The sequence below is a fragment of the Camelus bactrianus genome, chromosome 1, assembly GCF_048773025.1.
Source record: "Camelus bactrianus isolate YW-2024 breed Bactrian camel chromosome 1, ASM4877302v1, whole genome shotgun sequence".
In the NCBI taxonomy this organism is placed as follows: Eukaryota; Metazoa; Chordata; class Mammalia; order Artiodactyla; family Camelidae; genus Camelus; species Camelus bactrianus.
Window position 1 is genome coordinate 118890130 of NC_133539.1, and position 576716 is coordinate 119466845.

At 44.2% G+C, this 576716-nt stretch overlaps 2 protein-coding genes and 2 non-coding genes across 7 annotated transcripts in view; 2 read left to right on the plus strand and 2 right to left on the minus strand.

Moving 5' to 3' along the window:
- Nucleotides 1-163463, plus strand: part of TBC1D5 (TBC1 domain family member 5) — a 498482-nt gene extending 335019 nt beyond the window's left edge. Inside the window, exons 15-23 of the mRNA XM_074371891.1 lie at nucleotides 25540-25682; nucleotides 46107-46213; nucleotides 76719-76804; nucleotides 94367-94668; nucleotides 112992-113155; nucleotides 139325-139424; nucleotides 154616-154695; nucleotides 155515-155631; nucleotides 159728-163463. Of these exons, the coding sequence (XP_074227992.1) occupies nucleotides 25540-25682; nucleotides 46107-46213; nucleotides 76719-76804; nucleotides 94367-94668; nucleotides 112992-113155; nucleotides 139325-139424; nucleotides 154616-154695; nucleotides 155515-155631; nucleotides 159728-160009 (1381 nt within the window). The 3' untranslated portion in view covers nucleotides 160010-163463. The remainder of the gene's footprint in view (nucleotides 1-25539; nucleotides 25683-46106; nucleotides 46214-76718; nucleotides 76805-94366; nucleotides 94669-112991; nucleotides 113156-139324; nucleotides 139425-154615; nucleotides 154696-155514; nucleotides 155632-159727) is intronic.
- A 55765-nt stretch (nucleotides 163464-219228) lies between these two features.
- Nucleotides 219229-475752, minus strand: PLCL2 (phospholipase C like 2). 4 transcript variants are annotated; one of them, XM_074371915.1, is made up of 7 exons: nucleotides 475580-475752; nucleotides 393100-393640; nucleotides 284401-286887; nucleotides 281767-281970; nucleotides 254050-254125; nucleotides 231898-232007; nucleotides 219229-220098 (listed from the first exon to the last, which is right to left on the minus strand). In XM_074371915.1, the coding sequence occupies exons 2-7, from the start codon at nucleotides 393418-393420 to the stop codon at nucleotides 219919-219921; spliced, it is 3378 nt and encodes a 1125-aa protein (XP_074228016.1). In that variant the 5' UTR covers nucleotides 393421-393640; nucleotides 475580-475752; the 3' UTR covers nucleotides 219229-219918. The 4 variants fall into 4 exon arrangements, with proteins under 4 accessions (XP_074228016.1, XP_074228005.1, XP_074228012.1 ...); XM_074371904.1 differs by lacking the exon at nucleotides 475580-475752 and adding an exon at nucleotides 393915-394140; XM_074371911.1 differs by lacking the exon at nucleotides 475580-475752 and adding an exon at nucleotides 393895-394140.
- On the minus strand, nucleotides 343219-343291 carry TRNAA-AGC (transfer RNA alanine (anticodon AGC)). Its single transcript has one exon. It is a non-coding gene; the product is annotated as a tRNA-Ala (tRNA).
- On the plus strand, nucleotides 472459-472565 carry LOC123619977 (U6 spliceosomal RNA). The gene has a single exon (XR_006728659.1). It is a non-coding gene; the product is annotated as a U6 spliceosomal RNA (small nuclear RNA).
- Nucleotides 475753-576716: the final 100964 nt, after the last annotated feature.

A 576716-nucleotide genomic window follows, 5' to 3' on the forward strand; every position in this document is an offset into this window, starting at 1 on the left:
TGGAGAGGCGTGCCTGGCTGTGCTCAATCAAGTTCGTTTAGGAAGGACTGAGGCCAGAATAGATTCCTGGTAGGCGATCACCTTCTCTGTACTTCAAGACAAAAAAAAGTAAAATATGTTTTCTCTTGTAACAAAATTATTTGTATGGGATGTACATCATCTGTCATGGAACTCAACTATACCAAATTATTTTCCTGTTAAATGTGGCAGACAGTGCTTTTTACCCACTAATATCCATTCACCTTTTCTTCCTTACTAAAATAAGTTTGATTTAGAGTCTGTTGGATTTTTGTTGTTGTCTGTGGAATGACATTCTACCCACCCTCAGGTGTGCAGTGTGACGCAGTTCTGACCAACTACGTTTCATCTCCAGTCAGCGGGTGAGGAGTTAGGTCAGAGATTTGCTTTCCTGGCATAGGCCCCACCCCTTCTCTTAGCACTTTCTCTTTCCTTCCTCTGTGGCGGCTGTAGATGCAGCACGCATTTTACATCTCTGAGCGGATGCCCAGGAGAATTTCAGAAATCTCAGCCCTGACATCTTTAAGCTGTAGAACCAAAGCTAGCAATCACAGACTTCAGCCATTTCTAACATGAGACAAAAAGAAATCTCATATCTAAGACACTGTTGAGTTTCCTTCTTACTTGCAACCAAATGCAACCTTTACTGATTAAGTAACATAGTATAATTGATTTTTTTTTAACAATTATGGAAGCACACAGCTTTCCTGTTTCTAAATTCTTTCCCCTGTTTTCTGGACTTACTGCTCATATCATTGTAAAGCACTTACATAGGGGCTAAGTCCACATGCTTTATCTAGCCTTGAGTCTCCCCTCTCTATATCTTACTATGGTTGGCAAGTAATATAAATTCATTACAAAATGGTTTTCTGAAATGTAAAATGAGAATAATAATACTTTACTTGACTGTTCAAGGGATTAAATATGTTAACGGATATACCCCATTAGGCCCATGCCTGACACCTTTTCAGCTTTGAAAAATGGTGGCTATCTGTTGTTGAAGCTCGGTGAAGATGGGAAGTAACCTCTGTCGGTAAATATTATACTGTTGAGCAGCGCAGGGATAAAGGCATAGAAAATAAGAAGTCAGCATGAGCCTTATTTTGTTGCAACACTTATTTGGGCATCTTATTAGCAGTTTATAAAACTCTTCTTAGAAGCTCATTGTGTCAAAAGAAGATTTCCAGTAAGTATGAATATGCATTTTGTTTCTTCTGTCTAGATAGCACCTCAACCCTTTTTGTCTTTAAGGAAAATTATTACTGAAATTCTCCAACATAGGAGCTGAAATCCATCCTGCATAATTTGATATTCTTTAAAATTCAAACTGGATCACGTAGATTCTTTCCTTTAGCGGGTAGGATCCATGCCTATTTAATTTGTGTTCTGCGGAATGTAAAACAGTTAAGTGTACAAGTGGGCATTCATAAAACTTTTTGCTGATAGAAAAAGTAGAGCAATTATTACTAAGGAATGGCTTTCTGTATTTCTCAGTCTGGAAGTTGTGGTTCTGCTAGGTAGAATCTTGAATGGGTCCTTCTCATTACAGTCTACAGTCATTCATTGCACAGCTGCCCTGACCCCCAGAAAGATAGTGAGTGGGTCAGGGCAAAGGTCTTAGCACTATGTAAATATCAGAGCTGTCACCTATAAAATACGCATATTGTGATCTTCTGCCCTTACGTATCCTGTTAATACTTATCTGTACTTCAAGTAACAGCCATATTTGATTCTTACTTTTTTTTTTTTTTGATGGGAAAAAACTTACTGAAGGCCCCTTGTCAGATAAGACCATGACTTGCCAAGATATGTTTAGCAATACAATCCATTAAAATAATTAACCAAATTAATATTTACCATTTTCAAAGTGATCTTTTAAGAAATAATTGCTTTTCTTATCTTTTGGGTATATGTACTCAGACTCAGAGTCTTAGACCAAGTTCAAATCTCTATCATCTTATTTTGATTAAAAAGGTACATGGATAATTAATTTTATAAAGGTTTTAGTATTATTCTAAGCTGACTGGCTTATCTGTGCTTTATCTGTGGATTTTTTTCCTCTAAAATTGAATGAAGTATTTGCTTTTTAAATACACAAAGTCAGATCACTTTGGAAGGCGTAAAGAAAACTATCAGCTCCAATTACCCATTTTACTATCAGACTCAGAAGAACTTGAGATAGTCAAAGGAAAAATAAGGAAAATTCTCCCTTGTCCTGAATCCTTTTGGTACAATTCTATCGAAATATGAAGACCGTTTATATAGAGATTGATAACAAAAGCTGACTTACCAAGGCCTCAGTGTTTGATTTAGTAGATCCTGAAATGGAAGACCAGACCCCATCATCTTAGAACAAGAAAGGTGTATTTCCTGTTGTAAATGAGGTTATGTTTAAGGAGAATTAGGCTTTGTTTAAAGGCACCAATGAAGAAATGGAGAGAACCTCTGGTTTTATGGTCGGGCTGTTCTAGGTTCTAATCCTGACCCCAGCCTTTCCATAGCTCTGCCACCGCTTCATATCTAAAATGGAGACAGAGTGATCACCTTCCAGAATTGATGTAAGGATAAAAGAAAATGGCATATAAAGTATCCAAAGCAACAAATGTTAGCTCCTCTATTAATCACCCAAGTCTGTAAGTACTCCAGGAAATTAGCATGAGTCTGAGTTTCTAAAGCTGACTTAGATGAGCCTTCCTGGTGGCTCATGAAGTCACGGCATCCTTTATGAAACATGTCGTCTCTGCCTCCTGACCTCCAGATTCCGACTCTCGTGGTCATGTCAGTGATCTCTCTACTTCCAGTTACTGTACCACCTGGAAGAGCTCCATCTCACACATGCTCCCCCCTGGCTTGTTCTCACCCCTTCCGTCTTCACATCTCCCAACTCCAGCCTGACTCCCAGCTCTTTCCCCCACTGCCACTGCTTTTCCATCATCCTTTATGACACTAACATCCTCTGTTCCCCAGCCCCTTCTCCACTCCCTCATTTTAATTTCTCCCTTGGGTGTGCTCACAACACCCTTCTTCCTTCGTCCCTCTGTGTCACATGACTAGCAAAACTCAAACCCCACCTGTACCTGTAAGTAAGCAACTCAATGTGGCAGGGGAAAAAAAAAAAACAACCCATGCCTACTGAACTCACTTTCTGGAGCTTCAAGTGGGCCCTCAGCACTGCCCAGCAGCCGCCCTGTGCTTCCTGTCTTCTTAACCACCTGTCACCTCTCCAGCCACCCCTCCTCCCCATCTCCTCAAGCTCTGGCTCCTCATTTCACTGAGAACCTAGAAGGGAACTTCTCTTTATTCCCACAAGCATATCTTGCGGTCTCTCTTCATCTCTCCCTGCTCCCCTCCCAGACTGATCCTTATCTCTCCACTCAGGCTCTGGGTCCCTCTGTCTCCTACACAAAAAATTTGTTCCTGCACTTATATCCATTCGGTACCACTGCTACGGTAAGTCCCCCTCTGCTGTGTTAGTATTAGCATTTGAACAGGCTGTCATCACTCTTGTCTGAAGGCATAAGCAACAAACACGAAATACCTACCTTGAGCATCAATCCCTCCCCAGCTACTTCCTGTTTCTCCTTCCTAGTCCTGGTTACCATGTGTTACCATACAAGTATATCACAGTATTATTGACTACATTTTCCATACTATACATTTCATCCCCATGACTCATTTATCTTGTAACTGGAAGTTTGTCCCTCTTAATTTCCTTCACCTGTTTCACTCTTCGACCCCGTCCCCTCCCTAGCAACCATTTGTTTGTGCTCTGTATCTGTGACTGTTTCTCTTTTGTTATGATTGTTCATTTGTTTTGCTTTTTAGATTTCACATATAAGTGAGATCATATGGTATTTGTCTTGCTCTGTCTTTCCCTTGGCATAATACCCTCTAGGTCCATCGCTGTTGTCGTAGAGGGCAATATTTGATTCTTTTTTATGCCCGAGTAATAGTCCATTGTACACATATACCAAATCTTTATCCAGTCATCTGTCGTTGGACACTTAGGTTGCTTCCATGTCTTCGCTATTGTAAACAGTGCTGCTATGAACATTGAGATGCATGTATCATTTTGAATTAGTGTTCTTATTTTCTTCAGATAAATACCCAAAAGTGGATTTTCTGGATTGTATGGTAGTTCTATGTATAATTATTTGAGGAACCTTCATACTGCTTTCCATAGTGGCTGCACAACTTTCCATTCCCACCAGCAGTGCACAAGGGTTTTGTTTTCTTCACACCCTCGCCAGTGCTTGTTATTTATTGTCTTTTTTAATAATAGCCCTTCTGACAGGTGTGAGGTGATACCTCATTGTGGTTGTGATTCACATTTCCCTGACAAGTAGGGATACTGAACATTTTTTCATGTGCTTGTTGCCCTCTGTATGTCTTCTTTGGAAAAGTGTCTGTTCAGGTCCTCTGTTCATTTTTCATTCAGGTTGAGTTTTTCTCTATGTTGAGTTTTATGAGTTCTTTGTATATTTTGGATTAACCCCTCATCAGTTATATCATTTGCAAATATCTTCTCCCATTCGGTAGGCCATTTTTCCATTTTTTCATTTTAGGAAAAGTTGCCTTCACTGTACAAAAGCTTTTTAGTTTGAGGTAGTCCCATTTTATTTTTGCTTTTATTTCCCTTGCCTAAAGAGACAAATCTAAAAACATTGCCAAGACTGATGTGAAGAAGCATACTGCCTATGTTTTCTTCTAGAAGCTTTATGGTTCCAGGCCTTACATGTAACTCATTAATCCATTTTGAGTTTGCTTTTGCATATGCTGTGGGTAGTCTAGTTTGATTCTTTTGCATGTTGTTGTCCAGTTTTCCCAACACAATTTACTGAAGGGGCTGTCCTTTTCCCCATTATATATTCTTGCCTCCCTTGTCAATTAATAGATTAATTGCCTGTATAAGTGTAGGTTCATTTCTGGGCTCTCTGTCCTGTCCCATTGATCTGTGTGTCTGTATTTGTGCCAGCACCATACTGTTTTGAGTACTGTAGCTTTGTAGTATAGTTTGAAGTCAGGGCACGTGATAGCTTTGTGCTTCTTCATCAAGATTGTTTTGCTTATTTGGGGTCTTTTGTGTTTCCATGAAAATTTTAGAATTTTTGTTCTAGTTCTCTGAAAAATGTCATTGGCCTTAATAGGGATTGTACTGAATCTGTAGATTGCCTCGGGTAGTGTGGTCATTTTAACAATATTAATTCTTCCAATCCATGAACACAGTGTATCTTTCCATCTGTTTGTGTCATCTTTGATTTCTTACATCAGTGTCTTACAGTTTTCCAAGTACAGATCTTCCACTTCCTTGGTTAAATTTATTCCTAGGTATTTTATTCTTTTTGATGCAGCTCTACATGGGATTGTTTTCTTCATGTCTCTTTCTGATAGTTCATTGTTAGTGTATAGAAACACAATAGATCTCTGAATCTTAATTTTTCTTGCAACTTAACTGAATTCACTTATTCTAATAGTTTTTTGGTGGCATGTTTAGGATTTTCTGTGTATAGTATCATGTCGTCTGCAAACAGTGACAGTTTTATTTCTTCCTTTCTAATTTGGATGCCTTTTATTTCTTTTTCTTTTCTGATTGCCATGGGTAGGACTTCCAATACTTTGTTGAATAAAACGCATTAGTGGGCATCCTTGTCTTGTTCCTGATCTTAGAGGAAATGCTTTCAGCTTTTCACTGTTGAGTAAGATTTTGGCTGAAGGTTTGTCATATATGGTCTTTATTATGTTGACGTTGTGTTCCTTCTATACCCACCTGGTTGAGGGGTTTTATCATAAATGGATGTTAATTTTTGTCAAAAGCTTTTTCCTCATCTATTGAGATGATCATGTGATTTTTATTCTTCATTTTGTTAATGTGATGTATCACATTGAATGATTTGTGGATACTGAACCATTCTTGCACCCTTTGGATAAATCCCACTAGATCATGGTGTATGATCCTTTTGGTGTAGTCTTGCATTGACTTGCATATATTTGTTGAGGACTTTTACACCTATGTTCATGAGTGATATTGGCCTTTAATTTTCTTTTTTGTGTTATCTTTCTCTGGTTTTGGTATCAGGGTGATGCTAGCCTTATAAAATGAGTTCCAGAGCATTTATTCCTCTTCCGTTTTTTGATATATCTGAGATAGATAGGCTTTAATTCTTCCTAAAATATTTGATACAATTCATCTCTGAAGCCATCTGGCCTTGGACTTTTGCTTGTTACAGGTTTGTGTGTGTGTGTGTGTGTGAGAGAGAGAGATTCAGTTTCATTTCTGGTAATTGGTCTGTTCATATTTTCTGTTTCTTCCGGTTCAGTCTTGGGGTATTTCTAGGAATATATCCATTTCTTCTAGGTTGTCCATTTTATTGGCATATAATGTAATAATCTTTTATCCTGTCTGTTTCTGTGGTATCAGTTGTAACTTCTTTTTTATTTCTGATTTTATAGTTGGGTCCTCTCTTTCTTTTCTTGATGAGTCTAGCTAAAAGTGTATTTCTTTTGTTTATCTTTTCAAAGAACCAGCTCTTAATTTCACTGATCTTATCTATTTTTCAAGTCTCTATCTATTTCATTTATTTCTGCTCTGAATTTTATGATTTCTTTCCTTCTACTAGCTTTGGTTTTTGTTTGTTCTTCTTTTTCTAGTTCCTTTAAGTGTAAGGTTAGGTTGTTTATTTGAGATTTTTCCTGTTTCCTGAGGTAAACTTGTATTGCTAAAAACTTCCTTCTTAGAACTGCTTTTGCTGCATTCCTTAGATTTTGTATAACCGTGTTTCCTTTTCATTTGATTTCTTCAGTGACCCATTGGTTGTTTAGTAGCATATTATTTAGCCTCCACCTTTTGGTGTTGCTGTGTTTTTTGTTTTTTTGTTTTTCTTATAGTTGATTTCTAGTCTCATAACATTGTGATCAGATAAAATACTTGATCTGATTTCAGTCTCCTTAAATTTATTGAGACCTGTTTTGTGGCCTAGCATTTGATCTATCCTGGAGAATGTTCCATGGTCACTTGAAAAGAATGTATTTTCTGCTGCTTTGGGGTGGAATGTTCTATACTAAGTCCATCTAGTCTAATGTATCATTTAAGGCCAGTGTTTCCTTACTGATTTTCTGTCTGGGTGATCTGTCCATTGATGTAAGTGGGGTGTTAAAGTCCTCTACTACTGTGTAACTTTCAATTTCTTTTCAAATATGTTTGTTAAAGTATACTTTATATATTTAGGAGCTCCTCTAGGCCCTCAAATATTTTTTCACTAAATGAAAGACTAATTTTAAAAACTAAATAAATTTCAGTTAATGAAGGTAGAAGATGGTGGTGGTGATAAGTGTAAAGTCGGTGACAAAAGGTCAGATGATAAATATGTTTCAAAGATAAAACTCAAAGGATTTGCTGATGGACTAAATATGGGGTATGAGAGAAAAAGAAATAAAGGAAGATTCCAAGTTTTTTGGTCCCCGAGCAACTAGAAGTGTCGAGTTGCTATTTGTTGAGTTGGGAAAAGCAGTGAGAGGATTAGGAGTTTAATGTTGGATATTTTCAGTTTGAGATGACTTTTCATAATATTCAGGTGGAGTGATTCTGTTTCTGGGTAAGATGGAGTGACAACACTCTACTCTGTCTCTCCCACTGAATGCAGCTACAAAACCTTTTCAGAATGAATGAGACAGCCATTGGAGAATTCTGGGAGGTAAATAGTACAGTAATACTGAGGATCTGGAATTTGAATTACCACCACCATGGTAGTGACCTTGCCATTTCTTTCCCTCCAATGTCCCTACCTAGACGGAACAAGCTCTGCTGTCTTGGATTAGTTATTTCAGCTTTTTTCTTTATCTGTTTTGAGTATTGAGATAAATTTCCCCCTGCTTCTATCAAGTATATTTTTGTGTATATTTCCATGAAATTATTTAGTGTTCCTCAAATTGCATCCTTAAATGTTACATTTCTAGTGCTCTAGGAAATGAGTACAGTCACACAGAATTTATCTATTTCACCATTTTTTCCCACTTATTTTTGTAATACTAACTGGGTGGTTTTTTTTTTTTTTTTTTTTTTTTTTTTCAGTTCTTTATCTACTTACTGACTGACCTTTTGGGTTTTGTTTATCATTCAGTGTCTTTTTGACTGTTTTCTTATATCTATCTTCTTTTTAGTCAAATTTTTTGAAGTATAGTTTGACAAAAACATACATCTGCACTGCAGTCAGTACATAAAAATGATCCTTCAATTCAAAAATTTCTCTCGTGCTCCTTTGTTGTCATTCCCCCACTAAACCCCAGTCCCTGCAATCACTGATATGTTCAGTCTGTCTCTAAAGTTTTCCCTTTTCTAGAATATCATATAAATAGAATCACTAAGTCTGGTTTCTTTCACTTATCAAAATACTATCATTTAATGTTCATCTGTATTGTTGCTTTTTTCAGTAGCTCATTGCTTTTTATTAGAGTAGTATTGCAACGTTTGGGTGTCCCACTTTTTTTTTTTTTTTTTTTATCCTTATATCACTTTAAGGACATTTGGGTTTTTCCAGTTTGGAACAGTTATGAAAAAAAAAACGCTATACATACTTAGATGTAACTGTTCATATGAACATAATTTTTGATCCTCTTGGATAAATACTAAGGAAATGGACGCTGGTCTGTTTGGTAAACATATGTTTAATCTTATAACAAGCTGCCAAGTGGTTTTCAAAGTGCTTTCCAAAACGAGTGTTCCTTTTTGCATACCCACCAGTAGTTTATGAGAATTTCAATTGTATCCTTGTAACCTTTTGGTTTTGACGTGTTTTTAAAAGCCAGTCTTGTGAGTTTAAGATGCCTCATTGTGCCTCATTGTGTTTGTAATTTGCATTTCCCTGATTATTAATCATGTTGAGCAGTTTTTCATACATTTGTTTGTTATTCACTTCTCTTCTTTGGTAAAGTGTTTGTTCACATCCCATGCATTTTAAAAAACTGAGGTATTTATTAGCGTTGAGTCATGAGAATTATTTGCATATTCAAAAATAAATCCTTTTTCACATAGATATTTTGTAAATATTTTCTCATGTTTTCATTTTCTTAACAGTGTCTTTCAAAGAGACATTTTTAATTTTGATGAAGTTCAACTTATCACTTTTTTGTTTGATAATTAGAGTTTTCTATATCCTAAGAAATCTTTGCATACATCAGTATCACAAAATGTCCTCTTACCTGTTTTCAAAACAGTTTTCAGTTCTTGCCTTTAGGTCTGTTACCCATTTTAAGTTAATTTTTGTGTATAATGTGAGATATATTCTATGGTTAAGTGTTTTGTAGTGGAGATGCAATTATTTCAACACCATTTGTGAAAAGATTGTCTTTTCATCATTGACTTTCCTTAATATCTGTAGGAAAAGTCTCTTGACCATTTATGTGTAAATCTGTTTCCAAACTCTCTATGCTATTCTCTTGATGTAGATGTTTCTTGATTCCTGTACCTTTATACTAATTCTAATTTTAGAACCAGCTTGTAATGTCACAGGAAATTTTGCTGGGATTTTGATTATGGTTACACTAAATCTATAAAATCAACTTCAGGAAAATAGACATCTTATAATATTGACTCTTGTAGCCAATAAACAGAGTGTATCTTTTCACTTATTTAGGTCTTTGTTAATTTCTTTCATTATTTTTTGGTAGTTTTCAGCTTATAAGCATTACACTTATTATATTCATTCCTAAATATTTTATGATTTGGGGTGCTCTTTAAAGATGCTGATTCTTTCCATTTCAATTTCTAGTTATTCATTCCTAGTATGTAAAAATATAATTGATTTTGGTATATTGGCCTTACATTCTGTATCCTTTCTAAAGTTACTAGTTTAAGTAATTTTTTGTATATTGTTTGGAACTTTATAGAAAATTATGTCTTCCACAGTTTCAGATTTTATTTCTTCCTTTCTAATCTCTGTGCCTCTTGTATCTGTCTAGATATGACTTGCTAATATTTTGTTAAGGATTTCTGTACTTACCTTCAGGGTGGGCACTGCTCGGCATTTTTCTCATAGTGTCTTTGTTTGGCTTCCTAACTTGATAATGCTGGCTTCAATATGTGTTTCTGCTTCTTCCATATTTTTAGGAAGAGTTTGTGTAAAATTGGTACTATTCCTTTCTGGTCTGTTTAGTTGTGTCACATTTTCCTGTTTTTTCAAATGTATGTTTTTTAAATGCCGCATAATATGAATGTTATGTTGTTGAATTTCTGAATTTTGTGGCCTTCCTTTAAAGGAATGTTGAGTTTACTTTTGGCGGTTTGTTAAATTACTTTTTGATCCTCTTGATCTTTTTGATCCTTGGTTTTATACTTTTGTTTTAAGTGTGGTTTTAATGTATCCTCCACCTAAGGGCCAGATTCTTCTGGATTCCCCATGTGTACACCAGTCTCACCAATCTCTCTGTCTAGTCAGAACGTGGATGTTTTCCAGTCTTTTAAAACCTTCTTGCAATGTGTACACTCCCTAATAGGAGCCCTTTCTTTGGTAGTTTTTCTTTGCTGAGCCTGCTGGAGTCTTACTCTACCCATGCACACCTTAGTACTCAGGGGGAAAGTTAAGGAGGCCCCCTGTGCCCCTTCTGAGTTCTCTCTCTGGGTAACTTCCTCCTTTAAAGATAACGCATCCTGCAGACACCCCTCAGCCTCTCTGTCTTCTCAGCCCAGCAAGCCCAGTGCGTGTGGCCTCGTGTTTCTCAAAAGTACTTGCGACCAGGAAACCAGGTATTGAGTTTCCCTTGGGTTTCTTCCCCCTTTTATCAGGGATTACAGTGCTGCACTGCCTTTTCCAATGTCTGCATGTCTTGTATATTTTATCCAGTTTATGTGTCATATCAGCTCTTCCATCAGTCTGAAAGGGAAGTGTATTTTAAAAAATAGAATAAAAGCAACTCTTCTCTAAGAAAATCACCTCTAAAGCAAAGGAAACTGAAACAGATTGAAAATAAAACAATTTACACAGGCATACTAGGACAAGCAAATGAAAATGAGTATAATAATATTCATATCAGACAAAAGGAATTTAAAGCAAATTGCATTGAATGAGATAAGTGAGAACATTTTATAGTGAAAAAGTTTATAATTCACAATGAAGAGCTTTCTTTAATCATTGTACACCCTCCCCACCCCAAGAAAAAAAAAGCAATTTTTTCTGTAACAGCTGCAGGAAATATTGGAGAAGTACATAGAAATACAGTAGGAATAAATGACTTGTACCTCTCCACATTCGTGGTAAATCAGGCCAGCTCACTTTGAAGTAAGGTTGCAAAGAAGCTAACTATTCACATTTCATAAGTTAGACCTAAGTGATGTATGTCAGTCTCTGTACCAGAAACAGGCAGTGGTATGAATGTATCCATAGAATGTTTATTTTCAAAGTAGCCACGAAGAAAAGCTTCCATAAGTTGTACATAGTAGAAATGGTACAAGTTGTTTTCTATGGCAGCCAAACTTGAAATTAGTAACAAAAATAGAAAAAAATCCCCCGACAAACCTATCACTGAAAATATTAAATCTGTCTTTACTCTTGTACTAAAAGGAAATCAACACTGAACTTGCATAATTTCTAGGAAATAAGGATAATTAAAGTAGATTGATCAGAACTTAGTGATTTTTTACTGAAACAATACTCTTAGAAGTTCTTAGCCTGATACTCTTAAACTACTAAGCAAAAAGGAATAAAAATATGTGAATCACACATTCTCCTTATGTAGTACGGAAAATATCAGCAAAATAAATCTAAAGAAAACAAAATGAAGAAATTAAAACTAAAAGTTACAAACTAGTAAGAAAACATAAAGCCACAGCTAATATATGTAGAAACTGTTTCTTTGCAGGGGAATAAATAATAAACATTTTTGGCTTAGTTTACAAAGTTAAACAAGTAACATAGAAAAATATGAAATATACATGTAAAATTAAAAATAAGTTACAAAAGGTGCTAATTTCCAGTTATAAAATGAAAAACTCATGGGAATGTAAGGTACAGCATGGTGATTATAGTTAATAATACTGTATTGCATACTTAAAAGTAGATGGGAGAGTAGATCTTGAAAGTTCTCATCACAAGGAAAAAATTCTAACTATATGGTGACAGATATTAACTAGACTTACCACGGTGATCATCCTGCAATACATTCAAGTACCAAGTCATTACATTGTACACCTGAAACTAACGTAATGTTATGTCAATTATATATCAATTTAAAAAACAAACATAAATAAAAATTTTAATTACAAGTATAGCCAGGAATGTTCTGGGATAAAAGTGTCATTAGCCCCACCCACTGTTAAACTGTGTTGTAAAGATGCCATATAGAACAGTTTGGAATTGGCATGTAAATAGGTAGACCAGTTGGTAAAATAGTCAATACACACGGGACCACCCTCAATACATTATGGGAGTTTACTATAAGGTAAAAGTAGAATTTCAGATTAGTAGGGAAATAGTGAATCGTTCACTAACGCAGTTTTTAGAACTAACTAGCTGTTTGGTAAACCTTGAGACTACATCTATAGTTTTGCACCAAAATAAATTCCAGTTATATCAGTGATATAAACCAAACTAGAATTAAATTATTATTCTTATATTCTTATTTGAAATGTTCAAAAACCTGTAAACTGTAAAGAAAAAAGGTTGGTAAATTGACAATATTACAATAAAATTTCTGCCTGGGAAAAGAGACTTACCTGTAGCCTGAGAGTTAGGGGTCACTAAAACTTCCCTGGTCCCTAGAAGCTTTTGGCCTAGGACTGTATTCTGCTATGTAACACTTAAAGTAGGGGCCCTCAAACTTGAGCTTGCATCAGATCCCCCAGAGGGCTTGTTCAAATTCTGTCTAAATTTCTGGTTTAATAGATATAGGTGGGGAAGTTGCAGTTTGAACAAATTCCTAGGTGATGTTGATGCTACTGGTCCAGGGACCACACTTTGAAAACCACTGTTTTACTGTGTTCCCAAATCACTCCTTTTTTCCTTGAGGTTACTCAGTGTGGCTTTTTGCATTCAGACAGTCCAAAATCATTGCTTCCCTCTGCCCCACCAAAAAAGAATATATATATACATATACTTTTAAAAACAGCCCAAAATCAAACCAAAGTGTTGAGATAACATGAAGTAAGCAGTCAGCTTCTTTCCAGGATACACTTACAAGCACAGAGACCTATGCAAAGATAATCAGTGCAGTATCATGTGTAACAAAAGGAGAAATCTAAATGTCTCACAAAGAAAGGAATGGTTACATCATGATTCATCTACTTAGTGGAATACTTGCAACCATAAAAAAGGATAAGGTATTTCTATAAACGTTGATTTGGAATGATCTGCATTTTTTTAATTGAAGTATAGTTGATTTACAATGTTGTGTTAATTTCTGGTGCACAGCATAGTGATTCAGATATATATGTGTGGTGTATATGTGTGTATATATATTCCTTTTCATATTCTTCCCCACCATAGGCCACTACAAGACACTGAATGTAATTCCCTGTGCTATACAGTAGGACCTTGTTGTTTAGCTATTTTATATATAGTAATTAGTATCTATAAATCCCAAACTCCCAGTTTGTCTCTCCCCACCCCCTTTTCCCCCTGGTAACCAGTAGTTTGTCCTCTGTTTCTGTTTGAAAGTTAAACACTATAATTCTGCTCTTATAGTGGTTACTCTTGAAGTTTTGCTATGCATACTTAATAAAAATACAGAAATTGTCATGAATTTGAATGTTATTCTTACACATGAAACCATGAAATTATTCCTATGTAGTTTAATTTTTTAATTGAAACATAATCAGTTTGCAGTGTTGTGTTAGTTTGATGTATAGCATAGTGATTCAGTGATACATATATATATTCCTTTTCATATTCTTTTTTATTACTGGCTATTCCAAAGTATTAAGTATAGTTCCCTGTGCTATACAGTAGGACCTTGTTGTTTATCTATTTTATACATACTGGTTAGTGTCTGCAAATCTCAAACTCCCAATTTATCCTCCTGGTAACTGTAAGTTCGTTTTCTATGTCTGTGAGTCTGTTTTTGATTTGTAAATAAGTTCATTTGTGTCATTTGTTTAGATTCCACATGTAAGTGATACCACATGGTACTCCTCTCTTTCTGACTTACTTCACTTAGCATGACAAACTCTGGGTCCATCCATGTTGCTGCAGATGGCATGATTTCATTCTTTTTTATGGCTGAGTTGTATTCCATTGTGTATATATACCGCAACTTCTTTATTCAGTCATCTGTCAATGGATATTTAGGTTGCTTCCATGTCTTCACTATTGTAAATGGTGCTGCTGTGAACACTGGGTGTATGAATCTTTTTGTGTTAGAGTTTTCTCTGGATATATGTCCAGGAGTGGGATTGCCAGATCATAAGTTATGTCTATTCAGTTTTTAAGGAATCTCCATACTGTTTTTCATAAGGGATGTCAAAAATATGGAATGATCTTCCATTTTAAGAATCATATTAATTAAAATTTAAAATGCATGATACAGGATGTTCACATGTCTGTTTTCAAAAGGTACATACCTGCATAAAAATGCCCCTATGTTATGGAAGCGCATTGGCTGCCCTTAGGAAGGTGGATTGGGAGGGAGAGGATCAGAGGTTGTAAGAGAAATTACTTCCAGTTGTCTGTCCTGTTAGACTTTAAATGTATTTTCACCTTGCAGAAAATTCCTCTAAATTAACAAAATAAGAACCCCACAAAGTTTGCACTGTAATCCACAGGAAAAAGAAGGATTTTGGAAGTGAGGATGACAGTGAGCTAGGAGGCTGCGGTCAGAGAGCAGCGTTTCCGACTTGGAGATCATGTATCTGTAGCGTCTCAGCACCAGCTCTCAGCCACAGTAACTGCTAGCTGATGTGGAAAGGAAACGAGTGTTGTTGATGAAAATAAATTTAGAGTATTTTATGTGATGTTTTTGTGCTTCATATTTGAGTTGGTTTACGAGCAGATTAATTTATGAACATATTATGTACCGTGATGCCCTCGGTAAGCTAGACTTCACTGCATTTCTGTTCCCTCCGCTAGCCTGATGTACAATTCTAGACCTCATAAGTCTTTCTAAAATCGGCTGACCAAAAGTGGCAATTAATTTTTCTTTGTAAGTTCTTAGTTCTTTATAGTTTCCTTAATGAGTTTCCTTAAAGAAAGCACTCTAAATCTTGTAGGGTCCTGTAGCTGTAATTACCACTGCATTGTAACTGGAGTACTCATGAAACAGCAGATTGTGATTTATCAAAATAAGTCCTTCGGAAAGCTCCATTTCTTCCACTCAGAAAAGCTCAGTTACCACACAGACAATGGCGAGGGTAGATACGATGCATTCTGAGTCTTGTGACTCAGTCACTGATGTGAAGAGGTTTTTTTTTTTTTTTTTAAATATAAATTGAATTAGATATCCTTTAGGAATTATAGAGAACTCAAAAGGAGTATATAAAAAAGTGGCAGGAACCCTGAGCTAGGGGGGAAGTTATCATTGTAGAAATCTGTGGCTGCTGCAGGTTGTGTTTGCTCCGGCTGCAGCACAGGGCTTTGTGGAGGCATTTGGAACATGAGGCGCCTGCCTTAGCCTGTTTGGCGCCACTGTCATGTCCTGGAGGGTGAGCAGAGTCACCGCCCATCTCTGCAACGTGCCGCTCTTCCACAGGTGAGTCTAGTGCACGTGTTCCACTGAGCGCTTGAAGAAATACTGCTTTTAGAATCTACTTATTTTTAGATCATATATTTCGTAGTACTTCTAGAAACCAGAAGTGTCATAGAAATGCATTGATACTTGCATTCATTGCAAATTGTGAAATCTATGCGTAGGAAAATACATTTTCTTTGCTTAGTGTGCATTTGTCCCTATTTTTTAAAACTCTGCACGTGTGTGTGCGCACACACCCAGAGTTGATTGTAAAGTTGTTTGGACACTGAACTGTAGCTGTTAGCTAGGGAGCTAGGATACAGTGGAGCGGCCCACCCCTCTTTTACCTTTTGTTTCCCTTTTGCTCCCCCCCCCCACTAGAGATAGGTAATTGGTGACAGTCGAGCTGGAGTGTGCTGGCGTTGACTGTCCTTCGCCCTCACTGCCTCCCTCAGGGCTTTCTTCTCTCCTCCCTGTCTCCCCGCTGCCCACCATAGACATCTGCGCCTCGTGCAGATACATTCAGCTCTTCATTTATCTGCATTAATGGATAGGAACTAGGGCACATATAATCCCAAATGGTGGATAATCCAAAAACAATTAATACTTGGCTTTGAAATGTATTTAGTGATGTTTTAAATTGTTTTTACCTTCCTAATTAGATTTTGCTAATGTTGCCATTAGTTTGCATTCCCTGAACATCCCTGGTTGGTTGAGGGTGGGGGGTGCACAGAAAAATACAAAGAGACTGTGGGAACCCAGACTGATAGGACTTAATACTGAATTCAAGTTTTACTTGGATAGTTTCCATGTTGGTGATTGAAAGTTTGTCAGCATGTCATCTGGTCGAGGGCCTGGCACAGAACCTGCTACATGGTTGAAATTCAGGAAATACTTGTTAAATAAAGATCCCCACTGTTTGTCACGGCGGCCTTATTTGTGTTCAGATCAGGGCAGGCACAAGCCAGAGAGGAGGTCAGCGAGGGATGCCCCGCGCTCTCCCGTCCTGACCCCTGCTCGTGAATATGAGTGTGGCCAAGTCACGGACGTTTTTCCAATATGGTACTGGCTCGTAGGCTGTTCAGCCAGCCTTTGAACCATAATAAAACGTGCATTTAAAATGTGATACCTCGAAAAATAAAGAGCTCCACTAAGAGGTGTCCGCCCCATGGTGCTCCTATACCAGATCTGTGGCGTCCGGGTGGAAGACAGATTTCAGGATGAGGGTGTCTCCCCGGACCCTCTCAGATCGCAATGCATAGCTGACATAAAGGGGGACCACCCAGGTAAGAATAAGCAGAGGCAATACTTTAGCCTCTGCCGCCCAGATTAGTTCCCCCATAGTAGGAATATAATCCAGGGACCCTTCAAGAGGAAGATACACTGTTCTTTTAAAAATGCAAAGAAATAATTTGAAATCGGCACAAGGAGGCTGTGTGGTCCTTTGAGTAGACTATAACTTTGCATGGCTACAGACAGCTAGAGCAAAATAAGCAAGAATACGGAGCACAAATTCTCATTTGAAAGTCCATGGATCCGCTGGGGAAATGGACTTGAAATGGTTTGCACGTGAGTACGTGTGCGGATGGTTGTGTGTATATTTTAGGGGAGAGGGTTCCTAAACTTGATGAAATTCTCAAAGGGGGCCACAACCCTCTCTAATTATATAGAGAATGGAATTTAAGTGTCACTATTTTATACTTTATAAAGTTTTGTAAAGAGGAACACAACACACCCATTGCCACTACCTCTCAAACTCATCTGCATTCGGACTCAGAAGTATCAGAGGAAGTAACTTTGTGGAGCTGGAACTCCGGCTAGTTCTAGACTGGACGCAGGCCTGGGCTGAGAAGCCTCGAGTCCATACAGAAGGACTGGTGTGTAAGTGGACAATGGCCAGGCAGTACAGGATCACGGGACTCTGACCTGCATAAGAAGCCAAACTCCGCAGCAAAATCAGCCCAGAATGGTCAGGACTTGGACAGCGACTGCCAGCTTCCCTATTTTTGCCTGCTTCTAACTCAGGACCCACCAGGGAAAGCTAAATACACTCCCCAAATCAATCACCAATGATGCTCGTCTTCTAGATAGCCCAGTCACAACCATACTGACAACCTCCAGTCAGGCGTGCCTACAGCCTTCCCTTGTCCACGCTATAAAGCCTTCCTTCTCCTCTGACTGCCTTTGAGCCTTTGCCAAACACAAGTGATGGTAGCAGGTGCTCTTGTCAGAGCAAGCTTTGTGTCGGTAGCCTCTGGTTATTCTTCCTTGGGTAGTCATCCTTCATTTCAGCTGTGCATTGAGATCTGAGAGGATCCAGGGAGACCCCTTCATCCTGAAATCTCTCTTACACCCGGACATCACGGAGCTGGTATAGGAGTGCCATGTGAGCAGACATCTCTTAGAGTTTAGCACTTTATTTTTCGAGGTATAACATTTTAAATGCGTGTTTTATTTTAAAGACAGTTAGACCCTTCTGAGCAAATTGATAGCTCAGAACCTTAGGGTGAGAACTGTTCACGGGTAACAGAATAGAAAATGCCAAATAGATGACATTCAGCTGGCTCCCAGCAGCACAGGGCTTCTGCATGGGGAGTAGGAGAATGCCCTTTGGGGTCCTGGTGGCAGTGGGGTTCTCCGCCCAGTGTACACTGGCCTCTTCCCTTATGGGCGCTCTCTCTTTGCACGTAGCTAACTGGCCACGCCCTACCCCCTCCCAACTCTCCTACCTCCTTAGAGCTGATCACAAGAGGCCCAGGATAGCCAGTAGCTCAGTACTAAACACAAAGGACCTCAGTGTTCACTCTACTTTCGACTGAGATTGTATATAACTATCATAGTAGATTTCTGTTAAAAAAACATTGACTATAAATGTTAACATTTAAAATGTCACAACTTTTGTGGCCTTGTATTGGCATTTCTTCATCTTGTAATATACTGGGAGTTTAAAAAAAAATCAGAGTGGCCCAGCTTCTCCCAGCCTTTGGGAAGCCTTCTCCCTCATGTCTGTGTCTCTCCTTTTTATTGGATCATGTTTTTATAGTAATGTTTCCTGGGTGGAGGGGAAGTGTAGACGTTAGTAGAGACAGAATGCTAAGAGGGGTTTGGCTGTGTGTTTGCGTCCCGGCCGTTGGTCCAGTGACTGCACGTATGGAGTAAGCTGATTAGAAAACCCACACCCAGGACTGAGAGGAGATGTGAGCAGAAACCAGCGCCTCGTTTAGTGATGCTCACACTGTGATCTGAAGATCAGCAGCATCAGCAACTCCAGGGAGCCGGTTCAGAATGCAAATGATCAGGCCCCATCCCGGTCTCAGCGTCAGAGTCTGAAACTTCGAGGATGGGTTCTGGCAATCTGTGTTGTAATAAGCCCTCCAGGCAAATCTGATGATGCTAAAGTTTGAGACCATTACTCTAATTAAAAGAGTCATCCAGTAGTTTAAGCCTTTTCTCTTCTCCTAGAATAACATTTTACATGAATGCCTGGTGGGTTTTAGGAGCCCTGACAGCTGGCACCAAAATGAGGAAGAAACAGGGATCAGTCACCTAGTCCATGGCTCCCCAAACTTTAATCTACACAGAGATCCTCTGGAGGTCTTGTTAAAATGAAGATTCTGATCCAGCAGGACTACACTGGGGGCCTACGTTTCTAATGAGCTCCCCAGTGATGGTGCTGGTCCTGGGATCACCCTTTGAGGGCAAGTCCCATGGACTCCAGGCCCCAGCTGCAGAGCATCTGAGGTCTAGGCGAGCAGCAAGCCAGAGTTCAGGAAGTGAAGGGAGAAGGTCCAAGGGGACTTGGGCGGCCTTGACCCATTCCTCCATAGATGTGATCAGTTACTACTTAGAGTGCGGGTCTGAGAAGCCCTCTAGAGATGAGAGGAACCAGGGAGATGTCTGATGAGCAGCTGGGAGGCCTGTGAGAGAGCAAGGATGCAGCCTCAAGATCAGGAAGACCCCTGACTAAGAAGGGCTGACCCAGGGAGGAGGAATCATAATAATTTAAGAAATACGTGTTAGCCGCCTACTCTACGTCAAACACCATGACCCCAGGGAGCCTGTGATCTGCTGGAGAAGGAGAGAAACCAAACCAAACTGTCAGGAACTGACCCTTTAGCTGCCCAGGTAAGCCATAAGAGTAGAGAGGTTACTTCTCAGCAGCTTTCACCCCCGTCGTCCTCCTGAGTCAGGGCTAAGATTCCAGCTGCACCCTGGTTAGCGTCTACAGCAGGGTTCTCAGTGAGAGCACGTCCTGTTCATATAACCAAATCTCCATTGGGATCTTACCATCTTTCAAGAGCTTTATTTGAATTTGCTGGTAAATCACACATCCTAAAGTTACTCTGTCCTTGAAATACTATACTTATAATCAAAATAGGAGGTCTACCTCTGAAAGAGTGTGAGTGTGTATATGTGAAAATGTTCAAGGATTACACAGCCTCAAAACATGATGGTCACCCTCTGTGCCCCACACTCTCACGAGCATCTTTTACCTCTGGAAAAGCCCAGATACACAAGGCTTTGCTTTCCATTGAGACTATTTTTGCAAAGGGCATATTATAGTTGCTCTGACAAAACAGCTTCAAACACTTGCCAAAGAGAATAAATTACAGTAGGAATGGGTGATAATTATTAGGAACTTATTTTTGGAAGAAGAAACCTTCCTTAATAGAGGGCTATGTACTGCCCTCTGAAAGGAACAGAGAATTTTCCCCAAAGTCAAAAATACCCTTTTAACAATTGATGCACATATGGGGGTTAAATTAGGTTTAACATGTATTCCCAGAGAGCCAAATTCAAGCTGATTCAACTCGTGAATCACAAGGACTCCCTCAAAAGCAAATTTCAGTTCTTTAGAGAGGATAACTAATTTGAATTTGCAGTTCCTTTTGTTTTGAAGCCGAGTTTGATGGGCTTGAAGTATTTACATCTTTCCGTAACCCATGCAGATCCCAAATATTTTTAACATCAAATTGAAATGATTGACTAGATTTAAAAAAAAAAAAATAGCAAACAGGTGAAGCATCTTCCAGTAACATATTCTACAAAGCTGTTAGAAGAATCATAATGTAAAATTAGGGGAAAAAGTGATTTATTCTGGCTTCCCTCTTTTGTGGCTTTGCTCTCCAAAGAAGTTAGAATTAAAGATCAGAATGCCTTGTGACCCTAATTATAATAACTGCAGTATTTGGTTCTAGTTTTAAGACTGTTTTCACAGAGTTGATATTAAGGAAAACTCAGAGTAAATTAACTCAAAAGGAACTGAGTACAAAGGAACTCAATATAAGAAGAGCCTAAACTCAGTCAAGGAAGTGGGAGCCACAAAGATGAACCCTTGGGTTTGCTTTTATTTTTCTCTGATCCAAACACAGAATTTGGATTCTGTGTTTATTCTCTACCAGGCATGGATTATTTAAAAATTAACTGTTAGCTTTGAAGAGTACAAGTGAGCAGAAAGCAAAAGTCAAAATTAATGCCATTGAGCAAAAATCTAACATTGCTCTTTTGTGTTCCGGTATGCGTACCCAGTGCTGTCATTTCATGATCACGGGTTACTTAAGATTCCCTGATAATGTTTGTTAAGTTAGATTGAATATACCCTTTCTATTTCACTTGTTCTTCTAAAGTGGCTATGCCTGTATCTCAGAAGAAAAAGGAAATGAATTTCTAGTATATTAACACACTTTGTGCATGTCTAACCCACTACAGCCTTGTTGGATTAAGGCTGTGTTTGTTTAAGCCTCAGTCCAACTGATCGTTTTCATAAACTGATCGGTAAAAAATAGATTTCTCTTGGTGTTTCCATGGGTCATTCACCAAGCAATAACACCATCAGAAGTTACTGATCCTCGGGGGATAAGCAGCTTAATTATACAGAAATTTAAAACAGGGAATACTCGTTTAAGTACAAACATAGAGACTGTCCTGTCTTTGAGTGGTTTATTATTAAATTTAATACTTCAGATGGCCCTTTTGGTTTGTGTAGATTTTAATAACTAAGTAGGTCCGGTAAAATATGAATTATTGTATTATCACAAGTGATAAAATGTATATGGTTACGAGCATTGCAATCTGTAGGTGTAACGTACATAATTCAAGATTAATAGTATCAGGCAATTAAACTGAAGCTAAAAGAAGGGTTTAATGCTACCCTTAAGTGTAACAAACTCTCGCTAAATATTTTTAACTGCAATAAAAGCATTTTAATTCTAGGAGTGATTTCTTCGTAAGACTTCATTCCTTAGAGTAAGTTTTCCTTTCTGAGAATACAAAAGTATACTGAAATAATTTCTGTTGGTAGCTCATTCCATAAAGAACTGATTTTTTTTTCCTTGACTTTTAAGCTAAGCTCAATGAAGAAAGCTCAAAACAGCACAGGACATTTTATGTGTGGTGAATATGTGTTTGAACTTAATCTAATTGGGATTAAAATGATTAAATTATTGGTAAGGTCATTGTTGGTCCCAAAGCATTCCATTCGTCATAAGGTACTTCTTAAATATTTTGAGAATTTGGCCTTAATTTCCCTGTAATTGTACATAAAATAGAAGAAACTGTATTTTACTTTAATTTAATATTTTTCCATGTACAACTTACTAACAGTCTTAAGTAAAAGAAACCTGCTAGGCATCTAAAAATAAATTTTTTCTTCTGTGGTTCTGGTTTTTTTTTCCCCACCTCCTGAATTATTTTTTTGCTGCCACTAACAAGACCAATGCCTGTATTTCCAATTTAACTACACCTTTGCTTCTCAGTAGCGTGACAGGTGGCTTTACAGTGAGTTTAACAAGACCTTGGTAAACACATAAAGCACTTAGCAAAGTGTACAGAGCTCTTTACAAAGAACCTTCTAGATATCTCTCTCTCTCACACACACACACACACACACATACACAGAATTTGGTCCTTGCCATGGAACAGTTTAGCAGTGTAGTTGGCAAGGTGAAACTTCAGAAATAAAGCAATGTAAAACATTTGTAAAGCAGCACATCGCAGGTTGCACATTAAGTGTAAAAGTACTGGAGACTTGCATCGTGCGCAGCTTTGAAGATGAGCATTACTCCGTGTTGATCCCCAGGTGTCTGCATCCCCGCTCCCCGGCGCCACGGGGCCACTGCTGCACGTGTGTGTGTGTGGGGGGGTCATTTCTGCAGCTATGCCAACACAACCCGAACAGTAGGAAAGTTGCAAGAGAAGGTGTTTGGGCAAGAACTGGGCATTTTGTTATAGAAATAATAAGAATAAAAGTTATTTCTTTTAAAAGGCTACTTAGTTCCTTCTTTTTGCTCTTGTCCTGTCTGTGATGGAACCAAAGCTGTGATTGGCCATAAGAAAATGAGAGGAATTTGAACTTTAGGGGAAAGGGGAAAAGATCTCATTGTATTCTCCTCTGTGGTATGTATTAACCTTCATCAGGTTTTTTGGGGGTGGGGTTTTGTTTATTTCCTATGTGATGTTTATTGTATTATGATAAATGTCACCTTTTTTCAAAAGTCATTTTTATTTCAATAGGAGATACTAGGGAAAACATAGGGAAAAATTTTTCTCTACACATAATAAGACTAAGCAAAAGCAGTATCTTTCAGGAAACAGCAGCAGCAATTGCTAAATGGGCTTATTCAGATAAAGAAAGCATTCAGATAACCTCTGGGAATGAAAGGCACAAATTCAGGGCATGGTATTACAGGTGTGGTGCTTGAACTTTGTACTGGCATCCGAATTTGAACCATGAAGAATCAGTTAAATGTCAGAATTTTCAATTTTGAAAATGCCAAAATTTGCCTATCCATCAAACCAAGATAATTATTCTTTGTTTGTTGACTTAACGTTTTTCAGCTTTATTGAGGTATAGCTGACAAATAACATTTGTAAGCTATTTAACATACGTCATGACGACTTGATGTACATTTGTGCACGTTGTGAAAGGATTCCTACCACCTGTGTGATGAACACGTCCATCACCTCACCTGGTTATTTTTGTGTGTGTGAAATCGAAGTTCTACTCTAAGCAGATTTCAGTTACACAGCGTTACTGACGATGGTCACCATTAGATCCTCATCAGTTTGTTCCATTGATGAATTTTTCTCCTGGTTGTGTCCATCGGATAACTGAATCACCACATTCTAAATGTTTTTGTCACTTAATAACACAAATGTAGTTATCAGTTCCAAGGTCCTTTAGACAAGTGCCCCAGATGGTTTAATCCGGGTGCTTTTTGCTTTGCCCCTTCCCTCTGCCTCCCCTGATGCTTTTTTCAAGACCAGTTACATGTTTGTAATTAAGAAGAGCAACCTGTTTAATTTAGAGATATTTTTGTACTTCTTAAAACAGTACATGTTAGCATTTGTAATTTGAAAGAACTAGAAGTGTTTAGAGAAATAATGTTTTATCCGAAGCCATATAAATATAGTCATATTAGACAAAATATATATGTTTTTTGGTTTTTTTAGTCATAGCTCTTATTAGTAGTGGAGTAAGAATTGAAAAGTAGATAAAAGTCATCAGCAATAAAAATTTATCCTTTTTAAAGAATAAATGTTACTTTGGCATTAAATTTTTCTACTGAAAACCTGAGTAACAGTTTAAATTTTAGTTGAAAATACAATTTAATTATTATTCAGTTGATTCATTTGGTAAGATGAATAAAAGAACTCAAGTACTTGATCATATGGTTCTTAATAAACTGTGATACTTACGTGTGATTATACACTATTTTGTCACAGCTTTTTGATTCCTCCTTAAATGTAATACTCCCTGAAAAAAGTAGTATTTGAATTTTTTTGGCCTCACTTTAACCTCACAGATGGTTATATTTGATTTTGAATTTTGCAAAGAACTAATATCTCTTAACAAATTTTTGAAAAATTTCTTCTATTTCTGTACTATTTGGTAGTACTAGAAATTTGAAATTTTTTATTCTTCACTGTGTGCCAGAATCACATGGAATTCTAGCTAAAGTTCCTAGAGAAGGGCTTATGTAAGAAAATTATAGCCACATGTATAAAATTAGAAGTAAATGAATAAAAAGTATCAAAGTGAATTACTTTAATTTTCTTGTAAGAATTAGACATAAATAGCTTAGTACTTACCTAGAGTCTGAAGTGTTACTATTTATGATATATAATTAAATACAGACCTTGTTTAGTATTCTCATTCTGATGTCTGTTTTGCAGCATAGGTATGCATTTTCCTAGCCATAGAAATGACTATATTGTAAAAAATACCTCTAGAAAGATAACCTTGCTGTTAAGGTATATCTATTCTAAAGTTAAAAATTAAGTATCACTATATGTTTCCTTTGAAATAACTGTCTATGCTTGACAAAAAAAAATATATATATATCTTATGGGAATAGTTTTACGTAAGAGTGAAATGTGAGAGGGCATTTTTCTGTTTGTCTGTAGTAATTTGTCTTATGACCATTTGCAAAGGTCCAATTAACCCGTCCCCCCCCAAAAAAAATCAGTAGTAGTATAGAATTTTGTTTGGAAACAATTTGGAAAATTGTCATTTTTAACTCATAACCTTACATACGCAGTAACAGACTAATATATATTCATTTTCCTCTTTGCCTTTTAGAGATTTTTGATTTCTGTTACATGTGAAAGATTTCTACCCTTTTCAAATATTGTACTTGTGTTTTATACATATAGGAATAAAGTTTAATGATTGTGGCCTAATTATAAAATTACCAAACTCATTTGAAAGCTTAAAACTTGGATTTGACTGTATTATATTTTTGATATATAATATTTGCTCAGTGTGATCATTCAAAAATTATATATTGTTTCACAGTTACGGGAGAAAGTGGTTCCTCTTTATATTACTCTCAGAAGTACTGCTTGCTGAATTTGGGTTTTGTTTCTCCCCAGACGGTGGGTACGGCTGCTGTTTGGACGAGAGTTCCCCCTGCAGGATCTCCTGGTGGTCTGGGACGCCTTGTTTGCAGATGGCCTCAGCCTGGGTTTAGTGGATTATATTTTCATAGCCATGTTACTCTACATCCGAGACGCTCGTAAGTGTCAATGACCTTGCCAACAGTCAAGTAGGTGGTCCTGAATTTTTTAACTGTGTCTTACCTTTTATATTTACTTTATGTTTTATTTCGAATTATCATACCTGCATTTTTATAGTAGGCAATATATCAAAGTTTCAAAGGAACAAACTAAATATAGATTTTGTTAGTTATCCATGTACCTGTTGGGAGATGTGGGTGATTTTATCCTGAGAGAATTGGAATATTCTCCAGAACCATTTTTCTAAACACTTAACTCCTGCTTTAATCTCCTCATTACACACATTTGGGAAACATACATATAAAAAGCCGGTGTCTCGGATATGTTTAGAGCTCCACCTTCTGACAGGTAGGGAGTATTCAAGAATATTTATCAGGAGACTGGAGCTGTTTCTGTAGTATCAGCAACATGCCAATAAGAAATCAGTATTTCATTTAAAGATCTTTTAACTTATTCTCAGCTATATTTTGGCCAAATGTATTTGTCAGTAGAGTGCCAGGTGGTAGGTGGATTCCCGTCTCATCAGACCCACCTTCGGGTGCTTGCCATGGCTGGGAAGTCGGTGCCAGTCCCGTTTGAGAGTCTGATAATCCTCTGCTTGAAGGAAATATCAGAGCATGTTTTAAATTTCAAAATACCTCAAATGGTTTTCCTTCTCTGAAAAATAATCGCAGTCCACAAAACAAGATTTGTAAGCCAAAATAAAATTAGGAAAGATTGCACAAAGTGATGATGAAATAGGAAATAAGAAACTACCATAAGGGTGGGACATTGTCAGAAGCACATAAGCTGCTCGGAGTCGCTCACAGTCCCGGCTGCTCACTTGCTGTGTGGCTCCGTGTTTGTTCGCTGAGTACCAGGCGTGCCAGATGCTCTTGCTGGGCCTCTGGAAACACTAATAATGTTCTTTCAATTCTAGATTATACTTTTTTAATTCCTCCCAAATTACTTGAATGAATAAGTGACAGGAGCACCACATTTTATCCAGAACTTGTGGTTTTTTGTTTGCTTGTTTTTTTTTTTGTTTTGTTTTGTTTTTATTCGTGCCTTGAAGATCAGATGGTTGGGGCTTTGCCACACAAAGTGAAAAGTTCCTTTCTTCTGAGTCAGAGCTAACTGTGTAAGAACATGGAAATTGTAAGAGGAAACATCTGGGAAGAAGAGAAGGATGTTTGAGTAGATTTGATGAACAATAGAGTTTAGGATATTCAAGACTAATCTCTCATTTTAAAGTTGTATGATTTTAATATAGTGTACGTGAAAAACCAAAAGATTGAGAGGCCTCTTTTAGTTAAAAAAAAAAAAAATGCTTTTGGATATTTTCCCAAAGTTTCTGAGTCAGACAGCTTTCGAAATGTATTCTGATTTTCACTGGTGTTAAACAATTATTTACTCCTTTCTTAACTTTGATTCATCAGAACTGTATTTTAATTTAATTACCCTGTTTCCTGTGCTAAGATCTACTTTTAAAAATCAGTTTCATAAAACCCTTGTATGTTTTTCATCCCCGCACTGATGACATTATAAAACACACAGGCACAATGGGAAAATGCGGGGGTAATGAATTTGTTTATTTCAATATTGAGTTTCAAAATTATTTTAAAATTAAGCACATTATTTCAGTTTACTCAGTTAAATCCCTAACAGTGGGTGAGAGTTCCTAAAAATAGGGTGACTATTAAGTATTTAAGGGGCACTACCTCTGTCCTCAAGAAGCTTACCGACTATTAGGAAAGACTGACGTAATTAATTTCAAACTAACATATCTGGTACTGAATAAGGGATCTGCATTCCAGGCAGAAGGAACAGCATGAACAAGGCTAGGAAGTAAGAAACGGCTCAGTGGGGGGTTGTGGATGTGTTTTTATTTCTACAAGCTGTTTGGTATTCTTAGAGTGCAAAGGGAGAGTGACTAACCGGCTGTGAGCCTGAAGACATGAACAGGAATGGGACCACAATGAGAGTCTTAATGCTGTAGGTGATGGGACGCTGTTGAAAGGTTCAGAGCAGGAGAAGTCTGGTCAGTTTTAGATCACTCCGGCAGCACTGTGGAAATGCTAGACTTGAAGGAGACAAGATCAGAGCGAGGAAATCAGATGAAAGGTTATGACCATAGTCCAGGAGGAAAATAATAGATTAAAGAGATCTTCAGAACTGAAGTCCGCATGTCTTAGTGATTAAATCTAATGGGCGAGGGTGAACTGGGGGTCTAACATGATCCCCGGCTTTGTGAGCTGACTGGCTGGGTAATACGTATAACTTGGCAGGAAATAGAAGGACCGGCAGGTTTTAGGAATGGATATGATTGAGTTTGGGCCATGCTGAATCTGAGATGCCTGCAGGAAATCAGTACCTGAAGATGTGGAAAATAAAGCTCCCTGTCAGTATCAAGGCTGCAGGTTTATTTTTGCAAATGGTGAATAGGTATGTGTTAGTTAACACCACAGCAGTGGGTGTGATCTCCTAAGAACAGAGGGACTGCATATCCCAGTTTGTATGGCGAACAGTCTGGGTTTACACCTTCTAGGAAGAGTAGGAATAGTTAACACTGCCCTTTTCCACTCTCAGAGGCATCCCATTAGGATCCTAAGCTTCGATGGTCTGTCTGCGCGAGGTGGTGCTCCCAGCAGGAGAACGTGGGCAGAGCTGAAACTCCATGTCTCTCATTGTCAGTATTTCAGAGGCACCAGAGAAGGAAGAGCTTGTGTTGTGACCTCACAAAATTGTGTTCTCTGAGCTGAGAGAGGTAACATGGTCAGGAGTGCTGAGGTGCAGTAAGGCAAGCCTGGCAAAGCACCCCCAGACTTGGCCCCATGGAGGGACAGGCTTTGGAGACCTTTGTCAGCGTGGACTCAGTGGGCTGGACAGGTGGAGCAGAGGCTGGGTTGGGGGGCTGAAGAATAACTGGACAGCTAAGAATTCTAATAGCCTTTTCTGCTATTTTTGTTGTTGTTTGTATGCATCACATTTTCAACTAAAAGTCAACTAAATAAAGAAGAATGCAGAGATAGCAAGCGCGAGTAATCTTTAAAGAAAGTCACTAGGGAAGGGAAGAGGAAGCTGTAAGGAGGGTCAGCGTGGGGTAGGGAGGGTTGGACGGCCGCCTTGGGGGTGAGACGGGGCGCCGGAGATGGGGTGAGCTGACGGAGATGTGTCCTTCTCAGCCCAGTCTGGGCAGCTCCTCCAGGGGTCAGCACTAGTCTTTTTTCCCCTCCTGTTCCAAGGATGGGATCTATGAAAAGATAAATTATCTTGTTTACTTGATGTTTTTCCTGTTTCTTACTCGTTCTTCACACCCACTCCTCCACCGCAGTGAGGGGATGGATTTTGTCTCAGTTTCCCTCCTGTATCCCAGCATCAGACCAGGCTGGGTACAGAGTAAATATTTTTTGAGTGAAATAGCAGAAGAAACCAGGGCCCCGAGGCAGTGGGGCGAGGTCGTGGGTCCTGTGGAAGACTGGCCGTGGAACAGGCATGAAAGACAGTGCTGGTCTGGGCGGGTTTGGGGAGTAGGCCAGCTCATGGGCGAAGACAGACAAGGAGGTGCTCCATGCCTGATGAAGGACCGAGCGCAGCTGTCTGCAGGGGGCTCGGGGGGCGTCCCTGAGAAGTGTGGAGGGGTGGCTGACTAAGATGAGCTGTTGACCATCCTACAGAGACAGACAACGGGCAGTGGCACCAGACCTCAAGATTCTGTTTTCCCCGCCGTACTTGCCAAGCAAGATTCGAAGAGGGAGATCATGATCCAGGCTTCAAGGTGGCCCACGTCCAAATGAGCCAGGCAGACTGAGGGAGGCGGGAGGGCGGAGGGGCTGAGGACATTTCCTGAGTGGGTGAGGATGTGTTGGGAGGGCAGTGTGGCCAGGAGAAGACCGCTAGGATGTCAGAGTCCAGGGGTTACAGGGAGGGTGTGAAGCTGACAGCATCAGAGGTTGTGGTCAGACGGGGACGTGGAGCAGTTCTGGGTGTGACCTGGACGGTCAAAGTTCATGAAGGGGCGGTAGGTCCCTGGGGCGGTGGAAGGGTTGGCAGGGAGCTGAGCTGTCTGTCTGGTCCTCCATGGGCACCGTCCCGAGAATCATGAAAGGAAAAGATGGAGAAGCAGCACAGTGAGCCCGGCCGTGGAAACATCAAATAAATGCAGAAGAGTGGCCAAGAAAACAGCTGCCATTCAGTCATTCATTCAAGGAGTCAGCCATTCAACCAGCATTTACTGAGTGCCTCCCATTTGCCAGCAACCGTGGTGCCCACATGACAGTAACGAAGGGGCGGGGTGGGAGGAGAGCTGCATGGCGTGAGCTTCAGATGACGAGGGAGTGATAGGGAGCAGTGGTTTGGGGACAGAATCAGGGAGCGAGGCAGCGTCCCCCCACCCCACCTCAGGGCTGGAGGTTGCACGGGCAGCAGTGGTCAGGAGGGCTGGGCTCAAGGGGAAAGGCGTTGTTCCTCAGGGACAAGCACTCGGAGGGAGAAAAGGAGCCGGAAGAAGACACAGAACAGGATCAGGTGGAACGCGTGGAAGGGCAGTGCTAATAAATGCGCTTGCATCTTAGGCCATGGTCAAGAACAGGAGGACAGCCTCAGCATTCCACATGCAACATTGGTGTCACATTTTTATTCCGTCTCTCTGGATTTGAACTCATAATGCCCTGCCTGGGGCACCCAGGGTGATGTCCAGTTACACCCGGTAGTTTTCAAGCTCATTCGCTCAAAAAGTTGCAACTCAACACCGCTGTGCCATGCTCTGGGCACCACATGTGTTCTTTTGGAGCTATAGGTGATGTATTTGTAGCTCAAAGCATGACACACTTGGGGAAACTAACTGAGCCTTCTTTCAATGACAGTAGTCCTCACTTGGGGTCCATGCCTCCCTGGGGTTCAGTGGAGGGCTTCCAAGGGCCTGTCATCATCTTGATGCTGTTCGTTTCCCTGAGTCAAGGGTGTGTATTTTCATCATCTTCTCAAAGGAATATCTAACCCCCCGCCAAAAGAAGAGGTTAAGATTCACTGTATCCAGTTCAAAATCCTGATTTTTATAGGCACAGATAATGAGGACTGTTATGGATTGAACTGCGTCCCCCAAAAAGATACACTGAAGTCCTAACCCCTGGTGCTTCACAGTATGATATGACCTTACTTGGAGACAGGTTGGTGCAGGTGTAATTAGTTAAGATGAGATCGTACTGGAGTAGGGCGGGCCTCTCATGCAGTATGAGTGGTGTCCCTGTAAGAAGCAGAAAATTTGGACACAGACGTGCGCAGAGAAGACAGCGTGAAGACACCAGGGGAGGATGATGCCGTGTGAAGACGGGACAGAGGTTGCGCCCACAAGCCGAGGAGTGGCGAGGGTCCCCAGCCTCACCGGAAGCTGGGAGGACGGCCTAGAACAGGCTCTCCCTCAGAAGGTGCAAACCCTGCCCACGCTGGGAGCTGGAAGAGACCTGGACGGAGTCGTCCCTACAGCTTTGAGAGGGACCGCGGCCCTGCCAAGACTTTGATTTCAGACTTTTCGACTCCAGAACTGTTAGCTGTTGCTTCTCTGTTGTTTCATACCGTCCAGCACTGGTGCTTTGTTACAGCCGCCCTAGCAGACGAGCAGCGCCCCTGGCAGTTGAGTGACTCAGAACAGTCACCTGTGGGGTCAGATCCCAGTGTCCCTCTCGGTTCTCATTCTGCTCTCCTCATATTTAACTTTTAGCAAAAGTAGTCTTACAATTTTCTTCATTCACCTTGAACAAATTTTCATTCTCCTGGGAAGCAATGCAGTCAGACAAGTGTAGTATTTAACCACTTAATACATTTCTTTTTTTTAATTCTTTTTAATTGAAGTATACTTGTTTTACAATGCTGTGTTAGTTTCTGGTGTCCAGCACAGTGATTCAGTTATACATATATATTCCTTTTCATATGCTTTTTCACTATAGGCCATTACAAGGTATTGAATATAGTTCACCATGTTATACAGTAAGATCTTGCTGTTTACCTATTTTATATATAGTAGTTAGTACCTGCAATTCAGGAACTCCTGATTTATCCCTCCACCACCCTCCTTTCCCCTGGTAACAATAAGTTTGTTTTCTATGGCTGTGAGTCTGTCATTTCTTTGAAATGGCACATTCTTTATGAGGCCTCAGAGGTGGAGCCCAACGTCCGTATTTAGAGGTTGGGAAGCCAGCTCTGGACACAAGGCTGGTGACAGACAGATGGTCCTGGCATCACCTCTTCCATCCCTCAAACCGTGCCTCAATTTTATTAAGTAAAAGTAAAATTTCACATTGGGGAAAAAAAAACAGTATGAAAATTATCTGTACAGATTTTAAAAGTTACCTTTGAAATGATTGTCAAGTGGCTGCTCTTCAAACGAGACTTTTGCTTTACCAACAATACATACAGAGCAGGATTAGTATAAATAGAATGATCCCCAAGCAGTGTAATCATACTAGCAACATGTTTACTTTCTTATATGTTCAAAGCAGTCCTTTTTGGATTCTTTGCTGGATTATGTGGGTTAAGACTGTGCAAAAATACTGTATACGATAGCCCAGACACGGAAGCAACTTAAATGTCCATCGACAGATGACTGGATAAAGAAGTAGTGGTGTGTTTACACAATGGAATACTGCTCAGCCATAAAAAAGAATAAAATAATACCGTTTGTGACAACATGGATGGACCTAGAGATGGTCATTCTAAGTAAAGTAAGCCAGAAAGAGAAAGAAAAATACCGTATGATATCACTCACATGTGGAATCTTAAAAAAAAAAAAAAAAAAAGGCACTATGAACTCATCTGCAGAACAGAAACAGACTTGCAGACATGGTAAACAATCATGGTTACCCGGGAAAGGGGGTGGGAAGGGATAAATCTGGGAGTTTGAGATTTACAAATGTTAGCCACAATATATAAGAATAGATTTTAAGAAAAGTTTCTTCTGTAGAGCACAGAGAACTATGTTCAATATCTTGTAATAACTGTTAATGAAAAAGAATATGAAAACTAACATATGTACTTACATGCATGACTGGGACATTGTGCTGTACACTAGAAATTGACACATTGTAATTGTACTTCAATTTAAAAAAATTAAAATGAAATTCGTACGTCATCAAAACAACAACAAGAAAAGACTATGTGCAAAAAATAAAGTTAGGAGATAAGGAATTGACGTCACCAACCATTACTCCTACCACATTGTTTCTACTGACCGACTTCACACTGTATCTCACTCATGTGTTTCCTCCTCCCCCTGGCTCTATGTCCCTAAGTCTCACTCCTGGTTCATGCCTGGGGTAAGGTCGCTTTCCCCCAGCCTCCCCTTATAATTCTTGCCCTCACCAATCGCTCACGTTTACAGTCCTGTAGGGTTTTACTCAGGACCACTCAGGGCAGCGTGTTTAATTAGATGTTGTTCTTCCTGAGCGTGTGAGTCCCATCTCCCCAACCAGACTGCACACTCCTCAGGACTAGGACCACTGCTCCGGGTCTTCCCTGCCCCTCAGAGCATCAGAAGCTTTTCATGTGGTCATTTCGCATCCGGGGTGACCCCGGATGGAAGAGCCCCTGAGACCGGGGGTGGGGGGCATAAATTTGTGTGCCGTCGCTGCTGAGAGGACAGGCGCCCGGAAGCTTTTTTCCACGTGGCTTTTTTAAAGAAAGCTTTGTCTACTTAAATTAAGTACGTAAAGTTTTTACATCCTTTTATTTATTTAAACTTTTGTTTTCCACTAGTATCAAAGAAAAACATTTTCTCTCATTTACCATGTCACATACCTTTTTGTCTTGTAGATTGTATTAATAGCTAAAACATTATAATCATATCCATTTAACAGCAGGTTTTCCTAACCCAAAAGCCTCTCTCAAATGTTTATTGTCTCTTTTAATTTACTTCCTCTCTGAACACTTTGTAAATGGAAAAGTTTCCTTTTGGCATTTCTGCCCGCTTCCTGCCTTGTTTCCCAGCCAGCGTTGGCATGTTACAGCACGTTAATTTTTCCTGGGTTTTCTGTAGGGGTCTCTTTAAGTCATTTCTTGGCCTGGCCTGGTGTGGCTGTTTTCGTTTGTGGTTTAAAACATCGTTCCTTTTTATTTCGTTTTAGATCTCTACTTACTCCTCAGCCACTGTCTCTCTGCCCGTGTTTCCATCTGTCCTGCCGCAGAATTTCTATTTCTTTATTTTCTCGTTAAGAGCATGTTCAACATTATACTGATGTCACAGTACAGTCTATTTCAGCTACAAATTGAATTGATTTCTTTTCTGAAAAAGCTTTACCCAAAGTCAAGCTAGAAACAAACTCTCTCAAATCACATAGCGACATGCCACAGAGTTTTTATCAAAAGCACAAATTGGTGGTCTTATTTTTGAAGGAATGTTTAGCAGTTCCTGACTGCCAACATGCTTCCCTCTCAGACATTAAATAGTGTCAGTCATTTTTGTGACCATCTCAGATGTAGATATAAATGGACCCTTTGGGCTATAAATGTACCATTTGTAATACTTTACATTTTAGTTTTAAAATCTTTTAAAATTTCACTAATGTAGGCTGACACAGACCAGAATAGCATATTGTCTTTTTTTGTTTTTTAATGTTTAGATTTTTTTTTTTTTAAAGCAGACTTTATTTTTTAGGGAATTTGCAGGCTCACTTCCCACATCCCCCCGCCCCCACATCCACATCCACATCCCTCTCCTCACCACAGGCGTCCATCTGTTACAGGGGCTGAACCTGCCCTGGCCCATCGTCATCACCCAGGGTCCGCGGTTGGCTGTACAGTTCGCTTGTGGTGGGACATTCTGTGGGTTTGGACGAATGTATGACACTTATTCACCATTATGGTGTCATACAGAGTGACCCCCCTGCCCTGCAGTCTTCTGTGCTCCACCCATTCATCTTTCCCGCCCTCTAACCCGAGACGACCACTGATGTTTTTATTGTCTCCATGGTTTTACCTTTTCCAGAATGAAGTGTAGTTGAATGATACAGTGTGTAGCCATTTCTGATTAGCTTCTTTCACTTAGTACTGTGGCTCCGAAGTTTGCTTCATGTCTTTCATGGCTTGACAGCTCATTTCTTTTTTAATGCAGAATAATATTCCATGGTCTGGATGTATTACAGTTTATTTATCCACTCACCTAACGAAGGACATCTTGGTTGCCTCTGAGTTTTGGCGACTATTAATAAGACTGCTGTAAGTTTCAGTGTGCAGGGTTTTGTGTGGACGTAAATTTTCATTTCATTTGGACAGAGACCGAGGAGCACAGTTTCTGGATCGTCTGGTAAATGTCAGGGGCTCAGCTGAGCCGGGCAGGAGAGAGCCGAGCTTCCGGGCATCAGAGTAGCCAATTACAGCAGCAAGCCAGAGATGAAAGAGTTAAGGCTTTAGTCGCTTGCTGTGGTGGTGTAAATAAGCAGGAGTCCAAACCTGGAGAAAGCACCGAGTCCCTCTGCTCCCTTTCACCCACGGAGGGGCGCACCGGTCTAGGGTCAGGCGATCAGCACAGGCGTGAGGTCTCCCTGTGGAAGGAGCCCTGAACAGAAAAGGCTGGCAGTTACGTGGACCCGGACGTGGAGGGGTGTCATAGGGCCGGAGAAGAGGTGGAAGGGCCAGGAGTGGAAAAGTACCGGGTAGTAAGTCAGACGGGGAAACGTCTTCAGGTTTCCCTCTCCCGGAGACGCCCCTGCCCAGGGCCTCAGATGGAGAGATCTCGAACGCAGGCTCCAGGGCCAGGAATATAAACACGTGAAAGATCCGGACCGGATAAGCTGGCCTGAGACCTTGACTCAGCTCCTTTCGGAGAGTCCAGTGCACGGGCTGTGCACCCAGCCTGCTGTGGGGAGGGCATTTCTCCCTGTGAGGCCTGTCAGGGCAAGACTTTGTATTGGGGTTCTCCAGAGAAAAAGAACCAGCAGGATGGAGGGGGCATATAAGAGATTTCCTATAGGAATTGGCTCGCACAGTCATGGGGGCACGGAAGTCCCATGGCTGGCTGTCTGCATGGTGGGACTCAGGAGAGTCACTGGCATAACTCAGTCCACGACTGAGGGCCTGGGACCCAGGGTGCTGGTGGGGTAAGTCCCAGAACCCCAAGACCTGAGAACCAGGAACTCCAGTATCCCAGAGCAGAGGAAAATGGACATCCGAGCTCAAGGAGGGGAGAATTCAGCCTTCCTCTGCCTTTTTGTTCCACGTGGGCCCCCAGCAGGTTGGATGATGCCCCCTCACATTGGCAAGGGTGGGTCTCTTCATTTATCTCCTGAATCCAGGGCTCACCTCTCCCAGGCACACACTCACAGTCGCGCCTGGAAGTAATGTGTCAGGCCCATCAGGTTGAAAATACAAAATGAGCTGTCATACCTTTCTAATTGCCTATGGTCAGGCCTGAAGAATCATGCACCACCTTCCAAAATGGCTGGACCACCAGCGACGAATGAAAATTCCCATGGCTCCACATTGTCACCACCAACACTTGGTGGTGTCCGTGTTTTGGATTTGGGCCATTCTAATGTGTCACATTGTCTTTTTAATGTCTATTTTGTGCCTCAAAATAGTTTTAATTTAATGCTTTTAATTATTTTCCTACTGAAATTCTATGTCATGTTCAAAACAGTTGATGCCCCATTCTGGCCGTCTATAAAGGGAAGAAGCGGTCTTACCTCCTGGGTCCATAGTCTTCCCCTTCCACGTGCTAACTCCCCACTCCTCATTTTCCTGTTGCCCTAGAAAGCAGTATGACAGATGGATTCAGGAACTGTAGGACACCTTTTATGGGCAAAAGCCAACAAAATTACATGCATGATTGGAATCTTCCCCAGGAATATTCAAGATTCCATGTCCATCTGTTGCTGCCAACGAGAATGTGAGTGGTCCTGCAAGGTGACTGGGGCCATCCTCTCTGATGATCAGAGCAAGGAAGACGGTGACCTTTGTTTTCCTGACTCCTTATGTCCCCAGGTTTCTCCACCCAGTTGCCTCCCCACCTAGATTCTTCTTCCCCTTCAATTCACCTTCCCTGGTGCCAAGTAGAAATGTCATTCAAGTGATTAAGGATATTAGGTATGATATTTTTAAATTCCTGCATTTACCTCCATTGTTCCTGAAACCCCAGTGAAATAGCATGAACCTATAGGATACATAGAATTGGGAAGGAGATTACAGCAGTTCTGGAAGCAGGAAAACAGATGGATGAGTGAGAACTGACTTAGCAGATCTAGGAAAGCTACATGCAAACTTGATAATGGAGGAAGCCGAGGAATAACCCGTACCCCTACGAGTGTGGGAACTGGCAGTGCTGGTACTTCCGGAAGCTGGTAGGGGGAAGGAAGGAGTTAAGACTGAAAAATGAGAACTGGTTGAAAGTCTGTTTAAGAAGCAGTCATGCTCAGATCTCCAACCTTTACGTTCAGGGTTTGTCCCTGGAGACGGTAAAGTGGAGGGTCTCTGAACCAGGACTCAGGGAATTTCAGTGACTGATGAGCCACTGGGGTCTTCCTCCTCAGGACTCTGGAGCCATATTGTCCCCCTCCAGGAAGAAGCGTGGGAGAATCTTCTCTGGGGGAATCTAATCAGCCCAAGAGAAAAGGCCTAACAGTCCAGGCTCAGGGGATGCCCGAGAACGCACTGTGTCAGCCCCAGCGTCCACAGACACACCCGTCCATGTGCACACAGCTTCCCTTTGTCCTGCCCGACTCTCACACGTGCTAGTCTGAAATAGTAGATAGTCTGAAATCACCAGACACTTGAGAAGAGCATCACAACAAAAGCAGAGATCTAGACAGGCAACCAGGAAAAATCCACTTGGAGGACACAGAGACTGCTCAGGGAGGAGAAGCCTTCTCAGAGAGCTGAGAAATATGTAATTCAGAGGAAGCAGTGTGATTGAAAATTAAACTATCATGAAAATACATGGTTAGAATATAAAATAGAGAAAATGTCCCAGAGAGAAGCACTTGAAACAGGAAGAAAAGAAAGAAAATCAGGCCAGGAGACCCATCATCTAGCTAATGCAATTTCTTTAAAAAAAAAAATTTAAAAAGTAAGGGAGGAAGTAGGGAAAGAAGTAAAAGAAAGAAATAACAAACACAAAATCAACAAAAAGCAGAAGGGAGAAAATTATCAAAGAAACAAAGAGAAATTTCTAGTTCAACATAAGAACATGAGTTTCTCAATTGAAAGGGCCCATTATATGTGAAAACAGATGCAAACCAAGGTGTTTATTCATAGTCAGTTTACAGACCAGTGGGGGAAAGAGAAGAGAAAGCAGGTCACGTAAAGGATTAGGACTAAGAAAGGTTTGAGACTTTTCAGCTGAAAGCCAGAAAACTCTGGAAGAGTGCCCCCAACATTCTGAGGGAAAAGTATTTCCAACCTGGAGTTCTGTACCTAACCAGACTGTTAATTAATGTCAAAATAAAATCTTTCAAGCAGAGAGGGTTTCAAAAAATTCCTGTCCTGTGCATAAAGCTTTTGGAGGCATGTGCTCCACAAAAATGAGGGAATAAAGCAAGAAAGAAGCAGCTCGTTCTTCCAGGAAATGAGGATGCAGCACTTGCAAGAGGTGAGGGACACCCCCAAGGCCAGAGGCCTCGTGAACGGTTTCAAAGGAAGGAAGGAAGGAAATTGACAAAATACCTAAATTTTTTTAAAGTATTAAGAGGAGATGTATATGACTAAGAAAGCATTAAGATTAAATTAATGTTAAATATATACACAGCAAAGCAAATGAAAAAGTAGGCACTTATAAACTCCAGGAAAAAGAAGAGGCTTTACAAGAAAGGAAGGGTAGTCATGATGCAGGGAATTGTTCAGCTGTGATATCACTTCCTGGTTATAGGAATGAAAACTGTAAAAATTGTTCTAACCAAAATTTTGATATAACTTCATGGGGGAGAGAGGAAGGTGCTGTGGAGGTTGGTGGAGGGTTGAGGTTCAGTGCTGAGGATGAGTTAAAGCTTCTTGAATGGGCCGTCAGCAGACACATTTCAAATAAGAATTAGTAACATCATCATGTTCTTTTCACAATATGGAAGGTAATTTTTTTTAATCAGCTAAAAGAAAGCAAGTGCCTCTGGGGAGTAGGAAATAGGGGACGGGAGACAGCATGTACTTTTTTCATAACCAGACTTATGGAATAATTTGCCTCTTTAAACCATGCACATAAAATAAAACCTGTGTTTAAAACTTGCACAAAGAAATAATTAAAAGTGGCTGTATTCTTTAAGTAGCCTTATATAAATTTGTTAATATTTTTATTGATAATTTCTTATTGTCTGATTTGCCTTTTCCATCTCTCATCAGCACACACTCCCCAGGTTGAATCACATACAAAGACCTATCCATTTTTCCAGCCATGTCTGTCCACTGTCCGCTCTGCCCCTTCCTTACTTCAGGTGTGCAGCTTCTCTGCCAGGTAGCATCACTGGACACTTGACCAGCCCCTCGCCTCTGGTCCCTCGTCCCCTCCCTCCCACTGTCACCTTACTCCAGCATCGGCCGTTCTGAAACACAGATCTGACCACATTACTTACATTCCCCCAGCGAATGCTCACAAATGCAGAGAAAAATCTAAACTCTGCACCCTGTGTATCAGCACGGCCTGCTTTCCCCCTGCATTCTCTGCTCTCCCCAGCACCCCGGCGTCCTGCCTCCCTTCGCTGGCACACGCTGTGGGCCGGCACCCTGACCGCCCTGCCGGCTTCCCCTGCTCCAGGAGCTGTCACAGCTCTTAGCTGTGCCATGGCCATCAGCCCTGTCCTGCTGCAGTTAGTGTCATGTTCCTCTTCCACTGGAATACGAAGAGAAAGTTGGAATTGTGCCTTATTTCTTGTCGTGTCCTTGGGACCCAACTCAGTATATGGGATAAAATAGGTTTTTAATAAATGTTTGTTAAATGAGTGAATATACAAAGTCTGACAAAGAGAAAGGGGTGTTGTCAAGACTTCTTAAATATCTTCTGTACTTCAGCCATTTCTACTGACAGATCTTATTTCTGAGTAGGGCATTAAGAAGCACTAAGCTTAATGAAGTAAAAAAAAATTTTTATATATATATAATATATATATATATATATTATATATATATATAAAAATATATATATATATATATATTCAGATTAACGAACAAATAAAAAACCTGAGCTATAGTTTCCCTTCATTTGGATTAAAAATTGAGACACAAAAACTATAAATTAGGCTTACTGTTTTCTTTCCCAAATCTTAATACACACTAAATTCTTTCAGACTTTATTTCCATGACATTTTATGAATATGGAAACAGAACTCGGGCCCTGATTCCAAGTGCATCACTGCAATGATTACATTAATGGCAGGAACTCACACTAAAAGACTCAAAGATTTCTTCACTGTATCCTCTCACTCATTCCCTCAGTGGGTAGTGAGAGAGAGACAGTGGGGACAACTTGAGCCTATACAGTTAACTGATTTACTGAAAGTTTCACCGCCAGTCCCAGTGCCACTGTGGAGCTGGTATGCTGTCATTCTGACTGTCTAGTACAGTGTTCTTTCTCCTGTGATTGGATCCAGCCCACTAGCAGTTCTGCACTAGGATGGTTATATACTTACTGCCTTTTAACTGGCAACACTGTATGTTTAAAGGTATAAATTCCTGAGCACAGATCTCTTATGCTGTTTGATCTATGATTAAAATAAATTGTTTAAAGTGTATTAAGCTTGAAAAGCAGTAAGAAGAACAGTTTTTAAAGTCTTTTTCTAGACAAAAGAGTAGGCTGTTCTAAATTTGAGATTGTCCTCTCTACAGATATCTAATTTAAAAACACCATGTTACGCAGCACAAAATCTACTAGAGAAATAAGGATCATCCACTGTTCACTGAAGAGCATGTGCCGTCTTTGGTTTTGAGGGTTATTGCGCTGACAAATGGTGCTAAGAGACGGCATTGTCACAGTGGCAACCAGGGAGGAAAACCCAGAAGGACAGAATCTTAGGAGGGTGTTCAAAACTAGACGGAATCCCTTTGTATGGAGAAGGATGTGGTGCTGTTTTATACTTGGCTTTCTCCAGGGCGACAGAGAACAAAACTGTTGTTGTTATCATTTATGATTTACTCACAGCCCCTACCTGGTTTTCTGGTCCATTTGAAATCCCATTTTGTAAGTAGCCATTTTATAACTGGGAAAGTTAAGATGGTAAGGGTTTTCAAATAGTTGAAGATGCTGCGTGTGGTAATTATGCATATTTTCCTGCATGGAGCCCTAATACTTTTCCAGAGTATATGGCATTTGTTGAATGTCTTCTGCATGCCAGGTTTTTTGCAAGACACTTCTGTACACGTTGCCTTTGTTTTCAGTGGAGAGGTACAACGTTGTGTTAAAGCCTTAAGGTTTTCTTTTTGTTGTTAGCTCATTATTTTTGTTTTATATTTAATCCATGATAATTTATTTTATATGCTGTTTTATAGCTAAATACAAGAAGATGTGCCTAAATTTATGTCTGAATATTTACTACACCTGGCCTTCTACCCTGAGGGCTCTTTTCATTGTGTCTGGGAGGCTTCTCTGTGGCTCACAACAGAGTTGGAGTTCAGAGGCCATCTGCTAGACCATGTACTCAAATGCAAAACAAGCCTCAACAAATTTAAGAGGAGAGAAATTATTTCAAGCATCTTTTTTTGACTACCATGGCATGAAACTAGAAATCAACCACAGAAAGAAAAATGAGAAAAAAATGACTGCATGGAGATTAAGCAACATGCTACTAGAAAACCAATGGATCAACAACGAAATCAAAGAGGAAAATAAAAAACACCTTGAGAAAAATGACAATAAAAATACAGCCACACAGAATGTATGGGATGCAGCAAAAGCAGTCCTCGGAGGGAAATTCATAGCAATACAGGCCTGACTAGAAACACAGGAACAATCTCAAATAAACAGCTTAACCTACCCCCTAAAAGAATTAGGTAAAAGGAAACAAACAAAGCCTAAAGTCGGCAGAAGAAAAGAAATAATCAATATCTGGGATGAAATAAATAAAACAGAAATTTAAAAATAGAAAATCAATCAAACCAGGAGCCGATTTTTTGAAAGAGTAAACAAAATTCACAAACCTCTGCCAGGCTCACCAAGAAGAAAAGAAAGAGGACACAAATGAACAAAATAAGAAACAGAGGCCATGCGTGTTGTCAGAACTTGACTTCTATACTCAGATGCCCCTGTTGTGACCATCTCTGCCAGGGACACGGGGAAGTCTAGAGGTGTTTATCCACCTGCACTTCCTCATCCATCACGCGGGGGTGATGGTAGCACTTCCCTTCGGGGCGTTAGCAGGATGTGTGGGGTGTTGTCGGTATTATACATGGCAAGCTGCCAGGCACATTATATGTGCTTAATTTTTTTTTGAATTTCAGTTGTTCTTAGTCTATTTTTTTTACCTTGAGAAGTACTTAAATATGAAGTTAAACAATTTGAAGAGTGTTTCACTTAGAAATGTTACAGTTGCGGGTGTAGTTAACGTTGACTTACTCGTAAGTTAATGACGTGCATTGCTTTAAACTTTCTCAAACAATCACGCCTCTGATTATCTTTACTGATTTCATTATTTTGTTGGTTTGTTGCCGCTGAAGAAACTGTTTAAACCAACTCCCTTAGACCACTGCAGACCAGTGCGGGCCATCTAAAGGCAGAGACACGGGGGTCAGCTCTGCTTCACGTGGAGAGAGTGTTGTTCAGCCAGAGTTGAGGCGAGCGGGGAAACACACGACCATGTATGTGGGCCATTCCTACAGAGCCCCTGCCAGAACAGTCAGCTCCATTTATAAATGAGAGAAATAAAGATTTCATGAAGCAGCTTGCCTGAATTCACACACGTAACAAATGACTAGCCAGCATCTGATGTAGGTCTAATCTAGATTCTAGTCTAGATTGTCTGATTTCAGATTCAGTAGGTTTTTCCGGACACCACTCATCTTTGTCTCAACCTTCCCGAATAAGCTCTTCCGAGCGTGGCTTCAGTCCTTTGTTTTTAAAGCCTGTACAAACCCAGTTTCAATGTAGGCAAATGGCAAAACACAGTCTTTTTTCAGTCCTTCACTTTTTCCCTTGTGTCACTGCCCTGCTCTGATAAAATAAATCCTGGAGAAGGAACAGTATTGTGGATGAGTTTTTCAAATTCAACAAAAATTTACTGTAAAGTTTAAAACGAAATTCCTATTCTATCAGACTCCAACTGCGTTGTTTTTAAAATAGCTTGTATTACTCTCTTTTGGTTCACTCAGTTGGACGCAGTTGTTTAAAAGGGACTTCATACTTGGCATATGTGATTGCAAACTACAACAGCTCTGGAAGGACAAGTACAGAGGCTCACTACTAAGTTAGAGACGGCGTTATCTGAAGGCAGGTGCAACGTGCGAGGAGAACTTGACCTCCCCCAGCTAGGTTTTCAGCTGGGATTCTTTAACAAAAAGATTAGCAAGAGGTAAACAGGCAAGTTTACTAACACGCATACCTCATGTACACGTGGAGATACCCAGGGGAAATGAGCAGCCCTCGAAGAGATAAGTGGGGATTTCAGGGAGGGGGTGCAGGCCTCTGAGAGAAGAGTCAGTGATTCTCAGGAAAGACAAATGGGCCCTGAGAAGAAGAGGTGTGATAGTTTGTGCCAGAGTTTGTCTGGAGGGACTTAGGACAGTTGAGTTCCTTCTGCAGCATTTATCTTTAGGGGAGGCAAAGAGAAGGGGAGTTCAGAGAAAGCCTCTCCCTGCGTTTGCTGATTTCAGGTGCCCACAGCTCCCAGTCATCACTGTACCAAAGTGGCACATCTGGGGTTGGCGCGACCCAAACTCCTACAGCCACATATCAGGGCGCCCTGCTCCACTTCCCTTTGGAGCTCAGGCTTGCGCGCCACGATAGCCCTAGGGCTGCTGCCCAGCACAGGATCTCGCAGATGCTCAGGAAACAGTCATTACATTCAGTGACTGGACGGATGGATGGACGGACGGACAGATGGGAGAAATGAGAGGAAGAATGTTAGCTCCTTCATTTGTTGTACAAGTAGAATATGAATCTGTGATTTAGCTTCTCTTATTTTGTAAACTGCATATTATTTGTATTTGTAAGTGTACTTTACAGCTTCCCGTGGGTTCAAATGTGTCGTCGAGCTGTAATAACATAGGATTGTTGCTCTGGTCCCTCCAAGTAAATACCTTCCACATCAGGCTGTTTTGCAAACTGGGCTGTGCTGATCTTCCTAGCTACTCACAGCTGCTACACAGGAATATAAAGATTAACTGACTTTGCTGTTTGCAGGGATTATCTGCACCCATTACGTCCTCTGGTTTTCAAAACAATGGCCTTTTAAAACAAAACCATGTGTTAGAGCCCTGCCGCTGCTGCCTGACTCACACACTTCAAAGCTTGGTCCACCCCCCAGTCACCGTGTGCTCTGGGCAAGTGTCGTAACCTTGCCAACGATCAGTTTTCTCATCTGTGAAGCAGGGATGATAACTGTACCCTTATAAAAGGACGATCATAGAAATTAAATGAGGTAATGCAGGTGGAGGTCTTGGTACAGGGCCTGGTCCCAGAAAGCCTTCCACCGTGCACTGTCCTCTTAGAGAGAACGATGGTAACACCTGCTTGTCATTACACACCCACCCTTCTGTACTTTAATTTCCTGCAGGGTAAGGACCGTGTTCTCCCCTCCTAACACAGGGCCTGTCGTGGGTTAGGTACTCAACAAATATTGGCATGAGTGATGTAGGCAGATAATTTATTTTTTAATCAGAAAGTTCTTTTCCAAATGACTACACTTAAGCTCAGAGAGGTTACCCCCAACTGGTTTTGAATAGCTGTTCTAAATCAGTCACTTAGATTATATCATTTAGTCTACAGGCCACTTTATGAAAGGCTTCCAGGGGTGTCCCAGGATCAGAGTCCGCACCTTTGAGTCTCGAACCTGGAACCGTTGCCAGACCGCTGTCCTGTCTCTCTTACAAAATAGACAAGAATTCTTCCTGGGTCAGTTGCAAATGTATAATCATTATCATGGGATAATCAGTTTATGAGTTAGAAAAGGAATTGATTATCTAAGTTTTATTAACTTGTTAGATTGCAAAGAAAACTGTACATGAAATGTTACACTCTTTGCAGTAGCCTAGGTGTTTGAGTTCTAGAGAGAAAAAGGCAACAGGTAACTGAATGTGAATATGATAAAATGAACAAATATGAAAAGAAGAGTGTGAACAGATAAAAAAGGGTAGGGTAAGTGAGTACTTTACAAGTGAAAGCAGATGTATGAAATTACAAGCTGTCAGATCAGCGACGGAAATGAAGATGATAAAGTGTTTCCTCACATAGATTATAATTATTCATTTTGCCCGGTCCTGTCTCCTTCTCCGTAATGTACAGGGGAGGGGCGGGCGGGCGGGGAAGCTGCAGCAAGAGTGATGTTTCCAGCAGCAGCAGAAGAAAAGTCGAAGAACAGGGTATTTTTTGATAACAGACAGTTGTTTATTTTATGATTTGTGTTGTTTCTGGTGGACCCCACTTGTTTTCCTGTGGAACATCTTTCAACTAACTGTGGGAATTAATGAAAAGGATTCAGTCGCAACAGCAGGAAGTTGTAACTGTAAAGTTTCTTCCCAGTTGTGCCACCGCCCAGGCAGTCAGCCTGGCTTACAAACCGGCGACGCTGATGGGCGGGACTGTGACAGCAGTGGCAGACGGATTGCCAAGAAATGAAGTAGTTCACACAGCCCTGCCTGGAAAGATGTGTTTAATAATTGCAGCCATAATTAGGTTGATTTGGGGGGGAAAATTAAGTGGCAGTCTAAGGAACACAGTTCGGCTCATCTATGAAGAGGTTGACACTTTTCCTCCCAGAAATGCTGCATAAATATTCTCCCTGAATTTCTGGTTACCTTTAAGAAAAGAAATAATTGGAAGAAATTATATTCTCTGTAATTTTGAGTTAGGAAATGTTTGCATATACAAAAAAATAAATGTAACATATAAGTTGTGAAGCGTAATAACCAGGGTAAATATTATTTTACAAGAATTGTAAGCTGGTTCTTTCCCATTCATAAGATTTTTGTTACTAATTTCCAAGTAGCAAAACCAGAGACATTTAAATACAGCCATATAAATGGCAATAAATATGCATGCTTCTAAGAGTTTATTTATATTGCAAACACACACACATATCTCTATTCGAGGCACTTCCTTCCAGCACCCCCTGAGGACCAGTGCTAGTGCATTAGATGGCAGTCAACAGTGCAGTGCGCTGCTTCAAAGACCATTTGGTAACGATCCTTTCCCCTCATTTCCTTTTATCTAATCAGTTGAGTTATTGGTTTGCTTTCTTTAAATCTAAGTTGTTACTTTGTTTCTCTTAGTAATGCAGATATCTTAAACAGTATTGCTTCTCAGTTATGCTTTTCCCCCCCTGATTCAGTGATCTCGAGTAACTACCAGACCTGTCTCGGCCTTCTGATGCACTATCCACTAATTGGAGATGTCCACTCACTGATTCTTAAAGCTCTGTTCCTTCGAGACCCAAAGGTAAGCTTTGCAAGTGGGCTGATGTGCACAGTTTTAAGTTGGGTGAAAAATTGGTTTCTCAATACGACTCCAAGAATTCCTAATGTAGAACTTGTCTAGTGGCAGATGAATTGCCTAGTGAAAGAATTTGCCTAGAGCTGCAGGCCAAAACTTACATGCCTCATGGGCAGATAAGCCAATCAGCAGGCAAATGAAGTGGACGTTGCCATGAGAAACTGAGGTGTGCATCTCTTGTCCCTTGGAGGGTCGTTCTGCCCCCCTGTCTTCCTCATGACTGCTGCTCCCTGGACCCACACTGCGTGATCACTGGTACCCCTCACAGAGGCAATCCAGGTGGAGCCTCAGGGGCGACGTGAAGACCAAGACATGAGAGCTATAAAAAGGACCAGTTTTCTAAAAGCTTATGATACAATGAAATACTAAATATTTCAGTTATTTAGTAATTGAGATATATCACATATTTCTCATTTTGTGGGTGAAGAGTTAACCTAATAAAGATTTAAGCAGACTTTAATGCTGATTTCTCTACTTGAACGTAAAGTCACCAAAATTTTCTTTACACTCCAGAGGAAAAGTGTGCTCTTTTACAACTAATGTTATATTTCTTGAAAATAAGAACATTTAATGATCTAAAAAAATCTGTGAATCTTCGATGCTTTTGAGCCAAACAAAAATATTGGATGAAGTATAAGAGAGAAAGCTTCAAACACGAATAGGAGAATGCCAGGCCTCGGGTGGTAATCCCAGCCTTTGGCTCTTTGGCAGAACTCCCAGCAGGCGTGTTGGCAGTTGTCGAACTGCCTTTGAGTCAGTCTGTCTGTGGATTCCACTGCCAAAGTCTGTCTGATCGACTTGGACCTACAAATTCAACGTGCATTTTGATTCTAAAGGATTTCTGTCCTTTCCTCGGTTGTTGACTTCAGCATTTGATTTCAGCAACCTTTTATTTATTCTTTGCTTGATTTAAAATACTTTTTTTCCCTTGAGCCTATATCCATTTTCTGCAGAAATACACCATTTTAATGTTATTTCTCCTACACAAAATTTCATTAAGTATCAGAAATATAATCCATTATTTCTCCGATACGTAAGGTAGCACTTTTTTTCTGGTAAGGCTTAGGAGTCAGACAAATCTAAAGTTCCATTTTTTAATGTATATTTAGGGTGTATAAGTATCTATTTTTAACATGAAATGACCAAGATAATGACATATCTATAAAAGGAATAAAGAATGAAGTTGCTGGTCAGTGAGGTATCTGAGTTTTGGTCTACAAACTTATGGTAAATTCTGTCAGCTCAGCATTAGGAATTAATTAGAGTAATTAGAGTGGGGGGAAATTGCTGAAATAACTATTCTAATTCTCTGCTTGTGTGATTTGTTTGGTTTAATTGAAAGAAGGAAAGAGTATTTTATTTTAATCTTATCGATGCTGGTAGCTTTTCCCTGGCTAAACAGGGTTGATCTACCTATGAATCATCTGTCTCACTGTTGCAGAATTCTGTGTACTAAATCCATCAGTGTTCTTAGTGGAATCTGTGATTTTAATTCAGTGCTTTTAATCTCAGTAAGATCGTATATATAATACAGAGTATAAGGAAGCCAATTCTACAGGCATTAAAAATATATATTCTCTAAAGTTTAAGAGAAAAACACAGTAGTACAAATATCTAAAAGAACAGTGTACCCACTTTTACGTTCAGGGTCTTACCAAGTAAAAACATAATAGAGATATTGGCCAAAAGGTACAGCCTTAAACTGATACTGCTGAGACATAAGAAATTGGGTGGAAGGAGGGAGTCGTGTTTAAGAAGCTCCTGAGAACAAGTGCATGTAGTGAAGACGTCTGTCAGGAAAATGACAGAAAGCTATAGAGTGCTAGGGGGTTTCAGGTGGGTGACCCCGTGAGGGGATAGTCTTAGCCAGATGTATGTGATGGCTGATCCAGTGACATCATGTAGTAAATGTCACTCGGCACGTATGCTAACTGTAGGTTTATCACTGTGCCTTGCAAGGAGCCAGAGTTAGGAATCAGGACATCGGGTCACATCTTGACTCTCCTACCAAACATCCTGGTGATTTAGGGAAATTCATGCTTCCCAAGTCTTGCTCTTTTCTTTGGTGGTTGAATTAAACTGTCTCTAATAACCTGCCCAACCAGAGCAACGTTTGCTCGTTAAGAGCAGACTTTCTAATGATCTAATAAGATCCAATCCAGTGCTACAAAGGTACACATGAAAAAGTTAAAATCCACAAGTTGACAGAGCTTTCAGTGTAGATAAAGTGCTACAGGGGGCCATGTACACCGAGGGGAGAGAAGAGAGGGGAAGGTGGAGCTGGTACCCCACCCACATCCTCTGAAAATCCAGACACTACAGTGCGCTCAGTGTTTTCTGTGTACTGACAATGGTGAAACATTGAAATCGGGGTGAGTCTAGAAACACACAGGTCTCTATGAAGCACATGAGTAGATGAGGTCTGAGGCAGGAAGGTGCACTCTCCCGTGTGGCCCAGCCTCGCGTGGCTGTTGTGTTGAGCGCTGCTGACAGACTCAGTCACATGAAAATGGATGGGGGGCTCTGAGCCTCCAGAAGGTCATTGTCAGCCTTCAGAGAAGCGCGGGGTCCTGCCGCCCCCCCCCCAAACCCGGCACCGGCAGGGGGAGCTCGGATGTGGACACACTGAGCAGCACTGGAGACGCGGAGCTGTTAGTTGTTTTATCTCAGGTGTCAGCTTCACTGTGAGCACATCCCTCATTGGAACAGACCGAGTCGTGGGCCTGTAAACTGTAAGCACAGATCACACGCCTTCACCATTTCCCAGGGCTCTGACATGCTTAGTCTGGTCCCCACAGCAAGCTATGCGACAGACGCACGGCTTCTCTCTCCTCCTGCCTTTTCAGTGCAGAGGGTAGGGTTACGTGGCTTTCCCAAGGCCGAAAATCTCCACGCTTCCAAAATAGCTGGAGTGGTTCCCTGACCCTCATTTCTACTCACCTCTCCTGTGGTTGCCAGCGTCTGTTCCGCCTTCTTCAGGAAGCCACTCCCAGGCTCCCCAGACACGCACAGCTTCCCTGAGTCCTCACCGCACCTTGTATTTTTGCTGTATGTTTATATCTTTTATGAGTTATTCCTCCTCGTGACCCTGCTCACCTTTTAGCATTTAGCTTTGTATCCCGCAGTGATTGGTATTGAGAAAACAGTAGAATTGAATTCTGATTCAAATGCTAAGCCTCTTCCAGCCCTGACTCTGAGCTAGGTGGACCTCACTCACCTCATGGATTTCTAGAACCCATACCTACGCTCCATAGAAACCATCGCCAGTGGTCTGTTTGTCAGCTGCCATTTTTATCAAGATGGTGAATTAACCCCACAAATTGAACTAAAAGGGCATTTAGTTCCTTAACTTGCTATCTGTCAGAATTACTTGAAAACCTGTTACCACTGTCAGATATTATGGAACAGAGAAGACACAATAAAGAATCTAGTCAGTGTCTTCACTTAGATGGCCAGAATTCCAGAACTGCAAAGAACCTGGAGAGTCTAATTCAGCTTCTCCTTCTGTATATGAACAAATTGAAGGTCAGAGTGAAGTCAGGAGACAGACTCAAGGTCACACAGCTCGTCGGTGGCTGAACTAGCAGCTTAACCCAAGTCTTCCAGCCAGCTTTCCATTTGACAAGGGCTGTAGCTTCATCAGTTTTAAAAATAGTGGAATCCTAGTTACTGATACTTCTCATACAAATTCTTTTTTTTTTCTTTTGGAGCAAACTTTTGCACCTGTAATAAATCAAACTGCCATGTACTTAAATGACCCCAGGAACTACTTGAAATGTTAAATACATGCTATATGAAGAAACCGACGTCAGATGACTAGCATCCTGTGTCCCGTTCACCTTATGATACGGTTTCTGAGCTTAGCTCTTCAGGCCACAGTCCTGATTCTTGTTTTTTTTATCTTTCATCATGTTAGAATCACTGAGCAGATTTCCAAAAACAATCTGTTAAATGGAGCAGAGGGATAGAGGGAGGACAGTCTGAAAAATATGAAGTGATTAAAAAACATGGTTCTAACTAGTTGTTCAAATTCAAAAAAAAAAATTTTAAAACCCAATTAGAAGCAAAAGTCATAGAAAATGTGAACATATTGTGTTCCTTAAATAACCAGATGTTTTCTCCTTCCTGAAGGCAGTAAGGGCTAGGAATAAAAGGTTTAAAAGTATTGTTTTAAGTCAACTGTGAGTTTTGCAAATCTGTTTTTACCCTTTAGCAAATAAAATTCTAATATGGAAGCATAAGCAAAGTAATTTTCATTTTTCGGTGCTCTCTTGTTTGTGTTGTATGTTGAAGTGTTAACCTCATCACAAAGACTTATTACAAATGAAATACAGTACATGGATTAACATTTTAGATTATTCAGTAGGAATTTGACAGCTACCATTTGTTTTGAAGACTAGAATATTCCCAAAAATTATTTCTGGTAAGTCCGCAAGCATCCCTTTTAGCAAGTGACTGTTATTGTTTATGGGAGAAAATTACTAGAAATAAGACCATTTAATTTTACAGTCATTCTTGTACACAGAAACATGCTGTAAAAATATAGTGTACAGTGTTCTTGGCCAATTCTGATTTGGCTTTTGTTTGGAGTTATATTAAATTTTGCTTTTTTAAGTGATAAAAAGCCTGAATATTCGCATTTCGGATTTTACGCAGGTAATAGATTTTTACTCTTTAATTTCAAGAAAAAAAGCCCACTGTACCTGCAATTTTTTTTAATGGCAGATGGCTTTAGTAAAATATTATCTATCAGAATAAAAAAGTGGTGAGTGGGTTCAAGCCAAGCGATGGTGTTTGGAGATGCTGCATTCAGGGAACGTCTTCTTCTCTGAGCAGTAAGTAAGGGACCTAAAACAGCACACACGTCTTTGAGGAGGACGCACAGGGCCGTTGCTTACTTTCCATGAGGCTTCCATCCGAGGTTCTGTTCAGATTTTCTAGGATGTTTCTTGTCTGATTTTCTTTTACAGAAAGAATGTGTTACTTCTATCTTCTGCATCCCCCTTTTTTTAACCCAAAACCTGGAACATTTCTCTAAAAACTGCCATTCTTGGAGAATCATTTTTTTGTGTATGTTTTCTCTGTTTTTTTCTTTGTATCTGAGCTTCGTGACTAGGTATCATTTTTATCACTAGATTACAACCAACTGGATGTTTGTTATAGTTACAGGTATTGGGGATTAATCGGCTGTGTCTTCACACTCAGTCAGAAATACAGACTTTTTGACATAGGCTAGTATTTAAAAAACCTGAAGTTTTACTTCTGAGTACATGGTGGCTTTCAAAAATCTGTAAAAGAGTAATCTAAAAATTTTTATTAAGCCTGTATTAGAAATGTGTTATTTATTATGTTTGAACATTTCATAGAGTAGAACTGTGTGTTTCTCAAACAAAGGACTCCAAGGTAGAAAAGAGCTCGGACTGTTCATGGGACCAGAAGCCCGGCAGACGGGGGGCCCCACCCGAGATGGACAGGCAGGCCAGGGAAAACTTGTTAAGATCACATTTTGAAACTCTGTAAAGATTGCCGGATTCGTGGTAATTCTTCCTGGTGATTAAGGCACCCTCTTATTATAAAATACTCTTGCTGTCAGCCAGAAGTTACAAACACTCTTCCCACACAGTTTCCCCACCTGCTAGAGCACATTCATTCTGACCGCTGGGCTGTCGCGTGGGTCTGGCCAGTAGGTTTTGTTTGATGTACAAGGACTGAGACCAGGACTCTGACCTCTTCTAGTCATACATATTTCGCGTTTATCTTTTAGAAAACAGTCTTTGCTGCCTTCTGTGCACCACCCGCCTCAGGCAGCTTTGCTTTCTTTTATGTCAGCATCACACTCGCTACGTAGTGTTGTGGGAACTAAACCCATCTTTCTCATCTACCAGACCAGAGCCCTGCTCGGTCGGACTAGAGCCATCCATTGTGTGGCAGCCCCGCAAGGGGAGCTCAGGATGCAGGTTTCACTCACATCACTGCCTGCTGTGTCTATGGGGCAAGTCACTGCTTTCCTTGAACTGTTGCATGAAGAGGCTGCATCACATAATCTCAAATCTTCTGAATCTGTGTTAGCAATTCAGTTCAATTCAGCAGATAGATTTTATTCCTACTTACAGTGTGCAGCGAACGAGAGCTGGTCCATGTGATGGGCCACAGTCCCTTATAGACGTGAACAGCTAGTTGTTATGGAAGATACGGTGAGTGACAGGTGGCAGCAAGAACAGCTGATTCGGGCTGAGACAGTCAGAAAGGCTTCCAGTGGGAAGAGGCATTCTAACTGGGCTTTGAAGAATTTTCTTGGGATGTTATTCTATCTTAAGAAAACAGCATAAGCAAAGCTCCTGAGAATTGCTGAGGCAGGTGTCCGGGCTGGGCCTGGCAGGGCTACATCCAGAGTCACTCAGGGACCCCTGAGGGACCCCCTTCAACACCTCAGGTATGAACAGACACTGGTTTTTCAAATTCCCTCAAATGTGCACACAGTCTTGTTTGATAGTATTTTATTTGGCATTCATTTCTATAATGTTTCTACTTGTGTGTTATTATTTAACATAAATAAATGCTTTGTGTTTAAGTGAAAAGTCAGTGTGAAAAAGATTCTGTCCCCATGATTTTTGCAAGATTCATTGGCTAAGATAGTGGCTTGTGGTAACAGCATCTGCTCAGAATAAACATGTCTTTGTTTAGATCTTTAAAGCCACTCTTGAGAAGTCGAGTGATTTTTATTTGGGGGGCCAAAGAGAGCTGTGAAACTCTGCAGCAAAGAGAGCTCTGCATGTTTTAGAGGGAAGAGTTTCTTTCCTGAAAAACAACCAATCAGAGTGATTAATTCTGCCTCAAGTAACTAAAGAAGAGACTAGAATCTGTGGTTAACTGTTCTCACTAAAAATAAACAAAAAAATCTGCAGACCAACTCTCTGCTTTTTATTTGGTATTTTACAAGTAAGGCAAAAATCTAGGCTTTTAGGGAGAAATATTTATTTTAAAGAGACTACTTATGCTTTCAAAGCCGTTAATCCTTTGCATGTGTGTTTAGAAAGGCACTGTGAGGCCCCGACTGTAAACATATAGAAGTCTCACTACACGGCCCAGAGAGACGTTTGTGCTGTGTCCGAGGCCAGGGTGTGGGGGGCCTGCCCTGCTTCACCTCTGACTTGCTATTTTACCATCAGAGAGAACATTGAACGTTTTGCTGCCTTGGTCATGACTTGTTCATGACTTGCTTTTTTTTTAAAAGGGGCAGGTGACTGGTAAGGCCGTAGTTAGCCTGTAATCCCTAAAGGTCATTTCCAGTTCTGAGTGCTGAGAACTAGCTAATCACTTAATTTTCCTTCTTACACACGAAGTAGCTTGTTCAAGAAGAAAAGGCATCACTTTGAGTTGTTTCTGTGTCATCTTAATGTGACAATCCGAAGACATTGAAAGTTGTAAGTCACAAAGTAGGACAAAAAGATTATAAGCTTAAAAGTGACAAAATAGGGGAAGAAAGCATAATTCTTTTTAATCTAAGTAACTATGGCCACAGTAAATATTTTATTTGCCCCCCAAGTATATTAGCTCAGCAAATATATTATTGCTTATTTAAAATATTAAATATATTGATTTTATAGGAATAAAAATCAATACATTCAAGTAGTTAACTGCATAACCATAATCAGTTAACTTTGTTTTATTTAAATACTTTGGACAGGAAGTCCAAAACAAAGCCACAAATATTTTATCATGAGGAATTTTTAAGTATATTTCATCCAATTCAAGCACTTTTATGGTTACCATTTTGGGTATTACCCAAAGTTGGGTTTCCATACTGCAAGGTGGCGGCTGGGCCGCCCACGTGGACCCACAGCCGCCCCCGCACACAGCAGGCTGGCCCCTGCCCGGCCCCCAGTGCCCAGGCAGAGGCTGGGGTCGCTCTGCCCAGGGGGTCCTGCCCTAGCACCTGCTGTGTGAGTAAGGTTCTCATGTGCCACGAGTGACATTGTCCAAGTGTCTTCATATGATCGGGAATGGTTCTTTATTTACCTGATAGTTTTTCCTGGTTTTGAAGAGGAACTTTGTTTCATTTCTCCACATTGTTTCTTTCTCCAAAATGCTGTTTTTATTCATTTGGCCCACATTTCCTGAGCTCCTGCTGTGTACCAGTAACATCTAAAATTTCCTGGAAGGCTTGGTTGAGAGACATACAGAGGGATGAACTGGATTCGTGTTGAGTGAAAGGGACACCCGGTTGGCTGGTTCCTTCCCCCCTTTAACTCTTCACTCGGGTGCCATGTGCTCTCAGCGAGGCCTGTCCCCGTCCCCCGGAAGGCTGCCCCGTCCCCACCACCTCCTCCCCCAGCACTCCTGGTACCATAGCAGTTATCATCTCTGTTACAGTAAATAATTTGCTCATCTTATTTTTTTTTATTTTCTGTCTTCCTCTGACAGTATATCAACACCATGAAGGCAGTGCTTTTCATCTGTATTATATTCTGTTACCCGAATACCTACAGTAATGGATGAATGCATGCATGAATGGATGAATGCATGAATGGTGACTGAGGAGAAATCACGCTGCTGGTTCCACTTAAGTTCAGCACGTTGCCTCCTGTGCCAGGTCCTGGGGTGAATCAGGGAGACACGTTCCCCATGCACAGCGCCTGCCGTCTGACGTGGTGGCTCCTAACTGGTGTGCTAACCAGGCACACCGGGGAGCTTGTCACAATGCAGACTGTAGACACTGCAGCGTGGACGGCTCTGCCACGGGGCCCAGAAGTCTATATCCATAACTCTTCCGGAACCGGCCGGCCATGGACAGCACTTTAAGAAGTAGACTCTAGATTGAGAAAAAAGTTGCTACACAAACTGAAAGCCAAACACCTAAAAACAGAAGCCCAGCTCTTAACTGGTGGTTTCCAAAATGGCAGGTGCGTATACCAGTGCCTGCACAGTGATAGTCAGTGGAGATCGGGAAGAAAATCATGAAGCTTCTGTTCATTTGCATTTTTCAGCAAAAAAGAGAAAAACTGACTTGTACCTTTTGATGTACAGATCAACACCGGTACCTTCACATGGCCCACATGTCACCCAGTCACTCATCACCTATGTGGTCTCCTAAGGGAAGAAGGGGCTCCTCCCGCAAAGGCACTGACGGGGACTCCTCCCCCTTCCCTTTGCCTCTGCCGCCTTGTGCCTTACTGGCATCTCCATATGCCCAGTTCAGTGGATGTTAAATTATCGTAAACATAACATCTTATATTATCTTAAATGATGGCCTAGTTACAGTATTAAAAAGATGTCAGGGGCCATGAACCTCTGTTGTAGGTTCACTAGCTATCTTCTGCTAAAGAGTTGCCAAATTTAACTTCTTTTGAGAAAAAATAGACTTCAAATCTGCTTACCTGTAATGACACACAGCCTTCAGTGTTAAGGTACTATGCAAATATTTTTGAATAAGCAATTTGTCTCTTCAAGATAATGGTGACATTTTAATAATGAGTGAAAATAAGAGCTTTTTCAAAAAATTCATGCTATGGAAAGAACATTTTTGAACTGGAATATTTGGAAATGTTTCATCTATTTGCAATGTTCTTGCCAAAGACAATCTGAGTGCATCACTCATTTACAGCTCTCACAGCACACCAAAAGACTGTGGAAACTGAACTTTCTAACTTGGTTACTCATCTTCCAAATGAAGAGATAAAGTCAGGTTTGAATCCATTTTTTAAAGTATGGAACTGTAAGATCCTCCAATTAAATTTTAAGAAGCGCTGGATGACGGTTAGTTTTATGTGTCACCCTGACTGGGCTAAGGGAGGCCCAGGCAGCTGGTAAAACGTTGTCTCTGGGTGTGTCTGTGAGGGTGTTTCCGAAAGTGGTTGGCACTTGAATCAGTAAAGATCTAAAAAGATCTGCCCATGTGGGCAGGCGTCATCCAATCCCTTGAGGGCCGCCATCGCCTCCCTTCCTCCCCTGGGCCCCCCTCCCTCCTCCTGTGCCTGCTCCCAGTTCTCAGACCTTGGCGCTTGGTCTGAATCATACCACTGGCTTTCATTTCAGGGTGTCTCACCTCCACAGTCACGTGGGCCAGTGATAAATCTCCTCTTACTTGGCCATGTCCATCCTGGTGGTTCTGTTCCTCTGTGGTACCCTGACTAATACAAGCTGATTAACATTAAGGAAGACAGAAATTTTACTAACCAAATTTTAACAAAAACCTTGGCATAATAGATGGATTCCAAAGTGAATACCGTACTTTAGCAAGGGCAGCCAAAAACGGCCTTCTTCCGCTCAGACCTGTATCTCTTGTGAGGTAGCTTTTTCTGGAGGGTCGTTCACCAAAACTGACTATCACAAAGTATTTTAACCAAGATTTTCAAGAGGTAAAGAAATTGGGGGGAGGGTGTAGCTCAGTGGTAGAGCACATGCCTAGCATGCACGAGGTCCTGGGTTCAATCCCCAGCACCTCTCTTAAAAAACAAATAAATAAATAAATCTAATTACCCCCACCCTCCAAAAATCCACAAGTAACACCACCACCAACGAAGTAATAAAATTTTTTAATTGAAAGAAAAAGAATAGAAAGCAATTTAAAAAGAAGTGAAGAATCTTAGTCAATCACATTATTACTGTTAAACATACATTTTTAGGAAAAGCGAAGAATACCATAATAAATCACTATAAAACTGGTTTAAATATAGCTTATTTCATCTCTCTCATTTAAAAATTCTACTGTGAATATCTTTTCTAATGTACATAATAGATTAATATAAGTGATACACGCATACGCTTTGTAAATAAATAAATAGTGTCAGAAGTCAAGCCCCTTGATTTTGACTGGGAAAGAAAGAAAATTGAGAGATTCCTGCTCTAGACCCGTGGCTCCTGAGTACAGATCCAGCTGGTGCTATCGCTTAGCCGTGCTGAGAGTCCTAGTGCTGGCTCTCAGCGCACAGGGAATTCCGGAGTTCTCACAGACACACCTGTCAGCAGGTGCAGCTCAGGGAGACACAGGCCTTACCCTGTCCTTATGAATGGGAGAGTTCTCCTGAATTCCTCTAGTTAAACTGATGCTTTAGTATCTTCTGGACCATTGAATTTCACTGAGAACTGTGCCTATTCCACCCTGGTCCTCCTACTGTGTTCTTGTAACTTGGATACATCATGCACATTTTCTAGGTGATACTGATGATGAAAAGGTAATTCCTTTGAAACATTGAGTTTTAGGAATATTACGCATCTTGTAACTTCCTTAGAGATGGTTGAGATGCTACAGATGATGGAATTGCACCTTTATTTCCTCCTGAGGCCTGTGGAAGGTGGGGTAAAATACCCAAGCTCACCCAGCATTCAGCAGCATTGCTGAGACCAGTTCCCGCGGCCCCTGCTTCCAACCTGGAGTCATCCTCCTTCTCCTCCCTCTCCTTGCAGAGTCCTGGAGAGGAACTTCTCACTGCTCCCACACTCACTGCTTCCCCTCCTTCCTGACGCCACTTCGTTATCAGGTCACTTACAGGGAAGAAAGAAACAAGCTCTTGCACTCCCTGTAGCCCTGCTGGAAGATGCAGTCAGGACAGCAGAGCTCCTTGGAGGGCCTGGCGCAGGGGCGGCAGGGTCTGCATGCCGGCTCCTGGGGGGAGTCTTCCTGCGGTCCTGGGAAGCACGCAGTCCCGCACCAGTGAGCTCTGGGCCTCTCTCCCTGGCTCTGCCCACGTGTGCCTTTTGACCCTGCTTCTCTCTGCTCCTTTGGCAGGCCCTTACTGACTGACATCTTTTGCTTTTGAAATATACTGAACGTACAAGGGGTATAGTCAGATGTCACCAACCTGGACACCACCTGGTCCTCAAAAACTGTGCTAACCTCTGCCCAGAGGCATTCATGTTACATTTAGGGTTTGCCCCCTGCACAGTTGTTGGGTGCACATCAGAATTATTCCCAATCGTTGATAAGCTTGATTTCTGCAAAGGGAGACTGGAAATAACTGTCCCCTTACCCACCATCTTAGGGATCCTGATGCTTGAGCATCTTTTTTCTGTGCCGTTGCTTCAGTAAATCAAGAGTTTGGGCTTTTCTTCTCCTGCTGCTGTTCTTAGCTGTTTTGACGGCCCCTCGAGTTTATCTTCTATAGTGTTTGCCGCAAATTGTGTTGAAGAGATACGAAGGGATGAAGCTGAGAAGTATCAGATGTTGCACAAAATCGTCAGCCCTGAATCTGCCCCTCGTCGTGCTGCGGGTTGGGGCTGTTTGTGACTGGGCTCTCTCTGGCCTTTCCTTGCAGTTTCTGTTGTGGTACAAACGCCTGGTTCATCTCTTCCCTCTTGTCCCTCTATAACAACAGCAATAAAAATAGAGAGTATTTCAAATTATTCCACTTAAAAGTAAACAGTGTATGATGCTTACATGCTTTGAGCTGTCTTTGGGGAAAAGTACCAAGTAGGAAAATTTGAAAAAGGCAGAAAAGTGACTGGAATGGTTAAAGTTGTTATTCATAAATTCAGGAAAATGGTAAACCCTTTACCCTCATCTTTCCAGCCAATATCTGGAGAAATCCTGCCATATTTTCTCATAAAGGTTCTAAATGAATGTGTGTATTATATATTCCACTTATGACAGGATCCACTGAGAAGGATGTCAACTGTTAATTTCAGATCAGCTACTTAAATTTCTCTCATTGATAACATCTGGTTTAAGCTCTCTTACTTGAACTTCCTTACACTTCAGTCCTAGAGACTAAGCAGCTACGCAGGAAACACTATGTGAAATAGCACTGAACAAAAGCTAAAATTTCAGAATATACATATTTAGGACTTATTCAAAAGAAACTGACCTCTGATTAAACAAGGGAGATGAGATTTCATTATCACAGAAGTAACAGTTTGGTGCCCTAAAGGATTTCATTGGAGGGTTTAGTGTGTGTGTGTTGTTGTTATTGTTGTTGTTAAAATTATAGTCATTTTCTACCAACCATCCCTTTTGCTATAGGAAGGCAAACAATGGAGTATGGATAGTATGAGCATTCTGTTTCCTTCCTCTCCTCTTTTCTCGTCTTCTTCGTTCATTCATTTCTTCCTTCCTTTTTTAAAAAAAAAAAAGAATTTAATTATGAGCTTCTTGAAAACAGATAATGTAGAAAAGTATCGACAAAGGCTTGGTGAATGAATCCAAAGCTTTGGGTGGTGAACAGTTGGTTGCATTTCCCAGATACCCACCTGTTGATTGAGTTGGTGGGAAAATACACAGATGAGCAAGTTTGCAAGAATGTTTAGGTATAAGAAGGTTGAATGTGAGTTAGTTTTGAGTAGGTAGTGGGATATCCAAGAGGAGATGTCCAGAAGGCACCTGGGAATGTGTGTCTAGAGCTCAGAGGAGAGATGTGGACCAGAGACATAGATTTAGAAATCTTGGAATATGGGTACTAATTGTAGTTGAGAAAATGTAGGTAATTTCAGAAATGATACATCGGGGAGATCAGAGGAGGGCTGAGGAGGGAATCACAGGACAGAACAATCAGGGCAGGAAGAAGGAGCCCGTGGAGAAGACTCAGAATGTGGGAAAACCATGAGAAGAGAGAGTTACATTTTAATTTTTTATTTTTACTTTTAAATTTTTATTAATTTTTATTTTTTTAATGTAACATTGGTTTATACCCTATAAGTTTCACATGTGCAACATTGTATTTCTACTTCTGTGTATACTAGAGTGTCACCACCAAAAATTTAGTTTCCATCTGTCAACGTCCTGTTGACCCCCTTTACCCATTTCACCCTCCTCTGCCTCTTCTCCTGGAAACCACTAATCTGGTCTCTGTGTCTACCTGTTGGTTTGATTTGTTTGTTCTGTTCATTTATTTTGTTTGTTGTCTTCCCCATTCAAGTGATATCATACAGTACTCATCTTTCTCCCTCTGACTTATTTCACTTAGTGCACTACCCTTAAGGTATATCCACGTTGTCACAAATGACAAGATTTTGTCCTTTTTATGACTGAGTAGTATTCCATTATATATATACATACATATATATATGTATATAGTTATACACCACATCAGAAAATAGAATTAGAATTGCCCAAGTGTAGATCATCCCAAGAACATGGAAATGGCTAGTGACACATGTTGTAGAGAGATCAGCTGACATTAAAAATAAACAAGTAACTCTGTTGAAAGTTGCTGAGATATTTAGGGAGCACATTGAAGGGGAAATAAAGTGATCTTTCAGACTGAAAAGTGACGTGTGAAGAAAAAAGACAAGAGACAAGCAAGAAGATTGTAGATGATTGAGGAGTGGATGGAGAGAGTATGGAATCTAGGGCTGAAAATGAATCAACTAGTGTTGACAGCAAAGGGAAAATTAATTGCAAATCCATAGATCCTGTAGCATTTCCCAACCAAATCCTTACTAAAGTAATACATCCAATTCTTTATTCTTAATTTTGAGATGTGAAACATTGTAAGGTATTACTGGAAGACATATAAACTGATTATTTAAAAGATAACACTACAAAAAAAAATCAAGGCTTTATACGTGGAACTATGATTATTGAGCCCAAAAAGTAAGCTGAGAATTAATTACCAGCATTCTTCATACTTGCGTGAATTCATATAAGGGAGACCAGCCACTGTTGTGTGCAGCCAAAAGAAGTTTGAAGATAGAGATGGATTCCAGTCCTAGCTGTACCCTTACTATCTCCATGACTTTGGCCTAACCTGTTTCTTCACTTATTAAATGGTGATGAGTTTGTTGTGAAAATTCTGTACAAGATAATGCTTGTAAAGTGCCTAGATGGCCGAGCACCAGTCAGTGATCACTGATGTTCTCTGGACTTTCTGTAAGAGACAAGCACAGCTGAATGGCCTGGACTGCATTTGGGGCGTATTTAAGCTGTGGAGGTTTTTTCTTTACATTTAGGGTTTTAATTAATGCCTCGTAAATAAGCAACTTCTTAGTTTTCAGTTTTCATTGACATAGTGAACTTCCTAAGTAATTTAGTGATACAGTGTATTGTTTTGGGTGATATTTTAAAATTAAAATTAAAAATAGCTTTTTATGTAGTTGTATATATACAGCTAAAGTTTGAAGGTTCTAGGCATCATTGATTATTAAATAGTGCCATCTAGAAAAAGAAGTCACATTTTCATAGTTGATGCGAGCTCTCAGAATAACAAAATCTTTCCTCACTGCTGCACTGCTTCTCTCCATGACCCTCCCCCACCACACAAACTAGTTAACAACCACTCTTCTTTCTGATTGCTGTTCCATTGTCACTTCCTCTGGAAAGCCCTCCCTGATCTCCCTGATGAAAAAAAAAATCCTCTTATTATGCACTTTCATAGTGCCATATACTTCCTTTTCTAAGCACTCAGCACAGACACAGTCTTACATTAATGTGTGTGATTATTTGATTGTCTCATCCTCTAGGTCCTTAAGGGTAGAGTCATGACTATTGTGTCACCATTGTACTCCTGGTATCTAGCACAGTGCCTGATACCTAGGAAGTCTTTGGATGGAAGGATTCATGGGTGGATGGATGGGTGGATGGATGGATGGATGGATGGATGGATTCATGGGTGGATGGATGGAAGGAAGAATTCATGAGTGGATGGATGGATGGATTCATGCATACATGGATGGACAGATGGAAGGATTCATGGGTAGATGGGTGGGTGGTTGGATGGAAGGATGGGTGGATGGATGGTTGGACTCATGGATTCATGGATGGATGGATGGAAGGAATCGTGGGTGGTTGGATGGATGGATGGGTGGGTGGATGGATTCATGGGTGGATGGATGGAAGAATTCATGAGTGGGTGGGATGGAAGGATTCGTGGGTGGATGGATGGGTGGGTGGATGGATTCGTGGGTGGGTGGATGGATTCGTGGGTGGGTGGATGGAAGAATAAGTAGATGGATGGATGGACTCATGGATGGATGGATGGATGGGAGGATTCATGAGTGGATGGATGGATGGAGACAGAAGAATGTTTCTTTCCGTACTATCTTCACCCTAGGTCTGGGCTGTCTTCCTGCTGCTTGGATTGCTCTTTCTGCCCCTCTTCTGCTGGCAACACTTCCCAACCTTCCTCCCCATCCAGCTTAAATAGCACCTCTTGGTTTTAAAATGGCATGCAGCTTCTCACAGTTTCCTAGTAAAACTCCTATGAAGACCCAAACAAACAAAAACAACATCACACCACAAAAATAAAATAAAGTCAGACAACCTACTGCCTGCAAGGAGTTCAACTCAATTAGGAAAAGTTAATTATATTGCCTATATTTTTCTTTATAAAGCAGAGGACCATCCACATCCACTCAGCCAGCTGCTCCTTTATGAAATAACCCATCAAACAGGGGTGATCAGGTAGTCATGGCCAACCCATGTGCCCTCTGCTTACTAACCTCCCCCGTTGAAACAAGCTGCCTCTGTGACTACTCACGACTTGTTTCCATTTTTGTTACCTGAATTGTAACCATGAGAGTACATATTGGATGCAGGGAGTTAGGATTCTGTTCATCCAGTAAAACTTGGAGACCACACATGTCGCCAGCTAGCCTTTTTGGAGCTTCTTTCTAAAATGGGCGTCAAGGCAGCATCGTTGGCGTCATACTGAGGAAAGGATGTGTGTGGGCATTTAAGACGTGCCTTCTCTCTGAGCCTTCCATTAGTTATGTGTACGTGCAGGTCAGATATATCTTCACCCTACTTCTCTGCAACTATTTCTTTAATAGTCAGACTCTGGTGAGCTCTTCGGTTTACCTAGTTCACAGACAGTCATTGAGCACATACCATGTACCACACACTTTGGAAGAGACAGAGAGGATACAAACGGAGATCTGGACATGGCTCAGCCCTCAGTGAACTTACACTCTACATAGAAGACAGACATGTACACAGGTAACCATAATGTAAGGCAAGAAGGGATAAATGCAGAATTAACCTAAAATGAGCCTGCTGTCGGAATGGAGGTGGCAGAGTGATGTGGAAATTCACAAAAGCCTTTGTGTAGGAGAAGCGTTTAAACTAAGAATGAGGAGGAGTCCAGGAAGTAGAGTAATGAATAGACACCCCTGATCCGAGGGAGCGTGTGACCTTATGTCTGGAGATTCAGGGAACGTCCTTAGATAGTTGTGAATGAAATGTAGGGTGCATAGTGGGTGGTGTGAGTTGTACTTTAGGGCCCAGGTTGTGGAGGTCCTTAAATATCGTGCTAAGAAATAGGGACTTTATTCGATTGGCAACGGAGACTTGATTCAGAACTAAAGAAGGGGACTAAAAACAATCAGGCCCATGTATTTGGAAGGTAATTCTGGTGGCATTCATTATACGTATGGATCAGAGGGGAATGAGATTAGAGACGTGATATGGTCAAGGCAAAAATTAAGACAGGCCTGAACTACAGTGAGGGTCCTGGTCACAGAGCAGTGTGCTCCTGCCCCAGAGTCACTGAGGAGGCAGGGAGGCAGAGAGATAGACCTCGCCCAGCCCCAGATGTTTCGTGTCCTGGGACCGGAGTTCTAAGAAGTGGTCTGAAATGATAATACCGGGGACGGAGGCTTGGGAGTTTTTGTGGAGAGATGAATATAAAAAGAACTGGACAAGAGGATTGAAATTGAGGGTCTATTTCAAAGGTCACAAAGAGTTACTGTCAGTTATATAAGGTTCCCTTTGTGTGTGGGGTAGGTGGATGGGTAGATATGTGAGTTTGTAGTGAAATCCTATAGTTGGTGCCATTTAAGACTTCTAAGTGACCTTCAAAGTTCAGCTTGATGGCATCGGAACTTGCAGATCTTCGAAGGCCTATGTGAAAAGAGCTAGTCCTACATGGGGCCAAAAAGGTAGTCTAAATAAAGTAAGCCTGACAGTGTACGACAGGCTTTTGCTAAAAGAGTAACAAGTTCAGCCAGAATTGTATTCTTCATACCTGTTTAACCTACAATATATGTGATGTGATGAGTACAAAATCTAATCCAAGAAGGATATGAAATACTTCTTATCTTTTATACTAAGTAGAATTTTAAAATTAAGCTTTGTTTTTAATTTAGTGCACAGAAGTATAAATAAGAAATCAGAAAATGGTCCCTACCTGTGAGCTCATTGTAGCAATAACTCCCATTGATGGAGGGATGGGCGTGGAGTGATAACGGCACTGATAAGGGAATGACAGCTGTGTAGCAACATGCAAAGTGGAAAAACGAAATCTCTGGGGATGGAGGGATAAAGTAGGGACTTGGCATTAACAGATACACACTACTACATGTAAAATGCATAAATAACAAAGTCCTACTGTACAGCACAGGGAACTATATTCAGTATCTTGGAATAACCTATAATAGAAAAGACTATATATGTGTGTGTATAAATGTATATATGTGTGTATAAATGTGTATGTGTGTATGTATATAAAGCCGAATCATGCTGTACACCAGAAACTAACACAACATTGTAAATCAACTCTACTTCAACTAAAAAAAGTCTCTGTCCAGTCCTCTTTCACCTGCGTCCATCCTTTTCTTCTAGGGAAAAAAAAAGTGTGTGTGTTTGTGTGTATGCATTTACCAGTAGATATCAAATTTCTTGTTTTCAACAGCTTGACTAAGATATAATTTACACACAGTAAAAATCCACTCATTTATAGCATACAGTTCAGTGGTTTTTAGTATATTTGCAGAGTTGTGCAGCGACCACCATAATCTAATTTAAAAACATGTTCAGTATCCCCCAAAAGAGCCCTTGTACCCATTAGCTGTCGTCCCCTACCTTTCTCCCCTCCCCTAAAACTCCTCCCGCCCCCCACCTAGGTGAACACTAATCTAACTCCTGTCCCTGTGGATTTGCCTATTCTAGATATTCTGTGTAAATGGGATCATACGGTATGTGGCGGTGTGGATGCTGGTGGCTGGCTTCCTTAAGTTAGCGTAATGTTTTTGAGGTCCGTCCATGCTGTAGCATGTATTGGTACTTCATTCATTTTTATTGCCAAATCATAGGCATACCACATTGGAGTATCAGTGCATCAATTGGTAGGCATTTGGGTTGTTTGCACTCTGTAGTTGTTACAAATAATGCTGCCGTGAACATTTCCTGTGCACGTTTTTGTGTGGACACATTTTTGTTTTGTTTTGTTTTGTTTTTAATTGAAGTACCATCAGTTACAAGGTGTCAATTTCTGGTGCACAGCACAGTGTCCCAGTCGTGCATATGCATACATGTATTCATTTTCATGTTCTTTTTCATTAAAGGTTATTACAAGATATTGAACATAGTTCCCTGTGTCATACAGCAGAAACTTCTTTTAATCTGTTTTTATTTGTAGTGGCTAACGTTTGTAAATCTCAAACTCCCAAATTTATCCCATCCCACCCACTTTCCCTGGTAACCATAAGATTGTTTACCATGTCTACGAGTCTGTTTCTGTTTTGTAGATGAATTCACAGTGTCCTTTTTTTTTTCTATTTCTTCTTCTTCTTTTTTTTTTAATTCCATATATGAGTGATATTTTTCTTTCTCTTTCTGGGTTACTTCACTCAGAACGACGATCTGTAGTGGATAGGTGTTTTTATTTCTCCTGGACGTATACCTAGCAGTGGAATTGCTTGGTCATATGGAAACTCTACATTCACCATTTTGAGGAACTGTCAAAAACTGTTTTGCAAAATGGCTGCACCATTTTACATTCCCACCAGCAGTGTATGAGGAGGGTTCAGATTTTTCCACATACTCGCCAACACTTGGTATATCTGTCTTTTTTATTATAGCCATTCTAATGGATGTGAAATGGTATCTCATTGTGGTTTGGGTTTGCATTTCCCTGATGACTAATTATGTTGAACATCTTTTCATGTGCTTATGGGTCATTTGTACTTGTTTTTTGGGGAAATGGCTCTTGGGGTCCTTTGCTCATGTTTAATTGGGGTGTCATTTTATTGTAGAATTATGAGTTCTTTGTGCATTCTGGATACAAGATTCTTATCTGACTTATGATTTACAAATATTTTTTCTCTTCTGTCTGTTCACCTTCTTAATGGTGTCCCGCTGAAGCCCAAATTTTTTTAATTTTGATGAAGCCTCACTTACCAGTCTTTTATCACTTGTACTTTTGGTGTCCTATCTAAGAAGGCGTTGCCTAACCCAAGATCACAAAGATTTATTCCTGTATTTCCTTCTGAAAGTTTGATGGTTTAGCTCTTCCATTTAGGTCTGTTCCTTTCATTCTTTTCCATTTGGACATCAGTTTTGTTGAAAAGACTGTTTGTTGAAAAGACTGTTCTTACCCCATTGAATTGTCTTGCCCCTTTGTCAAAATTTAACCATAAATGTGAGGGTTTATTTCTGAACTCTGTATTCCATTGAGCTATATGTCTGTCCTTCATGCTAGTACCATACTGTCTTGATTACTTTGTAGTAAGTTTTGAAATCAGGACTTAGGAATCCATGAACTCTGTTTATCTTTTTCAAGGTAATTTTAGCTGTTCTGAGTCAGATGCAGTCCTGTATGAATTTTAAGATCGTCTTGTCAATGTCTGCAAAGTATGAAAAATTATACTTTGTATGCTGTTTTATACATTACTTTTTCTCCATTTGTTTAATAAGTCATCTCTCTTAAGGATGTTTTAAATGCAGTGTCCATCAGGAAATAAGAGCTCTGTGCTTCCACACAGAATAACTGCTAGAAAGGGCCTCCAAAGATTCCCCTTAACCCGGGTGGGATGATTACCAAGGCCTTCTCTTTCTTCTTTCTGAATCACTACCAAGTTGTATGCAGTCCTGTTTCTTCTCATTGCTACAATTTCCCAACAAAGGGGACCTGGAGCCCCGACGAAATGATTTGCTTCTTCAGAAAAATGACCTCAGAAGAGAGGTATTTTCTTGAAGCATTTCTGGCTACAGACCAAGAAAGTTCAGCTACCTTTGAAAAAAAAGTGGTGAGTGGACAGCCCCACTTACAGAGCTCCCATCTCCAAATCTGGCTTCTATCACCTGCCCCGCAGCGATGGATACCATCTCAGAGAATGTAGCACAGAGAGAGTGGGCCCTCCAGACGTGGACGGCTCACTCCGCTGCCCTTGCATTCAGTAGGAGCATCCCCCTTCACCTCCCTCTTCCCCCCCCACCTCACATCTCCTACATTCAGGTAAGGCACTGGACACTCCAAGAGCAAAACTTCAACATCTGGATGCTCCCTACTCCCAAATATTATTTCTGTCTGGGGCTGCTGCTCATCTGGTGTTACAGCTATACCAATGGTTAAGATGCTGAAATAGTTCTGTATCAGTAGGTAAAGAAATCCAGCATCTGAGGGGTTAAGGCCCGGCACAGCAGGGGCTCTCTCCAGCATTTCCCTCTGCCTCCCCAAACTACCCTGATGGCTAGCTGCCTTCCTTCACCAGAGTGGTTGCTTTAGATGTTAACTGTCACCCCTGCGTAGTTATTCAGCAGAAGAGTTAATAAACTAACCCAGTGGTACCCATAAAACTCCATATTCCCAAGAGGAAAGCTATTATCCAAAACCACCTTTCAGGTTCCTGAGAAGAGGCCCCCAAATGGTCTATGGATGGAATTCAGGGGAGTCTTAAGAACTTGAATGAGAAAAATTTACATCTTTAGTTTCACTAAGCCCTTACTAAAATTGATTATTTTCTTCAACTATGGACGAAGACAGCAAACAGCAGTAACATTAGCAGCCTCTGAAACATTGTCACCGACAGCAGCACAGACACTTTATATCACATAATAGCCGATGAAGATGTCTTGAAATACCATTTATATTCATCACTGCTTCTAAATTATAGTAATGATGAGACCAGCCACTATATCCTATTTAATACATTAATAAAAAAGCACATTTCACTATGTTATCAATTTGCTCAGTATTTTGATTACTGTATTTCAGTATAATTGTTTTCCTTTATAACCCTATGTATTTTATTTTAGGTATTTAAAAATTTCTTCTGAAAAGGGGGCCAAATTCATTCCCGTAAGGCAGAGTGGCGCCCATGGTGCAGGGATGGCTAAGAACCACTCACACAGATGCTGTGTGAGCCTTCGGGGGTGCACCCGTTGTCTCACTGGGTGTTTGAGGGGGCTTTGCTTTTACCAATGAGCTGGGCCAAAGGCTGTTGATTAAAAGGAAAATATTTTATGCCATCTTTGCTCTTTCAAGAAGTTCATACCTGATGTCAGTGTTCTTTTTTATAATGACAATGAAGTCTAGGATAAAGGAAGGCACGAGTCCATCTGTAACACTCTTCTCAGTGGCTTCTGGGTCTCACTTGACACACTTTCTTAAGCAGACACTGGTCTCACTCAGGAAAGTGTAGCTCTAACCTGAATTGTCCATGTTGGCCTTCTGTTTTCTCTCTTCACTTGGACATTTCACAGTTCGGTACTGATGCTTCATGGTTATTCTAGAAAGTATCACAAAAATGAGTGTGTAAGTGAAAGCCCTTAGTAATAAAAGTGGATTTATATAATAAATGAATTTTTAATTGCAAGATGTTTTATCGTTGAAGTTACCCCCAAAATTGCATTAGAACTATGACTATGCAGGGCCTTCATTCTCCAGGCCCCGGTGTGCAGCTCAGCTTTTTAGAACAGCAGGTCACGAAGAGGGAAGAAGAGATGGTGGAATTCGTCACACCAGGGTTCGCAGTCCCATGGGGTCACATAGACTTACTCTTGAGGATTCAGAAATCCTAAAGCCATTCTGTAAATTGCTTCTATTTTGATGATAATATATTTAAACTTACTTCAACGTTTCTAAAATGAAAAATTTACCATGGTAATTTTTGTAGCAGAAATTTTCATTTCTTAAGTCCATTTCCCAAATTGGAATATTTAAGAATGTGTTTTGAGAGTGCCTCTTCCCTTTTTTTTTTTTTTTCTTTTCTGTCCTTCCTTGAATGTTGGGAACCTTCCTCTTAGAAAAACAGAGATGGGTTTCCACATGTCTTTAAACCTCCCCAACCTGCACACGTTCAAGGAAGGAAAAAGGTGAAGAGTTCAGCGCTGCCGAACAGAGCTACCTAGTGATCTAAAAGGAGTATCTTGAAGCCCAGGATTAATAACCAACAGAATGTGTAAACATAAACTGCTCCCCGTGTTTATTTATATACATACATATATATTGGGGGGCACGCTAATCTGGCATCTCCCTGCATGCTGAATTCAAAATGTAAATACATCAGAAAAAGGAAAACATTTTATTTCTCTTTCGGTGTCCTGTTTATTGTATGAAGCTACAGTCGAGCATAATGCACAGGTGGTTTAAAATGCTTCTCAGCCATCTGAGATCTCGGCTTGCCAGGGCAGGGATGGGGATGTCACGTTAGGGAATTGGGCTTATTCAGTATGTAAAATGAGGCTGGCCTGGGTTCAGGGGTTTTGTCTGTGTCTTTACCAGTTAACAGTTTTTGCTTCCTTTTTTTATTTTTAAGGTCTTTTAAATTTTCTCTTTTTTCCAAGTCTTAATCTGTAGGTAAAGAGGTTGGAATTACCTAAATTTTTCTGTCAGTTGCACTAAGATTCTTAATACCTAATATTTGTAAGGTATGTTTACTATCAGAATATATAGGAATTTTTAGTTTTAGACCAGAGGTCATTTTAATCTTGGTACTGAAATAAAATCACAATTTACAACCTTGTTACACAAAGAGTTGTTTCCCTTTTTTTGGTGAAGATCTATGTTAACGTGAATAATGCTTTGTATCCACATTTTGGATTTTGTAATATTGTAAAAAATCAAACTAGATTTTGTTTCCAAGTCTGATGTTTTTTTAACTTATTTCATACAAAGTACTTGACATTTAATTCATGGTATGAGTTGTTTAAGAAAAAAGAAAAATGGTTTAGGTAGGGAAGGTAAGGCTTGATACACTATTACATGTAAATATGTATAGTAAAATGAGTATTGTCTCAGTAGCAAGTAACAAAAAGGAAATCAACTCTTGGATAAATGATGAAGGAAATAAAATGCAGATCTAGATTTGACAGCAATATCTAGATAATACCATTTATTTTATATATATATATATTTTTAAGGGAATGTTTTGAACATTTTGGACTATACTGTCTGCCTTTTTGATCCACTGTGTTACTCCATCTAATTTTAATGAAGAGGGCAGGATGTGGCGATAAGAAACAGAAATGTTGAGACCTTTGCGGACCCTCTAGCAATCAGTGAATATCAGATCACAAATTTCCCCAGCTTTAATTACAGGCAAAAGAAAAGACAAAATTAGCATTTTAATATAGAAATATCTTCGGCTTTAGGAGAATTATGATAAATCTAATGTTGCCTAGTGAACCAAAGAGGGGCTATTACCACAAACTGTCTCCTTAGAAATATTTGTTTAAATAAAGGCAACAATACTTCATCCTTATCTTTTTGGGATAATTATCGCTATTTCAGGCTGTTCTTTGTTCCAGGTTTAAAATACCTTTAGTTTAGGGAAAAAAAGAAAAAGTAATTGGCAGTGTGTGTTTTCTATAAAACTACAAGAAGGGGAAAATGCTGTTTGCTTGGCACTAACAAGATAATTATTTTAGGGAGAGTTTTTGCTCCGCAGCCCGGGTTCGCTGGTGCCATGGCATCATCCTTGCACTTGGATGCATTTTGGTTACCTCGTTTCCGCTACAGCGCATGAAACTAGCTCCTCTTCCAGGGCTGAGGTTTGCCCACCTGTCTCCCCTAAAACACCTGCAACATATGTTTGCATAACCCTGTAATGCTTCGCCTTTGGGGTCCTGAGAAATTCCCCCAGAGCTTTCTGCTTATAAACAGCTGAGCAATTCGTTTTTCTAATGACGGTTGCTTTTCCCCCAGCATTGAGGCAATAACATATTCACTAAAATCAGAGCCTCATTTTTCATCAAAGAGAAACATTCGACATATTTTTACAGTGCTGTTTCTCCTTCTGAGCCTTATTTTTTCCCCTTTTCTGATCTGGCATGCTAAAAATTAAGAGTTGGTACCAAGATATTAAGGAAGGAAAACAAGGTAATTCTTCACCTGTCAAATGTTTTCTTCACGCCCAACATATATTTATACTGTAAGTAGAAATCAACCTTTTCTGTTAAACAAGAGCTACAGGAACTTTGTATCAGTTTCATTTAATGTAAAAAGTGTGACCAATAAAATATAAAAATAATAATTTGGACATATTGTAGGAAAGAACTTTATTGTAACCTCATAGGCTGGCAAACAAGTGTGCATTAATAGTATGTGGTTTTACAATTATTAAAAAATGTATGTATATACTCCTCTTCTGAGAAAGAAGACAGTTTTTCTCCCCACATGTGAGATCCAGTGTGCATGATATATTTTCCTAAATATGTGTATTTGCTTTTTTAAAAAAATAATGTTTGATAAAATCTACCCTCAATGTATATGTTATCAGAAGTCTGCAACAGCGCCTTCTCTACCTGTCTGTTATCCGGGATTTTAAGTTTTCGTTCCGTCAAACTGCTGTCAGAGGTCTGATTGTCAGTGCTCGGTGGTATCGGAAGGTGATGATAGCTCCCATTTTGCAGAGTTTTTATGAAGTGCCCAGCACTGTGCTGTGCACCTAGTGTTCAGTGTCCCCTTGAATCCTTAGCGCGGTTTTGCAGATGCGGAAACTCAGGCTGGGAGTGTGACAGACTCCTCCCAGCGGCTCAGCTGGCAGTGGATGGGCCAGATCTGGACCTGAGCCTCCCTGACCTCTGACCCCTGGCTTCCCGGGCCAGGCAGCCTGTGCCTCTAAAGCAGATGTTACGTTTGCCTGGTCCGGTTTTTTGTTTGTTTTTTGGAGGTTTTGTTGTTGTTGTTTCCTTTCATTTATTGTTTTTTTAATTGAAGTATGGTCAGTTACAGTGTGTCAGTTTCTGGTGTGCAGCACGATGTCCCAGTCATGAGGATACATGTATATATTTTAATATTTTTCATTAAAGGTTATCACAAGGTATTGAATATAATTCCCTGTGCTATACAGACAAAATTTGTTTTTTATCTATTTGTATATACAGTGGTTGGTCCCTTTGTTTTTAACATAAAGCTTTAACTCTTCTTCGGCTCCTACTGAGACATTCAGAAATTAGAGCTGGCATCACTGGAATGGCTTTTGTTTTGCTCCTCTCGGTTCTGCATGTGTTTACAAATAAAGAGGCCTTGGAAAGGCACTGAGTGGTTCAAAGCAGGATAAGGACCTCAGACTCCTGTCTTTCTGGAGCAATTCAGAAGGAGATAACCATTCTCAGGTGAGGGACCAGCGTCAGGGGACCAGTCTAGGAAGTACTGTTTGTGATGACCTCCATGGGATGTGTTTGGTTCCACTAGGCTCAGAACAAGGAAAGCTATCACGTTCCATCTTGTGGTTAATTGTGCTTCTTGTAGCATCTGGTAGGTGGTTGTACTTAGCGGTGGGTTAGCACTGAAATATTTGTATACCACCACCACAAAGGGGATTCCAACTCAAAATACTGAAACATCACCACGCGGGTGAGGGTGGCAGGAAGGAGGATTATATGCAGATCTACAGATTTCCTTTACAGAGTAGAGCAGAAGGGAGTTGTCCACCGTCAAAATCACACTCGTAAGGGGCAGAGTGTCTGACCTGACATTATGTTAAAGGGCAGCTTTAGACCTCAGAAGGAAGCACGTTACCTGTAACAGAGAGGTGAGGTTTCAATTAGCTTTGTCCCTACGATTGATCGCTGTCATTTAAGCACTTGTAAATTGATTTGATCACACCAAATTAACAACAGCATTTTGGAAATTCAGAAATACAACAAAAGTTTGGTTTGGTTCTCTTTTTCCATATAGTTCCCTCTCAGACACTCGTTTCTACCATTATCTCTTCTGCTTCCGTAAGTCATTTTGTCCACAAGGCTTTAGGATGCCTCCCCAAATTTCTGCCCATCTATGCCATGGGTGGGAGTTTCAACATTCTTCTTATATTGTCATAAAATGAAAAGCTGAAGAGAGAGACTTAAGAAGAGCTCCAGTAGCTTGTTAACAGAGAAGAATTGAGTGGTACTTAGGAAGTTAATTAGCTGCAGTCTCACGGAAGATTTATTTCAGGTCCATCCAGGTTGGTTTAGGAAAGGCATGGTCAACCCCGGATGGATTGAATTTGTAATTTCTGCATGTTCGTGTATGGTTATATAGACTTCTCAGGCTGTAAAACATAATTGATATTCCTCTGTACACAGACTAGCGTCGGTTAGGGTATGATTACCATTTTGTTATCTTTCCAAAGAAAAATTCTCCAAAACAAAACTTTTTTTAATCTACATTGGTTTGGAAAAGCTATTATATAATGTTTGAAATCCTGACTGTGTGAAAATGGGTTTAAAATACTAATTGTTCCAGTCTTTTGCAAAGACATAATATTTGTCAACACATGTCCTACACAGTGAGAACTTACAGCTGTCATGGGGTCTGGTCTTTCTTACATATGTGTAGAATACACATTTGTATGTGTAGAATTCTAGTGGCTCTTACATTTTAGAGGGTATTTCAGATCTACAAAAATTAAAAATCAAAGCATATTTCTGTAAAATTTTATTTGGGGAAAAATCCTTTAAAATAGGAAAAGCAAGTATCCCTGTCTTTTTAAAATGTTTCAATTGCATAAGATTAGAATTCTGCTCATTTGATCTCATCCCTCTTAGGAAACACTGCTATTATCATTCTGGTCCATAGGTGTGTGAGAAGCTAGTGCTCCAAAATTTTTTGACTTTTTAAAGCCTTATTCAGAAGAGACAAAACTAACTTAATTAAAAGAGAAGAATTATAGATGAATTAAAGAACTGTCAGGAGTGAATCTTAATGTAGAAAAGCATTTGTGCCTTTTGTAAATTCGTGTCTGTGCCTTGATTTCTAGGGCCACATATTTATTGGTTTACAGGCCCATCAGACATTGAGTTTGGTGCTGTTCATGGCAGTAGCCACAGCCATGTGTGGCTACCGAGCACCTGAAGTGTGACCGGTCCACACTGAGTTGTGCTGTCGGAGTAAAAGATACACTGGATTTCAAACACTTTTTCCAAAAGAAAAAATATAAAATATCTCAATATTTTTTATATTTGATTACATGTTAAAATCATAATATTTGGGATATACTCAGTTAAACAAAATATTGTTCCATTTAATTTCACTCAGCTTTTTTCCTTTTTTTTTTTTTTTTTAACGTGGTTGTTGGACAGTGTAAATTACGCGTGAAGCTTGCGTTTGTGAGCCGCGCGACACCTCTCCCGGCCAGGGCTCGTCTGCATCATCTGTCTGTGTCCACGTACTTACCATCATCTCAGATAGAAAACCCTGTTGAATACCTTTCAGCTGTCACTTCTGAATTTATTTCCTTACATTTCAAATACAGTTTTTCAACATTATATTTCAATTTTTTTTTCCCCATCCTGGTACACCGGCACTTTAAACTACCTCTCCCTTTACTACCAGGAACTCTCCTAGGAATTTCAATAGGCCGCAGTGAAAGCGATACTTGAGCCTCATTCATATGTTCCAGTTAGATCATTATTCCTAATAATGGCTTTAAGCGCTTAGATAGATCAGCACTTGTCTCTTGAATTGCTTGTCATTTCTCTATAAAGATGTTTCCAGAAATTGCTCTATGCATTCCCTTCTTTCATTGTTCCGAACACAAGGTAACGTAATCCTTTATTAATTTGTTTAAAGTCAGAGAAGAAAAGCCTTTGTATTAGCGAAAGCAAAATGTTTCCAGGCACTGAGAAGAAAGAGCAAAGTTCGTCACGAGTGATAGTCCTACGACAGTTCATTTTTAACGTAAATCATGAATGCGCCGTCAGTCTGCCAGTGGCTTTGACCTCTGTTTCATGCTTCCGTTATGCTCGGGTCCGGGTTGCCATCAGACACCACAAGGAAGCCTACGCAGCTCCTAGGCAGAGGGAAGTTGCGCTGTTAGACTTAGCAGTATGGTAGTCATGGAAGCATCAGTTATCTTCATCAAGGCAATTCAGATGTGATTATTGCAGAACTGTGTTGAATACCAAACCAGTGGAGTAGTAGCTGGAGCTAAATCAAGGGATTGTCATTTTTGTCAGATGATTAGGGCTGACTTGGAAGAGATACGAAAGGGTTGAGCTGTGTAAATATTCTCTTTTCAGCAGAAAAAGAAAAGGTCCATCATGGCATTAAGATGCAGCTTGTTAGCTTGATGAATTTCAAACTATTTAACCTTAGCAATTATACACCCCCACCAACATGCAAGTGTGTCAGTGTCTTGGGGATTATGTCTCCAAGGAGTGATATCCAAGCATACTGGTAACTTTCTATTAAGAGAAAATGTAGCTTTCTGTGTCAGATCTCAAAGGACAGGGAGTGCTCTGGTTCAAATTATTAACTTGAATTATATGTTCAGGTAAACATTGCAATACATTTACTTCTCAGTCTTTAAAAACTTTTTTAAACGAAATATATATATAATTTAACATTTTGGAGATGATGGTATTCATTTAAGTTATGCTATTAATGTGTTGTTATCAACTAGAAATACCTTTGATTAATTTTTGTTTGCCTGAGGGACTTGAAACATTTAAAGAGACACATTAAATAATAGCAACGTATTTAAATAGATACACCCAACCTTATGATTCAAGGACATTTCAGCACATTGCTCAATAATATTAAATGCCAGAGAGTACAGTGAATTTGCTGCTTTTATGAAAATGTGCACTGGTCAGTTTGCTTTTGTATTGTGGTGATACCCTGCTAATATTTCCACTACCTGGGCACTTATTAAACTCGTATATAAGAATAGATGACATAGAAATTACTAACTTTAAAAGAATTGATGAATTCTGAAATAATACGTTCATTTTAGAAGAAAGACTCGGTGTGCCATCTAGCGGGCATATTTAGCATTCTGGTTATCAAAAACTGTATTCCATACCTTGTAATGGTCTGTAATGAAAAGGATATATATGTGTCTGTATGTATGTATGTGTGTGTGTAAATGAATCACTATGCTGTACACCAGAAATTAACACAACATGGTAAATCGACTATACTTTAATTAAAAAAAAAAAAGAATGGAAAAAAAAACTGATTATTGCTCTTCTCCAAAATGCAGCTTTTTTGACATTTTGTGTCTCCTAGCCCTTAAGCATAGCTTGTGCTGGTGTTACATCTCATATAATATTTCAGTTTTATTGTAATTTTACCTGATTGTCTTTGGAGTGGCATATTGAAAGTGATCAAAATTATCAAAAAGAAATCTAATGAAAGGAATAAATCTATGTAAACTATGAGACAAGTAAAAGTAAAATATATTAAAACAATTTCACTGTTTAATCAGACTAAAATCAGTTAAGACAAAACTTCAATAAGCACATTGATTATTGAACTTCATTATTTTACATGTTTTTCTGAAAGAATATAGAAACAATTGTTTCAGCCTTTTATATGTTAATGTATGATTTAAATAGCCTTATATATTTTAATTTATTGCTTTTTTTCTCTAGAGAAATCCAAGACCAGTGACTTATCAATTCCATCCAAATTTAGATTATTACAAAGCACGAGGAGCAGACCTCATGAATAAAAGCCGGTAAGTCCTCTTTCTCTGATGAAGGTTATAAGTCACTAAGATATTCTTGGAGATCATTAGGAAATTTTACACATTTGCTGAAAATAATTTTCTAGATTTTAGCATATCAGTGGTTAATGCATGTAATGAATCTTTGTTAAATAAATTATCCCAGTTTTTTTAAAGGCATGGGAAAAAGATATACGTTGATGTCAGTGGTAAGATGAAAAATTAAGTGAATAGAAGAGTGCTTGTTACGGTTTGAAGTTTGACAACTTCATCTTTCTAACACTAATAAACCTGAATAAATCGTGCCTACTCATATAATCTCTTTCTAGATCCTTGCTGTTGATTGAAAAGAGGCAGTTCTGTAATATATCCTTAACTTATTTCAGTAGCAAAATTGAAATTGGGTTTCCCAACTGTCTTTAGAACTACACAATATGCTTATAAATGCATCTTGTGTGCGCGTTTGTGATTACATACATAGACATTTTAAGGGTCACTGTAGGAATAAAAAAACATTAAAATCGTACTTTTAAAAGAAATGAACACTGGCATAAAGGGTTGATGAACAGTTTTGTTCTTTCATAATACTGTACTCAGCTGTCTCAAGAGTTAACTTGTCAAACCAGAACCATCTCCAATGAGAACGTAATTTCAAAGTTTGCTGTGGAGACTAAAATGTTAGTCGTGATCAGTGCTGCAAGTTGTCTGAATTGTCCTCCTTCGGCGTTTTGCCTGTGTGCTAGCTTTTCTTCAGTAGAATTCCAATGACCTAAACATCCATTGATGGAATACATGTACAGATGTGTTCTGCTCTGACTTGGAGAGTCAAGAGAAGATGTAATTCCCAACACACAGAAACTCACAGTCTAAAAGGTGAGAAGACTTTGATAAGAAAGCAGCTAAATTTAAACTTGTAATTTGAACACTGTTTCAGTGTAACGTTATTTTTAAATTACCCATCCTTGATTGAAGTCTGTCTCACATTTTGATGAACTGCGTAATTATGAGACCAGTTCTATAGCCCACGAGGCTTCTCTGAAGCTCTTTTCTGTTTATTCATTTTGTCTGATTCTTGTTTTACAAATAAGAGTTTATTCCCGATAGTCACTTTGTTCATTTAATTTAACACATTTGTCCTGAATGCCAGACTCGCACTATTGCAGGCATTGGAGACACTCAGTGAACCAGCCAGACAAGACTCCCTGTCTGCAGGAATCTCACAGTCTGGTCACTTGTATTTCCTCCCCATCATGTCGAATATTTAGTTTTGATAGGTTTAAAAGAGCAGTGTATTTATTTTAGATACTTTCTTTATACCAGATCTTTCTAGCTAGAGTCCCTTCTCTCCCCTAATCTCCAGCCCACGCCCCCCCACCCACCACCACCACCACCATCACCACCAGATTAGTTTTCACATAATAACCAACGAACTCTCAGCTTGTAGCAGATGGTACCACAACCCCACTTAAACCCCTCCGAAGGCTTCCTCCTAATACCTCTGATAATCCAGCCCCTCCCCTGGCCCCTCCCTTAGCTCTTTGACCTCACCTCCTTCACCCCTCCTTCTCCTCCCTCCCTCTAGAGCTTGCCTGGGGCCATTGCACTTCCCTCTTCTCCCCCCTCCTGAATGCCTCTTCCTTTGCCCCTTCAAGACTTGTGGCTCAGTCCCAGTATCATCTCACTGAAGCCTCTCGACCTCCCTCAGGCTGCTTCCTGGGCACTCTCTGTGCCATCAGCCCACCCCATCGTTTTGCATAGCATTCAGTACTCCCCCAAGCACCCACTTTCTCTCTCTCCCCAACTTCCCCCCTGAAGTGTAAGCGCCTGAGAGCAGGTCCTTGTCTAACTCACCATTAAGGACACCTGGAATAGTGCTGGCTGGTGTGGGGAAGTTACTTCATAAATATTTGTTGTATGTGCGCATGATTATTTATCTTTTTACATTTTTCAACACCTACTGTTTTTTTTTTCAAAAAAGGAAATAGACTGTACCCTTTGCTTTCTCTCCTTCACATTTTATCTTTCTTCCAATTAGCTTTCTGTCCCTGCATTTTTCTTCTCAAAAATGCTGGTTCTGTTTTATATATTTCCTTGTAAGCACATTGAGATTCTTCTACACAGTGTCATTGTGATGGTTGGAAGGAAGGGTTCCCATCGTCCGTCACTGTTGGGATTTTAAAGCTTAAAACTGAAACTGAACCAAATGAAGTGTAGGATGTGAAGACATCACAGGCAGGTGGGTTCGTAGATAGTGCTGTGAAACTTGACAAATCTTTTGAAAAGATACACACTTGTAACCGTAACAAACACCAGAATAAATTCTGAGTTGATCAAAGTTCACTCAAACAAGCAAACCTCAAAATAATACACAAGTGTCTATCTGACTTCTAGGCACTAGACTCTTTGACCTTAAAAGTAACAGGAAATATCACAAAGGGAAGGGCCGGTGGATTTTAAGCAGATACGTGAGGAATAAACCGAATCAAAAAGCAAACAGAAAAGTGGGGAAGTGTTTGTAGTAGAAGTGCCTGACAATAGCTCATTGCTGTCTAAGAAGTTACGCAGTTCTTAGAGGGTCTCCGTCGGGTTCTCGGCTCTCAGTCCCCTTGTGACTGAAGGGGCATGATTTGTACCTTCAGTCTGACCTCTTCCCAAACCTCCAGACTCGAATGTTCCCACCTCCACACTCTGTCACTCCCCCATGTGTCTCCATCACAGAGTACGTCATGACCCAGCTAACTCAGCCTTAGAATCGCCCTTGATTCCTCTTTCCCCATCACATCACACGTCGGGTCCATCAGCACATCCTGTCCAGACTGTGTCCAGAAGTAAGTCTCTTTCCTCCTCTCTCTGCACCGCCCAGCCCGAGCCTCCGGGTCCTGGGTCACCTCACACCCACAGTCCCCTGTCCGCCCCGTGCCTCCTCACATGCCCTTTCCACCCGGCAGCCGGATTGATGCAAGTCCTCATCACATCACTACTGCTCAGGGCCCTTCAGTGACTTCCCAGGAAATCTGGGATAAAATCCAGAGCCTTTCCAGGGTTCTGCAGGGCAGGCCCTACGTGACCCGGCCCCCGCCTCTCCAACCCTGTCTGCTCCCACTGCTCCCCTCTCTGGTCCGCCAGACTCCCGCCACGCTGGCCTGTGACCAGTCCTCAGGCGCGCGCACGTACGTTCCCACGCCGGGAGCACTGAGCCTGCTTTTCCCTGTACCGGCTTCTTCCCCACGAATCCGCGTGACACACCTCTTAAGTCTATTTTCAAAGATCATCTCTTCCCGGAACCTCCCTCTGCTGCCCCACTTTACTCTGTCCCTTCGCTTTGCTTTGTTACTGTGTTTGTTTTTTTCATAGCACTTCTTATTGCCTGAAATGGTAGTTTTAGCTTTTTAAAAAACTTTATTCAATTATTTGCATGTTTTTATTGTTTGTTGCTTGCATTGAAATGTCAACTCTGCACATTTGTCTTGTTAACTGTTGTATCCTCAGCACCTGAAATAGTGCCTGGAGTGTAGTAGGCACTCAATGAAAGAAGGGTTGCAAACAGCAAATGAACATTTAGAAAGCTGTCCACATTCATAATTAGTCAAAGAAGTGCAAATTAAAACACCTCCGAAGTACCATTTTTCACCTTTCACATTTAGCAAATTAAAAATAAAAGCCAGAGGTGAGTAAGTCCTAGAGACCTACCCCATTGCCTTGTGCCCATAGTTAATAATACTGTTATGTACTTAAAATTTGCTAAGAGAGTAGATCTTATGTTAAGTGTTCTTATCACAAAAATTAAAATAATAATAATAAAGAGAGCAGGAGGGGGCTTTCGGAGGTGATGGGTAGGTTTAAGGCGTAGATCTCGGTGATGGTTTCATGGATGTATGCTTACCTCCAGACCCATCAAGTTGTGCACATGAAATGTGTACAGCTGTGGTACATCCATCATACCTCAGTAAAGTGGTTTAGAATGAATGAACGAATGAATGAATGAACAAGCTAGCAAAAGTGCATGGACACCCTTAGTCGCCAAATGAGGGAGTGTAAATTGAGGCAAGCTTGGTAGATAATCCTGCCAAATATTACTTCCAATTCTACATGTAGCCTTTATAAATACCACATTATTCACTGCTTTATCCGTGATCAAAAAACTATTGTAGCTTCAAAACTGTTGGTAAAGTCCCCGTTTCACTATTGAATGCCTACCGTGCTTTTACCAGGCTGGACCCTTCAGGCATAAAATTAGCCTCACAACTACTTGCTTAGCTCTTTAGAAGCTATTGAAGAGTTATGCAGTGGGGCTGTCACTGAGTAGCAAGACAGGTAGTGGGGCTGGTCCAGAGGGAAAATACTTCCCCCTGGGGGAACCCCCAGCAGTGATCAGGAAGTAGAGGGCAGACAGGAGCCAGACAGACACCTGGGAAGCAGGGAGCTGATACTCGCTACATCTCCAACAGTGGGCTTCTATTTGTGTTGCTTATCCAAATCAGGGATGAGGAAGCAGGGATGACATGTGATTTCATGGATAAGAATATCTCGAGAAATCAAGAAGCCTGATTTCTCTCCTCTGCTTTACCATGGATTGCTATAATTAAGTCTTTAAAAGCAAGTGCCTAGGTATTTTAGTGGTAGATTTTCCATTACGTGTGTGGGTAATACGCACTGTGCTCTGATTTTTACTTACTTACTTGCAAATTTCTTTTTAAAAATGGGAATTGACATTTTCTTAGTCGTTCAGCTTTGGAGCTCAGAACAACAATTTAACACTCAAATCGTGTTCCAATTTTGTCCTTAAATAACCACAAATTGCTGCTATAAAAAAATAAGCACATCTAAATTGTGACCAGTCTTCAGAAAGACCCATCTGATTTAATTAGGAGTCTGTGACTGCTGAAATGCCCAGTTGAGTGGTCATGGATCAGAATTTCGTAGTTTTTAAATACTGCAATCTCTTATATTAAGAATAGAGTCACATACCTTCTGTGTTCCAAGATATTCATGGATTTTCTGTTTTGAAAATGACACAATTTCTTCAAAAGTGTAATTTTTCCTGTTCTGCCGAGGTGAGGAAATGATCACACCGGAGCCATCAGTAGTGTCTCAAGATCACGCATCCCTTTTTCCAGAGGCGCCGTTTTACAGGCTCCACAGCTGTAGGCCCTTTAACTTGCTTAAGCAGTTCCATGTCACCAAGGTCAGATATTTCATCTGATTAAAGGAAGCCTTGATAGAGATGGAAGACACCCGACTCGGCTCCTGACCCGCCGCGCACCCGATCAGCAGTAGCATTCTTTCTCTGGGCTGATGTTCCCGCTTTGCTCTGCCCCGTATCAGAGCTTAGTGTGAACGACATAATTGATACCAATAATGAAAGATTCCAGAACTTGAATTCTGGGAGGTAAGCCCTCTGTGAAAGGCCCCTTGTCAGGATCCCTGCATGGGATGTAAGAGGAAGCCAGGCTCCAGGGAAGGATGTTTCCATAAGGAAAGGCTCCCTGGCCTTTGAAGATGTCTCCCACGTTCCCCATCTGGGCTCTGTGTGCCTGGGAGTCATGGCATCCAATCCATTTTTACCCCCAAGAATGCCTGCTAGCCAATATTTTTCCACCTCTCCTTGAAATCAGGATCTTAAGAGGGCTCCTCCCAGGGCCCAGCTTCACAGGAATGTTCTAGAAAGTGCATGATCCCAAGAAGTACAAGGATTCTTCCAGCAATTGTAATCCTTTGCTAGAATTTGGGCTTCGTGAGAACAGGGACCGCGTGTGCCTGTTTCACTGCTGTTTGCTGAGTACCTGGCACAGAGAACAAATTCAGACAGTAGTGAAATGAACGAATGCTTGTTAGCTTCAATTAGAGAAGAACTCATATGGATGTCAGGGTCTGGACCTGGGGGTCTTTGTTTTCCCAGGGCCTCGCCCGGTACCTGGCACTGTCTCTAGTATCCAGTGATATTTAGTTTAATGATGCAATAAATAACTACTGTTTTGAATACCTAAAAGGCATTATAAAATTCTCCTGGCCAATTTCCATTTTCTGTGGTCAACAAGAATGTTTAAATTAGGCTTTATTGTATTCACTCAGAAGTATTTTATTGCTAAAATATGGTAAAGAAATAACATGCTAATAATATTCCCCAAGCCATGAAGCCAAGAAGTCCATGGTTATAGCCCCTTAGTAGTTAATTGGCTAATCAGAATTTCAAAGGATGCTGATTTCTATATAAATGTAATTTTGTGATATTTTCTTGCTCAGATAAGAGCTGGTGCTGTAATAAACACTTCTGTGTCTGAAATGCTCTTCCCACTGTAGCAAAGAGAGTTCTTCACTCCTAACCAATTTAGGTAAATTGGTAACACTATCTCCTATCTGGTGCAGATGAATCTTTCTCCTTTTAAAAAAATATTAGGTATAATTTGTAGACAATACAGAGATCTTAAGTGATGAGTCTGATGAGCTTTGACAGTTGTGTGTACCCGTGTAACCACCATCTAAAACGATGCATCTGGAGTTAACATTTCTTTGACCCGAGAGTTCCCTCATGTCCCTTTATAATCCGTTCCAACCCTCCATCCCAAGGCTACCATTTTCTGATTTCTATTACCTTGTATTAGTTTTGCCTTTTATTGAGCTTCCCATAAATAGAGCTACACAGTATGTATGCTTTTGTGTCTAGCTTTTCTCATTCAGCACAATGCTTCTGCAATTCATGCGCATTGCTGCATACATCAGTGGTTCCTTCCTGTAGAGTGCTGAGTTGTCCGCCATCATGTGAATATACTGCGAGGTGTTTATCTCTTCTCTTGTTGATAGACACTGGGTTGTCTCCAGATTTAGGCTGTTATGACTATGACTGCTATGAACATTCTTGTACAGGTGTTTTTGATGTTTTTGTTTGTTATTGTTGTTATTGGTAGATATATGTTTCTCTTTCTTTTGGGGTAACACTTAGAAATTAAACTGTTCTATAGGGTGGATGGATATGTAACTTTATAAGAAACTACAAGCAGTTTTACAGAGTAATTGTACCTTTTTCCACTCTCATGAGGAATATATGGGAATTCTAATTGCTCTCCATCCTTGCCAATATTTGTTATTGTCAGTCTTTTTGATTTTATCCATTCTAGTTGGTATGAAAGTGGTATCTCGTTGTGGTTTACTTTACATCTTTTTATAGCATATTGGTGATTTGTGTATCTTCTTTTGTGAGCTGTCCAAGTATTTGCCTGTTTTTGGTGGGTCAGTTGTTTTATTCTTGATTTGTAAGAATTCTTTATATATTCTGGATCGAAGTCTTTGTCAGATGTATTTACTGCCGATACTATTCCCAGTGTGTGGCTTGTTTGTTCATTTTATTTACCGTGCCTTAATGATGTCTTTTGATGAGCAGATTTTTATTTCAGTGAAGTTTATTTTACCAGTGTTTTCTTTTATGGCTAGTGGATTTTGTTTTCCTATCTAAGAAATCTCTCTAAGACTCCTCTTAGTTTCCATTGTTGAGGGTCCTCCAGGCCATCCTCAGCTTTGATGATCCACTAGCACTCACAGAGCTCAGAAGAGCTGTTACACTTGTGTTTACAGTATACTGCGGCAGAAGGATACAGACTGACATTAGGAAAGGGGAAAAGATTGGTGTCTAAGAGGAACCAGGTACAAGTTTCCAGTTGTCCTCTCCCAGTGGAGTGCTTAAATCTCCCAGGGGCCATGTATGACAACAGGGGTGCTCACCCAAGATGTGGTGTCCCCCAAGGTTTTTTATTAGAGGTCATGTAGGCATGGAGCAACCATGTGACTGACATTAACTACTCCTTCTCCAGTCCCCTCAGAGGTCAGACCCATACAGTATGGCAGGGGCCCAGGTTACAAAAACAGACTTTACCATCAATTCCATTGTTCGTGTAGACTGTTTGGTGTGGCCCAAGGTCCCAGGTATACAAAGGCACTTTTATCAGGCACGACATTCCAAGGGGTTATACGTTAGCTCCAGTCATCATCCCTAGAGGGCCAGTCCTAAACGCCTTTGGAGGGTGCAGGATTTGGGCAGCCCAGGCCTGCTGAGTTATCCCTTTACTATACAGTCTCAAAGATACTCTGTATTCTTCTAAAATTATGTGTTCTAGCATTGTATTCCGCCTGTGGTCCAGTTCAAATTAATGTTTGTGTGTGGAGTGAGGTAAGGATCAAGGTCCATCTTTTCCTGTGAGATATCCAGCAGTTCAGTACCATTTGTTTAAAAATCTGTCCTTTCTCTGTTGAATGAAATTGGACCCTTGGTTGAAAATCCATTAACCATGTAGATATGGATCTGTTTCTGGACATTCTGCCCCTTCTCTAGTCCCACCCTGGCTTAATTATGTAGCTTTCTGGCAAATCTTGATTTTAAGTGCTCTGAGCCCTCCAGCTTTATTCTTTTTCATTCTTTTGGCGAGTCTAGGTTCTTTGCGTTTCCATATAAATTTTGGAATCAACACGTCAATTTTTATAAAAGTAATTGGGATTTGGGTTGGCATTACACTGACTCTATAGATCAATTTGGAAAGAACTGATACGTGCATATTATTGAATTATCCACTCCATGAATACAGACTGGCTCTTCATTTAACTAGGTCTTTGTCAGATTTTCTCAGCAGTGTTTTATAGGTTTTAGTGTAGCAGTCTGGTAGATTTTTTCTTTAATTGAGAGAAAATAAATTTCTCTCTTTTTTTCCCGGCACCTCACCTGTTCCCTTCTGTGGCTGTAGTTTTTTAAATGTGACCGTTTCCTTTTTACTTGGACTCACATTTCTTTATATTTATTGGCTCCTGTATCTCCTTCCTTAAAACTCTTTAACAGTTGATTCTTGATATATGTTTAACTACAGCTGCTTGAGATTTTTTTTTTTTAACTGTGAAGATACACAGTGATTCTCACAGTAAAGGAGGAGGGATGAAGAGGGCAAAACTCCCCAATGGGTGGGTGTCTCAGAATTATATCCTCTGCCATTAGACCAGAAACTTCCACAAAGCACAGTTACAGTGGGAGAGATGTATATCCTTCAGTGACACTGGGTCAGGAAATAAATTAGTGGAAAACTACCACTCTAGAGGTTGGAACGTAACTATTCACTCCTATAGGTATGTGTAGGGAGTTTATCTAATGGTTTTATAGAACCATGATTAATGTGTAATTGCTTATTATTGATTATATTAAATAAATATTATAAGTTGTGTTCAGAACCAATTAGGTAAGCCCCACAGCCTAGCTTATATCCACCCCCCACAAGGGCCAACCTTCTGTCCCTAACCTTTGGCTTCACATCACATTAACAAAAATGTAACTGCCACCTACAAAATAATCACATTCTTTAGAGCTGAAAGGAAACACGTTTCACTTGAAAGTCAGATTCCTAAGGGATGAGTAATAGCGAACTTTTATCACATAGTTTTAATAAAGACCTATAAAATCTTGAGTTTCTTGAGATGCGGAGAGAGTTGATTTTCTAACATAACAGAAACCTCACGACATGGCAAGCAAATTGGAATTAGATACAGGTGTCTTTCGCTGAATCAAATTAGACAGATTCAACTTGAAGGTAAAGAATTAAGCAAGTTGGGAACCAATTCATTGTATAGAATTGGAAGCCTTCAACTTAGAGAATTTGCGGGTAGAAGTACATCATGAACGTTAGCCCAAGTGTTAGAATCATCTTGAAAAGTATTATTTTGCAACCATGACAGCTTTCTTTTAAATTTCCAAATAAAAGACAGATGTATGTAAGGATGAAAGAAGTAAATATGAATCGGAATCCGTTCAGGGTAGGTCAGTAATGACAGACGAGGAAAGACAAGAAATGCAGAGAGAATACTGTTTCTATCCAAAAACCAAAGGCACATACTTATTTTTACTTTTTCCAACTATTCCTTGGGCTAAAGAAAATAATTTAAAAATAACTTATGTTTTTATCACGGGAAAAAAGTGTAAGTAGAATGAGATGAGAAAACGATGGCAAGAAAAGGAGACCGTGATAGAAGGAAGGGGGAAGACTAGAGGAAAAGGGTCTCGGAGGGAAGATGACCATAGAGGAGGGAAGAGGGGCCAGAAGGACAGAGAGAAACTGAGGGTGACAGTCAGGAGGCAGGGCGGCAGCGCAGGGCCCTGGGTTTGGAGATGGGTTTGGTCCGCATCCCGCAAGGGCCTAGACCTCTTCTTGGTCCTTTCATCCTAGCGGGTTGTGGATGCGATGCCGGAAGGCAGGTGGCGCTGCGGGTCACAGCCCGCTCCAGCCGGGGAGGGGCTCTCGCCGCGCCCTGCCTCCGGGAAGCCTGCGTGTGTGGAAATGAGTTTCTAATCTCTGCTTCTGCGGTTCCAAAAATGGAGCTCTTCCAAATTGAAATAGAGCCTGTTAAACCACTGGAAAGGATTTCCTGTGTCAGAGCTTTTTAATCTGTCTTCTGTCACGTTCTGTGACTTTGGGAACTCAGCTCATTTTTTAAAGCCCGGCAGAGAAGCCCTGCTTTCCCTCGCAGCAGCCTCAGCGTTGGAGGACTTGCTCCCTGCTCTTCAGCCATTCCTCTTCCGTTGTGATTCGCATTCCTCCTCACTGTTCCGCTCCATTTTATAAACACGGAACTCAGCTCTGCCAGAAATTGATGCACCACCAAAAGTGTCTGCCGTAATTGTCCAGTTACCTCCTGCAGCGTAGGCACTCATCTGGTGTTTCTAGGCACATGTTTCTTGTGAAGGGACGTACGTATTTACTAGAGGGTAATAAATGCGATGTATAGCTACCATATTTACTTTTGCAGGATAATTTCACAGGGTACAGAACTCTAGGTTGGTGGTCTCTTCTCTCAACACTTTAAACACTCACTGCACTCCCTTCTTCCACGCCTGGCTTCAGAGGTGCACTTCAATGTGTTTCTTATTTTTATTCCTCTGTGGGTATGGTGTCTTTTTCCTCTGACTTCTTTCAAATTCTTTTTTCTTTTTCTGTGATTTTCTGTCGTTTAAAAATGATATGACTAAGTATAGCTTTTTGGGCATTTGCTGTACCTGGTGTTCTCTGAGCTTCCTGGATCTTTGATTTGATGTCTGATGTTAATTTGGGGAACTTCGTGGTCATTATTGTTTCAGATATTTCTTCTGGTTCCTTCTCTCGTTCTTCTCCTCCTGTTGCTCCCATCCTGTGCGTGTTACACCTTTTATAGCTGTCCCACAGTGCTCGGATCTTCTCTTCTGCTTTCACTGTCTTTTTTCTGTTTGCTTTTCAGTTTGGGGAGTTTCTGTTGGTTGCAGTCTCCTCCACCTCAGAGATTCTTTTCTCACTCAGCCCATCAAAGACATTCTTTGTTTATGTTACAGTATTTTTTATCTCTGTCTTTACTTTTCCTTAGAATCTCCTCCTCTCTGCTTATATTTCCTGTCAGTTCTTGTATGCTGTCTATTTTATCCTTAGCATTTTATTTTTGGGGGGGGTGTAATTAGATTTTTATTTGTCTGTCTTTAATGGAGGTACTGGCGATGGAACCCAGGACCTCGTGCATGCTAGGCATGCACTCTGCCACTGAGCTACACTCACTCCCTGAGTCCTTAGCTTTTTAATCACAGTTGTTTTAAATTCCCATCTGATACTTCCAGCATCCCTGCTATATCTGAGTCTGGTTCTGATGCTTGCTCTCTCTCTCTCTCCAAACTGTGTTTTTTTTGTTTGTTTGTTTTGTTTTGTTTTGTTTTGTTTGCTTTTTCAGTGTATCTTGCAATTTTTTTTGATGGTTGGAAATGAGGTATTGGGTAAAAGAAACTCCAAAACAGGCGTTTAGTAATGTGGTGATAAGGTGTGGGGGAGAGGGAGCATTCTGTCGTCCTGTGAGAAGGTCTCAGTCCTTTAGTGAGCCTGTGCCTCTGGACTGTGGACCTGACACATGCCTGTCAGCCCCGCCCCCACCGACTTAGGGTACCACAGGAGGGGCAGAGGGGGCTGGGGTTGAGTATTTCCCTTCCCCCAGGTCAGTTAGGCTCTGAAAAAAATCCCAGCAGGTTAGACTCCGGTTAAATATTTCTCCTGAAGGCAGACCTTTTAAGAAGAAGATGCTCTGCTGTATTTCAGATGGTTGCTTTTCCTCTCCCCTTGCCATGAGAACCTGGTAGAGCTCCAGGAGGCAAAACTCACAAAAGTTTGGGCTCCCCTCATCCCCCCGCCCTGACTGGGTCCCCTTGGAGATTTGACCTCAGGTTTGTCCTCACTGAGCCTCTAGCAATTCATCAGGTACAGTTCCAGTCCCCTACCCCAGCACTGGTTCCTGTGGGTTTCTCCTGGTAGGTTTCTGCTCTGAAAGTCCTGATTCTCTGAGTCTCTTGTATTCACCTGAAACTCTCTCCAACTTGGAGACAGCAGTTTGCCCTGTGACCTCACTTTTCTTACAGATCTAAGAAAAAGTTGTCAATTCTGTTTGTGTGTTTGTTCAGCTTTTGACTTATTTTTAGGACAGAGTAGAGACTTCCAAGCTTCTTACACACTGGACTGGAAACCTCAAGTTCACTCGTCTAGTATTAATGCAGCCCAGGAATCTTATTTTCTTTCAGCATCATCATTGTGAGCTCAGATTAGCCTTGTAGACCATTCCAAAACAGTTTTGTTTAGGTGTTTGATTTATTTTTAATATAAACTTACGTTAATCTATGCCTCCCTATTCTATACGTAATGTGCAGTTGCAAAGCATTTTAACCTAAGTGCATAAGCTTTTATTATCTTCATTAAATTTTATCTGTTTCATTATTTCTCATGGTACTCTGTTGAGAGCATTTTAAATTTTGATCATTCTGTCTGATACATTGGGTGTCTCTGCAACCTTTGGTCTCAAATTTGATAAGCACGTATTCTCTTTCTTCAAGTCACAAAATTGTAGGATTTTCTATCTAAAAGAGACACAGAATATCATATAATTCAGTCCCCTTGGTTTAAAGATCAGGAAGTGTAGGTCCAGACAGCCAGCTAAATAACTCTTCCAAGTTACATAACCCAGTGATAGAAGATCATGACCTTAAATAAAAGGACTGGTGAGCTAGTGTGCGAAGCAAGTCTGAGACACATATCACCAGGTGGGGGCCAGAACATTCCACAGTACACGTGAGGCACAATTGTCCAGCTATAACTAAGCATGTATTGTCCCCTGCTGTATCCACTGGCACTGACATACCTGGATAAAATCTAACAGATGTCAGTGCTTCAGACAAGAAATAAAGTTGTCTTAGGATGACTTTTTTTAGTGAGCTATACTGGCTACTTGTAATAAACTCAGCCATTTCCAGTAATTAGTAAAAATATTTGTGTAAACCAGTCTGTTTTCCAGTTTGGTTCCCATAATTTTGAAAAATCAGAATATTTCCCTATTTCTATTCTTCTGATATTTCTGTTTTTATTTAATAAAACAAAATGAGTAACATACTTAAACAAAACAAACGCAAGTATCTAAAATTTTTAAATATATCTAAATAACAATTGAGTCAACAGACTATTTGAAAAAATGGGGGGAAATCTTTGATGCTGTTGCTGTAATCAGATGCAAATGTGTAGCTTTAAATGCTTTTATGGGGAAAAAGAGAAAATGGATAAATGAATAAATGAATGAACCGAGCAGTCAACCTTTGGGAACACGAGAAAAGAAATAATAAGAAAAATGTAAGTTCGACTGTAGAGGAAAATAATTAAAAATAAGTTGGAAAACTCATTCCTCGACAAAAATATAAAACAAGCATCTAACAAAATTTTATTGCCAAAGGAGTGAAATAAACAGATAGTAGATACCTAGTATTAGACTTACAACTGAAATCTCTAGGTCGGAAGGAAATAAGCCAGGGTGGTATCGAGATTTGTATACCAGGAGAGGAAAGGTTGTGCAGAATTCTTACAGAGGCGATCCTTTTTTAAAAAGCTTTAGAGAGGTTTTAGAAGTTGAATGAGAACAGCTCATGATCCTGGCCGTTAGGAGGCACTGGAGACCCTAGATGGTCTTTGAGCAAGCAGAGTGTGGGCTAGAAGGCCAGGCTGTAGGAGATAAGTCAGTAGGAAGAGCCAGCAAGTCACCCATTCTCAGAATTTCAGAAACTGATCGAAAGGGGCCCAGCAGTGAAGCCAGTTTGGGTTCTGGTATGGGCCTTTTGAAGGATTCATGGATCTTCAGAAAAATACCTCTGTTGCTACTGACTTAATCTGCTACCTGAGGTTGTGCCAATAGTAAGTTCTTGGCACTATTGCAAAACAGTCCCTCTTACATGCTATTTTTAGCAATAGAATGTGGTAGACTACAGTAGTGAAAGACTGATTACACAGAATTAGTTACTCATTAGATTTGATAATATTTCATGTCTTGTTAACTACCAAACCCTCCTAATATTCATTTTAACACTGTTTACACTTTGCACCCCATCTTTAATCCAGTCCAGCCCTCACTGTCCATCAGATCTCTTGACAACTGCATTACGTTTCATTAATTTAGCACACGTGACTTAATAGTGTACATCACAGCCAATAACTGTTGCAAATTGTTCGGGATGTCTTGTGAAGAGTGTTGCTGCTACTGTTTAAGATCTGTATCAGCCTATCTGCCATAAAAGTCATGAAACAAACGATGGACTGCGTGCTTTCTTTAGAAGTTCATGGTTCACAAGTGTTACTGTCTGAAAATACAAGGAGTCACCTTCAACATTTGTTTTGATAATAAAATATTCTTCTGGAAGCTATGAGTAGTGGGTGAGGGGGAAATTGGTTAAAAACAAAAAATGTTCCAAAAAGGAAAACAGTGCTCAGCCCCTTTTGAAGAGCGATTCAGATGAAAAATTGCTTGGCGCGAGCTTGCTCTCTGTTTTTTGTGGTTACTAGCGGTAATGAAGATGCATTCACCATCGTCTCTTGATGATGCTCTGGCAGTTTCTTAGTACTTTTATCAACATATAAATTGTAGAACTGGCAATATGGGAATTTGACTAGTACATTTTTGTTTATAAAAAAGGGGGTAACAACATTATAACTTATTCATATCTGTGAATTATGAATCTTGACTTGCAAATAAGCAAAACAGAACTTCCTTCTGCCGTCGCTCCCAGGAGATGGGCATGCAGACAAGCTGCTAAGTGCAGTGTGGGAGGTGAAGGCCTTCTTGGTCCAGAATGTATGAGTTCCATACACGTCATTCATGCCTGTTCTCGATACATGCATATTGAGGGCCTCCTCTGTTGCCAAGCTGTGCTGTCTGTACACTGAGAATGCTCTCCCTCATTACGAAGCAGCTGACAATGGGAAGTGAGTGGTGCAGATCACTCTATGTCCTTCTGTCCATTAGGAGATGTTATTTTCCATAATTTGGGGAAGGACATTAAATAGCTCAGTTCTTTAAAGATGAAACGATGCAACAAGAACCATTTGAAAAATGATTTTTTCACATCTCATTGCATTAGAAGTAAAGAGCTCTTCCTTCTATAAGGCTGAATTCCAGGTTTTAAGTTTGATTTGTCCTCTCTCCTGAGCACTGTAAGTCTCCAACACCCAACCCGTAATAGTAGCTAGAACCATTAGAGAAAATGTTACGGAAGGAAGAAGCAGTGTTCTTTGCTTTTTATTACAGAAGGATGGATTGGTTCTGTTTTAGTGCTGAATCTGGTAATGCCAAGGGTACAGCTGTCATAGAAAAGCAGGAGAATGGCTGTGTGAGGGCTGCCAGGTAGAGCTGAGGGAAGGACATGACGGGAAAATCCAAGTTAACTAAAATCCTAACAAGCGGATCCCTCCAACTTGATTTTCAGTTTCCTATTTTTATCAAAAAGAAGCTAAATGTGAGAAAATGAGCTCCTAGGAAGGATTTGGGCAGTAAAAAAATACAAATTCGATAGTGACATGGAGTTGGACCACCTTCTACAACTAAAATAATTTATAATCATAACGGTCTTTGAGACAATAGCCCTGAGATACTTGATGATTACAAATCACTGGGGAAGTAATCATTCGTTTTAACAAACGTTTACTTGGTGTCCTCTATTTGCCAGTTACATCATCGGGTGCCAACAGAACATGGTTGCTGAGAGAGGCGGTTTGTGAGCGGGAAGGGGGGTCACTGCTGCTGGGAGGTGGAGTGAAACAGGGGTGGACTTTGGGCTCTGCAGTGCGGGCCATGGGTGACCTCGAGAGATGGTTTCAGAGCAATGGCAGCCACAGCCAGACCTCGGTGGGCGGGACTGGGGAAGACACTTGTCTGAAAAAAAAACACGTTGTAAAGAGGTTAAGAAGGACGGTCACTAGAAAAGAATGAGGGTTCAGAGAAGTTGATGCCCACCTACGCATGCGCTCACGCACCACAGTGGTACGCTAGCGGGAGCGATCCAGTAGGAAGGAGAAAGTGGAGAGGAGGGTGCGGGAGCAGAAGTCTCCAGGTGATGCAGGAGATGAGGGTGCGGGAGAGGAGGACGCGGGAGACAGGACACACAAGCAACGGTCTCCAGAGGTCAGAGCAGGTGGGATCCAGAGCACCCCGGGGGATTGGCCATGGCTGGGAGCGAGGACTCTTCCTCCCTGGTAATAGGTGGAAAGACTCAGACTACAGGTAGGCTCAGCTGCCATTTAACAGGTGTTTATAGAACAATTACTGTGTTCTGGGGAGCGGCAGTATAGCAGAGAGACTTAAGTCCTGGGCTCCCTGAAGCTTTTATTCGACTGGGGGATAGAGGAGATGGACAAATAATAGCCAAAGAAGTGAAATATGTAATATGTCCGATGATGCAGAGTGCTGTCAAGAGAAGTCAAGCAGGGGTGTGGGGAAGGGGGGTACAGAATGCGGGTGGTAGTGGGGCTGAGGGGCTAGACGCAGTTCTCTTGAACTGGACACTTGATGTACTTCTGTGAATTTACTCCGTGGCTCTCAGACACACTTTAAAAATGAGATGAAATGTGGCCTTGTTCCCACAGTCCCTGGGAATTCCACTCAGCCTTGTTTCCCAGGCGCCCCTCTGTGTGTACCCAAGGCGCCCAACCCTGTACCTCTGCTTTAGAGCCCTCATCACGGGTTTTAGTCATACATTTATTTCTGTGATTATCCGATTCATATGGTTATTGCCTGCTGGACTGGAATCTCCGGGAGGGGAACTATGTCTTTTTGGGACAGTCACAGTGCAGGTACTGATAAGCCCTGAATGAATGGAAGACTATTTTCCATAAGCCACATCTTTTTTTTTTTTTTTTCAATTGATGTACAGTCAGTTACAATGTGTCAGTTTCTCATGTACAGCCCAAGATCCCGGGCATGTATATACATACATATACTCATTTTCGTATTCTTTTTCACCAAAGTTTATTGCAAGATATTGAATATAGTTCCTTGTGTTATATAGAAGAAACTTTTTTAAATTTACTTTTATATATAGTACATAAACCACATCTTTAAGAATCTTGTTATTTTACTATTCTGCGGTCACTCAAGTTTTCACACCCCACTTCGTGTAGCTGATCTAGCAAATGACCTTTGGCAAAGCAGGTAAGGTAGATTTTCATACCAACAGAGTATGTGAGAGTTGTCCTCCAATTTGAATAATGTCTCTTGACCTTTTTTTTTTTTTAACAGAACCAATGCCAAAGGCGCTCCCCTGAATATAAACAAGGTCTCTAATAGCCTGATTAACTTTGGAAGAAAGTTGATTTCTCCAGCAATGGCCCCAGGCAGCGTGGGTGGCCCTGTCCTAGGAGGCGTTGGCAGCAGCCCTTCCCCTGCCGTGGTTCCCACCAGGACCTTGGCAGAGGCCCCCAGACACCCTTTGCAGCAGCAGCAGCAGCAGCAGCAGCAGCAGCAGCAGCAGCAGCAGCAGCAGCAGCAGCAGCAGCAGAGGCTGATGAAGTCGGAAAGCATGCCAGTGCAGCTGAACAAAGGTAAGGGAAGACCGCTAGCAAGTTCAGAGGAAGCGCTCCCAGTGAGCCTGGGGTTTCCTCACCTGCCTCTGAGGAGTCACCACCCTAGGAAGAGAAGTTAATGCACAACTAAATTTTTAAAAATCTGTTATCTTGGATCCTTTTACAGTTGGAATATCAGATACTATATGGTTCTTAAGGTAATTGGTTAAGGTTCTTTTTTAACATTCAGGCCTTAGGATACTTGCCTCCAAGTCCTGGCTGTGCCCACAGAGTGTAGCGTGGACCATCACAGCACAGAACTTGAAATCAGTCAACTGTGATCCCTGCGGACGTTGGGTCGTGCTGCTCTGGGGAAAGTTCTGGTGCCGTGGGCTCTGCCAGCCACCCCATAAATCCCTGCACTTGGTTTGGAAGAAGTGTGTCACCAGGCTTATAGTCACCCTTCAGGGACCTCTGAGACATACAACTAGACAAGGCGAGGGGTGGGGGAGCCAAACAGAGTATCTCAAGCAGCCCGAGTAAGTGTCTGAGTCCCTACACCAAGAGGTGGAAGCTGAGGACATCAGAGCGGAAGAAGCAGAGATGGTCCCTCCCCGTCTCTCAGTTGCTGCTGCTGGATTGCTGTTGGCGGCTCTCTTGCTGCTGGGACTCGGGGAAGCACCTTTCCAGCTCAGGGCCTTTCCAGGGCTTCACCTCCCCATGTATTTTACTCAGAAGACAGCCCTTGAGGTTCATACTCAGAACCTTGTTCTCTTCTTTTCCACTTACTTTTAAAGACATCTGTATTAAGTGCCCCTATTCATAGCCAGTTAGAAACAACTACATTTGTTCTTAGTGGTGGGACTCTGTCTATACCGTGGAAGCAAGAACAGTAACACAATGGCAGAAAATCTACAAAAATCAACCCTAAGACCCTACAAGGCATAGAGTCTGTGGCCATGAAGTATCAGGGCAAATATCCTGACCCAGGCGTCCTGCGCGTCTTAAAGGGGTCCCTGCATCCCAGCCGTGTTCAGTTCCTGGTGTTGACAATAACAGTAGTAAAACTGAGTCAGTAAGAAGACCTTGACCCATGTTCCATGTACTCTGCTTAAGAAGGTTGCATCCAAAATTATTAAAAACTTTAAATTATTGACATTTAAACTGGTAAACTTAAGTTAGATGGACTCTCTTCCCCAGTGATAGAAAATGATGAGTGTTACGCAATGATGAGTGTGTTCTTCTGTTATTTACATCGTCTTATCCTCCGTTCCCTCTAGGAGGTATTTGACCTCATATAATTAGTATTTAAATTTCTATGAGAATACTCAATTTGCCTTACATAAGACTCTTTTTTTTTAAATTAACATTCTTTCTTTTTAATATCGAGCTATCACACATGATTTAAAGAAAAGGAGACTTCAGATCTTTAACATATCGTAAGTGTATTTTAATGCCAGGAGACATGCCCACTTCCAGAGTGGAAATGAATGTTATTTTATATATTTCTTAATTGTACTGTTTGATTGTTCTAAACAAATATGATTGCGGTACTACTTTGATAACAAGTTGTAGTCAGTAGTAATTCTAACTGATGGCAGGCAGATGCGTCAGAGAATCTCAGTGCTGTAGCTTAAATTTTCAGAGGAACCAAGCCAAATGACTCTAGAAATATAAAGTTGTGTCTCTAAGGAAATGTCAAGTATTAATATCACAGCAAGTGAGGAGGGAAGTGCGTGAGGATGGAACAACCGATGCAGACCAAGTCCGCAGTTATAAGGAAGCAGCAGAGCACTTAAGCAGAGTGTCTGGAATGGGAGCATCACGGGGGCGTTTTGTAACTGATCCCCGGGCTGGAAGGAACTTATCTCGTTCAGCAACTTTTCTTTTTATTTCTGGTTTGTTCTTCTCCTGTCAACCCACCTTCACATTAAAGATCAGTAGAGCTGCTCATGCCCCTCCCTGCATAAAGGTTTGAATACAGAGATAAAAGGCCCTGGGAATGGTTGATATCGCAAAGGTGGGGTAGGTGACGCCCTTCCCTCCTTCATTCTCCGATGAACCACAGGCGGTCCTGCAGCTCTCTGACCTTTGTTCCCTCACTCTGAGAGAAGAGGCTTGGACTGACCCCCGGGAGCCTCCCAGCTCCAAAAATCTAAGGTTCCTTTGGGTAAAAGATGCATTTATTAACTCAGCTCCAACCCTGGTTGTCATACTGGTGTTTTGCACACATGTCCTGCTGTGTGGTGACACTGACCAGTCTGTGAGCGTGTCACCTGGTCCCAGAGATAAGTGAGCAGTCTTTACTCTGTCAAGAGGCTGGGGTCGAAATGTGACTTCTCTCTTAGAACTGCTCAGTGCCTTTGAGGGAAGATGTGTAACCACCCTCTTAGTGTACTCCGCTGGAAAATTTGAAAGTTGTTGGGAAAATGGTCGTTTATGCAGATGAAAATGCTTCTGGCTTTCGTTGGTTAGTTAACTCTCAGTTATTTGTGCTTATCTAGGGAAACAGTTCTATGGAAAACCCAGAATTCATATATCTGGTGCCTGAAATGCACCCTGTAGTTGGTGTGTGTGTTGAAGGCGGGGTCACGAAGGAAGAAGGGAGCGCAGATTTTCCGTAATTTTCCTGGTGACAGCCAATATTAAAATTAGCTTTCAGTCTCTAAATAGACATTAATAGGGATCCAGAAGCAGCAGCGCAAAATGGGTAGCAAGCATAGAATTGAAAATGTTCAAATGTACAGAAAATTAGGCATACCACTTATCAGTGCATGGAGAGTTACTGTATTATGAAAATTCAGGACCTGATAAGTTTCATTGAAAGTCATTTATCACTTGTTTGGTGTATGTACCTATTTATAGATTTTATTTCAGTTATAAGAGAATATAAATGCGTGTACTGTTAATTGATAGGGATGGTCTAATTACAAGCCAATAATTTCCAGATGAGTTGGCCTTGCTGTAAATCATAATCGTGGCAAGTGGTCACGGCACTGAGGGTGTGTTATGTAACTCAGAAACTGATTTTGTACTATTGTATAAAAGCTACAGGGAAAGCAAATCTGTTAATCATACATGATCACACACAGAAAATATGGTGCCTTTTAAGAAGGCTTGTCTCTTAAGCTTGTTAATCTCAAAATAGCATTGGACTGCAGATGCTGACATAGCCAGAGAATGATTTTGTTGGCAATGACTGTGCTTAATGTTGAACTTTGTCATCCAGGAAGGAAATCAAAGCACCAGAAAGTCTTCCCTCTAAACGGCCGTGTACCTCAAGTGCCGCGCAGAATTTCCTTTTCCTTTTCCTGTCTCTCCTGTATTCTTAAAACACTGCTTTTTCCTCCCTTTTCCTTTGTCTATTTTTGAATTTGAACACTTCTTTATTTTAAGCATTTACTACAGGCCCAATTTGTAAATGAAATCTCGCCTATAATAAGTATATCAAGTTTAAAGGGTATGCAGTTCACAGATTTATTTTTACATGTTGACATTTATAAGTACATGTGGTAACTTAAGAAATCTTTTCAATACTTAATATGAAATTAGAACTTGTTTAGGTCTTTGTCACTGAAGAAATTGGTTTCAAGCTTAGTTAAAAATAAATTTTGTCTGTTGTAGGAGGATATCAGTTTCAAAAGACAGCTTACTTCTTAATAAAAGCATATAACTTACTTTTGGATAAAGAATTTTTTTAAAATAAGAAAATATAAAATCACACAATTATGCATAGTGAAATCTGCACAGCAAAGTCTTTTGATTGCTAAAGTCTCCCGTACTCTAGACTAGTAGAAACTTGCTTTTTTCTTTTTTAAAAAATGCAGAAAAGCATTTTAGGAAACACTTTTTGAGAATTATTTTCTTTTTAAAATATTTTATGTTAATTTTATTAAGATTGTGTTGCATTTTCTGTGTCACTGTACTTTTAGTCATTGATAAGTATTACAACATTAAGTGTGAAAGAAAAGTTGTTTTTTTCCCCTTTTGTGAAATCTAATTACTTTTTCTTATGAAATCCAGGCGATGTAGTTACAGGAAGCGATGCTCAGGTTTCTGTTCCTGTCCAGACTCTAACTGACCTCCCAGGTACAGTTACCATGGCAACGTAGTGTACATCCCTGCCTGCAGTATTGTCATTGCCGACTCCAAAGCTCCATTTTCCTTTCTGCCCACCCTCCATCCGTGCTGTTTATCAGATCACTACCATTGTTTAGCCACTGGGTGGCACTGTTGTTTAGAACAAAATTCCCTTCTCATGTCATACCACGGTGATGCCAAGTCCGGCTAAGATGTGGGGTTTTTTTATGAAGTTTCCACCAGCCTCTTTCCTTGCAAAATATGGTCACTCTATATTCTGTGGTCGTTTTAACACCACACTTTATTTGGCAGCTCATGTTGGGGTCTTCTTTTCATTGCATAGGTGCTTTGTGACAGTATTTGACAAAGTAGTTCTGAGATTAGACGTTTTATATACCGTTTGTATGCATATTATTGTATGTGTGAGCCAGAGGTGCTTATTTTATTTTACCTAAAAGAATTACAATGATTTTGCAATATGTTTTTAAGTACAGGTTTTGTATTATGAATCATACTAACAGAATTGAAGTCCAGTCTGACAAATCTCTATGTGGAGTAACTGGCAATGATTTAAAATAAGAAGATAATATTTTACTATCATAACCATTTGTTCAAAAGCTAGAAAAAGTTTCCTTAAGAAATAGAGAATAATAGTAATCCATATTCAGCATCTCTTGTGAAATTTAGACACATAAATATTTTAAGTCACTGCACAAATCTTTTATTATGTAATCTTTAAGATAAACCAAACCATGCAGAGAAATTCTGTATTAAATGGAAGCCTAGATTAACTTTAAGAATCCTCCACTGAAATTCAGACTAAAAAAATAGCAGTATTAATTGAAATTCATACCTTGTTTTCCTTAATTTACAATATCCACACAGAATAGTCATGCTAGTAGAATTGAAATATTCTAATAATAATATACCTCCACAATATCTGTGGTTTTTAATAAATTAACAGAAAATGATATATTGTGATTAGGAGATTAGGCATGTGTTGGCTTCGCCTCTAAAAAAAACGTCCTGTGGCCACAGAGGGGTGTGTCCGTATGTCTATATTTAGTCCTGTGTTTCACAGGTACAGTTCCTGGCTGTGTTCTGGTAATTGAGCCTGCTGACCTTTAGGGCTTTTCCAACTCGGGGATTCGGTGAAAAGCTGCTGTTTACTCTTCCTGTTGTCTGTTAAGTGATCTATGTAATAAGGGATATAGGAGGGGGGCCAGGAGAAGAGGCAGATCATCTCCAAATGACATCTCTTTCACTTTGTCAGTGATTGCACTTAAGTGAGTACTGATGGGACCACTGATAACAGTGAGAATTCATGGGACTTAAACTTGTTTCCTAAAATTAAAATCTGAGCACTGCCCCTACCCCCCGCCACCTGACCCCACCCCCAGCCCAGGCAACTTTTTAGTAAGAGTTCTGTTATCCCAGAGCCAGAGTGCTGCTCGTACATGTTAGGCTCTGGAAGCCCCATCAGTCTATACGTGGGGAAGGAGAAAGCTCAGGGCTGGCTTGCTTATTCTGACTTCTGCTCCTGGGCTGTTGCTCAGTCCACCTCTTTCTGCGGATCAGGGCCACGTGAACAACGTGACTTTTTGAACAGAGTCTTGAAGAAGGAGGTCGTATTATTTTGTTCAGATAACTCAAGCTGTGCCAGTAGAATCATCTCCTTTGTTTATTCAACAAGCATTTCTTGGGGGCCCAGGCTAAGTGCCAGGATTGTCAGGCCCTCGGCCCCCTCCAGCTTCACCAGGCTGCTTGGGCATTAGCTGGTGCTTAGACGAGCAGGCCGGCGCTGTTGGGAACCAGCTCTTTTTCCGGGTACCCTGTTCTGGATTCACTACCTGCCCTGCTTGGACAAGGGCCGTATTGATCTGATGGGGTGACTCCAGCTGCCTCCTGAGACACGAGGCCCACATAACAGCGGCCAACCTGTGATGAGACAGTGAGGTGGTGCCGCCCCGATCTAGAGAAGTCACGTTGTGTTTTCCCCAGCACACTTCCTGCAGAGTGTCAGGAAGCAAGGGGAAGTAGCGTGAACCAGAATAGTCAGTGGTGCAACAGAGAACTTTCGAACAATCTCTGCTTCACACATAGGGCCAGTAATATTAGTAGCTGGAGAGCTTCATCAGAGACGCCAGGCCCACTTAGCTTCTTCCCCCATGTAATATATCGAGAGTAGATTTACTTTTCATTTCAGGGAACTGAAACTATCATTTCAACACTCCCAAGTATCTTTTTTTTTAAGCCATGGGGCACACTTCAAGAAATGAAGTAAGTATCAATATTTTCAGTGATCCTTTGATTATATGTAGCCTTTTCTTCTCATGAGGTTTCATAGCTGTATCTTTGCCTTTTATCACACAATAATTATATGGATCTTAACTTTTTGAAGAAAATCCTGCATCTAAAGTGAGATTTCAGAGTTTAGGTCCGTAAATAATTTTTGGAAAATCGTTGGAAAGCTCCATTTTCTATTTCTCAGTGTAGGTTGCAATCATAAAAAATGCACCACATGAGAGTTCATTTTTTGACAACTTAACTCAAAGAATTTCTTCAAGATTATTTTTGGAAATTGCACATCTACCCCAGAAACTCTTGTCGAGAGATACCTAGAAATTTACTCACAAACTTAACAAACTTTAAGATATGGGGAGATACACACACACGAATACACAGGCATTACTGCCAAAGAGAATTTAGAATTTCCAACCACAGGAAAGTAGAGAGTATCATATAGTGAGCTATAAGGAGAGAAGTTCAGATTATGTAAGTTATTGCCATAGCATTAAAAATTTATATTTGTGTGTGCATTTATGTTATGGATGTGAATGTATATACATAAATGTACACACATAGATATCATTGTATAATATTTATCAGGTGGTTTTTTTAAAGAAAAAAGGTTGGAAAAGGCTACAAATCTCCCTGCCCAGGTAACCACTGTTGACATTCTTAAGTAAAATGAAAATACATACACCATTAGACAATCCCAATTAATTAAAGGCATTACCTGGGGAAAAAAGACCAGCTTCCTTTTCTCCAGCCCACTTCACTAAGGGTGCCCAGTGCTGAGTTTCTTACAATTACTTCTAAGAAAAAAGAAACTTAGTCTGAGGAGTAACATGCGAATCCCAGTAGTGTGGTAACAGCTGTGTCTGGAGATGCCCTCACTCTGGGCCCCGAAGCAGATGGCACCAACAGAAATGCTTCAGCACGGGTGACAGGCAGCAACCTGGCAGAACCAAGACGAGGAAGAGCAGGACGTGGCCGTGAGGGGACAGGGGGGCTGCTCGTCCACGCAGGGCGGGGGAGGAGCGGGAGCGCCAGGAGGGTCTCCCTGTGGAGGACCCTGTCCTGGTCACTCTGGGCGGTGGATAGTGGGCAAGGATAGTCCAAAGCAGAGCAGGTAGTTCCATTATGTTCTGAGTAGTCCCTTTAAGAAGCCAGAGAAATGGAGAATATGTAAAACACATTTGGGGAGGCATCACTCAGCTAGAAAATGCATCCTTTTGGAACTTGTTCCAAAAGACATTGAATAAATGAGTTGGATTTGGGTTGTGAACAAGGTCGAAGTTTGCCCTCTGCCATCAGAAGACCTCATTCCACTTCTGCTGAATGTTGGTCACAGTGACAACAGCCCCCCCCCCCCGGCACAGCTGCTGTTAGAGGCGCCGGGTGGGACCCCTTCCCGGCACGGGCTCTGCGCGCTGGCCCACATTTGACTCCTGCCCACACCACTGCCTTGCAGGGTGGCCCAGGGAGGCTGCTTAACCTCTTACCTGTAAAGAGAGAGAAAGAGCAGCTGCTTCAAGGGGGGCTTAGGAAGTCAGCAGAACACCTGTCCCAGAGTAAGGGCTGGCGGGACCCTCGTGGCACTGAGCCCCTGGGACACAGAACTTTTATCAAACAGTTCAGAGAAAGAAAGGGAACAAGGGAAAGATTTTGTGCCCCTAGACATGGCCGTATCTAGTCCAGAGATCACCTTGGTGCACACGAGCAGGTCCATGCCCCTTCTGTGCCGGCATCTTCACACACAGAATGGGCTGGGTTGCAGCCGCCCCCCGCCCCTGGCACTCTCAGTGTGGCGCATGCTGTGGTCCTGGGCTGAGAGCCAGTTGTCTGAAGTCCGTGGGTGGTCACTGAGCAGTGCAGCCAGCTTGAGGACAGTCCGGCCAGAGAGTGCCGGCAGGTCTGCAACCTTATCATCTCAGTGTGGACCAGCCGGAGGTGCCTTATTCAGCCACGCTCCTGTGACCCTTGTGCTCCTTTCCTGCTTAGTCTCTGTAATAACTCATGCCGTCCCTGGCAAGAGAAAGGCCAGACCCCTTCGCAGGAGGACAAGGCGCTCTTCTGGATCTAGCTGGCCCGATGTTTAGAGCCCCCCTCCCTGCCCTCCCCCAGAACTGGATTACCAAAAGGGGGGAAGGCTTACATGTAGGGTACCAGCAGTTGGAAATAATTTACTTGATTCCCTTCTCTCCCCTTCCCTGAGAAAACCACTGAAATAATCATCAAATGAAAAAGAAGCCCTCTGGTGGACTGAAGCCTGTTTTACACTGGTACTGGGGTCGTTTTTAACTACATATGGACGGCCGGAAGCACCAGAAGGTGTAATCAGGCTTTGACCTACATGTTCCCAGCAGTCCAACTGCCTGGTAAATACTGTCTTCCCTGCCAAAAATGACCCTCCCTGAGTTACCATCCCCACCACCCACACTCCGGATTTTAACGTTTAGCTCACACCTCTGATTACCTGAGACAGGACTGGACCATCTCTCTTTTGTGCTTCTGCAGGACTGTTGTTTATACTTCAGTGTTGGCTTTTATTCCCTGGACCGTCAACTAGTCAGTGCATCTACACGCCTGCATTTCCCTTGTGCTGCTAGTTTGAGAGCATCTCAGGAGATCCTGTTGCAGTCACTGCTCCCCCCATCCCCCATCCTCAGTGCAGTTTCTGTAGTCATTTCAGAGGGTCAGTCTGCACCAGGCATGTTCCCCGACGCTTGGTTATGAAGGAAGGACTGCATGCATGTCTCAGGTGGCTTAAGAATAAATAGGTCTTTATTTGGTACAGTCCAGAATGCCTGACAGCAGGATAAAATTGTAAATTATTGTCTTGGGTCAGCGCTTTGGAGAAATGAGCCGAGACAGAGATTTACGGGTCGGAAGCTTCGGGGCCATGCCCTGAGGATCAGTCCTGGGAGGGAAAGAAGCAGCACTGAGCCGAGGGTCCAGGTGAGCTGGTTTCAGTTGCTCTGGAACCTCTGGGGCTGGGATGGGACCCTGAGAGTGGTCTGTCAGAGGCCGGGGGGCCAGCCTTTGTCCTCTGTCCACCCAGACCAGCCCCTGGACTAGAGCTGTTCCCAGGGAAGGGGCAGATTGTAGACAGAGCACTCGTCAGCCAGGGGCTGTTTGCAGAGAGGAACCCATGAGAGCTGTCAGCAGCCAACACGCCCAGCATCTGGGAGAAGCGGGACCTCAGTCCTGTCGAGGGGGTGTGGCCGGGGCACCACAGCCAGGGATTTAAGAATGTGCCTCCTGGAATAAGCTCAAGCGTGGGTGCAACAGAAGGAATGGTTAATGTTCCTATCAGCTAAAACCTGTGAAAGGTTTACAGAGCCTCAGGACCACTTTATGGACTACGGGCTTGTCGAGAAAACTGACCCCTAGCGCAGGAGCTGTCCGGGCGAGGCCTGGGGATGGAATGTCGCCCGTGTACCTGGTGCCCCACGCCAGGGCTGGCTTTTCCCGCCTGTGCTGGGTCTGGGAAGGGCAGGGAAGTCTCAGGTTCCTTCTTTCTGTCTCACATTCTGGTGACCCCATCTTCCTAAGTTTATATTCTCCAAGGGCACCAAAATGTTAGCTAATTTCTGTAATTGAGGGGAAATTATTTTGTACAGCGTATGACTGGGATAACTTCTGAAGATTTTTTTCCTTGATAATATTATAATTCCTTTTATGAAAACATTTCCCAATAGATTTGATAGAACTTTACTTGTATAAGTATTAGATAGATAGATAGATAGATAGATAGATAGATAGATAGATAGATGTGTGTAATAGATAACCCCTGCTTTATTTCAGAATGTATTCAAGGGAACTAAAATTTTATAAGATTGGACATATATAACTGCTTATGACTATTTTTTTCACTTTGGAAAAAAAATGGGGGAGGGGAGTTGTTGTAGTCCACAAAATTAAAAATTCTTTTTGTAGGTGTATAATAAAATTTAAATGATTCTACCTGGAATTTTAGATTAACTCAGAATCTGAACTATCATGTCAAATATTGAGAGTCTAGAGATCAGAAGTAGAGCAGAATAATCAAAGAAGTATTCATGAGGATTTCCTATTTATTTAACAGTTCTGCAGATCAAAAGTCTGATACAGGTCTGGCCAAGCTAAAACCAAGGTGTCCAGAGGCTCTTGGGGAGAATCTTTTCTGCTGTTGGCAAAATTCAGTTCCTTGTGACCACAGAACTGAGGTCCCGTTTCTTTGCTGGCTGTCAGCTGAGGGCCATCCCCACACTGGCTCATGGCCCCCTTCCTCCCTCTTGAAAACCAGCACCACCAGGTCACATCCCTCTCATGTTTCAACTGCCTCCTTTTTCTTTAGTCCCATCTCTGACTCGTTCTTGTACTTCCCTGCTTCACCTCAAGGATTCATGTGTTCACGTCAACCCACCATGATCCTCCAGGACAGTCTTCTCATCCCAAGTTTCTTTAATCACACCCGCAAAGTCTCTTTCGCCATAGAAAGTAACATATTCACAGGCTCTGGAGATTAAGGGCACAGGCATCATTCTGCCATGTAGTATGACTTTGGGAGGAAGATATGAATTATCAAAATTGACCCAAGAAGGAAGAGAGAAACTTAATAAAGGAATTAACATAGGAAAAATCCAAAAAGCCATTATAATGCCTTTAAGAAGTCACCAGTGCCAGATAATTTAATAAGTGGGTGATCCGAATTTTGAAGGGACAGATAAATTCAGTTGTAAAAACTTAAAAAAAGATGGAAGTTTTTTCATTTCATTTTGTGAAAAAGCCATGTTCTTGTGAATCAAAATGCTGTAGCCTTCCTAGGTTCCGCCCCCACCCCCCACCATGGACTTTTAAAAGTAATCTGAAACTCAAAGCTGAGTAAACATTCCTTTGTTTTAGGTTTATCATCCACCAACCCAGGGCATTAGAAGCTACTTAAGGAGTAGAGTTCCAAGGAACAATGAGAAAATATTCCTAAAAGAAAAAAGAAACATCTCGGTTTATAATAAATACTTAAATTGTTTCCCACTTTATCACCTTGGGGTAAGAAATGCCACATATATACAAAGGGCTTTGTTCTAGAATTTAGGAGACACTCCCCTAAGTCAGTTCTTAAAAATAAAATGAGCAGAGACAATTCATGTAGGACCTTCAGATCACCTATATTAAAGTGTTAAAAGATATTTAGCCTCACTAGTTACCAAGAAACTTCAGGCTAAGTCAGTGAAGTCCTCCCTCCATCAGATTACCAAATAAATAAATAGATAAAGGTATGTCATGTTACACTTACATAAAAATATATATTACACACACACGTATGTATGTTAAAATCTTAGGTGAAAGCAATTTGGAGTCATTTATCTAAATTTAAAACATATGTACCATTTCCACTTGTATAAATTTACCTTACAGAAATAACCAACTGTACCTAAAGATGTACCTCTCTAGAGTGTTGTCATTTTGTCTGTAAAGGCAAAAAATTAGAAAAATCCTAACTATGCAGGAGTGCTACAAAATTTTTTTCTTCATGTTTGTTAAAAAGGATAAGGCCGATTTTTACCTATAGCAAGGACAGATCTTCATGACCAAGTTCAAAAAGCAAGTTACTGAGGGGAGTACTTTTGGAATAACACAGTAAGGACGTCTGAAAATCTGTTTCTCCATAAAAGTAATAGGAAGAGTGGCAGAAATGCCAAAATCATCTTTGTCAGAACTCTGGAAATTAATCAAAGGATTGAGTCCATTTAAGGAGCATCTATTCAAGGGGGAGAAGGCAGAGTCTTGGTAATAACAGCGCACTTTGTAACATCTTAACTTTCCTATTTCCACCTCCTCTCCCCAGCTCTGCCATAGCCTTTGATAACCAGTGGCCTCACAACCCCTGGAGAAAAAAGGATGAGTTAGGAGCACCCTAAAAGTCCTACCCCCATTAAATTGTCACTCCTTGACGTGTCCAGCAGTTCACTGAAAAGCCTATGGCATAGGGCTTGTCTCTATTTGACTTTATGTATAGCTTGCTAAGGGAGAAACCAGATCCAGAGGGCCTCCATCAGAAACAGTCAGTGCCACTTACTTAACACCACAGCCGCCCAAGGCAGAAACGGAGCAGACAAGAGGTGAACCAAAAACTGAATAGGAAAATCAGAGGCTAGCAAGAAACTTAAAAGGAAAATCTAAGGAGTGAGATGTCCATTGGGGGTTTTGAAAAGCTCCAATATTTTCCTGGAATCCTAGAGGCCGCACACATGCAGGACCATGCACCTGCCCAGGAAAGACTGAGAAGAGTTTAATCTGCCAGCTCTGCGTGAACTTGAGACCTTGCAGAGGCAAGATTTGTAGGATCTAGAGCAGAGTTGTAAGCTGCCTGCTGGAGCACTGAAGGCATGCCCCGAACACACACACAGAGCCCCCAGCAAAGGCTTAGAGATTTACTGGTGCAAGTCATTAAGGAAAGGAAGCGTCTGTCTCCTAACTGACTGCTAAGCTCACCAAGAGGAGACTTCAGTGGGCAGCACATAACAACAGAGAATGTAGGCTTTATACAATTCATTTAGGGAAGTAACCATAAAATTTTTTTTTAATTTAAAAATTAAAAAACAACAAATAAAAGAGATCTGGGGCATGGGGTGGGATCTGTTTTGCAGAGCCACCACATTATTTTATTAAAATGCCCAGTTTTCAATAAACAGTCTGTGAGACATATAAAGAAACAGAAGTATGGCTTGTATGACAGCAAATAAAGCAGTCAATGCAAACTGCCCCTGAGGAAGCAGAGACACTCACTTGACTTACTAGATCCAGAAGCCATTAAATCAGCCATTATAAGTATCTCTTAGAAGCTAAAGGAAACTGAGTCTGAAGATCGAAAGGCATGTATGAGACCAGTGTCTCACCAAATAGAGAATATCAAAAAAGCAATAAGGATTTAAAAAAGAAAAAACCAAATAGATATCCTGGAGTTGAAATATGGTAACCAAAATGAGAATTTCACTGCAGAGAATCAACAGCAGATTTGTGCCAACAGAAGAAAGAATCATAACTTGAAGATAGGTCAGTTGAGATGATCTGGTCTGAAAAAGAGAGAGACAAAAAAAGAATGAAAGAAAATGAACAGGGTCTCAAAGACTTGCAGAATACCATCAAGTATACCAAATATGCAGGTGGTGGGAGTCCCAGAAGGAGAAAAGAGAGAGAAAGCTACAGGAGGAGTGTTGAAGAAATGCTGGTTGAAACACTCCACAGCTTTATGAAACACATTAGTCTGTGTATTCAAAGAAGATCAGTGAACTCCAAACAGGATAAACTCAAAGAGGTCCATACCTAAACACATCATGGGCAAGCTGCTAAAAGCCAGCGACAAGGAGAGAATCTTGAAAGCAGAAAGAGAAAAACAGCTCATGGTATACAAGGGAACCTCAATAAGATTAATAGCTGACTTATTAAAAATCTTGGAGGCCAGAAGGCAATAGGACTATATGTTCAATCATTCTTTATCCAGTAAAACTATTCTCCTAAAAGAAAGGAGAAATTAAGACAGTCACGTATAAAACAAAACAGAATTCGATGCTAGGAAATCTGCCCTATAAGACATAGTAAAGGGAGTCCTTCAGGCTGAAATGAAAGGGTACTATAAGTTAATTCAAATCCACACAAAGAAAAAGCATAGATAAATGTAACTGCATCAGTAAATACAAAATACAGTATAAATGTATTTAGCTTGTATCTTATATTGTTAAGGTAGCATTACTACCCAAATTGATCTGTGTATTCATTGTAATCACTGTCAAAATCTCGGGTGTCTTTTTGGGGAAATTTGACAAAGTGATCATAAAATTAATCTGGAAATGCAAAGCCCTCCTAATGGTAAAAAACAGAGTTGAAAAAGGACAAAATTGGAAAGCTCATACTCCTCGGCTTCAAAACTTACTGTATATATCGCACAGTAATCAAGATAGCCTGGTACTGTCCTAAAGATAAGCATATGTAAATGGAACAGAGTTTCCAGCACAGAAATAAACCCTTACAATTTTGGTAAGTTGATTTTCAGCACAGGTACCAAGGCCATTCAATGGAGAGAAAATAGTCTTTTCTAGAAATAGTGCTAGGAAAACTGGATCTCTGCATGAAAAAGAATGAAGATGAACTACTTCCTCACATTATATACAAAAATTAACTCAAAATGGATCATAGACTTTAATGCAAGAGCAAAAACTATAACACTTTAAAGAAAATATAGGAGTAAATCTTTGTGATTAGGCAATGGCTTCTTATGATACCAACAGCACAAACAAAAAGAAAAAGTAGGTAAATGGGACTTTATCAAAATTAAACACTTTTTGGCTTCAAAGGGTCCCATTAAGAAGGTGAAAAGACAGTGCAGAGAATGGGAGAATTTTTTGCAAATTACATATATATATATATGAGAAGGAACTTGTACACAGAATATATGAAGAATTCTTACAGCTCAACAATAAAAAGACAGATAACCCAGTGTTAAAAATGGGCAAAAGGTTTGAAGAGACATTTCTCCACAGAAGATACACAGATGTCTAATAAGCACATGAATTGATAAAACGCAAATAAAAATCACGAGATACCACTTCATACCCACTAGGATGGCTAAAATAAAGAACAGCCAAATATGTGTTGACAAGGATTTGGAGAAGTTGGAACCCTCGTACAATGCTGATGGGAATGTAAAATGGTGTGGCTACTTTCAAAGCCAATTTGACAGTTTCTCTAAATGTTAAACACAGACTTACATATTGACCCAGCAATTTGAGTCCTAGGTATTGACCCAACAGAAATGAAAATACATATCTACACAAAAATTTATACATGAATGTTTAAAGTACCATTATTCGTAATAGCCAAGAAATGGTACAAGCTAAATGTCATTAACTGATGAATGGATAAACAAAATGTGGTCTATTTGTACAATAGAATATTATTTGGCAATGAAAAGTGAATGAGATCCTGATACTGGCTGTAGCATAAATGTGTCCTGAAAACACTTTGCCAACTGAAAGAAGCCAGTCACAAAAGCTTACACATTGTTTAATCCCATTTCTATGACATGTCCAGAAAAGGCAGAGCCTTGGAGACAGAATGTTGATTAGTGGTTACCGAGGGCTGTGGAGAGGACAGTATTGGGAGTGACTGCTAAGGGGCAGGAGGTCTCTTGCAGGCAACAGAAATGTTCTAAAATTAGATGGTGATGATTGAGAATCTCTGAATATAGTAAAAATCACTGAAGTATATACTTTAAAAAGGTGAATTTTATGGTGTATGAATTACCACTCAGTAAAGCTGATTTTTTTAATAAAGGCAGTTTTCACATTTAATCTATTTATGGTAAAAATGTTCTATGTATTAGCGGCATAATTTTAAAAGAGAAAACAAGTAGGTGGTTCCCGGGGTCCTTGTCAGCTCCATCATTCTAGGACCCTGTACTCCGGAGATCACTGCCATGAAATGGAGCCTGGGGAAGTGAAGACCCAGAGCCTGCGGGTGGCGGGAGACAGAAGGAGGCAGAGCAGGGAAGAAGCGAAGATGCAGGCTGACTTTGATAGTCTGGACCCTGAGGTCAGCGCGGGATGCTCGTACAGCGGGCCCCTGCTGCCTCTCCTCCCCAGACCTCAGGGCCACCCCCAGGCTCCGTCAGGGCTCACCCCAGCATCCCCCGTTGCAGGTGGGATTCTCCAGGAGGCAGACCCTGAGACGGAGTTAGACGTACAAAAGGTTTATTGGGGAATAACATCTGTGAAGGGAAGAGAGGAGGGGATGGAACTCAGAAAGGGGTGCATCGGACTGCGATGCAGATGTCCTGGAAGTCTGCCGGCTCAGCAGGCAGCCCCGCAGCCGAGCTCCTACCAGGGAGCCCGGCGTCGGTGGAAACGGCCCGCCCTCACTGCCAGTCCCTGGCCGGCAGTCACATGTGAAGACTGACTTTATAAAAATCACAGGTTAATTATAAATAATAATAATTCACATGCCATAAAATCACCTTTTTGAAGTGTAAAATTCTAGTGTATTCACAGGGATGTTCAACCATCACCACTGTCTGATCTTAGAACGTGGAGTTAAACTTGACCCCTCTCTCCCTCTCATACCAGGATTTTTGCAGCAGGAAAAATTGTTTCCCCACTTCTTTTGCCCTCTCTCACTCCTCAGTCTGTTCACCACAACAGCAGTCAGATTGATCCTTTTAAAATTAAATCAAATCTTGTCATTCCTCTGCTCAAATCCTCCAGTGGTTTCCCATCTCAGAGGAAAAGTCATGAAAATTGTCTACAGGTCCCCACCTGCCGCGATGCCCACCAGCTCCCAGACCTCGCCCTGGCCTCCCTGCTGTCCCTCGAAACACAAAGGTCCTGCTTGGGGCCTTGGCACTTGCTGTCCCTTCATATTAACCTGCCAAGCTGATATTTTACCTTCTTCAAGTTTTTGCCCAGGTGTCACGCATCTCAGTTCTCAACCATCCTGTTTAAGACCTCACGCCTTCCTCAGATACTCATGGCCCCTTTGACTACATTATTTTTCCCGACAGTATTTACTAACATCTAAAATCATACATATTTTATTCATGTATTTGTCTCTGCTCACTAGCAAGTGAACTCCTTGAAGTATGAAGTATGGAATTTTGGGGGGAGGGGGTAATTAGGTTTTGTTAGTTTGCTTGTTCATTCATTCATTTACTTAATTATTTAATGGAGGTACCCGGGATTGAACCCGGGACCTCATGCATGCTAAGCAGGCACTCTACCACTGAGCTCTACCCCCCCACCCTAATATTTTATTATATTTTTACTTTATTTATTTAATGGAAGTACTGGGGATTGAACCCAGGATCTCTTGCACTCTTAAGCATGCGCTCTACCACTGAACTATACCCCAACTCCCAATATTTTATTTTATTTTATTTTATTTTGTTTTTAATGGAAGTACTGGAGATTGAATCCGAGACCTCGTGCATGCAAAGCAGGCGCTCTACCACGGAGCTGTATCCTCTCCCAGGATGGGATTTTTGATGGTCTAGTTTCCACGGTCTCCCTGCATCTAGAAGTGTCTGGCACTGACTAGGCCTTCAGTTGCTGTGGGTGAATGAATGAGTGAATGAATGAATGAACAAATGAATGCACATCAGGTACTGTGCTAGGTCCTTAAGTCCCCCTGACAGTCTTCCAGGAGTCTCCCCGTTGTGTAAGTGAGACCCACGCGGGCCTGGCCGTAGCCAGTTCTGTCCACCTGTCTTCCGCACCCTGCCACCCTCCCCGCAGGACTCCCTGGAGCCCCTGCTCCTGTCTAAGGAGCTTTATGGCTCCAGAACCTGTCAGTGAATAAGGCCCTGCCAGAGTCACAGACGCAGCCCTGCTAACGGGGGAGCCAGTCTGGCATGCCACTCTGTGCGCCTGCACCTTGTCCCATTTCCAGATGCTCCTTCCTTGGTCTGGGGGTCACAGTGTGTCTGTTCTGCAGTTAATGAAAAGGAAAGAGGCTCTTGAAAAATTGGTGAAGGATTTAGACTTTTTTATATTAATAAGATGATGTGCAGTATAATTGGTTCGGGCTTCTATTATGAAGGATGATTCCATTAGTGAGGGAAAATCCAGTCTTTTAACGTGTAATTTCTAAAAATTGGATTTTTCAGGTTTTTTTGTATGTGTACTACACTTAGGTCATTGTAGTATAAATAACTTGTAGAAAACTGTAGCAGTACTTCATTGCTGTAAAAAATTGACAGCAGGGCTAGGGGATACAGCTTAGGTAGAGAGCGCATGCTTAGCGTGCACAAGGTCCAGGGTTCAATCCCCAGTACCTCCATTAAAAAGAAAAAAAAATTGGCCACTATTCTGATACATAAAAATGCATGCATCTTACTCCACAGCGTCATTATGTTGACAGTGTGAATAAAGAAATACCATTATTGATCATTTATTGAAGGCAGTTAATTCAGTAGCAGTGAAAAAGTCTGCTGTTTCATTATTGCTTCTTCATTTTTCTTGTAGGACAAAGTTCTAAAAACATCAGTTCATCTCCAAGCACTGAGAGTTTGCCTGGAGGAAGAGAGTTCACTGGCTCCCCGCCTTCATCTGCCACTAAAAAGGACTCCTTTTTCAGCAACATCTCCCGTTCCCGCTCGCACAGCAAAACTATGGGCAGAAAAGAATCTGTAAGTGCACAGTTTTCTTTTTCTCCTTAATTTTCCTTGGGAATGCTGCATCTGTTAAAGCTTCTACTTTTCTAAAATTCTTAAAAATGTTTACAGACTAAAATGAATTATTTCATAAACATATTTTAATTTTATTATTATAATTTAGTGATATTTGAAGGCTCTGGTCTTATATTACACTGGGGAGAAAAGTAACATTAGTTTAAAATAAGTTGAACTCCAAATCTTGGTCATTTTTTTCTCTACAAGTACCTTTGTCAAAGCCTGGGTTTTCTTCTAAAATGTAATGAATAGCCTTCTATCAAACAATAGAATAAGACACTTCAAACAAACCAAGATGTTTTTTCGGTTTTAAGTATTTCTTGAAAATTAAAAATTATTATTTTACCCATTATTTTTAAAAGCTATACGAATAACTTTTAAATTATGATGTATTGATAGGTGTTTTTCTAAGATCCTTTGTATGTGTTACTCAGAAGATCATACCTAGCGCGTATCAACTCCTTAAAAAAATCTGGTTGTGTCTGAAAATTCTTTAAGTCAACTACACAAGAAGTAAAACAGTCAAATTTTATAGCTAGTTCAACACTTAATATTCTAATATGAAGAATTCATCTGCCCACTGGAGGAGGGTGCAGTGCAGGTGTTGTAAGGTATTACCGACAAGGATCTGGGTGTTGCTGGAATAGTGCTAAGGGTGGGGAAACAGAGTGTAAACCTCTGAGGGGTAATTGTTTACAGCATACAGACTTGTCTATCTGGGTGACCGTGTCTGACCTCGCCCAGGACACGCAGTTTCCTGGTGCTTCAACCACCTCACCTGCCGTTTCAACAGCGTCCTTTGCTCTCTGAAGGGAAGGGTTCACTGCGTACTCTCTTGAGGTGCTTTCCACTTGGAGGAACCGTGATTCTCTAACGTGCAGAAGAGCAGGATGAAACTTCCATTGGAAAATGGCAGCTTTAATGCAAGCAGTTAGCTCTGCTCCCTCCCAGTCTCCACTCCAGGGACGTTAAGGTCGTTACAGAGAAACCCTCGGGGAGTGAGGAAGCCGGAGAGAGGACAGCAGCAGCAAGATGCTGCTACTTGGAGAGAGATGTTATGTGGAAACCGACTTAGCAGCCTGAGAAGGCCGAGTGCCAGGCCAGCGGCAGGGAGGAGCCGAGAAGCAACTTGATGTAAGAGGTAAAAGCCTCTGGAAGCTTGGGAACCGGACACAAGGTGAAGGGGAGTCGAAGACATGAGGACTGGTTAGAAGTTCCTTCAAGAAGCACAGAGACTGTCTTCCTCGCTCTGGCAGAAGACTGGAGGTTTAGTTCTCTGGAAAGTGCAAAACAACAGTTCTGGACCAAGAGAGATGAGGAACAGCTGAGTGTGGGACTACTTCCTCGAAAAGGGGGTGTTGAATATATTAAAATACTGAATTTGAGGTCCCCAGACTCCCCAGAATACGAGAAAGTAGATCCCTTCAGGCAGGAGATTGGAAGGGTTTTGTCCTGGCAGAAGCCACACTTTAAAAAACACAGACGGACCTTTGGGGTTATCCAGGGAAGCAGCCAGTTCACTTCCCAGTGAACGCAACCATCACAGTCCCATCTAAGCACAGAACTTTCTCTTGGCTTGTAGTTAACGTATTCTATATGAGCAAGACAGCCAAGGATCACCGGCTACTTGCAGACGGCATCTGAGAGGACAGACAGAAACAAACAGGAAAAAGCAACTGGGAGGAAACAAGTCTTTGCAGGAGAATACGTCAGAAAAAAATACTCATCCTGAGAGGAACAGCAACAACGAAAGCTATTACAAATGGAAATGGGACATCTGAAGTGTGAAACTCAGTAGGAGGGTTGGAAAACAAAATTGAGGAAACCTCAGAAAATAGAATGCAGGACAGATAAAGAAAGTAAAAGAGGTAAATATAAGAAAATTAGAGAACCAGCCCAGAAGGTTCAAAATCTTTAAAAAAAAAAAAACAAACAAACAAAAGGAGTTCCAGAAAGAGAGAACAGAGAAAATGAAAGGAAGGAAATGATCAAAAGTACAGTTCATTAAGTGTCTCCACTTAATGAAACACCTGAGTTTTCAGACTGAAAAAGTTCATTGAAAGTCCCACGTGAGTGAAAACAAACACACCCAGATCCATCGCTGGAAAAGTTCAAAACTGGGAGCAAAGAGATACCCTCCAAACACGTAGAGTTGGGGAGAAAGAAGGATTTCCAGCAAAAGATCAGGAAGTAGACCAGCTCCAAATTTCACATGGCAACACCAGCAGTGAGACGGGAGGAATTCCTTCAGAGTTCTGAGAGAAAATTACTTCCAACCCAGACCCAACGCCAGCCAGACTAATTGTGTGAGGGCAGAACAAAGCCCCTTGCAGACATTCAAGACCCAAAACCCGTATTCCCGTGCACCTGTTCTCAGAAATCGCTGGAGCAGGCCCTCTACAAAAATGAGCACGTACACCAAGGACAGAGGACGGGTGAGAACGAGGCGGTGGAGTGCCCAGAGCCTGGCCAAGGATCCCACGGATGGTGCTGTAGGGATCGCAGGACTGTTAGAAAGCACAGCTGTCGAGCAGCTCCAGCAGCAGCAGCCAGCCTGGCTTGAAATAAGTCAGAAAGTTCCAGAAAATTTTCTCTAAAAAGATGAAATTGGGAGGGTGACTAATCTATTTGGAGAAATTGAGAAATTTACACAACTCGGGGTGAGTTTAGGTTGGAATGAGTGATAAAACTTGCTAAAAAAAATAAGCCATTAAAACCTAGGACAATAGTCACCCCAAAGAAAAACTAAAGAGTACACAGGAAAAGAAAGGTATTGATAAACCTTGTCACTGAGCCAGGGCTCGAATTCACGGAGACATCAGAGTGTAAGTCTGTTGACTGTTAGTCATGATAAAATCCTGTTGAGAAGTTGGGGAGGGTTTGTGTGTTGGCCTGGGGAGCAGAGGGGTCATGGGGGTTGGGCAACAGGGCTACATCTTCACCTTCCGTCGTAGCAAATCTCTAATGATGAATATTGTCTAGAAAAATCAAGGGGTGGCAAAATAAGCTCGAGCAATAGAGGTGAAAAAAATGGGCGAAAGAATTGAAAGTGGTGGCTTGCGAGGAGGAGGGCAGGAAGTGGAGGGTGGGGTTGTGTGAACGGTTGTTCATAACAAGCCTCGGAGAACCTTTGACTCTTCCACACGGTACATGTATAACTGAGATTACAAATAATAACTACAAATCCCAACAAAAATACAGTGTATTGGCATAAATTAGAAGAGAAGCTGTCTGCCTGTTCAGAGAGCGTGTCCGTGAAGAACCAGAATCAGGAGTAACAAATGAGAAGGCATGTGGAGACATGTTTTGTGTTTGTTCTGTCATATTCTGGTGGCATGTGGGTTCGTCAGTGACACCAATCAATGGCTTCTCTCTATGGTGATGCTGTGACTTAAAACTGAGGAGTGGAGCAAAAAACAGAAATAGAGTAAGTGTAACTCTCTACTTGGACCTGCTCTGAATTGAGAAACAGAATGCCCAATTATTGTTCAGAATGTAATGTATTTCCTAACTTGTGGCAAGTAAGCAGACAGACATTTTCCAGGGAAAGCCCATGGTTTTCCAAATAATAGGTTATTATTTTATATGTTGTAGTCAATAATAATATGTTGTAGTCAATGCTCTTTGCCAAATAATTCCAGTTCTCTCCCAGTCTATGCCCTTGATAGGATTCCACCCCTTGTCCCCTGTGATCTGTCAGAGCCACGTGACAGTTCTATCCAGTGAGCTGTGAGTGGCGGGGTGTGTGCGGATTGCCACTGCAAGACCTTCCACGCCGGTCCCCTTCCCTCGGGCACAGTGAGCAGAGCCCCCCTGCCAACCCGTGCTAGATGTGGAGGATGAGTGAGGAATCAACCCTAATTGAATTAAGCTGAGATTGTTGCTCATCATGGCCAAACGCACAGCTGGAAAGTGTCCAGGCCCATAGCTGGGGTGCACTCTTCCATGGGAGCCATATGCTGCCACCAGAGAGGTCCCTCGGCACCAGAGCCCATGACTAGGCATCTGTCATCCTTGAGCCCACTTTGCTTTCATTCCCGGCCTGGCTGGTGTGACAGGGATAGTCCAAGCCCTCAGAGAATTCCAAGATAACTTTTCATTAACATGATCATCATCTTCATCAGTTTCTCAGCAAGTGGCCAGAAATTGAAGCAAAGATATCTCCTGCTTTGGGTCCCCAGTGCCTTAAACCATACAATACCTTTCAGATTTCAAGACTCAGTTGATCTTTTAAAGTGTCCAAGGGTCAAGAAATTTTTTTAATTAAGTTTTTAATTGAAGTATAGTTGGTTTTTATGTCATTATTATTTTTCAATTGAAGTATAGTTGGAAGAAGTTGCTGATGTCAGTTAAGAAAAGACTCCAATAGCAGTTGAAAACGGACATTAAAACAGGTAATCTCATAGTAGCTGTCAACCCAAGAGTGATGAGATCTGCTTATAATGTTTCTAATCTAATCATTGAGAGATGATATGAGACATCAATAGAAGTGTGATGTATTTTGGACAAGAATCGTATATTAGGTCATAGAACTTTTTTCAGACTCTCACTGTTGCCTTTTCACGTCTCATAGGACGCCTTTCTGTAATCCACAGGCTCTCTTCTTTAAGTGAATATGTATTATGTCTACTCCTGTTGGTGCCCCTGGTCTGGTCGTATAATAAAAGAACACAAAACTCAGCTAATCCTGGAGAGAGGTCACAAATTAAGCTTTGTGCTGTATGTTTATCAGCAGCACCATTATACTACTTCTCTGAAATGAAATGTGACCAAAGTAGTAGGAAGTGTTAAGACTCGACCTCCCTTCACTATCAGTAGTATTGCTTTGAGGATTGGGATTTATTCATGAAAACAGTTTTCCCTCTGCTCTCTTTCCCGAAAGAGTCTTTAGGGCTCACCTAATTCAGTCCAGGTTTTAACCAAGCTCTGATTATTTTAGTCTAGAGGAAGTTGAAATTTTTGATACTTTTAAATTTTTTAAATGGTTTATTTTCCACGGTGATGTAAATGACATCCAATACTTAGTTTTCTAGAAATCTATTTGAGTTGGTCATTCATCTGATTGGTAAATAAGTTTTCACTTGTTTTAGCTCCGCTAGTCATGTTCTATGACTGTCGCCAAGTTGTTTTCCAAGAGTGTCTTTGCTAAAGTTAAAGAATAGGGAATATAAGAAAAACTCAAAAATTGACTTGCAGATGTGAATAAGTTCTAGTGTTTAAGCACATTAGCCAGTTAAGTGATTTTTTTCCCAAATTCCTAATGACCTGCAGGACAACTTGCTTTGTGATAATTACATACCAAGCTCCAAAGATCTAAACTTATAAATAGTTCAGAATCGTCTCTAAACCACAGGAAATCAAAATTGTGTGAGCTGAAAATCCCTGCATAAAACAAGGTGTGTAATGAGCGACCCACCGTGCCCAGGCTCCCAGCACCACTGGGGGTGCTCACCCTGTGTCATCGTGACTCCTGCACGCACTCATCATTGCCCTGTGGTGGTTTGAACATAGGCCACGGTCATACTAATAGAATTTATTTTTAACCTAGTTATTAATCTATCCTTGTAGCTTTGAATGTATGAGATCTTCTGCCAGGATTCAGTAGGTATTTGGTGAGAATTGTTCCACAGGTAGATTATTTTTGATGAATCTGTGGAAGAGGGTGAGCTCTGCGTCCGTCTGTTCTGCCATCTTGGAGCCCCTTCTCACTGATCGATCCTTTATCACAACAAAATAACAAAAACGTCTCAGACAAATGAAAACAGACTGGAAAGCAGACTCATCCTTCTGAAAGTATAGACAACCTGAGCATCACCTAATCTAGTCAGGTCATGTTCTAGAAGCTGGAATTTAAGTCATCTCTATATAAGAAATATAAAAGAGCAGCGCCATTGAATGTGCTTACAGTGAAATTGGGGGAGGCAGAAACACATCAAAAGTTAAGTAACAATTAAACTAAATAAAAATATAACTCATCACCCAAGGAGGCATTAGATGGCTTAATGCCATAGAGCAGTAAAGACAGTAAATGATAGGGATTCAGAAGACAGACCGCAGGACTTCATTGGTCTAGACAGGCTTCATTCTGAGAGATTAGACTCGAACCACAGACATACTTCTTCTTTCAGTAAATGCCGCCATCGTCTTCCTTAGGAAGGCCCCGCGCCTTCCGGGACAGGTGGTGGTGGTGGGTACTGAATGTCTGTGTACGTGTTTTCTTCTCCCTCAGGCCCCCGGCAGAGTGTAAAACAGTTGGGATTATATGCAGTTGCTTTTGGTAAAGATAAGAGAAATTCCAGTCTCAGGTGAGGAAGTGCGTTGCTTACTGTTTCAGATAACAAGAGCCCTGAGATGGGCAGGTCTGGGGTTGGCTAATTCAGCTGTAGATTGGTGTCGCCAGCTTTCCATGCTGCCACCTCTGTGTCTCGGCTTCGTCCTCAACCCACCCGCAATCATCTTTCTCAAGAGGGCTACCAAGAACCAGGTGTGTATCCTGTCTCCCCCCAACACACTCGGCATCTTCTAGAGAAGTCAGCCTGCAAGCCCCCCAGCAGGCTTTCCCTCCCGTCTCATTGGTTGGCCAGATTAAATCCCTGCCCACTCTGAACCCAGTCAGTAAGAGGACAGGTGCCAGGAGTCCATGGCAGTGGGAAAGGTGGTGGAAGCCTGTGACTGGGCACTGTGACAGGCCAGGTATCCCCAAAGTAGTCATTGCCGAGATGCTTCTGGGAAGAATTTGCATTTGAAAAGAGCCAGTTCCGTTTTATCAGTGATGTTTTACATGTGGATTTTTAGGCAGCTTGAGTTGGATTGGTAGTTGGAAGAGAGAGATTGAGCAGTGGCCTTCTCAAGGAGTCAGATTCTTCCTAGTTATCTGATTCTCTCCTCAGTCAGTGATGTATCCTTCCTAAGATCTATTACGTGGAAAGTATTGATTACTGGAATGGATTTTTAGGGACTTCTGAATGGAATTGAAAACTGGTATCTAGACAGTATCTAATTATAGGATTTTTTTCAGTTAATAAATCTATATTTGTAATCTCTCATTGAATTTAATCAATAATACTGATGATGACTGGATTAAAACACAGTTCCGTGTAAAAATACATCCCCATGTAATACAGTTCATTGCAATGAGTAGATATATAAAATGAATTTAAAGATTAGCAGTTTTTCTAGCTTCTTTTAAGTCTCATGATAGGAATTTGAACTGAAAGTCAAAATGAACTCAGATATTTGATCCATGACATGTAGTCAGTCATTCGAGGTTATATTGAACTGTGTTCACATTAACAAACCTTTCTGCCAGTGTGTCAGCCCCAGGTCAGGGAAGGTGGAGCTTGTGTCTTGGTAGGAGTGTCCTGTCCTTCTGTCTCCGTCTTTTTGCTGTCCTCAGTTCACGTAATAATAAAAAAATTTTTTGAGGCGCCTATTAAAGCAGAAGCACAGGAAACGGAGTGCTGAAACTTGACTGAGTATTAGCCCTTGGGGAATGAGTGAGACACTTATCCCCTCATGCTGGGCCCTCTTCCTCCACCATCTGTCCTCAGCCCCTTAATCTCCAGGAAATGCCCAGATGCCTGGACCGTGCTGATCACTGCCCTGGAGGCAGGAATGATAGTTTGGGGAGAGCTCAAGTGAAGTAATGAGAAGTGTTTAGAATCCCCGGCCAGAAATTCCTGTGCGTTTGAATTATGCTAAATTAAATGTGCCTTTGGTAGTAGCATTTGCTCCCCTCCAATGCCCTTTCTTGAAACTTGACATTTATTTCATCTTTTAATGCCGCCCTGCCCTGGGGACAGTCATTGGTGCCCGGAAGTGCATGTGCACACTGCAGGGAAGGGAGTGTGGGCTCCCACTGCCCTGTGCAGATGGAGGTCAGACAGAGGAGGCTGCAGGCAGTCCGCCTGGATGGCATCGCCAGCCCCTCCTACCCGGCGTCCTCCTGCTTTTAAATCTTTGGCCCTTAGCGTCTTATCACTTATTCGCCATAGCACCTTTGTTTACTTTTCAAGGGAAGACATTTTTAATCCACTGGGTTTTCATTCCAGAAAGAGCGCTTTTGCTCCCATTGTAGGAATTCTAGGCCTTCTGAACAAGGAGGGATCTATGTCAGGCAGCCTCCACCTTGCCTCGAAACCCTAAGGCTAAAGAACGCCTTTGTGGTTGCTCCTCAGGCCGAGCTGCTGTGCAGGGAGGGTCAGGCAGGGGCTTTGGCGCCGTTTCCATAGCTTCCTCCTGTTCCTGAACCCGCTTTCTTCCCCCCAGCCTGCTGTTCCAAGATGCCCGTGTGGCAGGCATTGGTACCGGGTGGTAAGCACCTGGAAGCTCCCACACCAGCAGGGGAGGATCGGGCAGAGCTGCAGGAACTCGCCAGAGCAGCCTGTGCACTGCTGACAGGAGTCCTGCTGAGGGGCAGGTGGGCACGAAAACTGAACCCCACCCGCCCGCTGCCCACTAAGCAGGGTGCCCACGTCTGGGGCCGGGTGGGCCTGGAGAAGGGGCGGTTTCTTCCTCTGCACAAAGGTAGTACCCGTTCCCCATGCCCTGCACCCAAAGGAGGTGACTTTTCCTAACTAAAAGCATGTTTTAGGTTGGTAAGGGCCCCAAGAGGGAGTTTCCATTGTTGGAAAAATTCAGGATCTTTCTATTTCATGGATGATTTGGAAAAAAAGAAAAAAAAGAACAACGATGGGGAAGGAATAGCTCAGTGGTAGAGCGCGTGCTTAGCGTGCACAAGGTCCTGGGTTTGATCCTCAGTACCTCTATTTAAACAAATAAATAAATAAACCTAATTACATCCCCCCAAAATAAAAAAAAAATACAATAAGTACATGTTTAAGGCTTTACGTAGCTCATTAAGGAACAAAGGAAACAAACAAAAAAAGGATGGTACCAGGAAAACATGTTGGCATTGATACTAGGAACTAATAAGATGAGAAAAGAAAAATAAAATTCATTTGACCATAAGGATAATAAGAAACACAATAATTTACACAGAGCACGCACCATTCACGCTTTATTAAGCCTCTTAAAATTAGCATGTCTGTCATTACAAATGCATCTGATTAACTTGTATTTGATTTGATTAGTAAACTTTGCTCATGTAAGTCTGACCTTCCTCTGGGGTGTTTGCTTGTGAAGGACAGTTGGTCACGAGCAACTCTTTCAGATACATAAAAAAGCAGCCACCAAGACCATTCTCAGTCCTAACACTACAATGTGGCTGAAGGATTTTAAAAAGCCTTGAATATGTGGATCATCAGAAGATAATATAATCCCCCCCAAAAAAAAAGATAATATAATCCAGTTCGCACACAACCTTTTTATCTAAGATGGTGGCAAAGCCATGCGTCCTTTCCCTCGGAATTGTGACCGGCTTAGTGCAGTCCTGTCAATAGTCTTACTGTGTCCAGTCAAAACATCATTTTCCAAAGTTACTTAGGTCAGTAGATAGAAACGTACAGCAGTAATTCAAAGAGCGATGATTGTAGTTAAGCCATGGACAAATTAGCTTTATATGAAATTCTAAAAAGTTATGGGTGACACTGGAAGACGAGGGAGAAAAGAATAAAGAAAACTATTTCACTCCTGGGCTTGTATCCAGAAGGAACCCTACTTCAGGATGACATCTGCACCCCAATGTTCATAGCAGCACTATTTACAATAGCCAAGACATGGAAACAGCCTAAATGTCCATCAACAGGTGACTGGATAAAGAAGATGTGGTATATTTATACAATGGAATACTACTCAGCCATAAAAACCGACAACATAACGCCATTTGCAGCAACATGGATGTTCCTGGAGAATGTCATTCTAAGTGAAGTAAGCCAGAAAGAGAAAGAAAAATACCATATGAGATCACTCATATGTGGAATCTAAAAAACAAAAACAAAAACAAACAAACAAAAACAAAGCGTAAATACAGGACAGAAATAGACTCATAGACAGAGAATACAGACTTATGGTTGCAAGGGGGGCGGAGGGCAGGAAGGGATAGACTGGGATTTCAAAATTGTAGAATAGATAAACAAGATTATACTGTATAGCACAGGGAAATATATACAAAATGTTATGGTAGCTCACAGAGAAAAAAAATGTGACAATGAGTGTGTATATGTCCATGTATGACTGAAAAATTGTGCTGAACGCTGGAATTTGACACAACATTGTAAAATGATTATAAATCAAAAAAAATGTTAAAAAAAAAAAAAAAAAGAAAACTATTTCAACTGGAAAAGCAGTTATGAAGAGGGTTGCTCCTCCCCCAGCCCCACCCCACCCTTGATGCCTAGACCCCCGACCAGACTGACTCCTGGCTTTCTGGTCATATTTCTGAGTTGTTTTTTCACCTTCGATGTTCTTATTATTCTGCTTCCATGCTTCTTATCTTTCTTTTTTTTGCATTGTGCATTTATTTATTAAATAAACCCTTCCCACCCACACCTTGTCCCTGCAACAGGAAAGCCTCTCAGGCTGGCATCTAGAGTCACTCTCAGGTGATCACTCTGACGTCATGATCGTCCTCACTTTTTCTCTTTGGAAGCCATCCCAAAGTGAGGACAGAATTATAAAGGAGGTCTTGAAAGTTTGCAACACTGCCCTGAGTTCTTAAGTCCCCTCAAATCTCTCAAGGATTCCACTCACAAGGAAGTGGAAAGACCTGGCAAATGATGTAATTCACCGGCCCCACATACACACACCCACCACCACACAGTCCAAAAATGACAGAGGCCTCAACATGCAGAATAACGCTCCAGTCGGTCTCGAATGAACAGAAATGCTGCCACATCGCTTAACATCAGGATGTACGCGGTCTGGACTCTGGGCAGTCTTCTCGGTCTGGGCATCTCTTATCCTTCATGGCAAGATACATGTTTTATAAAATATGAAGGATAACACCTTGGAAAATGAAATTAAGGAAAATAAGAATGAAGCCATCAAGGAACCATTAGATAATAATGCTAACGTTTATAGAAATCTTGAATCCATCTCTAGACAGCAAACCTTAATATCACCCAGCTGGACTATTAATAGCTATTTATTGGCCAGGATAAATGAATGTTGGATTTTTTCCTCAGCGTCTATAGTCAGAGCCACTCATCCGTAGTCTGTATTGTGATTAAACTCCTTTTTTGATACCCTTGATGAAAGTCTTGAGAATCAGGTTTGAAGGCTGGGTAGGCACGAGATCTTTTTCTCAAGTAAATGAGCCTAATTCCTTTGCCAGGAATCGAGATTGAAGTTTCTGAGGTGGACTGATTAAATGTAAAGACTGTTTCAATGCCAGAACTTGCCTCTCATTACGAAGAGACTGTCATGGTTTAGGATGCTTTAAGCTGAGTGTAACTGAGATTCTGACTCAAACTGATACAAATAATAACAAGTTACTAGCGCCAAGAAGTCCAAAGGGCTTCCAAGTCCCAGCTACACAATAGAATCACCTGAAAAGCTTAAAAAGACAAGTGACAGAAATGAATCAGAATCTCTGAGATGAGGCTTGGGTCTTGGTAGTCATTAAAAGCTTCCCAGATTATTCAAATGTGTAGCTGAGGTTTGGAGCTGATGCTTCCTCTGGTTGGAAGCAAGAAGAGAGGGAGAAAGACAGACCAGGCCTTCCTGGGGCTCTGGATTGGGTCAGAGTCCCCCGGGGAGGAGGCTCTGGGCGGCAGGGTCCTCTGGGGAGGAAGACGTGGAGTGAACAAGGGAGCCCCAGCTCCTCCCTGCAGAGTCAGAGTTCCGTCAGCCCTACCGCGTGCCACCGCGATCTCCAGAATGAAGCTCGTCTGCAGAGTTACCTTTGTGGGAAAATCTAGCACTTTGTCACCAGTATGTTTGCCTTCAAATGAACAGGCATCCTCGGAGTAGTCCATTTTGTTGTCAGCAGTTTCTATCTTCCCCCAAATCACCGTGCTGTGCAAAATCATGCATTAGAAACCACCAGACTCGTGGGGGAAATGGGATTGGGGAAACAACGTTCAAAAACTGCATCAGTGTCACGTAAAGTTGGAACCTAGCAAAGGTGGCAGCTCGGTCTTGCACGTGTTAAAATGATTACAGAGTAAATAAATGCTACAATAAATATCGCCCCTGACCTTGAAAGAGACCGGAAGCTTGGTTGGGGCAGTGAATGTTGGAAAGTTTGCAGCCCGTGAGCTACCAGGGAGCAGTGGAAGGAGGATTCTCTGGAATCGGGCAGATCTGCGTCCTGGGTGCCACCCATTGGCACACACGGTGTGCGCTGAGGTCGCGGCCTGTGTGCGCAGTGTGCACGTGTCTGCGTTGTGTGTATTCCTGCGTGCCGGGTCCGGCTCCACGCGGTGCTCTGCATCCACCTCAGGTTTCTTGTGGATGCAGCTGTGTCTAAGCAAACATGGAGGTCACGCTACGCTCTGTTGTCCCCTAATCCATCAGTCTTGTTGGAACAAATTCACATTATCAAAACAAGCATTATAACAGAACTGCCTCTACTCTGGGCCTGACCTGCAGCATCTGAATTCAGTTGGGCTGCGGAAATGAAGATAAAGATCATATAAGATTAATTTTTTGCTCTTGGTTGAGTCACCGAGTTCTCAGTACTCCGTTCAGTAACAATACCACATTAATCAGAAATTTTAGCGTAAGTCCATTTTATTAATGGTCACATGCATCCATCCTGAGTATTGGTAACACCAGCCTTCTCACTGTGAGCATCTGACTCGATGTGTGGCTCCCCATCCAGGCTCCCTCTGTCTGGAACCAATCCTGCGGGTCTGAGGCACAGCCTGCCCTCAGAGTGCGCACCCTGTCCCGCCTCCTCCGGAGGGCCTCCCTCCAAACCCTGCCCAGCCCCCGTCAGGAACGCACAGCTGTCTCAGTGGCCTCAAACCTCGCATGGCGTCTCACACTGTGCTGTTTTGCTCCACTGTCTCTTCTGACCAAAGTGATTCGTGTGGCCGCAAAATTCCTAGAGTTCCTTCCAGGCCCTGCCCAGGCACCCCGTGTCCCGTGGAGCCTTCCCTGCCACCCTCTGGAAACTTCCAGCCCTTTGAGTCGATGGCTTTGGTGCTACTTGGACTGCAGATTCCAGGGTCCCTCCTCTAACCTTCGGAAGCAGCACCTTGAGATAGGGGGCGTGTCCTGGGTTATCTGCAAATGCGTCCTTTGCGTTCCCTGGGGAAGAACTGCTTGTGTTTCGTGGCAAGGCTGTTAGAGGCACTTGTCTCTAGCACAGTGTCTCCTGTGCCGGACAGCGTGGCCCTCAGTGAGTGTGTAGGAGTGAATGAAGGCCGACAGGGGTTTCGTGTGCTGCGCAAGGATTTGGATGCAGCAGGCTTTCCTCAGGCCTGAAAACTCACCTCGTTTCCCAGTGGCATGCAGCAGCCACATATAAAAAATAGCAAGAGTTGTTGGGGTTTTTATAAATTAGTTTAAGGGATAAATCTTTTAAAGTGGGATAGGTATGTTTTAATAAATCAGGGAATTTAGAGAATTCTTTCTCACTTTTTTTTTTAATTTGAGGAGTCTCAGAATTGGTCGTGTTTGTGTTCATCAGAGCCTTCCCAACACTTGGTTTCCTTTACCAGTTGTAACTTAAAGTACTTCTTAACCCAAGCTTGATCCCCAGCTTGGATTGGCTGTAGGGCGCCATGTTTTGTCTGTCTCTAATGGGACATCATGGCGTCAGCGTAGAGATAGAGGTACAAGGATGGACAATTCACTCTCAGTCTGGGTCAGCCAGTGTGCAGACGCCTACTTTGGTGCCAGAAACAGCACGGGAAAGCGCGCAGGTGCTGGCTGGGCGGTTTCATCAGTTGGTCTGATCACATGGAAGTGGGGAGGGGAAAACCCTTGATAAATAAGGTAACATCTGTGCTAATTGATATGGTGAAGAGAGAACTGTTCTTCTGGTTTACAGATGACTGGTCAGGCTGCCTAATTTTAAAGCACAACATGAAGGTGATAACCTCAGAGTCCCAAAGATGAGGACCTTTCCCCACAAATGCCATTTAATGAGCCTGCCAAACACAACCCCTTCTAAGAGAAGTCTTTTTTTTTTTTCCCGTTAAAATGTTCAGAAGACAGGCAATTGCCTTAACAACTACGCTTAACATTTTACACATTTTGAATTTTTAAAGGCTAGGAAATTCCTAAGACATACTGTATGCATGTGATTATTTATTTAAAGGAGCAGTAATGGGATTTTTGCAAGTAGTAAGGTTTGTAACTATGAAAGTAAGTTTTATTCTTCCTCTGGTGACACCTGTGTGAGGTTGTCCTAGGTGAAGATTTTAATTTCTGGTATTTTTATTTCAGGATTGTAAGTTTAATCTGTCTACTTCAGAATTTATAGTACATGATCTAGTCTTCTGTCACTGTTCCTATCTTTTCTGTTTACTGCATTTATTGGTTTTTTGTAAACAACCTCTAGAAAGGCAAAGTTAGATTAAAATATCCCACAGTGTTGAAATGGCATTAGGCATAAAACATGTTTCTAAATGCACAAAGTAATTAATAAATATTACTTACAATTATTTTTAAAATAGCTTCAAAAACTCAGGGGAGAACTGAAATATCATAGATTATGGATATGTTCTACTATTTTCTTTTTATTTGATTTATGCTTGAAAAGCATCCTTTATTCTCTGATACTTCATACACAGCCTCTGATTTTTCAAAAGGTACAGAAGAGAGCATGCAGAACCCAGTAAAATCAATGTATATTTGGCTTTGAAAGAAGTGCTTGTGTTTATAGTAGAATAAATTGATACCCAATAATCTAAGAGTCAGTTCTGAATAGAATAATGAAGCCACTCTGGACAGAATGGACTGAGGGGGATTGGAAAGCTACCTTACAAGCCTGTCACCCTTCTTCCCTCCACCCTGCACCCTCCCTCGTCTTGAGAAGAGTCTTTTGGACTCTTACCAATAGGCATCTAACCATGCAAACATCTGTTAAAACTGCCTTAGAGCAGGGAAATGTTAAAGTGCTTCCCAGACGTCCCAGAGGGCTTGGAAGCTCTGTTCAGAAGAAACAAGGAGGGCAGGAGATGGTCATTTAAATCCTTGCCACTCAGAGTGTGGTCCATGGACCAAATGTGTACTCATCCCCTGGGAGCCTGTCAAATACGGAATCTCAGGCTCCACCTCAGACCTACTATGTTAGACCTTCTCCGGTAATTTTCGTGCTTATTAAGGATTGAGAAGAATTAGTCTAAGTAAGATTAATTGAATACCAAATCGGAAATGAGGTTGTCTATAGATAGAGCCAGCTTCAAACGTATCCTAATGTGAACATGTCCTCCGTGTGGGTGATGGGTAAACAGTGTACTTTCCACGCGTGGACTCTGCTCTTAGGACATTTTACATGTATTAGCTCCTTTAATCCTCAGAAGGCTGGATGAGGTCAGTGCTATAATTATCTCCCGTTTTACAGATGAAAGAACTGAGGCATAGAGAGGCATGTTTAACTCCCATCTACGAAAAGGAAAGTCACTAGTCATGACTGGACAGCAGGTAATCTCTGCCTTTTCAGGTAGAGGCAAAAGAATAGAATGGGGTAAGAAACCAAGATCTTTTTTTAACTTCCTCAATAAAAATGAGAGGCAGTTGAATAAGAGGAAATGTCTTTCTCTTAATTTTGTGAGCTTTACATGTTCTATTTTTAAAATATCACTTACAATCCGTAACCCATATGTCCCACCCACGGCAAGCATGTGATCTGAGTTAATTATTTTAACCTGACAACACCTGACTTCAAAAGGCTATTTGGATCATTTCCGCATGTAAACCAATGACATGAATGTGGATTTAAGATATAATTGGTCAACTTGAGGGATATGCTTAAAGTCAAGCTGCAGTTTGGTGGAGAACATTTTTGCATGGAAACGTAAGTGTCTCCCTATCCTTGGCCTGGTGCCCTGCCCTCCCCTCCTCTTGTGCTGCTGCAGGGAACAGGTTGGGACCATCCCTGTGGGGACCAGCCAAGGCTGTGTGATCAGAGAGCCCAGCTGCCAGAAGCCTGGCTCCTGCCTCACCTGACCATGCTGTTTTTAGGACAGGCAATTTTTAACTTTTTAGGGAGACAATAGTCTCTTTTTTATTTTGATAAAAAATAGATATAACTTAAAATTTACCATCTTAATCATTTTTAAGTGTAGAGTACAGTGGTATCAAATTCTTTCATAATGTTGGGTATCCATCTCCATAACTCTTTTATCCTGTAAATGTGAAACTCTAGACCCGTTAAACAATAACCTTCCACTTACCCCACCCTCCTTGCAGTAACCACCATTCTGCTGTCTGTGGTTATGATTTTGACTACTCCAAGCATTTCATGTAAATGGTACTTTATCCAAATACCACACAGTATTTGTATTTTCTTGACTAGCTTATTTCACTTAGCATAATGTCCTCAATGTTCATTCATGTTGTAGCATGGGTCAGAATTTTCTTCTTTTTAAAGGCTGTATAATATTCCATTGTGTATATAGACCACATTTTGTTTATCCATCCATCCATCAGTGGATGCTTTGGTTGCTTCCACATCTTAGCTATTATGAATAATGCTCTTGTGAGCATGAGTGTATAAATATCTCTTTGAGACTCTGCTTTCAGTTATTTTGGGTATATACCCAGAAGTGGAAATGCTAGATCATTCAGCAATTCCATTTTTAATTTTTGAGGAACATTCATGCTGTTTTCATATCAGCCTGTACCACTTTATGTTCCTGCTAACAGTGTACAAGTGTTCCAGTTTCTCCAGATTCTGACGAGCATTTGCTATTGTCTCTTTATGGTTTTGATTTGCATCCCCTAATGGTTACTGATGTTGAGCATCTTTTCATGTGCTTGTTGACCATTTGTATGTCTTCTTTGGAAAAATGTCTATTCAAATCCTTTGTCCATTTTTTAATCAGGCTGAATGTTTTTGTTGTTACTGAGTTTTAGGAGTTCTCTGTATATCCTGCATATTAAACCTTTATCATATATACGATTTGTTAATATTTTCTCTCATTCTGTGGGCTGCCATTTTACTCTGTTGATTGTGTTTTTTGATGCACACTTTTTTTTTTAATTTTCATGAAGTCTAGTTTGTTTTTTCTTTTGTTGTCTGTACCTTTGGTGTCATATTTAAGAAATTACTGTCAAATTTAATGTCATGAAGCTTTTGCTCTATGTTTTCTTCTAAGAGTTTTATAGCTTTAGATCCTACATTTAGGTCTTTGATCCATTTTGAGTTAATTATGTAATATGTGTATGGTGAACGATAAGGTCCAACTTAATTCTTTTGCAAATGGATATCCAATTTTCCCAGCACCATTTATTGAAAATACTGTCCTTTCCCCCAGTGAATTTCTTGGAACTCTTCCAAAAATTATTTGACCCTATATGTGACCATTTATTTCTGGTTCTTTATTCTGTTCCATTGGTCAATATGTCTGTCTTTATGCCAGTACCACACTTTTTTGACTGTAACTTTGTAATAAGTTTTAAAATCAGGAAGTGTTAGTCCTCCACATTTGTTCTCCTTTAGGAGTATTTTGACTATTCAGATTCCATATGAGATTCCATATGAATTTTAGGATAAACTTTTCTATTTCTGCAAAAATGTCACTGGGATTTTGATAGAAACTACATGGAACCTGTAGGTCGTTTTGGATAGTACTGACATACTAACAATGTTAAGTCTTCCAATCCATGACCATGGAATTATTTCATTTATCTCTCTTCTTTAATTTCTTTCAGCAATGTTTATGATTTTCTACATATACTATTATATCATTTAAAAATAGAGATAATTTAATTTCTTCCTTTCCAATTTGAATTTTTTTTTATATCTCTTTCTCACCTAAATCACAAACAGAAGTTGTGAAAAGTGGAACATCTTTTTTTTCTATTCCTGATCTTAGAGGAAAAGCTTTCAGTGTTTTACAAATGAGTATGATGTTCGCTGTGGTTTTGTTCATGTATGATTTTTATTATGTTGAGGTGCTTTCCTTCTATTGCTTCTATTTCCTTCTATTCATGGTTTATCATGAAAGGGTGTCATGAAAGTTTAATTTTTTTAAATGCTTTCTCTGCACCAACTGAGATGATCATTTTTTTTCTCATTTTGTTAATGTGATGTTGTTCACACTTTTATATGTTGAACCATCCTTGCATTCTAGGAATAAATACCAGTATAGTTTTTCAATATGCTGTTGAATTTGCTTTGTTAGTATTCTGATGAGGGTTTTTACATCACTGTTCATACGAGAAATTGGACTATAATTTTCTTTTCTTGCAGTGTCTTTGTCTAGCTTTGGTATCAGGGTGATATTGGCCTCATAGAATGAGTTGGTCAGTGTTCCCTCATCTTCAGTTTTTTAAAAAAGTTTGTGAAGGATTGGTATTAGTTCTTCCCTAAAAGTTTGCTAGAATAGTTACATAAGATGATTTTGCTAGTGCAGTTATTGTGCAGGTGGGAAGACAGATTTCTAGTGGTTCCTACTCCATCATCTAACCCAGAGCTGTATTCTTTAATGAACTTGTTTCATTCAGCCTACTGGAGGAAACTGAAGTATGAAAATTCATATAAAGTGCTGTCAAGTTTAGGTTTTAGTGCCATTCTAGGTGACAGCAAGCAGGAAGGAGCATCACCATTGCAGCCTGGCATGGGGCAGAGGGGAAGGCCTCAGTGGCTGTTGTGAAAACGCCGTCCTGGGAGGACACCCCTGGTATCCCCAGGTGGCATGCGTCTCGGTGGTGGGACCAGCACTCCTCAGTGCCTGAGAAACAAGGAAGCCTGCTTGGATAAGTTCTGCTACCAGCTAGCCACTACCCGTATCAAAGTTTATTTGTAAAAATAAGGGGTTGAAATAAATTATCTCTAAAGGAAATGCCAGCACTGAAATTATATGATTTGCTAAACACCTTAAGTTTTAAATTCCAGTTCAAAATTTCTAAAGGCCTTTTTCCTTCACATTTAACATGTTTGTTTACATCCTGTCTGAAAATAGGAACTCTTTTATTTACTGGGGAATTTGAAACTATCTTTATTTTCTGAAGTATCTTGAAGAATCCCATTCTTTCTGGGCAACCCACGAAGAATAGCATCCTTTGATGTTCCCACGTTAAGTGCATAGAAAGAAGCCGTTGCCCTGAAAGTACTGCTCAGGGTTCGGCCATTGGACAAGATATTGTAATTATTTACTTTTTGCAAGTTATTTCATTTAATTCCTCATACTGTTTAGCGTTGTTTAGAGAACAGATTTGTGTAGACTACAGTGTAGCTTAAAGTTTGATTTGGAATCAACTTTGGTGATCTAAAAATAATAAATACCTCCTTTTTTACCTTGGTAATCACCTTTTAATTTTCTTCAAGTTTCCTCTCTATTATGTTACTGATTTCATTATTACAAAAATATGATCTGATTTCATTGTAGCAAATCCAGAAAAAATAATAGAGGAAATGACCTATAATCTCACCTTTTGAAGAACAACCAATATAAACAGTTTACTGAATGTCTTTCCTTTTTCCCCCCCAAAACAGAATCAGAACCTTTGAACAGAATCTTTACCTACTGCTTTTCCAATCAGTATGTGATATGTTTTTATTAAATGTTTTCCTCTGAGAACGTTTGATTTCAGGTTGTGGATACTCTGTGCATCAGTGTACCACGAGTTACCCAAGTCTCCTGCCATTAGACGTTTAGGATTTGTGTGGAATATGTGTGTGCCTGTTGCCATCAAGAGGATGAGGAATTTCCTGGGATTTGTTTTGCATGTGTCCATAATTGCTTGGAATGTTTCTAGAACTATATTCATAATTTGGAGGTAATAAAATGAACATTTATTGAGTGCCAAGCCCTTCAGCTGGACTATCTGGGGTAATTCAGTCCTCCAACAATCTGCTGAGATGGGAATTATCATCATCCCCATTTTACAGATAGAAAACTGAGGCTCAGCCAGTTCTGCTCTCTGGTCGAGGTCCCAGAGACAGTCCGTGCGGATGTGAGACACACTCATCTGGGGCTTGTGACCATGATCCAGCTGGCCCCCAGCAGGGCTGACCCCCCAGCAGGGCTGACCCCCCCAACAGGGCTGCCCTGGGTCACACACCCAGACCACTTAATTTTATGCTCCTGAAAAGTCTTCCACGTGCTCCATGTTTTTCCGGTGGTGTCTTCCTCTGCTGATGCCGTCTGCTCTAGCTGGGTTCCATCCACGCTGTGTGTGTGTGTGTGTGTGTGTATATGTGTGTGTGTGTGGAGTTGTGCCCTTGTGTAACCCTGGCTTCCTCAGAACATCCATGGCCATCCCACTTTTTCTCCTAAGACTTTCCGTTTCTGTCACTTCCCACTTCTTGTTCACCATCTGCTTGACAGAGACGGGGCATCTCTCCTGTCGTCTGCTGGCTACATTTGGCCTGTCCCTGCCACCTGCCCGTCAGTGTCAGATCCTTGTCTGTGTCTCTGTGATCTGAGGACCCCTGCTCAGAGGTGAAGCAGAACGCGGCCCTGGTGCCTTCCTGCCCCACTTTTCACCAAACCAAGCCGCTGGGGTTTCCATTTGTCCGTCCAGGGACAAGGACCCTGCCGCGGACCCTGGGGAATCATTATGAGGGGGCGCATGTTAGGGCAGTGACCACAGCATCAGCACGTCAGAGCCCAGCCCCCAAAACATCATCTTCTAAAGTGAAGACATAGTAGGGATGAAGGTGAGCAGAGGGGAGAACCTTGCTGCCACTCACCACACACCACCTCCACTCCGTGACCAGCTCTCTGCCCGTGCCTTTCACTTTTCTGAGTCCACGCCTTTGTTTACTGGGTCCCTGCCTCCGAAAACATCTCATTCCTCACTTCCTCTGAACCAATTTCTGTTTCCTCAAGACCCATCAAAAATGCTGCCTCTCGGAGGGAAGAGTGTAGCTCAGTGGTAGAGCACCTGTTTAGCATGCACGAGGTCCCAGCTTCCATCCCCAGGACCTCCATTAATTAATAGATAATGCTGCCTCTTCCAGAAAGTCTGCCTTCATTCCCACCTCTATGAATTGGAAGCCGTCTGCCCTCCTTGTGAAGGTTCTTTCCTGTCTTCTGCAAAACTTAACCTCCCACCTCTCTGGGCTTCATGTATATGTCTTACCTCCTAGACATGCAGAGGTCAGAATACACATTTGTTGATTTCCCACAAGGCCTAACACAATGCGGATAAATATATTTGGTGAATAAATTAATGAAAAAATGAATAAACAATAAACTGCAAAAGCTCGTCATGTTACTAACCAAAAAACAGCATAAGAATGTGGAAACCTTTAACAAAATTAATACATAAAATCCATGTATTATAAAACAATTTAAGCAATTGAGATGTATGCTATTTCAGTGGAAGGATAATAACACATCAACTGTTTGGGGGTAAATGATGGTAGTAACACCACTGTTTAAAAAGCAAATCTGAAAAACATTTCTCCAGAGACAATCAAAACAAAAATTATTCCACAAACGAAACAGAACACAGGCAGTCAGGCCTGAATGTTTTTAAAGGCAAACAATTCAGTAAGCAGTTGGGGGTTAGGACTTAACATTGTAAATAGTGGATTTCTCTTAAAGGAAAAGGAGAGATGGAAGTGATACATTGGAAGGGCCTGGTAATTTAGCATGAAAACATACATACACAGGGAAATGGGAACAGTGGGCCACGTGACTTGGACTCTCAAAGAGCTGTCTCAGACTTGGCCTACCCCTCCAGAGAATGTGGCGTACAGAGAAGGAGACCACGCTTCAAGTAGGAGATAATGAGAGCTCTACCTCATAGGTCTGTTGTGAGGATTAAATGAGTTGATGTGTGCAAAGCTCAGTGTCGTGCGTATTATAATTGCCGTACAAGGGTTAGATGCCAGCTGTTTTGCTGTTCCGAGGGGATGACCCCCATCCTGTGGTCCTCCCCTCCGGGGCTGCCAGGCACTGTTGAGGTGTGGTGCACACAGAAGTCTGCACGTGGCCCTGCTTCATAATCCCCCATCTGTTTCTTGCCTTGTACGTCAGTTTGCTGTCCAGAACTTAAGACAGTGCTGGGCACCCCCGCCCTAATTAATCTTCCTGGGCTAAACCCCCTAAAGGTTTTTAAACCAGAAACCAGTGTTTTCCAAGAGTGACTCAGAAAACTCTGTATTTAAAATCTACTTCACTGTTTTGACCTAATTAAAAAAACTTTTTAAAGAAAAAGCAGTTGCCTTTGTTGAGTACCAGCTCCGTGCCAGACACTCTCCATGTGTTACCATTTTGTCCTCCCACCAGTGCTGCCAAGTGAGGGTGAGGGCGGACCAAGAAATTAAGGAACTTGTTCAAGAGGATGCCGCTCCTAACTGGTAGAAAGAGGATTTGAACCCAGCTTTGTCTACCCCGAATTCCATCCTGTTCCATCACTGTACTCCCTCCAGCCCTGGGAGGCAGACCATGGATGCAGAAGTAAATCTAATAAGCATTTCTCTTCACATCTTATTTATACATAAAAATGACACTAACTGGTTGTTTTCACAAAATCTCAAGGCGATTAGCCAAGCATTTGTTTTTGATTAGGGAGGACCAACTTAATGAAAACAAATGACTAAAGCTGTCAATGTTTGAAGCACGTTAGCTGGGAGACATATGGAGCAGGAGAAGCTGAGCTAGAAATGTGAAGGCGAGTCCCACAACTGTGGAAGCTTGTTCTTGGCTTTTTCTTTTATCTGTAATTATATAAAAGAGCGAAGAGTAAATGACAAGCCGCCCTTTTGCCTCCAAGTGATTCTATTCCTATTTATAAAGTCTGAGTGGTCGTTGAAGGGTTTAGGAACGTTTTAAGATGAAGCAGACCCCAGGGAGAGAATACACTGGACTTCAAACTTCCAAACGGAAGAAGTTCTTGGGCCCTTCAACCTGTTTCAGCCAGAATGCTCCTCTTATCTCGTAATTGGGCTCTTGTGCAAGCTTTCCTTTGAAAGAAAGGTTTAAATGAGTGAACTGCCATTTTCTACTGTGTTGATGCCATTTGTGTGGAGGTTTCCTCAGGATTTAGGCAGGCAAGATGCTCCTCGCTTGCCACCAGAACCCTAGGCCAGGTTGCACACTTGGAAGACTGTTTTATGCTCACCTGGCAGGTGCTCTGGGCTGCTGTGCTCTTGGGTCCGCCCTGTATGCTTGTGCAGGTTGTGCACTGCACAGGTTGGGAAGTGTCAGTTGCATCACGTTTTCTTTACAGTAATGTTCCTACTAGCACAGCGAAGTGTTTTGAGGAAGAGACCCCTTTGAGCTGCATACTCCCCTCCAGCCGTCCGACACCTCAGCACCCGCAGCGGGCCTGTGTCCTCTAAAGGGTCTTCTCTCAAGCTCTTCTTCCCTCCCTGCCTTTAAAAAGAAAACAAACTGAATAAAATAAATCCATTTAGGTAGGAATGATGGCTGGAGATGAAAGCTTCCAAGGGCTTTTGAATCTTACAAGAAGTGATTGCTTAATCCAGATTAAACTACATGGAGTAAATAGAGATGATGCTTTTAAGCCAGGAGGTAGGACAGTCCTAGGTCCTTGGGCCATTCTGGGCTGTCAGCACCCCAGCTGGTAGCCAAGTGCAGGGACAAACTCTGGCCACGCTGGGTCCCCTTCTTTCAGAAGACTGCCAGGCTCTGGCTTCAGTACAGGTCTAGACTCAGCCAGTTTGTAACATGTTGAAAAGGTGACTTGTTCAGTAGAAGGGACAGGAGGTAGGACCAGGATTATCAGAGCGATTATTCTTATCTCATTATAAGACTTTCATATCTTCTGCCTCAAACTCTAGTCAGTGATATAACCCTCCTATTCCAACTACAAGCTTGTAAGCTCCTTGGGAGCAAAGTGTCTGACTTACGCCTTCTCCAGAGCAAGCTGAAGTTAGCCCCAGGCTGGGTGGAGGGCTACTTAAGGTTACATGACTTGTTAATGGCAGGACTGGAAATAGAACTCAGATTTCCTCATGCCATATACCAGTCCAGCGTTTTCTCCATTCCACCACTGTGTCGGGTATCTGTTGCTGTGTAACAAACCACCCCCAAACCCCACCCCTCAGAACGACATTGTTGCTGCTCATAGGTTTGTAGGTCAGGCCTTTGAACGAGGTTTGGTTGGGCTGCCCTTCTGTTCCACAGGATGCTGACTGGATCACCCATGGGGTGGTTTCAGGTGAGTTGGGCTGAAAGGTCCAGGGAGATGTCATTCACATGTCTAGAACCTCGTTGCTTCTCCTGTGGCCCCTCTCTCTCCACATTTCTCTGCTCCCTGTCAGTGTTCTAGCCTGAGCATCTTTACAACATGGTAGCTAGCTTCCTGTAGGGAAAGCAGAAGTTGGAAGGCCTCTTACATTAGCCCCCGGTTGGCACAGTGTGACTTCTGCTGCATTCTCTGGATCAAGGCAAGTATTAGGCCTGCCCGGATTCAAGAGGAGGGAAACAGACAATACCTCGCGAAGAGTGGAACCACAGGCACGCTGATGGGAAAGAGTTGATGGTGGCCATCTTTGGAGACTGACCACAACCACTGATAACCAACGGATGTAGCCTTCTTTCTCTGCTTCCCGTAGGGCCCTGGTAGAACAGGGAAATTCAAGATTGTGCAGAAACAAAGGCGAAAAGGAGAAGAAAAATGCCCCGAAACACCCCATCCTTTTCCACCTTCAAGCCCAGCCAAAGAGTAGGAGGGTGGCCCACCTACCTGAGGCCCCAGTAATGCATCCTGGGCTGAGCTGCTCCTGGCTGTGTTTGTCTTTATTTGAGATCGGAGGAGAGGCTGCTGAACCCTGTGGGATATGTGAAGTTCACGGTTTCTGCTTGTGTAATCCTACAGAGGGCATTTCACAGTCATTTGTTTTTAGAGCTACTGCTGGGTCTGTTTTCTGCATCAAGCATTTAAATGCATATTCCAAAGGGCTCATTCTCCAGGCAGCCGTTAAAAATGATACTTTTCAGCGCTGCATATGTGTACTGCTAAAATATGGTACACCCACGAGGAACCTTTTCAACCATTAATTTCCATGTATGTGTCAGATTATCTCAATCTCTGAGAAAAAGCATATCTTGGTAGGTTTCTGTTCCCTTTTAATGACACAGGGGATTCTTATGTAAAGGGAGCAGCATCTAAGATTGGAAGAGCAATTTTATAGCCTAGCCAGCTTTGGCAACCTCCTTTCATTGTATTCCAACTAACTTGGTTTAAAATATCCTACACAATGAAGATTAGTCTCTTTCTCTGCGAAAAACTCCCTTCATCTTGTAAATTTCCTTGGGAAATTTTTGTGTGTGTATTACTTTCTTCCTTCAAAAACACCAAAAAACAAAAAAACGGGGAAGGTAAAGCTCAGTGGTAGAGCGCATGCTTAGCGTACACAGTTCCTGGGTTCTATCCCCAGTACCTCCATTAAATAAATTTATGAGTAAATAAGTAAACCTAATTACCCCCCCCAGAACAAACAAACAAAAGACCCAGACTTTATCCTTTTGTTACAGTTAGATTGTCTTTTACCACTTAGATATTTATCCCACCCAGAGTATTTTTTCCTAGAAACAATCAAAATAAATGTATAAATAAAAAAATAAAATCCTCTATTAAGAGAGGAAATGTAAGAGCTGCTAATTATGGGCTGTGGGGACAAAACTCTTCCCAGTGCTTTGGGAAATCTTGCATTTTTAGAGATTATCATTGTCTCAAAAATGATGAGATTTGTCTCACACAGATGGAGGATCTTTGGTTTGTCAATTGCTTGTGAGAAAATGTAATAGTTTTGCACCAGATGTCCAGGGAGTAGGGTCCAGTGAACCCATTTACTCTCCCAACTTACGTAACTCAGTAGTTGTTGAAGATATTTTATGTGCTTTTTTTAATACAAGGCTGTATGGGTAAACAGTTATACATGGCACAAAGCTGGCGTTCAGTTCAGAAAGGTCCAGATTTTTTTTCAAGCCTCCACCTTCCCCTTTCTCTGTGCTGTGGGCGGCGGCGGTCGTGGGCTTGCTCTTGTTTGTTGCTTTCTTTTGTTTTGTCCAGGACTAGAAAGACATTGTGGCTTAAAATAGTCCAGATCGTCTGGAGAACTTTGGGGATTGTCTTTGATTTTTTTTTCCCCCCATTTTCTTATCCTTGCCCCCTTCATTTTAGGAAGAAGAATTAGAAGCCCAGATTTCCTTCCTGCAAGGACAGCTGAATGACCTGGATGCCATGTGCAAATACTGTGCAAAGGTGATGGACGCTCATCTTGGTGAGTGAGATACTTTGGCCGTGCAGATGATGACAGTCACAGCCACCAGGGCCTGTGCTGAGCTTGCTTCATGTGAATTATGTCATGTAATCCTCACAGCCGGGCTCCAGTAGATGCATGGTTCTGTCCACAAAGATTAATAAAATTTTCCAGAATTGTGACACTAGTAAGTGGAGTAGAAATTCAAAATCAGTCTGACTATAGATTTCAACTCTTTCTTTAATTGAAGTATATTTGATTTACAGTGTTGTGTTTGTGGTGTACAGCATAGTGGTTCAGTGATACATATATTCTTTTTCATATTCTTTTTAATTATAGGTATTACAAGATACTGAATATAGTTCCCTGTGCTCTACAGTAGGACCTTGTTGTTTATCTATTTTATAAATAGTAGTGTGTATCTGCTGATCCCAGACTCCTAATTTATCCCCCCAGTCCCCTTCCCCTGGATTTCAGCTCGTAACTGCTACACTGCCCTTTGTGTACGTCTATCTGCCGCAAAGCAAAATGAAACGTCGAGCTTTCAAGATAAGATAATCAGCTCTACTGTGTGCTAGCCTGTCCATAGTCCCTAATGTGATTATTATTTTGACAGTGCTTTACTTTTTAAATAAATGTTTTGAACCACCTGCCTGAAACGTCTGTCAGACTCACATGACCTTTTCTTCCTTCTGACTTTATATTCTAGGAGATGTCTTAGTTTGAAGTTGTTTACATGTGTGTTGTACGTATGTCACATAGGAAGTCTTTAAGCATTACTCTTCACCTTTATGAAAACTGTGTATTTTGTATTAGAAATGGTCTCTGCTGGATCGCATATGTATTGCTTCAGTAACTCCAGGCTGCTTGCAAAGCTTTTGTAACACATACAGTTACTACGTTTCAGGGAGAAAGGAAAGGACATCCCTTCCTTCTCCTTCCTCCAGTGTCTAGCATCTGCAGTTTGGGAGCAGATTAGGGAACTGAGTCACGTGCCGTAATGGAAATGGCCAGGATGCAGCCCTGTGAGTGTGGAGAAGGGGCAGCACCACGCACTGTAAGACATCAGGACACATCCCACCGGTGCAGGAAACCAGACCGAGCCCACCAGGGTCTCCTCCCACTGGCTGGGGCCCTGAGAGCGGCCCATATCCGGGGCCTTCGCTGAAGGTGGACCCCACCGGGCTCTCAGCTCATTAGGTCACAAGTCACTGCATGTGGCCAGAGTGGCTCTCATTGGTACAGCCTAAAACATCCTGGCCTCAAGCAAGTAATAAACGTTCTCTTATGGATTTGAAGAGGTGCTTGATTGGGAGTGGCTGGCCGCCTCCCAGTGTCTTACCAGGCAGCCGGCTGGGCCCTGTTCTGTCCTCGGCCTTCTTTCTGCTTTCTAGACCCTCCTTCAGAGGAAGGGCTCAAGAGAGGGAAACAGCAGGAGAAACCCTGGTAAGTGATCAAAAGGGTAGTGTCTCTAACCAAGCAAACATTCCCCTGTCACAAATGATTCCACCCTCTTCAAAACTCCATTTAGAGGGGAGGGTATAGCTCAGTGGTAGAGCACATGCTTAGCATGCACGAGGTCCTGGGTTCAATCCCCAGTACCTCCGTTTAAAAAATAAATAATATTTTTATAAACTCTATTTATATGCTTCTTTATGCTCAAGTTTAAAAGTGCATATAGAATTTTACAAGAATCTTATCTGATAGCATCATACTTAAAAATGCCTCAATAAGAAATAATAAAGAGATAGTTTATATATAAATTAATATGTATTATACTAGTTTCAGTTAAATATTTTAATATTTTAATTTTAAACTAAATGTGTGCACACACATGTGTGTATTTTTGGCTTCTCTAGCTACGTGACTGACCTTTGTATGACTTGATTTGGGTTTTGATTGAAGTCGGGTAGCAAAAAGTGACTGAGAAGGTTTACTGAAATGCTGGAAAAATCCTGTTAGGAAATTTCCAAGTTGTTTGGTCCACATAGCGGCTTTTAAAGCAGCTTTACTTAAGCCTGAGAGTTTTTCAAACAGTTTTTGTTCTGATTTTGTTCTTTCCATCAGCACTCAAAGAGCATTTTCTCGTTGCACGGAAGGGGGAAACACCACAGTTAAAGACAAGCCCGTACCAGCTGTGAATTTTCAACTGGCTGCAAAACTCGATTTGTTTTCGGGTGTCCGTTTCACTTTCAGCCAGAACCCCTCCGCATAGCTGTCGGCTTCTTTTCCTCAGATAAATAGCGTGACTACATTTTAACAGTGGGGGTGAGGGTTGCTACAAAGAATTTCTCGCCCTAAGGCCTACAGGTGCATTTTATTTCTTCTGTGTATATAACACTGGTTTGTTAAAGGGTGTTCCTGTGTTGTAGGCAGTTTTGATTCTCAGCAGAAATTTGAGGAAAACACAAAGATTAATTGAGGTGAGCCTCTTGATTTACTTTTTGACTTATTACACTTCCCTTAAAAGTAACTTTAATACCCTAATATTTTTTCCATATGAACTTTTCTATTTTTCCTGTTCGGTAAAGTGGTGTAAAATTGGAACAACTGAAAAATTTCATTAAGTGATGGATTATAATATAGTAATGCAATCTTTATAATTTTAAATACTTTATTGTTAACTTAAGGAGTTGTTCATGATGTACTATCAAGTGAAAAAAGCAGGTGGCACAGTGGAATATATTTGACGTGAAAATCACCACCAACAGAGGTGGCCTGAGCGAGAGGAAGATTACGGAGGGACTTTCCAAGGGACCTCATCCTCTGTGCTTGGAAAATCTGTAGACAGCTCAAGTGCTCAAACCAGCACCTGGGGGTCGATCTTTGCGCCGTAAGCAAGAGTCCGCTCTAAGAGCGGCTGCAGTGGTACCTGAGAGGGAGAGACAGCCTAGTGGGCATCAGACAGACACAAGGTTGAAACCAGGCTCTGCCGCTTCTGAGGTCAGCCTGCTTGTGGTCATGTCTTCACATAGAAAATGATAATACAGGTGTCTGTGTTGTAGTTCGTTGCCAAGACTGATGTATTTTTTTTTTTTAAATCGAAGTACAGTCAGTTACAATGTGTTAATTTCTGGTGTACAGTCATGCATATACATACATATATTCATTTTCATATTCTTAAGACCGATGTATTTTTAAAGCCCAGCATGGGCTGGGTGTTCAACACAAACCCTTCCCTCTCTCCCCTTAACTCATAACTGCCCCTTCTCCTGGGAGACCCTGGGAGACTCATCCAGCCCGTGACCAGAGAGCTGAGTAGTGACTTGTCTAGGGCCCCAGGCTAGTGAGGGGAAGAGCTGGAAGCAACACGTTTCCCGACACCTAACTTGAATATTCCTGAATCAGATGATGCAAAAAGATGCTGGAGTTTGGGCTGTGCGGGTCCTTAGAAGGGGTGTGTGAGCTCTTTGAGCAGGAACAGCTTTGTCAGAACTGAGCGGTGTGTCTGCACTCCCTGGCATGAGCTCTGCTGAGGCTCCCCGGGGGCCCTGAGAATTGCCTCAGACACTCATCCTGGGAGTTACTGCTCTGAACCCTGTGCTAAGGTTAGTTAGTTTCACTAAGTTCCTTTCATTTGGAGAGAATTCCATATCACCCTGTGTTTCATCAGACATGCAGTGATATCTTAAAACGGCCAGTATGATTGAAGGCTACTTTTACAACTTATAGAACATGTAGAGAGAAAAACATCTCAGGTAAAAATTACATAAAAGCACGTGTTTCAGTGGTCCTTCAATTATAGCGATAATAAAACTGATTAGCAGTTATTTCTCTCTGGTTCTGGAACCCAAAACTGAAAGTGTATTTGCTTAATTGAAACTCTACCAAAGGTCTCATTTCATTGCTTCCACATAATTGAACCATGTGAACTCAAAGATTTAGAGACGGGAAATTGAAAGTATGTGTTTTATTAAATCTAAATTTTTCCTATCCACTCCAGAAGACTTTTTTTACATGTTCATTTGTCTGTTGCTATAGTTACACCCCTTCCTGTCATCCTGACAGTTGAGTTGAAAACCATGGCCAGTGTGAACCTTCGTAGCTGAGTCAGGCTATTTTTAGGTGTTCGGTTTGCTGTCCTTCACACATAATTGCACGTGGGTGCGCCGCCTGCAGGCTCTGATCTGTGAGCAGTGGGGCCGAGTGTGCCACCCACCCTGCCTGCTCGCAGGGGAGGTGTTTCTGTTCATCTGTTTGGTATTTACACGAGTTTCCAGCCCCGTGCCCTCTCATTGGTGGTTCACACAGACAGTGGGAGGGTTAAATGCAGTGAATTAGGGGAAATTAGGTTTCCCATGAACGGGCTGAGAGCACTGTGGTCCACAGGCCCTTAGACAGGTGAGGATGCAGGCGCCCTCCAAGCCCTCGCTGCTGCTCTCCATCTCACAGGTGGAGAGACCTCGGCCCAGCAGGGTCAGTGGCGCACAGCTACAGTATCTACAGGATCCAGACACACAGCCAGGAGCCCAGACCCCACTCCAGGCCTTGGCTCCTCTTCCCCTGAGGCTTGTGCTGAGGCCACCCTTCAGTCAGTGGTTGGATTTCAGATCTGCTGTTTTATCGCACACATCCTTCCTGATCTTGTACTTGTCATAATATTTATGCAAGAATTAACTGTGAGAGGAGGCCATTTTTGAAAATCAGTTTATTTGCCTCTGCAAGAACTTTGAGTCTGATTTTCTGATGTTTATAAAAACAACGTTCAATAGATGTCTGTGGAAATGTTCACTAGGCAATTAACTGATGACATTTGAAAAACTGAGAAGGAAAATGTGATCACCAGACAGCTTTTTCTCTGTCAACCGCACTGTGATAAAAGCTTTTTGTAATTATTTTAAGAATTTTAAATGCCGCATTTAATTGTGAGAGGCCAAGTCCTCTGGAGAAGAATGAGCCATACTTCCCCTGGGGATCTTGTTAAAAATGCAGATTCTGATTCAGTAGGTCAGAGGTGGGGCCCAAAGAGATGTTATCATCTCTACTAGCCCCTGGGGGCCCTGGTGATACTAGGTCATGGCAGACTTCAAGCAGCAGGAGAACCTAAAGTCCTTTGGGAAAATGTAGTTCCTGTGTTCCTCACCCTGTTCCCGCATTCGTGACCCCACTTTTGGGGCGCATGCGCAGCTGGCTCTGGGCGGAGCCCTCTGCATTCTGAGGCGGCCTTCAGCCCCCTGGAGTTCAGTGCTGTTCTCACCTCTGTTCAGCCTTGCTCTCTCCTAATGGAAATCATTTGGTCCCTGGTTTTATTATCAGAAGACTGGGAAGCATCTTCCTTGCACCAACTCTGTACCTATTTAGAAAAACTTAGCAGACTGTACACTGGCTTCTCCTTTCCTGGGCTCTGGTGACACATCCCTAATCACATGGCCTCAGTACAGACCATCCATCCTGTTGTTTTTTAATTGAAGTAGAGCTGATTTACAATGCCATGTTAATTTCTGGTGTACAGCATAGTGATTCGGTTTTATGTATATATATATTCCTTTTCGTATTCTTTTTCATTATAGGCTATTACAAGGTATTGAATACAGTTGCCTGTGCTATGCAGTAGAGCCTTGTTTTTTTCTCTGTTTTATATGTAGCAGTTACTATCTGCAAATCCCAAGCTCCCAGTTTTTCCCTCCCTACCCTCTTTCCCCACTGGTAACCATAAGTTTGTTTTCTATGTCTATGAATCTGTTTCTGTTTTGTAAATAAGTTCATTTGTGTCTTTTTTTTTTTTAGATTCCACATATAAGTGGCATCATGTGATATTTGTCTTTCTCTAACTTACTTCTCTTAGTATGATAATCTCTAGTTCCTCCATGTTACTGCAAATGGCATTATTTCATTCTTTTTTATGGCTGAGTAGTATCCCATTGTATAAATATATCACATTTTCTTTATCCAATCATCTGTTGATGGACATTTAGGTTGCTTCCATGTCTTAGCTATTATAAATAGTGCTCCTATGAACATTGGGGTGCATGTATCTTTTCAAATTAGCGTTTCCTCCAATATATGCCCAGGAGTGGGATTGCTGGATCATAGGTTAAGACAGACCAAACATCTTTCATCATTTTATTTTCCATGTCATGGCCTCTCCATTTTCCCACATGCTTTTTTCCACAGGAGGAACCCAAATTGGATATCTTTCTCTCTTTCTTTCTCTTTTTAAAATATAATTCCCAAATCCTTTGTCTTTCTTAAACTGTCTACCTGAACACATAACCTGTCCTCTGCCATCCAGTACCAGGCTGCCTCTCCACCTCCTCCAAACCCAGCCTCTCCAGCAAATAACCCAGCGGCAAAAGACTGGTCCACCCCATCCCCCATCTCAGTAGAAACCAGCTCACAGCCAATAGCTTGAAGGCTCAAGGACTGTGTGGCCACCACAGGCATCTCATGCTGAGCCTAAGGGCTTGTGGAGGCAGGGCTGGGGAGGCAGAGCCTGAGGTAAGGAGGCTAACGTTCACTGTCACGGACTGTGTTTACTGCTGAGGAGTGGTGCTTAACTTTCACCAGGTCCTCATGCCCACCAAACCTTACGGCCTGAAATTCACACACACACAAAATCCATCTGAAACCCAGTTCAAAGGGTCTCATTGGACTAAACGATGTAATTCTGGACAAAGAGCCAAACTTCTCCCTCCTTGCTCCCAAATGAGAAGGCGTGATGGCAAAACACCAGGGTGTTTCCTGTTTGTAAGGCCCTAGCTCTGTTTCTGCTTTTATTTTTAGAAATACATATCCTGACAAAGACATCTGTCCGTTACTGGAGCTTAGAGACCTGTTCCTGGTTGACCCTAAGATGGCAGCCATATCTTGAATCGGGTGGATTTCACCATGAGAAGCTGTGCTTCCATGACCCCCTCTGGCTGGCAGGGTGGTCAGTCCTAAGAGAAGAATCTGCCAGACAGTTGAGATCATTACAGATTTGGAACCCTGTGCTAAGCACACTCAGCTTGCTTTAGAGAACTAGCTATTGGCCCGAACACTAATCTTTTTTTTATTGAAGTGTAGTTGATTTACAGTGTTGTGTTAGTTTCAGGTGCGCAGCAAAGTGATTCAGTTATACATACATATATGTTCTTCTTCATATTCTCTTCCATCAGAGGTCGTTACAGGATACTGAATGTAGCGCCCTGTGCTACGCTGTAGGTCCTTGTTTGTCTGTTTTATATACAGTAGTGTGTGTCTGCTGACCCCACCCAAGCCTAACCTTCAGTGCAAAGCACATACCTGCCTAGTCTTCCCTTGGGCTTCCCTGAGTCGTGCTCCTCCCCAGTGCTGCGTTTAGGCTCGTCACCCATCCTGGCAGCTGAATGCAAAGTAGGCCCCTTGATTATGTTTTCTGTGCGATCTGCTTTTTGCTTTTTAAGAAAATACTGAGCTCAAAACACCTGACTCAGTACTTGGCGCTTAACAGGCCATCAGTGACGGTCTCTGCCTCCCCTGCCCCTCCCACCGCTCAGGCCAGGATCTGCTTAATCATGTTGGCGTCCCTTAATTCTTCATTCAGAAACAGCGCACCTACATCCGTTCCTCAGGAGATAAAAATCAGCCCTGATGCTGGCAGGAAAGCCTCACGTCGGTCATTCAGCCAGTGTTTCTTAAGTACCTGATTGGTAGGGAGCAGTGGAGGAGAGCTTTTACTGTTGAGCTCCGTGTGTATGGAAGAGGTGAGCAGAACTCCAGGGAAGGGAAGGAGCGCAGCAGAGAATACACCTCATCGGAAATCCCTAAAGTGACACGTAGCTTCACAGGATGCAAACTAGGGCCCCCCCAGAGCACCAGTGACCTCGGGAACACTGGCAGGGACAGGTGGGGTTCTGAACTCATAGGAATACAGTGAACAGACACCACATTTGGAACCAAAAGACCTGGAGTCCAGGACTTACTGTGCAGAACTGTGCAGGTTCAGGAAATTTTTCACCTCTGAGCCTCATCTCTGAGTGATAGTTGCAAGAGTAAAAGACAATACATGGCACCCAGTGTTCACAGCAGCACTGTTCACAACAGCCAAGACACGGAAGCAACCTAAGTGTCCACCAACAGAGGACTGGATAAAGAAGCTGTGGTATATTTCTGTAATGGAATACTACTCAGCCATAAAAAATAATAAAATAATGCCATTTGCAGCAACATGGATGGACCTGGAGATCGTCATTCTAAGTGAAGTCAGAAAGAGAAAGACAGGTATCATATATCACTTACACCTGGGATCTAAAAAAAAGAAAAAAGAAGATACTAATGAACTCATCTACAAAACAGAAACAGACTTGCAAACATAGTAAACAATCTTAGGGTTACTGGGGGAAAGGGGGTGAGAAGGGACAAATTTAGGAGTTTAAGATTTGCAAATGTTAACCAATATGTATAAAAATAGATAAAAAAACAAAGTTCTTCTGTATGGCACAGGGGAGTATATTCAGTATCTTGTAATAACTTTTAATGAAAAAGAATATGAAAACAAATATATATATATGTGCATGACTGGGACATTATGCTGTACACCAGAAACTGACACATTATAACTGCCTATATTTCAATTTTTAAAAAAGGATGGGAAAAAAATCAATATAAAATAAAAGAAATAAAATTTAAAAAATTTTTAAACAATATAAGTTGAATCAGGATGGAGTCCAACAACTGGATGCTTGCAGAGGGAAGCCTTGATGCCTGACAGTTTTAAGGTGGACTTTGGAAAAAAGGAGAATGCAGTGTATTAAGGAGAGTGGGAGGGCCTTCTGGACGGGGACTGGCATTTGCAGGGACGGTCAGAAATACACACCATGTACTAAAGGGTGGATCTGACCTGCACCATCTTCTCCTAAACCTGCCTTCTCCCAAGATCAGGACAGCTGGGGCACACAGTCTGTGGGCAGAAATCCCTCTGCTAATGGTCCCACCAAAGCCATAAGTGACTAATACATGTCTGCCCCCTCCTTGACCAACAGCCACATCATAAACCTCTACCACTCTCAGCAAGTGTGTGCCCCTGGGGCAACCCTGCATTTGACCCCTGCATATTTCCTCTGGGACAGTCCCTTATATGAATTTGTCAGAGGTCAGGGTAACTGAATCTCTATCAGAGATTCAGAAATCTCTGGGGTAAGAACCCACTAATCTGGGTACTTAAGGAACTAGAGAAGGAAAAAACATACTAAGCAATGACAGACAAAGCGAGGCAGTATGCTAGCAACCGGCCGCCGTGATTATCGCACCTGTCTTCCGAGACAGCTGTTTCTCCATCTTACTGATGGGTTTAATGACAGACCCATCAGTGTTAAGCCCAAGGTCCTCAAAGTCCAGGCTGTGTGATGCTAGTGCCAGTGTTCTGAAAAGCTCCAGGGGAAGTGACTGGCAGTCTGTTTTGTGCAAAGGTGACTCTTGCTGGCTGACCTCACTTAGGTCATTCTGCTACCAGATAAAGGGCTTGGCATCTCGAGGCAATGGAGTCAGCGCCAGGACACCATCCTGTGCCCCTTCACATCTCCAGCACCCCCATCAGCGTCATAGGCATCATTGTGGATGTTGGGAGGGTTCAGGGGTCCAGTCAAGCTGGAATCTGCTCCTCGCTCCCCCACTGTCTGGTCGGGAGACCTCAGATAGTGACCTGGCATTTCTGAGTCTGGCTCCTGCTTCTGTGACAGGGCATGGTCCCCATCTAGAATGGTCATTGAGACAGTCAGAGGAGGCCAGGTGGCTGTGCAAAAATGGAAGCTGTGGGTGCTGAGCGACTGTGGTGGGCTGGGTGCTGGGCTGTTTACTTATTCTTCACAGTGATCCTATGAGGAGGGTCTGCCATCAGCCCTCAGGCACAGGGAGGGTCAGTGACTGCCCAGTTTCACCCCCACTGTAGGCAGACGGTCATTCAGCTTGTACCCCCTTTCCTGATCCTTCTTAGTGAAGACAGGCTCACTTACCTACCTCTGTTCCCGCCATTTAGCTGAAAACGCGTTTACTCTGGCATTGCGGAGAGGAAGAATTTGAGGAAATTGGAAAGTAGTTTGTGTGCCGTTTCCATTATCCTTAAAGACCGATTTTTGTGGCAATGACATTTCATTAAAAACAGTGGAGGCAGGGAACGTGTAGCTCAGTGGTGGAGCGCGTGCTTAGCATGCAAGGGGCCCTGGATGCAATCCCCAGCACCTCCATTAAAATAAATAAACAAACAAACTGAATCACACTCCCCCCAAAAAAAACCAAAAACAAAATAGTGGAGTCACCATGGGATTGTTATGTTGATGAAATTTTTGTGTAATTTCCACAGAAGTGGTTAGTTCTGTGAGGTTTTTCCCTTCGGTTTCAGTGCCCAACATTTATAATACGTGATGCTTAAATAGAAGAAGGTTACAAAGAACTTAATTGTCCTGCTACACAGGGGAAAAAAGAGACCTTATAACGTCGTTTATTCTGCCTCTTGCTATAAGGAAGCATGTACATTACATTGGAAATGTAACACAGTTCACCTCTCTGCTTTTAATATTTTAAGGTATGAAAAGGCACCATTATGTTTTCCTATTTTTACATGAAGATGCAACTTAAAACAATGGATTTGTTACTGAGAAGCTATATATTAGGAAAATGTTCTTAGTTGCTACCGGAAATCAATTTACAGTGGAACTAGCTAGGCAGAGGATTTACATGGTCAGTACTTTGTTAGTAAAATAAAAATTCTTGATTTGAAACACTTAGTAGCCTCTGAAGATGCCTTTTTGTTGTGATTTGAATTTCTGTACCCTGGATTCCTTCAAGTGTGCTAGTAAACTTAGTTGACTGTAGCAGAGTTTATCCTTAAAAGCAAGTGAATGTTTTATGTATACATGTGGGTTTTGGGGGGAGAAGGCCCTGGTTTTCATCGTATTCTAAGAGGTGATCTTGGACCCAGTCTGAAGATCAAGGCTGAGGACTGTTGGGTGAGACTGCACTGCCGATGACGCTAAGACCCTGGGCTCTTCTCCCTCCACGGGGGTGCCCTCGGCCTTGGTCCCCTTCCATTAGAGAAACTGGGTGATTTTCAGCCTGTTTGGCAGTTTGGCTGCTGTCCTGGTGTTCCCCCCAAATTTGTGTTTATCCAGAATCTGTGAATGTGACCTTATTCGGAAGTAGGGTCTTCCCAGATGTGATGAAGTTGAGAGGAAGTGGGAAGGAGGCAAGAGAGAAAGCTCCCCGAGAGCCTGCAGGGAGCGCAGCCCCCAGCACCGGGCTCTGACTCAGTGCCCCCAGAACTGAGAATAAACTTCTGTTGTTTTAAAGCACCCAGTTTGTAGCACTTTGCAGCTAATACAGCTGCTAGTCACACCAACTCCTAAAACAGTAGAATAAACAAATCAGGAGGTTATTTTTTTCTGAAATCAAAGGAGCCTAGAGGCAGGCAGCGTGAGCAGGTGTGGCAGCCACGTGGTGTTCCCCCAGCCCTCGGCAGTGACCCTCTTCCATCTGCTCGCGAGGTGACTGGCCCAGCTCCTGCCAGCATTTCCGGCAGCACGGGTGGGGAGGGTCAAGGCTCCAAAGGCACAGACTGAGTCCCCACGAGGCTCCGCCCCAGGGACTGGCCTTACAGCTCTCGGGTCACAGCTGAGTCATGTGACCGCCCTTGGCCGCACAGTAACATCTGGGATGTATTGGTGAGGAGGGGGTGGAGGTTGAGTTGGGGAACCCCCCCCAGCGCTCTGCCACCTCTTGAGGCCTGAGAGACAGTGAAGGGGGAGGATCTGGCTTGTGGAGGCTCATGGTCTTATCAAGAGAGAGCACAGGAGGGGAGTGGACTTTAGAAACCTTGAGTGTGGGTCCCACTGGAGCCAGACAGACAGGAGGCTTCTGTCATCTGTCTTCCCGGTGTGCTCCCCAGCTGCCCCGCCAGCATCACTAACACCACTCTTGAGCATCTGGACTTGCCGGAGGTTCACAGCGGAGCAAGGCATCCACGAGAACACAGCGAGGGCCCCCTGGTTCAGGGGGTTGTCAGCTAGTGTGGCCAGTGTGATCTTGTCAGGCCCCAGGGCTGTGGTGGGAGAGTAAATCTGTACACCCAAACGTGGCTGTGCAGAAACCGTGCTCCAAGGTTTCATTCCCACATAGCAGTCCAGCAGTCCCTTGCCAGCTGAAGGCCGCTCAGTCCCTTACCAGTTAACCATCTTTTCAGACAGAAGCCCACAGTCTGCTTCTCTGCCTTGTCTCTCCTCCTCCTGGGATGGTGTCAGGATTCTGGGATGTCTTACATGTCTGTCTGCTGTTTGAAGAGGGGCCTCTGAGTGCCTGCCAGGTCCTTGCTGGCTCTTTTACTGCGTATTTCTGGGCCTCTGTCCCCACCAGAGCCACTGACTGCCCTGTTGGCTTGTGGCTTATGACCCTAAAGACCTTTTATCCTTGTTGCTGGTGACCATGAGTCCCACCACTAGGTTGGGGCAGAGACCGGGCGATCTGGCCAAGGCCTTCTGCTTCATTGTCCATCCCACAGCAGACTGTCCAGGAGGCAGACAGGAGACGAAGAGACTGTCAGGGCAGATGGACATGTGCATCACTTTTTGTTTCTACAGATTTCCTCTTTTTCTACCACCTAATTTGCTGGAGGAGCCTCCCCTCCATTAGTTCCTTGGACCCAAGAACCCGCAGATGTGCTGGTTCACTCGCATCCATCAGCTGAGCTCCGCTCAGGGCCCAGGACCCATCCCCCTGCCACCTGCTAACACAGCAGGGAGCCGGCAAGTCTGTCCCCAGTGGCACCCCTCAGGCCTCAGAGCTCTGCCTTAAAAGACATAGCATAAAATCAAAGGTAACCTCCAGTCCTGGAAAAGGGGTACAAAAGTGTTTCTTGTTTCCTGCCGTTGGTTGTCATTAACGTCTTGATGAGTGGAGTTTGTGTTTTTTTATTGAAGAGAGAACAAATCGTAACAGGCTTTTAAGCAAATTGAAAACATTCACTCTCTAATTATATCTATTATTCTGTTCCCATTCATTTTGTTTTCTTGTTTTGAAGCAGGCCTTTCTGTTAGCCAGAAACTACAGTCACACTTTCTGAACCCATTAAAGCTGCCGTTTTCCTGTGCGGTCTGTATGAGGACTGTCAGCCGGTGTGTAGATGTATTCTTAGTGAAGGTTCTAATAAACGGTCAGGCTGGACTCGTGATGGTACCAGACTTTGCCCCTTGCTGAAAGTACTTTTGGGAAAGGTTTAGAATAGCAGTATTTTCAAATGCAAGGGTGTTTTTCCATGTATGTTCAGTCAGTCCATACTTACTGTTCACCTGGAATGCACCAGCCACCCTCTTAAGGGCTGGGGGTATTGCCCTGAACAAGACCCTGTGGGGCGCGTTGGACGACAGTTAATCCAGCAGGTGCATGTGCTAATGTCCGGTGGTGGCAGTGCTTACTGTCAGTGCACTAGAGGAGCTGGTGTGGCGGAGCCCAGAGGGTGGCCCACGCCGCTATGGTTTGGGTGGGCAGGAAGGCTGCTTGGAGGAGGCGGCAGGGTGGCCAAGAGTGGACCCTGCCATGGGTCCACTGAGCTCTGGTGGCCGTGGGGCCCCATGTGGACCCGAGGAGTCCTGAGCAAAGACTGGAACAGTATGGCTGAGTGATGACCTAGAATGCGGCATGGGGGGCCTTCTCCATAGGGTATTGTTAAGGCCCCAGGAAGTGAGAAGCAGATGTTCATGGAGGTGAGCCTGCTTGCTGTACTGAGCCTCAGTTTGGTGCTCATATGGCATCTTTCTAAAAATGTGTTGTATAGTATGGAGATTCCTCAAAAAACTAGAAAGTAGACTTACCATATGATCCAGCAATCCCACTCCTGGGCATATATCCAGAGGAAACTCTAATTTGAAAAGATATGTGCACCCCAATCCTCACAGCATCACTATTTACAATAGCCAAGACATGGAAACAACCTAAATGTCTAGCAGATGGCTGGATAAAGAAATTGTGGTATATTTATACAATGGAATACTACTCAGCCATAAAAAGAATAAAATAATGCCATTTGCAGCAACATGGATGGACCTGGAGCTTGTCATTCTAAGTGAAGTAAGCCAGAAAGAGAAAGAAAAATACCATACGGTATCACTTATATGTGGAATCTTAAAAAGAATGACACGAACTTACGTACAAAACAGAAACAGATTCACAGACATAGAGAACAAACTCATGGTTACCAGTGGGGAGAGAGGGTGGGATAAATTGGAAGTTTGAGATTTGCAGATACTAACTTTTTTATTTATTAAATATTTATTTATAAAAATAAATAAACAAGTTTATACTGTATAGCACAGGGAACTATGTTCAGTATCTTGTAGTAACCTATAATGAAAAAGAATATGAAAAGGAATATATGTATGTATATGTATGACTGAAACATGATGCTGTGCACCAGAAGTTGACACAACATTGTAAACTGATTATACTTAAATTAAAAAGGGGAAAAAAATGTGTTTTAATCACCCCCCCACCAGCACAGTCCTCTGCATGCCCCAGGAGAGATGGCATTCCCTCCTTAGGCACCCGCCTCGGAAGCCACAGTCACCAGTCGGGCTGGGTGCACCCCGCGGGGGGCGGGGGAAGGTGAGGTCCACTGTGCTGAAGCTGTCGGTGGGCAGCTCCGTGTGATGCTGAGGCTGGTGGGAAGAGCTGGCTGGGTGGGGCCTCAGATCAGGTCCAGATGAAGAGCCTCTCCTGTGGAGGCCAGGCCTCCAGGCCAGCTTCTCCTGCGGAGACCAAGCTGCGTGCAGACCCTGGGTTAGGTCCTGCTGACTCCATGGGCACCATGGTCTGATGACAGCCATAGTGCCGTGAGTCTGTCCTTTTATTGTTACCGTTGCATTGAATCGACAGCCTGATTTACTGTTGAAATTTTTTAATACGGTGTCTTTAAGTCACCTGGGTGGACCTGGTCCTTAGAGAGAGGGGGTGAGTTAACATCATTGAACTGGGAGACAGTGCTGCAGGAAGCCCACCCAGACGTTGGATGAGTTCTCCCTGCCACTCACCAGGTCAGAGGTCAGCAAGGGGGCCTGGTCTGTCTGGGGAAGAGAGACTCACCTGTCTGTAACACGACATGTGCATGTCACACAGGAAAGGCCGGCATCCCGGCACTGGCCCATCATCCTTGTGGAAGAGTTGCTGCGAAATTTTGCAGAAAAATTCCCAGGCTTGCCCAGGTTGTGGTTTGGCAGCAGATAAGTCATGCTCAGAGCAGTAGTTACAAAATGTCATTCTTCTCTTTTCAGTAAATATTCAAGATGTGATACTACAAGAAAATTTGGAAAAAGAAGACCAAATTCTGGTTTCCCTGGCAGGATTAAAGCAGGTATGTCCGTGGATCTGACTTTGTGTCCCCCAGGCTGCCCTTTTAGTGCCTGCTGGAGAGGGTACCACAGGGCAGGGTCCGGTGACATCAGAGCCAGCATCCCCAGGCCCCACATTTCCTCTGAGAGCCCCTCCTGACTCCGCACCTTCTTACAGCCCCTGCTCCTTCCAGCCCTTATGTCCGACTGACTCCCAGCCCACACTGGTTTCTCATCTGCCACCCCGCCCCTTCCTTTTGGCAAACTCATTTTGTTTTCCTCCTCCTCAAAGCTGCAGTGGCGTGTGGGCTTCAGCTGACGTCCAGTCACTCACCGTGAAGACATGAGGGCCCTGGGAGCACACGGCATAAATCACCACCTCCTAGGTCAGGCCTCAGCCCCTTGAGGGCCGCACTTACTCAGTCCTTGAAGGGCCAAGTGGAACAGGAATGTCACTAGAAAGAGCACAGGCCCTCGGTGTCGGCCTGGTTATGCACCCTCAGCTGGGGCAGGGCCACTTCAGGAGCTGAAGGCTGTTCCGGGGGCCGAGGAGCAGACATGAGTGCTTCTGCTTTAGGGTAACTGCCAAGGATGTGACCCCGTGTCTGCCCCTGGCCATTAATAATGACTGAGAAGTTTTCCTTGGCTGTTCGTAAATCAGTGGTTTTGATAGAACTGGGATTTTTTTTTCTGTTCTTTCTTTCTTACGGTAAGATATTCGCACCTGTGCTATAGTGGAATTGTCAATGACCAGGCTAGTGTGGCGGGATTAGAGGTTTAGCGGACGTTTAAAAACAAACTCATTCCTCTTTCTCATTTGTTTTCTTCCTCTTTGGAAATAGATCAAAGACATCCTCAAAGGTTCCCTGCGTTTCAACCAGAGCCAGCTGGAGGCTGAAGAGAACGCACAGATCACCATCTCAGATGACCACTACCAAGGGCCTGGGGCCATCAAGCAGGTACCGGTGGGCTGATGAACACTGTCACGTTCCCATGAGGGGGGCACAGTCAAAGTTACGAATAACAAAACCCAACCAAAGTTTAACTGCAAAATACGAGTGACCTGAGCCCGGGGTGCTGCATAGAGCTACGCGGTAGGCAGTGCCATTCGGAATAATTAGACTAGTGTCTCCCTGGAATTGTGCAGTGCACAACCTAAACACCTGTACACAGCAGCTTTGGTCTGAGCTTCCTGCCATTCCCCTCATGCAGCGTTAGAAAGCCGGATCTCTGCTCAGATCTTGGTCAGTTGCCTCCAGCTGCTGCCTCCTTCCCCTTTAGCACAAGCAGTACTGTCCACGCTCTCCTCATGCTGTCTGGAGTATATTTCACTTGCCTAAAAACCACCTGCTTGCCTCACCAGTGAGGAGACACAGGCTTCCCAGGCGTGGTTTGCGGGGCCCCCACCCCGGTCCCAACAGCTCCAGCCCCACCACACGGCCTCCCTGCGCATTAGTTGGTGGGACTGAATTTCCCTAATAACGTTCTTTCTAAATGGTTTGCAGAGTTTCGTCTTGAAAAACGTACATTAGCAAAATCTCATCTAAGTTTCTCAAAAACTAGCATCCAGAGGATTATGAATTATGTATTTTGTATGATTTTTAAAAAGCAGAATGACACTTCAGAATGGGAGTTTCTCTGTTTGGAGAGTACTCTGCAGGAAGAGAGAACCCGGTGTGGTTAATGTCATCCAGCTCTAAAAGGAAGTTTTCAGAGAGCATTTTGAGTCTGCACTTTTAGCCACGTGAATACAGCGTTAGCATCGCAAGGTTACCTGCATTAGTTTCTCGAAATTCCCCTTCCATGCACAGATATTTGATTTTTAAGAATTATTTACCTCTTCAAGCGTTATTGAGCTTACGCTTGCCCCCACCAATCATTTTTAATTGACAGTTTTATTTTAAAATATAGCGTGGTTGTTTTGGTTAACTGGGTGAAAATATAGAAAAAGACCTTTCAAAGACACTAACGAGTTTGCTAAATTTAAAACTTCTTAATTGTGCTCTGTCATCGTCATTCCCAGTTTTCATATTTGAAAGAAATTTCCTGTGGCCACCGCTGCCCCAGTGAACCCAGTGTGATGCCCTCGTCCCGGCAGGGCCAGCCCCCGTGCAGGCTCCAAGAGACCTTCGTGCCTCTGAAACCCCACAGACCCCACTGCTGCCTTCTCAGCTCTGTAGGGTTACGTGGGGAAGGGCTGCCCTTCTCCCCTCACCCCCTGCCATGCCAGAGGACCGGGCCCGCCCCCTGGGGGCAGAGGGCTCAGGGTCCTCCTGCCAGGAGCTGAAAAGCGCTCTTCCCTGGTGGGTTTGTAGGCCCCCTCGCTCCCCAGTGGAGGTCGGTGGAGATGTGGCTGTTCTTTCCATCTCATTTACACATCTCCTCTCCAGCTCTGCCGACAGCAGCGGTGAAATCGTATTCCCTAGACTGAAAAAGCCGTATTCTCTCCCTCCCTTCTGGAGTCTGTTCCTCACACCCTCCTTTGTTTGGGGTGAACTTTGCTCAGATCTCTGCAGTAGACGGCAGGATGATGTAGGGTCCTGGACCCATTGGTCAAGCAGCCCATCCACATGCCTCGGTGGTACTGGGTCCTCTGTTTTGATCCGTGGTCTGCAGCCATGTGGTCTATTACAGGAAAACTGGCCACATGTGTCTACCTAACATTCAAATTAAATTCATTAGGATTAAAAAGAACTAAAAGTTAAAAAGTCTGTTCCTCAGTCACACTGGGCACCCTTCCAGGGCTCAGTGTCCACATGGAGGGGGCCCCTGGCCCAGACAGCACAGAGAGGGACGTTTCGTCAGCGTAGATCACCACTGTTGCGGAGCACTGATCAGTAGCTGGACTCACCTGCTTCCACCACGATCCTAAATCAAGCTGAGAAATGAGGCAGGGCCAGGGGGCCCAGGCGGTGGTCCTGGCCTGTTTGAGGCAGGACTGACAGGCTGAGAAACTTTGTAAATTGTGTTGTATGTGCCAGGGTCTGGCAGAAAGAGAGGACTGACCCAGAGGTTTACAGAGTTTCTGTGAAGGATGTAAGTGGCACCAAGTAGTCACCAAGGCGGCTGTAAAAATCCAGAAAGCAAGCTGATTTGTGTCTGGAAAAAATTCCAGGTCGGGGGGTCCAGAAGGGTGGGACAGCAGCCAAGCCACCAGGCCTCTGGCCTGGGCTGCAAGATACAGGGGCCGGGGGTGAGCACGGGAGATGGTTGCGGAGGCCCTGTCAGCTCGAGTGTGCTTTGTCTAAGCCAGTCGTGACTTTCTCTGGGGACCAGGGGAGGGCACTGTCAGCCACCACTTACCACTTAGACCCACTGCTTTTCCAGAAACAGGCCAGATAATTAGTGTTGGCAGGAGCCATCATTCCTTCTGGTCACAAGTTTGTAGCCTGTTTCTCCTCTTCAAGTCCTTCCCCTGTTGCGACTGCACTGAAGGGGGATGGGTTCTCGCAGCCCTTCTGTGGCAGAGACACCGCTCTGAACAGGGGACCCGCTGTACGTGCTCACTCCGTTTTCAACCAAAGACAAACGCTGCCAGGCAGCAGTCCAGCCCCAGTCCCCGTGTGGGGTGAGAGGGCAGGATTCTCAGGGCTCCGGTGCGGGGTACCAGTCCCATGGACAGAGCATCCACCGTCTGGAGGTGGGAGGGCACGGCTGGGCCCCGGCCCTGGCCACCTCACACAGGCATCTTTCCCACCAGACTGCCCCAGAGCTGCCTGAGATGACGTCCCCCGCGACCAGGGTGCCAGGTGCCGCGGGTCACTTCCGTTTTCTGGGAATTGATGTGCTGATAGGCTGTAAACAGCTACAAAACTTGAGGCGAAGAAACTCCAGGCCTGGTGTCTCAGCACTGGGATCTTTAGTGCCAATTCTGTTTCTGTTCTCCAAGTCAACCTGTCTTTTTTTTTAAAAAAAGATTATTTATTATTTATATAACAGAGGTACTGGGGATTGAACCCAGGATCTTGTGCATGCCAAGCACGTGCTCTACCACTGAGCGATGCTCTGCCACCTCGACCTCTTAGAGGTAGGCAGCTTGTCAGAGGGGTAGGCACCTGAGCCGTTAAGAAGCCACTTGCTCCCCATGTCACTGAGGAGACAGATTCAGAGGGGTCTGTCCATCGGGCCTGGATTTTCCTGAGAAGCATTGCCAGCTCCCTTCCAGGCTCTGCCCACAGCCCACAGGTGGCCTCGGTGATACCAGGCTGGAGGCCAGAGGACCTGGGGGCCTTCCAGCCAAGGGGCTCTGCACCACTTGTTGGACTTTAGACCCTGCCCCCGTCCCCGCCCGCTGCAGGGGGAGCAGGCTGATGGGGCAGGGGGCAGGCGTGGGCATTACATCCACTTAACCGCACAAGGCGAGGGGCTTTTCCTGCCACGCTGGCAGTGCAACCTCCTTGGTCAGACGGTGGCTTCCCTTCCATCCCAGGGCTGGCAGGAGCATCTCTGATCTTAACCCAAAACCTTTTCCCAGTGTACGTGGATGTCAGCTTCCTTAGTTAAAAAACAAAACACGTAATTACTTCGAAAGAAAGGGAAATAATTATAGAGTAAAGCAATTCCATCTCTATACTATTTGCAAAGTAACATTCTCGGTTTATGTGTTTGTAGAACTCCCCAGTCCCCACCATTGTCCCTGGAGACCCCCAAGGGCACAGCTAGAGGCCGAGCTGGCTGGGAGGTGTAGGGGAGCGGGTGGAACGTGCTAGGCCCTCCTGACTCCCTCCCGCAAGCAGTAGTCATGTCCCTCCAGCTTTGGGGCTCCTGTGGCCTCACATGTGGGCACATCATTCCCTGCGCAGTCACCTCACCCTGGGGCGCAGATGGAAACGCTGGGCTTATCCTTCCCGGCTGCAGATGAGAGACCTCGACCCCGAGGTGAAGGGGTGATGAGTCAGGCCGGGCAACAGCCCATCCCACGGGAGGCCTTCTCTGCTCCCTGGGGCCGTGCGCCCGTCTGCATGCCCATCTGGGAGGATCCCACAGGCCCCGCCCAGCCCCCCCTTTCCCTGTTTCTGCCCACCCCCCACCTCCTGTGCTCTGACTCCTTCCCAGGCCCCTGCGGCTGCGCCAGGGCGCACGGATGGAGGCGGCATGGACGACTTCATCCTCCTCTCCAAGGAAGATGAGGGGGGCAGCCCCAGGGCGCCCCTGTCGGGCCAGGCCCAGCCCCTGCGCCCCATCCGGAGCTCAGCCCGGCCCACCCTGGTGTTCTCCGACCCACTGACCGGCCCGGCCTCGGCCTCCTCCAGCAACCCCAGCTCCAGCCCCGACGACGACAGCAGCGGCCACAGCAAGGACTCGGGCTTCACCATCGTGAGCCCCCTGGACCTCTGACGGCCGCCTGGCCACCTCCGCCGCCCAAGGCCCCACCCCGGCCCCCCGGGAGACGTGCCTCTGAAACCCAGCCTCTTCCCAGTGTGCATGTGGCCTTAGTGCGGCCCCAGGAGCCCTGCAGAGAAAGGCAGGGGGCCAGTGAGCGTGCAGATGGACAGACCTCCCCCAAAACACAACCAGGGCTTTCCGGCAGTCGCTCACCCCCACCCACCCTCGCTCTGGGGTGGAGCTGGGTCAGGTACCCAGTGTCACACTCAAAAAAGACCACACCTCAGCAAGATTCACTGCCCCGTCCCCTCCTCCGCAGCCAAGAAGGGGTTGTCACGCCACCAGGTGTGTCCGGAGGAGGAAGGGGGTAGTTCCAGGTCCTCCCTCCCCCAGCGTCGGGCAGAGGAAATCTCACTGACAGCAAGAAAACGTTCCCTCTGGAAATTGAAGCTCTCAGCCTATTTTCTCCTTCATTCCTCCCCCAGGAAGCCACACAGCAGAGCCAGATGCAACCAAATGGACTAGAACTAGTGGATTCCAGGAATGGGCTGGAAGCAGCCTCGCAGGAAGTTACAGTGATCCTTGGGAACAGGGTCTAAACTTAGGGATCGTATTTAGGCGTGAAGCGGCTTAGAGTACTTTCATATATTAAAGAAGATACTTCCAAACCTCAGGCCAGATCAGCTCTGGCCATCGCTGCCCCTCCTGAAACGATTGCACTTCACCCTTTAAAATCCTTCACAGCCAGAAAGGAGGTCACTTCACGCCAGTCTTTGCCACACTCATTTCCAAAGTTGTAAGAATGTTCCTTCCTTGAATAGGAAAATGTGACTCTGACGTTAAGGGATTAACATCTTTCAGATGGCTGATTCTCCGATAGAGCTTCTGTCGTGTGGGGGCCGTGTCCCCCTGTCAACTGTAAAGGGGGAAACCCAGGCTCATTCCCACCCAGAGTCGGGAGCTCCCACCGGCCTTACAGGAGTGGGAACAGGGACTTGGACCTGGGGGACCAGGGCTTCCTCGAGAGCTCTCCGGGTGCCAGGAGGATGCAGGCTTCTGTGGGAGCCAAGTGTGGGAGCTGCCAGGCACCCCAGGCACCACCCCTGGGGCCGGACCAGGGCTCCTGCACAGAGCAGAGATTTCCCGTTGGTGGGCAGCTTAGGGAACCGTCGGGGTCATAAGGCACCACCGGAGCTGTTTCTCCCCTGGAGGAGAAGGGTCTGGGAGAGGACACTGTCCCCCTCCTTGCCCGAGCAGCTCCTGACCGGGTGACCCAGTGCCCTGTCACCTCCACCGGGGGGACCAGCCAGTGCCCTGGGCTTCTGCCAGGACGGCAAGGCCTCTGGGCAGTAAAAGCTCTCATGGCAACAAGGGAGGAGCTGGGTGTGAAGGAAGAGATCTCCCCACCATGCCCCTGCCCCAGCTCTGCTCACCATGGGTTTCTCTGTAGACGTACAGAGAACCCTCCAAAAAACATCAGTGCCTCGAGTCAGCCACTGTGGAGAGAGTTCTAACTAGCTCTATAAGTTGGGTTTTTTTTTCCCCTTAACAGGGGCCCTGGGGAGCGAACCCAGGACCTCGTGCACCCAAGCACACACTCTGCCCCTGAGCTACACCCCCATTCCTTCCATCTGGCTCTTAACTGGAGCAGGGAAGCCTCCTCCTGACCCAGCGGCTCAGATGACAGGGCCGTCTGCCTTCCGCCATGACTGAGGTGCACTGACGGCTCTCCAGCTCCTGACCCTGAGTGGTCCACTCGGCACCCGGTGGGGATGACACCCTGAGTAGGGGGCTGCCACCTACACGACCCCTGGATGACACCCGTGAGCTCCTGAGGTCCCCACATGGCAAGTGGCCCGGCGGCTGTGCAGGACCTGGCAGGAGGCAGGCAGTGTGGAGCTATCCCCTGACAGCTGGGCCACGGGGGCGCCAGACCCCCAGCACACCCGCAAGGCTCGAGGCTAGTGCCCCTCCCCTGCCAGCGTGCCAGGGCTGGTGCCCCATCTATGCTTCCGCGCCGGTGCCCCCCACCCAGTGAGAACCAGGGGGTCACTCCGAGTGTCGCTTCTTGCCCCCTCCCCCCAGGGCCGCTCCCTCCTCAGAGAAAAGAAACCCACGAGGGGGAGTGGGGCGTGGGAGGGGCGCCCTCAAATTCCCATAGGTTCATGGGGTTCATGATTGTATTACTGTCTTATTTTTTTTTAAGAGACTTGTTTTTATTCTTCAGAGTTAAGCACCATTTGCCTTTTTATTAGTTACAGTGCTTTTAAAGAATACGTTTTCCTTCCTTTTTATTACTTTATCAAGTAGTTATGCTTTGTTGCACATTTTTTTAAAATCCTGAATATATGAAGCCTTTAAGTTTTTCTTTAACAAATATGGTAATCATTGGAAGCTTCTCTTGTTTTGATGTTTAGCAGTTAAATATATTTTCAAGAGGTCAGGTATAGGTTAAGTCTCATTGTCTTCCTCTTTTTTTATACATGCCCCATTTCTCCATTCCTCTCAGATCTGTTTGGAAATTTGAGTTAAGATGGATCTCTGTACGTTATAGTTGCGAGTTACAGAATCAAGAAAGTCACTCTGACTTGCCTTACCTCGTGTGTATGCCAAGGGGTCGCGTAACACTTCATACAGTTAATTGTGCTGGATTATTCTTCCAAAGATGACCTCCTGCTCATCTCCCCTGCCAACTGCAGTCTGACAAGAAGTAACATCTTTGCAGAGTAAATGTGACTAAAAGGAAACCAGGACCCCCGTGACCGGCCTTGTCTGCCCACAGCTGAGCTGACTCGTGTGCTCCGGTCCCCGCCACTAACACGAACGATGCCTCTCCTTTGTCAGAGACGACGGACAAATGGAAAACTCAGTGACAGTTACGACAGCCTGCCAGAGGTGGCCGCAATTATTTTTTGTTTTTATGTTAGTGTTTCTCTAAGAAGTTGCCCCCGGGGGTCATTACGGAACAAGGGTGTGTGGAGGCCCGTGTCCCCGTGTTCTGAGGGGCTGTCCTGGAGCACCTGCGGCCATCCCATCCCTCCTGCCCCACAGGTGCCTACCTGGCTGCCCATGGGTCCAGAGCAGGGCCTGGGGGAGGCCGTAGGGGAGGCGGGGGTGGAGGCTGGGAGGAGGGAGTAGGCAGCTGAAGCCGGGCTTCCTTCGCACGGGCCAAACCAGCTTCCCAGGTGTTACTTTCAAAAGCTCTCTTTTTACGGTGTTAAAAATACAATGTTCTTGTAAACAGGCTGGAGACCACTTTGATGTAAAAGCTGTCATGATCACGCTCCTCCCAGGGGCACAGCTCATTTGATTTACGGGATACGCAGCTGTGCTGTTTCTGTCCGATCGCTGCTTTTCTCACTCATCTTTACTCTGTAACTCATACTGATTTAAGAAATGACTTATCTGTTGGGCAAAGTGACCCCATCCAGTATGATTATAATAAAAGACTCATTGAAACTGAGAACGAAGCTTGACTTGTTTCCACCGGGGGTGGGCACACAAGGTGCTGGCCGGCCAGGCCTGACCCCGGCAAGACCTGCCCGAGGCCGGGCGCTGGGGCGCAGGCCTGACCCAGGCTCACCCCTGACCCCACCACTCCCTTCCTCTACAGTTTAGGCAAGTTGCTTAACCACTGGGGCCTCAGTTTACCTGCAAACTGGGGTAACAGCAGTCACCTCCTTCCTGGTTGTGGTGAGGACCAGAGGATCACACCTCATGCCTTGGAACCTGCCGCGTGGTGAAGGCAGGATGGGGTCAAAGGTGACACTCCATCCTGCAGGAGCCCCCAGGGCCCATGTGGTCCCACCCTTCCACTGACAGCGAGCCGCCCATCCCCACCGCCTACCCTCAGCACCATGTCTGCCCCAGTCACCTCACTTACACCAGCTAACGTGGGGCTTGGTGAGGAGGGCACGGGGAAGGGTGGGGAGAAGGTGGAGATCCCAAGTCTTAAATGACAGACTCAGAAGGTAAGAGCCGTCTTCACAGCGTCGGCAGAGCCATGGAGCCAGCACACCTTGGATGGATTTTGTGCCTGAGCCCAGCCCCAGCCGAGGCCTCTGTCCCAGGCCCAGCCAGGAAGGGGCCTTCCCTACTGGGCCACAGCGCCCCCAGCCAAGGGACTTTGTGGACCACAGGCTCTGCCATCAAAAGGTTGGAGGGCCCGGCTGCTCTTCTGACAGTTCCCACTGGTGACAGTGATGGGGACCCTGCCTCCCCTGACGGGTGACACCATGAACACCTCCTGCCGCCGGGAGTCCAGACCCTGTGCAGCAGGTGGGGCTGGGGCTCATACGCCCTCACCCCAGGACCACCCTCCTGCTCCTCCCAAGCCCCCAGGGCTGCTCTGTGCCTGCAGAAAGGGGTGGGGGTTCCAGTGTCCTGAGAGCAGCGCCTTCCCCGACTGCCTCCCCCACTCACTCAGCTCCTGGTGCTCCCCCTTGGGCACAAGCCCCTGACACCCTGTCCCTCCAGGACCCCTCCTGCAGGCAGAAGGCCAGCATCAGGCGAGTGCGAAGAAACCAGGGGTCAAGGTGGGTCCAGAGTCTTCGCAGACCAGGGCTCTGTGCTCCTCTGTGCTCAGCAGAGGCACCAGGCCCAGGCCCATCCACGGTCCTGCTGGCCCTGGTCCTAGTTCCTGCTCCTGACCCAGCGCCTTGCCAAGTGACACCCAGGGCAGACTTTGGCCCAGAGGGGCAGTGACCAGCAGCCTTTTATTACTTTGCAATTCGTCTCCATCACAGCCTGCAGTCCTGTCCTTGGTTTTGAATCTTTCTTTAATTGAAATATAGTTGGTTTACAATGTTGTGTTGGTTTCAGTTGTACAGCATAGTGATTCAGATACATATATATATTCTGTTTCAGATTCTTTTCTATTATAGGTTATTATAAGATATTGAATATAGTTCCCTGTGCTACATAGTAGGTCCTGATAGAGAAGATGTGGTATATATATATACAATGCAATATTACTCAGCCATAAAAAAGAATGAAATAATACCATTGGCAGCAACATGGATGGACCTGGAGATCATCATACTAAGTGAAGTAAGTCAGACAAAGACAAATACCTACGACATCACTTATATGTGGAATTAAAAAAAAATACAAATTCTATCTACAAACCAAAAACAGACTCAACGGACATAGAAGACAAACTATGGTTACCAAAGGGGAAAGGGCAGGGAGGGATGAATTAGGGGTTGGAGATTAACAGATGCACATTACTATGTATAAAATAGGCAAACAACAAGGACCTACTGTATTTGCCTTTTCTTGAAAAGAGGACCTAAGCTTTATCTGATCATTCACTCATATTTGTTGAGCACTCACTAAGTTCTAGGGGCTAGAGAGACGTGGCGAGCAAGACACAGGATTCCTGTCCTCGGAGCTTGGAGTCCAGTCGAGGAGAAGGCAGTGCCCCCCTCATGCAACACACGGCCTTTGTGAAGGGGCGAAGGACATCGTTTCAGGTGAGGACGGTGTAGCAGAGGCTCTTCAGGAAGTCCAGGTCCCTCTCCCCACGGGGCAGGGGCACAGCTGGACCGCATTCCACCGTCTCCCTTGCAGGGACTGAGCTCAGACCCCTGTAATAGGAGTGATGACCCAGGAGCAGTATATGGATGGAAAGGTGATGAGTTGGGACCCTGGGAGCCAAGGATGCTGGGGGGGGGTGGCGCTAGGAAACCCCCATCTCTCCCCAGATTTGGAGACCCAGCCCGTCCCACATTTTTCTTAAGCCTGTTTGTCATTCTTTGCTTTCATTCCAGCTGTGACAGACTGGGGAGAGATGGAGGTCAGCGTTACTCCTAACCAACAAATTCATTCAGAGATTTCAGCGCCCATCAGACACCAGTTCCCTGGACTCTGCCTGTCTGACTCAACCTCAAGGTGTCAGGGCTTCAGCCCACCCCAGCCCATTATGAGGGGACTTGGGATGAGACAGGTAAGCTCTGCCAGCCTCCACTTCCTCATCCCTAAAGTGGGGCGGGCACCAAGCTCGGCCACCTCACGGGGGTGTTGTTTGTTAAATGCCAGGCACTGGGCATGATTAACTCCCACTGACAACACCCCACGGGGGTAGGTGGTGGGCATCACGTGGCTCCCTTGGCCAGCAGCCTGCAGCCCTGCCCCTGCAGCCGAAGGGCAGGATTTGAGGTGGCCCGGAGCACCCAGGGGTGGCAGGCTCTGCCTGCCTGCGGGACCAAGGCCAGCATCAGCACCAGGACCTAACCTCACCGTGTAGCCTCACAGACAGGTGCGACTCCTGGACATCTGTGCGTGCGTGTGGTTCACCTCGTGTGCTGATGGGGGTGGCCAGGCTCTGCTGGGTTTCTCAGAATTCTGGGCCTCAGAGATTCGGAGAAACTCGGGCTTTCAGAGAAAGTCTGCCGACTTGCCGCAGAGACATTAACCACAGAGCCCGAGCGGCAGCCAGGTGAGAGCTGGCTCAGCAGCCTTCCTGTCCCCGGCTGTGGGCAGCGTCCCCAGGCGCAGGGTCAGTCCCTCCTAAGGCACAGGTGGCCTGGGAGGAGCACCGGACCCGGAGTCCATGCCCCGCGGTCAGCCCTGCTCCCTGCCTCGGTGCCACAGCCCACCCCACCCCCGGCAGGCACCCTCCCACCCAGACTCGGGGAGGAGACTGTGGGGCACCACCACCCTCCCTGACGCTTGGTTTCTCCCACCTGAAAAGTAGAGGTTAGATTAGGTTAGCGCTTTTCCACACTTTTTGGACCGTAACCCACATTAAGAAATACACTTCACAGCGTATCACGCAGGGTGACGCCTGCAGCGGTAACTCACGGTCCCAAGATGTCAGTGGCTTCACACGAGGCAAAGTTCATTTCTCACTCACAGAACTGCAGTGCGGGGCTTCCTGGTTCGTGGGTAGCCCTCCCCACGCAGTGGTTCGGGGACCTGGCCGCCTCGAGGCTCCACCGTCCGCTCATGCTGCCCCACCAGTGTCAGAGGCCCCGGACCCCACGGTCAAATGTTATTTTCAACCACATTCCATTGGAGAGAGCAAGTGGACACACACACACACCCCCCGAAATAGAATATGAGTCGCAAAACAAACGTGCTCAGACTGGGTGTGACGCCTTCTGGTTCTGACTTTCTGCCGTATCACATTACATTACATTGTATTATATATATATTTTTTTAAGATTTTTTTAAATTGAAGTATAGTTAGTTTACAATGTTGTGTTAATTTCTGCTGTACAGCATAGTGATTCAGTTATACATTCTTTTTCATATTCTTTTTCATTCTAGGTTATTACAAGATACTGAATGTAGTTCCCTGTGCTCTACAGCAGGGCCTTGTTGTTTATCTATTTTACATCTAGTAGCATGTATCTGCGAGTCCTGAACTTCCATTTTATCGCTCCCCATCCCCTTTTCCCCCTGGTAGCCATAAGTTTGTTTTCTAAGTCTGTGAGTCTGTTTGTTTTGTAAGTTCTTTTGTGTCATTTTTTAAAGATTCCACATATGAGTGATATCATATGGTATTTTTCTTTCTCTTTCTGGCTTACTTCACTTAGAATGATGATCTCCAGGTCCATCTATGTTGCTCCAAATGACAAATATTGTATATCACATTATATTAGTGACCCACTAAATTAATCTCTGCCGCCCCAAGGCCCCATCCAGGGCCTTGACCAACTATTGGGTTAATCTTATAACCAACTAATGCCTACAGTTTAAAAACTCAGACAATTCCTCAAGGAAGTGACCATAATCTTACCCAACTCTGAAGAGCACACAGAGTTCAGTGGCCACGTGTCTGGAAGGACTTTTTCAGCCAAGAAGAGAGCCGCTCACAGCTGTAGCAGAGCTCGGCTGCCCCTCAGAGGAGGAGGCAATGCAGGAAAAGTGGCTTTTAATCCACAAAGATTGGGATGTCCTCCTAATCTATCCAAGGAAGGGAGGCCTGGTCGTCTGTCCAGGGGCAGGAGGCACTCCCGGGACAGGAGGCAGGAGGACGGTTCCAGAAACCAGTTGCAGACCAGGTGTGGAGGATGGGCGTGCTGGCTCCAAGCCACCCTCTGAGGGACTCAGCAGGTGCTCGTCCCAGACTGCAGTCGACTCTGGGTGTAAGTCCAGCCCCGTGGCAATGGGGATTCGCCAGAATGCTGGAGGAGGGGCAGGCATCTTGGTACCTTAGTACCTGCTTAGTACCCAAGGGTTGCCCCCACCCCCAGGAGAGGTCTGGTCCACCCGCCTCCTTACCCATGTTCCCTGAGCTCTGACACGTCTGCAAGACGCCCTCTGAACCTGCTGCTCTTTTTTCAGACACACCTGGGAAGAACCCCGTCACCGTATGTGAATCAGCTCATGACCAGGGTGACAACGGGGACGCTGGCCCTTTTCTTTAAGAATACCAGTCAGACTGCAGTGAGTGACCCAGATTTTCCTGCACAGGTACGGCTTCAGAATCCTCAACCCCTCTGGGCCCGGGCACCGCCCTCTGTGCGCCTCTCCTGTCAGGAACAGAGCACGGAGCCTCTCCAAGGACACGGCGTGGTGGCAGGAACCCGGGACTGGGCAGCCAGTGGAGCTGGGTCCAGGAAGGGCCTCTGCCCCACGCAAGCTGGGTGCCTTCAAGCAACTCGCACAGCCTCTCTGAACCTCAATTTTCTTACCCCAAAACAGAAGGACTGCCTGCTCTCGGGCTGAGAGGAGCAGATGAGTTCAAGCAAGTAAAGTGTGGGCCTGTGGTGAGAGCCCAACAGATGCTGGCCTGTCCCCCCACCCTATGAGGAAGGCCCCCAAAACCGCGTTTGCAGGGCGGGGTCCACTTCCTGCCCTGCACCAGGGATGACACGGGCCAGCTGACCCTTTACCAGGGACCGAGGTGGGATGGACCCCGCTGCAGCTCCCCGCCCAGCAAAGGAACTGCCTGCCAGGGGGGCTCACTGTCCCCTGTGGAGCTCCTGACGGGTCCAAGTGGGACAGTTTTTGAGTCAAGATGGGTGGAAGGACATGACCTGCCCCAGAGCAGGAGGAAGGGCAGTGGGCCAGCTTCCCCAAGGAGGTGAGGTTTTGAGCCGGGGCTTGGGGTTGACCCAGCAGTTTTGGGGGGCGGTGATCCAGACAGAGAGGGCAGCGTGTCCTGGGGCCCTGGGCAGGGAGCAAGGTGCCCAGGCTGCTCGGCATCCCCAGGGTGGGGACTGGCTCATGCTGGGCAGCCAGGCAAGTCCTGCTCCAGGAGCTGCCCAGGGTCCCTGCAATGAGAGCCTGTGTGGTCTGGGGATGCCAAGGCCTCTCTGGGACCCTGCCACCATTCCAGGGCTGTGTGTGTCAGAGGTGAAGGCTTCTAGAATGTCTAAGGGTCTGAACTTAAGTTGACTTAAGGAATCACCTCAGATTGGCCCAGGCTGTCATGGGACACAGGTCGCTCCTCTGTGGATATGTAGCCATGGGTGGGTGGCTTTAGGACTTGGCCAAAACACCTGTACCATGAGGCTCCTCCCCACCCTGGCCTCTGGGGGCAAGGCCCCTCTGCCTCCTACCAGCTGGTCCCCGTGTTGCTGACCCCCAGGCCCTGGACAGCATCACAGCCAGAGCCAGCAGACAAGCCCGCTTGGCCTCGTTACCGCCTGGCCCAGGCCTGGAGTGAGGCCTTCTCCCAGAGGAAAGGACCATTTGGAGGATGAGGGAGGGTGGGATGGGGAAGCTTGGTGGCCTGAGGAGGTCCTCCAAGCAGAATCCTGCTGTGAGGGCTCCCATCCCCCCCACTCCATGTTTAGAGGAGGAAACAAAACCCCAGGAGCCCCAGAATGGCCTGACCTGAGGCCTCACGCTTCCTGAGGCCGGACCAGACATCAAGACCCCCACTGTGGGTTCGGCAGATGCCCCTTCCAGGGGGACCACTTAACAGAGCTGCGGGCCACAGCTCATCACATCCTTCAAGGCCCCGGGGTTTTTCATCCTTCCCTCTTTTTCCCTGAGCAGAACCATAAAAGCTGTTCATAGGGGTCCTCGAGCGAGCACTGGCCTGTGCGGGGTCTCCTGCACCCAGTGACCTGGCCCCTGTGTGTGATTCTCACCCACCATCCCAGAGACATCCCAGAGCTGGAAGGACCCCAGCCAGGTTCAAGTTCACTCTACCCATGAGACGCTGGCCCCCAGTGTTCCCCTAGGCAACATGGGATGGAGGTGGGGAGCCCAGGGCAGCCTGTGAGGAGGTGCGTCCTAAGGGGGCCCCTGAGGCATTGATGGAACTGAAGGGAGGTTAGCGCAGCTGTAGGGGAACAGCATAAGCAAAGGCAGAGAGGTCAGGGCAAAAGAGGGACATACAAGACAGACTGGAGACACTTCGTGTGTCAGGAGGGAGCATGGGGCGTCAATACCACCCTGGCCCTGCTTCAGCTGGATGACCCTGGGCGAGTCACCTCCCTTCTCTGGGCCCCAGTCCAGTCTCCTTACTGATGAAGTGAGAGGCAGGGGCTGGACAGAATTACATGGGGGGCTGTCAAGTGTGGACTCCTGGAGGCTGGGGTTCAGGCACTCTTCTCCATCCCTGCAGAGCCTGGAATCTGGAGCTCTGAGCTCGCGGCTGCAGAAGCAGAGGGTCAGCCGATCAGTGAGGGAAGCCACAGTCTCTTCCAGTAACAACAGGTGGTGTCTGATGGGAGAGTGAAGCAGGGGAGAAACCGGGACTTCCGTCATTTCTGGGAGGAGTGGGAAATGGTGCAACGACTTTGGAAGGCAATTTGGCAGCTGCTAAGAAAGTGAAACATGCACTTACAGGCGAGCCCACTCCTGCATCCTTGCCCAGGGAAAATGAAGTGCGTGTCTCACACAGACGCGTGCTCGTAACAGCCCCAAAGTAGAAGCAGTGCCATGTCCATCGATAGGAGATAGAGAAGGAAAGTGTGGACCAGCCGTACAAGGAGAAGCTGCTCGGCCGACGAGGGAATGAACTTGAGGTACACCCTACAGGATGGATGCCACAGACGAGGGCGAGCCCCAAAGCCAAACCAGGGGGATGACCTACGGGAGGTTCCACTTAGATACAGTTCAAGCAAAGACAACCAGGAATCTAGACTCGCAGATAGCAGAGCGTGGGAGGAAATCCATCTCCAAATATCACGTATGTTGGTAGTATCCCCCTAAAAAAGACAGACAGACCCGTGCCTGTTCTGTGGTCACATCGACACGTACCTCTGGGCCCCCAGACGTGCATTCAGTGAATATTTATTGAGCATTTCAGACACTGTTCCAGGCACTGGGGAAGCAATAATTTTTAAAAAATCAATATATGTCCTTCTGGACGTGACATTCCAACATCACCGCTCCTGCCAGCCCCCTCCCTGCTCTGAGCCTCCTCTGGGCTCGTACCTGTTGTAAACCTGGGCATTGGTTTGGGTCAATGAACGAGTTCAGAAAAAGTCATGAGGAATAATAATTATTTTTATAATTATAATAATAACAAAAAAAAAAAAAACAGAAAGGAGAGTTTGGAAAACATGATTAAATGGGCCATCAAGGCATATTAAATTATACTGCAACGTTATACACAAATGAAAAACACCCCATTGGAAAGGGAAGATGGTAGAATTGAGAACACAAGATCACCCAGAAGGGGTTCCTACGGCTTTCTTACATAAGCTTTTTTTTTTAACATTTTTTATTGATTTATAATCACTTCACAATGTTGTGTCAAATTTCAGTGTAAAACACAATTTTTCAGTTATACATGAACATATATATATATTCATTGTCACATTTTTTTCTCTGTGAGCTACCATAAGATCTTGTGTATATTTCCCTGTGCTATACAGTATAATCTTGTTTATCTATTCTATACTTTTGAAATCCCGTCTATCCCTTCCCATCCTCTGCCCCCTTGGCAACCACAAGTTTATATTCTATGTCTATGAGTCTGTTTCTGTTTTGTATTTATGCTTTGTTTGTTTGTTTTTGTTTTTTTCTTTTTTTTTTAGATTCCACATATGAGCAATCTCATATGGTATTTTTCTTTCTCTTTCTGGCTTACTTCGCTTAGAATGACATTCTCCAGGAGCATCCATGTTGCTGCAAATGGTGTTATGTTGTCGGTTTTTATGGCTGAGTAGTATTCCATTGTATAAATGTACCACTTCTTCTTTATCCAGTCATCTGTTGATGGACATTTAGGCTGTCTCCATGTCTTGGCTATTGTAAATAGTGCTGCTATGAACATTGGAGTGCAGGTGTCACCCTGAAGTAGAGTCCCTTCTGGATATATGCCCAGGAGCGGAATTCCTGGGTCATATGGTAAGTCTATTCCTAGTCTTTTGAGGAATCTCCATACTGTTTTCCACAGTGGCTGCACCAAACTGCATTCCCACCAGCAGTGAAGGAGGGTTCCCTTTTCTCCACAGCCTCTCCAGCATTTGTTATTTGTGGACTTTTGAATGATGGCCATTCTGACTGGTGTGAGGTGATACCTCATTGTAGTTTTGATTTGCATTTCTCTGGTAATTAGTGATACTGAGCATTTTTTCATGTGTCTATTGATCATTTGTATGTCTTCCTTGGAGAATTGCTTGTTTAGGTCTTCTGTCCATTTTTGGATTGGATTGTTAATTTTTTTCTTATTAAGTCGTATGAGCTGTTTATGTATTCCGGAGATCAAGCCTTTGTTGGTTTCATTTGCAGAAATTTTTTTCCATTCCATAGGTTGTCTTTTTGTTTTACTTATGGTTTCCTTTGCTGTGCAGAAGCTTGTAAGTTTAATTAAGTCCCATTTGTTTATTCTTGCTTTTATTTCTATTTCTTGGGTAGACTGTCCTAGGAGAACATTTTTGAGATGTATGTCAGATAATGTTTTGCCTATATTTTCCTCTAGGAGGTTTATTGTATCTTGTCTTGTGTTTAAGTCTTTGATCCATTTTGAGTTGATTTTTGTGTATGGTGTAAGGGAGTGTTCTAGCTTCATTGCTTTACATGCTGCTGTCCAGTTTTCCCAGCACCATTTGCTGAAGAGACTGTCTTTATTCCATTGTATATTCTTGCCTCCTTTGTCAAAGATTAGTTGACCAAAAGTTTGTGGGTTCATTTCTGGGCTCTCTATTCTGTTCCATTGGTCTATAGGTCTGTTTTTGTACCAATACCATGCTGTCTTGATCACTGTAGCTCTGTAGTATTGTCTGAAGTCTGGGAGAGTTATTCCTCCAGCCTCTTTCTTTTTCTTCAGTAATGCTTTGGCAATTCTAGGTCTTTGATGGTTCCATATAAATTTTATTATGATTTGTTCTAGTTCTGTGAAATATGCCCTGGGTAATTTGATAGGGATTGCATTAAATCTGTAGATTGCCTTGGGCAGTGTGACCATTTTAAAAATATTGATTCTTCCAATCCAACAGCATGGGATATCTTTCCATTTTTTTAAAGTCTTCTTTAATTTCCTTCATCAATGGTTTATAGTTCTCTGTGTATAATTCCTTCACCTCTTTGGTTAGACTTATTCCCAGATATTTTATTACTTTGGGTGCTATTTTAAAGGGGATTGTTTCTTTACTTTCTTTTTTCTGTTGATTCATCGTTAGTGTAAAGAAATGCAACTGATTTTTGAACATTAATCTTGTAACCTGCTACCTTGCTGAATTCTTCGATCAGCTCTAGTAGTTTTTGTGTGGACCTTTTAGGGTTTTCTATGTATAGTAACATGTTGTCGGCATAGAGTGACACTTTTACCTCTGCTTGCTGACAGGCACTGGGAGCAGCACAGACGAGGGCGCCAACAGAGGGCCTCTGGAAACAGCAAGCTGAGCTTCCAAAACATTAGCTTTTAAAGAAAGAAATTTAACTTTTTATTTTGAAACAATTTTAGACTCGTGGAGAAATTGCAAAAACTGTGGATGGAGAGTTCCCCTGTCCCCCTCACCTGGCTTCCCCAGTGATAGCATCTTAGGTAACCAGCACAGTTATCAAGGTCAGGACATCAACTAAGATGCAGACCCTACGCAGATTTCACCCTTTTTACCTGCACTTTAATGGAAGGGGTGTGAAGTGCTGTGAAACATTATCCCACGGGCAGATTGACACAGCCACCATGCGGTCACCACACACACCACAAGGAGCTCCCCTCAGCTGTCACACCTCCCTAACCCCTAGCCTGGCAGTCAGCCCTCCACTGCTGCCATTTTCTCATTTTCCAGCATTGGATAACCTGGATCAGTGTGTAGCCTTTCAGGGACTGGCTTTTTCCATTCAGCCTAAGGCTCTTGCAACCCGCGTCGTGTGCATCACTAATCGGTGCCCTCTTTCTGCCGCAGAGTAGCCTGTGGTTGCATGTTTATCTATCCCCTCATCCACTGAAGGACATTTGGGCTGTTTGTAGTTTGGGGCTCTTAGAAATAAAGCTGCTAATTACGCCTGTGTACAGGTTGCTAAATAGCCTTCGATGCATGAACTTTATTGTTTCTGCCCACCTCCAGCCCATGGATTTTCAGCCTCAGATCTTCACTTCCGTGGATGTAGTATATGTAGCAACACAGACGTCTGGAACACAAGTGAGAGCCGGGAGGAAGGCAGACCAGACACGGAGAGGCAATAGGAGGTGTTGTAAATGTCGCAGAGTCCCGGCGGAAGTGCCGTTGGCCGTCGGCCCGGATTCGCAAGGCCCATTTTACACACACCCAAAAGGTCTGGCCGTCTTGTCTGCTTGCCCACAGCAGTCTAGAGTGTGTGGAAATGGCTTTTGACAGCAGCTGGAGTTACAGTTGATAATTGGACAGTGGAGGTGAAACTTAAAAACCATCCCGTAAAGCAGAAAGGCGGGCGGGTCAGGCGGTATATCTGTGTCCTGCCGCAGGGGGGCGCTCACAAGAGACACAGAGCCCTCGAGAAAAGATCGGAATTCGTACGTTCCTCAACAGGCATTAACAGATGGAGTGCATTTAAGAGATTTAAGAGTGATTTTCACCTGAAACCATTGACAATTAAGAAGTCAAAGTGCTTCAAGCAGAGAGTTCTAGCAAAGTGACCTGAGGAATACCATATTCCCTGATGCCAGACGAGGAAGGTATCGCTTTGGTTCATTTTAATGAACACATCCCAGCAGAAGGCAGGCCAGGAGTCCCACGTGTGTTTTTACCTATAACTGTAGGGCAGAGACAAGAATTAAGCGTTCCCCAAAGAGAATGGCTCTGAAGTCACCCACACTGGAAGGATGCGATTCTCAGCAGGGTGAGCCCAGTCAAGTCATTCAACCGCCCAGAGCCTCAGTTTCTCCTTGGGTAAGGGGGAGCTGCTGGGCCTACCTGCAGGGGGCATCACGAGATGGACTAGGTGAAGGGCTGTGGCACGTGGCACGTGAGAAACAGCTTCCACAGGAGAAGCAACTTTCCCGTGAAGCAGTTCCACCCCCCCCCACCCCCCCACCTGGGTGTGACTGGGCCGGTTGGTGGTGGCAGTGGGGTCTCTGCTCTCAGCACTTCCTATCTCAGTGTCCCCTCTGTGCCTCCCCCAGTCTGATCCCACCCACCCCCATTGAACCCCTCGTGCCTACTGGAGGGGAGGAGCTTTTGCAACTGGGCGTGGTGTCCCAGGGACTCAAATCCAGAGCCCCTACCTGAGACCAGAGGTGGTTCGTCAGAGTGCGCAGGCGCTGGGGCTCCAATCAGTGGCGTGATGGGGGTAAAAGTCCCAGGACTCCAGTGGGCCTCAGTTTCTTTGTCTGTAAAATGGGTTGACAAGCCCCTCTCCCAGGACCGTGGTCGGAATTCAAGGGGATCTTCTACGTTAGGCTCTCTGAACCGTCGTCCTGGACCAGCAAGGCGAGGGCAGTGTGAGCGGAGCGGAGCGGAGCAGAGGGGCGTGCACAGCCCTCAGGCCTCTGCGTGCAGGAGCCTGCGGACATCCTCCAGGCCGAGCACGTCCCGAAGCCAAGCCCGGAGTCAGGGAGGGGGAGCACCTCCGCTCACAGTGGATGAGGCAGGAGGCAAGCCAGAACAAGACTCCAGCTGGCCCGGGGCTCCGCCGCTGAGCGGGTTTCGAACCTACCTTCTCTTTGGGGGCAAAGCCCGCACGCTATTAACCCGCAGTGACTCAAACTGAGAGCAAAGACTTCGCTGGTTTACTTACAGGAGTCTTTCATCAACCTCCATCTGTAAGTGGCCTTACACTGTTTTCCCAGCAGGGAAAGGTCTCGTTAGCAGGCATTTACAGGCTAAGACTGGGAGGGCTTTACGTATATTAACTCATGGAATCATCTGCACAGCCCTAGGAAGTAAGTATTGTTGTCCCATTTTAGAGAAGGGAAAACTGAGGCACGGAGAGGTTGAATAACTTGCCTTGTGTTTCACAGTGAGCGAGTGGCCGAGATCAGATGTGGACCAGGCTGGCTCCCCCAAGAACCTGGTTCTCACCATCTCAGCAGGGATGCCCTGCCCAGAAGCCCTTCCGGGTCCAAGATGGCCCTTTTCCGGCCTGCCACTGGGCTGTTGGCTTGAACGGAGAGCATCAGAATTCGTGGTGGGCCCCATGGCCCTGCTGTCAGCTGAAGGGCTCTGAGGACAGGCTTCCAAGACAAGGTGGGAAACGGGCACTGGGACTGGGGTTTCTGTGAGCACCCCTCCCCGTTCTGCATGTTAGGCGTTAGCTGCCAGCTGTTACAAACAATGAGATTGAAAATCAGGACTTCTGGCTTCTCTTGAAACCTGGAAGGCTCTGCCCCTGGGGCCCACAGCAGGGAGACCAGGGGGAGCAGGGGGCACCCGAGGAGCTCAGGGCTGTGCCCAGTGTCCAGGGGGCCGTGGCGGCCAGGGAGGGGCATCCCTGTCTGTGAGGCCGGTCTTTAGGGCTGGTGGACGCCTTGGTTTTCCCTGCAGCGACCCCGACCTCATCCTGCTCCTCCGCTTTCCTCCTTTTTCCCACCTTTCCTTCTTTTTCATAATTGGCGGCCAGTTTTTCTGTAACTGGGCTAGAGTTTACGTAAAGCAGATCTTAGAGAGTCAAGTCAACGAGTTTTGATGAGTGTGTGCACCCTTGTAACCATCACCCCATCGAGATAGAGAATATTGTCCTCACCCCAGAAAGCTCCCTGGGGCACCACTGACCTGCTTCCTGTCACAGGAGTACCTGTGCCTGCTGTGGATGGGCACGGGGTGGGGGGTATCACGCAGCATGTGTCCCTGTTGCTCAGTCCGTGACACTAGCCCGGGGCTGCAGGCTTCCCCAGTGGCTCCTTTTTGTGGCTCAGTGGTGTCTGCTGTGTGCACGTCCCACATCTGGTCCAGTCTTTCTTCTGTCGAAGGACGATTGAGTGGTTTGTGGGATGGGGCGAATAAAGCTGCCCAAGCCTCTCAGGGGAGTTGCTTCATGGGAGAATGCGGACGAGTCCCAGTCTTCCCCACCTTCCTCCCTTCCCCCAGCTTTAAGAAATCGCCCCCTATGTCATGCGCCCACCCTTTCTGTGCGCTCACAGACTGAAGGGTCTGCAAGGAGGGGCGCGGGGTGGTGAGGGGATTAGCCGCGGATGGGCATTTAGTGAAAGGCTGCTAAGGCACCACACACACGTGCATACACACGTGTGCACAGAGGCAGGCAGGCACACGTGCACACATAGCCAAGCCACTGTGCACTGGGGCTAGGTTGCATCTGCTTAGATCAGCTTCTCCTCGTGGAGGCTCCAGTTCAGTCTGTTTTCTGGCTGCTGCCTGCCTTGCCTCTGACCCTGCACCCCCCCCCCCCCCGTCCCAGAGCTGCCAGGTTTCTCTTCCTACACTAGATGTTGTTTTGCTCACACATCTTTCATGCCTGCAATCCGGTCTCTGCCAGCCAAGACGGCTGCTCCCGCCACGTCCCTCCTGCACACACTCCACACCCAGCTCGGCGGGTTCTCTCCCCGAGACCTTTGGGCTTCAGCCGTGCGGGCCTGCCCCTCTTTCTAGCCCAGCCTTCTCCTGGTCAGTCACCCGTTCCTGGACAAAGCCATTCCCAGACGCCAGCAGGCCTGGAGCTCTTTCCACACCGACATCTGCCCTGGCCCTCCCTCTGCTGCCATTGCTGGGGGCAGGTGTCCTGAGGCCAGACCCTGGCATTCTGGGCTGAGTGGAGAGGTCTGACCTGTGTGTCTGTGGCCCAGGAGGGAGGGAGGTGGTGACTCAGATTCAGAGAGACAGACTTGGTCCTCCATCGCCTTGACGGCCTCCTGGGGTCTCTGTTCCCCCGTGGGCGTGCCAGACCCCACACCCCCCGGACACAGCTCAAACATAAAGGCCACCTTTGCTCACCCATTAGTGACCCCCACATATAGAGCTTTCCCCGTTAGAGCTCTCAGATCATTTGGTGACCACCAGGGTGCTTAGGGATGGGGCTGGATTACTCAGGTGTCCTGTATAATATTTTATTGATTAATTAGCTGCATATACATCCTAAGCGTCTCTTGCAGCTGGAACGTCTTGTGCTGCTTTTCTGCCTCCTTAGGTCTAAGCCATCCTGAGAATAAAGCTGCTTTGTGTGACCCAGGAACAGGCCCATGACAGGGGTGCGTGGGGCAGGGGGTGGGGGCGACAGGGACTGAAGCTCCCCATAGGGGCCCATGGGGCAGGATGAGGCACGGGGGGCCGGACAGGATGTCTACTCAGGTCCTGCAGGAAACAGACGGCATGTTCCCCTTCAGATAGACCAGCCCTGGCTGCTTTCCCTGCGGTTTCCAATTGCAGCCAGCTTTGACCCATCCACGTCCGCATGCCGAGATTGCTGGACTAGATCAGAGAGAGAGAGAATGAAACACAGAGACAGAGAGACAGAGACAGAGAGAAACAGATACATGCACAAATTGAGAGAGCCAGACCAAGGCAGAGAAAGAAATAGCCAGAGAGACACACAGAGAGATGGACACATGGAGACCCAGCGGAACATGAAGACAGAGACACACCGGGAGACATCTGTGCCTCCGAGGCCGATGCAGAGATGGAGAGAGGGAGAAAGGAGCCAAAGAGAGACAGACTGTTAACATCTGCAGAGGGAAAAAAAACCAAGCACACAGAAAGCTCTCCTTGGCGGCCAGACAGTGCGCTGATCCCCAGAGCTCATCTGGCCTTTCATGTCTGGCAATCTCCTTGAACTGCTTGGAAGATCAAAGGCATGCAGCTCTTCACGGGTCTAATAACCTCTTCACCGGAGCCGGATCCTGACCCCAGAACGCTTTCTCAGAAAGGGCTTTGAGAAGTGAAGTTCAAGGTCCTACCCCGAAGGCCGGGAACACGGGCCCCCCCACCCCCGTCCCCTCAGCGCAGCCTCCTGTCAAGTCACGTGGCCGAGGCCACAGGGAGAGGCCGGCACAGCTGCGCACCACCGCCACGTGGGGAGCCTCCAGGGAAGTGGTCTGCAGCCCCAGAAACTGTCCCGGTCAGGAGGGGGTCTGGCTGACAAGGAAGGCCCTGCCCTGCCACCTCTCCGCACCCCAGCGGGACCCGGGCTCAACTAAAGGCAGGGGAAATGGAGAGGAGGTGACTTGGGGACCATGGTCCCAATCAGAGCCTGGCTTGTGTTGGTTTGTGTGTGTGTCTACACCTGCTACCCCGAGGAAGCCAGGGGACAGGGGAAACGCTTCTCAAAATGATGGGTAGAAATAAACCCGGAGCCACGTGGCTTCAGACCAGGCAGACAGCAGGAGCTGGAACCAATGCTGGTCCCCAGGGAAAGAGAAATGCCATCACCTCCCCCCAGCACCTCCCTCGGGCTAGGGAGTCAGCGCTTTCCTCCGGGTCTCCATCTGGGCCAAAGGGGCGGCCGGACACCCACATCCTGGGCAGCACGGAGGCCTGGGCTCCCACACGTACGTCCACACATACGCTTCGGCTAGAGGACACTTTATGTTTGCTGACCGACTGTGCAGACAGGTGCCCTAGCAGTCCCTGAATACAGATCACAGTGGTCGTGCCCCCCGGAGAACACGTGTTCAAACTCTTTAAAAAAAAAAAAAAAAAAAAAAAAAGGCAGCCCAGCAAGGTGGAGCTACTCCGCGCTGCAGAACTGGGCACCGAAAAATTGCTGAAATCGTCATTTTGTTATGGATGTCTTACATAATTTTTAGCAATGAAAATCTTTGCGATTTTTTAGAACACAATTTTTAAAACTTTTTAAAATTGAAGTTGAGTCGATTTACAATGTTGGGTTAGTTTCTGGTGTACAGCATAGTGATTCAGTTGCACATATATATGCTTTTTTGTGTTCTTTTTCATTATAGGTTGTTACAGTTTATCCCGCCCTCCCACCCTTTCCCCTTATAACAGTTTTTTTTAAAGGAGGGGTTCAAACAATGTCATCAGAATCTCTCAGCTCTGATGTTCTCCATGGTAACCTTTGTTGAAAAGCAGACTCTGCCCACTGGCTGTTAAAGTGACCAGCCCACCCTCTCCAGCTCTCAAGTTCACACACAAACAGATTCCCCGCCCCAGAATCAGCCAAGTGCCGGGCCTCAGGCCATGAGCACCTGGGGTCCTGTGAGCCTACCATGGGCCAGGGCACAGACCCTCGCACTGATCAGGTTTGGCTCAAAGCTCCGGGACATCCGTCCTCCATACTCAGCCAAGGACACTGCTGCTCGCCAGCCTGGGACACTCTGCCTGAGGCTTTCTCCTGCAGGAATATCCTGGGCCGTCCTGTGCCCTACAGGGGCTCTCAGCACTGAAGAAAATAATCAACAATCAACGATAAGAATAGAAAAGAGTTTTATTTGAACCAAACCAAGGACTAGCCCGGAAGCCTGTTTCTCAAGTTACTCTAAGGAACTGCTCTGGAGAAGCAGAGTTTTCAGCACAGGTTTATATCTTGTCAGAATAAAAAACATCAAACAAGTCAGGGTTACAGTTCTTCAAGGTTTCCAAAAAATAAAAATAAAAAATTAACAGACCAGCACAGCGAGTCAGTGTGGCCTTGGCACCTGGGAAGGGAGGGCGTCATCACTGAAGGAGGACCAGCACTGGTGTGTCCCAGGATGAGGGGCATTTAACCTTTTTTATTTATTACTTTATTTATTACAGATACAGCTTTATTTATTTATTACATGGACATGCTTTACTTCTTGTCAATGCATCCTTTTCTTTAATAATTTAAGCTGATGTATGATGTACATTGGAGAGGCCACAAACAGGCTATTTTAGTTGTCATCAAAGCCAAATTAACTCATGTGTAAGCCAGAGGATTTCCCAACATCTCAACATGTGAAAATTCCTTTTATCGATTTTCCTGCAGAAATATGCTGGGCCTTTCTGTTCCCTGCAGGACTCTCAGCCCCAGGGAAGGACAGCAGGAGAGGGATCCTGCACCGTCTCCCACAGTGGCACCCGCCCCTTCCTGTCTTACCTGCCCACACCTCCAGTGCTTCCACAGCGCCTTCTAAATGAACTACTGGAACCTTCTAGGCACTTCCTGGGACAGAGCCCTCCCCCATCCTCTGCTGTAGCTCCTCTCTGAAGGACCCAGATAAGGGTCAGATGCTAAAAACCACCACCAAGTGGGAGAAATTTACTATGTGATGATCATGAGCACGTGGCCCCCAGACCTGGCGCCTAAGGATTGAGCACTATTGACGGATCAGAACCGTGCACAGCTGGTGACAGACCTCGGGACGCCCCTCCCTCACCAGAGCCTTTAAAAAGTTTCAGCTGAAACCCCTAGGGAGGTTTAGGGTTTTTTTTGGGCCTGAGCCATTCATTCTCCTTGCTCGGCCCAGCAGTGAATGTTTCTCTGCTCCAAACTCCGGCATTTCGGTTTGCTTGGCCTCACCGTGTGTGGGGCACACGGACTCGTGTCGGGAACAGTTTCGGGGGAGCCAGCGGGGATCCTGTGCCCGGGCAGGGTCAGCCCCGGCCTGGGGCAGCCCCTCCCCGGGTCCCAGCAGCGGCCCGGGCTCCTGTCGCTCCGGGAAGCAGGAGGGACCCTCCCTGAGGTCAAGGCCGCCCCCGGACAAGGCTCTTTGGAGCCGAGAACCTTCCGGAGCTGCGTCCACACTGCGGGGGTGAGTGTCTCCGGCTCGCGCGGGCGGGGAACCCTGCCCACTCCATCTGGGCTCGGTCCCTCCGGGAAGGGAGCCGTCCCGGGCTCATCGTCAGCCCCCCCGGGTCCCTGCCCCTCCAAGAGCCGGGCCCACCTGTCTGGAGGCCTCGTCTGGGGGTAGAAGTGGAATTTTTAGGCGACACCTCCTCTGTGGCCTGTGTGACCAAACCTTATCTGCTGTTTGTGTGTGTGTGTGTTTGGGGTGAGCCACTCCGGTTGTGCAGGATGGAAGATTGTCCCCGCTCCACCCGGGCTCCTTCCCTCCCGGAAAGTGGGTCATTCTGGGCTCACTGGGAGCCACGCTGGGTCGGTTCTCTTTCGGGAGCCAGGCCACTGGGGAGCCTCCGTCTGGGAGAGGACGTGGAATTTGGGGACCACACCTCTGAGCTTCTGTTTGTGGGACCATGTCTGGTGTTTGTGCGTGTCAGCACTTGGACTGGCTGGTTGAGACGTATTTGAGAAACAGGGTTCTGAGTGACGACACCTGGGTGTCCCCCCTCTCGCACTGGTCTCTCCTGCGGCAGGGCGTCGGTCCGGATGTTCCCTTTCCAGCCTTGGCCTTTCATTCAGCTTCGTCTCTGACGGGGCACTGGCTGGGCTGCTCCCCTTGCGGACTGACAGGGCACTGGTTGGGAGTCTCCTTTGCGGGCTAGGGAACTGTGACACTGAGAGACGGTTTCGCGTTGCATTTGTTTGCTTCAGGTTTGATAACATCAGCTGTGAATAATAATTATGGGCATTCAGAGCTGTTTCACCTGACAGTCCCCTGGGGTATTTTGGCAAAACTGGAAGATATTCAGCTATGCTCCCATATGTGAAAGAAAATGGTGTTTTTATTGTAACACTGTGTGGGCTCAGTGCTCCCTGAGATCTGGGGAACAGTGGCCCCTAATGGCTCTGCTGTTGCATCAAAGTGGGCGGTGTGCAGTTTGGCTTTTATTTTGGCGAGGGGGCGGTGTGTGTGTGTGTGGGGGGCTCAGTACCTGAGTCCAAATCCTGTTCTCTCTTCCTGGTTTTGCTGAAAGTGAGGCGTGTGAGTGTGAGAGTGATTAGATATGTACGTATATAAATATATACAGTCTATTACTGTTATTTCTTTAAACTGAAGTGAATATTTTTGGGAACTGGAAACAAGAAAAAACCCTGAAAATAGCCGAGATGGTTTTCTATAAGCCATTAGAGCAGGAATTTGCATTTCCCTACCTGTGCCTTTGAGATGTAATGATCTACCTGGGCTCTCAAGGGAAAAAAAATAGTTTTAAATTCAAGCAGAAAAACTGAGATCTCTGGTTCTGTCTGTCTTTACATAAAAAATTGTAAATGAGCTGAATTTAACTGAAGAGTAAGCGCTTAAAAATTAAATACTTCTAAGTATAAAAGAAGCTAGACAGAACAGATTTCAGGCTCCTGTGACCTAGGAAGTGAAAATCAGTACTGAGTTGACATCTAATGTTAAAGCTAGCTTAAGCTTGTGGTTGTGATCAATACAGACATGTCTCCTACTGTACCTAGGGTTACTGAAGGTCAGTAGGTTCTGGTTTCTGTTGCACAGTTTGTCAGCAGGGAAAAAAAAACTAACTCGGTATGATGAAATTCTTACAGGTGAATGGAGTGCAAGAGAGGAGGTTTTGGGTAAACTCTGGAAATGAATTTGTTGGAAATGTCTGCCTTCAGGTGATGTCTCTGGATATTTGATGGCTTGGAAGTTTAGAGTTGTGCTGAACTGGGTTACATGATGGGAATTCATTGAATAGTTGAATGGCTGGGTCATTCCTAGGCAGACTAAGACACTGAAATATTCACTAGAAGCTAAGATTTTTATGAGTTGTGGATTCTAATTTAAATATGTAATTAAGACTACTGGAGATAATGCAGGAGGAATTTCAGTGTAGGGTGGGAAGGTAGGCTGTGTGTTTTGAGTTTATAAAAAAAAAAAAAAAAGGTGTGAGGAATGGAACAGTATTTTGTGAAGGGAAGGTGATCCGGTCCTGGAGCTGATTGTCTCTGGATGGGAAAAGGATAAGGGACAGACTGGTCTAAATGCAGGGAGCTGTGGCTGGGGAGCCCCAGAGAAGGAGTTCTGTGCATAGTCTGGCTGAGATTGGATTAAACTTGATGAGGTAAACGGATTTTGTTATAAAAGTAGGCTTGTGCAGGACTAGATCTGGTTCCTCTCTGTTAAGAGAGCAAGCTTACTTAGAATGTTTCTGATAACAGACTGTGAGAAACTTTTTGATATCTTTGACAAACTTCCTATCCATTTCTAATTACAGTTCTTTTGACTTCCGCTAACTTTGGGATGCTTCCAAGGGCCCCTGAGGCATCTCGGAGAAACACGTCACAGTAGGATTGCTTGTTGTGTTGAATTACATGGGAAGCATTGTCAAATGAGCGATAAAACACCTCAGATTATACGGTATAGATAGGTGTGCTTAATATAGATAATCTAGAAGTTGTACGAAGAAGTTTCTGAAATTTAGGTCTGTCTGAGTATAGTGCTGTCAGTCATGATTCTGGCTTGATATCTTAGGCTGCTGTATGTCACAGCAGCTTGCTTACACTTCCTTGTCAAAAACGTTTCAATCAGGCCTTTCACCTTGCCTCTTTAAGCCTTCTGTCATTCGCGGACAGTTAAGCTGATGCCTTACAGGACTACTTCAAGAAGATCCATAAAAGACTTTTGACAAGAACAGATTTCTTTTAAATCACACTGCTGAGCTGGGAATTTTAAAAGTCTAATAAACTGATTTCATGGAACTGTTGGTAAGGGTGACTGGGAGTGAGTGAACTGATGAATATGGTTCTAATTTGGGGGTTTTGTCTGAAGCACTACTGGCTTTTAATCTGTTTTTTAATTATTTTTTAAAATTTACTTTTATTGAAGTACCGTCAGTTACAGTGTGTCAGTTTCTGGTGTCCAGCACAGTGTCCCAGTCCTGCCTATACATACATATATTCGTATGTTTTCTAATTGAACTATTTACCAAATGATTGTCTTCCTATCCGTACTGCCCCCAAAGTTTAGGCTGCCGAACCTCTCTGTCCCAAATACTGTTCCTCTTCTTGTCCCTCACCTGTTCTCCTTGAGATTGAGGGGTATCCAATAAAAGGGGGAAGCTGTAACTGAGCAGGGACCTGTGAGGCCTTCCTGGGACAGACACCACCCCCCGCCATCCTGTGCTCTAGCTCCTCTCTGAAGGACCCAGTAATATTCAGATGCTTAAAACCACCAAGTGGAAGAAATAAACTACTTGATGATCATGAGCACGTGGCCCCTGACCTTCTAGCACCTAAGGGTTGATGAAGGCTTGATCATCATCAACCAATCAATTGTGCACAGGTGATCACAGACTCGGGGTGCCCTCCCTCACCTGAGCCTTTAAGACATCTCAGCTGAAACCCCTCGGGGAGTTCAGGGGTTTTCTGGGCATGAGCCACCCACCCTCTTTTGCCTCAGAGTGGCTTCTGGGGGAACCCAAGCCAGACAGGGCCCCGGAGGAGCCAGGATGCTGCTCGGAGAGGGGAGAGTGGATCCTGGGGAGGCCAAACCCAGCTTCATCTCTCTGCCTCAGATGTGCCAGGGGCTCAGCTCAGGGGCGGGGGGCTGGGCTTTGTTTCGGTGCCGCCTGCCCAGGGGAAACGGCTGCATGCAGGCCCTGCAGTTCCCTCACACCTGACCATCTCCGCCCCTGGGTGAAATCCTACAGAAAATTCCAGGGTGGTGCTTCTCAGGAAGACATTAAGCGCTAAACGTCAGAGCCCACAAGGCTACAATGGATTTGGGCAGAAAATAATCGTCTTAAAGAAGAGATACAGGTAGAGAGAGGGCCTGGGGCGGGCACACGGGACCACATCTCTGCAAATCGCTTTCTGGATGTTGATCTGTCACTTGAGGCGGTGTCGCTCAGTCCCAAGTAACCTTTCATGAGAACCCTCCTACCAGGGAACCATAATTAAGGCTCTGGAGAAACAGAATCCCCTCTAGTTTGTAGCCATAAGAAATTAAGGACAGGAGGGATTCCTGATGACTGATTCTGGAATGTTCTGCTCTTCCAGGCAGCCTGGGCTGAGCTGTCCCCCCACTGTGCTCGGCCTGTCCCGTGGTGGTGGCTGTCATGCCATCTGGGGTAGGACCCCAGCAGGCTGGGCTTGAGGACTGGCTCACAGGCTGGGGGTATTAGTACCAGCACTTACGATTTACTGGGGGCTCTCTGGGGGGCCTGCACCTCCTCTGATTCTCACAGCAACCCTACGATCCCCATTGTACAGATAAATTACTTTGGTGTGCCACAGTTCTTCATCAGCGAGCAAACAGCTGGTAGATGGTGGAGCTAGGATTTTAACAACCCAGGTAGTCCAGCCCCAGAGACCTCTTGGTTGCCGTGGGATTCTGCGTCCAGGGGTTGGGGGATATCGCTGAGACACACAGGAAGATGCAAGCACCCTCCCCTGCAGCACCCCACGCCCAGGCGGCCCTTCCTGCATCAGCAGGCTCCCTGCATCCCCGCGGAAATGAGGCCACTGCGTCCTTCAGCCCATAATGAGTGGCCATGCAGAGCGCTCCATCCGTCACTTCACAGGGGAGATGAAGCTTGACCGGCTGGAAAATTGGGATGAGGACGGCGGCAGAACCCAGCACAGCCCCGGAAAGCCTGCCCTCCACGGCCAGGGTGCGGGACGGAGAGGCCAGGACGCGGCGGTTCTCACGCCAGTGCACAGCATGAAGGGGCCGCTTGTGCCGCTCACATGCCAGCCTGGCTGGAAGGGCTTTGGCAACCGATTTCTAAAACCTGCCCCTCCCTGCCTCCTGGGCCTGCATCATCTGGGGTTACGCTGTGAGACAGGCTCTGTTAACGTCCATTCTGAGGGCCCCTCCCTTCTCTGGTCCCAAACCAATGGCTTAGGTAAAACGTCTCAATTGTCACTAAGGGATGCTGAGCTCTCTCTGCTCAGTCTCCAAGATTTCCGAGTTAGGGGATGTTCCAGGGGCGGGTGGTGATGTGCTGTATCCCAGGCCCTCCCCCCGAGACAATTTCACCCAGTAATTTCAGCGCTTGTGCTGGGCGGAGCCCTGTGCTGGGCGGAGCCGTGTGCCAGGCGCTTTCCCTGAATGATCTCATATCGGCCTCCCAGCAGCGCTGGAGCTGGTGCTTTCATTAGGACTGTGTTCAGCAGTCGGTGAAGGCTGCTCACACCAGTGCCTCTCAAACGGTACTTTGCACGCAAATCACCTGGGGACCTAGTTATAATGCAGACTCTAATTCAGCAGGTCTGAGCAGGGGGGGCCAAGAGTCTGCATTCCGAACAAAATCCCAGGTGGTCCTGATGCTGCTAAGCCGGCATCAGAGGCTCCCAGTAGCTGGTGGTTCATTTCTCTGCTGGCTCGGTGATGCTGTCCTTGGCTGGTGTGTCTTTTTTTTTTTTTTTTAAGAGAGAAATCCACAGTCATTAATACGCTTTTTTTAAAAAACTTTTTTTATTAAGTTATAGTCATTTTACAATGTGTCAAATTCGTGTAGAGCAAAATTTTTCAGTTATGCACGAACATACATACATTTATTGTCAGTTTTTTTTCTCTGTGAGCTACCACAAGATCTTGTATATATTTCCCTGTGCTATACAGTATAATCTTGTTTATCTATTCCATATATGCCTGTCAGTATCTACAAATTTTGAACTCCCAGTCTGTCCCTTCCCACTGCCTGCCTTGGCAACCACAAATTTGTATTCTATGTCTATGAGTCTGTTTCTGTTTTGTATTTATGTTTTTTTGTTTTTTAAGATTCCACATATGAGCAATCTCATAGGGTATTTTTCTTTCTCTTTCTGGCTTACTTCACTTAGAATGACGTTCTCCAGGAACAACCATGTTGCTGCAAACAGCGTTATGTTGTCAGTTTTTATGGCTGAGTAGTATTCCATTGTATAAATACACCACTTCTTTATCCAGTCATCTGTTGATGGACATTTAGGCTGTTTCCATGTCTTGGCTATTGTAAATAGTGCTGCTGTGAACACTGGGGTGCAGGTGTCTTTTTGAAGTAGGGTTCCTTCTGGATATATGCCCAGGAGTGGGATTCCTGGGTCACATGGTAAGTCTGTTCCTAGTCTTTTGAGGAATCTCCATACTGTTTTCCACAGTGGCTGCACCAAACTGCATTCCCACCAGCAGTGAAGAGGGTCCCCTTTTCTCCACAGCCTCTCCAGCATTTGTCATTCGTGGACTTTTGAATGATAGCCATTCTGACTGGTGTGAGGTGATACCTCATTGTAGTTTTGATTTGCATTTCTCTGGTAATTAGTGATATTGAGCATTTTTTCATGTGTCTATTGATCATTTGTATGTCTTCCTTGGAGAATTGCTTGTTTAGGTCTTCTGCCCATTTTTGGATTGGGTTGTTTTTTTTTTTTCTTATTAAGTCGTATGAGCTGTTTATATATTCTGGAGCTCAAGCCTTTGTCGGTTTCATTTGTTTGCAAAATTTTGTTTGCAAAAATTTTCTCCTATTCCATAGGTTGTCTTTTTGTTTTACTTATGGTTTCCTTTGCTGTGCAGAAGCTTGTAAGTTTAATTAGGTCCCATTTGTTTATTCTTGCTTTTATTTCAATTGCTTGGGTAGATTGCCCTAGGAGAACATTTTTGAGATGTATGTCAGATAATGTTTTGCCTGTAGTTTCTTCTAGGAGGTTTATTGTGTTTGGTCTTATGTTTAAGTCTTTGATCCATTTTGAGTTAATTTTTGTGTGTGGTGTGAGAGAGTGTTCTAGCTTCATTGCTTTACGTGCTGCTGTCCAGTTTTCCCAACACCATTTGCTGAAGAGACTGTCTTTATTCCACTGTATATTCTTGCCTCCTTTGTCAAAGATTAGTTGACCGAAAGTTTGTGGGTTCATTTCTGGGCTGTCTATTCTGTTCCATTGGTCTATATGTCTGTTTTTGTACCAATACCATGCTGTCTTGATGACTGTAGCTCTGTAGTATTGTCTGAAGTCTGGGAGAGTTATTCCTCCAGCCTCTTTCTTTTTCTTCAGTAATGCTTTGGCAATTCTAGGTCTTTGATGGTTCCATATAAATTTTATTATGATTTGTTCTAGTTCTGTTAAATATGTCCTGGGTAATTTGATAGGGATTGCATTAAATCTGTAGATTGCCTTGGGCAGTGTGACCATTTTAAAAATATTGATTTTTCCAATCCAGGAGCATGGGATATCTTTCCATTTCTTTAAGTCTTCTTTAATTTCCTTAATCAGTGTTTTATAGTTCTCCGTGTATTAAGTCTTTCACCTCCTTAGTTAGATTTATTCCTAGGTATTTTATTACTTTGGGTGCTATTTTAAAGGGGATTGATTCTTTACTTTCTTTTTTCTGTTGATTCATCGTTAGTGTAAAGAAATGCAACTGATTTTTGAACGTTAATCTTGTAACCTGCTACCTTGCTGAATTCTTCGATCAGCTCTAGTAGTTTTTGTGTGGACCTTTTAGGGTTTTATATATATAATATCATGTCATCAGCATATGGTGACACTTTTACCTCTTCTTTTCCAATTTGGATCCCTTTTATTTCTCTCTCTTGCCTGATTGCTGTGGCCAGGACTTCCAAGACTGTTGAATAGGAGTGGTGAAGGAGTGCAGCCTTGTCTTGTCCCAGATTTTAGTGGGAAGCTTTTGAGATTTTCCACCGTTGAGTACTATACTGGCTGCAGGTTTGTCATATAGAGCTTTTATGATGTTGAGATATGTTCCCTCTGTACCCACTTTTGTGAGAGTTTTTATCATAAATGGATGTTGAATTTTATCAAATGCTTTTTCTGCATCCATTGAGATGATCATGTGGTTTTTGTCCTTTCTCTTGTTGATGTGATGTATTACATTGATTGATTTGCGTATGTTGAACCACCCTTGTGTCCCTGGGATGAACCCCACTTGATCATGATGTATAATCTTTTTTATGTGCTGTTGGATTCTATTTGCTAATATTTTGGTGAGGATTTTTGCATCTATGTTCATCGGTGACATTGGTCTGTAATTCTCTTTTTTGGTGGTGTCTTTGCCTGGTTTTGGTATCAGGGTGATGGTGGCTTCATAGAATGAGTTTGGGATTATTCCCTCTTTTACAATCTTCTGGAAGAGTTTGAGAAGGACTGGTATGAGTTCTACTTTGTATGTTTGGCAGAATTCCCCAGTGAAGCCGTCCAGTCCTGTACTTTCATTTGTAGGGAGATTTTTTTATTGCTATTTCGGTTTCATTTCTAGTGATTGGTTTGTTCAAGTGGTCAGTTTCTTCTTGATTCAGTCTTGGTGGACTGTATGTTTCCAGAAACTTGTCCATCCCCTCTGGGTTATCCATTTTGGTTCCATATAGTTTTTCATAATATTCATATGATATTCTGTATTTCTATGTTATTTGTTGTAATTTCTCCATTTTCCTTTCTTATTTTGCTTATTTGTGCTGTCTTTTTTCTTCTTTGTGAGTTTGGCCAGAGGTTTGTAAATTTTACTCTTTCAAAAAACTGTCTTTGGTTTGATTTTTTCTATATTTTTTAATCTCTATTTTATTTATTTCCTCCCTGATCTTTATAATTTCCTTCCTTCTGCTGCCTTTTGTGGTTTTTGCTCTTTTTCTAATTCTTTTAGCTGGTGGGTTAGATTGTTTATTTCAGATTGTTCTTTTTTGAGGAAGGCCTGTATCGCTATAAACTTCCCTCTTAGCACTGCCTTTGCTGCGTCCCATAAATTTTGTGTGGTTGTGTTTTCATTTTCATTAGTCTCAAGTATTTCTTAATTTCAACTTTGATTTCATCACAGACCCATTAGGTTTTTAATAGTATGCTGTTTAATCTCCATGCTTTCCAGTTTTTCTCCTTTGTTTCTCTGTAGTTGATTTGCAGTTTCATGGCATTGTGGTCAGTAGAGATGCTTGAGATAATTTCTATCTTCTTAAAATTGTTGAGGCTTCTTTTGTGCCCAAGTACATGATCAATCCTAGAAAATGTTCCATGTGCACTTGAAAAAAATGTATAGCCTATTTTTGGGGGGTGTAATGCTCTGAAAATATACACCAACTCTAATTTTTCTATTGTATCATTTAATTTCTCTGTTGCCTTATTTATTTTCTGTCTGGAAGATCTGGCTGGTGTGTGTCTTGATGGTATCCTGCTCCTCTGCCCGCCTCAGTGTATCTCGTGTCTTCCTCCAGCACAGGACAGCTGCCCAAGAACCCTCGTTCAGACTGCAGGGAGGAGGGACCATGGAAGGGAACACATGCTCCCTTGGGAGACTCCCCAGGAGTGGCAGGGGACACTGCTGCTTAATTCGCATCATCCAGAGCTTAGTCATATGCCTCAAGAATGCCCAGAAAGTGTACTCCTTATCCCAGGCAGCCAAGTGTGCAGCTAAGAATTGGGTTGGTGGTGGAAGGTCTATTAGGAGGGAAGAATGGTTATGGGAGACAGCTGTTCTCAGTCCCATTTTACAGAGGAGGACACTGAGGACAGGGTACTTATAGGTAGTCTGACTGCAGATTCACTAGTATGAATGAGTTAATGTGTGAGCATAAAGGAACAGTTAGCTATGGTTTTATCCATGAGTCTGTTTGCAGGATTAGAAAAGAAAACAAGCAACAAGGGCAGATGTGTCTAGAAGTCGGAGCAGACATCTGGAGGAGGTGCCGGGAGGTTCCAGTGACTGTTGAGATGGGAGGGGGAATGACCTGCCTCAGCCCTCTGGGCTTGCTGGCCCAAAGGAAATAGAAAAGGGGCATTGGGCTTTGTTTTCCGAGTTCCCAGAATGCCAGGTACTGTGGTCAAGCGGGACTGAGCCACCTCTTCCCTGAGGAGCTCGTGGCCTAGGGGGGTGACACACCATCTGCTGGACCAATCCAGGTGAGGCTGGGCTACGCTGCAGTAATGATGAACCCCAGAACGTCAGCTGGCAGAGATCCTCACTTGGGGACCAGGCTGATGGAGCCTTCACCTGTGGCTGGTGGTCTAGAAGGAGAGAAGAAGGAGTCCTGGGGTGGTGCTTAGAGCTTCACGCAGACAGGACACCGTGATCACGCCCACTCACATTCCACTGGCCATCGTGAGTCACATGGTCACACTTCACCGAAGGAGCTGGGGTATTGCAGACCTACCACATGTCCTCTCACTGGGGGCGTTTTGTGAAGGGCACGACTGACTGCCCCAGATGCACGGGATGCCTCTCAGGGTCTGGTCGCATCAGGGAGGACTTCTTGGAGGAAGTGGTGCCAAAACTAAAAATGCAAGAATGTATACAATTAGAAACTAATTATTGCTGTTAATATTAAAATAGAAAAAAGAAAAAACTAGACTGACACTTCCTTTTTCCATCAAGCTCACTGGGAAGGAAAGTCACATTATGATCAACCTCTGGGAGCTGAATACTTTTCTAACCAGCGTGTCACCCTCACAGAACCCCTGTGAAGGAGGAACTGTTATCGCAGATGAGGAAACTGAAGCTCAGAGGGGTAGAGCAACTTGCCCCTGAACACACAGGATATAAGTACAGAGCCTGGATCCGAACTTGAGTCTGACTCCAAGGTGTGTGTGTTTCTTGACAACCCCCACCTCCAGGGCCTTTGGGAACATGGAAGCAGAGTCAGCGAGAGTGCTGTTCATCCAGGCAAGTGGCCAAGCCATTCTGGACACAGGTCATCTGATGACAGTCATTGAGCTTGAATCTGGCTATTTGAGTGATTTGGCCAGTACAGTTGTCCCTTGAGATCCATGGGGGATTAGTTCTAGGAACCCTGCAATACCAAAATTCACGGATGCTCAAGTTTCCTATATAAAATGGCATAGTGTTTGCATACAGTCTACACACATTCTCCCATGCTCTTTAAATCATCTCTAGATTACTTATAATACCTAATACAATGTAAATCCTATATAAATACTTGCCAGTGCGCAGTAAATTCAAGTTTTGCTTTTGGGGACGTTCGAGAATTTATTTTGAATGTTTTCCATCTGCGTTTGTCTGACTCCTTGGCCCTGGAACCCATGGATATGGGGGCAGGGGGGGCGACTATACAATGCAGTAGAAGGAAGAGTGGGCCTTTTCCAAGCCTAGACCTGAGGATGCCTTGAATTGTGCTCGCTGTCTTGGACCCCTGCTGTGTCCTGAGAATAAACCTAGTCTAGCCTGGTAGGGGATGGGGCAACGTGGAGCAAAATGGAATCAGGCATTCGTCCTAGAAGCACAAGGGAGCTCCCCCAGGATCAGAACTGATATGCTGAGCCCACGGTGGACTACACGTGTCCGAGTAGGCTCATCCTAGACCAGCTTACCCCCAGCCAGTCTGCATGTGAGCCAAATGCGTGCCTGTTAACTTTTTGAAGCACCTCCATATTGTTTCCCACGGAGGCTGCACCACCGATGGACACGCCCACCAACAGTGCAGGAGGGTTCCCTTTTCTCCGCATCCTCGCCAACTCTTGTCATCTCTTGTCTTTTTGATGATGGCCATTCTGACAGGGGTGAGGTGATATATCACTGTGGTTTAGATTTGTATTTCCCTGATGATGAGTGGTGTTGAGCATTTTGTCATGTCACTTTTGGCCATCTGTATGTCTTTTTTGGAAAAATGTCTATTCAGGTCCTTTATTCCTTTTTTATTTTGATTATCTGGTTTTTTTGCTGTTGAGTTACTTAGATATTTGGATCTTAACTTCTTATCAGAGATGTGGATTACAAAATTCTTCCCATCTTCACTCTGTTGCTGGTTCCCTTTGCCATGAAGAAGGATTTTAGTTGATACACTCGCATGTGTATATTTTTATTTTTGTTACCTGTGCTTTGGGGTCACATGTAAAAAATCATTACACAGGCTGATGTCAAGAAGTTTTCCCTATATTTTCTCCTTGTTTTTTTTTTTACAGTTGCAGGGCTTACATTTTAAGTCTTTAATCATTTTGTGTTGATTTTTTTGTATATATATTTTTATTGAAATATAGTCAGTTTACAATGTGTCAATTTCTGGTGTACTGCACAATGCTTCAGTCATACATGAACATACATATATTTGTTTCCATGTTCTTTTTCACCATAAGTTAGTACAAGACATTGAATATAGTTCCCTGTGCTATATATAGTATAAACTTTTTGTTTATCTAATTATATATCAGTATCTGCAAATCTCTAACTCCCAATTTATCCCCTCCCACCCACCTCCCCTCTGGTAACCACAAGTTTGTTCTCTATGTCTGAGAGTCTGTTTCTGTTTTGCAAATAAATTTGTTTTTTTTTTTTTTTAGATTCCACATATAAATTATGTCATATGATATTTTTCTTTCGCTTTCTGGTTTATTTCACTTAGAATGACAACTCCAGGTCCATCCATGTTGCTGCAAATGGCATTATTGTATTCTTTTTATGGCTGAGTAGTATTCTATCATATAAAAATACAACTTCTTTATGCAGTTATCTGTCAATGGACATTTAGGTTGTTTCCATGTCTTGGCTATTGTAAATAGTGCTGCTATGAACATTGGGTTGTATATATCTTTTTAAAATAAGATTCCCTCTGGATACATCCCCAAAAGTGGGATTGCTGGATAATATGATAAGCCTATTTTTAGTTTTTTGAGGAACCTCCATACTATTTTCCACAGTGGCTGCACCAAACTATATTCCCACCAACAGTGTAGGAGGGCTCCCTTTTCTCCACAGCCTCTCCAGCATTTGTCATTCGTGGACTTCTGAATGATGGCCATTCTGACTGGTGTGAGGTGATATCTCATTGTAGTTTTGATTTGCATTTCTCTGATAATTAGTGATACTGAGTATTTTTTCGTATGTCTGTTGGCCATTTGTATGTCTACATTGAGGAATTGCTTGTTTAGGTCTTCTGCCCATTTTTGGATTGGACTGTTTGTTTTTTTCTTATTAAGTTGTATGAGCTATTTATATATACTGGAAATTAAGCCCTTGTCAGTCTCATCTTTAGCAAATATTTTCTCCCATTCTGTAGGTTGTCTTTTTGTTTTGCTTATGGTTTCCTTTGCTGTACAAAAGCTTGTAGGTTTAATTAGGTTATTTTTGCTTTAATTTCTATTGCCTGAGTAGACTGCCCTAGGAGGACATTGCTGAAATTTATGTTGGATAATGTTTTGCCTGTGTTTTCTTCTAAGAGGTTTATAGCATCTTGTCTTATTTGGTTTTAAGCTATTTTGAGTGTATTTTTGTGTATGGTGTAAGGGAGTGTTCTAACTTCACTGAGTTACATGCAGCTGTCTAGTTTTCCCAACACCATTTGCTGAAGAGACTGTCTTTACTCCATTGTATGTTCTTGCTTCCTTTGTCAAAAGATTAACTGACTAAAACTTTGTGGATTTATTTCTGGGCTTTTTGTTCTGTTGCACTGAGCCATGTCTGTTTTTGTACCAATACAATGCTGTTTTAATTACTGTAGTTCTATACCGTTGTCTGTCTGAAGTCTGGGAGTGTTACTCCTCCAGTTTCATTTTTTTTCTTCAGTAATGCTTTGATAATTCTGGGTCTTTGTGATTCCATATAAATTTTAGGATTTTTTGTTCTAGTTCTGTGAAAAATGTCCTGGGTAATTTGATAGGGATGACATTAAATCTATAGGTTGCTTTGGGTGGTTTGGCCATTGTAACAATATTTATTCTTCCAATCCAAGAACATGGAATATCTTTCCATTTCTTTAAGTAATCCTTAATTTCCATTGTCAGGGTTTTATAGTTCTCCGCATATAGGTCTTTTACTTCCTTGGTCAGATTTATTCCTAAGTATTTTAATTTTTTCGATGCAATTTTAAAAGGGATTGTTTCTTTACTTTCCTTTTCTGATATTTCATTGTTAGTGTAAAGAAATGCCACTTATTTCTGATTGTTAATCTTGTATCCTGCTACCTTGCCAAATTCTTTTATCAGCTCTAGTTCATTTTGTGTTGATTTCTGTATATGGTATGAGACAGTGGTCCAATGTCTTCTGCACACAGATGTCAAGTTTTCCTGACACCATTTACTGAAAAGATTATCTTTACTCATTTTGTATCCTTTGTACCTTTGCCAAAGATCAGTTGGCAGAAAACATGTGGATTTATTTCTGGGCTTTCTACTCTGTTCCCTTAATATGTGTGTCTGTTTTTGTGGCAATACCATATTGTTTTAATTCCTATAGCTTTGTAACATATTTCTAAGCCAGGAGGTGTGGTGTCACCAGCTTTGTTCATCTTTGTCTAGGTTGCTTTGGCTATTTGTGACTCCCTGTGAATTTGAATGTTCTTTTTTCTAGTTCTGTGAAAAATATCATTGGAATTTTGATAGGGATTGTGTTGAATCTATAGATTGAATCCTTGGGATTTCACAGTTATTAAATTATGGCACGTCGGTCAAAACTTCCAATTTAACATGCTGTTACATACCTAGAAATGTGTTTGTTGATTTGACTTTACCTTTTGCTTCACGCAGGTAACTTCTAACTTACGAATGCCAGTTCCTGGTGGTTTCTGCCTCATCTCTGTCCCTGTCCTTTGAGTCAGGTGTCCAAAGTGGCCTTTGTACGTCCAGCAGCGCCACTCACTTACTGTGAGAATACACACGGTAGTTAGGCCCTTATTGTAAGAATCAGCCTATGAAGCAAGTTTTTCTCTTTCTAGAGTATTTCACACCTCCTCTCTCAGGTATAGGAGAACACACTGTAATGTATGCAGGGCAGTTATTAATGCCCTCATTTAATAGATGGGAAAACTGGGACAGAAAGAGATGGATCGACTTGGCCAGGGATCCTGACTCGTGGCCAAAGTGTCTTGCTCCTCTTCCTTTCACCCCTGTGCCCTTCATTCCTTCCTGAGTCAAGGAGCTTGTGACCTTGTAGTCTCTTAATCAAGAGACAATAACATAGATACAGACAGGTGCTTTGGCTTGGGGCTTTTCTTAGGAAGTCCGGGCTAACCCTAGCTTTGAAATCCCTCAAAGGCAAGGCTCAGACATCCTCTTCAACAAACAGTAAACAAGCTGACTATAAAGGAAAATCACAGGCCGATTTAGTTGAATTTTAGTTATTGTTATGAGAATTTACAGGATATTTGTCATCATGAAAGGCATTTATCTTCGGGCAACTAAAGCAATGAGAGAGGCATAGCCTTTCATTTTACCCACAACATTTCCTTTAATCCAATCTGACACCACACAAAAAGAATCAGTTGGAATTTACTGGCTCAGGATAATTTGTAACTCTCAGGTGGCAGCTGCCAGAAAAGCTAATTAATTCAGATCAACTGCTGGGCTTCATTTTTATTTGGATTTTTTTTAAATGAATGAAGGTAGCAGATCAATAGCATATGTGCAGTCTGGACCCACGGTCTAAGACGCTGTCTGCCAGCTGGGTTCCCTGCCCTCCCAAGACTCCATCCCACAGAGGACTGTGCCTTTCAGATATTAGCCTGAGACATAGCTGTCTGGGCCAGGTTCCAGAGCAGGGCAACCAGGGAAGGTCTGACTTCTGAGTTCAGGCAGGTGTGGTCTCGTTGGATCCTTAATAACTGTGCGACTGTGAGCAAATTGATTCACTAGGTAAGCTCAGTTTCCCCATCTGTAAAATGGGCCTGACACTCCCTGCTTTGCAGGCTGGGAAAGGGAATTAAATTGCAGAGTTGGGGATAGTTGGATGGACCACTCTGTCTTCATTGTGTGATGCTGTCTTTTAGAAACCAGATTACCAAGCTCCCGGCCCTGATGGTGTTTACATTCCACCTGGGGGACACTGTCCGGACACCAGCAGGCAGGAAACCCTTGGAAGAAACAAACTAAATGAATGAGCTAGAGTGTGCGGCAGGAGATTGTGTGGCCAGGGGCACCTCGGGGACATCAGGGTTGAGAGCGGGATGATGAGAAGGGGCCCATCTTGTGAAGTTCCTGGTGGGGACTGAGCAGGGTGAGCACCTGGAGTGCATCGGGGCGGGAGGCCCACCTGGACACGGGCTGGGGTGGCTGGCGGCCAGGTCCCATGGGCCTGCTCTTCGGGGGCTGGTACACCTTTTCTGGAAAGGGCCAGATGATGAATGCCGCTGGCTCTGTGGGCCGAATAGGTTCTGTCACAATTTCTCAGTTCTGCTGTTGGAGCTGGAAGCAGCCCTAGACGTGTGCAGAGATGGGGTGTCACTGTCTTCTGATTCTTCTGATAAAATTTTATTGACAAAACCAGCTGTCCAGACCTTGTTCTAAATCATGGCAAAAAGTTTGCCATTTATTCCAGGTCTGGTGGGCTGCCATGAGGCGGCATTTAACAGGGGGGTGACATGATTGCCCCACGCTGATGGCTTCAGTCTGGGGCTTCGCGCCAACAATGGGCTGAATTACAGCCGGGCCCCAGGTGCTCTGTACAGAGTCCCCGAGAGCATCGTCAGTGAGAGGACTTGATGAGGGGGAGGGGGAGGGGCAGGAGGAGAATCAGAGAAAACACAAAAAATGTACCTTCCTTGTGTCGAAGAGGCACCCTTCTCTCAAAGTTACACCTTGTGCGGTGAGCTGTGGCGTTTTGTTCATCATCACTGCTCTGACGTGTTCTGCTACGTGCATGTACTGCGATTTATTTCTGAGTTCTCCGGTTGGATACATAACCAGGAAACTTAGGTTCACTTCAGGTGTTGGCACCCAGAGCTGGTCCCACGGCCAGGCCCTGGGGTCTCTGAGCCCCCCGCACCTGTGGGTTTTGGAGGCCCTCGCAGACAAGAGGGAGCAGGCGTGAGAGTGTGCGTTCCCTGGGAGCCCTGGGCCAGCGCCACTCTTTGAACGTGAGCTGATTGATTTCAGATAAATGAGCATCTACCACCTAGATTTGTGTCCAGCAAGGGTACACAGGTGGGCATGGTGGCCAGAGTTGGGGGCACTCTTGGTGTTTGGTTCATTTGTCCCCACCAGGTTAACAGACGCAGGCTGGAAGGATCATACGTGTTGCCAGAATGTTGACATATGGCCATCAGAGTAGAAAATAACCACTGCCTGAAATTTCTTCTCCCCACCCCCACCGCGCCAGCCAGGCCCTGTCTGGCTTAGTTACCACGTGCATTGTAAAGAAAAAGCAAGGCTATCGGGGTGGAACTGGACAGATATATGCATGCTGTGGCTGAGGATAGACAATGTTCCTACATATTTTGGTTCGTGAGAACTTTTATCAGTATAACAGGGAACTGTGAGTGTTTAAAAATGGGCAGAACTTATATCTGTGCCTCAGAAATAACTGTAAATAGTATTATAAATTGAAAAGAATTCAAAGGAATAATCCCAAATATACACATATGGATAAGAATTGAGAAAAGGCTGCATTTTGGGGGCTGCCCCGGGTCCCCACCAGCCCATCTCTGCCCCTCTGGCCAAAGCAGGCCTGGTCCTGGAGGGAGGGAGGGGTACCTGGTACTGGGGCTCACAACTGACCTGCAGGCTGTGACCCCCCAGTTCCCCAAGGCCAGGGGCACCTCACGGCACCCACGATGCTCTGTGCCAGTTGTCAACCATTTGTCACATCACGTCTGCCTCCCTTCACCTCTTTTCTGCCTCAGACAGTGGGAGCGGGAGCTGCTTTGATGGCTAACTGTGATCGCTGGGAAAGCGCTGTGAACAGGAGGAGGAATGAGACTCTTAACGGAGGTGGTGCTGGGGACGGTGGTAGTCAACGTTTCCTCCGCTCTGAAGGGGTCCCAGCCACCATTCAAAGCAAGTCCTCACAGTGTCCCTCTGGGGTAGGTGCTGCAGTGACTTCTGTGTCACAGATGCAGAAACTAAAGTCAGTTAAATTGCCCGGGGCCACACAGTCAGCTGATGGCCAAGCTGGGACTCAAGCCCAGGCTGTCTGACTCCAACGTCTAGAAAGCCAAAGGGAAGAGGAGCGAGTGCCCGCAGTGCCTTGTGCGTGTGTCTCTGCTGCTCCCGGAGGGTGGGAGCAGCGTGTGAAGGAGACAGCCTGTAACCTGAGCAGGGGCACCAAACACCGTCTTAACTGCCTATCTTGGCTCATCAGTGTCCTTTGTTTCTCTTCTTCCTGTGTTTTTAAAATCTGTGTTTTTTAAATCTGAAAATGGTCTTACGTAGGAGACTTTGGCGATCCCAGGCGACGCTTCTGTGCAGCAGGGGAGGGAGGCAGCCCATGCAGGTGAGGGAGTGGGTGGAGAGGGCCTCGCTGCTCCTGGTCCAGGGAAAACCCAGGCACTGGCAGGATGTGTGCCCCCCAAGCCATGGCTCTGGGCATCCAGGGTCTCTGCCATCTCTCTCGGGCTCATGGATGAGCTGGGACCTTGCGTGGGGGCGTGTCCACACGGGGCCCCATGGGGACGAAGCCTGGTTGGGGACAGAGCCCTCGTGTTTTGCTGGGCAGCTGGGCTGCTGCTGCTGGCAGTTTTGAAATATGGCCACTGACCTTTCGACTTTCCTCCCGTGGAGAGGCTGGGTCCACACCCCTTCCCCTGGAGCCTGCTTGGGCCTGTGACTCCTTCAAGGCGTGGATCAGGCGGGAGTACTTACTGACCGCTGTGCGGGGTCCTGAGGCAAGGCTGTACACGGCCCCGCAGCTTCTGCCTTGTCACCTGGGGACGCTCCCTGCTGGAGCCTGGGGGGTCTGACCTCCTGGAATCTAGAGATTTCCTCTCCACCCCGGGATGCCCCATTCCTCACAGCAGAGTCACCCAGCTCCATAAGAAGAAGGAATGAGGTCTTGTCAAGGTGGCTCACAGCTGTCCTGGGTCCTCTGTGCTCTTCCTCCGCCCCCTCCCCAGCTGTTCTCGTCACCTCCCTCAGCAGGACGTCCCAGGTACATATGCTAATGACCCCCAAGTTGGATTCTCAGTCTTGAATGCCCCTCCACGCTCCAAAATCATCCAGCCGTCTTTGTGACAGCCCTACTTAGATGTTTAACAGGATCTCAACCTCAGCGTGTCCACGAAGGACCTCTTGGTCTCCCCAAAACGTGCTCTTCCCTTAGTCTTTTAGGTATCATTTCTTTTTTTTAAATTTTATTGATATGGTTTATTGTGTAATTAGGTTTTTGAATGTTTTTTTCAACATCTTTTATTGATTTATAATCATTTTACAATGTTGTATCAAATTCCAGTGTAGAGCACAATTTTTCAGTTATACATGAACATATGTATGTTCATTGTCACATTTTTTTCTCTGTGAGCTACCATATAGGTATCATTTCTTAAGTCAGAATCCTAGAAGTTATCCTTGGTGCCTCCTTTTTCTCATCCTACTCATCCAATTGCTTAGAAACTCTTTTTCACTCACATCCATCTTGCATGTACCTTCCTCTCTCCAGCTCTGTGGCAGCCTTTGTAATCAGGCTACCATCCCCTCTTGCCATGGATTATACCCTGACAGGTCTTTCTGCTAAAACTCATGCAACCCTCCACTGTTTCCTCCAAGGTGCAACAGAAAGGATCCTGTAATGAAAATTGAACCCTTCGACACCTGCCTAATACTATTTAGAATAGAATTCACACCTCTCATCACCTTTGTCCTAAAAGGTCCCAAGTAGTCTGGCCGCTTCCTACCATTCCAGACTCATCTGGTACCACCCTTTCCTGGGTTTATCTGCCCTTATTTTCCCACACACTCTGCTCCTCTGGGCCTCAGGGCCTTTGCACGTGCTCTTCTCTCTGCCCAGAATGCTGTTTCTACCACACTTGGTATGAGTAAATCCAGTCTCCTCAGTGTCATTTCAGAGAGGCCTTGCCTCCCCTGACATCTGCAGCTGAAGTGGAATCCCTCCTGCTTCTCTTGACTGTGACTCTTAGTTTGTTTCTGTAATGCTCCTACTACAACTTACAGCGTGTTTCCATGTCTGTCTGCTTGGTGCCCGCCCCCCTTCCGAGAGTTGGCTAGTGCTCTTTCTTCAGCACCTAGGACAGCGCCTGGCACACAGCAGGGCACACTCAGTAGGTGCAGAAGGAATACAGACGGTGTGATGCTGTCATTGAACGTTGACCTGGAGAACAAGGTTCCTGTCACAAGTATACATGTACGAGGCTCACTTTGTTTGCGAGGATTTTCTTGCTGATACACTTCTTCCATAAGATATATTCATTTAGGTCAATTGAAGGAATGTCAAAAGAGAGAGAGAGAGAACTTCAAAAAATACTTAAGATGACCAAAAGCTCCTGGCCAGAGACCCCAAGTTGGACATTCCAAGTCCACTGGTAAAGGTCTGTTGTGTGGTTACACAGGCGCTCAGCCCTGCCTGATTACTTGCAGCTAAATGACTGCACGCCCATGGCAGCGGGAACCTCTCCTAGCTGAGCGCCAGCAGCCAGGCCATCTTGCTTCTAGGATACAACACTCATTTCTTCTGGACGCCTGTCCAAATCCACTGTGGGGGCGGGGTCCACTGCAAGGAGAAATCCACTTGAATCCAAAACTCTGGTCAGATCTCTGAGACTGTATCTGTTGTTCAGAAAAAAAAATGCCGATGATGACAAAGAAAGCATGGTGCTGAGGACAGAGTGGGTCAATGTGTTGGCAGGTCTGGGGGCTCAGTCCCCCTAGGGAAGTCATTTTCCTTCTCTAGGCCAAAATTTCCTCATCTGGAAGCCGTGGTTTCCAAACTTCCTTTTTCAAATAGTCACAGCTGTAAGAACTGAGGTATAACTTCCATCTCTACCTCCCCCATGGTGGCCCCTGAGTCACATCTGTGGAACCCAAGGGCTCCTGCCAGCCCTCTGTGCAGTCCGTCTGGTCTGCCTGGAGGTCCCTGGGGCTCCCTTCCCTGGCCACAGGCATGGGGTCCACGGGAGAAGCCTTCCCTTGCTCACTTAAGCCAACAGGAAGATTTCTGTTCTTAGGAAAAATCAGTGATCATTTACTAATGACTCAAAAATTATGGTGAGTATATATGGCATGTCATAAAAATGAATGATAAATCAACACTGATTATAAACTTGTCATATATTCTCACTTATAAATACACTCAGTTTTCCCCCAAACTGTCCATTTTTCCAGTGAGAATCAGTGGGCAAAATTAAATGCCTTATTTTATCTGGTTGTCCAGTTGAAAACCCAAGAGTCATCCTTGATTGCATTTTCTCTCCTGCTGCGCCCAACGAAGACCCCAAATCTGATTGTGTCTCCCCGTCTCTACTGCAACACCCTCTTCCAAACCCCATCACTGCCTGGTGTGTGGAATGAGCTTCCCAGATGGTCTTCCTGTTTCTGCTCTCCATCCTGTATAACCCCATTTTTCATAGGCAGCCAGAGTGATCTTTGAAAATAAAAATCAGACCATATGACTCCCTAATATCTCTAGAATAAGATCCAAGCTCCGTGCAGGCTCTCCTCCTGTTTGCACCTTTGCACTCCATCTCCTATTGCTTTCAGCTTTACTCACTAACTCTCCAGCCACCCTGGCTTATTTCTGTCCCTAAACACTTTACGTCCATTCCCACCTCAGTCCTCCGGGGTTGTGTTCCCTGCAGTGTGACGTTTTTCCCCAGGTCTCCCCACGGCTCCTGCTCATTAGTCAAGGCTCTGCTCCAGGACCGCCTTCTCAAAGGAGCCTCCCTGACCACCTCATCTGAGCAGTCCCCATCCTGCCCGTTTACCATGAGCCCCACCCACCTGTTGTGTCGTCTTAGTGCCTGTCAGTATCTGAAGGGGTCTCATCTACTCATTTGTTCAGAATTTATTGTCTGTTTCCCACACACCAGAATGTCACGTCTACGAGCAAAGGGAACTTAATTGCCGTCAAGAGTCCAAACTCGTTCAATAAATAAAGGCCAGTAAATCAGGAGACGAGGTGTTGGGAGGAATAGCGACTTTATTCGGAAAGCCAGCAGACTGAGAAGATAGGGGAGTAATGTCCTGGAGAACCATCTTCCCCAATGATTCAGGCTCCTTTTATACTGAAAAGGGGAGTGGGCGTGGTTGGTTGTTGCAAACTCCTTGGTGTCGGAATCCTTGTTCTTGCAGCTGTCCACATGGGTCAGGTCATGATGTTCCTGTAAACCCCCAACAAGGCAAATGTTATTCTCTGTTCTGCAACTTTTTATCTCTATGTGAGTGAAGTGTTACATCCTTAAAGGTCAGAGCCTCAGAACGGGCTCTACTGTGTATTTCAGGCTCTAGGCAACAATCTTTTACAGAAGGTGCACAGCCAGCAGGAATGAGCCCAGGAAACAGAGCACAGGGTTACAGCCAAAGGAATAGAGCTAACGTGGAGTCAGATTTGTCCTTCCCTATTACTCTGTGTTATTTCCAGCCTCTAGGGTTCCTGTTAATATATATCTACAATAAATGTTTATTGAATAAATATATATATATATATATCTTATCACAACATTTAGAATATCAAAAGTAAAGGATAAATCCCAAAAGTGCCCAGGAAAATGAAGCGGGTTATCTACAAAGGAGTAGAATCAGAATGGCATCAGTCTCTTTATAAGCACTACTGGTGCTAGAAGAAAATGAAGTGATACTCAAAGCTCAGAGAGAAAATTGTTTAGAGCTGAGAATTTGATACCCAGGCAAACTCCTAATTAAAAATAAGAACAAAGTCAACAATTTTTGAACATGGAAAGACAGAAAATTTGCCTTTCATAAATACTCTGAAAGAATTAGGCACAGATTACCTTAGCAAAAAACAAAAACAAAAAACCCAACAACCAAACAAAACCTTAGAAACAGCAATAGATAGTAAAGCTAAGTTAGCATCATAATAAATAAAATAAATCCCAGAATTAAATCTGTGCAGCAGGCCTAGCGTGCAGTTAGTCCAAATTCAAAATAAGAAATCAGAAGAAGAAAACTCTCCAAAAGGAAATAATCTGAAACAAATTATATGATTAATAAACAGGAAGATTCTACTTTAAGGGGAAAAACCATGAAACAACAAGAATAATATATCATATTCCCTTTTCTGACTCCTACTCTCAGCTGTTTCTCCTAGTTTTTAAGTAATATTCTTTTTAAAAGCAGAAAGTCAACTTTACTGAAGTGTAACTTATATACAATAAAGTGTACCAATTTCAAATATACAATGAGTTCTGACAAATGTCTGGCACATTATAATTATAACCAGTGTAACTACACTCAATCAAGATGCAGATTTCCACCTATATTGCATTTACATCACTCCGGAAAGTTCCCTGTGTCGTCCAGTCCCCCACAAGCCCACCCCAGACAACCACTGATGGGAGCCTATCACTGTGTCTTTGCTTTGCCTGCTCTAGAACTCCTGTGAATGGGACCCGACAGTAAGTACCTGACAGTGTCTGGATTATCCACTCAGCAGGAGGTTTTCTAGAGTCACGCACGTTTGTGGCAAGTACCAGCAGTTTGTTCTTTTTATAATTGAGGAGTATTCCATTTCATGAATCTGACACAATTTTGTTTCTCCTTTGTCTTGTTGACCATCACTTAGGTAGTTTACAGTTTTTGAATGCTGTGAATAAAGCTGTTTTGAGTCTGATGGAGGATACCAGTATTGATTTCTCTCCAGAAAATCTCAGATTGGAATCACTAGATCATAGGTGCATGTTTACCTATATGGGAAAACTTCCAACTGTTTTCCAAAGTGGTTGCACCATTTTCACATTTTAACAATAATGCATGAGAATTAGAGTTGTTCCTCGTTCTCAGCAACATTCAGTTCTGCCTGTCTTCAATTTTAGCCATTTCGGTGTGCGTGAAGTGGCAGCTTTGGGGTCTTGAATCTGCATTTCTTTAATAACTAATGATATTGAGCATCTTCCTATGAGCTTTTGGTCACATTTTCTTTCATCAGTTGTCTGTTATGCATAATTTCTATGATATTGCTTGTTTTTTAACTGAGTTGGAAGAGTTCTTCACATACTCTGGAAACAAGTCCTTTGTCAAATACAGTGTTACAAATGTTTTATCCTGGTCTGATTTTTAATTCTCTTAACAGTGTCTTTTGAAGTACACAGTTTTTAAGAAAGTCAAATTTATTGAATTTTTGTATTTAAGCTTTTTAATTGTTTTCTCTTTGCCCCATCTATTCCTCCCCCTCCCCTTTTCTGCCTTTTTTGAGCATTTCTTATTCTTCTACTTCAATTCATTTGTTGGCTTATTAGCTATAACTCTTTGTTTTGTTACTCTAGTGGTTTCCTAGGGCTGATTATACAAGCACACCTCTTTTTCTGCTTCATTTTTTGCACGTCACAGTTAATACATTTTCTTTCTTCTTCTTCTTCTTTTTTTTTTTTTTTTTTTTTTACAAATTGAAGGTTTGTGACAACCCTGTGTCAGCTGATAGTTAGCTTTCTTTTAAGCAATAAAGTATTTTTAAATTAAGATATGTACATTGCTTTTTTAGCCATAGTGCTATTGTGCACTTAATAGACTATAGCGCATTATAAATATGACTTTTATATGCACCGGGAAACCAGCACGTTCATGTGCTTGCTTCATTGCGCTGTTCGCTTTATGGCAGTGGTCTGGAACTGAACCTGAAACATCTCCAAGGTCTGCCTGTAAGCATCAGTAATTTATAACAGCCTACTTTTAAGCAATATTATGCCACTTTGCATAAAGCATACGAACCTTATAATAACATACCTCTTTTTCTCCCCTGTAGGATTTTGTATTACTGTTGTCATACATTTTACTTTTACTCAGGCTATAAATTCCACACTGCATTGGTATTTTTTTAAAAAGTCAGTCATCTTCTTAAAAAGATTTATGTAATAAGAAAAAATCTTGTATATTTACACATGTAGTTACCATTTCCAAGACTCTTCCTTTCTTGGTGCAGATCAAATTTCTATCTGGTATCACTTTCTTATTGAGGATTTTTTTTTAAAAGAGTTTTCTTGCATGAGTCTGTTGGTAATAAATTGTTTCAGCTTTTGTACATACGAAACAATTTTTATTTTGCTGTTTTTGAAATATATTTTTGCTGGGTATAGAAATCTAAGGAGACCATTCTTTCAGTCAGTACTTTAAAGATGTTGCACCTCTGAGTTCTCACTCGCATTGCTGTCACCCTTGTTTTTGTTCTTCTGTGTATAACGTCTCTTTTTCTTTCCAGTTGGTTTAAAGATTTTTCTCTTTATCACTGTATTGAGCAATTTGATTATGATGTGCCATGGTGTAGTTTTCTTCATGTGTCTTGTGTTGCGATTCCTGGATCTCTGGGTTTATACGGTGTTTATCAGTTGTGAAAAATGTCCCACTATCACTTTTTTCGAATATATTCTGTCCCTACCACACTCTCTTCTCCTTCGTGTACTCCAGTTACACCTATATCAGGCCACCTGAAGTTGTCCCGTGGCTCACTGATCCTATGTTCTTTTTTTTTTTTTTTTATTCTTTTTGCTGTCTGTGCTTTATTTTGGAGAGTTTCTATTATTTCTATGTCTTCAATTGCACTAATTTTTTCTTCTGCAAAATCAAATCTGCCAGTAATTCTATCCATTTGTATTTTTCATTTTGCACATTGAAATGTTCATGTCTTGAAGCCCAGTTGGAGCCTTTTCAATATCAATTATTAGCTACTTAACTTTTTGAACATAAGGAATACAGCTATAGTAAGTGTTTAATATGCTTGTCAACTAACTCTAACATCTGTGTCAGTTCTGGGTTGGTTTTGATTCATGGATTTTTCTCCCTATTATGCGTCCTATTTTTCTGCCTCTTTGCGTGCCAGGTAAATTCTTTTTTGGATACTAGACTTTGTAAATTTTACCTTTTGGGGTTGTGAGTATTTTTATATTCCCATAAATACTCTTGAGCTTTGTTCAGGAATGCAGTTCAGATCTTTTCAGGTCTTGCTTTTAATATTTTTACGTGGGACTAGAGCAGGATATATTTGGAGTGAATTACTTCCCCACTACTGAAGCAAGACCCTTCTGAATACTTGAACCAATGTCCTGTGAATTATGGAGATTTCCAGTCTGGCCGGTGGCGATCAGCACTGTTCCTGGCCCTGGTGAACACCATGTACTGTTCTAATGCATGCATTCTCAGTGGGGGTACTTCCCCCCAAAGAGGCAAAATTTATTTTTTGAGAATAATTTTTACTGTTTATATATAAAGGAGACATATGCATAAATTTCTATATACATATATAAACATACATACAGTACATAACTAGCTGTACAGATATACTTTAATATCTGTGGTATGAAAGTCTCATGGGGGAGAGTGAATTTGAAAATAAATGTCTAAAATGACTCATTAGGGAGTTGATCATCTTTAGAAGGTCGAGAAGTGCTGTTCTGCTGATTTGGAGCGGTCCTTTCCTCTGCCACAGGGAGTTTCCTCACATGTGTGGCCCAATGCTGTGCTGAATTCTGGCAGGGGACCCCTGCAGGTCTGCTCATCCTCTGGGCGGCTCTCACCTGCCTGGTACCCTGTCCTGCAAACCCCAGCCACCTTGGCCTTCCAGATCTCTCAGCCCTTTTCCTCGGTTCAGGGGCTCTTCCAGGCTCTGCCTGGCGTCCCCCTCCTCACAACAGGTCCTGGAAACGCTCTCAAGGTAATCAGCTGGGGCCGACCCAGGGCTCACCCCACTTGTTTCCGCTCTCTGCGGAAACACTGTCTTCTTTCCCTGCCTGATGCCCAGTGTCTGGAAAACCGTTGTTTCGTGTTTACTTTCTAGTTTTGGGTTGTTTTACACGAGAAAACCGATCTGCTCTCATAACTCTATCTGGTCTAAAAGTGGAACTTAACCATATTGACCTTGAATGGTACAGGTCTGGGGACCTGGGATCAAAAATGTCTCCTTCCAGAAAGGTTTAGTCACACTATTTCCCTAACAAATGAGTTCCTATGCAATTATACTATTATGAAGCCTGGTTACTAGTTTTTAATTTTAGAACCAACCTTAGACAAAGCATGGAAAGTTTACCATTGCAGGACAGAGTATTAATGCTCCCCAGAGACCTGGTCAAGGCAGCAAACAGTGACGTGGGGGCTGGGGTTGTAAGTGCAGGTGTCATGGATGGAAACCACAGGCAACACAAACATCGCAACCTAACATAGTGTAGAATGAAAGTGTTATAGCCAACAACTGGTGTATCAAGAAATAGCTTTAGATTTATTACTAGAGCTATAGAGGTAAACCCACAGAACTAAAATTAAAATATTCCCAGCAGGGCTTGTGGAGGGAAGGCGGGCAAAGAGAAGAAGCAGTGCAATGAGCTGTGTTTGTCATCTTCTCTAGTGTGGAGCCACAGATGCAAAGGAACACACATGCTCTCTCGAGCTGCGCTGTCCAGTATGGTAGCCACTAGCCACAGGGGGCAACTGAGTTATTGAAATGTGGCTAGTGTGACTGAGGGACAGAAGTTTTTATTTTATTAAATATTTTATTAATTAAAATGTAAACAAACATATAGCCACACGTGGCTAGTGGCTGTTGCATATTAGATTACATATTATAGATGTTTCTATCATCATAGAAAGTTCTGTTGGACAGCACGGGTCTAGAGTTTGGGAGACAATTATCAGAAGAATCAAAACCAGCAATGATTAAGCACGGTATGCTGTTGGTATTGAGGCTAAGGGGTTTGGGAGAAAGGTTTTACTTTTCATATGATACCTTTTTTATGCTTTGAGTATTTACCTTTATCATATTTTGTTACATGTCCAGAATTCTCACCCTGTCATCCCGATGGCCACAATAGTCCACTCCCAAAGAATTTTTATGATTTTTGGCTTAGAGTAAAAAATACTTTTAGAGGGAAATATTTGTTCTTTTGAATTCTAGCAGTCACATGTGAAACATGTTGTTAAGCTGATAACAACTATTCCCTCCCTCACATCTGTGGCTTTGATAAAACACAAACTTCCTCTAGTTCATAAAATTGACTTGGCATTTATCGCCTTCTGGGCCACAGAGCTTAACTTCCTAAAAACTCAATTGTTTGATTTCTGTGATCCTTAAAAAAAAGCGGTACCTTTTCTCGAGAGTAGAAGTTAGAACTTCTCAGAGGATGGGGGGCCTTTGTTGGTGGCATGAACATTCCATGTAAAGAGGGCCTGGCCCAGCCATTCCCCAGGGAACAGGACGGGCGCTGTGAGGGGCTATTGCGTCTACATTCTTCAGCATTTGACCCTTTTCGTGACAATAAGCATATAATTATTTTGTAACCAAGTAAAACCAAGAAAAACTGGATTAAATGTAAGAAAACAAAATGTTTGCCAGTAACCATTGAGGAAAACAGACCAACGTCCCTGACAAGGCCTGCAAGCCTTTCTCAGTGGGCCCCGGTGCCCCCAGCTCCTCATTCCTCACCCCATCCCTTTTATTCTCCGTGCTCCGGGCATGTCCTTTTAGGTCTTCAAGCACGCCTTGCTCCCTCCCACCACTGGCTTCTGCATCACACTGTTTCTCAGCCTAAATTGTGTGAATGGCTTGACTCTCCCCTGATCATTTATGCTTTCAGGTTTCAGCTCAAAAATACACTGTCTCAGGAAACCTCCTATGGCTGCTTGTATTTCCAAAGGTGGTCTTAACCATACCTCCTATCCCAGATCCTCTTCTGCAATGTCACCTTGCCACTCCCCTATCAAGAGGAGGAGTGATATCTCCACCCCATTAAACCTGGGCCAACTTTGCCACTTTCTTGAAGAATAGGATGCAGAATTGACCTTCTGGGACTCGCAAGGATAAACCCCAGAAGCTTCAAGAAGACTTGCAGCTTCCAGATGGGTCTTATAAGAACATTCATTCTTGGCACGATCTCTCTTGGAACCAAGCGTTCTGCTTTAAGAAGTCCCAGCCGCATGGAGAGACCACGGGCAGATGCACTGGTCAACAGCCCCTGGCCAGGGGCCAAGTGAGCAAGCCATCTTTCAGGTCCAGCCCAGCGATGAGCACAGCCCAGCTGACGTCAGCAGCCACAAGACGGATCCCGCAAGGACCACTGAAGAGAGCCCAACAACCTCAAAGAACCACGAGAGATAATAAAGAACCACTGGAAGTTTAGGGGGTTGTGTTACAGAGCAGTAAATACCCGGCGCACCTTCCGAGGAGGATGAGCCCCCATCACACATGGCTGCACCTTTCAAGAATAACTAATGGTAATAACACAAGTCCACTGCGAGCCAGGCACTGGTCCCAGTGGCCTTACAGGCACCATCTTAATCAGTCTTCCCAAGAATCCTTTGGGAGAAGAAGCATTAAAAAAAATCCCTCTTAAGTTATGCTCCCCTCAGTACTCAGCTAGGATGTGGACCCAGGTGTCCCCTTTACAGCACTCTCGTGGGTTTGTAACGCTGCCTGTATCTTCATAATTATTTGGATTCATGTCTCCCCTTTCCAACCAACCCAAGATGCATGGGGGTTGCAACCACATCTGTTTTTCTTCATGGTGAATCTCTGGTGTCTAAAATGTGCTTAGTAAAAAGAGAGTGAGCAAATCTGTTGCTTCTAGGGAGTTCAGATTCAGCGGAGGAATAAAACGCCAATTGCCTCATCATTCTTGACAGCTTGGTACCCACCTTGTAGTTTAGAGGTGAAATATGCATTGGAATTCAGAAGAGTAGAGGTAACAGTGCTTAGGAACATAGGTGTTCGAGCAGGCAGATCTGGGGTCAACCCTGATTTAAGCACTCTGTGTCCTTGGCTAATGTCATCGTGTCTTCCCCAGTGATGAAGGAGAGGGAGAAATCACATATGCAAAGTGCCCTGCACCCAGTCCTTGGCACACAGCCCCGACGAAGAGTCCTGCTGCCAAATATAACAGCTAGAGATTCCTTCCAACTCATGGCCAAGGTTAGGGCTGCTCACATTAGCTCTGACGTGAGCAACCCCTGGAAATGGTAGAGGTGTGTCCAGCTGGACAGTCTCACTCACTGGGTGGGTAAAGTCAGCAATGCTGTGACTGCCCGAAAACTTATCTTTATGATTTTTTAACTGCTTCATGAAAGATTCAACAAATTCAAAGTATTGACCTCAGTGAGGCCACCTGATGAAGGCTGCAAGCTGGCAGCCCTCCCCATTCAGTGCCCGACAGCCCGCACTCCATGCAGGTGGACGGCATCCTCCCTGGAATGCAGGACACACAGCCTGAGAAGAGCTCTGCCCCAGCCTGGGCTCCTGGACCACATCTGCCCGCAGATGGAGGCGGCCAGCATCTGGGGTCTAGAGGCTGTCTTTCCCACTATTCAGAGCCTGTAGCTGCTAAAAGCAGAAAACAGACCAACACCTACAATGGCTTAAGTAGCTGAGAGGATCGATTTCACAAGCAGGTGCAAGAGGAGGCAGAGCATCCTTAGTGTCAGAGACGCCTGGGGATTTACTCCGTGGACAGGACAGCGACAGGACTGCCGGGAGCCTGGCCCGGGGCTCAGTTTATGTGTTGCTCATGTGACTTTTCACTTCTCACTGAACTGACTGGGTGGTTGCCACATTCTCTGTGCGTTTCTGCCCAAATCTTCATTTTCCTTTACCCTTGGCAGAGCTTTACCAATTTTCTATTTTTTTTCTGAAGTATAGTTGATATACAATGTTGTGTTAATTTCTGCTGTACAATGTGGTGATTCAGTTACACCTACATATGTATTCTTTTTCATTATTGGTTATTACAAGATATTGAATATAGTTCCCCGTGCTGTACAGTAGGACCTTGTTGTTTATCTATTTTATATATAGTAGTGTGTATCTGCTGATTCCAAATGCTAATTTATCCTTCCCCACCTCTATGCCCCTCCATAACCATAAGTTTTGTTTCCTATGTCTGTGAGCCTCTTCATGGTTTATAAATAAGTTCATCTGTGTCCTTTTTTGGAAGATTCCATGTATAAGTGATATATGATATTTGTCTTTGTCTAACTTTCTTCACTTAGCATGATAGTATCTAGGTCCATCCATGCTGCTGCAAATGGCACTGTTTCATTCTCTTTTATTCCAGTATATGTGTGTGTGTGCATGTGTATGTATATATACACACACACCAACTTCTTTATCCAGTCATCTGTTGATGGACATTTAGGCTGCTTCCATGTCTTGGCTGTTGTAAATAGTGCTGCTGTGAACATTGGGGTGCAGGTGTCTTTTCGAATTAGAGTTTCCTCCAGACATATGCCCAGGGGTGGGACTGCTGGATCATAGGGTAACTCTATTTTTTTTTTTTTTTTAAGGAACTTCCATACTGTTTTCCACAGTGGCTGCTCCAAACTTCATTCCAACCAAAAGTGTAGGAGGGCTCCCTTTTCTCCACACACTCTCCAGCATTTATCCTTTATGGACTTTTTAATGATGGCCATTCTGACCCATGTGAGGTGATACCTCATTGTGGTTTTGATTTGCATTTCTCTGATAATTAGTGATCTTGAGCATCTTTTCCTGTGCCTCTTGGCCATCTGCATGCCTTCACTGGAGAAATGTTTGTTTAGGTCTTCTGCTCATTTTTATATTGGGTTGTTTGTTTTTTGTTGTTGACTTGTATGAGCTGTTTGTATATTCTGGAAGTTAAGCCCTTATCAGTCGTATCATTTGCAAATATTTTCTCCCAGTCTCTAGGTTGTCTTTTCATTTTGTTTATGGTTTACTCTGCTTACAAAAGCTTATACATTTAATTAGGTCCCATCTGTTTATTTTGGTTTTTACTTCTATTGCCTTGGTACACTGACCTAGGAGACCATTGTTATGCCTTATATCAGAGAATGTTTTGCCTATGTTTTCTTCCAGGAGATTTATGGTGTCCTGACTTATGTTTAAGTCTTTGAGCCATTTTGAGTTTATTTTTGTGTATGGTGTGAGGGAGTGTTCTGACTTCACTGGTTTCCATGCAGCTGCCCAGTTTTCCCAACATCATTTGCTGAAGAGACTGTCTTTACTCCATTGTATATTCTTGCCTCTTTTTATTGAAGAGTAATTGACCATAGGTGTGTAGGTTCATTTCTGGGCTCTATTCTGTTCCATTGATCGATATGTCTGTTTTTGTACCAGTACCATGCTGTTTTGATTTCTGTAGCTCTGTAGTATTGTCTGAAGTCTGGGAGGGTTATTCCTCCAGCCTTGTTCTTTTTCTTCAGTATTGCTTTGGCAATGTCTTTGTGATTCCATATAAATTTTAGGATTATTTGTTCTAGTTCTGTGAAAAATGTGCTGGGTAATTAGATAGGGATTGCATTAAATCTGTAGAGTGCTTTGGGTAGTGTGGCCATTTTTAACAATATTAATTCTTCCAATCCAAGAGCATGGGATATCTTACCATTTATTTAAGTCATTTTTAATTTCCTTAATTAATGTTTTGTAGTTCTCCACATATACGGCTTTCACTTCCTTGGTCAGATTTATTGCTAAGTATTTTTATTGTTTTGGATGCAATTTTAAAAGGGATTGTTTCTTTACTTTCTTTTCTGATATTTCCTTGTTAGTGTAAAGAAATGCAACAGATTTCTGTATATTAATCTTGTATCCTGCTACCTTGCCAAATTCTTTTGTCAGCTCTAGGAGTTTTTGTGTGGAGTGTTCGGGGTTTTCTATTTATGTAATCTTCATATAGTGACAGTTTTACCTCTTCCCTTCCAATTTGGATCCCTTTTATTTATTTTTTCTCATCTGACTGCTGTAGATAAGAATTCCAATATGATAAATAGAAAAGGGAAGAGTGGGCATCCTTGTCTTGTTCCAGATTTTAGCAGAAGGCTTTCAACTTTTCACCATTGAATATTATGTTGACTATGGTTTGTCAGAAATAGCTTTTATTATGTTGAGATGTGTTCCCTCTATACCCATTTTGAGAAGAGTTTTTATCATGAGTGGATGTTAAATTTTATCAGATGCTTTTTCTGGACCTATTGAGATGATCATGTGGTTTTTGTTCTTTCTTTTGTGGATGTGGCGTATCACATTGATTGATCTATGTATGTTGAGCCATCCTTGTGTCCCTGGGATAAGTCCACCTAAATTGTACTGTATGATCTTTTTTATATGTTGTTGGATTTGGTTTGCTAATATTTGTTCAGAACTTTTACATCTATATTTATCAAAGATACTGGCCTATAATTTTTTTCTTTTTTTTGGTAGTGTCTTTGTCTGGTTTTGGTATCAGAGTGATGGTGACCTCATAGAATGAGTTTGGGAGTGTTCCCTCCTCTTAAATCCTTTGAAAAACTTTGAGAAAAAAATCTGTATAAGTTCCTTTTTGTATTTTTGGTAGAATTCCCCACTGAAGGGACCTGGTCCCAGACTTTTGTTCATAGGGTAGTTTTTTTTGTTTTTGCTTTCTGTTTTTACAGATTCCGTTTCACTTCTAATGATAGATCTGTTCAAATTATGTATTTCTTCTGGATATCAGTTTTTGTAGGCTATATGTTTCTAGAGACTGGTCCATTCTTCTAGGTTGTCCAGTTTGTTGGCATACAATTATTCACAGTTTTCTCCTGTGGTTTTTTTGTATTTCTGTGCTATTGGGTAATTTCTCCTCTTTCATTCTTACTTTGTTTGTGTGTTCTCTCTTTTTCATCCTGGTGAACCTGGCCAGGGGTTTGTCCATTTTATTTACTCTCTAAAAAAACCAAGCTCTTGGTTTTATTGATTTTTTTTTTCTACCTTTTTTTTAAAATGTTTATTTTGTTTATTTCCTCTCTGATCTTTATTATTTCTTTCCTTCTGCTGACTTTAGTTTTTGTTTGTTATTCTTTTTCTGATTCTTTTAGGTGGTAGGTTAGGTTGTTTATCTGAGACCTGTATCATTAGGGACTCCCCTCTTAGGACTGCTTTTGCTGCATCCCATAGATTTTTGTGTGGTTGTGCTCTCACTGTCATTTGTCTCAAGGTATTTTTAAATTTCCTCTTGATTTCATCATTAACCCATTGGTTTTCTTTTAGTAGCATGTTGTTTAGTCTCCATACACTGATTTTTTTTTTCTTATTTGTCTCTCTGTGGTTGATTTGTAGTTTCATGCCATTGTGGTCAGAAAAGATGCTTGAAATAATTTCTATCCTCTTAAATTTGAGGCTTATTTTCTAAGTATGGGGTCTACCCTACAGAATGTTCCATGTGCACTTGAAAAGAATATATTCTGAAGAATGTGACAATGAATATATATATGTTCATGTATGACTGAAAAGTTGTGCTCTACACTGGAAATTGACAGAACATTGTAAACTGACTATAACTCAATAAAATAAAATTAAAAAAAAAATATATATATATTCTGATTTTTTTTTTTTAGATATAACATCCTGCAAAGATCAAATAAGTCCAACTGTTCTATCGTGTCATTTAGGACCTGTGTTGCCTTACTGATTTTCTGTCTGCAAGACCTGTCCACTGATGTTAGTGGGGTGTTAAAGTCTCCTACTATTACTGTATTCCCATCAGTTTCTCACTTTATGTCTCTCAGTATTGGTTTTGTGTACTTAGGTGCCCCTATACTGGGTGCATATATGTTAATGAGTGTAATATCCTCTTCTTGTATTGCTCCTTTGATCATTATATAGTGTCCTTCTTTGTCTTTCTTTATGGCCTTTGTTTAAAGTCTGTTTTGTCTGACATGAGTATTGCTACCCCTGCTTTCTTGTCATTTCCATTTGCATGAAATACCTTTTTCCATCCTCTCACTTTCAACCTATATGTGTCCTTCACCTTAACGTGGGTCTCTTTTAGGAAGCATATTGTAGGCTCTTGTTTTATTATCCAGTCTGTGATTCTCTCTTGATTGGAGCATTTAGTCCATTGACTTTTAAGATAATTATTGATAGATATGTATTGATTGCCATTTTCAACCTTGTTTTCTAGTTGATTTTGTATTTATTCTGTTTCTTTTTCCTTTTGTGGTTTGATGATTTTCTTTTGTGTTATGCTTGACTTCTCTTCTTTTTGGTTTTTGTGGCTGTATAGTATGTTTTTGATTTGTAGTTACCCTGTTTGTCAAGTATGTTAACCCCTTACTGTATCTCCTTGCTTTAGACTGGGAATCATCTAAGCTCAAACACATTCTAAAAAGAAAGAAAAAATATACATCTTCTTATTCCCCTCCTCCACATTTTATGATGTTTGGTGTCCTCTTTTACATCTTCATGGTTTTTCTTTTGCTGTTCATTGTAGTTGTCGCATTTCCAACCGTGATTTTCACTTTTCTATAGATTGTTGCTTCTCTACTGTTTAGAGAAGGTCTTTCAATGTTTATTTTGGGCTATATTTAGTATTGCTGTGTTTAGTTTTTGCTTGTCCAACAAATTCTTTCTCTCTCCTTCTATTCTAAATGATAGTCTTGCTTTGTAGAGTATGCTGTGTTGCAGGTTTTTCCCTTTTAGGACTTTGAATATATCTTGCCATTCCCTTCTGGCCAGCAATTTTCTGTAAATACATCAGCTGACAGCCTTATGGGGGCTCCCTTGTAACTAACTCTGGTTTTCTCTTGCTGCCTTTAGAATCTTCTCTAACTTTTGCCGTTTTAATTATAACATGTCATGGTGTAGGTCTGTTTGGGTTCAAGTTGTTTGGGACCCTCTGTGCTTCCTGTACCTGCCTATCTGTTTCCTTCTATAAGTTTGGGAAGTTTTCAGCCATTTCTCCAAGTAATGTTTTTGTTTTTGATCTCCTTTTCTCTTTCTTCCCCTTTTGGGACCCCTATTATGCACAGATTAGCATGATTTATATTATCCCATAGGTCTCTTATATTGCTTTCATTTCTTTCCATTTGTCTTTCTGCTGTTCTGATTGGATGATTACCAGTTTTCATATGCTTCTGATGAGACATCTCCCCTAATTAGGGGGATGTAGTGTGTGTACAGGGAGACAAATGTATACATTAGTCCAGTTTACAAGACAAATGTGTGCTCTGCTGATTTGGGTCATCGTCTTAAATGAAGGGGAACCTGCTCACCGGGGCAGGATCTAGACAAACAGGAGAAACACTGTGACTCTGGGAACAACTCCTCAACAAGCGTGCCTCCTTTTTCCCATTACTTGGCTTGTTCCTTTGAAGAGACAGGTCAATGGAAGGTTGATTTGTTTATTTATATTTTTTTCTTTTAGCTCAGAAAACTGGAGCAAACCTTGGGCTGGGTCACTCCCCCTAACAGACTTTGTGACCCCAGGCTGTGCCTTTTATTGCTCTTGTCTGCGATGTCTGCATCTGGGAGAAGATGTGTCAGATGGAACCATTGATCTCACAGGCTCCTTCAGTTCTTGAGTTTGATGAGTCTAAAAGCCTGTATGAACCACAGCAAATTACATGTGCCTTGCTCTCAGAGTCATTCAAGTCACATATTAGATAATGCCTGCCATTACTATAAATGCAGCATTTTTCTTCAATTTTGTTTTATTTAAAAATTTTTTTTTTTTTTTTTAGGATTTCTGGATTTTCACTTTAAATTGAATATTGTTTACTTGCCTGCCAAGGTCAAAGATTGTTAACAATAATCTAAATTACACATTATTTTCTCAGTCTGTAAATCAACTTTTGATTTTTTTTTTCTATTTGTTTTTGGAGGAATTTTTTTTTTTTTAAATCCTGTGTAGTGTTCATTTCAGACCTAAGAGTCTGAGCTACTGGCTGGTTGCTGTCTGGTGTGAGCAGGAATTACTGCACTATCATCCACGTAACGGAGAGGTTTAATTTTTTTTTAACCGGAATGACATTGAGCGAAGAGCCAGTGGAAATGCACACCTTAATTTAAGCACAGTACCAGCGTGCAGATGACAAGAACTGGGCAAGGAGTTTTTTTTTTTTTTTTTTTTTTTAAAGAATATTTAGGTGTCTGGGTAGAAATAAATTTAATATATGAGCCTGAGCATCTCCCTAACTGTGAGGAAATCAGTCATGAGACCCCAATTTGGAGATTCCACATAGTTACGTGGCTCACTTACCTGAATCCCGGATAAGAAAACAGACACATCAAAAAGCAGTTTTTGAAGATTTAGATCACTTTTCCTCTCCCAAAATTGGAGAGCAGTTTGGTTTGGGAGAAGCAGTTAATTAGGCAGCAGTGTCCAGGATCTTTGCAAAAATCGCACGAAGTATCATTGATTTGGAAAATAAAATCTTGGACTAAAGACTCAGCGGGCAGGGGAGAGCTGCCCGCACCTGCACCTGTTGTCTGCTGACTGTCGGCACCGCTTCAAAGCACACGTCATTCCGGTGAGACCCGGGACGCTGGGAGATGTGTGGGTTTGCTTGGCAGAAAGCTGCCAGTGTGTCAAGTCGTGGCCACTGGACTGAAAGCAAAATGCACCTTATCTTTGATAGCTGTTCACCAGGTCATCAGCTGCTCTTCAGAACAGAACATCGTGGACCATAAGTTTTAAAAACTGAACATTCATTAAATGCACGCACCGCTATTGGAGAAATATCATAAAACATCTTTTTAATGTGAACACTACTCCGTACAATGAAAAACTATGTACAGTGTGTTGCTTCCAGGTTGGCTACTTGGACATCATCTGTGTACCCGGCACGTGACTCCGGCTGGGAGCTCCCGTCCGGCTGCGGTGCCCCCGCCTCCCCTGGCAGCTCCCCAAGTTCACGGAGGCTGTACAGTCACGCTTCCCTTAGTAACCGTGGCTCAGCAGGCTTGCCACCCCAGTCACCTACGACCCAGAGATCCCGGCAGTCATACAAAAGTAGAACTCACAGAGTAGGCTTTTCCCCAATAAATACTCATTAGACAGTACAATCCATTTCCATCTTAAGACATTGTTTTCAGTTAGGAAAACGTTTGCTTCTCAATGGAACTAGAGTGACTAGTAGAGAGACAGTGTGCGGTTCACACTGCAACTGAGTTAGGATGTCTTTGTGTACAAATATAGCATATCTGGGCCAGGAATATAATTTCTAGTTGAAGAGTTTATTAGGCTTCACACGCAGGGCTGCTAAATACATTCACAGTTTTCACAGACTGTCATCGGCTGTTCCAGTTGTACTGTAAAATCTCCAATATTATTTTCATTCGTGAGTGCAAAGCAAGTGTCCCACTTGGCTACGATTGGTCCTGGAGTGATCAGCTCTGAAACGATTTCAAGAAAGTTCCCTCATTCTCCAGTTTCGTCGTTTGCCTTCTCAGGTATGACTTCCAGGCTCCGGCGCGGCTTGTGAACGTCGGCGTTTTCTGTGCCGGGTTTATTCAGCCCACAGGAAACAGCAGCATAGTGGATTTGTTTCAGGTTCTCCAAGGTCTCGTTCTTGGCGTATTTCAGAAGATCCGCCTGTCCCTGCAACGAAACACGCAGTTAGACAGCGCTCGCTAAGCCAAGCCTGGCCGGTCCAGTTTGACCACAGAGATCTTCCACTGAAATAGAAATATTTTGGTTCCACAAAAGGGCATATTCATTTCTTAGTGGCGCTACATCCAAATAGGTCCATTTTTAATTAAAAAACAAGCCTGCTTTCCTAGTTTTCCACACCATACTCTGAGTGTGTTGCATTTTCAGTCCTTTCCATTTATGCATCAGCAGAGAGTCCTGTGTGTTGACTGTTCCCATGTGCCCTGGTTAGAGTGACATCTTTCCCTAATTGTGCGGCCAGTCTTGCATTTTTCCTTTTAAGATTTTTTTTTTGCTTTAACTTTTTATTCTGAAATAAGTATAAATGCACAGAAGGATGCAAATATGGTACAGAGAGGTCTTGTGTACACTGTCCTAAATTTCTGCCACTGGTTCCATCTTACGTAAGTTTAGTACAACACCCAGAACCAGGGAGCTGACACGGTACAGGTTTATGTCATTTCACCCAGTGGGTAGATTCCCGTAGCCGCCAGTGCAGTCAACACAGGGAGCTAACTTATCACCACAAATACAATCTATCGCCTTCTATTATGACTCTGCAGTCACCCCCACACCCACCCCCACCCCCCTGCCGTCCCCAACCCTGACAAGCCGCTCTCAAGTTCTGCATTTAAAGCAGGCGCTGACAGTCACAGGCACACAGCAGATCCTCACCGAGTTCTAGTTAAGAGAAGGGATGGAAGAAAGCATTCTCTACTTTGAATAAACCCTCTTAGCCAAATTTTAACTTCTTTTCTAGGGTGTGACCATCAATTTGACATACGTGCAGCCTAACATGCATACAGGTCAGAAAATGGGGGGATAAACTGAAACACAGTCACTGGGAGCCTGGACTGGGAGCTGCCGGCCAAGGCAGTCTGTCAACCTCATCACTCGACAGTTTGCCCAGAGAATTATTTTGCTGGGTTACGGGTGGCGGTGGGGGCTGTCTTGTGCATCCTAGTAGCATGCCTGGCCTTGACCCACCAAAGACCCCCTCAGTGTGACAACCACAATGTCTGCAGACACTGTCCAATGTCCCCTGGGGGGTAAAGCTGCCCGTGCATCAGCAAGGATTCCAAGAGGCCCAACAGAAGGGATGTAAAGCCCCGCTGGTCCAAGTCCCAGCACTGCTCTCTTGTTCTTCGCTCCTTCCTCCCTCCCTGTGTCTGAGCTGCTTCCTCCCCCGGTTCTTTCTCCTTCACGGTCACCCTCCTCCTTCCTGGCTCACTATTCTGTTCATGCTCTTGGGCTCTGACTTATTCTGTTACTGTCTTTATGGTGCTCTGTCAGACATGGTTTGCCTTTGGGTTTGACTTTTCTTTGCCGTACCTCCATGCTTGGTACTCTCCCTTCTTTCTCCCTCTGTTTTTTTTTTTTTTTTTTGAACTGCCTTGCAGTGTGCACACCCTTTTAAGTGCTCCTGCACAGTTAAAACTGGGCCAGCTGCGGAGGGTGACAGGGGAGGACTTACCTCGGCAGCAACTGGACTACAAGCAAATCCCAGCTGCGCGGGAGACCAAACTGCAACGCGGTCCTGTGCCACGTGAGGTTGGAAAGCACCCATGGCATGCGTTGCTGTTTCCCACTTAAGGTACATGATTTCCCCGCTTTACAGACGCCTTTCATGAGAGACGACACATGGTTCCATTGCATTGTTTAACTGGAAAGAGCTGCATCTGCATTCATTCTTCACTGAACTCATACACTGGAATTTTACAAGCTGTGAGGTCTTTCTGCGTAAGTATTAGCATTACTGGGCCAAGAGTCTAATTTCTTGTTAAAGAATTTGCCCTCACATGCAAAGCTGCTATATACATTTATGATTAAGATATTTTAACTAGATATTTGTGCTTTAACATTTCAAATATTATTATTACTTAATAAGCTGTATTTTTCTTTTTTTTTTTTTAGAATAGCTTTGGGTTCACAGCAAAACTGAGCTGGAAATGCAGAGGGTTCCCACATTCCCCCTATCCCCACCCAGGCACAAGCTCCTCCACTACTGACATCTTACCCCACAGTATACGTTTGTCACCACTGATGGATCTACAGCGACACATCGTTACCACCCAAAGTCCCTGGTTCACATTCGGGCTCAGTCTTGGTGTTGTATATGCTATAGGTTTTGACGGATGTATAAGGATGCGCGTCCACCATTAGCTGCAGTATCAGATGGACTGGTCCACGGCCCCAAGCATCTTCTGTGCCCACCTCTTCCCCCCTCCCTCCCCGCTAACCTCTGGCAACAACTCATCTTTTTATTGGCTCAGTAGCTTTGCCTCTCCCAGGATGTCATACAGCCGGGATCGGACAACATACAAGAAGAAGCCTTTTCCAACTGGCTTCTTTCACTTAGTGGTATTCATTTAACTTTCCTCCAGGGCTTTTGTGTCTTACGAGCTCTTTTTTTTTTTTTTTTTTTTCCTATTGAAGTCTAGTTGATTTACAATGTTGTGTTTCAGGTATATAGCACAATGCTTCAGTTATACACACACACACATACACACTGTTATATATATATGTTCTTTTTCATATCCTTTTCCATTATGGTTTGTTACAGGATATTGACTATAGTTCCCTGTGCTCTACAGTAGGATCTTTTTTTTTAAAAACCTGTTCTATACATAGTTGTGTGTATCTGCTAATCCCAAACTCCTAATTTCTCTCTCCCCTCCACCACCCTGGTAACCATACGTTTTCTGTCTGTGAGTCTGTTTCTGTTTTGAAAATAAGTTCATTTGTGTCGTTTGTAAAGATTCCATACATAAGTGATAGTTCTTTTTTTTTTTCTTTTTGGCTTACTTCATTTAGTATGACAATCTCCAGATCCTTTTCTCCTTTTAAGATTGAGTAGTATTCCATTATGTATGTGTGTGTGTATGTATACATACACACAACTTCTTTATCCAGTTACCTGTGGATGGACATTTAGGTTGCTTCCATGTCTTGCCTATTGTATATGTGCCCAGGAGTGGGACTGCTGGATCATATGGTAAGTCTAGTTTCAGGTTTTTAAGGAATCTCCATACTGTTTTCCACAGTGGCTACACCAAACTGCATTCCCACCAGCAGTGTAGGAGGGTTCCCTTTTCTCCCCACCCTCTCCAGCATTTATCGTTTGTGGACTTTTGAATGATGGGCATTCTGACTGGTGTGAGGTGATACCTCATTGTAGTTTTGATTTGCATTTCTCTGATAATTAGCGATATTGAGCATTTTTTCATGTGCCTTTTGACATTTATATGTCTTCACTGGAGAACTGCTTGATTGGGTTGTTTGTTTTTTTGTTATTAAGTTGTATGAGCTGTTTTTATATTCTGGGAATTAGCCCTTGTCAGTTGCATTGTTTGCAAATATTTTCTCCCATTCTGTAGGTTGTCTTTTCCTTTTGTTTATGGTTTCCTTTGCTGTGCAAAAGCTGGGGGGCGGGTGGGGGAAGGAGAGGACAGCCGGAAAGGAAGGAAGGACCCACCCAGTAACCACATGCAAAGCCCAGCTCGGCGCCCTCCTGCGGTCAGCTGGAATAGTGCAGGTCAAGCATCGCTAACACCGCTGGAGAACATGCTAACACACCTCCTGAGCCCATTAACCCTGGGAAATCTAAACTGAAATAATGTCAACTATCAGCCATCTTCTCCAGAATACTTAAGGGAGCATTCATTGGAGATGGTATGGAATGCAATGAATGATAGATGCAAACTTTGTACAAAATAGGACTGTTAAGTATTTTTGAGCAAATTTGCTGTAAAACCAAGTATGGAAGGAAATGTAGAAAGTCAACACAACCCTCGGGGGAGGGACCAGAAGCCGCCTCATCCTGAGTCAGGGAGGTTGGGGGAGATGCAACAGTCCCCACATATGGACAGGGATGAAGGGGAGGGGATGGGGCCAGTCTGCGCCACTGCCGGCAGCCGTGAGGGGCTGCAGACTGTGACAGAACATGAGACAAGCACCTGGCAGGAAAGCAGGCTGGCCTGCGGTGTCTCCCACCCCTCTGAAGGGAAACCGCTTCGTCCACAGCGTCTGCTCCTGTGAACACGGCCACCAGGGACGCCTTCCATCCCCATCCAGGCACACTTTCCCTGCCCTTGAACCTGGACTGGCCTCGATGTGCTTTGATCACCTGGAGGAGGTGAGGCCATGACCTTGCGAAGCCTTACTTTCTAGGGTCCCAGCAGCCCCACGGAGAAGCTGGCGCTGGACTTACCGGCGGTGAGCCCCACGGGGAGAGAAACCAGCCCTTCCCGCTGCCCAGAGGAGCAGCCGGTCCCAGGAGGGAAGCCTTCCTGGTGCTCCAGGCCCAGCCCTGTGAGTGGCTGGAGCAACGGCACCCTGAGGAATGAGCCACCAGCTGTGGTGTGGTCTGTCCCCCAGCAACAGATGATGACGCAGCCCAGAGGGGGCTGTGTTTGTGTGGGGTGACAGGCCCTTCCTGGATGCCATGGGCTGAAGCCAGGAGGGACCCCAACCCACAGAGGCTGGACACCAGAGAGGCTCAGAGCTTGCGGGTGGGTGGGCTGGGGCTGCAGGGACAGGCTGAGCCCCCCGGAGTTCCTCTCCTTAGAATGCGGACTAGGAGATACAAATAGTCCTGGAAAGAAGACCTTCGAAGGTACAGTCCGGGTTAGGCCAAGACAAGAGCAACTTATACAGCGTCAGAAGCTCCAGTTTCCCTGAGATACCGTCCCCCTCACGACGCCCGGGGTAGGCCGTGTCTTCTCCTCTGAGTTGAGTTTCTGCTCCTCACCAAAAATAGAGCCTGTAACAGTTACCACAGGACCCTCCGTTTTAGGAACGGCCCTACATAGAAACCGTGTAAGTGATTAGCACCGGGAGGACAACGGCACCGAACATTTGGATGAACCCGGTGGGTTCAAATCACACGACAGAATTTCCTTTCCATGTTCCTCGTGAAATGAGCAAAAAGGAAAATGGGCGCTCTCACACACATGTGAGCAGCAGCCACACAAAGAAAGGAACATAATTTAATGAAACTCACAGAACTCACACTGGCAATTCATAAAAACTCTTACTAGTCACCCAACCTGGAGAGAGAAACTGAGTGTCTTTTGAGTTTTATTTCTGAGTGATGGAGAAGAGGGGACAGGAAAGTTAGGAATGAGGCAGATACAACTGGATAGAACACAGCACACACAGTAAGTGATGGCTGTGCAGAGCAAGGCGGTGGGCCGCGGGAGAAGGGCTGCGGATCCGAGGCCCAGCCCGTCACGTGGAGAGCCTCCAGGCTGCAGCGTGGGGAGGGTGGAGCCCAGACAGGGCCCCACAGCCCTGTGCAGCTGGGGACACAGCCTGGAGCTCAGGGAGGCCCAGCAGGTGAGAGGTGGGAGGCAGGGTGGGGGAGGGAGGGAGCCCTAAAACGGCCACTGTAAACATCATACATGTTCTAGAAGGTACAGGATGTCATGAGCACAAAGCGGAGAAGCAGGGAAATTCAAAATGAAAACCCCACCGCCTAGGATTAATGTCGGATTAGATGCTGTAGAAGAGACAGCAATATTGCTCTAAGATGTAGCAATAGAAATTATTAAAGAAAACAGAAAAAAGGCCTAAAAACAAATGAGCAGTGTGCATCTGTGACTTGCAGGATAGTATCAAGCATGCATGTGTATAAATGGACTTACAGAAGAAGAGAGAAGGGGTAAAATGGAAAAAAATTTAAAGACACAATGGCTGAAAAATCCCCAAATTGGATGAAAACTACAAACCCATATCTAGAAAAATCTCAAGAAAAAAAAACCCTCTAAGCTAAGCAGAAGAAACATAAAGAAAACCACACTAAAGCCCCTCATAATCTTTTTTAAAAAACCTAAAAACAAAAAACCCAAAACAGAAAAGATGCTCAACCTCTATACGCTTACTAGGCTGGCTACACCGACAAGAGCAAACGTTGCCACGGGTGTGGAGTGACTGGACCGCTCACAGCACTGCCGGGGGATACAAAATGCAACAGTTCGTAAAGCAGTTGGCAATTTCTTATGAGGTCTGACACTCACTCACCATATGACCCAGCAAGTCTACTCATAGGTATTGACCCAAGAAAAAAAAAATACGTGTCCACACAAAGACGGGTAGGTGAATGTTCATCGCAGCTTCACTCCTAATAGCTAAAAACTGGGAACAACCCAAATGTGTTAAGCAGTGAATGTACGAACAGAGGGTGGTTCAAGCTCACTGAAACATACATCAGCTTGGCTGATGCTCAGGAGAGTCCTGCGGAACGCACTCCATTCCATGAATCCACGTACAAGGCTTTTCTGAGACGGGTAAAACTGCAGAGGCAAAGCAAGGTGGGGGTGGTTTACTCCAAAGGGACATAAGGGAGTTTCTAGGGGTGATGGAAGTTCTCTGTCAGTGCTGTGGGGATGGCACGACTGTATACAGTTGTCAGAATTCCTTGAATGGCACTGTTAAAATTGGTGAATTTTATTTTATGCAAATGATACCTCAATAAAGCTGATCCAAAAAAAAAAGAATGGTGCTATTTGACTAATAGTTGTGAGGTCTTGAGGGCTGGCTTATGAATTAAAGAAGCTCTCAGAAGCCCGTGGGAGTGGACTTCACCCCACCTCCCCAGTTATGCAGCAGAAAGTCTAGAACAGGATGGTTACAAACTCTGAGAAAGCTGGGCCCAAGTGTCCAGACAAAGGCTGTCTATGACCCCAGCTGAGATTTCTCTTGTTTCTCTGCCACACCCTCTGTCTGCAGAAAAGCATGGGTGATGTCTGGGACTGGCGGTGACAGTGAACCAATTTAAATATTGAACTTACAGCAAGCACCGTGGGAATTACAGTCCTGTGACGAGCTGGGGATATTTAAACCCAGACGATGGAAAACTAACCATATGCCTAACTCCCCATCCAGAAATATTAGTGCAAATATTTTCATCTTTCACAGCAGAGGGTCAACCCAACAAAACTTACAATTGAAATGCATAGCTTTCAGAGAACCCAACAAAATGACTCCAATTAATATTTTTCAGAATCTCTTTAACTCAAGAGGGATTTTCTAGGAAATAAATATCCCTTAAAATAAAAATTGGTCAGCAATTAATTTAGTTTCTTTATGGTTTGCTTTTTTCCTGTTAAGTAAAGTGAAAGTTAGTACTTTAAAAAAATTAAATAGAGCACTTACAGTAGGATTCTATCTACTAATATACCTCATTTCACAAGACACTAGTGCCTGTGAGACATACCATTCTATATACCACTAAGGAAGAAAATCACTGCCAGTTTAAGTAGGACACGATGCAAAGATGCCATGGATTAACAGATACACACGAATATCAAAGATGTGAAAAGTATGACTCAGAATCAATAAAATGTATTTCCATCCACCCACATGCATATGAAAAGGTTCCTGGAATAAAGTCACTTACATTTAATAATTATTTATCAGAGGGAGGATCAGAGGTCATTTTAAAATTTACCTTTTCTACATTAAAAAAAAAGTTCTTCATAACGAAGCTGGAGGCATAATCCCTCTCAGACTTGAGACAATACTACAGAGCTACAGCAAAACAGTGTGGTATTGGCATAAAAACGGACACATGGATCAATGGAACAGACTAGAGAGCCCAGAAATAAACCCACACACCCATGGTCAATTAATCTTTGACAAAGGAGGCAAGAATATACAATGGAGAAAAGACAGTCTCTCCAGCAAGTGGTGTTGGGAAAACTGGGCAGCTGCATGTAAATAAAGTTAGAACACTCCCTCACACCACACTCAAAAATAAACTCAAAATGGCTTAAAGACTTAAATATAAGACAGGACACCATACACCTCCTAGAAGAGAACACAGGCAAAACATTCTCTAATATAAATAGTAGCAAACTTTTCCTAGGTCAGTCTCCCAAGGCAACAGAAATAAAAGCAAAAATAAACATGTAAGACCTAATTAAACATAAGCTTTTGTATAGCTAAGGAAACCATAAACAAAAATGAAAACACACCCAATGAAATGAGAGAACTATATTTGCAAATGATGCAACTGACAAAGGCATAATTTCCAGAATATATGAACAGCTCATACAACTTAATAACAAACAAGAAACCCAAGCAAAAACAGGCAGAAGACCCAGACATTTCTCCAAAGAAGACATACAGGTGGCCAATAGGCACATGAAAAAATGTTTAATATCCCTCATTAGCAGAGAAATGTACAATGAGGTATCACCTCATACCAGTCAGAATGGCCATCATTCAAAAGTCTACAAATAATAAATGCTAGAGAGGGTATAGAAAAGGGAACCCTCCTACACTGCCGGTGGGAATGCAGATTTGTGCAGCCACCATGGAGAACAGTATGGAGGTTCCTTAAAAAGCTACAAATAGACTTACCATATGATCCATCAATATCTAGAGGGAACGCTAATTTGAAAAGACACACACACCCCAATGTTCATAGCAACACTGTTTACAGTAGCCAAGACATGGAACCAACCTAAATGCCCATCAACAGATGACTGGATAAAAAAGTTGTGGTATATATATGCAATGGAATACTACTCAGCCATCAAAAAGAGTGAAATAATGCCATTTGCAGCAACATGGATGGACCTAGAGATTATCATACTAAATGAAGTAAGTCAGAGAAAGAAATAAAAATACCATATGATATCATTTGTGTGTGGAGTCCAAAAAATGACACAAATGAACTTATTTACAAAACAGAAACAGACTCACAGAGAACAAACTTATGGTTACCAGTTGGGGAGGAGAGGGGGGAGATATAAATTAGGAGTTTGGGATTAATTACAAATTAGTATATACATAAAATAGATAAACAACAAGGTCCTACTGTAGAATATGAAAAAGAATATATACATGTATAACTGAGTCACTATGCTGTACACCAGAAAATAACACAACACTGCAAATTAACTATACTTCACTAAAATAGTTCTTTGTAATGAAGATGTATTTACAAAAATAAATGGTTTTTATTCAAAGAAAAAATAACTGGAAGTAAATACGCAAAAATATTAACAGTGGGTGGTTCTGGGTGTGGTGATAGAGGATGATATTTCTCCTTGGTTCACTGCTGCATTTTAAAGCAATTCTTAAAACTGGAAAAACTAAAACTGGGCTGGACATGCTTGGACGAAAGGGGTTTCTGGCGGGCTGCCTGCTCTGCAGGTGACAACGGGTCATCCATCTGCCTGGACAGTCCCTCTTCTGACAGTAAATCCTATGTCCCACGCCTCCTTCGTTATTCAAATGAGTGGGGTGATGCACAGGGAAAGGTACTTCTGATTCGATTCCAGGGCAGTGGTACTTGGTTTTTTTTTAGGGTCCCTCAGAATCCCTAACAGGCAGATTCCTGTGTCCATCCCCAAGAGTCTGACCCCAAAGGTCTGGGGTGGGGCTCAGGAGGCCCCGTTTTAAGCGCCCAGATAATCCCTGTGTCTGGCCTCAGCTTCAGGGCCCCCTCAGCACAACCTCCTGTCTGCTCTCCACATCCAGCATCACCTGGAGCCTTCCCCGAGCCTCCCTGCCATCATGAGGCACCTGCTGCCCACCGCACACCACACGGGGCCCTGGAGGGCCGACCCTCTCCGAGCTTGGCGAAAAGGACAAGTGGCGAGGGGGACTCACGGGACTCCATCCCCTCCGGCCGGGAAAGGCGGGGAGCTCAACTCTGACCCGCGTTCCTGGCCGGGACTCCGTGGGCGTGGATTCTTCCCTAGAAAGTTTAAGTCTGTGAAATGTGCAGCAGTGAGAAAAGCCCTTCCCTCGCACAGCAGAGACACACCCCTCTCTCCAGCTCTTCCGCTCGTCGCCTGGGCTGCCCCAGACTCCAGCACCGCCCGCAGCAAACACCGTCCTAGGCGCCTGACAAAGATCTGTCACCCTGTTCGGTGCGTCTGTTCCCATGTGAACATAAGTCTGAGGTGTTAATTCTCTCTCCCCGACATAATGCAAAAGAAAATTCATTTCCTCGGTGTAGCTGTTTGGTTTAGTTTTGTTCTTTCTAAATTTCTACTTCACGTCAGCTGTTTTTCATTAATATGTGGGCCATTTCTGGTGGCTCTTGGCCCAGGGCTTCTCAAACTTTAATGTGCATAAGAATCCCCCAGGATCTTATTAAAACGCAGATTCTGACTCAGCAGGCCTTGGTGGGGTGCGGGAGTCTGCATTTTGAACAAGCTCCCAGGTGACGCCCAGGCTGCTGGATCCTGGGCTGGAACGAACAGCATGGATGGCTGACGGATGAAAGGATGCTCCTTCAGCCTGTTTTTGCCCATAATAAAATAAAAGCCAAATGGGCATCCGTTCCTACCACAGGACCATAAATTGCTGTGTTCTTTTTTTCCTGAGGTTTGCAGGAAATTTGTAGCGTACCCCCCACCTCTGGTTGACAGGGAGTCAGCAAGTAGGAAAGTCAAATTCCTCTTCATTGTCAATTTTTGCATCTGCTGTTTACTGAACTGCAAATGATCAGTTACATACTAAGCAGAAGATCTAGCAATTTAAAAACAGTCACCAGGTGCTGGGTTCAATCCCCAGTGCCTCCATTCAATCAATCAATCAATCAATCAATCCTAATTGCCTCCCCCCACCAAAAAATTTTAAAAATGATTTTAATTATAAAACTGAGTAGGGGCTTAATACGAGGCAATGCAAGCTGGCTAGCTCTGGAAGGGTGACTTTTTATTTAATTAAACCAGAAAACTGCTGTCAGCTGCAGGATGGATCTTTTGCCTTGAAGGGGAACAGAGAAACTCAAAGAGGCAGCTGTGGTAACGTCCTCACAGTTTTGAATTCAACCGAGCAGAAAGTTTGGAGGGTGGACCAGAGAGTCATTTTACATTTAGCTGTCCAAGGTCTAGAGTGAAATAATGTTTCTGTGTTATTATTATTCAAGGTCCCAAACACTGACAAAGAAAAGTAAAGACCATTAAGACAAAACTCACAAAAGTTCCGAGGCACAGACACAATGTTGTTTTACAAATCATGTCATGTTATATAACCACACAGAGAAAAGCCAGGAGACTGCAGAGCAAAAGACCGCTGGACGGTAGGGCCACGTTTACCTCTGGTTGTGCTGTTCTGACATTTTCTACAACGAAAATACAATACTTTTACAATGAAAGTAATAAAACTCAATTCTTTTAAAATGGTCATGCTGAGACAGAAAGACAGAAGGAAGGGAGGGAAGGACAAACAGACTGAAAGGAAAAGAAGGAAAGAAGCGAACAAGCGGATGTAGATGGTTATCCCCTTGAAGGAAAATTCCTTTCAAATGGCAATTCCTTTATCCATTTCTCCGGATTATGCCCCCCTCAATTCTTTCCTTTTTTCCCCCTGGGATCACATCGACATTAGGCTGCGATTATACTTTAAAGTGCTGCATGAAATCTGAGTGACCAGCATGTTCAAATTCCCAGGCATCCATCTGTAGTCAGCGTTCTCGATTTCACAAAGCAGCTGCACTGACGAACCCGACAGGGCTTTGAGGAGGAAATGCAAGGCCCTCTCCCTTCTCGGCAGAATCCACAGCGTGCGGACCCGCTCGAGTCCCCAGGTCCCCCCCCGCCGTGAGCCGCACTGCCCAGCTACCGTGCCCACAGACGCACCCCCCCCCCCCGACCCCTGCAGAGAGCAGACCTCTCCCTGGACCTCGGTGACCACGCCCTTGAGCGGCTGATACCGTGCCACTAGGGAACAGTCCCGCTGACAGGACGAAACCTGCTGGAAACAAACAGCGTTCGCGCACCGTACCTTTAGGATGGTGATGTTCCAGGTAAAGCTCTCCACGGCCTTCTGCAGCTTGCGCTCCTTCAGCCCCTCCTTGGTGCCTATGCTGTGCAGGTGCTCGTGGAATTCCATGGCTGAAAGGAACGAGAAGACGCAGGCTGTTACTGCCCGTCTGATCTGTGGGAATGACCGGCGATATTCATTCTCCTCGGCGTAGTGAAAACGATTCCCCTCCCCACTGGGAACCCATGAAGTGCCTACTGAAGACCGTAGCAGTGGGGCGGGTGTGTGGCTCAGAGGTAGAGCGCGTGCTTAGCGCACAAGGTCCTGGGTTCAATCCCCAGCACCTCCATTAAAAATAATAAATGAATTTTAAAAAGATAATCACATCCCCCCCTAAAAAATGTTAAAAATAAACAAACACATGGTAGAATTTTTAAAAAATTAAAAAATGAAAAGGAATGTAGCAATGGGGGAAACACGGACAATTCACGGCATCAGCAAGGCGGGAGGATCTTAGAGGGGGCGACCGATCCTCGTGCTTCTGAAGGGCAGTCAGGGCACGTGTGATTGTTCTGTTTTATTTTAGAGATGAGGCAACTGAGGCTCAGCAAGTTTCAGAGATTGAGGCTGTGGACGGAGCAGGAGGAAGAGCTGGACCAGAACCCAGGTCTCGGGAACCTCAGAGGTGCATTGCAGCTCTGCTGAGGACGTGGTGTTGGCCACTGGGGATGAAAAGAGTGCAAAGTGATGTGTTTCCTGTCCCCGCAAGAGTCGGTCTGAGGGCAGATCCCTAAGCCTACTGTAGGGGGGAGGGGAGGGGAAAAGCCCAAGAGCCTAACTCTGCATCTGTGACTCTTCACCAGAACTGACGTCATCAGCGAACGCTCCCCACTGTCATTCGAAGTAGTCTCAGCGCAGAGTGGGGTGACAGACCTTTACCTGTTTGACACTACAACTCATGGGTTTTTTACATATTCATCTGCAGTTAATTATTCCATCTCTGGCCAATGGGAGCCCTTCAGACTGGTTCCTATGTCCTTTTGAAATCACCGGTTGGCCTCTGATACGTCCCTTGCTTCCTGACACATGACATTCTAGACTCGCCAGCACACTTCTCATCCCAGATCTGGGACGGGGCATTTCCCCAAGGGCCTCTGGATGTTTAAAGTGGGGATGGTGTTTAAAGGCCACAATCTGGGGGCTGGGGGTGCTCATTGTTACTGAGTTTTCATGGATTTTTAGGTCTTTTTATTGAACAGATCTTGGGTACATAGATATATTTTTTTTTTAAGGGAAGAATAAGATCTTGGTAATACTTCAAATTTAAGTATACAAGATTTTTACATAATTTTTAAAAATTACGCTTATTTCTTTTCTCAGACAGAAAATCATTCTTAACCACATCCACATAACTAATAGTAAAACTGCTAAATACACTTAAACTCTGCAACTCGTTTTTTTTTTTTTGTCCTTAGTGTATATCTCACTGAGAATGTACAGTAAAAATATTGTGTTCTACAGTCAGAATAATTTTTTTTTTACATAGTTCTGTCACTAACAAAGTACAATTCGGTTCATGTGTTTCCTTCTTTTTTTTTTTTTTTTTCTTTTTTGGATGTACTTTGTCTTATGAATCCAAAGTCAAACTACATATCAGGGTGTGTTCAGGTAAGTCTGACTTTCTTCCTGGTCTCCTCTGCCCTCATCCCTCCCTCCCCTTATACATTTTTATTAGTTCTTAATTTCTCTTATGGCCTGGTTTCTCCTTGAAAATCCAAGTAGATGTGTCTCTGTGTTCACAGTCCTCCATTTCTCGCACAGAAGCAGCACACTGCAGACCTGCCTCGTGTCACACATGTGGTCGTCACGCCGTCCAGTGTATGGACCTCGTCCTCACCCTCTGTCTGTCTAACAGCTGCACAGACCCCAGCGTGTGGGTGGGCTGGCGCTTGCTAACCAGTCCCCTGATGGACCAGTGGACATGGCTTCAAATCCTTGGCCATTACAAACAACGTGGAGCAGCTATAATTCTCACATTTCCTGTGTACTTTCATACGTCTACTGTTCAGCTGGGCATCTGGATTTCTGACTCTCCTTCTATGCAACCTTTCCGAAGCAGCTCCTCACACAGTGACTGACAGCATCTTTATTCCTGAGTGTCTTTCAACGGAGAGCAGGGACTGCCACACACACGATAAATACAGTAACCTGCTGGTTTAGTGTGTCTTCCAATTTTTTTTCCCTCCTGAAAGAAACTATGGTCCTAATTCCTGTCATGCTAATAAGGCTTAAGAACCTCACTGGTTTCAAAAAAAAAAACAACCCAGTAAAATTCATTATGTTGTCTAGGGAACCACCACATTGACCACCCTCCTCTTCCAAAAGCTCTTTTGCCAACACCCCAGCTTGGTTCACTAAACACCCTCCCCGATGCTGCTGGTGACCTGGCTCTCCCAGGGGGCCACACCCCCACATCTAGTTCAGATTTTTACTAGATGTGCTTGGCTTAATACACCAAAAAAAGAAAAAAGAAAAATAATAACCATGAGTTGGTAGTGATGATGTTCTAAAACCCAGGATTTCTGTTAGAGTAAAACACACAGACACACATATGTGTGCACACACACACAGTACACACACACACACACACTTTGTCCCCTGGTCAGGTCTGAGAGACTCCCTGGCGTGTACCTTGCTGATTCAGACCCACTTCCTAGAACATGACCAGGTGAAGCCTGATGGGCTGGCTTTTCAGCATGATCTGGATTTCAGGACATGAGTTATTAATATTCATAACGTTTCTATTTCTGATAGTCAAGAAGCACTAGTCTTATAAGAGTTTTGGCAGATGGAATTCAGGACTGGAACAGGGGAAAGAGGAGAGACACAGGAGAGGCGGAGGAGGGGTGACTCTCTGTAACGAGGTCCACACCTGTATGGTGACCAAGGTGCACAGGAAAAGCATCTGGGAAGGGAAACAGAAGCGACACTCACACGGGACTACACAGGACAACTGCCTGACCAGAGGCGGGCTATTTAAGATGCTTTCTTGTTGCAGATTTCAAAACTGGCACGGAGGTGGAATATCACAAAACTGGGGGATTTTTCAACTGCCCAAATGTCTGCGTGGAAGCCCCGCTGCTCTGGAGGCAGATGGTTCGTCCTGCCCTGCTGAGCATCCGATCACCACAAAGGCAGCGAGGCAAGGACCAGGCCCGCCACGTCGTGCTTCACTCCAGCCGACAAGAAAGAATTTCAGGTAACAAAGCATGGGACTGCGGAAGGAGCTTGGAGAAGCAGCAACCCCAGATTTTAAGAAAGCAGCTTTTAGAAAGTTCAGAAGGACACGGGGCCAGAGGCAGCAACAAAATAAGCTGCCCCGAAAAGGACTGAGAACCCAAGGACGAAACACAGTCAAGATAATAAAAAATGCTATTGATGAGGATGAAACGGGGAAACATTGAAAGAAACAGGTATGGCTGTCTAAAGAGCTCATGTTTTACATGTCTGCTAAAAAGGGGCAAACCCCCTTCTCTTCCCCCTCTTAAAGTATCTGTAATTCAATAAAAGTCCACAGGGAAGTGAAAAATGTGTTATTAATGAAGTTCTTTAAAAATGGGCACAAACTCTCCTGCACTGTTGGTGGGAATGTAGTTTGGTGCAGCCACTATGGAAAACAGTATAGAGATTCCTTAAAAAACTAAAAATAGACTTACCCTATGATCCAGCAATCCCACTCCTGGGCATATATCCTGGAGAAAACTCTAATTTGAAAAGACACATGCACCCCAATGTTCACAGCAGCACTATTTACAGTAGCTGAGACATGGAAACAGCCTAAATGTCCATTGACAGATGGCTGGATAAAGAAGATGTGGTGTATTTATACAACAGAATACTACTCAGCCACAAAAAATGAATGAAATAATGCCATTTGCAGCAATAGGGATGGACCTGGAGAATGTTATATTAAGTGAAATAAGCCCGAAAGAGAAAGAAAAATAACATAATATCACTTATATGTGGAATCTAAAAAAAAAAAGACACAAATGAACTTACTTACAAAACAGAAACATACTCACAGACATAGAAAACAAACTTACGGTTACCACAGGGGAAATGGGGTGGGAAGGGATAAATTGGGAATTTGAGATTTGTAGATACTAACTACTGTATATAAAATAGATTTTAAAAAAAAGGTCCTACTGTACAGCACAGGGAGCTATATTCATTATCTTGTAGTAACCTATAATGAAAAAGAATATAAAAAGGAACATATGTATGGATATGTATTACTGAAACATTATGCTGTGCACCAGAAATTGACACATTGTAAACTGACTACCTTAAAAAAAAAAAAGGGCACAAAAAGGTGATAAGTTGAAAATGAAAGTTACATTAAAAACATAAAACCCCAGATTTTAAAAAGTGAACAAGACTGTTAGACCCCTCGTTACATCATTGCTTGGTTTGCTACGTAACACATCTGTTTCTTTACAAAGATTTTTATATTATTAACTTCTAGACTAATCTTTGCAAATGTTCTGCCAACCCACTGATATGCAGTTTGTTGATTTTATTTTTTCAGCAAATAAAAGGATTCTCACCTTGACCTGTTGTCAAGCTTGTACCTCTCACTGCTCCCCCATGAGCACAAAGCCCAGGCCAAACACTTTGGGGAACACATTCAGGGGAGACAAACGGGAACTCGCCAGGGACTTGACAACCTGGGGAGAGGCTAGAGGATTTCCCAGGGAAATGAGAAGGAAAAGGGCTGGACTATCGGTTTGTCTGAGCTCAATGGCCCAGGGTTTTCCAACTATCATGCATTATTTTTTTTAATAGTTTATTTATTTTGTTTGTAGAGGTTTTTTTTTGTTTGTTTTTTTGCAGGGGTGGGTAATTGGGTTTATTTATTTAGTTAATTTTATGGAGGCGCTGGGGATGGAACCCAGGACCTCAGGCATGCTAAGCATGTGCTCTTAACCACTGAGCTACACCCTCCCCTTCATGCATCTTTTCTATATAAGAGTCTCGGCCCCTAACACGAGCTCTTGAGATGGTTGTGTGGATCCAGCAGTCACGCTGTGAGGTACCCGTTGCAGGAGCTGTCGGATGGGCACTGACCCAGTCCTAAGGGAGCGCAGCGGGGGGAGAACGAGGTTGTGCCACGGCCCTGGCTCAGTCCACGTGTAATGAGCAAGTGTGATGATATATCTAAGATGCGAATGGCACTGTTCCCTTGGTACTGAACTAACTACCAGGAAATCTGCTCTAACGTGTCACAGAGAGGCTTCGCATCTGCAGTGACTACAGAGAACCTGTCTGGGCTACAGGCTAGCTAACTTTCTCTCTAGTTCCCAAACGCCTTTCAGCAAAGACACATGAGCCCAGGGAAAAAGTCCTTATCTTACTAAGAAATGTAAAAGCAGCATCTCTTTTCCTCCTGTAGGTCAAACCATTCTGCCCAAAGAGCAGAGAAATTTTAAAGTCACTGGTGAAAATCAGGTGAGGAGAAACTTTCAGACTAAGCTGCCACCTTCCCCTGCCCCCGACAAAGAAGCTAAGTTGCTTTTGTCTTTAAATTCCTCGCTCTTTCATTAGTGTGAGGTGGTGGGGTTCGGAGCCAGAGGACAGTGAAGAGGTTTGGAGTCCCCATGGTGGGGGTGAGGAGGGGCGTTGACCCGTGGGAGGATGAGCTTGGGGTGGACCAGGAGCTGGGGTGAATCCCTGGCTGCAATCAGTCAAAACATCTGAAACTAACACGACACTGTACATCAACTATATTTCAATAAAAATAAATTTTAAAAAAAGTAACGGAGGCAGGGAGGTCAGTTAGGAGGCTGTCACGGCAATCTGCGAATTTTAAGAGCACAGGGCCTCAACCGTAAGAGTGATGTTGGGGAATGGGTAATGTGGCTTCGGGGGAGTTTTAGAGGATCCGGGAACAGGCTTCGCAGAAAAGTCACATGGAGCCTGGAGCGTGGATCTCAAAGCAGAGTGGACAACAGAATAGTGGAGGTGCGGGTTGAAAATGCAGGTCTTCTGCCTTTCCCTCCACCACCCCCAACACAGGGGACTCTGAGTCAGAAGGTTTAGCAAGCACCCAGAAGCTTCCCACGCAAGAGGGCTAGGATCACTCTGAGGAAAACCAGACTAGGGAGACAGGGAGATGGGACTGAGGGACGGAAAGTCATGCTCAAGACGGGAGTGGCTCCAGCAGATGTCAGAGGGCCATGAGTCCAGGGGCATCTCCCGAAGTCTCAGAATTGTGACACTGTCAACTCCATTCTAATCGAAGGAAGGAAGGAAGGAAAAGAGAAAGAGGGAAGGAGGGGGGAGACAGACAGACAGACAGACAGACACGGGCAAGACAGTCAAGATCCCACTTTTTTTTTCAGTGACTGAAGCTCACATACAAATACTTGTTTCCAAGTTAGTTTACCTTGAACAAGGGCTTTTCCTAATGTTTTCTAGTTTCACATTTTTTTTTTTAAAAGGACTCCCAACACGAAACAATCAGGAACATATGAAGAGGTAAAAGTGGGTTTCTCACAATAGTTCTCTATTTCTGCAGTTAGTAGTCAATATTCATCATACAGAGATACAAACAGGTCTCATCGTTTTGGATAACGAAAGTAATTTTTTGATGCTTGAAGTAGTCAGGCAAATTGGTCAGCCAATAACATTGATTGCTCACACCCCGCGTACAGGTGATTTGACTGTCTGCTGTGTTACTGAAACGTGCTAGATACTGTTAAGAGCTACAGCCGTCTAGAAGGATGGGAGTGAGCTAGGGAACTAGGGTTTGTATCAGCAGCTCACGGACAGCCCGTTCACGAAGAAGTCTTTATAACTTTGCTCTGGAACACAGCGGCTGAGTTCAGACGCATTAGGAGAGCACACAGATCAGCAGCTTAAAATGATGATATGAGGATGTGCAATTCCTGCTCTTTTAAATCAGTGAGGAAATACTGTGGGTGCAGTATCGAATCAGGACTTTGGTACAAGGAAACACACTGTGTAAGGGAGATTTAGTAGGCATGTAAGGACTATATATAATAATGTAAAATTTTACAGAATAAATTACCCCAAACAGGTAATTTACAAAGTATTTCTTAAAGTATTTTAAAATTTAAATTATTAAATTATTATCTAAATTAAATTTAATGATTATTTTTTAATTATTTAAAAATGAACTAAAAAATGATCAATCAGAAAAGTTTGAATTTCTGAAAACTCTGAGGACATCCCTTCTGTTTCCACCTTCGTGCCTGGATAGGAAACGAGAAGAAATGCCCTGGCAGGGCTGAAGCCCCTGTACCTGTTACAAAGCTGGAAGCAATTATGTTGCAAGGTTACGTAACAGGGAAGAAAGGGCGTTCTTAGTTAGCATTTCCTGCCTGAGGTCCTCAGTGGAGTCGCAAGAGTACTGAACCCTGACTAAAGAAAGGAGCTGAGTCAGCGCCTGTCCTTGCCGACAGGGCTCCGCGGCCTCTCCATCAGAGACAAGACGGGCCCCTCAGGTCAGCTTGCGGGGTTAGTGCCACCCCTGCCTTCCTCCCAACTACTGTGAACTCCACTGACCTGCAGTCCCCACCCTGTGTTTACACAAAGCAAACATCTGACGTTTGTGCAGGTCCCTCGTTGACTAGTCATCACTGTGTCCTTTATCCCCTGCCTCAACTGCTGATAGTTTAGGGTGACAGTCCCTGCCCTCTGGGAAGGGGACTGTCCGTTGACACAGGTACAGCAGCCCTTGCAGGCAGGCTTTTAAGAAGGCTGTTAAGTGGGGCCTTTACGGTCTTAAAAGGATAAGAAGGTGCGGGAAGACACCCTGAACCAGCTTCTCCTGTGCTGGAAAAGACCAGCCGCTGTGCCCCCGTCCGTCAGGGGCCAGCACTGAGGGCTGCTCCACGCAGGGCCTGTCGGCACGGGGGACACACAGACCGCGCCAGCTTTCTGTGCAGCCCCTGCTCCTTCCTCTGGGGTGTCAGGGGCTGGAACGGGGGCTTCCCATCAAGCACGTCTCACTGATGCCCTATACGTAAGAAAAGCCTCCATCCTTCTGCAAATATTTAGTATTTTATTAAAAATGTCTCTTGTGATGACTATCTGCAAAAATCAATGTTTAGAAGTTTCTAAATTACAGATCTGAGCTGAAAGACATCTATTCTTAAGGAGCATGGCCTGGTGGGCCCCCGGGGAGACCCCCGGGGCAGGAGAGCAGAGCAAGGCGCGCTCTGGACTCAGGAACAGCAATTCCCACTGGAAACACAGCTTTCAGGTTCCCAAACAGAAACCAGCCCAGTGAGGATGAGGGAATTAGAAATGGGGCTGTTTGTTCTTTTAGGAACAAGTTCTATTTCCTGTATGTTTCCAGTAACTTCCCAAGACTACTCCAACCCAGTTTCATCGTAAACGTGTGTATTTTAGACCCGGGCAGTAGTTCACACTGGCTTGAAGTTAGCTGTTTAAGAAAGAGCTGTACTTTGCTATTAGTCAGCGTCCCACCTACCAGTCTGACTGCAGCTAAAGGGCATCAGGAGAGCCTCAGGTGAAGTGCGGCCTCGCCCTGTTTTCTTTAAAGGCAAAATGTCACATTTGGAGGCAACTCTTAATGAGGCAGGGAAAGCAAGCAGGATTCCTTGATTCTACACGGATGCTGCCACCCAAGTGAGATAAGAGGTAACAGTTCATCCTGGCCAAAGAAATGGAAAGCTTTGTTAAGTTTTAGTAAACTTCATTTGAAAGCCAATTCCAACTGGGTTAAGCAGGCTTTCGGAAAGCATGACATGTTACACGATTTCAATCTGCTACATCATTTAACAGCCAAAATATACACTGCGGGCAAAAGCACTGAAGTCTGCAGGCATGAGCATATTACACAAATCCAATGAAGAGCTTGAACGTGGACTAAAACTTGGAGGAAACATCCAGAGAGCCGAGAATGACCACGGCTCACGCCCAGTCCTGGCGGGGCCCGCTGTGACTGCCTTTTTGCCAAAAGTACTGTCTTTTGAGTCTTGGCTGCTCTGTGCCAAACACCCTATGGTTAGGCTGTCCGACTCCGTGACCCCAAGTGTGTGTTCCTAGAAGAAAGCTCTGGGTTCTTTTTCTTCTGGAATGTGATCCGAGAAGGAGAGCTGCTCAAATCCCTTTGTGGTCATGAACTTGAGAACCGAGGAAATAAACAGCAGGTAATCAAACAGCGGAGAAAGGACAAATGCTGTCCAGACTTGATTTCCACGAGGGTCTAGTTCAGTTCTGCTCCAAGGAGAATGGAAGACATAGGCCACGAGAACAAAAAACAAGGCCCAGCCAGGGGTCCACGGTGGACCCTTACAGCCATAATGTTAAATTGTAAAAATCGGTATAACCCAGCAAAAGTATATTATTTGATTTTTATGTAAAGAACTATATTTTGGAAATGTACTGCTTCTTTCCATATCATCTCTCAAAAATTCAAACAGCTCAGGGTTTTTTTTTTATAAAGGGAGGTGGTTTCACATAATTTCCCAATTATTGTTTCCGAACAGTTTACAACTTAAATACATATATTTTTTTATGTACGAAGCGGATTTTATTTTCAGCATCATTTTTTAACAATATAACACTTTTTATTGGCTTATAATCATTTTACAGTGTACAACTTAATATTTTAAAAATTGAAGGGCTTAAAGCTTCAGGACAAAAAAAAAAAAAAAAAGAAAGGTAATGCTGATAGATGATTATGTTTTTGAAACCTTAATAAAGAAGTGTAAATTTTCCAAGCTGGTATGTAATTGCGCTAGCTGAGAACGTGATTACAGCTGCACAGAGTGGAAGGCAGTGAAATCTCCACTCTCATCAAGCTTGCTGCCGCTCGTCACAGATAAACTTAGACGCAAACCGAAGAGCCATAAAAATAAAACAAAAATTTTAAACTTTATGATACATACACTACTAAGATACGAAAAGAGGCTTCGCTCTGAAGGGGAGGGTGGTTCACGGGAGCCTTTCCTCTCTCGTTGAAACAAATGCCACTAATTCATGCTAACCAGAAACCAGGTGCCCTTTCCAACATTCTGGATGGGGTTTTCTACACCAGTCTCAATGATCTGAATCTAAAATACACCACGCAGCACGTGGCTAACCATTTTTAGAAGCAAATATAATTTTAAAAAATACTCATCAGAGATACACACTGATCTTCAACTTACAAACGTAAAGACTAGTTTTTCAACTGAGAACTCGCTGTGCTCTCCTATAAAGCTCCTGCGTCACAAACGTATCGAGGGCAGAAATATTTGCGTGTGTGCTGCAGATAAAAACCCCAAATCAAAGGGGCAAATATTTCAAAGGGTGTCCAAAGGAAGATATATTTATAATTTTAATTTATTTCAAATTTCCCAAATTAGGGACTGTGAGATACTTCCTGGAAGATGGAATTCCGTGTACATATATATAGACAAGTCTATCTGGGACCTCGTTCAAGAGGCCAACTTATCAACTATTAAAATCCCTCACAGCTCAACCACCAAGTATGCTGAGAACAAAATATGGGAATCTGATCTTTTTTTCCAAATAACTACATACAGTACTTGTTTAAATGTAAGGCTTTGTAAGCGATAATGCTCTGTCCCCCAGAACCCCAGGGGTCTGAGGTTTGGGTGGGCCTCCCACATGTGGGCGTGGGCACCCTCGTCTCCATGGAGACACAGAAATGCCCCCTTACTTTTCACACAGCTCCAGTGGGTGGTCTCCTTTGTTTCTGTGGGGGTTTTTTTTTTGTTTTTTTTTTTTTGGCCTTCTTCCCAAATAATCTTGGCATTAACAGAGCTGAATTATTTTAAGATGGATTTTTAACTGTTAAGTCCTATTTCCCATGAGATGGAATCGATAAACCAGGTCCCTTAAATATATCCATGAAACCCAGATGGATGACAGGGTCCCAGAGAGGCTGGTCCCCAGCGGCACGCACCGTCAAGGGACTACGTGAAGGCGATGTCCCTCCCCACCAGCACCTCCCCCTGAGGAAACGTAGGTGAGGTGGTTGCATCATTCCGAGTCCTTTTGTGGGATCTAGTTACCAGGCCACCATTCGAAACACAGGGCCACGTGACTCGCTTGGGGCGGGGTCACACAAGGAATGAACAGCAGACCCTCCGCATTTCATCTCGCTGAGAAATCAAAGGGCCATCTTCACCCCAAGGACCCTCCAAGATCAGCCTCTCACGCCAAGGACACTTGTGTCTGGACGGCCACCCCTAAGTCAGTTCTGTCCCCTCTGCCAGACTGTCTGGATCGCCGGACACACGTGGCCCTGGTGACCTCACCCTGTGCACCTCTCCCTTTATACTTACACCTCTGCTTATTTTAAATTTTGAACATATAACATAGCAACACGGCTCAATGACTTAGAAAGTGCACACTGGTGTACGGAGAACGACCTTCGCCTCCCCGTCTCCCAGCCTCCTCGCCTCCCTCCCTGCGGACCAGAGCCGCTCTTCCCTGTTGGGTACCCTTCCTGCACACAGGGCTCTATTCTCCCACCTCGCCTTTTAAAACAAATATTAGCAAACAGCACACGCTGTTTGCCTTGCCTTTTAAAACTATGTGTGTGTGTATATACATGCTTATTTACCTTATGTAGGCTGTGTGTGTGTGTGTGCACAGGTGAATATATACATATATATATATTTCTTTATTTTTTAAGTGGCAACATAATATTCCATCATATGCATCAATCATAAAGTATTTAACAAGGACCCTCCTACTGAACATTTAGGTGGTTCTTTGAGTTAAAAAGAAAACTCTGCACATATGTACTTCCCCAAATATGTGTTCGTATGTGTAGAATAAACTGAAAAAAAAATGGAAGTGTTGGTTCAAAGTATATAACTTGCAGTTCTGAAATTTGCTGCCATGTGACCTGCCCTGGGTGTGGGCCTAACAATGGGACAGTTACCAGTTTCCCCTGTACTCTCACCAACCTGTCACGACCTGTGTGGGATAGAACTTTGGGGTCCTCGATACAAACATCTGGATCTGATGCATGAAGAAGGCATCTCCTGGAAACACCTCATTCAGGGGACCTCCGGAAGGTCCCCGTGTTCTCCGACCTGCTGGCTGCCCCTGAACCTCCTGTGCCTCCATCTCCCCAACATCTAAACGTTGGGGGAACCAGGGCTCCATCTTCTCTGTCCAAAGTCACTTCCCAGATGGTCTCGGTCTCCCAGCTTGAGAGACCAGCTTGGTGCTCACGGCTTCCAAATTCCTCCAGCCCAGATCTCTCCTCGAACTTCTGACTGGGAAGTCAACTAGGCACATCAACCTTAACACATCCGAATCCAAACCTCGGCTCTGCCCTCTTGAGCCCTCTCCCCAGCAGTCCTCCTCCTCTCAGTATACAGAATCTTACCGTCCTGCCCTCTTTCTTTCCTCCCACCCCAAGTCCAATCCATGAATAAATCCTGTTAGCCTGACCTTCCGCCTTGCCACACGCCATCCGCCGGGGATGAAGCCACCGTCTCCGACTGGGGCTGGATTATTGCAAAAGCCTACTGAAGGTCTCCCGGCATCGGCTTTTGCCACCACCCCCGTCCCTGGCTGGGTGACACAGCCTCCTCCGCTCAGACCCTCAGTAGTGCTCCCGTCTCTCAGGACAGAGGTAGCATCCTCACAGCACACAGCAGCCCGCCCCACGCGAACTGCCTGCCCCCCCCCGCCCCCCCCAGCACGCCCCCCTCGCCGCCCCCCGCCCTGGCACCGCGGCCACGCTGGACAGCCCCCCCGCGCACTCCCTGTCCCCCACTCTCTGCCCCACAGTCTCCAGAACACTCAGCACTGTCAGACACCATTAGTGTTGTATGTACTTGCTTTTTCGCTTACTTTCTGGCTCCCACCACTCGACGTCAGCTTTGAGACGCCAGGGATTAGACTCCGTGCTCAGAACTGCCCCTTCGCCTGGAGCAGGTCTGCATGGTTCATGGATGAGGCCGAACGTCTCTTCCTTTTATCTGAGAGTCTCCTGAATCCCCCTTACTGTGGATGGGCTCCTATTCTTTGCAAAACACACAAACACCGGGGGTGGCTGGCCTCGTCCTGAATGATGTTCGGAGCTCCTCCTGCAGGAGGGATGTGAGCCCTTTCTGATACATACTTGCTAACATTTTTTCTCGGTTGCTGGTTTTTGCTGCAACTTGGCTTCTGATCCCCTTTGCCACACAGAATTCTGTTCCCGCATGTCGGGGTGTTTTGTCTGTCTGTTTGAACGTTCTGTTCAAGCTCTGGGTTTGTGTTGTTTTCCCTCCTGTCTCCCCAGCCTCCTCTGTGGTTCCGGCCGGTGTCACGGCGGCTGCTGGCCTGGGCCCGGCTGCTCTGCGTGCGCTCCTCCCCCGGCCTGGGATTCCCATCCCCACCTGCCCGGCTCCAGACCAACCACCTCCCTGACTCCGCTGCACTTCTGAACCCTGGTTCCATGCGGACCTGCGATGAGTCAGTCCTGGGATGTGCTGTCAGGGCTGCACAGCCACGCCCTCTATCCGGGGGACCAAGGACCCTGTGGGGCAGGATTTCCTCCTGTGCTTCTCCTGCTCTCTCTCACCCTGGAGCCCCCACAGCAGGGAAGAGAAGCCCCCAGCCTCTGTCAGACTGATAAGCGCCTCTACACTCAATTCAATTCAACAACTGTTTCCGGAGCGTCAGCTCTGTGCCAGGCACTGTTCCTGGCGCTGGGACACATTTTGGATGAACAAAGCTCCTGGTCCTCGAGAGTTTACATTCCAGTTGGAAGAAGACACACAATAAGCAATGAACATAAGCAAATTACCTGGTAGCCTAGAAGGGAAGGGTTGCTATAGAAAAAAGATAACATAGAGCAGGGCAGGGCTCAGATGTGCCGGGAAGATTTGAAGCTTTAAGGTTGAGTCAAACACCGGGTTCTGAATTACAGACTTATACTCACATCACAGGATTTTCTGTATTTCCTCCCAAACGTTTCTTCATTAAAGATCACAGCCATTCAACACATCCATCTGGACGACACCAATTCTATCTGTAGACCCGACTCCATCCCAAGCTTCACTTCCTTCCACTTGGCCACCTGCTGGGTCACACGTTGTAATCCTAACGACAGTTCACACGCTGCAGTCCTGCTGCCTGAGGTGACGGTGCTGGGGTGGGGCCTCTGGTGGGGGCTGAGATTCTGAGTATAGGGCCCATATGAATGGGGTTAGTGCTCTCACAGAAGAGACCCCAGAGAGCCCCCTGCCCCCCACCCTGCCATGTGAGGACACAGCGAGGAGATGGCAGCTACGACCTCACAGCCACATCAAATCTGCACCTGCCCTTGGACTTCTCGGCCTCTAGAGCGGTGAGGGGTAAGTCTCTGTTGTTTGTAAGCCACCCGGTCTGTGATACGTTGTCCCAGGAGCCCAACTGGACCAAGACCACCACCAACTGTGATCTCGTGCCCACCAGACCTGAGCCAGACCTTCACCGTCACCTCTATCCCAACAGCTCAGGCACCCATACTCCAGGGCCTGGCAAGTAGTCCTGGAGCACGGAGGGCAGCGGGGAGGGGTGGGCAGTCAGGGAGTCCCCGAGCCTGTCCCAAACTATTTCGTGACCCCACCGCCCACAGCAGTTTCCAAAAAGTGTTCAAGACACTGACAGAACTTGGAACAAGGGCTCTATAACCAAATATGTTGGGTTTGGGAATTGCTGAGTTAAGCGGGGGGACGTTTAGCACGTGATGTATGAGCCTCTCCAGACGGGACCAGGTTGTGTTGCAAAGATGTGGTGAGGAAACCCTTTGCTCAAGGGGCATGACCAGTGCTCCTCAGACCAGGCTTTGGGCAATGCTGGTCTAAGAAATCAACCCCCAACACTTTACCCTTGAACGAAAAGGCTCCCATCACTTAATCCAATCTACACGTCCAACCCTAATTTCTGCCGCTTCCTGAAGCGGACACTTCATGTGCACTTGATGACGCAGCCTCCGACCCTGCGGCCACCGGAGAAGCCCGTCCCTGCACCTGCTCACCAGGTTCCAGCCCTCAAGCCCCCGGTTCCAGCCCCACCCCCTTCCCTGCCAACGAAACCCTCTGGTTGCTCCGTCCCTCAAACTCCACTTACACCTGTTATCTGCACCCCTGGCTTGGCTGCGTTTTATGACTTTCAATGATTTAGAGACCGTCCATCGTTTTGTGCATTTCTAATAAGTACTCAGTGCACCGACCGGTCACCGAGCACGACTGCGTTAACATGTGTAATGATGTGTTTATGACTTGGCACTGACTGGCCTCTCAGGAAAGAATAACAGGTCCAGGAAAGTTGCTTTCCATTCCTTATTCTTAGAAACAGGCTCACCTCTAAATATTGTTAACACACTCTGAGAACGCGTGTGTTCACTTTCCCGACTACAGCTCCTTATTTATATCATATTATGATTTGTAGACCGTGGAATTTGAAAGGCGGAAAAGCCTTAAGATCATCCAGGCTGTTTACTTAACTTTAGATCCAAGGATATCTCTCAGGTTTTATATACAGATTTGCCTGAGGAAGATGATTTACTTTAATGTCAACTTTACTTGAACTGTGGTTCTCCTGGGCTGTAATAAACAAGTATAACAGATTAATAACAAAAAAGATTTCTATGGGAATGCCAGAGCTGAAGGACGCCTGACCCTTCCCCAAGCAGAAAGTCTGTGGAGAGGCTGAGGGTTGCTATTTAAGTGAAATGTGATGCTTTCAGAGACCCTCTGGGTTTACAGAGGAAGGGGGAGGAAGAGACAAGGCACAAGAAAGCACAGCTTTGGGACCTGCTCACAGGACAGGTAAAACATCCCCTCTACCTACCCTTCACGCCACGCCCGGCACTGGGAAGCCTCCCCAGTGAAAGCCATGCGGGGAGGAAGGAACAGCCCCCAAGGAAGACGGCGCGGCCGCCAGTCAGTGTGCAGGCAAGTGCACATTTGCTCTGAGCAGCCGTCCTTGGAGAGGCAGGGGACGGGGCTCAGAGGTGAGCATGAACCCAGGAGGGGGCCTGCTCTGCTCCGCCCTCCAAAGAGAGGTCCTCAAAACCTGACCTGCTCATTCAAATGCAAATTCCCAGCCCCAGCCCCAAAGATTCCACATTGTGGGCGTGATGTAAAGAGACTGCACTTTAAACAGGCATCCCCGGGAGATCCGACCACCCAGTTATGGGGGCCCTTAAAGCAGGGCAGGACGGCGGGTCCTCTCAGTGTGGGGTGTGGTGAGGCGGCGGGCTCCTGGGTACTGGGTACTTGTGCACCAGCTTCCCCCTGAGTTGGCCGAGCGGCCACATTTGTGCTTGTTCCCTGCGCCCTCCTGCATCATGCATGACGGCTCCTCTGGGGGGAAGAGGAGAGGGGGAGGGGGCAGGCTGGCCAGCTGCTGCCGCCCCTGCTACTTCTTGCCTTCGCTCGTTGTTGGTTAATTACAGTGCCTGGGGGAGCATCTGGTGATTCTTTAAGAAGAGGAGGAAAGATGGTGAGGGCTCCAAAGGAGTTGAGGGTTCATGTGTCTCACTCTTCACCTTCAAAGCCAGGAGGTAACTTTGCCCCTCGACCCCCATGCTGACAGGCTGCAATTCACACGTGCCAAGGATTGCGAGGGATTGTCTAGGGTGACTGTTTGACCTCCTACTATGAGTGACTGTCATCAAAAGACTCCAAAACTGCTGGTAGGCAACTGATTGAAGGTCATTGCATCTTAGAGCCCACGAGACCACCTGGGAATCACACTTCAATGCCACTTAGGAGGCGGAAAATGAGGCAGAGAGGAGTCAAGTGACCAACCTAATGCCACACAGCGGGACGTGGTACAGAGGGCACAGGAACACGGTCTCTGGGACCCCAGGGAAGAACCTCTTACTTCTGTAAATTGGAGCTGAGAAGCATCTTGACATGAACGAAAACACATGTTATAGGCGCCCCGGCTTCCTTGTGTGAACATTTTTAAACAGAACACCTGTGAAGTGCTTTCAGGAAGAATCTTCCAGATGATCTTATGTGTGCTGTGCTGGGTAAGAAACAAGGTGAGCAGACCCCATGATGGTGGTGACAGGGGTTAACCTATTTGGAAATCTCGGCTCCTGAGAACACACCGAGATCCAAGGGGCTTGCAAAACAATGATGGTCTCTGAGCAATCAAATCCTGGTAACGGTCACAGTCACGGTCACGGCGGGCTGCCTGCCCGCATCCCGCCTGCTCTCCCCACACGGGCGGGTGGGCGGGCGTCTAAGACAAATCTATCAGGCTCCATCACAGGGGAGAGGCCAAGCACCTGCCTGGCGGATGAGAAGCAGCAAATCCGAAAGACAACAAAAAGGGCAGCATGCAGAGACAGGCGGGAACGCCGTACAAGTGGCAGGATGTGAACGCTCAAGGGAAGGAGACGGGATTATTAACCCTGGGAATAGCTCTGAACAGGCACAGCTGGAAGCCGCCAGAGCGCAGGTTACAGGGCCCCCAAAACTTCAGGCTCCCGGGGGCACAGCCAGGTTATCCACAGCCCATCATAGATGCTTCTCAAAAGGACCCGAGTCATCAAAATCTCAAATCACTCTCGGTAAAGCCAAAGTCGAGAAAAGCAGGGATGCGGAGCGTCCCGTATAGAAGAATTTCCATTAAACGGATTAAAACGAAGGGTGATTAAAGCTTTCGTTATTTTGAAAGCTGCCTTCCATCCCACTTTACTCAGTACACGCAGCCCTGCTGTGCGAGGACCCCACAGAGCTTCTATTCCAGCAGCGGCTGGGGAGGGGGCTGGGTTTTCTTTCACTTAGAGCTTGGTGTCCCCTTCTCCTAAGAGACATTCCCAAAGAGCAGGGAACATGTTCTCCTGCTGGGAGAGGGGCCAGCCCCCGAGCCCCCGTCCCTCACCACCTCTGGGCGGGGCCCACCCAGAAAGCAAGGGGTGGGGGTGGCGGCGTCCTGGGCAGTAACCACCTGACTCACCAAGTGTCCCCGAGCCTGGTGGGTGTGGCCACATCTCCTCCAGGCTCACCCGCAGTCGCGGACTCCTGCCGCAGCTCCCATCCCTGTCCCTCCATCCCTTCCTTCTTTTTTCTTACATTTAGTAAATTAACTTAAATTTAAATTTAGTGCTGACTGAATTTTTACTAGAAGTATGCATGCACATAAAGAGCCCATCAGTTGTCACCGATCCCCCTTCTCCAGAAGCAGTTACTCAACCCTTTTAGCTGAGTTTTTTGCTTCCTTTTTTAGCATTTGTGTCTGTATTTCTAAGTAACACACATCTATTGTTTAGTTAGATTTTTGTTTCAAGCATCCCCCATATAAAGGAGGAGAATTTTGCTCACTTTAACCTCCCCACTGTCAGGACATGGGGAGTGTCTTGGCCACCTGGGGTCTAACTGCTTCTGAATCCAGCTTTTGGTCAGTTCTCCTCTTTTATATGCCCACCATTACCCCTACTCCCTGAGGCACCTGGTGCCACCAAGCCCTGAGTTGGGGGCGGTGGTCTCCACCTACCTGCCTGTCACCCCTCCCCCAGCCCTGCCCTCTGCCAGCTTCAGGCCCAGCTTGCTCAAGTCAGCTAAGTTGATTCTCCCTCCATCAGCTGTCTCTCGGTTTTCAAAATGTTGTTGTCCCCATTTTCTTTGTTTTTCTAAGTTTAAAAAAAACCCACCCCTACTGTCATTTTAATGAGGCTCAGGAGGGAGTGGAGATTAAATGCATGTGTTAATTCTTGGACAGGAACTAGGTCATTGATTTCTTGTTTTCCTTTCTAGAAAACAAATGATTTTCCACTTAAATCCACCCAATAAAAACATCCAGTCACTGAAGCAAAGCGGTCGGTCTGGTTTTATGAAACAGACCGGTTTGGGGACTTTTTAAGGAAATCAACATTCAAACATAGGCTGTCATTTTTCGGCCATTGAAAGAGAAGAGAGAGAGAGATGTCAGAAAGTGGACAAGACGTTTCCCCTGCAAGAATCTGGCAAATCTTTTATCAGCTTCTATAAACTAGCTTAAAGGAAACTGTGAACTTTTACGGTGCTTCTCCCCCGGGAGACTCCGGTCCTGCCCCCTACGTGTGTTCCTTACGCATCACCCACTGGGCTGTTTCCTGGAAGAGCAGCACTTGTGAGGTCCAGGGGGACACGTGCTCGTGAGTTAACCCGGACCGCTCCTGCACGGCCCTGCCACCTGTCACTTCTCTGTGCTCCTCACTCCCCACATCCCTCCTGCACGAGTGACACATTTACCGTCCCTGTCTCAGGTACCACCACCCTCTTGCTCTGGCTCCTCCTCCATGCCCGCACCCCCGCCCCTAGAGCTGACCTTCCCCCTCATCCACCTTCTCAAAGGAAAAGATTTTCCCCCCCAGAATCCCTCTAAATGCCCGGCCACCTGTATTATCTCAGAATTGGGGTCCTGCCCCCTCTCTAAGGTCCGGTGTTTCCCGACCGCACTTGAGATGCCCGCCCTCCTCCCTTCCCTTCCTCTATTTGGGTCTCATCTTTTAACGCCTTCCTTTTACTGGCTCTTTCATAATCCTAGAACCATGGTTTTTTCCTTTAGGATTTCCCTTTAATCCTCCAACCTTCTGAGCCGCCTTATTCTTTTCCTGAAAGACTGGGCCATGCAGGCCGCCGCCACTGCCCACGGTCTGCTTGTTCCACTGCCCTGCCCTCTCCAGGCCCCTCTGGGTCCCGGTCCCTGTGGGTCGCTGCCTGCTGGGCCTGCAGGCTCCTGGCCTACCTCACGGGTCCTTACTTTGCAGTGTCCCCCACTATCCCCGCCCTCACTCCCTCTCTCCCCAATAAGTGGGGAGCATCAGCAGACACACTTCTGGCTCAAAAAAAAAAAAAAAAAAAATCAGTTACGTAGCTGGGAGTCCAAACCTGTCCAAACTGGGGGCGCTTTTCAACCTGTGCCTGGACGTGGGGGTGTGACTCCCGGTTTTCACTCAATTATTTAAGTGAAGGTTTATGTACTCAGAGGAGAAATTTGTGTTTGAAAGTTTGCAAGACTTCTAAAATAATCCTTTCTTCTAGGCTTTCTTTTGTGGTGACAAGATGAAAGATCCTGTGAGCAGAACAACACTTACTTATCAAAGTCAAATCTCATGCGCATGTTTTTGAGCCCAATACAAATTAGCAACTCTTCGTATGACTAAGAACTCTGCGCCTTACGATAACTGTAAACACACGAAGCAGAGATCAAGGGGGATCTAAAATAAGCACCTGCCACCGAAGGGCAGTGTGGGCAGGCGGCAGTCATTGCGAAACCGAGAGAGAATAGGTGCGTGCTTCTGAAGGTCTTTAAACCCAGAGCAACGCGGACCATTTCTCAGGGGTGGTCCCCCACCTCTCCCAGCAAAATCCTGAACAGACAAGACTCTTCAGCCTTTTCAATACAAGCAAATCTACCCCTTCCTGAAATCAAGCAGGAAAGCAACACAAAAGCGTGTGAGGCTAGGCATGATCAAATTTCCTAAACCAACGAAGCTGGAAAGAACTGATCATAACTCAAGTTATGTTAAATTAATACACAGTTCTGGTTTTCCAAGAAATGTGGTTTCAAATTCTGATAGTCCACAATTCTCATAGCAATCAACACATGCGTTGAATAGAATCTAACACTTAAAGAAGAGGACAGACTGGCAGAGAGGAGGGAAGGGGAGGTCCTACCAGAGGCACAGCCTATGAAAATCCATGCAGAAGCACACAGGGATGGGGAGGGCAGCCCGGGACCAGGCTGGGCGAGCACCCGCATGTCCACGGCTTTCTCGCTGCTCCCACGACTGTCCTCTGCACACAGCTACTGTCGTCCTCACCTTAGAGCCCTGCTTCTCCCCCTTCCACAAAAAAAACCAGGGGCTCCCCATCACCTCGCAAACCGACTTCAGGCTCCTGAGTAGCACACAGTAGGTACTCAATGCATCTGACTGTGCGTGGTCACTTTCATGTGCCCTGTTTGATTTGAACGTTCCAGAAGGCAAAAACCAGTCTTGCTTAGTTTGCAAAATTTTGGTTTATAACAGCTCTCACAAGCACCTTCTGCAGAGTAGAAGTTCAAAACATTTATATTAAATAAATGAACAGATTCCTTAAGTAATTTTTTTTATATAATATTGGCAAAATGGGTGAGCCCGTTGGCCGAGACCCTTGCACGGGAAGTTAGAGGCTGATAGACTTGCTAAGCTATTCAGTAATCTTGTGCAGGGCAGTGACGTGATAGAAATGGTACTTGGAGTAACTTGCTTCAGTCATGGTTGTAAGTCCAGAAAGGACTGGAAGTAGAAAGAATACTTTGCTAACAATGTTTTGCTAACAAGATGAGAAAACAAGATGAGGGTTTTTATCTATGGATTAGTCACTAATGTGTATATTCTGCAATACACACCAAAGGAGAAAACTGGCCCATGTATCTTTGCTTTTCATCTATTTTAAACGAGTTCATTTCTGAGATAAGAGATGACTCTTTTTTTAAGGTGAGGTAACAGTTATAGTTTCAATTTTAAAGAACAGCAACCAAAACTTAGAAATTTAAGGACAGGTATTCTCATTTATGAATTACAAATATTCTCCACACTAGGATCTTCCAAACTGACACTCAAACAAAATCTGAAAACTGAAAGAACTCCATCTCGCCTACTTGTATTACACTGTAGAACACTTGACTTCTTTTTTTATCACAACTAAAATTAATTAAACGGTTGTTCGCGGAAGGAGAATTTTATAATCTTGTGTAACATTTGGATGTTAAATGAATGAACTCATCAGCATTTGAAAATGCCAGTGCATTCAAAATCGAAGGAGGCTGTAACCGGTGGTCACTCTCCTTTCTAAGAATATGCAGTTTTTTTCTCCACCCAGGCCCCACCTCTCCTACCAGGTGCTAGAAAGTCGTCACAGGTCACACGGAGGAAGAAGTCCAGGCGGAGGGTTTCAGTCGAGGCTGCACGTTAGAAACGCTGGGAACTCTTAACAGCTATGAATTCTTAAGCCACGGCCCAGACCACGTCAATATATTTTAAAGCATCCCCTCCAACTGGGGGGGGGGGTGTCCTGCGATCCAGGCCTGAGACATGTCATAGCTGATGTTCTTGACAGAGAACCAAAAAGATGAAACAGTTCAGGGGGACATGATATGACGCTGCTAAGTAAAGAAAAGCAACGAGCTGTCACTTACCCGCCTTCTGACAGTGTACGATCTTCTCATACACAGCGTCCGCATTTTCGATCAATGCCTTGAGGGACTGGATCATCTGCAAAGGAAACATCCAGACACGAGGTCACGCCCGACAGCAGGACCCGGGGGTCTGTGCTCGTGCCCGAGGCTCCTCCCTGAACACGGCGGACGGATGAGGCAACCCGGCCCCTTGCCTGACATCCCACTACTCAAGTTCAAACGCCAACGGTGAAGTCACGCCTCCCCACACAACGGCTTAAATGGGGCTGTGAGGAGTGAGTACCAGGTGTAGTGGGGCTTGTACAACACCAGATCGGAACCCGGCCGCTACTGAGCGGAGTTCGTTTCCACGGGACAAGCTGCCCATAAGTACGTGCACACCTCGGATCTAGCCATCGTCTTAACAGAACCTCCCACTTCACCGAGTGTTAAGCACCTACACGCCTCACTCGCTGCAGCCACGATGCCTTCGCCCGAACATTAGTCTAAAACCTCCCATGAGGATCAGAGAACTGCGTTTATTTGACGCATCACAAATGATCTCACTCAGACTAGGGTTTTTAATGTTCCTGTCAGTGATTTTAAAATAGTCAGTTTTGAGTTCTTGTTCCAAGTTGCAATGTGCTTGTTTTAAGGGCCAAACCTTGAATAAGGAAAAGGATCAGGGCACGGCTGACCAATTATTTTACTCACTAAAATGCTGGGAAAAGATCTGTCTGAAGAAATCTTTTGGCTCTGAAATGACAAGGAAAATAGGACAAACAGACTCAGTCTCGTGGCTCAAATAGGTACAACCAGGACGCCGGCCATAAGTGCAGACTGTAGCTTTTTGTATTTAAATGTTCAAACCCTTAACACTGTATTATTACTCATCTATCTTCCATGACCATCCTGTTTTCAATAACAAGTACCGATCCTTCATTCTCCATCCCTTTAAATTCTGCCTTCTTTTGCTTTATAGTGTTAACTGCCATAGTAATGATTCTATAGAAATTAAATATAGTTAGGGTGGGTTATTTATATAACTCAAAGAACACCATATTTTATTAGTTATTCTTATTTAAACTAAAGTACAATCCACACGCCTCCTAAGCACACCAGAGCCTTAAAGTGAGTCACACGGCATTTATCCACTTCCACTGTTCTAAGAAAATTATAGTAAACACTGTGAGGTTTGAAGCCCAGAGCCAGTGTTCACTTCTGCCTTTATTCATTATTCACAGAAGACCCTACAGGCAGCCCCTGATAGGAATGGGGGACACAGTGACCCACAGGACTATAGCCCTGTCTTCAAGAAGTCCACAGCCCAGTGTCAGGGCTCACACCCCGGGATTCTGCATATTCATTCTTCAAACTGAGTCATCCCTATAAAATTAAAATATTCTACTTCACAGCTTGACATACTGAACAGGCAGCGATAAAAATGAATAGTTAACAACTCAGTAACGCCGATATAAAGTCATTTGTCCCATCATGCGATCTGCATACTGAAAAGGTTCATGCTGTCATCAGTAACCTTTTCCAGCTTTGATGTCAAGCCAAATAGGAGACAGGAAGAAACAAGGACTTCTTCCAGCAAGGATGGTGCCTGTCACAGCTCAGTATCACGGAACTGCTCAACCGTGCCTCTATCATTCAAACGGGGAAAGAAAGAGCAAGGAGATGAACCTGGTCACGAAGCCACCAGGCAGGACAGGAGCAACAGCAGAAGGGGTATGAGAGGACGACACTGAGCACCGGCTCACGCAGACAACCTGCGAGGGACAGTGTCCAGACGGACTCACGCTGCAGGTGGTACAGGGGCGGAATGAGAGCCGATTTACACGGCTTCCTTAACTCCGTCCTCTAAGATGAGATATTAAACGTCATGGAGCCACAATCTCCCACTTGCAAACTGAGTTTCATACAAGACCTTTCCCTCCTAGTGCTGGGGGCTTAGAGGAGAGGGTGCAGGTGGCTGGAACTTGCCGGAGATGTCACGGTGGACTCCCCCCGACCTGGGGGCCTGGCTGAGCACCTTCTGGAAGCCCAGAATTAGCTGAATGAGGATGCCTTCATACGCTTGCTGGCACCATTTCACACACCCGTTACTGATATTACTTTTACTTGAAAAGCCTGGCATGACGAATCTCAGAGGAACAACCGATCGCACTGTTTTCTTAGAATCATCTTCCAGCTCAAGGTATCGCCAAAGGCTAAACAGCGCTGCACCGAGGAACTGTCAGACACGCCAGGCTTAAGAAATGCACGTCCATCTCCAGGGTCAGGAGGGGACGCCCACCTGCCCCCTGTGCTCGGTCCTACCTGGGGGACCAGTCCTTTATTCTGGGGACCATCCTGTATGAGGCTCTGAGTGTGGGACCCTGAGCTTGGGGCTGAGAACACGTGAAGGACAGAAAGACCCGGGTCCACCAGCAAACAGTAATCACAGTGGAATTAGCAGTGCCACCACTGCCCACATACACGCTCCTGGAGGGGACAAAGCTGGGGCAGGGCGGTGGGAGGGTTCACGCTCCGCCTGCGGCTGGGACCTCAGTACACAGGTCTTCTCCCCGTAATGCGGGGGAGGCGCCCCCTGCCTAAAATAAACACCCCTGGGAGTGAACAGCAGCAGCATCCACGGAGCGCGCTGGAGGGGACTCCAGAAGCACCAGCCTAGGAGGAGGCGGGCACGCGGCAGACCCATCAGCAACACTTCAGCAAGGCGGGGAGAAAACACATCCAGACCTCGTGGAAATGATGCACTCTGTCAGTGAATGTTTTCACCACTGCCTTTGCGAGGAGGAACTGCCAGTTTCTATCTTTTTACAGTTGCAGGGTACATATTTATAACGAAGTTACTCTATGGTAACCCACTGACAGCTCGTGTTCATAGCGTGAGTTCATCAACCCTCAGCTCTTGGGGTATTTGCCTGAGTTCTCGTCCAGGTGTTCTTCTGGGACCTCTCTGGACCATGAGATGCTGTGAGTGCTCTGGTTAAAGGTGCAGCAGGTCGAGAGGGCAGGGCTGCCCCCGGCCTCCCTGCCCGCCGGCCGTCTTGTTCTCAGCCAGCCAACAGTGATGACAGCCCCCCTGGGGACACAGCAGGGACAACACGGGGCTGCATCGGATCTGGGGGTGGGTGGAATCTCTGGCTGGGTCGGCTGCTTTATAACGAGATGCGACTATAAATAGCACAAGTGTTGGGTGAATGAGTCAAAACGAAAGTAATTCAGCGCCTCCTCGGCACCAGGTACGTGCTTGGCGTTCTCTGTTTCCCTTAATGCTCACCAGGTCTGTGCGGGCTGCGTGTTTGTGGTGCTGGTTTCACAGATGTGAACACTGAGGACCTGAGAGTGGAGCGGCTTTCTCAAGGTCGCCAGGAGTTACGGGCAAAGGGCTGTAATAATGAACAGTGGAGCTGGTATCCGTCTGACTCACAGTCACCGCTGTTTCCACGACACCACAATGGGTCTTGACACACGAGAGGCAGCAACGGCGTGGAGGAGGCGAGGACAGCACATTCCTACCAGAAGCGTGGGCGGGAGCAGAGGAGACTTTCCCGGCTCCTGCCACGAACCACACACAGCACGTGGCATCCTGTCCACTACTGACATGGGCCCAGAAGGGTGTCTGTAAATAATATTTCTATAAAGCACTCTGGGAAAACATTTTTCTAAAATGACAACAACAGACCATTCACTTGGCTCCACTTAACAATTCATTTACTCAAAACCAGAAGCCATTTAATATTTAATGTGAAACCACTAGAAAAAGCATCCGAGACTAGCCAAAGCAGACACGTGGGGAGAGACATCAGGAGATGAGTCAAAAGGAAAAAGGACTTTAAGTTATCTTACTTTCTTAATTAAAATGTCAATATAACGCAAGGTCCAGTAGAGTGGCCGGTTTTGTAAGCATTATCTGCATTAATGCAAATGCATTAAACTCATGTCCCTTTAAAGGCACAGGTGTGCATCTCAGCACTGCAATCAGATATCGTGCTGCCGGTGGTAGTAACTCACCACGTGAGACCTCACATTGTTTACGAAGTAGAAGATGCTTCGATGTATTTGTTAATGGACTTCAGTGTCCAGTTACCAGTACCTCCTAAATTTCTGCAACTCATGCATTAGGAAAACTTAGAGATTTAACATAGCCCAGAAGCCCATTTCATAAATTTGATCAATTTTAATACAAGGTTTTAATACAGGACTCAAGCAGGTGAAAAGAAGAAATTAATATTCACATGTTACTAAGCTGGAGAGAAACCAGAAGTGCCTTTCCTAAGAACGCTCTGTTTTGAAAGTCACGCCCCCTGTTAGTACAAGGCCAACTTCCCTGTTTATAGACGTGGTTAGGAGAACTACCACGACGTTAATGTATTTTATTTTACTAGATTTCTGTAGACCACGTCTTTATTTTCTGTTTTGAAACCTGCACATCAAGTGGGAAGATTCTGTTTTCAGAATAAGCAAGTCTGTGGTTTTACGGGAGGATCTCAGGTCTGGTTTTGGACAGTACCCCAAATTCCCTGTCACCCCAGGGACACAGATTTTGATCATCACAAAAGTAATTTGCTAATAATGTTAAGTCCCTGGGTGACGGACGCTTAATGATAACTGTAATAGCATCTTCCGAGTTCCAGGTTTCTTCCCCTTCATCATGCTTTGTCCCTCAGCTTCAGGCAGAAAAGGCCTCCCCCTGCGTTCCTCCTTCTCCCAACCCCATCTTCACACCCGGATGCGGCTGGGGCTTGGGCTGTGGCTGCTTCTAATGAAGTTACGAAGTCTGAGAAGTGCTAAGGTTGTCATAAAAGAGAGTGCCTAGACAGCAAAAAAGGTTTCTCCTTTTACAGATTCGGTGACTGTGGGACACCTAACAAGTAAACATCTTCCCAAACTCAAATAGTTGGGCAGCATTCTCAAACTTGCCAGTGGACTCATAAAAATGATACATGCCCCCCACCCCATCCCGCCATGAACACCCTGGAGCTCCAAGGTCAGTGGATGCCCAGGTGGCAGGTGTGACTCAGGGAAGATGCTGGGAGGACCAGACCACAGCAGGACGTGCCTCTCAGGACCCTAGGGGTTGATAACAAAACAGCACATGGAAATCACGGGTCCTGTCTTCAGAAGACAAACCAGTTTAACGCAAAGCCGTATTTCCTGTCCCAATTCCACAGAGAATTCGGCGGCCTCTAAAGCTCAGTGTCACCATTGTGCTACACAGCCTTACGCTCCCTAACGCTGAGAATGGACAGAATATAAAGGTGAAATTCCCCAGGACTTTGTAAGCTTTGGTGCTTTTCTCTGTGCTCTGGAAAGTAACATCCTCTCTGCGTTAACAACTCTTCTTTTTAACATTTTACAGTAAGTATCACTGTGGGTGAAGAATTTTCGAATCAAATGCAGAACACTGGGATTCGGGACTTCTAAACTGAAATTCAGAGGCAACACTTCCTTTTGCTAAAGCTTCCGAAGTGCAGCAAAACGTCACAGAGCTGAACTAATGGAAGAGAAACCATTTATGAAGTTACTGTTGAAAATCACAAGGCAGCTTTTTAATATTTTAATACTTTTTAATAGATAAACAAGATTATACTGTATAGCACAGGGAAATGTATACAAGATTTTGTGGTAGCTCACAGCGAAAAATACGTGACAATGAATATATGTATGTTCACGTGTAACTGAAAAATTGTGCTCTACACTGGAATTTGACACAGCATTGTAAAATGACTATAACTCAATAAAAAATGTTAAAAAATACTTTAAAATAATTTTTTATTAAGTATTTTTTATTTTTAAAATATTTAGATATTTTAAAATAATTTTTATATTAAATCACATGTTTGAACTGGAGTGCAGAAGTCACAGGGTTGTGGGGGTCTCTGCCCAGCTGCACACTACAATTGTAGCTAGTCCCTGCATCTCCCACATTCTGCTGTGGGGACCGGGCAGGGAGAGGGTACTCTCCAGGGGCCGAGGTGCACCAGGTCATAATAGCTGTGGTCACCATCCCTTCCAGCAAGGTCACTGGGAAAATACCTTATTTTCTTTTTAAATTGAAGTATAGTCGATTTACAATTTCTGGTGTACAGGATCGTGATTCATTTACCCATATATATATTCCTTTTCATATTCTTTTTCATGATAGGTTATTACAAAGTATTGTATATAGTTCTCTGTGCTATACAGTAGGACCCTGTTGTGTATCTATTTTATATATAATAAATCTCAGACTCCCAATTTATCCCTCCACCCCCCTTCCCCCACCCCTGTAACCATAAGTTTGTTTTCTATGTCTGTGAGTCTTTCTGTTTTGTAAATAAGTTCCTTTGTGTCATTTTTTTTTTTAGATTCCACATATAAGTGATATCATACGGTATTTGTCTTTCTCCAACTTACATCACTTAGAATGACAATCTTCAGGTCCATCCATGTTGCTACAAATGGCATTATTTTACTCTTTTTTATGGCTGAGTAGTATTCCATTGTGTGTGTGTGTGTGTGTGTGTGTGTGTGTGTGTGTGTGTGTGTGTATACCACAGCTACTTTATCCAACCATCTATTGTTGGACATCTGAGTTACTTCCATGTCTTGGCTGTTGTATACAGTGCTGCTGTGAATACTAGGGAGCATGTATCTTTTTGAATTACTTTTCTCTGGATATATGCCCAGGAGTGGGATTGTCGGATTATAGGGTAAGTCTATTTTCAGTGAAAACACTTTCTAAATAACAAACTGTTTCCAGAGTAGCTTGTCCTAGTTTCCTCATGAAACGTCACTTCTATCTCCACATTTTTCACTATGCAAACTGTAGAAAGTTACAGGAAAAAAAATCCCATATACTAGAAAAATCACAGAAAGAACTCTGCCGGATGAAAAGCACTAGCAGACTGTTAACACACAGGCTGAGAGGAATGTATCTGGGCTCTGGCACGGAGGGACCCCTGCAGGCGTGCTGGGAGGGGCAGGATGTAAATCCACATCCACGGGAAATCTCCCCAGGCGCTAGCATCTCCACGAACTAGAGGAAAGCAGGGAATGTGGTTAGGAAACGGCCAGGCTGGCTAGAATACGGGGTTATGATTTTAAGTGGGGATGTGCTGGGATCAAAGTGAAATTTCAGGATTCTGAAAAAGGGTGAAGGAGGGGCTGGGGGTGCGGGTTTGATGGGGTGGGGCAGGAAGCAGGCAGGATGCAGGGGGGCTGGGAAAGAGAGGTGGGCTGGAAAGGGTGTGTAGGGAAGGATAGAGCCTGGCTCGGTGACCACACACTGTGCGCACAGAAGGAAAAGCCAAGGACAGGGCAGGAGGTGGGGGTATAGGTCAGCGGCACAGCGTGTGCTTAGCATTCACGAGGTCCTGGCTTCCATCCCCAGTCCCTCCATTAAAAAGTTAAATTAAATAAAATATTGGGGATAGGGGTATATATAGCTCAGTGGTAGAGCACGTGCTTAGCCTCCATAAGGTCATGGGTTCAACTCCCAGTACCTCCATTAATAAATAAACAAACAAACCTGATTACCTACCCCCTCCTGGGAAAAAAAAAAAAAAAAAGAAAAGCCAAGGACAAAGAAGGTAAAGGGGGCAGATGAGAAAGAGAAGACAGTGCCGCCCCCGGCAGTGGTGAGACTTGGAGGTTCCCAGAGTGTCACATGTTAGTGGCGCATCAGGATGTCATGTTCCACCGACCTGAGCACCACCTGGGAACTGTGGGAAAGCCTGGCTCTGGCCCTGGGACGCTGGGAATTTCCTGCGCTGAGGTAGCCGTTGAGATGAAAGGATGCCTACATCTCCGAGGGAAGAACGTTAAAGATAAATGAGATTAAGACCTCACGGTGATAGATGTTCCAGAATCACAAATTAACAAGCAGAGAGAACTCGCGTAAGAGACAGAGGGGGAGCAGCCAGGGGAGGGAGCCGAGCAAGGAGACTGGACCTTTCCAGGTGTGTGAGGAGACTTTCTGGAAGGTCCACAGTATTAGGGGCTTGGCCTCGGTCATCTGGTGATTCTGGACAAAGCTCCAGTCCCGAAGGTTCTGCTATGGTGGGACATATGACACATTTTTAGCTGCTCCTAAAAAACCACTGCACCAGGGAAAACACAAGGTTTGTGGCGGAAGTGGGGTTCGGGGCATCACACTCAGAAATTCTGCAGTGACACATTAAAAAAAAAAGCAGGGACAGAACGCAAGTGCTAGCACGGCCCCGTGCATGTCAGGTTAGGTAAGGAACGCCCAGTGCTACGGCGAATGTGGCATGTGGCACTGGACCCTGGAAAAGACTGGAGGGTCTTGCGGAAGGGGGCTCGGAGGGCTGCAGCCTGTGAGTTCCCCAGAAGAGGTGGAGGGAGGGGGTCTACAGCTGATGAAAGGTTGGACCTGAGAGGTGGGGGTGGGGTGGGTCAGGACATACTCGGAGAATGAGGCGGCCAAGGTCGGAGGGGTGTGTGTCTGTTCTGTTCACCCAGGTGCAGTGCTCTGGGCTTACAAGTGTCTCCCGTGGTCAAAACTGTGCACAAGCAAACATGAAATTCACCTGAGGGTAAAAACTGTTCCCTAATGTGTCAATCATATTCAAATAAATTCGCATTTTCAATACAAGCGTTCTAGCAGAACTGACTATAAAAGGGAGAGTATTTCAAAATCTATGCAATCGCATTGCGGACTACAGTTAAACTCTCTGTATCTATCATACTCAACCTAAGGATGTTTCTAGTATCACATAAGCCAGCCTCGACCCTGTGCTCAACAATTTTCACCATCATTTCTTGCCAGAGGAGAGATGCCGAGTGCTGTACAAATCTGGAGCAAATTATGACGTAGGACTGACCGAGGGTCCACATTCAGGAAGCCAAGAATTCTCCAGCTTTCCAACATGCTCTAACTTGTCACAAAGTTCACAGCAGAGCCAGGACTGTACGTACCTCAGGGGTGAGGAACGTGGCCCTCCTGTTACTTAACTTTTATCTAAGCACCGCTACCGTACTCTCATGCACCACGTTTCAGATCAGACCCTGGAAGGTAACTTCCCGTCTCCTCGGCAAGGATCTAGCAGAATTTTCACACAATGAAAGCCCCCTCTACCACGTGTCATGATCACCATCTCCACCCACCGCTCCTCGCTCTAAATCAATACATAACCACAGTCACGCTTAGAAAGGGCTGCATCTCACAGCCCAATCTTCAAGTTTTATTTAAGCTGTAGTTCCAGAGGTGAACCACCATGTACATATAAATGCAAAGAGACATGATGCTTGTTTTCCACAGGGTAACACAGGTTTTGCCTATATGTGCCTAAATAACCATTTAGATCCAGCATAAAACTCACGGAAATAAATTGTACCATGTAGTTAAAACAACCCAATTATTGCCCTAGGTTCTCATTTTCTACCAGTTGCTTTGGTGCCCAGTGTCCGCTCGGGGTGTTTCTGAGGGGTACTTCCAGTGTTAGCCACTAGAAGTCCTTAGTAATACACATTTGCTGGGCTGGAGGAGAGGAGAAAAGAGCAAAGATGAGAGAAAAAACCAAAAAGAGGAACTTGAGGTGGGGGAAGCAGCACTATATAGAGGAATAAAAGAAAGGAAAAAAAAAAAAAAAAAGACAAAAATCACAGAGCCAGAGCTTAGAGGAATTCAAACAGAGAATGGGCCATTTGGATAAATGTGATTTATCCAAAACCATCTTTTAAATCAGATAGGAAAGTTTTATTTTATGCAGACAAGTGAATAAACTATAAAGCCACAATCAAACTTTTATGTGAAAGGAATTCACTCACATTTCTAGATTAATTGAGACTTAGCGTTACCAGACGTCTCCAGGTGTTCCCAAGCTGTGTAGCGCAGAGCAGCCGGGGGAAACAGAAAAGGGGTCTGGAAAAGCCGAGAGTTTCAATAAACCAAGAGATGAATGATGGACAGACTGTAAACCGTTGGCAAAGTTTTCAAATTTCTGAATAGTTTTAGTTTCAGGAAGTACACAGAATTTCAGAAAGCTGCAAAGAAATTTTGGTTTTGATCTTGTATTGTTTCTGTTCCCCCAAGCAACACCACATTCAGCGAGAAAACAAAAATTGCTGAAGATTGAGCAACAAAACAGGACCTAAACTACCCTAAAAAGGAACCCCCCTCGCAGTGATAAAACTATCCAGAAAGACTGTATAGCATTTCCTACCGGTTCACGAATCACGTATCATGCTGTACTTCTCTGCATGGCGAGCACGTCTACAGTAAGTTCACATGCACGCAAATCATAACAATCCTCATTTTTTTTTTTTTAAATTGAAGTACAGTTGGTGACAACGTGTCAGTCTCTGGTGCACAGCACAATGTCCCAGTCTTGCATATACATGCATATATTCATTTTCATATTCTTTTCCACTAAAGGTTATTACAAGATATTGAGCATAGTTTCCTGTGCTATACAGACCAAACTCTTTATTTTCTTTTCTCCATTGTATGATTGATCTCACGTGATCGGAAGTCCCGTCAGAAAAGAACACAGTGTGCTCTATGTCACTTTGTCCGTGATCACGGTGGGAAGCCTTCTGCAACATTCGCACACCGAACAGGCTACCTTACAGCGCGCGATGAACCGTTCTGCACGTGGTTGCCCCCAGGATGCGCACACACAAACCCCTCCTCTAAGGGGCCTTTGGTCACACTGCCTCAACACTGTCCAGCGCCTCTCCAGTTTTCTAACACTATGATCACGAGATGCTTATGCGACAGCCTTAGACCACCTCAGACAGCAAGAAATGTAAGCTCACCTTGTGCTCAAAGCCCCTCTCTGGTCAGCAGAGCAGGAAGGGATGTGAGCTAGTGAGGGACCGAGCAGCTGGGGAAGGACTAGGCTTGGGGGAGCTGGGGCGGCCTGGTGGGGATAGAGTCTGCGGCCGGCCACTGGCTTCTGCCTCTAGTAAATGCCTGGAAAGAGAGAAGGCAGGGCCAGGGCACTGCTGTGACTCCCTTGGTCTTGACAGTTTTAAGGTTTTGGGGGGAGGTAATCAGGGTTACTTATTTATTTTTAGAGGTGGCACTGGGGATGGGACCCAGGACCCTGTGTATGCTAAGCATGTGCTCTACCACTTGAGCTATATCCTCCCCCGGTCCTGACAGTGTTAGAGACAGTTCAGAAGCTACATCTTGGAGGGAGGGGAGGGTCTCCAAAGAACTGATGAGAATGGTTTAAAACCCAGCCCACGCGATCCCTGCAGGAGGAAAGGAGAGCTCAGTAAAGACAACTATTCTGTGGGCAACTTACTTCCGGAGAGACAGTGTTAGCAAGTTCTGGATGCTACACTAACTCTTTCAAGCCACCAAGGACCATTTAGAGTTCCGACATGCTCATTTAAAAACTTTTATTACTAAATTAATTAAATTTCAAAAGATACAATTTGGATTAAAGATAGCACCACTTTTATTTCCGTCTACTCGTATCAAGGCTTTTCTCCAAGGGGAACAAGGTGATTTGGAAACTCCTAATTAACAGAAGGTAATTCAATCATAGTCTTACTGTAAGCGAGCATTAGTTCCTCGCAGGTCTGTGATAACTAAGTACAGATGTTAGTGAACAGAGAAAAGCAACTGGAAGCGTCTCCGTAACGAAGAGCAGTGTTTTTGAGCACAGCGAGGTGTATGCAGTCCCCTGGGCCGCAGAGCCGGCGGGGCGGGCAAGAATCACTGGACCAGCTACTCCAGTGTTTACGGTACAAGCCCGGGCATCCTTCCTGGTGTTGACCACAGGACTCACCTGCTCCTTCCCCTTTCCGGGCAGAGGCAACTCCCCTAGCAAGGTGGCGAGAAACCTGACCTGCTTTTCACTCTGTACGGTTCAACCTGCCTTTATGAAACGGAGTAACCGCGTCCCCACATACAGCAAAGAGGCTGCTCTCAAGTGCGAGTGGTGGTAAAAGTACACGCAGAGAGGTCTGGCAGCACCACCAGCTGCACGTCTCTAGCCTTTGAAAATGCATACTGACATGATAAGGGCCACCGTTTGCTGAGCATGTACTATGTTCTGGGCCAGTTACGCGCAATCTCTTCCCTTCTGTGGGGATGAGACTCTCTGCCCGTCCCACGGATGAAGAAACAGAGGTGCCCCAGTCACAGAGAAGGCACTAGAGCAGGGACTTTCATTCATCCTCTGAGCTTACGTTCTGTGCCAGCACTGCCCCCCGAAAACACCACCACCTGCTTCCCAGGGTGCAGTTTCCTTCTCCATCCCCCAACTGCTAGTCCCAGCATCTCTGTACAAGAATGCTATTGTGCACACGTGTTCACACCCAGGCACACCTGCACGGGTCTGCATGAACCCACAGCTGTGTGAAACACACCAGGGCACATCTGTCACCCTGGGAGTCAGCTCATGATGGCAGGTGAGAAAGTACCGGGACAAAGATTTCCCAAGGTCGACGCATGGCCGGTGGATGCTGTGGGTGAGTGAGGGTCACGGTTTCTTCCGCGGGGAGCGCAGGAGTGTGGTCCTGTGAGTGTTAAAGACGAGGGGGGTGATGGCTGAGGGAAGGGGGCCATCTGGCACCCAGGCCCTCCTGCTTGGCCCACCAGGAGCCCATGCCCACCTATGAGCTCCCGTGGCACTGGACTCCTGAGCACACTCCGGGAAGTCACACCCATATATACACACATGAGCAACGCTCTTGTCTCAGGGGCCGCGCTGAATCAGGCTGCACTCCTGTCTGGCCGCCTCTCCCCCCAACTCCTCAACTTTGCCCTATTTTCTTGTTAGGACTCATGAATCTTCAAGTCATGCATTATCAGTCAAAGCAAAGAATCCTCCAGGTAAAGTGTAGGGGGCACTTCGAGGATGTGAACAAGAGGCAAATGGTCCGGGCACCTGGGAGCCTCCTGCCTTCCTTCCTCCCGCCTGGTCTAGGCCTGGCCTCCCGCCTCCGGCCCCGCCCCTCCCACGGGCATCCGGAGCTGCCCAGGAACCCCAGTCCGCCTCCACCCCCTGGACCAGCACAGGCACCACTCACCGCCCCAGGACGGACCCGGGGGCCACCCTCTGGTACTGAGACTGGAAGGACAGCCGCTCCGGCCTCCAGCCCTTGCCAGCCCCAAACCTAACCCGTCCAAAGAAGGCTTCCGGTGCACAGGAGAATCAGCCAAGTCCAGGGGAAGGCGGGCACCCCGGGACATCACCGCAGAGCAGGAAGGACACCTGGTATCTGTGTCCCCCAGACCAGGGTCACTTTCCCTCCTTCCTTCACATTGTGAGAGCCGGCCCCGTGGCAGGCTCTGACGTGACAACACTGTGGTCAGCGAGACGCACGTCGTCGTCTACATCGTGGGGCTCAGACCTGGGGGGGGGGGGAGGCCTTAGAAAAGGGGATCAAACCAAGGCAGGTGTCGTCCCAAGTTGGGACAGGCAAGAAGGAAACAGAGAGCACAAAGAAGAGCAGTGACCCTCACTACCCCATGGGCGAGGGCCTCCACCTCCAGAACCCTTTCTAATGTAATTAATCCCTTCCCTTAGGAGCCGGCTTTAAACAGAAGCTGGCCTGCCCAGATTGCATAATTGCGTAATTTGAGAGAAAGTCCTCCTCCCTGCCTTCCGGGAGGGTGACAGGAAACAGGGGTTTTCAGAAAAGGAGCTCACCCTTCCTCCACCACCGGCTCCACCCAATTCCCCGTTCTCTGCTCCACCCTCACCTCGCCTAACAAGAGATGCTTGATTTGACTGAGGAAAGGAGCACTGGTGAAACCCAACTCTTAGCGGCTCTCGGGCTGTTTCAATGCCTCATCACTGAGCAGCACCATCGTGATTACGTATCCCGCTAAATGTGTGTGTAGTAAGTTAGTTACAAATTTTAGTGCAGTACAACACACAATTCTGGTCGACTATCCCCATTTTCTGCTGAAATAGCATGCTTTCCTCATGAGCCCTGTAAGAGATCAGAGCAGACTTTAATTTTTGTAGGCTTTCCTCTTCCCGTTCCCGCCTCTAGTGTCTCTAGTTCTGACCATCAAACACCAACGAGTGATTTTACTGCTTTAGGGGTTCACTGCCTCTTCCAGGACGGGAGTCCCAGGGCGAGGACAGCTCCCGCCTCCTACGGGGTTAGTGAGTAGCATGATGGATCAAAATTCAAAATGCACTGAGTTAAATGCATTTAAAAAAAAAAAAAAAGCAAAGGAAGAAAACCTTTAAAGCCATGATTTAAGCCGGCCAAAGTGAATCTGGAAACCAGTGCATCAAAACGCCCTAAGGACTTTTTCCTCTTTTTGCGGGGTTGGCAAACTTTTCCTATAAAGGAGCAGACAGACAGTAAATATCTTAGGCTGCCACTCGTCCCTGCTGTGACAGTGGGAGGGCAGTCACGGAGGACACTTAATGGATGTGCGCTATTAAATTTTCATTAGGGATACCAAGGCTTGATTTTCATACAATTTTTACATGTCACGAATTTTGAGTTTTTTCAACCACTCTTAGCCTGCAGCCCCTACAAAAGCAGACGGTACCAGATCGGCCCACAGGCCAGCACTCCGGCCCCTGCTCTGAAACGTCATGTGATTTGTCATTTGGTGATACTAGACTAAAAGTATTCGAGAGAATACAGTTTGATGCGTGACATGCGTGTTTTGAAGAGAACATCAAAAAGCAAGTGCGGCTCATATTTTAAAAGGATAAACACATCATAACATATGTAAACAAAGGAAAAATTTGGCTACAGACCACTGTAACACTGGTCGAAGACTTTCACAGATTTGTAACAAAGCTAGAGCTTAGTTTTAGGAAATCAACTAAAAATTAGTCACTGCCATCCTGGCTATATTTAGCAAAATACTCAAAGTAGCCATTTCTCTTCACAAAGAGTTTTTGTTTGTTTGTTTTTTGCTTTTGGCACCAGATAAGTGATTATTTAAAGCTACAATTATTTTGTGACATATAATGACATAAATGATGGTGTAACTCCATTTGATCACTCTCTGGTGTGGGAGCATACCAACTGTAAAGAAAACCAGAATAATCAACACTGATTTCAAAGAAAATACTTGAAGATTTCCATAAGTAGACAAAGGATCTCCTACATAAAATCTCCACATAAAAATCTGTAACATTTAGCCCTAAAGATCTGACTAATACTAAACATAGCAGGGAATAAATGTTTTAAACTACTTAATGTGTTATTTTTAAGTTAATTGATAATTAAGCTTGTAGCGTTAAACTTAACTTTTAACACACCATATTGTCCACCCCCTGAGTTTACTGCAAGAGTAATTTTCTTATGGTTCAGAATTTGAACTGCCTTAATTAAGTTAGAAAAGACTTTGAAACCATGATTAAGTGCTATTTTTACTCCTGATAAATTCCATCTGGTAGTACAATCAGATTTCTGGTGTCAGAGGTGGCTATTTTAGTGGGGTGAGTGACATTAATTATTTCACAGCAATCCGGGGGAACATAAGTGAACAGAATGGAAAGCAAGAGCTGTTGAAACAGAATGAGAAGTGACAGTCCCTGCAGCCCCCACGACAAGGCAGTGAATGTGTGTGGCGGGGAGTCACCACCAGACACGTGCCGAGTGGAGCAGTTTGGTGAGGCGGAGGGCGAGTCCTGGTCCCCACACAAAAACAAGAAATAATGAATCCACCAGCAGTGTGGAGTTTTATTTCTCTTATAAACATGAGGTCAAGTGTAATGTATCAATGAAATATAGGCTGAAAGCTTATAAAGTGCTAAATGTGACTGACAGGAGTACCTCGAGCTGCAGAGAAAAATGACTGCTACATCATTGTTAAAGAGATTGTGGAAAAACACCTTAAAAACATTTTTTTCCAGGTCACAACTAGGGACATAACAGATAAAGAGAGGTCAGAAACGAGTGCGCCCTACTGCCAACAACTGATGCCAAAAGGTGGCCCACGGAAGTGTCAACAATTACATTCAGCCCTCAAAAAAGTTCCGAAAGGTGTGATTTTTTCAATAAACTGATTATGTGGATAGCTTCATTTTTATGGAGCAGATTCCATCCAGATTATCCTACTTCTTAGAAAGAAAGCTGTCTTCTAAAATGTGATTGCACGTCCAAATGGTACGTTTCTGCAAAAATAGGGGTGCCCATGACTGCATCTGCAAACACATCTCTGTGTCACCCCTGACAATTTTCCAGAGGTATTCCATCTTTCCAACTCAGCTCCAAATAGGACTTGCAACACCACTGAATTTCTCAATAGAAAAGCATATGTTGCTCTAAACAACACAAGGATGGTTGTCAGTCAATCAGTTTTTAACTTCTGATGAACGAGTGGGTCTTGCCTTTCCAAAGTCAGGGAATGATAGCCGAACGTCCAGGTAACGCTAAACAATACAAGTCTGTTATGACTGCAACTTACCTCCTTTCTAAACTCTAACCGGGATCCCAGCAACAACGGGACACAACAAAATATTAAACAATTCATCTTTATGATGAATCTTTGACAAAAGAAAAATACTGCTGGAAAAAAGTTCCTGTGTGTAACTCTTCCTGGTTAATTGCAGCCAGCACGCTGAAGCTAAAATAATCGTGCAGGCAAAATACCCCCTTTACCTCGCTGGAGAGTGTTCTGCACCCCACATGGAGCTGGACGGCAGGGCCAACCAGAGGCTCAGGTGCCCGAGGCAGCCACCTGCCCAGGTGGGGTGGAGAATGATCTGGATTCTGGGATGAGAAGAACCACCCCCAATTCCCCACCTGGTCAGAAACGGCTGCCTCAGGGAAACTGTTAAACAGTGAAGGTGCATTCCCTGGGCCCTCCAGTGCAGTGGAGCCCAGAGGGTGCTCGGCGCTCCAAGGCCTCTGTCCCAGGACTCTGCAAGCCTATGGTGACAAGAGAGGAACACACGGATTCCTCTGCACCAGCAGCGCAGGTTGGAGGGCCAAGGAGAGACACGGCTCCCCTCTGGGACCACGGTCCGCGCCAGCCAGAGGGCCCCGACACAAGCCAGGGAGCAGGCGGAACCATCAGCGAGCTTGGGGCGGCAGGTTCCAGGTCAGCCAGTCTTCACTTTTGTGAACCTGAAAGGCTTTGGAACTCACCAGCTGCGGGAAGATGCACAAATGATCACACACTGAAAGCCAATTAAATCCTTTGTGTCTTTGATCATCACTTTTCTGTTTTGAAAAGGGTTTTGACAACAGAGGACAATCACAGCCACCACCAAACTAGCTGCAGAGAGAACACCAAGCTGTAGATACCATGGCCGTCAGTACAAACTTCAAGACGGCAAACAAACTCTGGATGCAGTAAAGACGTTTTCTTTAAGAAAGGGCCGTATATTATTAATAGTGTTTGATGCATGTTTCAATAGCAAATCAAAAATTCTGATTCTGGGTGAAGGGTACGGCTTCACGGTAGGGTGCCTGCTTAGCACACACAAGGTCCTAAATTCAATCCACAGTATTTCCATTAAAAAAAAATCTGATTCTGGAAAACTTCAGTTGCTAGAAGAATACACACATACACACACACACGCGCGCGCCACACACGCATATACACGAGGTACATGTCCCTAAAGTCATTTCCCCCTTTTTCCCTCTCTTGGCAATTATTAGGCTTAACATAAATTCTTCATCAATCCTGATACATCAAAGGGAGGCCACTTTCCCAAGGTGCTCTAAGAAGAAAGTTATTCACCAGCAACAACAGTCAAAGTAACAGAGAGCAATTTGGCTCCATTTCTCGTGATGATCATAATGTAGTCCCTAGTCCTTAAAGCTGTCACATTGCACTTCTATCTCTACCTTCTGGCTCCTCCCTGCAACACCCAGGTCCTCCACCGGGTGGTATCTGAGAAGCCAGTCTCTCTGGGCATCCGGGGGGAAGGGCAGTGGGGAGGGGAGGCAGCAAGCTGGGTGGGGAGGCAGTCATGGAGGTGTGATGGGGGTCGGGTAAAGGGGCTTCTTTCCCAGATCCATCTCCACAGTTTATAAATCATTTTGCCCTGGGGGCTTTCCGCCTACTCAAACAGTGACTTTCAGAGCCTGGGTGACGAGCAGATACCCTGTAGAAACAAAGACACTTCTCAGTTTTAAAGGTCAAATTAGATTCTTCTTTGGGTTCCCACCAACAGGACCGGCTGGAAAGGCAGGATTTGTCAAGGAGAAACGACTTTCTAAATGATTTTAACATATCAAGAAACAACCCAGACAGATCCCACAGTGTCATCCCTAGGGTCGATGAGACTGTCCCTCCACCAGCCAAGGCTGCATGGGGTCTGCACCCCAAGGATGGAGGAGGGAAAGGGCAGCAAGGGGAACACTGGAGCCCGCCTCCTGCAGCCCTTGGGACGGGAGATGGAGCGAGGAAACTCCTCTTCTGCAAGGACCAGCCTCCATGTGTGTGTGTGTGGGGGGTGTCCTAAAGAGCCAAGCAATCACAGTCCAAAATGGACAATGTGAATGAAGGCAACAGATCACTTTTACCGAACTGAACTAAAATTGAGGGACACCCACCCGCCCCTAAGAGGGTTGGGAAAGCTACATTTCCCTCCCTTTCTGAGACCCCCCTCTGTACAGTCTGAACTCAAACTCTGCCCCACGACAGGCCAGCACTGCTGCTGTCACTCAAATTGCATTTATTCAAAGTCTAATGGGTTGTATATTTATACAATGGAATATTACTCAGCCATAAACAAGAATAAAATAATTCCATTTGCAGCAACATGGATGGACCTGGAGATCATTATACTAAATGAAGTAAGCCAGAAAGAGAAAGAAAAATACCATATGGTATCACTTTTATGTGGAACCTGAGAAAAGAAAAAAGAAAAAAGATGACACTAATGATCTCATCAACAGAAACAGACTCACAGACATAGTAAACAAACTCATCACTACCAGGGGAGAAAGGGATAAACTGGGAGTTTGGTATTTGCAAATGCTAACTACTATATAAAACAGATAAACAACAAAGTCCTTCTGTACAGCACAGGGAACTGTATTCAGTATCTTGTAGGAACCTACAATGAAAAAACATGAAAACGAACATATGTATGTATCTGCATGACTGGGACATGATGCTGTACACCAGAAATTGACACACTGTAACTGAGTATACTTCAATTAAAAAAAAAGAAGAAAGAAGAAGGAAAAAAAGTCTAACAGGGATAGAAAGTTGGCTGAATAAACCAGGACAAGGAAGCCAAACACTTCTCCCAGCTTTGACAAGCTGCCGGTGCACGCAGTGACCAACCAAAGGAACTGTTTCTATTATTGATGAGAATGTGCAGGATTTTAAATATGTACACAGTGCTTTTAAAAATGTCCTGTAGAGTCCTCAATGGGAAGAAGAACTCAGCAAATGACTTAAGGAGGTGCCTTTAGCCACTGAAGAAACATAAAGGGAATGAATTCTAGTTGAGAAGCACATGTATCAAAAATAAACTCTGAAGGAATTATACAGGAGCAGAATCCAATATTCATAGCAGAATTTGGTGGGAACAGAGGAGACAGTTCCTCTGTCTTGCCTGGGAAGAAAAAAGACTGCAGCACTTCAATGATCTCAGTTTTATCAAAAGTGGAGTGGTGTGCTTCCTGCGTAAAGCAGAGGTTTAAAAAGAAGTTCCTTAACTTTTTCTGAAGCTTAAGGTTTCAGACATATTTTGGACATAGCCTACCAGATTCAGTGATATAAAGTGTTTGAAAAATGAGCAATCTCGTTCTGCCCCCTTAAGGAGCCATAGAAAGGCTCTAATGGAGAGTCAGACAGTGGTAACCCCACCAAACCTGCATGGCCCCGAGCCATGAACCCCAGAACAGCTCCCCAGGTGGCCTGGTCCAAATGAAATTGTCCCAGAACTGAAGCCATGATGCCAACAGTGGGCTCCAGGTTCTGGAGAGCACCTCCGTCACTCCCTGGCCCACTCGGGAGTTTTAAATCAGACGGTTAGCAGATCAGCTGACACAGTGGCTGGCTTAATATCCTTTACTGTTTCTCATCGGAAGACAGCACATGGCGACGTGGGGAACTCCATGAAGCTCTGCGTCTCGGTCGTCCCCGAGACCTGGGAGCTGAGCATCAAATTCCATCTGAGGGGACCAACTGCTGTGAGATGAAGGCTCTTCCAAGGGGACTGTCGGCCCCTAACATGCTACTTACTCTGTGCCAACTGAGCGCTCAGTGTCTGGTGTGTGTGTGTGTAAGAGTACTTCTAAACACGTGTTCCTTGATGGTTTCCACGGAGACATGTAGACCAAGGATGAGAAGCAGAGTGGTGTCATCACCGCCACGTGCCCCTTGAAGCCCTGTCTCCCTAAACTTTCCCGACCTCTCTGCTTCTAACAGCCGAGTGGCAGCCTCTCCATCCGAACAGATGACACGGGTGATGCTGTAATCACATTCTATCCTTTAAACACCTCTCTTTCCTTCCTGCTGGCTTGGCAGTTGTCCTGAGGTGGGTCAGCTACATGGCTTCAATGATTCCGGGGCAACTGCTTTTGGAGACGTCACTGGCTAGACCTCCCTGTATGAGATGGGAAAGTTGAACCTTCCAATTAAAAGATGCTTTTAGTGTGAAGTTCTGAGGCAGAAGGGTGAAAAAAGGAGCCACAGAGGAGACGAGGAATCAATAAACTTATTTTTTTATTATTATTGAAGTACAGTCAGTTACAATGTGTCAATTTCTGATGCACAGCACAATGTCCCAGTTAAGCAAATACACACATACATTCCAACAGTAACCTTATTACTGACCATCTCTGCCTTGGTCCAGACGGGCAGACCCCATTAATGATGAAGTGTGATCCATCTCTTCCCTGCATCAAGCAGCGGCCAGACCAAACACATGCAACCACACCGACGACATGCAGCAGATACTCCGGACGCTGCATGCCGACTGCCAGCATGTCTGTGTAAGAAAATCTTCCTCTCACATGTTTTATTTAAAGAACCATGTTTTGTTTAAGAACGAAAGTTCTGAGTTAGAAGGGACCACTTCAGAACGCATATAAAAATATTCACAGAGAGCAAATAACATCCTCCTAGACAGAGCATCTCGTTCCTTTTTTCTTTTTTTTTACACACTAAAAAACACTGCTCTCTACTGGATAAATGGCTCCCCCAGGGCACGCTTTCTTGATTAAGTGTGAAGGCAATTAGAATCGAGATTTTTGTGAAGCTGTAAAGGATCGAAACAAATTCATTTCAGATAGAAAGTAGAGACAAAGGAAGCGCAGGGACAAGAATGAATTCCGGGATAATGTCTGAGCCAGCAGGTGCGGCCGAGAGTCCGCTGCCCCGTCTGGGAGCTACCAGGCTGCCTGCAACGGGGTGGGGCATCATTTCCTTGACTTTTTGCTCTTCTCTCCTTTTCCTCCCCTGCAACTTCGTCCTCAACTTAATTACAATGACTGAGGCATATTCCGTACTGCAGAGAAACTGCAGCAAAAGCAAGGCAAAACTTTTTTTCTTTACAGAATGTTCATTGGGATCAGAACACTTGACATGAGATCCGCCCTCTCAACGGGTGTTAAGTGTACAGCACATCACTGTTGGGTGTAGGGGCCAGGCTGTACACAGATCTTGAGAGCTAGTTCATCTCGCTCATCTGAAACCTTCCGCCTGCTGGTTACTAACTCCCCATTTCTCCCTCCTTCCCGCCCCTGGTAACTCCCAACCTTGTCTCTGATTTTAAGAACCCAACTATTTCAGATCCTCATATGAGTGGAACCACGTGGTACGTGTCTTTCCACGTCCGGCTCATTTCACTTAAAATAACATCCTCAAAGTCCAGTGAAAGAATCCTACAGAGAGCTTTCTCTTTATGTAACACCTCATAGGACATTTAAACGCCCAGTGTGTTCTCTCTGTAGAGGAAGAATGCTGACTTCTCGGTCTCTAGGTGTTAGTACAGACCTCATAAATTTTTTAAAAAATTTAAGCCTCAAGCAGATGGTAAATCTGAAACTAATAAACGAAGGTAACTAGAGAGCTGAATTATTACTTTCATCAACATTAAAGGACTCACAGACATAGAAAACAAATTTATGGTTACCAGGGGACAAAGAGGGGGGGAAGGGATAAACTGGGACTTTGGGATTTGCAGATATACTATATATAAAATAGACTACTAATTATATACATAGTAACTACTATACATAAACTAGATAAACAACAAGGTCCTACTGTACAGCACAGGGAACTATATTCAATATCTTGTAATGGCCTGTAATGAAAAAGATTATGAAAAGGAATGTGTGTATATGTATGAATGAAACATTATGCTATACACCAGAAACTGATGCAACATTGTAAACTGACTATCCTTCAATAAAAAAAAAAAAGGGGGGGTGGTGGTGAAAGCTTTAGTTTAAAAAGATAATGACTGAGATCCCCTGCGTGGATGGGAGAGGGGAGATGGTGTTGGAACGCCTGGCACGTCCACTCAGGAGCGTCGTGTGTTGTGCAGAGAAACCACTTCCTCACTAGACTCTCTCTGACTCAGGCTACACAGTCCTTATGTTCTCCGACCCAGCCTTTAACTACATGAGACAGCAAGCTCAGTCGTTCTGATTCTCACCAGTGGATGCATTCAAGTCCATTCACACACATTTTAAGTATAATATTTAAATGTTCTGTTTTCTCAAGCAATCACATGAAAGATATGTTCAGGGACTCACAGTCAGACTTCTTTGAGTGGCATCTGATCTACTGAATACAATCCTCCTTAAGCTCATTGAACCTGCCTTTTAATAGACACCAAACTATGCAAAATGAATTCTTCTCTACCTTTAAGAGGAGTGAGAATCACAAATAAGGTACCTATGACTTCGAGAGCCCCACCTGAACACCTTCAGGTTGTTATTATTGGATTTGATCATCCATCCACCTACCGCGTGTGCCTAGTTTTCCTGACCTGATCACAGAAAAAAAGACTAGACAAAGAGACTAGTCGGGCTCTAAACCTGGTTCTGCCACTAGTGTGAGGGACCACAGGGTTTCTGTGTTCTCATCTGCAAAATCAAGGCACTCAGCTGCCTGAGTCTCCTTCACCCTAGCCCTCCTGCAGTCCACAGTGCCTCATCCTGAGTCCAGCCCTTCGCTGCTGAGCAACGGTGCAAGAACTCCCACGGGCCACACTTCCGTTTCCCAGGATACGTGCTTCTCATTTCTGAGAACCCAGCCTGTGACAGTCTCCTTCTCGTACTTGCCTGCTGACTCCGACTCCTCCTTAAAGGTCTAGCTCAAAGGCCAGGGTTTCTTAACCTTGAAACTGACCATTCTCTCCCATGAACATTCAAATCATGTGTTCACATTATTTCAAGACAGCTCTCTGTCGCCTCACTGCCTATGGACACATGTCATCTCTTCCACTGAACGGTGAACACCTCAAGGGAAGGAAAGCCTCACGTGTCTGACCACGCACAGCCAATCCCACTCTGCACACCCCGCCCCTATTCTACCCGTCTGCCTCGTCTAAGAAGGTGTCTGTACCCTCTTTCTCCTCTGTTCCTGAATGGTTTGACAGCCGCCTCCTGAGCTAGGTAGGTCCCAGGCTCAAACCTCCCCACTTCCAGGATCCAAGGAGGAACCACCAACGGGGGAAAAACCACCACCCGGGCAGCTTTGAAGACCTGCTGGTAATCACAAGCACCACCAGGACAATCCAGGGGCCATGGGCAGGGTGGCCATACAACTAATCACCTAAACAGGGACACACTGAAGCATTGGTCCCGCTGGGACAGCAGGTGTATCAGCAGGGTCTTTCCCAGGAAAACCGGGCTGGGTGGCCGCCCTGAGCAGGGCACTCTTTCCTGGTCTCTATACTGGCTTCCACGATGTCCATGTTCCCATGGCCAACCCCTCCCCTGCAGCCTCCTTTCCCACAAGGACACTGGCAAGTGTCTGATGCACTAGTTTAGTAATAAGAGTTCAGACACAGAAAAGCAATTCCAATCTCAGGAGCACAGATACACATCTGTACACTCTTAGGACTGCACAGTCCTGTCCTCACTGGAGAGCGAGCTTCAGCGATGTGAATGAGCAGTGACACTGGACTTCTGTGGTGGGGGCAGGATTTCTCAAACCACACTAACTTCTCATTTGGAGTCTTCAAACTATAAATGGGAAGTCAACAAGATGAAACAGGATCTTATTTCTAAGGTTCATTTTGGGTTAAGTGCAATGTAACAGTACAAAAATCAAGGCTACCCAAGACCTTAGTACATTTCCCATCAATACTTGGTCAATTCCATTAGCTAGCCTTAATAAGTTAATTGTCACAGGGTGAGAAACCATTAGGTCACTAAAAACATGGCCTGTAAAACATTACAAGAGTTATAATATCACCGTAGCAATATTATGATGTTTAAAATTCAAATTATAAAAATTTGAATTTAATTTTCAATATTTTATGGCTCGGTTTCTCAGGTGGAATTGACAACAGAACAAATCAATAAAGCCTGGGGTACCATGCAGCAGGCACCACTATTTCAATTAAACATTATGGAAGATTAATTCCACAATTTCAAAAATTTAAACTGGCAAATACGTTGTCTTACCATGTCTCCAGGAACACAATTATAAAGTTATATGCAAACAAGAGTTACGTAGTGAGTGCTATCATTCACTGGTCCGGGGAACAAGGAATGCCGAGCGCCTCCTGGGCCAAGTGATGCTGTGGGGGCTATTGGGGGGCAGTGTCGGTGTCGCCCCAGCCACGACCACACTCCTGCCCCAGACCAGCACTCAGCCCCCCACCAGGTATCACCTGCGGGGGGCACCACACCCCACCCTCAGGAGGCTCCTCTTAAAAAGGTCACCGTGAGGACACATCCCTGCGTGCGCAGTGACACACCTACGGGGGGGTCACCTTAGACACTGCTCACCCCACAGGTCAGCAAAGTGTCTGAGGATTTTATTTGTGGCTTACATTTCAAAAGCATTTACAACCATCAGCTACTTCTTTTGGCTTCTTCTCATAAAACATAGAGCGTTAGGAACTAAGTAGCCCGAATAACAGCATGGAAGAGCTTTTCAAACTTTTTCACTTTTTCCTCTTTTTCCCATCTTTCCTTTTCCCCCCGCAAAGGAATCTCAGCACACGCTGCTCAGGTCTGGTCCCCCAGCTGCCGTCCTAGCAGCCTGGCCGGCTCCCTGGACAGGACCCCTCATGCCCCTCTGTGCGGCCCCTCCAGCACCCAGCACGGCGCTCCCGCATGTTCACCGCACACATTCGCCCCCCCGCCTCCCTCCTTTCTGCAGGTCGACTGCCACCCCCGAGGTCCGCCTGCAGGGTCGGTCCGATGGTCCGTCCTTATTTCTTGGACATCACCGTGAACTCGAAGCCAGGACTAGCCGAGAGTGATAAACACCTGCTACAGCGTGTGCCTGCCGCATAGGAACCCAGGAGAAAGGACAAGCACCACTTTTTTAAAAGGGACGAACTGATGCACTGTTTTAAAAAGCCTGTATTATTCTAGGTGGGAAAGTAAATTGGCACAGCCACTATGGAAAACAGCGTGGAGGATCCTCAGAAAATTAAAAATAGAACTACCATATGATCCAGCAACTCTCCTTCTGGGAATATATCCAAAGGCAATGAAAACACTAACTCAAAAAGACACCTGCACCCCCGTGTTCACAGCAGCACTGTCTACAACAGCCAAGACATGGAAACAGCCTCAGTGTCTACTGATGGGCATCTATGCATAAATACATATAATGGAATATTACTCCATCACAAAGAACGAGGAGATCCTACCATTTGCGACAACATGGATGGACCTCGAAGATACTACGCTAAGTCAAGTAAGTCAGAGAAAGACAAATACTGTATGATCTCACTTACATATGGAAACTTAGAAACAAAAACATATCAAACTCTTAGAAAAGGAGATCAGACTTGTGGTTACCAGAAGTGGAGGGTGGAGAAAGGGAGACCTGAAGGAGGTGGTCAAAGGCAGACGTTTCCAGTTAGGATAAGGTAAATCAGAGACGAAATGTACAACGTGACGACTGATGGATCGGGGAGGCGTTAAGAGAGTACAGCCTAAGAGCTCTCATCCCAGGGAGACATTTTTTCCTTTTGTTTTTTTAAAACCTGTATCTGTATGAGAAGCCAGATGTTAGCTGGACCTACGGTGGTCAGCATTCCACAGTATACAGACATCAAACCCTCATGCTGCACACGCCTCAAACTTGTACACGTGCGGCAACTGTTTCTCAAATCTGGGGAAAAGAGAGACAGCAAAAATGATATTGCATTCTTCTGATTTGTGCTTCCAGATCTTCTGCACCCAGAGATTTCTTCACCCAAGAAGTGAAGAAGCTCAAGAACAAAAATCCTTCTGAACTCTGGTTTTTGGAAATTGTACCCCATGGCCAAGCCAATTTGTGATCTCCATCACCCTTCGGGAAATCACTGTGCCAGCCCGTAAAAGGCCCTGAGCAGTCCTGCAGTAAAGACAGCGGATTAATTGTGGTCAAACCAGTATTTCCGTAAATCATTCCAACATGGAACCCTTTCTCCCATGTGATACATATTAACATCCTAGGAAACCGAGGTTCCTCGGCACACACTGTGGGAAATGCTGACCTAAAGCATTTTTTTCTTTCCTTTAAGTGGTATAAATCCCTCTGAACTGCAGCTTTCAGATCAGTTTATAGAACAGTAAGAGATATTTCTGTTAAGGTTTACGACGCCTATCCTGATTTGTCTTAGACCATAGCGGGCTACATCAGAAGCAGCCCCATGTTTCTGCGGTCTTCGCTCGTGTCCTTGGTGTGTGTGTGTGTGTGTGTGTGGTGGGGAGGTGCTGGGTGGGGCCTCTTACTTCCGAGCACCAGGAATGGTAACAGCTGACTGCCTCGCCCATCTGGGAGGGGACTGGCTGTCCACCGCCACCCTTGGCCCTGACCTGCCGGAGAGGAGCTGCCAGTGCTCACCGTGGGTCCTGTACACTGTGAGCTGGAAACAAGTGCTGTCCACCCACTGACGCCTCCCTTAGGATTACGATAAATCAAAACGTGCAGCAAGAACAGGATGCAATTAAGAAAATGCAGGACATACCTTCAGTGCAAAATGTAGTACTCTAGGGTCCTGAGGCTACCTCATTAATGCCAAGCTGATTACAAATTACAGGCACTAGGGGAGGGTATAGCTCAGTGGTAGAGCGCGTGCTTAGCATGCACGAGGTCCTGGATTCAATCCCCAGTACCTTCATTAAAATAAATAAATAAACCTAATTACACACCCCCTCCCCACCCAAACCAAACCAATCACAGGCATCTCAGTGCAGCTGCTGTGAGGCAGGAAAGCATCACACAGCAGAGTCACGTGACAGGAGCACCTCCCCCACCCCCCGACGGTACTTAAAATACATTTTAGAAAAAAATTAACTTTCTCTCCTTTGCCGGTTTGAAAAATGAGACAAAATAAAAACGAGTGTATCAATGGCAGATTGTGGGGACAGAGTAAAAAAATTCTTTATCATCTACGTGTGGAAAATAGACTATGCTGGAGAAATCAGTTCAGATACGTCTGTGAAAAGCTAATGACTATTTGATCCAGCTCAGGCAAGGGTCTGAATCCTGCTTTCTAAGACAGCAACAATGAAACACTCAAGTCTTTCAAATACAGAGAACTTGGAGGAATCACTTTTACAACCCAGGAAAAATGAAGCGTGAAACAGGAAAGCACACCTTAGCAGGAGCCCCCAAGCACGTCCGGGTTCTTGTCCCAAGACCCCCTCTCCCCAGGCTCCAGAAAAGTGCAAAGAGGGACTCACTATGTCGTAAGTTGTCACGATCTTCTTCAGAACCTCAGGGACGATCCCCTGCAACTCCATCGTGGGATACTGCTCGCTGAGATTCAGGACCACCAGGGGCGTGTTATCGGGTCCCAGGAAGCGGGGAGACACGGCCAGCATGCACTGCATGAGGTTGGCCACAGACGAGAGGCCACACAGCTCCTTGAAGGACACCACCGCATTCTGCTCAGTGGGAAGAGACAAGGTGCGCTGTAATTCACCTGGGGTCTAACTTCTCATGGACATTATTACACTTGATATACACTGGGTTATACTTGGACTGCCTGGTACGACAGTATTAGCAGTGTTACAACAGACGTGGCTAAAAATTATCTTATCTGGGGGGGAAAACATGGCTATTTTCCAAAGCAAACATAGTTACGGACATTTGTCATGACAATTTATCAGAGGTACAGAAAATGCAAATAAGTTAAATTCTTCCCAAGGGCAAAGCCTCTTTTCAGATCAAAGTTCACAGTGGTGCTAAGGCTGATATGTAATTATGAGCAAACAACCAAAAAAAAAAAAAAATCTTCTGCATTCAAAAAGGTGACAATTAAGAAAAAAAAAATCAGGTTTAAAATAAATATCAAATATGCCAGCCATCCGAAAGGGAGGGGAGTATTTGGGAGGCAGAAACCTGAGTCTCTCTCACCTGTTTATGCCTGCTGGTTGCACAGCTAAGGGAACTCTGAGGTCTGCCCACGGGAGACCTTGGGTACCCACGGTCTTCCCTTCCCTGAGTCCCATCTCCAGGGACCTCACTGCTTCTCCTGCTCCCAATGCTCTTCTTTTTCTAATCACCAGAGGTGCGCCATTAAAATACCCATGAACGAAGGCCCTCCCACACTGTAAAATGCCAGGAGTCAGCATCCTCTGAGCGCTGACCAAGGGCCAGCTCCATCTGAGGCATATGTAATACACGTGACCACAGCTGACCCTCCCAACAAGCCAGGCTGTGCTTAAGGAAGCCGAACCCCAGCTGGGACTTCCCTCTGTGGCCTGTCTAAGGTCACACAGCTGGGCGGTAAGGGGGCCAAGATCCTACCTGAGGTCCACAGAGGCTGAGGCCTATACTCTTAATCACTGGGCTACAATAACAGGTAAATTCTAACTGAAATAGGAGTTCTTCGGGCACACCTGGCTCCTGATCTGGGCTAAGCGCGGCAGCCGGGGGGTGGGGGTATCTATGCCCCCCTCCAAGCCCTGTGCCCTCTGCTCTCAGATGCGCCAGTTCTTGGAGTTAGTACTGCTAACCAGTTTTAAATTTCACCATTTTCTTTTTATTAATATTGCTTTAAATAGGGGTGTCAAACATCAAAATGTGTATCATTTTGTTCCAAATCACTTGGATGTTGACTGCCTAGAACAATAAATTTTAATTGAGATCTAAGGGGGTCCCCAGCCCCTCCATCGCTCCTCCTTGTTATTTCTTCCCCATCTTCCCAACTTGTCCTGTTTGTTTATTCTCAGCTTGCTACCTGCTGCCCCTTCCCTTCCCGCTGCCCATCCCCGACCAGAGTCATCTGTCTGCTCCCGGCTGCATCCCGGCCCCTGTGCCTGTGCCCCGCAGGCACCCTCGACCACGCCGGGGTGGGGTGGGGGGTCAGTGCAGACACGCGGCCCCAGAGGGTGACGCTTGGCTTCATGTGCACAGTAGCAACTGCAAGGCGGGGCCCGCTCAGCGCTGAGGTCCACCAGCCACATCACCTTCAGAAATAGGGACAGCCTTCCACATTGCTGTGACGCAGTTACTCTGAGACAAACAGAAAATGCAATTTCTCTATTACGGGAAGGTCTTTTAATTTTACTTGCTGCTGGCATTCTGCTCATACTCGTTATAAAGATACATATATATATATACACAAAAAGATGTATCTACCTTTTTGGTTTTTTGTTCTCAAACTGGCCCAGAGTGCTCACACACTGGGACCAGCCAGGGCCAGCGTCTGTGGGAGGCAGGCCCTCCCTGCCTGGTTTTGCATTGCTCGCGGCCCCAGTGTCCTGTTAAGACACGTGGACGATCCTTAATGACATACATAATCCTCACTGGCCACCTTTAGCCACAATGTGGTTCAGAGGTAATTATCTTCACCATCTAATAAATACAGGCCTGACGTGTCTTTAACTTAAATGATTAGGTAACAGCTCTAAAGTCAAGACAGGCGCAAACACTCTGGCTGGTGTGAGGGATCGCCAGTCTCCCAGCATCGCAGCCCCACAAGACAGGACTGGAAAGTGTCCCTTCCATTCCGATGGGCTGTTAGTGCGTGTCCCAGCTGAGGAATATTCAGAAATATCAGACACTCCCATGCAGGCGTCTAGAGAAGACGGGGGGCTGCTGAGTGGCGGTTAACAGAGACCAGGACCCCTGTGAGACAACGCAACAAGGCTGGCTCCTTCCAACATGCTGTCAGCGTCTTCAATAGCAACTGTGGTTTCAGAAATTTAGACGTTAAAAAAAAAAAAACCAGTGGTAAACCTTCTAATAACTAAGTGGAGTTTACAAAGTATTTAGGATCAAATACACTTGTATTTTAAGAAATCCCCCAACCCACTCATAAACCACATGCACACACGCACAGAGGAACACAGCCGGGCACCTGAGCGTACCTGCATGTTCTCCCGCAGGTCCGTGGCATCCCGGATCGGGGGCTGGGCGTTCTTGAACACCTCATCCACGGTTTTAATCCACAGCGTTCTCAAGGATGCATAGTCCCTGGACTTCTTCCCTTTCCGCACAGAAAGGCCCCTTTTGTGAGGTTTCCCGCCTCCCCTTCGGTTAGTGATGGCCACGTGGACGAAGAGGGACGCGTGTGCTAGGACCTCCCCGGTCAGCGACTGCAGTGGGACGTGGCGGTAGCCAGTCTGCAAACACTCGAAGGGAATGGTGTACTGACCGATGAACTCGTCCCCGATGTAGTCATCATCCAGGACCACGAAGCGCACCATGGCCAGTTCCGGCAGGTTGATTTGAAACTCAAAGCTTTCGTCAAATATGGGGGCGTCTCCGTTCTGGTGCACGGTTTTTGTCCTTTGTTCTGCACAGTCAGCAGGGATCCCGTGAATCTCCACATAGACGTAAGGGTCCACCACGTCCCCTTTGGCGCCGGACCCCTTGGGCTTGGGGAAGTTCTGCCCGCTGATGATCTTGATGTGAAGGAGCTGCGGGGAGACTCCTGGGACAGAGTCTTTGGTATTGGCGCTGAAGAAGGAGACCTCCTCCCTCATGATGGCCGGACGGAGGACGTAGCCACAGTTCCCGTTCTGCCGGAACCAGCCGATGTTCAGGTCCATCATGAGTCCCGGGGTCTGAAAGTTCATGGCCACGATCTGACAGCCGCACTTCCAGAAATCCTGAGGGTTCATGTTGCTGGAGTCAATTCTCATGGGACTGGGGAAGACCCTGGCCAGAAAGCGCTTGTTGTAATTGACGAAGTCCCCGGGACTCTCGTTGGCGTATTTGCTGGCGAGCACCTCGTTGAAGGAGCAGACCTCCCAGTACTTCTGCACCTGGAACGACACCTGGAACTCTCTGAACTGCACTGACTTGCAGATGCTCACCAGCTCGGACAGCTCTTTGCAGAGCTGGAAGCGCTTCGCGGGCACGTGGTTGGCTTGCTCCACGTCCTCCTTGCCCGCCCTCTGCGACATCTCCGCCCCTTCGTCCTCATCGGTGACGTCTCCCTCCACGCCGGAGCAGCTCGAGGACAGCTTCTTGGCTTTAATCAGGATCTTCCCTTTCAGGACATCTGGGGATGGCAGGTACGACTCCTCGACGTTGGGTGACGTCGTGTAGAGCTTATCGCCTAAAATCTTCTTCATGTGTTGAACCATCACCTTCTGCTGTCTGATGGAACAGTGGTTTTCCAAGCACAAGATGAGAGGGTATTCTGAAGCGAAGAACGCGTACTTGTTAATGATGTCAATGACGCTGCGGAAGACGATCTGAGAGGTCATGGTGTGGCCTGTGTAGATGACAGGCTCATTATCTGGCCCGTCCCACACATCCAGCTCGACGCTCCGGCAGCCCATCTTAAGAGCGCGGATGTACCCTGTGATGTCAGAGGGACCTCGGAACTGGTCCTCTATCAAGTACGTGTTGTGAGATGAGTTTATAAAGTAATGAGACAAGGGCTGCTTCATATCCTGACAGACCTTCTTGTGCTCCGGGTCAAATATGTAACAGTCAGGTGACATAAGGTAATTAGTGAACCCGTCTATGGAAAGCCAGCCCTTTTCCTGACCCTCTCTGGATGGCTCATACTTGTGAATAATTTCAAGGCTTATTTCCTCGTTGATATGGGCCACACCCTGCTCTGCCTCAAGAAACATCATAAGGTCCTTGGTGTCAAGGAATTCTTTATTGCTTGAAAACTGGACTAAGAGGAAATAAATTTCAGGTCGGGTACAAAGCTCATGGAAAACCTCAACAAATTCTTCCTGGGTGACTTCAGTACCAGCTTTGTCCTTGGATTTGTGCAATTCTTTGAACTTGAGCTCAATTTTGCTCGTTTTTAAGCCAGGATTGAGGTTTCTGATACACTGCACAGCACTGCACAGGCTTACATGTCCAAGGTTATCTACATCAATCTCACTAAACTTCTGCGAAACCCAAGAAGTCCTCATGTTGTCCTGACTACTTTCTAACATATCGAGTGTGTGTTTCCCGTAAGAGATGAGGTACCGCAGGCCCGTGACCCAGATGTTCGCAACATCTGCAGAGTTGGCCACCAAATCGAGCGACTCGTAATTCTCCCCGTAGATGACCGAAAACGCGCAGTCTTCAGATATCTGGTCGGAAATGCCGTTGCTGCGGAATATGTCCGTGTTTTTCCCCGTTCTCACTTCCTTGATGGACTTAATGTCAATCTTGGCTTTCTCAGAGTCCTTCTTAGATGGTTCCCACCTCAGGCTCTGCATGTCAGCGTCCAGCAGAAAATACCGGTGGTAAATTCTGGAGTTGGAGCGAAGCTTTTTGAGCTCTGAGCCCTCCACCATGGAGTTGATGCAGTCACTCGCACTGCTGATCTTCTTCTCCGTGGGCATGCTGCTGAACGAGACGGTCTTTTTCCGCTCTCTCTTTTGTTTTGTACCATCCTAGGAGGAAAAATAATAGTGCATCAGGATAACACAGATGTAGGTTTCTATGCTCAGGACTAGGAAGAAAAATTTAACTTCCCTGGGGAAATAAATCATACTCTTAGAATTTCCTGTTGTGTGTCCTGCAATGAATGATACTCACTTCCAAAGCTTAGAGGTGGCCCTGGCGTTTACAGCCTAATACAAACAGGTAAAGAATTGCTATGGAATAATTGCAATCCATGAACGTCCAGAAACACATTTCCAGTAATACACAATAAAAGCTAGCAGAGAGAACTGGCCGCACCATTTGCAGGGCTCGGGGGAAAGTAAAACGCAGACTCCTCGTTCAAAAATTATTATGAATTTCAAGAAGTTCACGGAAGAGCAGTGAGCCAAGCACAGGGTCGCTCTGCGTGTCGAGACTGTGCAGGTGCACAGGTCACACACCCGCTAAGCAGGTCCTGCTGTGTGTGCATCTCCTGTACCAGTGCTTCTCAAAGGGTTGTCACTAGGCCACTTTCCTCAGAATCACCTGGATTACCTGGTTAAAATGCAGATCCCCAGCCTCATGGTCTCAGCTCTCTAGGGGGTGGTGGCCGGGAATTTATAGCTTAGGGAACACTCCAGGGATGGGAATGTCCAATCAAGTTGAAAGCCACTTCCTAACCAACTGGACTCATGAAGATGTCTGGGCTATTTCTGGAAACCAAGTGTGAACCGTTACATTGTGTGTCAAATGAGTAGATGTTGGAATTCCAGCAAAAGTCCCCGGCTCTTTGGAATCTCAGATTAGATTCGTCATGGTCCTGAATACTTCAGATTTTTACTTGGATTAAGTCTGGGTGGGAGGCCCAGATTTCAGCTGGAGGAGCTGCTAAAGTGCTGGAGGTGGGTTTATGGAAGCCTGCTACCATGCACCAGGCTGCCATCTAGACAATGGCACCTAAGTTCTTCCAATGTTCACAGGCTATTAACACCAACAAGTGAGAAAGTCATGCAGCATCTATTTGTAAAGCAGTCTGCATCACCAATCCGGACGCCTCAGGATTGGTGAGGGTGCACGATGTCACGGGTGCTGACTCCACGTCTACGTATGTATTTAAGTTCTTTCCCTGGACAGACACTTTTATTATTTTTTTTTTTAAAGAATTGGTCAAATGGTCTTACAACATCTTTCACAATTTCAACCTAAAACGTGATTGCCTTTCAGGAGGTACATGAAGTGTGTGATAATTTTTCAGTAAGTCATTATATTCATAAATAAGAAACAGAGATGGAGGCTGGGGTTCTATACCTTTCATGGCCATAAAGAAAGCAGTGTGCAAAATATTATTATACAAAGGCATTCATTCTACCTTTCCTGTGCTGGAGAGAAATCTGTTTTGAATAAAACCTCCACATTTTAAAAAGTGCTTATGCCATTCTCTAAGTCTGAAATTTAAAGCCACTTTTACTTTTTGACTACCCATACTTCCAGAAGCAATCTGCAGAAGGTAATTAGACCTAAAACGTTAAATCATATGGGGATCATTTCCCTCAAAGTTTCAAAATGAACCATAGAGGCTTCTGTGATCCAATTGCCAAGATAAAACACTGGATCCTCAGAACAATAAACTGCAAGAGCCATGAAAGCTGCGATAACTGTGTCCTTAAGATACACCGTGATATAGCTGTTCCCGTCCCGAAAGCTGAGACTGTGTTCTCTCTATTCAAGCAAGTCGGCATGAAATTAAATTTGTAATCAGCCACTCAGAAGGGCGTGAAACAAATGTATGAATTCCCTGTATTTCAGAATGAGGGCTGTCTTTACCTTTAAAAACAGACATTTACCTTTAGCAGACAAAATACTAATTAAGTCCGGGAATTTTGCAGTTGTTATAAATTACATCTCAAAGCTGCCACTAGTAAAAAGCAATCACAAAGATAAATGTTGGCGCCTACCCATTTATTCGTTAAAATAGAACGTACAGCACTTTCTCAACACTGTAATCTTTTATTCTGTCATTTTCAACATATTGGTTAATATTTAACTACCACTTTCTAATTTATTGCAAGTGATACATTTTTAATTCTTAGGTCTCCTTTTTTTTCCCTAAAGCCCAGTATTTTGTCCTTTTGGGGGGAGGCTAATTAGGTTTATTTATTTACTTCATTATTATTATTATTATTTTAATGGAGGTTCTGGGGATTGAACCCAGGACCTCGTGCATGCTAAGCACACACTCTACCACTGAGCTATACCCTCCCTACTATGTCTCCTTTTTATTAAGAGGAAAAAGCCAAACTGCACAGCAGGTGAGTAACATGCACATGTGCTCATACACCCACGTCTGTGGGACAAGCAGCAATGTCAACAGCATATCTGTGCCTTGCTTTTCACAAGCCAGGCCAGGCTTTGCTCGGTGACTTCAGATCACTGACTCCGACACATGAAGGAGATGATGGTCACCCAAGCCCAGGCTGATGTACTGACAGTGGGGACTCCCCTGACCAGAGATGGCCTCTCCTCCCTCCCCCTCAATCTGCTCTCGCCTGGAACTGCCCCATCCTCTCCCCGGCTTAGAGACCAACAGGACGACAGACCTGAGCTTGCGCTCATCACTGGATGGACCAGGATCACCGGCTGGAAGCCACGGGTGGGTGTGAAGGTGGACTGTTCCCCCAGAGCCCAGAGGACAGGGCGAGGAGGACAGAGCGCTGTGTGGGAGGGAGGAGAACTGAGCTTCATCAGCGGGAGATCCTGGCCCCCAACCGGCCCGCCTTGACCCCAGAATCGTCACCCCACACCTACGTATCTGCACCCGCCTTCACTTTCCAGCCTGGCAGCGAAGGAACGGGGCATGAGCCAAACACCGAGCTCGCTCAGCAGCAGCAGGGCTGGGACCTGCTTTCTTTTCTTTTTTTAAGGTTTATTTTATTTTCAATGACGGTGCTGGGGATTGACTCCAAGACCTCGCGCATGTTAGGTATGCACTCTACCACTGAGCTCTACCCTCACCCCCTATTTGCTATGTTCCTCTTAGTGTGAGTTTGTTTAAATGTAAAATTAAAAAGTGATTGAACCGTATGTGCCACACATACAGGTTTTTAACTAAAGGAGAATTAAATGCATGTAACTTACAGGTGCTCATCACCTGAAACCTGGGGGGAAAAACACACGTTTCTGATGAGATGGAGATGCCTCCGAATACTTTTTTAAAAAAGTATAGATGACGTTTCAGAACTGGGTCTTAATATTTTAAGTACCCGTTGCCCAAAGCTTGTGAGTGGACAAAACTACACGTCAACTCCGACCCGGGGGGCGTTTCTGCTGCTTGATCAGCACTTGCTAACACACCCCGAGAGAAGGGACACAAAGCTGACGCCCAGCCTGGAAGAAGTCCAGCCTCCAGAAGAACACACCTCCCTGTCAACCCTGGGATTCTGAAATCTACATAAGGAATCATGAAGCTTTGAACTGAAGAGAAGCCTAAAGATTTGTTTACACATGTAAATGACACTCGTTTACAGAACAACACGCTCGTACCAAGGATGATTTTATGGAAAAGATGAACTAGGAGGAGGCTACCCAAGCTTTTCTGCACCACAGCAAACTCAGGGAGAATCAGAACGTTTATAGGATGTACATGTAACATTAAAAAACGGAAACAGCCACGTGGAGCCCAATGGAAAAACCTGCCTATTTGTAATAAGACTGCCTACTTTATTTAACAGCAGTCTGTCCCTGCCTTTTGGCCTCTAAAATTCCCATCTGGGCTATTTCAGAGGTGGCAGTTTCATAAATGGGTGTAGGCAATTTCAGAAATTCTCATCCTGAAATGAGGTGACAAACAGGTGGGCTTCACTTCTTTGCTGGTCACAAAGAAGTACTTGGCTCTGATCCAACTGCTTTAGTGCCTCCTGGAGCAGGAGAACCCACCCGCGGAGTCCGAGTCTCGTCTCATGTCCTGTTGGGAGAGAATCGTCTCCCCAGTCCTACGGCATTCCTCTTGTATTTCTTTCTTTCTTTTTTTTAATTAAAAAAATGTTATTTTGGGCAGGGGGAGGTAATTAGGTTTGTTCACGTATGTTTAGAGGGAGTACCGGGGATCGAATCCAGGACCTCGTGCATGCTAAGCCTCTGCTCTGCCACTCGAGCTGTGTCCTCCCCCTCTTCTGTCTTTTTTTAATTTGAAGTATAGTCCATTTACAATGTTGTGTTAGTCTCTGGTGTACAGCATAGTGATTCAGTTATACATGTATATATATATATATATATATATATATATATATATATTATATTCTTTTTCATTATAGGTTATTTCAAGGTATTGAATATAGTTCCCTGTGCTGTACAGTAGGACCTCTTGTTCATCTATTTTATATATAGTAGTTTGTATCTGCTAATCCCAAACTCCCAATTTATCCCTCCACTTCCCCTCCCCCCCAGTAACCGTAAGTTTGTTTTCTATGTCTGAGTCTGTTTCTGTTTTGTAAATAAGTTCGTTTGTATAATTTTTTTAGATTCCACATATAAGTGATGTCATGTGATATTTGTCTTTCTCTGTCTGACTTAACTTCACTTAGTACGATCATCTCCGGTCCACCCATATTACAGTAAATGGCATTATTTTGTTCTTTTTTAATGACCTCTTGTATTTCTAAACTGATTTGTTTCCATTTTCTGTTTGCCTCTTTCTCAAGAAACACCACGAGAAAATGATGAATCAATATCTAGCTTCACACCCCGGCACAGACGGTGCCCGAGTCTCACCATGATGCTATATGCGGGTGGGGACAAAACAGGACCAGGACGCAGCGCGAGGACAAAGCAGCCATTTATCCTTCTGGTTCATTTTGAGTCAAGGTATTGAATCTGATTTATAAGTAACATTAAAGAAGAATTGGAGACTTTTATGTTTATTGAAGGGAGTCTAGGATTAAAGAGAGTTTAGAAACGCTGGGTTAGAGAAAATTCTGTCCTTAACAAAGCAAAGCAAAACCCCCAGAAACAACTCGAGGCCCATCACACAAGCACAGCAAGGCCTGACCTTTCTCTGGCTCAGTAATAACAGCTCTGAATGGAGGGGAGAGGTCGGGCCGGCACATCAGGGTTCCCTCGCAAGGTTTTTCATACATCTTTAAAACTTTGATGTGCTCTCCAAGATGAGCAAAAAGGAAAGAAAGAAAAGGATCTGTAGCAAAAACTCTGAAGGTCATTTTATAAGATCAGATGCACTGAAACAGGATAAAATAACATGAAGAAAAGCTAGGTGTGGTTAAATGCTGAAGCTGCCAGGTCCCGTGGAAGGGCCCTTCCCTGAGGGAACAGAAAGCTGTTTGGCCCCAGGACCGTCTCCTCCCTCGTCTGCTGATGGGCTGGGAACCTCTGGGTGATCCGAAAGTCCTGAATGCGGGCGAGTTCAGCTCCGATGACAGCCGGGAATGCAGAAAGCCAAGAGAGAACGTCACTCTCACTGAGCCAGGAAAAGCCGGACTGTCAATAACATCACGACCTGTCTTGTATCCATCAGAGAACTGCAGTTACCGGGGAATGGAAGCCCCTCCGGGGAGAGACAGGACCCAGGCTGTGCTTCCCCATCTTGCAGAGCACGGGAGGGAGAGGCCATCATGGAGGCACATAAAGGCAATTGGTTAAGATTTTAAGGGAATCCTGAAGGCCCAGTGTGGAGTCACTGGGAGCCCAGACGCGGGCAGACTTTGTGCTCACAGGTGAGCCCTCATGGGTGCTCCTGGGAAGGACAGGGGCAGAGCAGGAGAGAGCCCCTCTGCAGGGGACCAGGGCACAGGTATGCAGCAGGCGATGGGGACAGCAAAGAACTCTGCCTCCTTCCCCATCTGTCCTCTTTCAGGAAGCAAAAGCCTTAGCCCCTGGGGGAATGGCGGCCAGCCCCTCTTCTCCCTGGGCCACTGGGGGAGGGAGCAAGCAAAATCGACCTACTTCTGCAGCCAAAGATCTACTGCCAGAGGGGTTAGAAGAACCCTGGACTCAGCAGAACTCTGTGGCCACCAAGAGAGGAGCAGAAAACTGTCTCCTGTCCAGACTCACCACAGATACAGGCAGAGCCGGCTGCCTGGGGAGCAGGGCAGGAACACCCAGAAGGTCTCACGTGCACAGGGCTGCCTAAGAGTGAGCCTAGACCAGGAGGATGAAGAGACCCCCAACTCCACCAGAAGCCGGGCACCACGTGGCAAGTGTACCACAGGGGAGGGGCAGGAGCGTGGAAAGAGACCCCTTTCCAACGCAGGCATCTGCAGATGAAAGCTGGGGTAGAGCAGGAACCATGAGTAAACCCTCTAGGACCCTAGTTCCCATATCAACACAAGGTTATGGTGGCCCCTGGGGAGAGGGATTTGCAGCCAGTGGTACACTGAAGGTCACAACAGCAGCTCGGAATAAACCCAGACCAACTGTAGACAGTAGCCACTCAACTTCCCCAGCACTGATGACCTGGGAGAATAAGACCCACGCTCATTTCTGAGCATAAATGTTATTGACTTCAGTCTTTATTAATGTCTAGCATTCAATGAAAATTACAGCACACACACACAGAACATAGGAAAAAAAAAAAACCACTGTCAAGAGATAAACCAATCAACAGAGACAGACTCAGAGGTAACCAAGATGTTGGTACTATCAGACAGGGTCTTTAAAACAACTATTATTTTTTAAATTTATTTTTTTATTGAAGTATAGTCAGTTTATAATGTGTGAGTTTCTGGTGTACAGCATAGCAATTCAGTTATACATGTATATATAGTCCTTTTCATATTCTTTTCCATTATAGACTATTACAAGGTATTGAATATAATTTCCTGTGCCATATAAATTTGTTCTATTTTCTATATAGATATCCCAAACTCCCAATTTACCCCTAAACCCCTTTTTCCCCCTCTCGAACCACAAGTTTGTTTTCTATGACAAAAAACCTACTATTAATATACAAAAGAATCTGGGGACAGGGGCAGAGGGGAGGAGCAGACAATATTCATGATCAAATGGGCTATTTCAGCAGAAGGATGGAAATTATTTAAAAAACAGTCCAATGGAAATGCTATTTAAAAACCCCAAATATCAGAGGTGATGAATTCCTTTGATAGGCTTATAAGCAGACTGAGCACAGCCAAGGAAGGAATCTGTGAACTCGAAGAGATGTCAACAGAAATTATCCAAGCTAGGACACAAAAAGGTTAAAAACGTGAAAATGCAAAACAGTGCATCCAGAGCTGCTGTGAACATATGTGAACACTGAGTCCCACTAGGAAAAGAGAGAGAGAGAGAATTTGGCAGAAGAAATATTTAAAGAAATAATGTCCTAGAATTTTATTTTCCAAAATTGGATCCAAGAAACTCAAGCACGATCACACACACACACACACACACACACACACACACTCCTACACTTACATTATTATAGTCAAACTGCTGGAAAATAAATACAAAGAACAAAGCTTAAGGTAGTCAAGAGTGAAAAAGTGAGATATAGAGGTTAAGAAAGATAGTTCAGATGGATTACAGGTGATCCATTTGCATCCAACCACAGGCTGTCTACTTGACTCAAAACTGGCAAAGGTACTACATTTAAGGAATACTTTAATGGGAAAAGCTATTCTCTTGTAAAGGACGCTAGTCCCCAGATTTCCCTCTGCTCTCAGAGACAAATGTCTCCCTAACATAGAAGTAGATCTTTGACGGGTCCAGGTGAGTTTCAGAGGCTCCGTAAGACTGTGATTGGATTCTGAAAGTAATCTGCAAACCTCTCTCTCTTCTTCGAAGAAGTTAAGAATTGTGGCTTTAACATAAACTTTAGAAGGCAAAGAAAAAGATGATCATTTCCTAAGAAAGAATGCCAGTCTTGAGTGTTACAGGCAGAGGAGAAATGTTTCACAGGGTTGCAAAGGGAATTTTAAGGCTTTCCAAAAGAGAAATGACAAACTGAGAGACAGGAAAGGGGAAAAAAACACATAATATATGGATACAAGTAAAGGAATTTTATAATGAAAACAGCCAAATCAATCAATCACAGAAAGAGCTCTTATTAGAGCTATGAAATGGTTTTTATTCCAAAGTAGAACAAAATAATCCAATAGCTTATAGACTTTCTAGTTTTGGAACCACCTATGGAGATGCAATGGGCCCCAAGAAGTCAAAGAGCATTGTATGTTCTCTATTGTCTCAGTTTTCCCACCTGTAAAATAGACATTTACAGAAATACCTTCAGCCCCCACCATATTTATAGTAAGTACCTGCTTCATAGGGTTGTTGTAAGGATAGGCTGAGTTCATATTTGGTAAGGGCTTTGAATGCTGCCTGAAGGTTTGTACACCCAACATTAGACCCTATTCAATAAATACGTTTCAGGCTGAAACTACTTCTTCATGAAAGAAAAAAAAATCACTATCATATATGTGTAGCTTCAATATTCTCATCATTTAGGATTTGATAAAAGTTAGCCCCACCCCAGAAGAAACAGAATGAACATCACTCTCCCTGGGTCTTATTTACCCAAGGCCACTACTTAATGCTACCATGGAACTTTTGCTCATGACCAAATGGAGCTTATGCCCAAGACACCTTGGGAAACTATCAAAGAGAGACAGATGCCCTCTCAGCATAAAGCTTTAGAAGGCTGCACCCCCATATCTATGAAGGACAAGGAAGTCAATCATTTCCTAGTCATTTGTTAATTTTAAATCCCATCAATATAGTGAAAATTAGAATTTAACTCATGTGTAAGTATTCACATATTTTTAAAAATCTGAAGCAATGAACCCCATTTTATAGTTCTGTCTAAAAAATAATCAAACGACTTTGCTCTAAGCGCTCTGGTCAGAATTATTCAGACGATTCCTTTGACGTCTTACTCCCATGTTCAAAACAACTACATGCAAAGAAAACAAATTTCCAATTCCTGTAAGATGAAGTTTTCAAGGTCAGGTTAAAGCTTCCAGATCAGTCTATGTCATGTGTTGCAGTTGCCTTTAAGACACTGGGGTCTTTAATTATAAAATCAGAGGACCGTAACGGAATACAATATTTCCAGGACAACACCCTTTCAGTGAAACACTTTCACTACTGCTGAAATATTTATTCCAAGTAAATTTACAAAGCCATCATCTCCATCTGTGTCCAATGTAAACTGCAACAGAATTCATTGGTTTTCTCCAGTAATGAAAAACTTGATGGTGGCACTGAGCTCCTCTAAACTACACTAGCACCACTTAACATTCCAGTGAAAATACTGATGCTCATGAATTGTAATTTATGATCTACAATAATGGTACTCGAGTGGCCCACTTTGGGGTGAAAGCTGTCCGTGTTTCTCAACTGTGTATATGGTAACTCCTTATTCAGCACAGTGTAAAGCCAGCTGACTTCCTATAGCACAGAGCTGTTCTGAGATGTGGTTACAGAATTTTAATTGTCAATAACTGCCCGGTAAATCATACTGAATTTGAAAAAGGCGTGCAAGTCGAATCACATAATGTGAATTCTTAGCTATAAACATGATTAATTCTAGGAGTACCTTCCCAATCACAATTTTCTCCCTAAATCGGGCTGGTTCTTCACTACTTCCAGACAGGTTAGGAGGAAGAACTTATTTTCCTGGTTTTTTAAACCTTAAATCTGTCACTGCATTGAGGGGACAATGATGACGGTCCAAAGCTAGAAAGAAAGTGTCCAAGAGCCCCTGCCTTGGGCCGTGTCTACCGCAAAAACAAGAACAGCTGCTTTTTCAGTCAGAAAATTTAACATTTCCACAATTATTTTAAAATTAAAATTTTAAAGAAAACTTGCTTTACCCACAGCTTATTATGCCATCATTTCGTTTTTTCTTTTCTTTCTATCTTGTAAGGAAAAAAAATTCCTTTCAAGGGCTTTTTTTTTTTTTAACCCAATGATTTAGTTGCATATGAAATTTGTGTGTTTGTGACAATTACCAGAAAAAATAAACAAAATAACAATTCATCTGAAAGGGAAACTCAGCTTTCTACAAAATATTCTTTTAAGCCCCAAGCCATTCATGTGCCTGCACTAATCCAGCCCTTAATGCTGTCTCTTCTCTAAACTCGTATGGCATTTACAGACTCTACCCTAACCTTTAACACTTAATTATAATCTTGTTCAGTTCCCTAATTGTTTTATGTGGGTTAGCCTTATCTCCTCAGGTAGAATTTTTGAAGGAATGGGCCATGTCTTATATTCTATAACCCCTGGCTAGACCAATTCAGGCAGTCATAACAGTAACTTCTTTTGAAGAATCTTCATCTCAATCCAACAAGAGGATATAACACTTGTAAATATATATGTACCCAACCTGGGAGCACCTAAATATATAAAGCAAATATTAACAGACCCAAAGAGAGAAATGTACAGCAATACAGTAATAGTAGGAGACTTTAATATCCCACTTTTGTTGATGGTTAGATTATCCACCCAGAAAATCAATAAGGAAACATTGGCTTTAAAGAACACGTTAGACCAGGTGGACTTAAGATACATACAGAACATTTCACCCAAAAGCAACAGAACATACATTCTTCTCAAGTGCACATGGACATTCTCCAGGATACATCACATGCTAGGCCACAAAGTAAGTCTTAATAAATTTAAGAGTGAAATCATATCAGGTATCTTTTCCAACCACAGTAATATGAAACTAAAAATTAATAACAAGAAGAAAACTGGAAATTTACAAATATGTCAAGATTAAACAGCATGCCACTGAACAACCAATAAGTCAAAAACAAAATAAAAAATGCCTGGGACAAATGAAAATGGAAATGCAACCTGCCAAAATTTATGGGATGCAGCAAAAGCAGTTTTAAGAGGGAAGTTCATACTGATACATGTACATTAAGAAACAAGAAAGGTCCCAAATAAACAACACAATTTCACACCTCAAGGAACAGGAAAAAAAACAAACTAAGCCCAAAGTTGGCAGAAGGAAGGAAATAAAGACCACAGTGGAAATAAATGAAATGCAGACTTAAAAGACAACAGAAAAGATCAACAAATCTAAGAGCTATTTTTTTGGCCTGCGGGCAACCCTGCAGAGGGAGGCCATGGCCTCTGAGGGAGAGGACTCGGCGTCTCCTCTGGGAAGACTGCTGCAGCCTCGGGGGCATGCTCCTGGGTGACAGACAGAAAAATACTAATGTGTGCAAAGCTCATAACCACATGCATTTTTCTTGTGTATGCAAATGCAAGTCACCACCTGTTCTAAAGGGTCAACAAATAAAAAAGACCTTGTATGTTTTAGGACTTTGAGAATCAACAGCCATTCATGGAGGTATTCTGCCTTAACAATCTGAAAAAAAAAAAAAAAAAAAAAAAAAAAAAAAAGCAGAGCTAAAGGATATATAATAATGCTTAAATGCTTATCAATGCCCCTGAATGAATGAATGAACTCAAAGGTTACCACTTACAGGATCACCATTTCAAACACCAGACAGAAACCTATCTACTTTTAAAATAACTTTTTTAGACAGTTACAATTATCTCAAAATGTGATAGTATACAGAGTTTACATCCAAGTGTTTTCCTTCCAGTTTTGTTGAGATATGACTGACATCCGGCACTGGGTAAGTGTACGGTGTATGGCATACTGACCAGCCTTACGTACATCATGGAATGATCACCACAATAAGTTAAAAAATTGTTTTATTACTGAAATTTTTTTAAATATCAAAAAATAAAATTACAATTTCGAACCATTCCTTTTCTACATAGGGCTGTTATATGCAAATAAAAGATTTTCTAACACAAACCTCTGCTGAAGTGTCACAACTATGCCTTTCCAGTCTTTGTATCTACTTGACTTACAGCTACAACACACACATGCACTAGGTCATGCCCAGAGTAAACCCTGTTTTTGTTTTTTTTTTTATTAAAAGCCACAATTGGGTTAAGAAATCAATAAAAATGCCAATGCCTACATGGCAGGAATCCATAAGACTCGCACGATCAATGTAGAGCATTTGGAAAACAGAGCAATGCCAACTTGGACTGCAGCAGGTCCGGTCTGCCACTTCCCTGACTCAGCGTACACCCTTTTAAAACCACAAGTCCCTTCCAAATTAATTAGCTCATCAAAGCGAAATGAAAAGCAGTTTTAAAACCCAGCAAAAGCTCATCATTAATGCATTTCAAATGGCCTCTGCTGCCAGTGACTGAAGCAACTGAACTCCTTCAATGAAATCTTGCGTCACCACTTCCAGCCCTCCTGGCGGTCAGCCCCGACCACGGAGAGAAGCGACAAGACACGAAACACACGATTAATTCATGCAGCAGGTCCAAATCTCATCGTAAATACAGCTTCCTGAACCCGGCTCGTGGTTTAAATGATACAACGCAGACACACTATTAACAGGGGTCTCTGCACCGTACTGGACAGGACACAAAACCAAGAGGGTCAGGCGCCCCTGCAGAGCGTGTACTGAAGACTTCAGTTTTGAGATTTGGAACTGGGAGGGCTTTATGTGAACATGCTTCAGGGAACTGGTGTGAACGTGAAACACAGGCACTTAGGAGGCAGGCTTAGATTTTACATGACAGTATGATAACATAAGCTTCAAGTGCCGCATTTAATTATACTGTATTTTACTGCATTAAAGTTATCCAGGAGTGAAAAAAAAAAGGATCAATTCTGGGTGGACTTGCAAACTAATCACCAAAAGCCCTTACTAAGCGGGATGGGGTCCTTATTCCAAGAAGCAGGCTGCCACACCAACTACTACTTCTAAACGATGCTTTGATTTCTGAGTTTCAAAGGTGACTTCAGTATGTTACACAAGCCTGCACTGAGTCCCTGAGGTCCCCACTCCTCACAGGGGAGACTCCAGAGAGAGGGTGCTGGGGAATAAAGCAGTGGTAACAGAAGACTCCAATGGGAGGGGGCAGCACCCACAGACCAGAGGGATGGTCGGGACCACCAGCACCTGATGGTCTATGTTTCCCCGTGGTAGAGTGATGTCTAAACTAGGGCACTTCTGATGGAGATTCCTTAAGAAACTAAACATGGAGTTTCCCTAGGTTCCAGGAATCCCACTCCTGGGCATATATCCAGAAAAAACTATAATTTGAAAAGATTCATGCACCCAATGTTCATACCAGCACTATTTACAATAGCCAAGACATGGAAGCAACCCAAATGTCCATAAACAGACGACTGGATAAAGTTGTGGTACATATATACAATGGAATACTACTCAGGCATAAAAAAGAATGAAAAATAATGCCATTTGCAGCAACATGAATGGACCTAGAGATTATCATTCTAAGTGAAGTAAGTCAGACAGAGAAAGACAAATATATGATATCACTTATATGTGGAATCTAAAAAAATGAACTTATTTACAAAACAGAAACAGACTCAGACAGAGGAAACAAATTTGTGGTTACCCGGGGGAAAGTGGGTGCAGAGGGATAAATTGGGAGTTCAGGATTTACAGATACTAACTACTGTATATAAAATAGATAAACGATGAGGACATACTGTATAGCACAGGGAACTATATTCAATATCTTATAAGAACATGTAATGAAAAAGAATGTGAAAAGGAATACATATATGTATGTATAGCTGAATCACTATGCAGTACACCAGAAACTAACACAATATTGTAAATCAACTATACTTCAATAGAAAATTAAGAAAAAATTAAAGCGAGACATTTCTGGGTGATAGTGGGAACTATTAATATATATCTCATCACAACAGGGACTGTCCTGGGCAACTGGAAACGTATGGTCACCCTACTTGAAAGTGACCTTATTAACAACATGTTAAGTCCTTGCCAAGAGGCAGGCACCGGAGACTCAGGCATACCCAAAGTCTAACCTCAGTTACAGGGAGGTTCCCATCCTGACTGCCAGGCAGGCTGCCAGTTTGGTCTGTCTGGACACTTCCAAGCTGCAGGCGTCACCCTGTCCAGCCTGAGAGCCCATCCTACCCAGGCTACCCACCTCCACCTGTTGGTCAGGCCTGGCTTGGTCTTGCGGCCCTGAATCAGCAGACTGGCAGCCGTGTGCACCTTTGGGCATGGTGGCCTCGTTCTCCCTGCTGCTTCTATTTCCTGAGGCTGCTATGGTTCTCCCTACCCCTGCCCCAAGTGTGCGGAGGGACCCTTCGCCCTGTCCCCGGCCTGCCTGGCTAGCACTCAGTCCTTGCCCAGCTCCCAGCGGGGGCTCCCCTTTGATCTGTGCAGAGCTCTGGGCTCCCATGACTCTCAGGAGGCAGGGCCTTGCGGGCACCGGCCTGGGATCACCGCACACCCCTGAACACTGCGGTTCCCATCCCGTTTTCAACTCCTCCACATCTTGACCTTCCTGGAAATCTCATGGCACTGCCTGTGCAGCGAGACCCAGAGGGGAGTTATGATGTGCCTGATGTGATTAACAGAGGAGGGGTGCACGCTGCAGAGGGCGGGCAATGGGAGGAAGGCCTTTGTGAAGGGATGCAGCTGCCAGAATGGGCTACAGGAGGTGGGGTAGGAGTTCCTGGGAGCAAAGGAGTGAGGTGTGCAGCAGGGTGAGGGAGCCGATGGCCGGGCTATTCCCACCCACCACCTCAACTGACCGAGATCAGCTCTTCTGGGGGTCAAATCCTTCCCTCTCCCCCAAACATGCACACGTATTGCAGCTCTTACTTTAATCTCAACGTTATGTGTTACATGCATCTAACATCACCGCTGTCATGGTGTCACCATCGACAATCTAGGACTCTCCACCCCGCCATCACCTTGAGACCCAACTCCCCAAGTTCAGAAATCCTTTTTGAGGGTGCTGAGTTGAGTCTGTGGCTCAAGGCATTTAAGAAACGCATTGACAAGTCAGATTAGCCAAAAGTGTATCTTCTAATCTGGTTTGCCACACACCTCCACCCTCCCCGAACCCAAATATGATGTGAAATTCACCTGGGGTGGCTGGAACTTATAATGGCAACACAGAAATCCCATGTGTCCTCCAGAAAGAGCTGGAATTTTAGTCGAACCCTGTTCATTTCAGTTATAAATGTGTTTTTCAAGTAATCTAGCTGTGCTTTTAAAAGCATTACTGTAGAGCAGTTTTTAATTTAATCAGACTAATAAAAACTTGAGACCAAGGGCTTTTCAAAATATGATAGGATTAGGGATGTGGGGAAATGAGCCCTCCCCATTGCCTGGACCGGCTCCCCACAACGAGTCTTGTAACCCACCACCTGGGACGAGCAGATGTGTCCCTGAGTTAGATAATGTGATGGATTTTTTAATAACGGATGTTCTTTATGAATTGAGAAGGGAGAAAATTTCAAAAAGAGTGAAGAGTGAGAAGCGTGGCTGGCTGGTGATTAGAAAAACCTACGGCCATGCAGCTCTCCGAGAGACATCACGATCAAAGCCACTCTCACCTGTCACACTCCTGAAATTTGGGGCCACACAGCAACAGCTGCCCACCGGAACCGCAGCTGTCCCCATGGGACGGGGAGGCAGGCTGACCTTGGCTGAGCTGCTGTCACGCACAGGTCCTTTACAAACACGATTGCTTTGCAGCCTCCGCTCTGCGAGGTGGGACCCACCATCCCCACATCAGAGGAAACGGTTTCCCCTGGCAGATGGCAAGGTTCCACTTCCAATCCTACTCTGCTCCACAGGGCCAGAGGGCTGGCCCTATGGGGCAGATTTCCTCAGACCCCAAGTCAGTGGACGCCTGCTGCGTTCCTCCACCAGGCTCTGGTGAGGCCTGGAAGCCCTGCAGGGGGAAGGGGAGCTGGCGGCCCTCCTTCCTCCTCTCTCTGCAGAGGGGAGGCACGCAGAGGCTGCTTCCCCAATCCACTCCCTGCCTCTCCACCCTGCAGGTAGGGCGATCTGCTAACCTCCAGGAGGCTTCGTTCTCCTATTCGGCCTGTGGTTCTTCCAACATCTGAAACAATCCCCTAGATTCAGTTCTCAAGGAGGGCTGTTTTTTCTTTTGAACCCGGAGGGATTCAGCGCTCAACGTCGTGGCTGCCAAGGGCAAAGCCGGGTCCTGGAGCTGGTGTGGCCTGGTCCCTCCCTCGGCCCCGGCTGGCCCGCTCCGCCAGCCACAGCGAGTCCTGCCGGAGCCCAGGCGACCGGCTCTGAGGCCTTGGGAAGGTCTGTAAACCCCTTGAAACCTCAGCCACTAATTTTATAAAATGAGGAGAGTAATTACTTGCCCTTAATCACTAGAAAGGGCTTGTCGAGGCGCGGGTGAGCTAGTAACTGCGAAAGCCCGGTGGGGCTGCGCGGCTAAGACTTTCACACAAGCTGACCGTCCTCGAGGCTCGCTGGCTGGGATTACTGGCCAGCGCAAACGGAGTGCGCCAGAAAGTAACCCCCCAGCTAAACTCACGGCGCTAAATGGTTAAAAATGACACAAAGCTTCCTTCTAAGAGCTCTTTGCGAGCTTACGAACCCTTGTCTTTCTCAGAACTAGAGGGAAGTCAGGAGGCCGAACGTCCCCACGGCTTCCACGCGTGTCCGTCTGACCGCCTGGCCTGGGGCTGCCTTCTCCCCACCGCTTCCCATGCAGCCACCCTGGCCTGGGGCTTCAGCAGCACGGGCCACGACAACGAGACCTGCTGAGTCCTCCTGGGACTGCCGCCGAGTGTTACAGCAGGCCACAAGGACATGCCTAGTGAAGTCCCCAACGCCCTCAGGAGATGTCACAGGTGCCTGACGTGGCTGGTCTTGTCACTACGACAGTTACTAGCAGCGTCACCATTCTCTCCTACGACCGATGAGCTTTTCCCGGGGCTCGGTCAGAGCTCTCTCTGCCACTGTACCCAGTCTCAGATGGACCTCCTGGACACGGCTCCAGCCTCAGGCAAGCGTCACCACGGCAGAGGGCCCTCCTCCTCCCCGACCCCTCCTCATTTATTTCTATTCTAAGCATCTAGAAACCTCAGTTTCATGTTTACCTTTCCTTAAAAATCATACTTGTGAAAGAAAAATAAAAGATGCTATCCGGCCACACATTTACATAATCATGGGCTAATTAAAGGACTCTTAAGAAACATATACTCTGATTTCCTATCCTGTTGTACTTTGATTGCTGTTGTGTGTTCCAATTACAAACACGAGTACTTACAGGGAAAACACTTAAGGCCTTCGGGGATGGATCCTTTCCCGCAGTGATACCACTGGAAGACAGCAGATACACTGTCTAGATTAGTGGCATCTAAAAATGTGTTAGAGTCACATACGTAATTTAAAATTTTCCAGAGCCTCCTTAAAAGACATAAAAAGAAACATATGAAATAAACTTTAACAATTTATTGAGCCCCAAATGCTATCATTTCAACATGTAATGAATATAAAAATTAAAATCGTTCACCTTCTTTTTTCATACTAAGCCTCTGAAAGCCAGCACGGTGCACACCTGGAGCACATGTCGGCTCTGACGCCCACACGGCAGGGCTCAGCTCGAGAACCACCTGGCTCCAGGGCTGGTGGGTCGGACGGTGCCGGTCTGGATGTCAGAATCCTTCAGGGCGGGGACTTGTCGAGTTCAATTTCAACTCCCTCCTGACATCTCCAGGGTGGGGCTTTGCCCAAAGCAAGCACTCAGCAAGTTTCATCACTGAAATGGGGGAAAAACGGCTGCCAAGAAGAGCTGTGGCCCCTGATGGCAGGCGAGGCCAATTGAGAGGTTTTAGGAGGAACATTTGGTGGGTCTTATACTTCAGAGCATCACAAACAAACATCACTGCTTAAAAAAAAAATCCCATGATGCTCACACAACCCTCATGTCACCCCAAAAGCTACACAATATACATAGAGAAAGCAAGGTTCACAGTCCTCCAAAAAAGAAAAAAAGGTTGGGGGGTGTAGGGCGAGAGAAATAAAAAAGGACCCTAATTAAGGAGTCTGGGACTAGCAGATACACACTATTATATATAAAATAGATAAACAACAAGGTCCTACTGTACAGCACAGAGAACTATGTTCCATACCTTGTAACAGTCTACGATGAAAAAGAATATATCCACACACACAACTAAATCAGTCTTCCTATGCTGTACACCAGAAACTAACACAACATTGAAAACCAACCATACTTCAATAAAAAATTTTTTAAAAGGCCCTAGAGTTAGATCTCCATACTAAATGTCCACAATGAACTATCAAATACTATGTAAGTGACCTCGCATGCCTGATATTGCGTAAGAAGCTGTGACGTGCCCTAGGGCATAGACATAACCCGAAAAGGAATTAAGAACTAGCATTTCAACCAGGTAATTTGTGAAAATGATGACTTTTTCCCCTCAGGGTTACTAAAAGCATAATTTACTTGAAAGTTTAGAGGCTTATTAATAAATGCAAATTACAGTCGGCCTTCACCTAGTTGATACAAATTAACTTGCTCAGTCGAGATAACCACTTAAAAATAATTTGAAGTTCCTGAAGGCCTCAAAATTACACTATTTATAGAGCTACAATACAGATCAGCCAGAGGAAAGGCGGTAGCTCCTTCCAACCCGTGGTACAGAAACTGTGTCAAGTTCCTTTTTTTATTGCCGTATAGCTGATTTACAATGTTTCAGGCGTACAGCAAAGTGATTAAAAAACTCATGTTTTTCAGATCCTTTTCACTGTAGGTTATTGCAAGATATTAACTGCCTCTTCGCCTTTAGTGAAAAATCCTCATTCAACCAAAACTTGATTTATTCCACCCAGTAGAATCTCCATCAGATCATGGCTTGATGAATCCATGGTTCTACGGTTACTAATAAAACGCCAGTGCTCAGCTCGTCCTTTGCAAGACTCTCACAAAACACACAGCTAACAGCTTCACTGATCTGGCCGAGAACTGACGTAGTACATCTCCATCTTAAATTGTTACATTTACTTCTACTTTTCAGGGTGATTGAAGGCTGTTTGTGCTGGCTTTACACGAAAATACAGAGTGCTTTACAAAAAGAAATCTCCATAATGGCAACTTCTGAACATCCTAACTTCGGGGAAGAGCAGTGGGGAATACGGAATCAAAATGTACATCATGACTTTTTAAAAGACATTTTTAGGCTCATCAGTTGCCTTTTTCCCAGAGGCAGCATGTGCCTATTCAGTCATTTGAAAAACTGTTGACATCTTTTGAATTGTATTTTGTGTCAGTTTTTCATATATTGTCCAATTCTAAGCACAGATCTTGAAACTGCTAGATGTCCACTTGAGTGGGGCCTGTGTTAGTAAATGTCGCAGGTTTTGGAGTAACTGAACAACGCTGATGACAGATTTTACATTGCTGACAACCAGTCACTTGCTGAAATAATTAGCTTTCTACCTTAACTTGGGACTTTCATGCACTCAGTAAATATTTGTGGAGCGTCTGCCTCGTGTCTGGCGTGGCTGGGCCCTGGGTTCACAGGAGCCCGGCCTTCCAGGCGCTCAGGGGGTGGACGGGCTGCTGTCCAGCCTCAGAAACCTCTCCTGCAGGGCGGCCTTTCTGCATTTTAGCAGAGAGCACTGGCGTTCACCCCTGCAGACCTGGGCTGAAATTCTGCCTCTGCCTGCTCGTGGCTGATGGCTTTAGGCTACTAAATGCATCGTCTGTTGGCCTTGACTTTCTCTCATCCCTTACACAAGGACAATAATTTATTCTATGGGGTTGTCATGAGTCAAATGAAATAATGGAGGTACAGGGAAAGAATCCAGCCCTCAGAGGCCCATGAATGTCAGAATTTCCTCCAGTTCCCCTCATAAACGCACAGCTTTCTACGCACAACTTTCTATACCAAGTGGACACTCCAGTTCTGAAGCACAGAAATAGGTAAACCATAAATCTTAAACATGTACTGGTGTATCAAATATTTGGGAATTACATGTAATGATGGCTCTTGGTAACCAGAGAGCTTATCACCACCAGTTTGAGCTCCCCAGCCCACGTTTCTCTGCCAGGTGGCCCTTTCTGGGTCATTTCTGAGGTTACTCTTCGTTTTTCGCCTATGAGAGCTTTGAAAACAGTTCTAACCATGCCCACAACAGGAGCTGAAGCTCCCTGAGGGGCACAGCCCTCCCATTTGTGGGTGATTCACACTAGAAGAAGAGCTGGACGGTCAGGAAGGAACTCAGACAGTGAGCAGTTACCACGAGCCGGGCCCAGGGCTGGTCAAGCACGTGGTCGCCTCGTCTGCACCCACAACCACTCTAAGACGCAGGGATAATTATTTCCTACCCTCTCCAAAGAAACCCACGACTCAGGGAGGCTAGGAAAGTTGTCTGCAGTGACAGAGATCTCAGTAGCCCAACATCATCTCCCACAACTTCTCTTCTGATTTGTGGGATCGTTAAACTCTTCAGCTTGGAAGATGTCTGCCTGGGTCCCGCCTCCAGCTCCTCAGCCTGTCCCTGTGGTCGGACAGGGTCTCCCTCCTTCAGGATAGATTCCTCCATGTCCCAGCTCCACTGACGGCTCGCCTCAGCATCTCCAAGGTGGCCAGACTCGCGGACTGCTCATGATGCCACGGTTCTGCAGAGCGTCTCATTTTGTGTTCTGCTGGTACCTCCACGGGGCTACCGGGACCCAACCTCAGTGCCAGCGACCAACTCTGTGTCTTCCGCAAAGCCCCCAGAAGTTGCCCCTGGAAATGGGCAGACACCCTCCCTCCCTTCCCGTCTGAAAGCAGCCCACCCACGCAGACCGCTAACAGGATGAAGAGCCTTCCAGGGCACTGCAGGGTAGCTGTTTTCTCTCCTCCTGGCATTGCCCAAGCACGGGTAATAGAGAGGCCACGACCCTAAATCCCTTTCACACATCCCCTGCGTGGAGACACCAGCACCTGGGACGCCAGTTCAGCACAGACCCCGCTGTGTGACTCAGCTCCCTGAGGAAACCAACGAGTCGCGGCCCTGGAGTAGAGCAAGGAGCCAAAGTGTCCCTCACCTTCACCCTTCAGTGCTTCAGCGTGAGCAGCAACGGAGCAGTAGACTCACAAGTGTGCCGTCATGCTTTCTACTTTGGCTTCTAGTTTAGTTTAACTCAACAAACGATAATTAAAGCGTCATGAGTCAGGGACTGTGCAAGTACTAAACAAGCTCTCAGTATAGGGGGATGGCAGAAACAACAACTCAAAAGTATGTGATTAGACAAATGATAAATGCTGGAGAGGGTGTGGAGAAAGGGAGCCCTCCTACGCTGCTGGTGGGAGTGCAAACTGGTGCAGCCTCTATGGAGGACAGTATGGAGGTTCCTTAAAAAACTGAAAATAGACTTTCCCTATCATCCAGCAGTCCCACTCCTGGGCATATATCCAGAGAAAACTCTAATTCAAAAAGATATGTGCACCCCAATGTTCGCAGCAGCACTATTTACAATAACCAAGACATGGAACCAACCTAAATGTCCATCAACAGATGACTGGCTAAAGAAGATGTGGTGTATTTATACAATGGAATACTACTCAGCCATAAAAAAGAATGAAATAACGCTATATGCAGCAACATGGATGGACTCAGAAATTATCATACTAAGTGAAGTAAGTCAGACAGAGAAAGACGAATATATCATATGATATCACTTATATGTGGAATCTAAAAAATGACACAAACGAACTTATCTACAAAACAGAAACAGATTCATAGACATAGAAAACAAATCTGTGGTTACCAAGGGGGAGAAAAAGGGGATAAGTTAGGAGTTTGGGATTAGCAGATAAAACTACTGTATATAAAATAGATAATCAACAAGGCCCTACTGTACAGCACAGGGAACTACATTCAATATCTTGTAATAACCTATAATGAAAAAGAATACAAACGTGCATAACTGAATCACTACGTTATACACCAGAAACTAAGACAACATTGTAAATCAACTATACTTCACATGTTAAAAAAAAAGGGAGTGATTAGAAGGTAACAGAGAAAGAAGCAGGTCCAGGGAGCTGTAGCACCCAGAGTGGAGCCACCCTTCCTAGCCTGAAGGTTCAGAGGAGTCTCCCCACGGACTCCTGACCCTTAAAATAACTAAAATACACAGGCAAAGTTACTACATCCTCTACTAAAGAAAAGAAGTAATGAAAGAAATTCCAGGAAAAGTTATCTTTGCAAGTAATACAATCCAACGTCCAAAAATCAGGAATGAACCTATGTGCAATCCTGCTTCAGGAAAGGAATCACCCTTTGCTTCTTTTAAGTGATCTATTTATGCCTGAAATTCCTGGGGAGGGGTCTGAGTCTCAAATCATAACCCTTTTCTCCCCCCTGTTGGTGACATCCTCTTCTTTCTGACTTTCTGACATTATGAACGTTATTACTTTCATGTTCTAACTGGTGGAGATCGGAAGCCGAGCAGGTTGCCCAAAGAGGTAAACCCTGAAAAGATTCACACCGAAACAGCAAACTCTAACACTTCTGCCCACACACAAAGCCTTACGATCAAATAACCAAGGAAGTGATTTATTATTTAATAGAAGCTTTTCCCCCCCAAATTCCAGAACTTTACAACCACTTACATGTCTGCTAAGCAAAATCAACAGGTGACGTAGAAAGGGAGAACCAGTGACGACAGCTCGCGGTAAGTTATTTTTATTTTTAGAATTATTAGAACTTTATCCTTATTTCTTCTTTTAAAAAAATCATAATATTAAAAAACAAATCAGCTGTTGATACAACTCCTCATTTCTCTTAAAAACAAGTCTCTATGCCTGTCAATGGGGATTCATTATTTAAGTTTTGCATATTAGAAAAGAAATACCTTCCATACATGTGAGTATGGAAAGAAACAATAAAATGGTCTTTGGCAGAAATCACAGAACTAACCCATTTCCTGACTGGACTGTAAATAACAATTTACCTAAGTGGTTGAAAATAAACAGCTTTCACATCTTGACTAGGGGTCCCCACAACGTACAGAAAAAAATGGAGTTTGCTTCAAAATCAGTACATTTGAAAATGTAACTCCAGAATGCACTGGGAAGCCTTGGACGGATTCCACATTCATTAAGGAATAAGAATTTGCTTAAATAATATCTTATAAATGTGTTGGAATGCTTTTCTGGATAAAGAATGGAAAGTCTTTGCAATGAGAACCTCTCTGTCCCTATTAAAATCATCTCAGTTTAGTCATTACTGGCATTATAAAAATGCATGGCCAGTGGTGGACAGCTGTGGCCACCTCTCTGCTCAGAGCACAGTTCTAAAGACACGGAAGCTCTTCTCCCACGTGGACCATCTTATCCCCATGGGAGTCACTTTGCTCTAATTTGAACCATGACCACAAACCATAGCCTTTCTTTTTAATGTGGCTGGGCATTTTATAAACCCTAAAGAGAGTCGGTCGATGAGAGACTGGCCGGATCGTGACAAGTCCAACCCTGAACAGAGCAAAGAGCATCCTTTAACAAGAGCAGTGTGAGAGACGGGCACCAGCGGAAGGCACTATGCCCGAGTGAAAACAGCTGTGTGGGAGGGGTGAGTCCGAGAGAGACTCTCAAAGTGGTCTTTAGTGCATGATTCTCTCATTTTTAAATTAATATAAAACATTTAAAGACATAGGTAAAACACTGCTGCTACAGAAAAGCAACTCCAAGGCACAGGCTAGTATCCAGGCAGAATACAGAAACGTAGACAGTCATCAGGTCTAAAAGTAAATTCATGGATTAAAGCAAGTTTATTTGAGTTATTACATAAGGGAGAATGGACTCCATTTTTAGAAACCTCCTCTATGGCTTTCCTCTTTTTGTTTTGTTACTTTATTTTGTTTTTAAATTTTCTGGTAAGAAAAGCACAGCTGTGGAGTAGCCTCTCCCCTCTGAGCCAAGCAAAGAGAAGAAAGTCTGACTGGCGCGGGGACAGCCCACCCTGTGGACAAAGGAAGCCGCTCTCCCTGCGCCAAGGGGCTCACAAGTGCCGGCAAAGACAGGACGCGACTGCTACACACTGGACACTAAGTGAAACCAGGCGGGCCCCCCCGCCTGCCCCGGGGCCTGCTCCTGACACTTGCTCTTCAGTTCCAAGTGCCTGGGAAGCCCTCTCCCCAGCAGTGTGCATGCTGTCCTGATGGGGGCCCCACTCCCGGGTTTTGGCAAACATGGGCGGGCCCATAGCTGCATTTATGATGACCAGCATCATCCCCTCTGCTCCAGAGGAGGAGCAGGAAACGGGAAGGGTGAGCCCTGCGAACTCCGTGGTTGAGAAGCACTCCCGGGATTCTCAGAGGGTAAATAACAGTCCCTGAAAATCTGCAAACACCTAAGTCAACAGGGAAAAGGAGAAAGAGGCCGGATGAAGACCAAAAGGCACCGGAGGAGACCGGGTCTTGGTGTTACAGTCAGGGGAGAGACACGAGATGTGGTGTGTCCACCTCACTCCACAGAGATTAGGGAGCGCCTCCTGTAAATTCTGGAACTTTCTGACCGACTCTGCGTTTGGCATTTGTGGATGTGAAGCAAAAGCATCTCCCGCCTCAGATGTTCCTCCTCTGCACTGAAGAGAAGAAACTTACCAACCAGAAAACGTATTTCTCAGAATGCGCATCTCGCCTACTTCCAAAACCTCAGTGGGCTAAGGACGTAACATAACAGAAAGCAGGGCTATTTGGAGCGAAGAAAAGAGAACATCTAAAAGAATCTTCAAGGTACGATGTCACCCAGAGAAAGACAAACATCACATGACATCACTTAGATGTGGAATCTTAAAAAAAAATGACACAAATGAACTCATTTACAAAACAGAAACAGACTCACAGACACAGAAAACAAACTTACGGTTACCAGCGGGGAAAGAGGGTGGAAGGGATAAACTGCGAGTTCAAGTTTGCAGATACTAACTACTATCTATAAAACAGACAAACAACAAGGTCCCACTGTACAGCACAGCGAGCTATGTTCAATACCTTGTAATAACCTATAATGAAAAATAATACGAAAAGGAAATATATATGTATAAATGAATCAGTATGTGGTACACCAGAAATTAACACAACATTGTCAACTGACTATACTTCAACCAGAAATTAAAAAAAGCACTGGGATATAAAGCGGAGGGTAATTACTTTTCTACTCGGGAGAGAGAAACCCAAAGAAGTCAAAGTTAACAATTACATTAGCCTTCAAGTACGGTCTTTGGCCTTGCTGCAAACAAAATATAAATCGTTAAGGAGATGCTTCTTGTTTGAACTGAATAACCAAACTCGTAGAAAACTTCATTACTCTTTTAAATTCCATATAATGTCCTGCATACTCATTTCTCATAGACAGTGAAAATGAAGATGGAGTCACAATTTTAATCATGAGATTATTGCTGGCTTTCTTTTTTCAAACCCTCGATCTAAAACCTTAGAGTGTATTATTAAAAAAAAAAAACCCTAACACAAAATACGCTTAAATTAAAATGGAAAATAACTGGGGAAGGGGGACATGCTTTTTAAATTTTTGCTACTTGATCTATACATTATCAATATTCTAGTATTTAAATAAATGTATTTCTAGCAAATACAAATGATGACAACTCTAGTTAAGAGTGGTCTGATGGAATTTACTTTAGTTCAAACCAAACGTCAAATGGAGTTCGTACATGCAAATCCCCTGAGAGAGGGGGACACACCAACACAGACTGCAAGAAGCAAGAGTTCACACCTTAGACTGAACTGAGGCTTTTAATCACAAAATACGTGGCCTGTGCCCCCTTCCTCCCCATAAAGTATAAATCACATCATCAGATGAGTGTGAGACGCTAGCCCAATACATCAATTCCTACTTGAGCTTATAACGGTCCGGAGGCATACCATCCAAAAGAAAACACGGCAACAGCAAAAGCAAACTGCCGACGCTCTGAAAAAGTAAACATTCTGAAAACAAGACTTTGGCGTTCCCTAGAACGCTATTCTCCTGACCATTACTCTTTGGTCCAGCATCCCTGCATCAGCTCCAAGTGCTGGCAGAACAGTGGGGGAGGGACGATCACACACGCGCCTCCCCACGCGTTGGCGGAGGGCAAGATCTGCTTTCCTCCCTGCCAGCCAAACTTCCTAATGTGAGAAAAGAGTCACCTGCAGTAAGTTTCCAACATTTAAAATTGTCTCTGGGACTCCGGGCTCGCTGCAATGACAGTGTTGTCCGGCATCCAGGCAAGCCGACGCCTCTGGGACGAGGAACTAATGAACGTGTAAGGTTGTCCTTACATTGTCACCCCCTCCCCTGCCCGGAGAACATACCGCCCGCTGGCGCTTCTCCAGGGCAAGGACATTCCCTACCCTGTTGGTGGTGATACCTAGGCTGGACCCAAACTCACTGAAGTGCAGAAGGCAGGAAGGCAGGCTCTGCCCACCCCTTCTCTCCACGGCCCGTCACACCTCCCTCCCCCCATCTTACTGGCCTGAGGGCGCCCAAGCGGCAGCTGAGCATGAGTCATAAGGAAAATGAAGTTTCAGACCGCTGCCGCTGGCCCCCAGGGGAGGGCATCGTCTACTGATGGGTGAGTGTCGGTGGAAGGGGGTCCCCTGGGAAAGAAGCTGCATGCTGCTTTTAGGCTGTCTTGCAGCCATTCGTTTTCATCCTTAAAAATGAGCCTGGTGTTTTTTGTTAGCTACCCTCTCGCCAGCAATAACAAATGTAGGAAGTCCACTCCTCCCCCCGTCCTCTGACATTTCAAATACAAGAGACAAGCGACGTTTGGGGTCGGCTACGGCTTCACACACACGTGCAGAGCGCCGGGGCCCTGGCGGGGACACAACACACACTGTGAGGAGACACCACCTTCAGGGCAGAGGCTGGACGACACATGTCAGCGGTAAGAACGGAAGACAGGGTGTGAAGGGGCTGGGTGCTCTGAACACAGGGAGGGGGGTTCCTGCACTCAGGTCCACTGAATAAGGGACCGAATGGGTAAAAACGGAAGGAACCGGCGAGCAAGGGCACTGGAGGGGAAAGGAGCACGAGAGTGGACATGCTCTCGGGGGGCTGCCCAGGGCAGGGAGCTGTGCGGCCTGAGTGAGGGCTGGGGGGGGGGGGGACAGTGAGAGCTGAGGTAGAAAGGGGCCCTCAGGGACCATGAGCGCCAGCCCAGGAGGAAGGACGTACAGGACCATGTTCCATGATACACTAGTTTGAAATCATTCTCCTCCAATCAGGGAAAAAAGGAAACACAAATCCCAACATACAGTGATGTGAAATCATTCGCTCAATAAATACATATTCAGTGGCTGTTCTAATACCCATTACAGTGCCTTGAGCTTGGAAGACGTGAAGTCTCTTTGAATAAATAATGTCCATTACATAGAAGGCTGAGCACGAGGGTCCTAGACACCACAGGGCCACAAGGTGAACACACACGGACTCTCCCCTGGAGGCGCTCCGGTCCATACGGATGGGCCCCATGGAGAACCAGGAGGCTGATGCTCTGGCCGGTACCAGGGAGAGTAACCCTCTCAGAAGGAAGTGATCCAGGATGAGCCAGTCCCCTTCATGTCCCCAAACTGGGGGCCAACAGAAGACTCAAAGTTTAAGAATAGCGAAAGACCGAACTAAGTCAACGCCACAGGTAAGGACAACACCCTCTTCCTCCCCATCTTCCCACTCTCTCTCGAAAGGAAAACGGCTACTTGATGACCTTCCTTCAAGTGTTCCCTGAGCATCATGGTGACAGTAAATTCATGGGTCACCTTGGGCAGAACTGCTGTACAGCGGTTTGCTCAAACGCTAGTCTACACGTGGCGTAGGGGGACTTTTTTGACGTGATTAATACCCACCATCAAGGGGCTTTACGGAAAGCACATTAGCCTCCACAAAGTGGGTGCGCCTCATCCAGTCAGGTGAGGCCTTAAGAGCAAAGACAGGTTTCCCTGAGAAGGAGGAATTCCGCCTCTGGGAGGCGGCGCAGAGACTCTGACATCGGCCTCAAGACAGCAACACCGACTCTTCCTGAATCTCCAGCCTTGTGAACACGCTGGCCCTGGCAATCGCTCAAGCCAATTCCTTAAAATGCATCCCACTCTCTTCTCTCTCTCTACACACACACCCCCACACACCCCACTGGTCTTGTTTCTCTGGGGAGCCCTGACTTCTACAACTGTGATTTGACTGCGGCCTCTTTTATACGGTTACACCCCCTGCTCCTCGACCAGGCTTCGGATATCCCTGCTGCTCCTTCCCCCGTTTCTTCATCCAGCGGGAACCACCTGGGGGGCGAGGTTCAACTCTCCCCTCTCCCGCCAGCTCACCCTGAGATGGGGCTCGAGGCACCATTAGGTCCACCTGCTCCCGCCCACCTCCTCCTCCACCACCAGCAGCTCAGCCACACCAGACCTGGGCCGGGCCTTTTGGAGGAGGCCAGCCGCCCCACAGCCGGGGCACAGCACCTGGGAGAATTGTTGTGTCCCACCGGCTCCCTCCTCCCCATCACTTACCCTGGACGTCTGCCCGACCAAGTCTCCGGCCACCCAGCTCAGGGCACACCTTCCTGCCACCCCAACGCCCCACAGGGAGAGGCCCCCAGAACTCCAGTATCTGCCTGTGTCTGAGCATCACATGGGGACAAAGCCCACCCTACCTGGCCTCTCCGATCCTCCTGCCACTGTGAACAGTCCAGAAAGCCATGGTCCCTGGACCCCGGGATCTGGGAGTCTGACCCTTCACAGAAGCCCAAGCTTGTACAACGGAGCTCACAATAAGCGGCTGTTACCTCCGCCCGGGGTACTGCAAAGCCGCCGGACGCACTGCCTGAGCGAGCAAGGGGCTGAAATCTTGGCACTCCTTCACTGGGGATGCTGGAGTAAGTGAGGGAGGGACCGCATCCCAGGCTCAGCCTCTCCTGACACCCAGGGAAGGCCACCAGGACTCCCGGGGCCACCTCCAGCAGGCCCCCGGAAAGTCTGCGTGTTTGTCCAGGCCCGTCCGCTCCCTCTGCCCCTCAGAGCGTCGTCTGGGGCCCGGGAGCAGCACCTCTTTTGTTCTTCCAGGCCTTCTGGAGGAAGGCAGCGCTCCAGGACCAGGCTGGGCTCTCCATCACTCACCAAAGCCAGTGCACAGCCTTCTGTGGGAGCAGACCTCCCACACCAGGCATATGTAATCAGGGAGAGGGCCAGCCCTGGGGCTGGACCCCGAAGGAAGCAGGGGCCTCCGGAGCAACGCCACGTGCCTGCTGTAGCCCCCAGCCCCTGCCCTCCCCACCTGCTCAGAGTCTCATGAGGACAAATCCCAAGACTTTTCAATAAGCATCTGTTATGCACAGTGAGACATAACTGCATCTTCAAAGGTTATCGAATCTCGATGCTATCAGGCAGAGACCTTCGGACTTAGATGTCCCCTGGTAAACAATACGAGGTTCAGAATGGCAACCACAGTCCAAAACGGGAACCCTTACTGCAGCAGGGAGAGCGGCACCAAGTGCGGCGGGGACCCAGGGTCGGGGACCACGTCTACCCGGTGACGGCAGCCTGGAGCTCTCAAGAGCACCCGAGTGGCAGGTCCAGCTGCTCCCCGGGTGCTTCTCCTTGGTGTTCTCAGGGGCTCACCTCGACTCCAGTGTGCAGCAAGCTGGACCCCGCGGGGCCTCCGGCGACGCTCCCTCCTCAGCGAGGACTGGGTCTCCTCCGGCAGGAAGCCCAGGGCACCTCTGACCCGCCCATCCTCCCTTCTGCTCTTCTGGCCTATGTCACCTCCCACATCCAGCTCCAACCCACCCCCCTCCTTCCTCTCCATCACAATTACTGAGTCTCTGGGTTCCTCCAACAGCCTCCTAGCCTGCCACTGTCACTCGGTCCTGCCCTCTGCCCCACCGTCCAGTGCAGCCAGAGGATTGGTCTTGACACCCACCTGCTTAAAACTCTTGGATGCTCCCCTTCCCTCTCCGGATGGAGGTAACGCTCCTGACGGCGGCCAGCAAGGCCCCGCGCTGTCCAGCTCGCTCTCACAAGCCCCCCTTCGCCCCTCCCCAGCCTCCCCCATCACCTGCCGCGCCTCTGCCTGTGCTGTGCTGCTTGCCCCGAATGCTCTTCCCTCCTCCTCCCCTCTTTGCTTACTTAGCTCCCAGTTAGTCTTTGGATCGTGAAACCACTGTCACTTCCTGGATCTCTGGAATTAAGTCCAGTTCTCTTATATGTCCTTCCGGTCCCACGGACCTCTCCCGTCCAACATTTGTCATCATCGCAATTTTACATTTACTGTCTCACTGCGTGATGAACGTCTGTCCTCCCACCAGACCCTAGCCCCTTGAGAGCAAGATGGTGATTATTCATACTCACCAGTGTCTCACACGGGGGCAGAAACTGGGAGACCCTAAGTTAAAAATGTACTGAACAATGAGCACGTACAACTCATGGGGGCCCAAGGTCACACGGACAGTGACAGCAGCAGAGTTAGCGGCTGGGCTGGCACCCTTCTCACTCCCGCGGGACTCCTCCTGACCACACTGCAGGGCTCTTAGTGTCTGCAGTGACGACACTCTTTAAGGCTCATTTTTTTCCTTTCCCTGTCTCCAACAGAATTTTAAAAATACTTAAGAGACACAGAGATTTCCGGTAATTTATGTCGTTAGAAGAATGCATTCACTAAATCTGGGTAAATTTAAGACAGTACAGCTTTTCGGATCTTTATTTCAAGCGCTGTCATTCACTGACTACGATGTCTGAACGCAGTGCTAAGCACCAGGAACATAAAGAGAGAAACACGCCCTTGGTCTGTATATAACGAGGCTTTCGAGCCCCGGCCCCACTAAGTTCTTTGGAGGAATTTTATGAGGACCTGCTGGAGACGCAGACTTAAATAAGACTGCTCTCGACTTTCGAAGAATTCACAGTCAAAAGGGCAAGTCAGTGATGAGTAAACAAGTAAGCTGAACGTGGCGTCAGACATGCTGCGCTCAGGTCCGGACAGGTTTCTGGCACAGGCTTTGAGCACACCGTTGCATTATTTGATTTCATCATCTATTCATGAACGAATAACACACAATTTACTCTTCTCTCAAGATAAGCTATTTTTTTGCACCTTCATGATTAGGATGGCCTGTTACTTTTCTCAAGCTCTGATAAGAAATATTGCCTCAAGCACTTAAATGTGTGTGAACACACGTATATGTACATGTGTGGTTAAACACACACACACATTTACTTTTTACTACCAGATCCAATCATCTTCAGGAATCAAGAAGAGGGAGATTTAATACTTAGAGGCAGTGTTTTTCAAATCTCTTATTCCAGTAAGAATAAATTTACTCTCTAAGAATTTATTTATTATCAATTTATTCTAAAAGAATAAACTTACTCTAAATTTCTTCAGCTTTAGAAAGGTCCTCATAGTTCCTTTTCCCATCAGTTGTTCTTGGTTTCATTTTTTGAAGCCGTTTTCGTTGCTTTTGCTCGCTCACACTTGCATTTCACTGCACAAAACTTCATGGTATCACATTCTATCAGCATGGGCAGCGCCACAGGGCAGGGTGAGGATTATTGAAAGTCTCAGTGAGAAAATCCATTCCTTTCATTCCCTTCACTAATTATTTATACTTAGCTTATTGAAAACAATTCTCTCTGAATTGTTCATACTGAGGAAATATAACATAAGAGCCAAACACAGAAGTTTCTTGGGGCAGTGGGGAAATTCTAGACAGGGCTACTCTGGATTGTAATGAGGACCCCAGAACCTGACACTGGGGCCCAAGGCACACAGGCCACTGAGGCCCGCCCTCCCTCGAGGTGGGAGAGACCATGTTCTGACCAGGTCTCATCTCGAGTACATCTGCAGGCCTGGGTCTTCATCTCAAGAGTAAATCCACTGAGCATAACCGTTCAGGATAAATCTCTTTTAAAATCATCTCTCCTCTAATATCCCTTCTCTTCCATTCTTTTAACAACTTTCTATTCCTAATACATCAAATGTCACAAAAGGGAAATGTCTGCCTGGTCAGCACCACTCCACTCTTATCTGGCCCGGGCCTGCCCAGGACGCACAGGACCTGCTCACCCTGCTCATCCTCCCAAGTTCCTCCTGCAGGAGCGGGCCCTGGGCTCCCGGGAGCACTGCAGCCTCAGAGGGCTGGACTCCTGCCCAGCGGCCCGTCACTCACCTCACGGTGGTCCCCTGGGCATCTCTGCGGGCAGTCTCAGGCCTCTTCCCTGTATCATCTCTCCCACTCCCAGGAGGAGACGACTGTCCCCTGCAGGTTAGGATGGGTGCTCCCCACAGGGGCCTTCCACAGACTCCTCCACCTCCCTAAGGCACTCTGCTCCTCTTAGCAACGGCCTGGAAGTCTACTTCACCAGAGAGGACACGCGTCCTCCGCTTCCAATGCCCCTTCGATTCCAGTCTGGTTGGAAAAGCCACCCTTCTCTGCTCCACCCCTACCCGCCATGCTCTGGACCTTGCTCCCTTCATGGGCCTTCAAAGGGACACCACTGCCCTGGTGATCCTGCAACCAGACCTGCAGACTTTCCCCCTACTTTCCCTCAGCATTCAACTTCCTCAAATCCTTTCCACATTAAAACAAAACAACACAGGACAAAAAACATCTCTTCCACCCCATTTCCCCCCAGCAGTGGGTCCTCTGTCTCCTCCAGCAGACCGTGCTCTCTGAGGATGTCTTGTTCTTTGTCAAAGCTCACTGCTGAGTGGGGACTGGCACTTAGTGGGAGCTCACTAAGGATGTGCTGCATGAACAGATGAGTGAATGGGACATATGGAGATGTGCAGCAGAAGGGCTCTGGACTTCATAAAAGAACACTAGCCTCAGAGTTACCCTGTGATCCAGCAATCCCACTCCTGGGCATATATCCAGAGAAAACTCTAATTCAGAAAGATTCATGCACCCCAGTGTTCATAGCAGCACTATTTACAATAGCCAAGAAATGGAAGCAACCTAAATGTCCATCAACAGATGACTAGATAGAGAAGTTGTGGTATAGTTATACAATGGAATATTATTCAGCCATAAAAAAGAATGAAATAATGCCATTTGTAGTAACATGGATGGACCTAGAGATTACCATACTAAGTGAAGTAAGTCAGGGAAAGCCAAATATTATATGATATCACTTATATGTGGAATCTAAAAAGAAATGACAAAAATGCACTTATACACAGAACAGAAACAGACTCACAGATGTAGAAAACAAACTTATCATTACCAGGGGAAAAAAAGGGGTGGGGATAAATTAAAAGTTTGGGATTTGCAGATACAAACTACCATATATAAAATAAACAACAAAGTTCTACTATATAGCACAGGGAACTATATTTAATATCTTATAAATAACCTATAGCGAAAAAGAAAATGAAAAAGAACACATATGTATAACTAAATCACTATGCTGTATACTAGAAAGTAACACAACATTGTAAATCAACTGTCCTTTGGATTTAAAACAAAAAGGAACACCAGCCTCTAATCCCAGCCTCGCCATCTGCCTGTGGTGTAAGCTGGCCCTGAATTTCTGTTGGCTTCGACTGTGAAAGGAGGAAGTTCGGCCAGGACTACCTCTAAGGCCTCTCTGGCATCCTTCTGTGACTCTAGTTCCTTACAGTATGAGATGGTTTTACGTCTTACATGTTAGAAGGCTCTCCTAAGAAAAGTGGCAGACCGTCCGCTGATACCAGAGGACATACACCTGAAAAGTAAATATTTCGTCTAGAAAACAGTTTGTGTTTTAATTCCAAGAACATTAGGCCCTGGCATATGTTGCCAACAGGAATTTTTGCTATTTCATTGAATATAGATGTTTGGATTGTCTGAAATCTTACTTAAGTATTCAAACTCTGATGCCCAGCAATGAATCAATAAGTAGTTACTGAAACTGTGTAACACTGGTCACCAGAGGGGACAGAGAAGGGGATGAGATACAGTCCTACCCTCAAGAAACTTCAAGTACAGTTAGGAAAATCAGACAAAAATGTATTAAGAAATGGTAGAAAATGGAAAATGTTCAGACAAGGCTTCCGAGGGAAGGGAAGGTTTACCCCCAGGGGATTGCTTATTTATCCACACAGGTGGAAAAGGAACAATATTTGAGTCAAGCACGGGATACTGACTTTGGACCTAGATTCGGAGAGATGCTGGCAGTCCCTGAGAGCCAGGGAGGACGCGGAGTGGAGTGCTACAGGCAGTCCTGAGACTGAGGCTTGAACAAGAGAGCGTGGCCTGTCCAATGCCAAGTGGGAGGAAGGAAGGATGTGGGAGGGAGAGGGGGAGGCAAACTCCGGGGCCAGGAGCTAAGACAGTGTCAACCTGAGTAAGGAACCGAGGAGGACCAGCGGTGTTTGAAGCATCATCCGATGGCCATGACCCTGAAGACGGGAGGTCATTGTCAGGAGGCCGGGTGAGGTGGGGTGGACCGGGGCCCTGGCTTGGTCCTGGGGAGCTGACGTGAACCAGCGCCCGACTCGGGGAAGGATGATGGGGTGTGCTGCTTTAAGAGGCGTCTAGACTTTCAGCCAAATCACTAGTAAACGTGGCGTCATTTAGAGAGAGAAGAATAATGGTGATGCTCTGTTGAAACAAAGGATGTTTATGAATGAACCGGTTTTTTGGAGAAGATGAGACTTTCTTTTCACCCAAAGAATCACAGGTTCTTACGTCAGGAAGGACATTAAGCAGAACATGTAACTGGGAAGTTATGAACACAGGCAGGGTACAGTACTGAGAGCCTGGTGAGTGATCTCCCATCAGGGGTAGGACTGTGTCTTTTTGAGAAGTGACATCTGCTGCCATGGGAGCTCTGCAAGGGGAACTAGGATGGAGGAGACCAGGGACCTGAGGACAGAGCCGTGATGAATGCCCACAGCCAGACAGACAAGGGAGCAGGGAGCCAGGACGGCCCAGCTGGAAAGGCAGGAGACGGATTACAGGGGGTGATGTGAGGACAACCAGGAGGGAAAAGTTCTCCCTTAGGGCACAGTCAGCAACATGAGTGTAGTGCAAAGGCCAGAGCGAGAAATGCTCACCAGGAGACCTTTGGATTTTGCAACAGAAAGATCCAGCACCAAAGAAAGAAACTGGTTGCTCAGCAGGTTGTGCAAACGAAAATCAGCTTGGAGAGGCTGGGAGAGACTGGGGCTGAGCCCCTGGTTCAAGGTGCCTCACAGTGAAAAGGAACAAAAGGGAAGAGGCACGAATATTACAATAGAGGCGAGGTGTAGGGCTGAATCCAGGCGGATGGGAGGAAGATCCTAGAGAGAGTGAGGGGGAGCGTGGCACAGGAGCCACAGGAGGAGAGCGACGCTGTCAGGGACAGGTCAGGGGTCAGCACGGAGTGGAGCTGGGGGATCCCTTCTCTGTCTGCGGCTGGAGGGCCAGAAGGATGTACACAAAGCCAAAGATGGTCAAAGGTGCTAAAGGTGCTCAATGTAGGAGTCAGACTTTGGCTGTGGAAAACAGAACGCAAAGCTACCTAAGGCCAAGAAAAGGGGAAGGGAGTCAGGAGAAAAGATCTAAGGTGGTCGGAGCATCTCTCCGTGGGGGGCAAGGCTACTGGGAACCAGAAGCCTCCCCTGGCAGTTTCCAAAAGCTCGCTGTCACCATCGCTCCAGACACAGGCATGCATTCTGAACCGTCTGTTAGATACTCACTGAAAACAAACGACCAGCTTAGTCAGAGTGGAAAGGCATGCAAGCAACAGAGAAAGACAAAAGCTGTGCGTGAGCTTCAAAGTGATTAAAAGTGGAACTCTTGCAAAATTACCCACAGTGACTTCCCTTTTCACACACACAAGAGTTTGACCTCATTATTTTAGGCCAGTAACTTTATTTTTCTGTCATTAGCATCAGGAATCTAGCTCAATCATTCCAAGTGTCACTGATTTCAAGTATCTGCCAGTGATCCTAAGGGAAATAATGGCGTAACCGACCCACTAAATTTCAGGGGACACACTGCAGATGAAATTATGTCTGCTCCTTCCACATGCACTTATAATTTGCTTTATTACAGTTTTACTTTTCACACTGCACCCACATTTACTGTACACAAAGCACGTTTTCAGCTTCCAGAAATAAAATGTCGAAGCATGCAAACACGGAGTATGTAAGCTGCACTGATGTGACATTTCTACAAACATTGTTTTAAAATCTGGCTTCATAATTACCTATAATTAATGGTTTATTGCTCCTCCTTTTCAAGCCTGGCTTTTAGTTAAAGTTCTATGGCAGCTAGGCATTTAAGGAAGGGATGGCTAATGGAACTTCTCGAGAAACATAAACGCCGCTGAATGAAAATTATAGTTTAATATTGTACGAATTAATAGGTATTTTACAGTTCATCAGGTACATTAAATGAAAACGAGAAATCAACTCAAAATTTAAATATCTGCACTGATCCTTTTAACTTTCCCTGATACTTGTGACCCATCATAAGTGACAAACTCTTCTAAGACTTACTTCCGTGTCTTCTACGAAAGATACAATGGTGCAAACACTGTTAAGCTTTATTATGTTTCACAGGAACTCCTATGGAGTTTTTGAAAGTCTGCACTAACATGAATAATTTTACCCACACAATTCCCTTCTCAGGTTAAGTATCCACCTTTGGGATTACCTGACCTGCAGAGGATAAGCACCCATGAAATTAGCACTAGTTCACTGAAGTAAGAAAGTAGTAAATCCTTACATTCAGGGGCAAACCAGAGCCAGATTCATTGTGGTCATCATTCCCCAATACGCTATCATGATGTTGTACACCTGAAACTAATATAATGTTATATGTTAATTATATCTCAATTTTTTAAATTAAAAAAGAATTTACTAAATAATAATTATTTGACTTGGAGCAAATTAAGCAGCATGTTACTATCCATTAAAAATAATTATAGGCATGCTGTAGGCCTGTGACAAAGAGTACCTGAGGGCGAGTTCCTCCCGAGCTATTACTCCATTTTACATGCTTATTACACCGCTGGGCACATGACCCCACAGAGAAAGGAAATACAGAAGTGGTATCTGATTAGGGTGACAGCACTTTTTACCTTTTGAAATTTACTTTTAATCAAAATTTGCTTAACTTAATTCATGTTTGTTGTAAACATCCAAAATTATAGTAATACACGAAGTAAGGTCACCTAGGGTCTGTCTGCCCTTTGCTCACAGGTAAGTACTGCTAACTACTGCACGCATATTTCTCCAAAAAAATTTCAATGCACGTACATACGTGTATAAATGTGTATACAGACAACCCAGTCTTCAAAAAAATGGGATCCTACTATATACAGTCATTTGGAACTTATTCTATTCAGTTTCAAGTGTATCTTGGACATTTTTCCATGCCATTATCCATAAAGCTCCCCTTTCTTTTTAAGGCTTGTATAATAGTCCCTTGTTTGGCTATAACACAATTTATTTCACTAGTTCCATACTGGTGGATATTAGAGTTTATGTCTTCCAGTTTTTTTCACTATTATAAACAGTGCTTGGTGAAATCCTTCAGTACTTTTATAAAAAATGCTGCAGAATTAATTCATAGCAGAAAACATTCTAGGTCAAAGAATACATTCAAAATTTTCACACACATTGCTAAATTGCCCGTCACAAGTTGCCCACCACTGCTACCAACAGCAGACAGGAACACCTATTCCCCCATCACTCCCTCCATCACAAAATGTAATGGTCTTTTTACTTTGTCCATTTGACACTATTTTAATTTAAACTTCATTCAGTATATTTTAGATTAAATCTGCCATACTCATTTAAAGCATTTAAATCATCATTGTAAAATTTTTGAAAACATAGTTAAATGTGAAGAATAAAATGCAATGATCTATATCATCATTCAAGAGATAACTGTTTTTTATTCTATGCATATATTTAATGCACACATATTTTCTTAAAATGCAATCACAATATACTATTTTATATGTTGATTTATTAAACTGATAACAGGAATAATTCCCTCCCCTCCATAATCTTAGTCTTTTAAGAACATGATTTTCAAAGCCCACAAAACATGTCTTCATGTAACTGTTACCATTGGACATTTACGTCTGTTTTTTCATTATTATAAATTATGCAGAAAATTTTATTTGACTACTTGTCTGAGTATCCTGCGAGGTTAGAGAGAGTCCTAAGAGTGGTCAGAACAGGTTCTTTGCTTTAAAATAATGAATGGTCCCTGTGCAATGCCAAGCCCTTAGGTTTCTATCATCATTAGATACCATCCCACCCACGTAGGTGACTCTTCACTTCCTTAGGATAAGACACAATTCTGTATTTATAAACATATCCTCTCTTTTTTTTGCAAAATTGTTCATGACCTTAAATATCAGTATATTTGATTGACAAAGCATTAATCATGGAAAAACTTATACCACATCTTCCTCAGACATCATCAAATCAAGGAGAGGAAACTAGGAGTGAGAGCATCTGAATAAACATTTACAAGCACGAATCTTTATTATCTTCATAAAAGTGACCTTGTGCTAGGCCACAAAGGAGCTCTCAGAAACATCCTCAAAGCAGAACACATCCAAGCCAAATCATCTGACAAATCTGCACAGCCAAAAGAACCCATACGTGTAGAAATTCTAAAACACATTTCCAAAGAACGTTTAGGTTCAAGAAAAAAAGCGAAATGGAAATCACCGACTGTTTAAAACTGAACCATGACAGAGCACCGAAGGCTGAAACCTTTGTGCTGCTGGAAAAGCGGCCCTCAGGAAAATTTACAGCCTTAGCTGCCTGTTGAGAAGGTAAGAACAATAAAAAATAAGTAGCCTAAAATTTCCATTCAAAAAACTAGAAAAAGAAACAAAATACACATACAGAAAAGAGCAGTTAATAAAGACATAAAAAGAGCTGGATGAATGAGAAACCAAGATTCAAAGAAAATAGTAGAGTTGATCAAGAAAACCAAAATCTGGTCATTTTCAAGGACAAATAAAACAGACAAATCGAATTTTAAAAAGAAAAAGAACAGAACTATTCTTTTTAAATGAAGATAACATATAATCAACTATGAATTGGCTAGAAATAAATAAACAAAATAGCCAATTTTCCAGGAACATAGAATTATTAAAGTTAGCTCAAGAAGAAAAAACTCACTGAGATGGATATCCAAAAAAAAAAAAAAAAAAAAAAAACCAAAAAAGAAACGGAAAAGGAACTCAAAGATCTAGCCTTTCATTTTATCTTTTAATTAAAAAATATTTTATTGCTAAAAAACACTAACCATCGTCTGAGTCTTCAGTGAGTCATAGCAGTCACATCGGACCCCAGACCACCATCACAAATACAGTAATAATTTTAAAAGTTTAAAATCTGTGAAAAGTACCAAAATGTGACGCAGAGACATGAAGTAAACAAACGCTGGAAAAATGGTGCCGACAGACCTGCTCAAAAGGGCTGCCACAAGCCTCCAATGTGTCAAAAACCAAACAAAGCAACGCACAGCAGAACAAGGTGTGCCTGCGTGGAAAAGACGACCCTCAGAGAAGCACCCAGGTGAGGTTACAGAGCTGAAAGCGGTGGAGTGGGAATGTGAAGCCAGGTGAGACAAGAGTTTTGAGATGCTCATCGCTGAAAGGTCTAGCCTTCTAAAAGGCACCAGGCTCAGGCCATTTTAGGTGAATTACACCAAACTTTCAAAGACTAGGTAAATACCATGTTATATAAACTATTCAGGAACTTAGGGGAGAAAAGAGAAAGCCACTCAGCTTACTTCAGGAGTGTAGCAGACGCTTTCTCTCAAACTCAGGACGATCGACACTTTGGACAGAATCATTAACTGAAGGGGGGGGGGGTCGCCCTGGGCATTGTGTGGTTTAGCACAGCCCTGACTGATACTCAAGCCATGCAATAACAAATCAGAGAAGAAAACCGCAGATCACTCACGCAAAGATTCACAATGCCTAAATAAAATACTGGCTAATCGATCTGTCAGGGACAGGCAGGATTTATTCTAGAAATATAATGGTGGCTTTATAATTATCTATGAAGATAATTACTGTCTTAACAAAATAAAAGAAAAATCGTATGACTGTGTTAATTTTTGCAGAGGAAAGATCTGATAAAATCCAAAACACACTCATGGTAAGATTCTTAACATAAACCAGAAATAGAAGAAACTTTCCTTACCCTTAACCTGAAAAAAGGGATCTGTGAAAACCAATGGGAAACTTTTTTTTTAATGATGAAATGCTGGAAGCATCCCAATTAAAGAATAAGACTTGTACTCAAGAAAAAGAAATATGTAAGATACACACATTAGAAAGAAAGACACAGATAACCATTATTTGCAGATTTTTAAACTGTCCACATGAAGAGCCAAGAGAAGCAACTGGCAAACGACAAGATCTTTAAAGATGTTAGCAAGGAGGCCAAGATCAAGACCAGAAATTATTAGCTTCTGTATACATTAGCAATGATCAATTAGAAAACCTTAGAAATAAATCCATTTGAAATAACTTGAAAATGCCTGATATGCAAGACTGTTGTGAAAAAATATCCAAAACCTTACTAAAGGACATAAAGTAATGAAACAGACATAGCTGGTCCCTGGATGAGAAGTCTCAATGTTACAAAGATTTCATTTTTCCCCAAAATTATTTATATAATGTAATCCTTAACAAAATACCAAATGGAATTTGCAAGGAATTTGACATGCTGATACAAAAAAATTAAAACAAATGAATAAACAACAGAAGACAGTTGAGGAAATCTTAAACAGAAAGAACCAAGGTCTTGCCCTACGAGATATCAAAAAAAAAAAAAAAAAACCCAAAACATTGAGAAGACATAGTAATTAGATCAGCATGACACTGGTGCGGGAACAGATCACCAGATTCACAGAAGACAGACTCCAGACACAAGCCAGTGAAGACAAGGGACTTCAAAACATACTAAAAGTGGCATTCCAAATCACAGGATGAGGATTAACCACTCAACAAACTGTTGACATGGCTGCTTGGCCATCTGCAAAAAGCATAAAATAAAAAAGATAGTAAAAATATCGTCTTCAGACAAGTGACACACACACACAAAGTCCAGAGTAACTGAAGACCTAACCTAGCCTAATATAGCAGATGAGCAGGACCAACTACATAATTTGCGGGGCCCAGTACAAAACAAGAATGCAGCACTTTCAAGATGACGACAGCTGAGAATTAAAGTGCTTTGCCCCCCGGACGTTTCATGTAACTGGAATCAGAAGTATGTGGCCTCTGTGACTGGCTTCTTGCACTTAACATGCAGTGCTTCCAAGGTCCATCCATGTGTCGCACGTATCGGTATTTCATTTTTTTTTTTATTGTCAAGCAATATTCCATGGTATGAATGCACCACCTTTTATTTAATCATTCATCAATTAATGGATATCTGGGATGTTTCCACTTTGGGGGTATTACAAATAATGCTGCAATGAACATTGGTGTATAAGTCAAAATATTTTCTTAGGTACACGTTACTATATGTAAAATAGATAAACAACAAGGTCCTACTGTAGAGCACAGGGAACTGTATTCAATACCTTGTAATAACCTGTAATGAAAAAGAATATGGTAAGATTCTTATATATATGTATAAGAATATACATATAACTGAACCACCGTGCTGTATACCAGAGACTGACACAACATTGTAAACTGACTACACTTCAATTTTCAAAAATGTGCTTTCTTTAAAAAGCTGAACAATTCTATGTTAATGTGTCCCGGATGATTCAGAAAGTTAAGACAATTAAAATACATGTTTTCCTTTATTCATCCTAACAAGAAATCCTTCATGAATCAACTGAACCATCTGATAAAAATAATGAACAGGAAACAATTACTGGCATCATACTAATCATAACTAACTTCCAAATTAACCTTCCCTTAAATGCTACATTTTAAGAAATGCGTTTTTACAGCTGGAGAAATACCATGGCCAGCAACGGATTTATTGATCAGAATTTTCTGAAGGCAAAGGAAGGAAAGGGCTCTCTGGAAAGTGGCGGGGGTGGGGAGAGGGTTTAAATCTTTCCAATCACCGGACTAATCGAACATTTTTGGTCACAAAGATACTTTACACTCTGACTTGGAGTGAACTTTTATAATGATTTTGAATAATAAAATAATTGTAGACAAAACTATCAAAAAGCAGAGGATATTCTGTTTTTAAAGTACTTCCTCCTCGTAGGTGTAATGAACTGCCCTTCAAAAGCACAAAGGTACAGGCAGGTGAGGCGGCACCGTCTAAGGGCCTGCGGGTGGCCCCTGCGCTCTGACGGCCTCAGTGTAAACTGTCCCTCCTTCAGCCCGGTGTACTGGGTGTGGTTCTGGGGACAAAGGCCCACCCTTCTCTTAGGGAACCCACACTGTAAGGGTGGGATCCCCTGAAAGCATATTTTGATTTACTGCTCTCTTAGCAATTTGGTTTGAGCTCCCAAAGAAAACAGCGATGGCTTGTAAGAACAAATCTTTCACCTTCTGTTCACTCAGCTCACTCTTTCTAAATTTTTTATTGAAGTGGAGTTGATTTACAACGTTAGTTTCAGGTGTACAGCAAAGTGGTTCAGTCATACATACACACACATACGTATATCTTTTCTTTGCAGATTCCCTTCCATTGTATGCTATTATAAGAAATTGAGTACAGTTCCCTGTGCTCTACAGTAGGTCTTGGTTGTTTATCTATTTCATATATAGAAACGTGTGCCACTCTTCTTACGAGGGAAAAGGACTATAAAAGAAAGGCTCTACCTGATCACTATCTGATCAAAAGGCAGAGAACTAGTCAACCTTTTTCAGTGTTATAACATAGTAAGAAATCTGAAATAAAATGACATACGACAGGACTTACAACCTGTTTTCGTGTTTTGGTGAGCTGCCCAGAGTACTCAGAGTCAAAGCAAAAAGCCACCCTGGGCTCCACTTACCAACCAGACAAGCAGAATGTGACACTGAACATTTCTGCATCAGCCAGCTGTTTGCAACTCCACATTCATTCTCCCAAAAAAAACAACAATGTAAACAGTGCTTGTAATCTCAGATCCACCCAGGAAAGCCTATTTAATCCAAATGTCGCTAAAATAATGTATACAGACAAAAATGGGGATGTTACTGCTGAAATCTAGTCATTAAACCAAACAAAATAATTTAAATTCATTAAGAAGTAATTTTTAAATTTTTATTTTGCTTCTCCTCCTCAGTCTGGTACGGGAAGAAAAGCGATTATTAACTGAGTGGAAACGCCCGAGGCCCCGAGGGGCTCCCTGCCTCTGCTTTTTGATTTTCACGTCCTCCACTTCCACCACCTTTCCCTTCTCTTCTATCCAAATACAGCTGGGTTCCAGTCTTCAATTTAAATCATTCTGTGTCCACAGAGGCCCCTCCGCCTGGAAGGACCCTGACCTACAAGTGGATGCTGCTCCCTGGGCAGTGAGCAGCCGTCGGGCAGAAACTGTTATCTCTTGGCTAACCAAGGGGGCCGGCGTGGGGGAGGAGGACAGCAAAGGAGTGGAACTTCGGGGGGTAAGCGGAGAGGAGCCCGGGGAGACAGACAGAGGAGGGGAGGGCAGGGAGAGGGAAGTGATGGGTAAACAGCCCAGGGTCAGATAGGCCCTCCTCCTCTCAAGAGCCAGACCACGAGCTCAGGTCTGCCAGTCTGCCATGGATGGGGACAGAGAGTGGGCTGGGGGGCTACATGGATGCTCTAATGTTTGTATCTATTCATTGCAGCAACATGGATGTACCTGGAGAGCACCATTCTAAGTGAAGGGAGCCAGAAAGAGAAAGAAAAATACCGTATGGTATCACTTATACGTGCAATCTAAAACAAAGAAAAAAGAAAAAAGAGGACCCTAATGAACTGATCTGCAAAACAGAAACAGACTTGCAGACATAGTAAACAATCTTATGGCTACCGGGGTAGGGGGTGGGAAGGGATAAATCTGGGAGTTTGAGATTTGCAAATGTTAACCACTGTATATAAAAATAGATTAAAAAAACAAAGTTCTTCTGTATAGCACAGGGAACTATAGTCAGTATCTTATAATAACATTTAATGAAAAAATACGAAAAGGAATATATGTATATATAAGCATGACTGGGACATTGTGCTGTACACCAGAAATTGACACATTATAACTGACTGTACTTCAATAAAATATATATATATATATATAACTTCACTAACTGTTTACTGGGCACCTAGTACAGAGAGGGTACCACTGGATATGTGAATCCAAAACAGGCATTTTTTTCTGCTCAAGGAGTTGCAGTCTTTGGGGGCAGAGACAGCACACAACTGCAGTAAATCCAGAAGACCTGAAGGACCACAAGCAACGTGGTACTGTTGGAGCACAAATGAAGAGGGGGAGACTGGAAGAGAGCCAAAAAGAATATCCGTTCATTCAAAAAAAACACTTATGGGGTGTCTAATTGGTGCCTGGCAACGTTCTAAGCATCGTGGATAAACCATGAATCAAAGTCACAAAGTCTTCAGCCCTGTGGCATGGATAATAACCAAGAACACAATACTTAAAATTCAAGTGAAGTACATGGTGTGTGAGATGATGGTAAAGACTATGGAGAAAAATAAATAAAGCAAGAAAGGGGGCTAAGAGGGCAGTGGGGGGGGGGGACAGATAGTAAAGCCTCACTGAGAAGATGGTACTTTAGTAAAGACCTGCAGAGGTGAGACTGAGCTCCATGGACACCTAGCAGGAAGAGTGTCCAGGCAGAGGGAGCCCATAAGCACAGCCAGGTGCCCAGTGCAGGACCAGCAAGGAAGCAGGGGCGGCTGAGCAGGTGGACACAGAGAATCGGTGGAGAAGAGGCTGGAGTAACACGTGGCCAGGTCCCGTGGTACCCGTGGGCCACAGGGTGGATGTAAGCTTTGATCTACAAGAGCGGAGCTGAAGGGAAGAGACGGATGTGATCTGACTTAGACCACACCCTCTGGCTGCTGTAATAATCCGGGCTCCAGATGACGTGGGCTCGGACAAAGGTGGAAGCCGTGGAGGGGGGGACAAGAAGTATTCAGATGCTGGACGTGCTTCTGGGGGGAAGCGGATGGGATTTTCTAATGGACCGGATGTGAGAGGCAGAGGAAATGAGGTGATGTGTGAGTTTGCTGGGGGCCCCCTCAACAAACACCAGACTGGGGGGCTCAGACGACAGAAAGTCCTTTCTTTGCAGTCCTGGAAGCTGGAGGCTGAGAGCCAGGTGTGGACAGACTGCTTCTCCTGAGGCCTCTCTCCTTGTCCTGCAGGCGCCGTCTTCTCCCTCGTCTTCACATGTTCTTCTCTGTGTGTGTCTCTGTCCTAATCTCCTCTTCTTTCTTCTTTTTTAGTTTTATGTTTCTTTTATTTTTTTAAATCTTTAAATTTTTTTCTTAAAAAATTTTTTGTTGTTGCTTTTCTTTTTTCTTTTTTTAAATTTATTTAAAAAATTTATTTAAAAAAATAAAATTTTTTTAACCTCCTCTTCTCATAAGGACACCAGACCTACTGGATTAGAGCCCACCCCAATGACTTCATGTAACCGTCGTTGGCTCTTCGAAGAATACACTCACATTCTGAGTCACTAAAGGGTTAAGACTCCAACATATGAATTTTGGGGCGGCATGATTCATCCCACCACCAGTGTCAAGGATGTTCTGACCAAGCGGAGAGACAGGGTCACCTGAGATCACCATTAAAGGATGGGGCAGGCTTCTGACGCAGGGAGAGGGGCGTTGGAAGTGGGAATCATTACAGTGAAAAGATCAACAAACATGCATGGGGTGCTTATTTGGTGTAAGACACCACACTAAGCACGTCACTACTTCAGTTAATCCTTACAGCAACACTGCAATGCCAGGATTATCATCTCCATTTACAAATCAGGAAGCAAAGGCTTAACAAGTCACAGCATGGAAGGGGGACAGGAGTTGGATCCAAGCACTCTGACTGCAGCAGTCCTGCCCTTAACCACCATCTGCACCTCCTTCGCCACAGAAAGTCGTAAATGTGATCAAAAGTGACCTTAAGTACAATGCCCAAGAGATCAAGTCCAACTCTGGACTTCTGCAGAAGCCAGCCTAGATTCACAGGGTGATTAGATCATTTGTCCAAGTCACGCTATCTACAAGAGATTTAATTAGAAGACTGTTTATTTCATAAGACTAAAAAATTGGGAAAAAACCTAACTGCAGTTGGTCAGAAAATTACAGAATAATCTCAGTTTAAATAAACATACACCGTTAAGCAATGATGGAGAGCTACACTGATTACACAGATAGCTATCTGTGTTACATTGAGTTTTTTTTAAAGCAAGGAATAAAATTACATTTTAGAATAATCTTTAAAAAATATTATTGTACATATGTCATATGTACATGCAAAAGTCTAGACAGATATACACTAAAAAGGAGATGGTAAGAAAGAGGGTCATTTTCACTTTCTAAAAAATTTTTCAGCCATCTCTGATGTTTTCTAGAGTAAATAAACATTGTTTGTAAAGTCAGAAAAATAAGAATGCTATTGCCAACCTGATTTTTTCAAAGCTATTTCCTTTACACTTTGCTGCTCAAACTCCCCCCAAGTTTAGGGGCTCGCGGAACAGGCTGGCCTTTGAGACTTCTGGGAGTCACTTCTCCCGGGGGGCTCTGACTGTACACAGAGCAAGCCTCGGGGGCAACGTGTCAGGCGAAGCGTTTTGAGAGCCGGTACAGGGATAACTGCACTCAACAGTTTACAACTCACTTAGACTCAGAGAATCAACTTTTCACAAAGGAAGTGTCTGACTTCAAGAGGTACAAATTATATTATTCAGCTGGCATTTTTTAATAGTATGAAAGCTGTCAAGACTGTCATTAATGTCAAAGACATTTACTTGAGGAATATAAAATAAAGCACCAATAATAATATTTAAAAGAAGAAGGCAGATGAGGACATGAAAGAGAGAGCGGGGGAAATGCTTAGGGGCAAGGCAGCCAACAAGTGGGCGCAGCACCATGCTTCACAGTGATTAACTCACGCCAGCTGGACAGACAGCACCACCGAGCGCTCTGCGCTGTGTGTGCCCCAGGCTACGCTCTGGGAAGACAAGGTGAGGGGGACACAGCCCCTGAAGGACCGCCATCACTGTTAACACGCCGCCTGTGACACGATCACGAACTCCTTTCCCTTCAGTAAGCGGAGGTGCCCAAACGAACTGGACGCCATCTGAGAACACTGCTCCTCTACAAGTTTTGTTTATTGCTGTTTCTTTCATTCTTTGCTTTTGAGGAGGTGGAGGTGAGGAATGGGATAAAATGAGGAAGAAAAAGGCATAGAAAGAAGACAGGTGGTGAAAATCCGAGAGGAAGGGGTAAACGGATACTGAATTTGGAAGAAAGGTGCCCGAAGGATGACAGGACAGCCCAGCAGAGTGGAGAGGTGGCGTGTGTTACAGAGCCGGGTCTGGCCCCACCAGGACGAGGAGGGTAGGTAGGGGAGGGGAGGTGGGAAGTGTGGGGACCCCGCCATCCACACCAGGAGCCCCTGGGTGGGGCGGTGTGGGGGATGCTCTCCTCGTCCCCAGGGCGTGCTTCCCGGCCAGCCCGGCAGGGAAATGTACAGGAAAGACTATGGAACCTTCCACGTGCCCCTCTTTCCTTCCTCTGCTACCCCGGCTGCAGGACGGCCCCCTTCCACAGTCTGATGTGGCTGGAGCCCAGCGTCACTAAAGAGATGCTTTTCCCCTGAATCAGCACAGCATCTGCTCACACGCACGTGTGCAAGAGGACAGGCGTCTCCCCGGCGGACTCTCACGGGAGGTTTCCCTTGACTGGTCCACGGCACAATGGAACCTCAGGCCGGGGCCCAGAGTTAGCAACTGCTTTAGACTCAGAGCAGCCACCTTTCCCACAACTATCTCCGTCAGCCTGGGAATCCGTGTGCTCCACTGCTCCGCGCACCCCGGCTTCCCTGAGAACCGGCCGGCGCCCTTCAACAAGCTCTTTATCGGACTGCATACTCTGCTGAATGTCAGGGCTGGAAATAGAATGGTCCTGGCTCTTAAGGGCTTTATAGGGCTTTATAATCCACGGGGAAACACAAACATAGTTTCAGGAGAGCTCGGCAAATCTGCTTTTCAAACTTTTTTTGGCGCCACCCTGAGTAAAACCTGCGGTTTACACAGCAGCCTGATGCACTTATACTCAAACACGTGGAACAGCATTTTCTCTTCTGGTCCATTCTGCTTTTATTTAGTGTTGTAAAAAAAAAAATATGAGATCACACCTGTAGCCCAAATGGACAGGGTGCTGTGGGAGGACCAGGAGAGGCCCCCAGCCTGGCCTTGGAGAGGGGGGTCTGTGTCAGAGATGAATGACCACAGTGAGCCAGGCTGAGGAAGCAGGACAGCCAGCCAGAGCAGATGCCACGAGGCTGGAAGGGGACGACAGCGGACCTCGGGCACCGGGCATCACCAGACAGGTACCGGGACGGGGGGAGGAACGGCGAATGGGGGCTGAGTGCACAGGGGCCAGGAGTGGTATGTGGTATGGTTCCTGTACATATTTCAGATGTACAATTTGATGGACTTTAATAGATGTATCCACCCATGAAACCATCACCACAATCAAGACAGCTAACATCGCCATCACTCCCCCAGAGGTGCAAACTGAATTCCCAGTTTATCCCTTCCCACCCTCATTACCCCTGGTAACCGTAAGTTTGCTCTTTTGAGTGTCTCGCCGAGGTGCCCTGCTTGTGCTGTGGGGCCAGGGCTTGGCTGAAGGACTTTTGACCAGGAATAATCTGATTTGCCTTTTCCAGAGACCCACTCTGCCTCTGTGACAACTAAATTTAAGGCAGGCAAAAACAGGAGCAAAAAGAATAGTGAAGAAGATCATGTATCTAGTAGAAATGAGATGTGATGAGCTTTTTCACAGGCTATGAGCAAAGGGGACAGAGATTGTCCCGGGGTGACATCAGCAGGCACCAGAGACAAACAGGAGAGCCAGGTGCACACAGGAGTGACAACCCTAAGGAGACAGCAGAGTGGCGAGAACAGGGGCCAAGGAGGCCACAGAGGACACTGAAAGAGGTAGGCAGGGTCAGAAGCAAATCTCCAGCAGACAAACGAGGAGCCAAGGGCCCGGGGCCTAGTGGCAGGGCAGCCACCTGTCACCAAGCACTTCCTGTGGGCGGGCACCAGCCTGCACACTTTACTGCACGCAGGACACACTTTATCATATTGACCATCGTCATAAAAGATGGTGTGGTCATCCCATTGGATGACGTACAGCTCAAAGAGGTCAAGGAACGTGTGTGATGCCACTTGGTGAGTTTGTGGCAGAGCCAGGGCTTATTTTGAAAGGACTAAATTTTACAGCACAGAACTTGGTTGCAGCCTTTGCAAAAGTGGACACAAGGTCTTCAGTTGTTGGGGGCACAGGAAGAGAGGTGGTGAAGGCAAAGGGCTGACTTCTCTTGCAATCAAACCAACAAGGGGGGAGACCACACGGAGGAAGCTGCCGCCTGCAAAGAGGGCCAGTTCAGGGTGTGAGCAAGGCGGGTGTGCTGGCAGGCTGCAGGGAACGCCAGTCCGGAGGAAGCATTTGAAGAGGGGGCAGGGGCCAGAGGGGAAATGGGGACCTGGGGGACAGGAGGTGCTGGCCGCCCCGGAGAAGGCAGGATGCCCTCTGACATCTCACCCCCACCCAGCCTGGAGGGAGGCGGAGGGCACCGCCTAGGTCCTCGGCACAGGTGGTCCAGACAGTCCCTGTCTTCCTGTGCTTTGCTGAGTCCTTTTCTTATCCTCTGGGGTTTCCCTCAAACTCCATTTGCTTGGAGTTTTGAATGCCACGGTCTCAAATAATGGACCTTTCTGGTTCTATAAGCATGAGCCTTTTCCTTTAGAGCTGAAGGTGTCAGGTACCACCACCACCCACACGCTCGCTCACGGGGGTGTCCCCTCCCGTCACCCTCCAGGAGGGGAAAAGTGGCTCAGTTTCTTCTTCTACAGTGTCTGGAAGCAAACATCTCCCTGAGGTCTTCCAACACATGTCACTTTGCAGGGAAACACACAGAGCGGAATAACGCAAGTCTCACCCCAAGGAAAACTGTCCCCAGTATTCAGCGCAATGTAAACAGAACGACACCTGGGGCTTTTTGTACGTTCAGAAGCTCTACAATTCTACCATTGTTTTTGTCCCACTGAGGCCTAATCCATCTTTACTGATTTTATTTGAGAAAGAACTACCTTTTGATTATTTCACCCAATTTTAACAATCTGTGTGCACTTACCTAGTAAGTTTTCTCAATTATTTACACGAGTATGGCTTGTCCTGTTTACGGGTGTGCGCCCAGCACAACAGACACTGACGGATGCCTGCGGGTGAGCACGGCCCCCTGGAGACCACCTCTTTAAAGGCCATACCATACAGTCATGGAATCCGGCCAAGCCAAGGACTAGGTGCCCAACTCCAGCTTGTGACGTCAGCCCCAATAAATTCAACCAACGGGCTTTTCTAAAATAAGCATCTAAAAATAAAAATCCAAAGGCTAACAATCTATGTTTGCTTCCAAATCAATAGACCTAGAAACTCGAGAAGACGAAACGCTAGGAGTTTGAATCCACCCACCTTCCAACAGCTATCACACCACCGCCCTAAAAGAAAACACGAGCAGAACCCTCCCCCTCGCTGCTGTCTGCAGCGGGAATTAAATTCCCACCATGTCCACGAGCACACGTGGGCCGTCGCTGATTTTCAGGAAGCCAAAACGGAACACGTGGATGGACCGTGTTCCCAAAATGTCTATCCTTGGACAGACACGAGGGCAGATGATTCAAACGATACAGCTAGCTGCTTGAAAGTTTTTAAATTTGAGTGAAGGTTAGGGACAGGTCTAATATCATTCCTCAAACACCTGTGTACATTTTCCTCACATTTCTGGATTCTTTTGTCACTTTTTAGGCTGACAGTGTTGGCTGTCTCACAAATAAGAAAGCAGTGAACTGAATGTGAATCCTCCAAATAAAGACCTCAGGCCTGGGCGAGGCGTTAACAGAAGAGGAGGTATGTGGACAAGACACCCTGAAGGCATCTTCAGCTCCAAATTTCCAAGGAGGGGCCTGGCGTCAGTCTCATTAAACTGCTTCTAAGTGCTACTTTTGTACTACACATGCAACAAAAGGCAGGCTCCTGGCACCGGGTACCATGTAGAGATGAATTCTGACAAGGGCCAATCAGAATCTGCCCGGAAGAAACCTAATGTGCTGTCTTCCAAAGTGGATGGCTTTCTCCGGGGCTATGGCTTCCCTTCCGCTGGCCAGGCGACTCCTGTACAAGGAACACCAAGGCCGGCCGGACTCAGAGAGCCTGAGGAGAGCGAGGCTTCTTGTATTTCTTTCCACATGCTTTTCTGTTTTCAACAATACCTCTTCTTTAGCAATGGTCACTGTGATCACTGAAAGTTGACTGTAATTATTACTCTATAATCCTTTAAAAATTCATTAATGGGCATTTTACACAGTGCAGGAATCCTTCATCTTAATCTGGTTATCCCAAAGCTTTATAAAGTCATCAAGCTTTTTTTTTTTGTAAACAGATCCAAACATGATCAATTGCTTGTCCTGTATAAGCAATGTTTTCAGCAGATTTATAACTTGCTCCAGTTAAGCAAATAATAAAAATACATTTAGCAATGAGTTAACACAATTGCATCACACAGGCAGTTGTGCTTTCAAACAGTACTAAAAACGGTGTATGACAAGTAAATTTCAATGTGAAACATCAAATTACACATCACTCGCCACCTTTCAGGCCAATTTTTCATAAAGTAATTCCTACTGCATTATTAAGGGAAAACCCGATGTAAAACCATAACCTGTTATCCAAAATTAATGCAAGTACGACATTCTCTTTTAGAGGCTGAGTCTGTGACATGCCTCTTTTGCCTTCTCTGTTTGGTCTGTATGGTCAGTGTTCATAAAAAAGGAAGCACCTTTAAAAGCCAGCAACAAGGTGGGGAGGGTGTAGCTCAGTGGTAGAGCACGTGCTTAGCATGAACGAGGTCCTGAGTTCAATCCCCAGTACCCTCATATAAACAAATAAATAAATACCTAATTACCCCCCCAAAATAAAGACTAAATAAAAATTTTAAATTTAAAAAAATTCAGCAACAGTGAGAGGGAAACTGAACCATATGTGAGGAAAACACAGGCCCCTAATTTCTGGCCGGGTGTGTGACTCATAGTCATTACACACGTAGTCATGGAAGAGCTTTGTTACAAGCTTTGATTAATTTTCCAGATTTTCCCCAGCTGGGGAGGTGTTTCATCTGAATAGGTCAACTGTCCACAGACGGCCACAACCTGCAAATCTTGTGCAGCCTGGAAGGGCAAGCAGGTATTTTAGGAAAGAAGAACCCTGTTCTTTGATTTATGCCATCAGCACAGCAAGTAACTAAGTGTAACGACCGTAAGTGACTCAGCCTAGAAGTGCCGTGTGACTCCTGCCTTCGACTGGAGTCGACTGAGGCCCACAACAGGTAAGTCTCTCGAGACAGCAACCTCCCAGCTTCTCAAGCCGACCCTCAGGCCTCAGGTCAGTGATTCCATCTGCAATGTAACTTTCAGTATTATGAAATGTAATTGTATTTCCACTGGAGTTGATGGAAAGGTGCCTTCCGGAAGCCAGTCTGCCCCGAAGACAACCACCCCATCTGCCTTGAAAGGAGACCACAGAAAAGTCAAATTTAAGGTCTGGCCAAGCTCACCTGCTCCACAGTGACTGTAGAAGGGATTACGTGCCCCTGAGGGGACACTCTGCAGTGTCTGGGATGACACTGTTTCACTGTCATGGCCGGGGGGGCGGGGTGCTACTGGCATCTAGAGGAAAGATCAGGGATGTCGCTAAACATCCTATGACACAAAGGCTAGCCCCTCACAGTGAAGAATCCTCCAGCCCAAAATGTCAGCAGTGCTGAGTCTGGAAACCCTGGACTATAAAGACTGAAGGGTTAATACCTTCACCCGGACAACACAACGCGGAGAACTGGGCCCGAATAAACAGAAAGACGACTTCCAACACTCATCCTCCCGAGGCCCACGCCAAGGGTAGTCAAAGACAGCCTTGATTTTGAAACCATATTGCTAAGCCTGCTGAAATAAACGTTTTTACAAAATCATGTATTCATTTTCCTAGCTAACATATGCAGCCTTTAAAAAAAAAGACCTAATCCTCCCCTCACCCAAAAAAAATTTCCCCAGGGAAATAATCTTTTGTTCTTTCAGGGATGCAGTTACACTTAACATTTTCCCTAAATTTATGTCAAATGATGAGCACTGAACACAGCTTGCTTGCTTGCTTGCTTGCTTTTCTTTCTTTTTTGAAAAACAAGTTGGCAAGAACATAGAGAACAGACAAACCACAGACTTTATCAAACAGAATCACATGGCACTCTGGGTGGCCTGGAAGGCACAGAACCCCAGCTCAGGCTCCTGCAACGGCATTTACTGAGAAGCCCGGCTTCAGGGAGCGGGTGGGACAGGCTGGTGCGGGCACCCCAGCCCCAGGAGACGGGCGCACACGCAGTCCCGGCACCAGACTCATTTCTCGATTTCTCCTGAACAGGCCAATCAGGACAGTGCTTTCTAGAACACCAATCAGGCTCCAGAATGAAAAAATAAAATGTGTAAGAAATTGCAGACTTCCATGAGGCATCTCTTGCTGAAAGTTCGGGAAATGTTTATCTTGCTGCCCAAATGACTAACGCCAGGGGCTGTGGCATTGTGTTTCCTGAGTCACGTGGGGGCTTTGCTTCAGGACGGTGGGTCAGGATTCCACCATCTCTGGTCCTGTTCTGAGACCCTCTACTGCGGTCAAGAGAAGGGGTTGTCCTGGGCGGTCCCTGTAGAAAGGAACCTATGACCGTGTGAAGATTACAGCCACCTTCCACCCGAAAAGCCATTTCGATGTTTGCATTAATGTTTCAAAGAGGAAGGAACTTTGAACTTTAAGTGAAATGCAGGTTACAACCACATAAACCATGAGCAGTCTTTTATAACCTGAACTTTCCCATGCACTCCTGATCACAAACATTCTTTTCTGTTGACTGCCTAAGATACCAAATGTCTCAGAAATTTAAATATCACTACATCTAATGTCTGAAACTGCCTCCCATGCAAATTACATAAAAATTCTTTTATTTAAATTTTTTTCATAAAAATTCTTTTAGATGACGTATGTATCCTGATTTTTGGTTTCAGGAAAAAAAGATTTGTTTTTACTCTTTTTTTAAACTATGGGGAACTCAAAAGGTAGATTCCTATGACAAACACCAGAAAAATCCTGATTAATTAAAGATTTAAAGGTAGAAAATGAAAATAAATGTGAATATTTGTACAAATTCCCATCCTTATGTAACCCAGGATTGAGGAAGGACTCTTTCGACACTAAACTGAAGACAGAAAGCATGAACAAAACATTTTGTTACATTTTAGAAAAATCTTCCTGATCAACAAAAGCAACATAAACAACAGTAAGCGCCATAACCAACTAGTGGAATGCTACAACAATCAGGGACACCCGGCAACAAAGATAGAAGACTAAATATTTATAAAGCCCTTGGAAATCAAAAAGACAAACGGCTGAGGAAAAAAATAAGCAAAAAACATGAACATGTAATTCATGGAAAAATAAACATGAAAAAACTTCAATCTCCCCAGTGCTCACAAAAACACAAATTAAAACAAAGATATGCATTTTCTGCCTATTAAATGAGTGTTGGTGGATAGTGATGGTGACATGCAGCGAGGCTGAAGCTGCGAGGAGACAGGGCCTTCCTCGCTGCTCGTGGACCTGCAAATAGGTAAAGCCTTTATGGGTTTGCTCACCTACAGCAACAGACTCACAGACATAGTAAATGATCTTAGTGCCAAGGAAAGGGGGTGGGAAGGGGTACGTTTGGGAGTTTGAGATTTTTGCAAATGTTAGCCACTACACATAAAAATAGATTTTTTTTTAAGTTTCTTCTGTATATAGCACAGGGAACTATGTTCAACATCTTGTAATAACCTTTAATGGAAAAAATATGAAAACAAATACATGTATGTATCTGCGTGACTGGGACATTGTGCTGTACACCAGAAATTAACACATTGCAACTGACTGTACTTCAATTAAAAAAAAAATGTTCCCTTTGATTCCATTTCCAGGGTTTATCCAAAAGAAATGATATGAGATGTTCATAAAGATGCACATATTAAATGCACTGTTTATCGTTTTAAGTGAACAACCAGGGGCCTGCGTGTCTGGGCCTCGTGCCCACCTCCCGCAGTGACTGACTGCCACTAGTTCCACCACCTGAGGGTGCCCAGCAGTCTGCCTCTCCCATCACCTCGTTCAGCCCCCATCTCTTCACTCAGGGGCCCGCAACAGCTCCCTACACAGCATCCTGTCCCTTTGCAGGTCTTCCTCCCTCCACCTGCCATCAGAATGAGATTTTTTTAAATTGATGTATAGGTGATTTCCAATGTTGTGCTAGTTTCAGGTGTACAGCAAAGTGATTGAGTTATACATACATAATGTTCTTTTTCACATTCTTTTCCATTACAGGCTATTACAAAATAATGAATACAGTTCCCTGTGCTGCACAGTAGGACCTTGTTATTCATCTTTTCTATATACAGTAGTTTGTATCTGCTAATCCCAAACTCCTAATTTATCCCTCCCCCAACCCCTGCCCCTTTCCGCTTTGGTAATCATAGTTTGTTTTCTACGCCTGTGAGAATCAGATTTTAAGAAGACAAATCGAGTAACTTCACACCCTTGGCAAAAGCTTCAAGGGTCTTCCGCAGCCTTAAGTCCAAACTCCTGACCCCTGGTCGAGAGCCGTGGCTCTCCTGACCTCTGGTCACCCAGCCAGCGTCCCCTCCCCGCCCCCAGGACACTCTGAAGTTCCCGCAGCGGGCCAAGCGGGTCTCTGTGTGCACAGCTCCCTCTCCTGACCTACCCTCCTGCAGCGCATCCTCGGGGCCAGGGCCGCAGGCGCCACCTGGGGGAGCCTCCGCGCCCACGACCTCGGCACACCCTGTCCACGTGCCTCGCCCCAACCCCACCGCGTGGGAATGAGGGGCTTAACTGTGGGTCACCTGGCTTGCAGGTTTCTCAGGTCACCTTTCTCATGGCTTTGCCTTCTCAGAGGACACAAATGCCTCTGCAAGCCCGCCACCCCGTCCTTACACACACGCCAAGCCCTTCCAGGTCCACAACGTCCGCCAGCAACGCTCCTGTCACTCACACTCCACCCTCCACGGCACACACGCCTGGGGCAGCGGCCGGAGACAGCGAGACTCCAGGTGGGCACCGGTCCTGAAAACTTGGCCCTTGAGACGTCACAGGTGCATACAGTGGACACCACATGAACTAACTAGTAGGATGATGATCAAATCCAGGCCTACAGATATATATAAACTCAGATTCAACTAAAATTTTTTAATTCTTTTTGGGGGGAGGTAATTAGGCTTTTATTTATTTATTTTAATGGAAGTACTGGGGATTGAACCCAGGACCTTGTGCATGCTAGGCACACGCTCTACCACTGAGCCATACTTTCCCCCCAGATTCAACTAAAAGTGAAGTGAGCGTTTGTTCTATGTCAGAACTTACTCTAGGACTTACTCTATGCAAAGTGCTTTCATATCCAGTATCTCCCTGAATCCCTGAAATAACTTTTTCGGGTAGGTGTTATTATTATTCTCATTTTGCAAGGGAGGAAACGGACCCTGTGAGACACTGGAGACTTGCCGGGGTCACTCAGGTCGTAAGTGGCAGCAACAGGACTGGAACCTGGGCTGTCAGATTCCGACACCAGCACTTTCCTCTGTGAATACTATTTATGAGGTCTTCTTTTCTAGTCTTTAACATCAACACACAATTAATTCAGCTTAATTAAATTTTGACAGCCAACACTCATTTGGCAACCAGGTGATTCTATCTGCTGATATCGAAAGTCTGTTATTTAAACTGTTTTTATAGGAACAGAACTTTTATGCGCTTTTTTTCTAAGGAAGAGAAGCAGATGGGGAGGGAAGAGGGAAAAAAAGAGTAGAAAGAGATTAAACAAGAAATAATAAGCATCATTTAAGGGTTCCTCTCCTACCTCATATATCTTTTTCTAAACTCAAGTCAATTAAATCGAGCCATGGTCAGCTTCTGGGCTGACATACGTCCCAGACACAGACCTCAGTACAAGCTGGGTCCCGGACTGGGAGGAAGAGAATTTGGATCTGAGCAGAAGCATTCATGCCAAGATATGGGCCCTACCCACCCTATCACCACATTTATAGAGAAAAAAATTACAGTGACTTGACCAGAATATACATCTCAGAACATGGGGTAATCAGATGTACACTGGAGGTCAGTGAAAAAGGAGACGAAGGTGCTTCCAAGGTTTCTTGCTTGGGCCATAACAACAACAACAACAACAACAACAACAACAACAACAAATGCCGTTAATGACACAGGAACTCTTGGAGGGGAAGCAGACCAAAGGGGAAAATCAGGAGCGGCACCTGGGACATGCTGACCTTCCGGGGCCTGGAAGAGAGTTCCATGAGGCTTAAGAAATTCAGGGACGCGAGGTGAGGGGGATGATGGGGTTGCCAGATCTGAGACTTGTCCCTCGGGATGTTGATGGAAGCATCCCTTGTTTATTATTCTTGGTTCAATTTCTTAGAAATGAACAGAGGCTGCAGAAGGCTGGGTCAAAAGGGCAAACACTGACTTGCGAGGAAAGCCCTTGGAGTTAAAGAAAACAGTCACTCTGGCTCTCTTATTTATAGCAGCTCTGATCAAAACAGAGATATGATCAGCCAAGGTCCTCTCCAGACTTGTGCAGGACCACTGATGCCCAGAGAGAATACATAACAATGAGGAGCCTTTGGAACACGGCCGCTCCCAGCACTGCTCTGCCCCGCAGAGGCGGGGCCAGCGTCTCCTCCCAGCCACCAGCACCTGGGCACCTGCAGCGCTGCCCCGCGTGCGGGCGCCCTCCTGTCCCCTTGGGAATCTGGCCTGTCTTCAAATGAGGGGATGGAAATAGGAACCCATGAGGTTGCCTCCTCCAGCTAAATGGAGAAATAACCAAGGCATACTCTCAACTACTCTAAATACTTTTGAGATTAAAGGAAGAGGGAAGAAACGTGGGGAAGAAACGTGGGGCTTTTCCCTCGGAAGAGCACTGCTCCGGGTTCTGAGATGGAAGACACACTGGCCACATTCTGGCTGGGAGGATATGACCTACACTAAGGGTGACGTGACTCTGCCTCTGTGGCTACCTTGGCCAAGCCCCCTCCCAGAACACATCTCCACCTGTAAGGAGAGGCCTCGTCTACCTGAGAGTCCCTGAGAGCCTTCCTTGGAGAGGCTGGATCCTGGATGCCAGCGTGGAGCCTTCTTTAAGTTTCGGGAAGGCCCAGTCCTCCCAGATTCGGGGATGGTGGGAAAGCTTCCTGGAGGACTGGAGACTGTCCAGAGACGGGGAGAAGGAAGAACACACCACATCCATGGCCCCCAGAGCAGGAGAAGTGTTGGCAGATGTATCTGCGCACGGAGTACTCAGGCGGACTGAAGCCCACGGCCATAGTTGAATAGGCTGAGAGGCTGGGGAGGCTTTTTATCATTTATTTATTTGTAGTGGAGGAACTGGGGACTGAACCCAGGACCTCGTGCATGCTAGGCAGGCGCTCTACCACTGAGCTATACTCTACCCCTACCCTGTGCCAGGCTCTTTTCTAAACTTAAGAAGGACTCAAAGCGACTCCCAGAGTGCTGGGTGACTTTGCCACACTGCCCCGAATCCTTGCCTGTCTCCTCAGGGGACTTTTCTGGATTTGGAAACATGTTATCTCTGCGGCAGAGTCAACCCTGATTTTCAGGAACCTACAAGTCCCAAGCCCAGCTCCACCTAGATGCCCTGGGGCGAGTCCTGGCAAAGGGCAGGTCTCTCCCGGTCCTGGCCCCACCCCTTGGCCTCCGGGTCTCTTACCCTCAGCACTGAAATGTGCTCAGGCCTCTCCCTTCTCCCTTTCTTTTTCCTTTAAACCTGTCCTCAAGCTCTCTCCAGCTACAATCCTCCCCCAAACCATTCACAACGAACCTTGAGAAAATGTCTCAGCTCCAGCCTCCACTTTTCCACCTCCTACTCACTCCTCAAACTGTCACTCCTTGGAATGGATGTTTGCCAAGGTCACCCACAACCTCCAGGACACTGAATGCAGTGGCTGTTTCTGAGTCCTTGTCTTATTTAATAACAATGATGCTACCACTGTTTCCCGAGCACTCCTTTTAAAAAAATTTTTTAATTGAAGTATAGTTGGTTTACAATATTGTGTTAGCTTCAGCTGTACAGCAAAGTGATTCAGTTATACATATATATATAATATATATATATTCTTTTCCATTATAAGTTATTACAAGGTATTGAATGTAATTCCTTGTGCTATTCAGTAGGACCTAGTTGTGTTATCTATTTTATACATAGTAATGTGTATCTGCAAATCCCAAACTCCCAGTTTATCCCTTCCCATCCCCTTCCTCCACTGGTAACCACAAGTTTGTTTTCTATGTCTGTGCGTCTCTTTCTGTTTTGTAAATAAGTTCATATGTACTAATTTTTAGATTCCACACAGAAGTGATGTCATATAGTGTTTGTCTTTGAATTACTTACTTCACTTAATGCGATAATCTCTAGGTCCATCCATGTTGCTGCAAGTGGCATTTTTTAGGGCTGAGTAGTATTCCACTGTATAAATATACCACAACCCCTTTATCCAGTCATCTGTTGACAGACATTGAGGTTGTTTCCATGTCTTGGCTATTGTAAATAGTGCTGCTGTGAACGCTGGAGTGCAAGTGTCTTTTCGAATTAGTCTTCCCTGGAGGTATGCCCATATGCCACGTATGACACTCCCTACCGTGTGCACTTTACAAGTCTTCACCACCAGTTGATGAAGTAGGGTTTACAAACCGCCTGTCTCCATGCTTTCTCCTCCCTCCTTCCTGGTCTCCGCTTGGGCTGCTCTTTGTCTTCCCCTTAAACACTGACGTCCCCTAGCTTCTGTCCTTGGCTCCTCCCAGGGCTGCTCTATCCAGGTCCCGGCCCCAGTTACTATGCACAGGAACCACAATCCGTCTCTCCAGCCAGGCTACAGACTGGTCCCTCCAACTGGTCTACTGTCACCTCCTCAGAGGCCTCAGGGTCAACATGTCCACAGGGACCCCAGCTCCGGCACCACGTTTGAATTAGGTGCTCTAGCCGGTGCTCTCCCCAGGCCTGCCCAGCCCTGACCACCCTGTCTTGTAGTCACCTGTCCCAAGTACTATGCCTAAGCCTGGGGCTGCCACGCAGTAAGGGTCACTCAGTGATCACAGAATTAACTAACGTGGAGCCATGGAGTCTTTAGCCAGTCAAGTAACCTCCCTGGACCTCAGTGTCCTCCCCTGGAAAGTGGCAGAGATGCATCAGAGGAACCATGGCGTGCTCATCCTGCAGGCTGCCCTTTGAAGGGTCTGCAGTCAAGTCAGTGGAGACAAGCTGCCGGTCCTCCTCCAGTTCACCGCAGACAGCCCAGCACAGCTCTGACAGCCACGCGCTGCTGTTTAAATAAGCATCTCCCACAGACTCTCCTCTTTCTGGAGTATCTCAGACCCTCCAGGGTGAGTGGTGCTTAGCAGGGAACACGCTTTGGCAAACACTAGACCAGCGATTCTCAGTGGGGGGCAATGTTGCCCCCAGAGGACACCTGGGAAAGTCTGGGGACATTTTAGTTGTCACAAGGTGGGGGGGAGGTGCTTCTGACATCCAGAGGGTAGAGACCAGGGATGCTGTTCCACACCCTGCGATGCACAGGAAACTCCCACACAAAGAACTCTCAGCCCTAACTGTGACTGGCGCCTGGGCTGAGAACCCCTAGACTAGACTGATCTTCATTATCCAGGGTCCCTCTGGCTCTAAAGCTGCCAAGGCCACGAGCCACAAAACCGTACCAAGATGCTTCAGATGGAGAAAATGGGATGTCCCGTTCAGAACAGAGACCAAGCAAAGATGGATTCCTTTAAAACCAAGTCAGGTTTGATCAGAGTGTTCACTGACCATTCTGGGCCATTTTCATTTTCGTCTTCAAGTGTTTATCTCATAGGTTTATTTTTAATTATTGAGTTTTGTCAACATTTTCTTTGTGTTATTCTAGTAGCATTATGTTATGGGGAAATAACTGGAAAAAAATTCACTTTAGTTACTGACTCCAACAAATAAGGCAAAATTAAAGGGAATTATGACAGCTGATAGGCTATTGTGCAATCAAATGTTTTGCAAACATTCTGCGAAGATTTATCCAATTCTTAATTGGTGCTGAAAGGGACGATGACTTTATCGTTTCATTTCAGCTTAAAAAAAATTTTCTCTGTGTCTAGATTTCATTTGCTTCAGGAAAGAAGGAAAAGAAAAACAAATTGCTTTAATTTTATATATAGAGCAAAGGATAAAATGAATAACAGCTACCAAAAAGCAATTTTAAATGGATTTTGTTCATCTGTTCCCCACTCCCTTTCTTCCCTCACCATCAAAAGGTTCTGATTATAAATTATTTTATTTGCTAGAATGAAAATCTGATCATGATAGTAAAATAAGATTCATCTCCAAGCAGCTTCAGAGCATAATTTAAATATTATTTAATTATTCTTCCAGAGGAAATCTTTGCAGCTAAAGAATATAATAGTAATAATAAGGTTAACCAAGGCTAACATTTATCGAGCACTGGGGATGTGTCAGGCAAGTGTTTTTCACACGCAATCTCACTCTGAGACTTACAGGCACACCTGGAAGTAGACACTATTATCCATCCCATTTTACAGAGGAGAAAAATGAGGTTCAAAAAAGGGAATTATTCCCCAAAGTGACACTGCTAAGACCCTAAAAGCAGAGCCAGCTCTCACATCTGTCTGATTCTAGAGTATTTGATTTTATGAATAACAGGCCTTGCATTGTTTGTTTGTGAGCAATTCAAAGTTCCTTGAGCAGAAATGCCAGCTATCCTGAAAAATCCATAAAAGACTTAATTCTGATGAGCACAGCAGTAATGTTTAGAAGTACTGGAGAGAGGGATCAAAAGAAAACAGTTCTAACTGTTTTCATGCACTCTCCCTGCAAATTGTCAGCATTTGAAACATGTAGTTCATAGAAATGAGGGCCAATATGGCCAAATCCTTTGTTTTGTGAACTTGAAACAGCCACCCAGAAAGCAGATGGAATGGCTTTAGAAAACATTTGGCGGTCCCTCAAAAAATTAAACAAAGAGTTACCATAAGACCCATCAATTCCACGTCTAGGTATATAGCCAACGAGAAAGGAAAATGAATGCCCAGATGAAAAAACTGCACACAGATGTTCACAGCAGCATTACTCAGAATAGCCAAAAAGTGGCAAGACCCAACATGTCCATCAACTTCTGAGTGGACAAGCATGGTATATGCATCCAATGGAGTATTTCTCAAGCCATAAAAATCACGAAGTACTGACACTACATGCAACCACGTGGAGGAACCTTGAAAACATTCTGCTTAAGTGAAAAAAGCCAGTTGCAAAAGACTGCATATTGTATGACTCCATTTATAGGAACGGTTGATTTCAAATTCAAAGGACAAAGTAAATGTGTAGTTGCCAGGGACCAGGAATGACTGCTAATAGGTACAGTGTTTCTTTTTGGGGAGATGAAAATGTTCTAGAATTCTTAGCCATAGCAATCAGAGAAGAAAAAGAAATAAAAGGAATCCAAATTGGAAGTGAAGAAGTAACTATACATAGAAAACCCTAAAGAAGTGACCAGAAAACTACTAGAACTCATCAATGAATATGGTAAAGTTGCAGGATACCAAATTAATATACAGAAATCAGTTGCATTTCTATACACTAACAATGAAATAGCAGAAAGGGAAATTAAGGAAACAATACCATTTACCATTGTGCCAAAAAGAATACAGTACCTAGGAATAAACCTACCCAAGGAGGCAAAAGGCCTGTATGCCAAAAACTATGACACTGATGAAGGAAATTGAAGATGACATAAACACATGGAAAGATATACCTTGTTCTTGGATTAGAAGAATCAATATTGTTAAAATGGCCATATTGGCCAAGGCAATTTACAGATTCAGTGCAGTCCCTATCAAGTTACCAACAACATTCTTCACAGAGAAGGAACAAAAAATGTTAAAATTTGTATGGAAACACAAAAGACCCTGAACAGCCAAAACAATCTTGAAAAAAGAAGAATGGAGCTGGGGAATCATGCTTCCTGACTTCAGACTATACTACAAAGCTACAGTACTAAAAACAGTATGGTACTCGCACAAAAATAGACACATAGATCAATAGAATAGGATAGAAAGTCCAGAAATAAACCCATGTACATGTGGTCAATTAATCTACAACAAAGGAGGTAAGAATATACAATGGAGAAAAGACATTCTCTTCAATAAGTGTTGCTGGGAAAGCTGGACAGCTACCTGTAAAAGACTGAAATTAGAACATTCTCTAACAACATGTACAAAAATAAACTCAAAATGGATTAAAGACCTAAATGTGAGACCAGATACTATAAAACTCCTAGAGGAAAACACAGGCAGAACACTCATGGATGTACATTACAGCAATATATTTTTTGAACCAGCTCCTGGAGTATTGGAAATAAAAGCAAAAATAAACAAATGGGATCTAATAAAACTTAAAAGCTTTTGCACAGCTAAGGAAATCATTAACAAAATGAAAAGACAACCTACAGAATGGGAGAAAATATTTGAAATGATGTGACAAACAAGGGACTAATTTCCAAAATATACAAACAGCTCATACACCTTAATATCAAAAAAACAAGCAACCCAATCCAAAAATGGGCAAGACCTAAACAAGCAATTCTCCAATGAAGACATACAAATGGGCAATAGGCACATGAAAAAATGCTCAGCATCGTTAATTGTCAGAGAAATGCAGATCAAAACTACAATGAGGTTATCACCTCACACCAGTCAGAATACCTATCATTGAAAAGTCTACAAATGATAGATGCTGGAGAGGGTGTGGAGAAAAGGGAACACACCTACACTGTTGGTGGGAGTGTAGATTGATGCAGCCACTATGGAAGACAGTATGGAGGCTCCTTAAAAAACTGAAAATAGTTTTGTGACCCAGCAATCCCACTCCTGGGCATATATCCGGAGAAAAATAAAATTCAAAAAGACACATGCACCCCAATGTTCATAGCAGCACTATTTACAATAGTCAAGATATGGAAACAACCCAAATGTCCACCAACAGATGACTGGATAAAGAAGATGTGGTACACATATACAATGGAACACTACTCAGCCATAAAAAAGAATAAAATAATGCTATTTGCAGCAATATGGATGGACCTGAAGACTGTCATTCTAAGTGAAGTAGGTTGGAAAGAGAAAGAAAAATGCCATATGACATCATTTATATGAGGAATCTAAAAATAATAACAACAATAATAAGGACCCAAATGAACTACTTATTATTTATAACTATTATTTCTTGAATATGTGTAAGCACATCTGACTGTCCTTTATGACTGGATTACCACATTCTGTTGATTCTTATTTTGTAGTTGGCTTTATTCCTTTGATAACTATGTAAGTTTGAAAAGCTAAAGCTCTAATCTGTTCTTAGAAACAATAATTAGTACATATATGTAAACTAAAAAATGTGCAATATACTGTATATATGTATTTACATGCAATATAATGTGTACGTGCAGTCAAAATGTAACAATGCTACCTAACAAAACTGAAAAAGGAAAAAAAAAATGTTCCAGAATTAGACAGTGGTGATGGCTGCCAAAACTACGAATATACTAAATATACTAAAACCAACACTAAAAACCAATCAAGTGTACGCTTTAAAAGGGTGAATTTTATAGTATGGGAATCACATCCCAACAACAACAAAAAAGCACATTGGATAACTCTAATAAACAAAACGAGCCATAAAGCTCATGTTTATAACTTGAATTGGCTAACATAAATATGTGTGCCAATGGAATTTGGAATTTTAAGTGGACATGTTGATTAACTGTGATGACTTAGGTCATTCACACTAAAAAAAAAAAAAAAAAAAAAACCCTGTATTCCGTAGATTTAAATTCCATATACATGAAATATAGCCGAATAAAATCTGAAATTCTGACCTAGAGGTATCTCCAATATCTAGTAGCCCAGTTCCTCCCAGTCACTGACTTACACTCAGCAACGCTGGTCATACACCAGCCTCCACCCCACGCTGGAAACAGCAGAGCCCCTTACAGAGCTGAGGGGGAAACCGACTGTCCCCGTTTTTGTGCCAATGACCCTGAACTGGCACAGACAGTCAGAGGTTGCCTGTAGGTTGTGGAAAAGACAGCTTGCTCATACTGACAGCTCCAGCGCCTAGAATGTTCACATCCTAGACTTCTTACATTTCACTCTTTTTGTTAAAGACGTTAAATGACCTAAGATCATTTGTATTCATTTAAATACGAGGGAAAAAATAAAAAACTCGTCCTGACAGGTCCGACTGGAAGCGAGTAAACGAGACGGGTTCTAAAGAATGCGGTTTTTAGTACTTTCGGAGTAAGCCACAAAAACTAAGGCTGAGACCCCGGAAACTCTGCTGTAACTGCATTATTTCACTTAACTAAGGTCTAGATAATTCAGTGAGTACAGATCTGCGCTCCAGAGTCTTCATCCAACAGCTTCTGTGTTTGTTCATTTGTTCTACAAATGTTTCTTGAGCACCTGTTGTGTGCTGGGCACCATGCCCGAGCTGAGGGAACCAAGGTGAATAAAACCAGAGACTGTCTCTGCACTAGAGGGTTCTTGGACCACTGGGCAAGACTGTCAGCCATCAAACAGTAAAATACACACATGAAAGTGTGCGATGAACACTAGCGATTTAGAAGGCAGGTAAATTCTAGGAAAGCTGAATCTTATAGAAACTGATGGGATTCTCCAAGACTTATCTTATTCACCTTCATGCAAGGGAGTCCTATTTTATTAAAATAAGGTATTAGACTTGAAATTTTTATTACTCTAACTTGGGAAAACCAACTTGATCTGGATATGCTTACAGACTCTAGAGGGTTCCAGAAAGTATAGTATTAAGAAAAGCAAACTTTGACATATTGAATATAAAAGCAGCAAAGAGTATATCCATTCACTTATTTCAATGAAAAAGATTCATCAAGAAAGGTTGCAAGTTGGATGCTAAATTAAACAGCTACAGTTTGAAGTTCACAGACGCCCATAAAACCAAAGTCAGATGGTAAGTGACATTCGTGAAAATAGTAGAGCAGGAAGCTCCCAAAGTCTGTTCCTCCACAGAAGCACCAAGGAAGCTGGCAAAACTGTCTAAATCGACATTTCTGGAACTGTGGAAGCAACCAAAAGAAACCGAGGGATTAAATCAATAAAAAGAAGTGGAGACTCAGTAGAACAGTCAGCTTTGTGGCATTATAACTTGCCTTGGTCCCATCCTCCACTCCCAGCTCAGGGTCAGGGGGTCGGGGGCACCCTGAAGACAACAGCCCACATTCCCGGTCCAGACACCATCACCAGAAGCAGCAGAACAAAGCTTCTTCGGAAAGACTTGTGGTTGTTTGTTCTGATCTGGTTGCTTGGCTCAGCTCAAAGGGCTTGGCTTAATCTCTCCTAATCTGAAACTCTTCCAGTGTTGAGGTGGGCTCCCTGGGGCTTTGGTCAGAAACACTTCAATGCAAGTATATCAGTTGCTGCTGCCTGGGGGCGATGGGTAACAGTTGAGGCAAATAACACGCTAATCAAGGCCGAGAGATGAGATGCTATGGCACATAAGGACTTTGAAAAGATCAGACACACTCCTGGGAAGCTGAAGCGCTAAGTACATGGAGAAAGCCTGGAAGAGCCCAAAACTCTCACCTCTGAGCAACATGCAGGTTCCGTGCAAGAAGGAAGTGAGGGCTACAGCAGAGCTGCACACGTCTGTCTCATCACCAGCTAATAAAATAAAGATAGCAGTGTCTACACACGACAAAGAATACAGACTTTATGAAATTAGTACAAAAAAAGCCACTAAAGCCACAACCCTGGGGAGTGGAAGCTGATTTCCAGAATTGCCACATTATAGTGTTTAAAATCTCAACAACAAAAAATTATACAGCATGTAAAGAAACAAGAAAGTATGGCCCATATATGAGGGGGAGAAGGCAATTAATAGACACTGTCCCTGCGGAGGCCTCACATTGGACTTACTATATAAAGACTTTAAATCTGTGATTTTAAATACACTCTAAGAGCTAAAGGGAACTCTGTACAAAGAACCAAAGGAAATCATGAGAGTGGTGACTCATCAAATAGAGATGATCACTAAATAGATAGAAATCTTTTTTTTCAAGGAGCCAAAATGAAATTCTGGATTCCAAAGCACTGTCATGGAAACGGAATTCCCACGAGAGGGGCTCACTAGCACATTCAAGCAGGTGGAAGAATCAGCAAAGCTGACACCAGGTCAACTGATACGGTCCAGTCTGAAGGGCAGGAGGAAATAAAAGTGCAGAAAACTGAACGGAGACTAAGAGACGCTGGGTCACCACCAGTCACACAACGTGCACACAGTGAGAATCCCGGGACAAGAGGAAAGGGAAGAAGGACAGAAGGAATGGCTGAAGAAACAATGGCCAACACCCCCCAGTGTGATGAAAAGGAAGACCTGATGTTTACTTAAGGGCAAAGCTAACAGAAGCAGTCGTGTGACACCACTGAATCAAGCCCTATGCCCCGGGTGTGTCTGACTCAGGAAGAGGGAGGCTTTGACAGAAGAGGGGAGTGGCCTGGGAGATGTCACAGCACCCAGGCCAAAGACCTCCCCAGGTGATCAGAGGAAGCAGCAGACAGAAATCCGGGCCTGCATCCCCACAGCCCAGCCTCTCCTACCGGCCTTCAGGCCCCTGGTCTCTGCACTCCTGGCCCTTTCGTAGCTGCGACCTGCTAAGGCCAGGGCCCGCCCCACCCCTCAGAGCCGGACTGCCCGAGGACTCCCGCAGACCCCCTGCTGGGCCCTGCCCACTGCTGAGTCCCCCGTGATGATTGAGGGCTGTCTTCTCCCTCTGACAAGGGCTGAGACACCCCCCACCAGGCTGCAGGGGTCTGAGCCCCCGTGGCTGCTTGGGGAGTCCAACACAAACCATATCCCAACCACTAGCTGGAGGAGCAGGGTGAGAGGTGAGCGTCTTTTGAGCACTTGTAATATTAACAGGTAGCAATCTCTGAAACTTACTCCTAGAAAGAGGTTGTGATATTTTACGTATTTATTATAGAAGGGTTACTGTCTTCTCCAATCAACCCTTTTCTACTTTTTCAGCAGGTATCAATAGGGAGATCAGGGTTCCATATGAAACCTTGGCCTCCAGACGCTTTCTCTTTGTCCAAAGTATTAACTAATGGATGCCTTGATGGGGGAGGGGGGGAGGGGAAAGGGAGAGACTGTCATTAATTAAACCCTGGACTCTGATTACTCCTTTCTGAGGTAGCATACTTAGCTGCCTCTAAAAGATTATTTTCCCCTGAAACATACTATTTTCATTTTAATTACTGTGGGCTAAGAAAGGATTCTGTCCCCGTCCAAACATGGAATGTATCATTCCATAGCCTGTGCCAATTGTGAATTTTCTATTGAGAGAAATATACCCGCGGGAGAGATTCCAATAGCACCACACTTTCTAAGCTCTCTGTTCAACACATTGTACTATTAACAAATACAAGCACAGGAAGATTAACTTCCCAAACGTGGCCCCAACCACAACTATATTTGGTGGAATTACAAGATCTTAGGAATGACTTTTTTTGACAAAGACAGCAACCTTTTGTGAGAGTTAAGAGAGAGAAGACATTAGCAAAGAAAGTTCCATCCAGTCAGAAAAGCATGAGAGACTTCAAATCTTTCAAGTTACCATTTCTAGACCATCTTTAAATCTCACGGTTGTTTTAAAGTTTTGAGGGGTGTTACATGCTTAAAATAGGTTCTGACTTAGCTTTTCTATTCCAAACTCGAAATCGCAGTGCTGAATTCCAAACACTAAAATTCTGCTTGAATACGTTTTAACATAACCAAAACCGCACAGCCAAACTCTTCCAGTAGTTAAGATTCTGCTTCGCAGAAATTAATTTTAAAAGTTCATTGACTATGAAAAAGCACAAATTTTCCCCCACCTTGCCACAGATTCAAAATAGCTTTTGTTGCATCACATTCTTTACAAATAGCTGCGCGCAATTCTCTCTTTTGTTCTCCTGTTAAAAATATGTGTTAACTTAAGCAACGTACTCAAATCAAAGCATCTTCAACTTTTTTCCCACAGCTACCAGTTTCTTGGAGGAAATTCTTCCACATAGATATTAATTCAGATACTAATATCTTAAGATTTCCTGTGCCCTTATTTAAATAGACAGTAGGTCTGTTCGGACTCTTCATTAAATTCTTTCTTCGTAATTGCCTGATTAATAGGCAGAGGCCGTGGTAAAGACTGTGCTAAAACCACGTACACCTGTCCTCAGAAAACATTTTCTGCACTTGTACGCAAAAATGAACAGTGGTATTCCGGGAGTTTGGAGCCTTGTTCTTCCAAAGTCGTCAGTATTTGACTTCACCTTTGTCTAAAATGCAGGTGGCAGGGTGTCTCCTGCTTTCCTCGTCTACGTCCCCATCCGGCCTTTGAGGAATTCTGAAAGCGTGGTGAAACGGGATCTCCTCTTAGGGAAATCCAGATGCTGTTTCCCTCGAAAGATTGCTGTCAGCTCGCGAGCTCACTTAGAGATGTGTCATCAGCTTGCCAACATCAGGTGTGACAGTCACCAGGCCACAGTTCTCCATTAAGCAGGTACCTCGTCTTCCCAATACATCAGTCCCTTGACCTCTGGGTCACTTTACCCAAAGGGTTCTTACATGATACAGACAGATGGTCAAACATATAACAGGAAAACATAATCTCCCTGCCGAATTATTTTAAAGAGAGATTCTCTACGAAGGTAAATTTATTCTGGAATTGTCCATTTTCATAAGATATGGGTAAAACAGCAGACTAGCATCTCTCTACTGACCAGGTAGCAGGTATCTGTTGCTATGAACACATACCTAAAAAGCAGAGAACCTGACCCACTGCCCTTAGAGAAATTTAACATACGGGTTAGATCCACAAATAAAATAAAAGATGTAATACTTAAAGATGCTTTTAAGTCAAAATGTTAATCACTTTTTTTTATGGCTTTGATCTGTTCTGTTCTTCTGAGTGAGATTCCTAATTCAAACTTTAATTAAAGGTGAGAGATCATTTTAATTGCAATTACCACACGAAATTTCTTCCAAACGGCAAGGACAACAGAAAACTATAAATGTGGCATAACCAAAAACTCATTTACAGATTATGCCTTGAGGATGAGGACTGAATATTCAAAATGTTGTGCTGTATTCTCATTTAGTAGTGGTTGAAATACAGCGGTTATCGATACAGTCACCTCCTACTTCTTCATAGTGTTTGAGGAACTGCGTGGCCTCTGGTTAAATGAGAAGCAAATCCATTTTTATTTGTTTCTGCTACAACACAGAAGTTGTTTTTTTTTTTTTTAAAGATAATAAAGGAACGAAACTACAAACAGTACCATTAACAAAACATTGTGGACGAGCTCTTTTAATTTGTTTAAAAGCACACAGGCTCCTTGCCTCATTGATCTTTTGTTGTTTTTGTTGTTTTGAGCCTCAAAAGCAGTGAGGAAAAAAGGCTGGGTTGGCAGCAGCATATTCAGGAAATGAAGCTTTTAGACAGAGGCTATACACGGGGGTGTGAGTTATTTTATAATTTGCCTGAATGAACTTTCTGTTGCTTTGCTAATTTTCACACCACAGTGTCCAGAAAATACCATTCTGGAGTCCATGGTCACAGGGTCTTTGCAATGAGGGTTCCCAGGAATGAAGACTTAAGAGCTGCTACCTGGCGTGCGTCCTCCTTACTCTGAGGGGAGCCCTTCCAGGAAGACAGCGCCCACCCAGCCTGACTCCCACAGCCGTCAGCCATGAAACCCCACCGGACGGGCCACAGAATCGGTAACCTAAAGGGAGGTGAAACATTGAAGAGACAAACATATGGCTTAAAATACCCAGAAAAATAGCCAAAAGGATAAACCCGATGAAAGAAAAAGGAAAGAAATAATAAGGAGAAAGGCAAAAGAGAAAAGCAGAAATGAATGAAACAGGGAAGGGATACAACAGAGCAATAGGGAAGGTCGACAAAGCCCCAAGCTGGTTTTTAAAAGAAAATTATTTGCATGATTGGATGACTTCATTCTGTTGATTCTTATTTTGTGGTTGGCTTTATTCCTTTGACAACTATGTAAGTTTAAAAAGATAAAGATCTAATCTGTTCTTAGAAACAATAATTAGTACACATATGTAAGCTAAAAAAAGTGCAGTATACTGTATGTGTGTATTTACATGCAATATCATGTGTATGTGCAGTCGAAAAAAATTATTAAACTGATAAATCACAGGTAAGCTGGATCAAGGATAAAAAACAAATAAACAATACTAGTAATGAAGAGAAAGACGTAACTACGGACGCAGGGGATTGTCAAAAGGTATGAGAATATGATAAATACTATGTCAACTAATTTGAAAACTTAGGCAAAAGGGACAAATTCCTAAAATCTTACAACCGAACAGTACAAAAATAATGCAGGCCCGAGACGTCAAAGCAGTGACAAGTCCTTCTCCAAAGGCACGGTCAGAGCCCAGGAGGGCCAGGCAAGCCCTGGAAGCCCCACTGCACTCTCTCCTATCAAACGGTTATTTAGGAATCGAAATTCTGGCTCCAGAGGAGTGAATTCAGGTTTGGGGTTCAAAGGTACAAAACTCAACATCTGAACCAAAATATTTCACATCTAATTTATTATAATTTCTAAACGCTCAAAGGTAAGAACAATGTCCGCATCTTTTTGAACAACTGACAGTCCCGAGTTTCCCCACGGTATTTCTGTGTAACTTTTCTGCTTAAGTCAATACAAGTTTATAGATGTTGCCAAAAGTCAAGCGATAAGGATTCAATAACTTTGCGAAACTTGTCGGATTGACCCTTGTACCTCAATTTAATATTAACTCTGAGCTGCCACCTAATTGCCTTTCTCCGGTGCTATGTTAGTGCAAGAACAATAAATTCACAAGAGATCTCCACCCCTCACTTTCCAGATGAGAAAACGGAGGCCCTGCCAGCTCCAGTACGTCGGCCAGGTTGCTCCGTTAGCCCGTCTTTTTCCTCCAACACAAAGTCATGATGATTCTGTGTCTGTGGGACATCATTCCACCTCATCACCTCACTGGTAAGGTGACACGAAGCTATTGCTAAAGGCCCAACGTGTATCCCTCTGGGGCAGGCTGTTTAGAACGAGCCCAGCAGACAGCGTTCAGGGGAGTTTTCACACGTCATCTAAAAAGGTTATTTTGCATACACAAAAATTGCCCGTTTTAACATTTCTCTCCCTCCACCCTCCTGGCTCCACAGCCTTGTTGACTGTAAAGTTCATGGTGACAATCAGCTCCTCCTTTACAATGGTAACCTGGCAAAACCTCGTCGCCTTATTTCAGTCTCTCAGCTGGAGGGCATGAATGAATGCTGAGCTGAACGGTCCTCCTCTGACCCTGCAGTCACACAAAAGCTGTTTGTTAGCAACACATATAGGTGAAAAGGCAGTTGACCAGAATTTTTTCAATATAATACTAAATGATGAGACCCTGGAATGATTCACATACGAAAAGAGAGATGTGGCATTATGGAATCGAAATGTCCAGATGCAGGTTCCCCTCTGCACGAGTCCTTCAGGTGACCGCCACCATGTCCCTCATGCTCCCCTCTCTGCTTGGTGTGAACCTGACACCCACCCCCTGCCCATCAAGAAGAGGGTCTCATTCCCTCTGCCTGAAGCTGGGCCCGCCAATGGTTCACTTGTAACCAAGAGAATGCAGCACAAGGGACTCCGTGTGACATCTGAGGCCCTGTCAGAGGAGACCATACAGCTTCCACCTGGTTCTTTGGGGGAGCTTGGCCTGGGGGACATTCAGCCACTTGTGGCCATCACGCAGGCACTCCGGTGGACAGTCCGCCGAGCCCCGCCTGCCCGTTACCCCACGAAGGGGCTCGACATCTGACGAGGAGGAGGCCGTCCTGGCCGGGCAGCCTCCAGCCTTGGCGCCAGTGGTTTGAGTCACCCAGCCCTCCCGACGTGTCCTGCCCAATGTAATGACCCAAAGAATCCGTGATCAATAAAAAGGTGACTGTTCATGCCGCGGGGTTTAAGGTGGCTTGTTACACAGCTGCAGGAACCGGAAGGGCGTGTTTTGGCCAAGAAACAGAAAACTAAAAAAAAAAAAAAAAAAACCCTGAAAACTCTACATTACTGCCAAGTCTGGTGATCAGACTAACTCTTACACTTGGTAGCTAGGGAGCCGGATGGACCGGGTCGCAAAGGCCCTTCAGATCTGACCCAACTCAGAGGCAGATCAGTGCACCGGCGCACGGAGGATGCGTGTTCGTAACGAAACGGGGCCGTACTCTGCACACCCAGACGGCGAAGGACAGCAAAGGGCTAAGTACCAGGGAAAGGCGGGGCCGGGGAAGGAAGGGCCTTTTACAGCCCTACCCAGCACAGCTATCTCGTTCTCCAGGCGCTGCCAGGCAACCTCCCAAGGAAAGTACATGCATCTCCAGGGTCTCCCAAGACAAAGAGCACTGGCGAGGGGAGGAGGGGAGACGCAGGACCCCCGGGGTGCAACTTCGCCCCCGAGGTCCCGATGACACGGGGCTAACCGCCCCCCCCTGCCCACAAGAGAGAAGAGCGCCCAAGACACCCTTTACTGTAAGACCGGAAAACCAAAGAGGGGAAACAAAGTATTTCAGCGATCTCTACCTTTCAACCTTCAAAATTCCTGCCAACAGTACACTTAGGTTTTAAGTCTCGTGAGGTAATTTGGGTCAAAATAATTCCAAACGGTCGTCATCAACCATTTGGGTGTTTGCTCTTAATAAGCAGATGACAGAGTTCTATGACGCCCACTCACAGGATGCCACAGCACCACTGGCTCTTCACATGGATGGTATTTTCTTCTTCTAGGCTTTTCTCTTTAACACACTGAATGCTCCTGGTGGGAAATTATTCCTGGAGACTTGGCAATAACAAAACTGAATGCCAATCTGCAGAATGTATTTTTCTCATGGGAAATAGTTCCGGGAGCGACTACATCCCTCCTGACCATCTCTCCACCTTACAGACCATTTTCCTTCCTTCAGTGCCTCCAGGAGTGATACGTTCAGTAGATGGAAAATGAGTTCAGTACAGAAACCAGCAAAACCTACCACACAAAAAGGGATATGCTATTTTCTTGATGAAAACTTGTGAGAAACAACTGGTTGAAAAGCAGACTATTTGGTTATTCCTTGTTTTAAAAAGCTGAATAATCTTACAGTCCATATTCCCCATTCTTCCTCAAATGTATCTGTTCCCTAGTTCGGCAGGTTTTAAGGAGTCAACTCTGCCCATCCCAGTGCTGTGGTACTAAAGTGGGCTATAATCTGCAAAACAGCAAAATGAGACAAAACAACAACAAATCCTTCAGTCCAATCAAAATATGGAATGCTTTTCAAAATTAGAGGGCCTTAGTAAGAAGCCTGCTTTGATTTAATTAATTAAAAACCATAGGCACCTTAGCAGACTATTTGAGATGTTGGTGAATCACTTTTCTGAGGGCTGAGCAAGTTAAGCCTAGGTTTTCTGCACGATTTTGTTCCATCCCGGGCTTTTGAGTGGAAGCTGGGTGGGTGTCCTGCCTTTACTCTCCAATCTTTCTTCCCCCTCACCTCCATCTCTGCCCTCAACCCCCGCCGCCCACAAACCTGGGGCTGGGAGAGGGGTGGGCAGAGAAGGAGCACCGTCCTCTCCCCTACGGCAAGCCTGGCTTGGCCCAAATAGTGTCAGATTTACCTTTTCAGGAATAATCAGCTTCCCAGAGTTCCAATGCCTTGAAAACCCATGAACTGCAGAGCACGGAAAACTCGAACATGAAATACTCCCTGGAAAATTTCAGCGATCCTAACAGCAAGTATATGCTGACTTTCTCCATGTCAGGTTTTGGCTAACTATTAGCATAAAGCGAATGTGTGAACATTCTTACTCAGAACTCTCACTTTGAAAATAAACAAACTAAGGCTGAGAATAAACGTGCCAATTTCAATGAAGTCTTAAGTAACCTGCAGGCCTTGAATCAAATCAAATTTCTCATAGAGAAAAAGAATGTTCACTAGTATTACACATTGTTAGGTTTATGTTATTTTTTCTTTACCACATTATAAGAGATATGTTTTAATTCTAACATCCGCTAATACAATTTTTATAAACAGATGAAATATTTGTTCCTCTAAATTTAAAGTATTATTTTACAATTTTAAGGGGTGTTCTATGAATTCAATTTTACATCTTTAAACATATCCTCTTAATCCTGTAATAGGAAGAAGACTCTCTAACAAACGTTGCAGGAATTTTTAATCATTCCTTTCTACTATTGTGAATTTCATGAAGACTAAGATTTATCAAATTCTATTTAAAAAAAAAGATACCCACATATTTTAATCTGGTAAAACTAGACCACTAAGAGGGGAAAAAAACTTGAAAATTCAAATGTATCATGTAAAGACATTAATATTTTAATTAAGATGCTCACAATTAAATTCAACATACTAATCTTAATGATGGGTACACTTAAGAAATGTGTTTTTTGAAAATTCTTCTTTCTTTTAGACAATATTAGTGTTTAAGAAAATTAAGTTCAGTTAATATACTTCTCCCTAATTCCTCCCCTCGCTGCTAATACCTATTTCTCCATATACAAAACACACTTTATTAGCCTCACGAAAACTTTAAAGACTATATTAAGATCTGTGTTACAGTCACCTTAATTTTCTGATTACTTTCTCCACAACTCAGAATTAAAACAACTTCTCATAAAAAATGGCATACGCCGAAAATTCCACATTACACAAGAGAGAAAAAGATGAACATTGATGGAATAGAACTGAATTGCATTGTGTAGTTACCAAACATAAAACATTATAATAATACATACTATGGTTGTTATAGACTCCTGGTAGCAGAGGACCTGGAGGAGTCACACATCATAGGGGACTGAAGAAAACATTTTAAAAAGAAAAACACTACAGTGGGTATTAACATTAATGCAGTCTCTGTATGTCGATATAAATAAGAGGCATCTTTTACTTTTTTTAACCAGGAACCAAATTTACAAACAGATCATTAAAAACTGGTTACGAGAGCTTTTTTTAGCAACACACTGTCATAAAAATGACTTCATGAAAGCTAAGTTATATATATGTATATATATATATATACACACAAATACTTAAGGCTAAGTTTTACATATATACACATAAATATATTTATGTATTCATATTCTATTCGGTAATTGGATTTAATTTCCCATTCTCAAAGCAAAGTCGCTTTACAGGTCACAAAAATTTTGACTAAATTTAAACATTTGTTTTCCCTTACAGCCAAATTTCAGATGATATTCTTTCAAGTAATCATAGGAGAGCAATAAACCATTAAAATATTAATTGATACATTTACTAGTCATAACAGAATCTCAGCAATAACTTGAGGACAGGGTGAAGAAAGGTCTCACATCCCACACTAGGCAGTGAGCCTGCTTCCTAAGTGAAGACACGAATAAGCGGGCAGGAGAGACTCAGAAGACGGAAGACACAGCACATCCTACAACCAAAGTCAACCAGCGAGTAAGCCGTGCCCCAGACGAGGGAGGGAGGGCTGGGCTTGCCCACAGGAGAGGACCAGGACACATCCAAAAATAGAGGGACGTAAAGTGGCTGCAGTCTGCCGGTCTGGCTGGAAGTGGGGCTGGCGAGAAGCAGGGAGGGATCCCGGAGAAGCATGAGGACGAGGGGGGAGTACCCTGAAAACCAAGATGACAGCCGGGGCTCCAGCCTCCAAGCAAAAGGCATCACAGAAGTGCTGAGGAGGAAATACTACCACGTGGTATTATGGGAGCATCGACCTAGAAACAATCTGGAAAAAGACGTGGGAGAGAGGGAGAGGAGCGGGGGAAGGGAGACACAGTCTCATCATGGTCCTAGCCCCTGGTGACAAGAGCTGGCCTCAGCGTCAGAAATGATGGCACAGGTGTGGGGGACTCTGAGGATACGGTCAGCAGGCAGGAGGGGCCCGACCTCCCACACCAGCGTCTCAAGAAGGGTTCTGTTTGTCTGGGTGGCTCATTTGCTCTGGTGAGGGAGTCACTTTTATAGACCTCACTAAGGTTCCCCGTGGTTGAGCTTTCCAGGGTTGTGTCTTAGTATTTGTTAGAGCAAAGCCAGCAGAGTAACTGGGTGGAGAGCACCTGCTCTCAGTCAGGGGCCCAAGGCTATTTTTGGCTTTTTGAGCAACACTGCTCATCACCTCGCACCACGGGATGGGTCTCAGTTCCCTTCGAAGAAAAGCGGCAGAGCAAACGGATACAACTCACAAGCTGATTCAGGGCGAGACAGACTCGGATCCGTGGAACAAAGTGCCCAGGAGTAGAACCACCCTACAAATGCTAACCCGCTGCCGAGTAAGATTTTCTAAAAGATACCAGACAGACCTTCAATTTTATCACACTAGATGCATTTTTGGGTTTGGTTTGATGAGGGAGCTGAAGTCCAGACACAACAGGACTAAACTTTAGCCTTTTACCTACACAGGGCCGTCCTTCCATGTCTGTTTTTTGCTTCTACAGTTAAAGATCAATCACAACAGTGATACAATTTTAAAACACTTTAAGGATTTTTTTTTAAAAACTGACAAAATATTTCCACCAATTCAGATCCAAATCAAATATTTCAAAACCAAGTCATTCAGTGGGAACACGAAGCCACCGGGCGGGCTGTCTATGAGGCAAGGTGTCCGTATGATACTTATGAAAACAGAGGGAGAAACGAATGACAGTTTTCATTTTGCACAAAGACTGATCCCAGGGGACACCTAACGGTCCCTGGAGCCAGTTCAGGTTTTCGCTCGTCCACTCAGGCGGACGGCACCAGCTCCAAGGGCCCAGCACCTCAAAACAGCAGAAGTGAAGCTTGTAGGTTATTAGCTACTTGGAGAAGGAGGTTCTCAACTCTGGTTTCTTAAAGACCCGGGTTTGTTCAGAAGAAAACATGGTCTAGTACATGAGTTAGATTTCAGTTTCATAGAACTAGGGAGACACATTAAGTAAATTCTAAAGATACCCTAGAATATTCTTTCTCAGTTCTGAGTGTATCCCTACTCTCCCATTAAGCTATGTCTTTTTTAAAAAATTATGCAAATAGAAAAAAAACAAACCATATATATATATATATATATATATATATATATATATATATATATATGCAAAATAACAGCGAAGGCTTTGGAGCTCAACGGACCTGTGTCAGATCAGAGCTGTGCCTGTTACTTCCTGTGCGATGGGGATCCTACTCTCGTGTTCCACATATATTCTGAAGGTAGAACCAAAAGAATGTGCTGATAGACTGGATGTGGTGTATGAGAGAGAGTCAGAGAGAACCCCCAGGCCTCAACAAGGAGACGCTGCCGTCCCACTGAGACGGGGAGGCTGCAGAGAAAGGAAAAAGGAGAGCCGTGTTTGAGCCAGGCTAAGTGGAGACATCCAGGAGGCGGCTGGAGATGCAAGCCTGAGGTGGGGAAGAGTTACTGGGCTGGAGAGATAAACCTGGGAGTGGCGGACAGAGAGATGATGTGCAAAGCCAGGACACAGGAGGAGATCCCCAGAGTGTAGACAGACAGAAAAAAACAGGTAGAAAAAGACTGCATTCACTGCAACACTTTGAGGTTGGATCAGCAAAGGGGACTGAAAATGCTGATGATGAGACAGGATAATTCAAACCTAGGTCCTTGCTATCAAGAAACATAAATTAAAAAACTAAAAATAAATAAAATAAAAATTAAAATAATTTTTAAAAATAAAAAAAAAGAAACAGCCAAAACCTGTATGTTAAAAGTGTACATTTTAGAGGGGAGGGTGTAGCTCAGTGGTGGAGCATGCGTTTAGCACGCACAAGATCCTGGGTTCAATCCCCAGTACCTCCATTAATAAATATATAAATAAATACATAAATAAATCTAATAAACTCCCCTCCAAAATTGATTAAAAAATAAAAAATAACTTGTTCATTTTAAGTTATCGCATCAAGAACTCAGCCCAAGAACATCAACACGGATAACAACTGTTTAAATGTGTTAGACAAAAACATAAAAACACTGATCTCTGCAGCTGGCAAAATATTTCTGCTTTTACCAGGTTCAGCAGGTAGATAAGACAGTCCTTCCAGACCACTGCTGGGACTGAGTGATAACTCTGGTCCGTCCTCTGGAATGCCATCGTGGGCCAACATCACTTTTACAGCCAAAGGACAGAAGGCTGAAGCTTTGTTCCAGGTATCTAGTTAACTCAGATGCCACAATGCTTACCACACGTTACCATAAATCTTCAATTTAGACATTCCCAGAAAATACGCGTTGCGCTGATATACTGTATCATTTCCAACAGTCTCTGCTACCATCACATTTTTATTAATTTCATCTTCATCTGAATACACCAGCTATTTCGATACCAGCATCAAAAACATATAATAACCACAACCGGGACACAGCCTGCAGCCCCGACATCTCCTCCCCGTGGCTGCCCGCCTCCAAGACGGCGCTAGCACCCTGCCAACGTGCTGCGCCGTGCCGTTCACACGCCTGTGCTCATGCTGTTCCCTCTGCCTGGAAGTTCTCCACTGAGCAGTGGTACCACGGGTGCTCTGCACAAGTGCCCCAGCTGCTCTGGATGTTGTCAGCTAAGAGCTCTCAGCAAACCCCAGGATGCATGTCCCCCTGCCCACAGGCAACGGCTGACTGACAGGGAGGAAGACCAAGAGACTTAAGAGACATGCCACCCAACCACAACATGTGGGACCTGATGTGGACCCTAAATTAAACAAACTATAGATAAATATATTTATTGAAGTATCGTCAATTTACAATGGGTTAATTTCTGGTGTACAGCATAGTGACTCAGTTATACATACATATATATATATTCTTTTTCAGATTCTTTTTCCTTATTGGTTATTATAAGATACTGAATAGAGTTCCCTGTGCTCTACAGTAGGACCTCATTGTTTACCTATTTTATATATTTTGTATCCACAAATCCCAAACTCCCAATTTATCCCTCCCCCCTCCTTTCCCCTTTGGGAACCATAAGTTTGTTTTCTATGTCTGTCTGTTTCTGACCGTTTATGTTTTTGCTTGAAAAAAGGCAATTGGATATATGAAAGGCAACTGGATATCTGAAAACTGACTCTATATTTGATGATATTAAGGAATCAGTGTTAATTTTTAGGTATAATAAAGATATTGTGGCTTGTGTAAACAAATTTATGGATACTGTGGTATCTGAGGTTTGCTTTGAAATAATATGGGATGGGGATAAGTGGGTTGGCGTTACAGAGGAAACAAGCCCTCAGCTGATAACTTCTAAGGCTGAATGATGGACACATAGGATTCACCACACCATTCTGTCTATTTGTGTCTGGTTCCCACAGAAAACAGAGAGCCCATGAAAGACAGAGGGGGAGTTAGATATGCAATAGGAAGGTCGACCTGATGGTGCCAAATCAGTCCACTCAGTCCACAAAATTACATTTTCACTTATACCTGCTTCAATATTATTTGGAATAAAACACTGGAATTAATAGATAACATGAGAATAAAAAACATAGTGAAGTAGGGGAGGGTATAGCTTGGGGGTAGAGTGTGTGCTTAGCATTCACGAGGTCCTGGGTTCAATCCCCAGCACCTCTATTTATAAATAAATAAATAAACAACCTAATTACCCCCCCTCAATAAATAAATGAATAAATAATTTTAAATTAAATTTAAAAATTTTTTTAAATAAAATAGTTGGACGAAAAATGTTTTTAATGTAGTAAAGATTCATGAAACATGTTTTGAGATCAACTAAACTAAAAATCTACTGATGTGAACTAATACTTCTTTCCCGCAGTCTCTATGAAGGTAGATAAAGAAACCTGTCCAATTCCACCTGAAAGGCATGACCCAGAAACGCTCAGTTAGACGCCTGCTGCTCTGTAACTCGGCACAAACACAGTCACTAATACGCAAGGAAGGCTGAGCGCTACCAGTGTGACATCGAATGCTCACAAAAAGCTGGGGATGGGGATCTCATTATTCCACGTCCATATGTTAGAGACGAGGAAACTGAGACTACCCCACCTGGACTCACAGCCACGCCAACGGAGCCCTCAGCCTGAGAAATCAGCTCTTCCCCCCAGAGCAGTGCCCTGGGCCACTGGCACCACCAAAGCCCCCACACCGGGCTGCAGAGAGAACAAGCAGTGACACGTGGGCAAGAGGTCCTGATACTGGCAGACGTGTTCAGTAACACGGGTGACACCTCTGGGCGGCCCTGCTGGTCACTTCCCCTCCGGGGCTCTCGTGATCCATGGCACAAGTGACAGGCTTGTCTGGTCAGTGCTCAGCCCTGTGAAGTTGTGTCCTGCCAAGGGCATAAACCAGCACAAGAACTGAACTCGTGGCCTTTTAACGCAATGATCAAAAAAGCAGCCATCTTTTTAGATTACCATGAAAAACACAGGAACACGTAAAATTATCAGCTGACAAATGTTGAAAGTGTAATTATGAGTAAAACCCACAATGTTCAAATTGTCCTTTCGTGGGACAGCGCTTAGATGAAATACATAAAAAGGAAGGAGGATGATAAGAAACCCAAACAAATGTAAAAGTCAAACTCGTTTTTAGATGCTAGCACATGAACATAATTCATCTGAGTTGTCAAAGAAAGGAAACAGGATTCAGAAGTTAAAAGGATGATCTCTTCCTTCAACTCTGCAACAGGGGGAAAAAAAGAAAAACATCATCCTCCAAGTCACCATCGACCTTCCCCACGCCTGCAACCACACAGCTATGTTTTAGCCTGGGTGGAGGAGAGGGTAAATAAACACAGCTCCTATTTTTAGCACACTTTTCCTGGCCACTCTGAAATTTCCAAGTCACAAATTATTGCCTGTTATCTTTTAAAGTGGATTTTACTCAAAGAATTCATAGAAGACTTCTCAGCATCAGGAGGAGAAATACACAAGTTCCTCCATAAAGCTGAATTCTTTTAGAAAATAATTTATTATGTAGAATGTATTATATATTCATAACACAAATAAACTGGAAGGAATGCTTACAATATTTTCCACTGCATATACTCAAAAGGATAAATCTCAAATTCGGTAGAATATTAGTTACGGATGGTAATACAATAAATTTTTAATTTTTAAAACTCAAATGTTATTAAAATTTTGAAAATGAACTCCTTCAGCAAAAATTCACAGTACAATAAAACCAGACTGAAGATACATATTAACTAATGCAAGTTACATATTAACTAATGCAAAACTCTCTCCAAAATTTAAGTTCACAGTACACTCAGGGACCTCTCTCAACTTTACTCAAGAATAATAGACTGGATGTAAAAAGAGCATATTTATTTGTATATTCCACTCCTTCTATACACTTTAGAAAGAAAATCAAGACCAAAACTTACCCACGGACAGCAGGTAAAACGGACAGACCCACATATTCTTAAGAGCCCAGAAAAAATGTTTTAAATCAGAAGGAATAAAAAAGACTTTAAAATGTTTTAATATACATTCTTTATATCAACAATGTTGTAAAATATAATTTTTACTTCGTTTTAATGGAGGAAGGAGCCCACAAAGGAAGGGGACTGGGCCCACAGAAGTCAGTATGCAGCCCCGCTACCTTCCTGTCCCAGAAGTCTCTCCAGTTACACTTGGACTCTGTTCCTCAAAGCACGAGATGCTTAGCGGTGCCTTGACTGGGACCAGAAAGTCACGGGCACTGGTTAGCCACTCTCCCCCCATTTGCAGGGACCCGTCCCAGCTCCAGTCTCCTCCAAAGACGGGCGCACAGAATTAACAGGCTCCCATATGCTGTCCATACCCTGATGAGGCTTAAACACTGAGCTGGAGCTGCAACAGCACCATCTCGCTCTGAATCAATTGTTTGGTGGTTTTTAATTTCCAATGCCTTTGAAAACTGCCGAAAACCTCTCTGAAACACAGGCACATACCTACAAATGTTTGCATACAATTAATCTCATCATTACAAAGCCATTCTCTTCACATAGAAGATTTTTACATTTAAAAATTTTGTAAATAATAATACTTCTCACTCTCATTTTAAATGCAGAAACTAACTGGCTGCTCCTTGCACCCCCTCCAAAAAACTGAAATAAATCTAAAGAAGGCATGTCAAACAGAAAGTATACTATATCCTAAAAGGAAATTTCAATTAGAAGGCAGCGACTGTGCTTTGATACTGAGGTTGAAATTGGGTCCAAGCCTTTGACGATTCATCAGCTTCACCATCTAGTTTTTGTCTGAGTGATGAAAGGTGTGCGGGGCCAGGCAGACCCACAGCCCAGTCCACTGGCAGCGGAGACATGCATATGCAGGACAGAGCGTGCCCAAACCTCCTCCTGCTGCTCCATGTCCCCCCATCACTGCCTGCGCCCCTACACTGCAGGCCTTTCTCCACCCCACGCTGTCCCCGTCACCAAGGACAGGATTCAGTCCACGGTTCAGTGGGAGACTGGCAGGACCAACATCATCTTCAAAAGCCTCTGCCGTCCTTCCTGGGGGCTCCGGGCTTCTGCCGGCTAAGAGCCCACCCCAGCCGTGTCCCTGCCTCTGGCTGGCAGACGTTCTTGGTTATCTGCCTCCAGGATGGTGTCTGGACCAAAGCAGTCCCAGTCCCGCATCAGCACCGATCGTGCTGACTGAAGGCCTGGAACTAAATGATGGGCCTCACTCAGAGGGCCAGAGCCCCGCCACTTAAGCCAACCTGCCGGTAAACTCCTCCCCATGGACACGGGGTTTCCCTTCTTAGCACAAATGTGCCTGTTGACACACACTCTGCTCGTGTCTGGCCTGTGTGTTAACCAAAGGAATGCCACGATCTGCTCCCATCTTCTGTCCAGGTCGCTATCTAAGATTATGAACGAAGCTCATGGCTGGGCTCCGGCCAGCCTGACAACTTTGCCGGCCTTGGATGTTTTCGAGGCGTCCTGCCTGGTAGGCTTGATAAAACCGAGCGGGACACGGAAAGCTACATTCCTGAGACTCCTGGGACTTTGATCACCAAAGCAGCCAAGGCAGACCGGCTGCCCTATGCCCAGATGTGCCCTCTTTCATGGGACCAAGGCCTTCGAATTACTGTCACAGTTCTGCACGTCAAAGAGACCCGTGGCTGCCGCACTTTCCAAAAAGCGGTCACAAAAGATGAAGTCTTTGAAACGTCACACATGCATAAGCCATGAAAATCATCAGGTGGCTGTAGTGAAGGATGCCCGCCTGCTCACCCGGGTGCAGGCTGAAGGGACCTGTCCTGCCGAAACCGAAAATACTAGGAGGAACGCGGCAGCCTTGCGTGTGTGGCGCCTTGGGAAAGAGGCTGCTTCAACTCTCTTCTCTACCCCCAGCTGCAAAACCAGCACTACTTCTCAGAAATAAAGCTTCACAGGCCTCTGGGCGGGTGTGGCTTCCCCCACCTGGCTGTGCGAAACATCACCTGCTGAACCTCTGCTCCATCCTCTCAGCATCCAAGGACCTACTGCCGAGTGCGCCAGAGCCCCTCCTGACCCCACGCTTTCCCTGGCAGGGGTCTTGCTGGACAGCCCACACAGGGTTTCACGCCTCATCATATTCAGCCACGAAAGGATAACGAAAGGGCTGGAGCTCCCATGTCCTTTGCTGTCTTCAGCATTTTCCAACATAAGAAGAGACAGATGTCCGTGGTCTCACGGGGGAACAGCGCCTATCAAGGGAGAACTAAACCAGTTCTGTAACATGACTGTCACTCCAGTGGTGACCTCCAGCCCATGCAGAGTATCATTCATTCCATCTCCCCTGATACTCACCTGCAGCAAAATGGCTTAGTAATATCTCTGGCACACACAAGAAATTTTCACAGACATAAATTTCAAAGAAATAGGAAAGAAATCAATGAGGAAAAAATTGTACATAATAGGTCCCAGAATAATAACTGCTGCCCTTGTTCAAAGAGGACCAGACTCCAAACTGAAACCTTAAAAGAAAATAAGTTCTTCATGTAGATTCTCCTTTGCAAAATGCTTAAAAATGGCCCCTCTCTGGCTCACAGATATGCCCATTCCTAACTTACAACACCTTTCCTGTAAGAAACAAGTGTTTCTGAGTGATACCAATTAAAATTTGCTTTGCATAAACAGCAAGTTTATATTGTATAGCTCAGGGAACCACATTCAATATCCTGTAGTAATCTATAATGAAAAAGAATTTGAAAAAGGAATATATGCATGTACATGGATGACTGAAACATGATGCTATGCACAAGAAACTGACACAACATTGTACACTGACTATACTTCAACAATAAAAAAAAAATTTTTCTTTGCAATTTTAAGTGAACCAACGCATGGCAAATAATGATGAGAGACTCTCCAAGATTAACAGAGGTTGAGGGTAGAGGCAGATGACTACCTAGATACCTGAATGATTCCCTCCAAACCATTCTGGAATGAAAATTAAAGAGAAAGTTATACTTAGGAGTCAAATCACTTTAATTCAGTAAGCCTATGTTCTTACTATAGAAACTGTGCACTTAGGGCTTTTTTTCCCCCACTTACTTGGTTTTAATAGCAATATACATCAGAACCGTTAAATTAAAAAAGGTAAATGCCAGCACTTTTCTTATGAAAGAAGAGCTTGCTATAATTTCTTAGGCTTTCCAATCCCTTAAAAAAAAAATACTCGGGGTGGGGAGGGTGGGTATAGCTCAAGGGTAGAGCACATGCTTAGCGTGCACAAGGTCCTGGGTTCAATCCCCAGTACCTCCATTAAAGTAATAAATAAATAAACAAACCATATTACCTCCTACCCCGCCAATATAAAAAAATTTTAAAAAAAGGAATTTTCATTCTGGGTCATGGGTTCAAACCCCAGTATCTCCATTAAAAAAAAGAAGAAAAAGAAAGAAAAGAAAAAGAACTTACAAAAAAGAAAAGAGAGTTTAAAAAATACTCTTTCATCCAGACTGACTCTGTGACCACAAAGAAAGGAGAATGGATGGTGGTACCATGTGCCAAACTGCACAGCTGCAGAAAAGGACCAGACAGGAGGGTGGGAGCAGGGTAAGGAAGGGGAGGCAGGGAGTGCTGCAGTCAGATGCCGGGTGATGGGCTGGAGGGTGCTGAGTGACAGCTGTATCCTGGGCTGGAGGGCGAGGCTGAGCCAGAGGCATCACTGCCAAGGTCCCCGTGAACATACTGCGCTCTGCTGGGGAGGAGGCTCGGATCAGAGAAGGAAGCCCACGCACCATGAGCCCTGCGGGCCCTGTCGGAGGGAGGGGCGGGGCGCGTCCACGCCAGCACTGGGGACGGAGCAGAGGGCGCAGACAGTCGGTCAAGACGCAGCTGAAGAGGGAAGGTTCTCGCGTCTCTCGACTGTTGAGAACCTGAGCGTGTTTCCGGGCTGATGGGGAGACGGAAGAGGTTAAACACAAGGGCGGGAGGGGATGGGATCAGGAGGCAGGGCAGAGGGGAGAAGGCAGCCCCACCCTAACAGAGGGCGGGCGGCCGGCGTGCAGGTCCCAAGGACAAGGCCGAGAGGTGTCTCTAAGACGCCAGGAGAGGACAGCCTGCTCAGGATAGGAGGGCGGAGCGGGCGGCACGGCCGGCACAGATGTCCCGGCCCGCGGCAGCCCATCCTCGGGGCGCTGCGCTCCCGCTCCCGGAGTCAGGGCTGCGGGCGCGGCACCCCCTGCGCTCCCCGCTCAGAGGAGGCAGCCCGCGCCCCTGACCCCACCTGCACCGGGTCCACACGGCCTTGGGAAGAGGACTGCCCCGCACAGCTGGCACGCGCAGCCCCCACGGCCCAAGGGTCTTCAGTCACCGGGGGCAGCACCTCCCCTGCGGCTCCCGAGAGCAACAGGTGGCCTGCAGACTGGCGGGACGCACGCTGTGACTTTCCTGGAAGAGTTCTGACTCGCTAAATAAATTTAGCGCAAGAATTTTTTTTTTAACTTCAAGGACGTCCAGATGCTTGGCCTTATCAGAATAAGCAGTGAAGCGGTGAATTTATCTAGGTAATGTTCCAGGCACGACACTTAAGTTCCCTTCACAGCAGAAAAGCGGCTCTTCACTTTTTCCATCAGCCAGAAAGTCCACCTCCTCCGAGGGGCCGAGGGCTGCTACCCTTAGGTTACCTTCCATGAGCCTGGGTTGCTATTTTTGTGTCTTGTTAATTCAGCGGGGGAGGGAGGGCCTCCTGCCCAGCTGACAGGGACTCAACATGTGAAGGTCCCTGGGCGGAGGAGAGGAGGAGGATGGGGCGCGGGGCAGAGACCCGGCGCCCCCAGCCCAGCCATGCTGACACAGGGGTCGACTTTTTCACCTGGAAAAGGGAGGCACGAAGGGCGTCCACCGCACAGGAAAGTCGTGAGGGTAAACTAAGTTGATGTTACAAGTGCCTGGTGGCAAAGACAGAACTGTGCCAGTGTGAGGCATTATGTATGAGCTCACACACGGACTTTCCCAGTTTTTGGGTTTTTTTTTTTTTTTTTTTTTGGTTATGAATCGTCGCTACCACTGTGTTATGTCTTCATAACATCTCGCTTTAGGAATTTTAAACTTCTTTGAAAACATTAGGAAAATCAAGAAGTGGGCAGATAAATTAACAGCGCTGTATTTCTATTTATAGACAATATAATGAAATGTAGAGAGTTAAGCCAATTCTCTTAAAACTCAAAACAATCTGAAAGTTCAGATTTTGTCTTCAATGGGATACTCTCTATGAGAATGAAATAATGTGTAATTTGCTATTTCATTAGTTAAAAACTGGATTGTCTTTTCAAGTCCACTGAAAAATACTAAAAATACAGAAACAGCTGTATTTAAAATGATTGTTTTTGCCTTAAGAGACTTTCTAAATTCTTCTCTGAATTTTTATCTTTGTCCAGAAAAACCTTTGTTTTTTTTTTTTTTTCCTTCAGTATCACAGTCACTGCTTAGCTCATAACAGAACCTGTCATGACTCTGAGATTAAGACCTCAGTGGCTCTGCCCTGGTGGGGACGGAAACAGTCACGCCAACCCACCAGCTCCCAGTGCTGAAAAATCGTAAAAGTGATGGGCTGGGGGACAAGGCCCGGGGCCTGGGCTGAAGCATTTCCATTTGAAACAGTAAGTAAACCGAAGCCAGAGTGAAACAAATTAAAAATGTGAAACCAAAACATGATATTCAAATAAGGGAAAACAGAAATGTGAGTGATGGATGGTAAGCAGGGAGGGGTGGTTTAATGTGACCTTTAAAACGGGACAGAGTCCTTCCTTAGGGTTTTTAGGAAGGGGAGCGAGGAGTTGGACAGATTTATGAGTCAACTTGCGGGAACTGCGCAGATCTTTCTTATGCAAAGAACTGAAGGTAAAAGAGCGGCCATGGTATCATCCAGACCGACAGATCCTCCCCAAGTCTGCACAGGTTTCTCTTACCACATCAGTCACTCCCAGAACACGGACCCAGGCGCCCAGAAGACACGTGAGGAATCCGGCAGACTGGATTTCATGCATTTCCTCTGTGAAAAGGGAGAGGCAGCTCCTCCGGGCCCGGGTGACATCCACAATCAGGCGGAGGCACAGCCCCTGAGTCTGAGCCCAGGACTCTGCACCTGCAGCTCCTGGTCCCCACAGAGCAGTGCCCCGAGCCCAGAACTGGGGCCCACGCCTCAGGCTTGAACCTCTGCAGAGAGAGCAGGGGAAGTTAGCCTCTCTGCGTCCTTGAGGCCCTTTTGTGGCTGGTTTTAAACATGACCCCAACAGTCTGCTCTGTTCAGATGCAGGAGAAAAGCCTAAGGCGAGGTTCCCAGTCCTCTGTACACACACCACCAGCCGGGCTGCGAGCGCAGGTGCCTGACGGCTGCTCCCACTCTTGACGTGCCCCGGCCGGTCCAGTTCTCACACCTGTCTACTGATGCTGCCCGTGCACGCTCCACGGGGCTCTGGTGGCCGCAGCCCCACGGCATGTTTTGGGGCCGAGCTCCCACCCACCACTAAGGTGAACTGGGCCCCTGCAGTTGCGTTATGGGGGATGAGGGGGCATCACCTCAACAGACACAGACAAAGAGCTGACCGCACCTTTCCTTACACCTCTGTTCTCGTCTCCACCACCCAGGAAGCACAGCCTCCTACTAAATGCTCCCCAGCGTGCCCTGGCCCAGCACTGTGGGCCACCAGGGACTTGCAGGCCTGCCAAGATACTGACCTCTGCAGCCCCCCACTGTCCACCCCTGCCCTCACCATCGCTGGGCTGGGGCCTCCAGCCCCAGGCCTCCTCTGCAAACTTACCTGTACCATTCTATCATTCTCCCTCGGGGCCCTGGTTTACAAGAGGTTAAAAGTGCGCTTCTGAAGGAACACAATGTACAGGTCCTGTGGCCCCAGGTGCTCCTGAGAGCTGGACAACTCCACGTGGGGACAGGAGCTTTCTCACAGCCCATTACTCTGGTGACCTCTTCTAAGCCATCTTCCTCCCGGTTTTACCTTGCTGCCTGGCCACCAGGGTTGATGAGAACAGCAGGATAAACGCACCCAGGTCAGGGTGCTGCCAGAAAGGAAGGACACTTCTCCTCTGCGTCTAAGGAACAACCTTGTTTTATTTTGGTGTTTTTGAAGGGGGGAAGTAATTAGGTTTATTTATTATTATTATTATTTTTTTTTTTTTAATGGAGGTACTGGGGATTGAACCCAGGACCTCATGCACGCTAGGCACACGCTCTACCACTGAGCTCTACCCTCCCCCTTCTCTGCTCCTAAGTAAGGGTCCCAGCACAGCACAGTTTGTCTGTTTCTCTCCCTTTGCCTTCACTTTGTTGCTTCCAGGACCCTCGGGGTATCGCTCATCAAAGGCAGGTATTCTTTGAAGCGAAACAGGTATTGAACTATTTGAAAATATTCTTCGGCAATACTTCCTTCCCTAACAAAGAATATGGGTGAGAAGACCCAGCTACTGACGCTGCAGAAAAGGAAACCTCTCCAGCTCTCAGCTTGGTAAATACCACGGCGCACTCAGCTTTCTCACAGGCTGTAGACTGTCTCCCCCAAAGGATGTTAGAGTTCATTTCCACTCTGCCTCCTGTTTACCAGCGAGTACATACAACTGCCATTAGAGACGTATGTGTTAATAAGTGGGTCCCCATCCCAACCAGGAAGGCTCAACACCACTTCTCTGTGGCCAAACTGTGGGGTCCCCTCCAGTCTCTAGGGACTGAAGACCCTCCGAAGCCTTTGCACCCAGGACAAGGGGACCCCACTTCTCTTCTGGAATAGCAACTCAACTTGATTTGGAAGAGAGAGAAGTTGACCTAAAAGGATAAATAAGGTAAGTAATGATGATCTGCTTAGTGGTTGGCAGGGATTAAGGAGGAGGCAGAAGAGGGAAGTTGGTGAAGTTGTCTGTTTAAGGGGGACGTGTGGGAACCTGTGATAACAGGCATTTTCTGTATCTTGACTTGACCGATGCGAACGCCCTGCTGTGACAGAGCGCTACAGTTCTGCAGGATGGTACCTGAGGGAAACTGGGTGAAGTACACAGGATCGCTGTCTATCATTGCATACAGCTGCATGGGAATTTACAAAAATAAAATTTAATTTAAAAACAAATTAACGATGATCTGCTAATAGAGCTGCCAAGTCCTGGAGACAAAGCATTCACACCAAGTCACAAAGACTATGAACCTGCGACACTCATGTTCTCATGTTACTGCTCGGCAGTCTGTGAGATATGTTTTATAGATGCTCTGGGAGCTCAAAGGTTCATCCTCCTAACCGCAAGCGTCCGTGTGGCCAGAGGAAAACACCACAGCACTCAGACGGGAGATGTTCCCCCAAAAGTCAGGACACACCTGTGCAGACTGCCAGCCCACCACCGTGGGGTGCACTGAAGCATCACCAGACTGTTCTCTTCCTCCTAGCATAAATGACCTGGACAAAGAGACACCAGTCCGGCAAGTGTCAATTTATAAACTTCCATGAGTTAAACACTGTTTTTACTGCACATCACCACCCGAGGTAGTCAAAGGAAAATTGAGGACCCTTTTCAGCCAAGTGTGACATGTACAGTCACCTCTTAGTAGAAATAATGCTTGTGCCTCGGTCCAATTAGTTCTTTCAAAAAATATCCCCCTGCAGGGGCTCTTCTTCCACGATGCAGGATGTCATGGGTGCACAGATGTCTTTTCCCTCGTGTGGGATGGAAAAGGGCCAAGAGACAGACCAGGAGACAGTGGCTGCACAGTGATGATCAATCTGGGTAGATTAAGGCTCCAAGTAATGAATCCAGGGCCTTTTTAGGTACTGACACAACATACTCCTTCATTTGGATCAAAAATACATTCAACAGCCAAGACATGGAAACAACGTAAATGTCCATGGACAGATGACTGGATAAAGAAGATGTGGTGTATTTATATAAAGGAATACTACTCAGCCATAAAAAAGAATAAAATAATGTCATTTGCAGCAACATGGATGGACCTGGAGATCATCATATAAGTGAAGTAAGCCAGAAAGAGAAAGAAAAATACCATATGATATCACTCATAGTGAAATCTAAAAAAAGATACAAATGAACATATTTATAAAACAGAAACAGACTCACAAAGAAAACAAACTTATTGTTACCAGGTAGGGAAGGGAGTGGGAGGGATAAACTGGGAGTTTGAGATGTGCAGATACTAACTACTATATATAAAACAGATAAACAACAAGTTCATACTGTACAGCAAAGGAAACTACATTCAAAATCCTGCAGTAACCCATAGTGAAAAAGAATATGAAAAGAATATATGTATGTACATGTATGACTGAAACATTATGCTACACACCAGAAATTGACACAATGCTGTATACTGAATATACTTCAATAAAAAAAAGAAAATACAGATTGAAGAGACTGATAAAAGCAGTGTCAGCATTTGGGACCATGTTCTGCACATAGCAGTGTTTTTGTTTTGTCTGATTTTTTAAAAACTCAATAGGAAAAAATGATGATTCCAAAAAAATAAAATAAAATAAAGCAAAACCTTCCTGTCTGGTTCAAAACAAAAATATCTATCTGTCTGTCTGTCTGTCTGTCTATGCTTCTGGTACAACGATTAGCACAGAGGACAGACCATCATTTTCACATATAAATCGATTTCTCCAAATTTGACTTGCTAGAGGGGCGCTTGGCTGATATTCTATACATCCCCTCACAGAAAAGGCAACTCAGCTGGTTGAAGGCAAGGCTGCACTGAGGCCGCTGAAGTCTGAATCTTCCGCGCTGTGCCCTGCCAGCCACGGGAGCACCCATGTTTGTCACCTGGGGGATCCTGGGGCTGCCTGTTCTCTCGTATCTAACAGAGCTAAACAGTTTAAGTCCCAACATCTGAGAAAGGTTTCAGCAATTCTCACCCCTGGCTGCACCTGAAAATCTCCCAGGGTGCTTTAGGAAAATCACAGAAACTCTGATTTAATTGGACTGGGGTGAACCTTCAGATTAGCATGTTTCAGAATCCTGACAATTCCAGTGTGACCCATTTTGACCCTGGCGTTCTTCCCACTGCAAAGAAAGTTTAGACTGGACAAGGTAAACGCTCAGCAGAGCCAAACAAATCTCTGCTGACCACCGGGGGTCCCAGGGAGATTGTTGTTCCGTGGTCAACCAACAACGCTCGCTTTTGTCTATAAACCTGGATAGCTGGCTTCTGTTTGTTAACTGGTTTTGAGACAAAAAGTGCTATCTAGAAAACGGCCTCACAGAGAACAGGTTCTCCACAATTGAGTGGTTCTCAAAGTCTTGTAGGAGCAGCACACTTTCGAGTATGAAACCTTTTGAGCGCACCTGGAGGGATTAAAACATGCAAAACCACACCAAACAAACTGGCAGAACTCCCAGCGGTCACCCCAGTGTGAGATGACCCCAGGGACCAACACATCCCTCACTAGTATGTCAACCCCCACTCCCAGGCCCAGCTCATGACCTGTTCTCAACACAGTCCAGGAAAGACCCCGTCCCCATGCTATGCCAGTCCAGCCAGTGCCACCCCCCACCAACCTGCCCTCCACACCACTGCTCAGCTCAGGGCTCCATCAGGTCGCCCCCAGCTCCACTGCAGGAAAAAGACACTCTATACCCTGATCCACAGACAGCAGCACACTATGAAAGACGCTGTCCTAAATAGTGCAGGGTGAGGCAGCCAGTAAGTATCTGAATTTGGTTAATTTTCACAATTGCACAAATCAACGTATTTAGTAAAGTATGCTATACCTCCAGAAAAATCACGAGTGCATACAGTTCAATAGATTTTTGCAAATTGTCCACTCTTAGAACCACCCTCAGATCCAGCAACCAAAAATCACTGACACCCAGAAGCCCCCTGGGTTCTGCGTCCTGGTCATTACCCTCAGATGTGACCACTATTATGGCTTCTGTCACCACAAAGTGGCTTTTCTGATTTTGAACTTTATATAAATAGAATCATACAACATGTATTCTCTTGTGTCTGGTTTCTTTCCTTAAACATTATATTTGAGAGACGAGAGACGTCCATGTAGCCGCCATCCACTCTTTTTTGTTCTCCCTATCTGTCTGTCTGTCTCTTTTTTCTTTATGGTATCCCATTGAATGATATGCTACTTTGTAAGAAGAGCATCTGGGTTGTTCCCAGTTTAAGGCTGTTACAGCTAATGCTGCTACAAACCTTTTTGTACATATCTTTTGATATGCAAATAGACAATAATGTCTGTTGGGTATCTACCCAGTAAGGTAGACAGTGAACACAGAATAAGCAAATAGACCGATGTAACAAAACAGACTCCAAAACAAACCTACACGAATAGAGTCACTCAACAAAGGGCCAATGTGGTATAATAGGGAAAAACGGTATTTTCAAATAAATGGTGCTGAATTAACTAACTGGAGATTTATATGGAAAGATAATATTGACCCCCTACCTCACACCATACACAAAAATAAACTCCAGATCGTAGATCTAAATGTGAAAAACAAAGGTTCTAGAAGTTAATTACAGGAATATCTTCATGGTCTAAAGCTAAGTAATGATACCTTAAACAGGACACAAAAAGGACAACCATAAAGAAAAATGCTGATGAACTGGATTTCACTAAAATTAGAATTATTATTCATTCAGAAGTGCCACTTCAGACAGTGAGAAGACAAGTCACACACCAGGAGAAGAAATTTCCAATACACAAATCACAGAAAAGACACAGCCAGAAAACGTAAAAAAGTCCTACAAATCAATTTTTTAAAAATATAAAAACCCAATTATTAAAAAATAGGCAAAAGGGTTGAGTAGGTATTTTAGAAAGACTATCCTAATGGCCAAGAAAACATATTAAAAAGTGCTCAACATCCCTTGTCATTTGGGAACTGCAACCTAAAAGCCACACTGAGATAGCATTACATAACTGTCTCAAATACGACTTAATAACAAACAAAAACCACCGACCATCCTGAGTATTAAAAAGCATTTAGAGCAACTAGAACTCACATAACCTGGTGGGTGTGTCAACTGGGTTTAGCCGGTTAGGAAAACATGACAGGATGTCCTGAAGCTGAGCATACACATATTCTATGACAGTAATTCTACTCGTGACCCTATTTCCACATATAGGAAAACATTTTTGGGAATATACATAAACCAGAAAAAGTCCTGAAAGGGCCCTGAAGATTCTTTCAACAAACCACCAAAATCTCCACAGATAAAGAAGAGATAAACACATCCTTAAAACCAGCATGACATCAGGAATCCTATTAGTCCCCATGTGAAAACCCCCGGAAAAGTCCATTGGTATTTAATATAATCTATTAGCATGGACTCATAGAAATAAAAATCTTAGCAACTTGCCACATTTCCTTCAAGGATAGACATTCAACCATTTTAACTGTTTGAAAAATTACATCTACTTATGTCCACAGGACATCAGAGCTTAGGAGGACGATAAAAAATAGAAAGTAGCAGGGAACCATATGGAGACTCTCGCTTGTGACTCTAACGGTGGCTGCAAACCAGGTCACTTATCCCTCCGTGGCCACACTAATTGCTTAAGAGCAACAGACACTTCATCAGCAACGCTCGTAAAAGACAGCCTGCCCCTTCCCGGGCGTTTTCAAAGTGGAGAGCGGACACCTGCTACCCATCAGTCTCATGAGACAGGACTCGTGTCAGCCACCGCTATAGTATTTGGCTTGCTCTTAATCTTTACTATTTATAGACGGAGTCTTCATTGTATATGCCGGCACGCACAAGGTTGTACACATGCGGCTATCTATAGCAAAAAAAAAAAAAAAACCAAAAACAAATTCTCAAAAATAGCCGTTTGGAAGACCACATCTTGTTCTATTAATACTCATATACTGCAGTATTACATAACAATTTTTTTCCAATTCTGTTATGCTAATATGCAAATAAAAGAACTCAACCGTAGCTAGGAGCTAAATGTACTCATCAGGATGGCCCTGCGTAGCTCTAACTACAAAAGAATTTTACATGCTCTCTTTCCGTTCTGAAAATCCCGTGAATTTACATTATTAATCACTTTAAAATCCAGCTGCTTGGCTTCTGGGATGGGAATATCTGCTATTCCCAAATTAGTCTATTTAGCATACTCCCAGAAGAAACCTGAATACTGAGTTCATAGCAATGTGTTGAAGGCATAAACATATTCTATCATTTTGTAATTATTTGACAATTCCAAAACAATAATGGAACAGATACTATAGAAAAAGTGCACCTAAAAACAAATTGTTACTAGCCATTATGTGTTTTACCTGCTAGGACCCTAAGAAGTATATAACTGTAAATCAAATTTTGTTAAAAAGAAAGAAAAGTGGAAAATGACCCTCTCCTAAAAAAAAAAAAAAAAAAATTGCTTTGAAATCCATCCATGGAGAGAGGAGAGGAAACAAACAAAACCCTGGTTTGTGGATCAGCCTAACCCTACGGCATAGTGGACAGGACCATGGCTATGGCTGTTTATTGATTAGGGACATGTTGGCCTCATCCCAAGATTCAGCCACAAAATGTCAAACTCTCCTAATCAAAAATCGGTCATCTATTTTAGGACTGATAGAAACTGCTATGATCGTGGAGCCAGAATGCCTTGGGCAAGGAGGAAAAATAAAGGGCAAGTCAAAGATGCGTTACAGAAGGTGAGGTGGGAGGAGGGGGTGGAGTAGGGCAAGTGTGGGCTTCCACGTCCATCAAACTGCCTGAGCGCTGGCTCGGCCCAGACAAGCTCTGTGGCCTTGCTCAGGAATTCCCACACCTCGAGGAAGAGGTTTCCTTGTCCATAAAATTAGGGAATGAATGATAATATCTCCTTGTAGGTGGGGGGAGTCTTGAGGCATGAGATGATGCACAGAAAGCATCTCCAAGTATCTCTTCTTCACCTGGTTCTTGATTTGCAGCAAAAGGTAGTATTTCTCACATTATATGACAGAACATGCTGAGGGGTCAAGGATCCTACTTGTACAACTCTATATTCCTTACCTACTTTCTTTTTTAGCATTAATTCCACAGCGCTTCTAAAAAATACCTTTTGACAGTCCAATATTAATGATGATAAAAGTTTAAGTAATTTAGTTCCTTAAAGATTAACAGGAACTAAAGCTATCACTTACAGAAACCAAATACTAGAAAAGAGATCAAATATCTTAACAAACAATAAAGCTCGCTAGCCATGCTTTTTAAACTTCGACAGCAGAACATAAATCAAAAGAAAATTCCAAAGGTCTAGTCTTATTTCAGGGGCACAAAAGGAACAGATCACTTATATTAACATCTTGCAGAACAATTCTGGAGCCAGCCAAATTCCTGGACCCAACTTCAGTGAAGTTATTTCCTTCTGTTTGACTGTTCCCAAAACTCTGCACATGACACAAGTTTCTTCTTTGAAATACACAGCGCACCAAGCTTTATATCCCAAACAAAACCAGTTGGAGTTAAGTCTAAATAACATCTCCATCAAACTCCTAGGATGAGTCATGTCATTCGTGTCCGCTTCTTCATCCATTCATACTTTCATTCCACAAATGCATACTTAAGTCCGTGCTTTCGCACAAGACGTTAAACTAGGTGTTCTCATAAATCCAAGGTGAAAAACATGAAATCTCCTATGAGGCAGAAGGAAACAGGGCTGTAGAGAGAGACAGGCAGAGTGCTGGCTGGAAGGCAGACAAAGAAACAGATCATTCTGAGCGGCGCTTCACTGAGCAAAACCCTAGGAAAGCATTCCAAGCTAAGAAAGGTAGATAAACAGGAAGGCCAGGTTCAGGCACAGAGAGCAGTTTCCCAGGGCTCCAGCAGAGGCTGTAACAAAGAGTTCGTGAAAAGCAGATAAGCAGGGTGACCAGGTCATTTCTCATCCAAACTGGGACACCTTTGGGCGCGGGAGGAGGCACTGTTAACGATTTTGTCAGGACAAAGGCTGCAAATCTGGACTGTCCCGGGCCATCTGGGTGCTTGGCTCCACAAAGCTAACGGTCAGTACCCTCTGCTCATTTAAGTGGGGCTGTCGAGATGCGTGCATGGTTGGCCTGAGACATCTGATCGAGGAAAGTACCAAAACAGAATCTTTCCCGCGGCACCTTCACAACAAGTCTGAGAAATTTACCAGGGTACGTTCTCTGGATTTCAAACGATGAAACTTCCAAAATGTAGATGGCAGTGCTAGTGCTCTCCAACTCGGATGAAGCTACACTAGTCTGCTCAGCTCAGGGCCAACTCTATATGAAAAACTAAAAAGCAGAAAATCAAACATACTAGGTACCGCCCATTGAGTACTTATTACAGTCCACACGCTGATCTGAACATTCCACGCACATCGTCTCATTTAATCTTCACAGCAACACGATGGGGTGGGTATTCTAATTTAGAGATGAGTGAACGCAACGTGCAGACTTCCATATCGTACCCAAGGCTAACAGAAAGAAGAGAGGGAGCCACAACCTGATCCAAGCAGCTAACTTCACACCCTCTATTTTTCCCACCAGTATCCTGCCTCCTGAATCATCCAGACGTGCAAGTCCTGAGTACAGACCAAGCCCCAGGGTGCAGGCACACCTCAGAGTTACTGCAGGTTCCACTCCACACCACCTCGAAAAAGCGAATATCGCAGTACAGTGAGTCACAGGAATTTTCTGGTTTCCAGTGCATATAAAAGTTATCTTTACACTATACTGTAGTCTATTAAGTGTCCAATAGGATTGTGTCCAAAAAACCAATATACGCAGTTTAATTTAAAAATTCTTTAGTGGTTAAAAAAAAAAAAAAGGTTAACCATCATCTGAGTCTTCCGAGTTGTAATCTTTTTGCAGGCTGTGGGTGGGGGGGTCTGGCCTCTGTGCTGGTGGCTGCTGCCCGACCAGGGCGGTCGTCACTGAAGTTTGAAGGTATGGCAATTTCTTAGAACAAGACAACAGTGAAGTATGCCCATCAACTGACTCTTCCTTCCACGAACGATTCCTCTGTAGCATGTAATGCACTTGACAGTGTTTTACCCACAGAAGAACTTTCAAAATTGGACTCAATCCTCCAAATCCTGCCACTGCTTTCTTCACAAAGTTGATGTCACGTTCTAAATCCTTTGTCATTTCAACAACTATTACAGCATCTTCACCAGGAGTTGATCCCATCTCAAGAAACCACTTTCTTTGCTCATCCATAAAAAGCAGCTCCTCATCCACTCGAGTTTTTTCCTGAGATTCAGCAACGGAGCCCCACCTTCGGGCTCCACTTCTAATCCCAGTTCTCCTCCTGTCCCCACCACATCAGCGGTCACCTCCATCACTGAGTCTGGAACCCCTCCAAGTCATCCATGAAGGCTGGGATCAGCTTCCTCCAAACGCCTGTTCATGCTGATATTTTGACTTCTTCCCACGAATCATGAATGTTCTTCCTGGATCTAGACTGGGGAATCCTTTCCAGAGGTTTTCACACCTGACTGTGCCCGGATCCATCAGAGGAACCACTACCTATGGTAGCTGTGGCCTCACAAAAGGTATTTCTTAAGTAATAAGGCTTGAAAGTTGAAACGACCCCTTGATCCACGGGCTGCAGACTGGGTGCCGTGCGAGCAGGCAGGGAAACATGAACCTCGCTGTCCTTCTCCAGCAGAGCTCTGGGGTGACCACGTGCACCGTCAAGGAGCAGTCATCTTGGAAGGAGTCCTTTCTTCTGAGCAACGGACCTCAACAGGGGGCCTAAAATAGTCAGTAAGCCACGTTGTAAAAGACGGGCTGTCATCCAGGCCTGTTGTTCAGTCTACAGAGCACAGGCAGAGGAGATTTAGCATCATCTTAAGGGCCCCAGAATTTTCGGAATGGTGAAGGAGCACTGGCTTCACATGACAGTCACCAGCTGCAATGGCCCTAACAAGAGAGTCAGCCTGTCCTGTGAAGCTTGGAAGCCACGCACTGACTTGTCCTCTCCGGCTATGACAGTCCTAGACGGCATGCTCTTCCAGTAGAAGGCTGCTCCCTCTACATCAAAAAACCTTGTTGCTCAGCGCGGCACCTCCACAAGGGCTCTGCGCTCGACCTTCCTGAGAACCTGCTGCAGCTCCTGCGTCAGCGCCCGCGGCTTCACTTCGCACTTCCACGTCGCAGAGATGGCTTCTTTCCTTAAACCTCATGAACCAACCTCTGCCGGCCTCAGACTTTCCTTCTGCAGCTTCTTCACCTCTCAGTCTTCACAGAGGTGAAGAGAGTGAGGGTCTTGCTCAGGACGAGGCTTTGGCTTAAGGGAACGTGGTGTTTGGTTTGACCTTCTACTCAGACCACTCAGACTTCCTCCACATCGGCAACACGGCTGTTTTGCTTTCTTATCACTGGTGTGTTCCCTGGGGCAGGACTTTTAAATTCCTTCAAGAACTCTTCCTTTGCATTCACAACCTGGCCGGCTGGCAGAGGAGGCCTAGCTTTCGGCTTTTCTGGGCTGCTGACTCGCCTTCCTCCCCAAGTGTGATCATTTCTAGCCTTTGATTTAAAAGAGAGACATGTGACTCTCCCTTTCACTTGAACACTTTGAGGCCGTTGTAGGGTTACTAACTGGCCTCGTTTCAGTACTGCTGTGTCTCAGGGGACAGAGAGGCCGGGGAGAGGGAGAGAAAGCCTCAGAACACACACGACATTTATGGATTAAGTTCGCCGTCTAATACAGGCACAGTTCGTGGCGCCCAGAAACAACTGCAGTCGTTACAGCAAAGATCACTGACCACAGATCACCGTGGCAAATACAATCATAATGAAGTACTTTGAGACATCGTGCCAACATGTGACACTGGTTCACCAAGTGAGCAAATGCTGCTGGAAAAATGGCGCCGATACATCTGCTTGACGCGGGGATGCCACCAACCTTCAATGTCTAAAAACCGCAGTGTCTGTGAAGCACAATGAAAGGTGGTCTGTCTGCACAGCCCCGCTGAGATTACCGGCCAGAATGTGTTTCCCCTACCTGCCCCCGCCGTGTGACTGAGCCCCCCGCCCTCCGCCGCCACTTGGAAACAGGTAAGCACCAAGGGCCCTGCCAGCAGGCTGGACGATTCACACACCTGCCGCTAAAGCTCAGCGTAATTAATTGTATCCCCGGAGCACCCTAAAGCTATGGAATTATCCTGACACGAGGAAAGCAGGTCCTGCTGAAACTCCCCTGGGGGTTCGGACGTGTCTGAGTCACTGCTCACACCCAAGCAGGTGGAACCCCCTGGATTCACCATTAGCAGCAGCACAATCCGCTGGCCAGGCAGCTGCAGTCTCACAGGGGCGGATCCTGTGGCTTCCCTGGTAAAAATATCTGAGTGTCTTCTGCACTACAGAATCCATTCATATAAAATTAAAAGTAGCTAAATGAATCCAGAGGTCTGGTAGATGAGTAGGTAATAACAGCCAACATTCAGTGTTAATAAGGAACGGAGCGTCTATTCTTAGACACGTTTGTATAAAATAGTCTGGACAGAAATCATGAACGCTGGCAATTCATTTATACCTGCACAGAGGCTGTAAATAACACTGCCCTATTTGGTCGAATACTGAGGCATGGGTAACTTGAGCATTAAAGAAAGAAAAAGAAAAAGAAAGAAAAAAAAAAAAGGAACAGTCTAGTTTAGGCCCCTTGCAGAGCACACAGCACTATAAAAGGAACTAAAGAGATTCTGGGAGAGAGCATTCTAAGAAAGTAACTGGAGTGGCCAAGATCAGCAATTAAAAAAATAAACAACTTCCTGTCACTTGTCTAAGCAGAGCACCCCGACAGTCAAGCATCACTGGAGGAGAGGTGGGAAGAGAGGCAAGGGAAAAAGCAAATGGGGTAAGTAATTTTTAGGGTTTGGAAATGAACACCCTCTGATGACTTTTGAAACTGAACTCTGAATCGTGACGAAAGCTCTTTGAGAGGCTGAGACCCGCGGCCTGTCAGCAGTTACCCAACCAGGGCGACCTGAAATGCATCCATACAAAGCCAAGTGGGGAGAGGCTGACTGGCCACCAGATTTTTTCTGACCTCAGTGACCCAGGCTGCCTGTCTGTCCAGATTCACTTTGTGATGCATTTACTGTCTGCTGAATAATTATGACATGCCCACAAGGTTGCTGGGCATGCAACCCCCACCCACCACTATTCAAAAAAAAAAAAAGTTTCATGTCAAATGCAGATATCATTTTTAAGATAAAGTTCAGAAAATAGTTATTGTGTGTTCGCTTTCTGTGCAGAACTGATAAATACAGCCCAGCTTCTGCCCGCAAAGAGTCCAGTTTATTTAAACCACAGACCAACAAAATATCTGCATGTACATTTTCTTATTTTGTTTAAACATGTGTAACAGATGTGAAAAGCCGGCTTATTCCCCGCACTGGGGGACCAGGCATCAAGCTGGGGATCAAGTGAGTAAAAGCATCTCTCCTCCCCACCATGATACTGTAATAGCAGCAATAACGGTACTAGAAAACGTAAGGGCTGTCACCCTGGGCAAGGTCAGACCTTCCGTCCCACAGAAGCTGGAGGCTTGGGTCAAGCAGCCGTAACAGGTGACCAGACAGCTGCCTGGCAATGCTATCTGTCAACTTCTTCTCTCCGCAGAACAGAGAGCCCCTTTCCCCTCAAATATCCCCTACGTCTAAAGGGGAAAATCCAATCTGGTGTTTCCAGACCATGGATGCTACCTCAACTATACAAAAAAGTTACTAACACCACCAGTGTAACTCAAGGGGCCAGCGGAGTGCAGCCGCACCCCAGTGGGGTACCACAGCCCGCTCTGGCACCCAGGCCAGCGGTTAACCTCTCTGACCTCTGGTTTCCTTCAGCCTCCGTGGCTGGTGCAGGATCGAGTCACAGAATCATGTCAAACACTTTTTGTGTGTTTTACATAAGAAGTGTTTAATTAACAGTGGCCGTTGTTACTACATTTAACACCAAAATAATACAATGGCTGTATTTCTTATTTATGAAAAAAGTACTCCAGATCAATGGTCTGGGGGTGGGGGACAGAGCGGAGGCTACAAACGGCCTCGGGGAATTTTCTGAGGCAACAGAGCTGCTCTGCATCTTGATTGTGGTGGTGATTACGTGACTGTGTGCATTCGTCATATTTCATAGAACCAGGCACCAACAAGAGTGATTTTTACTTTATACAAATTACACCACATCTTTTAAAGTACCAACCAACACATTTAATTAGTTTTGATTAAAATAAACCATCCAAACTGATAGACCTTAAATTTTTTACTGATTTCAAAAATTAAAAAGGAATCCAAGGCCTAAAATATTACTTCCTATATTTAGATCAAGCTCTTGAATTAAAGGATTGAGCTATTTGTAAAAGATGAAGGCCATCTGAACAATTAACCAAATTAATTGCTTCAAAATAAAGTGTGGATTATATTACATGATGTGATGAAATGGAATATGGAAAGAGAAAATGAAAGTGAGGTTTTCGTTTACTAGATTACTTAAGATGACAAACATAATGGCTCCTTCCCTAAAAATCTAGTAATGGGCCTTTGCAAATAATCTAGAAAGTGTCACATTAGTTCCCATAAGCTAAGGAAAAGCAGAAAAGTCCGGCGATCAGTTCTGTGATGTATTTACCTTCACCGGGTACTTATACAAGGTCCCACAAGGCTGCTCACCCCGCATTTCCATCAACACTGTTACCAGAACCGACAAGCTCGTTCAGTATAGATGTGTGCATCTATTTTGGCAGAAAATGTAGTTTTACAACAACTTCTCACTCAACACCATATTTACAAACAGATGGAGTTCCAAAGAAATAACTTTAAATAAGGAATATAATTCTGGTCAGCCTACAGTGGATTTCTGCTTCTGCCCTGCATCTCAGCAACAGTCCCCCTTCCCTGCCCAATGTTGATCCCAATTCGGCTGTTATTTCTCCCTCTGATTCAGAGATCTCCACCTAAGAGGGAGGTCAGGCCTGCAATGAAGATGGAAGCTAGCAAACAGGCAGAGCCCACACTTCAACAAATGCCCCCCCACAAAACACTGGCCTCTGCCCCCAGCTCTCACTTCGCTTACTAACCTTCCCCCGCCTCTCCCCTCCCACCCTCTGACTGCATTCATCCCTTTATTCAAAAACCAAGGAAACCAAGGAAAGAGGTCACCAGTGCTTTTTCACGTGGGCTTCTGCTCAGCTGTTGATTATTTTTTTTTCAACAAAAGTGAAATGTAGCTCTGCCATTCATGCGACAAAAATGCCTGTGCACTATTCGTTGCTGTATGAAATTTGATATCAAAGTAAAAGAGCTCTTCATTCTATTAGGCTATTAGCTCGAGGCTGTCATGTCTTTAGAAAATGCCACACTACATTTCTAAAATCTTGATCCTTCAAGGTGCCAACTGAAGAGAAGTACCGAGTAATTACCTGTTTAAATATAGCATACTCCTTTTCTATAACCAAGGCTTAAACAACTTGCAACACTATTTCCATAGGTTTTAAAGGGTGTTTAAGAAAATGCAAACCGATCACAGAGTCAGGAAAAAGGACTCAAGTCATCTCAGGAGGTACAAGGCAACAGACAAGATATGAGACTGGTAAATCCAAAACCAGCCATTTTATAAATTCAGAATATAGAGAAAATATGTCCTTCGCTACCGTTTCTTCATTAATTCAAGAAGCAGTCCGCTGACCCCCTCCTATGTCCCAGTAATGGGCTACAGCTGCAAACAGGGAACCACCTGCCTTCATTAGAAAGAAGAAAAATGACCAAGGTACCTGGGAAAGTTTCAAAATTCCAATGATTTCTGAATAATTCATCCTTTCCCCAAGTGTTTCTAGAATATTCAGTGAAGAAATGATATCTACCAACAAGTTCTCAATCCCACAGATCAGAAATGTTGGCGAACCACTCTTCTTCCTAATCTCCCATGAATTAAAATTAAAACAGATGCTATTGTAAATAAATAAGTTACACTGTGAATCCCGTTACAGACACTAATTTGAATTTTTTTTTTTGAAAAAGTACAAAAACAGGCCCTCCAAAAAATTGAGGGAGAGGAGCTCAAATGTGGTACGCTTGTATCTTTGGAATTTTCACCTCAAGTTCCATGAACACCACAATGCAAAACCACCCCCAATACCTGGCAACCAATAAAAACAGATGTGACAGGTAACTCTGTTAATGGCACTGATTACATCATCCACAGCTGAAAGCAACTTCCATAATAACATAAGCTACAGAGTAACAGAAAACAGAAGTCACTAAAAGCTGGGCAGGCAGCAAAAAATATACTTGGCTTCCCTTCATTCAACTCTGAACTCCTGCAGCAGACAGTTAATACATTTGATCTTTAAGCCCTTCACTTGTACCCTTGCCCAGACATAAACTGGGCAAACCGATGACAAAGCGGAAAGCAGTTTCACAACTGCCTGTTACATAGAGTAGCAAGGTGGTATGTTTCACGAGATAACTGCAGAAGCTCATTGCACCCTCAGACACCTACACGGTACTCAGAAGATTTCTGGAGGTCCAATTACATTTCAAATACCACTAGCACCAAATCTCTTCACTGTGGCTGGTCCTGCCCTCTCTCCCACCCATAACCCACCACAGGAAGGGTGGGTGCAGCCCAGTCAAGGTGCTTTGCGGCTCACTGTCCTGGTAACCTCTCGATTTTCAGAGAGCAACGTTTTCATATTTGCTCCAAACTTGAGCCCAAAGAGCCCTGTCCTGCCTAGGTCTCCACTCTGAGCTCATCAACTATTTTTTCACTTCATGTCACGAGAAATATCTTTACACTGTAGACCAAAATGCAATATTAGAATGAAACCACCACCAACCCAGGAGTTCCTAATATTACTTCTTGAGTTTAAGATGCACAAAACAACTGCAACTTCCTTCTCCTAAATACCACCAGGCAGAAGATATCCTCATCAAGCAAACTGCCCGAAACAGAACTCCACAGAACTGGAGGCCTGCCTACTGCAGCAAGGAAAAGATAAAACTGCACAGCTGTAATTTCCTAGCGCTTTTGACCCTAAGAAAGCCGAAATCTGCATTTCTGTTCAGAAACCTGCATCATTTCTCAGATTTTTGCACCCTTGGAGTCTAACCGTTTGCAAGAGGCAACGGCAGACAGATCAGAAGGAATCTATTAAATAATCTCTGTTCACTGCCTGAGATTTTAAAGAAAATGTTTTCACATGATCACTAACTGTTTTTAACACACAATAGGAAGCTTACAGGGAGTCTGTAACCAGCCTAGCCAACCACAGGAGGAAGGGTGCCCTGCCCAAGCAAATACAGGCCATCATTTCAGGCCAGTCCAGGGCGAGGTGACAGCCCCAAGTTCCACCGGGGATGTCAACACTGCTCCCGGCACTCCGGGGACCACCTCTCCATTCTCCAAATGCCATTTGCACCCAATCCCCGCTCAACCACCCCAAGCACCGGTGCACCCATGGTGCCCCTTGGCACGGGGCTCCTCGCACGACCTCCTCCGGCCACCACCACACCTTTCGCGGGGAAAGACCCCCACCCCCACCCCCGGACGGCTGGGGTGGGCGACGAGCGCCCTTCTCCCACCTACCTTGATGATGCTGCTCCGGCGAGGCAGGCCGCCCGGCTTGCTCTCCCGGGGAAGGGGGCAGGCGGCCGGGCCGGTGGTCGGGGCGAGCGCGGCGCCGCGGGGACCCCTGGCGGGGCTGGCCCGGGCATCGTCCCCGGACACGCCGAGGCTGCAGTCTCCGTTGGAAACCCCGCCGCTGTCATAGCGCGCCCGCCCGTGGCCGAGGCGCCCGCCGCCGCCCTCCCCGGCTCCGGCTCTCAGGGCGCCCTTGGCCACGAGGGCCGGGCCCGGGGAGGTGGGCAGGGCCCCGCCGGCGGCGCCCCCCCGGCCGCACTCCGCCATGGGCGCCCCGCGACCCGCCAGCACAAAGCCGCGTCCCCGCGTCCCCGCGTCCCCGCCGCCTCGGGCCGCGCGGCCCCTCCTCCTCTCCTCCTCCCGCCGCCGCCGCCTCGGCCGCTTCTTCCGCTTTTTTTTTTTTTTTTTTCTAATTTAGATGTGCTGTTTGTTCCGAGCTCGCCTCGCGCACGGTGAGAGTCGCGGCGGCGGGATTAACGGAAGATTCCTGCAGGGGGAGAAGAGAGACACAGTCAGCGCTCCGGCGGCCCCGGGCCCGGCACCTGGGGAGGGAGACACTCTGGACACGCGCGCCACGGGCGCCAAAGACACCCGCGCCGACGGGACTGGGGCACCACCCCGGGGGACCGGGGACCCCACCCCGAGGGAACGGGGACTCCACCCGGGGGAACGGGACCGCACCCGGGGAAAAGGGGCCACCCCAGAGAACGGGACCCCCACCCTGGGGTATGGGGCACCCACCCTAGGGTCAGAGCACCCACCGCGGGGACCCCGGCGCCCACCCCAGGCTCGGGACGCCGGGAAGCGGCAGGCGCCCCCCGAGGGTCCCGCGGCCCCAATTGGGCGGAAGGCGACACGGGAGTCTCCGCGGGCCCCAACTACCCCCCAGAGGCCGTCGCGCGCCCGGCCCCGCCACGTCCCCCCGGGTCCTCGCCGAGGCCGGCGGCGCCGGGGGGCGGGCAGGCGGGCCGGGGCTGCTCCTGAAGGGGGAGCCTGGACGCGCCCACCCCGCCCTCCGCCTCCTCCCGGGCTCGGCGCTGCCCCCTACAGGCCGCAGGGCCCTCCCCGGCGCCCCCAACCCACCGCGAGCCGCTCGGCTCCCGCTCGAGGTCGCCGCCGTCGCGGCTGCTCTCTCCCGGCCGGCTCATCCGGCCGCGGGAACCTCGCCGCCGAGCGGACGGCGACTGGCGGCGGCCGCGGGCCCTGGAGACTCCGGGGCCCCCAGAGCTGCGGCAACTGCCAATTACCCTCCCCGCGCCCCGAGGGGCAACGACCGCGCAGGCCGCGGGGCCGCACGGAGGTCCGGGGCTCTGGGCTCCGCCGCTGCGCCCCCTCCAACCCCCGCCCGGCGCGGGACTGGTTCCCCTCCCGCCAGCTCGGGGAGAGGCCCTCCGGACGTTCCCCTCTGGGCTTCCCCAGTGGGTCAGACCCACTTCTCATACAGAAACCAATTCCGCACCTTTGGGCTCCCGAACTGTGAATCTGTGAATTGATTCAGCTGGTTGCAAGGATGCTGGGGAGGGGGGAGGTGGGGAGAGGAGAGAAGCAGAGGACCTGGGCAGAGCCTGTTCTGTGACCTTTGAGTCGTCCTCCAGGGATTTATCTTCACCATCGTCGTCCCTCCCTCCCAGTGTCCTTCCTGATCCCGCCGCCAGAAATGCCAGCTGGTCCAACCCTCTGCGGACCCAGCCCTGGGTCAGGCTCATCTTGGGGAAAGGATCCACCTTGGGTCACAACAGCCGGTGCCTCCTCTGTCTGGTCCTCCCTCCTTCCCCTCCCCCAGTGCTTCAGGTAGAGTGACCAGCCTAAAAATCAACCCTGCGCTCATTGCTTCCCGCGCGAACACCTCCCTTGAATCTCCATCCTTGGAGCCATACAGGGCCCAAACTCCGCAGCGTGGTACCCACGGCCGCACCCAGCCTGGCCCCACCCACCTCTCCATCCCAGGCTGCCCGGCTCCAGCCTCCGGCCCTTCTCCAGCTAGTGTATTTCCTTTTCCGGGAATGCGCTTCCCGCAGGGGCGCGAAACTGATAGTCCGCTGGGGGTGAACTTAAAGACATTGTTTTCATTAGCATGATGTCGTCGCAAACTGCCAAGTAGCCTATGAGGAAACGAGCTTTACATACATATACATATCCGCCCTGGCCTCTGAGGCAACTTCAGATACCTTCATGTTATTCTTGGGGGCGTTTTAATTCTTCTGATCTTCTGGATTCCTGTTTTTGTAACCCATCAGACAAGCTTTAATCCAGCTCTTGCCAACCTGGGCCTTCAGGCTAACAAATTTTCACATCGATGGACAACAATGTTTTAATATTTTATTCAGTTCCATCCTTTTTCTTTTATTTTCCCCCTCTAGTTTGGTTCAACTTTTTTCTCTCTTGAGATAGTTTTGCAGGAAAATATATTCATATAATTCAAATCAGGTTCTTAACCTGCCTTACCGAATTTACAGTCATAGTAGCCGGTGAGTACACTGTGGTGAGGAAAGGGAGAACGCTGGGCCTTTATTCTTAAAGTCCTCTAATTCTGATATTTTGAATAAATGCCTGGAGATATTTCTGCCTTTTCCTGCATTTACCATCACTAGTAAAATGCTATGAGAGTCATATACCCTTGTAGCCTGAGTTTCCTAGGGTGAGTGGGGACACACAGATTTAAACCTCCAGGATGCTTCTTATAAAACCACCATCTAATTTGCCTAATGCTCTCCAAAATGAGCAACTATCCATCTCACTCTGGCCTCCCAATGGGTCAAACCGGGGAGACTTCATTGAAATAGACTTGGCATTTAAATTAAAATGTTTCCCAAAGCATCTTGGCAGACCGGTAGCTAATGATGCCAGAAGCCCAAGGCCTGTGCCAGGTTCCTTTCTATCCCCCTAAGTGCTCGTCTCCCACAAGCCGCTGGTCACATGCCTGCAGATGTTACATCTGTACTTCTTCATCTCACAGCCAGGTTGTGGGTACCATTCCTCCTCCATCGTGACGGGATGTTGCTCTGACAGGTGCGTTGCTCAGCCCCCAGCGGGCTTTTTTGTAGCTCAACTCGGACTTTTTTCATCACAAACAGCAGAGTAAGCAACTGTTTCTCCTCCTTCCTGCCGGTTTTCCTGCGGTTACTAAGAGACTGCTTTCCATTTCTCCTATTCCACGAGCAATGTTATTGAAGAAATTGTAAATATTTTGCCAGGATTCTTGCTGAAGTGTTTTCGTGGCATCATAAAATTCATAGAAGTTAGAGTTAGAAAAAAAGCCAAAATATCATAGGCGTTCCTCAGCAAATACTGTCTAATGGTTCCTTCAGAGGAATTTTCAGAGCAGGATAATAAGAGATAGGCAAGATGTTAATAAAATGCTCTTTCTGGAAGACTCCATGGTGCTTATGCCAATTTATTATATCTATATACCAATGGTAAGGTGCTGATAAATCACTTGTTCATAATGTTTAAAGTAAATAAATGCCTTTAAAATCTCATTATTTTTGTCATGCCATCAACTGCAGAGCTTTCTCTCTTTTAAGTTTTCTTCTTATTGCAATCTGCCTCAGCTTTTAATCATTGTTGTCACCCTTGACCACACTATCTGCTGTTTGTTTGTATCTTAAATCTGTTGCCTAGAACATGAGATGTTCAGGCTCCCTGGTCCATGATAGCCTCCCTTCAGCCTCCCAAAGTAACACTGACACTGTTGACCGACCTCCCTCCCTGACTGATAGCCTCGCAGATTGTGAACTCATATCTGGTTTCCAGTTCACAGCCTCTAACATTACGACTCCCGAAATGGTTCTGACTCACTGAGCACTCGGCCTTCAGATTATTTTTACCCTCAATGTGTGATGACAATTTTCATTTCCCAAACCTCACTCTCATTTTATTTCGGGATTTCTCTCAAGATACAGTTCAAGACCCTGAGGCTTCATATTCGACAGCTCTCCCTCCCCTGCCATCTCTGCTTAATGCGATCGCTAACTCGAACCGGAGGTAGAAGACCAAAACGCTATAAGAAAATACCAGATTGTATCAATGTACTGGTCCACACGGGCCACCCATTTGCTTCCTGAGTTCCTCCAAGATGTTGATTTCAACCTATCACACTCCTAAGGGCTGGATTATGTGTATTTTATCATGATCTTCTACAAGAAATAGCCATTCCATTTCTTTCTGGGTAACAGTGAGGCAAGTTAGACCTGCCAAGAGCTTTCATTTTCTTTCTTTTTTTTTTTTCTTTTGTTTTGTTTTGTTTTGTTTTAAATTGAAGTATAATGTGTGAATTTCTGGTGTGCAGCATAATGTTTCAGTTATACATATACATACGTATATTCCTTTTCATATTCTTTTTCATTATAGGTTACTACAAGATGTTGAATATAGTTCCCTGTGCTATCATTTTCTTATTCTTCCTCTCCTCGGACACTAAAGATTCTTCACCCATTTTCCTTGGACCCATCTTACACATGTATATAGCTGCAAAGGAGTTAGGCACTCAAGTAATTAAACTGACAATTTCCAGCCGCTGAGGAACTGCTGTGTGCATTCATTAGATTGTTCTCAGTGGCTATTGAGTTAGGTGGCACTTTGAGGGCATCTACTAATTACTGGAGATTCGATAAGATTATTCTGTTAGCAAAAGTAACACTACGATTTGGTCTAAAAATTACTGTTGCTTATCACACTACTTTTGTCAGCTCTCCTGTATTTGATTGTATTCCCGCTGTGACTTTATTTACAGGAGTCACTGCAGACTCAAATGCCTACAGGAACCAGGTAGATACCATCATGAGTGAAGCTGGAACAGCATCATAATTTCTAGTTTGCAACAGTGGCGTATTTGCATATCAAATACAGAGGAATGCTCTTCCTGATTCATCTTTGGTTTCCCAATTTTGAAAGAGCCTTGGTTAGAAGAAATATTTCACTCTTCTCTTAACTCTCAGAAAGACAGTGTAAACAGCCAGGTATGGGATAGCAACATGGAGTAATGGGAACTCAGAGAACCTGGTGAAGAATCTTTTTGCTGCCAAGAAGGAATCCTCGGCCCAGTGCTGCCAGGATCATCTTATTTTTCCAGAGAAGCCAAAAATCTGCAGTATTTAACTTGATATTATGTTAGTTTGTTCTCTTAAGAGAAGAACATCGCAAAGTGGAATTCCCACGTATTGTTTCTTTTTCTTTTTTCTTTTTAGCTTTTATCCTTTTAAACAATTGATGTCTAGCTGATGTACAAATTTATGTAAATTTCAGGTGGACAGCAGAGTGATTCACAATTTTAAATATTATACTCCATTTGTGGTTATTATAAAATATTGGCTATATTCCCTGTGCTATACAATATATCATTGTAGTTTATTTTATATGTAGTGGTTTTTTAAGTTAATTTATTTTTTATTGAAGTATAGTCAGTTTATGCTATTGTGTCAGTGTTTCCTGAGAAGGTCTACAGAGAGCCCTGTTTTATCGCATCCTACTTTCCTAACTGCATGAGAAGCTAAGCATAGTAAACGCCTCCCAAATTTGGCATTTATTTCGGTTTCATCGATCTGAGTTTCAAGAACAGATTTTTAAAAATATTTTTTGGAGGGGAAGTAATTAGGCTTATTTATTTTATTTATTTTTAATGGAGGCACTGGGGATTGAACCCAGGACCTCATGCATGTTAACCACGCGTTCTACCCCTGAGCTAAACCCTCCCTCCAAGAACAGATTTACGTTCATGAGTGGGGAAGTCTGATGACCGTATCACTATAGGTGACGGACGGCTCCCAATCCACTTCCCTTCATCCACCCATTCCCACATCCCAATCCCAGCAGTATTTCATCTCTGAAATCTGACACTCAGAAACCCAGTGTCCAGCCAAAACCTCTGCCCTTTCATCAGTCCCATTCCTTTACTTCCCCGAGACCCACCTGCCAGCCTCAGCAAAACCTGCACCTCCCCCACTCCATCCCCCATCTTCAGCCCATCAGGGCTCTCGTCTGTACTCATTTCCTTCCCAGCCCAGGTTCATGAACAAGACTTTCAACCACATGCTCACCAGCAGCCCAGGCCCTTCATATCACTGTCCTTCGGTTTTGTCCGCCTTACCCATCTATAGCTTTGCATAAATCCAACCATGACCTTCTCCGTTCACACCCCAGGCTGCCACTCTGTGGGAGAGGAAAAAAAAACATAGCTGACAGGTGTATGATTTCTATGTTCAGTGGGGCCTTTGGTGCTAGTAAGGCAATCTATTACCTTTGCTAATTGGCTTCAATTTCCATGCTCCAGACTCTTCCTCTGTAAATCACAATTAGCCCACTGCCTCTTCATCTCAGCATAGCCCTAGGTATGCCATAGACAATAAAATACATCAAGAAATAAACTGCTTTAACCTTTCCTCCATCCCATTTATCCTTACCTAACCCCTCCACCCTGTGTATTAGGCTAACCCCACATCAGAAACCATCTAGGAATGTCTTGTATGATTATTGGACTCCTCTGTTCTGACGTGAATGTTTTTTCCTTTGGGGACCAAAGGGTTGTGTAATCCTCCTTTGGGTAGAAGGTGGAGTGAGGTCGCTTCCCTGAAGGCCAGTCTCAGTGCCAATCAAATAAGGACAAGAATCAAGGGTCTGGAAAGGCAGCCTCAGACCAAAGAAAGAGGAAAGGCTCCCCTCCTTCTGCGCCACATCCCCTTGGGCCTGGCGACCCGGTCTTTATGCAGGGCATCCAGGAGGAGAGTGGGATGCCAGGAGCCGGGAGGGAAAAGAGCTCCAGGCATCAATCAGAAACCCCCGAAGGTTGAGCCTGCAGCTCTGCAGATAAGGACCTCGGGTGGCTCTTAGTGTGTGAATTTCCCCACGCTGGCAGTGAAGAGAGGTTGCGTATCAGAGCTCCTGCCAGCTTTCCCATCATGGATTCTGGGACGGATGGCCTGGGAAGGAAAGAGGAATGCCTCCCCTTCCCCCATAGCCTGTAGGAAGGCAGCATCCGCATTAGTGAGATTCTGGGAGGAAAGGTAAATCCCTGCGGCAAAGAGGCTCGTGGTACCGCAGGGGCTCCTCTCTCTTTCGAAAACAGGACAGGACTGGGGTTGTTCCCCGCCTCTCCCACCTTGTTCAGTCACATCTTTCATCCTTTTCTCTCTCCACTAGGCTTTCCTTCTCTGTATAAATAGAAATGAATTCCTAAAAATGTTCAGTTACCAGCCTGTGTAACTACTGGCTTCCTTCCTCTTCTACTGAAACTGCCCTCCCTGAGGTCATGGTTGACATCTAATTAACAAACCCAGTGGCTAATTTTTCATCTTCACTCTTCTTCACCTTTGTGAAGCAGTTGCGATCGCTAACTCTCCTTCTATCATTGAAACTCTCTTTCCCTGCTGAGATTCTTGGCCTGATGGGGCCAAGTCAACACGCCTTAGGCGGGCATCTCCAAGTCAACATGCCTTAGGTTTGATTCACTGAATCTGTTCTCCAGACATCTGTTCTCCTGCACCCCGTATTTCTTCCCATGGTGTTCTGCCTACATCACAGCCTTACAGAAGAACTCGGCATCAGCCTCGTCCACCCATCCCAGTTAACTATTAAAGAATAAACAGCAAAATCAACCTAGAAAGGTCTCTCAAGCCCATTTCCAGCAGCCTGGCCTGATTACAATCTCATCCCACTTGGCTTGGACCATTGCAGAAGCCCTAATACCCTGCCTGACTCTGGTGCCTCCCAGCTTCTCTCTGATTCTCAAAACACCATCAGAATTGTCCTGGGGGGATCACTTCTCAACCTAAATGTCACCAACAGTTGCCAGTTCAGGACAAATGTCATTCTCCTGGGCAGGCATCCATGGCCCGTCATAACTTGCCCCCTCCCCCACCATCTTCCCCGCTGGCACCTATAAGCTAGTCACCCTGACCTCTTCCCTGCAAAGGCTGTGCATCCTCGCCCTCTGTGTTTGCTAACGGTGTTTGCTACATTTAGAATTCTTGCTTCCCTCCCTTGGTTGGAAGAACTTAAAGGCATCCTTCAAGAAAGCGTGAATGTTTCCTCCTTTGCTAGGATGTTCCTGACTCCAGGAGACATAATGCATCGCTCCTCCAGGCTCTTAAAGCACTTGGTACACACCCTGGCGACAGCCCTCATCACACTGCCTTGTAATTATTTATGAGTCTTTCCCCCAGATGAGTTAGAGCGCAACGGAGTACAACTCCCAAGTCTTCTCTCCATACTCACTGAGCTCAGCAGAGTTTGACAGCAGACAGGATTCACCTTCAAACTCTCTGCACCAGCCCAGAACCCGAGATCCTCAAGAGAGACTCAGTAAGTGTGTTGATTTTAATACACCTTTTTGGAAGCTCCATCTTTTTCCCTCATAGGCTTATACCATTCTTTCTTATCTCACACGGCCTCTTTCTTTGGATATGCTGGGTATGGTTTATTCTATGCCTTCTGACGTTTCTTCCTGGTTTTCCTTATTATCTGTTGCAAATAAATGCATTCAGGAAGCTGGCATCTGGCAAGCACACATGTACTTTGTGGAAAGGACTGTATTGGGTGCTATCAGGGAAGGAGCTGAGAGTTTGGGGTTGGAGGGAGGTTTGCGTCCCATTGTGTGTGCAATACAGTTCCAATTTTGGAAGTCGTTCAAAAGAATAAAAGAGCAGTCCCAGCCCTGTCCACGGATCCATAGAAATTCTGACTTCACTCGGAGAGGGATGATGTAGCAAAACCTGATAAGACCAAAAACATCACCCCTCCAGCTTGGCGTGCTGCCCACCTCCTTTCTTAATTAGGAATTCCCACTGTTAGCAGTGCACCACACAAGAGAAGACGGCATCTCCAGAAGGCTGCTGTTAAGATGTACAAATTACCTGGCAAAAGGAAGCTTCCCTGGACAGCTCCCACTTACGCACATTAGCGAGAAAATTAGCCACATGTCATCTTGTCCTTTTCAGCACAGACATGCGGCAGCCACATGAGAGAGCAGACAGGTTAATCTTGTCACCCAGGAGGTGGAGGGCAAGGCTCAGGACCCTTGCCGACCCACTCCCAACACCACCAAAAGAACTCAAAGACCAGAGAGAGGATCTGGGGCAGGTGCAGAGAGACCGGGAGCCACATGTCACGGTTCTACGATCTGCTCAATGTGCCTGGGAGCAGAGTCACTCTTAGGAGGGGGCTTGGGACCTGAACAAGACTTGAGTGAACCCAGGCTCAAAGGAAGTGACAGGTTGGCTTGCGGAACAGGGGTCGGAAGGTCGCTCCAGGGAAGCCAGAAAGCAAAACCAAGACACATCCTCTCCCTGTCCCCAGTTCCTGTGCGAACACTTCTTGCGTGATTAAACCTTCATTCGGACATACTGCAGAGGGAACCTTCAGAGGTCTTTTCAGATCATGTGATTGTATCAGTAGAGGATCTTGAGCTCAACTGGGGCTAACAAGAGCAAGAGGAAGTGGATAAACGAGGGCCACGGGGATTTCAGGCTCCACAGAGAGGAAAACCTCATGCTGCCACCAGGCTCTGGGACGTGTTACCGAGAGGGCCTTGGAATTTCTTTGTCACAAGAACCTTAAGAATAGGGCAGGCAATTATCTACCAGGATGGTATGAGCCACTCTAGCCTGAAGGCAAAAGGTCCCCATGAATGACTCCTTTGACCTACTGATTCTGGGTGTTTAATCACAGATTTTTTTTTTGAACTTTTTTTAAAAGTCAAATTCAATGTTGGGGTTTTTTTTTGTTCATTTCTATGGATGGTTGCTTTGTTTTGTTTGTTCAGTTCTTGGTCATCTTCAATTTTAGTGAATTACTACTGTGTGTCATGTAATTTGTAACTGTTAAGGGCAATTCAAATGTCTGCTAGAGGACAATGGTATGCGGAGTAATCTGAAATCAACTTCAATCTCCAGTTCTGATCATGGGTTCCTGGGGTCTTTAACTTTGTGTTGTATCCATGTGGGGTTTTTTTGGTGGGAGAGGCGGTAATTAGGTTTACTTATTATTATTTTTTGTTTAATGGAGGTACTGGGGATGGAACCCAGGACCTTGTGCATGCTGGCCATGCCCTCTACCACTGAGCTGTACCCTCCCCCTCCTATGTTGTATCCAAAATAAGAAAGTTTATTACCATATTCTCCCGTGTCAAACTCAGGCTTGTTGCTCCATAAACACTTTGCACACTGAACTGTCTCTATGCTCTTTAGTTCATCTATGTCGCTACAAAGACTGTATGAGTCTACACTGATATTTCAGCCGTAAAAATGATCCTGGCCATCTCCGCTCTGCATCTCTTTTCCCTCTAAACACACAGCTTAAATCTTAAGTCTTTCATAAGCCCCTTTCTCTGCAGTGGTGTGTAAACACTTCATTCCAGGAGTCTACTGTTCTCACTCTTACTTGCGGGGAAATTCAAACCTTCCGTCTGACTTGGGATGCGAGGAAGCTGCCTGGCTGTGTGACTCAGCCCCCGGGCCCGACGTGCTTCAGCCGGGAGCTGGGATCAGAGCTGCCATTTGGTCACTGCTTGACGTAAGACAAATCCTTTAAACCTTGGGGATTTCATTTTCCTCTTTGGTCACACAGGGCGAAAAATGCTGACCTACCTCCCAACCAGCCTCCTGAGATGGACGCAGACCAACATTTGCAAGTGTGAAAGAAGGCTGTGAACGCACATTAAAAAGGTAGCGGTTTGAGCTCACGAGTAATTTCCCCCAAAGGTCAGTCAGACCCACAAGAGTTCTCTGTCGCACACAGGATGTCTCAGCCTCAGCTAGGTTTAACTTACTTCCCTTCTCATTGGTCCCCATAGAGGTGAGTTTGGGGTGCAATAAATAGTTCACAGTAAAAGTTTCCATGCCCCCAGATTCCAGAGCCCCAGTCAGGGGCCCCCTTCATTTCACTTTGAACATAATGAAGTGTCTGCTCCATCACAGAATAGTGGTATTTGTTGCAACACACACGACACCCCCTTAACAGTATTGTCGACCACGGTCTCCTGTACATGACATTGATTTGGGGATCGTTAAGACTGTCCTGTACCCCCTCCACCAGCGCACAGCATGTTATAAAAACTTCTTAGTGTCTCCAGTGCATTGCACAAGATAATAATTCTTAAGAGAAAGAAACACAAAACCATGAGAGGACAGAAATGGTGTCTTACATTGTGGTCCCATCACGAAGAAAGAGAGAGACCCGCCCAGCCACCAGAGACGGTAGCAGGGAAAAACCATTTCTCAATCCAGAAAGGAGGCTGAGTAACCAGGCTCGTGGGTTGGGAAGACGATTTTTCCTTTGTATCAAAATGAGAGAAAGCATTAGTGGAATTCGAGCGCTCCTTGTGCGGCTGGCTTGAGGACCCCATATCTGTCTCTGGGCTGGGAACCAGCTACTTATCTGTCAGTGTCCCTGGGCAAATTCACATCATTCCAGGCCTCGGGGTGGGGGGTGGGGGCCCACGCAGGCATCCTGGGATGAGCAGGACACCTGAGAAGTAGCCTCACCTCCCTGTCCAGGCCCAAACACAGGCCCTTCGAGGGCTGAGTAAACCGGGGTCCTGGGGTGGGCCCACTTTGAGAATCAAACTTTATGGATTTATCTCATCAAGGCTCTGTCTCCGGGGTGTGGAGGTAGGATTTCTGTGAGTGTAGTTATAGCCTGTGGTAGTAGCTACACTGAAGGAAAAAAAAAAAGGTGGTCAAATTGAGGAATGAGGAGAATGAGGCCAAGGGGATGGGGGCCTACGGGCGACACAGAGCCTGCTCTCTCCTGAGCCAACAGCCTCCCTCAGGGAGGGGAGGGGAGGAGGACTGGGGCTGAGGGCAGGGCGGGGCAGGGAGGGCGTGTGTGGTCTCACGCTGCAGACCAGCTGCAGACGCACAGGCACGGTTAGGTAACCGGCCCAGGGCCTGGTATGGCTCCATCAGCTTAGCCAGATGCAGTTCTGAGGGGCAAGAAAGCCAGGACGGCCTCCTGGGAAGTCCAGCCCTAGGACGGCGGGTAGCCACGGGGACACATTTATATCTCCGTACTATTTTCAGCAGATGGCGACCCAGTTCAGTCATCCTGGTGGGATGATGCCTTTGCCGGGGGCACGCAGGCCTGGAGAATTCCCCTACATCCCTTCCTGAGGTCACTGTTCAAAGAGACAAAGAGGCCCTCTGAGGCTCTGCTGGACCCACCTTGGCACCGGCTGGAGGGCCGGCAGAGGACACCACTTTGAGGGCCTCCCCGGCTTCCTCTTGCTGAGCCGTCAGAGGCACAAGGATAAATATATTACTGTCATTTCCTCCATTTTACAGACGTGAGGACTGAGATGGCTCAGAAAGGTGAAGTGACTTGCCTGAGCCTGAACCACAGGCAAGAGACAAGCCAATCTCAAGTTAAAATTTCAGGGATGCTCCAGGGGAGGCGTTAACCCCGTCCGGCCCTGGGACAGCTCTCACTTCCGAACTTGCATGGAAAGGCTGAGGCTGTCTCCTTCACTCCACCAGAGAAGGGCTATGTTGGATGGAAAGTCCACGTGGGACCCCCAGGATGATGGGAGCATACGGCGAAGGCAGAGAGAAGTAGGGCAGGAAAGGATCCTAGAACCAAAACCCCACGCACAGGGGAGCGAGACGTCCCTTTCGCGTTGGGAGGCTGGGGAAGGTGAGGCTCCCCGGGCTGTGTGGGCAGGAGAGACGGTGGGGGCAGAGCTTACTTTTGCTTTTGCTGCTGCTTCCAAGCAAAAGCCCTGGTGAGGCCTGAGCCGAGCGTCCTGTGTTGGACACCCGACCACAAGCCCCTCCAGCGCCTTTGGAAGTAATAAAAGAACACCTGACATTACGTGAAGGAGATGCCAGGAGACCACGCTTAGCAGCGATCTCACCGTGGAAGGAGGGGAAGAGCTAACGGGAGGGCCTTCCTGAAGTTGCCTGGCTGGAACGGGGTCTCGTTTAGATGATGGAATGGCTCATCTAGAAAATCCAACAAGTCATCTTCAAGGAGCGTGTGATAAAAATGAGTTCAGCAAAGTCGTAGAACATAAGGAACCGGCAGGGCCGGAGACCTCGTTTGCAGCAGCCGGTTGCAAAATAAAAAAGGCAGGGCCTTTTGTTCAGAAATTACTAAGAATTTCCAAACAGGAACAGCAAAGCCTTAAACCAAGTACAGGGCCCCTCTGAGAGCAGGGCTACTGCACAGGCTGAGATGACCTTGAAGCCAGTTCTTGATTAAGGCAGAGCTAGGAGAAGCTGGCCGTCGACAAGGGAAAACTCGTAGAAATATAGTTGTAGATCTCAGGACTGAAAGGACCTGGCAGAATCTGTGCACAAATGGAAGAGAAACCATACAGCTGAAGAAGATAAGGAATAAAGTAGAGCTACCAGAAAGTTTGGCAAAGGATTACAAGGATTCTTTCCAGTTACACAAATGAACCCTGCACTGGGACAGAGAAATGAACTTACTTAATGCAGAAAGCAATAGCATGAAATCGATGAAGACTGTATTCTGACACCACAACATAACAATACCATTATAATTAAATAGGAAAAATAAAATTCTATGGAAACAAATCACATGGAAATTAAAATTTTAAATACCACATTAAATTACATCGAGGAAAGTGATAGTAACAAAAACATTTCTTTTAAAATAGCAAAGCACAGAAGGACGGCAAATCACCATTAATGAGATGCTGGCAGAAATGTGCTAAGAAAATGTCTTTCTCTGAATATATATTAACAATAAAAGGAGGATAGAAACATCATGAATTAATTCTGTGCCTAAAGAACTTTAAAACGGAAAAATGTAGTGCACCAAAACAAAGTAGTAAAATAAAAATACAACAGAAATTTTTTAAATAAAAGAGGAATAGAAATAAATCAACAGAACAGAGCTTGCATTTTGACAAAATGGATAGAATTGAAAAGCCATTGGCCCAATGAAAAGGAGAAATTACAGATTAGTGTAATCAGGGAAAAAACAATTAAAGTAGCATAAATTTTGTTAAAAAGCACTCAGGGTATCATAGGACACGTGTCCCCCTTATTCAGATGACGGATGTGGTAGAGAAACGGGGAGAGTAGAAGGGGAAGGTGGAATATTCAGTTTGTAAATAAATCATCTCGGGCCCTAAATTCAAGGCAATTTAGATGATCTGCAGCAGGGGAATGACTGAGGTACCTCCCTGTCCCATGTTTCTGTGGTTTGGACTAAGCAGAGAGATCTACCATCCTAAGAGTTTTTTTGTTTTTGTTTTTGTTTTTGTTTTTGTTTTTAATTAATCATTACCATTTTCTTTTTTTTTCTTTTATTTATTTATTTGGGGGGTAATTAGGTTTATTTATTTATTTTTTAATTTTTTAGTGGAGGTACTAGGAATTGAACCCACAACCTCGTGCATGCTAAACACATGCTCTTTTTGATCAGACTGATGGATGCAGAGATTGGCAGGCTTATTTTCTGAGGCCACGGGTCATTCATTTATTTAATGTCGGTTCACCTTCAGGTGACAGGTCAAAAGAGAGTGGGAAGGAGTGTAATGAATTTGTCCCATAATCTTATTAGGTGGTTGACTACTTATTAGGTAGACTAAGCCACTGTGAGGGCGAGGTGAGTGTATGGGACTGTCTTTCAGTTTTGCCTTCGTTCATGCCACGAGCTTCACTTTGTTTATGCTGGTCATGGCTTTGGAATCAGACATGGTCGGGGGTTTGCACCCCAGCTTCATTTTGACTAACTGGGTGACCTCAGACAAATGACGTCATCTCTCAGCACCTCAACCTGCCCATCTGTGAAGTGGGCTTTAACATAGCACCTACTTCCTGGGGGTTCTGTGAGGGTGGAAAGGAGGTGCTGAAGCTGCTGCATTTCTGGGGGGGGGAGCAAATGCCCACTTACTATCAACTGTCATTCTTTGTTAATATTAGCTGTCATTCTTTGCTACCATTGCATAACTTTGTGTAATAAGCAAATAAGTAAGAAGTGTCACTAAGTCTTTAAAAAAAAAGGTTAAAGAACATCGTTCTTTGTTGTAACTGTATGGCTAATTGGGTAAAGAATCATGTGTATATGATTTCTCACAAACATGTAATAAAAATGTACACAGCAAGAAATGGAACACATTATTAATTCATGATATATGAATAGGGAAAGTGAGGTATTATGACCCTGATGCCTTAACTGGAGAATTTTCCAAGCTTTTAAAGAATAAATCACCCTTTATACTACTTAAATTGCTCCCAAAATACGTATTTTTAAGTATGATGTGTTTCCTTAGAGAACAATAATTCCTAAGTAAATTTGGTGGGCCTTGGCAGGGTGAGGAAATCTCATTAATGAAACAAAGATGCAAAAACCTTAAGCAAAACCTTAGCAAACAAAATGTAATAGGTTTAAAAAAATTGTCTAATATGGAAAAAGCAGGATGTACTCCAAGAATGTGCAACTGGTATATTATAGCAAAATATTTAATAAAATTAATCATAAAAAATTAGCAAAATAAGCCCAGTGGATCATTGCCTTAGAAGAATAAAGCATAAATACTTTAATAGTAAAAGCCAAATACAAATTGGAGCATGCTGCATTCCAGAAGGAAAAAACGTGACTTACAAATACAGGAAAGAATGACATTTTGAATTCTGTTTTTGTAAGGTAATGTAGCTATATTTAGAAAGTAGAAATAAACAAGCCACAAAAGTATTAACGATAATTAAGAAGAGATCAGCGGAATTAAGAAGAGTCACCAGAGTCAGTGGCCTTCCTTTACAATGACACTCCAATAGAAAATACAAAAAGAGTTCCCACTGACACAATGAAAACGGTTAATGATGTCAACTCAGAATAAACTGGCTTAAAAAATGTAAACGACAGATGGGAAAACAAAGAAATGCATAATAAAGCAGAACTCAAGCACCTGGGAAGCCTCAAATTAGAAAAGATGACAATATTTTTAAGTTAATGAAAAGACTTAATGCACTATGAAGTAAAAGTGCTCATGATGTAACATACAGAACTTTATAAATTGGTGGTACACAGTATCTAGAAATGCAAGAAACCAGTAATGCCAAGTGCCATTTTAAAGGTATCACTGTACTCACATTCTATTTCAAGCATATTTTAAATTATTAAAACAATTATAAAAACCACAGGAATTAGGTATGAATTAGGGAAAATTCATCAACTGAACTGAAAAATCCAGAACTAAAATCAGGGTGTTGGATCAGTGCTGTCCAAAAGAAATATAATGTAAACCATACGTGAAATTTCCTAATAGCCACGTTTTTAAAAGTACAAAGGGACAGGTGAAATTAATTTTGATAATGTTTCATTTAATCCAAAATGTCAAAAATATTTTTCAATATGTAATCAATATAAAAATGATTAATAATATATTTTATACTATTTTGTTCATATTAATTTTCAAGATCCAGCATGTATTTTATACCCACCACATGTATCAGTTCAGACTAGTCATATCTCATGTGCCTAGTGCTACCACATTGGATAAGACAACATAAATAATAACAATACTTGACAAATTGTATATTTATATATGTGTATTTATATGTAGATATAAATGATTCTAAAGAAAAAAATGAATACAAGATTCTTAGCCCATTCGTGCTGCTACAATAGAATATTGAAGATTGAGCGGCTTATAAACAACAGAAATTTACTTCTCACAGTTCTGGAAGCTGAGAAGTACAAGATCAGGGGGCCAGCACGGCCACTTTCTAGTGAGGATCCTCTTCCTGATTCATAGCCAACACTTTCTCACTTTGTCCTCACCTGGTGGAAGGGGCTGCGGAGCTTTGTGGGACCTCCTTTTATAAGGGCCCTAATCCTATTCAAGAGGGCTCCACCCTTGTGACTTGATCACCTTCCAATGGCCCTGCCTTGTAACACTGTCACCTTGGGTGTCAGGATTTCCACATGTGACACTCAGACCTAAGCCACAAGAATTATCACTGTAGCATTATTTATAACATCGACATACTGGCAACATTCAAGTCTCACTAAACAGGGACAAGACTTATGAAACAGTGTGAAATCAAAAAAAATAATAAGTATCAAAATGTAACAGGTCTATAGATACTGTCAATGCCCAAAAATAATGAGGCTATAAAATTGCATGAAGTAAACAGAGGCCAAACAAAACAATATGTAATATTCTTTACAACTATAAGAAAAACCACTCTTGTGCAACAACAAAGAAAATACCTGAATTGAGAGGAATGCAGTATTAATATTGCCATAAAGGTACACTGTGTGACCATATTCAAAGTAGTTTTATATTAATCGTAGTTCAATGGATGTAAGGTCTCTTTTCTCATAAAGATATTTCTGTTTATGAAAGAAGGAAAGGAAAGGAAAGGCTAAGCTATATTGCAACATGACCACAGTAGTTGCCAAATTTTGGTTATACAGTGCAGTTGCACCACCGTCTAACTCAGGGGCTTTCAACTATACTTCCTTACATTTCTCTCTGATGTAATTTAAAATGCTGCCTAATTGTACTTTGTCTTTTTCACCTGGGATTCCAGGGGAACATTAAGCTTCAGTGTCCTAAGACATCCATTCATAATATATGGTGCATTTACTTCTCTCGTTGGCATCTGGAATTGTCCTTGGGAGACTTGAGAAAATAGTCACTCTGATCATTCTCTGTGTTTTGTGCTCCAGAAAAGAAACCTTGATAAGTTTACTAAAAATTTTTGACTTGTACACTAGAAATGGGTGAATTTTAGGTTGTGCACATTGTACTTCAAAAAAATTGTTGTTTTTTTTTTTTTAAACTCTTTTGGCTATTGAAAGAACAAGTGTTTTTCTTTGCAGGGGGAAGAAAAGACACCAAGACTACAGGACAGCATCATTCAGCAGAACTGGCTGCAGTGACGGAAGCGATCTACATTTGCACTGCCCAATACTGTAGCCACTGGCCATGTGTAGCTAGTCCACTTGAAATTTGCCTAGTGTGAAGGAGGCGCTGCATTTATTTTATTTTATTTGAATTAACTTAAATTTAAATAGCCACACGTGGCTGATGGTTGCCATATTGGACAGCATGGCCACAGGAAACGCAAGGACTGACCCTAAAGAGGCTCACTCAGGAATGAGCTGACCTTCTGGAGAGTTCTGCAGGAAAACATCGACTACAGCAGTCCTAGAGACATTTTCACCAAAGGCAAATTCCGTACACCTGACACTTCCTCAGAAGGCATGATTCCAATTCAACTCATTCCCTCCCTACCCTACCCCTCACCGAGATCGCCTGATAGAGAATTTAATCCCCAACAAAGCTGCTTTATAGTTCAGTCTGGGAAACACTTCCTTCATAGATGAGGAAATTGGGATCCAGGATCTTAACAACTGGTCTGTTTCATTCCTTAGACTCCATAGGCTCAATGCCCAAACTCCAGGAATTTTTAAAGGCTGCAGAAAATGAGGGGAGGGTGTAGCTCAGTGGTAGAGCGTGTGCTTAGCATGCACGAGGTCCTGGGTTCAATCCCCAGTGCCTCCATTAAAAAAAAAAAGGTTATTCTAAAGGCTACAGAAAATAGTCCAGATCTAAAATGAATGAATGAATTAAACAGTCCAGATCTAAGATGAATGAATGAATGGCTCAAAATATGAAAAGGGAAAAATAATAGTAAAAAAAAAACATTAAAATCATCTTAATTCTCAAAAGAAAAATGTTTTCATTGCTGGGGATGTACTTAATACAGTTCATATGAGGAGTGATTTTTATGTAGGGTGATTGGAGGTCTCAAATGACTTAAACTAAGAGGGCTCTCACTTTGCTATCATTCTTTTAAGGACATTTTCCACATTTTATTTACATTTTAATACTAACTTGAATCTCAAAGTTACATATCTATTCACCTATTTCTTTGGTGTTGGTTTTACTTAAACTTGAATGCATGGGAAACAGAGACTATAAACAAATATTTAATGTATCTGGAACATGTAACACACAAAAGCTGCTTTGAACAGAAACCCCACTCCCCCTACCTTTTATTTTCTAACTACAGATGTCAGAACAATCCTGTGCATATTTTTTATTCTGTTGGTGGCCAGCAAGCACATCTCTGCAAACATTAACACAATTAACAGCAGTATTCATGGACCTGCTATTTTTTTCACGATTTAAACTACAGCTTTTTTTGCTAAGCACAGGGGGATAAGGCAAAAGAGTCATTGTTCGGGGATTTGTTTTTGGAAATGTAGGTTATCTGACACTTCTTGCCATATTTACATCTTGTAAGCCCAGACATTTGGGGTATTCTGGGTTTATGCTTAAATGCTGCCTTGATAGGGGAAAAATGTGTGTTTCGTTTTCTTCCCTTTGTCTGAAAATATGATAGGTGTCCATATATTTAATATATTCTTATGACTCTCCATGTCATGTTTACCAGCTGAGATTCATGGGTAAGTGGTTTGCACCATGACATTCACACCATGAACACGAGTAGAAGGTATGTCAATTTAAGCAAGTTTGAGATACACTAAAATTAATCATTGTTTGTCTTTCAGATAGCTATGAAAATTCATATTTCCTTTGAATGTCATTATATTTCTTAGCTCTTAGAGTCCAACTTTAATGCTGCCTAAATTTGGCCATTTTGCCAACATTTGTACACTCCACGCATCCTCTGTTCCACTAGAATTATTTATTCAATTCGTATTTTGTGACCCAAAAAAAGCTAGTAGAGGAGCTTCTGAGTATTTAGGTCCACATTCTATTTTGTGGCTGTATATTCTGTTGTCAGTGGAGACTTCTGGACTTGCTGGCGGAGCCAGTCCTATGGCCCCGTCTCCATGTCAAATGTTCCTCTTGGAGGAGAGGGTATAGCTCAGTAGTAGAGTGTGTGCTTAACACACACGAGGTTCTGAGTTCAAGCCCCAGTACCTCCATTAACAAAATAATAATAAATAAGTAAATAAATAACCTAATTACCTACCCCCCAAAAAAGAAATCACCCAGAAAATGTTCCTCTTGAGGCATTATTTTGTTACACCTACAGATTTTTATTAATTTTTCAAAGCACATACGCTGGGTAATGTGTCCTAGGTACTGTTTTCAGTCATAGATGTATATTAACCCATATAACCCCCACAACAACCTTGTGTATTAGACGCTATTATTATCATCTTCATTTTACAGATAAGAACATTGAGGCACAGAGAGGTTAAGTAACTTGTTCAAGATCACACAGCTAAGCAAGTGGCAGAGCCAGGATCTGAACCTGGCTCTAGAGTCTGTCCACTAACCACTGTGCTATGCTGCTCCCCACCTCTCAGTGTCTGGGGGTCCCACTAATCTGTAGACTCCCAGTGTGACTCTGGGTCTGAGGTCCTGTCCAGGTGTGAGAGTCCATGGGGGGGGGGAGTCTGGAGAGAGCAGAGGCGTGTATGGGGTCCTAGTGCACACACACCAACAGACTGGGGGGCCCACAGGTTGTGAGGGGTTTTCCTGATGTTGAGCGATTCCAATGCCCTCTGTGAAGCATCCTTCTCCAGCCTCAGGTCACCAGCTGCTGAAAAACCAGAGCTCAGGGCCCTCTGCCACCTCAGCAAAAAACCAGCCCTAGCCCCGCCATTACATCCCTTTGCTCAAGCGCGAACAATGACGTCTCTGCCCTCCGTCTAATATTCTTCTCCTCCTTGCACGTTCGGGGACTTTAACAGGATAAAGGTTGTCTGAAAAGGGGATGATGCATGAACTTCGGAATAATTCTGCTTGTATCAGTGAATTGCCAGGGCACCACCGGGAGGCTTTCCTGGGAAGACTAATGATCATCCGAAATCAAACAGAAACAGACCGAGGCCAAAGAACAGTAACTCACACCCCAAATGAACACATGAAATGAACCCTCAGCCCTGGGTCTGACGTCAGACGGTAGTCAGATTTTTGAAAAATGTAAGAAAGCCGGCGGTGGGGGTGGAGGGGCAGGTGGACAGCACCACTGCACGAAGAGTTACCTTCGAGTCAGCTCGTGTGAAACGCAGAGGCCCGCTGTGAGGACACTGAGCGCGGAAGTCTTTAGCACGACTGTTGGTAGCCACGGACCCCTCATTGCGCGTGCTACAGAGTTCTGTCAAAAAGCAAGTGGATTCACATTCATGTGGTCCTTGCCTGGGGATGATTCCCTGGGAAACTGACTCTGAGATGGGGGTTCATGTGCAGGAGGTTGATGAGAAGTTTGTTAAAAGGAAGGGAAAGAAGCAGGGCTGGGCAGAGGGGGATGTTGGGTCGTGATGCAGGCACAACAGAGGCTTCGACCAGCCCTGGGGAGCGGGGGGCTGTGGAGCTGAATGGGACAGCGCCGGAGGGTGGTCCCAGGGAGGGGCAAGCAGGGGTGCTGGGCTTTGACCTCTCCACGGACCAGTCATCAGATGCAAGCTGCCCTGGGAAGATGGCATGGCCTTGGGTGAGGCAGCTCCTCCCAGCCAAGGGCAGTTCTGAAGACGATTGAGGGCCGTCTGCTGACAGCACTCCCAAGAGCCGGGGAAATAGGTCCTTCAGCCTCAGAGGTGTATCTGGGCGATGTATCCTGGCATCCACTACATTTCTTTAACAAGTATTATCAACATCAACTGTGCATCTGGCACTAGGCTCAGGTCTGCAGGGAAAGGACCAGAAGCAAGATATGCATGATTCTATTCCTCGAGGATTTTCCAAAGTCCAAAATGAGAAATCTCCACTCCATCAGGAGGGCACATTGAAAGCCTTTGACTTAAAAAGCACTAAAAGCCTGTTTGCTTTTGTTTGACATCAAAACCAGTTTGTTTCCCCTTCCTCCACTTTGGAGTGGTTCTTCAAGAGTTCCTTGAGGAAGGATGCTAACCTGTGTCTCTTAGAGCTCATGTGGGTGGCTTGACTCTTCATTGCGATCAAAGAATCATGGAATTTTAGACCAAGAAGAGACTTCAGAGGTTATAGGGTAGGACCTGTCTCCCAGCGTTGGAGACATCCTTACTACAGCACCTCTGACACGAGATGACTCAGCTTGACTTGTGCACACCTCCAAGGACAGAGAGCTCACTATCCAGGGAGGAACCCCCTTCCACTGTTGGATAACTTCCTTCCGTTGCCACCAATGACCTCCTCCCACTGGTCCTAGTTCTGCTGTCTTGAGCAGCACCAGGTATCCGTGGTCCTTCGGGTATCAGCAGATACCCACTCACCTTAATCTCCTCTTCTCCAAGCTAAACACACCACACCCTCCGACTGTACCTCATAGGATTCTGTCTTCTCAGTACCTTCCTGGTGTCTCCCTTGTGTCCCCAATTACTCCTTGACTGAGTTCAGGCCTTGGCCTTTGTTGTTCACAACAGGTCTAAACTGCCCTCCCAGAACCCATTATATTGCAGGCCAGAACCATCTTTCTGTTTGTTTGAACAGCGGTACTGGGGATTGAACCCAGGACCTTGTGCATGCTAAGCACGTGCTGTACCACTGAGCTACACCCTCCCTCAACCAGAGTCATCTTTTTTTTTTTAATGCTTTAATTAATTATTGTTTTGGGGAGAGGTAATTAGGTGTATTTATTTACTGATTTATTTTAATGGAGGTATTGGGGCTTGAACCCTGGACCTCACGCATGCTAAGCACACACTCCACCACTGAGCTCTACCCACCCCCTCAGAAGCATCTTTTTGAAACACACAAGCCTGCTAGTCACCCCCCAAGCCCTACACTAGAATCCCTAACACAGTGCAGATGGCCCTTCAAGATGGGCTCCCGCCTAATGTTTGGGTCGCAACTCCCACCACTTCTAATGTGCACCCTACGATCAAAAGACCCTCTTTTCTTCACATGTGTTGTCCCCCAGCTCCGCCCTTCCTGCCGTGCCTGCTCTTCCTAGCGAACTTCTATTTAATCTTTGGAATCCAGTTCAAAAGTCAGCCCCTCTGTGTGGAGAACCCCAAGTTGTCCCCTTCTCTGTGCTTCTGCAGCACTGCTCAGCCCTCTCTTTTACTGTTCATCACATTGTTCAGTAATTATCAGCTAAGTCTACCTTCCAATTAGAATGTAAGCCTTTGAGAGCAGCGACTTCTGGTTTATTCTCGGTATAGTGTACTTGAGTGCCTGAGTAAATGAATGAATAAGGGAATGGATATAAAATACTTTTCAGAACCTTCATCAGCATAATCATCTCCCTCTGCATTGTTAGATTTCTCTTAAGATTGCTTAAGGACATCTTCGCTCTTTGAGTATACAGTTATATTTTTGAACCCGAGAACAGAAATTTGCATTTCTCCCTGCAAAATTCTATCCGTAGATTTATTGTCTGTCCTGATAAAGTCCAGTCTTAATTCTGTTCCCTGTTATGTGAGTTAGTCTTGTCTCGGTTTTGTACCATTTGTACCACTCTTGTACCTGAAAAGGGATAATGTTATGTCTTCAAACACACAACGGACAAAATGGATGACCAGAACTGGGCCAACAGCTCATAACTTTCCCCTACTAGCCTCCTTCCAGATGCCAAGACGACCAGCCACACCCCTGTAGTTTTGCTATAAAGAGTCCAATTATCTCTTCCTCATTGAAATACTAGCCAGTTTTTTTTCACATTTTTTTCTTAATGATAGAAGAGTGAGTCTATTATTAAAGCCCTGAACTTGTTTTTAAAAAGAGGTTCTAATGTGATTAGGGATGTAAATTAGTGACAATTTTCTTGGATTTTTCAAAAAGCATATTTTAAAACCTTATCTTTATTCTTGACCCCATGCTTAGTACACACTGATGACCAGACTCGTATCTTGAACTCATGAAGGGAAGAGAAAAACAGAATTTGGTAACGTATTGCTGGTTCTTTCCTAAAGCCGGATGCAGACTCTGTGTCACATTAGTCTTCGCGAGCTTAACATTACTCTAAAAAGGCAGGTCTTTGTGTTACTCAGTCCCTCCCTAAAACAAAATGGCACAGTTAGGTTATAGATTAAATCTCGCCCCCTTAAGCAATTTTGAGCACGTCTCTTGCTCTAAAATGAAAAAACCTTCTTTTCTTTTAGCGCCTTCTAAGCAGGGCCCCTCTGAAAACAAGCTTGAGCGTTCTTCCCGCTGTCGAGTGGAGCCGGGAGCACCGTGCTGATGACGGGGTGCGTCACGTGGGAACATCAAGCTCATCTGTAAGACCTGAGAGTTAAAAGGGGGCAAACAGATGATCTGCGCTCACTTTTCCAGCTCCATTGGCGGAGCCCCAGGTGACGCTCAGTAACACGTGGCTGACTGAGGAATTAAGATACCATGGCCCCGCTGGCTTAAAATACAGACCCTTAACCCAATTCTAGGCCTTTTAGAGAGTTCCTTGACTGATTCATAATCAGAGCCAAAACTGTTACATTCAACGGAGGGAATCTGGGACCGAGGATAAGGGATACACAGAGGAATGAAATTTAGAGACTTCCAGATCCCACTGGAATGTACAAATTAAAAGACACAACATTCATCTCCATCATGGACCTCCTGAATATTTTTCACTGACCTTTTCATCATGATAGAGTTTTCAAATCCACCAAGAAAGCTGAAATGGCAAGGCACTAATATATTTTCATGCATACTCTGACTTTGAAAGAGTCTGTCTAACCTTGTTTTTCACTTGCTAAAGAATCTGTTGACCTAACCTAAGCTTATTGTGACCCTCAGCCCCCAGAAGTCATTTCCACCAAGGTGAAAATGAGATTAAAGCATTACTCGTTAAATGAGAACATTTGAAGAAAAGTCAGGGCTAAATCCAGAAGATGCCAGTACCTCGGGTGTTCAAATTGTATTCAAATTTTTCCAAATAAGCTAGTTAGGAATCTAAGGATGAGGCAGTAACTCATCGCCTTACTGAAACAAAACTAGATAATGTCCCTTCGGCAGTAAAACATTCAGAAAGTCCAAAACACAGTCTTAGTCATTCCTCACTTCTGACTCATGCAAATTTTCGGAAATAGTCCTCCTTTGAATGTTGCTGCAACGGAAAACACGAAGAGCAAGGTTGTTTTGGCACAACTTCACTCTTGTTTTGTTGAGTTATGAACTGTGTTTAGTTTCACGCTTTTGATCTTGTGCATTCTGGGTGATATATTTGCCCACATAACATCGCTATGTACATTAGAAATAGGCCTGCCATGACAGCTACTAGGATTTAAAAATTCTCCAGACAGCTACTCACAGAAATTTCTCCTCTAGTAATCTATTACTTTCCACCATGAAAACACTTAATGCCATCCAAGTAAAATAAATTTCATATAATATACATTGTAATACCATTCATTTGAGCGTATGACATTGCCGTTGTGCATCCGGAAAAGTTGATGAGAAGTAAATGTTTATGCACAGCTTTACTTTTGGAAATAAGGAGGGAAAATGCATTTATAAATGTCAGTGGTATCAGGACACATTCTGTCAACAACTGTAAAAGAGAGAAAGCTGTTCCCATCAGTCTAGCTCAAGGGTAGTTTGTTTCCGGGAAACGATGCTAAGCGGCTCTAGTCTGCCATGATCGCTCCCTTCTCTGAAGCTCACTGGAAACTTAAGGCCGCCTCCTTCATCTTGACCCTGAACTATATCCTGTCTTGTGTTTTGAAGCATGGAATTTGGAGTCAGTTGGAGATAGGCTTGAATCTCATATTGGTCTTCATCAAAAAAAAGGAGCAACTGCACCTTCCACGAAGGGTTGTTTTAAGGATGAATAAACTAAGGTATGCAAAAATTTAACGGTATAAAACCAATAGCTGTTATTTGTGATTTGACAGTTATATGTGTTACATACCTCCTGAAACATTGAGAGGGAGATGAAAGGTCATGATGTTTTGCAACTTACTTTCAAATGGTTCAAGGAATAAATAAATATAAATATATATATATATATATAGAGAGAGAGGGAATGAAAGACCAAAGTTAACAACCACTGATACTAGATGAAGAGTATAGAGATGTTTATTATACCAACTTTTTTCAAATTTTTCATAGATCAGAAATTTTTAAAATAAAAAAAAACATAAGAAAATGTAAATTAAATTGTATCATTTTCTTGCTTAATGTTAAAAATAAGTTACTTACGCCCTTTCACTTTTCCATCTTATAGTGACCATGTGCACGGTGCACATGAAAGCCGACTGTCACGGCTGATTCCCCAGTCAGTCTCTCCACGTGTCTGTTTTAATCATCATTTCATACTCTCACCTCACCAGCTGGCCAATCCTATGACTCCATCCTTAAAAATTTGCTTCTCATTTTGATATCCCATTTAGTTTCTCTTTCTGCCTTGTGGGGATCCTAGTTCATTTGTTCAGGGCTTGATTTTTTTTAACTTAAAAACGCAATTCATATTTGTAGTGAAATATAAAATTCGGTCTACACTGAACTGTAGAGAGGAGAACAAGTAAATGTCACGTCCTCTCCACTTTGTGGTCTCACTTGTCAAAACAACTACTTTTAATAATTCAGCATGTATTCTTTCTCAGGTGGCTTTCTATCCACATTCAAATATATAGGGACATCTATATTTTTGTTTTTTAAAAATTGTATTATATATTTTTTCTTAGCTTATGGCATTGGCTTGGACTTCTAGAACACTGTAAATTACAATTGTTCTAGAAGTCTACAATTCTACAATTGTATAGAATTACAATAATAACAAATGTCCTTAAATTATTCCTGATTCTCTCCTTTTATAATCATATTGTCAGATTTAAATTTTACTTCTTTTGATAGTCTTTTCCAAAATCAACTCTTATTAATGGGGTAAGCCTAATTTCCCTACAGGTAATAGAAATCAACCAGTTAGACTCTTAACCCCTTAAAGGCAGGAACTATTTCTCATACTTTGTATTCCCTTTTGGACTTACCCGTTCATTTGCGGTTTCCCACTTGTTGAGTGAAAGGACCAAATAAAAAATACCTTTTTTGGGATGTGAAAACTGAAAGTCAGTTTTACTGTGGATTAGTTTTGATGGACTAGAAATGCATCATAATTATTCTGCAAACATTACTGTTGGAGGCTGACAACTGAAATTTAATAGCTTCTAGACAAACATACCTCCAGCAGGTTTTAATTTTAGGCCTGCTGGGACCAACAATTGGGTGACTGCATGCAATAATTTGACTAAATAAAGGTATCAAATGAAAAGCTAACAAGACTTCCTCTCTAAGTCTTTAAATTTTTTTTTTTTTTTGTAAAATCCAATAAAACCTACCATGACTTACCCATTTCTAGAGCTGGAATTTAGGGTAGAGGTAATACTGGCAGAAAGAATGATTGATGAAAGTAGAACATCTTTATAGTAAGCCAGAATGCATCCATAACAATATCTATTCCCGGCAAAGTTAGAAAAAGAGTGAATTGACCACATGGGCGTAATTTTCAATGTGTCAAACAATAGAAATATGATCTTCCTCAAGAGAAAACTGCACACACAGTTATTAAATCTCTCTGTATTTCACTGCGAGGAATTTGGATGGAGTCATTGAACTTTTTATTGGTGAGTTGTGAGAGTACCTAATACGTATACTATATATATGGAGAGAGAGATTTCAAGGAATTGGCTTATACCGTTATGGAACTGGCAGGTTCCAAATTTACAGGGCAAACCGACAGGCTGGATTTCTTCTTCAGGAAAACCTCAGTTTTGTTGTTAAGGTCTTTCAACTGACTGGTTGAAGACCATCCAGAGGATTAAAGCAGTTCTCCTTTGCTTAAAGTCCATTGGCAGCACATACAAAAATGCCTTCAGAGCAACACCTCAATCAGTGTTTAACTGAATAACTGGGTACCATAGCCTCGCCAAATTGACACAGAAAACCAACCATAACAGTCACCAACTACTTAGGTTTCCTTCCAAGTTCACCAACAATATCCTGGCTGCTAAATCTGGAGCCCCTTCATTGGAGCTCATTCTTTGTTGCAGTTCACTATCCTCCTTTTAAAAACCCTCCCTTACTAGATTATGGGCCTTCCTATTCCAAGCTAAGTGTTCTCTCCAGTTTCCAATATAGCTTTTCAAAAAAAATAAACATCATGTTTCTTAAGAGCAAGTTTAATACCATGGGAATCTTATGACATGCTAATTATTTCAAAAGTGACAATTTGTGGATGTGGTGAGCGTTAAATTGAATTAACCAGGGCCCTAGGGACCACCAGGAAATCAGGGAAATCTAGGTCCAAATGTTGCATTTTATAGATGGAGAAATAACAGCCAGAACATTCTATTCCCCTATCACTGATAATCATCAAGAATTTTCAGTAAAAGATATGACTCCCAGTAGAAAGACAAATAACCCAATTTAGAATGCAAAACGGATTTGAACAGAGATTTTCCCGAATAAGATACACAAAAGGCCAATTGGCACATGAAAAGACTCTCAACGTGGTTCTTCACTGGAGAAATGCAAATCAGACCACAGTGAGATACCGCTTCACCCGACCAGGATGGCCAAAATGAAAAGGGGAGACAATAAGAAGTGTTGGCAAGGACATGGAAAAATTGGAACCGTCACACACTGCTAGTGGGGTTGTCAAATGGGGGTTCCACTTTGGAAGACAGTTAGCAAGTTTCTCAAACTATTAATCATAGAGTTACCATATACCACTCCTATGTATGTACCCAAGAGAATTAAAAACACGTTTACACAAAAATTTACGCACAAATGTTCATGGTAGCATTAGTCATTGTAGGTAAAAAGTAGGAGCAATTCAAATATCCAACTGAGGAATGGACAAACAAAACACAGTATGTCCATACAATGGAATATTGTTCATCTATAGAAAGGAATGAAGTGCTGGTTCAGGCTACAGTGTGGAGGAACCTTGAAAACATTTTGGTAAATAGAGGAGCCACACACAAAAGACCACATCTGTATAATTCCATTGATAAGAAATGTCCAGAAGAGGCAAATCCATAAAGACAAAAAGGAGGTGGCCAGGAGCTGAGGGGAGAGGGAAGTGGGGAGTGACTGCCAACAGGAATGCGGTTTCTTTTGGGAGCTGATGAAAAGATTCTGAAATTAGATAATGGTGATGACTGTACAACTCTGTAAATATATTAAAAACAACTGTACATTCTAAAAGGGTATGATGCTAAAAGAGTACATTTTATCATATGTGAATTATATCACATTAAAGCTCAAAAAACCTAAGTCAATATATCTTGCTACCATTTTTGTTCTTGTGGTCATAGAATCTTTTCAATTATTAGACTTGTGTGTGTGAAATGAGAATTCACACTCTTGGAAAACCACTGATGTTTGTCTAATTGAAATACAAAGAAAATAACTGATATTTTCTTTTAAGAGGTAAATAATTAATCTTTTTAAGATAGAAGAAATAAGTTTTCCCTTTGACCATGAATAGTTTTATAATATACTGATACTACGTAACATAATTGCAACATATACAATTTCAACCTTAATTTAAGTTGCATATTTTCTTTCCTCTGCATCCTGTACTCAAAAAGAACTGACAGCCTAATACCAGGTTGAATTATAGTACTACATCAGAAGGCTCTGTTTGCTAGAAAGGAAACAGATTTCTTTGATTTGAGCTTAAGTTTAAAGTAATCTAACTAACCCTAACCCTGCAAGATTTAATTCTCTACTAGATTATTTCAGCCTATTTTCATTATCATCCCCTCCAAGAGTGTTTCTCAGTCTGTTTATTCATTTTTGCCCCCAAGACACCTTCATAGATGCTTTTTCCTTAATTGCTCCTCTCCTTCATGAATTTTAATACTACAGATATGCTATATATCTGTCTATATACTCTATGTACCATATAGCTATGCTTTATCCATAAAAAAGGTAAGATTTTTCACCAACAAAACCAATTTTCACTTCCTTTGGGGTGATATCACCCCTGTTGAGAATGTGTCGCATACTCTTAAAATTCATGTGTGTACCCAGTGTTCATAGCAGCACTATATACAATAGCCAAGACATGGAAACGACCTAAATGTCCATTGACAGATGACTGGATAAAGAAGATGTGGTATATTTATACAATGGAATACTACTCAGCCATGAAAAAGAATGAAATAATGCCATTTGCAGCAACATGGATAGACCTAGAGATGATCATACTAAGTAAGTCAGATAGAAAAAGACAAATATCATATGATCTCATTTATATGTGGAATCTAAAACAATATACAAACTTTATTTATAAACCAGAAATAGACTCATGGACATGGAAAACAAACTACAATTATCAAAGGGAAAAAGTAGCAGAGGAGGGATAAATTAGCAGTTTGGGTTTAACAGACACACACTACTATATATAAAATAGATAAACAACAAGGACCTACTGTATAGCATGGGGAACTATATTCAATTTCTTGTAATGGCTTACAATGGAAAAGAATTTGAAAATATATGTGTATATATGTATGTATATGTATAGCTGAATTGCTTTGCTGTACACCTGAAACTAACATTGTAAATCAACTACACTTCAGCAAAAAATAAAATTAAAAAAATTCATGTTTGCATTTGAATGTACATATTTCATTTCCTTCCTCTAAACAGAATTTAGAATTCTTTTAGCAATTCAAAATTAACATTTACACATTTAAGTAGATAAACTTTAATGTTTATAAATTAAACTTAAGAACAATTTGGGAGAAATATATAAATATTTTTAGATAAGCTATAGTCAGATAAAAATATTAAGCAGACTTCAAAATTATTTTTTCTGAGAATATTAATTGACATTGACATCTGTTTATGCTCTGAAGTGGGAAGAAAGCAACATGCAAAACTATATCAAGAATACAAATTTTCTAAAAATACATACATATGTGAGTACAAACAACTGGAGGATATTCATTGAAATGTTAGCAGTTATCTCTGGGGCAAAGATTGCAGGTGAATTTCAGTCTTGACTTCATCCAGGTCTATAGTTTCCACGTTTTCTATTATGAGTTAGTCTCACTATAATATTTGAGGGAAAATGGTTACCAACAAAGTATTTATTGAAATTAGCTCCTATCAAGGAAAAGATGTAACCAAAGCTATTTAATACTACTAGAAGTAATGTATTTCTGTAGCCTTTTGGGAAAAGGTTTTGTTTTTTGTCTACATGTCACAGACAAAAGTACACTATTTCCAGCCCTTGGTCTCCCTAGTATTTTCAATGCTTCCTCAGCAAAAGTATGAACCCTTAACAAAGGACCCTGACTCCCAGCAACTATCTTTCTGTAGAACCAGCTTTAATGTATTTCAAGGCTACGGGGAATCATTCAGAAAGCAAACGTTTGCTGAAGAGCTTTTAAAGAGAGTAAATCCAGCCAACAACTACAAGCCACTATGCAGTTGATTTCAACAGAACCTTTTTAAGTAATGGCTCAGATGTGAATATCAGCAACTTCGGGGGCTCCTGAAGGAAAGATAACTTCAAATGTCATTTGAGCACCACGGTTTGCAGACGGCTCCTCCTGGATGCTCACAACAGCCCCGTGTGTCACTTGGTATCATTCCTGTTATTTATGGGAAAAAGAAATGGTTGTCATTTCTTTTTGAGTACAGGATTCAGAGAAAAGAAAATATGCAAGTGAAATTAAGGTTGAGATTCTACGTGTTGCAATTATGTTACATAGTGCCATGTGTCACTTGCTTGCATTCCTACTATTTACGGAGTATCAGTTCTTTCACTCCACTCGTGAATTGATACTCCAACCCAAGACTTTGACTTCAAGTCTTACGTTCTTTCTTTCTTTGGACCATCCTTCCTTGCTAAATAAAATCAGTGAGTACTTTAAGCACCAATAGAGTAACTAAGGCAATTAACCAGGACGCACAACCTTACCAACCACGGCTTTCTAGACAGCAGAGTTTGAAGGTACCTCTCCTCTGTCCTACGCTCTTGTGGCCTCTTTGAGCCCCACAGAAAGAGCCACTGGTGGACTGGGGGTGGTCTGCAGACCCATCAGAAAGGCTTCCTCTAGATGATCATCACCAGTGTGGTGGGTTCTGCCTCCAAGCATGACGGGTCCTCCACCCCCATACTGTCAGGATTTAGAGGTGGGGCAGGAGGGGGTGAAGGGTGAAAGGATGGCACAGGGTTTCAGGAGCTCACTCTCAGACTGGGCTCGGGGAGTCTGCCTGTCGTGGAATCACTAGGAGAACCACATAATAAGGCATTTAGCAGGAATGTGCTACAATGCACACTGACTATAACCTCCTAGGTCAGTTCCAGTTGCCACCCAAGTCTGAACACACTCAAGACATAAGCCAACACACCCAAGCAATCCAAATCTACATTTTTTATAATGGATTGGCTAAATTTATATGTTAAGGAAAAAATGGCTTATATTTAAAAAAAATACATATTCTGTTTCGTTTTTTAAAAATATATATTCAATTTTTTAAAATCCCTAAGATTCCCCTGTAAGCATATAAGTTAATAATATAAAACAATGAAAATATCATCAGTTATATCTGTTGTCTGCTTAACAGAGCCACAAATCTCACCAATACTCATGACTGGCCTGTTAAGTTGGAGATGAGTCACCTCCAGGGTTTTCCCTTCTATTCTAAAGAAAAGACATTGTCATCAAAGCTGGATATCCATATAAAAGAAACTGAATCTCAACCCTTATCTCATACCATACCAAAAAAAATTAACTCAAAATGGATCATATACCTAACTGTGACAGCTAAAACTATTTATAGTTTGGGAAATCTAAAAGAAAGGCTTCTGGAGAATATCTTCGCAATTTGGGTTAGGCAAAGATTTCTTAAGGAAAAAGCTTTAACCATAAAAGAGAAAAATAAACCATTTAGAACTCCTGCCCCTCAGAAGACACCATTAGGAAAGGCAAAGATAAGCCACAGATGGAGACAAAACATCAGCAACACATCTACCTGACAAATACCTTGTATCCCAAATACGTCGAGAACACTTACAACCCAATAACAAGCAGCAGCCCGGTGGGAAAACAATAAGCAAAAGACTAGAACAGCCATTTCAAAAAGAAGTTATGCAAACAGCCAAAGAGCTCAGAAATAAAAGATACTCAACATCAACAGTCATCAGGGAAACTCAAATCACAATCACAAAGAGATGCCACTCTGCACTCTCTAGAACTGGTGACAGTAGGAAGACTGACAACCCCAAATGTTGATGACGATGCAGAACAACTGAAACTCTCCTGCACTGTCAGCGGGAACGTAAAATGGGACTGCCACTTTGGAAAGTAACTTGGTAGTTTGTTATAAAGTTAAGTGTTTACCCATCCCAGAACTTAGTCATTGAAATTTTAGGTATTTATTCAAGAGAAATGATAGCAAATATCCACAAAAGAAATGGATGTGAACGTTGTATAAGAGTTTTATTCATAACAGCCCCAAAGTGAAAGCAACCCAAACATCCGTCACAGATGAACGGACAAACAGACTGTGCTCTCTTTGTACGATGGATTTGACTACTCAGTAATAAAAAGGAGCAAGACGCTGACCCTCAGCGATGTGGATGGCTCTTGAAACCATTACGTGAACGAGGCAAAAGAGTGTATACTGTGTAATTCCATGGATATCAAGTTGTAAAACCAGAAAAACTTACCTATGGTGACAGAAATCAGAACAGTGGTTGCCTAGGGTTGGGGTGAAAGGAAGCTGTGGGGGATGTGCTTGAATTCAGGGAGGCAGGACGGAACTAAACTGGGTGATGGAGATACTCAACATCTCGAGTGTATGGTGATGCACAGGTGTATACAGTCGTCAAACCTCATCAAACAGTATATACTTTACATTTGTGCATCTTATTATAAGTAAATTATCTACCAATAATTTGATTAGTAACAAATTTTTAAAATACTTATGTACTTTCTAAAAATAAAACCTGCATAACTCTATAACTTACAAACAGTAAGAATATTCATTTCATGGAAGCTATTGGTTAAAGTCTGTGAGTCTTTCTGTCTGGGCACGGATGAGGATACAGGATTTCACCTTATCAATCTATAGCACAGGGAACTATATTCAATATCTTGTAGTAACCTATAATGAAAAAGAATATGAAGACAAATATATGTATGTATACGTATGACCGAAACACTAGGCTGTACACCAGAAACTGACACAACATTGTAAACTGACTATACTATACTTCAATAGAAAAAAAAATTTCATTGCATGAGATCAAATCTATCTTCTTAAGACAGTGAGTCTTATTCTTTCATGCCATCACTCCCCACCTCGCCATGTGAGTGCATGCATCTGGTGTGTGTGTATCTCTATGTGTGTGTCTGTGTCTCTGCGTGTATCTGTGAGTATATTTCCTTAAGCAACAGAGATCAATTATTAGTCAAAGATGGTTTATGGACAGTTCTACTGACATGGAGAAAAAGACTACAAATTTTGACCTCTCAATTTTAAATAATTTGATTTCAAGGTCTGTGTCTTGTCTGAACCAGACTGTCCATTATTACTGAATGAATGAGTGACTGAATAAATGAATGAATGAATCCTCATTCTTCACTCACTATAAACATTTTATTAGGTCTGCACCAAAAAATTATACCTGGCCTTAATGCCTATTGCCACATACTGCATGTAACCACCTAATAAAAATAAAACAAAAACAAAAACAAAAAAACATTGAGAGTGATCAAACGGAAATATAAACGATTTAAGCAGGAAAAATCAGAGGTAGCCTATAAAGGAATATTCTCTCTACTTTGCCATGACAGTTATTTACACACAAATGCCTTCTGATATAAAGAGAGAAAAGGTGTTTATCATTTCTAATTAAAAAGAAGTATAGTATATGTAACGCTGGCTTTGATCCTGGATGGGCAGCGGGGCATGATAGGGATAAACATTTGAATGTGAATCATAGATTAGATACTAGTTCTGTCTCAGTGTTAAATTTCCTGATTTGATCATTTTACTGTGGTTATGTAAGAGGATGTCCTTGGTCTCAGAAAATACATGTGGAAATACTTCAGGATAAAGAGAATACAAAAACGAACGTGTTTAATATAAATAATGTGGAAAATACAGGAAAGTACAAATAATACAAAAATTGCCCACAATCCCATCACCCAGAAAAAACCCCCACAATTTTAGAGACATACAGCTTTTCATTTCTCATTTAAGTATGCTCCCATATCATTAAATATTCTTCGCAAGAATGATTTTCAACAGCTGAATAGTGCCATGACTTATTTTATTGTATGTATTACTGCATGTAGTAGGTACATAAATGATTTCAGCTTCTTCATTATTGAAATTACATAGTGCGGGGGGGTATAGCTCAGTGGTAGAGTGTGTGCTTAGCATGCATGAGGTCATGGGTTTAATCCTCAGTACCACCATTAAATAAATAAATAAACAAACCTAATTACCCACCCCTCAAAAAAATGATAAAAAATAAAAAGAGAAAAGAAATTATGTAGTGCTAACCTCTTGTGCATTAGTCTGTCCTAAGAGACAATTATTTCCATAGGATGTTAAGCATGAGGGAGGCAGTTTGTCCAAGGGGGAGCCTCTGCTCTTTCCTGAATCACAGGTCTAATGAGCCAGTTGAGTAGATTGGTCAGACACCAGTGGTAACTGGAAAGAGGCACTGGTCTGGCATCTGCCTGAGGCACCCATGCAAAGACGGCCACCTCTTTCCTGCCCGGACCGAGTTTGCCCCCACTGCCCACAGGGAATCCCTTGCCACACTTCCATAGTTATCCAACTTTCTCTGTTCAAGACTTGTTTCATGTCTGTGTGGAGGAATGAGTTCTCACCGTTGTGGTCATCAGTCCTCTCTTCTGAACACCACAGCAAGACGTACACGTGTGTTAGTACTGGCCTGTGGGAAGTCTAGCCCCCCACGCTGTCCAACAGGACTCGCTGTGATAACGGAAATGTTCTTTATCTGTGCTGCCCAGTCCAGTAGCCAACGGCCACACATGGCGAGGGGGCGTTCAAAATGTGGCCGGGGTGAGTGGGGCAACTATTTTCTGATTCTATTTCAGTCGAAGCCAAGCCAAGTCAAAAAGTTACAGATGTTACCTTCTGGAGTGAGGCACAAGGCTGGGAGCTGTCGGATGGAGGAGCAGGAAGAACACTCAGGTTTTTCACACCTTCCACGCCTGTTTGGTTTGATTCCCATTCAACAACTACGTATTACTTTTGAGAGTTAGAGAACAGTAAAGACAAAAAGGACGGTGGAATGACCACCCAGGCTGTATCTGAGTTAATACGCATGCTCAGTGAACTGGTGCACATCAGGAAACCACACGTTTTCTTTTGATCAGCAGAACAGACCTGAACTCAAGGAGGGAAGTTTCTTGAAGGTAGGCTCGGGTTCCTCTCCCCGTACCTCTCCAAGTCCCAAGCAAACTTGCCGTATTTAATGAAAAATTGATCAATTACATGTTTCAACGCCCCATTGCCTACCATTACTGTATCCGAGAGTGGTTAATGAAATTTGACCACTCAGAGCCGACAACCTAATAGTCAGAAATGCTTTGCACCCAGCTAATGAATATTGCCTGCAGATTTAACTGAAGCCAGTACTTTATGTGAACTCTGGGTTTTATGAGGTTTTTCAGCTAGAAAACACATTTCCTTTCCACGTATGCTAATCCACAAGAAGAAAAACATTTCAGGAAAAAGTAATTTTACAATTTCTGATTTTTTAGGGGGGAGGGGGTAGACGTTGAGGAAAAAATATTAAAACTTTATCAATACGATCTTCTTAAAAGCCCTCATCAGAAAAAGGTTATTAGTTATATCAAATATTAAAGAGATTTCTTCAGTTGTAAATTATATCCCAGTGGCCTTCAAACTTTCCTTGACCATAATCTACAATATGAAAATGATTTTACACACAGACATTCACCTCTACATACATAACTGAAACAAAAGTTTACCCCTACCCTAAGATGCACAGAGATGTTTTCTATTTTATTGTAAATTCTTCTATATAATCTCTCCTATTTCAAATCTTTGAAAATGCTTGTTATAACTCACAACACTGGTTTCATAACCTACTAATAGATCAAGAAATATAACTTGCTTTTAAAGTAAGAGAAGAAAAGGAGGAGGTTGATCAATTGATTGATTGATTGACTAATTGATTCCAGAAACAGGAAAAAGAAAGATAAGATAACCCAGAGATGGGGGGAAGGATGGAAAACATCAGAAGTGGGAGGAAGAGTGAGAGGAAAAAGGATCGCAGTTCCCCCAATCTGTATTGCTCAGGTCAATGTCTGCCGAGGTGGACTTCTCCTACCGAGAAGACCGACTCAAAACCTCCTGCCCTGGGCTTTCAACTCTCCCCAGTATCCCCGAGTCCTTTATTCTGCTGCCTGTCACCTCTCAATTATCGGAAAGCATATGTTTTGCTCTAAGATCACCAAGTCCTCTCGTGGGGGCCCTGAATATCCTCCTCCATCGTTGATCCTCTCTCTCCATCCTTCCAAAGATGGGCCCTTCATCCTTCTACTGATGGCTCCTTCTCCTTTCCCCCTTTCCCTTGGATGTCCACCCTTCTCTTTGCCCCTATTTCTTCTCTCTCTTGCTCTCCTGGCTGTGCCTCTACCCTGTAACTAACTGCCTATTACAAGATCAATGTAAAACACTACATTGGGTTCAAAAATTCAACTTTACAAGCACTATAGAGGGTGAGCTGTGTAAGTGAAAATTTAGTTTCTCAAACTCTGAGAGCTCCTAGACCTCGGAGAAAACCCCTGCAGACCACCAAGGTGGCTTGGCTTCCATTCTGGGGGTTCTGTGGTCTGTGATTGTGAACAGAGCTGATGTGAGCCTATGGAGCAACAGTGGATGAATGTGGTGTTTAGGACAAAGGACAGACAGCTGGAGAGGATTCTGCAAATGACAGCTCATGGAAGGAAGCAGGCTGTGAGGACACAGTGCATAGACTGGGCAGGGAGAAGTCTGCCAGCGGGAAGCCCAGTTAGCAGTTTGGACCAGTGCCCAGCCCAGACAGTAAAGACCCAGCCCAGACAGCAAAGACCTAAACTACATATAGCAATGGAAAGGAAGAAAGAAAGGACGGGTAGTTCCAAAGAACCTCTTAGCATTCTTAGCCGGGATACCAGGTTTTTAAAAATCTGCAAAAGCATGGGAATCTTATTAAAGCCTCCTATCATTCTGAAGGTAACCGTGAACCCACTCTCCATAGCTCTTGCAAACTTAGAACATGCAGATGAAAATTAAATGACCCAAAGGGGAAAAAACATAGGAGGTTTTTTTGAGGAGGCAGAGACGAAGCCTGGTTCACATTCAGCTGGGAACAGCTTGCCAGCCTTGGCTGCTAGTCCATTTTCTTCATCCCTGAGACAGGAAATTACACGACGCCCAAAATACACTCCCCTGCAAGTCCAGGACTGAGCGCAGCTGTTCCGACAGCACTTCCTGCATCCGGGCTCCGCATGTGAACACTGTGCATTGCCAGGATGTTTGTTGAGCACCTACTCTGTGCAAGGTACATTGTTAGGGCTGTGTTAGCCTTATATGTGAGCCCAAGAAAAGGATATGCTGGCTCTGAGCTGCAGCAGAAATGCAGGCCCCTTGACCTCTTGCCAAATTCCCCAAGCATTGCCTATTGCCTAGGTCAGTTCTTGCATCTCCTGTGCAGGACCTGGGAGGGTTCTTCCTACCCCAATCCCCTCCCCTGAGACCCCAGAACCACCCTTTTTGACGTGAGGCACTCGATACCTGCAGGGGTTTTGTCTCACCCATGTCTATGTGTATATGTGTTTCCGAAGCTCAAGGAACAAATGAACATTATTAAACATGGCTTTCTAGAAGATGTGTGCGAGTGTTTATGGTTCATAAAGTGCTGTCCGGGACTCTCTCTTTTTCCTGAGCTCTTCAGTCTCTTGCCTTGATCCTGTGTTTTCTTAACCAAAAAAAGAACGAAAGGGAAGGAGAAAGAAAGGAGGAGAGAGAGGGAAGGAGAGAGGGGAGGAGGAAGAAAGGGAAAAGACAGGAAAGACAGAAGAAGAGAGGGAGGGAAGGAAGGAAAGAAGGGAGGAGAAAGAAAAAGAGAGAGGAAGGAAGGAAGGAAAAAGAAAGAAAGAAAGAAAGAAAGAAAGAAAGAAAGAAAGAAAGAAAGAAAGAAAGAAAGAAAGAAAGAAAGAAAGAAAGAAAGAAGGAAGGAAGGAAGGAAGGAAGGAAGGAAGAAAAGAAAAAAAAGAAAGAAAAGAAAAGAAAAGAAAAGAAAGAAAGAGGAAGGAAGAAAGGAGGGAGAGAGGGAGGGGAGGGAGGGGAGGGAGGGAGGAAAGAAAGAGGAAAGATTGTAAAACATGAACTAAAAACAAACCTTCCTTATTTCCCAAAGTGGGAGACACTTTTTTTTTTTTTAAGTGCCTGGCAGAGGAAGCATGGTTGCAAATGTCACCCGGCACTAAACCAGATTAATTTTCCATTCAGGAAGAAAAGTAAGCAAATTGGGCGAAAGGAGGCGAATTGCACGGCCCTATTATTTAGCACCTTTGAAATGAAAGCCAATGGAGCTGTCGCAGCGCCTGCTGACGCGAGCTTTCCCTTCCTCCATCTAACGCCCGCCCACAGGTTGCCTGGCAACCGCATCACCCGGCTGAGAACACTCCCCAGCAAAAACCGACCCTGCATTTTAATTTTTGTGCTGATGCTTAAGTGGGATAAATAAACAAACAAATGTGATCGCCCTGCAACAGTATTCATTTTGACTACTAAGCACAATGTGTAGATGACAAGACGGCAATTAGTGTGGTACAAAAAACTGGTAAAACCTTCCTCTCTCCAGGCACATTTTGTTTAAGAAATCTGAAAATTCTGGGTAGGCTTGGGGAAAAACTTAGTCAAATGGGCGTATGAAGTTAAGAATGAAAGCTGAATTTCACCCCAAAAACTCTAACGTCTATGATAACATGAAGAATTAAATATTAGTTTTTACTGTCCCTTAATTGGAATAGCTTCTCAGGGGTAGGAAATGACACTAGATGTGCTATGCTAAACAGATCTGGGAGGCCACATCCAACCCAGCCTTGCCCTCCCTCTCAAATGCAGTAGAAATAATCACTTACATGCACAGCAGAAAAAAGAGGGCAGGTTGAGCTGGAGGTTTTACATCGATGCATAGTTGCTGCTTTGTGTTTTAAACAAAAGAGTTTGAATGGAACGTGTTATAAGTAACTCCTGACAGTCTCTAGTGCCTTTTATTCACAACTTAATATGATAAGCCCATTTTTAGTATTTTAGGGAACCTCCATACTGCTTACCATAGTGGCTGCACCAATTTACATTCCCACCAATATTGTAGGAGGGTTCCCTTTTCTCCACACCCTCTCCAGCATTATTGTTTGTGGACTTTTGAACGATGGCCATTCTGACTGGTGTGGGGTGATACCTCATTGTAGTTTTGATTTGCATTTCTCTAATAATTAGTGATATTGAGCATCTTTGCCTGTGTCTGTTGGCCATCTGGGTATCTTCTTCGGAAAGAAATCTATTTAGGTCTTCTGCCCATTTTTTGATTGGGTTGCTTTTTTTTTAAATTAAGGTACATGAGCTGTTTGTATTCACAACATTAAAGGTGCACCCTCATGGAGTGATTTAAGTGTTCCTAACTTGGGGCCAGGAATGATCGTTTTTGCCACTTCTGAAATTCACCCTTCTAGTTCATCATGAACATGACAGGAAAGTGCAGCACACCTTTTGTCGCTTGAATATGTAGTAAGATTTTTGCCTGGAAACTTACCTGAAAACATTCTTTTAAGTAATTATCCAAACAAATAAAGCAAGGACTTTGGATTCAAATTTGGGCTCCCCTGCTCATCAGCTGTGGGACCAAATTCACGTCTGGTCTTATTTTTTCATTGGTAAAGCGGACACCTGTACTAATCACCTCTTTGAGCAGCTGTGGGCTGCGATCACCTAGCACGATGCTGTCATACGGTAAGCACTCAATTCCAGCCATTATTATTATTGGCTACGCAGTGTAGTATTATGAATCTAGAGGTTTTGATACACTGCCCAGATCCCCCTTTGGGAGTGAAGGAGTTACTCTCCTAGCCTCTGGGAAGGCTGCTGCAAGACAGCCTTCAGCTCTGAACCTTCTTTGAGGACTGCCTTGGCTGAAAAACACTGCTGAGCCTACATCATGTGGGCTCCCAGGAGCAGCCTGAAACCAATGAGTGGTCCCCCCAGGATGAAAGTGTCCCTCCCTTTCACTCCCACCAGGACAGCTCAGGAGGGCTGTCTGTGCTCCAGAATACCCCCACAGAGTTGGCTAAGGCCTTCCGTGGGTCTGTAATGGAGCAGGACTCTGTGGGGGCTTTCCCAGGATAGACTCCGCCCCATGTCCTCCACTTGCCTTTTGTCTGTAGAAAATCTTTAGCCGAAGAATAAATTTAATCAGAGAAATGAAAAAAGCAAAGAAAAGCAGTCCAATAGGACAAAATAATAGTTTAGTCATTAAACAAAGTCAAGGACCCTTAATTCTTCCTCAAGGGCTACAGTTACTACTCTGAGCCGTATCCTTTGAGCTGTTTTACAGATACTAAAACCCCCACCAGGTGGAAGAAGTTAACTACACAACAACGAGACCGTAGCCATGACGTAAGCTGCTCCATCTTGCACAATTCTAAGAACTGATCTCAAGGAAATGGGAATAAACTGACTCTAGAACTGAAGATTAATGCTGACCAGACCACTGCACGACCAGTTTCAAGATTATTATCAGAGCCAACTTTGCTGCACTGCATGTAGCCCCCTCCTTCCCCCTATGCATCCCTGAAACTCCCCTTGAAAAGCTCTTGCCCCCTGATTGAGCATGGGGGGTTGGCTATTGGACATGAGTCCACCTTCTCCTCAGGTTGCCAGCCTCCCGAATAAAGCAACCTTTCCTTTCCTACCAACACCTTTCTCTAGAGTATTGGCTTTTGAGCAGTGAGCAGCTGGACCTGAATTTGGTAACATGCCTACATCACAAGGGAATGCTCCTTCTGTCTAGTCCTTCTCTGCCTTTTTGCAGAGGATTTTGGCCATTTTGCAGAGGACTTTGCACTGTGGATTTCAACAGCACTACCTAATAAACACCCTGCATCACCAGTGTACATCTCAGAGTCTGCTTCCTGGGGAAACAACCAGCCACAATGAGCTGTTACAAATATACTTAAGATTTTTAGTGATCATGGTGTACCTGTATGTAAAAAGAGGAGAATCCCCAACTCAACACACGGCATGGTCTCAGCTATGATAAGTTATATTTATGAGAGTGGGTATGACTGAAGGACCAGAAAAATACACCAAAATTAGCAACGTTTCTGCCTGGGCCGGGGGTAGGATTGGAGGTGATTTTTATTTGCTTTATACTTTTCTGTGCCTTCCAAATTTCTCACAAGGAGAAAATTACTTTTCTGTGTGGCAAGGATGCATCTTCTAAGGACTGAGCCCCACCCGCTACTTTACTTCCCCCAAGGAGCTGTGCTTTCTGATCGACATGAATGAGGATGAGCCAAATCTAGAATGCTCCTCACCCCCATAGCCCATTTGCTCACCGCCAGGCTTCCAATGGCTGGAACCAGGAGTTCTCCAGCTTCCACTAAGGAATCTCTTCCTCAAATGTAAGTTTACTCAGGTACTCGATACAGAACACATCTAAACTCAGGACTTTTCTGATAGAAGTCAAGACTGGGGAGAAAGTAGGGGGAGGAGGGAAGAGATGCGAGCTTCTGCTTCTTGGTCAAGTCCCTAAGATGTTATTTTGAAAACCCTGAACCAGAGTTAGGATTTTTCAATGTCACACAGCCCTTGTTTCAACCTTGGTGATGTGATTGGAAGGGCAAGACATGACTTAAGTCTGGCTGGAAAAACACAAGCAAGAAATAAGAAACCAGAAACCAGAAATGAGAGAGTGGGAAACATTTTGGCACTGTAAATGAGTGCAGGAGGAGTCCAGATACAGGATGTCTACAGGCTGGAAAAATCAGAAAGGGCTTCATGGAGAAAGCAGGTCTTGACTGTGTCTTGAAGAATGAGTAACATTTAACAAAGCAAAGGGCAACAGTGAGGTCATCTTGGAGAAGGGCAGTGGCCAAAGCACAGAAGGGAAGTGAATACTGGATCTTTCCATCCAGTAAAGAGTACTCTTCTTCCTCACTGGAGCTAGGGAAGCACCTGGAAAGTGAGAAAACATGATTCAATCAACATGGTGGATGAGACCCTTGGAGGGAAACCATGCAATGGAGTTTAGACTTCCTCTTTAGGTGAGAGGGGTTCCCTGAGGGTTCCTGACAAGCTGAAGGTGGTCTATTAAATTGCTTTGTCTGATAGTGATACACAGGATGAGGCATAGCAGGGAGAACCGGGTGGAGAGCACCTGGGGAAGATGCTGTGGCCTTCACCTCAGGGTGCCATGGCCCAGCCTCAGGTGGTTCTGGCAGCCGTTGACATATTGAGCTTGAATGCAATGACACTCATTTTTTCTCATGCTTATGAAAATCAGTCAAATCACATACAAATAGCCGTCATTCCCTCCTGGACACTTTTCTTTCGTATTGTTATCTGTCTTACTTTCCAGTGCTCCACTGACAACCATCCCATTCCTATAGAGTAGAAGAAGCAGGAACAAATAAGGGTGTGAACCAGAAACCTGGGTGTGTGGTTATAGCCCCACAGCTGGGCCCTCCCGGGCTCCTGCCTCACTGAGCAAATAAGACCTTTAAAAGTTCTGCCCGGAGTGATCCAGAATAACACTAGAACTTCCCTCATTTTAGGGCACCTGACAAATGAATCAGCGGGGAGATGGTGGATGCCATAAAAGTATTTAAGGACTTTCCCCATCCCGCATATGCTTGCTCTGTTCATTAGATGAGACTCAGATGACGTTGATGGACGGCTTACTCCTTGCTAGGTAGATGGCGTGTGTCTCATTCAGTCCCCGGCACGCCAGGAGGTAGATATTTGCTTCTCCATTTTGCAGACAACTGGCATTTTGTAGACATTCATCTCTAGTCACCAAAAGAACCTAATGTTTTCTCGGGATTTTTATTTGAAAACAAACAAGGAATCCCTTCTTCTCTTTACCTCAGTAAATGTAAAGGGTTAAGTTTAGACACTAGGGCTTGACTCTGCATTTACCTGTAGAACAGCTGCTCACTGACTGGGCACCTTTTCCATGCTCGGTACCTAAACTAGGGGCTCTGGGGAAGGAGGCAGAGCCTGATGGATGCAACCACCAAGAGGAGTTAGACAAACACTCTGCAGCTAGATAAATACTCAGGACGTGTAAGGACATTAAAGAGCAGCCCAAGGAGCTGTGTGATGGGATCTGGAACCACCTCCCAAACTGCAAATCAACAGCTATTTCCTGAACCCCAAACATCCAAAGCATGTAGGCCATCTTTGTCTACATTTCTGCTGTTTTTCTTTTCCTGCTCAGTCCAAATCTGTCAGGTTTTCCTTTTTATTGCCTCTCTTTCCCTTTTCCTTGACCTATTTCAGGTCCTTCTCATCTCTTGCGTGGATTTTTCCTGCAACCTCTAGGCTGGCATCCCTGCAGAGATGGCTGGGTTCCTCCAGTCCAGTGTTTTAACCCCTGCCAGGCTCACCTTGGCAAAATACTACCTGTGTGACTGTGCTCTTCTGCTCACAACCCTTGTACGGCTCCCACTGTCTGCAGGATAAAGTCTAATCATCTGATGTTGGCATTCAAGTCCTTCCAAAAGCTGACCACAGCCCCATTTCCAATCTGACCACCTACTACTATTTTTATTTCATCAAGAGTACCTGCTTCCTGCTTTCCCACCATGCTGGACCCACTTCTGTCTCCTCAGCTCACTTCTACTTATGCCTCCTGCCGTGTCCAAGTCAAGTATCACATCTTTTTTTTTTTTTCAAATCCACTCTGGTCTCACAGTATTTTGCTGGGTTTTTCTCACACGCCTCCTTCAACTGCTATTTAACATTCTTCTATGCACTTGGTATCTATCCGAGTCAATGGCAAGCAACTTGGGATCAGTGACTGCATCTGCCAGATGCTGCTATCTTCCCCAGACTCCCCAGTTTAGAGCTATACACAGAGTAAGTGTCTGATTATTTAACAGCGACTGACCGAAAAAGAAATGCAGGGTCAAGCTTTATCGTCTAAAAGTCAACTAACCCTTCAAGTTTCCTAATTTTTGTATTCAATTCTGCAATATCCTCATTGCATGAGTTATGGATTTTGCCATCTCTGGGTATCTCAGTTACAATCTGCAACTCTTAAAGTAAAAAACTTACACTCTAAGTCAGTGCCGTCCCATGGAACGGTCTACATCTGCACACCTATGGCTGTCCCATTTGTTACCTCTTAGCCACACACGGCCATTGAGCACTTGGAATGTGTCTAGTGCAACTGAATTTTTCATTTCATTTCATTTTCAGTAATAGAAATAGCCACATGTGGCTAGCGTATATTGTATTGGATAGTTCAGGTCTAAGCAGTCACAGGCAAAAGCGAAAAAAAGATACACAGTATTGTTAGCCCCAGAGCTTTCAATAACCACTCTAAATGGCAAGTAAGCCACAAGAGTGTCGAGTGGTGATGTCACGATGTTCCTGGCCCTTGTCACCTATGTAATACCCAGTTTCAGCTGGGTCTATACCTACTGGCTGGCTGTTCACCAAACATTCCTATTTTCCTGGGTTACTGGAATTCCAGAAGCCCAGCTCAGGTGATCTCACAGGGAGACAGAATCAAATTCTCCCACATGACACCCCCTAATAAGTAGAGGTGGTCTCGAGAACCCAGCTCATACCTAAGGGTCCCACCTGAAGTCTTCTGCCAAGACCCCTATTTCTGTCATCATATGTGTTTTCCTATTTTAGGTTCAAGGAAACATTTTATAGAAATTAAAACAAATATCTGTCATTTGGGATGTTACTGGAGGGCAGGCATGGCAAAAATAGATGATGTTCACTCATAAGCCACCCCTTAGACAAATATGCCCATTTTCACCAAATTCTATCCATCAGTATGTGGTCAAGCTGGCGAATGTTGACTTCAGCTCTTAACAGAAATAACAGGTAACACTGCTTCAATGTTTACAATCGCTGTAAGCACTGTATATGTAGGCTGTTATGTGAGACTCACAACGCGTTGAGACTGGTCGCACTGAGAGGTCGCAGGATGAATGGAGCTAGCACACAGCAGAGCCAGGATCTACACCCAGGCACGTGGACTCCAGTGCCTGTGCGCCTACCCACTCTGCCGTTCTCCTGCTGAGCCCAGTCTGACACATTTGTGTCCATGTATTCATTCATCCCAAACTCAGTATACAGGGAGCATTAACTGCTCATGTGTTATCATCTTAAAGAATGAATTAAAATCTAATCGAATTAAAAGGCAAGCCCAGGGCCATTTCAAGGCTATCCCGCAAAAGCTCAGCCTCTCCGACAGTTCAACCCTCCCCACCCCCAAAGTGGCCCACCTGGAATGTTCTCTCTTAGGAATAGCCTTTCCCACTTCCCCATCTGGCGAGCTCCTTTCTCAGGCATCACTTGTGGTTGTGCCTCTCCAAGCATGGACCTCAGACTAAAAGCATCAGCACCAACTGGGAGCCTGTTAGAAACGCAGCTTGCAGGCTCCACCCCAGCCCTGCTGAGTAAGAGCCCTGCGGGTTCCGCAAGATGCTCAGGTGAGTCTGAGGAGGACCAAGGTAAGACACCGTCGGCACTGCCACTTCCTGGAGCCTCCTGACTCGGGTGAGGTTCTTCTCCGGGGAGTGCCCGTGTCCCCTGGTCTTCAGCCCACCACGGAGGCTTGGGGACTCTCCGCCTCCTCCCTGGGTCCCTGGAGGGCAGCTATGGTGTCTTATTTCTCTTGGATTCTCGATTGAACGAATGAATGGGGAGCTCTGGGGAAAGGTGAAGGCACTCTTTGAAAAGCCAGCCTCCTCCTGCCGGGAGCCCCCCTGGAATCATCTGCTTGGTATTCCCTCCCCCCCCCCCCCCAGGTGCTTGGGCCACCTCCTGGAGGGGAGAGTGACTTCTCTGAACACATCCCACTTCAGCCTGCAGCAGGGCCAGCGCTGGAGGTTGTCTGAGCCTTCTTCTGTCAGCCACCCAGGCACAGAAGCCAGCAGGAAAGCCCCAGCAAACAAGGGCGGGTCCCCTGTTGCTGAGCACGGCCACCTCAACAAAAGCAGGGCGCTTCCTGCGGGGCCCAGCCCGGGAGGCAGCCCACCCTGCGGGGGCTTCCCCGGCGATGAAGGCGTCCAGACCTCTCGCCCGCCCGCGGCTGGGGTTTCCGCAGCGCGGAGGCACACCCTGTGCTGGGGGCAGCCTCAGAACCTCCGGGTCGGTAGCTGCTGGCTGTTCTCGGAGCTCCTGCAAGCGGCAGGCACAAGGGAGCGCTGAGCCTGTGTCTGGTTCCTTCCCAGGGCGTGCCGGTCCCCTGGTGCGCCTCGCGTGCTGGCCTGGGAGAGGAGCTTTACCCTTGGAGACGGTGGGAAAAGGGTTTACCTCTTCACTGTGTCTTTCTTTCATACGGAGTTCTTGTTTTGCTTTGTTTTGAGCACCGTCGGTAGCTATGTGAGGTTGGGTAATACCCAAGGCCTTGCCAACCTCATTGTGATATTTTTTTCACTTGTAACATATGTGACCACAGATGCCACCACAAGCATCACGTGGCTGGCTCCCTGGAGCTGGGAGGGGACTCGCCTCTGGCTTCCCTGTGAGCAGCGGGCTTCGCCTTCTCCCTTTCCTGCTCCAGCTACTGTGCTGTCGGAACTAAGGGGAGTGTGGGAAAGAAGAAAGAATTGCCCACTTGAAAAAAAAAAACTAGTAAAACAAATTGCTTTCTCATTTTTCAAACTGTTAGAAAAGTCTTTTTAAAAAATCTTTCGGGGGGGGGAGATAATTAGGTGTATTTATTTATTATTATTATTATTTTTAATGGGGGTACTCGGGGTTGAACCCAGGACCTCATGCATGCTAAGTGCTCGCTCTACCACTGAGCTACACCCTCCCCCTCAAGAAGCATCTTATTTTATGTGCTCCGCCTCCATGCACGTGGCAGGAAAACGGGAAAATACAGAGAAGCACGAATTACCCCTAACGCCACAACACAGAGAGAACCTTTGTTAATGTTTTGCTAAGTTTCCCGCCAAACGTCCACAGCCTTGGAAGAAGGTGAGCTTGGATGGAAGGTGACGGGGCTTAGCCACACACCCACCTTCCGCCGCCGACTTCCACACTAGGAACTGGGTAACAGTACACACCTCACATTTCATGCGTTTTGGAATGTTGGCCCCTACTCACAACACTAGGGGTGGGTCTATTGTGTTTATAGCCTTGAGCTAAAACTATATGCAATTTTGTAAGCCAGCTGTTTATTTTTTTAAGAACATCAAGAATATTCTCTCCTGTTAACATATTTTTTTCAATTTTCTAATTTGTCAAACAGGTTTAAAAGAGATGATGAATAAACTGTTGGAAGTGATACGGTTACTAATCTGTCATAATAAGGTTTAAATGAGATAATGTATATTCAAAGTGATTAGCCTGGGGCCCGGCAGATAGTAAACTCTTCATAAATGGTAGGTTTGGCCATAGATTATTACTAAAAATCTCATTTTAATGCCAGCAAATATTTCATTCTAAGTAGCAATTTTAATCACCCTTTTATTGTACTGAGCTTATTCCAACTCTTCCTATTTAAAATTGTAGCACTGGAACAGATAGCTTTGAATACAACTTTTTATTCACCTAGAAAATATTATTTCTTTAAAATGGATGACTACTTTGGATGGTATGAACATGTTAAAGTTTTTTTTATTACATATTGGCAAATAAATTCCTGGTGATTGTGCCAAAAATCCCATGAATGGGATTACCTGTCTTTCTGCATCTCACTAGCAATAAATTTTCTTGTTTTTAAATTTGCCAATTTGATAGATGAAAATTAGATTTCATTGTTCTTTGCTTTTGCATTTTGAAAAACTGCCAATGAAATAAAAATATTTTTTCATGTTCATTAACCATTTGCATTGCCTCGTCTATGAATTATTTCTTCAAGAACCCTACAGCAAAAACATATTTTACCAGTCAAATAGGCTAATGTTTTGGGTTTTCCTTTTTTTTTTTTTTTTTTAATTGAAGTTCAGTCAGTTACAATGTGTCAGTTTCTGGTGTACAGCACAATGTCCCAGTCAAGCAAATACATACATATGTTTGTTTTCATATTCTTTTCCATTAAAGGTTATTACAAGATATTGAATATAGTTCTCTGTGCTCTACAGAAGAAACTTTTTTTTTAATCTGTTTTTACATATAGTGGGTTTTCTTTTTGTGGGTGGTGTTTCTCATAGCAAAACTCAGAAACATAATCTCTTCCTGCACATAGCGGGAAAGGCTAACAGTGAGATCATTTGGGATTTTATTAGCTATGTCTCTAATTTAATCACATGATTAATAAATATTTGGCCAAGTCCCACTGCATATACTCATACAATAGTCTTTAACACAGATCCTATCCGGGAGTAAGGGGAGAGAGGGGGAGAGAGAGGTGGGTAACACCCACGGAGCTTATCTGTGCCCCCAGCGAGCATCTGAGCCCATGCCAGGCAAAGACACACTCAGAATCCAGAGCTAACACACCCAGCTCCCCCGCTGGCAGCCTGGGATGTGGCTCATCTGTAAGAGTGGCTGATGACATGATGGAGCACGTTGTACAGACAGGGGCTGCCATTCACACTGCCATCTCCCACCGTCCCCATTTTACAGGTAAGGAAAGCCCAGCTCAAAAATGTTAAGCTGCCTCAGGTCCCAGAGCCTGTGGCAGAGCAAGGATTCAACCTTGGGCAAAGTGGACCCCTAAGCAGATGTTCTCAGCCACCAAACCACATAGCTTCCCTTAAAAACAAGTCTCCAGACAGGAGAATATCCAAAGTTTATATTCTGAGAGCCTCAGATAAAACTTTTATGTACTACTCAGCCATAAAAAAGAATTAAAATAATGCCATTTGCAGCAACACGGATGGACCCGGAGATCATCATTCTAAGTGAAGTAAGCCAGAAAGAGAAAGAAAAATACCATGATATCACTCATCTGTGGAATCTTAAAAAAAAAAAAAAAAAAAAAAAAAAGGACACTATGAACTCATCTACAAAACAGAAAAAGACTCACAGACATAGTAAACAATCTTATGGTTACCGGGGAAAGGGAGTGGGTAGGGATAAATCCAGGAGTTTGAGATTTACAAATATTAGCCACTATATATAGAAGTAGATTTTAAATAGATTTTTTTAAAAAGTTTCTTCTGTATAGCACAGGGAACTATGTTCAGTATCTTGTAATAACCTTTAATGAAAAAAATATGAAAATATATGTATGTATATGCATGACTGGGACATTGTGCTGTACACCAAAAACTGAGACATTGTAATTGACTGTACTTCAATTAAAAATTAATTAATTAAAAAGAAACGTTAATGAGCAAAGCAACGTGATGGTTTTTATCCTCCAAGTAAAATGACCATCTCCAGGCAGGAGCCTGAGAACTTCCCCAGGGAAGGATGTAGGGAGCCTGGGCTCATCACCTGTCCAGGTCCTTCACTTCCAAGAGAGAAACTGAGGTCAAGGGTCATCCTGGCTCCCAGAGAGGAACCTCTTCCTCCTGTGACTCAGTCTCCCCTCCTGAAAAAGGGGAACCAGCCTCAATCCCCCTCAGAAAGATGGTGAGGATGCCAGGCTTTGTTAGTCTTTGGATCAGGAAGATGATTCCGGAAACCCAGACCCTGAGGACCGTGTCCTAGAGCTTGCTTAGCATCTGTCATTCACACAGTGCCTGCTCATTAATGACGGCTGAAATCACTGTGAAAGTCATTTGCCAATACAAAGCAGGATCTGCATAAATCTTGCAAGAATTCTGCATATCAATCCCAGCAGAGTTTTAACCACCAGAGTAGGCATTTTCCCCACCAGCCCTTCAATCCTCTGCAATAGGGACAAGCAATCACGTTACCTATAACCCACCATTTAAAAATAACAACGTGCGCTCTGAAGCATATATTTATAAACACACATTTAACTTATTCATAGCCTGATTTCTTTTAGGGCTGACTTATTTCTGGGAGGTACCAGTTTCTTATGCCCTGTTCATTCACATACTGATGTAATAGATCTCTCTCTTCCAGTACTCGGGAGAGCTATGAAAATATTCATCTCTCCGAGCTACAGAAATCAGTTTTCTCGTTTATGTTCTGTTAAAAGCACCCAATGCTATTTGTCAGAAAGGGGTAAAGACGCACAGTCTTCTGTGTCTGAATCCTAAACAGCCGGGAAAGTGTATTACGCAGACCCCAGGACTTCAGACAGTGCTGTTTTTAATTTTTAACTGGCATGTACACTTGGGAACCAAACTGACTACCTAGTGTGTACAAAACAGTTAACTAGGTTTGCTTCAGCAAGGCAAACTGAAGTTAACTGCTTTTGCTTGAATTAAATAAACACTGGCCAGACCTGGTCTGAGCAGATGGCAGTCACCACACCTTGCCAGTTGCCAATCAGCATTCAACGGCTGGGCTTGACCTTGGCTTCTGATCCTCTGTTGGCTACACATAGAAGCGGGGTGTCAAGGAAAGAGAGCCAAGTGCAGGAAATCCCTCTGACAGCAACAGAACCAGCTTAATGGATTGAGCTTGTTTTAGGATGATTTGAGAATGGAAAAGCATAAAGTCCAATAGTGATCATTCCAACATCTGCAGCAGGAAACCCTAGGTGCTTTTATAAAATAAAGGCTACTTCCATATGAGATCACTCATATGTGGAATCTAAAACAAACAAAAAACAAAAAACAAAAAACCCCATAAATACAAAATAGAAGCAGACTCATAGACATAGAATACAAACTTGTGGTGCCAAGGGGGTAGGGGGTTGGAAGGGACAGACTGGGATTTCAAAATGTAGAACAGATAAACAAGATTATACTGTACAGCACAGGGAAATATACACAAGATCTTACGGTAGCTCACAGAGAAAAAGATGTGACAATGAATATACATATGTTCATGTATAACTGAAAAATTGTGCTCTACACTGGAATTTGACACAACATTGTACAATGATTATAACTCAATAAAAAATGTTTAAAAAGAAAAGGCTACTTCCAGATGCATATACAGTCATTTTGAAAACATCACGTATCAGTGTTTGAGGTCCCCTGGGTTTGACAGATATCCACTGTTCAAATTTGTTTCAGAAATAGAAGAGCAGATCCAAAATTCCATGTCATGCTTTTCCCATGTGAAAAAAACCTTACAGGCTCACCATTCTGCTTCACATAATATATCTTAACTCATGTATCAAATTTCATTGTGCAGCTAAAGCCTGGGAGAGGAGGGTTTTGCTGACTCAGATCTGGACCGGGTGATTTTAAAAGAAAGCTTTGCGAAGAGGATCTCTACGTGTTACGTAGCTAAATATCCATATTTTCCAAAGACAAAAGACAGGGGGTGCGCGGTGGAAACCAGGAAATGATATTTTCAGAAACAAAACTGATGTTTCTGCTGGATGAGATGGGAACCACACGTTCGGAAAAACAGACAAGCACAGGCCAGCAAGGAAGGAGAGAGCAACAAAGTAGAATAAAGAACAAGAGAAAATAGTTGAGTTTAAGCTCCAGAGAGGTTTTCATTACATCTCTGTGCTGTGCTTTAAAGGTTAAGGCAGGCCCAGGTGCCTCTCACCGGGGACAGCTGGGGACGTCTTTCACTGCTGACAACTGGGGCAGGGATGTGTGGAGACAGAACCAGCAACTGCGGGCTTGGCAGGACTCCCCGAAGCCCGGCGGCGGGCCAGCTGGGCAGAGCCCGACATCCCGGGGCCTCTGGTCTCTCCCTCTGCCGAGAGGGGGCCCCTGAGCGCGGGCCTGCTGAGACCAGAGCAGCCGTTCCAATGGCTGTGCTCAGAGGACCCCCTTCCAAAGTCGAGGACAAGGCTGGGGACCCCACACGTGGGAGTAGTTGCACTGACTGGTCCACAGACTGCCAGCCGCTAGGGAGTCATAAGGCTTTAAAAAAACTCATTTGTATTTTGTTTCCCACCGCACCATCTATACAGACTGGGGAACAAGTCATTCAGAAGCGGTGAAACAAGCTATTTTTTCAGGTGGATTGGCGGTCCCCTGGCTGTGCAGAAGCCCAGACAGGACACTGGGTCATATGATCTGATTTCGGGGCTGACCATTCGATTAGCAGCTGCGTTATTTGTGCCTCTCTGGGACTTTTGTGGCCTTGGAGGTTTGAAGTCACCTTCTGTGGGGCTCTTTCCCTGATTTTAGATGCACTGATTTCCTTTTTTGATACGTGCTTCCAGGGCAGGATTTGAAAAAAAATTAGTTTATCAGTTTTCTCGCTCGCTTTTCATTACTCAAACTCATCTCGATCCAAATTTGGAGGATCCCTTTTTCCTTTCTCTCCCATAGGACGTCCTTTTCTAGAAGGTTCTACACATATTTACTCCAGGTTGCCGGTGACTGATCACTCACTGAGAATTTGAGAAAACTAATGTTGTCTCAGCAACGAAGGTATTTCTCTCACAATCTGGTACTCAATAAGCCAAGGGAGAAACTGCGATAAACAGTACTTGGCCGAGTTCTTGGTTTCAGAAGAATTCCCGTTAATTGTGCACGTGTCTCCCAGATGGCAGGCTTGCAAGTCTTAGGGGGCTGCAGCCCCCCACGCACTGGGGTCGGCCTCCTGATAAGGCTGGTTTTTCACAATTCAGATTCTCTGAGGGGAGCCCACCACATCCATGACCCAACGTTTATTACTTTTTGAAAAAACATTCTAGTTCACGGGGCAAGCTGTTAGGTTTACCAAAGAGACTCGGAGAATGCTGGCTCTGGAACGAACCTGGGGGAGTCCACTCCTCATATATTATACATCAGGGAGCAGAAACATGAGATTTTACAGCCCAGAATAGATACTTGACAAGACCATTCCTGCACTGTTTCCCATGACTGTCTTAATGGTACGTGAGCCAAGTACCATCTTGAAGGTCAAAAATGGAGAAACACTGGTCACCTGAATGCAGCGAAGATGGGCCTTTTTGGTATAATCCACACTTTGCACCACACACTTGGCTTTGTGGGTGGGAGTAATTAATGGCTTTGCTAGGACTGCTATTCAAGGCTCTGTGGCCTCTCGGTGGCTTGTCAAACCAGGACCAGCCACGGAGTGGCATCTCAGTTTTCCATTTTGAGTTCCATCTCCATTCCCAGAAAGTCTTTTTCTTCCCGTGTGCATCTTACGATACGTGTGGTTAGTATTTGATGGTTTAGGGTGACAGCCATCAAGGCAGCTTAGTTGTGGATGGAGTAAGCCCGGAAAGAGATTTAAAATGCAGCCAGTTTTGAAAATAATAAATAAGCTCAAAACAGAAGGTACTGAAGTTCACGTTCAGTAGTCTTCCAACCTCTCGGGTGCCTAAGAGTTCATGGATCAGGATAGTAAGTGACAGAGGAACTGGCTCCCAGAAACTGTGAAGCCACCTAAAACGGTGGCCCCTGACTCTGGCCCTACTGTGGGTGGGGCCACCAAGGAGGCCAGCCAAGCTGCTGCGCTCTTCTTGGCGTTGCTCTCGCGTTCCTCGGCAAGCTGAAGGCGGACAGAAGTGAGTATAACTGAAGCAGAGCACTTTACAAGTGTCAGGGAGGGTGTGCTAGTCAGGGCTAACTAGAGAACCAGAGCCGCTCGGAGACAGATACGGAAGGACTCGCTGCAGGGAGTGGGCTCCCGTGATCATGAGGGCCGGCGGGGCAGGAGTGGAATCCACAGGGCAGGCTGCCAGGAGCTGCAGCCGCAGTTCACGGGAGGGATTCCTTCTTCTTCACGGAAACCTCAGCTCGGCTTTCAAGGCTTTTCAACAGATTCAAGACCGCCCAGATGACTGAGGACATTCTCAGGGACTTTAATCACATCTACACGCTACCTCCACAGCAACACCTAGATTAGGGTTTGACTGGACACCTAGGGGCTATGGGCTAGTCAAGCTGACGCAACACTGACCATCACAGCGGGACACTGCACTGTGTTCCCTATGGGATACTCCCATATCGAAGGACTTGCAGTGTCCCCAGCTCTTCCTCCATTTGTATCAGGCACAAAGCTGACAACGAATAAACATGCATTGAGTGACTGAACAAACCAGTGAATGAGATGACGATAGGGATGTAGGGTGGGGCCACAGTACTAAGCCTATTTAGGGGGTGTGGTGGGGCAAGGGGGAGGGCAAATCACACTGGCCTCAGGACCCAGGCAGAGCCCCCACGGTGGGGGTGATCGTCCGGTTTGGGGTTGGGGCACGTCACCCCCAGCAACGTCATATGAGCGCAGGAAGTAAACGCTGCACCAAGGACCTGGTTGGAAGGGGAGAGGCCATGAAGGACAAACAAAAGAGCCTGTGAAGAAGAGCGGACGCACTTCAGTTGATGGGACATCAGGGCAGGAGGACAGCTGTCAGGATGAACCTCCAAGGTTCTCCATCTCCCCCTTTACCCAAGCCTCTCCCCTCCTGTCCCACGTCCTCTCCTGGCCAGAAAGACTGAAGCAGTGGAACTAGCAGCTGTGAACCCAATGCTCCTGATAAGAAGGACAGGGCTGAGAGTAGCTCTCCCAGCCACTGGCTTATCTGTAGGGCGTGAGCAAAGGATCTTTGCTCCATGGTCCTTAGTTCCCTGACCTGTAAAATCTTAATAGTATCAAACTCTTTGGACCATGGGAGGATTATAACACATGTTGAGAGCAGTGGTAGATTTCCTTTGGGGCTAAAGAAGCTTAAGCTTCAGGGCCCCTCACTTGCCCGGGCCCTTCCAGGTCTCCGAGTATCCACAGGGATGCGGGGGGAAAGAGCGTCCTAGGAGAGTGTTGGAGTGCTACTGCAGCTCGGGGCTCCCCTCTGAGCCCTGGTGATCGTCCAGGGCCACCAGCACTAGCTCACGTCCAACTGACCCCAGCAACCGTTTGCCCCTCAGGAACTAATTGAGTGTGTAACTTCATGAGAAGGCGAGGGCGTACAAATTTTCCAAAATGTTGGCTCTTCTCACTATTTAAAAGCCTCACACAGGATTTGAGTCAGTACCCGGTAAATAGTAGACGCTAAGATGAATGTCGAGCTCTATGGATGCTCTCAGGAGCGAATTCAGTCCTGCCTGGATGTTCATTTTCCCGCTAAAATCCACTATTGTTATGGATTTTCAAAATGTATCCTTTTAATGGGGATCTCATGGGTAAAAAGAGTGGGTTTGTGGGCTTAGTGTTAAAAATAAAACATGATCTTTATTATTCTAACCATCTTTCTCCCCGTTTTATTTCTAGATCCAACAGACCAGTTTCCCACTTGCAAGAAAGAGAGTGGAGTCAAGTGGGCAGAAAACAGAGATGAAGGGAGCAAATAAAGCCAGGATCATTTAAGAGGAAGCTCATCTCTTCCGAACAGCGGCCAAATCCTCTTCCCTGCTGAATGAAGACATCGCGTGTTTGCCTCTAACCACTGGAAGAGTTATGGGAGAAGGTCCAGACCCATTTATTACCACGTGACTGGTTTCCATTATTATCAGGAGGGCCTTTGGTCCAACTACAAGGAGTGCCTTCCGGAAATTATAAAATCCGCCACCCAGCTACTATCATGATTCCAACTGCAATGAGAATATTTGAAAAAGCATAAACTGTCTCACTCAGTAAGGAGACAACAGCAAGGAGAATTAAACTTGGGGAGCAATGGTCAACTTCCAACTATTGCCATCCAACATGGTCTAACACTGTGGTGTGTGTTGTGAAGCTGTGAAAAATGGGGCGGGGGAGGGGAGCCTAATGGGTTAGAGTCAAAATACTTGCTGCAGCAGAAGATAAATCTCATTGGCTTAACTCCACAAAGGTTTGTTTCCTGCCCTTGCAAAGTCTCATGCAGCTTAGGTGGTCCTATTCCACCTTGCAAGCTATGATGTCTGGAGCCTGCGGAATTCAGGAGGAGAACAGAGTAATAGAAGACACACTCCAGCTACGATCTGCTCACTTTTCACCAGCCAACAGCAGTCCTGTGACCACAGCTGACTGCAAGGCAGGCTGGGAAATGTGGGGGAAGGCACAGACGTTGGGTGGTCACCTACTGTCTTTGCCACCCAGAGAAACCACTGGGGACGAGATGATTGAAGACAACTGCTCCTTCATCCATGTGAGGCGGGAAGCCCCATAAAAAGACCGCCAGGAACCCTAGGCAGGGCCACTGCTCTCCTCCCAGCACCCCCCGGTTCCCTGGCCCAGAGGCACTATCTCACTTTTTGCCTCTAAAGCGGCTAACTTACACCTAGAATTCTATTGATTCCCTGAGCTCACTTCTGATTGGTTATTTCCTTCACTCCTGATTGGTTATTACTCTCACTTCTGATTGGTTATTACTCTCACTTCTGATTGGTCCACTTCCCTAACTTCTGATTGGTCCATTTGTAGTACTTTATTTGCATGGAGCTCACTCCTGATTGGTCTATTTCTACAAAGCTTGTTCCTGGTTGGTCAACTTCTGTTATACTTTATTTGCATACGATGTTGCAAAGTGTAAAACTGGCAGCCTATAAAAGGCCTGTGTAAACCGACAGATGGGGTCCAGAGCTTGAAGTGTTAACCCTTATAGGCCTGCTGGTGTAATAAACCTGAGTTGTCCAACTCTCCGAGTGCTGCTTGGTTTCTCGCCGGGATCCAGGTTGCTGTCACAACTGAGCTGTAACACACAGCTGTGACACATTTTTCTGCAACACATGCCCTCAGTGAATATTCCTGGAGGCCCTGTTTTGTGTCTGACCCTGTTCTGGATGCCAGGCAGACAGCAGAGAACACAATGGCTATGGCTCTGACCACCAGGACGTTTCTAGTGTACCGAGGGAGACAGACATCACACACACGCTTGTGCAATTAATTAACTTTCTGTGGATGTGGAAAGTGAAATTCAAAGCAAGTAGCTATTTATACTCTGGGTGAGGGGTCATTTGTCCACACTTTCCCCAGGCAATTCTGCTTGTAAATGGTCTGTGCGGTTTTCAGACCGTGGGTCATTGCCCCTTACTTATACGAGAGAAAGTGAGGCATAAAATAGAGATGCAAAGGCACCTCACCTGGACCGTATCTAGGGCATCCCCCGACCTTGCCGCTTCCTTTCCCCTCCACTCCTTCATCACATGGTAGCCAGAATGACCTTGAGAAAATGGAAGTCAGAGCATGTTACCTGTTCAGAGAACCATGTGGTTCACTCCCTTGCTTCCTGAAGGTCTTGGCTAAAATAAATGTCACTCTGTTACAGACGCCTCCAGGATACACCCCTCCATGAAATCACCCCCTCTTCTCCACCCTTGTCACTGCTTTTTTTTTTTCTTCCAAGATTCTGGCACTTTCTTCAAATTTTGATGCTAACACTGTCCCTCTCCTCTTCCTTCCTCTCCTTTCTTCCTTCCTCTCCTTTCTTCCTTCTCCTTTCCTCCTTTCTCATCTTTGTTCCTTCCTTCCTTTCTTTCCCTCTTTCTCTTCGTAATGGCTTTATTGACGTCTAATTCACATACCATACAATTCACCCGTTTAAACTGCACAAGTCAATGGTTTTTCAGTACCTTCACAGACTCGTGCGACCATCACCACAATCAATGACAGAACATTTCATCACCTCAGAAAGGAAACCTGTCCCCTTCAACAACCACTCTCAAATCCTCTCCATTCACTCTGGCCCTAATCCCAGCCCTAAGCAACTACTAACTTGCTTTCTATCTCTATATATTTGCTTATTCTTGACATTTCATAGGAGCAAAATCATATAAGCTGTGGCTTTTGTTACTGGCTAATTTCACTGAGCATAATGTCCTCAAGGCTTCTCCATGTCTCAACACTTCATTCCTTTTTATGCCTGAATAAATATTCCATTGTCTAAATATATTACACTTTGTTTATCCATTCATCAATTGATGGGTGATTGGGTTGCTTCCCTCATTTGGCTATTATGAGAAATACGGCTATGAACATTTCTGTGTAGGTTTCTGTGTGGATGTGTTTTTATTTCTCCCAGGTATATACCTAGGAATGGAATTGCTGGTCAATGGAACTCTGTTTGAGAAACTGACAGGCTGTGTGTCAAAGTGCTGAACCTGCTCACATTCCCACCAGGGATGTAGGAAGTGTCCGATTTTCCTACAGCTTTGTCAACACTTACTATTATCTGACTTTTTGATGACAGCCATCCCGATGGGTGTGAAGTGGTATATCTTTGTGGTTTTGATTTGCATTTCCCTGACGGCTTGGCCTCCTTTCTAGTGCTTTTTGTCCATTTGTGCATTTTTCTTTTTGTGGGGAGAAATGCCTATTCAGATCCTTTATTCATATTTTTAAAAAATTGAAGTATAGTGGATTTATAATGTTGTATTAGTTTCTGGTGTACAGCATAGCGATTCAGTTATACCTATATATATTCTTCTCCATCATTTAACTGGGTTGTTTGTCTTCTTGTTGTTGTTTGTTTGTTTGTTTGTTTTTTTTGGAGGGGGAGGTAATTGGGTTTTGCTTATTTATTTAGAGGAGGATCTGGGGATTGAACCCAGGACCTCGTGTATGCTGAGCATGTGCTCTACCCCTGAGCTCTAGCCTCCCCCTCATTTGTTATTCAGTTGTAAGAGTCCTTTATAGATTCTAGATGTAAGTCCCTTATCAGATATTTGATCTTTAATATTTTCTCCCATTAGGTGAGTGTCTTGTCACTTTCTTGATGGTGTCCTTTGGAGTCTAAAAGTTCTTAATTTTAATGAAGTACAATTTATGTATTTTTTCTTTTGTTGCTTGCGTTTTTGGTGTCCTGTCTAAGAATTCAATGCCAAATCCGAGATCAAGAAGATTGACCCCTATGTTTTCTTCTAAGAGTTTTAACATTTGGGCTTTACCTTCAGATCTTTGCTCCTATTTTGAGTTAATTTTTGTCTATGGTGGGAGGCAAAGATTCAAATTCATTCTCTCGCATTTGGCTATCCAACTGACCTTTAAGTTCATCCTAAGCCAGTACCACACTGTTTTGATTACTGTTGCTTTATAGTAAGTTTTGAAATTGAAAAGTGAGTCCTCCAACTTTGTTCTTCTTTCTCAAGATGATTTTGACTATTCAGGGCTCATGTAATTCCGTATGAATTTTAGGATCAGCTAGCACATTTCTACAAAGAAGCCAATTAGGATTCTGCTAGGGATTGCATTGAGTTCATAGATAAATTTGGGGAGTACTGCCATCTGAACAATGTTGCCTTCCAATCCATGAACATGAGATGTCTCTCCATTTATTTAGATCTTCCTTCATTTCTTTCAACATTTTACAATTTCTAGAGTATACATATTGAAATTCTTTTGTTAAATTTACTCCTAAGTATTCTATTGTGTTTGTACCTGATGCTATTGTCAATGGAATCATTTTCTTAATTTCTTTTTCAGGTTGTTCATTGCAACTGTATACAAATACCATTGATTTTGGCGTATCTTGGATCCTGTGACCTTGCTAAATTCCTTTACTAGTCCTTATCATGTTTTAGTGGATTCTTTAGGATTTTTATGTACAAGATCTGTCTTCCGCAAATGGTTTTATTTCTTTCCAATATGGTGTCTTTTATTTCATTTTCTATTCCTGTTATTCTTGACTTTTCTTACCTCTATGATTTTGCATTGGGCTTACCACTACCAAATGTACTGGATGTTTATCTATTGATAACTGCCCTTACTGGTATATAAGCTCCTAGAAAGCAGGTGACTTCTCTTTTCTGTGCACTGCCTTCCCAGGTTTTCTAGAACAGAGCCTGGCCCATAGTACGTGCTCAATAAATATTTACATTCTCCATTAGGTTTCAGGGGAACCCTCCAAGGGGACATCCTCCTGATCTCAGTCTGCTCTCAAGACGTGGGAAGCAGTTCAGAGCATACAGGGCTTATGTAGCAGGATGCATACCTTTTCGAGAATCAGTACAAGGCATTGCAAAAACACACCAACCACAAAATGCTGACTATTCACAGCCAATCAATTTGCATCTCAGGCTCCAAGATGGGGGTCTACAAGATTCTTTACTGCTTCCCTGACCTTAGTAACTGTGTCTATTACCATTACCTGACAACCTAAGGTAGAGGGACCTCTTGTGGCCACAAAGCAGTGGCAGGTGCTAAGGAATCTTTTGAATATTATTCCGTGGTAAGAGTCTCGAGTATGAAGACTCATTCAAGAGTTGCTACAGCCACTCCACTGGACAGATGCCACCTGCACAAAGACCTGTCCACATGCCCTCATCATATCTCCTGCCAACAACCCCTCTCTGGCCAGCATTTCTGCTGCATCACTCAAACCATCTTTTATTAGGATTAACAAAAGTTCACTAATCAGAGCCATGAAGAGTGACAGGAGAAGGTTTCTGTAAAACTGAGAAAAGGAAGAGCAAGTCTAGAGCAAAGAGTGAGTGGTTTGTGCTCCACGACAAGGTCTCCAGAACCCAGGCAGGAAACCAGCGGCGACCCAGGGAAACGGGCTGTTGATGACAGTGCATCTCTCCTCTCCTACTGCCCCCAAGTCAGAGCCACGGAGGGAGAATGTGTTACGGGGATTCTTTTGACTCCACTTCATTTATGAAAAGAAAACAAGCCCATTTCAGGTAACCTGGCAAAGTCAAGATTATGAGGCAAAGTACAGGAGACATTTGCAGACATTTAAAGCATGTAAAGAATTGTTCTCTTGAGAGGTCGTCCCTGGGCTCTGGCTTTATTTGACCCAGGGTAAGTTCAGGAAAGGCAAGTGCAATTTCCATGACACATGTCAGGGGAAATAAGCGCAATCCAAAGTATTCTTAAGGAGATGGAGGAGAGCAAGAATTGGTTGGCTGCACATGGGTAGTTTTTGTATGTTGACAAGTTTTGTCAATTTTCCCCATACTTTGGCAATTGAATGATAGAATAAAATGTTGGGATTTTTAAATTTACTACTCCTTTATTTGTTAAAAAAATTTTATTGAAGTATAATCAGTTTACAATGTTCTGTCTGTCAATTTCACAGCACAGTGTTTCAGTCATACATACACACATATATATATTCCTTTTCATATTCTTTTTCATTATAGGTTACTACAAGATACTGAATATAGTTCCCTGTGCTATACTAAAGAAACTCGTAATCTATTTTATATATAGTAATTAGTATTTGGAAATCTTAAACTCCCAATTTATCCTTTCCCACCCTCTTTCCCTCCTCGTAACCATAAGTTTGTTTTCCATGTCTGTGAGTCTGTTCCTGTTTTGTAAATAAGTTCATTTGTGTTTTTTTGGTTTCCACATATAAGTGATATCACATGGTATTTCTCTTTCTGGCTTGCTTCATTTGGAATGACAATCTCCAGGTCCATCCATGTTGCTACAAATGGCATTATTTTATTCTTTTTTATGGCTGAGTAGTATTCCATTGTATAAATATACCACAACTTCTTACCACAATACAGTCATCTTTCAATGGACATTTAGGATGTTTCCATGTGTTGACTGTTGTAAATAGTGCTGCTATGAACATTGGGGTGCATGTGTCTTTTTTGAATTAAAGTTCCTCCAGATATATGCCCAGGAGTAGGATTGCTGGGTCATATGGTTAAGTCCATTTTTAGTTTTTTGAGGAAATCTCCATATTGTTTCCATAATGGGTGCACCAAACTGCATTCCCATCAGCAGTGTAGGAGGGTTACTTTTCTCCACATCCTCTCCAGCATTTATCCTTTGTGGACTTTTGAATGATGGCCATTCTGATTGGTGTGAGGTGATACCTCATTGTAGTTTTGATTTACATTTCTCTGATAATTAGAAATATTGCGCATTTTTTCATGTGCCTATCGGCCATTTCTATGTCTTCACTGGAGAATTGCTTGTTTAGGTCTTCTGCCCATTTTTGGATTGGGTTGTTTGTTGTTTTGTTATTAAGTTGTATGAGCTGTTTGTATATTCTGGAAATTAAGCCCTTGTAAGTCACATCATGTGCAAATATTTCCTCCCAACCCGTAGGTTGTCTTTTCATTTTGTTTATGATTTCCTTGGCTGTGCAAAAGCTTATGAATTTAACTGGGTCCCATTTGTTTCTTTTTGCTTCTATAGATTTTTAAATCTTAAATTTGAAAATATCTTGTAAGCTATCATGTTTAAACTGTCTGGCTCAAAGTTCATAGTTAAGAGAAGGACCTAGAATACTAACTAATGCATGGAGTGCTTGACCTGCCCCAGGTACCGTGCATTTAGTTCTCCAGTAACCCCCAGGGGCAGCTATGATTATGAACCTGTTTTCCAGATGAACACACTGAGGCGAGTGATGTTATGAGCAAGTTGCCCGAGGCTTTACAGTCTATCTGGCAGGGCCTCAATTTGGACTTAATCGTCTAATTTCAGAGTTCAGACACGGCTGCAGTGTATCTTCTATGCCATTATAGTTTATGATAAGTATTCTACTGGATCTAAAAACCCTTAGTACACAACCTGCCGTGTTTTCGGCTAGGAAAGTGTCAACCAGACAAAGATGCCAGTTTGTGGGCTACTGAGAATCCACCCACAAGATACTTGCGTAGATAAGCCAAACACAAATATGTGTATATATATATAACAAATATGTTCAGGATAGGATTTCTTTCTTTTTGGTAATAGCCAAACTCTCCAGAGTACTTAAATATCCATTAATAAAGAATTAATATTCAATAGCTTATAATAGCCTATAATGAAAAAGAGTCTAAAAAATAATATATGTATAACTGAATCACTATGCTGTACACCAGAAACTAACACAACGTTGTAAATCAGCTATATTCTGCTTAAAAAAAGAATTAGTTAAGTAAATTATCCATAAGAATGGAATATTTGGCAACCATAAAAAGAACAAGCAAGACTGATCCACGCTGATGTGGCAACTTTAAAAGATGTGAAAAAATGTGTTTGTATTAATAACAAAGAATGTGCATCTAATTTTCTGTAAGGACATAGAAAAATATAACTGTGGTTAACACTGGGGTTAAGATAAAAGAGAAAACAACATGAATATACTTAACACTATTGAACACTATTGAACTAACTACACTTAAAAGTGGTTGAGATGATAAATTTTATGTTATGTGTATTTTACCACACTGAAAATTTAAAAATTAACGGGGGAAGATGTAGCTCAGTGGTAGAGCACATGTTTAGCACGTGTGAGGTCCTGAGTTCAATCCCTAGTACCTCCATTAAAAAGAAAGAAATAAAAATCTGAAAATTAGATAACCGAAAACAGACATTTACTTCACTTTTCATATCATTCCACTCTTTGATATCTGTACGTATTAATTTTATTTTCATAATTAGTCCAGTAAAAATTAAAGGAAATACATAAAGGAAAGTTGTGAGTAGTCAGAGGGACAAAAAAAATCACTTAACATCTGCACCCAGATGTATTTTTATTAATGTCTCATCATCCGAAGAGCTCTGAGAGCCAAGAGAACTTAAATTTATGTGCGATTTCAAGCGACGATATGGTCATCGTCAAAGTTCTGAAATAAACAGCCCCACTCCCTGAGAACTTCACGTCCCATCAAGAGCAGAGGGTCTCACTGAACATGGTCGGTGTAAAACAACGTCAGACACCACACCCACCTGACACACTTTCCTGGAATTTATTTCAGATTGTCTTGTTTGGAAGGACAGGTAGTTCTCCTCTGTAATTTCAGACTGTCCCTCCGAGAACACATTAGCCCGTGTCCTCCCTTTTCTTTAGTAGGCAGTTTTCTTCATAACCTTATATGGCTTTGGTTTTGTCTCTGCCCATGCCTTCAAAACATGAACCAGAATATAAAAATGCACGGGAAGCGTGCAGAACGTTGTCAATTACATGTGTCAAGGTGAAAGATAAAACATTAACTGCTAGCGTTTAAAGATTGGAATCATTTACAGGAAGTCGCGATTTCCAGCTTCTCTTGAACGATTGGAAGAGACAGCCTTGCCCTGCCGGGTCCCGCAGGCAGCCACGGGCTGGAGGTGAGAGACATCAGGAAACAGTCTCTCACAGAGGACATCACCCTCTGTGTTAGTTTTACTTTGATCAACCCTATCTTTAAATGAAAATATTGACTGAGCCTCAATCTGTAAGACTTCATCCCTGCCTCATAGACTTAAAGATCCTGTGAATGAAGGAGTCTCAACTTCTGGAGAAGACTTTGGAAATCATCTGGTTTCCAGTCCCTGCAAGAGTCAGAAGATGCGTAAACAGAGACATTGGCCAGTCTTTTGGGGGGGGAGGGTGGAATGGGGAAAACTGTGCACCCCATCTAAAGAGTGTGCTGTCTCAACTCCAGCCTGTGGTTGCCCACGGGACCCAGCAGGGCAAGGATGTCTCTTATAACTGTTCAAGGGAAGCTGGAAATCTAGCCTTTATGTAAATGATCCCAATCTTTAAACATTGGCAATTAATTCAAAACAATTTGAAAGTGAGGGCCAAACAAAACATGTCTCTTGGCTGAACTGACTGGTGACCTCAGATGGAATCCAGCTCTCTTCATTTTACGGAAGAGGCCCAGAGGGAAGGCAAGTCGCTAGGGCTGATTTGGGGAAGCAGCCGGGACCAGATACAGTGTTCCTCCCAATCCTATCCTCTTTCCTCAACTTTTCAGTTCTGCTCACAGCAGCAGACTAATTTTAGACAAGCATGTGACAAGTCCCCAGTCCAGCGCACATGTCAGGAAGCCTTCAGCCCGATGGGCTGGACCTTAACCACAGACAGAAGACCCAACTGACAAACTGCACCCTCTCCCCACTTAATTCCAGCTTGAGTCTAGCTCTCAATCTTTTGGGGTGGATATGGGGAAGAAAAGGAGAGGTGGAAATCTTATCCTAAGACAGTCTGTGGGCGGAATGGGAAAGTCTGCCTTTTCCGGTAGCAATGTTTTAAAATTACTAATTGTAAATGTGGCATTGCTTGGGAAGATCTTTTACTCAGCTTCCCAGAAAGCAGACACAGGGTCTCCATCCCTTGCACCGTGGCCACTTCACAGTATCAGGCTTTGCCAAGAGCTCATGTTTCCCGTGTCACAGGAGGAAATGAACCTGTTGGCGACAAACCTGGACTCTGGAGCCAGATGGCCCAGGTTCAAATCTCCATCCTGGAAATTACCAGCCATATGATCATGGACAAAGCAGGGGATGTCTCTGTGCCTCTATCCCCTCATCTGTAAAATGGGGACAAAATCTGCACTTCACTCATAAAACAGATGCAAGGATTCAACGTGTCCATATGCACACAGCACACGGCAGGCACCAGGTATGTCAGCTGCACTGTGGAAGCACCTAGGGAGCTTTCCAAAAATACTGATGCTTAGGTTTCACCCCAGGGATTCTGTTTGAAGGTCTGAGGTGTGCCTGGGCATCAGAGCTTGTCAAATCACCCCAGGTGATTCCAAAGTGCAGCTAAGACGGAGCACCTTCAATATAAGTGCTTATTAAGTAAAGGATGGTCTGCTCGGTGGTCACTTTATTTATTTATTTATTTATTTATTTATTTATTTATTTATTTATTTATTTATTTATTTATTTATTTTTGGCTTAAAATAATAGAAATTTATTGTCTTACAGTTCTGGAGGCTAGAAGTCCAAGATCAAGTGTCAGCAGACCATGCTCCCTCTGAAACCTACAGAGAAGAACCCTTCCCTGCCTAATCCTAGTGACGGTGGTGGTAATTAGGTTAATTTACTTATTTGTCTGTTTAATGGAGGTACTGGGGATTGAACCCAGGACCTCACGCACGCTAAGCACGTGCTCTACCACTGACCTATAATCTCCCCTCCCCATGATTGATTTTTAAAGCCACTAAAGTCCTCTCCTTCACTTAAGCACATGCTTTGTAATCTCTTTACGAAGCTCCCCAAGCAGTCATCTTTCAGTAGCATTCAGCGTGGAGGGCCACAAGGTCCTGGGCAGATCTCAGCAAAGAAGGTGAAATGCCTCTGGGAGCCCACCCATCTTCTCTGTGCTCCTTTCCCACCTCTGCCCCTGGCTTCAGGGCATTCAGGCAGTCCCTGGAGGTCCCGATCCTGCTGGGTGGTGGAAGATATACTGGTAAGAAGTCTTATGAGGGGAATAGGCACACATGCTTAAAAGAGGCATCTGTAAATCCAAGTCGTCTTCAGTGAGTGGAACAAGCCTGGGGAGGCATGAAGGGGGTGGAGGTGTATACAGGAGAGCTGGGAGCATGTCTTCTCCCATATCCCCAGACCTCACCAATTCCAATGACTCCGGCCAGTAGTGGGGCAGGGGCCTCTCACATGACTCTCCGGCATCAAAAGGTGGCACCTCTGAAATCCATCCTATCTGAGATGCTGACAGATTGTCTCGGAAGTATTGCTGATAAGGGGGAGGGTATAGCTCAGTGGCAGTGCACGTGCTTAGCATGCACGATGAGGTCCTGGGGTCAATCCCCTGTACCTCCGTCAATAAATAAATAAACCTAATTACCTCCCTCCACCAAAAAACAGACAAAAATAAAATAAAGGAGATAGAAGTATTGCTGATAGAGTGAACTATCATTAATTGAGTGAGTTACACCCTAAAAATGCAATGTGCTCTCAAATTAAATGGAATCATTGACTTCACTCCATCACTGTTACTTGCCCCAGTGTCTTTGGTGCTGCTGGTGATCAGAAACTCTAATGCCACTGGGTTGGGGTGGTGGGAGGCAGGGAATGTCTGCCCAGAAAGGGGAAATTTAGGAGGGAAGCTGTTAAACCAACTGAAACCTTGATGAGGGGGTGGCAGCATCTGTGGTTTGAAGCACAGATTAACCAAGTTCCTTTGCAAGGGTGTCTGGTGTTTTTTATAAGCCTCCAGGTTTTCCCTGGGCTCGGTATCTTATTAGTAAGCACTCTGTCGCACACATTTGTTCTCACGATAGAAAGTCGAATCTGAAGACTTCCGTGGTGATTCCAGAATCTGCCACTAGAAAAATGAGGAAGTCAGTGGACTAAGGGGAGATGCATTCTTTAGACGTCTCTAAATGAAGCGTCGTGAATGTCTCTGTACTCCAGCCACTGGACTGTGGGGCTTGGCCTGGAGAGGCCTAGGCCACCAGCCACTACAATCCCGTTATTCTGTCCTGGTTTGTCAAGATTTCTGGGATCTCCAGAAAGATAACAACAATTATAATAGCTCATACTTGCCTGGTGCTGACTATCCTAACCCTAAGCCCTCTCCATAAACGAACAGATCCAGTCCTGACAACAACAACAAAGAGGTAGGTACCTATTTGTCCAATGAGGAAACCGAGACACAGAAAGGTTAAGTGACATACCCCAAGTCACACAGCTAAGATGGGCAGAGCTTGGATTAGGATCCAGCCAGTCCAATGCCAGCTACACTGCCTTCCCAGAGAGTGTGTAGCCTTGCCCAGCAAGGCCTTTATTAGATTATGTGGTCAGGGACATGGTTTCAAAGACCCCCTTCCTCTTTCTAAGCCCCTCACAAGGATGATTCCCCAACCACCTCCCTCAGCTCCTCCATAAGTGACACTGTCTAAGTTGTTTCCCAGGAGATCTCTCATCTACCCACATCCCCCTTCCTCCTTCTATGCTCCGGTCCTCCTCTCCTGTCTCAGAGAACTAGAGATTCCCCCCTCTCAAGCCAAACACTCTCTGGCTGTGCTTTAAATCACGTCCTCCATCGTTTCTTTTCAGAACAGCCACATTCCTCAGCTGTTTCTCCCCTTCCTCCCCTAATGCCCACAGAAGTACAAGCATCTCAAGAAGTGTAGAGCACAGGCTCAGAGCTAGCTTGTCTGGGTTTGAATCTCAGACTTGGACTTTCTCTCTGTGTGACCTTGGGTGAGTGACTCAACCTCTCTGTGCCATTTGTAACTTGAGGATAAAAAGAGAACCATCTAATGGGATTGCTATGAAAACGTTTTTCTTTTCTTTTCTAAATTTCTTGTTTGGGGGAGAGGATAATTAGGTTTATTAACTCATTCACTTATTTATTTATTATTTATTTTAATGGAGGTGCTGGGGATTGAACCCAGGACCTTGTTCATGCTAAGCACCCGCTCTACCACTGAGCTATACCCTCCCCTGGGTTGCTATGAAAATTAAAATGAGTTCATCCAAGCAAGTGCTTAGGGCAGTGCCAGGCACATAGTTAGTGCTCTAAATGTCAATATATTATTTTTCTCTCACCTACTGGAGATACATTTTTGGCCCCTTTGCTCTGTGCACTTACTTTCCCACCTTCTTCTTTGATCCCAGTGACAGGTCACTCTCTAGCTCAATATCCTTCAATGACACCCCACTGTCGGCCCAATAAGCTGAGATATGCTGGCTGTATCCAGAATGTTTCCTCCCTCCTTCCCTGCGAGACCAGTGCCTATCCCTCCTCCTCCAGGCTCACGTTCCATGATGCCTCCTACAAGAAGCCTTCCGAGACCGCCTCCTCAGAAGCCTCTGCTTCCTTCCAGGGACCCTTGTCCCTGCCTCCCTCCAGCACATCTCCAGCACAGCCATCCAGTATGTGCTTGCCTTCTCTCACCTCATGTCCACTCTGTGTCTTCTTCTCTCCCTACAATTTCCTCTACAGCATGTTCTCTCAGTGCTAAACACTGAAGTGCATGTGAGACAGGAGGGAAGGGGGCAGGGCACAACCATTAAAAGGGTGACACAGCCATTAGTACCAAGGTGGTGGGAGCTCCAACTCCCAGAAGATCTTGAGGCCCAGGATGGTAGGAGATTTGACTTCTGGTAGACCTTGAGCTTCATTATAGGCTGACTGTAATATATTACCATGGTAAACGGCACTCCCAAGGGCACCATGACAGTTTCAAGGCTGACCATAAAAGGTCAAAAAGTGGGTGATGGCTCAGTTCCTGGGACTCCCAGCCCTTTCCCCAAAGTAGTTGGAATAATCCTCCCACACATTAGTATATGAAGTACCGAGCCCATAAAATCTAACAACGGAGCGCCTCGTGGCCTATCTCATTTTTCCTAGCTGACCCCGTGCTCTGAGTCTGCCGCTCTCCCTTCTGAGTAAGTTGGCCCGCACTCTGCTTATGGAGTGTGCATCTCCTAGGTCTTTCTCTCACCTTCTGAGACAGCCTGCACTCATTTATGGAGTATGCACCTCTCTGAATAAGTCTGCTTTTACTGTACCATGACTCATTCTTGAATTCTTTCCTGCGCGAAGCCCAGGACCCTCACTTGGCAGGGTGCCTCCCAGGGACTCTCCTGGGACCTAGGACGTGGCCATCCTCTCGCCCCACGTTTTTTCCTGTATCACATGCACTTCTCAGTCAATCCCTATGAAAATGGTCAGAGTCATTATCTGCAATTTGACAGAGCCTGGGGAGCTTCATAGCTTACTCAAAGTCCCACAGCCAGTAAGGGACAGAGCCCAGACCTGAAACCAGGCCACGGAGCTCATTATCTAAGCCTCCATGCTCCACGGCTGCTTGACTGACTATGTCCCTCCCCAGCCCTAACCCAAAACCCTGTGCTGCTCAGCATGTCAGCAGGTGCTGAGGAATGGCAACAATAACACAACAGCTCGTCCGAGTGCTAACCGAGTGCCCGGCCTTTTCTATGCACTTTACATGGATCAACCAATGCAATCCTCATAACAACCATTTGAAGTTACAAATTTGTATTTCCATTTTACAGGCAAGAAAATTGAGGCACAGAGCTTTAAATGCCCTGTCCAGTGGCAGAGCTGGGATGCCAACCCTGGGGCCTCACGGTCCATCACTTAATGCACATGCTTGCCTCCTAGCATGTCTATTTTGAATGAATGAATTTCAGGGAGGAAGAAAATCAAGAAAAAAAAGATGTCATTTAAAAATGGAATTTAAGAAACTTGCACTTTGTGGATATCCCCTGAACCAGAGGACAGGAACTGAGCCGGGACATTTAGCCGCATGTCCTGTTCTGCGGACAGGCAGGTCAGCAGGTGAGGGCCTGGTGCCCACAGCCACAGAGCACCTGGGAGAGGGCAAGAAGCACCAGGCAGCAGCGTGGGTACAGCTCAGTGGTAAAGCACGTGCTTAGCATGTGTGAGGTCCTGGGTTCAATTTCCAGTCCCTGCATTAAATGAATAAATAAATAAATAAACCTATTTACCTCCCCCTTCCCCCAAAAAAGAAAGAAAGGGGCCAAGCCAAAAAAAAAAAAAGAATAAGAGGCACCAGGTAGCACCCCTCCCTCATCCTTAGCTCCCTGCTTCCTCCACCCTCAAAGCCACAAGACGCTCACTTGGGTGGCCCTGGGCTCTTGGCTGATCCGATTTGACCTCCTCCAGGGGAAATTAAGAAGGCCTGCTGGCTTCCAGGCCTGCCACCCAGCTCTGGCTCTGCACCGGGAACACCAGCACTGAGTGCCGTGGTGAATCTGTGAGCTGGGGTGCCCGCCTAGGCAAACCCTATGCAACCTGCCTAAGGTAGGTGGCGTCAAGGAGGCCAGCTGGCAGAGGCTAGCTAAGCACCTCTCTGGGGCTCCATTCAGGAATGGACCAAATGTGCAAATGGACTAAACAGAGGCCTCGTTTCCTCTCCTTGTGATTATTCTGGACTCAGCTTGGACAAATACAGTTCTCGTTATCTCATTGTTATGCCTGAAACCTGCTTGGTTTGCTGATTCTGAAGCATCTGTTCTGTCCTTATCAGGACACCTAACCCCCTTCACTGTAACTGCCCTTCAGTGTTGATTTACCAGCAAATGGTAAGTAAGCTCCGTAAGGGCAAGAACCTTGCCTATTTCTCCAGGCTCCGTACCTCCAGGCTCACTTCCGTGCCCAGCAGGTATTCAAATATCTGTTGAATAGACACATGAGTAGGTAGGAGAGAGAGCTATCATAACAGAGCAGCTCGCGGATATCCAGCTATCCAGCCTTCCTCTCTGAAATTCCTGCTCCCCAGCGGTCAGGTGGGACTACATGACTTGTTCTGGCCAATGAGCTGTGAATGGAAATGGTGCATCATTTCTGGCTGGGGCACCAGTTGTTGGTACAAGACCCAGAGGGCTCCCTACTCCTCTGCCAGGCGACTGACAGTGTTCCAGGTGGTAGGCTTCTTCTCCACCTGGATCCCAGGTGTGACATGCAGTTTGAGTAAGAAATAAACCTTTGTTTGCAGCAACATGGGTGGACCTAGAGATGCTCATACTAAGTGAGGTAAGTCAGACAGGGAAAGACAAATATCATATGATATCACTTACATGTGGAATCTACCAAAAAAATGATACAAATGAACTTATTTACAAAACAGAAACAGACTCACAGACATAGAAAACAAACTTATGGTTACCAGGGAGGAAGAGGGTGAGAAGAGATGAATTGGGAGTTTGAGATTTGCGGATACTAACTGATATATATAAAATAGATAAACAACAAGGTCCTACTGTATAGCACAGGGAACCATATTCATAATAGCTTGTAATGAAAAAGAACATGAAAAAGAATAGATATATATATGTTAATTAGTAATTAACTGAATAACTATGCTGTTCACCAGAAACTAACACAATGTTGTAAATCGACTAAACTTCAATTAAAACGCGCACACACACACTCACACACAAACCTTTGTTGTTTGAAGCCATCAAGGCTTGGGGGTTATTTGGTATTTCAGCAAGGCCTAGTCTATCCTGACTACTTGATAGTCAGTCCATACGAGTTTGTCAGGGGCCTACAGAACTGAAGGTACCTGGTCAACCATCCGCTAGACTAGCTCAATAAAACTTCCTGCAATGCTAGAAATGTCCTAGATCTGCTCTGTCCAATACACTAGCCACTGGCCATATGTGGTTTTTAAGCACTCGAAATGAGGTTAGTGTGAGTGAGACTCTTAATTTTTAATGTTCACGTGTTTAATTGTGGCTATGGTATTGGATAGCATGGTTCTAGAATGTGCCGCAGCAGCAGATGCTGTAAAGGCAGCCCGCTGAAGCCCCTCTGACACCCGTGCCACTGTGGTGGACAGCTCCATGCCCACAGGCTGAGTCCCCCATCAAGGGCACTCTACTGTCCTTCTGGTCTACCTCCTGGGAGGCTGTAAAGTCCATGCAACTGTGCACAAAAGCACAGAGCCATGAGGATGGAGTGGTGACGCTGCCTGAGGCAACCTTCAGCCGTGGAGGACAGAAGGCAGGGGCAGTTCTCCCGCCTCCCTGTGCTCCGTGGGAAAAGTCTGAGACATGGTGGACATGGGTTTGACTGGTTTCTTCGAGACCCGCCAGAGAGCGCGCTACGGACATGAAATCGCTCATTCACACACCTTGTACTGGCCTTTCTCCCCTCCCCTCCTCCTGTAGCTCTGCTGCCTGGGGTCACCCCCACGGAGGCTGCCTGTACCCCACCCCTGGCGGCAGGGTGTTTTAGAAGGTATACAAACTAAGAGGAGTGGTTCTAATTTCCTGGGAACTCCAGGATGAAAGCTGCTAATTCTTTCCTTCTTGAGATGCTTTTAAACTCTAACTGTCTGATAATGGCACGCCTTTCCACATTTCTGAGCCTGCCTCTGGGACAGGTGAGGGTGATGGGGGCTGGCCACCAAAGGCAGGCCACAAGTACTCACAGACAGCACCCCTGGCTTTGGGCTTTAAGATGCAAAAAAAAGATGAAGCACCCTTATTAAAGGCCTTCTGAAACATGACCTTAGTTTTTATCAGCTTCGAGGAAAAGAGACAATTCAATCCCAATGGAATATTTAGAGACCGAGCTAAACATTTCAAAGCTCCCAATTGCATTTTCCCTCAGCCTGCGAGTTAAATTATCTATCCTAATGGCAATGCCTTCATTCAGGCTGCTGGCTCCCAGGGCCCCGCGGGAGGGGGGCTGTCTCTAATTTGCCAGGTAAAAGTGCCGTCTCTCCCCACTTGGTAGCGTGGATTCTGGTGGAGAACAATCTGTGGTGAGTAGGAAGGCCTGCAGAAGGGGCTGATTCTGTGGAAGAGCCCTGGCCAGGAAAAGCTTCAATGAATGCAATTATCACCCAATTCACAGGCGCTATTTAAGGGCCCAGGACTTCCCCGAGGCTGTCACTGGTATATCCAAGTGTACGTGCTTGTGAAAGGACACTCCGTTTTCGAGGGCCCACCACGGCCAGACTCCGGACTCGGTTTATATATAGAGTCTCTCTTAATCTGAGAGCTAGGGATTATCAGAGCCATGTTGTAGCTAAGGACTGAGGTCCAGAGACAATCAGGAAGTTGGATCTCAGATCCCAAATTTCCTGCGCTCTCTCGCTGTCTTTTATGTAATATTCAGGATATGTGGTACTCCCATCACTCTTTGGACAAAACGGGAAAAAGGAATGGCAGCAACCGGAGGGGCTTTTGTGAGTCAAGCAGAAAGGTTTAGGAAGAAGCACGTGGCAGGAGAAGGAGCACTGAATTAGGAAACAGATGCAGGTTCCAGCTCAGTATTCGCAAGACCTAGGTGAACGCCTCCTTCCCTCTGGGCCTCAGTTTCTTCTGTAAAATGAAATGGTCTGATGGGGGTCATCGCTACAGCTTCTACCTGCTCAGTATTTCCACTGGTCTGGCCACGCAGCCCTTGAGATGGCCAGCAAGAACCTCCCCAGGAAAATCACCCCAAGTCAGATTTTGTGTGTTTCAGCTGCTTTTAGATGAATTGAGTTTGGGTCACTATAGTCACAGTCAGGCTAAGTCAGGTGAGAACTTTACGGCTTCACTGGGGAGATGGTTCCATGTGAATATCTGCCCTTTTTCCCCCTCTAACAAACTGCTAACTTCAGAATAGATTTAAAGAAAATTGGCAGGGGTAGTACGGAGTTCCTGTGCACCCCATGGCCCGATCCCTCTATTATTAGCGTCTTTTATTCATGTGGTCCATTTATCACAACTAATGAGCCAATAATGATTTGTTATGGTTAACTAAACGCCCTGCTTTATTTACATTTCCTTCATTTTCACCTGTGGCCTTTCTCTGCTCCAGGATCCCATCCAGGATACATTTCATTTAGTATTTATGTTTCCTTAGCCTCCTCTAGACTGTGACCGTTTCTCAAATTTTCTTGTTTCATGTGACCTTGACAGTTTTGTGGAGGACTGAAGGGTATTTTGTAGAATGTCCCTCAATTTGGGTTTGTCTGGTGTCGTGGTGAGGCCGTGGTTATCAGTTTGCATCATACTATCAACATGACTTATCACTGTTGTTTGTTTTTTTAATTGAAGTGTAGTCAGTTACAATGTGTCAATTTCTGTGCACAGCATCATGTTTCAGTCGCACATATAAATACATATATTCCTTTTCAAATTCTTTATCATTATAGGTTACTACAAGATATTGAATATAGTTCTCTGTGCTATACAGAAGAAATTCATTTTTTTATCTATTTTTATGTATGTTAGTTAATATTTGCAAATCTCGAACTCTCAATTTATCCCTTCCCACCCCTATTCCCTCCCGTAACCATAAGATTGTTTACTATGTCTGCGAGTCTGTTTCTGTTCTGTAGATGAGTTCATTAGTGTCTTCTTTTTTCTTTTGTTAGATGACTTATCACAGTTGATAGAAACCTAGATCCTATGGCTGCGGTGGTGTTCGCCGTGTTTCTCCATGAAAAGTTCATTTCCCTCCTTCCCTTACCGTATTCTTTGGAAGGAAATCACTAAGTGCAGCCCACATGGACACCACACCACTTACTCGGCTGGAGAGCAGGCATTTTTGCAAAGTACAGCCATGCAGGCAATTTCTGCTAGGGAACAGCTTCAACTCTAAACCTTACTGCCCCAAAACATAGTCCCTGCATCCAGTCTTTGAAAGGGGCATTCCCTCACAATGGGGGCAAACTGCTCTATCGAAGTAGCGTCTAGCATGCCTTGCACAAAAGATACTGCTCAGCAGAGGGACTGCTCCTACTGTTTACGCGAGACCTGCTTACTGCTCACCCTCACCTGGAAATCTAATGCAGCCAAGCATTACATACAAAAAGCTCTTAGAAATCAATAAAGAGAAAAGTACAATTTATCTTTTCAAATGAGCAGAGGAGATGAACAATAAATTCACATAAGAGACCCAGATGAACAATAAATATACATATATGCTTGTATGTCAAAGAGTGTGGAGTAGCCACGTCTGAGGTGGGGAGGGGATGGAGAAATTAGACAGTACTCTCCCTTTCCACTCTATGACTTCTGAACATTAAAGAACATTTTGTATTCATTCTTGAAAAGCCATAAAATAACTTCTGAAGTAATGACACCCCAATATACAGGGTATGGCTTCTAATCCAACACTGGCTATAAAAGCTAAAAGTTGCTTTAAACGCTCTCTTTCACTTAACTTTCTTGCAGTGAAGGAGAGTCTGCAAGGCTTTGGGAACAGATGGCTGGTATTGTGAACCACGATGTGACTGTTTATTTGCATCTCTTAATTGGAAATTTCACATGCATGGTCACTCCACCTTACATGTTTATAATAAGAAATTATAGGTATTTTTCCTGCTAGGCTTACATGATTCATCAGTTAAGGTTATGATAGAGGAAGACCATTGTTCACTAGGCAGTTTTAGTACTACTTGCCATTAACTGGGGGGAAAAGTAGTCATGCAATTTCTAAGGAAGCTTTATCATTATTATTCTGTATCCTCTTGCTTCAGTTATATTATATAAGGATCTATGTAGACGTTCCTCTGGATGAAGAAGATGTTCAACGAAGACCATTCTGATGGCCCCAGGGAATCGAATCTGCAATCTCTACTTGTGAGAAAAATGAGGACTAACTCGATCCAAAATTTTATGCATTTCAGGAACATACATTCAGGAAGATAAATGTATGTTCCTGAAAAGATGACCCCTACATGAACACATGGATACTTTGGGCTGTTTAAATAAGAGAAAAGTAACGTGATAGTAAAATTCAACCTGTCGCTCCTGAGTAATAAGCATGCGATCCCGGTGTGTGCCATCGAAACACTGCAGGAGAAAGCGAGTTTGAGCTGCTGGCCAGACAAGGGCAATATGAGTTCTGTGTGATCCCCAGAGAAGGAGCCTCAGAAAAACCCAGAGGAGAGCAAGAGCAATCAATGCCCATGTATTTTAAGGTGTGATTTTTCTGGGCAGGAAAAAAATGCACACAGAAACACTACGCATTTGTTTGTCAGACAAAGGCGAGAGCCGTGGTCATAAGCCTTGACCTGTGAAGGATTGAATTAGCTTTGACGTTATTGTTCTGGGCCTCTGAATACCTTTGAGTCTGCCATTCACTGATGAGCTGAAGAAAATACATTCACACACATAATGAAACCTCTTCTGTCATCAAGCTGTTATTTAACTGTCAGGGCTGAGCAGCCAAAATAACTTGAGACGTTCCTGAGAGTGTGAGACCAGTACATCACGGAGGCTTAGGGGAGGCATAGGACTTGAGCCATCTTGGAGAGATCTAGACCTTTGAAGTGCTCCTTCAGGAAGTCCTGTAGGAAAATAGTCTGGGGGGTTTTCTTTTGTTTTGGGGACCTTGTGCCGACTCTATTTAGAGTGTGTAAATCTTTCAGATGCTATATTTGAACAAAAATTTTCTCCTATAACTTTCACTCCAAAAGAATTAAGATGAAAGTAAGGAGCCTTCAAATTATTTTACCAATTCCAAACCTTCAAGCAACTTCGCAGTATTTTTATTGGTGATCCACAGGGCAGCATTACCCAATTTGGTTACAATCTTTCCACTACAGTGGACTGCCAGGCTGAAAAACCACCAGGGCAGTGATGGGAATTATTTTTTTTTTTTTGTGATCTGGCAGAGATAAAATACAAAATAATATTCTGTTAAGTGTCTACCTCAGACCTTCCACATCTCTGGAGTTCTGATTCATCATCAGAACCCAGCCTAAGACAGTCTCTTTAATTGCTGGGCAGTTTATTTTGGAGAACAACCTCCTCAGATGTACACTGCACAGAGCCAAATGTTCCAGTGATTCATTTTTCAATTTCTCGCACCAACTTCTGCCAGAAAATGCTCTTAATGTCCCACCAAGCTGGTGGGGTTTCTGTTGATCTATCTGATAATGTGGAAAATATTGTTGCTATTAGGAATCAAAAAGGACTGAAGGCGTTCTCCCTACAAAGGTCAAAGGTCTGCCGGCTCTCTCAAGTGTCTGATTTGCAGCCAACCTGGGAAGTCTGTGGTCCCTTCCTGCCACACAGTCAATAGACACCTGACCCGTTGCAGCTCATATCAGCCCTTGTCCAAACCACCACGGCCAATAACAACAAAATACACTGTCCAAGTTAGCCTTTTTTGTGTTTTGGTCAAAGACGTGAAGAATTGAAACTTACCAGAAGACAAAATACTTCAGTTAGATATTTCCCAAGCTTCAGTTATTTGCATATCACATTAGAAACCTTCCCCACATTAGAGAACCACTATTCTATTAGGTTAAACCATATAAAATGACCAACATTTGGGCATGATCTACAAAATCATAAATTTCATATGGTTCAATCTAATATTTTTTACTTAATGTTTTTCTAAACTTAAAACCCTAATTTCATCCAGCAATTGTGCTCCTTGGAATTTACCCAGAGGAGCTGAAAACCTCAGTCAACACAAAAACCTGCACACAGATATTTATCGCAGCTTTATTCATAATTGCCAACACGTGAAATCAACCAACTTGTCTTTCAGTAGGTGAAAGGATTAATAAACTGTGGTACATCAGACAATGGAATATTATTCAGTGCTGAAAAGAGATGAGCTAACAAGCCATGAAAGACATGGAAGAACTTTAAATGCAGATGATTAAGTGATAGACACTGACATAAAAAAGCTACATAGTGTATGATTCCAACTACAAGATATTCTGGAAAATGAAAAACTATGAAGACAGTAAGATAATCAGTGATTGCCAGGGGTTAGGAGGAGGTGGGGAGGAAGAGATAGTGCATGGAGGATTTATGGGTGATGAAAATACTCTGATACTATAAAGACAGATGCGTGTCATTATCCACTTGTCCAAATCCACAGGACGTGCACCAAGAGTGAACCTAGTATAAACCATTGTCTATGGGTGATGTGTCAATGTAGGTTCATCAGTTGTAACCAATAGACCACTGGAGGGAACACTGATTAACTGGGAGATTATAAATTAGCAAGGACAGGTGGGTATATGGAGAAATCTGCGTACCTTTTTCTCAGCTTTGCTGTGAACCTAAAATGCTCTTAAAAAAGACACAAAAACAAAACAAAAAAATTCTGTCTGTTTAAAAACAAAACAAAAGCTTAAATACTGCTATTCTGGGCTTCAAGCACAATGTGGTAGAAAGTATCCAAATAGCAGTACTTGCCTTCCCTGGAAGGCCTGGATCAATGCCTTCCCCGTCTGCGTGCCTTTCTCTCAAGAAGTGGGGTCCTGCTTGCCTCGGCAGCACCAGTACTCAAACTGGAGCCGTACAGAGAAGGTTAGCACGCCCCTTGTGTGAGGATGACATGCAAATGAGTGAAGCGGCCCATATTTTGAAATGCCATTTGTAGCAACAGAGATGGACCCGGGATCGTCATACTAAGAGAAGTCAGACAGAGAAAGACAAATATCATATGATAGCACTTATAGGTGGAATCCAAAAAAAGGGACACAACTGAACTTGCTTACAAAACAGAAACAGATTCACTGACATAGAAAACACACTTATGGTTACCGGGGGGAAGTGGGATGGAGGGATAAATTAGAAATTCAAGATGTGCAGATATACATTACCATGTATAAAATAAACAGCAAGGCCCCACTGTATAGCACACAGAAGCATCGATACCTTGTAATAGCCTATAATGACAAAGAATATGGAAAGGAATATATACATGTATACCTGAAACATTATGCTGCACACCAGAAATTCATACAACATTGCATACTGACTATACTTCAATTTAAAAAAAAAAGGAGGTCGAGTCCATTTCTCCTCCCCCTGAATTACACTGGCTTTGTGACCGTCTCGGACCAACATGGCAGGGTAGGGTAGTTCCAATTCTGAGCCTTGCTTCCAAGAGGCCTAGCAGCTTCTACCTCACTCTCTACAGAGAAGCCAGCAACTCTGTGAGAAATCCGACCACCCTGAGACCCCTGTGCTGTGAAGAAGCCCAGGGGTCAGTCACATGGCTGGGGGTCACGTCGGGGAGAACAGAAGAAGGCAGCAGACAGGTGGAAGCACGCCCCCAGAGGCACGACTCCGGCTGAACCATCCCCGTGGGCTCTCTGCAAACTGAGTTCTTTTAGCTGGGCCCTAGGCTAGGTGAGGTACCCAAGAGCACCTCTCTGCCACGATCTATCTGAATTCATGGCCCACAAAATCAATGAACATAGCAAGGGACTTGTTGCTGTAAGTCACTGCGTTTGGAGATGGATAACCAAAACGCTCTGCTTGAGGAGATTTGCCTGGTGGTTCAGACCACAGATCCTGGAGCCAGACGGCGATGTGGATACTTACCAGCTGGGAGGCCTTGGGTGTATGATGACCGTGCAAGACTGCCCCACTGGAGGCCCCCAGTGGGCCGTGACTTCCAGTATGCACGCCCTTGGGCAGTGCCTCCCACCCTGCCTCCGGGTGGGCCAGTGGGACGTTACCTAGTAGGAGCCACCAGGTAGAGGACTCTGGCTCTCTGACCGAAGAGGTAGCGGGTGTGGAGAAGGAGAGAGACACCCAAACAGCCCCACATGGCCCAGCCCTTCCAGCTCAGGCGCCCGACACGTGAGAGGAAGAGCAGAACTCGCTTGCCGAGCGCGGCCCACGCCACAAACCAAAAGAAGTAATAAATCAGTGCTGTCTAAAGCCACTCAGTTTAGGGATGGTATGTAACACAGCGATAAATAAATAGAAAGAGTACCCATGAAATAATAAATACGATAAAATCATATTTTACTTACCACACATTAAAATTTGTAAAAAGTCAATCAATGCACCACCTAAATTATCTTATGGACCATCAAATAATCCACTTACTTGACTTTGGGAAATATTGGCTTAATGGAACAATAACGATGATTAATCATAGCAATCATTAATTGAATATCTATTCTTTTCCAGATTCTGGGCTAAGTGGCTTATGTACCTAATCTAATTTAACCCTCCCAACAACCCTATTGGGTAGGCATTGTTACTAGTCCCATTTTGTAGATGAGGTAAGTGAAGTTCAGAAAGGTGAAGTAATTTGCCAAAGGTCACGCGAGACAGTTGATGTCATTTACAACTTTTTTTTTCAAAAGAATAGAAACTTTCTTTGATCTGGAAGCAAGTGAATGAGATCTACTCTCTCTATAAATGTGTTTTTGAACATGTAGCTATGAACTGCTGGTATCTTTCTTATATTGTATGCAGGGTCTTCTTCAGGGATAGAGCTGCCTTCTTCGTCAGAAGATTGGCTACAGTCTCCTTGCCCCCCACCCACCCATCTCCACTCCTCCTGGGGAGCTGTCAGGACCACCGTATTGTCCTCATCAGAGCCATTCTGATTCTAAAAACCAACAGTATATATATAAGAACTGCTCAGTTTGGGGCTGAGTGCTGGGGTGAGAAGGGAGGGTAAAATCTGACTCCAAGCCTCAAAGACAATTAGTCCACACACCAAAATAGATGCTGGACAAAGTAAGTCCATTTAAATTACATGTGGCATTTCAAAGAACAGGTATGTTGCAGAAATTGGGAGGAAGAGAAAAAAACCTGGGGCAGGGGGTGCTGAATGGAAAAAGCAACCCTTGCATATCCCAGAAGCGAGCATAGCTTTTGCAAAATTGGAGCTGGGAAGAGAGGGCACTCGAGGTAAAGAACACACCCTAGGAAGAGATGGTGGTGAGAACAGTCACGGGGCAGAGACAGATCGGGGACAGGAAATAAGTTTGGATCCACAGACCGGAGCACTAAACAGAGACCACGCTGGGGTGACCTCAGATCCCCAGCCCAGCACAGAGCCCGGCACGTCGTAAGTGCAGTACTCATTGAATACACAGGAGACGGGTCCTCTCCGTGGGCATAAGGAAAGAATCACCCATGGAGTATTTGTGGGTAGAGGGCTGGACTGGAGAGAGGAGGTACTTCCAAGGACTATCCAAGGAGGGGTGTCAGAGGCCACACCCACGTCCTTCCAGGAGGGTCACTGGGGGCGGCGCAAGGAACCCAGGTGGATAAAAGGCCGAGGAGAGGGCACCCCTCCTCAATGGGGCCCCACTAGTCTGGATCAGGGGCTTCCCCGGCCTGCCCCAGCAGGTGTCCGACACCCAGAGGCTTGCTTATTCCATCCCCCAGAGACTTAGGCAGCTCCATGGCCACTTCCTTCACTGGCCTCATTCAGAGCTCAAGAACTGTCCTCTCTCTTCCAAAACCAACCTTGGCTTCACAGTGGCCCGCTTCTTCCCTCCAGCAATGGCCACCTCCTTGGCCCCCCTAATTTCCCCTAGGCCTGACCCACAGTCACAGCCTGCATCCAGGCTGAAGAGGCAGCGAGGTCCCAGGGCTCCCCCGGAGGGGACTCTGAACACTCACTGCGCTTTGGAGGTGTCCAGTCTCCATCAGCCCCCGGGGTCTGCGCGTTTCCCTCAAAGCCCTTTGACCAGGCCGAACCGCATGCCACGCCTGATGGCCACCGGGTGAGACCCTTCTGGAGCAAAATCAGCAAAATCCAGACAGGCCTTGACTGCCTGACCATCCGAGCCTCCCGGCACTGGCACGATGTTTTCACGAACTTTCTTTGTTCTTCAGGGAACAGTGAGCTTCGGTTTGAGGTTACCTCACAGGAAAAACAATCTGATGTGCGATATGCCAAAGAGGCCGCCGGCAGAACAGGGCGCGCCGATCCGACCTGGCTCCAGTTAAACAAAGCTGGACTTTTCCTCCTGAGTTAGGCTAAACTGTAGCCCGAGTTTTTTGGTGAAAAGAAATCAGCTGAAACTCCAGCCGAAGGCTGACCCCTGGGAAACCTTCTAGGAGAATTATAAATAAGCAGAGGAAATCGTTCTGGGGCTCTGCAGAACTAGGAAAGCAATTTCATAAGCATATCCATTTCCAACAGCACCTCTGCAAAAACAGCTCAATTTGAAATATGCATTTGCATCAGAATAGTCATGAATATTCAAAAGTCAGCCAGTGTTTCAGAACCATTGTCTATTCCTGGCGCTTTAATCTTCCCCTTGAAAAGCAGATCATGGGTTTTCAAGAAAGGTGGGTTTGGCGGGTGTTTGCACTGCCGTGCTTGGCAGGAAAGGGGGTGATTAGTTTCTGTTTCTTAATATTAAAGGGAAAAAAAAGCCTCAGCTGGTGTTAAATCTTTGCTCTTTTTTTCTGGTCAGGATGTGAATCGTGCCAGAGACCTCGAATCTGGCCTGGGGTGGATATTTTTCTGTTAGGCAGAACTTTCTGTTGGAGAACCCTCGACTTTTTCCTACATGCAGGTTTCTCGAAGAGAAGATCTGGCCAGGGTCACATTCCAGATCCATGGAATGTGTACAGCCCTAAGATCTGGGGACTCCCGACTTAGGGCTCCGAACTCTCCGGGTCACTTGGGCCCAGCCACGTGTCTTCTGCACTTTAACTTTCCCATTGGTGAAATGAAGACTCCTGCGTGTCCATCCTCCCTCACTCCTTCTGTCTCAGTTTTCAAAGCTAAATAAGATGATGCTACTTCAGAAAGTGCTTTGAACTCCTTGGAGGAAACTCCAGAGCTGTGGCCAAGTCAGTGGCTGTATATCAGAGCTTCCCTCGCCAGAAGGAGATACCATCTTATGATTCACAAGGGATTATCTAAACAGTTTTAATGTTAAGAAAACAAACGCCATTAAAAAAAAAAAGATACTCACCAGTCCGTCATTGGCTGAGATGACTGACACCTATTTCTCTCTTTCCTGCTAAAATGTGACTTTCCTAACATGTCTTCCTTGTGTCCCAAACTGATAAACGGTTCAATCACAGGTTTAAGGTGGATGATGAGAGAAGATGCGGGAAGGTAGAGTTGGCCCAGACTTAATTTTCCAAGGATTTATCCCTCAGCCCCCACCACGTTCCAGCTGAAGTTCATCCTATTGTCACCTAAGCTCTGTCTAAATTATTCAATTTATGTGACAAAGTCTTGATGGTATCTCTTTAAGGCTGTCAGGGAAGCCGGTGCAGGTGTCAATTCAGGAGTGAAGTCATGGTTACAAAAGTGCCTTGAGTGAAAACTGACAGTGTGGGACGGCTTCCCTGTTCTCCTGCAACTATTTCCGTATCCAATTTGCAAGATAAAGGATGAGTACCTCCCCACCCACCCCCAACTTTGAATCAGGCTGTGCTCTTTCTATTTATTCTTCAGCCTCCTCAGGGGTGGCATCAGATCACCAGGGAGAGTTGAAATGTTGGTGCCGAGGAGGGTTCTGGAGAGAGATAGAATTATATTACCTGTATTAACCAGGCATTTAAAAAAAAAAAATATATATATATATATATATGTGTATATATATATACACATTGCTATCATAAGGCTAAAAAGGATCTGAATCAAAGGAAAAATCTGGAGGGGGGTGAGTCAAGATAGGAGGTTGATATACCCCCTGTGGTTCTGAGGCGGGAAGCCCCATAAAAAGACTGGCAGGACCCCCAGGCAGGGCCACTACTCTCCTGCCAGCACCGTCGGATTCCCTGGCCCAGAGGCTCTATCTCACTTTTTACCTCTGAAACTGCTAACTTTCACCTAAAATTCTATTGGTTCCCTGAGCTCACTTCTAATTGGTTATTTCCTTCACTCCTGGTTGGTTATTATTCTCATTTCTGATTGGTCCACTTCCCTAACTTCTGATTGGTCCATTTGTAGTACTTCATTTGCATGGAGCTCACTCCTGATTGGTTATTTCTCTCACTCCTGATTGGTCTATTTCTACAAAGCTTGTTTCTGGTTGGTCAACTTCTGTTGTACTTTATTTGCATATGATGTTGCAAAGTGTAAAACTGGCAGCCTATAAAAGGCCTGTGTAAACCTATAGATGGGGTCCAGAGCTTGAAGTGTTAACTCTTCTGGGCCTGCTGGCGTAATAAACCTGAGTTCTCCAACTCCCCCATGCTGCTTGGTCTCTCGCCCAGATTCAGGTTGCTGTCACAGCTAAGCTGTAACACGGAGCTGTAACACATTTTTCTGCAACATTTTGATGGAGGAGAAATAGCTTCTCTGCTCTTGAACGGGATCCTCTTTAGGTTGCTCTCTGCACAGTCCCGGAGTCCCCGGGGAAGTTGACCTCTTGCCACCCAGAGCAGTAGCCTGTTCATTCCGGCTTTCCTCCCTCCCTGACTCACTTCCCAATCCCTCACAACACTTCCTGAGATGACCTGCCAAATTAACGACTTACACCCAGTTCTTTGTCTCAAGGTCTGCTTTCAACAATGTAGAAGTCCATATATCCAGAGGCACTCCCCTCAGAGGCTGATTTTGCCCCCCAGGGACATTTGGCAAAATCTGGAGACATTTGTGGCTGTCACGACTTGGGGAGGGGTGCTACTGGCAAGTAGTGGGTAGGAACCAGAGGTGCTGCTAAATATCCTACAAGGCACAGGCAAGTCCCCTACGACCAAAATGATCCAGCCCTAAATGTCGGCAGCATCAAAGATTGGGAGAGCCTGCCTTGGAGAACCTGCTCCAGGTGTGTCATACCATCAGAGGTCCACCCTCGGAGGATGAGCTCATAGACAGGGACCAGCCAGGACATCTAGTTCCTCCTCTGCTTGTGACAACGGAGGTTACTTTCTGGGGTGTGGTGATGTCTGCTCCTGCAGCTACGAGTGTGAAAAGAGGACAGAGCTGGCATTTTGTTAGGGCAGCACGGAGCCTGACTGGCAACTTCAGGGCCACCACTGAGGTCCTCCAGGCAAGGAGCCAAATGTGATGATTCTTGGGTGGATCACTTCTCTTTGCATTACTGAAGAGCCATTGCACACAAGCGTGTGACATGCTAAAATCATTTTGGGGTTAATTGTGCTATTTTGAACTCAATTTATCTAAACTCCTAAAATAGCGTTCGAGGTACCTAAGTCGGTTCCAGACATCCTAGTAAACATGATTTTCTAGGGCAGCTCATTGTACAGATGGAGAAACTGAGGCTGAGAACAAGGAGGCTGTTCTTTGTCCCACTACTTGCTGGGTGCCAAATCAGGACTGGGACCCGGATGTTGGAACTCCCGATCCATTGCTCCTTCACCCAAGGGCAGAAAGGAGCGTACGGGAGAGCCCAGTATTTTCTTGCTGGCTGGATTATATAAACCCAGCATATGGCTAACCTCGAAGCCAGCAGTTTCTCAAAATTCTCCAATCCTAGGAAGCATCAGTCTCAGGATGGTAAGCTGCGCCCATCTTTTATTGTACCTTCAAAAGGGGGAACCACAACAACACAACACACACACACACACACACACACACACACACACACTCACTCACTCTCTAAGCCTTATCCTGGAAAACAATATAGGAAATTTAGCTTTAACTTTTTTTTTTTTAATTCCAGGTGAGGCTCCAAAAGAGAAAAGTGAAATCAAGTTGATGCACAGAATCCCAAGGAGTTTTGTCTTCGATTTCTTAAGAAGATGTAGTCGTTAACTAGAGAAAACAGCCAATAACCAATAAGAGCTCTTTAAAGAAGTTTGCACATTTACATCTGGGGAAGATTGCAGGTATCAGCTCATTTCATGGCTTTCCTTTACAAATAAGGAAACAGGGGTACAGAGAAGACAGGAAACATGTCCAACTCCACTCAGCAGGGGCTAGAACATTCCCTGCCCATTACTGTGAAATACTCCTCTGAAGGCAATTTTCTATTATGGTTCTCATTAAAAAAAAAAAAAGAAGAAGAAGAAGAAGAAGAAGAAGATACTCATCAAGTAAGGACAGAGTTCTAAGCTAGAGTGTTTGTGTGCAGTCCAAGGGGCAAAAAACAAGAGGTGGAGGGAAATTCGTTCCCTGACAGGAATTTCTGAATTGTTTCCTTCTGGGGTCATCTAGCATTTGAATCTTCTTTATGGTTCCATGAAAAGGTAAATTGCTACCAAGCTCCCGATGACCAGCTTGGGAGAGTAGGTAGCACTTAACTGGAAGTGAGACGTACGTGGGGTGTGCAGCCACACAGGCTTAGTCATCAGAGACTACAATTTCATTTTTGCAACTCTATGCCTTTAATTAGAAAATCAAAATCAACTTAAGGCAGCTTTTTTCTTTAGATGGTTGATACAGTTCTTTAATTTTGAGAAAATGACCAGTAAATTCACATGTTGTGCTTCTGCTTAATTCTTCTATTCTAACTGGACCGCATGAGCACTTCAGTCTTAGAAAAGGTCCTATTTGTTTTCCTGGAAATTAGCACGATGCCTGGCACTCAGTAATTATTCAGCATGTCGAATGAATGAATGAATGAATGAGTGAGTGAGTGATTGCTCTAGAAGGCATTCTGCCTTGCCGGGAATTATTAGTAAACGCAAGTCTATTTACTTTTCACAAGTGTGTTTAAATTTTCCCATCTCGATATTTCTTATAACCCGAGTCAGTCTCAGAACACCCCTCTTTTGTACAATAATAATTCAAGGAAGGAATTACTGAAACAGAAGCCTGAATAGAAATGCAAGTCATCGTTTCAAAAATCGCTCCTCCCTTCTTGTAGAAAGTAATCTTTAACTAGGAAACAAGACACAGAAAGCAGGAGTTACAAAGCTGGAGTGTCACCTCCCTGTCTCTGGTTAGCCTTTACTGTTTCATGTTAGTACATTATCAGTGCTGGTGGCCGTGCAGTGGTGTGGCTGTGAGCGGGGACTCTGGAATCAGGCAGACACAAAGTGAAGCCTCAGCCCTGCCGCCTAACAGCCACGTGACCTTGGACAAGTTACTTCTCCTCTCTGGGGCCTTGGTGTCCCCGTCTGCATTGCAGCATCCATCTCATAAGGCTGTTGGGAAGATTCAGTGAATTACACACAGAGGGGGTCTGGCATACACCAGATACCCACCAAATGTTAGAAAAACAAACAAACCCTCCACCTGCTTGTGACCTTGCTCTTCCACCACCGGAGTGCACGCAAGACCTTGATTATCTATCCCTCAGGTGTCTACTGCAAAATGTAGTGGCCCAAAAGAGTAAGAATGTCGTTGTATTTTATGATTCTGGGGATGAACTGGGTGGTTTCTGCTGGCCTCACCTGGGCTCTCAGGAAAAGTCATCTAGGGACTAGACCCAGCGTGAACAGCTGGGCCGCTGGCCTCCGAACGGGGCCCTGCACCTGGGTGTCTCCCAGACAGAGAAGCCACAGGGCAGTGCTGCAGATGCGCCAAGGCAGAGGCTGCCTGAGGTCGCGGGTCCGAGTGTGCAGACGACTTCCGCCACATCCCACTGGTCCAAGCGAGTCGCAGGACCGGCCCAGGTTTAGGAGGGTGTAGGCTGCGCCTCTGGCTGGAGGAGCCGCAGTCACACTGCACAGCGCCCTGCTTACGGGAATGGGGTGACTTGGTGCTCATAACCCAGTCTGCCACATTATCCCTTCAACTGGCCCCACGTACCCCTTCTTGGACTATATTTTCCCAACCCTCCACTTTCACTTTGCAGAATCACACAGCCAGTCAGTGAACAGAGAGCTTGTGCCCTGAAGTGCGGTGCAATCTAGGGACACTCAAATCTATGGACAAATTCAGAAAGAGCCACCTTCTAAGAAAGAAGCCAACATGAACCCATGACCATGATCACGGCTGTCTATCTCCCTGAAATAATCCAGACTTGAGACTTAATAGAGTTGTTTTACTTGAGTCACACAGCGCTATTGGGATGAGAAGTAACTGGCGTGAAATGTAATTATTAAAAAGTCATGTATAAACGTGTGGATTTAACTTGGCATGAAAGTTTTTAGGAATAAAAAGAGAGTGATGAGGTGGTGACAGATAAGGCAGAAACTGCTTCCCCAGCCTCCTCCTGAGCTAGGTCCAGGCCTGTGACCGGGGCTCCTCCCATCTGAGGCTCCCATCAACACTTCAAGTTGTCAGCTAGTGATGCAGGGCAGGCGGGACCACCCGGAAGTCTTGTGGGTGAAGATATCCAGCTGCCAGAGCCCGTGGGGGTGAAATTCTAGAATTCAGTGGTGTAGCCTGCAGTATCTGGGCCCACTGGGATGTCCACGGGACCAGTCCTGGGGGCGTCGTCTGGGGATGGTCCAGGCTGCCTGCCCCCTGCGTTAGACTCTCTAATCCTCCAAGAGATTCTGTGAGCTACCTCTACCTCCTGGAATAAATTCCATTTCTGTTTAACTGGTTTAAAAGCGCTCTGTAATTTACGAAGAAAACCCCTGCTGGTACCTTCATGGAACTAGGTTGTTCGGTCAGTAGAGAGCTCTGCTCAGGACAGTGTATTGGACTCTGGCAGAGGTTAGATGGAACCGGGTCCTCTCCACCCTGCTAGGTGGCAGCACAGGAGTGTGCCACTCAGGTCCCCCCAGGGACAACCTCGTGGGATGCACCTGCCACTGCCTGGCATCCACCACGGTGTTGTGGCCGAGGCCACGATCTCCTGGGGTTGCCTCCTGGCAGTGACCCAGTTCAATGGGAGTGCCAGCACTCAGATGCTTCTGTGCTGGGTCTGCTCAGAGCTGTGCTTTTCAGGTCTTACTTAAGAAGTCCTTCCTTTCCCTGAAGGTCAGAAAAAACACGAACCTGTATTTCTTACTAATAACTTTCAAGTTATGCTCTTCTAACGAACGACTTGAATTCATCTGGAGGTACTGTGGCGGATGGTAGGAGCAGAGGTCAGTTTCATCTTTATACACACGGATAAGCATATTTTTAGTTCCGCTTCTTACAGAGTCCCTCTTTTCCCCACAGCCAAGACAATCCTATCACATATCAAAGGGGAGAGGGTATAGCTCAAGTGGCAGAGCGCATACTTAGCATGCACAAGGTCTAGGTTTCAATCTCTGGTACCTCCACTTAAAAAAAAAATTTGCAGCAACATGGATGGACCTAGAGATCACCATTTTAAGTGAAGTAAGCCAGAAAGAGAAAGAAGAATACCATATGATATCACTCATATGCAGAATCTAAAAAAAGAAAAGAAAGACATTATGAACTCATCTACAAGACAGAAACAGACCTGCAGACGTAGTAAACAATCTTATGATTACCTGGGGAAAGGGGGTGGGAGGGGATACATTTGGGAATTTGAGATTTACAAATGTTAGCCACTATATATAAAAATAGATTCTTAAAAAGGTTTTGCTGTATAGCACAGGGAACTATGTTAAATATCTTATAATAACCTTTACTGAAAAAAAATAGGAAAACAAATACATGTATGTATCTGCATGACTGGGACATTATGCTGTACACCAGAAATTGACACATTGTAACCGACAGTACTTCAATTAAAAAAAATAAATAAATTGAAAATAAAATAATCATTCAATTGTAAAAAAAAAAAAAAAAAAAAAAAAGCTCCATTGTATGTAGGTCTGTTTCAGAGCTATTTTGTACCATCAGTCAGTTTATCTATTGTGGTGCTGGTACCGCACCATCTTAATGACAACAGCTTCACAATAAGTCTGGGCATCTGTAAGGGAAGACCCCTTCCTAACTCCCCTTCTCCAGAAATGCCTCCACTGTCTTGGGACCCTTACTCTTCCAGATAACTTTGAGACTCAGCCTCCTAAGTCAATGAAAAACCCTACTGAGGTTTGTTTATCTTTGAATTGCATTGAATCTAAAGATCAACTTGGAGGAATTTGACGTTTTTTCTTTTACTTTTTTTTTGGCTTTGGAGCGGGGGATGCCTTAGGATTAAATGCCTGGCTGCCTGCTGTTCTACAACTAGATATGGGTGAATTGATGACTCCTTATACAAACCCTTAATTAGTGTCTGTTTTTAGCCTCCTTTCTCATTCCCCCATCACCTGATTCTGAGTCCAGAGACTGAGAATCAGTTCCAGAGATCACTCTTCTTTGCTGTACCTGAGAGGCAATTTTCATGTTCTCATTTATATCCCTAGGATTTTTCTACAAGGAATAAGCATTATTATTGCAATAAGACAAGGAAACAAGATGGTTACCTCATTCCCTTGGTGGCAGCTCACAACTCCATCAGTCAACTTCCTCAGCATCCACGTGGCCGGTGTGCTCTCCCAGGTCCATGGCAGACACTGGTAATCAGTCATACCCACCTGCCTGATGCACCTTGTCATCAGAATCCTTCTTAACACAGCCTCACAGGGAGCCATTGTGAATTTAGCCTCTAAAAAAACCCTGTTTGCCATCCTAGGATGTGATGAATTCACTCTTCCTTCTAGATCTATATTCCATGAATAACTCTGAAGGATACAGTCCAGGGAGGTGGGAATAGCGCTGCATGTGGGACCGGCTGCCCCGGCGTGCAGGTCTGCCTTTGCCAGCCTCTAATAGGTGATTTATTTTTCCCCTTGTAACAGTCACCTTCCTCATCCCCAAGCTTCCTCTTCTGTGAAGTCCGGAGGTTGACCTAAGTGCTAGCCTGAGGTCCCCCATCTGCTGTTAACACCCTGACATCCTCAGTTCCGCTTCCCCCCAGGAGCTCAACGCAGGCAAAGAAAACAATAATGGTCAGACCACCACACATCAAGGGCCTTCTTGCTGTGAAGCACTGTGCTAAGCACGTCTCGTGTCTTATTATCTCATTTCCTACTCATGTATTTCGCGCTGGTTAGTCTCCATTTCAAAGAAGACACGGAGGATTAGAGAGGGAAAGTGACTTGTTTGAGGTCATCCAGTAGGTCCGTGGATACAGATTGGAACCCAAATCTGACCAGGGCAAATGCTGCTATACACTGCCCTGACCTTCACAGCACCTGTTCCAGTGCATTCTATGGCAACAATCAATATCTCTTCACTTGAAGGCTTTCTCTTGTCCCAGTGAAAGAAGTTCCAGAAGTACAGAGATGTTAACACCTCCGGAAACAGCTCTCAGATAATGACAGATCAGAGTCAGAGGATACATACCCCAACTCCCTCGCCTCCTGGTTGGGATACCATGAGGCGTGTTTCTTCCCTTTTCTGTCTCATTTCCTCTCCCCTCTCTCTTTGCTTTGGGGGATTTCCTTCAGAGAAAACTCCTTGTACTCAGATTCCTTGTCTCAGGGTCTGTTCCCTGGAACTTAAACCAAGACAACCTTGTTCTGTGCTGTCCTGCCATGAAAATTGAACAGGGATGTTGTAGGAAAAAAATTATTTAAAAATTGTTCTTCTGGTCTTAATGAGTTTCCTCTGAGTTTGAACTCTATAAGCCAGTTCTTTTAACATCTGCACCCCTTGAGAGAGACAGAGAGACAGAGAGAGGTGAGTTAGGGGCACTTGGGGTTTACAGAGCTCTGAAGGCACGTGCCTTCTCAGAGTAAACCTCTGGGTTCTTGTTTTGTCTTCAGCCACTTCTGTGTCCTCAGACAAGTGTGGAAACTCCAGCGGCTTACTTCTTCATGAGTAAACAGAAAGCTCTGTGATTCTGACTGAGGTTTTAGATCCTGGCCTCCAAGTCATCCAGCACAGATTGGCTGACTCACAGTGAAGGCTGGACGGCAGCACTTCACGCAGCTGCCAACTTTGCATAAAGGACATAGAGGCCCAGGACACTGGGGGCAGGAAAGAGCAAAAGCACACTAGTAAACAAGGAAATCAGATGAGTAGAGATATCGGGCTGTGCAGTCAGTCTCACGCGAAAATGTTAATTTTAACTCAGCCTCCTGGATCAAGATGGAACTTGAACCCCACAAACTACCATGTGCCCAGGGCGAAATATGTAGCCATTATGATGATTTTTTTTTCCAAAGGACTGTCATATTATTCAATTATGCGTCTGTGATGTTTCTTTTCATCGACGTAATACTTTTAACATGCTTCATAACTTCTTGTTAGAATCAATCTCACTTTCCAGTGGCAGTGACACTGCTGAAAACCACGTCTTCCAGCCTTGCCTCGGGGGTGGCTGTTTGTGGGATCAGCTGAAACCACTCTTGCCATTTCATTAGAGGAATCTGTAAAGAGGACAAAATCCCCCAGGGAACTGGAAAATGAAAAAAATAAAGCATCCCGTGTGACTCTTCTCCCCTGAAGTTCCCTGTGACTCCTTGCCTGCCATCAGGCTTGGGCTCTAATGGTAATTTTTCCATCTGCTTTGGCTGCAGGTAATTTGGAAACACCGACGTCATCAGACCATCTGTTCAGTCAAACCGCAGCAATGCTTCCCTCCTGAGCTGTTTCTGCCCTGACAGGGACTGTGGGCTGTTCTCAGTAGATGCTGGCCAGAGATGAAATGGTGGTTCCTAACAGTCCCGGCCATTGCCGCAAACGGAAGGACTGAATGCTCACTCCATGTGTAAGTATTTTTTTAAGATGCAGGTGTAGACAGAGGTATTAAAACTCATGGTTAATCCCAAGACAAGGGTGAGCAGAGGGTTGGCATGTGCCTGGTCATACAACATGATCTGTCTTCTTTCTGATGATTTCCTGAGACTCAGTTTGAGCAGTCCCGTCATTCCAGCCTTGCTGAGGATTGAAAAGCTGGTCTCCAAGTGAAACTGGTCAATGCCATGCATCTCTTTCCACTTTCCATGGTGACTTTGAATCTTCTGAACAATCTGATTCCAGCGACATCGCTTCTGAGGACTCTCAACTGCTCTACGCCCAGCAGAGTGTCGGAAGTGAGTGCGCAAACAGCAGCTGACACAGAGGCCGAGCCCTGCGGGGGCCGGCAGCCTGCAAGCAGAGATAGGCCCGTAAACACAGAATGCGCGCATCTCTCTGTGACTCCGTTTCCTCGTTATTAAATGGGAGTAATTACAGTATCTGCCCTCTTGAGCTGTTTTGACGGTTGAATGTCAAGCAGAAACATAAAACGTGCTTCATAGGTGCTAGGAAAACAAACAAGCACGGAGCACTGAGGGCTCCACGAAGGGACTGCAGGGGCACGTGGGCACTGGTGCGGAAGGGGCGTGGGAGACATCACGTAGAGGATGCGGCCCACGCCCGCCCCTCGTCGGTCAGCCCACCTTGAGTCCACCTGACTTGCAAGAACTTTCTGTGGCACCAGAGTGGGTCCTACTGTGCTTGGGACAGCTGGGAAGCGCTGGGATTGACTGCCCCTGGGTGGAACCCTCAACCGGGGAGGGACAGAGTCGGCAGATAAACACCCAGCTTCCCTCGCCCACAGCCGGCCAGTCCCACGGCACAGGGGACAGTCCCCCAGCAGCCCAGCAGGACCGAGCCCGGGTGCCCGCATCAGGGACACTTCCCTGGTTTTGCATCCTTCCCCCTCTCACACTCTCTACTTCTTTACTTGGGCAAATAAACTGTCTGCGCCCAAGTACTTGTCACCAGTTTTGCTTCTGAGGACTCTCAAACCTCAAGAAATTGGAGACGGGGAAGGCGCAGTGAGAGAAGGAAGCGGTGGGAAAGAAGTGACATTGGTGGGAGGCCTTGAAAGACAGGTAGGAGTCCAGTGGCGGGGAGGCAGGAAGGCCTGAGCCAGGAACACAGAGAGGCCAAGGAGGGGAGGCTGGTGGACATCCGGAGTCTGGAACATGCCAAGCTGGCTGCAGCCCCGGGTTCACAGAGGGCAGAGGCAGCCAGCAGCTCTGCGAGGCCATCCAGGGGCAGCTCAAGAAGAGCCCTGCCTGCGGAGGGGGTGGAAGATGAGAGCTGTTCCTTTGCTGCCCAGTGCGATCTAGCTGAGACACAGAATGCTTCTCCCAAATCGACTCCCTTGAGCCCTGCTCCCCACGGAGTCACCAGCGACACAGCACCATTAAACAGAATGTGCGTGGGGACAGGCCAATGTCGTCCTAACGGTCCCAGGATTTTAGAGGCACCTTGTCTCTTTCTTGGCTTGAACAGCCCAGCCTATGGTGGACAAATCTTTTGTCTTTTTAATCAATGACCTCTGTCATCTGTGGTCACAGGAAATAAAAATGTGTCTATTGAGTGCAGATTAATCACTGGTGCCTTTCCCCTTAGTGAGATTCATGGTTCTCATCTGAGTCCACAAGTGGACCTTGGTACCAGGCGCTCCTGGCACTGGTGTCCTCACTGTGGGGAGTCCTGCACGAGCAATGTCCTCCCCTCTGGAGGTCTTAGGAAACTCTGAGGGTCCCAAAGTAGCAGCTAACGCTCAATGATTCTGTTTCCAGATTGTTCAAGGTCTTCCACTTTTCCACGCCCTTTAGATGCTCCTGGCTTTACTCTCATTTCCAACGAGCAGTGGGATTTGAGAGCTATCGGCTCTCCCGTGGCTGCCGTCCATGACCCGACCATATACCCTTGGACTCGCCATTATCCTGCACAACTGCCTGATTTCCAACCACCTAAGGGCTTATTGGTGGTTGGAGCCCCCTCTGCCCAAACCCAGGAGGCACAAGCACCAGGGGAGGGAAGCCCTGCATCCACACCCCTGCAGCAGCCCTCAGCCAACAGCAAACGGAAGGTGAAGGATCAACACCCCAGCTCCCACTCCCTTAAGGTGTGACAGTTCTGAGGTGCATATCCTACACTGACTCCTAGGGGTTCGATCAAGCTCTGGTTGCATTCTGTAGCTTTGAATCAGGGCCTTTCCCTTCCCCTCCCACTTTCCATTCCCCTGCCAGTGTTGTTTGGGGTCCAAATAAATGACATGCTTCCAATTCCTGGTCCCAGGATTTCATGGGGAACCCAAAATTAGACAACATTCACCAATCAGCTTTTCCATTTTAGTGCCAGCTCTCACAATGCTTTGCGAGGAGGAAAATTAGTGGTGTTTTGGTTTTTGTTTTTGTTTTTTAATCATTTTGCTGTTTCATTGGTTACGTTTGAGTTTCTGCTTTGTCCCCACTCCTACGGAAACTGGAGTCACCTATGTAATAAGGATGTGTTGGAGAGGTGGGTATGAACGAGGAGGGCAGAGTTCCTGCAGGACTGATGGGAACAGAGTCCCCAGAAATGCGTACAGGGAAGCAGATCCAAGGGGAATTAGAAGCGGTTCACTGGCTAGCTGAAAAATAGCAGATAAAAGAAGGTGACAGGCAGAAATAAATAAAGATGGATTTTCACCAAGAAAAGAACAATCTCTCACTTATCCCTTCTCTAGAAGCAGAGCAGAAATGTTAGTTACTTTTACCTGCTGACAGAACTTCATCTTTATTAAAGGGGTAATGTGTCCAGGCCACAAGGGATGAACCTTGATTGAGTTAAGTCAACTGTGACAACCCTGTTTCCTTATTACTCATCACGTGCTGCTAAAAGTTGCCATGTGACTAGTTCTAGCCCATGAGATGTAAGAAAAAGCTCACTGTGGGATTTGAGGAAGGCTTCTCTATCCTGATAAAAAGGGACAGAACAGGCTATCACTGTTTTATTATTATTTTTCATGAATTAAATGCAGATGTGATGCCTGGAACTGCAGCAGGCACCTTGTGGCCATGAGGCAACAAGCCAATATGCTAAGGATGACTGAGTGGATAGAAAAGAAAATCAGAAAGAGTTTGTTTGCATTCAGCAGTATCCTGGGCTGCTGATATATGCAACATTTATTACAGAGTAAAATAAACCTCTATTGTTTAAACAACTTATAGTTGAGTTTTCTGCTACTTGTAGCCTAGCCTAAAGCATTCCTAAATCCTAAAAGTATTACCTGTCAAGTTAAATCCCCACACCCTTTAAAAAACACTAGTACATGTAACTCTGTGACAGTGACAACTAATTAGAAGTATCATTAGATCAATAACATCTTGGTTAGATAGAATTTAACTATGTTTTAAGAAGACTCGCTGATCAAAGCTCAGTTAAGCAGCAGAAAGTATGGTATTTAGTTGACTCATTAATTAGGAAGAACTAAAGGTTGAAGGACTGGTACTAGAAGTACTTAGTAACCCCTAAACCGTAGCAATGTTCCCTTAGGTCAGTCTCCCAAGGCAACAGCAATAAAAGCAAAAATAAATGAAGGAATCCTACTTAAACTTATAAGCTTTTGCACAGCAAAGGAAACCATAAACAAAGCAAAAAGACAACTTACTGAACTAAACAAAATATTTGCAAAGGACATCACTGACAAGGGCTTACTTTCCAGAATACACAAACAGCTCATACAACTCAATAACAAAAAATCAAACAACCCAATCAAAAAATGGGCAGAAGACATAAAATAGACATTTCTCCAATGAATATTTACTGAAGGCCAATAGGCACATGAAAAGATGCTCAATATTGCTACTTATCAGAGAAATACAGATCAAAACTACAATGAGGAACCACCTCACACCAGTTAGAAAGGCCATCATTAAAAAGTCCACAAACAGAAACTGCTGGAAAGGGTGTGGAGAAAAGAGAACCCTCCTACACTGCTGGTGGGAATGTAGTTGGGTGCAGCCACTATGAAAAACAGTATGGAGATTTTTCAAAAAACTAACAATAGATTTACCGTATGATCCTGCCATCCCACTCTTGGTCATATATCCAGAGAAAACTCTAATTTGAAAAGACACCTGCACCCCAATGTTCACAGCAGCACTATTTACAATAGCCAAGACATGGAAACAACCTAAATGTCCATGGACAGATGACTGGATAAAGAAGCTGTGGTATATTTATACAAAGGAATACTACTCAGCCACAAAAAAGAATAAAATAATGCCATTTGCAGCAACATGGATGGACCTAGAGATTATCGTACCAAGTGAAATAAGTCAGAGAAAGACAAATATCATGTGATGTCACTTACATGTGGAAACTTAAAAAAATAACAAAATGAACTTATTTACAAAGCAGACATTCACAGATAGAAAACAAACTTACGGTTTCCAAAGGGGAAAGGGAGGAGGGACAAATTAGGAGTCTGGATTTGCAGGTACAAACTACTATATATAAAGTAAACAACACGGACCTACTCTATAGAGCAGGGAACTATATTCAATACCTTGTAATAATCTATAATGAAAAAGAATATATATGTGTATATATATGTATATAAATGTGTAACTTAATGACTAGGCTGTGTACCCAAAACTAACACAACACTGTAAATCAACAATACTTCAATTAAAAATTTTAAAAGTGAAAAAATAAGAAGTGGTCAGTAATCCAATATGAAAATAGTCCATTTTCAGGGAGTATTCGAAGACTCTGCTGCATGTACACATACAGAAGCACGAACGTATTTTCCCTCGGTAACACACAGAGCATTCTGCACCTTGCTCTTTATGAGCTAAGAACACATCTTGGATGTTGCCCGATCTCAGTTCAGAGACGGTTTCCCCGTCCTTGTTCTTCTTACAGCTGCATGGAGCTCCCGTGTGCAGATACCTCATGGTCTGCTCAGCCACTCTCCTGTGGGTGTGATGGGCTTAGCTCTGTCTCCAAAACTCATGCGTTGAAGCCTTAACCCCCCAGTACCTTAGAATGTGACTGTATCTGGAAATGGGGTCTTCAAAGAGGTGATTAAGGTTAATTGAGATCATAAGGGTGGGGCCCTAATTCAGCGGGCTGGTGTCTTTACAAGAAGAGGAAGAGACACCAAAGAGGCAAGCACACAGAGAAAGGCCACGTGAGGACGCAGCCGGGATGTGAGCCTAGATGCTGCCCACCTCAAAATGCCAGCATCAAGAGGACTTTGCTTTGGGATTCCAGCCCTGTGTCTGGTAAGCCCTGGCTCGCTCCCCAGGCCACTCTTGTGACACATGCAGCTGACCAGGCTCCCAGGTTTGGCCTGGGGATGAACTGGTGAGTGCTGGCTCTCCCGCAGCCCCATGGGTGGATGAGGGAGCAGGTGTGCACGTGCGCGGTGAAGCGGGGGGACTGGCACGGCTTTGCCACAGACTATCTTCCAATCAACACTTCCTCTGCTGTTCACTGTCCCACCTCTCACATTCTCCCTACCTGGCGACTCCAGGCTTCAGCATTCCTGGGGCTCCTGGGGTTACGGGCTCCGGGCTGCACTTCGGGCTTCATCCTAGCACTGGTGGCGTCCTCCAGATGCTCACCTGTCAGTGTGTCTCACCTGTCGCCGTCTGCCCTGCAGACATTCATTAACACTTCTCATGTCGCGATAAACCTGCTCCCTCTCCCCCCACTGTCTGGATCTTCTGTGTCATCCTGGCAATGGGACTTGGAGAGAGAATGGTGACACAGTTGGCCGGAGCCCCCTCATCGCGACCCAGAAACCTGCATTATTATAACATAAGGTAGAGTCAAGGGTTAGAGACGAGGGTCCTTGTCCCAGTTTCATCATCATCTACGTCATCGTGTACTCACACTCCTTTCCCTCCCTTACAGATCCGACATCCAAGACCCTTACAGATCCGACATCCAAGACCCTCTAGGGAACACTTTGCCATGGAGCTGACACCTCACAGCTGACTCTCTGAACCTCACCCATGAACTTCTTCCTGCTACCCCAACGCATCTCAAAAGAACATTTGTGTCCCTTTCCTTTCTCCAGTTGTCCAAGAACCTCCAAAGAGTTCAACAACTGGGAAGAAGATCAGAAACAAATTATTCGGTGAGGACTCTCAAAATGAGACAGAATCCTTTTGCCCCTTTCTCACCTTAAAATCCCCTGCTAACAACCGTAGGCTCCGGCCCTCCCTCAGACCTGCCTTTCCAGGGATGGGGAGGCAGTGCAAGGGCTTACGTGAGCAGACGCCGCAGAGGGAGTGGCAGAAGCAGAGGAAACCACCGCCCCCAGAGGGGCGAGAACGCGCCCGTTCACCCGAGGAGAGGCTGGGGGGCCCAAGGACACTTACAGCACGGCGCCCGCCCTCCAGGAATCTATGGTTTCCTCAGTTAGGTTCTTCCATTCTGGAGCCAAATTGGAAAGGCGCAGTCAAATGTTTGCTGCTCTAGATGAATGGGAGGCCGCGTGAGAATTCGCTTGGTGGAGACGGCAGCCTACAGGGGTGCAGGCTGTTACTGCCAACAAAATGCCAAAGACGGAAATGAGGGATGTAAATCTCACAGAGAAGGAGTCTTGGAGCATCTGGCGCAGAGATGAGGGAAGGAAGCGTGCCAGCACGGCCCGCCAAGGGGACGCAGGGAGAATGGGCGTGGGGAGCCAAAGCCAGCATCTCTGCTCACCTTGGACCATGTGCTCATCCAGAAGAGGCTTGCTGAGGCCAGGCAAGGAGACAGCACATTGACCTCACGTGGAACACTTATTTGGAGATGGGCTTCCGTTTGTGCTGGTAGTGAAAAGATTGGGATGGTTTATTTAGGTCAGTTTCAACAGTCCCCTCAGATATCTCCAGCTGCATGACAAACAACCCCAAAACATAGCGGCTTAAGGAAACAGCCATTTCATTATTATATCTTACCGTTTTGTGGGCCAGGAGTTTGACTAAGACTCAGCTGGGCAATTCTCCTGTTCAATACGGCCTCAACTAAGGTGACTCTGTGATTTCAGTGGTGGTGTTCGGTTGGTGCATGAGCTGGGCTGGAGGATCCAAGACAGCTTCAATTGTATGTCTGTTGCCATGGTGATGGGAAGAGGGCCATGTCCAGCTGAGGCCCGTGATGGGAGTGCCCATCTGTGACATCTCCGGCATGGCAGTCTCAGAGTAACTGGACTTCTTACATGGTGGCTCAGGGCCCCAGGAGAAAGTGTTCTAAGAGGCAGCAAGTGGAAGCTGCCCGTATCTAAAGGCCTGAGTGGGGAACTGGTACGGCATTACTTCTTCTGTATTCTGCACCGTCTCAGAGCTGCCCAGTACACGGGTAGGGAATACAGTCCTCACTTCTCCATAGGAAGGGTGTCAAAGACTCTGAGGCCATCTTTACTCCATCGCAGCATTAAATAGGAGACCAGAGAGCAAAATGCGGCAGTATCCTACTCATAAGGTGACCCACCATTGGGTCTTCCCAGGACTTCCTGGGACTGTAAGTGCTAAAACTGGGACCATCCCAAGGAGAGGAAGTCAGCTGATCAACCCACCTCCTCAGTTCATTCTTGCCACCTTGACCTTTTTGGCCGTAGCAGGTCCTCCCCATCTTTGTATGTTCTTGTTTCCTTGCAGGACATTTGTGTTCATGTGGATTGTGGTTCCAGGAACCAGCTTTCTGAAGGTGAGGGTGGAAAATATACAGGGATTCTTCACAAGTAAGGAGAAAAAGATACACAATGGTAGAAAGTGGTAGTTAAGAAAGAAATGCTCTGAGCTGCCTTTCCCACAAGTCCCAGTCAGAGCTCATTCTTATCATCCTAATTGTATTTAGTCATAGCTTTTATTTTGTTTCCTTTTCCATTAACCCCTCCTTAGCCAAGTGCCCAGGGCTGGATGAGTATCTCAGGGTAGCAGACAGAGCTGGAAGCACAGGTTCAAGTTCCTCCTTGGTCACATCCACTATAATGTGACTTTGAGCACATCCCTGGACCTCTTTCAGTCCTGGTTCCCTCACCTCAAAAGCAAGAATGATTTTGCCTGATTTTCTGATGGTCAGTGTACAGAGCAAATAGAAAATCACATTTAAAAAAGAAAGAAAGAAAAAAGAAGACACTAATGAACTTATATACAAAACAGAAACAGACTCACAGTCATGGTAAATTTATGGTTACCGTGGGGAAGGGAGTGGGAAGGGATAAATTGCGAGTTTCAGATTTGCAGATACTAACTACTGTATATAAATTAGATAAACTACAAGTTTCTACTGGATAGCACAGGGAACTATATTCAATATCTTATAGTAACCTATAATGAAAAAGAACATACGCATGTATGTGTATGACTGAAACATGATGCTGCACACCAGAAGTTGACACATTGTAACTGACTATACTTCAATTAAAAAAAAGAAAGAAAATCATGTTTATTCAACATTTTTATCAATGACTTGGATGTGAGCCCTGACTGCGTAACAGAAATTTTTAGCCCATATGCAACTTTGGAGAGAGAGCTAATACACGAGATAGCGCTCAGTATCCAAAAAGATTTAACAGGCTGGAATGATGAGATAAACTTAATAAGATGAAGTTTAGCAGAGAAAATTTAAAATTTTGAACTTTGGCCTAAAAAATCCTGACTCAAGTCGAGAATGAGGAGCAGGGATTAGCAGCACCACCACGTAGGCAATTACTCGGGAGTGTTAGCTGCCCGCAGGCTGGGGGTGAGTCAGCAGCACCATGTGGCTGTGAGACATAAAAGCCACCTGAACCGAGTCCAGGTCCGCTTGAGAAGGATGCTCATCTTTTCCTGAACTGAAATTGAGGAACCACATCTGGCGCAGCTATTGATTTATTTGGGACCCCAGCACTTCAAAAGGGTCAAAAAACAACTAAAGCTCATTCAGAGAATGTACGAGAACCCCAGACTGGGAATGGTTACCCTAAGGGACCAAAAACCCCCGGAGGACTAAATAGATTTTCTTAGTGCGTTGGAATTAATGGACCACCCAAAGCACAGAGAATTAAGGCAAAAGCATAAGACTCCCAGGGAAATAGGCTTTACTGATAACAAAGGAATGCTGCCTACGACAGAACTGCGTCCATGACATTGCCTGTGACAGGGCTTTCTTCGGGGCAGGGTGTAGAAGGATAACCACTGGGGGCTTGGGAAGGTGTATTTTCCAAGGACAGTTAAGCTGATACACATTTCATTCCGTATGTTCTCGCAAGTGATGCTGTCACTCCTCCACCGGGGATGGGGGCCTGTATGCTCTCCCCCGAAGGCAGGCAGATCTTTGTAACTATCTTGACCAGTGGAGAAGCTAATCCGATGTGACTTCTGAGGGTGGGTCATAAAACGTATCCATCTCCTGCCTGCCTGTCTCTCCGTTGGTGCTCTCGCCCTGGGAACCCCGTCGCGGTGCTGCGAGAAAGCCACGCAGCCACATAGGAAGGCCACAGGCAGATGTCCTAGCGATTTCCTAGCTCTTTAAGTCTCCTCTGCCAGTAGCCAGCCTCAACCGCTACACGAGTGAGTGAGTGAGCCTTGAGATGAATCCTTCTCCCTTCCTTTGAGACTTTTCAGCTAAGGCTCCAGACTTGGTATGTGCCGTCTGAATTCCTGACCCTGGGAATCCATGAGCACACGGTGGTGTTTATGTTACTGTACTTTGGGAAGATTTGTTATAGCAGCCAAAGTAACTGTAACCAAGGGGTCCTACTCAAGGACTCCTGTGGTCCCCCAGTCAGGAGGAAGGGAGAGGGGTCTCTGTGATGGGTTGGACTGGAAGGGTTGGGCTAGAGGGTTTTTAGAGATATGCAAGGGTGTTGAGAGAGTGAAGAACAAGGTATTGAACAGATGGGAGCAGGGGATCCAAGGACTAAAGCTGAGAACTGGGGACTCTAGGCATGTAGTAAGCACGCATCTACTTTACCAAGGTTTGCTCTGCAGCCGAGTGGCTCCAGATGAGGGAAGCGGAGGGGCTGTCTTAGAAGGCGGTGTGGGGGGATCAGCATGAGCTGCAGAGAGGACGTGGACATCAGATGGGTGGCTGGATTAGAGGACAACCTTTAATGTTCCTTTCAATCCTGAAATTCTATGAAGTTCTTAGGAAAGTGTATAACCCTCTGCAGATGTATGGATGTATTATTAATGCATACACTATGGGCCCGATCAGAAGAGGTTCATACAAATTGGTGGGTTGCTCAACGTCGAGGCAGGAAGCTAAATTATTCTAATGGGGTTCTTAGAGGCAAAACTCGTGGGGCAACAAAAGGTCCCATTACTCCATCCACCCTGCTCTAATCTTCAGTCACACGTTAAATTTCCAGCCTCAAGGCATCAGCTCCTAGCAAAGATGAAGGGAAAGTGACGAAGAAGAAAGAAATCCACGCAGAAGCAGGCGACACCACAGCCCTTGTAATCCTGACTCCTGGAGCCACGTTTGTGAACAAATTACATATTGTTGGAGAATGGGGGTAAAGGCAACCAGCCCACAGTCCCTGCTCCTGCCCAAGGTCTCCAGATAGTTAACAGGATCTCCACAGATCCATTTAGTGCAATCACTTTTTTTTTTTTTTTTTTTTTTGGTCAACTGAACTGACTTTTAACTTCTAAAGGGCAGAGATCGGATATCTTCATGTCCCCAGTGATCAGCATACTACCTGAAAGGGAAAAGGAACTCCGTAATTGTCTGATGAATGGGCAGATAGAGGGAATGGCTGACTGCCTGGCTGGCCAACTGGCTGGAGAGATGGACTGATGGATGGATGGATGGATTGGATATCTAAAGGCTTGCGTACAGAGAAATCTGGACTTTTACCAGTGGTCACCTCCGGATCTACTTCTCCTCCCTACAATTGCTCTATAAACTACCATGGAGGCCTAGGCTCAGTCCTCTACCCTTGCAGCACATTGTTCATTTACTTCATAAATATTTACTGAGGCCCCCAGCCCCTGTGCGAGGCACTGGGGACAAGGATATAAGCACGTTGTGACCATGGCTTCTCATAATCCAATAAGTGATCACATGCTATTTGATATGGGCACTGAAGCAGGAAAAACAGGGCCCTGTGGGAACATGATACAAGCAGATACCTCCATCTCCGGAAGCTCGGGGAAGGTTTCCCATAGGATGTGACGTGGAGTGGGGAGTGGGAGTCAGGCAAAATGAATGGGGGTGAGTATTCCTGGCAGGAAAAAAGAGCATATTCAAAAGTCCAGACACAAGCTAAAGCTAAAAGAGTTTCAGAAACCAAAAGACTTTGTGTGGGGCCGTCTCTGGAGCCATCAACAAGTGTCAAAACTCCGTGCAAGATCCCTTTTTATTAGAACTGAAAAAAAAAAAAAAAGACTATTAGCTGAAAAGCCCCTTTGCTGTCCTGGAAGAGCCAAATTATAAGCCCCTGGCCAGGTAGGACTGTATTTTTCTAACCTTGCTGGCCACAGAGGATTAGCTTTCTGGCACAAAGAAGGAACGCAGTGCCTGCTGCACACTGGAAACTTCCCTTCACACATGAGCAAGTTCCAGTTTTCTGCTGGGAGACCCCGTGCCCTGGGGTGGCCTGACTGAAGGGAATGCTCCTGTGTCTTGAGTATTAGGGCAACTCTGTGTAAGCCTTCCGCTGTCTCTAATGAGTGCATATCTACATGGCTTTGTCTTCTTTTGAGTTTCCCAAGAGGTAGACCCTAAGACAAAACGCTGGGTACTAGTAGCTCCTTGGAGAGGTGATGCCAGGAAGCACTGGTAAGGGAATGGCAAAAAGACAGGCAAGGGAATGAAGCCATAAAGGATGTGTTAATGCATTTACTGCTGTGGGAACCAGGGGCTCCGTCCTGTGTGACTCCTGCGTGACTCTCTGGGGAACAGTGTAGAAGGCAACTCTGAGTTGGCTCGCCCAAGAAGAGAGGGAGCAGAGGTATTTATCCACCACCTCCCACGTCTCACTGGTTGAGGGCAGCCCCTGACGAAGTCAACTGCCAGCATTTCTAGCCTGCTCCACGTGCAGGAAAAGGGAGTGAGGGGTTTGGGGAGGGCACTGACAACACCTGCTACTGTCTCCCTCTCACTTAGGTCCTGAGCCCTGTTCGTGTGCTCAGGGACAGAGGAGGTCAGGGCCCTGAGTTCCAGACCACTGTCTGGTCTTGAGCTTGTGGTGGGCAGTGGGGTCCTGAAGGCAGGGAGGTTGAGGTCCATCCTGTGTCTTCTTCAGTCTCTTTGATCTACTGAGGCACTAAAGACATCACCCAATTCTTTGTTGCCTTTTTTGAAGCTTTCTCCTATCTCCTTCCTACCCATACTCATGTTGTACTTAGACTAATTTTTCATCTTAGTGTATGTATTGCTATAATTTTTGCTTTTAATCAAAATGTTGTTCATTAAAATCCTTTCACTTTTGCAAGGTTCCCTGTCGTCTGCCTCACTCTTGCACATGTCCTAGAATTGAACAGACCTGGGAGGGTCCGATGGTGGTAGAAAAACTAAGGCTCGGGAACTAGAAATAACTTACACAAGGTCACCAGGCAACATGAAAACAGAGCTAGGACTCAAATTCAAGTCTCCAGTCTTCTAGTTCAAAGGTTGATGAACTCTGACCCTTGGGCCAATCCAGCCCACTGCCTACCTTCATAAATAAACTTATATTAGGACATTCACTTATGTATTCAGTATATAGTTTCTTTCATGACAAAAGCTGAGTTGAGCAGGGCAACAGAGATGGCTGCACAAAGCCAAAAGGGTTACTATCTGGCCCGTCTCAGAAAATGTTTGCCCTGTTCTAGGCAAGTGTTTCTTCCGCCATCCCCCAGTTTCTAAGTCTCCTTCCCGATATACAGTCACAATACAATCTCTCATGCAGACTGCGCAAGAACCCAGAAAATTGTGTCGTGTTCCTCGTTTTATGGATGAGAAAATTAGAGCACAGGGAGGTTAAGTGACTTGCCCAAGATCACACAGCTGGTTAAGAGGAGGAGGCAAGACTCGAGTCCACATCTCCTGACTGTGTGTCTGTGTGCTTTCTCTATTCAGCCAGCCTCTGCTCCCTCAGGCTCCAGCAGGCCTGTCCCTAGTTTAACTCCTAAATACCCATCCATTCAGACAAGAGCCTCCCTCACTAGACACATAGATTTCTGTAGGGTGTCTGTAGAGTAGTCTAGGTGTCTGTCTTCATGTTTTCCTTGTTGCCTTCAACCCAAACAAGCATAGCTCTGGTGCAAGGTAAGTTATAAGAATCCAGGAACAAGCCATAAATTTTGATAACGTAGGTGTTTTTCTTTCTTTTTTTTTTTTTTTAATAAACAGCAATCTATTGAGATAGAAATGTAAGCCTTTCAAGTGCAGAGGACTGGGAAGATTTGTAACACACCCAACTAGAACTCAGTCTCTCTGGTTAAAGAAATATTCCAGAAGGTTTAGCACACCCAGTTGTGGCCATTCTAAGCAACAGCCGCATGATTCAGATAGCTATCTGATAAATATACCAAAGATAAAAAAAAAGAATTATGAAAATTGTACCCATGCTTCATTGGAAGTACGTGTGCAAGTGATTAATATCAAGAATCACTGATTCGCTCAAAAAATTTTGTTGTCCCGTCACAATTCATCTGTAGCCAGTTTGAACCATTTAACCATTTAAATAATAAATTCAAAGTATCCTGGGATGAATGATGAGATACTGGACTTTATACACTTTGGGGTTAAAACTGGCAAACTAAACTATCACACCAGGCACAGCTCACCGTGTGACCCTGACAGCCCTCAAACTGGTCCACGCCCCTTTCAGTGAGACAAGTCTGCTGCTGCTTCCATCCTGCCTCGGCTCCCTGGGCTCAGGTGTGTCCTTCGTTCCATTCCTAAGTTACCCACCCACTCAGCCAAGAGCCTCACAGCTGTCCCTGTGGCAGAAGTAACCTTAGGTGTATGTCTCTCTCCCAAGTTGTCTTGTTGCCTCCACCCAGACAAAAAGTTAGCGCTGCTACGCGATAAACTACAAGAATCCAGGACCACACTTGGATGTTGCAGCAACATCAAATTCCTACCATCCTTTCTAAATGCTCTCTCTAAATCTCTGTGTTTCTCCCATGGCAGACCAGGAAGCAACAGTCCGCAGACCAGCACTGATCCTCTGGCATTCACAGGGACCCCCTACTTTATTTTGCAAGGTGTGCTGCTTTTCCTTTGGGTGCTCCGTGCTGTGTTCCTCTGCCGTCCTCTCAGTCCTGGCCCTGATTCCTTCCTTATTTCTAGGAGTGCTGCTTTCATCAGAGTATTGTTAAGGAGGTTTGGATTCCCTTGATAAGCTCTGCCTACCAGAAATACCGGCTCCCTAACTTTATCTACCCACCTCCCAGAACGGCAGCACCGTCCCGGACTTCTATTCTGAGCACTCCGCCTACATTTGGGTGGCATCTGCCACTTCGCCGAGGCATGGGGAGGGACTGCTGAACTTCTGTGTGAAAGGAAGCATCACTTCCTCATTGGCATCCAAGCCGAAAATAGATTTCCCCACTGGGCAGACACGCTGTGGCCATGACGCTACCTGCATCCTGCCATTGCCCTGGAAACTCCTCCTCCCCTCCCTCTCCTCTGCCCCAGCTGAAGCCCCTTTGATTGACTGCCCTCCTCCTCCATCATACCAGACTGAATATTAAGTAGCCTGAACATTTATTGATTGACAGTTACCTTGCCTGAATCCCCATCAATTCAAACCTCCCTGAGAACAACTAAAATTAGGCCCACAGGCATCCTCTTCACTACAAGAGATAGGTGCATATTTTAAACTACGCCAGCTCCATCTGAAGTGTTAATTGCTGATATACACTGTGAAGTAGCATTTTAAAAACGGGTGAAACTTTAGCCTTTTACTCTTGGTGAGTGTTTAGACTTTGATGACTAAATTTCTCTAGAAGATGAATTATTTCAGGAACAGTTTGGGGATAGAACTGGCTTCTGTTCAAATTAAAGTTTGTCACCACCATACATTTTGCTTCCACGCCCTTTCACATCCTACTTTTAGCTCCTCGGTTTGTTAATTCTTCCCTATTTCAAAGGCGAGAGGTGCCAACACTGACGAAGGCAGAGAGGCACCGGGACAGGGGGGAGGAAAGGAGCCTTTGACCTTGGGGGAAATACACAACAGGTAAGAGTTCTTTTAAATGCTTAGGAAGGAAAATGTCCATTTTTAGTTCCAGGAAATTAAAGAAAAAGATTAAAAATACAAACTTTAAAAAACAAAAGACATGTCTTATGAAATTAAAATCTTGGGCAAATGCCAAAAACATACTGTAGCTTGAGAACTTGGGACACACGGAAACATTCTGTTTCTTCAGCCTACTGATGTCCCAGATCTCAGGACAGCCAGGACTCACAGCTTTCACAACTGCTTACATCATGACACGCTGTTAAGATTCTGGGCCATCACCAGATTTCAGGGTTTTCCAAAGATCGGCTTCCTTCTTCCTGGCCTCCCTCCTTCATGTTGATTCTAGCAGTGGATATTTAAAGATCAGGATGAGAAGAAATAATGCCATTTTCCTCCGCTGTTTTAAAATAAGAATTGTTGAACTCAGACGTGACTGTCCCTTATAGCCCCAATATGTGACTGACACTTTTTTTTAAAGTTATTTTTGCTTTCAAAACAAGGGTGACAATTCCTGCATAAAATACTTCCTCCATCAGCTGGGAAACACGACCACTAGAAGTTTTCGGCACACTACTTTTGGGAGAAAGGGGTGATGGAGAAGAAGACAGGCTAAGGTCGAGCACACTCGTTTAAAGCAACTTTCCAAGCTGTGTCCCACAGTCAGGCAAATCCCATGCAATTTCTTTCTCATTCTGCATCTGGTTTTGTTCAGTGCTGATCAATGGTTATGGTGTTGACCCTCAGGCATTAAGACCCTGACCAACAAAGGAAGAATAAACACTGTTTGATGTAGTGTCCTTACTAAAGCAAGAAATTCGACCAGAACATTTCAGAACGATTTTCAGCATTACAACCTTCATTGTAATCAACTGATTAAAGAAACTAGAATCCAGATTCCTCAATGCATGTGTAAACTATTATATCATCTGTAAAACGAGAAGGTTGCATTAGAGTTTATCGATTTATTTAGCAAAGACTTACTAAGGGCCTAATCTGTGCCAAATGCTCTTAGGTGCTGGAAATATAGCCATGAACAAAACAAAGTCCCTGCACCCAGAAGAATTACAGGTTGGTAGGAGAGTTAGACATAAAGCAAATAATTACATAAATAATTTATAATTACAACTGTGGTAGGTGCTACAAAGAGCTAGTGTAAGGTATTAATGGAAAAGTATCATAGGAGCAAAGAAACCTAATCTAGGATTCTTAAATCCCAGAGAGAAGAGCATGTGCAAAGGTGCTGGGGTGGGGTGGAACCCACTCTATCAGAGAAAATGAAGGTAGGAAAGCAGAGCGAAGCAGTATAAATAAGTGACCAGGGATGAGGCCAGAGAACAAGCAGTGACAAGATAGGAAACGGCCTGGTGGGTCAGAATGATGAGACCATACTTTATCCAAATAGCAATGGGAAACTGAGGCTAAGAGACAGACTTGTCCCCCAGTATCTGTTCCAGCCCCCTTCATTTAGCAGTAGAGCCCCAGGATCCAGCCAGGCACACAGCTGCCCAAAAAAGACATTTCCCAGGCTCCCATGTGACTAAATTCTGGCCAATGAGGTGTAAGCAGAAGTGGTAGACGCAACTTTCAGGAAGTGTCTTTAAAGAGGAGGGTGTGTTCTTCCCTCTTCTCTCAGGTAGGAATGCTGATGTGATGGCAGGAGTTGGCAGCCACCTGGGACCACGAAGGTGGAAGCCACACACTAAGGATATCAATGCCACAAGGTGAAAGAAGCCTGGGTGCCTGTCACCTGAGGGGACACACTGGTCATGGATAGATACCTCTGGGCTTCTACTATGTGAGAGAAAAGTACACCGAAAAACACACCTATTCAAGCCACTCTGATTTTAGATTTCCTATAGATTTCCTGTATCAACTGACACAGAACTCATTTCTTAAAAATAGAGGGTTTTTTTTTTATTGAAGTATAGTCAGTTTACAATGTTGTGTTAATTTCTGGTGTACAGTATAGTGATTCATTTATATATGAATTCATACATATATGAATATATATATATTCTTTTTCAGATTCTTTTTCATCATAGGCTATTACAACGTACTGAATAGAGTTCCCTGTGCCATACAGCAGGACCTTGTTGTTTATCTATTTTGTATATAGTAGTTTATATTTGCTAAGTTGAACTCCTAATTTATCCCTCCCCTCACTTCCCCCTTGGTAACCATAAGTTTATTTTCTATGTCTGTAAGTCTGTCTCTGTTTTATAAATAAGTTCATTTGTGCCACTATTTTTTAGATTTCAGATGTAAGTGATATTATATAGTATTTTTCTTTGTCTTTCTGGCTCACTTCACTTAGAATGACAATCTCCAGGTCCATCCATGTTGCTGCAAATGGCATTATTTCATTCTTTTCATGGCTGAGTAGTATTCCATTGTATAAATATACTACAACTTCTTTATCCAGTCATCTGTGGATGGACATTTAGGTTGCTTCCATGTCTTGACTATTGTAAATAGCACTGCTATGAATATTGGGGTGCAGGTGTCTTTTTGAATTAGACTTTCCTCCAGATATACATCCAGGCGTGGGACTGATGAATCGTAGGTTAAGTCTATTTTCAGTTTTTAAAATCTCCATACTGTTTTCCATAGAGGCTACACAAAACTACATCCCCACCAGCAGTGTAGGAGAGTTCCCTTTTCTCCACACCCTCTCCAGCATTAAAAATAGAGTTTAAAGAAAGGTATCTCTTTCATGGTGGAATTATGATCTCTTAAGCTCACAAATTTATATGACTTTTATGATGTACCTGAGTATTTACTATAAGAAACAAAACTGTAACAAAACTTTTGTTTGCTTAGTCATTCACTGTTTTATTCATTCACTTAATCATTTGGCACCTGCTACGTACAAAGTACTTGTCTTAGATGTTGTAGAGGACAAGATCACAAATAATAGGTGCCTACCCTAAAGAGATTTATGATTTGGAAATACAGGGGTGGTCACTAGTAAGATACAGATGACCACAAAAGACAGTTAAGGAAAATTTGATGTTAAGAACATGGACAATTCATAGAGATAATAAAACTATCACACACTGGGTGTAAGAACACTTATAAACCTCTCCCATAGCCTAAGCGCGTATGATGCCTCCATTCCAATTCAGAAACTATCTAAACCGATACTCTAAGACACAAAGTTTCAGAACAGCAGGAAACTTGAGAGAAAGCCAGTATTTGTCCAATTCAAGAATTAATAGAGGAAAACAAATGTATGTGTGTTTATGTATGACGGGGACACGACGCTGCATGCCAGAGATTGACACATTGTAACTGATTGTACGTCAATAAAAAAATAATAATAATTAATGGGATTCTGCTGACCTCAGCAGACCACTCAAGCAAAGTAAACAGGCAAGGACCATTTCCTCCTTTGAAACCAGGGATTAACAAAGAGAAGTCAGCCTGACCCTGGGCTTCAAACACCTGTGGATAAAATCTGTTTGATCACTGTCATTGCCAAAGCTAGTCTCCAGCCATGGGTTTATTGTGGTTGCTGAGACCTTTCACACTAGTCAGAATGGCCATCATTCAAAAGTCCACAAACGATAAATGCTGGAGAGTGTGTGGAGAAAAGGGAACTCTCCTACACTGCTGGTGGGAATGTAGTTTGGTGCAGCCACTGTGGAAAACAGTATGGAGATTCCTCAAAAAAATAAAAATAAACTTACCATATGACCCAGCAATCCCACTCCTGGGCATATATCCAGAGGGAACCTTAATTCAAAAAGATACATGTACCCCATTGTTCATAGCAGCACCATTTACAATAGCCAAGATATGGAAACAACCTAAATGTCCATGGACAGATGACTGGATAAAGAAGCTGTGGTCTATTTATACAATGTAATACTACTCAGTCATAAAAAAGAATAAAATAATGCCATTTGCAGCAATATGGATGGACCTGGAGATTGTCATTCTGTGTGAAGTAACCCACAAAGAGAAAGAAAAATACCATATGATATCACTCATATGTGGAATCTGAAAAAAAAAAAAGACAAATGAACTTATTTACAAAACAGAAACAGTCTCACAGACATAGAAAACAAACTTACGGTTCTCGTGGGGGAAGAGGGTGGGAAGGGATAAATTGAGACTTCAAGATTTGCAGATACTAACTACTACATATAAAATAGATAAACAACAAGGTCCTACTCTATAGCACAGAGAACTATATTCAATACCTTGTAGTAACCGATAATGAAAAAGAATATGAAAACGAATATATGCGTGTTCATGTATGACTGAAGCACTGTGCTATACACCAGAAATTGACACAACATTGTAAAATGTGTGTAACTGACTATACTTCAATAAAAATATATAGAGAGAAAAAAAAGAGTTTATGCTGCAGATTGGTAGGACAGAAACCCCACCCTGTGTTTGGAAGTAGAGGTGAAGAGCCATATGCCGCAGCAAGCAGTCCTCTTGGAACACTTGGGAGCACACACTGGAGGAGGAGGAGGGGCATGGAGGACAGCGTGCTGCAGCGTCCTGGGTGAGCAGGCAGCAGAGGGGAGGGAGGGACTGTTTCTGAGCACCTTGGTGCCAGGAGTTGTGTAAAGCACATTCTTAAGCTTGTTTCATGTGTATAGCATCTCCGTGAGACATGAACAATATCTCCTCTTACAGGTAAGGAAACGGAGGCTGAAGACGATGGATATGATTTACCCAGGACATGTAACCAGGGCACACCCAGACTGCAACCCAGATGTGTCCGGTCCGTTGAGTCAGCCTCCATGCAGCTCGGAGGGAGACGGTGCCTTCAGCGGCCCATTGTAAGTGACAGGTTTTATTAGCAGATGGCCTCCAAGGGCATTTTCCTTGTACCAAGCTATAGTTCTCCACCTAACACCCAGCAAGCCCGTTTCTGAGCCTTGGGGGTGGTCAGTGCCTGGAATAGCATCTTCCCTTTGCACTAAATTGATCAATTGAGCATAAAAACCAGCTGTCTCTATAGCTATTCATCATCTTAAGGCTTGAAAACATCCTAAGATTCATGGAGACTGGCACTCTACCTTTTATGAGGGAAAAAATGAGAACAATCTGACAATATCAACTTTTAACAATTTGGATTCCATAATTCTATCTGACGCTGGGTTCCTTCCCTCTCACGTAAAAGCCTGGAGGTAGGCATTCAAGCTAGCATGGCAGCCGTGGTCCACGAAGTCCTCCGGCACAGGGGATTCTCCCAGGCCGGGTCCTGTCACCCTGATGATGCGGCCTTGTTGTCATGGTCCAAGACAGGGGCTGGAGCTCCAGACACAACATCTGCATAAGTCACATCGTTATTTGTAAGCCTACTCAACTGCCAAGGGTTGGAACTGGCATGCTGAAATACATGCCCTTATACACTGCTTTGGTGGGGGCGCAGGCTGTTGTGCGTTGGTAGAAGCTTTCTGGGGAAAAACGTGATAATCTGTATTGTGAATCATAAGTATACATCATGTTTCACCCAGTATTTCCATGTCTAGGGGGATATTGATCTCTCTCTCCCCCTGAATCGGGGCTGGCCCTGTGATTTACTGTGACTAACAGAAAGAAGCAGACATGATGCACGGGACGTCCAAACTTCGGCCTTAAGAGGCTCACCTGGTGGTTGCCGTTTCTCCCTCTTGGGAACCAGCCTCTATTCTGTAAAGAAGCTTGGGTTTTACTCTGGAACAATAAAAGGCCACATGGAGAGAGGCCCTGGAGGAGGAGAGACTGTCTTTGACGATGCAGCCCCAGCCATGCGGGCAGCCGAATGCAGCCACGTGTGTGACTGTTGCCTTCAGCCACTAAGTTTGGGGTGGTTTGTAATGAAGCAACAGAACTGAAGCAAAATCCTAAAGAAATAATGAGAGAGATCAACACATATGTATGTACAAGGATGTTCATGGAAGTAATAATAAAATATTCAAGTTAATCTAAATGCCTATGTTGGACTTCTGTTTTTTCTTTGGCCACTCAGAATTCATTCCTCCTTTTATTTCATAAAAGAATAACATGGAATTTCCTTTATGAAAACCTTCCTTCTTATTTTCAGGCAATGTGGTTCCAGTGAGGTTTTCGCACACAGCAGGAGTGGACCGGGCACCAGATCCCCCAGGGACCGGCTGAGGGGTGGACGATGACTCACACAACGTGATCACCATCGGAGTGAGCCCCAGACTTGTGCAGGAGCTACAGCTACAGGAAAGAGCTCTTTCTTCTGAGACTGTTGCCACTCTAGAATGAAGACAAGCATTCCTAGGAGGCTGGGAATTAAATGAGCACTCCACAAGGCAGAGCGGAAGGAGGAAGAGAACCAGTTCTAGGTGGCACTTTTGAACCCCTAGATCAAGCTATACACTAGCTTGCAATGAGCCAACAAAAGTTTGTTTGTTTGTTTTTGGCTTAACCCAGTCAAGTTTTCTGTCTCTTGCAACAAAGATGCCTAACCAAATACAAGGCCTGTCTTAGGGAAAGTTTGTTTGCAAAGAAATAGACGTTCACTCAAATTAATTCCAGAAAAGAGAGGAAGTGAAGGAAGGGGAGAATTTTAAGGATGTTGGCAGAACGAGGTACTGAACCACAAATCTCTCCATTTCTCACAGTCTCTACTTTAAATGTGTCCACATCATTTCTTTCTGTTTTTATAGCCTGCTTTTTCTGTCCCCTTCATCCAGACTTCATCATAATAACCTCAATCACCAGCATTTATATTACCGTTAAACTCATTTCCACACATTTGACTGGGATACTTTTAGTATCCCCCAGTGTTAAATTCCCAAAGGAAAGCTCTCTGGCTGAGTGTCTACCTGTGGTCCAATCAGCCATGCCCAAAGGCAATGATTTTGAGATCTCTAGGGGTTGCTTTTTCTGTGGCTGTGAGCCGGATAGGTTCTCTAAAGAAAGATGTGGGCGAGGCATAAATTATATGCATGTCGAGAACACCACAGGTGAGGAAGGAATGGGTAACCAAAGAGTAATAGACTACGGAATATTAAACAACCACCGAAACCATGTTTTTAAAAAGTGCTTGATACCCTTCAACAATGGGGGCGACTGGATTTCCACAAGCAAAAAAATGGAGTTGGATCCTTACCTCATACCACACACAAAAATTAACTCAAAATGGATAAAAGAGCTAAATGCAAGTCCTTAAAATTATAAAACCCTTAGAAGGAAACATAGGCATACATGTCTATGACCTTGGATTTGGCAATGGTTTCTTAGATATGACACCAAAGGCATAAAGAACAAAGGAAAAAAATAGACAAATTGGATTTCACAAAAATTTAAAAACTTTTGTGCATCAAAGGACACTATCAAGAGAGTAAAAAGACAAGACATAGAATGGGAGAAAATAGTTACAAATTATATATCTGATAATGATTTAATGTCCATAATAGATAAAGAACTTCTATAACTCACCAACAAAAAGAAAAACAACCCAATGAAGAAATGGCAAAGGACTTGAATAAACATTTCTCTAAAGAAGACACACAGATGGCCAACAAGTACATGAAGAGATGCTCAACATCATTAGTCATTAAGGAAATGCAAGTCAAAACTGTAATGAGATATCACTTCATCTCCTTAAAACTCTTAGACTAAAACATAGGTGTAAATATTCATGGCCTTGTGTTAAGCAGTAGCTTCTTAGATATGAAACCAAAAGCACAAGTGACAAGAGGAAAAACAAAGTACACTAACAAGAAAGTGAAAAGAAAACACACAAAAAAAGGGACAATGTTACACCTGAATACAGGATATATAAAGAACTCTAACAACTGAACATTAAAGAGACAAATAGCCCAATTTTTAAATGGGCAAAGGATTTGGATAAACATTTCTCCAAAGAAGACATAAAAATGGCAAGTAAGTTCATGAAAAGATGTTCAACATCACTAATCATAAAGGAAATGCAAATAAAAACCATACTGAAATACCCTTATGGCCCCATGAGGATGGCTAAAATTTTAAAAGACAGACAATAACAAGTGTTGACAAAGATGAGGAGAAACTGTGTCCCTGATACGGTGCTGGTGGGAATGTAAAATAGTACAGCTGCTTTTGAGGAACTTTTTGGCAGTTCCTCAAAAAGTTAAACACTGAGTCACCACATGACCCAGAAATTCCACTGCAAGGTATATACCCAAGAGAACTGAAAACATGTCTACTCAAAAACTTGTCCACAAATGTTTGTAGCAGCATTATTTATAATTTCCAAAAACAGAATGAATCCAAATGGTCATCAATTGATGGATTGAAAAAATGTGGTACATCCATACAATTGAATATTACTCAGCAATAGAAAATAATGAAGTCCTGATACATGCTACCACATGGGTGAACCTTGAAAATACTCTAAGTGAGACAGGAGGGAAGGGGCAGGGCACAACCTTTAAAAGAATGACACAGCCACTGAGGATAGGACATAAACTGGTTCGAATCAACTAGGCCCAAGATAGTGGAATATTCGACTTCCTATAGAACTTAAGCCTCATTATAGCTCATTACAATAAAATTAGCCTTGCAGGTAAGAAGTACCCATCATGCACCAACACCATGACACTTCAGATCAAGACTAAATAAGTCTCTTTAGCAAATGGTGTTGGGAAAACTGGACAGCAGCATGTGAAGCAATGAAGCTAGAACACTCCCTTACACCATACACAAAAATAAACTCAAAGTGGATCAAAGACTTAAACATAAGACAAGATACAATAAACCTCCTAGAAGAAAATATAGGTAAAACATTATCTCACATACATCTCAAAAATGTTCTCCTAGGGCAGTCTACCCAAGAAATAGAAATAAAAGCAAAAATAAACAAATGGGACCTAATTAAACTTACAAGGTTTTGCACAGCAAAGGAAACCACAAGTAAAACAAAACGACAACCTACAGAAAGGGGGAAAATTTTGCAAAAGATGAAACTGACAAAGGCTTGATCTCCAGAATATATAAGCAGTTCACATGACTTAATAGGAAAAAAAAAAAAAAAAACAACCCAGTCCAAAATGGGCAGACCTAAACAAAATTCTCCAATGAAGACATACAAATGATCAATAGGCACATGAAAAAATGCTCCGTATCACTAATTATCAGAGAAATGCAAATCAAAACTACTATGAGGTATCACCTCACACCAGTCAGAATGGCCATCATTCAAAAGTCCATGAATGACAAATGCTGGAGAGGGTGTGGAGAAAAGGGAACCTTCCTACACTGTTGGTGGGAATGCAGTTTGGTGCAGCCACTGTGGAAAATAGTATGGAGATTCCTCCAAAGACTAGGAATAGACTTACCATATGACCCAGAAATCCCACTCCTGGGCATATATCCAGAGTAACTTTAATTCAAAGAGACACCTGCACCCCAAAGTTCATAGCAGCACTATTTATAATAGTCAAGATATGGAAGCAACCTAAATGTCCATCAACAGATGACTGGATAAAGAAGAAGTGGTATATTTATACAATGGAATACTATTCAGTCATAAAAATGACAACATAATGCCATTTGCAGCAACATGGTTGGACCTGGAGAATGTCATTCTAAATGAAGTAAGCCAGAAAGAGAAAGAAAAATACCATGTGATATCACTCATTTGTGGAATCTAAAAAAAATTTTTAAAAGAAGACAAATGAACTTAAATATAAAAGAGAAACAGACTCATAGACACAGAATACAAACTTATTTTTGCCAGGGGGAGAGGGGTTGGGTAGGGGCAGACTGGAAGTTCAAGATTTATAGATACTGACAGGTATATATAGAATAGATGAATAAGTTTATACTGTTACAGCACAGGGAAATATAGTCAAGATCTTGTAGTAGCTCATGGTGAAAAAGAATATGAAAACAAATATATGTATATTCATGTATGACTGAAAAACTGTGCTGTACACCAGAAATTGACACAACATTGTAAACTGACTATAACTCAAATTTTTAAAAAAGACTAAATAAGGACAAAAATCCCTCCTCCCCTTGGGGAGGTGGAGCTAGGATGAAAATCAAAGAATACGACCCCAAACCCCTCCCTCTTCGATGCATATTCCACTTACTCATTTTCACACCCTATATAACAGGCTTGCCAAAGAAACTCAGCACGGCTGCTCACCTGAGTCTGCCTGCTCCCAAGAGTACTTAATAAATCCTCACTTTACTTTCTTGACCTCTGTGTCTCGTTTCTGAATTCTTTCTGCGACAAGACCTACTCTCCAGTAACAAAAGAAGCCAGACACAAAAGATCATGCATTATATGATTCCATTTGTAGGAAATACCCAGAATAGGCAATTTGTAGGAACAGAAAGTGAACTAGGGTTTTCCGGGTGCTGTAGGGCACGGGAGAATGGGTAGTGGTTGCTGATGGAGTTTCAATTTTGGGGGTGATAAAAAATGTGCTGAAAATAGACAGTGGGGATATTTGTACAACTCTGAATATACTAAAAAACACTAAAAACACTGAATCCTTTAAAAGGATGCACTTATGATATGTGGATTATATCTCAATAAAGCTGTTAAGTTTTAAATGTCCATGCTTATTATTAAATTTTCATATTTTTTAAAACATAAAAGGGATACAGAATCATGTAAAATATCATATTTTCAAGATTTTATAACACAAAAAAGATTCATTACCACCTTCTCACAAGAGAGCCATTGGTAATAATTAGGGGCATATGCCAATATGGTTTCTCTGAATACTAATTTTTTTTACAAAAAGTTTACATTTTACCTGCTGCTACAAACTGTAATATTTACACTTTACAACAGTTTTCCAACTTGTTTTTTCTCTTAATGTGTATCAAAGCCACATTCTTAAGTCAGTAAATATAACTCTATTTCCTTCTTTTTGCTATTTAGTATCATACTATGTTGATATAATAATTCATTTTAACCACTTCTCTCTGGGTGCATATCAGGATTGTTTCTAGGTTTCCTTTACTGCAAACAATGCTTCAGTGGGTATCCTTCATAAGTAACTTTTGTAAAAGTTCCCATACAGATCAAAGTCACAGCAAACCGTGTAGATGTCTTTTCAAGTACTGGGGTGGATATCAGGATGTCAGCTGTTCTCATCTGCCCACTTCCACTCCCTCAATTTCTTGTAACAGATCCCATTTTTCTTTGGGGCATTGCCTCTCCCTATTTCATATGGTTCTGGTGAAGCCACAAGTTAGAGTACTCTGCTCATCTGGCCACAGTAATCAGTCCAGCAGGAGAGCCTCTGATCCAAGCAGAGCTAATCAGATTCCTTCCATGGCAATTTATGCAAAGATCCTGGGAAAGAGAAGACCTTTTTTTTTGCCTGAAGGTAGTTCCCTGAGACATAAGAACCTGGATCTCCCTGAAGCCAAATTACCCCTTTCCTACCACCTGCAGGGAGCCCACTGAGGGACATAAAAAATAAGTGAGAATGAGGCCACTGCACAGAGACAGAGAGTGAGCTAATGACATCATTCAAGTCACTGGATCCATCTGTGCCTGAAGCAATATCCAACCCTGGACTTCCCAGTTAAATAATAAATTCCCTTTTTCTGGAACTGGGTTTCTGTCTCTGGAAATGGAAAGTCTTACTGGTTCAGTACATTTTCCAGCTTCTTTTTACATCTGATATCAGAGCCAGATTTCTGACTGGAAGGCTGTTCTAGTTTTGTAGTTGGTGCTAAAATAGAAGTGCCCCCTGTGCTCACACACATGCAGTCAGCACCATTCACACACTCCCTAAACACCTAGTGGCTGTTTAACTAAACTGGTTCCCTGGTTTCCTAGCAACCAGCTCCCTCTCCCCTGCCTCGCACACTTACACCCTTTGTGACACCTCCTTTTCAAGGCTGCCCTTAATGTGTGTGTGTGGGGGAGGTGGAAAAGGAGAAGGCAAGGAAATACACATATATTTCACCCCAAAACTCGAGACCTGAGACCACACATGAGAGACGGTCTAGCTCCCACTCAGAACATTCACTGACAGACTAAAGAGAGCAAGAGATTTTACTCTGCTATTAAAATTCTTGCTTGCTTATACCTGGTTACTTTTGTAAAATTAATAGTACCTGTTTTAATCAGCTTGGAATGCCATAGCTGGAATAGATAGGGAGGCTTAAACAGCAGGCATTTATTTCTCACAGTTCTATAGGCCAGAAGACTGAGATCAGGGGGCCAGCACAGTCAGGTTCTGGTGAGAACTCTCTTGGCTTGAAAACGACTGCCTTCTCCCTGTGTCCTGTCATGGCCTTTCCAAAGTGCATGTGAGGAGAGACAGAGAAAGACAGAGATCTTCCTCTTTCCATAAGGCCACCAATCTCATCACGAGGGCCCCACCCTCATGACTTAATCTAACCCTAATTACTTCTCAAAGGTCCCCATCTCCAAATACCATCACATTGGGGGTTAGGGCTTCAACATAGGAATTTTCAAAAGATGCAGACATTGTGTCCATAACAGAATCTGCATATTATTAAAAGATTTTTCATACTTGTAATTCACACAATATTCGTTAACAGCCACATAATAAGGACAAGCTATATTTGCATCATGCTTTACACAATCAAGGAGGCCGTTAAAGGACTTGTCCAGAGTCACACAGTCAGAAGACCAGAACACAGTGTTCCTCTCACATGTGGACTAATTTCATTGTCTTCTGAGTCTAGAAGCTTTTAATAGTTTGCTCCGTGATTCACAATGTCATATCAGGCACAGCAACGCTAGGTCTGCACAGTGTTTATGCCACCTTTATTTGGCAGGGCACAAGGCCCTTACCCTGTGTCTCAGGATCAATACCAGATTATATTGAAATCAGTTAATAAAGAGGTAAGTAATGTAATGAGCACTGCCACATAGAGAGCACAGATTTACAATAACAGAGTAGCAGGCTGAAATGTCCAAACTGTGTTATTCTCATTCTGTGGCATTGGCTGTACTGGCACCTCTGTCCATCCAAAGGCTCACCCAGAATCTGAGTCACCCTTGACCCCAGACTGTCTCCCTCACCCACCCCATCAATCCATCACCAAGAGTCCACCTCCACCACAGGACTGCTACCTACCTCACCCCTCCACCTCCACCACCACCAATTCCTGCCACGGCATCCTGGCTGGTTTCCCTACTTCTCTCCCTCTTGCTAGGGTTGCCAAATAAAATAGTGAACACCCACTTAAATTTGGGGGAACAGATAAATGATGATTTCAGATAAACAATGAACAATTTTTTTTAAGCATAAGTATGTCCCATATGATATTTGGGACATGCTTATCTGTTATTAACTTGAATTTCAGATTTAACTGGGCATTTTTATTTGCTAATTCTGGCAACTCTACCTCTTATCTGCCACCAGTCCTCAGGGCTGGCAGAGTAAGCTTTTGAAAACACTAAACTGGGGGTGGGTATAGCTCAGTGGTAGAGCGCGTGCTTAGCATGCACAAGGTCCTGGGGCCAATCCCCAGTACCTCCATTAAAATAAATAAACAAACAAACCAACCTAATTACCACACGCCCAAAAACAACGAAAGAAAGAAAGAAAGACAGAAAGAAAGAACGTTAAGCTGATCTGTCATTCCCCTGCCTGAACTCTTCAATACGGTGTTGTTGCTGTTTTTAAAAAAAAAAAAAAACAACAACTTCTTAACATTAAGCCCTGCAGGGTCTAGTCCTTGAAGGTGAACAGTTTGAGTTCTGGACCAAAACTATTTGGGGGCTCATTTTCTAGTGTCCCACTCAAAGAAGACTTCCTAGTATCCAGATCCCAACTGAGTAATCCTGAATCCCTCTTTATTTCCTTTACTTTCCTACTGCAGCCCTTGTGTGTGAGTGGGTGATGGGGAATCATTTATTCCGGTCCCCTCAGGTTTCCTAGTAAGGGGACTGCCACTACAGTAACACTCCTGACCTCCGGTCCCGCCCCTAGCAGAGGAGCAATGCCTCCTCTGATTGGCGGGTTTGGAGAAGGAATGCCATGATTGGCCAGGCCCTCCACCTGCAGCGGCTGCTGGTCTGGGCATCTTCTACACCTGCAAAGTAGGCCTGATGGGACAGGGTTAGCCCCTGTGGCCGGAGGGGCTCAGGGAGAGGAGTGATTAGTCCAATTCAGAGGGCACATTAACAAGCCTGGTTGGCCACACTCCAGCCTTATTCTTCTCAGCAATGAAGGTGACATCTTTATCTACATCTTCTTGATTTCTGTGCCTCTTTGTTTCTAAACCGAGTGCGGTGGTGATGGGGGGAAATGTGTTAATTATTAGCCTTCCAAACCCTCAAAAGTATTCACTACAATTTGTATTTATATGTTTATGGTTATTTAACATGTAGGGGCCATGTCTGTTTTATTCGCTGCCGTAGCCCCAATGCCTTACTACAGTGCCAGACACAGATTTCTGTCTCCTTAAACTTTTCAATATCAGGATGATTGGATAACTAGGTGGGACCTTGGTGCCTACCACAGTGCTGCCCCCCACATCACTCTGAGCACAATTAAGCCCAGGCGGGAGCTGGCAACTGAGTGCTAATTCTGATCACTTGGTGGTAGCTGTTTGGAGCTCTGTGTTGTGAAGCGCCCTGAGGCCGTGCCCAAGCTCATCGTGAAACGGCACCATGATTAATCAGTAACGTCTGCCAAGTTGCCGGCATGGTCAGTGGAGAGCAGCTGGCATGGGTAAGCCCACCTTGGTTAGCAGTATGTGGGGCTATGATGTCCCCACCAGATGCACTGGCTTGCAGCAATGCTAGTCTGGGTGGGATTGAGCGGCTCTTAGCTCAGGGACACAAGTTTGGGTATTTGCTTCCCTCCTGCTGGGCTCATCCTATAGCTGAGCTGTCTTGTGACGGGAGCCCTAGTCCACTTGCTCCTGGCTTCCTCCTCTTTCCCACTGGGTCCAACAGATGCCCGCAGGGAGTTCCTCCACCCATTATGAAAGGATTTCATGGCCCGTAAACCTCGCTGCAGTGGGAGGAAACAGGTGCACACTGGCGTCACTTGAGGCAAACTGCAAACAAGATCTTTCCTCAGTCAATTCAGCTGTAATTCAAAGACTTTCTTCTTTTACTGCTTGGAGTTCTGCCTAAGGGAAGTCTCCTTGGTGTGACCTTGATCTTGACATTGGGGCTCTTCTGGCTAATATGGTCTGCTTCCATCAATTCAGGCCAGGTATCTTGCTTTCATTTTTGAGATGTTTATGTGTGTGTGTTTATTCTTGGTCTTTAGCGGAGTGTGAACTGTCCTGGTTGCAGTCCCAAGGACACGTGTGTGTAGCTCCCATCCATGATGGTCACACTGTCCTCCGTCAACTCCGTCAGTCTCTTCTCTCATACAACTTCCCGCCATGCTATGTCGAGGGTCTTATCATCATCCTCACCACATGTCTCCTCTTTCTCTCTTTCCCTTTTCTTTTTCCATCCAAACTTTATGGCCCTTTGCATTTCTAACCACGGTTATCACCTATTCCAGATCAGGAGTCTTCTCCTAGTCCAGTGGTTCTCAACCATGGCTGCACATTAGAAATAGCTTGGGGGAACTTTTAAGAACCTAATGCCCAGGAGGCACCTGGACCAACTACATTAGAATCCCTGAGGATGCAGCCCGAGGCGCAGTAGTTTTTAAATCTCCCCAGGTGGTTCCAATGGGGAAGCTGAGACCCCAGCCCTGGTGTGGACACTTACCAGTCACCATTCAGGGAGTCAAACTATATAATTATATGTTAAAAACAACCTCCACCCTACTGACCTTCATTAGACGTGGGTGGAAGAGACCCCAGAGGCATCCAGCATTTATAGAACAATATCCTTGCTAACACTCCCCAGCAAGTGAAGAAAAGATTAAGTTGTCAAAGTTGGAAAATACTTCCTTCTATATATTCCTTCAGATTTGCAACACAAATGAACTCCAAAGGTTCTGAGAAATGCAACGGGGAGAAAAGAGACAGCAGGAATCTATTTAACTTGGCCTTAAGTTTCCCAAGTTTATTTAAGGACAACTATTAACACCTCAAGGAACCCACTTGCAAAACACTCTTAGTCCATCTCATTTGACCAAGGCACGGAGGAGTTAAAGGATTTAAATCCCTAACAGGCACACAGACCACCCCGTGATGATATTCGCATTATCAATGATTGGATTCTGTTTTCCTTTAAATACCTTCCATCAGGAAGCACTTCCTCCCCACCTGGGGTGCATTTCTGCATTCCTTCACCCAGGCCAAGGCGATTAAGGTTCAAAGGTTCTAAAGGTCCTAAGGTGACAGTGTTAGGAACCACTGCTGTTTGACTATTAATCAGACATATAAAGAAAGCACTTTAAATATTAGAATTTATTGATTCAACACACACATATATATACACACATACTGAATGCCTTTCACTTGGGAGTAGCTCATACGCATATTTAACGGGTGTTAGTACAACTACGGAGTAATAGTAACAATAGCTAAACCTTCTGGAGCACTTCTCATGGCCACCCACTCACTGACTTTACTAGTGTTAACTCATTTAACTCTCACAGCAACTTCTCCAAGGTTGGTGCCATTGTTAGACCCATTTCACAGGTGGGAAACTGAGCCACAGAGAGAGTAAGTAATTTGCCCAAGGTCACAGCACTAACAGTCCGTAAGCAAGCAAGCCTTCAAACCCCGTCAGTGTGGCTCCAGAGGAGCCTGTGGACAGCTATTTAAATAGTGAGTGCGTTTCTATCCACTGGTTTATTAAATGAGCTTGGGGTGAGCGGTTCCCTGTGCCTCTCACAATAAAAGTATCTTGCCGCTCTGAACGTGATCCCAGTGTTTAAGATCCTGCTGTTTAAAGACTACAGCCCCTAATGCAAGTTAGCTAGTTCACCTGCTGAAACAGTGGTCGGTTCCAATGTGGGGGTGAAAATGACAGCGTGGGCTTTGAAAGAGACGGCACATGGGCCTCCAACACAGCAACCTCCCAAGGCAGTGTTCAACAGCAGTTTTCACTACATGCAATTCCCACCTTAAATCCTGGTTTCAGAACTGAGTTCCCATTTAAGATGTGCACAGAGCTGAGTCCTGGACATACAATCCCTGTCGTCAGCCCGAGTCACACTCTCAGTGACTCCCTTCCTCCCTGCCGACACCGCCCCTGGTCTTGTTCAGGGCAGTGATGCAGCCAGTCACCACCAATGAACCATCACTGGTCTCTGACAATCGTGACAATTCTCTTCCACCCTCTTCGGTCCCCCATCTGCAGCAAGGCTGTGCGACAGAGTTCTAGCCGATGAGACGTGGAGGACTCATGGAAAAGCCATGACTTTCCTAATAAAGGGGGATACAACAGACACAGCTTCAGCCATACCTTCCCTTTCTGCCTTGAGCGCAGACGTGATGGCTGGAGTAGTGGTACCCAGGGAGAAGAACAGGGATGCGAAGGAAATAATAGAGACACCATCCCTGAAATAGCCGTGAACCAGCGTCGGCAACTGCCCACTCCTGACGTCCTGTTATGTGAAAAACACAAACCTCAAATGCTTCACATCTCTGCGGTCACGTTTCCTTTCACTTGTAGCCCAAACCATTCCCTTCCTGACACACCTGCTCTGATGGAGCGTCACATTCAGGTGAGCAGGCAGACATTAATCACAGGTAGCGTGTAGGTACACAGAGAGAGCTCTGTCTGTGTATCTGTCCTGTAACTATATGCAGTTTACAAGCCGAAGTGTGCAAGATAGGTCTCTCCAGTCTCTGCGATTCACAATAATTTTCCATTAAGAGGTCTTCCTTCGCCAGGCCGTGGAACCTAAAGTCCATCCATTCGGGGCAGGGGGGTCTCCCGCTCTTCCGGCAGCTGTTTCTAAGGGACAGAGGTCATCCTGGGGTCCAGATATTGGTGGAAGCGGGCATCTCCATCTCAGCCATCACCTTTCCACACAGGTCTCCGTGGAGACATATTTATTCCTTCGGGGCCTCACATCCCTGACTCCTGGAGCCTCCGGGCTCGGCTGTCAGCGACTTCCAGGAGCTGCTGGGGTACACAGGAACCCCTGCAGTTCCCATGCTTTTACGGGGCCTTGGGAAACCGTGGAGCTGCGGGAACCTCCTACCTCTTTGCTCCATTTCCAGCCTCACTACCCAGTGCAGGAGCCAGTGACCGTGTAGGGTTACTTAAATTTAAATTCATTAAAATTTAAAAAAATTAAAAACTCATTTCCTCCATCACCCTGGCCATGTTTCAAGTGTTTAATAGCCACACGTGGCTAGCGGCTCCCATATCAGACAGGACAGACACAGGACATTTCCATCACGCTGCGGACAGGATTGTGTGCTGCTCCCAGGCCCTGCCAGGCCTTCGTGAGGCCAGAAGTCCTCGTGATCTTGCCCCAGGCTGAGGTTCCGAATGGAGGTTCTGCTCCCTCCCTGCCCCCAGGTCTTGGTTTAGGAGGAAATGGGCACAAGTCTGGGAGAAGGGCCCACCTGGATCACCGCTCTCCTCCCCTCCCTCCTCAGCACTAGCTGCCCACCAGGGAACCCCTAGCTGGTTCTGAAGGTGGGGCCTGCTGGCCCTCATCCTGTGTTCCTCCAAACCTACTGCCTTCGCCAGGCCCTTCCAGGCGGGGCCTACACTCTTAAATCTCAAAATCCAAGAGGAGACCCTCTTCTTCAGAGGTCCCCTCTCCCTGAGGCAGAAAGTATACACGAATATTTCCACATGTCGTTCCAGCACGTAGTCACACAAAGAACGTATAATTAGCAACAGAATGAGGGCCAGGTCAATGATTTGAGGAGAAACTAGAACAAGGGGGTCTGACCTCATTTTGGGGAGGGGTTCAGAGGAGGCTGCCCACCTCCCTCTGAGATACAGAGTCTGATGACTTCAATGCACCCCCGCCGCCTCAGTTCCCCTCAAGCACCAGCTCCCAGCTTCTACACTTGCCTGTGTCTCCACACAGAAGCCACAGGGATCCTTCAAAAACAAAAGTCAGATCTTGCTATGTGGGTGTCGAACATCTGCAGTAGCGCCCATGTCCCCAGGGGGGAGTCAGAGTCCTTACCATGGCCTGCAAGGCCCTCCGTGATCTGTAGCCCCTGCCCCGTCACCCTGAGGGCCTCATCCCCCGACTCTCCTCCTGGCTGCTCCCCCTGCTCCGGCCACCTTGCTCGTCCTCGAACAAGCCAAGAGCACCCTTACTTTCAGGGCCTTTGCACCTGATGTTTTCACCCTCCCTTCCTTCCGTCTCTGCTCAGATGTTCCCCTGGCAGAGAAACCTCCCCTGCCCACCAGGCTAAAGCAGCAACCCCATCCCCACCTTGGCTTCTCCCTCCTTACCGTGCTTTACTTTTCTTCTCAGTGCAACTAGCCCCCGATGTACTGACTATTTCCAACATGTTTATTTCACACCTCCCCGACTAGACTATCAGCCCAGGAAAGAAGGAACTTTTTCTCTTCACCCAGAAGACTGCCTGGAATGTAGCTGGTGACATATACATGAATGAAGTGACCTTTGAGCTGAGAACTAAAGGGTGAGCAGGAAGATGAGAGTTGGGGGGTGGAAGCACTGTTTCAGGAAGAAAGCAACACACGTGCAAAGGCCCTGAGGTGGAGGAAACATGGGCAAGTTACTGGGGTTAGAGTACAGAGTGATACAGACATGAGGATGCAGGGAAGGGGTGGCAAGAGGCAGCGACTAGATCATAAGGACCTCCCAGGTCCTGGCTAAGAGCAAGATATTAAGGTAGACAATGATGTAATCACATCTGCTTGTTGAAAGCTCCTTCTGAAGGTGCTGGGGAGGAGGGGCAAGGGAAGGCAATAAAAGGACCAAGGAGAGATTCTGTAACGTCCTAGGGAGAGAAGATGCTGGCAGACAGCATCTGATTCTCATTACGAACATATTGTTTAAGCACAACTTTCTAGAAACACATATTTCACAAGCATCCCTGACATGGAAGATAAATGTCCACGTAAGTATCAGATATTACAGTCATTTTGAGAGCAGTGCATTACAGTTTATGAATAAAAGGATGTCTAAGGAATTCAAATAACCTATCGAGGCAAATAAAGTACGTTTCATGTGAATATATACATACACACGCATATATATATTCATAAAAATTGCTACACCTTAGGCAAGCCCTGCCTGGAGATGGATTATCTTGATTTGTACCTCTGATCTTCCTGTTAAGATGTCTATTCATGCTGACTTCTAAAACCTACTTGAAGGTAACACATTCATCATCCACAAACACAGATCTTCCACGTCCATATAACTGTGTATCACAGGACCAGGTTATCTCTGCTAGTTCTAGTTACATCTGCCAACCAGATGACCATTGAACAGCTTCTTTTTCTTTTTCAGACAAAGATTAGCTTGAAAAGGGCATCTGTTTTTGTAAGGGTAAATAGTCTATCTTTGGGTTATGGAGAGAAATTCAAAAACTGATTTTTTTTTAATTACGTTTTCAAGGTTATGAAATATGAAGACTAATTCATGCATAACATTTTTCATTTTAGTAAGAAGAGCTGGCCATCATTCAAAAATCCACAAATGATAAATGCTGGAGAGGGTGTGGAGAAAGGGGAACGCTCCTTCACTGTTGGTAGGAATGTGGTTTGGTGCAGCCACTGTGGAAAACAGTATGGAGATTCCTTAAAAAACTGAAAATAGACTTACCATATGATCCAGCAATCCCACTCCTGGGCATATATCCAGAGGGAACTCTAATTCAAAAAGATAGATGTACTCCATTGTTCATAGCAGCACTATTTACAATAGCCAAGACGTGGAAACAACCTAAATGTCCATCAACAGATGACTGGATAAAGAAGATGTGGTATATTTATACAATGGAATACTACTCAGACATAAAAAGAATAAAATAATGCCATTTGCTGCAACATGGATGGGCCTGGAGATTGTCATCCTAAGTGAAGAAAGCCAGAAAGAGAAAGAAAAATGCCCTATGATATCACTTATACGTGGAATCTTAAAAAAATAGACAAACTTATTTACAAAACAGAAACAGCCTCACAGACATAGAAAACAAACTTGTAATTACCAGTGGGGAAAGAAGGTGGGAAGGGATAAATTGGGAGTTCAGGATTTGTAGATAGTAATTACTATATATAAAATAGATAAATAACAAGATGCTACTGTACAGCACAGGGAACTGTATTCAGTATCTTGTAGTGACCTATAATGAAAAAGAACATGGAAACAAATGTATATATGTATATGTATGACTGAAACATTGTGCTGTACACCAGAAATTGACACAACATTGTAAACTGATGATACTTCAATAAAAAAAAAAATTACAAGAAGAACATGGAGCAGTCTTCTCAGGCATGTGTGTCGTGACTATTGTCAGCCACCCCGGGGACAGAGAAATCATGAGGATTCTAAGTGAGATGCAAAAAAGAAAGAAAAAGAAAAGAATGAAGGGTGTGGGTTTATGAATGGGGAAAGGAGGATTCTGGGGTTTGGGAAATTCAAGAAAGAATTAAATTCAGACATGAGAAATCTTAAAAAAAAAAAGAAGAAGAAGTGGAAACATTCATAAAATGTCCCCATTCATTTCTGAGGGCAGTTTTAAAAATGAAAGAAAGAGTCAGTTATCTTTTTAAGTGAATGAAATTCATAATATAAATTATTTGCATATGGCTCCCCAGCTTCTGCTCTCCAGAAATTCCTTCTAAAAACCATGAAAGAAGGAAATTTCCATGGAAAGCTATTCAGAGCAACGTCTGCAGCTAAATGAGGGACTATGCCTTTGGCAGATAAAACCAACTTGTTTTGAAATTGAAGACTATTTCCATTTTCAAGTATAGGAGAAGAGAAAATGAAAAATTTTATTAAGAAAGGGAAAGGGTTTCATTGTGGGCTAATTCACACTACCCTCCTGTGGATCCAAGTTTCAAAGGTGTGGGGGCTTATTTGAGTTTGTGGGGTGAAAAAGGAAAGAATGAATAAATGGGTGAAAAATAAGATGAACAAAGAAAGAAAGAGGGGAGGAGGAGAGAAGCAAAGAAGGGAAGACTGTGGGTAGCACTGTCCGAATTCGGGACATCGGTAGTGCCGTGAGAACTCCTCCAGGAGTGTCCCTTCTGAATCGTGATGGTGGCGGTGGCGGGGGGCACTTACTTTATCCTTTTTTTGTTCCTTTACCTCCTGGAGCTTCAGAAGCTGGTCAATATTTGCAAATATATCAGAATGATGATGATGATGATGACCGTGTAAGACACTTGCTGTTCTTCTCTCCCCTTCTTTTTACCAGAATTCCCTAAGAAAGTTAAGTGATGTGTCCTCCTCTCCTCCATTCACTACTGTGCCCACTCCAGTTCCTCTCCTCTCCTCTCCTCTCCTCCTGCCATGAAGCCTCTCCAGCTTCCCCGCTGCCACGCCACCAGACAGGATACCACCCAGTTGTTAGAGCAGGCAGACAGCTAGGAATGAGCAGGGGGGGGGGGGGCTCGGGCCAAAGGGCAGGAAGTCACACATCTTGTGAACATCGGGGGTCCCTGGGCAGGCATGGAAAAGCAGGAAACTTTAGACTAGTAAGAAATAACACATTTGGGGTGACAAGCAGCCTGGAGGCAGATAAAGAAAGGTGGGGAAAGGCAGGAATCTCCAGTGTCCGAATGTAACCTTTTGCTCATTATGCCCTCATTTCAATAAAATTAGCCTTGCAGATGAGAAGTACCCATCATGCACCGAGGCCATGACACTTCCGATCCAGAATAAATAAGGACAGAGATCCCTCCTCCCCTCGGGAAGGTGGAGCTGGGATGATAATCAGGGAATACGACTCCCAAATCCTTCCCTCCCCAATGAATATTCCACCCACTCATTTTTACACCCGATGTAACCAGCTTGTCAAAGAAACTCAGGGCAGCCGCTCACCTGAGCCTGCCAGCTCGCCCCTGAGAGTGTCCTATCCATCCTTTAATAAATCCCCACTTTACTTCCTTGACCTCCGTGTCTTGTCTCTGAATTCTTTCTCTGACAAGACAAGGACCTACCCTCCGGTAACACAGTGATCTCTACTTTGCTAAAACCCAACCAGTGGCCAAGTCTCAGCCCTCAACTCTTTGACCCGTCAGCAGTAGGGACGTCCAGCTGGCCGTCTGGAATTCCACACTCACTGCGTGTCCTCCTCTCCTGCCTTGCTGGCTGCTTCCCCACCACCGGGCCTCCTTTGCTGATTCCTCCTCATCTCCCTGACTTCCAGCAGTGCCCCAGGGCTCCTTCCTTAGACTTTTCTTTTTGTATCAACATTTGTTTCCGTCTGGATGTTGACTCCCTCATCATTTGACTGATCCTCTCTAGAGAGTGCTAAAAATGAAGTATGCATGCTGTAGTAGACAGAACAATCCCCCCACGGAAGACGTCACTGTCATAATCCTCAGGACCTATAAATATGTTACTGCTATGGACTGAGCTGTATCCCCCCCGCCCCCCGACACACACACCACACACAATTCATATGCCAAAGCCCTAACCCCGCAGTGTGGCTGTATGTGGAGCTAAGGCCTATTAGGAGGTAACTGAGATAAATGAGATCATGGGATAGAGCCCTGATCCAACAGGATTAGTATCTTTTTAAGAGGAGACACCAGAGACCTTGCTTTCTCAGCCATGTGAGGATGCAGAGAGCAGGCAGGGAGCCAGAAAGAACTCTCACCAGGAACCAAGTCCGACAGCACCTTGCTCTCAGCCTTCCCAGCCTGTGAATAAGTCACTTTCTGCTGTTTTGGCCACCCAGCCTGTGGTGTTTTGTTGTCGCAGTTTAAGCAGACTGAGAGTCACGCTACCTGGCCAAAGGGACCCTGTGGGTGTGACTGAGCAAAGGCCCTGGACAGGAGCAGACCATCCTGGAACAGCCAAATGGGCCCGATGCAATCACAAGGGACCTAACAAGAGGGGAGCAGGAGGGTTGGAGTCAGGGAAGATGCGGCGATCGAAACAGAGATCAGAGACGTTTGAAGATGCTACGGTGCTGGCTTTGAAGATGGAGGTGCATCCCAAGTATGAGACAGGTTTACCGGACAGACAGACGGACAGACAGATACTGAGACGTGTGATGAGGCAGACAGCAAAATGTTAATGGTGGCACCTAGGCCGCGGGTGTATAGGTGCTAACTTAAAATTCTTTCAACTTCTCTGTGTGTTTGAAACTTAATAAAATGTTAGGGAAAAGCAAACAAAAAATAAAAAACAGGTAAATACTATTATTTTTCCAAAATTTCTGTTATTTGGCTTTCAGAAAGGAAAAACATGTGTCTTTTGCCTCTTACCTCGCAAAGGCCTTGGATTTCTCTGAAAGTTTTGTTTCAACCTATTTGCACGGCCTAGTCCCCCCGGAGCATAATACAGCAAAGGTAATCAGACCCTGTAGTCTGACCTTAACCTTGACATCAAAGGCAACAGGCAGCCACCAACTGGGTTAACTAGGCTGAGGGAAAAGGTGTGCAGCCCAAAGGAATGCAAATGACTTGTGACTTCTCAAACCTGAGCTTCAGGAAGGACTCTGAAATTTGAGAATAACTATCCTCACTTCAGTGGGGAAAAAGCCGGCGGAAAGCTGATGTTACTGTTGAGAAGAACTATATCCCCCACACATACACCTTTATGAGAAAATTCTTATTTTCAAGGGGATACTATTGGGCAATTCAGAAAACAGGCAGGGTCTGTGGGCCTTTTCCGTCCATTGGGGAGTGAGATAGAGAAAATCCGTGGATGTGACTTTGAAGTGGGAGGAAAGGGGGCAGGGCACAACCACTGAAGGAATGAAACAGCAGTGAGGGCAGGACAGAGTGGTTAGAACCAAGATGGCAGAAGATTCGACTTCCAGTTGACCTTGAGCCTCATGGCACAGCCACAGGGCCATGGCAGCTCCTAGGCTGACCGTAAAAGGTCAAAAATGGGCGGGGGCGGGGGCATTTCCTGGAAATTCTTGTCTCTTCCCCAAAGTAGTCGGAATGATTCTTCTATCCATTAGCATATGAAATTACCAAGCCCATACAACCCAACAACTCTACACCTCGTGGTCGCTCTCCTTGCCTTCTGAGACGGCCCGCACTCTGTCTATGGAGCGTGGATCTGCTTTTACTTTAAACTAAACACCCTGCACCTCTCAGTCTCTCTCCCTCTCACCTTCCTGAGACGGCCCACACTCTGCCTAAGGAGTGTGTGTCTCCTAAGCCGTTTTCCCTTCTGAGTGAGACAGACCTCGCCCTGTCTATGCCGTGTGCATCTCTCTAAATAAACTTGCTTTCACTTTACCACCCTTGCTCTTGAATGCTTTCCTGCACGAGGCAAGAACCTGTTCTCCCACGACAATTTCCGGAGGCAGAAACTTGCCATTTTGTGTGTCTCAGTAGCTCCAGAAGCCAGAGTGTGGAGGGTGTGGGGACAGCTGGCTTCTTTGGAGTGGTTTCTGGTACACGTGTGTTTTGGGGGCTGGGGAGGGGGTTGGTAATATCTTAATATTTTCACTGCTGCTTCCCAGACCCAGTAATGACTTCTTCTTACTCTGCACCTTCCCCTATCATCACTGCCAGGGGAGGACAGGCTGAGTGAGGCCTGTGGCTTTCCCCCTGAGAAGGCAGACTGCAGAGAATTTAGAATTCCATTCGGACTTTTTGAGTTTCTAAGCAGGCCTTTGAAATTCATGACAGAAAAACAAAGGTTTTAATTTCCAAAAGCTATGCTTTTTGAGAGAGAAAGTGGCTTTGAGTTAGAAAAATTTGGTCAGTGTATCAGAAACAAAGATCTGAAGCCATTGGGTATGTACCGTACACAAGCCATCGTGGTCTTGCCAGGAGCCACGACAAACCTCTCTCCAGGTAAGACTGAGTCTTCACTTGCCCTCTACACCTCCAGTCTCTCGCTGTGAAACGGAATGTAACATACTGACTTTTGCACCCTGTCGTCAGGACTGGGTGGTGCTCCCAGCACCGTCTCTGGCTCCCAGTCTTCTCCTTCCTCCTTTCCCCGGTGTGTCCAGGGCACTCCTGAAAGCAAGAAAAGCAGAGTCTTTCTCGGATATTGCATGATACATCTGCAAGGAGGTGAGAACACGGTGTCCTCTCAGCCACCGCAACCAGAAGTCATCTGAGAAAGACATTTTATCTTTGCCGACTGAAATCAAGTGCACAACCTAAAAGCTGAGAACTGTGTTTTATGGGCAGGACTTCCTGAGGCCTCGAGCCTGGAAGGCAGCCTCTCAGATTGCTCTGAGGCACTGCTCCACCCAGGCAAGAGACAAGCCAGGGTATAGAGGAGTTTTTGCAACAGAGCCCAGGTAGTTGGAGCATCAAGAGTTGACTGTTAATTAAAGAAAACCAGACGTCTCAAGTTAAGGAATTTAGTGCTTTTCTGTGTACGAGAGGGAGCAAAGGTCTGGGCTGATTAAAATCATTCCTTTGATGTGCACCTAGCTGTGTAGGGCCAGTGTCCCGACTGCCTGCTGGTCTCTATCCTGAGTTCCCTCCTCTCACTGCCGGGCGGGGGCAGTAGTGTCTGATGACCGATGACTTAATGGCCACAGAATTCTTTGTTTATCACATGGCTGGCAGTATTTTCCATTCACAACTATCATCCAGCCAGATGAGGAAGCCAGTGACTTAATCTGAGTCTCGCTTTCCTATCTGTAAACTACGGAGAGAATAAATGAAATACTGCATGTAAATTGCCTGCACTTGTGAGGGCTTCCTGCCTTGCGGTAAGCTTTCAATACATGACAGCAATTACCTCTTTGAAGAATTACTTTTTATGTGATGCACTTTTTTTTTTTTTTTTTGCTGTAGGATATAACATCTCTTTGTCATTGCTGTTGATTTTATCATGATATCTTTATTATGATGGAGTGTTACTCACAGGGAAGTAACTAACTGAGGTATTAGGTCCATTTTTTAAATCGGTATAGGAGCTACAAAGTGACGTTTGGAGAGAAAGGAGGAAGTCTTGTCCTGGATGTAACAGACCCTCTACACTGAGTTAGAACACGGGTTGTCAGGGGCACAGGGGGTATAGCTCAGTGGTACAGCACGTGCTTAGCATGCATGAGGTCCTGGGTTCAATCCCCGGTACCACCATTTAAAAAATTACAAAATAAATAAATAAACCTAATTACCCCTCCCCCTCCAAAAAAGCTTAAAAAAATAAAATTTAAAAAAAAAAAGCTGGTTGTCATCCAGACGCCCACTCTTTCCAAGTGCCACCTTCTGAACGGTGCATGTCTACATGCTCCAAGGAAGACTTGCTGCTTCCCGGGCCTCTGCTCTGCATCTAGAATGTTCTTTCATAGTCTCTTCCCTTTGCTAACACCTCCATATCTTCCAGAGGAGCGCCCACCCAGGGTAGGTGGGTCACCAGAGGCTGACTAACTCCAGAGGCGAGGGGAATTGGGAAGAGTGATGACTGTGGAATGCCCGAGCCTGCTGGCCCCTGCTCACTGCTTATCAGCTGTCCCTGGGGGCTCATTCCTTACCCTCACTAAGCAGCATTTCCTCATCTATACGGTGCAAAAACAATCTACCTTCCTCGAGTATTTACGAGATGACATGACATCCTGAGAGGAGCCAGCCCCTCCCAGCTCTGTCCCTTCCCACTCCTCCCTGGGGCCGGCCCCTCCCTCCTGAGTGGACTCATGGTCGGGGACAGAGGCAGAAACCTCCAAGCAGTCACGGATCCCAGGCTGACACGTGGTCCGTGGTTCCCGAGAGAAGCCTGTCTCCCAAGCAGCTCAACAGCCGCTCCCGGCTCGAAGCACTGCCCTTTGTCACCACAGCACAGCATCCTCACCCTCCCTCGTCCCCCCCCCCACCCCCCAGAGTATCGTCCCCTCACATGAGCACAGGGACGTCATGACTCACAGTGCCTCTCCCTGCAGACACTAGAAGAGGGCACAGCTGGCTTCTCCGGTGGCCTCAGGGGCACTTCACTGCTCTTTTAAGGAAATGCGTCAGGTGCTCCCCAGGAGAGCTGCGCCAGAGTGTGGTTCTCAAACCGAAGTGAGCACCTGAGTCACCTGGAGGGCTTGTTGAAATGCAGATTGCTGGGCCCACCCCTGATTCAGAAGGTCTGCAGTTCTGCTGGTTGGGGACCACACTTCAAGCTGACTGCACCAGGGAAGCCAGCGGCGGAGAGCTCCCCATCATAGCCACCTCCTCCGGCCTTCCCGCCCCCCTGAGGGTCCAAGGCTGGGCCCAGGCTGCTCTCCTGGGGCCTGCTCTGTCTTCTCCTGCTCGTAGGGGCCTTCCTGCAGCCTCGTACCATCTGCATCCTCCTCCAGTTCCCTGATGGGAGCACCTCTCACCCTCAGTCCTGTTCTCTTTTCACTTTCTCTCCACATTCTCTCCTGGGAAACCACATCTTCTTACTCATCATGGTCTCCCTGACACCTAATGCAGGGCCAAGGACTTATACGTAAGTACTGAACCGACCCCAGGACTTCCTTGTGCACGTGGGTCTCGTATCAGTCAGGACAGACGAGGTTATGCAGCTGTAACAAACAGCTCCCAGACCCCAGTGGCTCAAACCTCAGAGGTTTACTTCATTTGCACTGTGTGTCCCTTGCAGGCTGGCAGGGTGCTGTCCTCGCACTCAGACCCTGTCTGAGACGCCTGTACCATCTGGAATGCTGCTGCGACAGCAGGAGTGAGAGCACATGGAGAAGCTCCCAGCTTCCACCCAGAAGTCGTGTGCAAATTTGGCGCATGTTTCATTGGCCAAATCCAGTCACACCCCAGTGACTGACTTCAGAGGGGCAGGACGTGCAGGCTTCCCACATACCCAGTGCTGCCCCATCGCAAGCAAGAAAGGAGACCCCGACCACAGGAGAGCAGCCCCTTGTCTCCTGTTCCTAACTGGAGCCCAGATTTCCACCCTGCTTTCTAGACTTGTATTTCCAGGTGCCTACTAGACATTTATAGCTGGCAGATGCTCTAGTGTGTTGTTTTCAAAACTGAATTTACTCCCCTATCAAATTCCTTTCTCTTTCTTTATCTGAATCACTGGGTTTAGTTACAGAAAAAACCTATGCGCTTTCCATTTGCAGCAACATAGATCGACCTGGAGATTGTCATTCTAACTGAAGTAAGCCAGACAGATACCATATGATACCACTCATATGTGGAATCTAAAAAAAGAAGAAGAAAGAGGACACTAATGATCTCATCTACAAAAGAGAAACAGATTCGCAGACATAGTAAATAATCTTATGGTTACCGTGTGGAAAGGGGGTGGGAAGGGATAAATTTGGGAGTTTGAGATTTACAAATGTTAGCCACTATATATAAAAATAAATTTAAAAAACAAATTTCATCTGTAGAGCACAGGGAACTATATTCAATACCTTGTAATAACCTTTAATGAAAAAGAATACAAAAACAAATACATACATGTATCTGCATGACTGGGGCATTGTGCTATACACCAGAGAGTGACACTATTGACAATTTAAAAAAAAGACAAACAAACTATGGGCTCTCACCCTTGGCCTTGTCTGTGCCTTTTCCTCGCCCCTGTACAGCCAATCAATCAGGCCACATCCAGCCAGTTACATGCCTCTTATATCTCCGTGCTTGAATTCTATCTTATACCCTGCCTTAAACTAGCCGCTCCTCGTCATTCACCCCACAAACAGGTAAATGCTCCCACCGTGGGCCAGGACCGACCCTCGACTCTGGAGATAACAGCAGTAGGACAGAGCCCAGCCCTGGCCTCACGGAGCTTACAGTCGGAAATGTGTAGTTATGGTCGTCATACGAGCTCTACTGGAGAGGAAAGGAGGGCAGGGAACATGTTCCAGGCAGAGTAACTCCAGTGCAGAAGCTCGCTGCCCCTTTTCCAGGACTGTCATAGAAGCCTCCTCCGTGGCCCCTGCCTTCACCCTCTGCCTGTCCTGTACAGCAAAAGATCGGGAAGTAAGTAACCCTCCTAAGCAAAAGACTTAACCATGGCACCCCTCACGCAAATTCATGAGTCTCCACCGCCTTAAAACAAAGTGACTTTCAAGGTCCTCCAGTTTCAGCCTCATCTGTCTTGCTGCCATTGTTGCTCACTTTTCTCCTCTTGCCGGTGGTCAAGCCAGACCAAAGCACTTACAGTTCTCTCTACATGCCCTCTACACTTTCCAGCCTTGAGCCCCTTTCTCTGTCCAGAACGCCTCCCAATTCCTTGGGTCAAGATCCCACCCATTCTTCAGATGCCACCTCATCCATGAGGTTTTTCCTTGTAAACCCATCATAAGCAAGTTCTCTCTCCGGTTAGTGCCAACAACACTTGATTTGATTTTTTCTAAGATACCTTTTGTGATTCGTGTCGAGGTGCACGCCTTATCCCTCCAGGAGACGTGAATTTCTTAAGATGGAGATCTGCCTGTGACAGTTTCTGTTCCTCACAAGATTCATCGCAGGGTTTTGCACAGAGTAAGTTGCAGCTGCGTGGCTGTGGAATCCACCACTGCCCCCAGGGATGGGACCCAGGCATCCAGGGAATTTGCTGCCCTCTGCTCCCATTTCTCCTTTTCTCATAGTAGGAGCCCCTCTGGATGGTTTGAGAGCTCTCCTCATTTATCAGAGGAAGATCCATGAACTATGTTCTACCACTTCCACTCTCTGGAACTTTCTTCAGCCTCTCCTAAACTTTTGCTGCCAAGCAAGCTACACGCTCTTCTCTCCCCAGCCTAGTCCACCAACTACTTGCTGGGTTTGAATGGACACATTGCCACTTCTCTACAGGGGATGGAGGGCTAAGGACTGGTGGGTGAGGGGGAGCTCTCCGTGGCTTTGGAGACTGTCTGGCTTTGGTTTAAATCCTAGCTCTCCAGCCTTCTGCCTTAAGCTGCTGGAGGCTCTTCATTCATCTGCATGATGGGACTGTCCACGCACCTGCCCCAGACAGAGTTGGAAAACACACAGGAAGTGCTTCGTGTATTAATTTCTCCTGAGACAGGACGGAAGGGGGCAGGGAACAACCATTAAAAGAATGACGCAGCAATTAGCACCCAGATGGCACTAGATCCAACTCCCAATAGACCCTGAGCTTCAATTCACGCTCATTGTAATACAATAGCTACTACACGGCACTCCCCCGGGCACCTTGACCGTTCCCAGGCTGACCATAAAAGGTCAAAAAGGGGTGGTGGCCCAATTCCTGGGACTTCCAGCCCCTTCCCTAAAGTAGTTGGAATAATCCTCCCACTTGTTAGCATATGAAATTACCAAGCCCATAAGAACCAACCACCTCTACACCTTGTGGCCTTGTCTCTTGCTTTCTGAGACGGACGGCGCTCTATGGAGTGCGTATCTCTCTAAGTAAATCTGCCTTCACTCTACTATGACTCACTCTTGAATTCTTTCCTGCATGGAGCCCAGGACCCTCCCTTGGGACGCGCACCTGGAACCTGGGACATGGCCATCGTCTCATGTTCCATTTTCCTGTATCAAAAGCAGCTGATGTCCTTTAAAATTTCAATTTAAAAATAAAGAGTACTGGGGCAGAGAGAGCAGGAGGAGGAAATCCAGGACGGGGATCCGGCCTTTCCGGCAGAAATCTTCCCTGGATTCCCCTGGAGAACGAAAGCCTCAGGCTGCAGGGCAAAAAGGCACGAAAGGGCCAGGAGGCCTCATTCGGAAACTTCACGGGTGGGCGGGGGTCGGGAGCTTTGCGTCTCACCTCAATGCTACTCGCTCCGTCTTTCCCGAACCCCCACCACTCTGTTCCAACAATGCCCTTTCTCCCTGCTTCAAAAACCTCATCTGTCCTGGTGGGTGATTTTTATGGACACTCTCTTTTCTTTCAGACCTCTGACTAATAGAAATGCATATTAGGAACATATAAACTTGCTTTCAAAGACTCCCCAGGAAGTAGGCAATTTTTCACACGTTCCTTTGCCCCTTCTAAGAAAAAAAAAATAAGCCTACAATGGAATATAGTGAGTTAAAGAAAAGGTCTTAAGTGATAGCAATTGATTTTCTGTGAAGTCTTTTCTTAGAATGCCTTTTGGAGAACAGCAGGTGTCCCCCCACACACTTCCCAGGGGTTCTCAGAATCTTTCTTCCCTCTCCTCTTGCAAGTCTGGGCCGGCCCCGGGGTGGCACGCCACACGGGAGAGCCCTGGGGGCTCGGCCTGCCTTCAAGAGCTATTCAGGGAGGACAGCGCACAGCTCAGAGTGGTCTGAGACCAGCTCTCTGTCACAGGCCAGCAGCGTTTAGCCAGACAAGGGGGACATAATCACCGCTTTTAACCTGGTAGTTGGGGGTGGGGAAGGGAGGACTAGCAATTTAAGGCCTTGTAACACAGCTTCTGTGTTAGGACAGCTTTCAGAGCCTCCTGCTACAGGGTGGAAGCCTCCTGGAGGACACAGCCCACATCACTCACGATTTCTGGAGCCTCTCCTGGACAATGGGAAAGCATCCCACACTGCAGGCGCACCTTCTGAGGCAAGCCTGTACTCTCTTCCTAAGAAAAGCCATCTGTTTTCAAAACCTGAAGCCTAAGAGACCTACTTTAGACCATGTTGTCCAATAGAAATAGAATGCGGACCACATCACATTTTCTAGTAGTCATGTTTAAAAAAGGTAAAAAGAAACAGGTGAATAATAGAGGCATAATTTAATAATGCATTTTGTTTAACCCAGTGTACCCCAAACAACAGCATAACTTGTAATCAGTATGGTGGACGTGACTAATGAGCCATGCTGCATCCTGCTTCTTTTCTGACCTCAGGTGTGTATTTTACAAGCACAGCCCATCTCAGTCTGGACCAGTCGCAGTTCAGGTGCTCTCTAAGGGGCACGTGGCTTGTGGCTGTTGCTTACTCTGTCCGTGGCGGTCCATGCATACATTGCTTTAAGCAGATCTGAATGAAGTTCAAGATTCACATAAAAACAGAGCCGTTAACTGTATTGTTATTTCCACTTGCTCTCAAGCAAACTGCAGACACCTTGGAGGAAAGGATCCAACTCGTAGCCAGGCGTGTGTTTCTGTGTTTATGAATGATGTTGATAATTTATTGGGTGATCAGATCCATCTGGCTGTATGGTTTTTAGATCCAATGACTAGGCCGTTTGTTGAATTTTATCTTATTCTATTTTTATTTTGATTTTTTGAGGGATCTCCACACTCTTATAATCCAACCAGCCATCCAACCTCTCCACTGAAAGATCTCAAACTCAACCAAATGTTGATCCCTCCTCCCCTCCCCCACCAAACAGGAAAACACCCGGCCACCTACAGCCTTTTTCATGGGTTGATGGCAACTCCATCTTCGAAGATACTCAGGCCAAAAACTTTAGAGTCATCTTCATTCCTTTATTTCTCTCACGGCCCCCTAATCCAATCCGTCAACACGTCATGTCAGCTCCATCTTAAGATGTATCCAGAACCCAGCACTTCTCGCCAGCTTTCCTTTCCAGTTCCCACTCTGGTCTAAGCCATCACCATCTCATCTCAGGATCCAGAATACTCTTTAAAACCTAAGTCAGATCTCACTGTGTTGCTTTGAAAACTATCTGATGACTCCCTAACGTCACACCCAGTAAAAACCAGGACTAACTAACAAGGCTTTATAAAGCGAAATATGATCTGCACCCTCCTCCCCGTCACCTCTCAGACCTGGTGTCCCTCACTCCACTCTCTCTGCTCAGGCCACTTTGACCTTGAACGCGCCAGCAGGCCATGGCCTAAGGACTTGTGCTCCGGCAGGGACCCACATGGCTCACTCCCTCACCTGCTTCCCAGTCTGATCAGTCTGTTCAGTCCTACCCTCTCTCTCCAGCCTGGCTCCCACCCCAACATTTCTGGTCCTCCGAATCCTGACCTACTTTTTCCGCAGCCCTGGAACTCTCTGCCCCCAATATCCACACGACTCACTCATCCCTCACCCAGCACTCAATAAATATCTGATGAACTAGAGAACTTCTCTTGTGCAAAATGAAGCACATCAGTGAAATTTTCAGAAGCTTAAAAATATTTCCTGACCTTGCCTTCTCACCCCCTCGACACACAATGTATGAGCAATTTTGTTCAGTGTTCAGTGGTTTTATTACATCAAAAGTCAGGACCAGCTCTTTACAAATTTATATCAATAAAATTTCTCTTTACCATCCCACCTTGTCTTTCAACCCTGTTTTACTTTCTCTTTTCCTCCCATCTCTCTTACTTTCTATCCTGTGTTTACTGAACCCCAGTTTAAGCCAGTTAGCACCGATACAACAGGACGGTGATGAATCTTCCTTATCTTCACTGTCCAGTGTGGTAGCCGGTAGCCACACGTGGTGACTGAGCACTTGAAATGTGGCCAGCACAACCGAGGAACTAAATTCTTAATTAAAAAACCAAGTTTAATTGATTCAGATTTAAATAGCCACATGTGGCTAGTGGCTACTGTATTGGAAAATGCAGCTCCGTCCTTAAAGAACATTCACTAGCTCTCTGGGGAAAAATATATCTTCTTACAAAGTGCCCGTACAAATAGCTCAGTCATCATTAGATGAATTCGCAAGAAAACCAGTTAGTATTGCCTCTTGATTAAGAATTTGGGGAAGTATTACAGAAAGAAGTGGCTTCTTGAGAGTCAAACTTTAGATCAAATACGAAGTTTTGAGTTACACCCAAGATGGCCAGGGCTGGGGGAAGGAGAGACTGGAACGGGGTCGCAGGGTTCCTCCATCTCTTCCGTGTCTCACTGCCAAGATCAGAGGTGATAATAATAAAAATTAACCTCCCCTCCTTAAGCACTGTACCAGGCACTGTGCAAGCACCTGTTTTTAAGATATATATTTTCATTAAGATATGTATTTTATCAATACACACCACACACACACATATATACACCAATCCTCAAGTGGAAATGTGTTTATATTTTTCTCTATTTTTTTCCATAACACACACGGTTCTTCCTAACGGAATCCCCGTTGTACAAACGTCTTTTTGTACTTCTGCATCTTTTTTAGGCTCTTAAAAGTGCAATTTAAAAAAATTTATCAAAGTGGAGTTGATTTACAATGTTAGTTTCAGGTGGACAGCAAAGTGATTCAGTTATACATAAACATACATATATATTCTTTTTCAGATTCTTTTCCATTATATGTTATTACAAGAAATTGAATATAGTTCCCTGTGCTAGACAGTAGGCCCTTGTTGTTTCTCTATTTTATACATAGTCATGTGTGTCTGTTAATCCCCAACCCCTAATTTTTAAAGCACTTTTTAAAATCGATAATCTCATCAAGTTCTCGCAATCACCCTGCGAGGCTGGTTTAACTCTTTCCATGTCCATGACAGGGACGGAGAAATGGGGCTTCTCAGAGCACCACTCCCCACCCAGCTGGCCTGAGCTGCTGACCATCTGACCCCGGAGCCTGAGTGGTACCCAGTACCCCTGTTCTCTCCTCTCCCTGAGCTGCTGTTTAAGCCACAGCACAAGAGCACAGTAACACGGGATACTAGAGGGACGGAGACAGAAATTCAGACAGTGAACTTGAGATTTTGTAGGGCTTACACGGCCATGACAAGGTCAAGGGCATCGTCCGAGGTAGACAGGCTCAGGTACGGTGGCCAACCAGATGGCTGGAAGAACTCCCACACAGAACTAGCTGGTTAAAACCAAAATTTTGTCCTAGTTTCTATATGTAGGTCAAAAGTAGGTGGCAAATTGTGAAGGTACTCAAGTTTTTTGTTTGTTTTTTATTTCACTAGCAGGCACACCCAGCAGAAGACTCAGCCTGCCTCTTTCCTGCAGCTGATTTTCATTAGTGTTTACTGCTCCCGGGTACAAATGATACTGCTCAGAACTGGATTAGGGGGAGATCTGGTCTAAATTAAACCTGTAATAAATGAGCACTGTTTACATTCCCTCACACCCGCCCTTCTCCACACACACATCAAATTACTCTGGAAATGAAATGCAAAGTAAAACGAGGGAGGCCTCTGTTCTTCATTAACGTGTAATTACGACTTGTGGGGCTCCCCTGCTGGGTGGAGGACAGCCCAGGGCAGGGCTGGGGGGCTTGAGGCTGGGACAATCCTCGTGGCTGCTATTAACTATGGAGGGAGTACGATTTTCACATCTTTGTGCAGAGATGAATAATAATGAGGATGTGGATGGGTCTCCCCAGCTGAAATCAAGACACTGCAGGACTGTGTCCCTTTCTGTGGGCTCTGGGTGGGGTCCACCTCCTTGCCTTTTCCAGCTTCTAGAAGCCACCTGCATTCCTCAGCTCCAGTCTCCCTTCTGCCATCTTCAAAGCCAGCAAAAGTAGGTTGAGTCCTTCTTAAATCATGTCACCTTGACCTTCTTCCATTTTTAAGGACCCCGTGGTTACCCTGGGCCCACGCAGATAATCTTCCTGTTTTAAGATCCTCTGATTAGCAACCTTAATTCCATCTGCAACCTCATTCCCTTTGCCAGGTAACCGGACACATTCACAGGTTCCAGGGATTAGGATGTGGGCATCTCAGGCTGGAGGGATGGGGGCATTATTCTTCCCATCACGTATCCCAACCTCAGGGATCCTTCTACCCTCTGGGAACCAAAATCCACTGCCCCTACAACTTAGAACTTTCTGTCACCTTGCCTCATGTCATTACTTCTGTCTTTTCCCAGCCAGAATTACATGGTCAGGTACTAAAATCTTTCATACCCTTGTCCTCCTCTCCTGCTTCATCATTCTTACCTGGCAAAACCTCAAAGAATTGGCTTTAATCCAATTCTCTGCCTGATCTGCACCTGCATCCATGCAGCTAAAAAAAAAAAAAAAAAAAAAAAAAAAAAAAAAAGGCCAGACACAGGAACAGACATATGGATCAATGGGAACAGAATAGAGTCCAGAAATAAACCCATACACCTACTGTCAACTACTGTTCGACAAAGGAGGCAAGAATACACAATGGAGAAAAGACAGTTTCTTCAGCAAGTGGTGTTGCGGAAGCTGGGTAGCCACACGTAAATCAGTGCAGTTAGAACACTCCCTCATACCATACACAGAAATAAACTCAAAATAGCTTAAAGACTTAAACATAAGACAGGACACCGTAAATCTCCTAGAAAACGTAAGCAAAATATTCTCTGACATACCTTGTAGCAATGTTCTCCTAGGTCAGTCTCCCAAGGCAATCGAAATAAAAGCAAAAATTAACAAATCGGACCTAATTAAACTTATAAGCGTTTGCACAGCAAAGGAAACCATAAACAAAACAAAAAGACAACCTATGGACTGGGGAAAAAATATTTGCAAACGATGCAACCAACAAGGGCTTAATTTCCAAAATATACAAACAGCTCATATGACTTAAGAAACAAAAAATAAACAACCCAATCAAAACATGGGTAGAAAACCTGATTAGATATTTTTTGAAAGAATATATACAAATGGCCAATAGGCACATGAAAAGATGCTTAACATAAATATTAGAGAAAAGTAAATCAAAACTACAATGAGGTATCACCTTAAACAGGTCAGAATGGCTATCATTAAAAAGTCTACAAATAATAAATGCTGAAGAGGGTGCAGAGAAAAGGGAATCTCCTACACTGTTGGTAGGAATGTAAATAGGTACAACCACTATGGAAAACAGTATGGATGTTCTTCAAAAACCTCAAAATATGCCATATAATCCAGCAATCCCACTCCTGGGCATATATCCAGAGGAAACTCTAATTTGGAAAGATATATGCACTCCAATGTTCATAACAGCACTATTTGCAATAGCCAATACATAGAAGCAACCTAAATGTCCATTGACAGATGAATGGATAAAGAAGATGTGGTGTATATATACATAATGGAATATTACTCAGCCATTAAAAAGAATGAAATAATGCTATTTGCAGCAACATGGATGGACCCAGAGATTATCATATTAAGTGAGGTAAGGCAGACAGAGAAAGACAAATATATGATGTCACTTATATGTGGAATCTAAAAAAATGATGTAAGTATACTTATTTACAAAACAGAAACAGACTCACAGACACAGGAAATAAATTTACAGGTACCAAAGGGGAAAATGGGGGAGAGGGACAAATTCGGAGTTTGGGATTAATATATACACACTACTATATAAAAAACTGATAAACAACAAGGTCTTACTGTATAGCACAAGGAACTATATTCAATATCCTGTAATAAACCATAATGGAAAAGAAGAAAAAAGACTAGAGAAAGTACACTACCAGTAGGACCATAAAACTGCCCACCAATTGTACTACATCTCCCTGGTCTGTTCATTCTCCTCCATGACAATTTCACTCCATTTTGTCCTTCAAATATGACCCCACCCCATTCATACTTTTAGCCAATGACCTTTACACTGAAAAACAGAAGCAACCAAGAGACCTTCTGCAAGTCCCTCCATCATATCTACCAATGCACAAGCACAGGTTCTCATTTCCTCTGGCTTCCCCCCCGATACTCCCTGAAATCTAACCAGGCCAGCATCTCCTCTTGTGTCTAAATTTAAGCCCCTTGACCTCATCATTCCCATTAAAACAAAAGCATGTGTTGTGTCTCTTATCCTAAAAACAAACAACAAACTCTTGACCCCCACTGATCCTTCCAGCTATCATCGCATTTCTCTGTTACCCTTTAGAGCAACACTCCTGAAGAAAGTTACCTGTATTTGTTGTGTCCTAGTCCTCTCTTTCAATTCTCTTTCAACCTTCTGCAGTCAGACTTTCGACCCCACCCCCTATTCCAAACTGTCCTTGTGGAGGTCACCAAAAGATCACGATGCTGGGAAATCCAAGGGTCTATTTTCAGCCCAAATCTTACTTTGCATACTGACTGTCCCATTGTCCTTGAAACATTTTCCTCACTTGACTTTCAGAACTCTCCTGGTTTTCCACCTACTTTGCTGGTCACTTTTCAGTCCCCTTTCCTAGTTCCTCCTGGGCTGAAGCACCAGACCAGTTCTTGATACTCATGACTTTTCTATCTATCTACACTCCCTTCTTAATGAGCTCACCCTCTTTCATGGCTTTAAAAATATCTATATAGTGATGATGCTCAAATGTGTATCTCCAAATCTTAACCCTCCGAGTGACCCCCACACTCAGAGACAGCCACTTCTTGACACAGGCACCTAAACATCTGATAGACATCTCAAAGCCCACCATGTTCAAAACTGGCTAATGATCTTCTCCTCAGAACCTGATCTACTCACAGTCTTCCTCATTTCAGTTTCTGGCAGGTCCATCTTGTTGCTTAGGCTAAAAATCTTGCAACTTTTTTTTGGTAGGCACGTATTATTCTACAATAAATGTTCATATTTAACAAAAAAATATAAAGAGCAAAAAACCTACAAAACTTAAGGTATTCCACTTTTTTAAATTGAAATATAGTTGGAAAACTAACTTCAAAATGGCAATAAACACACATCTATCAATAATTACCATAAATGTCAATGGACTAAATGCTCCAATAAAAGATATGGAGTGGCAGACTGGATAATAAAACAAGAACCTACAATATTCTGCATACAAGAGGCTCACTTTAGGGAGAAGGACACATATAGATTGAAAGTGAGAGGATGGAAAAAGATATTTCATGCAAACGGAAATGACAAGAAAGGAACAGCAATTCTGATTTCAGATAAAATAGACTTTAAAGCAAAGGCCATAAAGAAAGCTAACGAAGGACATTATATAATGATTAAAGGAGCAATACAAGATGAGAATATTATACTCATTAACATATGCACCCAATAATGAAGCACCTAAATACATAAAGCAAATACTAACAGAAATAAAGGGAGAAATTGATGGGAACACAATCATAGTAGGAGACTTTAACACCCCATTAACATCATTGGACAGATCTTCCAGACAGAAAATTAATAAGGCAACAGAGAAACTAAATGACACAATAGAACAATTGGAGTTGGTTGATATTTTCAGAATATTACATCCTTGAAAAATACACATTCTTTTCAAGTGCACATGGAACATTTTCTAGGATAGATCAGGTACTCAAGCACAAAAGAAGCCTCAACAAATTTAAGAGGATAGAAATTATTTCAAGCATCTTTTCTGACCACAGTGCCATGAAACTAGAAATCAACCACAGAAAAACAAAGGAGAAAAAAAATGACAGCACAGAGATTAAACAACATGCTACTAAAAAAAACCAATGGGTCAAAGATGAAATCAAAGAAGAAATTAAAAAATACTTTGAGACAAACACCAATGAAAACACAACCACATTAAATCTAGGATGCAGCAAAAGCAGTCCCCAAGAGGGAAGTTCATACCAATACAGGCCTTCCTCAAAAAACAAGAACAATCTCAAATAATCTAACCTACCACCTAAAAGAATTAGAAAAAAAAAAAGAACAGACAAAACCTAAAGTCAGCAGAAGGAAGGCAATAATAAAGATCAGGGAGGAAATAAATAAAATAGAGATAAAAAAACAATAGAAAAAAATCAATCAAACCAACAGCTGGTATTTTGAAAGAGTAAACAAAATTGACAAACCTCTTGCCAGGCTCACCAAGAAGAAAAGAGAGAGAACACAAATAAACAAAATAACCAAGGAAAATGGAGAAATTACAGCCAATACCACAGAAATACAAAACATCATAAGAGAATACTATGAACAACTATATGGATACAAACTAGATAACCTAGAAGAAATGGACAAGTTTCTGGAAACATACAGTCCACCAAGATTGAATCAAGAAGAAATCGACCACTTGAACAGACCAATCACTAGAAATGAAATAGAATTAGCAATAAAAAACGTCCCTGCAAACATAAGTCTAGGACCAGATGGCTTCACTGGGGAATTCTACCAATTATACAAAGAAGAACTCATACCTGTCTTTCTCAAACTCTTCCAAAAGATTGAAAAGGAGGGAATACTCCCAAACTCATTCTATGAAGTCACTACCACCTTGATACCGAAACCCAACACAGACGCTACCAAAGAAGAAAATTACAGGCCAGTATCACTGATGAACATAGATGCAAAAATCCTCAACAAAATATTAGCAAACAGAATCCAACAACACATAAAAAAGATCATACACCATGATCAAGTTGGATTCATCCCAGGAACACAAGGATGGTTCAACATACACAAATTAATCAATGTAATACATGACATCCACAGAAGAAAGGACAAAAATTACATGATCATCTCAACAGATGCAGAAAAAGCATTTGATAAAATTCAACACCCATTTATAATAAAAACCTTATCAAAGTGGGTATAGAGGGAACATATCTCCACATAATAAAAGACAAGACAAGGTTGCTCACTCTCACCATTTCTATTCAACATAATATTGGAAGTCCTAGCCAAAGCAATCAGGCAAGAAAAAGAAATAAAAGGGATCCAAATTGGAAAAGAAAAGGTAAAATTGTCACAATATGCAGATGACATGATACTATATATAGAAAACCCTAAAAGCGCCACACAAAAACTACTAGAGCTAATAAAAGGATTCAGCAAGGTAGCATGATGCTAGATTAACATACAAAAATTAGTTGCATTTCTTTACACTAACAATGAATCAACAGAAAAAGAAAGTAAAGAAACAATCCCCTTTAAAGTTGCACCCAAAACAATAAAATACTTAGGAATAAATCTGACCAAGGAAGTGAAAGACTTATACATAGAGAACTACAAAACATTGATTAAAGAAATTAAAGAAGACTTAAAGAAATGGAAATAGATCCCATGCTTCTGGATTGGAAGAATAAATATTGTTAAAATGGCCATACTGCCCAAGGCAATCTACAGATTTAACGCAATCCATATCAAATTACCAAGGACATTTTTTACAGAACTGGAACAAATGATCCTAAGATTTATACGGAATCACAAAAGACCCAGAACTGCCAAAGCAATACTGAAGAAAGAGAACAAAGCTGGAGGAATAACCCTCCCAGACTTCAGACAGTATTACAGAGCTACAGTAATCAAAACAGCATGGTATTGGCATAAAAACAGCCATATGGATCAATGGAACAGAATAGAGAGATAAATAAATCCACGGACCTATGGTCAATTAATCTTCAACAAAGGAGGCAAGAATATACAATGGAGAAAAGACAGTCTCTTCAGCAAGCGGTGTTGGGAAAACTGGACAGCAGCATGTAAATCATTGAAGTTAGAACACTCCCTCACTCAATACACAGAAATAAAGTCAAAATGGCTTAAAGACTTAAATACAAGATAAGATATGATAAATCTCCTAGAAGAAAACATAGGCAAAACATTCTCTGACATAAACCTTAGCAACGTTCTCCTAGGGCACTCTACCCAGGCAATGGAAATAAGAGTTAAAGTAAACAAATGAGACCTAATTAAACTCATAAGCTTTTGCACAGCAAAGGAAACTATAAGCAACACAAAATGACAATCTACGGAATGGGAGAAAATATTTGCAAATGATGCAATTGACAAAGGCTTAATTTCCAGAATATATAAACAGCTCATAAAACTTAATAACAAACAAACAAAAAAACCCAACCCAATCCAGAAACGGGCAGAAGACCTAAACAAGCATTTCTCCAATGAACATACAAATGGCCGGTAGACATATGAAAAAATGCTCTAATTATCAGAGAAATGCAAATCAAAACTACAGTGAGATATCACCTCACACCAGTCAGAATGGCCATGATTCAAAAGTCCACAAACGATTAATACTGGAGATGGTGTGGAAAAAAAGGAACTCTCCTACACTGCTGGTGGGAATATAGTTTGGTGTAGCCATTATGGAAAACAGTATGGAGATTCCTCAAAAAACTAAAAATGGATCAAACTTACCATATGATCCAGCAATTCCAATTCTGGGTATATATCCAGAGGGAACTCTAATGTGAAAAGATACATGCAACCCAATGTTCTAGCAGCACTATATACAACAGCCAAGACATTGAAGCAACCTAAATGTCCATTGACAGATGACTGGATAAAGAAGTTGTGGTGTATCTACATAATGGAATATTATTCAGCCATAAAAAAGAATAAAATAATGCCATTGGCAGCAGCATGGATGGACCTAGAGGTCATCATTGTAACTGAAGTAAGCCAGAAACGAAAGAAAAATACCATATGATATCACTTATATGTGGAATCTAAAATTTTTAAAAAGGACACTATGAACTCATCTACAAAACAGAAACAGACTCGCAGACATAGTATACGATCTTATTGGGGAAAGAGGGTGGGAGGGGATAAATTTGGGAGTTTGAGATCTACAAATGTTAGCCACTATATATAAAGACAGATTTTTTAAAAGTTTCTTTTGTGTAACACAGGGAACTATGTTCAATATCTTGTAATAACCTTCAATGGAAAAAAAATATAAAAACGTATATATGTATGTATATGCATGACTGGGACATTATGCTGTACACCAGAGATTGACACATTGTAACTGAGTGTACGTCAATTAAAAAAAAAAAAGGATAGTTGATTTACAATGTTGTTAGTTTCTGGTGTATAGCATAGTGATTCAGTTATATATATAACTTTTTCACATTCTTTTTCATTATAAGTTATTACAAGCTATTGAATATAGTTCCCTGTGTTATATAGTAGGACCTTGTTGTTTATTTTATATGTAGTAGTTAGTATCTGAAACTCCCCAACTCCCAGTTTATCCCTCCCCACCCTTGTTCCCCATAACCATAAGTTTTTTTCAATGTCTGTGAGTCTGTTTCTGTTTTGTAAATAAGTTCATTTGTATCATTTTTTCAGATTCTACATATAACTGATATCTTATGGTATTTTCCTTGGTCTTTCTCCTGCAGCCATTCTTGAGTCCTCTTTTTCTTTTCTATATCCCATTTACATCAAATCCTTGACTTGATCTTCAAAGTATCCAGCACTCCGTCGACTTCTCACCAGTTCCACAGCTGCCAGCCTGGTCCAAGCCACCACTGTCTGGCGTCAGTTATTATAATAACCTCCTAACCGTTCTGCCTACTTCCACCGCGGCCCTGCCCTGTGGTCTAGTACAACTCAGCAGCCAGAGCGACCCCTGTAAACGTTCAGTCAAATTATGTCTGTGGTTCTTCATTTTACTCAGAATAAAAGCCAGGGTCCTTAAAGGGCATACGCAGCCCTCAGAGTCCTGGCTCCCACTCGCCTCCCACTCTCCTCCGCTTGCCCTCCCCCGCCACCACCCTGCCCTCCTTGGGGTTTACTTGACTCTCCAGGCCTCCACCACCTCCGGCTCTGGATGTGCTCTTTCTGCCCGCTTCCAGGATGCCCCTCCTCCCTTCCCCTCCACCTCGTGTAACTGCGTGACTCACTCCCTGGTTAAAGTAATCTCCCTGAGAAAATCTTCCTAGTCTCTCACCTCAAAATCACATGCCTCATCCCTTCCCATTCTGCTTCCCTGCCTGATTTTTTTCGTGGGATTTATAGCTTCAAAAAGACTATAAAGTGTAATGACTTTGTAGACTGCATTCCCTGGAATCTAAGCACCACGAGGGCAGGATTTTGTCTGATTTGTTTGTTCCTATGCGCCCAAGGCTTGGTATATAATAGGTGTTCAAAAAATATTAGTTGGATATGAATGAATGCGTGGGTCTTTTACAAGAAGATGGTTCTCAGTCAGAAGCTGGACTGTTAAAAAATTCAGGGAATTTTAACCCATCATACACCTATGCGCATCACTCTAATTAAAAAAAATTGTAAAGGAAATATAGTAAATATTGTTCGTTGCCTACAAGAGCCATTCTCCTCTCTCCTCTCTGTATCTGTTTTATGCTAATACAACTCTGGTTTTGTTTGTGGTGAGTGTCCCTACCTCCAGGAGGTGAATTACAGTGGGTCTAAGACAGTTGTGGTGATTTTAGAAACTCATTTTTTGTAGTCACTTTGCACTTACAGGCAGCCACGTGCTCCTACCAAACATGAGCATGTCAGTTAGAGCACATCTGGGAAGGACTCTCCACTCATCCTTTTCTTTCCTGCTTTGAATCTCCAGATGTTTGGGGATATAATGTTTGGAGCTATAGCAGCCAGATTGTGACCATGAGTTCACAGACTTAAGAAAGAGAGCCTTCACCATGAGGATGGTGGAGCAGAATGACACAAACAGGCTGAGCATTTGATGATACTACTGAGCCTTTGGACCAGATCCTGGAACTACCTACTTTCAGACTTTCTGTTTCATGAAAGACTTAAATATCTTTTTTGCTTAAGCCTCTGCTTGTCAGGTGCTCTGCTGTTTTTCACCAAAAGCATTCCAAATGGATACAGGCCTTGGTAAACCTTGGAGTGAACCGTGACATCGAGGGACACCACGTGTGACTGATTTTGTGCAGATTTACTGTGGCTCTTAAACCTCAGGGTGCATCAGAATCACCTGGCAAGCTGGTCAAAGTGCAGGTTTCATGGCCCCACCTTCAGAGATTCCAGTGCAGGAGGTCTGGGGTGGGCAGAGGAGCCCGTCTCTGGTAGCCACAGAGGAGAGTTGCTCGGTCTCCCTCCAAGAAAGAACTTGCCTCCCAGCTGTGAGGAGCATGGTCAACTAATGGCTTCCAGTGGTTTAGCGGCCGTAGGGTCCCCCTTAGTTTCTGAGCCAGAGCCACATTCTTCCCCCGCCATCAGGGAAGTACAGTGCGGGTACTAGGGCGCAGCCATTCCTGCCCATGGTGCGACTCTAATGGGCAGTGTTTTCTCTGAAACTCCCCAGTGGGTTGGTGGAGACTCCGTCAGATCTGCATCACGCTCCGGGCACTGTCTGTCTGGTCCTGTCTCCTGCCCTCGTTCCATTCTTCCGCAGGTATCAGATGAGCACTGTGCTGTGGAACCGCCTGCACCCAATACCACTGCCCAGTAAAGCTCCTGTGTTCCTAATGCCATCTCAGGGTCTGCTTCCCGGAGCACCCAATGAACACAATGACATTTTAAAGAAGCACCTAGGTTTAATTCTCGTGCAGGTGACCTGTGATTAAAGTGTGGGAAAGCTAGTGTCGAATTTGGGTTCTTTGCTCCTTACTCCAGCTCAGGGGATGGCGAGAGATGTCGTGTCTCAGACTCTGCCTCCCTGTCCCTGCCTCTTTATTATTCTCTGGTGATACTTCATTTTTTCCCACCAGTACATATAGCAGGAACTTTTCGCAGATGGGCCCAACCCTGGCACCACCGAGGAAACTGTGGTGCAAACTATTTGCTGTTGAATCACTTTACAAAAATGGCACAAAACGATCGTGCGTGCAGGGTCACCTTGCTCAGGTGTCGCAGCGCTTCTGTGGCGCACTTGGCAAGGCCTCTGTCTTTCACTTTCTGCCGGGCAGCTGGTAGGCCCAGCAGGGGCTCTGACTTTTTCAATTGCAGTGTTCTTCTGGATGCTCTTCTTTCATTCTTTGGGATAACAGGGGCTGATAAGGGAAGTGGGCACCCGTGGGAGCAAGAACATCACAGAGGCCCGCCACAAAGAAAAGTCCCAAATGTGGCAAGTGCTGCTTCACCGTGTCACCTGGAGCCAGCCTTAGCTGAAGCTCGCTTTCAGGAGTCCGCCTTTAAAAACTGACTTTTACTGAAGCCCACCTTTGTTTTCTTTCTTTCTCTTTTTTCCTTCTTAACAGAGGCACTGGGGATTGAACCCAGGACCTCATGCATGCCAAGCATGTGCTCTCCTACTGAGCTATGCTCCCCCGACACTGCCCCACATCTTTGGATTAGGGCTGAAAAACTCCAACTGACAGATATAGCCTAAACCAGACTTTTTTTAAATGCTCATTTGAATAGAACCAACCAAAAAAACAAATCAACAAAGGAAAAGAACAAATGGCTCCATGGTTAGTCCTGATATTATATCCATATTGTAAAGTCCCCTTTTGTAAAGTGACTGGTTCAGGACTGAGTTTGGATGAGTGAGTGCTGATTTGTCCAGTTCTCATGGTGCAGACGTCCCGCAAAGGCAACAAAGACGTGAACAGCCCACACCCTTTGTGTCCCACCACCCCTGGGGCGCAAGCTCCCTGTCACACGTCTCTCACCTTGAAGGCAAAGCTAAGCTGTGTCCACCCTACTTCCCCCTGTACCACCTCCACTGCCTCCATTCCCATCCAGGCCTCTGTCATGTCTCCTCTAGGCTCCTCGGAGTCGTCAGAGCAGCCCCTTCCCATGCTTGCGTCCTTCTAATTCACTCTCTGTGTGGCTGACAGAGGGAGCTTTCAAAATTATAAGTGCCGTTTCTTAACTTCAAGCCTTTCTGTGATTCTGCCCTAGGAGCAAAGGCTGAGCTCCTTAGTTGCCCTACCAGCCCTGGGGTAATCCAATCCCTGCCCTCCTCTGCAGCCTCATCCTCTCCTCCCTACTTCTGTCCACCTGCTCCAGTCACTCCACGGTTTTGTGAATGGGCCAGGTTCTTTCCTATACCCGCTGGGAACCCTCTTCCATCTCCTTCTCACCAGAGCCATCACCCCCTCAGGAAAGCCACCCTCACCAACTGCCCCATCTGTGTTTGGCCCCTCCCAGGACCCTATACTGATTCCTTATAGACTTGACTATGTGACTGCTTTGCTGTGTATGTTTCTACTACTCCATGTTAAGCTCCATGAGGGCAGAGATCTTGTCTGTCTGTCTGACCACCAGACACCCAACATCAGACACAGTGCCAGGTTCATAACACTTATTTAAAAATGAAGAGACAATTTTATCATAGCCCAATCTTACTCTCACCAATTTTTCAAGGAGAATTTCTTACCCTTCTGCCAGAAAATAAAGGCTCTGATCCTAGCTGTTGATAACTTCTGTTTGGCTATCTAAAACACTATGTTCCAGGTTTTCTGGAGCTAGACACTAGGTGAACAGCAAATTATGCTCATGGGTTCAGAAACACAATATTCTTCTACACAAAAATCATTTTGAAAAAATATGTCATCAGAATATGTTGGAAGGCTTTAAAAGCAAAGCCTGTAACTACTCCCTCAAGGCTTAGAGTCCCAGCAAAGCGATAAAGTCCCCAGTGGTTCTGAAACCCACCAAGCCTCTCCGCAGCTCTGCCTCTGCTCAGCCAGCCCCTCGGAGGCCCCGCCAGCCAGCGCCAAGGTCAGAGTTTGCATTTCCCACAGCGGGGCTCCATCTAGATTCCGGGTGGGATCACCTGTTAGGAATCTGACTGTCCACCTTTCAAGGCAGTGTTTTCTGGGGGAGGGGGAGAGGGATGGGGTTGGTGTGGGAGGCTGTTGGTATAAAGGGGTGAGAAAAAGGTGTGAAGTGGTCCAAGAGATTCGGGAGAAGCTTCAACCGCTGATCAGCCAGCCAGGATGTGACCAGACGAGCAGAGGAGCACAAGAAGGGATTTAGTTAGGGGCTGGGCCTTTCGCAGCTGGAGGATTTGGTTCTCAGTCTCTGTGAGGCTCCGTGCCTGGTGTTAGAACCCAAAGTCTTCAGCAGGTTGTTGGGAAGGGGAGGTGGACACGAAGCAGCAGCTCTTTATCAGGGTCTGCCCCCCCCCTCCCCTACCCCACGTGCCTGATATCCTGATATTTGACAATATCTGGAGACATTTTGGGTTGTCACAATTTGGAGACAGGATGCTGGCATCCAATAGGTAGAGGCCAGGGATGATGCTAAACATCCTACTATGGAAGGAAAATGCCCCACAATGAAGAATTATCTCACCCAAACATCAACAGGACTAAGATTGAGAAATTCTGATTTAAATGAGGAACAGACTGGAACACATGAGTGTAATCGGGAGCCCAGAAAGTTGGATGAGAACCAAGTCTCTCTCAGCTTCAGCGTGCAGGGGTCCTGAGGTAGCAGCGGGTGCCTTCTGTCCCAGAGCTAACCCTGCCCGTGGCTCATGGGTCAGGGAAGCCGAAGAGAGAACCAGGGGCAAGGGGGGAAGCTGCAGGCCCAGCTGCTGCTCCACCCCAACCACGCGGGGCTGCCGGTCACGATGGAGTGCGTGAGCCACAGCAGCGCCTGGCGCCTCTGCACCTACCGCCCCACAGCCCCCAGCTCCACTCCCTCCACGTAGCAGCAACACGGCCGCTGCTTCCAAATCTTGGCCAAAACATGTCTGTGGCCGACCTTAAACATATGGGGAAGAAAATTCTGGAAAATGTAGGTCAGCATTATCAAGCTGACACTTGATAAAACCACCACAGGTTATACATGGAAGAGTTATGTTAGGGTTCTCCAGAGAAGCAGAACCAGGTGGATGTGTAGATGGATGGATGGATACATTAGATACACAGGTTAGTAGGTAGGTAGGTAGGTAAGTAGGTAGGTAGGTAGATAGATAGATAGATAGATAGATAGATAGATAGATAGATAGATAGATAGGTAGATAGATAGATAGAAAGACAGATAGATAAGGAATTAGTTCATGTGATTGTGGAAGCTGACAAGTCCCAGGATCTGTAGTCAGCAAGCAGAGACCCAAGAGAAGTGGTGTGGGTCCCGTCTGAAAGCTGGCAGGATGGAGACCTTAAAAAAGTGGATGTTTCAGTTCAAGTCTGAACACAGGAGGAGACCAAGGTCCCAGCTCAAAGTCAGTCAGGTAGAAGACATCTTCTCTTACTCAGCCCTTTTATTCTATTCAACTGATTGGATGAAGCCCACCCACTTTAGGGAGGGCAATCTGCTCTACTCAGGATACAAATTTGAATGCTAATCTCATCCAGAAACACATGCACAGACACACCCAGAATAATGCTTGACCAAGTATCTGGTACCCCATGGCTGAGTCAAGTTGACATATGAAATTAACCACCTCAAATTGCTTAAAGCATTTCATAGGTTGTGTGTCAGTAACACAGGGAGTTGAATAAGGGGTTGCTCACTTCAGACTCTCTTTAGAACCTTGAGTGTATACTATGTATTGATTTTCTCTCATTGACCTTCACTCCTGTTTTCAGATCTGTTCTTACTCATTTTTTTTAATCCTCAGCTCCAAGCAAAGGGCTTGGCACATAGTGGGTGCTCAATGGATACTGGTTACATAAATGCATGCTTTTAATGTGGAAAGAACCCAAGCAAAACTGTGAATAGTCAGTTACTTTAGGTGGATTTGGTCCTCACAAAGGAGTTGTGTTTAGGAGTTCTGAAGTCATCAGACTTCTAAATACCATTCCAGTTCTCCTACAACAACATCTTCTGAAACCTTCCTCGGGATATTCCACAATGCCCTACTAGAGTGCTATATTAAAGTGAAAAACAAATTGATCTTTTCTCTCTTTAGGAATAAAGTAGTATAAAAATACAAATTTCAAGAGCTAACACTTTAAGTGTAATCAACTTATCAAGATCATTTTTCACCTTCAAAACATAACAATTAAGCAGCAGAACAATACATTCTAAAATCTGAAGCAGCAAGAATCCATCGGAAGAGAAAAAGAGCAAAGGAAAACCTCTATTTTCCCTCTATCCACAATAGATATCACTACATTCAACTGGAGATAAAAATCTTACAGACGTGAGAGCACTAAGGGAAACAAAATCATTGCTTCCCTAATTTTTCTGAAGGAGAAAAATGAAATTCTCCTGAACTTCCCTGATCATCAAGAAAAATCACATTATCTCAAAGAGGTTTTTAGAAGTCATATTATATTAAATAGGTTAAATAAAGGACCAAAATCTCTACTTCTGTAAACTTCATCATTCCATGATATTAATAATTTCTGAAGTTACTATGCCACTTGTGAGCTACATGATCTTGAAAGGGGGAAGGAGGAGTGAGATGGACCCTCCAATCCATAAATGGAAGCCCTCACCCAAGTGTGATGATTTGTGGAGATGGGGTTTGGGGGAGATAATTAGGTTTAGGTGAGGTCATGAAGGTGGGGCCCTTATAATCCCTTATAAAGGATTAGTGCCCTTATAAGAGAAACCAGAGAGCTTGCTCTAGCTTGTTCCCTCCTTTCCTGCCCCTTCCTTCTGTTTCTGCCACATGAGGACACAGTGAGAAGGCTGCTGTTTGCAAGCCAGGAAGAGAACCTCACCAGAACTCAACCATGCTGCCTCCCTTATCTCAGATCTCCAGCCTCCAGAGCTTTGAGAAAATAAATTTCTGTTGCTTAAGCCACCTGGTCTATGGTATTTTGTAATGACAGCCCTAACTGACTAGTGCAGGGAGGCACTAAACTTCTCTGAGCTTCAGTTCCTCATCTGTAATATGGAGGTAATTATATCTAAGCCACAGGGTTATTGAAAGATTCAATGAAATAATATATAATGAGAGCTTTTAATTAACTGCAAAGAATAGTACAAATGCATGATCTTATTCCATGATTATTTATATAACTAATTAGCATCTGTAGAGTACTTTACAGTTTATAATATACCTTTAAGCACTTCAATTTGATGGTTAAAACAACTGTATTCGATTTACAAAACAGTACGCTCATCTTGCTAATGAGGAACTGGAATTCGTAACTAGAAAACCAGGTCTTCTGACACCAAATCCAGCAGTATCCCCACTCTACTCTTAAAAGTACTGTTCAACTTTAACAAGACACCAAAGAGGTGTGATGAAGGCTCTACACAAATGTTAAGAACTTTCCTCTCTAGCTATTGCCCACCAACTCCTTCCATTCATTGTTTATATGGTGGGTGGTACTGATTTGTTTCCGGCACAAGTATGAAGTGTAGGCACTCCTTGTTAAGAAAGAAGGTGAGACGCTCCTTGACTTCAGACTATACTACAAAGCTAGAGTAATCAAAACAGCATGGTACTGGCACAAATAGGGACATGGATCAATGGAACAGGATAGAGAGCCCAGAAATAAACCCACACACTATGGTTAGTTAACTTACAACAAAGGAGTATACAGTGGAGACAAGACAGCCTCTTCAATAACTGGTACTGGGAAAAGTGGACAGCTACATGTAAAAGAATGAAATTAGAACATTCTCTAGCACCATATACAAAAATAAACTCAAAATGGATTAAAGACATAAGTGTAAGACTGAATACCAAAAAACTGGAGGAAAACATAGGCAGAACACTTTGACATAAATTGTAGTAATAGCTTTTTGGATCAGTCTCCTAAAGTAAAGGAAAGAAAAGCTAAAATAAACAAATGGGATCTAATTAAACTTAAAAGGTTTTGCACAGAAAAGGAAACTGCTGGCAAGATGAAAAGACAACCTACTGAATGGGAGAAATTATGATATGACCAATGAAGGGTAATATTCAACATATATAAGCAGCTCATACAACTCAACATCAAAAAAACCAAACAACCCAATTAAACAATGGGGAGAACTGAACAGACATTTTTTTTTTTCCAAAAAGGACATACAAATGGCCAACAAGTATATGACAAGGTGTCAACATCCCTAATTATCAGGGAAATACAAATCAAAATCACAATGAGATATCACTTCACATTTGTTAGAATGGCTACTATTAAAAAGATAAGAGATAATAAATACTGGCCAGGATATGGAGAAAAGCAAACCCTGGTATATTTTTGATGGGAATGTAAATTAGTGCAGCCACTGTAGAAAACAGTACGGAGGTTTCTCAAAAAACTAAAAATAGAACTACCACATGACCCAGCAGTTCCACTCCCGGGTATACATCCAAAAAAACCACAAAACACAAAAACGCTAACTCAAAAAGATACATGCACCTCAATGTTCATAGCAGCATTATTTTTAACTGCCAAGATATGGAAGCAATCTATGTCCATCAACAGATTAAGGAATAAAGATGTGATAAATACATACAATGGAATATTACTCTTCCGTGAAAAAGAACAAAATTTTGCCATTTGCAACAACATGGATGGACTTGGAGGGTATCACGCTTAGTGAAATAAGTCAGGAAGAGAAAGAAAAATATCACTTTTATGTGCAAACTAAAAAATACAACAAACTAGTGAATATAAAAAAAAAGCAGACTCAACAGATGTAGAGAACAAACTGGTGGTGATTTATCAGTGGGGAGAGAGGGGTGGGGAAAGGCAATATAGGGGTACAGGATTAAGAGGTACAAACTACTAGGTATTAAATAAGCTACAAGGATACACTGTGAAAACACAACTATACAAAAGCCTTGGGATGCAGCAAAGGCAGTCCTAAGAGGGAAGTTCATAGCAATATGGACCTTCTTCAAAAAATGAGAACAATCTCAAAGAAACAGCCTAATCTACCACTTAAAAAAATTAGAAAAAAAAAAAGAACAAAACCTAAAATCAGCAGAAGGAAAGAAATAATAAAGATCAGGGAGGAAATAAATGAAATAGAGAATTAAAAAACAGAAAAAATCAATAAAACAAAGAGCTAGTTTTTTGAAAGAGTAAAAAAACTGACAAACCTCTGACCAGACTCACCAAGAAGAAAAGAGAGAGGACACAAACAAAATTAGAAATGAAAGAGAAGCAATAACACCCAACACAACAGAAATACAAAGGAACCTTAAGAGAACATTATGAACAACTATATGCCAACAAACTGAACAACCTAGAAGAAAGAGACAAGTTTCTAGACCACCAAGTATCAAGTCCATCAAAACTGAATCAAGATGAAATAGATATTTTAAACAGATGGATTATTAGAAGTAAAACAGAATCAGTAATAATAATAAAAAAAAAAAACCAAAAAACTCCCTGCAAACAAAAGTCCAGGACTAGATGCCTTCACTGGGGAATTCTACCAAATGCGCAAAGAAGAACTTATACCAATCCTTCTCAAAGTCTTCCAATAGAATGAAGAAGAGGGAATCTGCCAAACTCATTCTATGAAGCCATCATCACCCTCATACCAAAACCCAACAAATACACTACCAAAAAAGAAAATTACATGCCAATATCTTTGATGAATACAGATGCAAAAATTTTCAACAAAATATTAGCAAAACAAATCCACTAACACATAAAAAAGATCATACACTAAAATCAAGTTGGATTCACCCCAGGGACACAAGGATGTTTCAACATATACAAATCAGTTAATGTGACAGCATACATAAACAAAAAGAAAAGACAAAAATCACTTGATCATCTCAATAGATGCAGAAAAAGCACTTGATAAAATTCAACATGTATTCATGATAAAAACTCTTACCAAAGTGGGTATAAAGGGAACATATCTCAACATAATAAAAGCTGTTTATGACAAACCCACAGCCAACATAATACTCAACAGTGAAAAGTTGAAAGCCTTCCTGGTAAAAATCTGGACTAAGACAAGGATACCCACTCTTACCACTTCTATTCAACATAGTATTGGTAGTCCTAGCCACAGCAATCAGATGAGAAAAAGAAATGAAAGGGATCCAAATTGTAAGAGAAGAGGTAAAATTATCACTATATGCAGGTGACATGATACTATATATAGAAAACCCTAAGGACTCCACACAAAACCTATTAAAGCTGATAAACAAATTCAGCAAAGTAGCAGGATACAAGATTAATACACAGAAATCTGTTGCATTTCTTTACACTAACAGTGAAATATCAGAAAAGGAAAGTTAAAAAAATCCCTTTTAAAATCGCATCAAAAAAATGAAATACTCAGGAATAAATCTGACCAAGAAGGTAAAGACTTATATGCAGAGAACTATAAAATATTGAGTAAGGAAATTAAAGATGATTTGAAGAAATGGAAAGATATCCCATACTCCTTGATTGGAAGAATTAATATTGTTAAAATGGTCAGACTACCCAAAGCAATCTACAGATTTAATGTAATATCTATCAAAGTACCCAGGACATTTTTCACAGAACTAGAACAAATAATCCTAAAATTTATATGGAATCACAAAAGACCCAGAATTGCCAAAGCAATACTGGAGAACAATGCAGGAGGCATAGCCCTCCCGACTTAAGACAGTAAGTACTACAAAGCTACAGTACAGTATACTATTGGCACAAAATCAGACATATGGATCAATGGGAACAGAACAGAGAGCCTAGAAATAAACCCACACATCTACAAATAACGTTCAACAAAGGAGGCGAGAATATACAATGGAGAAAAGACAGTCTCTTCGACAAGTGGTGTTGTGAAAGCTGGACAGCTGCATGTAAATCAATGAAATGAAAACACTCCCTCACACCATACACAAAAATAAACTCAAAATGCCTTAAAGTTTAAATATAAGACAAGATACCATAAACACCCTAGAAGAGAACATAGGCAAAACATTCTCTGATATAAATCATAGAAATGTTCTCCTAGGTGAGTCTACCAAGGCAACAGAAATAAAAGCAAAAATAAACAAATGGGACCTAATTAAATCTATAAGCCTTTGCGCAGCAAAGGAAACTATAAACAAAATGAAAAGACAACCTACAGAATGGGAGAAAATATTTGCAAACAATGTGACTGACAATGGCATAATTTCTGGAATATACAAACAGCTCATACAACTCAATAACAACAACAACAACAAAATAACCCAGTCAAAAATGGGCAGAAGACCTAAACAGACATTTCTCCAATGAAGACATACAGATGGCTAACAGGCACATGAAAAAATAGTCAATATTGCTGATTATCAAATGAATGCAAATTAAAACTACAATGAGATATCACCTCACACCAGTCAGAATGGCCAGTGTTACAAAGTCCATAAACGATTAATGCTGGAGAGTGGGGAAAAGGGAACCGTTCTACACTGTTGGTGGGAATGTAGTTTGGTGCAGCCATTATGGACAATAGTATGGAGATTTCTTTAAAAAACCAAAAATAGAGTTACCACATGATCCAGCAATCCCACTCTAGGGCGTATATCCAGAGGAAACTAATTTGAAAAGACACATGCACCCCAATATTCATAGCAGCACTATTCACAATAGCCAAGACATGGAACCAATCGAAATGTCCATCAACAGATGATGGGATAAAGAAGATGTGGTATTTATCTTCAATGGAATACTACTCAGCCAGAAAAAGAATGAAATAATGCCATTTGCTGGAACATGGATGGACCTGGACATCATCATTCTAAATGAAGTAAGCCAGAAAGAGAAAAATACCATATGATATCACTTATATGTGGAATCTAAAACAAAGACACAAGTGAATTTATTTAAAAGCAGAAAGAGACCCACAGACGTAGAAAACAAATGGGGGGGGAGGGGGAAAGAGAGGGATAAATTGGGAGTTTGAGATATGCAGATACTAACTACTATCTATAAAACAGATAATCAACAAGATCCTACTGTACAGCACAGGGAACTCTATTCAATAGCTTATAGTAACCTATAATGAAAAAGAATATGAAAAGGAATGTATATGTATATGTATATGTATGACTGAAACATTATGCTCTACACCAGAAAAAATTTTTTCTACACCAGAAATTGACACAATGTTGTAAACTGACTCTACTTCAATATACAAAAAAAAAAAGAAGGAATATATATATATTTTTTAAAGGATATGCTGTACAACATGGGGAATATAGCAAATATTTCATAATAATTATAAATGCGATGTAACTTTTAAAATTGTGACCCGCAATCTTATACACCTTGTATCATATTGTATGTCAACTACACTTCAATTAAAAAATTAAAATAAAATAAACAGAAAGAGGATGAGAGAAGATTCCTGAATGACTATAACAATTACAAGAAATCTGAAAATTTGGCAGGCAGAGCAGAACGAGAAAAGAGAAATATAAAGGTTGGTTAATGACACAGATTCTTGATTCTAATCTCAGCTTTCTCAGTTATGAACTATGAACTGTTAGGCAAGTTAACGTGAATTGAGCCTCAATTTCTTCATCTATAAAACGAGGATAATAACAAAACCTACTTCACATGGCTGCTTAAGAATTAGGTGAGTTGACCCATGTAAAGTGCTTAGGACAGCTTCTGACACAAAATAAGAGTGCAGTTTATGTGACCTCATGAAGGTGACAGTGGCAAGGAAAAGGTGGATGACAACAAAAGAAAGGAGGATTCACAGCCCCTTCCTCTCTTTTCGGGAGACAGAAGCCTGTGTGCCTTCGTGAGCTACCAGTGTTGGATTTGCTGGCTGGGGACATGGGTAAAGGGACCACATAATTTATAGCTTTTGAGTGCAAAAGAAGATTCTAAAAAGAATTCATATTAGGTAATTTTGTAAAATAGTTTTAAATGACCATTTGATTTCATTCTATTAATAGACCTATAAAAGAGTTTTATTCAAAAACTATTTTCAAAAAGAAAATTAATTCCCCAAAATAAATGCATTGCATATTTTGTACATTAAAGCTAAATTAAAAACTTCTTTATAGCGCTTATGTGCATTTTAAAATATAACCCAAGTAGAACAGTTATATTTGATGAATATTCATTTACTTTAATTAGGTTCTTAGCTGACTCTAACACCACCATTGATATTTTTCCAAGGTAGTCTTACTTTTTTCATAAAATAACCTGTGACCTTCTCTAAAGGTGCGTCTTGTGGTTAATAATTTCAAAAGTGTTGACACCTTCAGTGACTCCTCGCTGTAGACCACACGATTTAACTGAGAAGCTATTCCCTCTGTAGATGCTGAGGTCCCTGGTAAAATCACAGTAAATTCTGCTACACAGAAGACAGTCTCAACTCTAACTTTTAAATTTTAATATTTACGTATTTCAGCCCAAATATTTTTACATATTTTGTCTTTTTGTCTCCATTCCAAATTACCCTTCTTCAACAGACAGTATTATAAAACTTGTCAAATAAATTAGCTCTGTTAATGATCACTATAGATACTACAGAATACAGCCTTCTCAATCTCACTGCCTTCTAATAATATCAATTTATCCAATTTAAAATGAGGGCTCAAAGACAAGGAGGGGGAGCTCTGTCCCAAGAGTCCACCCCACTTCTGGAACATTCTTACTGCCCCTCTGCTCTCAGCCTACCTTCCCCTGACTTGGCCTCCACACTTTCTGTTCTCCTAGGCTACATACAACCACTTGTTACGTGATTCCACTCAATCCTGGCAATGTTCCCTTTAATGTCTCCTCCCACCTGGTTCCACAGGACACGAACCACGTCTGACCTGTTCACGGTTCTGTCCAGTCCAGTGCTCGACACGTAGTGAGACCTCAGTAAATAATAATGGAACAAGTGAACGAACAACCCACCCTAAGAAGGAACACATAATCAGATTCAATCTGTAAGAACCCAATAAGATCCCATGAAATCTGACTTAAAGCCATTTTTCCCCTTAGTAGTAACGTTACAATGGAGAGACCTGGTAGACCTACTATGTGATCAAAACTAACATCACCAGGAATAAGGCATATTGACACCATGTTCCCACTGACAGGATGCACTGAGAAAGGCACATCGTCGCTTCAGTGGTGCTCCTGCCAAAAAGCTATAACCTCAATCTAACCATGAGAAAACATCAAACAAACCCAAATTGAGGGCCGTTCCACCAAATAACTGACAACTGGCCTGGACTCTTCCAAAGTGTTAAGGTTACAAAAGACAAAGCCTGAGCAAGTGTCACAGAGTAGAGGCGAACACAGAGACATAACCATTATATGCAACGTGGGGTCTAGGATCGGATGCTGGAGCAGTAAAAAGGGCAAAAGGTAAAAAGTGAAAAGCTGGAAAATTTGAATAATGCTTGTAGATTATTTAATAATATTTTACCAATGCTAATTTGGCACTGACAATAGTACAGTGTCCATGTAACATGTTAACATTAGGGGAAATTGGGTAAAAGTTAAAAGAAGTATTTTCCCCAGTTATTTATTCAAAGACCAAAACAAATATTCTGCAAACAGCTACCTTAAATGCCAAATTTACAATGTTTTCTCTTGCCTGAGAACCTCCATTGGTTAATTTATTTTATTATTTTTTTTAATTGAAGCATAGTCGGTTTACAGTGTGTCAATTTCTGGTGTACAGCGTAATGTTTCAATCATACATATACATACACGTATTTGTTTTCATATTCTTTTTCATTATAGGTTACTACAAGATATTAAACATAGTTCCCTGTGCTGTACATCAGAAACTTGTTATCTGTTTTTGCGAAGAATCTTCTTGTATTTCGAAGTAAGAAATAGTCTGCCCACGTTCATAAGGTGTTCTATGTGAATTGATCGGTCTTAGTTGTAATTTTTGGCGTATTCGTGGGAGAGGATGTGTCCTTTTACTCTGCCATCTTGGCAAGCCCTCCTTCATTGGTTCATTATTGCTGACTTATCAAGCCTGCCCACTGTCAATGCCCCTTCCTGCCTGCCTACCTGTGGGAGCAGACCCTCCCCATTCCCTGCAGCAGCTCTGGTGTTGTCAGCACTGTCCTTGTCTTTGCACACACCCGGTTTCCCAGTGGCCAATGTCTCCCCCTTTCCAGCTTCTGCCAAAGGCGTGGGCCCTCCCCATCTTTAATGTGGCCCAGAGGTCACCTCCTGAGGGCCTCCCAGAATTTGTCCTTCCAAGGCTGATGATTCCATCCCCTCTCATGGCCTGGCCCTTGGATGAATCTGTGCCCTGAGGCGTGACTTTATTATGTGCTGTGAAGTCTCATCTTGCTGGTATGCTGTGACCCCAAATAACTTATGGTGCCCATAACCCCTAAGGGTCCCTTCAGGCCCTTTCAATGTAGGATGCATGTAGCCTGTAATGAGGAGTTTATGAGTGAGGAATGTGAAGGCCCAGAGAGGCTAAGTGACTTGCCCGGAGTCCCACAGTGTGTGAATGGCGGGGCCCACACTGCCCAGCTCTCCTGAGTGGCTGTGCTGTGCTAAGCACCCGTCTCAAGACACACTGGGGAGATGAGCTGCAGGCAGGCCGAGTTGCTGCAAGTCTGGACAAGGAGTTTGGCCTTCAGCCTATTACAGTGAGGCACCATGCAGGATTATAAGCCTGGGCCAGCTCTCATCATGTCACTCTCGCACTCAAAAATCTGCGTGGTTCCTACATAATAAACTCTACACCACAAACTCTAAAACCCTTAGGGCAGCACTCAACCATCCCCTATCCAACCTGCTTTTGATTTACTTTGCCAACCTTACCTCCTACCTTTCCCTGTCACGTCATCCAAATTCAAGCGAAGGGTAGGCTTATCCACCCCCATGGTCTCCCCAGCACCCAGCAAAGAAGCTGACACGTTGAACAAAAGAACCCCAGTTTCCTCCCAAGTGTTGGGCAGTAATGTTCCCCCAGTCAGTGAAGCCTTTCCTTCATCTCATCTGTGTTTCCACCTCATTTATTAAGGCCTAGCCTAAATGCTTCCTTCTCCCCAAAGTCTGTTGTAACAAAATCCCTCCTGTTAGAAGAGTGGCAAGCTGCCGCCCTCCTCTAAGGGTTCACACATCTCATCTCCTTCCAAACACGCCATCTTTGGCAGGGCCGGGTCTGTGTCTGTTTTGCCTCTGTTGCAGAGGCTGTGGTGCCCGCCGCCCCCTCCAGAGGCCCTCTGCCAGCCCCATGCCCCAGCTCCCCTGAGGACTGACTGCAAACGGCTCACAGATGCCTCCTCTGTCCTGAGACTAGACCTCGGCTGGCAGGCTCTCCCTTGCCCCTGGAGGTGACACCCCCGGTCCCTGCAGGGGCAGTCCACAGCCAACAACTGACTGATACGAGGTACAGAAAGCCAGCCCCCTGGCCTCAGTGGCCACCACCCGGAGCTGTGGGTGCTCTGGAGCCCCCACAAGTCAGGCCAAGGCCGCCCGAGTCCACGTCCTTGCTCAGCACCTCCCCCTGTCTCATCGGGCTGCACACTCGCCCTTCTAGGTCTGTCCTCGAGGCCATTCCCTCAATAAATCACTTTCAGGAAAATTCCCATTTCAGTCTCGCTTCTTGGAACCTGATGCAGAGCACGTGCAAAACAGCAACACCCAGCTAAAGACGGCGCTGACGGTGACCACGCGTCGGCGATGTGTCATACACAGCAGACATTTTACGTGCGTTATCTCATTTGACCTTCTCAACAGTCCTATGCAAAGGAACTGCTATCCTTCTTCTGCAGAAAAGGTAAGCGAGGCTAAATGCTAAAATCAGAGTCATGATTTCAGCTCAGGTCTGTTCTTCCCACCACGCCCAGCTGCCTCGTGAGCATAACCTCAGGTCTCAGAAGAACTCAGTACATGTTCGGTGAGCAAATGAATGAACCACAGAGATGCTTTCTCAACCCTATCTATGTAGTTTAGGGTTGGTTGTTGCTTTGTCCAACTTAAAAAAAAAAAAAAAAAAGAAATGAGAGCCAGTACTGGGGTTCCTGCAATTGATTACGGGTTCCAGGGCAAATACAATGTGTTAAGCTGACCAAAGCATCACACAACTGGAATCAGAAAGGATCGACTTTTATACTAAGTCATCAGCAGCTTTTGTAAGTAACCCCACCCATTTTTTTCTGTACACTTATTAAACAAGCATCTTCAGCCTCTAGCAACATTTTACAGCTTGCTTGTTGATTTCTTTATCTTCTACCTGTTCAAAAATGCCGGACGGTTCTCATTGCAGTGGGAGGAAAAGCTTAAAAGAAGTAGGCACATAAGTCCAAAGACCCTCTTGTTTCCATAACAGACCTTGCAGTCTGGAGAAAACACAACTTTCTCTCGTAAAAGGCAAGGAAAACACAAAGTTCCCACACATGCCAGGCCACGTGACAATTGTTTCTTCTCATTATAACCCTTATTAAAAGTAAAATATAGTCATGACAGAAGGGAGCTTTTGCTCTCTTTAAAATGAAAAAGGAATAAATTCTAAAAGTAGATCGTGGTGGAGACTGCACAACTCCATAAATTCACTAGAAGTCATTAAACTGTACATTTATGGAGTGTGAATTTTATGGTATGTAAATTTTACTTCAATAAAGCTGTAGAAAAATAATAATCAGTAAGGGAGGGTAAGCATAGATGAAACAAAATTGATAGTATGTTGATCATCATCGAAGCTGGAAAGTAGGTAACGGGTTTGTTACGCGATGCCTTCTACTTCTATGGATGTTAGAGATTTTTTCATAATAGGAAGTTTACAAAGGAATGGAGTAGGGTCAAGACAGACCGCACCTTTGGTCTTCCCCATTAAACCCTGCCAATCAAGGGAATATTTTGCCACTTCTCCACACCGTTGCACGTGGTGAATAATTACAATGATAATTACAATAATAATGACGGTAGTTGCCACTGAGTGAGTTCTTACTGTGGCCAGGCGCTGGGCAAAGGGCTCTGAAGTGTTACATCTTTCCAAGAGCACTAGGAGGTAGGTACTACATTTTTTTTTTAAAGATGAGTAACATGACATCCAAATTTCTTTCTGTAATTTAGTATCTTAGTCTGTTCAGGCCACTATAACAAAAACATCATAAACCAGGCAGCTTAACCAATGAACACTTATTTCTCACAGTTCTGGAGGCTGGAAAGGGCCAGCAGATTTGGTGCCTGGTGAGGACTCACTTCCTGGTTCATAGATGACAATCTTTTTGGTGTAACTTCACTTGGTGGAAAAGACCAGGGAGCTCTCTGGGGCCTCTGCTATAAGGTCACTAATCCCATTCATGGGGGTTCCACCCTCAATGACCTACTCACTTCCCAGAGGCCCCACCTACTAATGCCATCCCCTTGTGGGGCAGGTTCTCTATATATGAACTTGGGGGTGGAGGACACAAACATTCAGTCTCTAGCATTTAGTTACTAGCACTGTACTACTGTCAGCTTCTTCATTTTGACAAATGCTCCATGGCTATATAAGATGGTAACCTTAGGGGAAGGTGGGCAAAGGGCATACAAGAACTGTCTGTAATATCATTATAGTTTCCCTGTAAATCTGAAATATTCCCAAAGGGAAAAAACTTAAAGATGAGTTACAAATGAGCAACATAGTAATTGCTCAGTGAGTGATGAAATCTTGCCCTTCCCTTCAGGTGGACAGAATTGAGAACTGCCTTAGCTACTGCATTGATACGAGCCATGTCCCCTCACCACAAAGAAGGTTTAGTTGTAGACTCCCCAGGTGGTGATACTGGATGAGAAAGAAATATTTCTTTATTTAATGAGAAAGGGAACTATTTTGTTCCTTCACCTAGGAAGGGAGGAAGAAGTTTATCCTTAAGGACCGTTCCCAGTGTCCCCTCCTTCACTGAGACCTCCCTGACCACCTGTTTTAGAGTTCATACACACACACACACACACACACGTCCACATCTCCGTGTTCTCCTGCCCTCACGGCTATTACCATTCACTGAAACCGCATTTATTTTCACTCCATCTTCCCCCATCCCACTAGCACATCAGCCTCCTGGGCTCAGAGCCAGGGTGTCTTGTTCACTGCTGTCTCATAGGGAGGGCGGTACTATTTCTACTCACATTTTACAGATGATGAAACTGAGGTCCAGGAAGTGTAAGAAATTTGCTTAGGGCCACCTGACACTATGAAACTGTTGGGGAAGAAAACTGTCTTTTTCCTTCAACTCTCCTAGGTACCCAACTGGGGCTCTGCAACAAAAGACAGATTAACAAGAGAAAGCGTACAAACTTATTTATGTCCTCCATGACACAGGAACTTTCCTAAGGAAATGAGGACCAGAAGTAGTTAAATCTGAGTGCTTTTATAGTAGGTTTGATGGAGAGTGTTAAGTTGTGGGAAAATGTGACTGGACAAAGGGCGTGCACTAAGAGTCTCCATCGGGGGGAACTTAGTAAGACCTGTCTTTTCAGATTCCTCTGTCTTGGAGATAAGGATGCTCCCTTCTTCCAGGTGTAGGGAGGGCACCTCTCACATGAGAGTCTTGTGACCTCCTTCAGAGGAAGGTCAGAGAGTGCTTAAACTTGCCATTTCTCATATTCCTTCAGCTTACCATATTCAATACTTCAAGGGGTCATATTTGGGGGTAGCCTGTCCTAAACACTCCTGGCGCCCCCTTCCTCGTCAAAACCATGTGAGAGTGCTACACCAGGGAGAGAGAAATAATGCGTGTGCTTTAAAAGCACAGGGGATGTGGCAGTTACTTCTGACACGGGTGGTGGGGTGAGAGCAGGGGATTTCAGAAGAATGTCACGAAGGGAGAGAAACACAGGTTGGGGCTTGAGGAGGGAGGAAAGAGTCTCTACGAGCAGGGGAGAAGGGAGCAGAAGATGATCTCAATGAGAGAGATCACCAAGAGTGGCAGTGTGGGCGTGCGGAAGTGCATGGCGTTTTGGGGACAGCCACAGGTGTGAGAGCTTGGGGGCCCCCGAGACCAGGGATGGGATCAACAGGAAGGGTAGGTGGGGGTAGGAGCCTGCAATGGTTCAAAAAGTCACCCGCACAAGATTGGAAGTAATCCTCAATGATTCCAGCCCTTCTTTCCCTGAAGGGGGTCCTGACATTGCCCCCTCCCAAGGCTGTCCACGGATGACGGAGCAAGAGTGAGAACGGGTCAACTGGCCTCCAGCGCTCAGCCTGGCACCTGCCCACTCAGTAGTGCTGTCGGCACAGAGAGCCGGAAATAAATGCTCAGCTCTAACAGGACCAAAACACGGGTATTTTTTCCAGTAAACAGCCTCACTTCACCTCATTTGAACTCACAGGACACATCTCACTTTGTCCTGCTAGCAGGAAATTGATCCAAGAATGCAGGAATTTACTGATAAGATGTCTAGGTTGAAAGAAGAGCTGAAGTGCACACTCTTTTGTCCTCCTTTACCATATTTTTTTAAAACGAGGGCCATTTCTTAAGGAGAAACTCAACCTGGGTATGAAATTTTGCCCAAAGGGGTAAAAAATGTAGAAAGTCAGTTTCTGCAAAAAGCTTTAAAAACCAATATCCTTGCTCAGATTTTGGAGTCTAAATATTATTTAAGCAGGAAGTTTTCAGTTCTTAATTTCATACTTCCTTGAGCAAAAGGAGGCCCAACAGTTTAAATCAGATATTCTCATAAAAACAATGTTTATTTTTAAATGGACTTGAAGAAACTAGAAAATACTGTATGTATTTGATCTACATATGATAGAAAAGCATTATTAATATTTCTTTTTTGTTTGTTTTGATTTGTATTTATTTGATCATTAGGTAAAATAGATATATATATATGTATATATATATATTTTTTTTTAATTGAAGTACCGTCAGTTACAATGTGTCAATTTCTGGTGTACAGCACAGTGTCCCAGTCATGCATAGACATACATATATTCGTTTTCATATTCTTAATATTTCTAAGTAAGCCATTTTGCCCTGCATACTAGTAATGCATTATACTTACTAGTCACCTGGTTCTAAATTCTTTATTCCCAAGTGCACCTGTGACAGTACATAAACTCTGCTAATGAATCCCAGTGCCTTGTCTGAGAAGAGATTTAGGATAATTAGAGGAACTAAAGTATGCCTTGTGAGTGAACTCGGAGCGGACCGCAGGAAGACGTTTCTGCTTCCACTGCTGCTGTCAGATTTGTAAGAGTATACACAAAGGCTGGAGACCACCTGGGGTGGCAACCAGGGAGTGTGCAGAGCCCGTGTCTGAGGCCCTTCCCAGACTTATCCCCGGCACTGAGATCCATCCGCGGGGTAACCACGACCAGCACAGCCAGCAAGCCCTGGGAGACGCAGGAACAGCGCCCCCACCCTTGGGCGTTAGCACTTGTCCTCAGTCAGACTAGTTCACCGCCCGGGGTGGAGCAGGAAGGTTTCCCTCTCCTCCCCCTTTACTGTTCAGGTGGTTACGTCGCTGCCGAAACACCTGTGGATCACTCACTGATTATAGGCAGTGAACTTTCCCCTGTCTTGAGGTGAAATCCCCAGCAGGATTCCAGCCACGCTGCCAGAAGAGGGAATTCCTCTCCACCACCCACTGCCAACAAGGACTTGATTTCAAATCCCTAAATCTAAGGCAACCCTCAGAAGCTGCCTGGGCCGCCCAGCTTGGGGGACTGCAGGACCCCCTTTTGCCAGCAGCTGCCCCATAAAGATGGAGTTTAGATGGCTAACCATTGCGGGTAGAACACAGCCATTTCCTCCTAGGGAAAAGTGGCCCCAAATAGGTTACTCTACAAATTACTGTACAATAAGCCAGTTTTTCTTTAAAAAAAAAAAAAAAAAAAAATCCAGCCCCTGTCACGATAGCGCTACCATGTTATCCTAACTGGAATCTTAGAATTTGAGACTTTAAAAAGTGACTTTGTGAACTATTATGCTGTACACCAGAAAACTGACACAACATTGTAAACTGACTGTACTTCAATTTTTTAAAAATTAATAAATAATTAAAATTTTAAAAATAAATAAATAAAAAGCAACTTTGAGATGATCTCATCTAAGCATGCCAACTTACAGATGAGGAACTGAGCTCAGTGCATCCACATAACTTACTTAAGACCCTCCAAAGGATTCGTATTCCCTGAAGCTAGAAAAGAAATCTCCAGGTGCTGGAATAGAAATCTCCAGGTCCCAGTCTGGTCCTTCTGGAGCTAAAAGGTGCTATGCTGGTGAGAAGCAGAGCCCCGGGATGAATATGGCCCATTCTCAGAGAAATTTTCATGTAATGCTAATTTATTAACACATTATTTTTATACTAAAATACACGTTAATTTTTTTTTTTTAAGTAAAACAAGTCTCCTCAAGGAAACTTTGTGCTTGTGGGAGCGTTTAAGGCTATGTTCCCAAGCCATGAACACCAGAGCTGTGCTGTCAGTATGGTAGTCACTAGACACAAGTGGCTATGAGCACCGGAAATAAGACAAGTCGAGATGCGCTGCAGGTATAAAACACACACCTGGTTTTAAAGACTTAGTTCCAAAAAAGAAGAACATTTCTCAATAATTTCTTATGGTTACATGTTAAAATGATAATACTTTAGAAAAATTGGTTTAAATAAAAAACATTATTAAAATTAATTTCACCTGGATTTTTTAACTTTTTAAAAAATGCTCTTAGTAAATTGGAAATTACGCTTGAGGTGTGCATTATCCTTCTATTGGACAGTGGTTGGACCAAAGGGTAGATACCAGGGCCGTTCAACAATTGGGTTCTCTTCCGTCCAGGCACACAGCAGGACTGCAGGTCCCTGCCCCCTATGAAATTAGGTGTGGTCATTGGCTCTGGCCAATGAAATGTGAGCAGAAGAGACATATGGTCTTCTGGGCAGTGCACTGAACTGCCCTGCAGGGCACTGCAATGCCCTCCAAGCAGGTGGTGGACATGACTGTGGAGACTGACCGCCATCAAGCTGCTGGGAGCTGAGGCTTCTGCTGACTTGCCCTAGATATGGAAGGTGAGCACAAAATTAAATAGAACTCTCTGGTGTAAAGGTGTGCAGGGCACTCTGCTACAGCAGCATCTTCCAAATTTGCTCAACCACAGAACACTTTGAAGGGGTGATTTACTGACAGGACATTAGCGAGAGTTCGTGAGATATAAAGCATACTTAGCTCAGTGAAGACAGCAAAAACAGATCGCACAGATCAATTAATTGGGCCAATGATCAAATCTGATTTGCATGTCTTATTATTCTTAGACTAAAACCCCAAATAAATCATTTTTATGTTAAGAATGAGCAAATGAAATCATTTATTCTACTTTTTCAAATACATTACATTTCACCAAAATTTTTCATGACAATAATATTTTGTGCCTTTTTAAAAATCATGAGCCTGCTTAATATCAGAAACACTATTGCTGATCAAATTGCTGTTCCTAAATTTTGTTTTTACTATATTATGATCTGAAAAAAACTACATTTTCCATAAAATGAAGAACAATCTGATCAGTGTGCTTTGCTCTATTTAGGGACGACTGAAGCAGGATTCTCCAAAATTTGTTTTATCCTGAATAGCTCACTTCCTTCCTTTTTCAGAAAACAAAGTCTGTAGTTTTTCACTTTCACTTTGAAGGGTTCACTTTTTTGCTTGTTTTAGATTGACACAGTTTATGACCTATTAAGATTCTGCTTTTTGTTTAAAACTCTTCTTTCCATCTTAAATCCACAGATAACAAGTTTATGTAGTATAAATATTTTTACATGCAATCAAAGCTAAATATTATCAAATTAGTAGTTTGGGATTAGCAGATACACACCACTATATATAAAATAGATAAACAACAAGGTCCTACTGTGAAGCACAGGCAACTATATTCACTACCTTTTAATAGCCTACAATGAAAAAGAATATGTGTGTATACATGTATAACTGAATCACTATGCTGTACTCCAGAAACCAACACAACATTGTAAATCAACTATACTTCAATTTAAAAGACCCCAAAACTAAATATTATGATTTATTTTGTATTTAGATAAAATGTATCACAACTTTTTAAAGTGGTTTTTAGTATATTCACAAGTCATGCCACCGTCACCACTAATTTCAGAAGTTTGCATCACCCCCAAAAGAAACCCCATCCCTGTTAGCAGTTCCTCAGCACTTTCCTCTCCCCTCAGCTCCTGGCCACCCTTTTTGTCTCTGTTTTTGTCTTTTCCAGACATTTCTTACAAATGGAATTATACAAGATGTGGTCTTCTGTCTGGCTCCTTCAGTTAGCATAATGTTTTCAAGGTTCATCTATGCTGTAGTCTGAATCAGTGCTCCATTCCTTTTTATGGCTGTATAATATTCCATTGCATGGAGAATTACCACATTTTGTTTATCCATTTATTACTTGATGGACATTTGGGTTGTTTCAACTTTGAGCTATTATGAATAATACTGCTATGAGCATTCGCATACAGGCTCTCATGTGAAAATGTTTTTAATTATTTTGGGTTAAATTAAAATTTTAAAGCAAAAGGTAATTTTTAAGATGAAATGCATAACACAGATTTGGGTAAATTCTGCCCCTGTAGCAAAGTGTAGGTTAGATAACATGCATCTGTGCATCAGGTGGTGACTTCCTGGAGACCAGGGGCATGCTGGGAGACTTCCAACTGGCCTGCTGTGGTCCCAGCTTCGGACAGGCAGAGGCTTTCTCTTCAAGCCCCCATTGTCCACAACCACCACCTTCTACTAGGTATCCACACCTGCCTCTGCTTTCCAGGGGGTTCCTGGGCATCCTGGCTGCTATCCACTTGTGGTGAGTTGGAGGGAGGCCCTGAGCAAAATCTCAGAGCACAGATGGCCACCTCTCACGCTGGATGGCAAACGTTCATCATGCTGGCCACTGTCTAATGGCACACCTCTCTAGACCACACCAGGAGGCACAGAAGGGCCCATGCTTGGCTTCGAGAGGGACTCCTGGGATTGGAAACACACAGTGCTGATTCTGGTGGGAGCTTACAGTCCCTCACTTGTATGCTGCACCCCTTTCAAGTGGCACCTCCCCATCTTTCCTGATACATTTCTTTCCAATCCCACATTCTTTTTAACTATCTACCTTTCACCAGCATATTTTGAATTCAAGACTCAAATATGCTACCTTTATTTTTTTAATTTCTTTTCTTTTTAAAAATTTTCTTCTTTTTTTGTTTTTTCTTTTCATTTCTTTTTCTTCTCGCTGCTACCCCTCCACCTGCCCCCCATTAACAGGGCACTGGGGATTGGACCCAGGACCTCATGCACACCAAGCACGTGCTCTACCTTTCAGCTATATATACCGCCTACCCCTCCTCCACCTTTATTTTCTTGTCCTCAGTGCCTCTGTCCACGCAGAGGGGAGGGTGACTCACGTCTGGCTACCTAGGTTGGGGGAAGGAGGAGGTAAAAAGCCCAAGGAAATGAAACTGATTATCACACATGACTTTGGAGTGGAAAAGGAAGTGGAGAAGAACACCAGTTGTTCATTTGCAGCATCATCCCACCCAGCAGTGTGCTCAGGAACACCATGCCACATCTGAGTGATAAATTATCCCATGAGACTGACTACAGGTTTGATATTTTCCTTAGACGTTTAAGAAGAAAGAAATTCACTAGTATCACTGTGACTCTTCCCCCACTGAACTCTACTGATGCCCAGCACAACCTTAACCCACCATGGGACTCAGTTTTGGAAATAAGGCACCTCAGGGCATGCAATCACTCAAAGTAGCTGTTTTGAGCTTCGTATCATTAGATGTCCTCAGTTGGCCCCATTGAGGAGTCAGCACAGCTAGGCTGTGTTGCAGAAACAAATAGCCCCAAAATTGAATTGGCTTATAACAACAAAGGTTATTTCTTGTGTAGCTCTGTGCCCACGTGGGTCTGCTGTGGCTCTGTTCTGTGCCATTCTCACTCCAGGATCCCCACCGACCGGGCCTCCACTATCTGGAACGTTGATAACACGAGGAAAGCGAGAACAGGGTGAAGCAGACACTGGCTCCTTGCCTTGCCCCAAAGGGACACACATTACTTCCTCCTACATTTCATTGGCCAAAGCAAATCAAATCACACAGCTATGCCTAAAGCCACAGGGTGGGGATGAACAATTCTCTCATGGGGAGGGCACTTTAGTGAGGAACCCTGAATTTTAGGGAATAATAAATAAGTCAACTACATGACCAGAACCAGAAAGCCTCACAAAATCTGGACCCTTGTGAGGGACCTCAGTCACCAAGCCATACCTTCTCTTCCCCTGCAAAGAGTTCTTCTTTGAGATCACTTGGGTCCTTTGGTTCTGGGACCACATCTCCTGGTCAAAGCCATCTCATTCAACTCCACCATCTTTCTCTAACTTTGAATCTCAGAAAGTAGGAACTGGGGTCTCAGACTCTTCCCTCTGAGAAGGCCCTTGGCTCCTTTTGCAAATTGGTCTCCTTCCTCTTTGGCAACGGGCATGGCATTCTCTACCTGTTCTAGTCCCTCCTCAGAAGCAATGTCAAGGGTAGGAAAGCCATCTCAGCAATGGGCTACATAGATAACTCCAACCCCAATCCCAGGCCAAGTCATGGAGGGCTCGAGACGTTTGAGCCACTGTTTCCCCATTCATGACTTCCTCCATACAGGGGTGTTGTCGAGTTATAGAGTAAGTGCCACATCTTAGATATAAAACCATGTGATCAATTAAAGTCAGCAGGAAATGTAGTAAGTCAAAGTGCTCAACACATTCTATCAAAGATGCATGCTTGTGTTTATTATCCTAAATCTAAAAGCCTTCCTTCTTTTAAAAAAAAAGTTACTTTAAAAATTTTGTTTTTTTATTAAGTGTAGTTGATTTACAATGTTAGTTTCAGGTATACAGCAAAGTAATTCAGCTATAAATATATACACACATATATATTTTTTCTTTTCAGATTCTTTTCCATTGTATTTTATTACAAGAAACTGAATATAGTTCCCTATGCTATATAGTAGGTCCTTATTGTTTATCTATTTTATATATAGTAATGTGTATCTGTTAATTCCCAAACTCTTAATTTATCTCCCCCTCACCCTTTCTCCTTTGGTAACCATAGTTTGTTTTCTATGTTCATGAGTCTATTTTTGGTTTGTAAATAAGATTTGTATCCTTTTTTTAGATTCCACATATAAGTGATATCATATGATATTTGTCTTTGTCTGACTTACTTCACTTAATGTGATAATCTCTAGGTCCATCCAAGTTGCTGCAAATGGCATTATTTCATTCTTTTTTATGGCTGAGTAGTATTCCATTGCATATATAGACCACATCTTCTTTACCTATTGATGGACACTTAGGTTGCTTCCATGTCTTGGCCATTGTAAATAGTGCTGCTATGAATACTGGTATGCATGTGTCTTTTTGAATTAGAGTTTTCTCCAGTTATGTGCCCAGGAGTGGGATTGCTGGATCATATGGTAACTCCATTTTTAGTTTTTCAAGGAACATCCATACTGTCCTCCAAAGTGGCTGCACCAGTTTACATTCCCACCAACAGTGTAGGAGGGTTCCCTTCTCCACACCCTCTCCAGCATAAAACCCTCCCTTTCTTTGATCATATCAATTAAGATTGCATTCACCTGCAAATAACAGAAAGCCCCAAAACTGACAACTTAAATAAGAAGGTACTTAAGGGAGTATTTTTTTTCATTTAACATGACGTTAACAAAGCTGGTACTGAAGCTCCACGATGCTACCAGAGTCCCACGCAGTTTCATTTTCTATTCTTGCACCTTTAATATGATGATTTTCAGGTCCGTGTTTGTCAATTCACGGTCCTCCAATGGTTACTGTCCCTCCATACCTCGCAACCACGTCCAAGGAGGAAAAGAGCAAGAGTGATGGGCAAGAGGGCTTCCTCTTCAGGACGCTGTGCCTTTTCATTCAGGAAGTGACACAACGGGGGCTTCTGCCTGTGCCTCGTTGAGCTGAAGTGTGTCATTCGTCCACTAGCAGTGCTAAAAAAGAAAAATTCCGCTTTTACAACCTCTGTAGTTGGAACAGATAAGGGAGGAAAGGGTTGGAGGTTGAGTTTGAGTCAGCTAGCCTACAACGTCTGCCATGATCCCTCTCTTGTGAGGTTTTACCCAGAATCTCTTTGTCCGGTCTGTAGCCCCACAATGCCACCTACTTCTGTGCCTAAATTAGGCATTTGATTAGATTGCACGTATCTCCTGTGAAGCCACATGATTATACTCCTGGGAGTGGCTGGTTTCCCCAGCTTCCCTGTTTGAAACCTCTGCAGTCCTGCCTTGGTAAACGCTCTAACGCCAGTTGGTTTTCTTCCAAGTGTTACATAACCGTATTATTCTTGGGTGATCAAAATTATGCAAAGAAATAGATGTTGCTTTCCGTTATATCTTAGAGACTCTAGTTGGTATTAATCTGACCTGATTTTTCACTAGATTTTTATTTTTAATTCTGTTCTTGGTTCAAGGCCATTTTTCTCAGATGGAGACCATTAATTTCTAAAATACTGATTGAACCTGGTCACACTGAAATATTTTATTCTCAGTTTTACTCCTCACTATTTGACTTCCCTTAACATGCACCAAAATAGCCCATGTTAAAGGGCTGATACTATGAGGCGATAAAAAAATTCCATTGCACCCTTTCCCTAGAGAAGTGGGTATCTCTAGTTAGATAAGTATGGAAGACCATTTCAAGTGATTCTTACCTAAATAAAAAAGCCTGTTTCAAAATAATTTGCTGCATCTTACCTAGTAGAGTCAGTGACAAGCAGTATAACAATTCAGTTGTAAAAACACTACCATGCTTTCAAAAGGGGATGTGCAAATAAGAACCTATAAATTCCAATAGCCTGTGTGCTAAAGCCAATAGTAAGCAAAGGCTAAGAAGAAAAGGCAAATATGATTACTGTCAAAGCATGTATGACCAATCTTATACTTCTTTGGATTTAGTGAGATGCAGGAAAATATGGAGAAAGAGGAAATGGACTCAGATTTCGGTCTCAAACAAAAATCTACAGACGTATTTAAATTTGGATGTCCCATCTGTTCGATGAAACAGTCATCTGTCGTATGTCTGTCCTCACCTAATTCCTGTAGCACCATCCTGCCCCTTCCAACTTCTGGGCAGCTTGCAACAAATATATGGAGGGTGGTGCTGAGGGCAGCAGAGAGAGTGTTTCAGGATATCCTATGGCAGCTTCTGAACGCTTCCTTAGAAGCCTGCTGGCATTCACCTGCTGCTCCTTGTCTTTCCCTCCTCCTTTTTCCTGGCCAGAGTGCAGACGTGATGGACAAAATGGAGCCTCCGTCTTGGACCACAAGGTGTCCTTGAAACTAGATGTCACGTGTGGTGGACTTACCAGACCCAAGCAGCCCTGAGACGTGGGGAAATTCCTCGAGCCACACCTGCCCTGGACTGCCCACCTCCAGACTTTCATATGAGAAAAAAAAATTATCTTCAATCTTATTTTTGCCACTGTTGTTTTGAGGCTATACTTCAGACACACCTAACCCCAGTATACTTAGGGAACAGCTGAAACATTTAAACACTTCCTCCATATTTTTACATCCTCTTTATGGGTGACCTGCCTTTCCCCTGTCCCCATTACCTTCCCCAGCAAAAGGCAGCCGAGCCTCTGGAAGGAGGAGGAGGACAACACCGGCAAGACCTAGAAAAGAAGAGGTGTCCCTTGTCGCACAGGTGCATGGTGGGAAGAAGAAAGGGGAGCACAGGCCAGGCTGTGAGGCCCCTGTGTCCTGACATCCTCACTCCAGGTCACAGGCCCAGAGGGCCAGGATGTGTCAGAAGAGGGGAGGAAAAGCCAAAAGCTGAGGGATCCTGAGGGGAGGGCCTCACCCATGAGCTGGCGGGCACGTGGAGTAATGGTGGTGGAGCTGGCTGGGCAAGGGTTAGGACAGAGCCAGCCCTGAGCCCTCCCAGAGCCCCCTCGCCCCTTCTCAGACCCTTGCTGTGCCTTGTAGCATGGATTGTGGTGGGGCTTGCAGAGGGGTGTGGAGGTGGCCGCCGCCCAGACCCACTGTTACAGGAGTCTCAGGCTCCAGGGTCTACAGCCAGCAGGGGAGTTAGCCACTCTCAGGGACCCAGCCAGACTCCCCATGGTCATCAGCACAGGGAACCACCCGGTCACTCTACAGCCACAACCAGTGAGGGCCCAGTGTAGATCAGAGGCCCTTCCTCTCCCTCCAACATGAGGCCTTATAAAACCTCCATCTACCAGCTGCCATTTTTAAAAGAAACAGAAGGGAAGACTTAATCTGATCCTAAGACACAAATCGAATGAATTCACCCCAAAGGGGACTACTGATGTCAAGAGAGACTGAAATACTACCAACAGGGCAGTCAAGAGCTTTCCCCCTCCATTCACACCGTCCACTACCCCTCACACCCTGTGACCCCACGGGGTTGAAGAAAGTTACACTTAAGGAAGTGGCCTCTTCTGTGTACATCTGAATGTGACATGGGTGGATACCAGACCTTAGTAACCCTTGCAGTATCAATAGCAGTGGATTTTTTACCCACTTCTGGGTATATATTCAGAGGGAACTCTGATTCAAAAAGACACCTGCACCCCAGTGTTCACAGCAGCACTACTTACAATAGCCAAGATGTGCAAACAACCTAAATGTCCATCGACAGGTGACTGGATGAAGAAGTTGTGGTGTATTTATATGATGGAATACTACTCTGCCATAAAAAACAATAAAATAATGCCATTTGCAGCAACGTGGATGCACCTGGAGATCGTCATTCTAAGTGGAGAGAAAGAAAAATACCATATATCACTCATATGTGGAATCTGAAAAAAAAGAAAAAGAAAATAGGACAGTATGAATTCATCTACAGAACAGAAACAGATTTGCAGAAATAGTAAACAATCTTATGGTTAACAGGGAAAGGGAATGGGAAGGGATAAGTTTGGGAATTTGAGATTTGCAAATGTTAGCCACTATATATAAAAATAGATTTTAAAAAGTTTCTTCTGTATAGCACAGGAAACTATGTTCAACATCTTGTAATAACCTTTAATGAAAAAAAAATGAACATGAATATATGTATGTATATGCATGACTGGGACATTGTGCTGTACACCAGAAATTGACAC

Excerpts from the sequence above, each read along its gene's own strand:
- PLCL2 (XM_074371915.1), bottom strand. The coding sequence starts at position 393,420 with ATGGCGGAGTGCGGCCGGGGGGGCGCCGCCGGCGGGGCCCTGCCCACC. Across the intron at positions 281,971-284,400 it reads ACCTGCGGGAGAACATGCAG|AATGCGGTGGTGTCCTTCAA; the intron begins GTACGCTCAGGT and ends CCCACTGAGCAG. Across the intron at positions 232,008-254,049 it reads CGTACACTGTCAGAAGGCGG|CCATGGAATTCCACGAGCAC; the intron begins GTAAGTGACAGC and ends CGTTCCTTTCAG.